General features: G+C 41.0%; 1 protein-coding gene across 4 annotated transcripts; it reads left to right on the top strand.

The window, feature by feature from the left end:
* Window positions 1-281,539: 281,539 nt before the first annotated feature.
* Window positions 281,540-534,757, top strand: LOC119859190 (contactin-3). 4 transcript variants are annotated; one of them, XM_038410988.2, is made up of 21 exons: window positions 281,542-281,806; window positions 350,043-350,159; window positions 421,568-421,663; window positions 460,007-460,210; window positions 460,548-460,650; window positions 461,592-461,776; window positions 473,580-473,716; window positions 475,734-475,863; window positions 477,191-477,341; window positions 497,935-498,062; window positions 498,922-499,097; window positions 511,613-511,730; window positions 513,092-513,250; window positions 513,348-513,497; window positions 515,427-515,497; window positions 516,532-516,766; window positions 516,966-517,081; window positions 525,099-525,285; window positions 530,809-530,921; window positions 533,152-533,320; window positions 534,610-534,757. In XM_038410988.2, the coding sequence occupies exons 2-21, from the start codon at window positions 350,105-350,107 to the stop codon at window positions 534,711-534,713; spliced, it is 2,787 nt and encodes a 928-aa protein (XP_038266916.1). In that variant the 5' UTR covers window positions 281,542-281,806; window positions 350,043-350,104; the 3' UTR covers window positions 534,714-534,757. The 4 variants fall into 4 exon arrangements, with proteins under 4 accessions (XP_043374889.1, XP_038266916.1, XP_043374888.1 ...); XM_043518953.1 differs by lacking the exon at window positions 281,542-281,806 and adding an exon at window positions 323,815-323,924; XM_043518954.1 differs by lacking the exon at window positions 513,348-513,497 and having other exon boundaries at window positions 281,540-281,806.
* Window positions 534,758-576,716: the final 41,959 nt, after the last annotated feature.

Raw genomic sequence — 576,716 nt, 5'->3', positions numbered from 1 at the left:
AAACAAAATGATATGCTAATAAAACTGGGTCTTTATGTGCTAGCCCCAACATGGAAATGGTTTTATTTTTCAAAAGGGAAAACCGTCTTCTGTAGTTTTGAAAAGCAATCTGATGAGTTCCCAGGAATCTGAAGTAGAAAAGAACCCAGAATGTTCAAGAACAAAGAAATAGCAGATAACTGGAAGATTAATGAAAACGATATTAAAGACTTTGTTTTGTTTTGAAGTTGTACTCTGTTAAGATTCTAAAATCTAATTGTCTTAAAGATAACAGCATGGCTCCTCAGATATAGCATGGATGTGTGTCATGTTGGTAGGGAAACAGCAACATTGCAGATCCGGGACAGGTAATGACAAAAGGGAGGCATCTAGGAAGGTGGCAGAGGGGTCAGGCTCTCAAAGAAACACAAATACTTTCACTACTGATTACACAGCACAATGTATAAGTAGGCATAGAATTGTGGCCTCTCTGATTCTGGGGTGGCTGGGATTCTGGGATCTTTTAGCCAGCTGTTTTCCAGGCAGAAAATGTTAATTCTGCAACACCAAAACTGTTTGGGGGAAAGCTGATTTCAACAAATCTCTTGACCTGAAAAAAGTTATGAAATTGCAAGATGTCCTGTTTTCACATTTTCACATTTCACATTTTCAAAATGAAAAATTCCAGTTTCCTGCTTCAAACTGACTTTTTTTCTGACATCTGAGCTATTTATAGTTTAAAACAATTAAAAATGGTCCAAACAAAACAAAAAATATTGAAAGTATCTCAAATCATTTTGATTGCCCCAAATCAAATTTATTTGTGCAGTTGGTCAAAATTGTCAGAAACTTGAGTTCTCATCCTGATTTGGGTCAAGCATGCTTTATCTCCAATATTTTCCAGGGATAAGAGCCATTTCCTTCCCAGCTCTAGCTGGGTACTTGTCTGGTCCCAGAAGACTTCTCTAACTTACTACCTCTTGGTCCCTGGGGCCAATATGGCAGTCAGGGATCAATGGATTTAAGGAAGCCCCCGAAATCCCCACATTCCCCATATGCTGGCACTAGGATAGGGAACTTTTGCATCTCAATGGCAGCAACTGGCCACAGTATGAACACCATTCTTGGCCCACATAGTCCAATATCTTGTCTCTTGACAGTAGCCAGCACCAGATGCTTTTGAGGAAAGTGAAGGAAACCCCAAGTAGAAAATTATAGGATAATCTTGCCTAGGAATGTTTCCCTCTAACCCTGATAGCTAGAGACTGGATTAATCCTTGAAGCACAAGAGTTATATCCCATCCCATCAAATCCCTGAATTGTCCTGAGTACAAGGACTTTACCTCCTAGCACCCTCAAAGGCACTAGTCACCCTAAAGGTCTGACTAGTGGAGCATGTCCTTCACATCTTTAAGAAATGCAGCAATGATACCTGCTGGAGAGCTCCAGGATGCATCGTACCTTCCTGAGATACAATGCCTCCTACTTTTCCACTGGGGCAGCATGGCTCTGTGTCTCATGGTTATGCCTGTAGTGCACAGTGGAACTCTTTATAAATACCTTTCTGGAATTTCAGGTATATTATAGTAATATCCATCTATACATATAGAAATAGACATAGCTGTAGCTATATCAGTTTCCAACCCAGTTGCAATATCAGGTCCAGATTCTGATGCCCTTACTCTCGATGAATAATATCTTAAACCTTGAAATCAATGGGATCGTGTGTGTTAGTAACTTCTAACCAGTGCAAGTAAGGATATCAGAATCTGAACCTGATCTTGCAGCTGGGCTGAAAACTTATTGGAGCAAAATCAAAGGTCAAAGTATGCAAATCTGGCCTGTGTACTATACCTACAGTATATTGTTGGCCCAGTGGAAATATGGATAAATTACTTCTGTTATTAAAAGAAATAAAATATTTTAAAGTCAGATTTCAAGACCAAATGCAGGAAAGACTTTTAGTCATGTCACCAAAGAATCAGTCTAGTGAGGATCTCTGGAAATTGTGTGGAACATTTTTCAGTAATAATGGGAACTGCTTACCTTTAACACTGTAGGAAATCTAACCTCATAAATTTCCACTACTCTCCTTGATGCATGTTATTGTTTGAACAAGAGACAAAAGAGACAAGAGAGATTGGGGGGACAGACAAATACTAAATTTAAAATGCTATTTACTTGCTTGGCATTTAGGGCCTGATCCAAAACAAATTGGATCCAAGTCCTTCCATTGACCTCAGCAGACTTAGAATCAGTCTTGTAGGGCTTGATCCTACACTCATTGAAAGCAATGGCAAAGCTGACTTTAATGGTGAAAGATTAGGAATGTAATGTTTCCATCTAATCTACTGTACAATGAGTAGCTACAAAAGCACATGTTGCAAGGTATTACTTCATCTGTGTCCACCGTACCTGCAAATGGAAAACTTCTCTTTAGGAAATCACATGGGTAACTCACCATATAAGATTCATCTCTCTGAAATCCTTACTGATAAGAAGGGGCCTTCCCAGTTTTGGCCAAGGTAGTTCATGGATGAAATGAAAAAAACCACAGCCACTTGTAGTCAGTCAGAGCTGAGCAAAAACAAACTGTCAAACGTTTTGCCAAAAATATGCAGATTGGGGTCAACATTTTGTGAATTTGTGCTGATTTCAGCCAATTGCTTCAACTGAAACAAAAATGGCATTTTAAAAAAATCTGCATCTTTAGGTGGCTAAAACCTTTAAAAATCTGGCCCCAAGCGCTCTTGGTATCTGCAGGAATATAATATACAACACAAATCCACTCACTTAGCTGCACGGAGTTGCAGATGGAAGGATATGCATTCAAAATGCTCAAAAACTCCAGCGCACAGACCCTGAAATGTATGTAGTAAAATAATATATTCCATCTATTTTTAAGCCTGTTGCTCTATTTGTTTCTATTTCAAGGCTCAAGATTTAGTTGCAACAGCACTTTGGACAAGGCTTAAAATTCACATGGAATTTCATAAAAATACATGAGACAAGAGGGCAGGGCCAGATCCTGATACCCTTATTCAATTTGAGTAGTGCATCACGCCATACACTGAAGACAATGGGACTACTTGTAGAACTACAAGGTACTGCTCAGTGTCAGCCAGGCTTTGAGAATCTGGCCCAAAAACGAACAACAAATATTAAGAGTAAAATTCTACCCCACGCTGAAGTGTGTAGGAATTTGTCCATTGATTTCAATGGGGCCAGGATTTCATCCCCAACCTCGCATGATAGAAACTCTTAAAGGACTCCAAACAAGGAAAAAAGCCTCCATATAGTTTCTAGTGTGCTGCTGAAAAGCCCCATTCATACTGAGGACTTATTGACTTCAATGGAGCTAGGCTGACTTCTATCAGCTAAGGATCTGACACTCCACTGAGGTAAATCCAGTTATTTTAAATTGTTTAAAAAATGTTTCCTTTCTAAGTAAGAAATGAAATAAATTACTCTTTTGATCAACACTTTAATAGATTAAACCCTTTTAAAAAGGATTAAAGAGACACTCACTGATATTGTATAGCAGTTGGCATTTTTTCCTCTGATATCACTACCTTCCATTTTTGGTTTTTTACAAATCTATTGTTTTACAGCAGAATTTGAAATGTTACTGTTATCAGTTCTTTTCACCTTTCCTTATTTGCATACCTATTGAAATATTGTTTTTAGAATACATATTTTCTGATGTTTTCCTATATCTTTCTCTGTATGGATCAGTTGATGAAGAGCAGTATATCATCTCAGAACACTGCAACTTGGTATTACTCTTTCTTATTACATGCAATTTACTTTTACTTGTTGTTTTGACACAGTTCAAATGAAAAGCTTTGAAACTGTTTTGCATAAAATGTTCTATTCTTTACTGATGCAGTTTGGAGTCTGGGTATGTTCAGAGTTGAAAGTACTGTATTAAAGACAGAAAATACTGGAAACAAATTCTATGGAAAAATATAATGTTTCTAAAATATATGGATAAAACAACGTATTTAAAGTGATTTGTATGGTGCTATAGCTAAACATATGGTGGGTATCTAAAGCAGCAGTTCTCAATTTTTTCTACACATCTGGGATCCCCTTGCATCTAGCAAGGAGCCCCTCCTCATTAAGTCATATGGGAAATTCAGGTGGTTGTGACTCCCTGATACCTGTTCATATCCCACCATGGGGTCATGAACCCCTAGATTGAAAACCCCTGTTCTAAAAGGTATTCAGTGTGGTATAGGAGGATCAGAAGCACACCTGTTCTTATTGATAAGTGTTATACACACACATATTTGTGCCAGGGCTGAACCTGGCACCTCTAGGCATGACAGTTCATAGCCCCAGCATCTCTGGACTTGCCCCATCAGTTATGAAAGTAAATTTTTGCTTGAGCCCTGGCACCTCTTCGCTTGAGCCCCGGCACTTGTTTCATTACCAACTAAGCATTGATTATGCATCTAGGAGTCAAGAAAAAATGGACTATTACTTGGCTACTGACAGAGATCAATAGCCTGAGATACAATTTTGCAAGGAGATAAACATACCTCCGAGGTTCTGAGTGCCACAGGCTTCAGTCAGGTTTGAGGGCACCTGCACAGTATAGGATTGACTCCTTAATGACATTAGATTATTAGCCATGATAATTCTCACTCATGTACATAGGATGAAACAGACTTCCAAATTTGGGCTTGGGAAAACGATCTATCTATGGGCATATCAGCAGATACCTTATGTTTTTCCACTTATTCTGGAACACTGAGGAAGGAATCATCTGTAAAGGGATGGGGAAGGCTATATTATATGGTGAATTTCCGGACATAATGAAGCAAAAGGAGAGGTCAGTAGGTAACCGACCTCCGTCCTTTCTCTGTTCTGTTAAGGACCAAATCCTCTGGTGGTGTAAACTGGCATACATCCATTGACAGCAATGAGGCTATATCAATTTCCCAGCTGAGGATCTGGCCCTAGGATTATATATATCTCTGACTGAATTCAAATTCTCCATTGTCAATTCTAAAAGATTATTTTTAGTTACCAAGACTCCAGGAACATTAACCGTAGAAAATCCTATAAAAAAGCATATGGAAAATAGAACACCATTAATCCGAACATCTGTACAATCTTTCCCTAAAATAGGTTCATATAAGTAGATCACTGCTTTAAGTGTAAAATGGAACTCATCCTTAACCATGGAGTCGTGACCAGCACTTCCATAATATCTAGCAAATCAAAATTGGTGCAATAAACATAAGTTCCCATGTAACCTACGACCAATTTATGCATTTGTTTAAGACGGGTTTTTGAAATGGGGATTGTGACAGGTTTCAATCGGTCCACTGAGCCTCTAGGGCGCAATGGAGAGCTACTGTCCCACTGGCAGGCCTTAGTCACACCTCTCGGGCACTGGGGAATTAGCGAAGAAGGCGCGCCGGCCCGAGGCCGCGGCGCGCGATTCTGCTACCCAAGGCAGGTTGGCCGGGGTAGGGGAACGCAGGCCCACCCGACTCCACTGCGTTCCAGCCCAGGGTCCTGACAGCAGCGGGAGGCGAGGGTCCCGCTGCTGGGTCAGCGGAGAGCCCCCCACGCCCCGCTGACCAAATACATCCACCACACTGTGCAGTTCTGCCCCTGGGCTACTTCCTACCCGGTCTCTCAAGCGGGCCTCTCCGGTCCTCTCCGTCTGGGTATTCAGCTGCTGGTAGCTCCAGCTCCCCCCCCCCCCGTGTCGGGCTCACGCTGGCCCGGGTTACAGCCTGGCCCCTCCAAGTCCTCCGGGTACTCAGCGGCTGGCAGTCCTGGTCGGCTCAGTCCTGCCTCCCGGTCAGGTTCCTCCTGGCCCAGGGCCTCCCCTGGGTCGGCAGCAGGGTCTGGAGGGAACAGCCAGCGGCTTGTGTCTGTCTCCCTCCCTGGTGCTGCTCCCACTGGGCAAAGGGCCCCACCCTTTGTACTTCCTGTTCCACCCCCCCACTTCCGGGGATTAGCGTAAACTTGGTCTGGCCCCATCCATTCAGGCTCTTTACCCTCTGGTTCGGAGGAAAGCCACCCGGGCTCCCTACAGGGATTCAATCTGATTCTCTAACTTTCCTAATGCAGGGCTAGCTTTAAAAGCAGACGATATCATCGAATGGCAGATGTGAGTAATAATGACTCAATTTTTAAAACACATAAATGCTCAACTCACGGAAATGTTCACTATCTCAGTCAAAGAACTTCGGGGAGTTGAAACAAAGTGTCAGAAAAACATTGACAAATTTATAAATCTCGGAGCACAATTTTAACCAGATTATATTGACGGCAAAGTAAAAAATGCCAACTTGCTCTAACAAACTTAGATCAGAGAAGGCAGGTCAGTGGATTACCAGCTTTAACAGAATCTTAACAAATCTATATTAAAAATATGAAGCATTTCATTTAAAACCCATAAACAAGAAGAAATCACAAGAAGAGAGCAAGTTCAACACTACATTCCTTTCTGGAAGATAGCTTTAGCCATGATAATCTATCACCTGTATTATATAGGAGGTCAGATTTGATGATTTGATGGGTCCCTCTGGACTTGGAATCTATGACTCGCCCTCTATGATCAGGGATTTTGTATGTGGGGTGGGGGTGAGACGGACAAAGATTGACAGGGAATTGAATTGTTATCCCCCGGCGCCTAGGAGGAACGTAACAACTTTCATTGCATTCCCATTTCTCCACTGGAACCCACCAAGCTTGGGGTTCCTGGAGCAGCTGCCAGTAGATATACCCTGACATCACAACTCCAGAGGCCCAGATGCAAGGTTTGAGGGAAATCTGCTAACATGAAAGATTAATGTCAAAATATTCTAACTCCAGATGCAAATATAATAACTATTGGCAGATTAATTAGACATTGTCTTATTGTAAAGGAGACTGTCTAGGGACTCAATGATTCTCATTCGTTGCACTGCACTGAATTGACTTCAGCGTGACAAGAGTAGTGAGAGTTGCATAATGGGAAAAAAACAATTCCCAGACACCTGAACCCCTACAGCTGATAAAATTTAGAAATCTACTTTCACAGTAAACTTCACTATAGCTTTAAAAGATATTTTTCTAATTGCAGCTCTTAGCCATTATATCTGCTAAGAGTTGTGAAGCAAAATATTTTCCCTTCTCAATTATGCATCATTTTCTCCATCTCTGCACTGGTGTATTGGTTCAAATTATTTAATAAACCACATTTTCAGAGGTTATATAATAAACCACATTTTTCCTGCTTTTATGAAGGGCGATTTTAGTTATTGAATTTTATCTAATATAAAAAAAATTGCCATGTTGCTGTTTGGACATAAAAACTATGTTTTTGTTTTAGGCCCCATCATACAATGGGATCTCCCTGCATAGACCCTCATGAACACAGAGAATCCCACTGAAGTCAACGGAACACAGCTCATGCGACCTTGTTGCATGATTGTGACCATATGCAAGCTTCTTACAGTGCAGAGCCCTTAATGCACTTTCAAGTCAATAGGACTTCACCACATACTCAAAATTAAACACATGCTGCACTGAACAGGGGTGAACTTCAGCATGTGCTTCTTTCATCAAGGCCAAATCCTTTACTTGATAACAGAATGTCACGTAACCCTTCATTCTCTCTTTTTGCAGTCAGTGAGAGATCTGCTTGCCAAAGGACTGCAGCTTTAATAACAATGGTGAGATGCATCTTTTCACATGTTCCAGTTTTGCAGTACACATTGTGAAATAGATTTACAGGATGCATGTTATTTTTGGACAGTTTTTATGTGATAATCAGTAAACCTTTCATTCACATCTTTTTTTCAAAGGAAAAGTCATCTGGCTGAGGGACTGAATTTACCACACAATTAAATTAAACAGTCCAGTTATAATATCAACTATGCTATGGAAATAAGATAGATATATATTTCTCTCAAATATTTTTTTAAAAAATCAAGTCTAATACTTCTAGTATGAAGCATGCTGGAATAAGTAGTCATGCTATTGAATTATGTGAAGTAATTTAACATTTTACATTGCAGATCTAAGATACCATACTTTAGGCTCCTCATTACAACTTCCTGTATAACATATACTTTCTCATTCATGTGCCCTGTAGTTTATACACCTCATCTTAGCAGATGCTTTGCAAATCATAAATTAAACCATGGCTTTATTGCCTCTCATTTCTCTGACATTATTGGCCTTGTCATGGGTCCCAGATACAGAATTTTATGACATCCAGTAAATCCCTCTTGGTTGTTTGTTACTCATAACTTCAGCTTCATAGCTTTGTCATCAATAACTTTTTTTAACAAGAACAAAACTTCCCAGGGTTTATACCTGGAAAGATAATTTACAAGGCTATTATGGGTAATGGCAAAATCCCTTTTGACTGTTTCTTGCTCAGACCTATATTACTTTTAGAATACCAATTGATCCAGCAAAAGGTCAGTTAATTTAGAAATAATTCAATCATGTATTCAATTCCATTTGCCAACTTCTACTGAATTAGACTTTCATAATATTTAGAAGCTCTAAGTTTGACTTTTCCAATGAAAGGAAATTTATTATATTAAATGAAACTGCTTTCCCATGAGAAAATATCCTAAGCAATAGAAATGTCAAATAAAATAAAAGGTTTTGTCTATTTTTCATTTTGTTGTTTGCTAATGGTGCTCAGTGAATTTTGTGAAAGTAGGCAAAAGCATCTACCATTGGATAGATAATAGGGAATGTTCCTGGAGGAATATACTGAAATATAAGTGAAATAATTTTTTGTATAAGATATTTGTAAGAATTTATACAATCCACTAATCTTGCTGCTGCAGCTGTTAGTGTGTCATATCTGCCAGCACAACATTGCTAAACGCTTGACCACAAAACAATCGTGGCCACTTATATTCTAATTAAATCAGTTTGTTAATCATATGAAACTGGTCATGCAGGTACATTTTCATGCCTAAATGTCAACATTACAACTAGAATACACTACAGAAGTTTCCTTCAACCAGCGTATATTCAAGAGGGGATTCTGTATTATAATTGCTTCAAGTTTACCTGACTGTAATTTTGCTTATTGTGACTTAATCGTCTCATTCCTGATAGCACTCCTCTTTGCTTATGTCACTTCATTGGATTCATAAAAGGATACTGTTTGAGGCTGAATAAAACTGAAGTACATTATTGTTCTAGCTCTTTATTAGATTGGAGGTTTACTGTGGAAGTTCCTGAATTTTAGGCCTCAGAGGTTTGGGCTCCACAAGATGAAGACAAGTACCGTTCTGTTTGTCATTCGACAAGCCCTGCTTTCCCCTCCTTAGAATCAGCCTGAGGATGAGTGATGTGACCAGTACAGTCTTGCTTGCCAGGGCTCATTCAGGAATATAAGTTTAGCTATCACTATCAGCAATCACTCTGCAGTCTTAAGAATCTTATCGAATGCTTGCTCCTTTTTGCTGTTACTTATGGAGGACCCCTTGCTGTAATCCTTGGCTAAGCAGAGCCCAGATTGACTCTAAACTGCATGGTTGTACATACAAACACACAGGGGCCAGATCCTCAGATGGTGTAAATAAGCAAAGCACCAAGGACTTCTGTGAAACTCTGCTGATTTGTGCCAGCTGAGGCTTGATCTTTCAAGGCGCTGATTGCTCAGCATTTACCATTATCAGACCATAATGCATTGCTTAAAACTCAGCTCTCCAGATTCCTTTCATTGCTAAAAAGCCAAAATGTTACAGAGCAGAAGCAATGAGAGAAAAATCAAATGAATGGTGTGACAAAGCTCTGTCCTTGCCTCCGTGGATCCCGTGTTTCCTGGTGGATTTCGCTAGCCTCAGAGGCTCACTGTGACCCTCCATGTAACCCTTCTTTCTCTAGAGACAAGGGTCACAGTCTACTGAGCAATTTTCATCATAAGCCAGCAAGGGAGGTGAGGAGAAATTATCCTTCCTTGCACAGTCTCTGTTGTCTCCCAGTCTCAGTGATTAATCAGGGGGCAAAGATGGGGGGGGGAGCCCAAGCCCACCCTCTACTCCGCATTCCAGCTCAGGGACACTAATAGTATCAGCTATGGTAGCTGACCTTTTAGAAACATGACATGTACAGTTCCCTGGGCTACTTCCCCCACAGCAGCCCTCACTTCCTCAAGCTTCACTTCACCCTTACCTCACGGCCTCTTTCCTTGTGCCTGATATGGTGTGTACTACTCAGCCTCTCCAACCGCGCAACTTCTTCCCACAGCTCCTGACATGCACCCCCACCTGACTGACTGGGAGGCTTTTAACTAGTTTCAGCCAGCCCCTGATTGGCTTCAGGTGTCCCAATCAACCTAGCCTTCTCCCTGCCTTCTGGAAAGTTCTTAATTGGCCCCAGGTGTCTTAATTGACCTGGAGCAGCTTCCATTTCACTTATCCTGGTACCAGGGATTTGTTTAGCCTGGAGTGAATCTCTCTCTCTCCCACTGCTCTCCCATAGCCTTCTAGCTTGGAGGGAGGTGGGAAGCTGCTACTCCTGCTGCTGCTAGGCCCTAAGCTCTCCCTGCTGCTCCAGCTGCTCCCCTGGCTGGGACCACCCCCCCCCCCGTTCTCTGCTACCTGGCTGCTGGACCCCCCCACTCTTGGGTGCTGCTACTGCTCCAACTGCAGCCCTGAGGTGGGGAGGGGGCTGCTAGCCCACTCCCCAGAGAGGAGGAGTGAGGGACCCCAGCCACTGCTGTTGTGGATACCACCACCACCACCACCACCTGAGAGGGGTCCATTCTGCCTGCCTGGACTACCACCTGGAGTTCCTGGAGCTGCTGCTGCTGCAGAGGCTGCTGCCTGAAGCTGCTGAAGCCCGAGGAGGAGAAGAAGAGGATCATCTACCAGTGGGGAACACCTAGAGACTCTGCAGACCACCGTGGAGGGGGCCCTAAGACTGAGTAATTTTCAAACTGTGCTCTTGTGGTGGGGGTCTTGACTGTGCTTGTAGAGACACAGGGGGTGTGGCGTGGAGCTGCCCCCCGATCCATCTGTGTGTCCCCCCCCAACCCCCACCACTACTAACACCACCGCTGCCCCCTCCACCACCCCCACTGGCTGTATACCATCTGCCTCAGCTCCTGCCTCTGGACTCAGCTGCTTGCTTGGCTTACCACGCCCTATTTCCACCCTTTGGGCCAGAAGCAGTAGCCAGCTTAAAAAAAGACTTGTGCAAGTGCACGTGGGCGCATGTGCCCCCCCCCCAGACTGCCTACCCCCCAGCTTTGCCCTTTACTACCTGCCCCATTAGCTTTGCCCTCCCTTTTGTCCCAGACCCCCTTACTAGCTTCAGTTTGTTTGCCTGCCCCGCCCATTTCCTTCTGCAGCCTTTGTTTGTTTGCCCCGCCCCAGCCTCTGAAGCTCGCCCCTTGGTTTCCCTGCCCTAACTCCAGACCGCTTAGCCCCTCGCTCTGTGTGCCCATGCCCCCTCCCATGTGCTTGTGCAATTCCCCATTTCAGTTACAACCCTCTTCACTGCACTCCCAATGTTGTTGTATCCTCCCCTCCCCTAGTGCACCAAGAGGAGCCGGAATTCCACCTTGTGTCGGTGACTGACCCCTAACCCCTGATTGCCCCCCGTCCAGCCCACCCCTTTTGGCGCCCTCCTCCCCTGCCTGCAGCCTAGCGGGGAGGAGTGGTCGACCTGCTTCCCCTCTCCCCTCCTCCCTTTGGTGTCCCCCTTTCCTCCTTGCTCATGATGGCGGGGGATGAGACGGGTGGGACCCCTCCAGCAGCCCGAGCTCCCCCGCCTACCCCTCCGTCACCCCCCCAAGCTTCTACCTCCGCTGCCGAATCATATGCCACCGCCCCCACTGGGGCACCAGCAGCGACGGGCACCGGGGTGACCTCCACTGCTGCCACGTCTCTCACCCCCTCAGATTCGGGGGGAGTCCCCCCAGCCAGCGGGAAGGGCCGGGGAAGAAGAAGGGGAAGGGCCCCGCTAAAAAGACCAGGCCCTCCATGGCAGGGGCTGCCCCCAATGCTCCGGCCCCATCTCCACCTGGGGCACCCCTCCCCGCTGTTCCCTCCACCAGCTCTGCAGGTGTCCCTTCCCCGGCCCCCAGAGCATACACCCAGGTGGCGGCAGCCCCCCCGCCTGCCGCTACTTGATTTCTCCAGCCCACCGCCTCCGCTACCATCTATAGCGGCCGGGGCCCCTTTGCCACCATGACCAGGAAGCACGGCGTCCGTGGCCTCCTGGTGCCCGCCTTGCCCCACGTGGAGACCTATGTGCGGGCGTTGGCGAGGGTGGTGGGGCCCACGGCCATTGTGGCGGCCTCCAAAATGTATGGCAAGGTCGTCTTCTTCTTAGCATCGGAGGCTGCCGCCCAGGAGGCGGTGGAGAAGGGCCTGGCGGTGGGGGGCGTGTTCGTCCCCTTAGAGCCGCTAGAGGACCTGGGCGTCCGCCTGGTCCTGACCTCCGTCCCTCCCTTTCTCCCCAATGCTGCCCTGTTACCCGCCCTTTCTACCTTGGGGAAGCCCATCTCTGTCATCAGCCCTCTCCCGTTGGGCTGCAAAGACCCCGCCCTCCGTCACGTCCTCTCGTTCCGCCGGCAAGTGCAGCTTCAACTGCCGCCAGCGGCGCGTGACGGAGAGGCGCTGGAGGGGTCCTTCCTAGTCCCCTACCAGGGGGCCCATTACCGGGTGCATTATTCCACGGGGGAGGCCCGGTGCTACCTCTGCCAGGCGATGGGTCACGTCCGGAGGGACTGCCCCTTGGCCCGGCAAGGAGGGGCATCCGGGATCCCCGAGCCCCGGCAGGGCACCGGCCCCGTCATCGCCAGCGCCCCTGGCTGCCCGGCGCCCGAAACCACCCCTCCTCCTTCCCAGTCCACCATTGCTCCCGCTCAGGCCCAAGGGGCACCTCCCCAACTATGCCCAGATGAGCGGGAGAGTCCCGCCCCCGCTGCTTGCAATCTGGCGAGGCCTGTGGAGGAGGGTGCAGCAGGAACGCTGCTGGGCATGGGAGAGGGCCTGCCCCAAGGGGAATCTTTCCTCCCTTGTGCTGCTCCACTGTTACCCCCTCGAGTCCCTGAGCCATCGCTTCTACCCCCTGACACAACCCCTGCTAGCCAGCCCCAGGATGATGCCATGGAGGGCTGGGCCCTAGTTCAGGGGAAGCGGGGCAAGCGGAAGGCACGAGCTCCGCTCCTCCCATCTGACGCAGAGGCCCCCCGGAAGACCAGGAAGGGGGGCACCGATGCCGAGCCTTCCGCTCTACCCACGGGTGTGCTCCATCCACCAGAGCCGGCTGGGGAAGACGTGGCAGCACTGGAAGGCAGTATCTCCCCTCCACGGGAGTTCCTCCCCTCCAAGACCCCCGAGGCACCATCTGAAACCCCAGTGTGCCCCGAAGCAATTGTCGCGTCAGGTGCCGGCGGGGAGAATCCCGGGGTAGCGGAAAACAATTTCCCGTCTATATATGAGGAGATCGAGGCCCTGGGTCTGACCCCGGTCACCCAGGGAGAGGAGGATCCTATGCTAGCGGGTCTCGATCTGGGCGACTTCACTCCAGCCACCCTTTCCCCATGTTCCCTCCACCTAACCGTTGCTTCTGCTCCCACCTCCGAGGAGCCCCTGGACTCCTCCATCAAACCAGCTGCAGAGGGCACCCCGCTGAGAGCCGCCGAGCCTGTTGAGGCGACGGCCAGTGCCACGCGGCTGGAACCTGAGCCACCAGGGGCATCCCTCGCTGGTGAGGAGCATTCGACCTCCTTCCCGGGAGAGGGCCCTACAGAAGAGAGTCCACCTCCTGATGCCGTGGCTGCCAAATCCACCAGAGAGCTTGTGCCCAGCAGCACTGAGAGCCCTCTCCCCGCCCAGACTCTCACCTCTACCCCTGCCCCTGCCCTTATCCCGTCCACCTCCCGAGATATTATTGCCACCCCTGCGACTGTCTCCTTTCCCTTTCCAACAGATGACTCCCAGGGAGCGGCCTTTGTGTTTACCCGTCCCGACCCACCAGGGGCTGCTATCCTCCCTCCGCCGCCCCCTATCGCTCCAGCATTCAGGTCAACCCATCAGGAGCCCCGTCGGGGGTCCGCACCCTGTCTGCCCGTCTCGGTGGGCCACGGGGCTGTAGCAAGGGCCCCATTGGGGAGTAACCAGACCGTAACCCCAGCCCCCCATGCGCTGCGAGAGGTGTTGCGGGAGTTTCTAGAAGACGTCCGTGGCTCCCGCAAAAAAGTCCAGCTTGCCCTCCAGCGATGGGGGGACTTTAATCAAATCCTCCGGGCCGCAAGGGCCCTCATGGGGGAGGGGAAAAGGACCGGGAGGCAGGGCGCCGCGGCCTACCAGTGGGTCCGCCACTTCCGTGACTCCTTACTCACCTACGGGGTGGGTCACGGACTGCTGCGCGGCCCGCCGGGAGCCATGAGCGTCCCTGCCTGCGAGGATCCCCCCCAACCCTCCTCATGGCACCCTTTACCATCGCAACATTGAACACCCGCGGCTGTAGGATGGGTCTCCGCAGGTCCCAGGTGCTCTCCTTCCTTCGGGAGGGGAGGTACTCTGTGGTTTTCCTGCAGGAGACCCATACGGATCTGACCGCCGAAGACAGCTGGAAGCTGGAATGGGGGGACAGGGTCTACTTTAGCCACCTCACAGTTCGTACAGCTGGAGTGGCGACCCTGTTCTCCCCCGACCTACGGCCCGACGTGCTGGGGGTCGCCGAGGCTGTGCCGGGCCGCCTGCTGCACCTCCGGGTCCGCATGGAGGGGCTTGTAGTCAACCTCGTCAACATCTATGCCCCAGCAGCGAGCCCGGAGCGGCTGCAATTCTATCAGCAGGCTTCCACCTTCCTCGGCACCTTGGATCCTCAGGAGTGCCTGGTCCTGGGAGGGGACTTTAACATCACCCTTGAGAAGCGGGACCGCTTGGGGACCGAGCAGAGCCCGGCCGCCGTCGCCGTCCTCCAGGAGATAGTCGAAAACCACTCCCTGGTGGACGTCTGGCGCAACCACCACCCGGATGACACTTCCACGTTCACCTTTGTCCGGGTGGAGGCCCATCGGTCGCGCCACTCCCGGTTGGACCGCATTTATTTATCACGCTTTCATCTTTCATGAGCCCACTCCTCCAGCATCCAGCCGGCCCCATTTTCTGACCATCATATAGCCACCGTGACAGCCTCCCTCTGCGCGGAGAGGCCGGGGCCGGCCTATTGGCATTTTAACAACAGCTTGCTAGAGATGCGGGCTTCGTTGGCGTCCTTCCGTGTAGTTCTGGCTGGCCTGGCGAGGGGCAGCCGGCGTGTCCTTTCCTCGCTGCGCGGCCGATGTGGTGGGACCTAGGGAAGGTGCAACGCCCGTCTTCGTCTGCCGTGCCTATACCCGGGCGCCAGCCGACTGGACGGGATGCGGAGATAGAGCGATGTTGTAAACGGAAGTCTTAGAGCTGGATAGGCGTCGGCCGCCAGCCCCGAGGATCCACCCTACCTCTACGTGCGGAAGCGGCCTGGAAGAAGCGGGAAGGAAGCTTCGGACCCTTCGAGGACCATTGGGCCCGGGGTGCCTTTGTTCGATCCCGCATCCGTCTCCTTCGGGAGATGGATCGCAGCTCCCGCTTCTTCTACGCCCTGGAGAAAAAGAAGGGGGCTAAGAAACATATCATCTGCCTACTGGCAGAAGATGGCACCACCCTCACGGATCCGGTGGAGATGTGCGGGAGGGCGAGAGCCTTCTATGCAAGCCTTTTCTCCCCAGATCCGACCGATCCTAACGCTTGCAGAGTGCTTTGGGAGGAGCTCCCAACGGTCAGCATGGGCGACCAAGACCGGCTAGAGATGCCTCTCACTCTGGCCGAGTTCTCGGAAGCCCTCCGTCGCATGCCCACCAATAAATCTCCGGGCATGGACGGGCTGACCGTGGAGTTCTACCGCGTGTTCTGGGATGTCCTGGGCCCAGACCTAGTCACCGTCTGGGCCAAGTCTTTGCAGAGCGGGGTCCTCCCTCTTTCGTGCAGGCGAGCCGTGCTGGCCTTATTGCCGAAGAAGGGGGACCTCCGCGATTTACGAAATTGGCGTCCCGTCTCGCTCCTCAGCACGGACTACAAAGTCGTGGCAAAGCCATCTCCCTGCGGCTAGGGTCCTGCTGGCGGACGTGGGTCCACCCGACCAGACCTACACCGTCCAGGGCCGCAGCATCTCAACAACCTATATCTGGTCCGGACCTATTGGAACTTGGTGTAGGGATGGTCTGTCGTTCGCCCTCCTGTCCTAGATTCAGGAGAAAGGCGTTCGACAGGTTGGATCACGGGTATCTCCTGAGCACTCTGCCAGGCGTTTGATTCGGAGCCCAGGTTTGTGAAGTTTTCTCCGGGTGCTGTACGCTTCCGCAGAGTGTTTGGTCAGGCTCAACTGGGGACCCTGACGAACCGGTCACTTCGGGCGAGGAGTACGGCAGGGGTGCCCCCTCTCAGGCCAGCTGTACGCTCTGGCGATCGAGCCCTTCCTCTGTCTCCTCCGAAGGAGGTTGACAGGGTTGGTGCTGCGGAGCCGGAGCTGCTGCTGGTCCTGTCGGCTTACGCTGATGATCGTGCTCCTTTGGTCCAGGACCCGGGGCACTTGGTGCGGGTGGAGGGCTTGCCAGGCCATCTATTCAGGCACCTCCTCTTCCGGGTCACTGGGTCAAAGAGCTTCTGGCTTGTGGTAGGGGACTGGCGGCAGGCGAGCTCCCTCCCACCCGCGCTTCAGGCCATCCGGTGGAGCACGGGTCCGCTGCTCTATCTGGGCGTTTATCTTCCTGCCACGCATCCCTCTCTGCCGGAGAACTGGCAAAATTTAGAGGGCGGGGTGATAGAGCGGCTCCGGAAATGGACAGGACTACTCCGGTGCCTCTCCCTTCGAGGGAGAGCGCTAGTGCTTAATCAACTAGTCCTGTCCATGCTCTGGTACCGGCTCAACACCCTGGTCCCGGCCCCGGCTTTCCTGGCCAACCTCCGGACATCGATTCTGGAGTTCTTTTGGTCAGGACTGCACTGGGTCCCTGCAGGGGTTCTCCATCTACCTCTGGAGGAGGGAGGGCAGGGCCTAAAATGTCTGCTTACTCAGGTCCATGTCTTCCGCCTCCAGACCCTGCAGAGGCTCCTTTATGGTGCAGGTAGTCCGGCGTGGAGCATACTGGCGCACGCCTTCCTGCGCCGCTTCTGAGGGCTCCGATACGACCGGCAGCTCCTTTATCTCCATCTGAGAGGTCTTCCGCGAGACCTCTCTGGGCTGCCGGTCTTCTACCAGGACCTTCTCTGGACCTGGAAACTCTTTACAACGACCGGGTCCGTGGCGGCCACCAACGGGGCAGATCTCCTCGCAGAGCCCCTGCTACACAACCCCCAGCTCCATGTGCAGGTGGCAGAGTCCCGCTCGGTGCGCCAGAGTTTGGTCCTGGCAGAGGTCACAAGAGTCGGAGACCTCCTGGACTATGACCGGGGAGACTGGCTGGATCCCCTGACGCTCGCTCAGTGCATGGGGCTTTCCAGACCTTGTACTCCCCGGCGCATACTTCAGGAGGTGAAGGCCGGTTTGCCGCCCGCTGCTCGGGTTCATCTCGACCGGATCCTGCACGAGGGCATGCCCCGCCCACCCGTTACCCCAGGCCCGCCGGACCTTTTAATTGGACCCTTGCCCCGTGGATGCAACCGACCCCTTCACCCCTTCACTAGAAGCCGGCTGCACGAGATGCAGCTGGTCTGCTTTCAAACCGCGCCAAGAAAACATCTCTACACGCTCGTGCTTCACACCCTTCACGCCCGCACCCTCGTGTCCCGCCCCGATACAAAATGGCGGGACCTCCTGCCACCTTTGGAGGGTGAGGAGCCCCGGTGGGCCAGCCTATATTCCACCTTAGTCCCAAGGCTCACCGGGGATGTCAGTTGGCGGCTCCTTCACGGAGCCGTGAGCACGGGCGTGTACTTGGCGCGGTTCATTTCAATCCCAGACACCTGCCCCTTTTGCGGCAGGAGGAATACCCTGGCACATGTATACCTGGAGTGTGCCAGGCTGCAGCCCCTATTCCGGCTCCTCACCAATATTTTATTACATTTTTGGCTGCACTTCTCCCCTCACCTTCTCATTTATGCACTCCCTATCCGTGGCCCCACAAAGTCACGGGATCTCCTGGTCAACCTCCTCCTGGCCCTAGCTAAAATGGCCATCTGTAAAACCAGAGTGAGGAGGTTGGCCGATGGAGTCTCCTGTGACTGTGGGGCCTATTTCCGATCCTCGGTCCGTTCACGTATCCGGGCAGAGTTCCTCTGGGCGGCGTCCTCTGACTCCCTTGACGCCTTTGAGGAGCAGTGGGCGCTGTTCGGGGTTCTCTGCTCGGTGTCCCCATCCGGTTCCCTTCGTTTGACCCTTTGACCGCACTCCTGTCCCTGTTATTTTATTAGTTGTCCCCCGGAATTTTTTGGGTATCTAGGTCCTGTGGATCCCCCTTTTAGGCTGGGGGGGATCCTTTAGCAGTGGACGGGCTTCGCCCACCCACTTCCCGGATCCCAATAAGACTACTCTTCCATAGACATCTGGCCTTGTCCCATCACAATGGTTAATAATAACTAGCCAGCTGAAGGGATCGCACACCAAGAGATATCGTGAAAACAGGGAAAACTCACTCTCATTCAGTGCACTCTTTCTGGGAACATATGGAGTGCTAGTCAGAGTTCCATACCAAACCTGATTGCTGTGCAAAACTCCCACTCTGACAAACGGAAGTTTGGACAAGAACATCATGCAAATCATAATGTACACGTGCAAAGTGGATATCAGAGGACAGTGAGATTGTTTCTTTCATCTAGTATTTTCATGGAGCAAATACATAATTTAATTTAGAACACTGCTCAGCCTTGTATATCAGATTTTGTGCACTTTACTTAATGAATATAGCTCACTGACAGCCTGATCCTATCTCACTTAAAGAGAGCAGAATTGTGGCTAAAAATGCCACCTTGGATTACTTAACTGAAAAGGCATGTGAATGAATGCAGGAGGGAGAACAAACCATGTGTTCTCAGTTTAGTATAAATGCTGTCTATAGAGTGAAATCATCTATGAAGCATGGTAGATTTTGCTAAAAATATAAGCTGAGATTTTTCAAAGCCAAGGAGAGCTTTGAAATCAAGCACTATGTGATTCCCATCTATTTTCATAAGAGTTGTGTAGCTGAATCCCTTAACTGATCTTGACAATATCAACCACTGATCCCAATCTTTCCCACACTGAGGTCAAACACAAAATTCCCATTGACAGTTTTTATTGGCCACGGGTTCCTTATTCAATTCAAATCAGAGAAATATGAAATCTGAAACACTTAACTATAAATCACAACTTGATTTTTCTATGGCTATGATTCAGTGAAATATATGCCCTGATTTGGACCTTGTTCTAGAATGAATCAGAAGTAACTTCCCTGAAGTAGTTTTTAAGTGTCATGAAGTTTTAGTTTTTAATAGTGCTGAAAATTTAAATTGCTTTTTTTATAATTTGAACAATGACTGTGTGAGCAGAGCCTCAGAGGCAAGATCTTATTAATGGTAATCACCATGCTATTTCCTCACGTGACACATTTCCACTTTGCATAAAATTTAAGGCAGATTTCATTAACTCATGTTTTTCCCAAAACACATTTAGATGAAAACTGTAGCCACCAACAAGAATGAAAGGAGGCCCCAATATTCAGGATTCAGAAATAAAGGTCATATTGAAATGTATGCATGAAATTGTAGGTTCCTATTTCGTGTGGTTAGACTTTAAGAAATTCTCAAATCTGCTAAGGCCCCTTTAGATCATTCTGGCAGTTCAAAGGTACCTTAAATATGTATAAATGTACATGCTTTTATGTGAATGAGATTCTACCTTTTTCATAATGACATAAATCAATTAAAGAAAAAAATGCATAGGAAAACAATAGATCTAATATTAGCATCTGTGTGGTTTTTATATGATACTTCTTACATGGCATTAATATTATAACATCTCCCTTTCTCCAGTTTTGGTTTTTTGTTGGTTTATTTTGTGCATGAAAGACTTCTGGGATGAGAGCTTTTAATTACAGTGTACCAGAGCTATAGAACTGTTTATTCCAGGTAATTTATTGACTACCATGGTTTCATTGTTTAAGTGCAGGCTAAGAATTATTTATTTGACCTAGCTTACTGCTATTTATTCAGGCTACTATATTTATTATTCTCTTAAATAACTTAGGATGCATTGCATGACAGACATATGATCATGTCCGTATTTGCATAATGCTGCATAATGAAAATCAGTAACATTTTGATTGGAAGTAATAGATGTTAAGTACATTATGAAAGGTTTATATATTTTTAAAATTGCTTGTAAAAATTTGTAGTTGGCTAAAATAGAAAAGATGAAATTGGCACCTTGTGCAAGTAAGAACATGTATGTGTTAGATTTTGCATTATTCTAGAACAGGGTTGTGATAGTGAACTATCATATGGGCTGAGAAAGAAAAAACATCCAAGCAGCTGACTCCAATTAAGCAGTCCTCTCAAAGGCTGCTGGGAGTGTGTAGTGTAGTGGGGTGGGGTAGGTGGTCTGGGTTTACATGAACCAGACCCAGCTCATTCCAAGAAAGAGTGGAGGATGAGACAGTACTTGAAATGCCTAGGAGGCTAAAGAAGTCTCTGGAAAAATAAACAGAAGAAGGAATCTACTGAGGAACAGGTACTGATTTTGGAGAGAGTTAGTCCCAAGTGCAGGTTTGTCTCCCCAGGCAACTGTAGACTTGCTGTAGTGGTAAGAGAACTATGGGGAAATGGGAGTAGAGACTTTGGTTGTAGATGATGATAAAGTAAATACTGATACACACTTTTATAATTATTACTACTCTCTGTTATCTTTTTTAATTTCCCCTTCTTTCTTCTGTTGTGATGAAGTCATGCTGGCTCACCAGGTGATAGCTTGGTCACAAGGGTATGCAATTATGCATAACGAAATCTACTACAGCTTCTTAAAAGTGTCTTTTAAAGTTAGAGATGATTAGAGAAGAGTCCATTTCTAATGTTTTTCAGCTGTATAGCTTGACTTATGGTCAAATATCCTGTCAAGTTGGAAGTCTGCACTTTCAGTCTTTTGAATGCTCAGGAGGTATTTGCATGTAACTGAGTTTTGGGCCAATAATGTATCTTTATTTTGAGTGTTATACATTTTATTTTATAATCTCTTTACTTTATGGAAGCACAATCTGCATACAAGTGCCCACTAGAGGTCTCCTCCAACTCAAATGATCCTGTGACCTAAAGTGACTCCTTCTGATCCCTAAAATGAACACTGGATATAAATGTTTTAGGTATTACTTTTGCAGAACCCTAGCACTTGTAAGCTATTTTGTCCAATGGCACATCATAGTACTAAAGCAACATTTTAAGTATTAAAGTTGTCACTGAGAATTATTTTATTAACAATAATCTATACCCACACTAACTAATTGCTACCTCCCCCTTGACCCTCCAAGTCAGCTGAAGTAGGTGAAGTTGTCTTTATACTCCATCCCAATGTTCTATCTGGATCATATTGGAAACAAGGACTTGCTGGTTCAGCAATCCCATCTATAAAACCTCCTCCTTAGCTGGTTTGCATGTTTGGTGGCATGATTTCCGAATTAGGTCAGTATGGCCATGAGCATTTTCGTTCCTTTTTGTCAGTATTTTAGGGTTGGTTTTTTTAATCATTATCTATCTTTATTGGCTGGATGGGTCCAGGCTGTGCACCAATTCTGAGTTACATTTTTATTTTAATTTTGGGTATCATATCCCAGTTTCTCTGTTAGGTCCTGCTCCCAAAGCCCATAGTCAATAGGAGCAATTCTATTAATGCCAGTAAGCTTTGGATCAGGCCCTTATAAAGCTGGATTCCTTAAAATAAAATAGAGAGAATTTGAGTTCAGGGGAAGCATTCATGTACTTAAAGTTAAGCAGGAGCACAAATCTTTGCAGCATCAAGGCCTTAGATTGTAACCTTTTGAAGCAGCAATGATGTTTTCCTATATATCTAGACAGTGTCTAAGACTATGTATTAAAACGCATGTGCTCTCAGTATAATAAATAATACTAACTCTCAGGTACAAGAAATTGGAACATTATGTAAGGAAAACATGAATCCTCCCTTTTAAAACTACCATGGAATTCAGCAAAGATTTTTTTTCATTTTATTTTTTTCAAAATTAGCCAGTAAATGCAGGTCTCTGTCAAAGATGAGGCTGAATGTTAGGAGAATTACAAATCCAAAAATTTTCCATCTTGCTCATATCTCTATAATGGGTAGTAAAACCCCAGATCCAACATTCCTAATTTATATGGAGTTTGAACTTTACATCCATATTTTGGACCTTCAGCCCACTTCTGCTTTGTATACAACTTTCCTTCTTATATACAGTTTTAGAATGCACAGCAATAGAATATTAAATCACGACTGGGAATAATATTAGATTTTGAGTTTTATATAATTCTGTAGTGCTATCTCCTTACTAAATGGTCTTTTCTCTTCACTTGCATTTTGTTCAGTTTCAAAACCATAGAGCAGAATACAGATACAATTCATAGAAAAGCTTGCTGATCAGCTTTCTATTAACGCACACATTAGTTTGCTAGCTCACAATAATGACAGAATACAAACTATGTTTTGATTGTAATTGTGAAATGCTGCATCTGGTACTCTTGGCATACAATTATCCACTTCAACTTTATTTGTCAAATGCTTGGATCGATTTAGTATAATAATTTCAGCTGACCAATGGTCTCTCAAATTCTGACATTTGCTATTGCTTTGTTTAGAATGATCAGGTTTTCTTCTACAGTCCTCATTTTATATATCAAACTTTATTAGTTTTAATATCATTAAAAAGACGTACTAAATGTCCATAGATTTCTGAATGTACCTTTCTGTTAAAGGACAAACAGAATCCTGAAGCTTATATTTTCAAAGGTGACTAGTGATTTATGGTAGCTCAATTTTTGAGTTCCTGATAAAGGGGTTTGCTGTTTCTGAGTTTGCTGGGAATCTGTCCTCTGAAATATCAGGCCCATCTAGGTATGTCTCAGGTTGGAGACACAGAAGCTGAGACCTGATAGGTTAGTAAAATATTTCAACAGATTCCCCTTCTCACTAACATATTGTGAATTGCTGAACTCGTCACTTGAGATTCCATCTAAGATCCTGATCCTGCAAACATAACACACAAGCTTAACTTTACCACTGTTAATAGTACCACATCAGTCTGATTTATCACAATAGTAAATTAACTATGTGGATAATTATTGTCAGAATAGGGGCCTAAGACCTCATTTAAACTCTGTCCACTGTCTGCAGCAAGAAATCTGAGGGAAGTCCATATCAGATCAACCTCCCACTCAAAATATCAGCTTTCAAGACTGAAAGTGAGAGTTCAAATATACTGTTTTGCAATGAATTATGCATAACAAGGACAGTTTTTAAAAGTCTCATCAAAATCACCTAGCAGAGGAGGTATAACATTATTACAGTGAGCTCTGGATCAGGTCCATCCTAATTAGCATAAAACTTCGGCCATGCTAACATACATGTTAAAATCAATGTAATTATGTTCCAAATATTTACAAATTTAATGAAAAAATAAGTCTTTAAGTGTCACCTAAGTTTCCTTGGAACTCATGTTGCAATTGCATCTCATTAAATTAATTCATTATTAAATTATATCTAATGATTACCTACTTTAGATGTTTTCTCCTTAGAATGTCAGTTGCACATGCTACAAATGAAGACAGAGCTAAGGTGATCTATAGTGGATTTATATGTCTAGTTAATGAATACCATCTTAATTTATTAAAATCAAAGCAACTATCTTAGACAGAACTTCCTTTCAATTTTGTTAAAAATCATGTGGAAATGTCTTGGTAACTGAAATCTACATTATTTTAAAAAATTCTTTAGTTGAACTAAAGGCATAGCGAGAAGACTAATTTGACAATGGCAAAGCCTCTGATTTTAAGAAGCTCATTATGTGAAGCATTTAATTTGTTCTCTGCACTAAATTGAGTTTCTTACTATTTGCTGATTTCTCCACACTTGTAAAGCCCCTGGAGTGCAAAGTAAAATGCTAGCATGAGAAAATATGTCTAATAACCTGTCTAATCAGATATTAACAAGCCTGTCCTCAGTTGATCTGTATTATTACAAAAAGTTCAGAAGTTAGAGAAAATTATCATTTAGTTAAAAAAAAATTCTGATATATACAATATATCAGCTTCATTTTGAAGATGGATATTTTACAGTAAGATTTTACATAGCCAGCAAGCTTCCAAAGGAGCAAAATTTTCAAGCATTATAATCACTAAGGCCTGATCCAAAACCCACTGAAGTAGGGTTACCAATTTTGGTAGGATGTATTTGTGGAGGTTTCATCACATGACATAATATATAATTAAAAATTAGTCTTTAATTCCTGGAGACTCCAGCACAATCATGGGGGGTTGGCAACCCTACACTGAAGACTATTGGAGGCTTTCCATTGACCTCAGTGGGTTTTGGAACACTCCTTAAATGGCTTTCTGGAAATGATTAATTGCAACTTCTTAAATGTCTCAAGCACTAATATTTGGATACCATCTATTTTGTTAGCTGTATCTGAACTCTAGATGATTGCTTTGGTGGGTGATTTTCAAAAGCCCTTTATCTTCGCCTAACTGCTCCCACTGAATCATTGGTGCCTGGATCACAAAGGAAGTTATATGTTGCAAACTGTCAAATCACCTAGAAAATGACAGGAACAACACTGTGGTTCACAAATCCTCGGTACAAAGATTGAGGAGAAAGAGACCCTTTAGAATGGGATCTATGGAAGCCAGCATGCTAGACGGGGTGCTGCCTCAGCTAGCCAATGGGAGATGCCAAGGAAAGGTGAGTGCTGCCCTGAAGCCCATGCTTAGGTGCCTATCTCTGCTTATCAATCCACAAATTGGAACCCCTGCAACAGGCACCTGGAGTAAGGGTTTCTCGCAGCTGTTTCACCCAATAAAAACCTTCCAAAAGAGGAGCTAATGGTAGTGCCCACCTTACAACTTTGTAGCACAGTGGTTAGAGTACTTGCCTGGGATGCAGGACTCCCCATGTTCCATTCCCTCCTCTGTTTAAGAGGAGGGAGGATTTAAACAGGGCCTTGCACTTCTCAGGAGCATGCTCTAGCCACTGAGCTATGGGGAATTCTGATGTGGGGCTCCCTCCATCTCACCTGTTGAAGCTGTTTCCACTGTGGATAATTAATGAAAGAGAGATTTGAGAGGGGGACTGGACCCTGATTTTCCTACCTCTCTGGTGGATGACCCATGAGACTAAGCTATTTTGTGCCACAAGCAGAGTATAGGAGGGTTCAATGCCTAAGTCACCTGTAATGACAGGGAATGCATTAAATGAGATACAGTCAGATAATCCTGGCAAGTGACTTGCACTCCATGCTTCAGAGAAAGGCGAAAAATCTCCACTGTCCATCCAACACCACATATGGAAATCAATTAGACTCTGTGCATGTGAGCAAGAACCAGCTAGCTAAGCATGTAGGCTACGTAATGGTGCTTAACTGGAGCCTCATTTATCACTATAAGCCTGATGCTTCTTGTACATTGATTTGAATAAGAATGGATTGTTAGCTCTTTGAGGCAGGGACAGTCTTTTTTATCTATTTGTACAGCACCTAGCACAATGGGGTTCTGCTCCATAACTGAGGCTCCCAGGCAATTCCTTAATACAGAAGTAATGACCATCTAAGTCAATTAAAATAGTGTAAAAACGATACTACAACAGGATATTTCTTGAGTTTATTGAGCATTCCTCCCAAGCATATCACACTCACAATTATCTTAACTCCTTGGAGTAAACTTTCAATGGCATGTGCAGGGATCTCTGCTTCCATCCATATGATAGGATATCCTGCTCTGGATACACAGGTCTGGAAAACTACCTCAGATCAGTTACCCTCTTCTGACATCTGCCAGATTAGTTAATGGTTTTCTTAGAGAAAGCTAAACATTTCTTACCTTAAATATTAAAATTTATTATAAATTTTTGAAAGGGCTTGATTCCTGAAGCCAGTTTTAAGCCTCATTTGTCATCAGTGTGAAATTCTTGGTGAGTTTTTTTATGAATAAATTAAAGACCTTCAATATAGATATTACAAAATTAAATGGATTTTGCCAGAATACATTACAGCCATTAAAGTAAATCAGACTATTAAACAGAAAAAAAGGAGAATCTGCAAATTCCATACAACTTCATGACAGAACCAATTAATCAACTAACTATAATTTGAGACCCTTGCTAGAAAACCTGTACAGGAAGAGCGTGATAGATATTCATGATATATATCATCATTATGTGAAAGTATGGAAAATAAATTTTGCAAAGAAAGATCATAAGCTTGGAAACTGTCCATTTCACATAACCAATTAGACGTGGAAAGAGGGGTTTTTTTTCCTTTCTTTAATCCCCTCAGGTTACATTATGTATCTGCATCATCACCTCAAAGCATTCACAGAGGGAGTGTGAATACCGTTTAAAAAAGTCTAATGTCTTAAAAAATAATCAGGATGCTCATTCTTTCCCAGAAAAATACTCCACAATGAGGGAGTCAGTAGTCAGGCCACTTATCCCCTCATAGTTGCTTCAAAGGGGTAGATGTGGCTCGGAACAGATCCCATTGAAGTTGTGGAGGTGAGGGGGCAAACAGCCTCTGACATTCTCAACTAGGAAGAAGGCATGTAAGCTTCCCCCATAGCCCTTGGATGGGAGTATAGACCATTGGACTTCCCTTGGAAAGAAGACTTGCTTCCTAACTGAGCATGAGTTAGGATTGGTGAACAGCTAAATCTGCTGTTTCTCTCTCAAAAGTGGGAGCCCACATAGTTAAACCTCATTGTGTGTTCTTGGACAAATCACTCCTCTGCCTCTTCTTCCCTCTCTTGTCCTTACTCTGCCTCGTCTATCTAGATCGGAGCTATTTTGGGCAGGGACTTCCCTTACACTGTGTGTGCACATGTGCACAGTACCTTGCACGATGAGGTCCATAGGCACTACCGTAGCACAAATAACAATGAGAACCAGAACCTTGCAGAGGGGTTGGAGGTTGGGTGACAGTCCAGGAAGGGAGGAAATGCTTATTTCCCCCCTGCCCCGTGGCCCCTCCCAGGCCATTTTGACCCTCCCTATTCAACATCTTCAAGTTAAAAGAAGTTATTTCTGAACAAATTAGCTCCCTATCAAAATGCCAGACACTACAGTTTACAGGGGCTTCAATCCTGCAAGCTACTGAGTGAACACCCTCAATTCTGACTGGCTTAAGCAAGAGGTGAGGGTGCTCAGCACCTTGATGATCAATCCTCATGTTAGCTGAATTAGGTGAGCTTATCCCTTGCCAATTTCATCCTCACCACTTTAATGAGGAGCTCCTTTGACCTTCTCTGTGTTTTAAGAATTAACAATATACAGAACCAATGACTTAGTTAAGCAAAACAAAAAATTGTGACTTTCTTATGAAACACAGAAAACAATGGATTTTAGCAGTAAGCTACAGTGGAAGCAAATGTTAGATATGGAAGAGAAAATTTCATCCATTCTGCTAGCAAATCAGCTCTTATTTTGGGTATCTGCCTTGTGCTGCCTTCTAAATACTCGCAACTAGAGCATCAAAAAAGACTAGAAATGATAAATGGGGTAGAAACTGCTTAAAGTCTTTGCAAAGTTTAATGAAAGATTTATCTCGAGGGTAATGTTCCTCTTTCTTTTACTGAAACAAGAGTTTGATAACCTCTCATTGTGCGTTTGATAAATTACATCTCACAGTCATAACTAAAATGAGTAAGTGGAAAATAACTAAACCTTTCTTTAGCTTTTTTTTAATGCTAGTCGTTTAATACAAAGAATCCAAAAACTACTTAGTAGCATGCAACGTATTTTTAATCACAGAAGTGAGAACACTCTGATGCAGTAATGAGTAATATTAATAGCAGAGGGAAAAGGACTCCTATATCTTGCTGAGTGTACATTGCATCCATTAGTATTTTAAAAGATAGCTCTAGATTTTATGGTGAAGCCTGATCCCTCTGAACTGGAATATTTATCCCTTGGATATCCTTCTAGCACTAATTTCCCATCACTAATGTAGCAGTCATTATATTACCATAGTGAGAAATCCTGCAGTGCATGGATGTAAAACTCCGCTTACAATCATGGATTCTTTTGCAGGGTCAGGCCCTTATGCTGGAATCTTCTCTATGCACATAGAACATGACTACTAAGCCCCTATCTAGGCTGAGTGTGAAGGAACTAGGGAGGTGAAATCCATGACCCTTAACTCAGCCAGTGAGAGAGGCTGCTGTACGACATACGCCTTCTCCCCTCTAGTCCAAAAGAAGGAGCTGCTGTAGCCTATTTTTTAACACTGCAACCACAGTTCCCTCCATAGAGCTGGCTGGAAAGCAGAATATCCATCCCGTGAACACCTCACTGAATCAGAATGAAACTCCAAACTTCAGAATCACCTGCAAAAAAGGGAATATTCTGATTCAGGAACATACCAGTGTCCCTTACACCTGTACTAGGTCTCCCTATCTGCTGTGCAGGAGCAACCCTTGGGCTGATTGGAGGAGCCAGAGATGTGAGCAGTCCAGCAGGCTGGTTGCTGGGGCAGAAGAGACTGAGGAGCCCAAGCTCCGTATCAGCTGAACTGTTGAGGACCAGGGACCCTGGGAACCCGTCTCCCAGCAGCCTGCCAAGAGAGCTGATGAAGGCCCCAGGAGCTTGGCAGCCAGGGCTCCCAGAGCTTCCTGGCTCCCCTTTCAGCTTTCCAGGCAAGACGGGTTCTGGGCAGGTGAGCTGGCAGGAAACCTGCCTGGTTTCCCACTGGAATTTCAATGAAATTGGCATGTTCCTACAGAACACTTAGTTTTTTGATGAACTGGCATTTTCTGACAGGAAACATTCCCAGCTAGCTCTGCCCCTCTGTGACTGCTGGGCCAACAGAGCTGTGCAACCAGACACAATGTTGTCATTCTCTAGCACTCCCATTGTAGTCTTAGGAGCCAGACCATGCAATGTTGGTGCAAACGCCCTTTCTATGTCTCAGAGAGGATGTGCAGGCACTCCATTAGCTGCCTCATGTACTCACTCTAGATGGGGCTTATGTGATTTTTAAGGGAATGTCTACATTGCAATTAAACCCATGGCTGGCCCATACTAGCTGACCCAGGCTTGGACTAAGGGGCTATTTGACTGCAGGATAGATGTTCAGTCTCGGGCTGCAGCCTCCCACCACACAGGTCCTAAAGCCGGGGCTCCAGCCCAAGCCTGAATGTCTACACCATAATTAAACAGTCTTTTAGCCTGAACTTCTTAGCCCTAGTCAGCTGGCACTGGCCAGCCGTGGATTTTTAATTGCCGCGCAGATACACCCAAATGAACATATTTTTGCTTGAGGTACATAGGTATTTAGGCTAGTGGCCCTTTGTTTTCCTGTGGTCTTAGGAAGCTAAGATGTCAAATTATTTCTTAGGGTTAACACAAACACTTACAAATAAAGGAGGGAAACTTATGGAGGGGTAGGTAAAGATGTTTACCCTGTAATGTCTGTGGGCAAAATCTGGATATGTTGACAGGCCACTAAACATTCAGCAGCAATAGGAAAAATGATTTATCAGTCCCTTTCTACAAAATAACCTCTTTTTGACAGCACAGCTTGGGGTCAAAGAGACTTGAATGGACAAAGGCAATGAACTACCCTCTCATCCCAGAGGTGAACCTGCCAGAACAGGGCTGAGGTATATTGGCAGGCTGAGACAAGGAAGCTTGCAAACCCATTGTCTCTCCTGGGGCTATATTTTCTCCTTGGATAAATGTAGTACTTAATTTGGTAGCATTCCTCAAGGGTGCTAGATTGTGCTGTTTTTGATTCAAATGACTATTGCTGACAGTAATAGGTTGCCTGACTATACTGTACTATTGTTATATAACTACTAACTGTAACACACTACTCAAAGAATGTATATAGTAATAGCAAGTGCTGAAATGCTCCATTATATTTGTTCATAAACCAACAGACAGAACAATTGCAGAATACCTACAATATACTGTTTGCTACTTCATTTTGAAACTCTTCTTGTATATCTATATACTGTAGATATATAAATATCAAACTCTGACTGAGAACAGCATGGTTCATGGCGCCATTAGTAAGAGAGATGCTTTTGTACTTTGGCTTTTTCTTTTACTGAACCATACAGCAAAACTCTTCAAACCACAAGGAAAAACACATTTTTTCTATTGAAAACAGAGCTATGAAGGAAGACATTCATTCTATTATATGTGCACCTTTATCTTTCAATTATTTTGTTTACGACACACATATAATGTTCTCTTAAGTTGTGGAAAACCTACTGCAGCATTTGCAGGGAAGTGACTATTCTACTCAACAAGAAAAAGGTTCTTCTGTTTTTATTTTATTTTTTAGGTATAGGGCACAAGCAGTATGGCTGAGGAATTATAAAATTGCAACATGGAAGTAGGAATTGGGACTCCTTTCTTCTTCTGCTTTTTGGCTCTACTATTCACTTTGTATGATTATAAGAAAATCCCTTAACCTCTTCATGTTTTAGGTTACTCACCTATAACCTTGGTATAAAATCTATCTACCTAACAGGAGATGAGGTAGATGGGGCTGTTTTGAAGTAAATCAATGAGGTCTATGCCTAATAAGAATATGTGGGTTGTTGTTTTATATATATATAATTTTCATCATGTGTATGTATTTTGTCAAGCTACTGATCATTCCACTGGTAGCCCAACATCCAGATTAACTGTCCTGTTGAGAAGCAATCTCTCTCTCCAATACATAGCATTATTAGAGGCAATAAACACAATTTAAATTTCTCAAATTAAAAAAGGATAGCAAATTCTCAGAGTGTCACTTGTAGGCATATTCAAAGTAGATAACTCTTTATGAGGCACAGTGGGATTCAGCAAAATTGGTCCCATACCACAAACCCTGTAGTTTATGCACTTCTTGTAATACACTTTTAATTAAGCGATGATAAAAAGGGCACACTGCTTTATGAAGCATTAACCTTGCTCACAATTAGCTAAACCATTAGATCAAAGGTTTTGAAGATATCCACATGAAAATATATCATTTCAAAGACAGTGCAGCCGTTATTGTTAATATGTTGTAAGCAAGCATATATAAAGTTTTTTATAGTTGAATTAAATATTTTAGAGTAAATACTTAAAACAAGCAAACAAAGTCTGATATTTGGAGCTATTTTACTGGTATCTCTGGAGACCAATTTCTTGGCACCATTCCAGTGAAATCTGCATGCTGGAGAAGTGGTAATGCTACAGCATAGAACAACCCGTAGGCAACTACATTTAAAGCGCCGAATCCTTAGCTGATCGGCACAACTTCATTGACTTCGAAATGTGTTTGTTTTTGCTGTTTTAGTTTTGGACACATCTAGATCAAACTTAAGCACCCTAAAACAAAACTAAAAATATATTTACAATGCATGAGGTGCCGTACAATAGAATTTAAAATATAGCAACAATGTAAAAGGGATAAAAATTATTCTGACTTACAATATGAACACAAAATGTAGATGAGGGGGTCCAAGAAGGAAGGGTATTGAAAGGGATGATAACGAATATAGCACCTAAAGTGTTTGCCTTAACATAGCCTTGAATTATTTTTTTTAAAAAAGCTTTAAGCTGTTTAAGTGGAGGGACTCAGTTCCACATGACAGCGCTCAGCGCTGCAGAAGTGTAGTTGCCTCTGATTTCAGTGAGCATCAAGTGAACACAGATATAAGCTGTCAGTCTAGCTATGCCTATCACCATTAAATGCTTCAAAATCCAAAATTAATAAACAGACACTTTATGGGAATCGAAAATAAAGGACACAGGTTGGGTCTAGTATTATGCTAACTCACCCCTCAGAAGTTGTGCTGTTGAATTACCTGGAGCCCTACAAAGAAGAAAAAGAAATTATGCTAATCGAGACTCAAAAGCATAAAGACACATGTTGCTGTGCTGTGAGGTCATCAAAAGATAGATGTATAGCTGACCTGAAAATGAATAAAAATCAAAGCTCACTTTCTAAAGGCTCATGAAGTTTACAGGCAGAACTAGGAACTTGTGGCCCAATCCTTCATTCCTTACCCTGCTTATCATACTGATCTTAATCGTCCCTCTGTTACCTTGTGCTTGCTATCTGTGGTATCCAAATATAAAATCAGAGTCAATATGTGGATTGTAACTTCTTCAGGCTAGGGACTGCCTTTTTGCTATGTCATTCACGTGCTGAAATGAGGCTGGGATCTCTAACTGCTATAAAAAAACAGTATCAACAAAAATCTTCAAGCATCAGAACTGAAAAAGAGAGACTGGAGTCATTGAATATTTTGTTGAAAAATAATCTATCAAGAATGTGAAGATCCACATTTCTTAAGAGATTCATTTGAATGCTGTCCCAAAGACTCATTAATTTTTGCTATTTGGAGGGATTTTGTTTCCAACTTTCTTCCTGTTTTTGGACAAAGGAGGCTGGAGATCAGTTCATCATTATTTCTGCATTTCGTCCATTTCTTCTGAAAATTCATTTGTTCCCTCTTACCACCTGACCCATCACCGGCTGTTGAATTTCCCTGAAGTGCAAATGACTCCCATGTAAAACACACAGAAGAATTGAGACAGTCATGAATATGTATAAATGAAAAAGCTGCCATATAATACACAAAATGGATTTTGTTTAACTCTGCCTCCTACTTAATAATAATAAAAATAATAATATTCTGTTTAAGACTGAGGAATGGGAAGGCAAAAAGGAGAAATCAAAGAAAGTTAAGAGTAAACAGGAAAAGGGACAGTTTAATCATTATTTAAAACAGATTCTCATTTTGACAAGGGGGGAAAAGTCCATCCTCCATCAGTGCTAACCATAGATTAGTTGAAAAATGTGACAAGTAACAAATTTTGATTAAAGATAACAAACATTATTGTAAAGAATTAGATGTTTGTATTCTATTATAAAACTGCTAAAATCTAGTATTCCTTTAAAATATACTGTCTTTCAGGGGACATATTTTAAAGAACCTTTTGTAAGGTATACAATCAATTTCTATTAAGTTATATTTTTCTTGTTATCTCTGTGTCATACCCAAATTCAAAGGAACTCATATGAAGATATTTAGGTGCTGTGACAGTAATATGGAAATTTGGTTTCACTTCTTTTGGAAGACAGATAGTTTGTCACTGTGAATGCATGTAGTTCCATGAAATTAAATGGAGGTACACTCATTTACACCAACAGGATCCTGTCCTGTGTATATCCCTGAACCTTGTAGTAATGGAGAAAATCAATAGGTTTTAGTATGTTATATCTTGTGGGGAGGGGGGTGATTGCATGTTCATTTATGTTGCTGCTGTGGCTGTTCTGGCTGTGTTCTCCACTGACACTGAGGGCCTGAACCTCAGCCAGTCAATGAAGTTATGCCCGTTTACATCTGCTGAAGACTTGACACATAATTCATTAATTCTTAGTTAGCATTCTTTGGTTTATGAATACCATATTTGAGGAAAACCCAGTGAAAAGTGTGTGTGATCACATCCTCTTGTTGTCTGGGAGAAACACTATGTTTTTGGGAGAAAACCAATTTCATTGATGCATCGAAGGGGCTGGACCTTTTATAATGGCTGACTATGGAAAGTTCTCTTTGTGTCACAGACATATGCAATTTTCAGGGTTAAATTTTGCTGTCCTTAATCCTGTCTGTGGACACTTACTCATGTGAGAGTAAGTGGCATCAAGAGGAATTACTCGAATGAGAGTGTCCAAACCTTACTCACACCACAGTGTAAAAGCTCAATCTAGTCTTGTACCCTGTATGTAACATCATAACTTCTCCTTATTTCCAGCATTCCTATTTGTGAGCATTGGGGAATACCCTTAAGGTGTTTAAGGAGGGCAAAGTTAATAGATTCAATATTTCACCGTCTTCAGGAGGATCCATTGAAGGTTGATTAAGCCTTTTTTATTATTTTATTTAATGCTTGATAAATCAGCCAAAGGCAATGTATAATCCTTCAGTGACCTGCTCTAGCAGCTCAGGCATTAGGCCAACTTCTTTGCACAGAACAAACCTCAGTTCAGCCCAAATGTCTACAGAAGTGGTGATGAGGAGGGTTTGATGTAAACGTTAAAGTCGGATACTTCCCCTTGTCTGTTTTGTATGACAGTTCAGCTCTGAGATGTGTTCTACTTATGTAAAATGGTTACATAACCGAGCTAGGAAAATACTCTGTTCAGTGGTCCATTAACGTGCCATCAAAGAGAATGAAGTAGTTTCTCAGCATAGACTATGTACTTTTAGAGATGCATACTGTCATCTTTATTGTGTATCCGTACAGTGCTTAGTATAATGGGTTCTGATTCTTGACTGGGATTCCTAAGTAGTTGTGATAGTTTTTTAAAATATTTTCCATATTTGTATAAAACAGCTTTTATGGATGACATAACACCGTACATCTCTCGCAAAAATGATGTAATCGGTGAGAGCAGTGTGGCTCTTTGTCTCCCCACTAATGGCTAGGTTTATAAGTATGCTACTGATTCTGAACTAATGAACCTGCCTCGAAATAGAGAACTTCTGGATTCAGTCTCTGCAGAGGACCCTCCAGAAGCGTAGTTACATTTGTCTTGTAAGGCCGACAGCCCCCAATGATCGGGGGGCAGGATCAAATCAGGGACTTCCGATGCTTAGTTCATGAGCCTCTATCATATGAGCTAAAAGCCAGCTCACTGTTAGCTAAGGCTGTAGAGGAGACTCATTTTCTCTCTCTTGCTAAGCAGTCTCAGTCCCACTAGGTGGCACAGAGCACCACACCCCGGAAGTCTGTGAGTTACATATTGACATTGGTTTTGTTCAAAAACTTTCTCCTCTGAGCACTGCAGCTGTTAGTAAGAGAGACGGCTAAACAAGTTTTGGGAAATTTTTGAGTTGAAGTGTTCCCAGTGTATGCAGATATTTTGAGATCTGGAGGACCTGAGTGAGATCCAGGCATCGACAGGAATATAACAAGTTGCCAGTGATGGTAGGCAGATAAACAGGTGATAGAAATTGGATGAAATTCAATGGTAGAGAAGTGCAAAGTCATGCACTTAGGGTCTAAATTTCTGTTACAATCTGGGCCTCATCAGATGCAAGCAACAGAGGAGAGAGACCTGTGTGTGTGTCTATCACAGGATGTCAGAGCTACCAATGTGATGCAGCTGTGAAAAAGGCAAATGTGATTCCAGGATGTATTACCAAGGCATTTCCAGGAGGGGGGAGGAGAGAGAGAGTGGAGTATTAATGACATTGTACCAAGCACTGGTAAAACTTCATCTGGAATACAGTGTTCCCTTCTGGTCACCCATGTTCAAAAAGATTAATTTAAATGAACAGGTGCAGGGAAGAACTATCAGGGTGATCAGGGGAATGAAGGGCCTCTTTTATCTAAGGACACTGGAAGAGCTTGGCATGTTTAGTCTAGAAAAAAGAAAGCTGACGGGATCTGACTATAAATTAGGGTAGTAAATGCCAGAGACGGTAAAGAGCTAATTAAGCTGGAAGGACAATGTTGGAACAAGAACAAATGGATATAAACTGGCCATAAACAAACTGAGAATGGTAATTGGAAGAAGGCTTCTAATAATCAGAAGCTCTGGAACAGCCTCCCAATAAGAGGTGTGAGGGCAATAATTAGTTTTGAAAGAGCTGGGCAAATCTGAGTGTGATTGTATGATGGGTTTCTTGTGATGGGGCTCAGCAGCCTAGGGGCTCACTTCCTATTTGTCTTATGTTCCTAAAGCTTATGCTTTATTGTTTCGGACAGCAGGGGTCAGAAAGGGATTTTTCTGTATATTCTGTATAAGTGTATTCTGGGAGCAATCTTATCATTTCCCTCCTCTGAAGCATCAGGGATGGTCATGGCTGGAGATGGGACATTGAGCACGTGAGAGGAAGAATGCTTGGTGCCAACTCTGGGCAAGGTGGGCCAGAGTTCTGAATCTAACTGATCCACATATTGGGATTGAGAAGGAATTTTCCCCCAAAGGCAGTGACCTTTTTGCCTTCCTCGTAGCATATGGATGTGGGTCACTTAACTATTTCCTTGCCATTGAAGGGACCTCAAGCACTGGTGTCCCTCAGTCGCTCCTATTCTCTGCCTGTGGTACATGATAGTCTAGTCTCCTGTAAGCTACAATACTTTGGTCTCATTTTGGTGGTTGGTTTTAGTGTGTAGCTTCCGGGTAGAGATGGAAGCCTGTGATATAAAGATTAGATCTAGTGATCCCCTCTGGCTTTAAACTCTGATTCTGACTGGAAACAGCTATTGGAACCTCAGCTAATCTGGTCTGTTGGTAGTGATCTATGGAGGAAATGAGGATGATCATCTGGAGGTACAGTACGGTAAAATGTTACCAACATGTGGACAGCTTTGGCTCCTAGCTAGGTTGTCTATCCCATGCTTACTGTGAAGAACCTTAAGTTTGAATGTCCTGAGAAAGGAGAGAAACAGGGTGGAGAGAGGAGAGCTGGAAAGAATTAATGTAATAATAGAAACACCGAGGTGTGGCATCTGAGTGGGAGAAGTGCATGTACTGTGTTGGTGATGGAAATTTGCTTCTCTCATGTAAGAAGCGATGTTTCCAGTGAAGTAAAGCTGGCAAACAAAAATATAGGGAGGGTAAGTGTGTAAATTTCACACTGTTCTTACAATCATTTATCCTTATAAAATAAAAATTGTAAAACATTTAAAACAAAATTCAGAACCAGTCCCACAATTGGTGGGAAAACAAATGGGGGGGAGGGGGAATTGAAAAAAAAATCTCATTTTGAAGTTTTTTGAATTTCAAATTTTCAAAATAAAAAAATACATATAAACTGCTGTAGTCATAAAGATGCAGGGCTGGAAGGGATCTCCTGGGCCATGGGGTCCAATCTCCTGCCATCGCAGGCCAATCAGCCATAGAATCCAATTCAAAAACAAACAGTCCTGAAGTACAGGACAGCATGCTGCTGTACTAATTCCTAAAGTGCTAAATGGACTTTCAGTGGTCTTGGAAGGACAATAACATACATGCAGTCCCAGCCCTCCCCCTTTTCATGCCTCCACAGGAGCAAGGATTGGATTGTGTGTTGGAGAGGGACATTAATATACCATAGATGTGATAACTGACTGCCCCCCACATTTTGCACAGGTGTTCATGCTCCCTGTGAATTTAGGAGGAAGAATCTCGCCCATGACTTTACTTCAGTCGGAGTTTTCCATGAGAAATATTTTTAAGACCTTTAAAAGTGGCTCTTTAGCAAAGCATACCTCTGTAAAAGTTTTAAAGTTTTTTCAGATTAAAAACACTTAAGTTTTCCTAGCCATAATTACAATACCCAAGTGTCTAATTTAGTTTGCATTTCCAGTCTACTAGTACATGAATCATGTTCAATAACCTCCCATCTGAGTGCTTTATTGCTGTTTAAGTACGAATTAAAACCTATAAAAATAGATACTATAAATCATTGTAGCAATTGCTAGGAATTGTCATTGATCATGGGTCTAAAACCCAGTCGGACACCTAAAACATCTGTGGAAGAATACAGTGTTACTGTTCAGAGTTGTTCTTTCCTATACATGTGTCAAACCGATATTAACACAGTCATGCCTGAAATGTGGTGCATGTTTTCCACTATGAAGGGAACATCAAATAATGTACTACAAGTTACAGTTGACGTAAGGCGACCATAAACCAACCCACATTGTGAAAAAATCTACACTTTCTAAGCTTATGACAGCAAAATAGGATGACATACTTATGTTTCAATAAAGTTATTCAAAGAGATGCAGTCAGGAACTAGTCTCTTCTCAAATATAATGATTCTCCTATAAAACACTAGCTCTGATATTTTCTTCAGTGCTACATGCACCCATGTGAACTTTACAAGTCCTCTCACTTGGAAATGGAGTGATCTAAGCATGTATTGAACTGGAGATTATTCCATTGTCAAAACCTGTGAGTATTGGTATAACTGAATGTCTCCTGTTTGGCTCTAGTTTCAGGCTATAGGAATATGAAGCAAAACCAAATGGTTCCTAATTCGAAAAGTCTTAGACAAAACCACCATTAAAGCCAATGAATCTTTTGTCTCAAAAACAACTGGCGTCTAGATCATGTGGTGGGAGAAAATGGAAGGGGCTTCTTTCTGTGCATATAACCCTCCTGCTCTGTGATGTCAGCAGCAACAGGCACTGGGTTCAATATCAAGCTGTTCCTCTTAGCCATTGTAAAACAGACCTGGCTCCAGCCCCTACCCGGTAATCTGGGAACACCAAACACCACCTTTGGGTGCCTCTGAGACAATATTTCCCCACTAGCAAGCATTGAGTCTGTGTGTAACACGAGAAATGTATTAAAAGGCAGAGGGAACTCAGCATTAATTTGGGGAAACACTGCAGCAATTCAAAGCCTGTAAATCATAAGTAAACACCTGCCCTACTGTATGATGAGCAGCATCTTTTGCCTCAGTTTTCCACCTGGTAGTATGAAAGTCTGATGGATGAATGTCCCTTTAACACACCACTCCCCTTTCCCTCCACTGCACTCCAGTCACAGGTAGTTGTCCACAGTCAATTAAGCCCCACGATTCAGAGATGCATTCACCTGGGTTCACCTTCCACCCTGAAAGGTGGACATTGAGTGATGCTGCTGCTATCTCGGCCACTGCTTAGCACTGTCATTGGTATCTCTGCTGCTTGCCACTCACTGGCACCTCTCCAGTGCCATGTTCTGAGGTTCTGTCACATAGCCCAGTTCTTAGTGATTTCACTGGATAGTGGGGAACCTCCCAGCTACTGCAGCCTCTGTGCCGTCTTCCACTGCAAGTGTCCCCATGCCAAGTCTAAGGTTTAGCCCCTAGACTGGCTCATTGGCGAATGCAGCTCTAGTAGTCACTGAACAGAAACAAGAATTCTCAATTGAGTCTGGTTAGCTCTGTCTTCAAACACTGGAGGGAGGAGGGTCAAATGGAGAGAAGATGTGCCTATACAAATAGACAGTTCCTTCTAGTTCATCACTAGATGGCAGAGCACTCCTTCAGCCACTGGTTTATGCAAATAAATTGCAGAGGGCCCCTTGCTAACAATCTCAGGGCAGGAGTTTGCTCTGTGAATCAGATCTTGTGCCCTGTGAATTAGACTGCCTATTCTATTGATATTCTTATACAATACTCACATGGGGATGAGGGCAATATAAGACTGTGCTTCCAGTGGTGCCGAAAGCAACATGATTTTCATTTGCAGTTTGTTCTTTTCATTCTCTTCCTCAAGGAGACAATGTGTACAGTGTAGTACTTTGGCAGGGGTTTCTGGTTTTTTGTTTTGTTTTGTTTTTAAATATCCATGCTGTTATGTGTTGCCTTTCAAACAAATAGTAGTATCCACATGGCATTACTAATGTAATTGGAAGCAGTGAAATCTGAAACAATTATTTTACTTTTGTTAAATCTTTTGATTATGCCCTCTCTTGCAACCTACTGGTCTGAAAGAGGTGACTCAGGTATAGACCACAAAATAAAAACTGCAGGGTTATGAAAATTCAGCCAGCTCTACTGATCTAATTATACATTGATGTGCATTACAATCTGGCTCATGAGCACTCCTTTGTAAAAGGCCATGATGGTCCTGCCATGCCCAGTAACAAGGTCACCTTCTTTTTGTCTCAAAATTGAACCCATTTTCTCTATTGCTAAAATGGAAACACTAACATATATTCACAGTTCAGATGTCTTGGTTTTCTACTATAGAGAATGAGTTAACTGCTGTGATTGCTACTTTATGCCCTAATTTCACATTAAAGCCTTTGAATGATTAGTATTAAATGTGGTTTTTCCACTACACAGTTTGCTCTGTATAGGTTGCTTTTTCACTGATTATCATGATGATTCATCTGGACTTGCAATGGGGTCTTTTTTACTAGAAGAATGATTTATACCAGTATTAGAAGGGCTAAATATTCCGAGTAGAGCTACGGTTTAAAAAAAATCTGATTAACTGAGACTTGCAAGGAAGGGTTTATTGCTTAGACTGCTTTATAGGTTAGCAATGTAAGCATGATCTCCACCCACCTTAGATTATTGCAGTGCCAGAACCTAATTCTTGAAGCTCCAGACATTTTATTCTTCAATACGTCTTAATTTTTTTGGAAAGATTATGTCCTGAGTTATAATCACTGAATTTGATAGATAGTTAGATCATTTTCTATCTGAGCTGATTTCAGGAAATGTCTAGTGACAAAGATGATACATCTTTAGGCCAGGTGTGAATACAGGTATTACCCATTCATGCCTTTTCCTTGAACAAATGTGAACCTGGTGTATAATCAAAAGAAATACTGTTTCAGTAACTATAGAAGACAACTCTGTAGGCTTTTCAAAGTAACGTCTAATGGTAAGAAATTTCTGTCTTGTGCTGTCAACCTTGCTCTTTCCAGTTTCAAGGACAACATTTAAATAATCTGACATTAGTCACTAATCAGAGACATGATCTTATAAAAGAGAGACTCTAGACTTTTCCAGTCTTCTCCACTTTCGCCTCTCTATCTTCTTTATATCAATGTTTGGTATGATTGATGCTCCGAACCTCAAACAAAATTATTTGCACTTAGGGATCTGGTGTATTATAACATTTACCCCCAAAAAGCTTGTTGGTTTTCAAAAACAATCTTTATCACCTAGATAAGTATTTCTAATGAAACCCGTTTTCCTTTCTTTTTAAAAGGAAAATATGAGTATTATAACACTGCTGTAATTAGTTCAGCACAAGCTAAATATCTAGAATTTGTGCTAGTCTTTATCATTCCTGGAACACTTGTGTTTTTCATAGACAACAAATTAAACATGAAAGTGAATTCAAAGATTTTGGATCAGTGTCACGTAACCTGTAATAGTGAAAGAACGAAGGTCATGATTTTCCCATATATTCGCATATATATATTTTCCCATATATTCAGAGATGTTTCTTATTCAAGAAAGACTAGAATATGTATCACGAAAGACAGTATTTATAATATAATAAGTTATGAAACATCACTTAGGTCCCTATGCAAGCCTCCTGGAGTCAATAGCCATCTTCCTACTGAGTTCAACAGTGGACTAGGGCCCTTATGTAGCACTATAGATACATAGTTCTTTTCCATTGATATAAGACACACATAACTGAAGTCATTTAGCACATGTTAAACCTGCAGAAGGCATCTTTAATTTATGTCACTGACAAAGTCCCTCAGGGAATCTACTCCACTGAAAAATCAGGTGCAGTGGAACCTATCACCACCAATCTACGATGGACAAAAATCCCCGGAAACTCAAGGCAACAATACAAAGTGGAAAGCAATGACTAAATCTGGAAGACAGCTTTAGAGAAGACACAAACCAGCTGAAAATGAGAAAGAGGGGTAACACAAGGAGAGAAAGCAAATTGTTAATTTGGCATATCACTTTTACGGGAGTTGGCAAGGATCAGTCTGAACAAGCATATGCAATTGCTTAGCTGATAAAACCGAATCTTGAAAGTGACTCTTATCAGATGGAACCATCAAACCTATTTAGGCAGGAAGACTGCTTTGACTTGCTTTATTGTTAACCCACTCATTTACAGGGCCTGTGGTTTGTTCCTTTCAAGTTCATCTATAGGGCCTTTGGGTTTTTTGGTATTAAGATCATCTGAGTTCTCTGGGTTTGTTTGATTTCCAGGTCATCTACAGGGTCTTCAGTTGTTTTCTTGGTTTCAGGCAAAGCTTCACTGGAAACACTGTCACCTATTACTACAGGCACAACTTCAGTGGTACTGCAAAAATCGTTGTCCTGACGTAAACTTTGACACAATGACAGATTCATGCTTGCTGAGCTGAGAGACAGTTCTCAACTTTCTACTTCAGACTGCAGGAGTTGATCAGGAAGCTTACAAAATGCTGCTTAGGATCTTGGAGGCAGTTTGTAATGTCTTTGTCTTTGTATTGTCAAAAACCAGACTTGTATTTGTATTTATGGTTTTCATTTTCAGATATCTTACAGTATGAGAATAATTAACTTGGAACTTTCAGAGTAGCAGCCGTGTTAATCTGTATTCGCAAAAAGAAAAGGAGTACTTGCGACACCTTAGAGACTAACAAATTTATTTGAGCATAAGCTTTCGTGAGCTACAGCTCACTTCATCAGATGCATATATCGGAAGTATAGGCCTAAAAGTGCATTTTTGTGCTGTTTGCTTTATCCTTCAGTTGTGGGGTAATCCTAAAAAAAAAAAAATTCCGTGCAGAATCTTGCAGAGAGGCAGAACTAGAAAGGGGCTGGCTGGAGAGAGTGCTGTTGGGGTAGGGAGCAGTGAGAGCAGACAGGCACATACCTCTTTGTCCCACAGCAAGAGGAGGATATGGAGGCTATTGAACAAACTACATTTCCCAACAGCACCGTATTGAGCACTGAAGAATACTCAGTGATCCCTACAGGATGGGGTAGGAAACTTTTCTCCTACTACGAGTATGCTAAAATACTGTGCGATTTTACAAAGGCATTGCAGGACAGGTGTGTATGGGTCCCCTGGGACACATATAGAAATGGGGGCTGATGGCCAGGAGCCGTGTTAGACACAGGCAACCCATGCAATTGCATCAGCCCTGCGTCAGCAAGGGGGTCCCTTGCCATGGTGACTGACTCGATTACTTATGAGGGTGGGGCCCCAGAATTGAGTGACAGAGGACAAATGGCAGAAGCAGAGGAATAGATGATGCAGCTGCTCAAGGACCCATGCACTTGGAGGGCCGCTGAAGGCTCAGGGCTGCTTGGCCACACAACATATGCCTGGCGCAGGCTGCTGCCATTGTATGCGACCTGCTGGAACCTCTAGACCAGTGGTTCCCAAACTTGTTCCACCGCTTGTGCAGGGAAAGCCCCTGCTGGGCCGGGCCAGTTTGTATACCTGCCACATCCGCAGGTTCAGCCAATCGTGGCTCCCAGTGGCTGTGGTTTGCTACTCCAGGCCAATGGGAGCTGCTGGAATTGGCGCGGGCCAAGGGACTTACTGGCCGCCTCTTCCAGCAGCTCCCATTGACCTGGAGCAGCGAACCGCGGCTAGTGGGAGCCGCAATCGGCCAAACCTGCAGACGCTGCAGGTAAACAAACCGGACCGGCCTGGCAGGGGCTTTCCCTGCACAAGCGGCTGAACAAGTTCGGGAACCACTGCTCTAGAAAGATCAATGTGCTAACCCCAACTTTGAATTTGTCTGAGGAAGGGACCTCCAAAATGGTGGCTCTGCCATGAATTCTGATTACTAGGACTGTCAATGGCAGAGCCTCCATTTTGGCTGCAGGCCCCTCCTCCCCTCCATTTTTCGGGCCAGTGAAAGTGTGTGCAGCAGGAACAAGCACACTGCTCTTCCTAGAGGGTCTGGCTCTAGTTCTGGTGGCAGCAGGAGTGGTGGTTCTGTGGTTCTGGCTCTCTCGGCAGCTGTTCTGGCTTTGGCAGGAGCAGCGGTGATAGCTCTAGCTGTAGCAGCACTGGTGCAGGGCCAAGGCCAGAGGGAGCAGATGGCAGGGCATGGAGCTGGGCAGCGGAGAGAGTGTGGCAATGGGGGAGTACATCAGGGATGCAGAGGCAGGGATGAGTTGGGAGGGTGAAGGAAGTGAGTTTATTTGGGTGTGGAACATGTATGGGCGGGTCCACAATAAAAACCTGCACTGGGGCCCCTCTTTGTTCCTCTGCCACTCGCAGAGTGGAGAAAGAGGTGCAGGGAGGCTGGACCAGGTGGCATTTGCTGACCATATTGACTTAAATCTGCTGCTGAGGAGAAGATGCTGAATTTCATGTGTTTGACTTAGTCCTGTTTTGAGGGACCTCAGGTGAAGGCCTTGAGGGTCCCAGCCTGAGGAAAAGAAGCCAAACACAAGTTGTGGTATGTTTTCTTCTGCAACCTGGATGTTGGGCCTCTGATACCCTGGAAGGGGTTAGACTGTATGTGACCTGGCCAGAGGGCCAACTCACTGGAAGAACCAGACCACTGTTGTATTAATTCAGATAGAACAAAGGGGTCTAAAGGGTCAATGGTGTAAACATGATACTGAACCTGTCCAACATTAAAAAAGTCCAGGGTCTGGTATGCAGAGATTTCTGCTTAGTAAAATAGCAAACGCACCATTAAAAATCCTTTTAACCTTTTATTATAGATACAGGAAACCAGGAAATACAGTTAAAGCATTTGAAATGTACGGTATTAAGAGAGAAGTAGAAATAGACCAGAGAAGGAGATCGCATCATGCAAGAGGCAGCTTTAATTTATGTCATTGACATAAAATCCCTCCAGGTCATACTTGAGTGAACAACTAGGTGCAGCACCAATGCCCCTCAGCCTCTCTGCACTCCTGGAATGCCTCCGACATGCCTCTTCCCTCCCATTATACTAGTGGGGACTAGTGGGTAGGTTCTAAGGGTGGCAAAACAGCCTCTGCTAGCTTTATGCCAGTGGAGAATCCTTCTACACAAGGAGAATTCACTATCCTTCTCCAGATGTGTCGTGTTTACTTTATAGGTGAAAACTGAACTTGGAAGCCTGGCGAATCTGATCTGTTGCAAGGAGTGTAGAGAAAGTAGGGAAACATGAGACATTGAGGTACAAGGTAGATGGAACAGGATAATGTAGGGCCTTTAAGATGAGGAACCTGAACTGGACACAGTACAAGATAAAAATTATAATGAAGGAATTTGAAGAATTAAATATCAGGGTCAGAGTGACAGAAGAGGAGGATGACTCTGCCAATATTGTGGATAGTCTGGATGGAGGAAAAGATAAGCAGAGGAAAGGCCAGAAAGGAGACTACAGCAATTAGGGAAATAGAGGACAAAGGTATGAGCAAGAGTTTTAGCAGAGCAGATAGGGCCTGATACAATGTCTACTCAAGTCAACAGAAAGTTTCCCATTGTCTTCAATGGCCTTTGGTTAGGCTCAGGGTGAGCAAAGAGTAGATTTTTAGTGATAGTAAATTAGAAATCAGGGCCAGAAAAAAAACCCACCTGTTTTCTGCTTTGAGAACAATAGCTAAGCTTCTTATATTCTCCATTACCTGCTATTCTAGCAGGTAGATGCTCTCCTTAATTATGTAAATGAGTTTATTGTGACACATTTTAAATGACAGTCTTTCTATTTTGAAGATATATTTTGTTATCAAACTATGACTGAGTGTCAAAGATGCTCTTTTGCACTTTTTTATCTCCTTTTGTGACTAACAGTAGATTTCAAAATAGCGTTCATTTATGGAATATGATACTAAATATGCTACATGAATATACGTGATCACTGTATCTTTTTGCCTACTGTGTATTGCTTTTCGTTTTCAGGTTGGAATGTTGCTGTATTTTAAAACCATGTCTATTTATATGTCCGTTAAACAGAAGAACTTTTTCTGACACTTGATTTTTCTAGAGGAGTTATGATCAACTAAAATTGAATATAGCATACACTATCTGTGAAGCAAGATTTCTTATTGTCAAATCATTGTTGATGCAAGGAAGCATCACTCACTCAAAATTGCCTTCTGGATTCTCCTTATAAAAAAGTGAAACCACGTCAAAGCTGTTCCACCCACTCTTAGAGACCGCAGCCTTGTCAACAGCATCTTAAAATCATTGTATAACAGGTGGCTGGCAGATCCTCCATGTGTATAAATCTGCTTAGTACCATTGGAGTCATTGGGGCTATGTTGATTTATACCAGCTGAGGATCTAGCACGTTAACTTTATTCATAGACAGAGGGAGACCATTGATCAAAGCCACTAGTACACTTTTAGTCCTGTACCCAGGTCAAATCCTAGAGTGACCATAATCAAAAGGTATGAAGATTGAAAACAGTGCCTTAGCTGATTCTCAGTAATCTTTCCCGAAATGTTTGGCAAGATTGTCTGTGTTTGCTGTTGCTGTTTCTTTATTATTAATTATTATTATTATTATTATATTATCATAGTGCCTAGGAGCCCTAGTCATGGACCAAAACCACATTGTGCTAGCTGCTGTACAAACAGAGAACAAAGAGATGGCCTCTGCCCCAAGGAGAAAAGGAGTACCCGTGGCACCTTAGAGACTAACAAATTTATTTGAACATAAGCTTTCGTGAGCTACAGCTCACTTCATCGGATGCATTTGGTGGAAAAAACAGAGGAGAGATTTATATATACACACAGAGAACATGAAACAATGGGTTTATCATACACACTGTAAGGAGAGTGATCACTTAAGATAAGCCATCATCAGCAGCAGGGGGGGGAAAGGAGGAAAACCTTTCATGGTGACAAGCAAGGTAGGCTAATTCCAGCAGTTAACAAGAATATCAGAGGAACAGTGGGGGGGGGGGAGGGAGAAATACCATGGGGAAATAGTTTTACTTTGTGTAATGACTCATCCATTCCCAGTCTCTATTCAAGCCTAAGTTAATTGTATCCAGTTTGCAAATTAATTCCAATTCAGCAGTCTCTCGTTGGAGTCTGTTTTTGAAGCTTTTTTGTTGAAGGATAGCCACTCTTAGGTCTGTGATCGAATGACCAGAGAGATTGAAGTGTTCTCCAACTGGTTTTTGAATGTTATAATTCTTGACGTCTGATTTGTGTCCATTCATTCTTTTACGTAGAGACTGTCCAGTTTGGCCAATGTACATGGCAGAGGGGCATTGCTGGCACATGATGGCATATATCACATTGGTAGATGCGCAGGTGAACGAGCCTCTGATAGTGTGGCTGATGTGATTAGGCCCTATGATGGTATCCCCTGAATAGATATGTGGACAGAGTTGGCAACGGGCTTTGTTGCAAGGATAGGTTCCTGGGTTAGTGGTTCTGTTGTGTGGTGTGTGGTTGCTGGTGAGTATTTGCTTCAGATTGGGGGGCTGTCTGTAAGCAAGGACTGGTCTGTCTCCCAAGATCTGTGAGAGTGATGGGTCGTCCTTCAGGATAGGTTGTAGATCCTTGATGATGCGTTGGGGAGGTTTCAGTTGGGGGCTGAAGGTGATGGCTAGTGGCGTTCTGTTGTTTTCTTTGTTGGACCTGTCCTGTAGTAGGTGACTTCTGGGTACTCTTCTGGCTCTGTCAATCTGTTTCTTCACTTCAGCAGGTGAGTATTGTAGTTGTAGGAATGCATGATAGAGATCTTGTAGGTGTTTGTCTCTGTCTGAGCGGTTGGAGCAAATGCGGTTATATCGTAGCGCTTGGCTGTAGACAATGGATCGTGTGGTATGATCTGGATGAAAGCTAGAGGCATGTAGGTAGGAATAGCGGTCAGTAGGTTTCCGATATAGGGTGGTGTTTATGTGACCATCGCTTATTAGCACCGTAGTGTCCAGGAAGTGGACCTCTTGTGTGGACCTCCAGGCTGAGGTTGATGGTGGGATGGAAATTGTTGAAATCATGGTGGAATTCCTCAAGAGCTTCTTTTCCATGGGTCCAGATGATGAAGATGTCATCAATGTAGCGCAAATAGAGTAGGGGCATTAGGGGAGGAGAGCTGAGGAAGCGTTGTTCTAAGTCAGCCATAAAAATGTTGGCATACTATGGGGTCATGCGGGTACCCATCGCAGTGTCGCTGATTTGAAGGTATACATTGTCACCAAATGTGAAATAGTTATGGGTCAGGACAAAGTCACAAAGTTCAGCCACCAGGTTAGCCATGACAGTATCGGGGATACTGTTCCTGACGGCTTGTAGTCCATCTTTGTGTGGAATGTTGGTGTAGAGGGCTTCTACATCCATAGTGGCTAGGATGGTGTTTTTAGGAAGATCACCAATGGACTGTAGTTTCCTCAGGAAGTCAGTAGTGTCTCGAAGATAGCTGGGAGTGCTGGTAACGAAGGGCCTGAGGAGGGAGTCTACATAGCCAGACAATCCTGCTGTCAGGGTGCCAATGCCTGAGATGATGGGGCGTCCAGGATTTCCAGGTTTATGGATCTTGGGTAGCAGATAGAATACCCCAGGTCGGGGCTCCAGGGGTGTGTCTGTGCAGATTTGTTCTTGTGCTTTTTCAGGTGATGGCTTATCTTAAGTGATCACTCTCCTTACAGTGTGTATGATAAACCCATTGTTTCATGTTCTCTCTGTGTGTGTGTGTATATAAATCTCTTCTCTGCTTTTTCCACCAAATGCATCCGATGAAGTGAGCTGTAGCTCACGAAACCTTATGCTCTAATAAATTTGTTAGTCTCTAAGGTGCCACGGGTACTCCTTTTCTTTTTGCGAATACAGACTAATACGGCTGCTACTCTGAAACCTGCCCCAAGGAGTTTTCAATCTAAGTATAAGACAGGAGACAACAGATGAATACAGACAGGAGTAAAGGAAAGCGATGAGACTATTGGTGACAAGTAGTGGTCACAGCATACCAGCCTAACCATTACCAAGTTTCAAGTTTCAACAGGCACTATGGCATAGGAGAGTTTTGAAGGAGGATAATGAGGTAGCTTTGCCAATGTTTACGAGGAGCACCTTCCAAGTGGGAGGGGCGGCATGGGAGAAAGAAAAAAGGTTCAAAAACTCAACATACATAACAAGTGCATGATAGAGGCTGGCATCTCTTGAGCAGAGACCTCCTCAGTGTCTATTTGAGAATGCCCAGAGAAAAAGAGGCATTACAATCTTCACAACAGGCCATTGCCTCACCAACCCAGAAAGGAAAAAGTTCCAGTGGAGCTATGACAATTTACACAAGCTGAAATTCATCCCCTTTTTCTTACTCTGGGCCCATTTTTGTTCAGAAATAGAGGTCTCTTTTCAGCTGAAGAACTGAATGCAACACAGTGAAATTTTCAATCATCATGGGCAACTTTAGAGTTTGCAAACAAAATGCAAAGAAATTAACGTTTCAAAGATTTTTCACTTTCTTGGGACTGTCACATACCTCTGCTGTCATCCTATTTTAGAGTAATTTTTTTTCATGTATGGCTAAATACATGATAACTTTATACTGGAGAAAATGCACACTTCTATGGACATTGTTAAAAGATAGCATTGTTCTTGGGAAGTTTCTTTGCTACAGTATAATGAGTAGTTTGTCAAATATGATAATGGCATTGCTCCACTGACTGAGGATCTGGCCTTATATATTGAAAAGAAAAATGACTTAAGATATAGGCCCTTAATTTAACCAGCTAGTTTATTTTCTGTAGATTCATTCAAAGGCAGCATGGCATACCTTTCAAAAAGGCAATAATTCTGCAAATAGTCCAGAAAGTCTTCTCCAATGTGTTTTCTTTAAAAAGCAGCCAGACTGGCTGTCTTTCCCATTACAGAAGATAGAGTTGGATTAGCTTACTTATGCTCAAATAAATTTGTTAGTCTCTAAGGTGCCACAAGTACTCCTTTCCTTTTTGAAAACCGTGTAGCTTATCTAACTCTAGTTCAGATTCTCCTAGTCAAACCGTTGTTATACAGTTTGTTTATTTATATTTAATTTTATTATACCTTTTATAATCTGATCAAAGTTAAGTAAACAAACAAGTGGTGTGTTGCATTCAGTTATTGCTCTTCGAAGACTTTAGCAAACGTTCTATAGGACATCTCATTATTGCCCAAAGATCAAAGTAATCACAATTGTCAGGAATTTTTGGCTAATTTAAATATGATAAATAATAATAGTACCAGACATCAAACATACCAACATAAAATAGTAACTGTTAATATATTGATACAACATACCATAAAGTGCCCTGATTGGAGGCTTGATTCCATTCCCATGTATTCAGATATAAGCTAGGCAAACCTGCAATAAAGGCCTGGTATAACTGTGAGCCACTCAGCACTGTAGTATCTGAGGGCCATTTAGGTACCTAAATAGACACAAATATTGCTAGTGTGAGGGTGTCATCTGACCCCATTGAAGACTTGAACTGAAAAGTTAGTGAGGAGAGCTGAGAAGCATTATCTCAATTGGTTAAATGAGTTGGGAATATGCAGTTATCATTAATACAGTTAGTCTATTTAAAGTAATTGATTCTTTTGATATTTTTATTTGTACTGATATACCATCTGAGGCCCCATCCCTAATGACACTCTACAAACACATCAGAGATGGCATCTGTACTGAAAAGCTTACAATAGAATGCCCAAACCAAGTGTACTGTTAGCATACATTTAGTAAAAATTATGTGAGGGCAACCAAAGGTTATGGTCTATCTAGCTTTTCCAGGAATTTCCATAATTTCACTAGCACTTAATCCCTTAGGGGGGAAATGATTTTTTTTTGCTACTCTTATGAATTGACAGACTTAGTAAGCAAACAAGTATAATTCTCTCTAGATGCATCAATTTATGGTTTCCATATACATTCCATATAGATTTGGGGTATATAATAGGGAAATGGGAGTATCATGATTCCAGTCTCAAGGACATGACAGCAAACCTGACAAATGTAACTGTTCTGTTTACCATGCATTTCTGTACAATAAATCTCAAATGGGTTTTCACAAATGTCCATAATTCTGGCAGAATTTTTACATGCACACTATGTAGTTGTCTGTCTTACAAGATTCCTGTCTAAGCAGGATTATGATGTAAATTGGGTTGTGTGCTTACTGCAAGGCTCACATTATGCAGATATTATAATTTCAGATGACAATTTCTCATGTTCCAATTTTAATGAGGTCCTTATTATAAAGTGAAAATTCCTGGACTCCTCCTAAAGAAATAGCATTCTCTTCCTGTATCTGTGACCAAGAGAGTAATGCTTACATATATTTTTACTAGAGATTGGTCACCATGAAAATGATTCTAAATTGCTTTGATTTTAATGAACTATATGACAAAATGCAATGTCAAAACTAAGCATCTTATGGGAATGGAAAAAATGAAATCCTTTTAAAATGTCTGCAGGATATTCATATTCATTTTGCTTAATGTGTGTATTACATAGACATGAGCTCATTACTGTATTTAGGAGAACTGTCTTTTGTTCAGATATACTTCTATGAGCTCCATTGATAAATTACCACTGGCAGGAACCTATACCAGTATCCAGAGAGGGGTAAATTCTGCAACTGGTAAACAGCTTGCTTTACATTGCTGCAGACCATGAGAACCAGCTCCATCACTAATGGTCTATTTTTATCCCCAGCCACTGAAATCTTGGTTCTGAAATAGGACCAGCAAAGGGAGAAAGGACGGGACAATGGCAGTATTGAGTGGCTAACAGGAAGTGAAATTGCAGCTAATACATAAATGCAATGGCATGGTGTAGCCATTTAAGTCTGTAAGGAACTTGGGGACCCTTTGGGATGGAGCATGCCAAAGTTCTTCTCATTCACATTGTACCTATATAAATGTCACTGTGCATTTATAGCTTCACCATTGTGATATCCGAGCACTTTTCTGATTGTTTATATAAAATAAGGAGGAAGGCAGTGTGGCCTCATGAACCACATACAGTTCTGAAATCTAGCAATCCCCATCTTCTAATGTTGTTGATTCATTTTGTATGGTGTTGGAAAAGTCACTTGTAGAAAGATGACCCCACCCAGAGCTGGATCTGGTCCTGGCCTCCTCCATCCCAAAGGCCTTTCGTGAATGGGAGGGGTGGTCCTGTTTCTCTCCCCTGAAGGGACAGTGATGGGGTGCCTCCTTGAGAGAATCTTTGCAGCCAGTTAATCATGAAGGGGAAACATCTGGACAATGGAGCAGATTTTAATGTTACAAATGGGAGGAAATACAAAGTTAAGGTTCTCTTTGAAATGTAACTCAATCAGATAGCACAAATAAGCTAATACTGGTTTGTGAGCAGGGCTTCCATTTGCTACCATCAATGCAGATGACAAACTAAAAAAGCCTGCTTTCACATGCTAATGGAACTGGTTGGGTTTCAAACTGCGCTGAGGAAGAATGCTGCTCAACTGATGGACCACTCTAACAATGGTTGACGCTCAGATATGATAGTGGGGCCCAGGTACCAAGTGATGAATGCACCATATGAACTAGAATTCAATAGAGCTCGTGCATCCATCTTTTGTTCAAGAGAGCCTGAGTCTTTTGACCTTTAAAGGAATATTGCAAGTCCTATTTATTTGCCCATGATTTTTCTGAGGGTGTGCATTAAGCGGGGAAAGTATTGGTTTTTTTGTGTGCTGGGGAGACTTTGGGTATGTCTACAGGTCAATAAAACACCTGTCAGCTGACTTGGGCTCAAGCTGCAGGGCTATAAAACTGCAGTGTTGATATCTGGGCTTGGTCTGGAGCCAGGGTTGTGAGACACTGTGATGGCAAGGGTCCCAGAACCTGGGCTCCAGCCCAAACCTGAACACAAACATCTACACTGCATTTTTATAGCCCCGCAAGCCTGAGTCAGCTGATCACACCAGCCATGGGTGTTTAATTGTAGTGTAGACATACCCTTTGTGCTTATTTTGATAGTGTGTAGCTTAGAGGTGTTGCTATGTGTTTAATTTTTTTTCTTTTGTCTGCATAGAGATGCTATGAGTAGCAGGTGTATGGTATAAAGAAAATATATGTATATTTTTAGTAATACAGAATACGTATTTCAGGGATGCTAAGTTACAGGTGCTTTGGAAACCAAATCTTTGAATTTTCTGATTTATGTATGGTTTAATGCCATGGCTGAGATTTCCGGTAGTTTTCTTGTTGTTAATATTGTCTATGTTCTCTGCTGACTTACTTGAGGCAGTCTTTTCTACAGAGGCTTATCCACAGGGAGTATATAAAGACCATTCCCACCTTCCTGAGATGCATTTTGCTGTGAGATAGTGATAATATACAGCTCTGAACCTTACTTTTTTCCCTGCCTTAAATTATTCTGCTTATGTCAAACTGAATTTTAATTGGAATGAAGTTTGATAAGAGTAGATCAGTGTTATTAATAGGGCAATGAACAAGACATATGTTCTACAGTGCTAGACTTTGCAATGTGAATAAAAAAGGAGATTCTTAAAATTTACTATCCAATGATAAATAATAAATTGTCCCATTTACTAGTCTCTCTATTTATTGTATCTTCCAATCTGATGTAAAATTATAAAGGCTATATATCTTGGTACAGGAATAAAACCAAAATATTACAAATAGCTAATACAATAATGAAAACTTATGGGAGATTCTCAGGATACATTTAATAAGGTTAATGTAATATGCACATGCTTTGTTTCTTCAACAATGTAAATCTCTAATTATTGCATCACTAATATTTCATGAAGTGGCATCTGCAAAAAAAAAATGTTTCTAGACGTGCACGTCTTTATCTGCAGTGTTCCCCATCATTCTCAGAGTTAGTGGATTTAATACAAGCTTCATTTCTGTACAACACTAAGAATAATTATGGATGTAGGCATTCTGTTGCACTAGGCATGACAGAATGCCTACTCCTAAACCCAACTCCTAAAAGCCAACAGCCATTCACACAAAGAGGCCCTGAATGGTTTGCTGCCTCTAATATATTTGTTGTCTAGTGCCTAAAATTTCTGACTGGCGTGACTATAACTTAATTATAGTTATCCACAGGCAAAACTCCCACTGAAGCGCACAAGAATTTTGCCTGAGGAACTCAAGACCATGCAGCTTCAGGGAAATCCATTTTTTGGGATTGTGGAGGGTTTTGCAATGCAGAAGCTAGACATTAGGGAAGGCCAACAAAGTATAATAAAATAAGCTCCCTAAGCCTACTTCAACAATACCTCCCAGCTTTGTATCATCTGCAAACTTTATTAGCACATTCCCACTTTTTGTGCCAAGGTCAGTAATAAAAAGATTAAATAAGATTGGTCCCAAAACCGATCCCTGAGGAACTCCACTGGTAACCTCCGTCCAACCTGACAGTTCGCCTTTCAGTAGGACCCACTGCAGTCTTTCCTTTAACCAATTCCTTATCCACCTTTTGATGTTCATATTGATCCCCATCTTCTCCAATTTAACTAATAATTCCCCATGTGGCACGGTATCAAATGCCTTACTGAAATCTAGGCAAATTAGATCCACTGCATTTCCTTTATCTAAAAAATCTGTTACTATTTCAGAAAAGGAGATTAGGTTGGTTTGGCATGATCTACCTTTTGTAAAACCATGTTGTATTTTGTCCCATTTACCATTGACTTCAATGTCCTTAACTAATTTCTCCTTCAAAATTTTTTCCAGGACCTAGCATACTACCGATGTCAAACTAACTGGCCTGTAGTTACTCGGATCACTTTTTTTTCCCCTTTCTTAAAAATAGGAACTATATTAGCAATTCTCCAATCATTCGGTACTACTCCTGAGTTTACAGATTCATTAAAAATTCTTGCTAATGGGCTTGCAATTTCAGGTGCCAATTCCTTTAATATTCTTGGATGAAGATTATCTGGGCCCCCCGATTTAGTCCCATTAAGCTGTTTCAGTTTCGCTTCTACCTCAGATATGGTAATATCTACCTCCATATCCTCATTCCCATTTGTCATGCTACCATTATCCCTAAGATCCTCTTTAGCCTTATTAAAGACTGAGGCAAAGTATTTGTTTAGATATTGGGCCATGCCTAGATTATCTTTAACCTCCACCCCATCCTCAGTGTTTAGCGGCCCCACTTCTTCTTTCTTAGTTTTCTTCTTATTTATATGGCTATAGAACCTTTTACTATTGGTTTTAATTCCCTTTGCAAGGTCCAACTCTACTCGACTTTTAGCCTGTCTCACTTTATCCCTACATGTTCTGACCTCAATTAGGTAGCTTTCCTTGCTGATCTCTCCCATCTTCCACTCCCTGTATGCTTTCTGCTTCTTCTTAATCACCTCTCTAAGATGCTTGCTCATCCAGCGTGGTCTACAACTCCTTCCTATGAATTTTTTCCCCTTTCTTGTGATACAGGCTTCCGATAGCTTCTGCAGCTTTGATTTAAAGTAATCCCAGGCCTCCTCTACCTTTAGATCCATAAGTTCTTCAGTCTAATCCACTTCCCTAACTAATTTCCTTAATTTTTGAAAGTCAGCCCTTTTGAAATCAAAAACTCTAGTTGCAGATTTATTTTTGTTAATCCTTCTGTTCAGTTTGAACTGAATTAGCTCATGATCACTTGAGCCAAGATTATCCCCTGCAACCATTTCTTCTATGAGGTCCTCGCTACTCACCAAAATTAAATCTAAAATGGCATCCCCTCTAGTCGGTTCAGCAACTACTTGATGAAGGAATCCATCAGCTATCGCATCTAGGAAAATCTGAGCCCTATTATTATTACTAGCACTGGTCCTCCAGTCTATATCCGGGAAGTTAAAGTCTCCCATGATCACGCAGTTTCCATTAGTATTTACTTTATTACAAACATTAAAAAGGGCTCTATCCATATCCAGATTAGATCCTAGAGGTCTATAGCATACCCCAAGCACCATCGTAGGAGAGGCTTTACTAGTTATCTTCCCCAATGTAAATTTTGCCCAGATGGACTCTGTCTTATCCATTGCATCGCTTCTTATTTCTTTACATTCTACCTCATCATTGATATACAATGCTACTCCACCACCTTTACCTTTGTTTCTGTCTTTCCTAAACAGCACATACCCTTCAATACCTGTAGTCCAGTCATGACTAGTATTCCACCATGTTTCTGTTATCCCTATAATATCTGGTTTCACTTCCTGCGCCAGTAGCTCTAGTTCCTCCATTTTGTTACCTAGGCTCCTTGCATTCTTTCTTCTCCATTCAGCCAGAGTCAGCTCTCAGCTACCCCTTGCCAAATGCAAAAGCACATTGTTTTTTCAGAGATTCAAGACCTTTACCATTCTGCAAGTACTCCTGGTGCAGACTTGCAGCTGCCTTCTGTTAGAGGGACCTCACTCTACCTACTACCCAAGCCAGAGTTGTAGTGCATTTTTTCTCTCTTGTCCAAGACTATCTTTAATTATAATGTCCAGCTGTTTCAAATAAGCTGTATGACTAGAGAACTCTCTAATATAAAATATTCTAGGCTACAGTTGGGGGGCAATTATTGGCTGTTTATCCTCATCTATTAGTATTAGGAAGCTGGTTTTAGGTCTTATCTTTTTCTTTCTCACTTCCACAGTAAATGTATTAATGAGAGTTACTCTTCCCCATGATTTTATTAAAAGCTACTACTCCAAACATTGTATTCTTATTATTTTAATGATAGCCATAGTGTATTTTACAGTATCAGCCTTTGCTGACAGTGATTATATGCTGATATCTGACTTTATCACAGCATTTCCTTGCAGAAATCTGTGCAGACTTTATGCAATGCAGTCACTAGCAAATGTAACTATTATTGAAAAACACAGTTTGGATCAGTATAAACTCATACAGTACTTTACAAATAAAGTGGCATAATCCCTAGTCCAAAGAGTTTATAATCCAAGACCCAAATCCTGCAGTAGATTCACACTTTATATTTAGGGTTGTCAAGGTTCCTTCCCCACTCTGAACTCTGGGGTACAGATGTGGGGACCTGCATGAAAGATCCCTTAATATTATTTTTACCAGCTTAGGTTAAAAACTTTCCCAAGGCACAAACTTTGCCTTGTTCTTCAATAGTATGCTGCCACCACCAAGTGATTTAGACAAAGAACAGGGAAAGGACCACTTGGAGTCCCTATTTCCCCAAAATATCCCCCCAAGCCCTTACACCCCATTTTCTGGGGAGGCTTGAGAATAAACGAGATGAGCACAAACCAGCCTTGGATTTTTAAGACCCAAAAAACCCAATCAAATTCTTAAAAATCAGAACTTTATTAGAAGAACAAAAAAAAGATAAGAAAACAACTCTGTAAGATCAGAATGGAAGATAATCTTACAGGCAGTCAGATTCAAAACACAGAGAATCCCTGTAGGCAAAACCTTAAGTTACAAAAAGACACAAAAACAGAAATTCACATTCTCTCCAGCACAGCGAATTTACAAGCCAAAACAAAGAAAACCTAATGCATTTTCTAGCTAGATTACTTACTAACTTTACAGAAGTTGGAGGGCTTGCATCCTTGATCTGTTCCCAGCAAAGGTATCGCACAGACAGACAAAAGCCTCCTCCCCGCTCCAGATTTGAAAGTATCTTGTCCCTTCATTGGTCATTTTGGGTCAGGTGCCAGTGAGGTTACCTTAGCTTCTTAACCCTTTACACGTGAAAGGATTTTGCCTCTGGTCAGGAGGGATTTTATAGAAGTGTACACAGAAAGGTGATTACCCTTCCCTTTATATTTATGACAAGGGTATATAATAATTTATAAAAGATTAATATGATGCTTTTATACACTTCAACAGGTTAATAGGTTGCTTATCTAACACCTTCTACTGATGATTTTATTGCCATCTATAATACATTACTCATGTCGGTAATCTGCTTGTAATGTCTACTAGTCAACAATTAACACTTTATATTAAGGTTACTTTTATAAGGATCATCTACAACAGCATGCAGGTGAGAAGAACCCCGTGAATATCCTTCACAGGTCTGTTAATAAATCACAGATACAAGGTGGGTGAAGTAATATATTTTATTGGATCAACTTCTGTTGAGGAAAGAGATAAGCTTTTGGGCCACACAGAGCTCTTCTTCAGGTATGTCCTGTAATACCCAACCCCCTCCTGGACAGGACAATATACAAAGTCCATTATTCTTTTAAGGGAATAATATGCCATTTTATTACCTTAAATAGTGACACAGACACTTCATTTTAAACACACTGGATTAGGACTTGAAGAAGAGCTCTGTGTTGGCCCAGTAGAAGATATTACCTCACACACTTTGTCTAATATTCTGGGACTGACATGGCTACAGCTACGCTGCATATTAATACATCAGGCAGACCCCTGATGCAGATTCCGGAAATTTTTATCACCTGGATCTTTAAGTATATATGCGAGCAGAATAGGACAATATACTGGGGAATAAATCTGTGTCAGTGCAAAGGAGAGACATGTATAACAGAATGCCCTCCATTACAGGCCATTACAGGCCAGTGTTTTAATATTAAAACTTTACTTGTGTCTAAGTTGTTGCCATCCCATATTGCTTCCTCATGCAGTGTGGTATGGTCTGGAATATGTGTATCTTATTTTTGGAGGGAAGCAATACAGTCCAGTGAACAGGGCACTGTTCCTGCATATGCAAAGCTAACCCCTGCTTGAATTAACCCTTGTAATCATATAGCAATCCACACGATAACAAGCAGATAAATATATGGAACATGCAATATCCATAAAATATTTCACTGCAGGTGCTATGCTTCTACATTCATTCCAAAGAAGATACCAAGCTGTGCTCTGACAGAGCTGTTAATGTAGGCAACGTAAGTGTTCTGAATAACATATATCCTAGCTCCTGAATGATCTCCTGCAGTGTGTGGACACACCATTCAGAATGCCACTAACCATTGTGCCAGATAAAATTCCATAAAGGGAATACAAATATCCAAGAGGACATTTGCTGGGGCTCTTCCTAAATCTAGATTCTATGCTGAATTGCTCACTTTTAGCTTTGGCGTGAACTTGTCTGCAGAAATATACTTAAGACAGAACGTATGTTCTATTTGTATGATGATTAATCACAGGGAGTCAAATCCTGCAGCCCATTGGAGCTAGATCCTGCCACACTTATTTGTACTGAATTCAGTGAAAAGAAAAGGATTACTTGTGGCACCTTAGAGACTAACAAATTTATTAGAGCATAAACTTTCGTGAGCTACAGCTCACTTAATCGGATGCATTTGGTGGAAAATACAGAGGGGAGATTGATATACACACACAGAGAACATGAAACAATGGGTTTATCATACACATGTTGTTTCATGTTCTCTGTGTGTGTATATCAATCTCCCCTCTGTATTTTCCACCAAATGCATCCGATGAAGTGAGCTGTAGCTCACGAAAGCTTATGCTCTAATAAATTTGTTAGTCTCTAAGGTGCCACAAGTACTCCTTTTTCTTTTTGTGAATACAGACTAACACGGCTGCTACTCTGAAACCTGAATTCATGAGACTACTTATGGAATAAGGTACTACTTAGCATGAATAAACGTGGCAAAATCTGGCTCACTGGAGTCATTAAAATATAACTGCACTTCTTAGTTAAGGTGAAGTATTACATTCCTGAGAGCCCATGGAACTAATCATGTGAATCACAGAAGATTAGAGTTGGAAGAGACCTCAGGAGATCATCTACTCCAATCCCCTGCTCAAAGCAGGACCAACCCCAACTAAATCATCCCAGCTAGGGCTTTGTCAAGCTGGGACTTAAAAACCTCTAAGGATGGAGATTCCACCACCTCCCTAGGTGTAGAATCTGTGGAAACACTCACTGCAGTATGAGACCTTGCCCTGTAATTATTGCCTCCAAGGCAAAAATGGGTGTAAAATGCTACCAAATTAGAACAGCAGCATCTTACATTCACTCTGCACCAGTGTAAATGATGACATAATGAGCAGAGAAATGGACAGACAAGCCTTGGAGTTCAGACTGAAATGGACCAAGTTATTGTACAAAATGGCTGAGAAATATATACACACAGCCATCTGGGTGTACATAAAGACGAGTAGTGAGGCAATCATAAATGACCATGTTTTAAGAGCACAAATTAACATTTTTCTTTCAAAACTTGTTTGCATGTTTTTAGAGCTTCCTTCCTTCTTTTTTTTTTTTTTGATTTATTACAGAATATCCATTTTATATATTTAGCAGACAGGTTTTCTGCTGCTGTAAATCAGCACAGTGCTATTGACACTAATGGAGCGATGGAGATTTACACCAGCTAAGGCTCTAGCTCTTACAATAGTTTTAAATAGTATCTTCTTCTGTATCTTTCCCTTCACATCTCTTCTAGTAACTGAGAAGTCCATGTGGTGAAGAGGAAAACTAGAGTGGATCTTAAACAGGATAATTTATGCTGCTAGAAAAAAATCTTTTTTTAATTTGGACCTAAAATAACATTTGCATGGAAATGTCATAGCCATCTTGATGCCATTTCTGAAGATTTGCTGTGGAACATAGAAAGAAACCCACTAATATTCAAAACTCCAGTGATGTTGCACATTAAAAAATTATACGCACTGATCAATAAAGTGTGAAAGGACTGATGAAACACACTGTATTTTTCTGGGACAGTAATTTTGCTCCATGAATTATTTATAAGGACTGTGAAGTAGAAACAAAAGAAATATGAACACAAGGCTTACCTTATCACTCATAATCTTGCAAACAGCTGCAAAGAAGCTATAATCATTTGCTACATGCTGGGATATCAAAGAACAATGTAATATTGCGACACGTAAAAATGTATTATAATATATTAAAGAAATTAGTCCATGGTGAGTTAATAAGTATAGGCTGTAAGATCCTTTTCTTAGAGAGAGTTATCATTTTTGCTGACAAAATGAGTTTCTTCAAAGCTGTCTTGCCTTGTCATCAAGGACCAAGTAAAAAGTGAAATGGAAAAGATTGACTTTGCAGTTGATTTCAGATTTGCAACAGGCAAAAAGATGTGCTACAAAATGACTTCCCAAACTTTTGTGAAGGGAATTACTATAGATTTTAGACTTATCGCTGCCATGATAGTGGCAGTTCTTTTTAGAAAGAATGTTAGTTTAGCAGTACTTAGGTTTGGTTAATATTTTCAAAAATATTTTAATTAAAAAATTGCATACAGTAGGATATAATCACTAGTTATTTTATATTGTGTTCATACATTTTTGCATCATAAATTCCCTTATCACATGTTCCCCAAAAGAGAATGGAGGGTGCGGGAAAAAAGAAATCCCTTAGTTACATATTTGTTTTCTGAGCATGCCTTTCCTAACTAAACTAAAGCCTTCCCGTACATATGGCTGTGCCTTGTGTCTGCCTCAACAAGAACTGTAGGAACTCATGTTTCCTGTTCAGAAGCTTGTGACATTCCTTCATATGTTACCAATTCTGTATTTTTTTCATTTAGACAGTGTCTCACAATATTGTCAGATATTAGCAATGCTATTTTAATCCAGAAGGTGCTAGTTATCACACTGACACTAAGTATGGAGAGGTCTGGTGAACACTGCTGACATTTGTCTCATTACCTTAGGCTCCCGATTGTTGTGTCCCACCATCAGCTCTCATCTTATCTTAGGTTGTAAGCTCTTGCAAGCAGATATTTTCTTTTGTTATGGCTTTGTGAAGCACCTAGTACAATGACATGCTGATCCCTGAGCGGGGCTTCTGGGTGGCCTAGATTCTAGACCCTTGCACTGGGACTCAAACCATCTGGGTTCCATTCTTAGCTCTGCCACTGGCTTGCCAGGTGATCTTGGGCAAGTCAATTTACCTCCATGTCTGTTTCTCCATCTGTAAAATGGGAATAATGGCACTGACCTCCTTTGTAAAGTACTTTGAGCTTTGCTGACTTAACGTGCAATATAAGAGCTAGGACTAATAATAATATTTTTATTTGTGTGTGTACAGATACTTCTTGTAGCACTGACCACTGAATTATCTTTGCACCTCATCAACATTAATGCATTTATTCTCAACAGCCCTGCAAACTATGGAAGTTTTATCCTCGTTGTAAAAATAGGAGCTGAGTCAGAGATATTAAGTGATTTTAGGTCACGCAAGAATTTTGTAGCACTGGGAATTGAACACAGACCTCCTGAATTCCCATTTAATGGCATAAGCAGAGGACCATCTTTCTATAATTTCTAATGAATTTCATAAGTATAGCTTCTCATTTTGAAACATGTGTAGTACATTTCCACTTCCATTTTGGCACCTATAGCATAAACTACAGTTTCTCAAATCCTGCTGAAGTATCTGAAGTGCTTGAGTAGATTACTTTAGAATTCTGTGACTTTGTAGTGGCATCTTTCACAACGGCACAATTATTTTCCCAATTTTATGTGCCAATTTCTCCTTGTGTTCACTTCTCTCACAAGATGAGTTGACCTGTAATAAAGAAAGTGTATAGCTCAGTGGTTAAAAGGCCAGTGTGATCACCAGCTGGAGGTTTCCTTAGAGGAACATCATTCTTAAGCACAAATGAGAAATATATTTATTTGCAAACTTCTATACTCAAAGGGAAACAGAACAGAGCAGCTCTAAAAATCATGAACATTGTGTGTCCTTTCTTCTAAAAAATCTTTTTTTCACTGAATTTTTGAAACATTAAAAAATTGGAAGCTTTTTTCATGAACATTTCTCCTTTTGTGCCCCACCCCCAAAAAAATCAAAATTCTTTTTTTTTCTCAAACTAGTTTTAAAACAGAATTTTGTGTAACCCACACAGTGTGGGTCAAAACTACATCAACTTTCCTAGATGTGACAGAACTTATAGGGACTACAGTTTTGCACTCAGGTGTGGAGACCTCTTACTGACAAAGTCAGAAAACGCATTTTCTGTTTTTTCAAGATTCTTTTTTCTACTATTTGCCTAGATATGGGGTTGTGCATTTCAGAAAATATCTTAGTGAAGGATTCATGGACCAAACAACTTTTCATGTCATAGTGAAGATACTGGAGGGTAGTGAATTGAAACTGTATCTCTGTATAAAACAGTGTTGAAAATGAGATTTTTTTTCCCTTGAAAATAGCACCATTTCCTTTCAATATAAAACTCTTTCAACATCCGCTCCCTTTGCCGACAGCACCTTTCAACATGAAACCTATGAAGAAGCTCTCCTCCTCTGATGTGACTTCTGACAAACTCTACCTCTTATCTATATGTCTGAATCTTCATATGAAGAAAATAAAACCCTGGGCCCAACCACGCATTTCTTACACACCCAAAACTTTCAACATCTCTTGACTTCTGGTCATAGATTGTCAGAATAGCCTTAAGTTTTATAGGTTGGTATTTTTAGGTAAGGAAAAACAGAGATAGTATATCTCTAATGCAGTATTTTCAGTGCAGTGCTAAGCCATTCAATATTTTTGTCATTTGGGGATATTTTTAATAGATTTTTTTGTTATGTTCCCCACTCTTTTGTGAAAATTTCAATGGCTTAGTCTCACTTATGCTGGACAGAATGAGAATAAAATGCTAGCGAGCAAAACTGAAGTACAGGAATCAGTATCAGTATGATTTTTCCACTATATAAAATCCTGTAAGCTTTGTTTCTTTGTGCGAACATAAACCAGTATCCATGGATAGATAAACACACACCTAGGTATAATTAGTATAGGAAAAAAATATGTGTTTTACATGGTAACACTAATATTAATGAATAAACATGATCTCTCACTGATATTTGTAGCAGCTTATGAGATCTTTTAATAGAAAACTCTCTAGAAATCTAAGGTATTTTCTATTATTTAAAAGGGAGCTATATATCTTTTACAAAAGCACATGGTATAAGAAGAAAACATATAGTACCGATTCATCTCCCATGAGTGTAGCAATGATCTCAAAATCACTTAGTGTACTAATTTCTTCAGACAAGGGAAAAATCATTAAAGAATTAAGAAAGAAAACATGACCCTGTGATGTTCCAATATAATGTCTCATTTTGCTTTTTGCCTTATTAAAATTCTTCTTAAATAAGTTGCATTTAAATGAGATTATTTTTCTTTTAGTTGTATTCCTTAACTCTGCTAAATAGCCTACTCCTGATGTTGGGTATACATGTGCATTTAAGTCTACTACATTGCACAGGTAGAATAGAGCAGAACTTGGCTATGTGTTCTCATACATTAAGATTTTTCACAAGTACACAGCACTCATATTTCCCCTTGAAGCCAATAGGAACTGAAGATGTTCAGCACTTCTGATAACTGGACCCCAAATAATAAGTGATGGGCTATGTCTGCAGCAGGTAGATCTAGCTCCATAGTTCAGGCCCCCACAGTTCACAAGTATTTGGATCTGTAGCTGGGATTCAGGTCCATCTCTATAAACAACAAAACTGTAGAGCAGTGTTTGCTCAGCACAGGCTCTATCTCTATGCACAGAGCAGAGATTTGTCATTGTCATACATAGTCATACAGTATCCCACAAAGTCAATATATGTACCTTACCATAAAGGAAAGGAAGAAAAAACATAAATTATCTTAACTGAAAGCTAGATACACTAGAAACATATTTCACTTTCCTTGCATTGCAGCTTCACCGCCATCATATCTTTAACTGCATAAGAAAAGGGAAGAATAAGGGGGGAAATATTGGGCCAAATTCAGTCCCAGAAAAAGCAGTCACACTTTCCACTGCAGTCAGTTGGAGGAGCACTCATTTATTTCAGAAGCAAAATTGGTCTCCTGATCAAAAGTTCTCTTATGCATGTCTACATGCATAGCTGGCCTGTGCCAGCTGACTCAGGTCATGGGGCTTGGGCTAAGTGGCTGTTTAACTACAGTGTAGATGTTCGGGCTCACACTGGAGCCCAGGCTCTAAAACCCTGCAAGGTGGAAGGGTACCAATGCTCAGGCTCAAATGTGCACACTACAATTAAACAGCCCCTTAGACCTAGGCTCATCTTGCACAGGCCAGCCACACGTGTCTAATTATAGTGTAGACATACCCTGAGAGGAAGGATGGTCACCTGGTTAGATCACTGACCTAAAATTCTGGAAACCGACATTCAATTCCCTGCTTTGCAGCAGAGTTCTTGGGCACCACAGTTGGTCTCCCTTTGCCTCTGTTCCTTATCTGTAAAATGGAATAAAAACACTTTTTCTGCCTCACTGGTGTGTTGTGAGGATAAATACCTTAGTTTCAAACACTTTGCAATCTTTAATGTAATGACTGCCATCTAAGTACCAGAGTGAGAGAGTTTATTGCAGTTTCGTCGTGCTGCAGGCACGCTGATAGCAAAGTCCTGTGTACAAAGCAATACTTGAGAACACAATGATTGAAGTCTTAGTCGTACCTGAGAGAGACCTCCATCTCATGAAAAATACTCTGTTTAGAGACAACTCCCTGCTTATATATTATATACACTGTGCATTTTGTCTTCTGCCTTACTTTTAGGACACTTACATGACAAAAGGAGGACTCTGCTTTTCCGAGTTCAGTCTGCTGTTTGTAGATTTTGCTGGTGGTTGTGAAAATTATCATGATTATGGTGAAACAGAAGATTATGCTTATTCCTCAAATGAGATCATAATAAGATTAAAACTTAAAAGCAAGCATATCTCCCTTGCAATAAAGGCAAAAAGTGATCATGAGATACTGCACAGGAAGATTTTTTTTTTCTAAATACGTCAAAAAGATTTTCAGAGTTCTCCAGGATAAATCTATAGTTTGTTACCACATAGTTATAAGGATATACATGAGCACCTAGCCATTAGGCAGCATGGAGGAAAACAGAAGGGTGCTCTCTTCAAACAGGAGGATCCAGTGGTGGACTGCACACAGGGGTAAATTGGCTATGCAGAGGAAACGTGGCATTCCACCATCACCATTTTAGCACTTTCATAGTGTCACACCCTAATGGCCCCCCCCTCCTTCTCTAGGGAAGGCAGATCAGCACTGTATATTGCTAACGCTGTTGCAAGCATTGCAAAGCATTTTGGGGAGGGTCAGAGGTGTATAAGTGGGGAGTGGAAGTTTCCTTTGCAGGTACGAAAGGCTGGGGGGGGAGGAGAGAAAGAAAAAAAGCAAAGAAAGGGTTTATTCAACACTGCAGCTAGCAAGCTCAGTTCGAAAATAAAAAGCTAATTCCAGCCCAAGGCCAGCTGCTACCTGCCAAGCCAGAAAAGGGGGAAGTCCAAACCTCCTCCCACAACCAGCCATAAAAAAGAAAAGTTGTTAAACAAAATGCAGGGGCCAGGAAAAGAAGTAAAATGGCAAAGGCCAGCCAGGAACAAACAAAACTGTCTCACAGCCCTAAAACGGGTGTTTTGGAAAAGGGAAAAAGACCACAAAAAGCCGGTTTGAACTGGCACAAAAAGCACCAGAAACAAAGGTTGTAAAATAAAACACCCCCAAAGGAGCCTTAAAATCCTTTAAAAGCTGAAGCAACTCGGAAAGCACAGCAGATCCTTGGATGGCCTGGGCCCAGGACAGCACTCCCGTCCACCTTCCCCCTCCCCTTCTTCTGATGTTACACACAGACTTGGCCAGTCTGGGTCGTGCATGTGTGAGTATGAAAGTGGGTTAGGGCTTGGGGCATTAACGCTTTCTTTCTTCCCGTAAGTAACATGGGAGTGTTCCGAGCACACTCTGCTGGTATTTTATTATTTTATTAATAAAGCTTTAAAGTGTAGATGCTTGGTCTCGTCATCTCCTCCCCAAAAAGATCCTGTGGCCCCAGCCTGATCAACTGTGGCTCCAGGCAGATTGGGAACAAAAATCTGTCACAATAGCCTCTACCTAAGAGCTCATTTCTACATATCTGAGTGATGAATAACCAGGAGGGGTTGGAGGAATGGTTATTCTACACAGCATGTTCCATGGAGGTCATGGTTTGCATGACATTTGCATCATATATTATTTTTGTTTTCCTTTATAATAACTCTTCCTTTCCATGGCTTTATCAGACTGTAGGAGCATGGTAAGGAGACTAACAAGCCAATGACTGCACGGCACCTACATGAGCCTTGTATGCTTTGCTGGAAGGGGGCAGCATTGATTCAACAGGAGATCCTTTGAAGCCCTGTGATTAAATGAGCCTTCACTGGGATTTCCTATGGATTTCACACAAGTCGTTCCATATGCACTGTCCCTTTTACTCCTCTACCTTACCACCAATCCTGAAGAGATAATTGAGTGGACTAAAAACAGCACATCTCTAGAGAGCAGCTGTTTGAACTGTGAAGGAGAGCATCTGACAAAAAGTACGTAGGAAAAAAGATGCAGCAGTTTGTTTTTGTCAGGCCTGTGTTTGTTAGAAAATTTGATCTGACCACGCTGGGGCATAATGGATACAGAGTGAATTCACTGCATGATAGAAAGCAAGTGTAGCTCTTGTACCTCAGCATACCCATACAGCCTGATGTACCCCAATAACATAATCTATTATACTTCAACAGCAAGGTTTTGTGTTTTGGTTTGGTTTTTTTAATAAACCTCATAATTTATTGTGTGTTCTCTAAATTTCACTGGAGTCTTGTCACAGCCCTTTTAAGGGGCTTATTTTCTAATACAACTCAAGGAAAAGGAGAGAAAAAACATAACATGAAAAGTTATCCATATCACACATTACAGCCTGTTCTCCCAAGTGCTATGCAGGTTCTTCTAGTTGGCCAATCAAATATGAGTTGGAATAGAATAACATCATGCTACCCTTGCTTTTCTGGTTATTGCCATTCAGGACTGTCAATGTGCAGGAAAATTCCTAAACCATATCATTGCAATACAAGCTGTCAGTCTTCTAAAATAGACACTCTGGATGCCTTCTCCTTCGTCCATATCAACTCTTGAATAGCGTGAAGAGCAGCTAATACATAAACTACAGACCATGCATTGTGTTACACACTGCAGCAAAATGAGTTCCATGATATTTCAGTCTCACATCATATGAACACACCAAGAAGATTTCCAAAACATTGAATCAGAAAGGACAACTGATGAGAAATGTATTGCCAAAGACAAGGTGGGGGGAGAAGTCCACCCCTAAATTAAACTAGAAATTGAAAGAACAGGAAAAGTATACTGTTCAAAGAAGCCACTGGAAAACAGTGCTGCTACATGTGTGGAACATACCGATTTTAAGAAGCGAAGGTTTCATGGTGATTAAATAGTCTGATCTGCATAACACAGGTCATACCATTTCACAGTTATTTCGGTGTAAAGTCCAATAATTAATAATTTGAGGTAGAGCATATCTTTAAAAAAACACACACACAAAAAACACCTCCAGTGTTGATTTAAAGATTTCAAGTGATGGAGAATCCGCCTAATAACTTAGAAAAAATTTAAAGTTTAAAGTTAGTTTTCATATGTACCACCTGGTCTATACCTGGTATTCGAATGCAGAACCTCTTTCAGTGTAACAAGGAGTCATAATCCCACACCAGCAGTCCACCATCCAGGGTCATAGAACAGGGTGGTAGGAAAAGTCCCACTTTTTAAAAATATATATAGCGTTCTTATTCTCCAACACAATTCAGTGCACTTGAGACATAAATGCAGTCTTTAACTGAAATACAGTGATGTATCCTTTACTTTTCTACCTCCCCCTATAAACGTTCTGCAGCATTATATCCTACACAGTATTTTGTGTCTTCTATTTCCCTACTATTTTTTACAGAATATTGTGAGATTTGATTATTACAGGCCAGTTACTTCTAAAAAATGAGTAATGCTTCCACTGGGTACTGCTAAAATGCACAGAGGCATATTTTAATTGTCTATGAATATTCAAAACCTCATTATTGTTACAGTTCTATAATTATCCTATTCCCCTGACAAAAACATGCAGCACACAATAAAAGAGGCAATCCATTAAAAAGTGTTGACATCCACGTTCAACAGTTTTCTGGCTTTTATACTAACTAGTAGGCTGTTTATCTTAGGCTATTAAAATAATTTCTAGGAGACACTTTGGTTCCAAATTTAGAATAGCCTCTTCCTGTGAAAATACAGTGTGTTTAGTTAGTATTGTAAGCATTCTTTCATGTTGGATGTACAGAGTATTCCAGATAACCAGCAGTGTCAGTAAAGACCCAATCTTGCAATGAGCTCTGTGCAAGCAGTTGTATAGAGGCCCATTGCAGTCAACGGAATTCTGCATGGGCAGAAAGGTCTGCCAGTGTAGAATATATCACATCCTCAGAGTCTGAGACACTAAAGAAAACTCACAACTACACAATAAAAGAGAGATAGGGTGTGTGTGTGCATTTTTCAGATCCCCTCTGTGCCTGATCTGCAAAGGATTTGAGCTTGTTACAGCCCCAGATAGCTTTGTTTTTTTAGCTCAGGCTGTAGCATCTCATGATTTTAGCTTTGGAGGTCCCTGTTTCAATCCCATCTGTGCCAGCTAAGATGGTTATCACATGTGCACCATGAAGTTCACAGGCTGGCCTTTGATCTTCTTTCATGGGAGGAATCTTCAGTTTTGTAAACCAGGAAGACTGAAACTAGGATCAATTTCTCCTTTCTAAGAAAATTACCTTAGATACATGACGCACAGTGTATACTCTATGTTGGGATAGTGTGATCACTCCCCTTAATTTCTTTTACTTGGTGCTTTATTCAGGCATTTGCAGAAGCAGCTGCTGAAAGCAACAGAACAGTAACGATATTTACCAAAGTTTGGAAAACTACCTTAATTAGCATCTTGAGCAAATCCCTGTGGTTGCTTTTGAAACCATGGAAGTTTCAAATAGGCTTTTGCAACAGAAAATGAAGCTTTAAAACTTCAAAGATGGTCATGGGGGGTTGCTTCTAAAAGCAATTTGGTCATCCAGGACTTCAGCTGTGAGGAATGTGTGCAGAATTTAATGACTCTCAGTCTGCAAGGTCCTAGGAGAGCAGCAGTGATGCCACGCTGTTCAGCTTAAGTTACAAAACAGCATCATTGTTCTGGACACGGAGTACAGAATCAGGGGATTTCGCTGCATCCTGTACAAAGGGCATTGGTAGCAGAACGTAATCTGTCCTTCTATTATATGCTCTGTAAATAGTGCTTTTTGAAAAGGTTTCTCTGGGTGCTTACTTATGGAAAGTTTGCTGGGGTCATCTTTTTCCGTTGTCTCTGTGATCTCAAAAAAAATAAATGTATTATAGCACAGATTTGTCTGAATCATTTGAGCATGTTTTTCATTTTAGCACATTATTGTAAAGGAAAAGTACTAATGGTATCATGCTATCTTATTATAATCCATCCTGCACTCTTTGTAGGCTATATCTTGATAAAGATTTATTTACACTGCATGCTAAGAATAAGTCATTTATTTTTCTTTCTGGCTACCATTGTTGAGGTTGTTTCTGCACAAGGAGATTGTTGGAGATTTCTTTAAGTAATGCCAAATAAACTAAAGTATAAGAGAGAGAATGACCAATGCAGAACAGACATGACATAGCAGAATGTGGAAAGGAAGACATTTCTCTGTGCAGAAATGACTGAATTATTCTGTTCTGTTCTGAGTTTGCCCATGCTAAGGAATTGATTGGCAGTGGTTGATATGTGACCAGGTTGTTGCTAAATTATTCTGTGAATTACTGCTATTCACAGACACAAACAACCCTATCCAGTTGGTTCTCAAAAGTCTATAGCCTAAAACAAGGAAGGAAAACAGAAAACATGAAACGCCTGTCAGCTATAGTACAAGTAATTGCAGCAAAAAAAAAAAAATCTGGGAGATTACGAATAATGACAGCTGCTACTCAATGCTATCTAATTGTTGACTGAAGCTATGCCCAGTAGGCAAACTGTATATAAACTAATTATAACCTATAACTACAGCACAGAATTTGCTGTTGCTAAGAAAATCTAAATGAGAAACTTTAGTGTGCACTTGTTGCATATATACATGTATATACGTGCATGTATACTTCAAAATTCAAGGTGTCCTGGATTTATGTTTTAGCATATACAGAGGCTGCTATTATAAAGGCAACATTTGCCCATATGTACAATACAGTTAACCATACACTTACCTTTAAATTGCAACCATTAGAATATTAATAATGCAAATATAAAATAGAGATCCATAAAAGTTAAGGTACTCAACCTCTGTGAACTTATTGTAATATTAAAAGCTATTTTATAGTGGCTCCTTTAGTTCTCTGCAAGGGTTATTGCCATGAAGCATGTGTCAGTCATTTCTGGAAATGCCTACTTCAGAACTCAGCACTTTGAAGGGATTTGGGAAACAGGGAAGAGAGTTGGGGGAGAATATTGTCTTCAGATAAGTGAACTGAAAACTCCGGCATTTTGGAGGACTGCCAGATTACTAAATCTGCTAACTTCTAACAAGAATATAGAAAAGGCCAGTTACAAGAAGAATGCACCTCTTACCACCTGAAACCTTTTCTTGAGCTGGCGAAGTCCTCATGATAAACTTTTTGGCTGATAATTTTTAGGTTTCTGGGGAAAAAATTAAAAATTTTCAAAGACAGTAAGCACTTGCCATGAAAACTTTTGTGATGTAGAAAACTGAATTTTCCATCAGAAAGAGGTTTTGGTTCGAAAATTTCAACTAGTTCATGTCATTTGGTAGTTAGGAAGCTGTGGGGACGGACAATAGTGCATGAAGCAGTAAGCTCAGGACTTGATTTTTTTTTTTTTAAATTACTGAAGACTAGATTTTCAGATGCTCAACACCCACAATTGGGGCCATCTTCTGGAAGAGCTCAGCCCCCATTTAGACGTCTAAATAACGGCCCTATTTACAAAAGTACTGGAAACTCAGCACTTCCCACTGTGACACTGATGGCCAGATTTTCAAAAGAACCCAAAGTACCCAGTGTGCTGATCTCTTTTGAAAATCTGGAAACTTATTTTGATGCCTAAGTGGAAACTGAGTTTTCTTGAAAAACTGGCCTTCTACTAACTGCTTTGGTAAGAATGAGTGTGAATTCATTTCTCTTTATTGCAGGCCAGAAACTTTCTCTCTTCCTCAGTGAGTCATTGAATTACTTCATGCTGGTATAAAAGCCTGTCTTCTGTCCTAGGGAGTGAGACAGTATCATAGAAGTCTTCCTTTCTTGTAAAAAGATATTTAAAGCCTGTATGGGGCAGCCTGCTCTTCAGTGCAGAAAGAGGCTGTTTGAGGAGAGGAGAGTCAACATAAATACAGGTTTCAGAGTAGCAGCCGTGTTAGTCTGTATTCGCAAAAAGAAAAGGAGTACTTGTGGCACCTTAGAGACTAACAAATTTATTAGAGCATAAGCTTTCGTGAGCTACAGCTCACTTCATCGGATGCATAAATACAGTTCCCTAGTGCTCTGTTACTACAGTGACAATCAAAAGGTTGGTCTTTAACACACAGTATTATCTAAAATAATGCTGGTATTTTGAATAGTAAGTGACTCCGATACCATTGTGTGGTGACTGGTTGGGAATGTTGATTTTGATGGTAATGGCTGTACACAACCCAGAGAAAGTTTGAACATGAGAAACATATTATTAAAGTTAGTGCTGTATAAAGAAGGCAACCTTTATTTCTATTTTATATATTTTATTTATATAAATATTTATATATTTTATTTATATATATTTGTTTTCTTTTGGAAAAGCACAGCTAGCTGAAGCTGGAAATCCCAGCAGCTACAGCTTCCTGTTTGGGCAATCTTGCAGCTATCAGCATGGGGGGAGTGATTCTTCATCCTGACAAAGTTCTCATATGCCACTGCAGCAGGAAAAGGAGCTGCAAAAGTACCTTTGCAACCAAGGGAAAGCTCATTGATGAAGGCAAGGCGTAAGGCAGCCCTAAGCTGCCCTCTTCCGGCTCCCCCCACAATCCCCAGTGTAGACAGCATTACAGGTGCAGGAAGGGATGTAATGAGGTGGAAAGGGACAGGTCTGTAGCAGAGCATGGAGATTCTGGAGTAACTCTAGATTGTGGAGTCGCCTGTTAACAGGCCAGGCAACGATGCTGTAACTTAGAGCAGCCCCCTGGGCTACCTGAATTATGTTCGAGGCCATTTTTGGTCTCCAAACAGTCCAGGATCCTGAGGGCACAAAGGTGGCCTAAAGCCAATTTTGGCAACCTCCTCAGCCCTCTGGTCTGGACTTGTGTGTACACAAACTCACCTGGTTTATTTTGTTCTTTGAGTGTGTTATTTTGACCTCAGCTAGTAACACTCTGGGACACACAACTTGATGGCTATATTCTTTGAGGCTGTTCTTGTTGCTATCAGAGGCGATATTGTTCACAGCCTGTTTGTAGCAAGAGAATATTAATTTTGTGATGGGGTTATTACGCTTCACTAATGGGATAATGCGGAGATGTCTGGTTTGTCTACAGAACTTATGAAGCTTCAAATAATATTCACTAAGGAATAAAAATAGGAATGCTAGCCTGCAAAGGTGGGAGAAAAGCGTAATTAGTATTAGATATCTGCAGGCACTTACTCACAATACATACTGTAGCCACACAAGGCAAAATGTAGTTACAGCACAAGGTGCAACATAAGTTAAGATTCATCAAAGCATGTAACGTTAAAAGGAAGTGCTACAGAGTGCAGATATTAGGACTCACTCAGTAAAAGGAGGTAGTTCTGCTCCCATTGAAGCAAAGCAAACTGCATGTATTATACCACCAGAAGCGTTAAATTTAAAATGAGCTGACATGGTTCAGTGGATAGGGACATTGGACTAAGGCTCCGGGGACTTGGGTTCTGAGCTTGGCTCTCTCATTAGCTCATTATGTGACCTTGGGCAGAGAGCTTGGCTCTCTCATTAGCTCATTATGTGACCTGTTGTTCTTTCTAGCTTGACTGTAAGCTCTCTGATTATATGTGCTTTGTATACTGGGGCATAAGAAATAGTGCAATACAAATAAATAAAAACAACTATTCCAGGCAGCCCCCAGATCTGCATACCTGTAATCTCAGACACAAAAGCATACCTGACATCAGTGGCAGCATTTCCAGGAGTACCATCTTGGATGGGGCTTTTAGTAAACCAGAGAAGCCAGCTGTATATGCAGCACCCCCATTATGTGACACAGGTATAATGCCCTGGGGATATTCCCTCCAAATTGCTGACCAGTTCATTGGAACAAAAAATGAAGTTACTGCCCTCCCCCGCTTCCCTGAGAATCCATCCCATGCTTTACACAGAGTGAAGTGCATTCTGGGACAAGGCTTTGGGAGTTTGAGGCCTTTCCATGGGAGACTTGAACATATGTTGAATACAAGTTCTTAGTGAGTGATGAGTGACCACTCATACTTGGGTAAAGTCTGCCCCTGAAGAGGAACCTCTGGTAGCAGAACCACTGCTGCACAAGAGAATGGCATGGTTGAGGGGCTTTGCAAATGTTTCAAATAAGGAGTCCCTGCAGCTGTGGAGATCCTCTTGTGCACATGACCACTTGGCTGAGGTGGCGTCAAATCTGCTGTGGAAGCAGAGTTCCTCTCCACTCCCAGGACCTTCAGAGGCCGCTAAGACAAATGGCTGCCTTAGGCAACACTTCAGTGTGCCATGCCCGCATGCCACTCAAATTTAATCTCTCCCCAGTCCCACCATTATGATGCCTCCTTCATCAAGTTGCAATGCCACTCAGGTTTGGCCCAGCCACCCTTCCTCGTGCCTTGATTTAAGAAGGTCCTTGAAAGTGGGCACACAAAAGCAGGCATTGCAACACCTACTTGTATCTTTGGGCCATCTCTAGAATTAATACATCCATAATGACACTTGTACTGATAATTACATTCTCTGTTATTTAGCTGCTAACTTTCCCTTTTATAAGGTAATAAATCTCATTAAAAGCTCCTTAAGCAATCAATTGATTCATTAACTAGTAATAAATGATTTTAACTGCAAATTAAATACCAATCTGAAACACCTATTTAAAGTGCTTACCAATGTGATTTATATTTCTGTGCTGTTTGAAACTCCTAGGTTTGGTTTAAAAATAACTATAGAAGCATATCCATAGAGTTGTTCCTACCACACTGTGGCTTTCACTTTTATAGGTAAAACACATCTGAGCAGAAGCCATGATCCTCTTTCCTAAGCAAAAAAACCAAAATCCATGTTCCAGGTAGTGGAGTTGCCTGTCATTGGAAACCAGTGTGTTCAAGCCTCCTGCAAGTCAAGATGGCTGGACTAAATCATGGTCCCATGAATGACAGTGACATATGGACTGCATTGGAAGTAGGAGTCTAGTGTTTAAAAGAGTAAGCTGCTGATCCTCAACTGTACAGGGCAACTTGGGAGTGACCACTACATACTGTCCAGTCCCCCAGTGTAAGGTAAGCAGTCTGAAAGCTTCTCTATGTCTGCCAACAGCCCCAACGAGGACTTTGCCAGCCAGAGTTTATGGGAAGCCCTGGTTATGTCCCCTTTTCACTGACCAAATCCCTTATAAATACCATGAAGAAGGTGGTAGTGTAGGAGCCACCTTGCCATCTGAAGGCCAAGAGAAGATATCTCTGTACTAGGAAGCGGCAAAGAGTCCTATGGCACCTTATAGACTAACAGTAGACTATAACTATAGTCTGTTAGTCTATAAGGTGCCACAGGACTCTTTGCCGCTTTTACAGATCCAGATTAACATGGCTACCCCTCTGATAGTCTGTACTAGGAAACCGTTTAATGCAGTTCTAACACATGGATGAATCTAAGCCTAGCGCTGTATTCTTGGCCAGAAGGAGATGGGTGTTGGTTCTGACTGCTACTGTTAGTGAGGGATTCTAGCGAGAGGGGGAAGGTTGATTAATTTGTATTATTTATGTATTGTTTGGATTTGATCTGGAAGAATTAAGAAGTGTTTGTTATTTAATATATTAAAAGATTTGCAAGGGGACCCAGCCCCAAAGTGTTGGGTGGATGCTCTTTTTTATCGTTTGAAAAAATCCAAAGAAATAAATATGCTCTCGGACTGATATAAAAGAGACAGGATTTAATTGGAGCAAAGTGGAAGGTAGCTCTTTATTTTGGCTGCTGGATATAGATTGAGACACATTAGTTGCTCCCATAGCTTTTTAACTCTGAGACTGAATAATAATACTGAATAATCTGTATGGGCTGCTGTCATCATGCACTAGGGCTATGACATTGGAGTTCTTATGGAATCTGAGTGCTAGGATTCAGGCCAACCTGAATTAAACCTAAACGGCATGATATTGATATTTTTGGTGCGCTTTTTTTGGTTTGGTTGTTTTGGTTTGGTTTTTTTGCCTTAAGTAGTAATTTGGCATGCTGAAAGCTCTAGGCTACTCGCAGTATTTTGCACATTCTGAGAAAGGAAACTGCAAAAAGATTATATTTTTCTTTATCGTTTTTGGTTTTGTTTCTACAATTCAATCCTTGTAGCACTAAACAAACAAAACGCTAAAGCTATAAACATATAAATACAACCTATGTTCCCCTACTACAGAGGATCTACAACAGACAGTCATAGAAAGGGTTAATAATTCATGCAAAAAGGCACTTCTAAAAGGCTAGCAAGGTTTGAATTAGATCTACTGGAGTACTATTCACACAAAGTCAAAGACCTGGATCCACAAAGATATTTAGGCACCTAACCCCCAGATTTGGGCCACCTGTGTTTGGGCACTACTGCGATCCACAAAACTGCTGCTTGCCTGCTGCTTAACGCCATAGGTGCCTAAGCTAACCTGGCGCCTACATTTTTCAGAGTAAAAGTTCCCTCGAAGCCTCTGTTGCTTTTCTCTGCACATACTCACTGCTGCCTCACTCTAGGCATCTAGACACCTGTCTTCCCCATGCCTTCCCCTACCTTCCTTTAGACCCAAAGCAATCCACAAACTGGAGGAAGACAGGTGTTTCTCCACCAAACTTGCATGTGCGGCCCAATCCAGTAGGTGTGCTCAGAGGCTGCTTATCTCCACACAAGACAGGCATAGGAGACCCTGACCCGACCCTTATAACTTTTATCCCTGTGGTTTAGTACTCACTTGGGTTATGGGAGTCCCTCTATTCAAGTCCACCCTCTGCCTAATGAGGAGAAGGGATTTGAACAGGGACCTGCCACTTCTCAGGTGAGTGCTGTAACCACTGGGCTATAGGATATTCCAATGTGGGCCTCCCTCAATCTTTCCTATTTAAATTGTTCCACTTCAACGAATAATTGAATAATGCTAATTGGGCCAGAGAGAGTGAGAATCATTATAAAGGTTACAATAAAGATCCTCCTTCCCCTGGCTATTGTGTGGATTTAGGCAGCCTCGGAGCGCACACACTGGATTGGGCCCTGCATGCAAGAGAAGCAGAGGAGTGCCTATCTTCCCCTGCTACATAGGCACCTGGCTCCATCAGCAGGGTTGGCCTTAAGACACGTCCATCTCATGGACATCTCCCATTGGGTAGCATAGGCAGGTTGACACTGGTTGACATGGACACATTGTGCCTGTGAATACACAGGACAGGATTTCTTCATCCAAAAAACCACAAGTTAATAACATAAAGGACTTCCTTTTCGATTTGTTGTTACTTTCCTGCAGCTTAGATGCAGGTACAAAGTATTGCTACATAACCATGATGCAGATAGATGCTGTCAGGTTCCCAGTTCATGAATTATCTGAATTAGTTTGGATGGTTTTAGCACATCTGGAGCATTTAGCATTTCCTCTGAATGTTTCACATTAATACACAGACCATGTTAATGCATTAATTAGCTTTGCTTAAACTCTCTTAATAAGGTTCAATTGCTACTGGTATTTAAAAGTCCATTTGAAAAATAGAAAGAGAATGGCTATTTAGAGCAGCAGAAAGTGAATTTTCTCTTCATTGTTAACAAAGAATTGCTCTTATTCTGTTTTAATGCTTGTCACTAAATTAAGTTAGATGCATTAAAGCAGGTTTTAACAACATCAATGCTGCCAAATTGTCTCATGGGCATTTGGTGTACTTTAAAATGATAGCTATTACCTTTTGAGTTTAAAGGGTGTTTTGTTCCTGCTTTGGGAGGGAGTGGGCTTCTTATCTCTGAGGTTTTATTCCTTTGCTCTGGTTACATTATACATACATCTGTACACACACCCTGAAGGCTTCATGTCATGGTCTCCATCCATCCTTTCAACTGACATCAGTATAAGCACGAAAACTATTGAGTAGACTGTTCCATGTACAGGGCCTGAATTTTAGTTCTGCAAAGGGCTCTTTACACTATACTAGCAATATAAAGAGGGCAAAAATAGACTCCTGAGAATTCCTGTCCAGTATTGAGTAGGACGAAGGTTCTACACCACTCCTGCTCTTAGCCCTTGGTGGATAGGTTGTTCCTGGGGTGGAAAGTATGAGCCAGGAGTTGGGAGGGACCACGATCAGTGCATAGTGACTCCTAATATTCCATGCTTCCCAGAACCCATACAGGACTATGGGAAAGACAACAGTAACTACAGCTGCTATAACTTACCGTGGGCCCTGTGCCTATGGAGAGTGCGAAGATCACTAACATCACTGGTTTTTGTGTCCTTCTCATTCATGTTCCTGCACCAAGCACAGGAACAGAGGAATTGAGCATGGTCTTGAGGGAACTTCTCCAGCTGATTGCAGAGTAACATGAGTCAGACAGAAGGTTGTGTAAGCTAAAGTGGCAGGAAAGCCAGGATTTGGGGGACTGAGGGTGAGAGAAGAAAAGCGTGTGTGGCGGGGGAGGGGGGGAATGAGAGGATTGTCCAAGCTTTGAGACACCACAAAATGTTCAGGGTCTAGTCTAACTTGGTAAAAGGCAGAGATCATTTTCCTTGCCTGTTGCTTTGATCAAGTCACCCCTCTCTTTGCATCTCTCCACTGACTCCACCTTCTCTATTGCATAAAACAAAATTATTTGTCTTTGCTTTCAAGGCCCTTCATGGTCTATCCCTTCTGCCCCTCCCCCCCCCCCGCCCTCCCCGCCCATTTCTCATTCACTGTTGAGATGTCAGCTGCTGTCTGTGATCAGCTAGGGATGCTAGCCTCTACGCGCCACTTGCTTATTTAGAAATTTAAGACCTTCATGCTTTTTCTCCCATGCTGCTCCCTTAGACGTCTGCAAAACTAACTCACAATCCTCCTTTAAAACTCTCCTTCGCTGTGAGGCCTACAAAAAGCTTGACAATGGTTAGGCTACTGGAGTGCTGAAACTACTGCCTATCGTGCTGACCAATATTGTCTCATTGTTTCCTTGAACTCCTCTGTCAGTTTCTATTATACTTAGACTGTAAGCTCTCTGGGGTGGGGACTGGCTTTTTGTTTTGTGTTAGTACAATGGAGCCCTACCCTGTAATAAGTAAGAGCAAGAAAAATCAGAATTAGGTCTGTTATTCCCCAGAATGTACTGGGGTTCTGTTGGCTGTATGGGAGCTACACAATTCAGTCCTGCTTTTCTTATTCGTTGACTGCTATGGCGCTAGTCCTCTGTGAGTAATGTTAACAGGATTTGACAGAATGAGTCAAATCACCATTATTAATGATGAATTCCCTTGCATTTCTCTCATTATGACTGTAATGTTCTGCATTCTTTTTTATATACGGCTATTTTTGCATTTACATATAGTGCCAGTGCATTTTACAATAAAGTGTTTTGCCATTTTTTATTTATTGGATGTTGTATTTGTTATACAATATTAGTCCCTTCTGACGACTATTAGTCATTTGTGTTTTCATCAATTTGAATTATTCCACTTACATCACATAATCAATTTCTAGTCTATAGCTCAAAGAGGTTATATTCCATTCTGGAAAGACTCCCTGCAACAATACAAAGCTTCTGAAGGCTAGAAATGCAGTTTGTTACCAAGCTCATACTTTTCAGTATATTAGCTATTCTACACCAAATTTCTGTGCACAAACTAATGAACTTGTTCACCTCCATTTATACAAAACAGTCAACTTTAATTGCCAAAACAAAGTAATGATGAGCTCTACAGCAGGACTAAAGAGGGAGCTGTTGACTAAAGATGGCTTGAATATATCCCAGAGAATAAGACGCTCTCAGTACTGGGAGTAAATCCACTAGATATGTTGCAGCTATCAATGATGTTATTGTACATGGTGAAATAATGAATTATTTTATAACACTACTAGCTCTACAATGAATATTTGAGTTGCTTTTAAGGGTTGGGGCACGTTGATTGTTTGGTTTTTGTTTTGCAAAGTCATGCTCAAACAGGGCAAAATATTATTTTGATTTATGACTGGCTTAAATTAGTTAGCTCTGTTTAGCATATATATTGGTGAGAAAAATGTGATCTGTACAAATGTTATAGAATTAATAGTAAAGTAACAACATTGTAGGGAACAATTGATTATTAAGGCCCTAAAATAGACAAAAAAATCCCACAATGTAATGAGCAAAATCACCGATAATGTTTTTTTGTAATGATTCACAAACATAATGGTGGACTTTGAGTGGAAAAATCCCTGAAAACCCATGTGTAAAAAAGATAAAAAATACTGACATTTTGAGGGTATGGCACTTTCTAACCCCCACACATCCCCTATAGATGGTTATAATGATATACATATGCTGACCTATGATGTTAAAATAGAAAAATGAAGAATAGCTAAATAGTAAGATTGAGAACTTTGTTATGCTTTAATATTTCCTAATTATGAATTGTGAATGAGCTTAGACAAGGTAACTTATGCCAAGACCTCTGCCTACCTTGCTGGCATGAATGTTTTGCCAATTCTTCTCCTCTTACATAGATTTGCTTAAATAATGTTAATGCTGACAGGGTAAAGGTAATACACTGCATTGGAAGGCTTTAGGTAAAAGGGAAAGGTAATTAGTATAATATACAAACCTGTAATGAAAAAAGTTTCCTTTTATCAGTGAAAACTCAGGACTGGGTGACATGAAAAAGAGAATGATCTGAAAATTGTACTAACAGCAAAAGTTGTGTAAATTGAAACTTGCACATGAGTCTTGTGTGGGTTATGCAGAATACAATGTAATGCATGAAGTGAGCTGTAGCTCACGAAAGCTTATGCTCTAATAAATTTGTTAGTCTCTAAGGTGCCACAAGTACTCATTTTCTTTTTGTGAATACAGACTAACACGGTTGCTACTCTGAAAGAACACAATGCTTAATCCTGACTGGAGGAAGCTAATGAGTACACAATGTGGAAATGTATCAGAAGCCAAGTGAATAAGGCCCAGATCGGAGAACTACTAGGCCAGAAACCGAACGATCAGACCAGGGATCAGAGGTGGCGATGACCATCTTGAAGTACAGGAAAACTTCCCAATACCCCAGAAATAGGCCCCAATCTATTCCATCATATTTGTTTATCATCTGGCATATATATATGTCCAGAAACTATAAGTGACATTTTATAAATAAAGGAAAACTTGATTAAACCTAAAGTGGGTGGACTTGTGACAGTTTCCCACCTTACATTCCCAACAACAGCCTAAACTTTATGGCATATTCCCTTTGATGCAGTCATATCTCCCATTTACATCTGTGCAACCACAATGATGACAATTATTGGATTTGAAAAAAGATATGTATGAAAATGCAGAGAGTTACTGGAGTATAAGACAAACACTGATAAATTAGGGGTTAAACATGTTACCACTATTAAGTCAGTACTTCGCAAAGCTCCATTAAGATTGGGAAGAATTTGGAGGTATTGTTTTGGCCACCAGAGGGAGTTCACATTGTTCTAAGAACACATTGACAAAACAGGGAGGATCATTTGGGAAAGCAAGTTGAGTAAAAAAATAATTCAAAGGGTAAAAGAGAGAGCATATTCCCTATTTCATACCCAAAATTATGCATCCACACAACGTTTCATAAAAATCAGATGGAAATCACTGTATTTTCATTAAAAAGTGTGTGATAATGAGTATTACTACCAATTCATTTACATATATCCATAAACACAGCAGGTATTTACCTGATTCTTTAAATGAATTTAATGTAAGGTTCTGATCCTGCAAAGACTAGTGCATGTTCAGCTTTATGGCCCATTCTTTAGCTGTATAAATTTGCATAGTTCCACTGGCTTCAGTGGAGCTATGCTGTAAGCTGTGGGGGGCAGTGACTGTCATTTTGTTTTGTTTGTACAGTGCCAAGCACATAGGAGCCCCGGTCATGGCCTAGGACCCCAAGCAGTATAATAATACAAATAATAATATGCTAAATTACACCAGGTCTTATGACTTTGGGGTCCCGATCCTGCAAACTTGCATGTTCTTAACTTTATTCATGTGAGTAGTCCCGCTGAGTTTTTAATGGGATTTCTCACAAGTGTAATGACAATCTCATGCATAAGTGTTTGCAGGATTAAGGGCCAAGGTGTTTTCCTGTGTAGACGATATAACGTTGTTTTATAGGTCAATTTTGTCTATAAGGTGGGTAGAAAGCTGGCTAGATTGTCGGGCTCAACGGGTAGTGATCAATGGCTCCATGTCTAGTTGGCAGCCGGTGTCAAGTGGGGGGCCCCAGGGGTCGGTCCTGGGGCCCGTTTTGTTCAATATCTTCATAAATGATCTGGAGGATGGTGTGGATTGCACTCTCAGCAAATTTGCGGATGATACTAAACTGGGAGGAGTGGTAGATACGCTGGAGGGGAGGGATAGAATACAGAAGGACCTAGACAAATTGGAAGATTGGGCCAAAAGAAATCTAATGAGGTTCAATAAGGATAAGTGCAGGGTCCTGCACTTAGGATGGAAGAATCCAATGCACCGCTACAGACTAGGGACCGAATGGCTCGGCAGCAGTTCTGCGGAAAAGGACCTAGGGGTGACAGTGGACGAGAAGCTGGATATGAGTCAGCAGTGTGCCCTTGTTGCCAAGAAGGCCAATGGCATTTTGGGATGTATAAGTAGGGGCATAGCGAGCAGATCGAGGGACGTGATCGTTCCCCTCTATTCGACACTGGTGAGGCCTCATCTGGAGTACTGTGTCCAGTTTTGGGCCCCACACTACAAGAAGGATGTGGATAAATTGGAAAGAGTACAGCGAAGGGCAACAAAAATGATTAGGGGTCTAGAGCACATGACTTATGAGGAGAGGCTGAGGGAGCTGGGATTGTTTAGTCTGCAGAAGAGAAGAATGAGGGGGGATTTGATAGCTGCTTTCAACTACCTGAAAGGGGGTTTCAAAGAGGATGGCTCTAGACTGTTCTCAATGGTAGCAGATGACAGAACAAGGAGTAATGGTCTCAAGTTGCAATGGGGGAGGTTTAGATTGGATATTAGGAAAAACTTTTTCACTAAGAGGGTGGTGAAACACTGGAATGCGTTACCTAGGGAGGTGGTAGAATCTCCTTCCTTAGAGGTTTTTAAGGTCAGGCTTGACAAAGCCCTGGCTAGTATGATTTAACTGGGACTTGGTCCTGCTTTGAGCAGGGGGTTGGACTAGATGACCTTCTGGGGTCCCTTCCAACCCTGATATTCTATGATTCTATGATTCTATGATTCTATGTTTTAAGTCAACCCTTCAGTGGAAGGCTTTTGCTGGAATTTTAGCCGTCAATGGGTATAAGCTTGGGGCATGTGTGTGTATTTTGATGAGAGATAAATAGGAGGGAGAAATGCATGAACAGTGTGTTGTGAGATAAAAGTTATAATTTGCATGACTTTACTCATGCAAGGATTACTCATGAATGTGGGTTAATTAAAATTGTTATGCCACGTTACACCATAATATATTCTGTATAAGTCATGTATTTAACAGAAAAGCTATCTTAGAAATATTTTGAAGAGTTTATGAAAAACCATTGCTCTGCACAACTCAATACACAAACACTTATGGGTGTATTAATAAAAGATAAGTCCTTTGTACCCAGAAATATCAAGTTTTCCAAAGATCAAAAGATCCTCCTCAAAATTATATTAAAGTAACTAATATTAGGATATGGGGATTTCATGAGGTATCTCAGGAGAAGGAGGTTTCTAATTTAATATCTGCTTTTTTGAACTCTGCCCTCTCTTCAGATATTAATGATATTTTGGATACAAGATAAAAATTCACTAATATAAGCATGCCAGATCAAGGGTATTCTTTCTTTCAATCTAATTGTCATTTTTTGACTCACTTTTGGATTGGAAAAGAATTTACAAACAGTATAAAGAAGAAAGGGATTACTTTAAGTAATGATTGCAAGATCCATATCTTTCCTGATCCTTCTAAGGCTACAGAGACTAGAAGACAAAAAGTACTACTACTGAAAAATCTTATTGTTTTAGGGTTTTCTCCATCACATTTGTATCCCACCAAGCTAATCCTGGGTAAAGACAATTAAAAATACCTATTCTTCCATTATGATGACTGTAAAGATTTTCCTGATCCCTAAAAGAGTAGTAAAGAGACTCCTTCTGAAGATCTTGAAAACAACTCCAGAGATTTCGAATTCTTTAGCACCATTTTTATGTCCTGAAGGGCTTACTGTGTTCCACTGTTCAGTCAAATGTTAGTTCATTTTAAGTGAGAATCATATCCTCAGTCCAGTCCCTTAACACCCAGGAAAGGACCAGGGCAGCATAAAAGGGGCCTAAAAGCTTCAATTCGAGTCAGGGAAAGCAGGCACTGTCGGGACAGCCATAAGACCTCCTTTTGAGGACTCTCTTGCAAGCACCAGCACAGGTGTGCTGGGGCAAGACTGTGAGTGGGAGAGGTATGTCAGTACACAGTACAGCAGAGAATCCAAACAGCTGTGAGAGGCTGTCGTATCTTAGACCGGTTCTCAGAGCTGCCTAAGGGCTTGTCTTGACTATGGGGCTAGGTCAACTTAAATTACGATACTTCAGCTACATGAATAACGTAGCTGGAATCGACGTAGCATAGGTTGACTTACCACAGTGTCTTCACTGTGCTGCATCAATGGGAGATGCTCTCCGGTCAACTTATCTTACTCTTCTCGGAGAGCTGGAGTACCGCGGTCGACCGCAGAGAGCTCTGCCATCGATTTAGCGCTAAATCGATCCCTGCTGCATCGATTGCAGCAGCATCAATCTCCCCATAGTAAAGACCAGCCCTAAATTACAATGAGGGCCTCACCAGCCTTCAGAATCAGGAGGGAGCAAAGGTGGCCTAAAGCCACAATAGCCCCGGCTTCTTCCTCCAGGCTGAGAATGTTTCATCCTTTGTGTTTAAAATGTTATTCATGATTAAGAGTCAAATTGATAGCACCCTTGCTTATTTTGTGTAATACTGTACTCATCAGACCAGTGGCACTGGCTGCAGGGACATGATGGCCGCCACTTCCCGCAACTCGCATTGGCTGGGAACGGCAAACCGCAGCCACTCGGAGCTGCAGAGAGCTGTGCAAATGTAAACAAACTGTCTGGTGGCCCACCAGCAGATTACCCAGATGGTCTGCGTGTGGCCCATGGGCCGCAGGTTGTTCACTATTGCTCTAATTTCTAGCCACTCTGGCTTATGAGATCACCCCTAGAATTGTCACTGAGCCGATTGTCTGTGCTGAGTATTGGGACAGTATAAATTAGGGGAAATTATATACTGCATTTCGGAGAGAAAGGAGGACATATATTAAGCTTTTTAAAAAATAATATATTGTGGCTGTCTGAAACTTCCAAGAGGTTTCAAATGTCAGTAATAGTCCTAGCAGAGACAGATTAATGAATAGGTTGAATTGTCAATAATTGTGAATATCCTGACCATCCTGACTACTGATAAAACATTCCTTGCATATTAGAGCATTATTCATCTTTATGTACATATGCATTAAAGACAAACAAATACATAGAGAGGTTACATAATTTCTGAAATGCCTATGACTCAAAATCATCATCATCATCAGAGGGTTTTACTGAAAACATTCAAAACTATAGGTTCTCTCAGCTGAGAGCTTGTATTCCAAGTAGAAACTCCCAAAGAACTATCTAGAGGATGGGAATTCTGGCAGATTATAAACCACTTATATCTTAAATTAATAAAGTAACACTCCAATATTAACTTTCCTTTAAATTCTTAGTCAATATTCATCTTGCTAAACTATCAAAAGGGACTGAAAAGGAATTAGTGACACAATAGGTCAAAGCCATCATGCCTCATGGTTTGAAATTTTAGTCATAATATTGATCGATGGTAAGGTAACATATTGCAATTGTCTCTTTTCATGACGCACATGCTTACTACATGAAAAATCAATGTGAATAATGTGTCCTTTTTGAACTGTCTATTTGATACAAAATTACTGATTAGTTCTCCTTCTAGAGTAGGATATTCTGAAGTCTTAGATAGATCATTTATTTGTGACAAATTTGTCAGGGTTAGAAATGGCCAGTGTCCTGGCACAATTGCTGTGTGCAAAGCAGCTCATTTGTTCTGTCTCTGAGATAATAACTAAAACCCCTTTAAAATGGTTAAAACTATTGTTCAAATAAGGTGTTAGTGCTATTGACAGCATCAAAGGACAGAGAAATGTTAAACAGTTCTCTTCAAAATGGTTATTTGGACCAGCCAGCATGAAATGATATTATACAATAACAGTGGTACATGACTTTTAACTCTATCACATTTTAATAACTATGTGCTCTTCTGTAGGCTATTCAGTAGAATGTAGGACATTCACATTTACAGGACTGATCTCATGTTTCAGAGTAGCAGCCGTGTTAGTCTGTATTCGCAAAAAGAAAAGGAGTACTTGTGGCACCTTAGAGACTAACAAATTTATTAGAGCATAAGCTTTCGTGAGCTACAGCTCACTTCATCTGATCTCATTATACCATGAAAGCTGTGGTGGAAAGAGGTTAAGTGTCTCTCCTATAGCAGCAGACAGAATATGTGCCAGGATTAGAGCTTGGGAGTTCCTGTCTCCCAACCTTATCCTGAGGCCAAATGCTCATTCATTGTCCTTGATTTTCACATCAAGATTTTTTTAATGTTTTTATTTTCTGTGACAGATATTATCAGTGTGAAACATATAACAGATACAAAGAATAGCAGCCCTGGGTGTCAAGCATATGTACTTCTCCAGAATCATTACCTCAAAATCTTCAAGGAGAAAAAATACCCCTTTTTCTTCCCAGTTCTCCATCAACCTTCCTTATCCCACAACAAAACTTCCCTGTGACACCCCTCACTATAGCATCCCTGCTTTTCTCTTTTGACAATTTAATCAACCTGCTGGGGAAAAATTGCCACCTGAGGCTCCACCCCTTGTTTGGACCCTCTGGGTAGGTCCATAATCTGCTGGCTTAGTAGTGTTTCTCCTGTTGCCAAGCAGGGCTCATTTGAATGTAGAGAAGACAACAGACACTATGGGCTCCTAAAATTCCAGTGCATTACTCAGACTATCCCTTTGTACTTTACATAGTAGGCTTTTACTAAATCTCATTCATTTCAACAATCTAAAATCTTATCTACACAATAGACTTTTTTCTAAATACATTTGAATTCTGCCTCTTCACCCTTTGATTATAATATGCCTTTTCAACTGATGCTATATTTTGAAGGCATTTAAGCCAATCTCAAGGAGAGAGGAGAGCTTTACACTGCGAGGCTACCCTCTGACAAACTGATGATGATGGGCAAAATTCAAGACCTTAAATACCACTCATGACCTATTATGTTGTGCATAGGCCTTGTGCTACTCTTCTGCACAGGGGTGAATTTCACTCCGTGAATATGTAGCAGCTGCAATTACACTGCCATGTGGGTGAGTCTGGTAATTTACATTCCTCTTATGGAGTTTTAACAAGTTGGAATATAACAGTGAAATGATGTCTTGATGTTAAAATGTTCATGCGGGGTACATTTGGGTTAGTGGTAGCTAATTATAGATGTACCATAGATACATGTGAATGAGCTATTCAACTGAATTTTGCATTAGTATTTTAGTCCACATTGAAAGTTTGCTCTTAACTCTGACACTAAGTAAGCAAAATGGCTGAATAAATTATCGCAACACATGCTGCTGTGAAGAAAATATGTCCTGGTTGATACAAGCCCTGGTTGCTGTCATTTGGGCCTTATTGCTATAGTAAAATATACTGAAAGTTCTCTGTATTATTCAGCACCCACATGGCATAGGATTATGCTCAATAAATAACTAACACGTATATGTAAGTAAGCAAACTATATCCCGTTGAGACTGTTACAGTGTGCACAACAACATTAGTGCTAACGAGCAGAGTCAAGTTAGCCCACAATACTAAGAAACCACTCCAAACAACATTAGACATTTGACTTAAAGCCACAAAAGCTACTATATTTATCATTAAATAGGCAGGTTGCATAATACACTCACCTTTTGTCCCATGAGACCTGTTTAAAATATGGCTTAGATAACATGGAAATTGATGTAATGGTCCCTGGCATAGTATAAAACCACTATCCAATCTGCCACAACTAGGCATGATTATAACTCTCTGAAGAGAAGTTTGTGGCTGCAGTCCTATGGCACTGTGAAGTAAAGATGTGCGGTCAGACTGGTGCAATGTCTGCTTTGCAGTTGAGGCTACCTTCTGCTGTGAGAACCAGACAGCAGACTTTGGAATCTGCACATGCTGCAAGTGTAGAGAAGAGATGGCTACTTGCTCAGGATACAAGGACAAGTATATGAGGGCTGGGAACATTCATGTCTTCTGCACTTAGGAATCACAAGGATTGCATGAGGCTGATGACTGTTGCAGCAATAATCTTCCCAAAGGAAACAGGAAAGAGGGAAGTGGGTGAAGTAAGCGCAGATGTCAAATGCCACACTATTTAAAAGGGTGTTGCAACAGCTGTGATTCCCCATTCACTCCTCAGAGCTCTGGAAGCAACGGCTGATCTACGCTAGCAGACGATGTAGTCCAATGCCTCTACTTGTTTCCCTTAGTGTGATGTGCCTCTTCATGGCCTGTGAAAGAAAGAGTGCTTGGGAATACGGGCCTTCTGTATGATTTAATTATTTTAAATGGCTTATATCTTGAGAGGTTCTAAAGTAACTTTTCTCTATCATGCTGAGAACTTTCAAAGATAAGTTGTTTGATTTATGGATTAGTTCCTAAATATAAAGATAACTAAATTGCCTTGTCTTGCAAGAAGAATGGTGACATCTGGTCATAAGATGTTCAAATTTATTTTTTAATTTTGCTGATGGATGAATGTTGAGTGGCTGGTTGTTGCTAGATCTTTTCAAAGAGCTATTTGTATAGGATTGTGAGCTGAACTTTCATAAACTAGTGATAATGTCACTTCAAGGTGTTTTTACCCAAGGGCATGTGTCAGCTTCCTCAGACAAGGTCTTGTGTTTTGTATTTTTGATATTTTTGGGGATCACAGATTTAGTCTCTGTGATGTGCAAACATCAAATACTTTTAAAGTTGTTGGCTTAAGCAAGAATTTTCCAAGCTGACTCTACCTAAGGATGACCTAATTTGAACCTGACTGGACCAAGTTGAATGGCTTTGTCCAAAGGGCTTGGAGGGGACCTGTGTTTGCTCCACACTTGCACAGAAAGGTTTAATGCAGATTAAGAAGGGGCCTAATTAACCCAACAACCCACAGCTGAGGAGAATCAAGTGGCTGAGTAATCTCCTGACTAAGTGAGGGAGCCCAGCTGAGGAGGAACAAGCTGGGGTAGATTTATAAAGGAAGGAAATTTGGCAGCTGAGGGGGCTGTTAAGAATAGACTATAGTCATTCCATGGGAGGAGAGTATGGTGAAGCTGGCAGACCTAAGGAAGAAAGAAAGAAAGAAGGGAGAGCCAGAAGGTAAGGAAAGAAGGAAAGGGCTCCGGGAAATACTGCAAGGTCTGGAGTGGAACAGACCTTGACTGCGGACTAGAGGGTTCCTGAGCCAGAACCTAGAGAAGAGGGGCAGGCCTGGATTCCACAACCAGCCACTGGAGAAGTGGCATTGGCGGGGCAGTGAATAGGAAAACTGCCTGAGCCTGTGTGTGGGAAGAGACTTTCCAGTCCTGGGAGGGACCATTTGGTGACCTGGCCGGAGGACCAAGTCACAAAGAGGCAGCAACAACTCCTGAAGCAAGAAAGGGGCTGCAGACCAAGAGAAAGAGGCAGAGGATGGCATGCAACTGTGGGAAAGGCCATTGACCTCATGAGCTATCCCCCAGAGTGACCAGGAGGAGGTGCCATGCTAGCAGTGAGTGGACCAACCGTCACAGGGGTGCTCACACACATAGAAAACCAAGGGTAAGGCTGAGAAGCCTCACCTTTAGGTCAGCAAGCCACCTGAGGGAAAATTGAGGTTATAGAATCCTAAAGACTGATCAATTCTCTTGGGAAGAGGAAGTCACAATATCAATAAATAGGCTACACCAGCCTGTGACCGGTCTTTCCCTGCACCCAAAGAAAGCCCACAAGGAGAAGCAATGTGCTGGGAATACTATCTGGCTCCTTGACTGCAGTTCCACCTCCTACCCAATGAGAGTCCAGAAGACCGCAAGAACTGAAGAGTTCACCAAACACCCTCTTACATTAAGTACCATTTTCGTTCTTTCTGTTATTGTCTGTTGGAAGACATCCCAGCTTTTTATTCTTTAACTTAAAGCTTTGAAAGTGGCTGTGTGTATGAACACCTGTGAAATTCATGCAGGGAGAGCTCCAGAAAGAAAGTTCCTCTGATGTAGACTGCCTTAAAACGTAGTCTCACAAAGATACTCATTAAAGTAGCAGGCTGTGTTCACAATTTACAGCTTTAAGTTTCATAGGATTTGTAAAGTAAAAGTTGTCAAACTTCGATTTATCAGAGTGTTCTTTAAAGGCCTGCATTTATAACATCTTTTGAGAAGGAGGAAAGGGCTAGCCACTACCTAAGAACTTAAATCTAAGGAGGAATCCTTGTAATTAGATCTTAGATTGTGGCTCAGATATTAGATGGTTGATTTCACTATCAAAATATTTAACCAGCTTCAACTTATATATTTCATTAACCTGGTTGAAGCTCTTCAGTTTGGGTTTATAAGCATACAGCCACTTCCTAAGGCTTATAAGGACTTAGTAGTAGTTGAACATCAATTAATTACTAAAATTAGGTATCCTATCATATCATCTCCTCCATAAACTTATCAAGCTTTGTCTTAAAGCCAGATATGTCTTTTGCCCCACTGCTTCCCTTGGAAGGCTGTTCCAGAACTTCACTCCTCTTTTGGTTAGAAACCTTTGTCTAATTTCAAGTCTAAACTTCCTGATGGTTAGTTTATATCCATTTGTTCTTGTGTCCACATTGGTACTGAGTTTAAATAATTCTTCTCCCTCCATCATATTTATCCCTCTGATATATTTATAGAGAGCAATCATATCTCCTCTCAGCCTTCTTTTAGTTAGGCTAAACAAGCCAAGCTCCTTGAGTCTCCTTTTATAAGACAGGTTTTCCAATCCTCGGATCATCCTAGTAGCCCTTCTCTGTACCTGTTCCAGTTTGAATTCATCCTTCTTAAACATGGGAGACCAGAACTGCACACAATATTCCAGATGAGGTCTCACCAGTGCCTTGTGTAAAGGTACTAACACCTCCTTATCTCTACTGGAAATACCTTGCCTAATGCATCCCAAGACAGCATTAGCTTTTTTCATGGCCATATCACATTGGCGGCTCATAGTCATCCTGTGATCAACCAATACTCTGACATCCTTCTCCTCATGTTACTTCCAAGTAATGCGTCCCCAGTTTATAACAGAAATTCTTGTTGTTAATCCCTAAATGCATGACCTTGCACTTTTCACTATTAAATTTCATCCTATTACTTTTACTCCAGTTTACAAGGTCATCCAGATCTTCCTGTATGATATCCTGGTTCTTCTCTGTATTGGCAATACCTTCCAGCTTTGTGTCATCCATAAATTTTATTAGCACATTCCTGCTTTTTGTGTTTTCTTGATTGTTGTTCAGTGGTTTTAATAAAAAGTATAAAACTGATGGTCACATTTCTTTCATTAAGGAATGTGGGATCGCATTCAAGATTTGAGGAGATACCAGCTGCTCAACTTGAAAGCCTGACCATCTCATCCTAATTACCCTTTGGTTCTCATAGGTCCATGTATCCCTCACAGTCTGAATGCAGATTTCACACTTCCTTGATCTGCTACTATTATTATCCCAATTATTCAAAGGTTTCTGAGGGGCAACTATTAGCTTGTTCTTGGAATAGCAATGGGTTGGTTTAGGATACCTGTGGCAGACACACCATGTCCCCAAAACTTTATCGGGACTGCCTATGCCTGGCAACAAAATTTGAAAACAACCACAGAAGACCATCTGGGGAGAGCCCTACGTGGCAAGTTCCAGCCTACAGCAGAATTTTGTAGCCAAGTAGAACTAACTTATAAATAAATCAATTAAAGGCCGTATTTATATAGTAAAGACAGGCAAGCCCATCACTTTAGCAGAGTTAGTGGTCACAATTGTAATAAGGTGATGTTGATTTAGAAAGGGGATATTACCTCGAATATGAAATGTGATGGATAACATCTCTCTTTAATGCATTTTGTTATGTTATCAGCATTGGGCATTGGTAAATGCCAGCTATTGGTAAATGCATGTCCAATCATTTCTTATTGACACATGAGATTCTTTCTCAACCACTAATAACCATTAAACTATATAGCATTGCAACTGGAGTTAATCTGTACATAACAAATTCCATTCTCAGTGATTTATACCACACTCATAAGGTTGTCTCTGTTGAAATATGGCATTCAACTCTCTTCCTCCTCCACAGCCTATCGCAGGGAGGGGAAGATCTTGCAAACTACACACAAGAGATAGTTTTGACTGTTGTTTTTTTTTAAATAAAAATTCTTGATTCGTGTTCTTTCTCCCGCAAAGGATTCCCCAAAAGTATTTATTACAGCTTGAGGGATGCAGTAATTCTCACAGCCTGTCTGATACCAGCAAGCAAAAGAGGATCTGAATCAGATAAGTGTGTGAGATATAGCAAATGCATCTACCCTAAGCGCTCTTCTCCTTCCTGGGAAGTTATTTCAACCACTCCTCAGCTTGGTGCTTGGGTTTTTCATCTTGGTTTGTTGCCCTACTGCAACTTGAGAGAGAATGTATGTAGGACTGTGGAAGGGTATACATTTCTTCTGGAAAGGGTCCAAAAATAATTCAAACCCATTTAGTAAGTATCCATTTCATTTTCCTACTCAGTTAGAGGCTGTTTAAAAAGTTTTCTCTCAACTATTGTAAAGTCTGATTTTACATTAATATGCATATATGTCCTTTCATCCATTTAAGAATGTGATAAACAAGCTGTTTCCCACCAATGAAGAACTGAACACGGTTTGAAATACCACTTACTTGAAATTCATAAATCAATCCGACCATAACTTGGTTTTCCCCCTCTATTACTCAGAAAATGACAGACAGCTAATTCCACTGAGTGGAATTTTCTGTTCATTCATGTATTGTTCCATCTACATTTTGAGAGTTGTCTTTTTTCCATTTAAACAGTGCAGTTTAAAGTCAAAACAGCGCCTCTATTAATAAGACCTGCCTTGTTGTTAAAAATGACAGAACCCTGTTCCTATTTAAAATTACTGTTAATTCCTTATTTAATAAGAGACTATTTGCACGGTAATATATTCTCTTAGGGGGGCATGTCTACACTTGCCATTTAAAGCGGAAAAAGTCCCTTTTTTGCACAAAACTGTGAGAGTGTCTACACTTGCCAATGACTTTTTGCGGTGAAACTTAGAAGTTTCACCACAAAAAGAAAACTACCTCCATGAGAGGTGTACAGCTCTTACCGGTGATGTTTCTGAGATGATGTGCAAGTGAAGACACATTCCTCCTGTTTATACAGCTTTAGCCTCCGCAGGATATCCCACAGGGCCTAGCTGACCACTCTGGCCAGCAGCTCTGCTGCTCTGATGCCATGTAAACCGACATCCACTCCTCCCCCTGTAAAACCCCAGGAACTTTGAAACTCCTTCCTGTTTTCTTGGCAAGTGCTCACCTATCATCTGGCCAGGTGACAATGGCTGCTCCACAGAGCAAATGATCCCCTGCTTGGAGCAATGCAGAGCTACTGGAGCTGATCAGTGTTTGGGGAGAGGAAGCTGTGCAAGGATCCAGGATGCCCTGCGATCACCCCCCCACACACACATCCCACAAGACCCATCATCAAAATGGAGAGAGTTGCACTGTGAGATAGCTGCCCTAAAACGCTGGTCTCATCAGCGATGGAAGTGCTGCTAATGTAAACACTCTCTGATGCCTGAGGAATTAAGTGAGTACACAAACCAGTGTTTTACTTTCACCAGTTCCCTAGCATTGGTGAAACTTAACAGCGCAAAAACTCTGCAAGTGTAGACATATCCTTAAAGATAGGAAACAAAAGTGCTGTATAACTCCACAAAATTTATTTGAAAGTGTAACCCTCCTTTAATATACATATAGAGACACAGACATATATAAATACAAGGGAGAGTCAGAAAACTTGGGGCCAGATTCTGATGCCCTGACTCGCATTGAATAGCAACTTACTCCACAAATATCCTCATCAACCTCATTGTAATGTCCATGGATGAGATACCCTTACTCACACAGAGCAGTATCAGAACCCAGCTCACAGAGGGCTAGATTCTGATTGGTCCATGTACCCAATAAGGAAAAAAAAAATCCCCTCCTCCCCCCACACTTCCATCCAGTATCTTCTGCATCAAATACACCAGTGTGCAGGAGTAAAGCAGCACCTAGTTAATACTCTGCCCCTAACATGCACATAGTTGGAGCTTTGGCACAATTATCTGTGGCATAAATCCTGTGAAACCACCCAGTACACAGGGCTCATAGCATAGCCATAACCCTAAACTAAGGTGGACTGGATCATCTCAAATTTTATTAAGTGCTGTGACTTTCCAATAACTTGTGATTTTGGTTTCCATTTCTAACAGGGGAGCAGATTTCCAGGTGCCTGAAATTGTTTTAATGCAGAAAACATACTGTATCCAATTTCTTCTAACCTTCTAATAGAAAAAATAATCTTGTTATGTGCATGCAACAAAATAAACACAGATAAATATTCTTGATTCACTTTCTAATGTGGCAAGTAATAGTCCTTTGCTGTTGTGCAAAGTGGCACTTGCTTCTTTAACCTCCAGTTTCTGGTGCGATGTGTAATGGTTCATTCAGCTAATCACCTTACTCCATCCTAGAAATTGTCATGGCATGATTGGGAGCTGCAACTCCCATGTAACTGTAATATCGACAGACCCCCCCTACCCTCGGTCATCTCTGTCGGCAGGCAGGATTGAACCTGGGACCTCCAGAGCTTAGTATATAAGCCTCTACTGCATGAGCTAAAAGCCACATGGCCCTTAGCTAAGGCTGTAGCAGACTGGTTAATCTCTAAGTGGTCTCAGTGCCACTAGAGGGGACAGAGTACCACACCCACAAGGTGTGTGGGTTACATAAGCACCAAAGTTAAGATCAAATATATTTAAAACAAAGCTATAGTAGAAGTTACTTCCAGCAGATTCCTTCAGAGTTGTCTGTGCATGCCTATTACAGCTTCTGGCTACTTTGAATGAATACCTTGATATAAAAAGAAGCTCTCGGTCTTCCTTTCCTAAGCAGATTTGAAACTAAAATAGCAATCAGACTGAGTTATAATAAATCTGTCATTTGCATATGGCACCAAAAAAAAAAAAGAGAGAGATACATTTGGCCTTCCCAGCTACCTTGGACTATCTTATTCCCTCTGCAAATCATTCACCATTTCATTCCCAGATACACGAGAGAACCTACCTAAGGTAGACTTACAACATTAGTGCTAATTTCTGCAGTGTAACTTAGCAGTGTACATCTGCTGGTTCCATCTTTGACAGCTCACTGGGAGCAGAAAGAGAGAACTTTTCAAGCCACATCCTCCTCCTCCCCCCCTACACAGACTGTCTTACTTCCATAGCTCCTCTTGTTTACACTACTTCCCAGAGCACTATGGATTCTCTTTCTAAGAGAAGGAAGATCAACTAGAGCTGGTTGGAAAATAAGGGGTTTTCATGGAAAATTTTGGAAAAAAAATTTGGTTTTTTTGTTGAAAGTTTTTGAAGAAAAATTTGATTCTTCAATGACATAATTTGGCCCCCCAACATGGAATATCTCACTTCAAACTAGTACGGTGGTGCCTCATTGGAATTGTTGTTCAGCTTTCTTAAATTCCCATTCTTGTCTATAGACCTGTCTCTGTGCCTGGACTACATGTCCCACGATATATTGCCTTTTCCTATCATTGCAGGGATAGGAGGCATCAAGAGTTCCTGTCTGTGGCGCATCATGGAAGACTTAGTCTAGAAAGAGAGTCTGATTCAGGGACTCTCGCATAAAGCACCTGAACTACAACTTGCAAGAGGTACCACAGTGCATTTTGAATCACAATATTTTAGTTCTTCAACTGAAATTTCCCAGAGAAAGCAGACACTTCTCATGAAAAAAATTGTTTAATCAAAATTCTGTTTTATACTGAACATGGAAAAAATTTGACCAGCCTTAAAATTAACAACTATACCACTGAAGGAGGAGAAATATCCAGGGTTACAAGTGTTTTTGCATCACCTGTAATGTTAATAAAGGTTCCTTTTTTAAAGTATAAGACTTTTAAAGGGCCTAAGAATGTTTTTCACCAATCCAACAGCATGCATGCTACTCATCCAGGTGCAACTGAAATGATTGAGGGTAATTACATATGTGAAGGAGGGAAACACAGGGTAGAAGGAGGAGGAGATGTTTGTCTACCTATTGAACTGGGTAATTGGTAGGGTCTGAAATAAGGGTAAAATCTCCACTGGAGAAAAGTGTGGCAAGAAGCCTGGGGGAAAGACTGTAATGAAGATATTTGCAGATCTAGAGAGGCATGTGTTTTGGTGGCTGACTGTAGTGTGGGGTCTGCTGAGAATCTAGAAGGGGGGATGTGTACTTTGAAGAGGCATCTGTAGCTCACGAAACCTTATGCTCAAATAAATTTGTTAGTCTCTAAGGTGCCACAAGTCCTCCTTTTCTTTTTGCGAATACAGACTAACACGGCTGCTACTCTGAAACTCTTGTAGCTTGTCGCCCAGACACAGGGTCAGCATGATCCAGAGCCTCACGCAAGAGTGGCCAGATCTAATAGATTTACTGTAAATGTGCTAAGATCTTAAATTTAACAAGATCTCAGGTGTGTATAAATATATTACACGATTCCTTTGACAACTGGGCCAAAGAAAATATCCAGGCAAGAGGAATTGAAACATTGCTATTCCTATCCAGTGAAGCTCAATTATATCTCAGCATGCAACCCGTATTTCCTGGGACTCCTATTCAGATACTCACCGAGGTATTGAAAATACCCCAGGAGGACAGTATTTCCCTTACTTCACAAACGTTGTCTGCAAGAGGAATTATACCAAAAAGAGTTCTGTACTGAAAATAACCATGAGAAGCTTTATGCCCAACAGTAAATCCATTTTAAAGAGCTAAATTTTCAGCAGCATTACAATTCTGCACTAATGTATGCCCAACATTTGCGGGTGCATCCATTTGCGTCCAGAAATGTACCTTTGTGCATGTCATCTGCTCTTTTGAGTGCACAGATGTGGGGTTGGCACATGCTGGCAAGATGGTGCCTGGGAAGCACACAGATATACTCACCTCTTAGAATGCTCATCATTTTAACTGTTAGCATGCTTTGTTATACCAATGCAGAGGCCCTCATTAGATTATTCCCTTACTTTAATTGTGGGTGTTCATTTGGTTTCAAACTACCAGAACTGAAACAGCTATGAACTTGGAAGGGATGCGTTAGAAATACATGCCTAGGCTGACGCCTCCTTATCATCCCCCTACCTGCTCTGGCAGTGTAATGCTTCCTTCTGGCTTGACTTGGCTACAGTATAGATGAAAAGGAATTCACAGTTAGCTTTATATCTGTTTTCTAATGAGAGCTTTGTTTGAGTTTCTCTTCTGTCTGGGCAAATTAATGGATAGACTGCAGTGCAATATTTCCATCAAAGGATTCTGGGGACACCGTAAACAGAGACCACAGCTAACGTAACTTATGATTTTTCCAAAATGCAAAAAAGAATTCACTCCGTTGTTGCAGGTCATTTTTTGTTTTGTTTTTGTTTTAAAGTACAATACATGGATCCCAAACCATTTTTAAAATGTAAAAGTATTTTACAAAGCAAAACAATTATAGATTAATAAATGTTAAAATTATGACTATGCAGCTGCTATTGACTTTATGAAAACTCTGTTCCCTTTAGTAGTGGAACTACTAATTTCAGATCTGAAGGTCTTTGGTTTAAGTCTTTACACAGATTTCTTTCTCATAACATAATGTTTGTCCAAGTTCTTCCTCCATTCATCTAATCTGTTCACACTCAAAATATGAGCCTTCATGAATGTTTGCATTTTGTGCCCTGCAACTCTTACCTGACCCACATAAATTAGTCTCTCAGGGTTACTGATTACAAACATGCTATGAATTATTATTGAATTATCAGAGGAAACTATAGCAAGAGAAGTTCACATTAAATTGATTGGTAATTCAAGAATGATGGCTATTCAAGAGGGCCATTAGCAACTGGGAGCATAGAAATCCTTAAATATTGTTAGGTTATCAATTTTGCTGTGTTTACGTCATATCTAGAAATGAATTAATTCCTTTGGTGCTTGATGTTATATATTTTTATTGTGTAAAACACCAGGAAGGGTACATAGAGTAGGAGTTTATGGAAGAATTCAAATCAAAAGTGTAAAACATATTTGTTCTTATTTATGTTTAATAATTGTTATCTCACCTGCTGGGAGCTATAAGCTCCCCCAATACAGCTAAGAACACATGATTTCTGCTTGGAAGGGCTAATAACGTAATTTAAGATGGGATGCATTGACGACAGAGCAAAACAGTATGGGAAAAATTGAAGATGGAAGAATGAAAGCACCGTAGGTAAGATTACATGGATAGAGCCTCATCCAAACCCACTGAAATCAATGGGAGTATTTTCCACTGACTTCAATAGGCTTTGGATCAGGACTAATTCACCAAAGGCTAATGCACAGCTGCATTAGAAAAGAAGTTTGTGTTGCTTTTTATAAGAACTAAAATAGATATGTCTAACTTGGAGAACTAATTGTAGGCATTGCACAAGTGGGTCTTTAAAGGGATTTGAATGAAGTAGGAAGGGTTTACAAAGGAATACAGGAAAATGCTATTAATATTAATAATACAATATTAACATACTTTTTGCAGTTCTAAAGAAGTATTCAGAAAGATTTTTAATGAGTCTAGGTGGCAAAATGCATATGCAGTTACACATTTAACTTGCACACACAACCACTATGCTTAAGCATGTAAAATGGGTGACTCAATATGCACATAGCTAGATCTGGCAATTTCCATACCCACGTGGCCAATTTGTGTAATTGGTACAGTGGTAATTAAGCAAACTAATTAGAAACCATATTTTACTCTTAAACTCTTTAAATATCTGGCCCATTTGTATTACTAATGTCCTGCAAGGATATTACATACAGTAATTGCATACAGTAACTCCTCACTTACCATTGTAGTTACATTCCTGAAAAATGCGACTTTAAGTGAAATGATGTTAAGCGAATTCAATTTCCCCATAAGAATTAATGTAAATAGCGGGGGTTAGGTGCCAGAGAATTTTTTTTTTGCCAGACAAAAGACTATATTTTATACACACACACACACACACAAAGTTTTAAACAAACAATTTAATACTGTACACAGCGATGATGATTGTGAAGCTTGGTTGAGGTGATGAAGTCAGAGGGTGGGATATTTCCCAGAGGATGCCTTACTGCTAAATGATGAACTAGCAATTGGCTGAGCCCTCAAGGTTTTACTCATTGTTATTAATGTAGCCTCACACTCTAGAAGGCAGCACGAATGGAGGGAGGGGAGACAGCATGTCAGACAAAGACAGAGACAAACTGTGTGTGCGTGTGTGTGTGTGTGTGTATGTGTGTGTGTGTGTGTGTGTGTGAGAGAGAGAGAGAGAGAGAGAGAGAGAGAGAGAGAGAGAGATGCACATTTCCTCTTTAAGTACGCTGTCCCCACTCTTAAGTACACTGCCTTGTTAAATGACAGGTTTCAGAGTAGCAGCCGTGTTAGTCTGTATTCGCAAAAAGAAAAGGAGTACTTGTGGCACCTTAGAGACTAACAAATTTATTAGAGCATAAGCTTTCGTGAGCTACAGCTCACTTCATCCGATGAATGCATCCGATGAAGTGAGCTGTAGCTCACGAAAGCTTATGCTCTAATAAATTTGTTAGTCTCTAAGGTGCCACAAGTACTCCTTTTCTTTTTGCCTTGTTAAGTTAATCAGCAAGCTGAGATGGCAGCTGCTGCCAGGAAGCTCCCTCCATCCTGAGCCGTGTCGTGTGTCTCCCCCCCCCAACTCTATGGAAATGGGGTAAGGGGTGCAGGAGCAGGGGGGAGGGGGACACCCTGACATTAGTCCCTCTCCCTCCCCCCATCAAGCAGGAGGCTCGGGGAGCAGCTCCAAAGCAGAGGACAGGAGCAGCACACGGCAGTGGGGGGACGGACAGCTGAACTGCCGGCAATTGATAATTTGCTGGGCGGCTGCTGCAGAGGGAACTTAGGGGAGTGGGGAGCTGGTAGGGGAGCTGCCGGCCCACCCTGGTTCCAAGCCCCCACCAGCTAGCTCCTACGGGCTGCTCTTCCTGCAAGCAATGGACAAAGCAGATGGCTGCCAAATGTCATTATAAGGGAGCATTGCACAACTTTAAATGAGCATGTTCCCTAACTGATCAGCACTGGGACGACTTTAAGTGAGGAGTTACTGTATTTACTTATGGAAGGCTGATGGAATGCACTAATGTTGGGGGATGAGAGACATGGTATCTAAAATGTTGCTTCTTTCTTCAAATATGTTGATCAAAATTTTTGTAAGGGATTTTGGAAACTTAAGATAGCAGTGTTTACAAAACATTTGCCTAGAAGACACAAAATCAAAATGCACCATCCACCTGTAATTCATACCTGCTTGGTGTGCCAGCTAGAGATTGATATGCCTGCTACAGCTTTGGCTGAAAGAGGTGTGTGTCTTTTTAGCTCATACAGCAGAAACTCATGCATTAAACTCAAGAGGTCCCAAGTTTGATCCCCACTGCTTACATCCCACCCAGGGGGCATTGGCATTACACCCATAGATTCTCCCATTACAGTCAGTTTGCATGTACTGTATATTTAGGGAACAAACTTGTTTGTTTAATTGAGGAATGTTAAGTTGTATGGAAAACTGCCTGATCATGGTTACTTCAGTCAGTTGTCTCCTATGCTATGCTTCCTAGAATGCCTGTGCTGTACATATGCCCAACATTACTGAAACATGAAAAGTCAGGACAGATATTTGTGTGCTAGTTCAAAACGATGGTTTAATAACTATACTGTTTCCGAAAAGGTGATAATTTCTTAACCAGGGAACATTAAGCACTCAATGAGATAGTTATCCCTTATTCCAAAGGACCTGTCTTCCTCCAAATGTCTCTGAAGAATTCTTTTGAGAAGCTCACATCTCAAATTATACTTTATCATTCCACCCCCCACCCTACCTTCACACATAACTTAGAGACACAATACCTTCCTGAAAGCTATAGCTGTCAGCTGTTGGGATTGGTGAGAAATTAACCTCACAGATTCTCACTTCATGACAGTTTATTTACTGTTACCAGGTTTATAATCACGCTTTGTATTTGTGAACGCATCATTCTTGACAGATTTCAGAGTAGCAGCCGTGTTAGTCTGTATTCGCAAAAAGAACAGGAGGACTTGTGGCACCTTAGAGACTAACAAATTTCTTTGAGCATAAGCTTTTGTGAGCTACAGCTCACTTCATCAAATGCATTCTTGATAGTTCCTAGCCTGATCATGGGCCATATACTACCCTCTATCTACGCACAGAACTCCCAGCGATATCACCCCAAGAGGTTGATTGTTCAGCATCTTTTTTTTTTCCTAACCATAAAGACAATGATAAGCCCCAAAACCAAAGAAAAAAAATCTCTGCTTTCTGCTTTAAACTTAGCAGTTCAATACTTAGAGGACCTGCAGGCTAGTAGTTTGCCTGATATTAATAAGTTAGACTTTTTGCCACTACCTTCATGGTAATTTACGTAAACATTATCCATAATGGCTTGTGCTGGAACTTTTAATAATTTCTTAACTTCTGCAAATAGAGCTGACTGGTTTTGAATATGTCACTTTAGACTGAAATATACAGTAGAATATGATGCAAAATGCTTGTGACTTAGGTACAATTCCTTAAATCGCTCTCTTTCTGGCTAACGCCAATAGAAACAGATTGGGAATATTCACAAAAGATGGCTTGTTCTAATGCAGATGATGCAAGATAAATTAAGATAGTTAACATAGATTTAAATATTCTGAAGAACTTGTGTTTAGTTTGCACATTTGAATTAATGACAGGTTCAGTTTATTTCACTGATCCTTGAATCTATTTAAGACATTTCTTGTGCAATTCTATAGCAACTAATTGAAATAAGGCAGAAAAAAAGGGATTCAACCCTGAAAAAAAGGTTGCATTGTAGTTACAGTTTTGCTGAGCTTACATTGCTTGTGGCATTTCTGTCATCTCTGTATTTCATGAATTTATTAAATCTTGTTTCTTATGACAGCCACAGCTGATGACTGTTGAATCATCATTCAAACTTCAGATCATTCCTCTGTTTCTTGCACTTATTTTTAAATGGACTATAATTCATTGGATTTCATGCAGAATGACAATTCAGACAGCATGGGGTAAATTTTCAAGGTGGTGAGTGGGAGGTACAGTGTAAGCACAAATCCGATTATTTGTTAATAGGATTTGTCTGCATCTCTTCTCCCTATTCCTTTGAAAATGTACAGCTGTGTCTCATTTACTGGGTAATCCTATTGGCAACAAACACCACCACCACGAGAAACTCCAAAGAGTGCTGGCCACATGCTATGGTGGCTGTCGATGCAGGAGCCCCAGAGAAGGGCATGACATTAGTATTTCAGTTCCTAAACAAGTGACAATCAGGCACATAGCAAAATTTGTTTGTAAAACTATTCTACTCCTCAGTTGCTCTTTATCAGCCAAGTCAAACGCAGCATCAATATCAATAAGGTGGCCAAAACATCTCCCATTAGAGAATTGCCATCATTATTACTAACACTGTCACTAAACTGGGAGAGAGGGCTTAAAATGCTACATCGAGACAAATGTACAGTATTCTCCACAATACATCAGTTATGTGGTTGAATGCCTGGGAGAACATCTGTCACATAGAGAAAACAACCTTGTCTTCCCACATGAGCTAAAAACAGTAGCAAATTGTCCATCCATATATCTATCTGTGCAGAATCTTATATTTCCACCTACGAGAGACTGCTGAATTGGAATTAATTTGCAAACTGGATACAATTAACTTAGGCTTGAATAGAGACTGGGAATGGATGAGTCATTACACAAAGTAAAACTATTTCCCCATGTTATTTATCCCCCCCTCCCCACCTCCCACTGTTCCTCAGATATTCTTGTTAACTGCTGGAAATAGCCTACCTTGCTTGTCATCATGAAAGGTTTTCTTCCTTCTTTCCCCTCCCCTCCTTGCTGGTAATAGCTCATCTTAAGTAATCACTCTCCTTACAGTGTGTATGATAAAACCCATTGTTTCATGTTCTCTGTGTGTGTATATAAATCTCCCCACTGTATTTTCCACCAAATGCATCCGATGAAGTGAGCTGTAGCTCACGAAAGCTTATGCTCAAATAAATTTGTTAGTCTCTAAGGTGCCACATGTACTCCTTTTCTTTTTGAGAATACAGACTAACAGGGCTGCTACTCTGACACCTATCATTGTTGCATCTGAATGAGAAGATTTGCTTCCAACTGGGAGAAGAAATAGGTATGTAATGAACTGATAGAAAACTAGAATAATTGCAGGGCACTTATTAAGTAAGCATTAAGTTAAGTACATACACTTCCTATTAGAGAATTTACTCCCGGGGAGAATTGCACAGAATTCATAGATTCATAGATACTAAGGTCAGAAGGGACCTTCTACAGATTTCTTGGCTCCTCTGCAGAAAAAGGGGGAGCAAAGAAATCTGTGGGGAACACACACTCTTTCCCCAGCAGCCCACGTACGTCTGCTGGGAGCAACTGGAATCAGAGAGCAGATCACTGTCGGGGGAGAAGGCAGGGCCTGCATGCCTGGGTCCATGGAGAGATGTTAAAGGGGTCAGGCTGGATGCATGCCTGCATGCCTCTCCTTCACTGTTGCTGCATCCTGTGCTTAGAGGCCTAGGGCTGTGTGAAGCAAGCTCTGCCCCTGAGACAGAACAGAAATGTAACAACTAAGCAGTCAGGCTGCTAATGTTCCCACTGTTAGTTAATTGTTCTCATTCTTAGTCAATTAAGGCTCCTTTACCTTAAGAGTGGTGTAAAGGAGTTTTATTGTAAATGATAGTAATGGAATCCTCAGCTTGGAAGGTCTATGTCAGTGGTTCTCAAACTTTTGTACTGGTGACCCCTATCACACAGTAGACCTCTAAGTGCGACCCCCCTTCTAAATTAAAAAATAAATGTTTAGTATGTGTTTAACACCATTATAAATGCTGGATGCAAAGCGAGGTTTGAGGTGGAGGCTGGCAGCTCGCAACCCTCCATGTAATAACTTCACAACCCCCAAAGGGTCCCCACCCCCAGTTTGAGAACCCTTGTCTATGTGTTTCAGAGTAGCAGCCGTGTTAGTCTGTATTCGCAAAAAGAAAAGGAGTACTTGTGGCACCTTAGATACTAACAAATATATTAGAGCATAAGCTTTCGTGAGCTACAGCTCACTTCATCGGATGCATTTGGTGGAAAATACAGAAGGGAGATTGATATACACACACAGAGAACATGAAACAATGGGTTTATCATACACACTGTAAAAAGAGTGATCACTTAAGATGAGCCATCACCAGCAGCGGGGGGGGGGGGAAGGAGGAAAACCTTTCATGGTGACAAGCAAGGTAGGCTTTTCCAGCAGTTAACAAGAATATCTGAGGAACAGTGGGGGGTGGGGTCGGGAGGGGGGGAGAAATAACATGGGGAAATAGTTTTACTTTGTGTAATGACTCATCCATTCCCAGTCTCTATTCAAGCCTAAGTTAATTGTATCCAGTTTGCAAATTAATTCCAATTCAGCAGTCTCTCCTTGGAGTCTGTTTTTGAAGCTTTTTTGTTGAAGGATAGCCACTCTTAGGTCTGTAATCGAGTGACCAGAGAGACTGAAGTGTTCTCCAACTGGTTTTTGAATGTTATAATTCTTGACGTCTGATTTGTGTCCATTCATTCTTTTACGTAGAGACTGTCCAGTTTGACCAATGTACATGGCAGAGGGGCATTGCTGGCACATGATGGCATATATCACATTGGTAGATGCACAGGTGAACGAGCCTCTGATAGTGTGGCTGATGTGATTAGGCCCTATGATGGTGTCCCCTGAATAGATATGTGGACAGAGTTGGCAACGGGCTTTGTTGCAAGGATAGGTTCCTGGGTTAGTGGTTCTGTTGTGTGGTGTGTGGTTGCTGGTGAGTATTTGCTTCAGATTGGGGGGTTGTCTGTAAGCAAGGACTGGCCTGTCTCCCAAGATCTGTGAGGGTGATGGGTCATCCTTTAGGATAGGTTGTAGATCCTTGATGATGCATTGGAGAGGTTTTAGTTGGGGGCTGAAGGTATTGGCTAGTGGCGTTCTGTTATTTTCTTTGTTGGGCCTGTCCTGTAGTAGGTGACTTCTGGGTACTCTTCTGGCTCTGTCGATCTGTTTCTTCACTTCAGCAGGTGGGTATTGTAGTTGTAGGAATGTATGATAGAGATCTTGTAGGTGTTTGTCTCTGTCTGAGGGGTTGGAGCAAATGCGGTTATAGCGTAGAGCTTGGCTGTAGACAGTGGATCGTGTGGTATGATCTGGATGAAAGCTAGAGGCATGTAGGTAGGAATAGCGGTCAGTAGGTTTCCGATATAGGGTGGTGTTTATGTGACCATTGCTTATTAGCACCGTAGTGTCCAGGAAGTGGATCTCTTGTGTGGACTGGTCCAGGCTGAGGTTGATGGTGGGATGGAAATCGTTGAAATCATGGTGGAATTCCTCAAGGGCTTCTTTTCCATGGGTCCAGATGATGAAGATGTCATCAATGTAGCACAAGTAGAGTAGGGTCATTAGGAGACGAGAGCTGACGAAGCGTTGTTCTAAGTCAGCCATAAAAATGTTGGCATACTGTGGGGCCATGCGGGTACCCATCGCAGTGCCGCTGACTTGAAGGTATACATTGTCACCAAATGTGAAATACTTATGGGTGAGGACAAAGTCACAAAGTTCAGCCACCAGGTTAGCCGTGACAGTATCGGGGATACTGTTCCTGACGGCTTGTAGCCCATCTTTGTGTGGAATGTTGGTGTAGAGGGCTTCTACATCCATAGTGGCTAGGATGGTGTTTTTAGGAAGATCACCAATGGACTGTAGTTTCCTCAGGAAGTCAGTGGTGTCTCGAAGATAGCTGGGAGTGCTGGTAACGTAGGGCCTGAGGAGGGAGTCTACATAGCCAGACAATCCTGCTGTCAGGGTGCCAATGCCTGAGATGATGGGGCGTCCAGGATTTCCAGGTTTATGGATCTTGGGTAGCAGATAGAATAGCCCAGGTCGGGGCTCCAGGGGTGTGTCTGTGCAGATTTGTTCTTGTGCTTTTTCAGGGAGTTTCTTGAGCAAATGCTGTAGTTTCTTTTGGTAACTCTCAGTGGGATCAGAGGGTAATGGCTTGTAGAAAGTGGTGTTGGAGAGCTGCCTAGTAGCCTCTTGTTCATACTCTGACCTATTCATGATGACGACAGCACCTCCTTTGTCAGCCTTTTTGATTATGATGTCAGAGTTGTTTCTGAGGCTGTGGATGGTATTGTGTTCTGCATGGCTGAGGTTATGGGGCAAGCGATGCTGCTTTTCCACAATTTCAGCTCGTGCACATCGGCGGAAGCACTCTATGTAGAAGTCCAGACTGCTGTTTCGACCTTCAGGAGGAGTCCACCCAGAATCCTTCTTTTGTCACTTGTTTCACTTGTCTATGTGCTTTCTCACTTTTCTTCCTGTGCCAGAGAGGCACAAGGGGTTTAGATTACAGCTCAGGATCTATTTTACTTATCCATTTAAAAAAAATGCAGGACAATGATTAGCAAAACTGTATGAATTTCATGTGTGAAAGTCGGAGCAATTTAAAGCAAAATTCTGCTTTACAGAACACAACACACCAAAGTAAAAGTAATGTAATTTATATGAAAATCCAGGATTATAACTGAAATGCAGGTATTGGTTACCAAGTATTTGTAATTTAACTTCCCTGTGTTTAGGAAATGCTGAAGAGTTATTGTGATTTTTTTTTGTATGGTAGTTTTAAAAAATGACCAAAATAAATGAAATGGATGAGATTATATTGCATTATTTTGGGAAATAAAATATGCAGAATTTTCAGAATTTTGGATTTTTTGGCACAGAATTCCACCAGGAGTAAGAATTATTAAATGTCTAATACACCAGCACATGGTCAATAACACCGTGAACAATAGACTATCCTATTCCCTGGAGAAAGTTTTTTAGCCACAATAATTAGATAAGTGAGTGTTTTTAGAGTCCCAAAACAGGGACTAGGAGTACTGTTTTATACTCTGATATTCTGACCCATATATACAAGCTCAGACCTGACATGTAATGCCAATGATTGTGGTTTTTTCCCTACAAACTGTGTTAGAGGTTTCGCAACAGGAGACGTGTGAAATTTTAGTAAAGGACTAGAGGATGGACTTCTCCCTCCAGCTTTCAGTAGGGGGTGGAGAGTAATCATTGTCACTCAGTACTATATATTCCCATTTTCCCACCTTCCACATGATCAGCTGTTGAGTTGGATCTGGGCAGAGAGGAGCATTGTAGCTTCTTACCACTTGGGGCAGCATTTTTCTCCTTCTGGTGACTGATCTCTGGAGCTGGGTTCGCATCTGTCACAGTTCAGAGCAACTGCACCTCTATTCCCCACTCATGGTCCACCGAGAGCACCTACTTTAGGCTCCCAGCTCCTCAGCCATCAACTCTCTTGGACAGAGACCCACATCTCTTTCTCCCTCCTGATGGGGCTGTTAAGGCTGCACAGCTCACTGATTTACACTGTGATATTCCCAGCAAGCCAGACTGCCTAAAAGGCCAGCATCTGTGCTTTGCTTTCTCTCCAGAGGCTATGCACAATATATTTCCCATAGTTATAAGTTACTTTACAACTCTTTCTAAGCAAGTACATTTGTTTTTAAGGCAAAAGCATAACAAAAAAATATTAAAAACAAAAGTACCTACATGCATGCTAAAAAGCTTATAGAGGTCACCCCCAACTCCAGCTTTGGGTTCTGATAGGTTTCAGTTCTTCAAAACACACAAATTCATCACTGTCTCAGATTCAGAATGAGAACCCAGACTGGGCAGTTCAGCTGTTTCTTTATACCTCTCTTTCCTTGAATCTCCAGTCTCTGAGAATGGATAATCAGTAGACAATCACCCTCTCCTCAGCGCGTAGTTACAGAAGGCTGGGTTTTTGCATCACCAGGGATGGGTAATTTACCTTACCCTCTCCTTCAGTATTCCCCAGGAAATCCCCTTCCCACTTACTGGCCCAAAAGACCATCACATTTTCAGTATAGTCCTTTGAACTTCCAGGCCTAACCCCACTCTCTCCCCCAGAGAGGATACATACAATCCCAGCCCACAATAATACATACATTTTGCATTTAGTTCAATGGACACTACAGATATTTCAACTTAATTCAATCAAGCTTCTCAAGGATGTACAAGAAATTGTCAAGTCTGTCAGAGCATCTTCCTGCCTTTCCACCTTCATCCCACATGGGCAAAGAGTGCAGAGAGAGAAGCCCAGTTGGGCAGCATGGGGGCTGAGCTAGCTCCAGAGAACAGATTGAGATGGCTCTCAGCAGTACTAGCACCTTCTCCCTACCAACAAAGGTTCAGATATGAGGGAGAGGAACCTGGGGCAGGGAGGGAGAGAACACAAGACAAGCTCAAGGAGGGCCTAGCAGGAGGAGGAGACTGAAGAAGTGGACAATTTTACAGGCTCATGGTACTATGCAGAAATGCATCCCCCCTACATTGGTGGTAACGTTAAATGTTGCCAGGTCTTGTGATTTTATCACAATACAATATCTGGTGTTTGTTTTTCTTAAAGCTTCAGCTCCTGGAGTCATGTGATTTTGTTAGACTCTTAGCTTCCATTTAAAACAAAAGGGTAAATTTCTCTAGATCTTGTGGTTACAAAGACAAGCTTGAAAAGTGACCCTAAAAGCTCAAAATCCACAAAGCAAATAAAATGTACCTCAAACTTATTATCTTCTAAGATCTCTTGATTATTAAACCAATTTCTTGGGTTTTGAGATTATGGCATGTGAATTTTGAACACATGGGGTTGGCTGACAAGAAGCATAATTCTGTGGAATGAATTTCCCATTCTGTTACAATGACTGGGATTCAAAGGTTCAAGAAGCTGCAAATTGTTTCATTCTTGCTGGTGTCCAATTAGTTAAGAACAGTCGTACTGGGTCAACAGAGCAAAGGTCCATCTGGGCAAGTATCCGATGAAGTGAGCTGTAGCTCACGAAAGCTTATGCTCAAATATATTTGTTAGTCTCTAAGGTGCCACAAGTACTCCTTTTCTTTTTGCGAATACAGACTAACACGGCTGCTACTCTGAAACCTGTCTTCTGACAGTGGCTGGTGCAAGATGCTTCAGAGGGAATGAACAGAACAATTTATTGAGTGATCCATCTCCTGTTATCCACTCCCAGCTTCTGGTCGTCAGAGGTTTAGGGACACCCAGAGCACGGCATCACATCCCTGACCAACTTGGCTAACAGCTATTGATGGACTTATCTTCCATGAACTTATCTAATTCTTTTTTGACCCTGTTTATACTTTTGTCCTTCACAAGATCCTCTGGCAATGATTTCCACAGATTGACTGCATGTTGTGTCCAGAAGTACTTCCTTAGCTTTGTTTTAAACCTACTGCCTATTAATTTTACTGGTTTCAGAGTAGCAGCCGTGTTAGTCTGTATTCGCAAAAAGAAAAGGAGTACTTGTGGCACCTTAGAGACTAACAAATTTATTAGAGCATAAGCTTTCGTGAGCTACAGCTCACTTCATCGGATGCATTTGGTGGAAAAAACAGAGGAGAGATTTATATACACACACACAGAGAACATGAAACAATGGGTTTATCATACACACTGTAAGGAGAGTGATCACTTAAGATAAGCCATCACCAGCAGCGGGGGGGGGGGGGGGGGGGAGGGGGGGAAAGGAGGAAAACCTTTCATGGTGACAAGCAGGTAGGCTAATTCCAGCAGTTAACAAGAATATCAGAGGAACAGTGGGGGGTGGGGTGGGAGGGAGAAATACCATGGGGAAATAGTTTTACTTTGTGTAATGACTCATCCATTCCCAGTCTCTATTCAAGCCTAAGTTAATTGTATCCAGTTTGCAAATTAATTCCAATTCAGCAGTCTCTCGTTGGAGTCTGTTTTTGAAGCTTTTTTGTTGAAGTATAGCCACTCTTAGGTCTGTGATCGAGTGACCAGAGAGATTGAAGTGTTCTCCAACTGGTTTTTGAATGTTATAATTCTTGACGTCTGATTTGTGTCCATTCATTCTTTTACGTAGAGACTGTCCAGTTTGGCCAATGTACATGGCAGAGGGGCATTGCTGGCACATGATGGCATATATCACATTGGTAGATGCGCAGGTGAACGAGCCTCTGATAGTGTGGCTGATGTGATTAGGCCCTATGATGGTATCCCCTGAATAGATATGTGGACAGAGTTGGCACTCTCCTTACAGTGTGTATGATAAACCCATTGTTTCATGTTCTCTGTGTGTGTGTATATAAATCTCTCCTCTGTTTTTTCCACCAAATGCATCCGATGAAGTGAGCTGTAGCTCACGAAAGCTTATGCTCTAATAAATTTGTTAGTCTCTAAGGTGCCACAAGTACTCCTTTTCTTTTTATTAATTTTACTGTGTGTCCTCTGGTTCTTGTGTCATGTGAATGCGTAAACAACACATATTCACTTTCTCCACACTATTCATGATTTCATAAACCTCTAACATATCCCCCCCTTAGCTGTCTCTTTTCTAAGCTGATGTTCTAAATTGTTTAATTCTTAATCCTTTTAACCATTCACTCAATTGAAGAGAGAGAGACAGAAAGTCAACAGGTGGTCCTTGATGTTTCCCAATAGAATCCTTTAGGGTTTGTCAGCTTGGCAAACCCTAGCATGATGTAGTACCAGAGGAAATCAATGTTGCAAACAGTGGTGGAGTATAACTTTGGTATTAGGAGTTTCCAGATTGCCACAAATTAACCCTTATTTTCAGCAATAATCTTTGATATATTTGCTGTAAAAGAATTCCACATGTCTGCAAAGTGGGTTTTTGTTTTTTAATGAAGTGTAAGGGGTTGACATATGGTCTACAGTACTAGCATGCTTTTATATCCAATGAATTGGTATTGTTTTTCCATCATATTTTTTGAAGGTGATGACAATGGATGCTATAAAGCATCAGAAATGGTATCATGATTTTGTAACTCAGGTGCTATTGGTACAGTGTCTGATGATGGGACTCTTGAGGGTGCAGTGTGCATCTTTGTTCAATACTTTTCCATTATTCCATATTCAGAAGAAATAGTCTCCCACGTCTCTTCTGTCCTTGGTTAGTCTTGGATCCAATAAAATAAAATAAACTACCTCCCTATAATAATAGCAAACTGTTATTTCACTTTAATTGGGAAGTCATAAATGTGTCATCCCCTCCTCCTCACTTTTTCATTTTCAGACTATGGTGTCGTTTTTTTTCTTCAAGTAAACAAAGTGCCTAGAACATCTTATTTGATTCTCAACCTGCACTCCCATCTCTGTACTTTTGAACAGAGAAATCAGGTCAGACCTTGGTATCTCATATGTCAAAAAAAAATCATATTTAGTGCAAGTTAATGACTCAGTCTTCCCATCCTATGAATTTTCTTCTATTTCATTTGCTCCATTGTTTCATCCATTTTCAAATGGCTTCATTTCCTGCTGGATCATTGACTGACTTTGTAACAGGTTCTCTTTCCACTGTGAACTTGCAAGGCAAATCACATTATGTTTGTGAGCACAGAGATGGTATGTTCACCACAAAGGCAAGTGTTCTATTACAGATCTAGTGGTAATCCCTTTCATGCCCAGGTCAAATGAAAATAATATGACCATGCAAAATAATTATTATTTCTAAGCTTTTCATAAAGACCTTTGCTCAGCTATATACCACCCTTAGTCTGTCTGCAGAACTAACAGCCCTTAAATCAAAACATCTTCCATTGTAAAGCCTGCTAATTATTGTTGCCTCTAACTGTTGCGCCATGGTGCTGTTTATTGAACAATTATATTATTAATGTAAGGGTTTTGACACTGAGTAAGTGAGGTCTGTAAGGAAACATCAACACCAGTTCGCCCTCTCAGCATTCCCCCTCCTCCCCACTTCACCTCACTTCTGTCTGATTATCCTCCTGGACCATTTGACACAGGACTCATGTGATGGCCAGGCTATTTAAAGCAAATATAACTGCTTATTTCGCAGAATGGTGAGAAACAAGAGGAGGGGCTGTCTATGAAGACCACTGGAGAAGCAGCCAGAAGAGTCTCTGGGAAAGGATTTGTGAGGCCTATAGATATGCAGAATATAGAAGAATCCAGAGTAGCATGTGTAAGAAACTGACAATAACCTGCAACATCCTGGATAAACCTTATGGAATTAAGTTAGACTTTTAAGAATTATGTTAAACCTTACTAAATTAGATTTAATACCTTTGTGGTCTAATATATTAAAAATGCAATTGTGTATGTGTTATTGTGGAATTGTATGTACTCCTTTAGGATGGGGGGTGCTAATGTAATTCCTTTGGGTATCAGATCCTTCAAAGGCACCCCTTGGAGAGGTTTGCATGTAGGAGTTCAAACTGGATTCACCGGGGACCAACAGACAAAGAATGGATTTTTGGATAAATACCCTGCTTTTAAAACAGGCTCAGGGCCTTCTTCCTGACCCAGCAAGTGAACATGATCCCTGGTCCATGGAGGGCCCCAGTCCTTAGGGAAGGGTGGAAGGACTGGGCCTACTGAGGCCACATAAGACTGGATGCTGGTTCTGAGCTGAAGCTCTGATGAACTTGAAATGATAAGGAACCCCCTTGGGTGGGGTTTTAAGGACTGCTCTTAAAAAAACCAGGGCCCGGGTTAGGGTTGGGGTGATCTCTAGTAAGCTTATTAGCATACATGTAGTTTCTTTTATTGTTTTTTAATAAGTTTTCTCTGTTGCACTTTCACCTTAAGAGTAAAATAGGGTTGCATAAAATGACCTGTGTGGTCTCTACCACTGTGGGCAATCACACTGCACTGTCTCTGAAGAGAAAGCAAGCAGGACTGCTTGGGCAGCCTGTCTCCGCCAGGAATAAAACAGTGAAGGCAGGGAACTGTTCAGCATTGAGGTACCCCAGGCAGAAGGGGGAAATATGTGTGTCTCTACCAAAGAGAGGTGATGGCCAGGAAGCTGAAAGCCTGAGCATGGGTGTACATGCTGTACCCTAGAGGTACAGGAATACAGGTGCATTTGTTCTGAACTGTGGCAGGGAGTAACAAATGAAGGAAATGGCCTGCGGAACAGAGTACAAGTGTCAGCTGGAGGCCCAATCTTACTATCCTTGTCAAGAGGACTCAAGGTCAGGTCTTCCAGTGAGGATGGGCAGAAGGCCTCCAGTCAATTCTTGCATTACCAGGGAGAGACCAAAGCCAAGACCCTGGTGGAGGAAGGATTATTGAATTGTTAACTCATTGAGGGAAGCACCTGGTTATCCAGGGAGGGCAAAGACACTTGGATTGAGACATGTATCCAGAGGGCATAAAATTGTTTTACCCTGGATTATCGAACCCTGAAACAGTAGGGGTGCAGACTTAGGTCCAGGGGACAAAGGAAGTCTTTTGTCTGGTTTGGACTTTTGTTTGGCTTGGGAAGGGAAGAGTTGATGGTTTGGAAGGCCAAACTACTTTACTAGAAGGGACACTGAGAGTGAATTGCCCTACTGACAGAGCAAGGCTTACTGTAGGAGTAAAACCCCAAAGAGGCATCAGTGGGGGGAAATTGAGACACTGATGCCAGAGATAAATACATACTACAGGCATGATACTGTATGGGCCCTACACTCATATTCAAACCTTTGGAAGTTGATGCTATTCATAATATTTGTGTTTTCATACACACACAAATTGCCTTGTTAAAAAAGCAAAGCTGAGGGACTATCCTTGAACGAAGTAACTTTGGGATGCAGAAAATCCAGATGACGTGTGACCAGTAATTTGTATAATGTTCAGAGCAGCAATTAGTACAAGAATTTTCCTGCACTAAAAAGATTTATAAGGCACCTCTTTACTCTATAATAATTAGAAGTGGGGTTCTGAAAAAGCCACTATCATATAATTGCAAATGAGAAGTTACACCTAAGAAACGACTGTGTCAGACACACTATGCTTTGAACTGTGAGGAAAACAAGGTACATGACATATGGATGTCTAATAACATCTCAGAGAAGTCACATTCACAGTCACAGTCAGCAGATTAACATTTTAAAAAGAAGCTGTTCCCACCGGGATTGCCTCTTTCAGGTGACTGAGAAAACACTTCAAACTGTGCTGAGGAAAAGGAAAACTAGAGATGGAAAACTCTGTTAGAGCTTTTAATACCAAAGAATCTATTGAACTTTGTTTGGCAGTTGGCTCATCTCTTACACAGGAAAGATACTCCGACAAAGTGAGCTGTAGCTCACGAAAGCTAATGCTCAAATAAATTTGTTAGTCTCTAAAGTGCCACAAGTACTCCTTTTCTTTTTGTGGATACAGACTAACACGGTTGCTACTCTGAATCGGAAAGGTTGTTTCCCATACAGCAAAACTGCAAAGCTCACAGAGGTGTGTCCTTAGTTTTGCATGATCCTTTCATTGAACATTATCTTTGTGTAATCCATTGCTTGATGTATGTTATACATCCCTCTCTTGCCTAATCCACAGAGGATGTGAATCTGCTACAACTCCCAACTTATACTCCTAGCTCTATTCCTGGTGATGTCCAAGAGGTATTGCACTTCTGTCATGATGAGTGATCTTTGCATACAACTCACTGTGTAGCCTGCTGGAAGTTTGTTCTCACTGTCTAATAGCATGAAAGGAGTCACACTTCATAGTGGAGGCTGTATCAGGGACCACAGGTCTTGAACGCCAGTCTACAGGGTTCTTAGAAAGCTAATAAGTTCTGACCTACTACCCAGTAACCTATTCCATGCTAATAGTTGCCAGAACTGGAAGCTCAACCCTGACAGATGATGTCAGTCCTGAGATCTGATTGGCAGAACTCTGGGGGTCCCGATTGGTTCCCTGCTTCTATTAAAACCAAGCATAAGAACAGGAATTTTTCCATGCAAATGGGTTTCCCTGATCAGGACTGCTTCCCTTGTGCTGCCTGCTCCTACTGCCTGCATCTGACCTGCTGATAACCTGACCGTGCCTGCCTCCTGACCCCGGCTTCCCCTCTGTCCTGTCTTGGGCTCTGAGCTCCTGGTATGTGAGACAGCCTGGCTCCCAACTCCTGTTCTGACCACTAGGTCAGACCTCCCACATCCTGGTTGTGAAGAGCACAGAATGTGATGCTTTTGACACACTAGGGCCTTCCTGACCATTAACTCTAATGAGCATGATCAGTCACCAGAAACTTTCAGTCAGAAGTTTTTCTTCTAACAATAACCTACATGCCTAAGGAGAGCCCTCCGCAGGATAGACAAAATAATAGGGAAAATAAAGAACTGCAAATCCCAACAATGTGCAGTCTAAGATATCAGGGTAACAAATGCATTTCTACAATAGAAATTCCAGCACAAACAACTGTTTTTTAAGGTCAGCCAGCGTCTTTTACAATAGCTATCGTGATTTGTAGTCTAATGGGGAAAATAAGAGGAAGGGGGCAGTTTTGTTGTTGAATCACTTCATCACACTATGAATTCTTATAATATTCGAATTACAGGTCATCTTCCTTTCCCTCAGGGCTAAATGTAATAGTCCTAGTGCCACAAACACTAAAGGAGGTAAATATTTATGTAAGTATTTGTATCATATTTGGTATACTCTTTTCCAGATAGACTAGGTTCTTTTTCAATCTAGGATTGTTTTTCCATTGGGATTGAGAGTGAGAAAGAGAATTTATTATAAAGTCTCTCTCATGTGCTAATTAAATATTTTGTAATTTAATATTTGATCAAATATCCTTTCATGTATTTGAACATTCACTGTAATGCAACGATAAAGGCATTTGTCTAATATTCTTATAGCTTTAGAATTTTGACTCCCAGTTCTTTAATAGATGGCTTTTCAAAACACTAACAGACTGCAGCAGGGAGATCCCTTCATCAAAATCAGAGTGGGAAATGTGGAAAAAATTTAAAATAATATATTTTTTCATAATGGGGGAATAGTGATCATTACTCCCTGTGCTTAACAGCTAGACTTTACAGTTACTCTAAAAAGCTGCTAAGAGAAGAGAGAAGCCATGTGAAAATGTGATTCATTCATTTGGAAATTGATAGTGAGCAGAGTGATGTTTGAAAGCTAATATTTTTACATTTTGAGAGAGAATTTTGATCTTTTAACATAAGATTTATTATAATGCCAAACTGCTGCTGAGAAGAGAGACTATTTAAAAAAAGGCAAAATTCCTTCATCTCAAAATTGAAAAGAAGCAGAACATTTTTAGAAGAGGAACGTTTGACTTTCAAGCAGCCAGAATAAATAGAAAATCTTTTACATTGAAGATTTGTGAGTCTCTTCATCCTGAGCATTAAAAATCTTAAATATTTTTTTAAAAACTCAGTTCACTTTCTTTCAATTTTTATCCAAATGGATTCTGTGCTCTCACTTCAAGTCAAATAGTAAAAAATGTTGATCTTTAAGAAATTGTTTTACCATTCGTTTGAGCTTTTAAAGAAAACGTTTCTTTTTAAAATCTTTTTTGCCTATGTTTTGCCATGTTTTACCATACATTATTATTTAGCACCCGTTATAACTTGTTACTTAGTACAGGCTTGTTTTCTGTCTGCTTCCAGACAGAGTGGTATTATGTTTTTAAGGCCAGGCTTGACAAAGCCCTGGCTGGGATGATTTAGTTGGAGATTGTCCTGCTTTGAGCAGGGGGTTGGACTAGATGACCTCCTGAGGTCCCTTCCAACCTTGATATTCTATGATTCTATGATGTTTCTATGAAATTCCTGCTTTTTGAAAAAAAATATGAGGAGAAATAGTCACAAAATAAGAATCCCTGATCCACAGAGATGAAGCTTGGTGTGACCCATGGATGGTCCCAAACATCCACAGGGACTACTTGTTACCAGCCTATTTTCCTCTTCCCACCCACTTTCTTGTTTAGTACTTGGTGACCAAATTGGCCTTCTAATGACCTAAGAATGGTTAGAACTGAGGGACTAACAGCATGCTCATCACAGATGAATTCAGATAGCTCATGCTCATGCTTGTAGCAGAGGACTACCATGTGAGAGCAGAGGCCATGCTTGAGAACTGACTACAGGCAAAACTGACTGTTGCAATTCTGATTATTGCTGAACATCTGGTTCCTTCTCACTTACACAACTACTGCCAACCCACTGCCACAGATATGGAGGAATCAAAATTTTAACAACCAGTGTCTCCAGCACACACTATCATATCTTGTCTCCCTGAAGTGTTGGAATAAAGAGTTCCAGGACAGGCTGTAAAAGGCATCTATAAAAATAACTTGCCCTCATTGGGCAAAGAAGAAGTGAAAAAAACAGATCCTGCAATCCTTAGTGAACTAAAATTCCTTTTAACTTTAGTGGGAGTTTTACCTGACAGAAGAATGAGGGTTTAGGCCCAAAGTTTCACTGTGAGGTATGGATTCCCTTCCTCCGTCCTCAATTCTACTACTAGATCTTGTATTTATTTTTTTATATTTTTAAAGTAATGCAGCTGCAGGAAGTTTCTCCCTTCTCTCAGACATGAAGCACTGATACCACCTTTTCCCCTATGACTGAACACAAGGCCTAAAATCTTTTTTATAGCTGTGACAAACAGTAATTGTAAAGTTATTAGCAATTCTTAGTCTGTTATTTTGCAATAATATACAAACTATGTTTTGCAAAAGTCACTGTAAAAGTTCACAGCCCTCAGATTAACTGTACAATACAGAATTTCTACACAGGACAACTGAAAATAAAAAAAAATAAATCCTATGCTTGAAAGGCCAGGGAAGCACTGGGTTAGCTTGTGTCTCTAGCACACAGCCTGTAGTGAGGGTCCCAGGGTCTGAAAATCTATACTTACTCCAGGGGCATACTAATCTGCTCTTGTGTTTGTCTTCAAGAAGATGGTGGTAGATGGAGTTTAGATTCCACCCATTCCATTATTTTCCCACCTCCACATCACTCTGCTCCAAACAGGGAGTAAATGGTTGTGCAGCACCTGCTTGCTCCTGAGAAGCCTCATAGTGGTGTAAGGGAGGCTCCTCTGTACAGGCATTTCGCCCAGGTCACAAATATAGCCCATTTGTGCTGAATGCTCATACATTGAGTGGAGTGGTTGACTTTACAAATGATAAATCAGCCAATCTTATACATTTTGCATAATGCATCTTTATTTAGCATACACTGTAAAAAAGGTAAAGACTATATTTTCAGATTTAAAATGATCTTTTGAGGGTGAGAAAGACTTTTTTTTTAACTTGGGATGGTAATTGTAGCTGTTAATCATCCTCTTTCCAGTAGATTGTGACTGGCCATTCTACATGTCATCTTTTTTCATTATATTACTATTATAAAGTAACTTTATTTCTTCTTTGGTTTCCTGATAAGGTTCTTTAAAAATATCTTGGTGGAGTCTGCAGTTCTACCTTTCCCCCCAAATGTTAAATGTGATACGTGCTATCTCTATGTTGTTGGTTTTTTGTTTTTTTTTTAGTGACTATCTTAGCCGATTAAAGCAAGTTTGCCTTGATACATACAAGCCCCAAGATTTCTTTGTGTTCCTTAATGGAATGTTACAACTACCTTGTGATGAAGAGAGGTGTGTGATATGCTGGCTTTTAATAATGTTACGGATTGCAAATAAACCTTGTTATGGTCAGTCATAACCACTGCCTTGCATTCAGGATAAATGTAAAGAATCCATTGTAAAGAAGTGGCTGAAATAATAGCAATAACATCCAAATCACAGGCACATGAAAAAACTTGAGTAGAAGCTCAATCTTGTGGCCCAACAGGATTCAAATGCAGGGTTAGGGCTTGGATTGGTGAAGCTATTTTTGAGTATGCATGAGAAACATAGCACAAAGGGAGGAACAGGCGGATATCCAGAAAGCCAAGCAGACAGTAACAGATGTGCTGGTAATGTGGTCCTTAGAGAAAGCTCAAAGAGAGAGCTTTTGGGGGCACTGAGTGCTGGCTGGAAAGGCAGGTTTGGAACAGTGAGCAAAGAAACTGTCTCCTGCTGTTTGATTCCTACTGTGTTCAGAGAAACAGGACTTTATGTATAATCTTTGTACATAAGCAAGATTGCATCAAATCTCTCACCTATTTCTTCTAACTGGAATAACATGCTAAATTTGTTGTTTTACTTGTTATCAAACTCACCAGTTAAATTGTTAAGTAGAGGAGATCATTAAAATAACAGCATCAGAATTGTTGATACTGTGATCATAATCCAGTTCCCATTGAAAAGAGTTCAAGTTTTCCATTGAATTCCAAGGCAGTTGCATCAGATTCTATATTTGTTGGTGGTGTTGGTAATGATGGACAATAATAACAAAGTTTTTGCAGTTGACATATTTACAGTTACAGACCCAATTAAACTATCTTCAAGGTAAACTGCAAACATTGTGGTAACTTTATCTACTTACATGGGCAGAACTGTAAACATTTGAATGACAAACATGACTGTAAGTTCTTTGGGACAGAGTTTGTTCTATGTTCATATAGTGCCTAGCACAAGGAGTCCTGGTCCATGCCTTGGGTTCCTAGGTACTATGATAATACAAACAACTGTTGATGATTGATGAGCATTAAAGCCAAATCCTGTAAGTATTTCGTCACTGGAACTCCCATTGGAGGTACTGGGAATTTTGCATGCAGCCTGCTTGCAGGACAGGCCTTAATAGGTCAATAGGATATCGAAAGAACTATTTTTATCAGTTCTGGAAGACCCGCATTTAGCTTTGTTATGTTAATGGATACTGAGTCAGATTCTACTAGATTTCTTTCGCTAATTTATCAAATTAATTCAACTATATAAAAACAACTGTTAGCAATGTGCTCTGTGCCACATAAATGTAATAAGATGCAGGACCCTGCACACTAGTTCAGGGGAATTATAAGGAATGGATGAAATAAATCATCATTTATTGTGAATTAGTTTTTAAAGCTAATGGAAAGTTAAAGATGCTCAGCAATTTGCTGGAGTCACTCCACAGTTTGCAGGGCCTGTCCTTGAGATTATAATCTCTCCAAGGCAGAGACCTTGTCTGCATTTTAATGTGAAACACCATGCCCACCAATGACACTGTAGAAATCTGAAATAGTAATAAATCTCTGTGTTGTGAAAGAAGCTGTGTGTTTCCAGCTATTCATCCAGGCTCATTATACAAGATGATGGTCTCACCATGATGCTGGGCAAAATATTATCATTGTTATATTTCATGTATATAGTGCCTAGATGTAAACCCATACAAAACTACCAAGTAGTTTCTCCTTTTTTTCCTTTTTGAAGATTCTTGCTGTAGATACCATCAGTCAGGCTCTTAACTTGTTCTTCCTTATACCATCCTTGTCACGCAGTTTGCACCTATCTAGTCCCCTTAAAGGTCTATAATATTTAAACTACATACACTAGCACTAAGGGTTAAATTCATTTCTATTTAGGAGGATCAGTGTAAGGTCTATTCACTGCTTAAGTCCCACTTTAGCCATATTTTGACTGCCTAAGTGGAACTTAAATTGAGCAGTGGCTTTTGTGCTGGCATTCTGCACATGGGTGAATTTCAATTTAGGTGTTTGCTTAATATAATTTTTATTTATCCGGATATTTCAGAACTCTGGAGATTCTGAGCCTAGGACTTTAGATTGTGGTAGACAGAGTAGATGGTGCTGTCTTTTCTTGAAAGATTTTCCTCCAAGGACAAAAGAATCTTGGGTAGAACTTGGACTCATTATACAGAATGAAAGATGTGGGGTTTCTCTGCACAACTGCATAACTGCTTACTGTGGCAGTTCTGCAGAAAAGGACCTGGGAATTACAGTGGACGAGAAGCTGGATATGAGTCAACAGTGTGCCCTCGTTGCCAAAAAGGCTAATGGCATATTACGCATTAGTAGGAGTATTGCCAGCAGATCAAGGGAACTGATTATTCCCCACTATTTGACACTGATGAGGCCACCTCTGGAGTATTGCATATGAAAGGATGTGGACAAACTGGAGAGAGTCCAGCAGAGGGGAACAAAAATATTGAGGGGACTGGGATACCTGACTTATGAGGAGAGTCTGAGGGAACTGGGATTATTTAGTCTGCAGAAGAGAAGAGTGAAGGGGGGATTTGATAGCAGCCTTCATCTACCTGAAGTGGGGTTCCAAAGAGGATGGAGCTCAGCTGTTCTCAGTGCTGGCAGATTACAGAACAAGGAACAATGGTCTCAAGTTGCAGTGGGGGAGGTCTAGGTTGGATATTAGGAAAAACTATTTCACTAGGATGGTGGTGAAGCACTTGAATGGGTTACCTAGGAAGTTGGTGGAATCCCCATCCTTAAAGGTGTTTAAGGCCCAGCTTGACAAAGCCCTGGCTGAAATGATTTAGTTAGGGTTGGTCCTGTTTTGAGCAGCTCCTTGGACTAGATGACCTCCTGAGGTCTCTTCCAACCTTACTCTTCTATGATTCTATGATTCTATGAAATGTACTCACTTTGAATCCCAATGATAATGAAGAAAGATGCTGCTTACTATTTACATATTGCTGGAAAGATGAAATATTGGCATATTTCAGAAAAAAATTACATTATCTTAAGCACAAGAAGAAGCAAGACAAGTGCAATATAATAAAGACATAAGAACTGAATTCAAAAACTCCTATTAATATGAAGAATAATTAAATCAAAGCTCTGTTATGTATTTGGTAACTGGAGTAATAGTCTATAAAATATAGAACTAAGAAGAAGACAGATGCATCCCTATGTGTTGAGCAAAGAGTGAAATTCAGTGGATCTAATCATGTAAGTAAAGATACTTGCATGCCTATGTTCTTGTAGGACTGGGCCCTACAATTTGATTAATGGAAGAAATAATGTGACACACAGAAGTGGGATTTGCTTTCTGCTGTACTTTCCTGTGAGACGTGATATTTTCCCACCTCTTATTCCCTCTCCTGTTTTATTTTCCATCGTATAGAAACCAACTTTTTTTCCAGTAGAAATATTTCTTCTACAATGCCAATGTAAAATGATCTTTGATCACTGTTTTTTTCCTTTTCTGTAAAATTTCTTGCAAGCCCACGATACGGTAGAACTTGGATTTAGGACCACCCGACTTATGAACAATCATTATACAAACCATTTTTCCTAATGGAAGGGGGGGAAAAAATCACATAACAAAAGTGATGTTGATGGAGAACAAATTGACATCTCTTTACATACCCATGCCTTCAGTGCAGTGAAAATCACTTTGAAGTAGTTTGAAGGACAAGAAATAAGTGATGCAGTGCACCATACTGCAACTTATATACCATACAGGCTGTAATTTTGAGATGTTCAGTTTTATGAACTCCTGAATCCCCAATTGGTTGTAAAATAGGATTCCACTGCATTTTATTTCATTCCATCAAAAACAATTGACAACATATTCTTGAAAAAAAATATTTAAAATTTACTAATTTTTTTAATACAAGAACAATATTCTGACAAAAATTTGCAGATGGGCTCGAGTAGCAAACTTCAAACCCTGATTCTGAACTCCAGATTTTTGAATCCCGGGTACTTGTATTTTCAAAGGACCCAGCTCCTAGTGAATTTCAAGGGGAGACAGGAACCTAATAGTTCCTTAAATTTATTTTGAAAATCTCAGCCTCAGTCAGTTGGAAAAAATTGCCCTATACTGAGATCTTAAGTGGGACTTAAATGATGCATAGACTTTGTACTGGTTCTCTGTACATGGTGAATGTCAGCTCATGTGGGCAGTTACTCGTGTATAAGTGGATATTGGATATAAGTGGATATTGGGGGATGCACTTGTAAATATTATTCTAAACTACTAACTAAAAGTAAACCTTAAGTATTGTTCCTGGAAAATACAGGTAATTAAAAAAAGAGAAGTTTGCATGAATAACCCATGAATAATGCCTTTACAAAGCGTTATAATAATTCTCTTTTAAAAAAAACAAATCTTCTTTTTTAAATGATTGATAATTATCAGGACAGTGTGTGATGTCTATTATGAATTGGACTAAAACCGAACTGAACCTGATAAATCTGGCTTTGTTATTGCAGTCCTGAGTAAGAGCTACAGAATTAGTTTTTATAATTTGCCATTATCCAGTATATGTTGGCAGATATTTAGAAGAATGGATATCTTATAAAATAATTTATTGTGAGTTAATATATCTTTAGGCAGTTTGAAACCCCTGATGATTCAATGCTCACATTTGTCTCATTGATTTGTCCTTACATTACCCCCATTGAAAAGCATACATCTTTCAGGAAAAAATAAACAGCACTGTAAATTTCTGTAAAGAGAGAAAAGGAATTGAGATTACACAAATACAAAATACAGCTGACAGTTTTGTTGTGCAAAGAAAAGCATACATATTTGTAGCCACTTGTCTTCAATAAATAAAAATGCTGATTATTTTTTTAGATGAAGAAACTGTATTTAGACTTTTATGATTACCTCAACTTATGTAAATGAATTGCAACCCATTGTTTTGTTTTAGGTTTGTTTTCTAATGCATTACTTTCTGATACCGACGAGTGAAAAGAAACATCTTTCAGGGGAATTAATTTTAAAATTTTATGAGAAATCAGATATGGGGAAAGAAATGAGCTCATTTTGCTTAACATTTAGGCAAGCACTTCAATGAGGTTTTCAAGCTTTGCATATGTGTGGCAAAGCAATCTTAAAGTGAAAGCAGAAATGATTCTTTACTGCATCCTGTCTCTGGTCCTCGGGCTTTACTCTGATCCTAACATAAGCTAGAGTTTCCAAGGGCTCTTCTAATCTGTGACAACTAATAATGGTTCCTGGTGGAGTGCACATCAGTTGAGAATAGTCATAGTGTACAGTAGTCCTCCAGCCACAGCCCATCTTGCCCTTTCATATCCCCTTGCATCTCTTCTACACCAGGTCCAGGACAGAGGACAGCTTAGGAGGTGGCTATACCAGATCTACTTCAACTGAGGACTTTCCCCATGCAAGGGGAATTCCCAGCAAGATGCAGATAGCGTCCAGGCCCTTTGCATTGCCACTGTGGATCAGAGAACCTGCCAAAACGCTATAAAAATTCACATGCAGGTACAATAGACCAGCACATTAGGCCAATAAACTTCCATGCAAGCTGTGGAAATATACCATCAGATCTGTGTGATTGCTGATTTGTACCAGTCTCTTTTATAGCAATCGTGAAATACATCACTTTCCAACAATTTAACAGAACAAAATATCTTATCTCAATAGTCAAACAAAACAGACACAATTCATAGCACAATTCATTGCTGGAGGGGAACGCTATCTCATTATGAGCTATCTCCTTAACGGCTGGGAAAATAATTCCCAGATAGAAACAATCTGGTATGATGTTCCTGAATTCTTTCTACAGCCTGTCTTTGTCTCATTATTAAAAGGAGTACTTGTGGCATCTTAGAGACTAACAAATTTATTTGAGCATAAGCTTTCGTGAGCTACAGTTCACTTCATCGGATGCATTTTAAAAATGCGTCCGATGAAGTGAGCTGTAGCTCACGAAAGCTTATGCTCTAATAAATTTGTTAGTCTCTAAGGTGCCACAAGTACTCCTTTTCTTTTTGCGAATACAGACTAACACGGCTGCTACTCTGAAACCTGTCTCATTATTGTTAATGTTGCTATGTTTCAGAAAATCTCACCTTAGGTAAACTTTTGAATCTTTGCTATAAGCAGCTCTGTAAATAAGTTCCAGAAAACACATCCGTCTTGACATGAAATTCTGGCCCCATTGAAGTAAATGGGAGTTTTGCTATGGACTTCAATAGAGCCCAGGATTTTACCAATGCATTGTGGAAAATAAGTTCGAGGCTTCCACCCTTTCTTTGGGGAAGGCTTCCTTACTCTGCCTTTATTTCTGTCAATATGCAAAAATGGTCAGAAAAAAAAACTCTGGTTTTTGACTAGTTGTAGCATTGGGTGTTGTAACATCTTGTACACATTGCAAGTTGGTCTTTTTCTTTTTTTATTTGGAAACTCATTTCTATTGGTTCATAACTATAAATAAAAATTCTCTGTGAGCTGAAACCTGGTGATTCTGTGACCCACAAAAAAACTGGTGATGCTATTAACTTTCCTGGATGCCTGTGAGACCCACTTCATGTATTCAGTGCCTGTACCGGTAATGAAAGGCAGCTTGGTGTCATTTGCTAAAGCACTGGATTCAAATTTGGGATACTTAAGTTCTATTCCTGGCACTGCCACTGTCCTTTTGCTGTCTGACCTTGAGCAAATCACTTTGCCTCTGTTTCCTTTTCCACCCTCTGTCCATCTTTATTTAGATCATAAACTTTTCAAGGCACTATCTTTTCCTATGTGAATAGGTTGATCAGATTTCCCGATTTTATAGGGACAGTCCCGATATTTGGGGCTTTTTCTTATATAGGTACCTATTACCCCCCACCCTGTCCCAATTTTTCACATTTGCTGCCTTGTTACACTATATGTATATATACAGAAGCTAGCATAATGGGGCCTCTGGGTGCTATCACAATACAAACTCTTGGGTAGGTGAGTAGGTTTACTAACAATGATATCCCATTCAGTATGACAGAATTATTTATATGCATAAGGGTTTGTACTCCAAAGAGGTCTTAACAGAGACTAGAACATCACAAAGTGGTGGGCCATTTAGGAGCAATAAAAGAGATGGTGGGAGAGGAGAGGTGGATGGAAGCCATTGTAAGGGGAACCCTAATGAATATATATAATAACCAGAAATATGTATATATATGGCCCGTGAAGCGATTAAAAAAATTAATTGCAATAAATCACACTGTTGTTAATATAATGCTGTTTATTTAAATATTTTTGGATATTTTCTACATTTTCAAATATATTGATTTCAATTATAGCACAGAAAACAAAGTGTACAGTGCCCACTTTATATTTATTTTTGATTACAAATATTTGCACTGTAAAAAACAAAAAAAATAGTATTTTTCAATTCACCTCATACAAGTACTGTAGTACAATCTCTTTACAAATGTAGAATTATGTACAAAAATTATGTACAAAAATAACTGCATTCAAAAATAAAACAATGTAAAACTTTAGAGCCCACAAGTCCACTCTGTCCTATTTCCTGTTCAGCCAATTGCACAGACAAACAAGTTTGTTTACATTTGCAGGAGATTATGCTGCCTGCTTCTTGTTCACAATGTCACCTAAAAGTGAGAACAGGTGTTCTCATGGCACTGTTTTAGCTGAAGTTGCAAGATATTTACGTGCTAGATGCGCTAAAGATTCATATTTCCGTTCATGCTTCAATCACCATTCCAGAAGATGTGCCCATGCTGATGGTGGGTTCTGCTCAATAACAATCAAGAGCAGTGCAGACCAATGCATGTTCATTTTCATCATCTGAGTCAGATGTCACCAGCAGAAGGTTGATCTTCTTTTTTGGTGGTTCAGGTTCTGTGGTTTCTGCATTGGAGTTTTGCTCTTTTAAGACTTCTGAAAGCTTGCGCCACACCTCATGCCTCTCAGATTTTGGAAGGCACTTCAGATTCTTAAACCTTGGGTCAAGTGCTGTAGCTATCTGTAGAAATCTCACATTGGTACCTTCTTTGCATTTTGTCAAATCTGCAGCAAAAGTGTTCTTAAAATGAACATGTGCTGAGTCATCATCCGAGACTGCTATAGCATGAAATATATGGCAGAATGTGGGTAAAATAGAGCCGGAGACATACAATTCTCTCTCAAGGAGTTCAGCCACAAATTTAATTAATGCATTATTTTATTAACAAGTGTCATCAACATGGAAGCATGTCATCTGGAATGGTGGCCAAAGCATGAAGGGACATACAAATGTTTAGCATATCTGGCACGTAAATACCTTGCAATGCCAGCTACAAAAGTCCAATGCAAATGCCTGTTCTCACTTTCTGATGATACTGTAGATAAGAAGTGGGCAGTATTATTTCTTTGTAAATATAAACAAACTTGTTTGTCTGTGCAATTGGCTGAATGAGAAGTAGGACTGAGTGGACTTGTAGGGTCTAAAGTTTTGCATTGTTTTGTTTTTGAGTGCAGTTATGTAACAAAAGAAATCTACATTTATAAGTTGCACTTTCACGATAAAGAGATTGCACTTCAGTATTTTTATGAGGTGAATTGAAAAATACTGGTTCTTTTATCATTTTTAGAGAGCAAATATTTGTAATAAAAATAATAATATAAAGTAAGAAGTGTACACGTTTTATTCTGTGTTGTAATTGAAATCAATATATTTGAAAATGTAGTAAAACAGCCAAAAATATGTAATACATTTCAATTAGTATTCTATTGTTTAACAATGCGATTAAAACTGCAATGAATCATGATTAATGTTTTTGAGTTAATCGCATGAGTTATCTGAAATTAATCAACAGCCATATATATATATGGCAAGCCATATGTAAAATCCTACTTTAACAAGAATGTTTACTATAAGATAAGATAATGAAAGTCCACTTCAAATGTGTTGAAAGCAGTCGTGGGCAAACCTCCAAAATCTGATAGTTTATTACCGCTTGGATAAGAATCCAAATATGGAAGCTTGTTCCAGAATTTATCAAACCCTCTTTAAGTGTCAAAATCTAGGAGGATGTGATCCAAAATGCAGATGTACCATATGTTGTTATTAATTTACTGAACCCTGTCAATTTTTAAAAAGGTTTTGCATTGTTTTGCATTTTGAGAAAATATTCAGGTCATTTCTAATTTTATCAGAATTTGAAAAACTCTAGGAGCCTGATCAAATTCTCACTGAAGTCAATGGAAAGACTACTATAAACCTTAATGCAAGATAGATTAGGGACTAATTTTAAATCCTATTATGCTAACGTATTAATGTTTTTCAATTTACGGTAAAAATATTCTACATAAACTCACATATTTACATAAATAAGAGTTCTTATAGTATTACTCATAAAGTACTTAATCAAGCTTCCATTAAAATCAATGGAATATTTTCTGTTGTCTTCAATAGGTGCAGGATCGGAATGGGAATCATCAGATAAAGTTAATCATATGAACTTGCTATTCTCACAAAAGTGAGAGAGAACAGACACAATTTACCTTCATAAATTTCAAAGTCTGTTCTAAGTGAGGGCCCTAATACAACATATAGCTCTGTAGCACTAGCAAAGACCCTCTTTGAGATTTTAGAGACAGTTAAAAAAGAGGATATCATTCCTTTGTAAATATGTGGCTGGATGTATTTGCTAATGGTTTGAAGAATTTTTGAGAAATACAAAAGCTAAGAAGAATAGTTTCCACTAGCTCAGCTTACTCATTTCTGAAAGCAAGAAGAGCAGACTATTTTTGTGAAGTAAGCACAAGTGTTTTTTCTTATGCCGTGCACCCTTGGTGGAAGCACAGAAAAAATATAGCACCTTTGAAAAAAATATTTGAAGTGGCTTTTAAAAAATGGTCTCTTCACTTTTCTTCTGACACTCCCTCTAGGATATCAAAGTGACTGCTACTATCAGCAGTGTAAGAGATGGACATCTGAACAAACTTAGAAAAAGAAAAATCCCTCCTCAAAATCTTAAAGAAATCATTAAAAGGGTGAAAAAATATTTGGCATAGAGTTCAAATTAAGGGTATTAGAATGAACAAGGACATTAGGAAAAATAAATCAGTCTTCCCCTAAGTAAGTTAAGGATGAAAGCTATTATAGCTGACACTTTTGGTCGCTAGCTTTTATCACCTATAAAGGTTTACTGAAATCTTTTAAAGAAGTTTAAACTTCAATATGATACAATATCATTAGCTCTTAACAAGCTTAGCCCTTTTTAGGTTTAATATTACAGGATTGTAAAAGTTTGATTGTTTCATGCATTATTATTATTAACTAATATATGTAGTAAGTATTCTCTTTTCTATATTAGAGAATGTTCTATTCTTTCTGTACATTCACAACATAATATGTTTAATTAGATCATGAACTCATGGATCCAGAGTAGATATTAATGCCAGAAGGACCAATTGTGTTCATCTAGACTGACCATTTACATAACACAGGCCATAATTCCTTGAATTAAATCCTCTTTGAACTAGAGCATATCTTTTAGGAAAACAGCAAATCTTGATTTTAGTTGGTGATGGAGAATCCACTAATAACCTTGTTTACCATTGCCCCAATTTTTGTGTCGTGTGCAAACTTAATCAATGATGATTTTATGTTTTCTTCCAGATAATGGATAAAAATGTTAAATAGGGTTGGGCCAAAAACTGATCCCTGCAGAACCCCACTGGAAACAAACCGGCTTGATGACGATTCCCCATTTACAATTACAAGACCCATCAGTTAGCCAGCTTTTAATCCACTTAAGTTTTGCAATGTTAATTTTATATCATTCTAGTTTTTTAATCAAAATGTCATGTGGTACCAAGTACCTTAGAGAAGTATATTTTGTCAATACCATTACCTTTATCAACCAAATTTGTAATCTCATTAAAAAAAATCAAGTTAGTTTGACAAGATCTATTTTCCATAAAGTCAGGTTGATTTGCTTAATTACATCACCCTTCTTTAATTCTTTATATAAATCTGCACTCATGGGATATAGTATGTTATTGTAGAAACCTCCTAGAAGTGATATGCCTTTAAAAGACTATTGTGGATCAATAATATTGAAGAGTTGCAAAAAGAAAAGGAGTACTTGTGGCACCTTAGAGACTAACAAATTTATTAGAGCATAAGCTTTCGTGAGCTACAGCTCACTTCATCGGATGCATTTGGTGGAAAAAACAATCTGTTTCTTCACTTCAGCAGGTGAAGATGTCATCAATGTAGCGCAAGTAGAGTAGGGGCATTAGGGGACGAGAGCTGAGGAAGCGTTGTTCTAAAAGATGGACTACAAGCCGTCAGGAACAGTATCCCCGATACTGTCACGGCTAACCTGGTGGCTGAACTTTGTGACTTTGTCCTGACCCATAACTATTTCACATTTGGTGACAATGTATACCTTCAAATCAGCGGCACTGCAATGGGTACCCGCATGGCCCCACAGTATGCCAACATTTTTATGGCTGACTTAGAACAACGCTTCCTCAGCTCTCGTCTCCTAATGCCCCACTCTACTTGCGCTACATTGATGACATCTTCATCATCTGGACCCATGGAAAAGAAGCCCTTGAGGAATTCCACCATGATTTCAACAATTTCCATCCCACCATCAACCTCAGCCTGGACCAGTCCACACAAGAGATCCACTTCCTGGACACTACGGTGCTAATAAGCGATGGTCACATAAACACCACCCTATATCGGAAACCTACTAACCGCTATTCCTACCTACATGCCTCTAGCTTTCATCCAGATCATACCACTCGATCCATTGTCTACAGCCAAGCGCTACGATATAACCGCATTTACTCCAACCCCTCAGACAGAGACAAACACCTACAAGATCTCTATCATGCATTCCTACAACTACAATACCCACCTGCTGAAGTGAAGAAACAGATTGACAGAGCCAGAAGAGTACCCAGAAGTCACCTACTACAGGACAGGCCCAACAAAGAAAACAACAGAACGCCACTAGCCATCACCTTCAGCCCCCAACTAAAACCTCTCCAACGCATCATCAAGGATCTACAACCTATCCTGAAGGACGACCCATCACTCTCACAGATCTTGGGAGACAGACCAGTCCTTGCTTACAGACAGCCCCCCAGTCTGAAGCAAATACTCACCAGCAACCACACACCACACAACAGAACCACTAACCCAGGAACCTATCCTTGCAACAAAGCCCGTTGCCAACTCTGTCCACATATCTATTCAGGGGATACCATCATAGGGCCTAATCACATCAGCCACACTATCAGAGGCTCGTTCACCTGCGCATCTACCAATGTGATATATGCCATCATGTGCCAGCAATGCCCCTCTGCCATGTACATTGGCCAAACTGGACAGTCTCTACGTAAAAGAATGAATGGACACAAATCAGACGTCAAGAATTATAACATTCAAAAACCAGTCAGAGAACACTTCAATCTCTCTGGTCACTCAATCACAGACCTAAGAGTGGCTATCCTTCAACAAAAAAGCTTCAAAAACAGACTCCAACGAGAGACTGCTGAATTGGAATTAATTTGCAAACTGGATACAATTAACTTAGGCTTGAATAGAGACTGGGAATGGATGAGTCATTACACAAAGTAAAACTATTTCCCCATGGTATTTCTCCCTCCCACCCCACCCCCCACTGTTCCTCTGATATTCTTGTTAACTGCTGGAATTAGCCTACCTTGCTTGTCACCATGAAAGGTTTTCCTCCTTTCCCCCCCCTGCTGTTGGTGATGGCTTATCTTAAGTGATCACTCTCCTTACAGTGTGTATGATAAACCCATTGTTTCATGTTCTCTCTGTGTGTGTGTATATAAATCTCTCCTCTGTTTTTTCCACCAAATGCATCCGATGAAGTGAGCTGTAGCTCAAGAAAGCTTATGCTCTAATAAATTTGTTAGTCTCTAAGGTGCCACAAGTACTCCTTTTCTTTTTGCGAATACAGACTAACACGGCTGCTACTCTGAAACCTGTCATTGAAGAGTTGGTCTGCTTTCTAAACCTCAATATATTTTTTCTTCCCTCCCCTCTCCCCTGCACCTTTTATAGTGAAAATAGTCAAATCCCTGTTGTGGAATTTTTCCTGTTAGACATTTTTAGAATACATTCTAATTCTAAGTAGCAAGATAACCCAGTAAATTGTTCTATTTTTTCATGCTTATCATTTAAAAAATGAGCCAGGCTTCAGTTTTGTGCCTGAACCAGACTTATATTTCCTTAAAATAGACTTCTACCTCTAAGGAATTTACTGTTAACTTTTTTTTTTTTAACCAAGGGCCAGATGCTTGCCCAACATGGGTTTTCCCATTAAGTGGTTCAGAAACTCAATGATCTTCTACTTACAGAATTTTCTTTACATAATTGTGTGTGACCCCTTCCCTGCAGATCTTAACAAGGGTTCACATTCCAAAAAGCAAGGCTCTCCTGACCTCCCAGCCACCTCCTACCCCTTCCCTGAGTCCGGTCCTCTTCCCATACCCCAGAACAGATGTTCTGCTCTCAGCCACCCTCTCTTTGCTGAGTCTGAGGGCAGCTTTGGCCCACATTTATTTTAGGGTTAACCTCGTCGGCTGTCTATATTTAACCCCCCAAAAAAGTGATTCTTGGTGTCTTCTTCTAATGCTGCAGAAAGATCAGCTAGTTTGCGCCGTTATTTTTAGTGGCAATTTTCATCCCCTTCCTTTCCCCATAACCCAAAGTCCCAATTCCTTCATTGGTTGTATTGGCTCCAATGGAACAGAGCCTAGGTTCCTGTGTTAGGAGTCCTCTCCTTCCCCATACAGCCTGACCCAGGCTGACTGGTACACAAGAGTCAGCATGCCTGCCAAAGCAGATAGGTGGGGAAAGGCAAGAAATGGGTGGAGCCTTTGCTCCACCACCACTTCCCACTCTCTGGCCAGCTTAGCTGAACTGGCATGGAGCATGTTGCTCTTTGCTGCTAATATAGGCCAGAACTGAAGAATTGCAACTGGAAAACACAGTGTCCCATGGGCTATTGCGAGGTTGGTTCAGCTTACATATCCCCTTCCCACACACACGCCTGGACTTCCCACAGCCACCCCACGCACAGAGTCAAACTTTAGCCTAACTCGTTTAAGTTCAAAATCTGTCTGTATCAAAATGTGGAACTTCAAAGGAAGGGAGGAACAAAGCAAGAAAGATTTTGCACTACTTATTGAAAATATCTCCAACATTGCTGCCAGAATATTTCCAGTACATACGTCCAGAAATGTCCCAAAAGGATTATCCATCAATACTGCTGGAGAGAAGAATTCCAGTTGAAGGTGTTATTGATTGTTATTACACAAACCAGCCTGAATCAAGACAGCATTTCTGTTTGCCTGTAACATTAATCAGCTCTGTTTGTAATGGGGTAGGAGGAGATGGAAGTCAATGAAGCTCTGTAATATGTTTTCCTTTAAATGTACAGGAATGCTTGAGATAATTGACTTTGAGTCAGTTTAACAGAGTGGAGTTAAGACCTGTTCAGATTAACTAGACCACCATTATCTGCTTTGGTAGTTTCTTTGTAGTAATAGTTTAAAAAAATATATTCATGTAAGTCACAGAACTCATTTGATTTACTTCATACTTTCAGACATAAAGCATGGACTTGGCATTATCCCGGTTCTCCCACTAATTGGTCTAAAGGGTTATTATTTCCTTTACCACTTACAATAAAAGGCAGTCTTCTCCTGACCACCCCAATCAAAGCAAGTCCCTACAGAGCAAACCAAGTAGAATTTGCTGCTAACTCCTTTGAAGACATCCCTTTTGTCCTTAACACAATCCAGCTCTCTCGTGCCACTGCTGTCCTCCAGCCCTGCACTAAATCAATCCTGTCTCTCATCATTTTCAAGATGAACATTTATCGCTCACTAGAAAGCTGTTTTACATTGACATTTCCCCCTACCACATTCCAACCTGGTGTCGTCTTTATTATTTGAACCAGAAATATTAAATCCTGGAATAAACAGCATGATGTGTAAACAGTTGTGTGATGGAAAGAAATCTAGCATCAGGAAGCTTTACATGTATTATTATTTTTTCTTAATTCCTTCCTTCTAGAGCTACAGTGTGTCATTCATTGCATCAGACATTTAGAACTTGGCAGATTGAGAGGCATTTTCCACAGGCTGCCACCATTCCTCTTGTCTTTAGTGAAAGCTACCTTCATGCCCGGAGGTATTTAATAAACCTTTGCTGCACTTGTATGGCATGTATCGATTCTTGGTTTCCTGCTTCCCCCACTTATCATTAGTCTCAAGTCCCTTCATTCTTGGTTTCGATTTTGTTTAAATTTCCCAGGAATTTATCAGTGTTTATTACAAAAATTTTAAAAAGGATGAAAACCGGGGCAAAAAATTAACTTCATGGTTTTCTGGATTAATAGTGGGGGACAAAAGGATAGAAAAAAAGCAACAAATAAGCATGTTGAAAATAAAAGCAGTTTAATGCTGTGGTTTATTTCATGAACTGTATTTAACTGCATAATACTGTGTTTTGACAAACACATACGCATGACCATGTGGGTGTTTATTCTCCACTACTTTTCCTTACTTTGGCTCTTTAGCTGAAGTTGTAGCAACTTGTGCATTTAACTCTGGAGGTAGCCAGTTCAATCTCTGGTGTTGGCCAGGATGGCGACTGCCACACCTGAAAGTCCTGCTTTGTTAGGTGTTCTGTACACACATAGTAAGAGATAGTTTCTGCCACTAAGAACTTGTGATCTAAAAAAATCCCTGAGGTGTGAAAGACTGCGTCTGCCGGAATCCATGTTAGAATTGTGTGGGTGTTCTGGGTAATCTTATTAGCATATGTGTCGGTTCTTTTATTGTTTCTAATGTTTTCTCTGGAATGCTTTTTATCTTAAGAATAAAGTAGGCTTGCATAGAAAGAACTGTGTGGTACCTTATAACTGTTGAAAATCACTTTGTTATCAGTCTCCATAGAGAAAACAAGCAAATGTCCTTGAGCAACCTGTCTGTGCTGGGAAATAAAGAGAAGGCAGAGAACTGTGCAACCTGGCAATGCCCCAGTCAGAAGGGGGAGAGAGGCATGAAAACCCAGAAAGGCAGTGGCTTTGGAAGCCGAGAGAAAGTGCCCATACTGAACCATTATGGAGAAATAAAGGTGCAGTTGCCATGAACTGTCACACTCATGCTTTTACTGCTCTGAAATGGAATTTTCCAAATCTCCCACTCTTAGATCAGGCCCTGGGCTACGTACCTTGTGTATCAAGAATGGCTCTCCAGCAGGTCTGATAGGCATCAGCACTGAGGGTCTTCCCTTCACGAGTCTGTGACCAGTGGTGAAATACTGACCAGGCAGCCTGTGGAGAACATTAAGGTCTGTATCATGTTCACATTGTTTTGGGTGTGGTAGGTAAAATATGTGGCTCGGAGTGAGATAGTGGTTTGAAACTAAGGACTCTTGAGGATCCATTGGGTTGCTAGGAGCCACCCTGGAATGTCTGTTCAAAAGTCCACAGTTGGAGGAGGCCTTGTGGGGACTGGCAGACACGGGTGGTTTGGTCTGGGCTTGCTGCAGTTGCAAAGAAAGGTCTCTCCCAACTCCAGAGATTGGTCCTTTTGGAACAATTGAGGTACAGGCTACCAAAAGGGTGGTGCTGAGAGCAGATCAGGAGAACACCAGGCTTATGAAAATGAAACTTCCACTGGGGCTTGAAAAGGACAGTGGGCACTGCCAGATAATTAGCACTGGCATTCATTCGTAAGTTTTAATTGTAAATAATAAATTGCATGTTTGGTTAATTCAGTCTGAAGCGGAGTTCTGGTGAATGAGGATTTTTTCACCAGCCTTTGAAGAACACCTACCACAGCTACCAGGGGATCCCAGGTCCTGGAGATGGAGTCCTTGTAACAAGGGCGCAGAGTGACAGGTGCTGAAATAAATTTTCTAACTGAGAAGCAGGGAACTGAGACCAGATCATAAGAAACCCAGGGTCACATCAAAACAGTCTAATTGTAAACAAGAAGGCTCCCTTATCCACTTTAAGGCTAGCCTATATTAACAGGAAGAGGAAGCTGAGGAGGGGAGAAAGCAGCTTGGACACTATGTGGGTAGCCATGAGTGGCAGCTTCTGCCTCAGTTCTCCGGGGACTAGTTGGACCAGGCTCCAGATATTTTGTTTTGCTGACACTAAGTTTGGGAGCTTAGAAGCATGGCTCTGAGGTAATGGCCTGATGAACTTTTGCAGACACTGCTTCTTCCCTGAGGCCTTCTTACAGGAACATAATCCTTTGCTGATTTGTTTTGGGTCCTTCTTTACCATCCCCTCTTCTGGGACTCCATTTAGCCCTCAAGCCCAAAACCTCAATTCCAGAACATCAAACTGAGAAGAAAGTACTTCCTCCTAGTTTGTTTATCAGACAGGTCCAATTATACCAGATTATCACTTTCTCATCCTATTAAGTGGGAGCTAGTTGCTGAGCTTGTGCCATTAATGCTGGGTGAGCTAATATTAATAATTTTCCTTGATAACTTCAAAATGACTCTTGGCCAAGCAATTGGCTGAAAAAAGCAAAGGAAAGATGAAAACCTGGTGTTTTGTTTTTTTATTCTAATTATTCCTGCCTCCAAGCAAACCTAGATAGGCCCGGAATCTGGGCATCGCTGAAAACATTTGCAAACATTACAGCAAAGGGGAACACTGTGTCTGTGCAATAGCATAGCGCAAAATACCAGAAGACCTGGAAGATTGCTGCAGGACTGAGGAACAAATAAAATTATCCCCCATTATTATGTTCTAACGCATCTGAGGACTTGGAAGCCTATTTTAGAACTGATGAGCAAGTAGCATATATTCCTCCCATATAGAAGGTCTATAGAACCTTGCCAGACTTCTGGCTAGATGAATGATAGTATTAACATTAACACACAGATTGTTATGAAGATAAGTAATGATTTTTCTGCAAGCCTTTTGGCTTGAAAAATAACTTTTGACAAGCTGTGTACACAATTATTTTATGTGTGATGAAAGAGCAGTGTCACTTATCTAACAACAAAACATTTAATTATATTCTGCAGTAGATGATAGAAAAAAGGGTGATGCAAAAATATCAGACTTTTCTCTATGTGTGTTTTATTACTTGTTTTTTTTATTTAATCTGTTGTAGTTCTGAACTGGATCAAAAGGAAAATAAATAATTCTTTTTGCCTAATACAATGTATTTCTCAGTTCTAACTGTCTAAAATAGTTACTAACTAAAATATTAAAGCCAAAATACAAAGCAAAAGGCAGAATCATAATAGTTTAGTAAACAATTATTAGTTACCATTTGCAGAATGGCTGAGCACTCTGCAGAAATCTGAGCACTTATTTTCTCTATTAGCAATGTATTCTTCCATACAAATCCCAAACGTATGTCTGTTTGTTTGTTTGTTTTTTGCTTCATTCAAAGCTATAGCAAAACTCAAACTATCAACTTTATACAATGGAATGAGTGTCTGTGAAGCTTGAAGGCCAAATCTGAAGCTACTGTGTGTTTTGTCATTGACTTCAATCACATCGTCTGATGAGGATTTCTCCATTAAGGAGCAATCTTGCGCTGATTCTTTGAGTGCGGCAGACATTGGCACTGGAACTTTTGTGACTCTGCTGCCAAGCACCACTATGTATCATGGAGAACAGATCTGCGGGGCCTCTCTGCACAATAGACATGTTTGGGGTAAGGCAAGATATGGAGGCATGGCTGGAATATCTGTCTTTTAAGAGATCCCTGGTCCTTTTCCAAGGGTTGTGGTAGGGCCAATAGGCTGGAGTAGCTTCCACAGGGTCTCCACTGCTGCCACTTACAGTCCTGGGAGGTGCGGCCAGAAATTTGCCCCAGATCACTTCAGTGCTCAGATGAGATATTCAGCTGGGCACAGGAATCTGGATCCCCCTCTCAGTGCATGAGCAAATCAGGTTCAGTAATATGTTTCTTTTTGTTGTAAGAGAGTAGATGAGAGGCCAGTGGAAACTCAGAAAGTATTTATTATTGCCCTATGTGTAGGACAGCAGGGATGAGAAACTAAAGAGGAGAGGAACAGACACAATATCTTTATAATTAGTAACTAGTCCTGAATATGAGCCACATCATCAGGTGAGACCAGAATCTTTCTGTTCAACTCTCATGAACTCACTGCACAAAATGACTACACACAAAATGTAAAACAAATGCCCCCCAGAGGCAGACAGCAAAGATGAGACTGACCCAGGATGGAAATAATGTAATTATACTCTGTCTGCATTAGAGTGCTCCGTTCCAGGGCTTCATAATGTCTGACTATTTTACCTTGGTCTTAGTGGGGCTTCAATTCACTGAAGCTATCTGTGCAATATCCTTGCTTTTCTATATGCTCAGGATGGATCCTGCAAGAAGTATAAATAAAACTATAGTATCCAATTAGCACAGTAGCAGAGAAGGGAAATGAACAAGGCAAATGTATCTGTGGAGACGTAAAGCAGCACTAGATGGACAGGTTGAGAAACATGGCTCCCTTACAGTGGTGCGGAACCAATATCAGCAATTTTATCCTACTTGGTACATTATGAAAAAAGAATTATGGCTTAAAAAAAAAGCTTATTTTATTGTTTGCTTCTTTCTTACTTGCTAAATATTTGACACTGTGCTCACTGCTATATACAACACAGCAGTATTTATTTGTATTAGATTAGTGCCTAAAGGCTCTGACTCGGATCAGGGCCCCATTATACTGTTGTATGTATGCACAGTAAGACAGTCCTGGTATTGGTGGTGGTCATTCATTGGGGAAGGAGAAAGAGGAGTGACTGCCTCATTCAGGGATGATGAAGCAGCATCCATCCATACCTGCGGACCTCTTCCACCTTGTATACCGACGGAACCAGCTGGCAAGAGGAAGAGGAGTAGTGCGAGTCTCGAGGGGGCCCAGATACCTGTCATAAGCATCCCAACAAGGCCAGAAAGAATCTTGTTCCTCGATTATGCCCGGCTTGGTCATGTTCCTATGCATGATGTCCTGCTGTCTAGTCAGTGATCAGCCTCTAGGTTAGACTGAACTTGGCTGTATTTGCATTATTTTTTTGGCATTCTATCATCTGTTGGTCTTCAGCATCATAACCTTTTTGACTGTACCCAATTCTGTACCCTGAATTAACATCCTACTTTCTTTCTAACTTCTTCATTTGTCTTGAAATCATTTCATCTTCCACCTACCATCTTTCTAGAAACTCTGCCTCCAGTCTTCTGATGTCTGTTTTATTTAATACAACTGCTTCAGACCATAAAATAATACTGTTTATAATAGTTTGTTAAATTTTCACTTGGTATCAAATGTAATGTTTTTATCAGTCCATAATTTTCTCAATTTCTGTGCAGCACTTATAGCTAAGGCACATCTCCTTTTAACCTCATCCTTGATGGAATAATCAGCATGGATCAAGCTTCCTAGATATATGTAAAATTTTACTTGTTCTATGACTTCACCAACTGCTGTATATCAACATTTTGTCGATTGTCACTTTTCCAAGATGCACCCACTTTACCAGTTTGACATTTATTGTAAATCCAAGTCAACTACATCAGTTTTCCAAGGTAGCAAAGAGTATCATCATTAATTCAAATGTGTTGGTCAGTTGTACAATGTCATCTGCATAAGCTAAGGAGCTTAATTCTGAGTCATCCAACATCATGTCATTCAATTCATCTAACATTCTTAATGTCTAGTTTAACATAATGAAAAGTGATGGTGATTCCATGCCCCCCTTGTCTTATACCAAACTTTGACTTAAACTACTTGCTTAATTTTCCACTGATTTTTACGGCACTGCAGGAGTCTTTGTACATAGCTTTTATAATTACAATTATCTTATCTGGAATACCATATGATTTTGCTATTTTCCATAATGTTTCCCTCCAAACTGAATCAAATGCCTTTATGAAATTGAAAACAACAAACATTTTTAATCCCCATTCTCACTTTTTTTCCATCCATTGTCGGAGTGTGAATACAACTTCGGCCTGATTTAAAGCTGCACTATTCTTCACTTACTACTGCCTCTAAAATCGGCCTTAATCTGTTAACAATTACTTTTATCATGATTTTTCCCAGTTTTGACAAGACATGTATACCTCTGTAATTGTTCAGATCAGAAGGAACTCTTTTCTTCAAGATAGGTGCAACTGTTGCTTTTAGCCAGTCAACCATTTCCTCCTCTTTCTCCCATACCTTTTTGTATATTTTTTCTAATGCTTTGATAGCACTTGTCCCACCATGAAATAGATAATCCTTTTAATCTCAATTGAGATGTAATTTTGATGGGGGAAAAAGAACTGAGGTCTTACAGCCAAGAGATAGATAATTGGCTCTTAGAAGCACTAGCTTCTTTTTCTAATGCTGAGTGCCCTTCAGAACACGTTGAAATATATGCATCCTTGAAAAATATTTTGGAACATAATATGGCTCTTTTTCTGCTCATACTTGATATATTAGTCTGTCCCAGATTCTCAGGTATTTCAGAATGAACAAAGTTTTAGTCAGAATGTAATGTTCAGAGGTAGTGTAAAGCTCCCATTGCTGTGGTGGTTTTAAGCACATATGAACAGACTGATGCAGAGCCAGTTATGCTAGCTAATGGTTTCCCTGCATTGCCCTTTCTGGGTGGCTCCATGGCCCCTTTGATGCATTCACCCTCTCTTACTTTCAGGAGTCTAAAAGTGTTTTTAAATTTGCATGCAGAAAAAAAGAGTTTCAAGAGTTATTTGATAAGCAAATATGGAAATCTAATTATTTGTTTCCAGATTTTTCTCAGCCAGTAGGACTACATCCATATATACTGGCAAATGTGAGACCGACCATGTATAGAACAGAATTGAAGTTACTTTTATGGTTTCTGAGAGATACTCTGTACATGCTGTGATGGACATGGAGCTGCTTAGCAATAATTTGTGAATACTGCATGCTGTCCTGGTTATCATGCTGTTTTCTGTATAACTATATTAGTTTAACTCATCATGAGACTGAAAAAACAAACAGGAAAGGTAAAAATGGCCTAAGATAAGCCACCCCTTAGTGAACACTTGAGGGTTGTGAAGGGACAATGTGACGATGATTCGCTTTTCCTCTCTAGCCAACCTACAAAACTGGTTTGAACTAGGAAAGGAAAAGGCACACACAAACAAAAGACAATGAAAGAATTATAGAAGGATTAAAAAGAAATCCTCTCTTGAGATGAGTAATTGTTTGGGAGAGCCATGCTGAGACACGGGCACCCTCTGGAGTGACTGAAGAAGCTAGATTTGCCTAGGTTACCAACCAAGAATGGTAAATCTGTATGTAAGATAGACATGCATGTAGACTGTTGTAAAATCTGAGTTAAAAGAACAATACTTTGGTTTAAGAAGGGTGTCTGGTCACTGTACGCTACTGGCCACAGAATCCCAAAGGGAAGAACTACACCTACCTTAACTCAGTCAGACTTGCGGGGTAAACACAGTTGATATATAGGGTGCTGTAGCCCAGGCCCTGGTGTAAAAGTGGGATACTTGTGGAGTTCCACCCAAGAAAAGGTGAAAGCACAAGGTCTAATACGTGAGGTGGATCATTCAGAGAACAGAAAGGGATGAGAGGCACAGTTAGTCCTGCAACCATGCCACATGCATGAACAAGACGCAGAACCAAAACTGAATTGAAGGCAAATGCTACTCATGGCCACTTGTTGCCAAGATCATGCTGGATGCTGTTCTGTGCTTGCCAAGACGAACAAAGTTAGAGCCTGCATAAATACATCGGTCTCATATGATTGAAATGCTGCATCTATGCAACGTTTAAAGAAAAGATGGTGGCCAGTCTATTTGTGGCATAAACGCATGGTACAAACACTTGTTTGTCATGATGTCTGAAGAAAATTAAAGTCACTGCATTGTTTGGTTTGGTTTTTCCATGTAAAATTTGGTTTGAGTTTTGTTGACTATGCTGCATCATTCAATGCTTCGCACAAATGTCCTCCACATCAAACACACTGTCTTTGTTTCTCTTTCCACAGAGCAGCTTGCTGAGGGCACTTGTCATGGCTCGTCTATTTTCACCAGCTAGCATGCAATCTGTGCACTCCTTTCTCCCTTTTTCTAGCTACTCAGATGTCTAGAGAACAATGCCCTATATCTGCTTTCTTTTCTTTCACTTCAAAACATCAACTTTCTTCTAGTTTCATCTCTAAAATTAGGATGTTCATTTGTAATGGGAGTGATATATTTGAAGGGCTAAACTCTACTTGTATGTACATGCACAGGGCTCACAGCATTTATACTTATTTTTTCCAGATACTGCTGTGAAGGGTGGGGCTAGTGCAAATCCCTTGGATAGATAGGTAAGATGAGTGAATGTTCAGGAACACACAGTAGGATAATTAACCATCTGGATAACAGATAGCAGCAACTTCTTTTCCTATGAAACAGTTTGAGAGATTAAAACAGGAGGCCAAATTTGGGCCTGAATAATAGCCCATGCAATGGCATTGTACTGGGTAGTTCAGGGAAGAATTTATTCTATTGATTCTAATTTTACAAACATCCATAGGTGAGATTGTGAATGCCTTACTCCCACTGGAGAGCAATTAATCACAAGTAGTTGCACTACTATCATTGGGATTAAGTAACTGCCATAGTGAAATGTAGTAACAGAGCAGTCTGGTTCTACGTTTTGAGTTTTCTCAGTTATTCTCAGAAATTTTCTTTAAACATAGCTGTAGGTCAAATTGATCTGTTTTTCTGTGAATGGTGCATGCAAACAAAAAAGAAACCACAGGGAAGTAACTGACTCTTCCCCCTGAAACAATATTTGTTTTCCATTTGTTTCTCAGAAACACTTTTTGCAAGTAAATCTGTGTGTGGTTGAAGTGACATGGGATACCCAAAGTGCTGCACCTTCTCAGAGTTAGTTTAAAAATTAATTAGTCTTTTACAAGAATGGCATCATGTCACAGTATAGTTAACATGTATTGCTAAACTGTGGTTAGGGATATTATAAGCAGTGCACTGAATTTAGCCGTATAGAGTGGAAATCAAATCAGCGGCACTGCGATGGGTACCCGCATGGCCCCCGATGAAGTGAGCTGTAGCTCACGAAAGCTTATGCTCTAATAAATTTGTTAGTCTCTAAGGTGCCACAAGTACTCCTTTTCATATTGCAGTATTGTGACTGTTTACTGCCTTTATCCATTTCCATGGAGCTAGAATCTGCTGCCCTTATGTTCATTAATCTAAAATTAGTCCCATCTATTTAACTGGGAGTAACTTACTATTATTTGGATAAAATCCTGGCTCTGCTGAAATCAGTGGTAAAACTTCAATGTGAGTAAAGTAAAATCTGGCACTAAATGTAGTCCATTCAGTCCATTTTTGGGGGAAAACATATTTAAAAATCTCCATTCAAGATGTGGATTTCCAATAAGTACAGTAGCTCCTCATTAATAGCTTCATTTTGGTTTGATTCTTGTTTTAGTTCTAGGAAAGTCGATGGAAACCATATCTTGGTGTATGAACTTTTTTTTTTTTTTGGACAGTATCTTCTCTTTTTTAATGACAGGTTTCAGAGTAGCAGCCATGTTAGTCTGTATTCGCAAAAAGAAAAGGAGTACTTGTGGCACCTTAGAGACTAACAAATTTATTTGAGCATAAGCTTTCATGAGCTACAGCTCACTTCATCCGATGCATTCAGTGGAAAATACAATGGGGAGATTTATATACACAGAGAACATGAAACAATGGGTGTTACCATACACACTGTAATGAGAGTGATCACTTAAAGTGAGCTATTACCAGCAGGTGAGCGGGGATGGAAAAAACCTTTTGTAGTGATAATCCAGGTGGGCGATTTCCAGCAGTTGACAAGAACGTCTGAGGAACAGTGGAGAGTGGGAGGGGAACAAACATGGGGAAATAGTTTTACCTTGTGTAATGACCCATCTACTCCCAGTCTCTATCAAGCCTAAATTAATTGTATCCAGTTTGCAAATTAATTCCAATTCAGCAGTCTCTCATTGGAGTCTGTTTTTGAAGTTTTTTTGTTGAAGAATTGCAACTTTTAGGTCTGTAATCGAGTGACTGGAGAGATTGAAGTGTTCTCTGACTGGTTTTTGAATGTTATAATTCTTGATGTCTGATTTGTTTCCATTTATTCTTTTACATAGAGACTGTCCAGTTTGACCAATGTACATAGCAGAGGGGCATTGCTGGCACATGATGGCATATATCACATTAGTAGATGTGCAGGTGAACGAGCCTCTGATAGTGTGGCTGATGTGATTAGGCCCTATGATGGTGTCCCCTGAATAATATGTGGACAGAGTTGGCAACGGGCTTTGTTGCAAGGATAGGTTCCTGGGTTAGTGGTTCTGTTGTGTGGTGTGTGGTTGCTGGTGAGTATTTGCTTCAGACTGGGGGGCTGTCTGTAAGCAAGGACTGGTCTGTCTCCCAAGATCTGTGAGAGTGATGGGTCGTCCTTCAGGATAGGTTGTAGATCCTTGATGATGCGTTGGAGAGGTTTTAGTTGGGGGCTGAAGGTGATGGCTAGTGGCGTTCTGTTATTTTCTTTGTTGGGCCTGTCCTGTAGTAGGTGACTTCTGGGTACTCTTCTGGCTCTATCAATCTGTTTCTTCACTTCAGCAGGTGAGTACTGTAGTTGTAGGAATGCATGATAGAGATCTTGTAGGTGTTTGTCTCTGTCTGAGGGGTTGGAGCAAATGCAGTTGTATCGTAGAGCTTGGCTGCAGACAATGGATTGTATGGTGTGGTCTGGATGAAAGCTGGAGGCATGTAGGTAGGAATAGCGGTTTCCGGTATAGGGTGGTGTTTATGTGACCATCACTTATTAGCACCATAGTGTCCAGTATCCCCGATAATGTCACGGCAAACCTGGTGGCTGAACTTTGTGACTTTGTCCTCATCCATAACTATTTCACATTTGGGGACAATGTATACCTTCAAATCAGCATCACTGCTATGGGTATCCGCATGGCCCCACAGTATGCCAACTTTTTTATGGCTGACTTAGAACGCTTCCTCAGCTCTCGTCCCCTAATGCCCCTACTCTACTTGCGCTACATTGATGACATCGTCATCATCTGGACCCATGGAAAAGAAGCCCTTGTGGAATTCCACCATGATTTCAACAATTTCCATCCCACCATCAACCTCAGCCTGGACCAGTCCACACAAGAGATCCACTTCCTGGACACTACAGTGCTAATAAGCGATGGTCACATAACCACCACCCTATATCGGAAACCTACTGACCGCTATTCCTACCTACATGCCTCTAGCTTTCATCCAGATCATACCACTCGATCCATTGTCTACAGCCAAGCGCTACGATATAACCGCATTTGCTCCAACCCCTCAGACAGAGACAAACACCTACAAGACCTCTATCATGCATTCCTACAACTACAATACCCACCTGCTGAAGTGAAGAAACAGATTGACAGAGCCAGAAGAGTACCCAGAAGTCACCTACTACAGGACAGGCCCAACAAAGAAAATAACAGAACGCCACTAGCCATCACCTTCAGCCCCCAACTAAAACCTCTCCAACGCATCATCAAGGATCTACAACCTATCCTGAAGGACGAGCCATCGCTCTCTCAGATCTTGGGAGACAGACCAGTCCTTGCTTACAGACAGCCCCCCAGTCTGAAGCTAATACTCACCAGCAACCACACACCACACAACAGAACCACTAACCCAGGAACTTATCCTTGCAACAAAGCCCATTGCCAATGTGTCCACATACCTATTCAAGGGTCATCATCATAGGGCCTAATCACATCAGCCACACTATCAGAGGCTTGTTCACCTGCACATCTACTAATGTGATATATGCCATCATGTGCCAGCAATGCCCCTCTGCTATGTACATTGGTCAAACTGGACAGTCTCTATGTAAAAGAATAAATGGACACAAATCAGACGTCAAGAATTATAACATTCAAAAACCAGTCAGAGAACACTTCAATCTCTCCAGTCACTCGATTACAGACCTAAAAGTTGCAATTCTTCAACAAAAACACTTCAAAAACAGATTCCAGTGAGAGACTGCTGAATTGGAATTAATTTGCAAACTGGATACAATTAACTTAGGCTTGAATAGAGACTGGGAGTAGATGGGTCATTACACAAGGTAAAACTATTTCCTCATGTTTGTTCCCCTCCCACTCCCCACTGTTCCTCAGACGTTCTTGTCAACTGCTGGAATGGCCCACCTTGATTATCACTACAAAAGGTTTTTTCCACCCCCACTCTCCTGCTGGTAATAGCTCATCTTAAGTGATCACTCTCATTATAGTGTGTATGGTAACACCCATTGTTTCAGTTCTCTATGTATATAAATCTCCCCATTGTATTTTCCACTGAATGCATCGGATGAAGTGAGCTGTAGCTCACGAAAGCTTATGCTCAAATAAATTTGTTATCTCTAAGGTGCCACAGGTCCTCCTTTTCTCTTTTTTAAGTAACCCACAACCAAAAATGAAACTCTCAGTACCAGCTGTGGAAAGAGAGCTTGGGGAACGCTAAAAAGTTTTAATTTCCCGATGCTACTATCATTCTGTAGCTGTAACAGTCCTTTGTCTTTGACAAGATCCATAGCTTGTTTTGATTTTGGTTTTTTTGTTCCAGGATAATGGGGAAGCAGAGCATTCAAAGGGAGGTGAGCTTAGAAGCACAATGTATGGAAATGTTTTCTTTTATGGATCTCTTCCCTAAAATCTTGCCCAAAGGCAAGATTAATACCTGAAAAAGTCTCTCTGTATGTTGAGGTGGAGTTACCTGAAAGAAAGAAAAATGATGCTACAGTCACAGTGAAAAACAACTTCTACACAAATGGGGAAAATATAGGCCAGGGGAAAACACAGCACATTTTTTATAAAAGATCATTTCCAAGGTCTCTTTATAATTTTCAAGTCCCTTGGAGAAGCTTTTTGGACAGGTTTAAAAGCACACTGTAACCATTATTATACACATCCAATTCAATAGCATAGAGATAAGTTGGTCATTTGCATTTTTATCTTTGTTGTCTTACAACCATTAATTGTGCAAACGAAACTCAGAGAACATTTGTATTCCACCCGAGGCTATTAGAAATTAATATACATGCAGAACAAAAATATCTAGAAGTTAGGGATGACCTTCATGTGTCATAGAAAGCGATGCAGTGAGGCACAAGTTATAGTTTCCAATTTACTGGAAAACAACACATCCTATTTCATAATAAAGGCACTACATAGGAATCCCAGGGTTAGCAATACTTTTGGAGTACGTGATGCTAAAAGGAAACAACGCAACACCAATGCTGTAATTCTGGGGAATGAATCAATACTCATGAAAAGTAAGAGGGCACTTATATGTATATTAGTGAGGTTCTGAAATCTCCATCACTAGAGGTTTTTAGAACAGATTAGACAAACACCTGCCAGGAACGAACTATTAGGCAGTACTGCCTTGAGTGCAACAGACTGGACTAGCTGACCTCTTAAGGTGCCCTCCAGTCCTCCACTTCTGTGATTCTATTTCAGTGGGTTGGGATTTAACTCGTAGTGTATCAAGAAGAGAATATACCTTTAAATATACATCTTTATTTTCATAAACATTCATTTTAATGTCACTCAGACATCAATGGGGTGGATCCTCAGTTGCTGTAAATTGTCACACTCTGTTGAAGTCAATGGAGCTTATGACAATTTACACCAGATGAGGATCTGCCCCAGGATTTGGGTAATGTTTATGGGCTCCGTCCTCCGGCCCATACTCACATGAATGGCCCCAATGAAACAGTCAGTTGGGACTATTCATACAAGCAAGGGCCAAAAGATTAAGCTCAAAGGAACTGCATCCATATATTTGAGGGCAAAATTTGGCCCTCTGAAAAGAAACAAAATGGTACTAAGAAGGAATGTGTTAGTTCTAAAAGGAATCGGTCATAATACTGTATGGTTTCATTGAATAAGTAAGTGAACTCTCCAGTATCTTAAAAAGCTACAACCCATGCAGAATATGGCTTTAATTCAACATCCTTACATTAATAATAGGGAAATGACATGGCATTTAAACTGTAGGGTTAGCGTATAGCCAGTTTCTGCATGAACACACAGTAGGGATTAACCAAAGACCACCACCATTTCTATGCTACGCAAGTGTAAGGACTGCTCCCTACTATTACCCTATGGATCCTAGCCATGCTAGGGGGAGCAAGGAAGAGCCAGAGATGGCAGGCAGAGGAGGAGAGTAAATGAAGGAGCCTCTTAAAAGGGTATAGCAAAAAGCATACCATACCACATGTGGGGGGAAGGGCTGGGGGGCAGATGAGGAAAATGCTTGCTGTGGCTGTGTGGCTCTTTTCCTCCTCCAGTGGGCATAACAATAATAAGACATAACAATGAGCCATTTCACAAAATGGGAGAAGAAAGTAAAAGGGTAAAGTACAGACATAAAGGGAGAGAGGATGAAAGATTGATGTGATCACCATGGGGACTGACTGAGAAAGAAGCGAAGATGACACTCAATCCATTATGCCTGGCAGAAAACAAAGATGGCTTCTTGCCCACTATTCGGAAGCCCCCAAAAAGGCTAAAGGTCTGTGCTCCAAACTCCCATCTAACATCCCACCAGTAGCTGCATCTGGTAAAATGCAGGATTAAGAACACAGAAATCTATGAGCAAATAGGACAGTTCAGTTAACCAGGGCTCATCAGATATGCACTCCTTTGAGGAGACTTTAATGCTTCTCTTATGCTAGTCATATCATATATTTTTTATGGTTATCATTACTTATTAATTTATTTTCTATCAGGCGCACCCTGCTTTAATGTCTCAGGACACACTGCAACTTACTAAAGTAGCTAATTGTTTTTACTAAGAAGCAAAAAGGAAATGGACACTCCCTCCCCCAGCCATCTTGAGAAAGTAGATTGATCAAATGCTATATCAACAGATTTGAAGTGGGAGAGGGAGGGATATAAGTTTCAGTGCTGAGGGACTTCCCCAAAGAACATTGTCACCAGCCCCACAGACAACTAAATCTAGTGACATGTAGCTGGAGTGCCACAGCTGCCCTCAGCTGCTATGGCAGTACAAGTGGAGACTTGTAGCTAGCTAAGGCTGGAGCCATGCACGAGTTGTAGTTTAAAGACAACAGCTTGAACGGCATTCGTAAATTAATAGCATGCCAGTGCAGTTACTGGAGAAAGCACTTAGGTGATTTTGAAAATTTTACCCCAGAGACATTTAAGTGATGTAGAATTCTCAATCTTATTTATTTCAATGAGGTTGAGACTCCTAAGATGTTTCAGAGTAGCAGCCGTGTTAGTCTGTATTCGCAAAAAGAAAAGGAGTACTTGTGGCACCTTAGAGACTAACAAATTTATTAGAGCATAAGCTTTCGTGAGCTACAGCTCACTTCATCGGATGCATTTGGTGGAAAAAACAGAGGAGAGATTTATATACACACACACAGAGAACATGAAACAATGGGTTTATCATACACACTGTAAGGAGAGTGATCACTTAAGATAAGCCATCACCAACAGCAGGGGGGGGAAGGAGGAAAACCTTTCATGGTGACAAGCAGGTAGGCTAATTCCAGCAGTTAACAAGAATATCAGAGGAACAGTGGGGGGTGGGGTGGGAGGGAGAAATACCATGGGGAAATAGTTTTACTTTATGTAATGACTCATCCATTCCCAGTCTCTATTCAAGCCTAAGTTAATTGTATCCAGTTTGCAAATTAATTCCAATTCAGCAGTCTCTCGTTGGAGTCTGTTTTTGAAGCTTTTTTGTTGAAGGATAGCCACTCTTAGGTCTGTGATCGAGTGACCAGAGAGATTGAAGTGTTCTCCAACTGGTTTTTGAATGTTATAATTCTTGACGTCTGATTTGTGTCCATTCATTCTTTTACGTAGAGACTGTCCAGTTTGGCCAATGTACATGGCAGAGGGGCATTGCTGGCACATGATGGCATATATCACATTGGTAGATGCGCAGGTGAACGAGCCTCTGATAGTGTGGCTGATGTGATTAGGCCCTATGATGGTATCCCCTGAATAGATATGTGGACAGAGTTGGCAACGGGCTTTGTTGCAAGGATAGGTTCCTGGGTTAGTGGTTCTGTTGTGTGGTGTGTGGTTGCTGGTGAGTATTTGCTTCAGACTGGGGGGCTGTCTGTAAGCAAGGACTGGTCTGTCTCCCAAGATCTGAGAGAGCGATGGCTCGTCCTTCAGGATAGGTTGTAGATCCTTGATGATGCGTTGGAGAGGTTTTAGTTGGGGGCTGAAGGTGATGGCTAGTGGCGTTCTGTTGTTTTCTTTGTTGGGCCTGTCCTGTAGTAGGTGACTTCTGGGTACTCTTCTGGCTCTGTCAATCTGTTTCTTCACTTCAGCAGGTGGGTATTGTAGTTGTAGGAATGCATGTGGCTATACTTCAACAAAAAAGCTTCAAAAACAGACTCCAACGAGAGACTGCTGAATTGGAATTAATTTGCAAACTGGATACAATTAACTTAGGCTTGAATAGAGACTGGGAATGGATGAGTCATTACACAAAGCAAAACTATTTCCCCATGGTATTTCTCCCCCCCACCCCACCCCCCACTGTTCCTCTGATATTCTTGTTAACTGCTGGAATTAGCCTACCTGCTTGTCACCATGAAAGGTTTTCCTCCTTCCCCCCCCTGCTGTTGGTGATGGCTTATCTTAAGTGATCACTCTCCTTACAGTGTGTATGATAAACCCATTGTTTCATGTTCTCTGTGTGTGTGTATATAAATCTCTCCTCTGTTTTTTCCACCAAATGCATCCGATGAAGTGAGCTGTAGCTCACGAAAGCTTATGCTTTAATAAATTTGTTAGTCTCTAAGGTGCCACAAGTACTCCTTTTCTTTTTACTCCTAAGATGCAGACCCTCTAAGGTGTTTAGGCACCTTTTGGGGATGTGGGCCTTAGGCTCCTAAATCTCTTTTGAAAATGGGCTCTCAAATCATTTAGATGCTTTTGAATATTTTACCTTCTGTGGCTAATACTACCTAATATGTGAGCATTGGAATTCTGCCATGCGGGAAGCCTCTGATTTGTCTTCATTGTCACCTAGGTTGAAACTTAGCCCTCTGATCTTAATACGGATGCTGATTTGGCTAGAAACTCAGAAAGCTGAGAAGGTGTTTTGTACATTTGACCTCAATACATAGAGCTAGATACTGTCTACATTCTCTTGGCACTTCAGCCCATGTTGTCTCACCAGATCACCCAAAGGTTGAACAGCATGAGGAACTGAGACTTATGAGACTCTGTAGGGGCGGGCTTTGCAGTGAAGGAACAGTCACCTGTAGTGTACATCTGGGGGAGGATACATTAGAGCCATTTCAAGATATTTTACTTAGACTGCAAATGCTTTTTGACCAGAGACCATCTTTTCATTATGTGCATGTACAGTGCCTAGCACAATGGGACCTGGACTCTTGCTGGAGCCCCAAGTGCTACCACAATACAAATAAATACTATATTAATATTTTTGTTCACCCCTGTAGCCAGTTGTCAGTGGGAGAGATGAGCTTCCACTCTAATTAGGGTACTGAATTAGTCAACACAATCCTCATGTCCATGCAGATTAAAAACTGCAGTTCTTCTTCCTGCCAAGGAAAAAGCTGGTAATTGTTTCTTGATTAAAAATACTTTGAGCAGTGGTCAGATGCTTATATTTATTTTCATGTCTACCTATCCCTGTTAGAGCTTTTCCTCTTTTTCCACCTGTGAACAGTTGTAAAGAAACATATTTGTCAAATGTTGAGCTACAACTATCTCTGAACCAGTGTTTTACATAAATATTACATTCCAACCTCACCATGTAAATGCTCACAAAAGTTAATAGAAACATAGATATGAGAAACAAAGAAAAGAGTACGTACACTGGGAGATTATATACATTGATGAATGACATGTTCTCTTTTCCGTAATTATAGTTCTCAAAGGGACCAAGTTAGGACAGTAACCTGTATTCAGACATGCACCTCGCTAATGGACTATAGGATCCCACATTAGCATTATCATCAACCGGTTCACTGTTGGATAAAAGACTTTTCATCCTCCACACTTCTGCCTATATTGAGCTTCACCCACCCATGCCAGGTATTTAAATTTAATGTTTCATTTCCCCACTTTCTATATATCTACTCTTTCCCTACTCTTGAATTATCTATTTTATCATTTTAATTTTTGTGAAGGTTTTTCAGGAGCTGTACTTCAGCTCCTTGACTCCACAAAGTGGATAATGCAGTTTGCCACTGAGCTTGGAAACTTTTGGAAACAGATTGTCAATGAGGGTCTGGTCAAGTAGCCAACTGCTCCATTGTCCCTTTGACCATAGTGATGCACACAGTTTAGTCTTGGTTAAAGTAGACTAATAAAAAGATGATTTGAAGCTGACATCTTGCTCACATTATAAACTTAATCTGAGGATCTTTAACTATTTTTATAAAGGTGGAACTTTATTTCACGGAAACACTTAGGTACCAAAAGTTTAGGTAACTTGCCACAGGCAACAAAGTGAGCCAGTGGCAGAGTCAGGAACAGAACCTAACTCCCCAGGCTCCTGTTCCTTTGTTCAGGATGCAAGACCATGCTGACTTCAATCTTGCCTCTACAGCCATAGAGGTACACAGAAGTGTCGTGCTTCCAGTCCTCAAAGGAGGTCAGGATTCTGAGGACCATTGAAGGTATACACACCTATGTCACTAAGAGGGCTCAGGGGTTCCCTGTGCAAAAGCAGATGGGGCTGGAAGATGATCAGGGCAGTACCAAGGAGGAGCTGGAATGGAACCAGAAGACTGTTGCAGCACAGATACGCCAGTCTTCAGTGGCTGCATAACAAGCACAGACAGCTACTTCAGCCAACAACTACATCACAGTTGCCAACTTTCATGCAGTAAATAAGCACCCCAACTTTCACAATATGCCAAAAATCAAGCTAATCCCATTTCAAAATAAGCTCATCCCTAAGAACCCCAACACTCTGTGATTAGATCCCCCCAGCGTACAGTCTGGGACTATAGTGGGCCCGCTGTGCACCCCTGACTCTCTCTCCCCTTTTCCTCTGCTTGCCCCCTCCCGCCCCTGCCCCTGCCCCTGCTTGCCAATCAAAAAAAAAAAAAAAAGAAGCTGCAACAAGCTACAAGCCAAAAACTATCCAACAAGCAACTCACAAACCAATTAAGCCAAAAACAAGCCCAATTTCTGCATTTTTTTTTTTTTTTTGCAGGTTTGGCATGTCTGAACTACATCCTACCTGTGTCCCTCACTGCGCATCTAGCCAACACCTTCTGAGGCTGGGCACTGGTATTTGGTTTGTATTGCATTATCATGAGCATGCCTTCACATGCATACAAATTAGTAGTATCAGTATTTCTTATTCATGTGGAGGAGGCATCTAAGAGGCCCAGTCATGGAACAGGCCCCATTGTGCTGTTCAAACACAGAACAAAAACATGTTCCTGCCCAAAGACCTAACCTCTACAGTCACCATGTTTCCAGTAGAATTACTGTCTATCTGCATAGAATAGTTGTGAGATACTCCATTTTGGGTATTTTGTGCTGTCTCAAAAAGACTTGTCATTACTCAGCTCCTGATGGTTTGGGGATAAAAAACTTTTTTCAAGTCTGCAACCTATTTCTATAGTTAAATATAAAAAGCAAACTGAGCTAAAGGAATAACTTTGCTGCAAGTCCCTGTGCTGTACATTCTTGTTCGGCACAGTGACCACTGAGATCTTAGGCAGAAAGTAAAAGAGCCAGGATCATGGAGCCAGTGTGACCTTTTCTTTCAGCCTGATGATAAACAGTAAAGGGTAAATTGCCAATGCAGTGCACAGTCATTTAGCCACATGTCTCATTAACTTTAATGGGAGTCTCACCTAAATATCTGAACATCACATAGGAAATATACCTTGAAGTTTGATGTCTGGGGGAAAAATTGCCTAGAGAGAAAATATAAAGAAGAGGAGAAATATGAAAGAGCAAACTCGATACAAAAGTACTGCATGTGGGTGGGAATGAACAAGATTATTTGTGCATCAGCTGTGACATGAGCTAGCTAACCTCCCAACCAGAGAAGGTGATTGGAAGCAATCAATAGAGTGGTAGAATGTACAAGAAGACAAAAGGTATCAAAGGACTAATTCCATTAGCATCCGTGGGGAGAGTTAAAAGAAAAACATAAGAGGAATCTATAGGGAATATCAATCTACAAATCCCAGTGTGACAGTTTTATCTTTCACCATAATTTAATATAGAACTCAGGTTAAAGTATTCATGAATAATCACATTCATTTTATCTTGTCACTTTCTATTCAAATTATTTTATTATCTTCCACAGGGTAAATCTGGCAAGGTTTCTGAGCTTGTTAAAATAATCTAAAAGTAACTGCTTAAATTGCTTAAGCCACAAATGCTTCCATTTCAATCTTTCTGAAAACTATGGATGGAGGAAGTGTACAGCAAGGACAAAAGACTATGTAGAGGTATACATCAGGACTTGTAAAATTATTGCATTCTTTACAGATGTCTTCCACATAAGGAGCTAGGCAATTTTTTTTTAAATCACGTTTTACTCAGAAAAGTGATAAAAATGGCATCTACCAACACCACAGAGCTGTTCCTTGTATATATTCAGAGTTATAGCTGTTGTCTTTCCTGACAAAAGTGAATCTTATGGCTTGTCTACACAAGGCCCTTAGTGCACAAAGGCAGTGCTCAGTGTGATCACACAAGCAGTTAGAGTGGAGTCACCAGTGCACTCTAGTGCTCAGTGTGATCACACAGGCAGTTAGAGTGGAGTCACCAGTGCACTCTAGCTAGTGCTCACCAGCAACTGCAGACTTTTTCCCAGTGTAGACAAGCCCTTTACTGCTGTTTATGCCTCTTAGCCCTGCAAAACCAATGGAGTATGAGTTAGATTCTGTTCTTCCTTGTGCATCGTGGGCTCGAATCTTCAAAGTGCTGTGTGATCTGGACTTGATCCAGGAAGGCATTTAAGTGTGTGCTTAACTTTAAGCACATGAATAATCCCATTGATTTCAAGCTTCTTGCTTCCTCTCCTTCTGGGATTTGGCATTCTTTTTCCACCACGGGAGCCAGGGAACAGGAAACTATGCAAATCATTAGCTAAATAATCTTTGCCCATAATAAAGGCATTCATCAAAATGTCATCATTCATACTCCAGAGAGGCTTTTAAACCATCAGCTATTCCTTCCTTCTAGTATAACCAAATGTCACTTCAGCTGAACTGTATTTAGACTTTCTTCCTGAAGTACGACTCTATCTAGACTAATTTTAGCTTTAAGTAACAACTTCCATTAAAAAAAAACATGCAGTATTTATGGACTCAATCAAAAGAAAAAAAAATCCGTCATGAAAATCACTGTAGTGTCAAGTAAATAAATAGAAATACTGAGTATGCAATCACATCCAGCTCACCACCATGACAAACCTTTTTAATAAAAAAGTAGCCAATCTTTTCTTCTCAAATGTGGAAGCCTGACTGTTAAAGTCCCATGTGCTGCTCTAGCCCTATCTATTCCTCAACAACTCAAACACCTTAGTTTTCAGATCCTTCAAGAGCCAATCTTTCCTATCTCCACAACTAACTACAATTTCAACAAGCAAAAACGAAACCCAACAAACAAAAATCTGTGTCCTTTTCAAATCCATTTCATTGTAAATTTTCTTTCCCTCCCAATGAAATGTTTTTGTTAGCGCTAAACAAAACTCAAGACTTAAGAAATCTAGGAATCCAGTTATATTACACAAATTAGCCCATGAATGGAATCAAAGTTGTTTCCCTTCAGAGACAAAGCAACCAATTCTAAAAATGTTGTTCTAGGAAATAGTTTGTTTCTCAGATGCTGTTTATTTTCTTTTTATTAACAAACTAAAGCAGAATACAAAAAGCACAAACATCCTGAGATGAATCCCCCAAATCAAAGTATAATTAACCTGTGTATCAAACATACTTTTCTTCCTTTTTAAAAAAAATCAATAAATGTAAAGGGACACATTTTCTATGGGTAGGAGGACCAGAGAAAAGGGATTGTTACAGTTTTATATTGTAAAATGTTGCAATTTTGAATGCTATTTAAATATTAGTTTGTATTTTGGTTATTAGATGGATCCCTCATATTAAGTAGAAAAATGGAGGTGGCCCCTTTAAAATCAGGGCAGGGCACTGGATGGAGTGTGCACTTGAAGGGATTTGTGAGCAGAATATATGTGAATGTTAAGAGCTCTAAATGCAATGGCCCGGCCCACAGGAAAAGTCGCTTGACAAAGGTCAGAACTCAGGTGGTAATAAAGCTATTCTTTGTGAAACAAAAGCTTCATTACTGAAGGTATAACACTGTTGTAGTTATTGAAGGTGTGACATGGTTGTAGTTTCATTGACTTCAGTGGAGTTATACAAGCAAAGAATATCTCCTAGACACTCAGAACTCGCTGAAGTCAATGGAACCACAGCCACTCACACCAGCTCAGTATCTGCCCTTCTATTTTATCGCATGAAATGAGGACACTAAAGCATTCATGAGGACATTTTGCTCATCCCCATTGTGGTATGTCATCTTAATACAGCACGTCTTTGTCCCACTGCCTGCCTGTCATTTAAATATTTAATAACGCTTAATAGTTTCATCTCTTCATTAGCACTAGTAATGGGAAAATGCAAAATAAAAGAACTGTTTATGTGTTTGGAAGTAAACATAAACACAGCCTTTGATATTATTAACTTTTTAACTGGAAAATGAATGTAACTCTAAATTAGTCCGTCAGTATCTTACAGAATACCTACAATGCAATTTATTTCTAGTGCAGTTTCTCCAGTCATAATGTACACCCCGGGCTTAGCTAGTTGCTTATTGCACAACATTTCCATAACTGACAGTGACCCCATCAGCTGTATTAATTTCATCTCTAGCTTCATATTCAGAAAGCTCTATCTACAGTAAACTAATCAGTAATAATAATAAAAGAGTGCTTCTGGCAATTTGTTCACATTCCAGTTTTATATACCATCAAGTTGACTGTAGGATGCCTCTGTATGGTACTTGTAATGCCTGGTAAAGTCACAATATAAATGATGATGATATTATTTGTATTACAGTAGTGCCTAGGTGCTAGATATGTACAAACACAGAACTAAAAGGTGGTCCCTGCCACAAAGAGCTTACAACCTTAGTATAAACCAATATAAACTCTAATATTGCACTTTTCAGCAGTAGATCTCAAAGTGTTGTACAAAGGAAGTCGGTATCATTATTCCCATTTTACAGTTATGGAAACTGAGGCATAAAGAGATTATGTGACATGCCCAAGGTCACCCAACAGGCCAGTGGCAGAGCCCTGCTCTCAGGTCTTCTGAGTCCCAATCTAGTTCTTTATCCACCAGGCCACAGTGCCTACCCTACAAGACAAGAGACAACAAGTGGATACAGATACACCAATGGGAGAGCACAAGGAAACAATGAGATAGTACTGGTCAGCATGATAGGAAGTGGTCAGAGCATGTCTCAGTGTTGTCAGGTTAGAGAGTTAGATGAATCTCCTCACATAAGGGATTTTTCCATTAACTACTGTGTCCCCCACTAAAATCAACAACAGTTTACACTTCCACCGGCTGATTTGTTCTTCCAGGCACTCTTGGATCAATGTGGCTAACCTACTCCACACTGAAGGGCTGAGCAAAACAGTAAAATGTGGGTCATTTTACTGGCTGAAGAGCTAACCCTGTAGTTGGTCATAAATCTGCAAAATGGCATAGAAAGACACTGTGGTCATGATGGCAAAATCTATGTGTTTAACCACATACTGCTTTGAATAGGACTGTTAAAGGTTATTGCACTTGGCAGTTTCAACATATACTCCGCCTCTAAATACAAAAGTGCTCTATACTGCGTACTAAGAGTCACATTCAGCTCATTTCACATCTAAATTGATCTGAACTGGAATCCAAGCCTTAGGCTAATAAAATCTTTGAATGGATCCAGATGACAGGCAGAGTATTTTCACATCTTTTTATAATCTCAGTAGTTTTATCTTTGTGACTTGAACTATGTCATAAAGTACTGAGTGCTAAAAATGCTAGTTACAATTCATTAGACCTTAAGACTGAAGACTAGTTTCTTCATTTAGGTAGACATATTGGTATAACACAATTAGATTATGGTGGCTTTTATGTTTTAAAAGATGCACAACTCCAACAGATGCTACTGTAACAAATACACATCCTATTGAACCACAATTCCATTTACACGGTATAACTGCTTTTATTGCTGTAAAATACCTAGGGGGTTGGGATCAGTTTTTCAGTGAGTGACTTTAATTCTGCGCTCAAAATTCAAGAATGCATAGTTTTTGAATTCAGGGACAGATTATCCTTTCACATCACAGCACAATAGAACATTATTACATCCCCATCCTCATTCAGTGCACACGAGGCAACTAGAAGGGTTAGTTAGAATCATGGGTTATAGTGTATACAATGGGCAATACCAAGTTGTTTATCTCCAATATGGCTAATTCCACTATTGCAAGGGAAGGAGGGACCAAGAAGAATCTGGATTCTGGTCTTGGTTGTAGGCTGATGGCTAAGGCTGAATACGACCAAGGTAGTGCTATTCGACTGGGGGAGGCAGGCAAAAGAACTGGCTAGAATTACATAGCCTTGGTTTGTAAATTGGGTTCACAATGTAGGGGTTTTGCTGGATGCTCTAGTGGCAGCCGTGGCAACAAGAGCACATTTCCATCTACAGTTGGTGGGCAAGACACTTTGTTTGGAATGGGAACCTTGCTTTACTCGTTCCTGCCTGTGTCACATTAAATTACTGTCACATGCTCTACTTGGGGCTACACTTTGAGACCGTTTAGAAGCTGAGGGTTTGTAGCAGCCTGTTTGTCAGGCAGAATTCTTTGTGAGGAACATGTAACACTCTTGCTCTCTTAGCAGAGTTGGCTGCCTTTGGGCTTCCAGGTGGAATTCAAGCTGTTGTTTTTACACTTTAAAGCCCTTAATGGTTAGGATCTCGCTTACCGGAGAGATTGTCTACCTTTCTCCTCATGCCAGCTGCAGCTGCTACCATCTGAAGTTCCCTGAATGCAAAAGAGAGTGAACTGCTGGCAGGGCATTCCTGGTGAGGGCCCCTCAGCTGTGTAATGTACTTCCCCATTCATCCACCAGCACTGGGATTTGTTAATCTTGTGAACACACTGCAAGGGTCACCTTTTGTACTGAGGCTTTTTGAGCAGGGTAAAGTTTGCATAGGGAGTTGCAGCACCATGGATTCACAGGGGTAGTCGTTGCTTATCTTTTGTAGCCATTGAAAAATGGGGGTCAGAGCACAGGATGGATGCTCCTAATATGTAGGGCTGTTGTTAAATCAAATAAATACACATTTTACTTAGTTGTTTTTAAAAGCCAAACATTTTTATTAAAGGCCATCGACTTCATGTGCAATAGCAAAAAACCTCCTCTTCCTCTTCTAGCCTCTTTGTCCTTACCTTGCCATAACTCAAATAACTAATATGCGGCCAAGATTTATTCTGATGTGATCCATTCTTAAGGTCTTTTTGTCTCTTTTCTTGACTTCAGCAGAAAGGCTACACATGCCTGTTGGTTATGCTCCTTTTATTTTTCCCAGGATGTTCACCTTCAAGCACAGCACCAGGAAAAATGAAGTTGGTTTACACTGGGTCGATGACCTCCTGCTTCCATTATTTACTGCAGTAATCACCAAATGGAACTGTGCTTTTCTCGAATTGCACATATAAATTATCAACTATTATGCCCTCATATACTGATGAAAAGGTTGATGCAACTTCAAGTTTTAAAACTATAGGGTAATTTAGATGTTCAGACTTGCTTATGACTTGATTTCTCACTGTTTCCTTCACCAGCTGCAAAAGGACTGCCAATGATGACTGCATTACCATACAAGCAGCTTATATGCTAACTGGCATTACATAAGCTTTGTGAAGCATTCTGAAATGCTGTACATGAGCTTTGAGAGATCTAGCTTCTCACTGCTATTCATTTTTCAATTTTCAGCTTCAAAGATCTTGGACATTCTCCTCTAGGCTCATCTAGGAGCAGGAATTTAAGGCCTAATCACATTGGGTGATTTTCTGAGGCACAAGGATTTGTCTCAGCAGTCTCGAGACGAATCAAAAAAAAAAGGGAAGTTTATGCAATCATGGAGACACTTTCATTCTTCCCATGTGCTGTGATAATTCTGTTATTGTGCAGAAGACAATAAGGTAAATTTACCTTGCAGAATATGACTTATGACTTTTTTATTTTATAATCTGCTTTTCACTAAACCTACTGTGCATTTTCATGCAAAACTGCACTCTCCTTGGGTCTGTGTGAGCTATGGTTTGAAATACAGCGAGGTCCCCTGACTGCAGACAAACAGCACCTAACAAGGGACAAGTCCAAACCATGTGCAGCGAATGGAGTTTAATCAGAGGCATAAGATATACCACACTGTCAAGTGAATTATGGTATCTTGCCTCCAATTTTGCCACCCACCTTCTAGTAATTTGATCTAGACTACACTTCCCTAGTTTGCTTAGGAGAATGTCTTGTGGGACTATATCAAAAGCCTTACAAAAATCAAGATATATCATGTCTACAGCATCGGCTCCCCCTGCCCACTCCACTAGATGGTGCAATTCACCAGAGCTGTATCATTTAACACTAGCTGAGGATTTAGCAGAGGATTTTCTCCATTTTCCACAACCCAGCACATTGACTGGTCCCGTATCAGTTTGAATATTAAATGAGCTCTCACTGGAAAAAAAAGTAACAAGACCTTCAAAGAAGGAGCAGAATAAGGACAAATACATAATTATCTAGGGAGTTTAAAAAAAGGTGTAGCAAAAGTTCACATCCCTTGGAGTGGCACATGGCCCAGTTAATGTACAATTTAGATGCAGTAGTTTTCTTCTGGCTGAGAAGTCAGTTTGATTTTTTTCCCCCAAGCTTATCCTTTCCACAGTTTGATTCCCAGCCCCCCCCCCCCCCCCGAAATACAATGATGATAGAACTGAACTGCTGCAGGCAGCTGCACAAATTCATTAATGGCATTAGCAAAATAATGGTTTCAGACTTATGTGTCAGTGCTGGCAGCAGCCGCATTCATTTAGGGATAGTCTTCCAGCATTCCATTTTTATAGTAATGTGAATAAACAGCTTGCTTCATCATTACTGATATGAGAAATATTAGGGATTTTAAAAGTCATGTTTATGGTCCTGCTGCACATGCCTTCCTCACAAGTCCAGACCTCAGGCCCAGAAATGGTATTCAGCTCCCTTTGCCCTCCAAAATAATTGTCAATAGGAGCCACTTTTGAGGTCACTGATAAGTCTCTATCTCAGAAATCAACTATGCTAATGAGCAGGCCAGGTATTTCTTCCACTTAGGGCTTGTCTACATTACCCACAAGATCGATGGGTAGCGATCGATCCAGCGGGGGTCGATTTATCGCATCTAGTCTAGATGTGATAAATCCACTGCCGAGCACTCTCCCATTGACTCCGGTACTCCACCAGGGCAAGAGGCGCTGTTAGAGTCGATGGGGGAGCATCAGCTGTTGACTCACAGCAGTGAAGACACCACAGTGAGTAGATCTCAGTATGTCGACTTCAGCTACATTTTTCACATAGCTGAAGTTGCGTAACTTAGATCGATTCCCCTGCCCCTCTCCCTCACCCCCACGCAGTGTAGACCAGACCTAAGTTACACAGTGTGGGCTAGGTTCTCAGCTACACCAGTGCTCTGTTCAGCACACTCAGAAGTGTGCCTGGGAGGGAGCGGGGGTGAAGGTGACTGTAGGCCACCTTTGCACTGACCTAATCTCTGGTGAATCTGGAGGCAAGTTCAGCTCTGAGTTACAAATCACACTGCAGTCTTGCATTTCATCCCACCTGAAGTACACTCCTGCATGCCTCCTACACCACACCAACTCCCTTGCATGGCCATGAACTATGGGTTCTGAGGAAGGCTGAAGAGGGTTGATGTTTTCAGTTCTCATTATTGTCATTAGCTACTCCATATTAAGTGGTAGTACAAAATCAACAATGAGGCTGTACATGGACAAACCCAGTAACCTCCTCCAGCAGCACTGGTTCAGTTTCAATGGCTTTCTTGGCTTCCATCTTAATAACATGAAAGACCAATGAATTATGAAGCACATTTACCAAAGAATGCTGCAACATGGCTGGTGATCACATGGGCATCAAAAGGTTCTGTGACACGATAAAATCTCCAGTGATGGACACAAATTGAATAAGCAGCCAGACCACCTTAAGGACTTCCCTAGAGCTCACACTGCATGGCACTAGATCTGCAAGGAGGTTATGTCCCTTTGGGATTTGCCATGATGAAGGTCAAGGAAGAATTTGGCAGAGCAGCTGCAGAAAGCATTTCAAGCTGGTACCACTGCACAGCAGGAGGAGGTATCTATAAAATGAGGCCCATCAGACAGCTTTCTGCAGTCTTGACTCTGAATGTTCTCTCCCCTATGCTGATTGATTGTTTTCTTTAACCCACTCCTACTGCCCCCTTCCTGTCTTTCCAACTAGTTAATCCTCTTCTGACATAAACCCCCTGAGAAGATTTAAAGAACCAACCAAACTCAAAACTTGAACATAACATGTTTGCAGTCACTGCATTGTTCATTTTGCTTGTATTTTCTGTCCCTTTAAAGCCCCTCAGCGCTTTGGGGCAGGGACTCTTATTCTATCTTTGTACAGTACATACCACAAGGACCACACATTCTCAATAATAAATCTAATGTTACAGTGATATAATGGAAGAGATTGTGAGGGAGGGGATTCCACTCTGACAGAACACAAAAGAAACATGGGGAGCAATGTCGCTAAATGAATAATCTTCATTTACTTCATTCACTTATGTATTTAGTTTAGAGTATTTTCTTTCAAGTGTGAACTTTCTTTAAAAGGATCATTCCTCTCAAATAGTCTTCACTCTGGATACAGTAATTCCATTAGAAGAAGAACTAAAACTCAGCTCTTCTCTGCTAATGTTCATCATGCAAACCTCTTTATAAGCTGGGAAAGAAAATGTTTCTGGTTCAGATGCAAATGTCAGCAAATACCATAAATACTTGTGTATAAATGAATCAGATTTAAGATGATCCCTTAATAGTAAGGATATAAGGTAGGAACTAACAGAAATGAATGATCTTCACGGAAGGACTTCCCTCTGTCCCATACACAAAATGAAACTTGTTTAAAACGCCTCTCACTTAACTGTGTCTCTCAAGAGTCCCTCTGCTTGACGGATGGCTTATTTACTTATCCAGCTTTTACTGCTGTCTCAGACCCTGCAGTATTTTCCCCAGCCTCCTTCCTGATTTGCTTCATACAGCTTTTTCCCTGCTCTGCTGCTCCTCTTTGTGTCCATCTGACAGTGTGGTAAATGGTTTCCCCTAATGAACCAGCAGACTAACTTGCATATAAACTGACCTCCTATTAATGACTCCGAATTGCACTTATCTTTGACAGCTCATATCTGAGTATATGGTTATATTTTATGTGAGTTTATATTCTCCCTGATTCCCACACAAAGGAGATATGGGACATATAAATAGGGAGAGCTCCAAAGCTCACCAAACTCAAAAATGTTTCCTGTGATTCCAGTGCCCATTTGGATTGGTCCCTTGAACCCGAAGCAGATATACACTGCTGCACTTTGCCTCAAAATGTTTAGATTAAAATGGAATGTTCTTTCTATAAATGTATGAGAATTTTAGGGTTTAGATGAGAATGTTTTACTGTTTCTCTGCACACTGTCAGAGGACTTAAGATCAGAGGAACAGGAGGAAAGCTCACTCAAGCTTTACAAACCTAAAAATCTGCCACTGAGACATCTGATTAATGTATAATTGGAGGAGTGCATTGGGTAGTTTACATTTTTTTCCTCTTCTTTTTTAATAACATTTACAAGGAATCTGATTATTGTTACCCAATAGTCCCCACTTTTCAATATCTCCTTTTCCTGATATTAGGATGACAGCTGTCCTGATTTTATAGGGACAGGCCCGATTTTTGGGTCTTTTTCTTATATAGGCTCCTATAATCTCCCACCTGCTGGCCCAATTTTTCACACTTGCTGTCTGGTCACCCTACCTGCTATACATATCCCTTAATTGTCTGGCTATCCTACTTCTAGTTTGTCTAATTAACCTTAGTCTACATAGCAGAGACATCCATGTATACCCATGTATATCTGTCCATATATAGACTTTTCTTTAGATCATGTCACTAGTGGTGTTCCAGAGATCAATGCTTGAGGCAACATGGTCTAGTGGTTAGCACTCTAGCTGGGGGTAAGGCAACCTGGGCTAGTCATAGTTTGACCACTGGCTTCCTGTGTTGCCTTGAGCAAATGACTTTGCCTCTCTTGGCCTCCATTTCCCTTGAACCCTTTGCCTGTCTTGCTGATCTAGATAATAAGCTCCTCAGAACAGGGACTATCTCTTACTGTGTGTTTGTACAGCATCTAACACGATGGGCTCCTGATCTCAGTATAATACAAATATTAATTATATGATTTGGTTTCAACCTAGACAATAGCTAACCTGCTGCCAGTGGATCTGATCCTCCACTGGCTTTTTCGCATCAAAGTCAATGGAATTACACCAGCTGAAGCATATGGAACATTTTGGGACCATGCCATTAGTTTGTTGTTTTATTACTCCTTTTTACAAACACTTTCTTTTTATTGTGCAAGTAAAATAGTATAGTATAGTATAGTATAGTATACTCCATTATACTATGGAGGCAGCTCATTTGTATTTAATACTTCATTGTGCAGAAGTGTAGGAAGAAACTTCCATGAATTTAATATTTAATAATACTATATATGGTGGGGAGCTGGGAGAAAAAAACGCAGCCATATTTACAATGACAAATATAAATTTTGGGGATTATGCTATACTTTGTTCCTTTTTTGTGTCTGAAGCGACTAGTTTTGAAATATCTGTAAATTGCTAATTTCCAACATCTTGAATCATCCATAAACACTTACTTAGATGGTATATTTTTAAAATCAAAAACGTTGGATATTATTTTGATCTCATGTCCAGCAGAAAATCGGAAGTTACAAAAAGTCAGTGGAGTTACACTGATGTAAAAATAATGCAAACCTGATCAGAATTAGGTTCATTCTCCTTAAGTGAGGTTTGCTGTTACCTCATGCATATATTCACGAAATAGCACCAGCTCCCATTCCCACTGAAGCCAATGGCTGTCTTTGCATTGATTTAATGAAGTTGGATTGGACCCATAATGAGCTAAATCTTGAAGTCCTCACTCAGGCAAAACTCTCAAAACTTCAGTAGTAGATTTGCCTCACTAATGCCAGTAGGATCAGTTCCAAAGTACACTATGCAAAACAAAATTATATTGTTTCAGTAATCTATTGAAAAACAATTCACATCTTACCCAAAGCTGCATGTATTATACTAAGTTTCAGACTGTATGCCTTTTTTCAGATTAAATAATGTTGTTTTCTGTTCTGAATTGGATTTTCTTTTTTCTTGCAGGGGGACATGTTGGGAAAGATGTGAGCTGCCAAACATTGGACAAATGAGATAAAGAAAGAAAATCTGAATCCCTGAATCTTTGCTTTTATCCTTGGCAAATTAGACTACAGGAAGTATATAAGTTGAAAACTTTTCTTCCAATTAACATTTCAAAAAGTTTTGAAGAGCTGATTTAAGAAGACAATGGCACAAAAGTACATATTGAATCCGGACCTGTGGTACTGCAGTTATATGGATTTTCCAGCAATAAAGTAGGTTAAAAGATAAATTAATTGTATGCTTCCTGTTCAAGAGAAATAGACCAATGGTAGTTACTATAGCAACTACTTGTAATTCATTCTGTTAACTTTCTTATTGCAGAAACAGTCAGTAATGATATAGATCTCTTTAAGATAAAATATATGCGTAGGCTTTTAAAATATATTGTTTGCTCCACATTCAAATAAAATCTGATATACTTTTGTAAAAGTAAAGTCAATGTCAGACAGAAGCAATATTTTGGATTTTTTTGTGGGGCAAGGGGGGGAGAATGGTGAAACAAAATTATAACAGAATCAATCTTCTCCTTTTAGCAATTTCAGTAAAATGCTCATATAAAGGTTATGTTTTGGCACTTACTCATGTTCCTCTAAATTGTGAACATTACACCTCATGTAAAGGTATAATGCTATGTGATGAAATCTTCTCTCTATTGCTGCTCTTTGAAAATCCCAGATGATCACTCCAAAGACAGAGCTCTCTCTGGAGGATAGAGTCAACTTATGGCCACATCACCCCTACCTAACACTCTATAGATGCTCATTTAAAATACATTTCAAGGCCATATTAACTCTCTAAGGGTCTCCTCTGAAGATATTACTGAATAGCTGCAGGGGGATCCCATTAGTTGCAGCCTGCCTTCCATGAGATCCCTGCTGTTCCACGTTAAGCTGACTCAGCAGAGCATTGCAAAGGCACATGCTGACCATGCCAAAAGGGACAACCTGAGCTAAAGCAATTCATTTGTATTTGTATTTTCTGGAATCTGTATATATGGAAATAACATATACACTAGCAGGGGTGCATCTGATATAATTTGTGGTATGGCTGTAAGAATCTGTTTAAATACCATGTGAATGTATATCTTCTACAGTATTCACCTAAGCCATCTTTCAAAGATCCCGATTGACTGGATTGGGTCCCACTCAAAATCCGGGGGGGGGGGGAGGAGGAGGAAGCAGCAGGGGCCGTGCCCATTGTATAGCTTTTAGCCTAGGGGTTAGAGCACTTGCCTGGGATGTGAGAGACACAGGTTCCAATTCCCCCATCAGGCAGAGGAAGAGAAAGGATGCAAACAGGAGACCCCTACTTCTCAGAAGAGGCCTCTAACCACTGAGCTATGAGGTAATCCACTGTTGAGCAATGTCTCCTGTTCAAGCTGTTCCATTGTAGATTAAATAATGAAAGAGTGATTGGAATAGGAGGATTGGACCTGACATCTGCCACCTCCCAGGTGGGTGCCTAACCACTGAACTTCAGGGTCATTTCTCTCTTTCTAGCCCAATATCTGTTCCATTATGGATAAAAATATACAGTGGGGGGGAGGGAGAGAGAGAGAGAGAATGGCACCTGGTAACGCCATTGAAATCAAGTGGAATCAAAGTGAAGGCAGAATTTGGCCACTCTCTGATAGTTTAGGACTATAATTTGATATCAATTTTTTAGCAAGAATGCAGGGGGGCCCATAAAACAAGACCACCACAAACCAAATCAGGGCAAATAAGTAGAGAGAAGATGATTTATGCAGGGTTTAAGAAAGAAGAAGCTTGACTTTGATGGGTTAGAGGAAGAGGAGCCAGGGAAAAGATTCGTGGAAGAGGTGGAATTGACACGATCAGTTTGGGAAAGGTAGATGATATTAGAGGCAGCTTTTTGAATGGACTGGAGAGGGTTTACTGGAGTGCTGTGGGAAACTAGAGAGGAGGTTGTTCTAATGCTATGGGATGAGAGAGTTTTAGTGTACAGACAGACAGAAATGGACAGATCTTCAAAGCATTTTGGAGAAGGAAGTAGCAGGATTTGTGCATAGCTTGGATGTGTGGGGCAGCGCAGAGGGAGGAGGCAAAAATAACTCCTAGTTTAGGGTGAGTGAGAATGAAGATGATGTGATTATCAGTGGTGAGAGAGGACTGGGGAAGTGGACACCTGTAAGAAGGAAGATAAAGAGTTAACATTGGCCATACTTGCATTAATAGAGAGACATAAAAGAGATAACTCAGAGAAGCTGAAATACAATTAATCAGCTTCATGTTGCAAATACACTGTTTATTTATTTCATATATCTCTCACCTTACTTAAATAGAAGACAAATCCTGTTGCATCCTTTAACCTGATATTAAACAAGCACTGAAATTAAAATTTCACATTAAAACATTTTTGTAGAATCAACTTTTCTGTAAATTAGTAGAAAAATTATTTATTTTCAGTGTTATAGGTGATGTTGATAATGCAGTGATGCAGATTACAAGATGTAAGACCATCATTAGCTGCAATTAATATTCATATAGCAGTACTTCCCAAGCTCAGGAGACTCAAAATATAAGTTTGTTTTTATTAAATTATGTATATACATCTTTAGAAAATTCCCATGCAGATGCCAGTCAATTTACAAACTGAAGAGGATTTCCTGTTGAAGAATACTTCACAGACAATGTCTTCAGAAACCAAAACACAGAGATACTGCATTAAATTTTTCTACCATTACATTGTGATCCATTCATATGCATGAAACACCAATTAGCTGAATCCTAGCTCTGCAATTTTTATATACTAGGATTTATAAACTGGGATTTCTCATGCTGTTGAAGTAGAGTGTTCATATTTATAATTAAGGTTAAGATTTTATTTCAGGTATTTTTAGTAAAAGTCACAGACAGGTTGCGGGCAATAAAAATTCATGGAAGCCTATGACCTCTCCGTGACTTTTACTAAAAATACCCGGTGGGGATTAACAGTCAGGACACACTGCTGTTCCAGACCAGCCACTGCTTCTGCCACAAGGGTTGACTCGGCCCTGGCCACTGCTCCAGCCTCAAGCCACTGCTCCAGCCCTGGGCGGCAGCCCCAGCCCCAGATGGCTGACCTGGCCCCGGCCACTGCTCCTGCTCCAGTGGTGGTGGCTGCTGCTCCAGCCCCAGAGGTGACCCGGCTCCAGGCTGCTGCTCCTACCCTGACTGCTCAGAGTCAGGAAACTAAGACTGAGGATCCATAATGAAGAATGTTGAGATTTATTAGAGCAACCTGGACAATATATCTGGGAACTAGTTCAGTGGGGATCCGAAAATACAATGCCAGGAGCAATTGAAAAAAAAATAGCAAGAAAATACGAAACAATGTGGTGCTATCAGTTTCATTTCTTACTGTCCCCGTTGCTGTAGCCCTTGTACATGGATGGGAATTATGATTGAGTGACATGAAAGAAGAAGAAAAAAGGAGACTGACAACTCGTGGGGAAAATAACTGAACATGGCTCAACACTTGTTGCAAATAGTATTTAGAACAGTTTTTCTCAATGTCCAGTCCCTGAGATTTCCCTGACATTTAGGAAGGCAGCAAACCGATCCCTGGAATCAAAAAGGCTGAGAAACACTGATTTAGAGTCTGGAACTTTTGAACTTCCAACTGACAGAGGAATTATGCGTAATAGTAGAATTAAATTGCCAATGTAGGGTTCAGGAAGAAATAAGGAAACCAGAAACCCATTTGTGAAAATTAATAGTTTAATATGATTGGGAAACAGCAGCTGTGATGGAGTCTATGAGCTCTTTAAGTGTTATGAGGGGAGCCCTCCTGGGCTTGCACTATCTCCTTCCAAGTTTGCCCCTAAAAATACCTGTAAGACAGGAAACATTGTCCCTAAGAGGAAGGAAGTGATTCTGGGGAAACAGTCTGGAAGTAAAACTGATCCCTTTAGTAGCCAAGAATGGCACTTGGTTAGCAGGATGGGATAAGAACATAAGAACGGCCATAGTGGGTCAGACCAAAGGTCCATCCAGCCCAGTATCCAGTCTGCTGACAATGGCCAATGCCAGGTGCCCCAGAGGGAGTGAACCTAACAGGTAATGATCAAGTGATCTCTCTCCTGCCATCCATCTCCACCCTCTGACAAACAGAGACTAGGGACACCATTCCTTACCCATCCTGGCTAATAGCCATTAATGGACTTAACCTCCATGAATTTATCTAGTTCTCTTTTAAACCCTGTTATAGTCCTAGCCTTCACAACCTCCTCAGGCAAGGAGTTCCACAGGTTGACTGTGTGCTATGTGAAGAAGAACTTCCTTTTATTTGTTTTAAACCTGCTGCCCATTAATTTCATTTGGTGGCCCCATGTTCTTATACTATGGGAACAAATAAATAACTTTTCCTTATTCACTTTCTCCACACCACTCATGATTTTATATACCTCTATCATATCCAAGCTGAAAAGTCCCAGCCTCTTTAATCTCTCCTCATATGGGACCTGTTCCAAACCCCTAATCATTTTAGTTGCCCTTCTCTGAACCTTTTCTAATCCCAGTCTAACTCCTCTTTCCCCTTTGTGGCAATGGCTCAAGCTAACCCCTCACAGTTCCAGCCAATCTTTCTTTCTCAGAATCAGGAGAGCAAGGAAGACTGGGAAATATAGTCCATCAGGGCAGCCATGGTACAATCCTATCTTGGGACAAGGCATGCTGGGAAATAAAGGGAGTATGTAAATCATACTCTGGTTTCCAGACATAGTGAGAGAGTTGCGCTGTGCTGAAGATACTGAAAGGTATGTAAACCTTGCTATGTTTTTTTATTTTGGTTTTGATATCAGGCATCTCTGAGTTAGCTAATTAGATAATTGTTGTGTTGATATGTCTTTGTGCAGGCCTTAAAAGAAACTAAAAATAATCCCAGTTGGGGGATAATTTTGCATACAAGCTTCATGGGCATGCTGTTTGTTAGTTTGGCCTGTAATACTACTGTTGCCTGTAAAGGTATGGTGAACCTGTAGCTAGCTATAGGTGTAGGTATAGCCAGCAAAATAAGAATGTATCTCTTCTTGCAACTAGCTAGCTTTCTTTGTTACTATGAGTTCTGAGCACTCACTTCTTGCTCTCTAAGATTCTAAGAAATTAGATTTTAAAGTTATGACAATTTGGAATGGGCGACAGGGGATGGATCACTTGATGATTACCTGTTCTCTTCATTCCCTCTGGGGCACCTGGCATTGGCCACTGTCAGAAGACAGGATTCTGGGCTAGATGGACCTTTGGTCTGACCCAGGATGGCTGTTCTTATGACATTGCTAGATTTAAAAGAGCAGTTCTATGGCTTTTATGTTTCCCTCCAACTCCTTCACAGATGGGCTCCTAGTAACCTAAGAACCTAGTGGTTTTACAAGCAGAGGCATATAAAAAGTTCCAATTTTTTAATCTCCTGAAAGTACCCCTGGTGTGTCTCCTGCCCTTTTCATAATAATAAGTATGAATAATACACATAGGCTTTGTGGGGTTGAAATCATTTTTACACAAAAATGTATATTGTGGTCTGGCAAGTTTCTAGAACACTGAGCACTACTAGATGGCACAGAAACTGCTTAAAGGGATCATGTCCACCCCTACACTGTAGTACCCTAAATCATCTCCCCCTCTTTCACACACACAGTCTGGTTGTCCTTAAAAATTTACATATTTTGCTTTAAATGTAATTACAGCAGTATTTTCAGTCTTTCCTAAAGCTCCTTATACTTACCATAATGAAGTGAATGAGTACGAGGGATACTCATTTATTGGTCATACCTGTTGTTAAGGCTCCATTAATAAATAGCTAAAAAGGTTAACCATATTTTAATACATGGTTAATCAAGTGCTGAAAGCTCGTCCAGCAAATGAATAGGTTTCTTACCACACCTTCTAATGTTTGTATAGCAATCTGATGCACTCAATCTGTAACATGCTTGTGCCATCTATTAACCACTAATAACGCTTTCTAAACCAGTTATAAATGGAACTTACTATGAAGAATGCCCTGTGTATCATATTAAATTATTTCTCAATATAAATGTAAAAACATGCAGCAAGAATAATGAAAATACCAAAACAACAAACAGGAAAATAGCTGTGGTGATAAATATATCACTTAAAGCCAACTGCTTCCAGGTTCTTCCAGTCAACCAGTCATGTGGAGCAGCCTGTAGGACTGAGGCCAAAATAACAACAAGATGGTGGTGGGTGGGGTGTGGGTGTGAGAGAGACAAACTCCTTTTCCAAGTAACCTCTTTCATTTTTGTTTTCTCTTCTTATAACTTACATGGCAAAGATACTTGGCACCTTTATAACTGATTTTCCTCCAACACTTTTTAATATATGAATAAAAGTGTGTGTATTTTAAAGAAATACAATGTGCTGACTCTGATTCTAAAGTAAATCCTACTGTGTAATCAGTTTGTTACCCCGGGTTGTCAGAGTGCCTGCATAAAACTAATCTGCCTCAAAAGGGAGACTATGGGTTGCTAAAAGAAAAGGAGTTCTTGTGGCACCTTGGAGACTAACAAATTTATTTGAGCATAAGCTTTTATGAGCTACAGCTCACTTCATCCGATGAAGTGAGCTGTAGCTCATAAAAGCTTATGCTCAAATAAATTTGTTAGTCTCTAAGGTGCCACAAGTACTCCTTTTGTTTTAGTGAATACAGATTAATACGGCTGCTATTCTGAAACCTATGGGATGCTAATAACTCTGTTAATAGATTGATTAGAAAAGAGTTAACTTTTGGAGGAGTTTCTGTTCTCCTTCATCCCATTTAGGATGTCATTAATATATGTTGCCTAGCTAAAGCTGTTCAACAGGCCTATACCAAAGAAATGTAGTTTCCCCACCTGTGAGTTATTTCCAAAGTACTTTGAAGGACAATGTGAACATATTTATAGATCACATAAACAGGTGCATCAAGCTAACAAGGCAAACCTTACGGTATCACACCGGGGAGGAGATTGACAATAGTGTGTAATGTTCATTCAATTGCATCAAAGGGGGCAGAACTAAATAACTTTCATTTTAGCAGACGCAACTCCAGCAGGACTCTTTCTTCAAGACAAACTCCATGTTGCCTACCTCACAGCTGAAAAAAGACTTTGGACTCGAGTTATCTTTCAGAAGAATCCATTTCAAAGATTCATTGGATTAAAATTGCAGTTTCTTTGCTCCTCTTGTAATCTATCTTTCACCTAACAAGACAAAGGTACCAACCCTCGGACTTTGGAGGATGGACCCTGACCCATGAGTTCAATCTGCTATTTCAATTGAAAACATGTGGTCAGAATTTTACCTTGAACCAAGTCTAGTTTAAGTTTTAGTTACCAGAATGCATTTTATTTTTCTTTTTGTTATAACTATTTCTGGGATTAATCCTTTAATTTTTAAGTGAGTACAAGTGTATATCTGTGAAATGAGAAAAAACTGATGTATTTTTAATCTAAACCAATCCAGGGCTCAGTTTAGGTGTAAGTTTAGAACAAAACTGTTTAGGTGTAAGTCTGGTTAAAGTCACAAACTGTTGGATATTGACTCTTTAAAGGGCTAATAAACCTTAACATTCTTCTGGTTGTTCCAGGTCAGGGCCAGACATTTCAGAACTCAAGTTTTCTGGGAAAATTTGGGACTGGTGGGAGTAGAGTCACCTTAACAGTTGTTAACCAAGGCTGGAGGAGACCAGCTGATGACTGTGGTATTGTCAGCAGGCTCCAGAATCCAAAGCATTGGATCAGGGCTGCCCAATACTTAGTGCATGCTTCTTGCTAACTGTCCCCGGGGAGAGAGCTATTGTAGCAAGGCATTGTGAGGCACTCAGGGTTATAGGGTAAGAGGTGACCCAACTTTTCAATGGTCTGGATTGCTCCCCAGAATGTAACATCCATATTGACTATGTGACTTATAAATTCAATTCCAATTATGATTTTGATTTGATTGTGCTGTTCAGTTCTCAGTTAGTTTAGTAACACTTCTAACTAGTTAGAAGTTTGTTTATTCAAAGTTGGCTTTTCTTACTTTATAGTAAAACCCACAAAAATCATACCACTAGTTCTTATTTTTAGGGTTTTTTTTTTCAAAAATATCAACAAGGATCATGATATCCTCATCTAGGGTTAAAGGAAAGTGATCAAAAAGGTAATTGTGTGTGGTATCTCAGTGCCCCTTGCCTCTGTTCATGCATTAATACATTGATCCCTTTCACAAGAAACTCTAAGCCTAGTCTTCTCACTAAAATCAATGGCAGAACTCCCACTGACATCAGTGCAGCAGCATCCAGCCCTGAGTAATGGCAAGAAGTAAGAATAATTTGTCATAGGCTTAGGGCCCATACTGAAAGATGCTGAAAACTTCATGAAATGGCGGGTGGGTTATGAGTGCCCTCAACTATCAATGCAATCAATGTGTGTTGAGCCACTCAAAATCTTTCAGGAAATGTAAGGTACCTTGTAGGATCAAGCCCTAAGTAATGTCTAAATTATTGAAAGAACTTAATTTAATAATAAACCTGAAAGAGAACATGACTTATTTCTAGCTAAAATGTTTGTGTGACTGCAGTTGGAAAGGGAAATACATAAGGGTTAAAAATGAAGATGGATGAATAAACAAAACATGCTCCTGATAGCATAGCAATCTGAGACCAGCTGTTGCTGAACAAACATTTATTATTTTAAACCATATAGGCCTAGAAGAAAATAGACTTACTGGAATAACACCAAACAGGAATTGCATATGTGATAATCAAATATGCCAAGCTCATTGCTCCCAAGAATTTTTTTTTTTCTGGGGCAGACCTGAATCTATTTCAGTTGTACACAGATCACTCAAAACAAATGCTGTAAAAGATCCTGTGCTTTCCTAAAATGTGTTTATACCGGGAGAATGAAGAAAATTGTCAACTAGCATTTGTTATGACACACTGGTGCTTGAGAATTCCAAATGAATGCTGAAACTCTGGCCACGTCATCACTAGGAGAAAAGGGTATATGGGTTTAACATGTGTTAAAAGCCTATGTAGACAAGGCAAGCTCTAGTTCTAACATGCAATAGGTGGTTTACCTCAACCAATTAATATGTTAAAACCAAAGCTGCATTTTTGCTTAACCTGTATGTGGAAGAGAGGCTAGGAAGGAGGAAATGAGAATGGGTGGGGAAAAGTGGCTGATTGAAAGTAGAGGGTCACTAGCTAAAGCTGTGTCTTCACTGGGAAAAAAAAAAACAGTGATCTGTTACCATGAGATAAATAATGTGTTCTCTACCTTTCTGTAAAATCCCAGTGGAGACAAGGCACAGGTAATTTTTACCACAGTGTGGCTAAGCAAGGTCAACAAAAACATCTCCCACCTGGAGTTGATTTAACCTAGGTACACTGCTGTAAGCCACAAAGCCCTGTGTCCACTAGGATATTACAGTTTGAGATGGCTAATGACCTTAAAAACACATCTCTTTTGGCAGTGAACATACAGACTAAGGGGGGCAGGGAGCAGAGACTCAATCTGTCCCACAAGTCTTGGTCCTCTTGGAGGAGTGTCATACCATCCATCTACACACACACACACACATCCATGGGACACATGCTGAAGTTTTCACACAGAGTCTCTTTATGTTACTGTCTTAGTCATAACTCTCACAGTGGGTTTCACTTTCACAACTAATGGAAATTGAAATGACTTCAACCCTGCTTTCAACCTCAAGCCTGAATCCCTAATGAAATCATGAACAAACTGTTAGAGAACTTCTGTAAAGCTTGAGGCAACAGCAAGCCCTGACCCAGCTCAAAGTGTTGATTTGTATCTGTTAAACATCCTTTATCATTGTTTTGAATCCCCATCCCTGAGTTCTCTCTCAAAGCTCAGTGCTAAGACTTCCCCTGCATTGTCAGTTAGCACTTCATAGCATCAGGTTGTCACTCCCAAAAACAAATGCTTTTACAGGCCCTGGTTTGGGAATGGCATCCAAAATATGACAGCCCCTGGGCTCTCCAGGAGTATTAGCTGGCACTGAATAAAGGACCCTCCTGAGGGTTCCCACCATTTTGTATGTGCTAGAGGGAAGCTACTGGATGCTGTCAAGCAGGAAAGGGGGGAAAAATAAAATAAACCATTTCCCACTTGTGTGATAACAAGAAATCTTTGATTGGTGCATGGGTCAAGCTGAGCTGTTAGCAAATGGCTTTAGGAAAGGCGCCTAAGATACCACAGATTCATAAAATATGACATTTTAATCAAGTCTTGAGCTGTTTTCTAATTGCATTCAGCTACACTTAAAGGGAAAACAGGAGGTGTCAGGTTCTTGTATAGACAAGCAGAAAATTGTCCTCAGTACATCACTGATTATTATGAATTGCGCAGTGTCAAATTACCCAGAAAAGATATAGCAGTAAATCCTTCTAAAAGTCATATTTCCAATTTTCTTTCAATTTTGTCTCTGAGTAAATTTGGCCACTGGTTTATTCAGAAGCTGACTTTTTTTTTAGTATCTTTTCTATATTTAAGTATGTATAATGGATCTGCTAAAAACATCAGAGACCATTAAGCCACAGAAGCATGAAATCAACTAGAAATTATTATTTTAATTCTATGCACTTGTGCATTGCAGTATGAATGAGGTGCCAAATAAACATTCATCAGAACACCAGCTAGTTCTCCAAATACTAATGTGATTTTGAGCTTGGAAAAGAAAGCAGACACTTGCATATATTCCGAGAGAGACACTCGGATGCAAAGGATGGCTTGCACGTATTCTGAGAAGCAAAAGAAGATGCCAATAACTAGATAGTATCTGTATTGTTAGGTTTCAGAGTAGCAGCCGTGTTAGTCTGTATTCGCAAAAAGAAAAGGTGCCACGGGTACTCCTTTTCTATCTGTATTGTTGTATGCTCTGTTGCTAAGTGCTTCTAAAATCAAGGCACTGAGGCTTGACAGGTGGATAACTCTAAGCTTAACATTTATATTGATCATGTCTGTATTGTGCAAACTGAATGAATGCTGTGTTTACAAGTTCTTTCCCAGTATGCATTGTGGTTGGTGTTTAAATTTGACATTAGTTGTCTAAGGGTAATCTCTCTCTTTGCACCGGTCAATGTGAAGGAGTTTATCCCCAGGGTATTACAGCCGTAGGAAAACAGTTCCTGGTGGGTGTGGGTATGTGTGGTGGGGAAGGGGGATTCTGGATGTATATATAGGTGTGTGTGGATTCCCCGCCCCAGTACATCATTAGCCTTAGAAGAGAGAAGGGATAAACTGGGCTGATGCTTATACTTCCTATTCTAAGAAGAAAATTGCAGGAAACTGACTAAGGAAGAAGGATAGTCTTTTATATTCTTCCAACACCAGGACATTTTTTTTTTATTAACAGAAAATTATTTTCTCTCCAGGTTCAAGGGAAATGGGCAAAAAGGATATCTAAGTCCTACAAGTGCAGTAATTAATGCAGCTCCAGCAGAGGGACATAAACCACTGAGGGCAATGAGGTGTGGTGAACTCAGGGGAACTCAGTTGCATCCTGCTTAGCCAGGTTTCAGAGTAGCAGCTGTGTTAGTCTGTATCCACAAAAAGAAAAGGAGGACTTGTGGCACCTTAGAGACAAACAAATTTATTTGAGCATAAGCTTTCATGAGCTACAGCTCACTTCATCTGATGCATTCAGTGAAAAATACAGTGGGGAGATTTATATACACAGAGAATATGAAACAATGGGTATATGAAATATGAATTTCACAATATGAAACAGTGTGTATGGTAACACCCATTGTTCCATGTTCTCTGTGTATATAAATCTCCCCACTGTATTTTCTACTGAATGCATCCGATGAAGTGAGCTGTAGCTCAGGAAAGCTTATGCTCAAATAAATTTGTTAGTCTCTAAGGTGCCACAAGTCCTCCTGTTCTTTCTGGCTTAGCCAGTTGCACAATTCCAAACTGCACAGGGATTTGGATAATCCTGCAGGTGATGATAGAGGGTGGTCTGTGTGCAGTGGATTGATCTTGCTCCTAAACAGGTCTGTCTGCTGCACAGTCAGGATACATAGGCAGCAGTAGCTGCAAAGATCACTGGTCTGTTTTGGATAGGGTCATAAAGGTTAAATGGATTCTGTACCCACTGATGTCAATGGGAGTTTTGTCATTGGCTTCAGTGGTACCTTGAATATTCGTATATTCTTTCAGTATTTTATACCATCTTGTGACAAAGAGCTGTTATTTTGTATGCTGTCACATATAAAAGATGCAATATGGGAAAAATTATTTCCCTCTCAACTTGATATTTCCTAAATTGATATATTACTGACTCCAGGCAGGTGATGCTATCTTAGGGTTGGTCAAAGAGGTAAGTTGAATAACATATTTGATTTCATGACTGTCTTCAGTTATAACTTGTCTGGATTTCCTTCCCTCCCACCCACACCTTCTCAGTCATATTATCTTTTTAAGATATTTCTTGGACTCCAGGATACACTATCATCTTACACCCATGTTCCTCCTAGTGCCCACAAGGTCCCAAAGTAGAGTGACACTATCATGTAAGACTAATTAAAATCTTCAATTCAATTGCCTTGTAATGTAGTAAGAAGCCACGGGCTAACGTGTATTTATTATTTGTATCACATAAGCACCCAAAGGCCCATTGTGTTGGGCAGTGCACAGACACCTAGTAAGACAGTCTGTTAGCTCCATGGGGCACAATCTCAGGTTTGGATCTTGCAAAGACTTAGACCTGTGCTTAATGCACTATGAGCATTCTCTTTGACTTCAGTGGCTTTATTCACAGTGTGTACTGCTAAGCATGGGCATGAATCTTTGCAGGATTGATGCCTAAATGAGCAAAACAGACAAAGGGTTGAAGAGAGAATTATTATCCCCACTTCAGAGGTGGGGAACTGAGCTGTAGAGAGCTAAGAAATGAAACCAGGGATGCCATAGTCTCTGATTTCTGCTCCAACTAATAGGCCAGGGTGGAAACTTGTTTTACAGTATAAACATACAAATAACTTGCAACATCACCAAGATTTTTTTTTCCAGCCGCTACCTCTATTATGCTTTCAAAAGTTCAGATGTATGATCTGTAAAATGGCTGTTGGAGTTTTTGCCTCAGGACAAGAGTTTGTTGCTCATTAAGTTAAGCATATGCAAACACCACTATGCCCCGGCAGCACAATATGACATGACTCTAATGATATTTCTCTATTTCCATCCTTTGAATAAATTGAATGTTAACCTTTTACTCAACGACCCCATTCCTAAACTCCATCACTCTTATAAAGCAGTTTGCCAAGCAAAACCGGCATTCCTTGTAAAACTGCTTGATTGTTGAATATACATATTTTTAACTCTATGTACAGAATAGAAGCTGACCTTCAAATGGAGCTGGGGGCATTTGCATGCTGCACTGCATGTCTGTGCAAAGGAGAGGCCCCTCTGAAGGTCTTCAGGGAGATGATCTGTATAGCTAGCAGAGGGTACTGTGACTCCTGCCTAGCTTATGGTCCGTTAATGTCCTTTTAAAGGAAGACAAATTTTTGTGGAGAGCAACAGCTGCTGCTGGAAATTTAGTGATCTATTCATAATAGAAAATCCCATTTATTAGTCTCTCTGAAGAACTTATATGGTCCCTATTACCCACAATACCTGAATGTATTTATTTAGCCTCACAACACCCATGTGAGGTAGGGAAGTGCTATTATCCCCATTTTCCAGATGGGGAACAAAGACTGAAAGAGACTAAGTAACTTGTGCAAGATCACAGAGGAAGTCTGTGGCAGAGCAGGAAATTTAACCTGGGTTTCCCAAATACTAGGCTAGTACCCAAGCCACCTAACCATCGTTTTTCTTGTTTCAGTTCTGAAATAAAATTCTTAGTCCTGAGTAAACTTCCATGCCTAGAAAATCCCCACTGAAAGAGAGCTGAGAATGTAGGTAAGACCTAAGCATGCCAACATTATGTTTAAAACTTTTTCACCTGTGGAATTCACTAACAGCATTTATGCAGATAAGGGTCAAAATATTCCTTGGATTTTTACGTCCACCTTATAGGCCTGAAGAAGACCCTTGGTAAAGAGAAAAATATTCTTGAGAAGAAAGAAGACTGGAATTTCTAAAAGAGAAAATGGAAGTCTCATTTGCCTCTCTTGGTCTCCCGATGGACCTGTGTACTCTAACTGGCTCTCTTTTGAAGCTTAAGGCAGCATTTCAGGGGCTATTTAGGTTTATGATCTAAATTGGGCTAGAAAGATTGTCAGAGACTATAGGGCACACCCTTGGGATGTGGGAAACCAAAGTTCCTGGTCAAATGACTATACAAAGTAGAAGAGTATCTACAGCGGGGAGAGAGAGAGCCCTGCTGAAGAATATCTAATAATACAGTGGTGAGGGCACTCTCTAAGAGACAGGAGTTGTGGGATCAAATCAGTGTTCCATCTTGGGCAGAGGGGAGAATTGAACCAGTGGTACCCCACATCTTGGATGAATGCTCTAATAATTCCTGGACCGAAAGTTACGGGGAAAATGGGGGGCAGGTGAGAAGCACCATCACCACTTCATCCGCTGCTTTGTGCAGGGCTCGGCCTGTTAGGTGATTTCTGAGAACATGTACCAGATTAGGTTCTGCAGGTGAGATAGCAGGGGAAGGCCTACTTTGAAGATTCCAGCGAGGCTGAGGCATCTCGGTACCCAGGACAGAGGTGGCTGTGAGCATGCTCAATGGCAGATTTTTAGGCCCCTTAGGGAATTAATTGGTAAAAATTTAGGTGTCCAGAAGTTTTAGGATTATGTGGCATCTTAGAGGGGTGTTTTAGGAGGCTAAATCCATAATATAGATTCTCAAAGTGGCAGAGCCGCAAAGAGATTTAGGCACCTAGCCCCAAATATGTAGTCCTAACTTCCCTTTTGTTTCTGCCTCCATCCTTTGCTTCATCAGTCAAATACATAGATCTACTAGAGCCAAAGAGGTAACTGTGGAAAGATGATCTCTTGCACGAACTATTCTCTATGAGATGCTGCTTTCTGACTGTTGCGTGCCTTTAAATCCCATTGACTTAAAAACCTCCTGCAGGATGAAGCTCACGAGGTGGGGACAGTTAGCTATATACCCAATTTGACAAATCAGACAAGTTATCTTTGAAACCTGAAGCCTTGGATTGTTGGAGGGCTCTTTTCATCACCCTTGACTGCTAAGTTGGTGTCAGTCATAGTGTACTGTCCATCAGATAGTCCATTTAAAAACCACCAGGCTGATCTCCTTCTGTCTTAATCAGTCAGGTGAGAGAAAAGCCCCTACAGTTTCTGTAGGCAATACCAAATAAAATACCTCTGCTCACAGGCTGCCTGTGAGCACAGGGAATGTGCTGCTGCAAAGGGATGAAAATGAAGTCCACACTCTCATTTGTCTCTTGGTTTCCTGCTGTGTTGTGTGTGTATAGGCATGCCCACTACCCTTTGCTCTGTCCACTTGTAAGTGGGAGGAATAGTCCCATTCTTGTGGGGAACTTTCCTGGCTTCTGCCCTACCCCGATGAAGTGGGCTAGCGAAAGGATCTGAGTCCTCGCTCCCACTTCCTTTACCCAGTGGCCTCCCTGCCCTTGAGGACTCCCCTTCTACTCTCCTGTCTGGCAGAGTCCTCGTAACCCCAACAAGGCTGGGCCCAGGATTCCTGGGGGGCTCGACCCCCAACCCTGCTGTGGTCATCTAGGACAGGGGCTAGGGTGTCCCCAATCCGGGGTACTCTCTCTGCACTGGGCATTTCTCTGACCCACTGACCATTACATACAAGTTAAAGCAAATGCAAGTTATTTAATCAACAATTAATTTTAAAAAGAATAAGGAAAAATGGGAAAGGTTAAAGGAAACACATCACACCACTCTGTGGCAGGGAACATCACAAACAGTGTCTCTGGAACGTCAGGGCAGTTCACAGTCTGTTCCTTGTAAGTCCCAGGCCTTCTTCTCCGGCCCTGGCTGTGCTGCAGGGATGTTGTGGGTTGGACACTTGCTCTGGTGGTGACCACACGCTCTCAGGCTCTAAGTGGTAGGACCCTTCTTCCCAGCGTTGTCCCTGCCCTGTCAGGGTTACAATCCAAGCCTGGCTTGCAGAGCCTCTTGGCTGAGGCGTCTCCCTGTGCTGGGCCCACTGCCCAGGGTCCTCCTCACTCTCCCCAGGTGCTCACCGCACCCAGCTCCAGACTGCTCCAGCCCCAGCTCCACCATTCTGTCTCTGCTGCTCTGCCTTCAGCTCCCTGGGCTGTTTCTTTGGCCCCTCTGGCTCTAGTTGCTGCAGCTCTGCTCCCAGGACAGATCGGCTCTGTAGGCTGCTTCTTTGACTCTGCTCCCAGCACTGACCTGCTCCGTGGGCTGCCCCTCTGGCCCTGGCTGCTGCAGCTCTCCTCCCAGGGCAAGTCTGCTCTCTCTGGGCTGTGCCTCTGGCTTTGGGGCTGCAGCTCTGCTCCCAGGACTGGGTCTGCTCTCTGGATCTGGCACAACTCTGCTCCCCAGCTTAGCTTGGACCCCTTCTTTCCCCTTAGCTCAGCCCCACTCTGTCTGACCCAGGCAATTCCAGCTCACATGGAGGACGGGACCTCCCTGGTCTCCTGACTCTCTGATTAGCCTGCCCACCCCGTCATTCACCATTCACCATTCAGCATTGGCCTCTCCCCATTGTTCCTGGGGGCTGTCAGTCTCAGGGTCCTGATTCCCCCTCGACCCTTCCCCGTTTTTAGTACTGGGAGCTAGCAGCTAAAACGCCCCCACTGAATGTTAGTAAGGGGGCAACAGTCCCCTTATACACTCTTTCCCTCCCTCTTAGAATAGGGAGGTTGCAGCACCCTACTAACAAGCTGAAGCCAGTTAATGAACAGCAAAATGGAGAGTCCATTACAACATCTGCCTTGATTTTCAGTGATCTGATGCTGGAGTTCAGGTGAGTGGAAACCTTCAAGATTGCCAAAATTTGAGTAACAATGAACATTTCAGGAGAAACTGTAAACTGAAATGGAACCCTGTCTGCATCCTAGCTCAAGGTAAGATTTTCCACAAAGCTTAAGGGTAAAATTTGCAAAGATCCCAAACTCCTATTTTCAAAAGTGACTTAGGCATTTGGGAACCTAATTCCCATTGACTTTCCATGGGACTTGTGCACTTAAGACAGCGTGGATATTATGAATGGAATTTCAAAAAGTGTCTTGTGTCCCCCAGTGCCAATAAAGATCTTCTTGCCTCATATATAGAATCATAGAATATCAGGGTTGGAGGGGACCTCAGGAGGTCATCTAGTCCAACCGCTGCTCAAAGCAGGACCAATCCCCAACTAAATCATCCCAGCCAGGGCTTTGCCAAGCCTGACCTTAAAAATCTCTAAGAAAGGAGATTCCACCACTTTCCCTAGGTAACGCATTCCAGTGCTTCACCACCCTCCTAGTAGAAAAGTTTTTTCCTAATATCCATCATAAACTCCCATATTGCAACTAGAGACCATTACTCCTTGTTCTGTCATCTGGTACCACAGAGAACAGTCTAGATCCATCCTCTCTGGAACCCCTTTTCAGGTAGTTGAAAGGAGCTATCAAATCCCCCCTCATTCTTCTCTTCTGCAGACTAAATAATCCCAGTTCCCTCAGCCGCTCCTCATAAATAATGTGCTCCAACCCCCTAATCATTTTTTTGCCCTCCACTGGACTCTTGCTAATTTTTACACATCCTTCTTGTATGTGGGGCCCAAAACTGGACATAGTATTCCAGATGAGGCCTCACCAATGCCGAATAGAGGGGAAGGATCACATCCCTCGATCTGCTGGCAATGCTCCTACTTATACAGCCCCAAATGCCGTTAGCCTTCTTCGCAACAAGGGCACACTGTTGACTCATATCCAGCTTCTCGTCCACTGTAACCTCTAGGTCCTTTTCTGCAGTACTGCTGCCTTGCCGCTCAGTCCCTAGTCTGTAGCAGTGCATGGGATTCTTCCATCCTAAGTGCAGGACTCTGCATATTTCCAGCTGACCTAAGATTACTCTTGTCTTTATGTTAATAAGCAGGGATACTATAAACCTATCAGACATTGCAGTGCCTTTGCTGAAGAAATTCTGCTGATATGGTCTGTTCTGTTCAGTCATGAATTATGCTCACTTCAGAGTGATGAGACTGCAAAATTCACAATTCAAACTTACTCCTAAGTTAAATGTAAGTCAAACAGTAGATACAAATTTCAATGATTGACAACAAACTGTAGCCGGTAGTAGGAATGACTACAGCGTGACAGTTTAAAAAAAAAAGTATCTCCTAGGTAAAATATTCAGAAATAATAAGGAAGGGGAAGAATTATTTAGAGTACGTAAAGGGGGAAGGATAAGTGCCTGAACTGTCTGACCAATGGATAAGACAAAAAAAATGTAATATAATATACTGTTAAACTTTTGTAAGAAATCCTCAATGCCCTTTCTCAGTATCATTTATCTAAATAACATGTTGGTTATGATTGCTTGTGTTCTTGCACATTTCAACAGAGTATTTATTCATGTTCACTTAACTCTGCTGGCCATACTGTATTATTCTCCTACCAGGAGGACTCATACTCCATGCTGCACATCCTTTTTGACACCCTCTGACTGCTTATCAATGACCTGAGAAATCTAAACAAAAATCCATAACGCTGGAATGTTCTGTGCATGAGCAACACCACTTTCAACTAACTGGGAGAGGCAGTCATGGACACAATGCCTTGGAGAAAGGTAGAGTTATTTGGTCATATGGAGATCTGCAGTCACAATGTGTAGAAGTCTTTATGACTTCAGGGCCATGCCACTCTTGTCACCTCCATGCTTCAAGGCTAAGATATGGACAAACCATAACATGCATTTACTCAACCCCTCTCATCCAATCATCTCAAAGAACTTTACAAGCTAACTTTCAATGAAAGATGAGAAGATCCCTCTAACTCCCCTTTTGAGACAATACTTAAGTAACGTGTAGTGATCACTCTACGCATAACTCTATTGCAACCACATCTGGGGAGGAACGTGCAAAACAACACTATAGAAGTGCCAAGGAGAGGAAGTAGGGAAGAGCCATATCCTAGAATCAAGGCATAAACACCAGAAAATGTACAGAAGGGAACAATCTTGAAATGGCAGAGAGCTGGTCTAGGACATCTAAAAGGTCTTTCTGAACTCCAGTGTTTCTCTGGTGGATATAGATAGATAATATAAACTATAGACTCCTACAAAATATTTATTAAGTCTTCCAGGTAAGCATTGAGCTAGCCTTCTTTGCTCCTTCATAGAGGAAATACTGAAGAGGGATGGAGGGGAAGAGGGAGGAGAAAAATGTAATCAAGAAATTAAAAATGTAACTTAATTGGACTTTACATTTCACACATTATCAACAGTAGTGATATTCTCTAGTTCCTCCTGAGTTCCTGTGGACTATGGGTTTCTCAGCACTCCTTTTTAATCTCACTGTTTATTAACATTTAGTGGGCTGGGAAGGGACAACACTAAAGAATTGTTGCATAAGGAATGTTATTATTGGAGATACTCTGACTGTGTCTAAAAAATCATTTGGTCCCAAAAGTAACATTCACGAAGTGGGTCACTGATTAGATTGTAACACAAAGAAGGCCAGCAAATCCAAATTCAAAGTCAATCTGACTACTTTTTCACAGCAAACAAGACCTTCCTGACAACAATGGCACTTTCCTTCAAGGGGCTAGTCAGAAAGCACACAGCCTGTTCACCCAGCTGTCAACAGCTAACCTTCTGCTGCCAAATCACCAGATTATGTAGCAAAGGTTCTGGCCATCAGGTTAATTACAATGAAATGTCTCTGTTGTTTATATTTGAACATTTTTTGAGTGCTTGTTTTCTTTCCTCTCCCCTATGTTGCTAGCACCAGCACCATCAGCTTTCTAAATAAATATCACATGATATTCAGATTGCAAACTTTTTGTTTGTTGTCCCTGCACTTCTGACCGATTTTCCTTTACATTTCTTGACCCAGTGGAAAGCACAGTAGAGTAAAAAAGCAGAGACAATCCTTATCCTAATACTTAGCTGTTCAGACCCCGAAGCACTTTACAAAGGAGGTTGGTAACATCATCCCCATTTTACAGATGGGTGGGAAGCGGGTCTTGCGTTGTGCACTTGGACAAGCTCCTGGAATTAGAACTAAGTCAGTGCTCACCCACAATTAAAGTCCCAATTCAGCAAGGGCTGAGTATGTGTGCAACATATTCAAATATTTTCTTATGTTCTGATTTTCTCACTATCTCTAAGAAATCTGCTGAAAGCTTCACAGCTCTTTTGCATTTCCCTAGCTTAGTTCTTGTAATAGCCATACATTTGAGAGAGAAAAAAAGACAATGAACGTGAGCCAGTAAGTCTATGTACAAATACACTGAAAGAAAAGCTCATGTAAAAATCCATGGTAATAGAATCATTTCTATTAATTGCCTTTGTTTCCAGAATGGTGCTACCAATGTATTTAAGTGGTTAAATACTGAAGCCAGTCCTTACTATGTTAAGCTCTCATGGAAGACAAGTTGGGGTGACTAAATATTGACTTCGGGGTCTGATCCAGTGTGGACTATATTGGGTAGCTAGTATTTTCCTAGACAAAAACAGTAGGTACCTCATGGAAAACTTGATGAGCAAGAGAATGAGAGAAGAAAGCACTATGGTGTACATTTAATACCAGGGCCCTGACCTCACCACTGTTTCATGCTCATTAAACATCCAGAACACTCAGCCATCACTCAAGACCAAACCTGTGTGGCTGAGAACGCCTTCAAATCCCTTGAACCCATTGACAGGGTATGTTATGTGAAGCACTTACACGCGACAAGTATTTTTTTTCTAATTGTACCCCAACTGTTATAAGATGTGGGGAACCACTCGATTTATTGATCAAGTTTATTGATATACTTTCTATTGCATAGCAATGACCCAATTGAGGCATAATTGGGATCAGGACCCATTGGACTCAAACACTGCACAACTAAGTAACAATGTTTTTGCCCATTGTCCAAGAGCTTTCATTAATGTGCAGAGCTATTCTGCTGATTCACCCTGTCATGCAAACCAGTGGATCTTGTGAAGAGCACAGAAAGGATGGTGAGTGATGGGTGGACAGGGAGGTCCTTCCTGGATAACTCTGGAACAACCACATCTTCCTGCCACTCCAACAATAGAACATAGCTCAGGCTGTGGTTCAAGCTTCCTGTGGTGTTACTATAAGATGAAAGAACACTAGAAGGAATTTTAGACAAGTAGCTGAATTCAGCATACACAGTAGTATACATATATACAAGCTGAATGTTCACTTTTCTTTGCCAAAAAATAAACACCTGGGGAACTACAAATTTTCTCTTTTTAGACACCAACAAAACCTAATCAAAATCTTAATTTGGCATAGGGAAAGCCATTTCCTATAAAAGAAAGCTTGTTTGCTCATACAACTGGTACCTACTCAGCAATGATACCAATACCATTAAAGTAGACAACAATCATCCCTAATAAAGTACCGAAGAATCATAATCCTCTTAAACCATAAATCATATAAGGATATCTTTAGAATACAATAGGCACATACCACAAATTTCATAGTCTATTTTAGAGCCTATAATCTGACCTCCACCATAACACAGGTCACAGATTTCACCAGTGATTACCCCCTACATAAAGCATAACAATTTGTGATTAAACTAAAGCATTATTTTCTATCTCTTTAGGATGGATTGTACTGCCACCCATCACCCATAGTATCTGAGTGCCTTGCACGTACAGTCAGAAAGACCTCCAGACTTGACATAATGATTCCAAGTGATGGATAATTTACCACACTCCTTGGTAATCTGTTCCAATGGTTAATTACCCTCACTGTTAAAAATATACACTTATTTCCAGTTTACCAAGATTTCAATATATCTTAATTTAAAGGAGCCTAAGGAAGTTAGGCACCAAAGCAACAACCCCAGGCTGTGTTAAGAATCCCAGACAATCCTTAGTCTTTTTTTTTTAACGAAGGTTGTTGGGTTGGTTTTTTTTTCAAATTTAATCTTAGGAATTTGAGTAGATTAAGAAAAGTGATTGATTGCAGTGTTATTAATGATAACACTCTGTGCTAAGTTGCACTTTAATGCCCTGTGTCTTTGTGTGTTCTGTTCTTAATTTTACAAGTACTAACAGATTTCATGGGGAAATTTAAGTAGTTTTGTTCAGTAGTAAATTCCATTGTACAAATTTAATTTATAGTGATCTTTCAGGTCTAACATTAAAAACTGGTTAATGTGACACCAAGGCTCTTGCCCTCAAGAATATTTATTAAAATATACAAAAACAGCATGATCTATAACAATGTTGGGCTATTTTTACTAAGTAATTGGAAGATTTTAATGAAAATATGCCACATCAATTTATATCAGATTTTTTTTTCTTCTAACTGATATATTACAATTGCTACACTTCCTTATTTCCATAATTCCCCTGATTTACTGGGATTTGTAAAAGTTAGTTATAAGGAGCAACTGTGGTACTTCAGAAATGTAAATAACCAGACACTATCTGTATCTCACACATTGCGATATTGTGATGTCTTGCTCAGAACACCCAGACCTGGGAGACACTGTTACTGCTGTGCCGCCTTAGATAGTAAACTTTGCTGCTGCCAAACTGTGTGCCGCTCCCTTGAGACCAGCTTGTCCGCCTTACCTGCAAACCCTTCACGACTCTGCCAGTCCAAACCTTTCCTTCCAGGTACAATCACTGAACCAGATTTCCCCAAAGATGACTCCCCTGCAGGGTCCTGTCCCTCTCACTTACAAAAGTTAACTTTGCTTCCTCTAAAGAGAGAGCGTACTATTAACTGTTCGGTTGGCTGAGGACTCATTCTTCACTCCTAATACGCAGATGGTTTTGTAATAAATAGAATGAGTTAATTACTAAAGAACAGATATTGAGTGTTACTAAAGCAGAATCATGAGACAGGCGTGGTTACAAATGAAACAAAATGCTTTCTGGTGATTAAAAAACTTAATTTTAGTGATATTCTTTGCCCAAGCCATTGTTTTCTCTTACATCAAATTTCCAGGCCAACAGGATCCAGCTTCATAGGCTGAAAGGGTCCCATCCCCTTATGTCCCCTTAAAGGGCATAACTCAAATGTCCTCTTTTTTTTTTTTTTCTGCCTGATATTGTTTTTGCCTCAAGAGCCAGGCTTCCTGGTATACAGATCCTGTCCCTGATGTGATTGTTGACAGTCCTTCTCCCCACTTGTTTAGCTTATATGTGTACACTTTCATTGTTCTCTGCCAGTCAGACAGGTAAATACACATTCCTTGCCTAAGGTGGGCTGGTTTCATGCTGCGCCTCTCAAATGACATTTTAAAGACATATTTCCAGCATATGTTTATAACTGACTGTGCACAACCCATACATCATGTAATGATTTTCATGACCATCATGTGTCACCAGTTTACTAGGATACCTTACATGATACCTTGGGATATATATTATGACAACAGTATGTTGGGGCAATACGTGTGAGTTACAGTATGGGGAGAGAGAGGGGTGGCTGGGCCAGCTGGCCTTGAGAAGGTTCCAGAGACACAGATACATTGGTAAAAATTATATCGGTAGCAACATAAATTCTACCTGATATCATATCTTAATTTTATGGCAGCACTTTTGAAAAAAATCACATCAATTTCTGATTCATTTGCTGTTCGGTATAAATACCGTAGAATATAATTAATCCACTTAATATATACTAGGCTGTCATATGTAGTTCTATCGGTGTTTCATTTTAATTTAGCAGTACTTAGCAGACACTTAACTCATTGTCATTCTGAGGCACAAAACTATTAAATTTATCTTCATTTTGTGCTTTTTCATAGATTGAAATTAGCTTATGATAAGTTATGTTGCTACTATTAACCTAAAGATGATTTCTCACCTGCCACTTATTTCTAATGGAGGAAGGTAAAGGCCAGATTTTTCAGAACTCAATCCACTGAGTGTTTTTGAAAACCTGACCAAGAATTTCCCAATGGGAGGAAACTTAAGGGAGCTGAGAATTTTTGAGAGTTTGACCCTAAATCATCATTGTACAGGAATTCTTATTTTAAAAAGAGATGAAAATGTATGTAGGGTGAAATTCTGGCCCCATTGACGTTAATCAGAGTTTTGCCATTGACTTCAATGGGGCAGGATTTCTCCCACAGACCACCAAATGTGATTATGCCAAAGCAAATTTACACATAGATACAGCACCTCTGTCAGTCTTGTATAATCTGCCTTTCAGTCCATGCTATAATCACAGTTGATATGATGCATCATACTTACTAGTGACCCACTGTGTGTATATATGTGAACATACACTCTATCTGCTCATTCAGGAATTCTGTTAAGAGAACATCAGGGTTGGATGGTTACAGCCTGAGCAATCAGGAAATAAAGTTAAGGTTGTGCATGGTGGCACAGATGAAGCTGAGCCACTGTTTCATGGAGGAAGTATGACAGATTTCAGAGTAGCAGCCGTGTTAGTCTGTATTCGCAAAAGAAAAGGAGTACTTGTGGCACCTTAGAGACTAACAAATTTAGTTGAGCATAAGCTTTCGTGAGCTACAGATCACTTCATCGGATGCATTTGGTGGAAAGTACAGAGGAGAGATTGATATACACACACAGAGGAACATGAAACAATGGATTTATCATACACACCTGTAAGGAGAGTGATCACTTAAGATAAGCCATCACCAGCAGCGGGGGGGGGGGGAAGGAGGAAAACCTTTCATGATGACAAGCAAGGTAGGCTATTTCCAGCAATTAACAAGAACATCTGAGGAATAGTGGGGGGCAGGGTGGGGGGGAGAAATAACATGGGGAAATAGTTTTACTTTGTGTAATTCAAAGCCTAAGTTAATTGAATCCAGTTTGCAAATTAATTCCAATTCAGCAGTCTCTCGTTGGAGTCTGTTTTTGAAGTTTTTTTGTTGAAGAATAGCCACCCTCAGGACTGTAATCGAGTGACCGGAGAGATTGAAGTGTTTTCCAACTGGTTTTTGAATGTTATAATTCTTGATGTCTGATTTGTGTCCATTTATTCTTTTACGTAGAGACTGTCCAGTTTGACCAATATACATGGCAGAGGGGCATTGCTGGCACATGATGGCATATATCACATTGGTAGATGCGCAGGTGAACGAGCTTCTGATAGTGTGGCTGATGTGATTAGGCCCTATGATGGTGTCCCCTGAGATATGTGGACACAGTTGGCAACGGCTTTGTTGCAAGGATAGGTTCCTGGATTAGTGGTTCTGTTGTGTGTGTGTGGTTGCTGGTCAGTATTTGCTTTACATTGGGGGGGCTGTCTGTAAGCAAGGACTGGCTTGTCTCCCAAGATCTGTGAGAGTGATGGGTCGTCCTTCAGGATAGGTTGTAGATCCGATGATGCATTGGAGAGGTTTTAGTTGGGGGCTGAAGGTGATGGCCAGTGCCATTCTGTTATTTTCTTTGTTGGGTCTGTCCTATAGTAGGTGACTTCTGGTTACTCTTCTGGCTCTGTCAATCTGTTTCTTCACTTCAGCAGGTGGATATTGTAGTTTGTAGGAATGCATGATAGAGATCTTGTAGGTGTTTGTCTCTGTCTGAGGGGGTTGGAGCAAATGTGGTTATAGCGTAGAGCTTGGCTGTAGACAATGGATCGGGTGGTATGATCTGGATGAAAGCTAGAGGCATGTAGGTAGGAATAGCAGTCAGTAGGTTTCCGATATAGGGTGGTGTTTATGTGACCATTGCTTATTAGCACCGTAGTGTCCAGGAAGTGGATCTCTTGTGTGGACTGGTCCAGGCTGAGGTTGATGGTGGGATGGAAATTGTTGAGATCATGGTGGAATTCCTCAAGGGCTTCTTTTCCATGGGTCCAGATGATGAAGATGTCATCAATGTAGCGCAAGTAGAGTAGGGGCATTAGGAGACGAGAGCTGAGGAAGCGTTGTTCTAAGTCAGCCATAAAAATGTTGGCATACTGTGGAAGTAGAATCTCTCTGGTGCATAGGAAGTGAGGTTCACCTGCAAAGCTCTTCAGTTTGCAGGAATCTTGGGAGAGGTTTTACAACATATAGTATTTTTACATGAATTCTATTTAAAACCATTGTTAAAGAAATTAGCATTTTTTTCTTTCTTGTAATTAAAGTGATTCCAAAGTCTCTTTTCTAAATTGTAATTATGAGTTAGTGGAAGACCTAATAGGATTGTTAGGAGAAAAGCTAAGCATGGACATTGTTGTTTAATAATTTGAGGGCTGTGTCAGAGAAGTTCCCAGAGCAGGATTATTTATGTCAGTGAGAGACAATGTAAGAGAAGTGGAGGCTCATGCAGTGATTTCTAGAACACTGAAAACTAGCATTTTTATTACTAAGGGTATCAGCGATTGAAGGAGAAGAAAAGAGGGGGGCCACGAGTGTGATATAAGTGATAAAACATCCACAAATAATTGAATGTTTCATGTTTTGATTTATTCACACTGTGATTCCCACAACATCAGTTTTCCTGGTGCTTTAATTATTTTCTCCATTGACATCTGGTAAAGATCATTCAAGTCTTGTGAACTTGAGAAACATAAAAATAAATAAAAAGCAAGATTGCTTGCTGGCCTGATTCTCCCAAGAATTCCAGGGCCCAATGATGACCTTGTGGAGTTTAACTGTAATACAACATGAACTGCCACTGATGTCCAAAGCAAAGATTCTCCCAGCACTAAACCACACTGGAGTTTGTCTTTAAAATTTAAGGTTGTTTGAAACGGAAATTGAGCTCCCCTCCCTAAATATACTGTGTGCAAGATTCAATACACTTTCAAACAAAGTAATAGCCATGCCCAGAATATTCCTTGTATTGTACCAGACCTTTTGCAATTGTCTATTTAAGAGTAGAGCTGGCAAACCCTTTTTTTCCAGGAAAATGCAGTTTGGTCAATAAAACATTTCTTGAATTTGCTCAACTGTTTTGCCTGGGAAAAAGAAAGAGAAAAAGAAAAAGAAATCCCCCAAAAGTCAGTTTCATTTGACATTTTCAAAACCATTTCAAGTATTTTATTCAAAATAATTTTTTGTTTTGAATTTTTCTTAAATTTTAAAAAGTTAAAAACCCTCAAAATAAAATGTTTCATTTGGCATGAAACACTTTTTTTTGTTTCATCAGAAAAATTCAAAAAATGTTGTCTCAGTCAAACTTGAAACAAAAAAATGTTTTGAACCAAATCATCAAACCACAGCTCTGGTAAAGAATGACCTTCATTACTTGCCATTAATATGTTCAAAGGTTGCATATGGCCCCTACCAATTTTAATAGGAATTCAGTGGAATCAAGGGGAGAATAGACCTCATCGTATGCTAATTAAAAAACATTACCCCATTGTACCTTTCCCTACTACCCCACACTTTTATAACCAATTTACTCTGCAGAACTGATCAGCATATTAATAGCATTCCCTCCAATTCGCAAATAGGACTCCAGTTGCGAATATCCATTAAATGTAAAGTTATACCCTGTTAGGTTCAATACAGGAAGTACAAACGTGTTTTCTTTAATATGAATAATATTATAAGATACAACCCTGTACTTTTATTTTAATTTTTGAACCCTTCCATAATTCACAGATATAGAAGTGTTGTTATTTTTCATAACTAATCACCAGAGCGGTAGATGTATTTTGGAGGTTCTCCTTTATGCAACATTGTCTAATTAGATTGTTTTTTAATGTTCTTTAACTTTTAGCTTTCTCTTTCTTCATCTGACACACTCTTCTCTTTTTCCACTTTAAGTCCTTCTTTTCTTGTCTCTGTCTTTCTTCATCATGTTTTCTTAAGATTAGAAATATGTCTTTAGATCATTCTCTGTCCATCCTAATGCTTTATTTTCTAATCAGGGTATTCAGGCACGGGGGCTCTTTCTATCAGTCTAATTCAGTGAACTTAAGCACTGGGCTTGTTCAGACTTGAACTGTCACCATCAAAGTCTGTCACTTTAAAAAGTAAGACTAGCAAAAATTTTGATGAGTGACTTATCAAAAAAGTGGGGGTTTGGTTACATGAAAGTTTTCAGAAAAAGTGCCTGTTCTGTGTGGAAAATTTGAAAGTGAAATATTTGACCCAAACTCAAATATTTTGATATGGAGGAGGAGTAATTCAGCTGCGGAGCCCTGCCCACTGAGAATGAAATGGGTTCATCAGGCAAACACGTTCCATGATGTACTACTTCCCCTCTCTCCAAGAGGGGAGGCTGCGATGCATACTGGCTAACCAGGAACCCTGGCCTACAGAGAAGGCTAGGAGCAAGAGGCACCACAACAACCATTGTGTATCAAAATATTTTGGTTTTCAGCTAAAATAGTTCTGGTTTTGCTCCACCCCTCCTTTTTTTCCAGGTTTTGCCCCATCCCTCCTTTTTTTCTGAAAAACTGAAATTTCCCAGGGAGTGGTGGGAGGACACTTTCCCACCAACTCTATAAAAGAAGCTTGGTCCCTACCCACCCCCAGTATTCACAGGTTTACACATTTCTTTAAATACTAGGAGCTAGAAGTAAATATTTGATTCTAGAGCCCACTGAAAGAATTTATGAAATCTAGAGATGGAAAAAGCCCATTGGGTCATCTCTCTGCTGCTGAAGGACTGTTGTGTATTGAGTGAGCTATCCTGCCTGAGTATATCACTACACCAAATGGTGGGATTTCCCTTGGGATACTATTCCACAGAGTAGTAAGTAGCCTCCATAGAAGTATGGTTTGATCGATCAAGTAGCCCCTGTGTTAGTCAGGTTTATTTGCATGAGGGAGAACTTGGGGGGGGGGAATAACGCCCTTAGAATACAGGCTTTAATGAAGAATTTGTAAGGTACCATGTACACTAATGGCACTCATGACATTTTTTTTTTTTAGTATTGGGTAGATTTTTTCCTGATATTTTCCCTAGTTTAATCACTTTTTTACAATGTATACTCCATCCAAAGAACATTAATCAAAGGTTCTTCAGGAACTCTCATGTAATAGTTGCAGAGCCCATGGATCTAATAGGAAGGCCTCATATGTTACCAGTTATAAAGGCAGAAGGAACGGAATACCAGTTATGGACTGTAGCCAGAATGCAGACCCATGGGAACCACAGGGAAGTGCTGAAGACAATGATTGGAGTTACTGGGATCTCTCCAGCTCCTGAGAGTTGAATATCACTGCTCTAGATAACCAGAAGCAAAATAGCAGCACACACAGATGGAAGGAACAAAGCAGTCAGGATAACATAAGGTAATATGGGGAACCATGAGGGAATAAGAAGACCATCAGGGTATAGAGAGATCTGTCTTACCAAAAAATACTATGATATTTCTCAATTGCAAAGTAATTGCTGCAAAATTGATTAACAGGGGATTTGGACCGAAAGAAGGCAAATTTCACAAAAAAACCTCATGTGTTCTTTCTAATAAGCTAGCAAGGTAAAATGGGATTGTCCTATGAGGCAGGTTAAGCAAAATGTTTATTTTCAAATGCCTACCATGAAGAAATAAATCAGAATTCTGACTTTCACAAACAAAATTATATTTTTTCTGGAATGAGGTATATGGAATCCAGCCAGTCAAAAAAAAAGTATTTTTGTTTAAATTGTTCTAGTAGATTTCTTACTTCTGCACCCCTCTCCTAAGTGGTGAAAAAAAGGCATATCACAGGCTCGGGGGGATTGCTTCTGGGAGTCATTTATTAAAACATTAGCATCATATCATTGATATAATACTTATCACTTCTAGCAAGAACCTGGATTTTAGAAAAGAACAATAATCAGATTCCCTATTGGCTGAATAATATAAATAACCACCAATGCTGGCAAGTATTTTAAAATGAAATTGAACAAGCTTGTATTCTGTTACTGTACCAAATTTTTAAGTAAACCACCTTCTTCATATGAGAACCAATGAGGCAGTGCTTCAATAAACCCATGAGGAACTGAATTTTACCAGGGTGGCTAATATAGGAATAACCTACCTGTAATTTAAAAAGGATAGATATCTTCCAGTCTAAAGATTGCAAGCTCATTACTTTTCTTAAGTCTCATGTAAAAAGTAGCATCATCTATCTTGTAAAAAAAAATGTAACCCAAAAAAACTAACTATCTGAAAAGCAGAAAGGTTTTAAAGAAGGACATCCATCAGGAAAAACTGTGTTATGTGTAAGTCCAGAGATTTACTCTACTTTACAGTTCTGAAAGAATGTCAGTGGTTTGAATTGATTGCATGGATATCTGTGATTGTGTTTCCCTGTTTTATAGTTCAGTCCTCGTTCTGCAAAAATTGTTAATAGACGGCATGCTTCACACTAGGCAAAAGCTGAAATTAGAAGAGTACTCAGAATTATATGTTTGAAATGCCAACTGCCTTATCCTCTTATATTGCCTTCCCTTATAACCTTGAACTCCCTGATCAAAAGAATTAAACTGAATGAAAGACTCAGAATGGAATTACAGAACTGATTGCTTGCTGTATTGTAAATGGAGGCTAGACAGTTAGTCATATTAGGTGTGCAAGCCTGGAAAATGTCATGAAGTGTTTCCTTTTCTAGAGGCATTCTGAGTAGTGTGAGTTGCACTAATGCCTCAGGACATGACATCTCCTTTGTTTCCAATTACTGGTAGGAATTACAGGCAATTTCTTTTTGAAAAGAAGTAAGTTACCTACAACGTACAGTGAGGACAGTACTACAATAGCTGGACTACTGAGAATTTTGAAAGTGATAAGGAAAGGCTACAAAGCCAATAATTTTGGGCCCATCTTTAGACATGGGTAAGACTACGTCTTAAACCAAAGCAGGTAGTACTGATTGGAAAGAGCAGCTTAGACTGATGCCCTCAAGAATTGCAAGCTAGTTAAGGCCTTGTGTCGGCTGGGTGGTTGTTAGAACATGTTAGCTAACATGTTCTAACTAACTTGTTTGAAAGTGCCTTGTCTACACAAGTCTTAACTTGAACAGCAAAGCCTGTGTTAAAGGCAGCATTAACCCTATATACACTAGACTTTTAAAATGTTAGCTAGCATATGCTAACATCATCACATCTTTCAGTCCTAATGAGACAAGCATGTGTGTTCCATTCTTGATCATACAGTGTGTTAGCCTCTAAGGTGGGAGGGCAGAAAGTATACTAAAAATAAAGAGCCTCCATGTTCCAATAAAAAATGGGATAGGATTTTTAATTTCAGATCTTACTGTATATACTCCCTAGCCAACAACGTGCTATAGCTAGAATTAGAAAATGCAGGATGTGTCTCAAGAAAACAAACCTGCCTTTAATTTAAAGCCTGTTTACCATGGTTCTCGACAAATATAAACACTCTTATGAACTACCACTCTTCATAACTTTCAATACATTGGGCTCCCCACCATAATATGGGTGGGTTATGAGCATCGGCAAGTCTGAATTAGATAATGCAGGTTGGATCCTAAGCACTGTGCCACAGAGCTGAGGCCATACAGACTCAGTTATGAAACCACTGCAGCTTCCTACTTCTTTCACCGTAAATTATATTACTTTGTTAATTATACTGAGGGTAAAATAGGGTCCATTGCTATATACCATCCGCTGTATAATACTTTATTCTGGGAGGTGTTAAATAGCCTATATTACAGGGTGCCTTTCTCCATTATACTTCAATAAGCAGGGTTTAGTTTGTGCGCCAATCAAAGCCATTACATTTCATCATGTTAAGTGGTGTTTAATTTGCACTATTGCAAACCGCTCACTTTCCCCATGTTCCTGTCTTCTAACATTCCATCAACACAAATTGCTATAAACCTGTGTTACCGTGGCAATGGGGGTAGCCTCTATTGTTTTTTGTGCGTCAATCAACTCAGCAGTGTTTGTCTTGAAGGACTGTACAAACCCGCGGGGGAGGGCAGGGTCAGATCAGCGTACTTTCTGAAAGCTTTGTACTCTGGATCCAGGAAAGGGATGGCTCAGACTAAAAAGACATGTTTCCATGGCAACTGGAGCTGCTCCCATTGTCTCCATTTGTCACTCGATGTTTGTTCTGGGAGATAGTGCAAAGCTTTTCTAGTAGTCTTTTGTTGTGGATCCAGAAGGCTGGTTAGCAATGCTTCTGTAGTAAACAGAGGTTTTGTCTGGGGGAGGAGGGAGGAAATCCACTGACTGCGCAATCTGATTGATGATTGATCGAATTAGGGATTTTAAATTAATTGCACAAAAGGAAAGGCAAATTACTTGAAATGTGCTGCATAGGGGTGAATTATACCAATAACTGTCTGTCTGTACAGAGACTTCTTAAGGGAAAAATATCTGTTGCCTATAACCCTGATAAAGGATGACAAACACAAAACAAATTAGAATTCTTTTGGTCTCCTTAGCTTTTTTCACCCTGGTTTGTAATAGTTTATTGCATCCACAACAATATTTTTTATGCAAGGAGTGGGCCAGTAGAAATAATTTAATTGGTAGCTCCATATTAATGCAGAGCTTCAGTTTCCTAACAGTTCTCACTTATTTCTGAAAAAACATGTCTGATTATATTGCTCATGAAATCTACTAGATATGCAGTCCTGGAAACTGAAGTCTACCAGAATATGTACATGATAGTGGCCGTGGAAGTTTTTCCCACATTTTCTCACCTATTGCCTGATCCAAAGCCCATTGAAGTCAATGGGAATCTTTCCACTGAATTCGTCAGATATTGGCCCAAAGGGTCTCATAGCTGAAATTTAATTCTACATGCCTATTCCATGCTTGAGGCAAGATGGGTGAGGTAATATTGTTTATTGGATCAACTTCTGTTGATGAGAGAGACAATCTTTCAAGCAAAACAGAGCTCCTCCTCAGATCTAGGAGGGATTTGAGGTGACTCTGAAGATATTTACTTCCATACGTGATGGACAGAACATGAAGGAGTTTGGAAAACTTGACATGCAGACTTGACATACTCTTCCCTTGTTCTTGTTCAGGGAATTACAAACAGCCTTCTTTGGATAAAACAAATGTGGCTTGAAGTAATACATTCAACAGTGATGGCAGATGACAGAACAAGGAGCAATGGTCTCAAGTTGCAGTGGGGGAGGTCTAGGTTTGATATTAGGAAAAACTATTTCACTAGGAGGGTGATGAAGCACTGGAATGGGTTACCTAGGGAGGTGGTGGAATCTCCATCCTTAGAGGTTTTTTAAGGACCGGCTTGAGAAAGCCCTGACTGGAATGATTTAGTTAGTGTTGGTCCCACTTTGAGCAGGGGATTGGGCTGGATGACCTCCTGAGGTCTCTTCCAACCTTAATATTCTATGATTCTATTAACATAATTTGGAAAGACCCTTGATTGTTGCAAGGTGGTGCATAGAATTGCTACTACGATATTGCCTTATGTGTGTGTAGTTTAAAATACATATGGCTTCCTACTGAATATGGGGTCCTCTATATAGAGAAAAGAAAAACCACCCAAAACATAGCTGGAAGATTCATCCAAGAATGCGAAATTAAATGAGTTAGCATGCTACTGAAGTAAGTGTAATTGAATGTTTCTGTTTAATACATTCATTGCAAATAGACTGTGTCTTGAAAGATTACGTTACAGAACTTTTCTAATTGTTTACATATGTCCTTTAAACATCACTAGTCTACAACTCCATAGAAGTAGTCTGGCACCTGGTAAAGAATCATATGGGGACTTTTGCCGATTCATCCACAAAGAATGAGATAGATGTGTGATTGAAAAGTATTTGTTTAACCAGCTGCAGCTGTGTGTAGCTGATACCTAAACCCTCATTTAGAAGATATTATCTATCAGGCAGAACAAAGGTGGGTAATTTGAAATGATTTAGCACAATGACTTACCAAATTACCACACTAAAAAAAAAAAAAAGAATTTTAAGTCACATGAAGGTTGTGAGACAAACTCACAACTTCTAGGGCATTCAAAGTTAAAGCTGGTCCATCCCTTAATTTACCTTTTCCCTTTTAAAAAGCTGTTTCAGTTTAACATGGAAAAAACAAATTACTAGGGATGGGTTGTTGATGAATTTACAGACCTTCTGGGTTAATAACTGTTCACTGTTCACCACTTTTTGTAAGCTTTTTGGGTCAGGGACTGTCATTTATTATGTTTATATTATTTATATATATATATTATGTTTACAGCACCTAGCAAAATGGGACCCTGACCTGTTTGACTTCTAGTCACTACAAAAACATTAATATTATATCATGCTAATTAATATCAGCAGCATATTATACACACTTCCAAGATAACAAAAGCAAAAGCAATGGTAATATCCATAGAATTGTTTCTTAATCTGTTCTCCCGAAAATGTGTGTTTTATGTATGGGAAAGGGGAAGTGCTCAGATTAAAGGAAAGAAAGAACTCAGTGGGCCGAAATGACGATTATGATAACCTAATCTGACCTTTGGCATGACAAACCAGAGATTTTATCATGTGATTCCTACATCTAGTCCAACAACTTGTGGTTGAACTAGACTATATATTTCAGATAGGTATCCAGAGTAAACTCTTGGATCTACTGAAATCAATGGCAAAATTCCTATTGACTTTAGTGGGCCCAGGATTTCACCCCCAGTCTTGATTCAAAGATGGCGAGTAATGGAGAATTTACTACATTCTTTCATAATTTGATCCAATACTTACTAGCACTCATGTGTAAATGTACATTTTATTTCCAATTAGAATTGAGATACAGTGGGTGCATTTAAAATATTTTCTTTAACCTTTTTGCCCATTGAAAGTTACTACTGGTCTGTGAAGGGAATACTGATAGCACTGCTCTAATCAGAAAAAAAACAAAAAATCACTGCACCCACTGTAGTGAGTCCAGTTTTCAAAAATAGCCTCTAAAACCTTGATCCTGCAATGAATCATAGAAATATAGGGCTGGCAGGGACCTCAAGAAGTCATCAGATCCAGCCTTCTGCATGCTGGCAGGACCAAGTAAACCTAGAGCATCCCTGGGAGCTGTTTGTCCAACCTGTTTTTAAAAATTTCCAATGATTGGGATTCCACAACCTCTCTTGGAATCTTATTCCAGTGCTTAACTCCCCTTAGGAAAAACTTTTAACTAGCATCTAACCTAAATTTTCCTTTCAGCAGATTAAGCACATTAGTTCTTGTCCTGCCTTCAGTAGACATAAAGAACACTTGATCATCATCCTCTTTATATAGCCCTTAACATATTTGAAGACTGTGATAGACAGCCCTATCTGATCCATAAATTCAGTATCTCTATTTAGTCCATGATTTTTGGTGTCTAGCAAAGTTATGAATTTTAGCTCCCAGGCTCAGCTTTTGAAAGTGTTGTGCAGGTTTTCTTTGAGGATGAAGATTGATAGGTCAGATATAGAGTGATCGCTTTGGAAAAGCATTCACCTATAGGTGATATGGTGTTTTTGTCTTTTATTATTTTCTTGAGTGAGTTCATTTGAGAGAGTAGTGTTGTCTGGTTTCACCCACCTACTATCTATTGGGGCTTTTAGCGCACTAATGGGTTATAGATTATTACAACAATCCAACCCCCCAACTGCTATCCCCACTTTCCTTTCCTCCCTATCACTGGAAGGGCATTAAGGGGCCACTTTTCCTTAAATGATTTCTTGAAGTATGTGTTAATTACTTATGCTAAACAATCTATTCCACATTTAGATGTGACACTCCGAGTAAGTTTCCCTGAAGAAGAGGTCTGTGTAAGCTGGAAACCTTGTCTCTCTCACCAACAGAAGTTGGTCCAAAAAAAGATATTACCTCACGCACCTTGTCTTTCTAATATCCTGGGACCAACAAGGCTATCGCAGCACTGCATTTCTCTCATCAAGTTTATTTCAAGGATCAACCTGAGCTAACCCACTGTTTTTTCTCTCCTCAATTTAACTTTGAAAATAAGAATTTTCTCTCACATACAAGAATGAATATTTGTTCCCAGGTATTCTTTTTATATTTTCCTCAACATCTCCCATTTAGCCTCTGTCTCTTTCTGTTGTGAGCCTGATTACTGCTGATCACATGGATACAATTCATACTGAGACACAAAAAGCTTCATTTTTCTTTTGAGGATTCCCTGCGGAAAGCCATACTGTCTGAAATGTTGGTGCTTGTTTCTTTTAAAGGGGAATGTAAATGCGTTTTCTGGATAGGTGAAACTGATGTGGTTTTTTATGATTTTGTATTTGGAGCTGCAATTTCTTTTTCTTTTGTGTAAAAGAAAGAACAAATGCTGGTTATTTCAAACATGAACCCTGCCCAATCTTCCTGAACAATAAAATACTTGAAAAAGCTGATTGAATACTTGTATCTGGAGACAAATATGAAAGCAGAATGTACTATAGCTTGTTGCTAAGTGGAATAACATCTGAATACACAAGCAAAACTGGTGCATTATCTTTGATTGTTAATACTAATCCAAATTATTCCAGAGTAACTCTCATATTTCCATCATAGCTCAGAAAGCTCATTGTATACACTTAACCTCATTCACTGGTTTTCTTCATATCCATACTGCACTCCTAGCAGGACACTAACCATGAAAGATATAGCTCCATCTACTGAAAAATATAGACATTCTATTAACCAGGTTTGCCAGCAGTATAATGAAAAGTATCATCTCTATTACAACAGATGGTATTATTCTTAAGGGTATAATTATTTTTTCACTCTCTTCCGCATAGACAAAACACAGAATGTTGTAGGATTTACTTAACTTCATTTTTTTCTATGTCTGTTTTTCTTGAATTTAACTGCTTTCCTATTTCAACCTGGAATTCTGAGCCAAAAAACCCAAAGCCTGTATGCTGTGTATGGAAATGGGTTAAAAATAAGCATCTTGTGCCCAAAGAATGATCCAGGCTGAATTATTATATAACATTGATTAGAAAAGCAAAAGCTACAGCTGCAAAGAATGTATTGTAATATTATATATACCAAGAGGGATTGGTGTATAGACTTTGAGATTTTTCTACCAAGGCTCAAGTTAAACCTTAAATAAGCTTAAGTGTAACACTGAAACATTAAGGTTGAAAATAGCAAAACCTTAATATGCAGAACCCAAAGACAATGATCAGTAATTCTTTTGGGTCACCTTTAGTCCTGGCCCCATGTTATAACAACACTTAGGAGGGCATAAAGACTCCATGTGCAGTCTGCATTAGAGCTACCTATATGGTGGTGTGACAGATTTATGTTACCAATCTGCCAGGGGCTTTAGGTGATCAGACTGAGGCCACAGGATCTTTAGGGGAAGAGATGAAGGAGCACACCAAGTGGCTAAGTTTAAAGCTTTATTAACCAAATAAAAGTGGTGAGTGCTGGGCGCACCCCATGTCACTCACAGGAGGGAAGAAAGCATTAGTGCCCAAGCCCTAACCCACTTTCATAGAATCATAGAATCATAGAATATCAGGGTTGGAAGGGACCCCAGAAGGTCATCTAGTCCAACCCCCTGCTCAAAGCAGGACCAAGTCCCAGTTAAATCATCCTAGCCAGGGCTTTGTCAAGCCTGACCTTAAAAACCTCCAAGGAAGGAGATTCTACCACCTCCCTAGGCAACGCATTCCAGTGTTTCACCACCCTCTTAGTGAAAAAGTTTTTCCTAATATCCAATCTAAACCTCCCCCATTGCAACTTGAGACCATTACTCCTCGTTCTGTCATCTGCTACCATTGAGAACAGTCTAGAGCCATCCTCTTTGAAACCCCCTTTCAGGTAGTTGAAAGCAGCTATCAAATCCCCCCTCATTCTTCTCTTCTGCAGACTAAACAATCCCAGCTCCCTCAGCCTCTCCTCGTAAGTCATGTGCTCTAGACCCCTAATCATTTTTGTTGCCCTTCGCTGTACTCTTTCCAATTTATCCACATCCTTCTTGTAGTGTGGGGCCCAAAACTGGACACAGTACTCCAGATGAGGCCTCACCAGTGTCGAATAGAGGGGAACGATCACGTCCCTCGATCTGCTCGCTATGCCCCTACTTATACATCCCAAAATGCCATTGGCCTTCTTGGCAACAAGGGCACACTGCTGACTCATATCCAGCTTCTCGTCAACTGTCACCCCTAGGTCCTTTTCCGCAGAACTGCTGCCGAGCCATTCGGTCCCTAGTCTGTAGCGGTGCATTGGATTCTTCCATCCTAAGTGCAGGACCCTGCACTTATCCTTATTGAACCTCATTAGATTTCTTTTGGCCCAATCTTCCAATTTGTCTAGGTTCTTCTGTATCCTATCCCTCCCCTCCAGCATATCTACCACTCCTCCCAGTTTAGTATCATCCGCAAATTTGCTGAGAGTGCAATCCACACCATCCTCCAGATCATTTATGAAGATATTGAACAAAACGGGCCCCAGGACCGACCCCTGGGGCACTCCACTTGACACCGGCTGCCAACTAGACATGGAGCCATTGATCACTACCCGTTGAGCCCGACAATCTAGCCAGCTTTCTACCCACCTTATAGTGCATTCATCCAGCCCATACTTCCTTAACTTGCTGACAAGAATGCTGTGGGAGACCGTGTCAAAAGCTTTGCTAAAGTCAAGAAACAATACATCCGCTGCTTTCCCTTCATCCACAGAACCAGTAATCTCATCATAAAAGGCGATTAGATTAGTCAGGCATGACCTTCCCTTGGTGAATCCATGCTGACTGTTCCTGATCACTTTCCTCTCCTCTAAGTGCTTCAGGATTGATTCTTTGAGGACCTGCTCCATGATTTTTCCAGGGACTGAGGTGAGGCTGACCGGCCTGTAGTTCCCAGGATCCTCCTTCTTCCCTTTTTTAAAGATGGGCACTACAGTAGCCTTTTTCCAGTCATCCGGGACTTCCCCCGTTCGCCACGAGTTTTCAAAGATAATGGCCAAGGGCTCTGCAATCACAGCCGCCAATTCCCTCAGCACTCTCGGATGCAATTCGTCCGGCCCCATGGACTTGTGCACGTCCAGCTTTTCTAAATAGTCCCTAACCACCTCTATCTCTACAGAGGGCTGGCCATCTCTTCCCCATTTTGTGATGCCCAGCACAGCAGTCTGGGAGCTGACCTTGTTAGTGAAAACAGAGGCAAAAAAAGCATTGAGTACATTAGCTTTTTCCACATCCTCTGTCACTAGCTTGCCTCCCTCATTCAGTAAGGGACCCACACTTTCCTTGGCTTTCTTCTTGTTGCCAACATACCTGAAGAAACCCTTCTTGTTACTCTTGACATCTCTTGCTAGCTGCAGCTCCAGGTGCGATTTGGCCCTCCTGATATCTTTCCTACATGCCCGAGCAATATTTTATACTCTTCCCTGGTCATATGTCCAACCTTCCACTTCTTGTAAGCTTCTTTTTATGTTTAAGATCCGCTAAGATTTCACCATTAAGCCAAGCTGGTCGCCTGCCATATTTACTATTCTTTCGACTCATCGGGATGGTTTGTCCCTGTAACCTCAACAGGGATTCCTTGAAATACAGCCAGCTCTCCTGGACTCCCTTCCCTTTCATGTTAGTCCCCCAGGGGATCCTGGCCATCTGTTCCCTGAGGGAGTCAAAGTCTGCTTTCCTGAAGTCCAGGGTCCGTATCCTGCTGCTTACCTTTCTTCCCTGCGTCAGGATCCTGAACTCAACCAACTCATGGTCACTGCCTCCCAGATTCCCATCCACTTTTGCTTCCCCCACTAATTCTACCCGGTTTGTGAGCAGCAGGTCAAGAAAAGCGCTCCCCCTAGTTGGCTCCCCTAGCACTTGCACCAGGAAATTGTCCCCTACCCTTTCCAAAAACTTCCTGGATTGTCTATGCACCGCTGTATTGCTCTCCCAGCAGATATCAGGAAAATTAAAGTCACCCATGAGAATCAGGGCATGCGATCTAGTAGCTTCCGTGAGTTGCCGGAAGAAAGCCTCATCCACCTCATCCCCCTGGTCCGGTGGTCTATAGCAGACTCCCACCATGACATCACTCTTGTTGCACACACTTCTAAACTTAATCCAGAGACACTCAGGTTTTTCCACAGTTTCGTACCGGAGCTCTGAGCAGTCATACTGCTCCCTTACATATAGTGCTACTCCCCCACCTTTTCTGCCCTGCCTGTCCTTCCTGAACAGTTTATAACCATCCATGACTGTACTCCAGTCATGTGAGTTATCCCACCAAGTCTCTGTTATTCCAATCACGTCATAATTCCTTGACATCACCAGGACCTCCAGTTCTCCCTGCTTGTTTCCAAGGCTTTGTGCATTTGTATATAAGCACTTGAGATAACCTGTTGATCGCCCCTCATTCCCAGTATGAGGCAGGAGCCCTCCCCTCACAGACCTTCCTGCCTGTGCTTCCTCCCGGTATCCCGCTTTCCCACTTACCTCAGGGCTTTGGTCTCCTTCCCCCGGTGAACCTAGTTTAAAGCCCTCCTCACTAGGTTAGCCAGCCTGCTGGCAAAGATGTTCTTCCCTCTCTTCGTAAGATGGAGCCCGTCTCTGCCCAGCACTCCTCCTTCATGGAACACCATCCCATGGTCAAAGAATCCAAAGCCTTCTCTCCGACACCACCTGCGTAGCCATTCGTTGACCTCCACGATTCGACGGTCCCTACCCAGGCCTTTTCCTTCCACGGGGAGGATGGACGAGAACACCACTTGCGCCTCCAACTCCTTTATCCTTCTTCCCAGAGCCACGTAGTCCGCAGTGATCCGCTCAAGGTCATTCTTGGCAGTATCATTGGTGCCCACGTGGAGAAGCAGGAAGGGGTAGCGATCCGAGGGCTTGATGAGTCTCGGCAGTCTCTCCGTCACATCACGAATCTTAGCCCCTGGCAAGCAGCAGACTTCTCGGTTTTCCCGGTCAGGGTGGCAGTTAGATGACTCAGTCCCCCGGAGGAGAGAGTCCCCGACCACCACCACCCGCCTTCTCCTCTTGGGAGTGGTGGTCGTGGAACCCCCAACCTCAGGACATCGCATCTCATGCCTCCCAACCAGCGGAGTCTCCTTCTGCTTTCTCCCCCCAGACATATCATCTGGTCCACTCTCCGCATTGGTACCTGTGGAGAGAACATGAAAGCGGTTAGTTACCTGTGTCTGTGTTACTGGAACCCGGACATTCCGCTTACCTCTTCTGGAGGTCACATGTTGCCAAGCTTCTTCACTGGCCTCTTGGCTCCTCTGTGCAACCTGCTCTACATCTTTAGAGCTTTGTGCCCCTAGAAGGCTATCCTGAGTTTGGTCCAGAAAATCCTCAGTCTCTCGTATACAACGCAGGGTCGTTAACTGTTGCTCCAGACCTTCAATCTTTTCTTCCAATATGGAGACCAGCTTGCACTTTGTACAGACAAAGTCGCTTCTGTCCTGTGGAAGAAAGACAAACATGGCACATCCAGTGCAGGTCACAGCAGCTGAACCCCCCCTTCCATATCACCTACCTACTATGAGCTTCCTCAGAGACGTTGGCAAGATGTAAGCCTCACTGGGCTCACTCCAGGCGAACTCCCAGGCAAACTCCTGCTGTGAGCTGCTCTGCTGTCCCTGCTGCTCAACTGGTTCGCGAGGCTCTGGCTATTTTTAAACAGCCAGGCTTCCCTGACGCAAACACACAGACACCCTAATGCCCGCCCCCTGCAGGCTAGCAGCCAATCAGACACTCACTCAGGCTCTCTCCCTGCCCTCCCAGCAAACACACGCTCGGATACTTCCTCAGCAAGCAAACACACACACTCGGATACTTACCAGTCCCAGGCAAACTCCTGCTGTGAGCTGCTCTGCTGTCCCCGCTGCTCCGCTGGTTCGCTGCCGCTCGCTGCCATACTTACACACGCACAACCCAAGGCTGGTCAAGCCTGGGTGTAACGTAAGAAGAAGAGGCAGGGAAGGGTAGACGAGAGTTCTGCCCTGTGCACAGGTCGTCTAGGGTCTGCTGTAAATCTCCAACTTGCTTCAGCTCTCGGGAGAGTTTTAAGCCCTGGGTTCTTCCGGGGGATGTTTTCGTCCAGGGACCCTGATCCCCCATGATCTCAGTACCAATCCAAACTGGCCTTCCTCAGCTCCCTTAGTTTCCCCAAAACACACCAGTTTCAAGGTCACGAGACTGTTGTTTTTCAACTCACTGACCTTCGCAATCTTACTAGTTTTGCAACTCCTTCAGTTCTGTCTGGCTCAGTTCTCCTTTCTCACAGCTGGCTGGGGTTGAGATACAGGCTTCTGGCTGTTTGGTAACAGAGAGCATGTTTGTGTGCGCTGGCCTTGGGCTGCAGTTCCGTTCCTTATCTTCGGGCCTAGCTGGATTGTCGAGTTAACCCATTCCTTTCTCCCTTCCTCCCCCTTCAGCCTCTTGTAACCTACAAAGGAATCTTCCACTCCACACTCACACCTTCAACTCTTCCCAGGATACTTTCCAATACATATAAAGGTGTCAGCAATATGCAACGCTAGTGCTGACCAAGGGGACCCTATGAGGGGGGCATTTTATTGTGACAGTGGCATGGGAGAATCCAGCAGCTGTGCCCAAGATCTTTCCCATTGCTCCTGGTCAGGTAAGAAGAGAAACTGAGACTCCATTCCAACTATGTTCTGGCCTGCAGAACTGGCTTGCCATGCAGGAGAAGTATTCTGCACTCCATAAAACAATGTCCCATGTTACACGCTTTAACCCAGCACAAATGATTATCAAGATAATAGCAGCACGATCTAGCTTTTAGGTTTTTAATCAACTAACTGCCTTCTGACTTTCATATAATTGAGGTTCACAGAGTAATGGCCTTCTGATTCTCTTTCCGCTGGAATGTCTGGGTGTGGGTCACTTGCCAGGATTATTTAGGTATATTTCATGTAATCATTTGCCTGCCATTGCAGGGGCCTCAGACACAGGGGCACCTTGATCCCGCCTATTCTCTGCCTGTGGCACATAATAGTCTAGTCTCCTGTGAGTTATAATAGTCTGGTCTCATTTTGGTTTTTGAGTTTAGGATGTGGGTGCTGGGTAGTATTGGTGGCCCATGCTGTACAGGAGATCTTGTAGTCCCTTCTGGCCTTAAACTGTATTATTTCAGATTAGTCATCTTTACTTCTCCTAGTAAACTCATTGACTCTAACTGTACATCTGACCAGTAACCTCATGAGTAAACCTTTACTAATATGGGCACTGCAGAGCATGTAGGCAGAGTGCAGCAGATGCACCATCCTTTGGGTTCCGTGAGCTGGTGAAAAGGAGGTAGGAATGCTTCCTTGCCCCTAATGATGTGAGCTGGATTGTGACCTAGGGATGCTATAAAGGTAATAGTCCCAGCATTCTGCTGAGTACAGGAAAAGTGATTGTCCTTAGACCTCACTGAGGGAGTGCAGTGAGAGACTGAAGTCTCTTGCTCCCATCCCACTCACTCCTCTTGGGTTGCACCTGTGTAATCTGCAGACATGGTGACTGGGATGGGCCCCCCGGGGTCCAACCTGGAACTGGAGTACCAGGGACCCCTCTGGCATATCAGCCTGGGCACCCTTACTCACTGTAATGCTGTGACAAGACTGCTCCCGATCCTGCACTTATACAAACCTTTACACAGGCAGGGACACACCCAGCTGAAGTTATATGGAGGCTTCTCCCCCAGCTCCACAGCCTGGGACTCCACAGCTGTACCATCTTGCCTGGTCAAAAGCCTGACCAGTATAAGTTTATTACCTAGTTCACTCCTCTCTGAAAGTGGAGAGGACAAATCACCAGTTTTTGTTCCCGAGCAGATTCCCCCAGTACTTCAAGCAAAACACACTGTTTTAGGTAAAAATATAAAACAGATGTATTAACTACAGAAAGTTAGATTTTAAGTGATTATAAGTAAATAGCATACAGATCAAAATAGATTACCTAAGAAATAAACAAAAATATAATCTAAGCTTTATAAACTAGGTAGGATTTGAATTAAGCAGTGTCTCATCCTGTTAGCTAGTACAAGCAGGTTACAGCTTTTGCATACACAGGCAGGAATTCTTCTGTGCAGCCTGGGACCCCCCCCCTTTCCCCCAGTTCAGTTTTTGTTCCTCAGGTATTATGTGGTAGGGGGAGTGAGGCCCTGTGATGATGTCATTTCCCCCTTTTATATCTTCTTTCAGCTTGCTGGAAAGATCTTTTGCTGAGACATGAGTCAGTCTCCATTAGGTATGTGCTATCTCTGTGAGGTTCCCATTGTTCACAGTTCCTGAGATAATCCTTGGCAGTGTTTTGTATTCTCCTCAATGGGCCATCAACATTGTTTGGCCTTTTCATTGTAGAAAGACTGCTTGTGGGTGTTCCTCACCTCACAACATGTTTCAGAAGCACATACATAGCCACACTTTATAACTTCCCATCCAATGAGAGCACAGACAACTTAACAGGATATTAATGTTCAACAGATTAAGACTTTTAAAATTATACCTCACAAAGCATATTTTTGGACAAAACATATCATAATTATATCACCATGATAAATAGGGAAGTGCTGGAGTGTTGCTTTGGGGCACAGAATGTCAGAGTGACCCTTAGCAATTTATGAAATAAGATCAAGCAAAGGGACCCCTGATTTATCTTCCAGGGTGCCACAATACCCCACTGCCATAAAAGTCGTAGCTCTCAGGGACACACATTTTAATTGTTTGTTCTTAGTTGTCATCTTCCCTCTTTCCATCCGATTATTAGACCCTCAAAAGTAAGACACCAGTGGCCAAATCCTCCTTGCCTCACATGAATATTAATGTTATTCATTGAATACCATCCCACAGGTGTGCCAGTCACTTATGTCTGCAAAGAGAGGTGTGACTGTGTAACCCATGACTGCTTGGTGTGGTGCTCTGTCCCCCTCTAGTGGCACCTGGCCCTGCTAGCGATTGATGAGTCTGCTACAGCCTTGGCTAAGAACCACATGTCTTTTAGCTTATGCAGGAGGGGCTCATATACTAAGCTTCAGAAGTCCCAGGTTCGATCCCACCTGCCGCCGACTGGCTTCTGTCGGAATTACAACTGCAGCATGTGTAGATATACACCCAGGGTAGTTTATAATGGATCAATCTTGAATAACAATAGCAGCAGTGTCAGCACAGGCTAGCTGCTTAAGTGCATACAAGGGTCCCAGCCGGGGTGTCCAGCTTATGTTGTTGCCTGTGCTTCTGTCACTTCACTGCTGTTGTTATTCGAGCTAGTTAGATCAAAGCTAGCTCAGGTATGCCTACATGTGCCGCAGTCACACCTCTGATTGCAGTGTAGACCTAGCCAAAGAAAACAGATCATGGCCCCAAGAAGCTTATAACTTAAATCATTAAATAAAGACCAGGGTGGATATAAATTGTGTCAGAAAGGGGAGGCAAGGAAAAGTATGGTTAATGATATAAGATTGTGGTGTTAGTCAATTGAGTACATTAAAACCAGAGGCACTGCTTGAGTAAGACAAACAGGGTTCTTTACATTCAAAGACTTGCTCTCCAACTACACAACACCAAAATAAAAATATTCATCTCTTTGGCAGAAAACACAGCTGTTGATAAAATATTACATAAAATTATTGCCAAATTTGCTTACTGGGAGATGTTTCATGCTGAATAATAGTTTATGGAGTTGGGTATTTTTCAGTCTTCCCCAGTTTCCCCCCAAGTCAAATTCTGACATTGGAGTGGGAATTGAAATGGTTCCATGATCAATTAAAATAATACTGGTGCAAACTACTTTCCAATGTCAAGACAAGGAAAATATAAGAATTACCTGACGCTTAGGGCACATATAGCACGTAAACTGTTAGGTACAGAAAAAGGAACCGAAAGCTCAAAGAATGAAGTCAAGAAATAGTGCAAAATTGATGAGAAAAACAAAGGCAGAGAATGAAAGGAAGTTTGCAAAAGATGTAGAGATAAATAATAAAACATGTTTCAAGTACATAAGGGGAAAGCAAAGCCTCCAGGAGACAGCAAGCGTAATTTATTGACAGAAGAAGCAGCCCTTAATAAATAATTAAAGGAATTATTTGCTTCATTGTTCACAGCGGACAATGAGGGACAGGTGCCAGCATCTGATACATGTCTCTATGGATGTTGAAGAAACTTTATGATCAAGGAGTCCTGATAGCTGAAGGGACGTGGCGGCCGGTGGGGGAAGGGGAGGGGAGAAGAGAGAATCACAACCAGGCAGAATCTCTTGCAACACTTGTGCAAAAGTGGGAAAAAAGGATCTGGAAGGAAAGAGGGAATAGGAGATGAGTGCAAAACCTCTCAAGCTTTTTATAGTTACTGGGTGTTAGTTAACATGAGCTAAAAGCCTAGTGAAGACAAAGGCAGTTTGTAGTTTTAACACAACTCAACAAGTTGAGGTAAACCCTAGGCTGTCCCTTACACTATGTCTACGCTGCGTACCTTAAAGCGGCATGGCTGTGTGGTAAGGTATGCAGTGTAGCTAGTCTTTACCAGCAGAGGAGAGCTCTCCTGCCAGCAAAATAAAACCACTGTCAACGAGGGGCGGTAGCTTTGTGAGTGGGAGAGCAACTCCCACCCACAAAGCGCTGTCTACTCTGGCACTTTTTGTCATTAAAACTTCTGTCAGTTGGTTTTTTTCACACCCCTGACTGACTAAAGTTTTCATGACAAACGTGCAGTGTAGACATTGCCTTAGTCTTTACCTCTACTTGCTAATTCATGTTAAAATTATAATCTGCCTTGTCTTCACTAGGACTATGCCTCATGGCGGTTATCTTGCATTAGATAATATGAGTTAAAATACACCTTTCCCCCCCCCCAGTGAAAATGCAATTGCAGGAGGAGAACTGAGGCATCAATTCTACCAATTACATGTTGAAAGTAAAGTCTACAGTGCCCTGGTTGTGCTGGAGGTCTGGAAAGTATGAGTTAGCAGGTATAGCGAACACCTTCTAACAACATACTTTTAAAAATCCTAGTTTAGACAAAGCCTTAGAAAGATACTTCCCAGGGGCTAATGCATTGCTCTGAGGATCAGTGAGAAGATTAATTGTATTTGCAGTGTAAATCTGTAAGCATCATTAGCTTTGAAGGAGGAACATGCAGGAGGATACAATTTGTCAGATGAAGTGTCTTGGGTCCCTATTCAGGGAGGTACTTGAACATATGCCTAACTTTAAGCATGAAGGTATTCCAGGGGCAAACAATGAGACTGCACATATGCTTAAAATTAAGCATGTGCTCAAGTACCTTCCTAAATAAGGGGCTTATTCTCTGCATTGGAGTCTAGAGATGCACAGTGAGAAGAGGGTGAAAAGAAATAAAGGAAAGGCTGAGGTTTCTTTCCCTGCACAAAGACACTGGATTCCATCTGTGCTGTTCAACCATGTGTCCTCTTTCAATTCCCTTCTCTTGAAATCCTTTTGCATCACTGAAGTTATACCTGATGGGTATAATTATGATGTTAAATCTGGCAGTCAAGCTCAGATCTGCTAACTCATTAATACAGCGGATGTATAATATTGTATATGCCTATCAATATCTGTGCTTGTCTGTCTATACACACACAGAGAATACATAAAATGGAAGGTGGATTAAATAAATAGCTTTCACTACTCTCGGGTGGCAAAGCAAAGCACTCATCCAAGTCAAGCATGCATGATCTTCTTCAACAAGAGAAAATAAATTGATTCCAACCTCTTCACGTCATCTCTTATATTTTATGCTACATCCATCTGACTCTGTTTATAACAGTGAAAGTGTTCACAACTTTAGGCCCATACAACAGTGTTACATGGGACCTCGTAGCTCACAAACAACTAGAACTCCATGCTTAATTTCTCTTCTGCCTCCCATGAATCTGATTTCAGCAGGTTTAACTCTCTACTTCTCCCACTATGTAAGCTGTGCTTTATCTGAGCCTCCCAACTCATCCATCCAGCCCATGCGGAGGAGGTGGCTGAGAGGCTGTGGAGCACTAAATGGAGGGACAGGTATCATAACCTGAGAAGGGAAGGTTGGGAGGCAAAAATCATCTAGGGAGAGCTGTAGCTACACAGAAGTGGGAGGAGAGTCACAGGTGGTGAGAAAGCTGTCAGAATTTGTTAGATTGAAAGTTCTTTGGGGCAGTGGCCATCTTTTTGTATGTATGTGTTTGGGGCACCTGGCTGTTGCTGTAATACAAATAAGAATCATATCAGAGATCCTCCACATCTTACCATAGGACCCTGCAAAATCTAGGACGACCCTGCACATTCAGACAGTATCCTAGTTAGTGACAAAGCTATTGGGTAAGGGTAGTACCTAGAGGCTCTGAACAAGATCACAGCTCCGTTATGCTAGTTAATGTACATACTCATAGTGAGAGACAGTTAGTCCCTGCCCCCAAAGACTTTACCAGTTATAGGCAAGACCGGCAAAGCATGGGAGAGCAGAAAGATTAATATCCCCAATTTTACAGATGGGGAGCTGAGGCACAAAGCGAGTGACTTACCCAGGGTCAGACAGGGAATCAGCGACATAGATGGAAACTGGGGGTTGGGCTACACTAAAAACTGACATCCACATAGTTACATTGCTCAGGGGTGTGAAAAATTTCCACCCCTGAGAGATGTAGTTACGTGGACCTCGCCCCATTGTAGACAATGCTAAATTCTTCTGCCTTGCATAATGACAGGTTTCAGAGTAGCAGCCGTGTTAGTCTGTATTCGCAAAAATACAGACTAAAAATTCGCTGTAGCTCACGAAAGCTTATGCTCTAATAAATTTGTTAGTCTCTAAGGTGCCACAAGTACTGCTTTTCTTTTTGCTAAATTCTTCTGTCAACCTAGCTATCACCTCTCGGGGAAGTAGATTACCCACACCGATGGAAGAACCCCTCCCATCACTGTAGGAAGTGTCTATATTGAAGCACTGTAGCTGTGCCACTGTAGTGTTTTTCAAGTATAGACCATAGCCTGAATGCAGATCTTCTGAGTCCTAGACCAGTGATTTAAACACAAGACCATCCTCCCTCTTTAATCCTTGTCTGGGTTGTACTTTCACTAGCAGATGCTGAAACTGATAAGACCAGACTTCATAGAAAGACAGTACTGCTTTTTTAAGGTCTAGGTGTTTTAGCTATAATACACACACACAGAAAGCAGTGCATTGGAATGGGGGATGTGCTAATGGATATATTTGATATACTGAATTTCAATACTATAATGCTTAATTTCTCCCTCTGTTCTCTCAGGCATGATCCAATTCTGACTGTAGCATGTAACTCTGTAAAGCTTCTTGGGGACACAGTTTGTTCAAAGACATAATACTGTAAAGAAAAATGTGATTTTGTTGCATAACACTGCATTGTATTTATTGTGAGGCAGGAAACAGAAGGGCTCCTTCTTGTCCCTTTCCCCTCTTTTGTCTCTTCCTTCCTGGCCTCCTCCCCACCAACCATACTGCTGGAGAACAAAGCTGTTCTAAAATAAAGTAACCCTCAAATAAAAAAAATTGTTAAAACCAACACTTTCAACAATTCCTCATCCAGAACACAACATCTCACTTTTGTTTTTTGTTAACCAAATATCTAGCTTGTAAAGAGTCCAGTTGTCATTCTGATGATGACAAATGTGAGTTAGAAAAAGCTACACTTTTTTAAAGCAGCGACCTGTGGGCCAGGGAAAATAGCAAACTTGTACGGTGAAAGGTATAATTCACCGCTCTGATATTGCAGGCTTTGCTTTAAAAAAAAATCAGAGCTAGACTAGGACTTTTTTTTTGTTAGAATTTTTTTAGCTCCACTCAGTCAATCAACAGCTCAGCGACTCCAGTGATGAGCACAGAATAAAAAAAATCTAGCTAGCTAGATGAGATAGATGATAGATAGAAGGGCTGGCATCACTGCACTGTGTTATACAGGATTATGACTGCACTCTGCAGAGTTCCTCAGGCAATTAATGGAAAAATTGTACCTATGGGATGCCTGATTAACAGGGATTTATGTTATAAGAAAAGCATCATTAATGCAGAAAACATGTACATCTATTGCCATGTGTTTCAATAGTAACTTATTTCTACTAGGTTCTGGATTTAACTTCTAGTAGGGCAAATATGTGCTTTGTAAATTAAAAGCAAATGTCCACACAAGGAATGTAACACTTTAAACTTGAACTTTACAAAACAGTTGATTAAAAAGAAAGAATTGCACTTATGCAAATGCTTTGATCTGATTTCTGGAGCCTGATCCATGGTATAAATCAGATTCTCTTCAGATTTAGCTCCACTAGTAGGTAGTAGTAATGAAGAGCTCCTTCCTAACACATACTCACAATACCCAGTTTCAACATCAGTCTTAGAAAAGAATTCTCTGAAGTAAAATCAAGACATGACCCAAGGAGCTGGGAACTGGAACAACCTAGATTAAGACTTTCCTCCATTCTCTTCGTAGCTCTCACAGTCTTAGAGCCATCAGTGGATTTACAGCGGCATAAACTGGTGTAACCAAGTAGAGAATCAAGACTTTAGTCTAGAATCCTTCTTCAGTTTCAGAACTCCCCTCCATGCCAGTGTTCATGGCTCCTGGAACAGCCTCTTAGGATATGTCTACACTTCAATTAAACACCTACACCTGGCCTATGTCAGCTGATTTGGGCTTGCACAGCTCGGCCTACAGAGCTGTTGAACTGCAGTGTAACCATTCAGGCCTGGGCTCTGGGAGACTCTTCCATGTGGGGTTCCAGAGCCCCGGCTCCTGGCCAAGTCCAAACATCTACACTGCAATCAGAGGAGCTGACTTTCTAATGTGCTGGGGGAGGGGCGGGGGGCTCAATCCCCGCACTACCCCAGGCCACACCCCCACTCCACCCCTTCCCCCAAGGCTCCATCCCTATCCTGCCTCTTCCTGTCTCCGCTCCACCCCCACCCCTGAGCACACCCTGCCCTTGCTCCTCCCTCTCCCCTCCCCAGCACTTCCTGCATACCCCTAAACAGCTGATCATGGGCGGGCGGGAGGCACTGCGGGGGAAGGGGGAGATGCTGATCAGGGGAGGCTACTGGTGGGTGCTCACCATTTTTCCCATGGGTGCTCCAGCCCTGGAGCACCCACAGAGGCAGCACCTTTGATGCTATTAAGCAACCCCATAGCCAAAGCTCTGCCAGTCCAAGTCAGCTGACACAGGCCAGCCATGGGTGTTTAATTGAAGTGTAGATATACCCTGAGGGGCCAGATGCACCCAGGATAAATTAGAGCAGCAACAACTCAGTACAAATCATCCCAAAGCTCCAGAGCAACAAAGGTAGTTTAAAGCCACTTTTGCCCCATCTTCTTTTCCAGATCTTGCACCAGACAAGATTCTCTGAGGGAGAATCTGGGCCACAGAAAACAGCAGGAGGTTTTTGGTTTCCCCTACCTCCTAAGATGATACTGTTACCAAACTTATTATTTGGAGTACAGATTGAATAGTGAATTCACTAGAAAGTATGCACAATAAATAGGCGTCTAAATCTAAAAAAAATAATCTTTTCAAATGATTTTTTATCATGTAGAACCTCAGCTGATGTAAATCAGTGTAGCTCCATGTCACTCACTGAAGCCAGTCTGATTGGGATCTGGGCCCTGTGTATTTAAAATGAATACTGCCAGAGTTCTAACGAAACAATCTTATTGGAATCTAATGAGATGAGAACAATATTTCAATTACATGTTTTACTGATACGAAAAGAGGACTCTGAGCTTCCATGGTAGTGCTTTTTCAGTTTCTTGTATTGAGATGTGGATCAGTTAAATCACTACTGCACAGAAATGGTTGATATCTGTGGGAGTTTTGCCTGAATAAAGAGTTCAGATCTGGGCCCTCTAGCAGCAGAAATGTTTCATTATTCAAGATAGGTACGTGGAGTATGAAGAATCCTTCAGTTCAAAGATTGTGGATGCATTTCACACAGAAATGTAATTGAAACATATTTTACTGGGTGAAATGCATCACCATACACTGAAATAAATAAATTGCATAGTAAATCGAGTTCATATTGAAATTGGCAAATGACTCACCTGTTAAAACATGGCATATGGAACCAGATATATTACTTTTCAGAACTCAGTGTTCTAACAGTGCATCACTATCCTTGTGAGTCTCCTAAATACAGGGATGGATCGTGTAGTTTTTGCACAACCAAAACTTTTGAAATAAGTAGAAGTTTTACTTATTTAAGGCCATCAGTTCTGATTTCTGAAGACCATTTTTATGTGAGTCTTGCATAACCACAGTAAGAAAGAAAGAAAGAAAGAAAGAAAGAAAGAAAGAAAGAAAGAAAGAAAGAAAGAAAGAAAGAAAGAAAGAAAGAAAGAAAGAAAAAGAAAGGTGAATTTTTGAACATGCATTGAATTTCCTTGGTGATAACTTCTGATGGTTTTGATGTGCTGTCTCAGAACTATTTTTTTAAAAGATGCCTTAACTCAGTCTCCCTCTTTGCTCCTGCAGATTTGTGCCTGAAAATAACTGTAGGAACAATTATTTGCAAGTTCAAAAGGAGACCTGTAGGCATCTAAGTACCTGATTTGTGAGTGCAATCAAATATATATCTACATGTCTTTGTGCCTGCAAAATTATGCTCTTGCAATTATTTATGGGTATGATAATGGAAACTTTAAAAAAAATCCAGCTCTTAGTCCTTTGCTCAAATTCACATATTTCTAAATCCTCCTATTCAGATCTTCAAGCATTCTTCTTGCAATACTCTTTAAGAGTATACAATGCATTAATATCCATTATTTCATTTAAGTGCCACTTAATCAAGGCCAAGAGCAGTCTAAGGCAAACACTTGATTAAAATGAGTGCATCTCTATCATTCCCAAATTAGTGTGTTTGCAGAGTAAGGATACAACATGCTTATTTATCTGCATATGTGACACAAAGTCTTTTTTTACTAGACAGAGGTGCCTTGCAATATATTTAATGTCAGAATAAGAAAATGGGATTGTTGTGTTCCCTTCCTTAGGGCTTGAGCTTGATTGTCACCAGACTAAAAGACATGGCTGATAATGGCAGAGACACAGCAGAATTCTCTTCTCCGCAAATAAATACACAAGGATTCTTCAGAGGCAAATGTCTAGAAAGAATTGCAGACTTAGGACCCAGTCCAGCAAAGCACTGAAGCACGTGCTTGACTTCAAGTCCATAAGTATGCCCACTGATGTCAAAGGGAATGAGTATTCTCCCTTCCTATCTTAAGCTGCAACACAGGAGCTAGTACAAAACGTGGTAGCTAAACAAACTCCCATGTCCCAGGACAGATCCTCTGCCAATGTCAATGGTCAGAGCTCCATTGAAGTCAATAGTTCTATGATAAATAGCACCTGCTGAAAATCTCCCCCCCCCCGCCCCCATATCCCCCCTCATATCAGAGGTGGCCATTTCAGTAGCGAGTGAAGTAATTCTGATAGTAGGTGGCTCTTTAATCTAGCAGAAAAGGACATAACAAGATCCAATGGATGGAAGCTGAAGCTAGGCAAATTCAGACAAGAAATAAGGTGCACATTTTTAACAAGGAGGAAAATTAACCATTAGAGCATCTTACCAAGGGTTGTGGTGGATTTTTCATTACCTAAAGTCTTGAAATCTAGACTGGACATCTTTCTAAAAGATATGCTATAGCTCAGTGTTTCCCAAAGTGGGGTCCCCTGGGGAGCTACCATGAGTTGGTCAGAGGTCCTCCCTTGAACCAGGGGTGAAACACACTGGAACAGCATTCCAATACTTTTGCCACATGGAGGACGCCCTTTTGTTCTCAATAGGTGTCCGCACATTGAGACCTTGCACATGCCATGTGTGAGAGGTCATGCCGGTGGGGGCATTCCAGTAGTAACGGAAATGAAAGGGGTCTGGGACATTTAATCAGATGCCAAAGGAGTCCTTGGTGGAAAAACAGTTGGGAACCGCTGCTATAGGTGAAACTGAAGTTATGGGTTTGATACAGAAATTAGTGGGTGAGGTTCTTTGGTCTGTGTTATGCAGGAGGTCAGGCTAGATTATTATAATGGGTCCTTCTGCCTTAAAATGTATGAATCTGTGATTTGTGTACATAGTTTGATAATAAGTTTGGAATGCTTGGGGAAGGAATGGTTAGATATTGTTATAGAATAAAAACAATAAACATACTCTGAATATATTACACTTAGTAACCTCCCTTGAGCTATTTTCCTTTGACTGTAATGTAGTTAATAAGCTACTCTATTTATGTAGAATACCATATTTCCCTACTTATGTACTTATGAACATAACACTTTACTTTACATAGTTGAATATTACTCTAATGTCATTGTTCAGAGATAGGCATCTCAAGTGCTCTTAAGAAGAGGCCTTCCCTTCATGGTGAACTGTGGTTGAATTTGCTAGAATACCACTTTTAGACAATAGCAGACTGCACACACAAGGCTTCTACTATAAAGGACAGGGTACTGCAAACTCTAAACAATAAAACCATCACCTCCCATTTCTATCAAAAGATTCTCAGTCCAATATATTAACTTAATATTGTGGACATCACCCCACTGCCCTCATTTCCTTATTCATATGGTTAATATAATGGCATAAACAATAATAGGGGGCAAATGAACATCCTGGGTCATCTTATGCTAAGATCAGGAAAATCAACGTTTCTCTCCTCTCAAAAACATTAGAAAACAACCAAGCAGCATTGCAGCCCAGTTAAGTGAGAGAGAGAGAAATATTTTCAGTTTAGATGTGTTTGAAATTCAAAATGTTTGCATTATGGAATTTCACATGAGTATTTGCTCTTTTATTGCATAAGGTTTTGCCTTCTACTCAAATGTCATGAGAGTGGAAATTTTTACATTGACAACAAAGAAAGATAAGACTTTTACTAATGCCTAACTTAACAAACTATATTAGATTCAAGCAAATTTTCTCACCATATGCTCTGGCAGACTAGTGATCAAACTCTCAGGTCAGGACTCCTCCCCCAGAGTCCGAAGACTGCTTCTTTAGTCTTTTTGGGTGGAGCAAATGCAATGGGCAGGGAGAGAGAGAGGTGTCTATCCTTTTTATAGTTTCAGTCCCCCTCTTGAAAAACATTTCCAGCTGAGACCCAGGAGCCAAAGAGTCTATGTGAAAGGATGTTTCCTGCTCTTTTTTAAAACTGTTTCAACTTCCTTTGCCTTCCCTTCCTGCCTGCTGATTCTGTTTACTGCTTTAATGCAATTGAAGCAGAGCACATACTTCTTTGTTTAGGACAGACCTATTTGCCAACTTCTGTTTGGGTAGGGCTGTACGGTTTGGAAAATGAGTTAATACCATTCAGAGGAATCTTATGTCACATTCAATGTTGCCACACAGATTTTATCAGGACAACACTGACCAGCAAATTATGACTTTTCAGATGAAAACTCACACCTTGTACAAACTTTATTACAATGGTGTGTAGGGTCTGAATACAGGGGTGTATTCCATCAGACCTGCTAATTCATGTGAAAATTACAAACTGCCTTGTCTTCACTAGAATTTTACCTAATGTTAGTTAACTTGAGTTCAGAACACACCTTTTTTATGTAGTGAAGACAAGGCCAATTGGACAACCTCATGTGTCTTCAGGATCAGGGCATTAGAGAAATGTTCTGCTACGGCCATTTCTGAGTTCTAACCAAAATGTGAAACCATTTGTAGGTTGAATTGTCTTGCGTGAAGTTGAATATTAAGAGATAATTCTTCTTTCCTTTCTTTGCAAAGAGCTTTGAGATCTGAGGATGGAACAAAAATCTGGTTTTGTCTGATGGAAGCCAATGGGAGTCCTGCCACTGATTTCCGTGGGAGTCGGATCAAAGCTTATTATGATCAATAATCATTTATTTATTCCTACAGCAGTTCTACGGCATTAGTCTTGAAGTAAGTTCCCTAAAATGGCTCAGAAAGTAGGAAAAAATCTGCTGCCTGGTATCAATAAGTTGCTGTACAAGAGAGAGAGGAACAGACAAGAATGTAAATTAGGATTTTCATGGTGTTAACTGTAGTGACTATGTTTATGGATGAAAAATAAAAAGACAATATCTGCATGCCTGGGACTGCCTCTGCTTAAGAGTTGGAAGAAATAATTCAAAAAACAGTCCATCAGCGTGAAAATATAGCCAATGTAATATGGTGTTAGGTTGCTATAAATTAGACTTTGAGTAATCTGCAGTATAATCACTGGTCTCCTAAATTAAAAACAGTTATTGGCTGCTTTAACTAACACATCCAATTTTTTTCCAAGCTTCCTGAAAACATTATGCATGCAGCTCATAAACTTGTACTGACTCTATTATTTGTTTCCACTACCTTTAGGATAGTTACATTATCCCTCCTCCCCACTCCTCTTTCCACTCCACAAATGATCATACAATCCTCCCAGAATAAGACATTGTAATGTGTAACAACAATTCAATATATCTTCTGGTCTTTTGTGTATTTTAAAGATATGTCGTGCCCTATAACTCTGCCATTTATTCAGTGTTGGAGGCTGGATGTTTGCTCTGTACACTGGTGGGAACTCTAGAGGGGTGTAGAAGGGTCTCACAACAATCAGAGTCTCAGAAGAATGCTGGCTGATTAGGTCATAATTCCATATACGGGGTCCCTGGGAGCCCACCCCAATGTGCCTGCTGCACTACCCTTGAGGTCTCTAGATGAAATAATGACCATTCACTCTCCCCCTCTCCCCTTTTATTACACTGGGTTTGCCTTGTATCTCAAATGTCACACCTTTTGCATTTCTTTAGAATAATTCAACTCAACAGACCCATGGGGCTATTTAAGAGTGAATCTTCCAGACAAGTACTTTTGTGTGTGTGTATGGAGGGCCATCAATATTTTGCTACTTAAATTGCACTTTATTAGGAGCCTGATCCTCCAAAGTACTCCATACTCAACTCCTAGGAGATGCTAGTGGCTTTTCCTCCTAACTAGCTCAATGGAAGCTGAGAGCCCTCAGTACCTACCAAGATCAGGCCCGCTTTCATTTTCTGCAGTTGTGAATTAACAATCCTTTGCAATTTGTGACTTTACATTTGGATGATTCTTGGTTTTTGTTAACTTGGAACCCAAATATTTTCAATTTGGTGTATCTTGGAAATGATTTCAGGTCGGTAGTTGGGATTTTTCTAGGACCCTCTAGAAGTTTGGCATCGAAATCCCATTGGATTTGAATGTGAGGTAGTCCCTTTTGAAAATCTCATCCAATATTATGAAATAAAAGCTGGAACAGACTGAGAAAATCAAGTTTTGAAAAAGCCTGTGGATTAGAATTAAGGGTAATAACTACCAAGTCTGAACCCATAGAGTTTTACATCCTCCTACAGCTACAACTGAAATAAATTGAGAATGTTTTCCAAAATACACAGTGAAAAACACAAGCATATAAACATAACAGTGGCAGTCTATGAAATTGGGACACACAGCAATGGAAAATTCTTTTCAGATTCACTTCCAGCAACCAGCAAAAGTGTCAAAATAATTTTCCCTGAGTTTTACAAGATTGAATTTTACAAGTGGCTTTCACAATGTATGCTACTTTGGTTCTAAAGGAATCCTTTATCAAGTGAAAATGACATCTGGATTTACTGGGGTTTTTTTCCATTTGATCCTCTTCTACCTTTTGTTAATGCTGAGTTTAGGTTGGGAAGCATCAGAGACAGAGTCACATCTGGTATCGGGTAATTTAATAAAAAAAGCAACTCTGTCTGAGAATGTTAGGGAAATATTGACAGGTAAAGAAATAACTCTTCTTAATCAAAATGACGAGTACAGGAAATGCTGAAGTTACTTATAAAATGATATATCATGTTTATAGAAAATCAAGGCCTTTAGATGCAGGCAGCAGAATTATTTTTCTGTTGATTACACCAATTTGTCAATAATTTGTCATCCCTGTTTCAAATGTGACAGAACATGTATCTGTGAACAGAAAAGGCCTGATTCTTGCTTCCATCAGTTTTACACCATTGGGCAAAAATTGCAGCTTGTGTAATTCCATTGGAATCAGCTGAGAATATGGCCCAGTAATTTCAAAGGAGTTACTCCTGCTTTATAGGAATATAAATGAGAGGAGAATCAGGCCCACACTCTACTTTTGTTGCCAATTAATTCTAAAGTTCTGTCTATTTTCATTAATTGTGTTTCAACAAACAACCTGTGTGATAAAACAGCCCGGGGAAGCTTTTCTTACCTGTTCATCTTTTCAGGGTTTGAAAAATAGCCCATTTCTATTTTCAAACAATGTGCAGTAGTTCAATGTCAAAGAAAAATGCATGCTGCGGTATTTAGACTTGAATTATACCATACTGAAGCCTAGGATGAAAAGAGAACATGCAGCATGTTTCTGAGTCATTTTTGCCATAATCTAGCTTGAATGTATCTATGCTGATTCTCAGATCAGTTTGTGTTCCTTTATCTGGATCAAGAGTGTCTTCTTGGTGCATTGGAATGAGCCATCAAAAAGCAAATGAATGAATTTAATATTGTTTCTTTTAACATCCCAAAGGAATTTTTTCCCGTCTATGTGGCTCTGAAGCTAGGGTCAGATCATGTGAGCTTTATGGTTTGAAATAAAAGTTATAGGGCCAAATTTTCAGCTGGTGTAAATTAGCATCGCTCTTTTGATGTCAGCATCGCTATGGCAATTTACATCCGCTGAGGACCTGGCCCCTAATTTTTCCATATGAACAGCAAAAGTCCAGCGAGGTCACCATGCTGCATAGTTTGGCTGTAAGTAAACCGGAAAGTTTGTGACCCCTATGGTTCGTGATAACTCAGCTGTTGGAGCCCGAAGTAGGGGCACAGAGAGGCTGAGTTCCCTCAGATCCAATAGCTGACGTAGCACCACCGCCGACGGGCTGTGGTACCCTGCTTCCGGCTATCCCCAGATTGCAAGCACTGCTATTGTGACAGGTCACTGCACAAGCACACAAATTGAGGATGGAGGGGCATTTCTTGCATGCCCCGTGTTGCTGTGCAGAGCCACTCGTAATCTGAATCTAAACGTACATCACTGTGCACACAATTCTTTATGGAACAAATTCTCTTGTTGAAGTAAATGGGTGCAGAGATGTGGGAGAGCTGAATACTTCTGAACAGCAATTAAGCACAAATATGTATATTAAGGAGGGTAGGAGACTCTTGCTTTATATTTTAAAGATCTGATTACATAAATGACAGATGGTGTCACCCTTTATGTAAAATCCACTAGTCAATGAGATCTCAGGTCTTCTGGATTTTTATAAAGAGATTTGAACTACTGTTTTTCACAGATTCAATTTTAGGTGGAATTTCTCCAGGATAACATAAATCTTTGCATTGCTTTCCCCTGTTAAATTCAATGTTATCCTGATTGTTGCAAACCAGTGTCTTGACTGAAAATGACAAAAATTTCTTCTGTTGACAGCTTGCTCAGATAAGGACCGCTATACAGCTGACCTATAAGAAGTAGTAGTGACTTAACATTCTCATCTACTTACGCTCTAATTAATGATGATTGCTTGCTTGGATTTACTTTCCATTATTTAAGATGCTGTTCTTGCCTCCATGACTTCGATTTAAAACCTTACTTATCTCCTAAAAATAAATTAAACAAATTATTTAAGGCATCAGCAAATTTTTATGGAGAGCAGAATTACAGAACTCATGTTTTGAATGCATGGACCTCTCTGAATAACTGATATCTTTGCATGTTTCTCACATTAAAGTTGAAATGACTGCTTCCATTTTCATTTGAAATGTGTATTTAGGTGTATGTGTATCACCTAAAAATGGTTATTTATTTCCATATGCCCTGATATGTTGGGGATTGGTCCTGCTTTGATCAGGGGGTTGGACAAGATGACCTCCTGAGGTCCCTTCCAACCCTGATAGTCTATGATTCTATGATCCTGCAAACATTTATGCCTCTGCTTAACTTTATGAACCAATGGGACTACTTGTGTGTAAATTTCAGTGCAGGCATAAGTGTTTGCAGGAGCAGAACCTTAATTTGTGTATCTCTTGAACTGAACTTTAATTCCACATTCTGTATACTCAGAGTAAACTGAGAAACATGTTCCAATATACATGAAGATGACAAATGGATGTGTAGATACATGATGGAAAGTTTTGTTATACTACTAGAGTAAATGCATACCTCACCACTGAACAATGCTGTTCTAGCACAGATGTAAAAAGATTAAATAACTCATGTGGTATATGGAAAATATCATAAGAAGCAGATGTAATAGACCCAGGCCAGTTGGGTATAGCAGAAAGCAGATATACTGGTCACTGGATTAACTGTTTTCTGTTCCCTGACTGACCAGAGCAGGGGCAGCTCCAGACTAATGAGAACACCTGATTCCAATTAACCTGCAAAGAGTCAGGTGAGGCCATTAAGCTAATGTGACCACCTGACTCTAATTAAGGCCCCTCTGATAATATAAAAGGACTCACTCCAGTCAGGTAGAGAGGAGCTGGGGAGAGGAAGTATGGCTGAAGGGCTGGTTAATGAAGGCACCCTCAAGTCATAGGTAAGGGAGAAGTGGGAGAGTTGTGGGGAAGTGGCCCAGAGAAATGTAGCAACTTTAGCAGTAAAAGGTTGGCTGCCAACAGCTGCTACCATTAGGGTCCCTGTGCCAGAACCTGGAGTGGAGGGCAGGCTTGGGTTCCCTGCAACCCACCACTACAGAAACACCTCCTGGGAGGGGAAAACAGACCTGTCAGGACAGGAGGCTAAACTGTTTTGGCATGAGGCTGTAGGAGCAACAGGGACTGAGAATTCTCTTACCAACTTCCATTGCTGGCTTATGATGAAAAGGGCTCAGCAGATTGTATCCCTGGCCCTAGAGAGAGAAGGGCTATGTGGAGGATTGCAGTGAGCATCTGAAGCGAGCATAAACCACCTGGAAGCATGGGACCATGGGGACAAGGTTGGAGCTTTGCCACACAGAACTTAACATGTCTAAATTATCCCTAGAGTTAGGCAAAGTGAGATTCTGGTGTATGATCTGTTGAGAACCTGGACTATTAGCATTGTTCTGTGTGATATTATGGAAATAATCCCATAAGGGATTTTTTTAAAAACAGTGAAAAGATTAAATGAGTAGTTTCAAATATGGAATGTCAATTTCAGTTAAACTTTGTGTTTGAAAAATAACTCTTCCTCTTTTAGGTTAGTCTCCAATCAGTCAGGATTGTCTCTGAGTCTGAACTGAATATTAATTATATTTAATATTAATGGTTAACACTCAGAACTCCAGCTAGGAAACCTAAAATTTACATATGGATACTTCATTTGAACTTGACACAACCTTCAGTCAGCTTTAGGTGATGGTGGAAGATATTGTAGAATGTGAGCAGAGCAGAATACATTATAGGGAACCCTGGTGCCATGGATTCAACCTTATGTTGATTTTGATAGAAACTATTTTCCCATTTCCCAAGTGCAATTACAGGGCTATCATTGCAGCAGTGATGGGTGTAAGAGTTAGAGGATCAGGTCCATTTGAAAAAGCATCCAATATTTTCTCCAAAGTTTCTTGGGATAATTTTTTACACTCCCTCCCCACTCTCTAATTCATGCCAATACCTCCCTCCCCCATTACTTTCCAATATGCTTCAGCTACCAAGGCTACATCTACACTTCACACCAGGGTACAGGTAGCTACACACCTCAGTGAAAAGCTGTGTCCACATTATGATGTGTAGCTACTTGTGTCAGTGAAAGGCTTTCCCAGTGGCCTCCCCCTGCCAGAGCCTTTTCCTACCCCCATACTGAAGAAGCTTTTCCCTGCAACAGGGAAGATCTCCAGCAGGGGAAAGCTAACCAAGCCTTGCACCATGGCCTCCCCACTGCCAGAGCCTTTCCCCACTCGGAGTCTTTTCTGTGGAGGGGAAAGCTCCTAGCAGCAGAGAAACAGCAGGATATCGTGGGAGAATAGATAGCGCATAAGGGATGTACTTGCATACATACCCATTCTCTTCAGGAATGTCTTTACTCTTCTTGCCTAAGCCAGGCCTTATTGACTACACTGCTATTTATACACACTGCTGTCTATACCCATATGAACCGAAAGAAGCATGCCGTATAGACGTACCTTAAGAGTCCCCACAACTCCCTTCTTCCATCCAGCATTTCCAGCCTCTAAAAGCTTCATCTAGTGCCCACTGAAGTCAATGGGAGTCTTTCCACTGAATTCACTGGTCTTTGGACTGGGACTGAATTCACTGCCCCTTCCTTCTCATCCATCTCTAGTGTGCTTCAGTTCCCCGTCTGCACTCCTCCCATAAACCCAATTGCCACCATCACAATTTTAAAATTCCCCTTGCAGGGCTTTATTAGCCTCTCTGCTAGGATCCCATGCAGTGTTAAATTCAAATATAATTGTTGGAACATCCCTGGTTTAAAGCTTTGCTGTACAATATGGAGTGTTGCATATTTAAAAAAAAATTCCTTGGCTTGCACATTACTGTGTAGTAATAGATGTTAGGGGGTTGGAGGGAGGTAATAGGTGCTTTAGATATCTAACATTTAAACATGGCTGAATGTCTTTTCAAATGCTACATTAAAAATTAGAAACACTTAAAGATAAAATCCAAAAAGAAATCGAGCTGAGGCTTATGGAACATCAGCCATGAATCTAAAACTAAAAGCAAAAATTTAAGTCAATGGCATTACTAACTCACATATCCTCAGCCTTAATAAAGCCCCTGTCTGTTGCTTCAGCAGTGCAAAGAGCCCACACATGTGCCATAACTAGTTGAGGATACATGAGGAAATACATGGCTGGCCTAGAGCTCTACCGCCTTCTGACTTCCTGGTATAGGGGACACAGCCATGGGAGTAGAACAGGACCATAGTGCTGCTGAGGGGGGGACCTACTATAAGCTGGTGTAAATTAGAGCAACCTGAGTTAGACCAGCCATGGGGCTGCTCTTGGGTATGCCAGGGACCAAATCAACCCACAGAATCTCAGGTATTTAAGAAGTATATAGGTGGAAGAGGGTGGTATATTTTAGCGAGAAGAGTACAGCTCAATCAGAACTGCGAATGAGACTTAAGGATTTAAATTGGTCTAATCAACATAAAAGATCTGGCCCTTTTTTGAGACCCCTTTAGTTTTAAAATGTTCATATTGCACAATAATAGAAATCTTTATAAAATACATCCTGAGTAAGGATACAAATTCAAAGCCTGCTGAAGTCCAGTGAAAGTCTCCTGTTGATTCCAATGGGCTTTTTGGATCAGACCCTTATTAAGTGTTTAAGTGTATAAATTGATATTCTTAACAAAATATTGATTGATAAAGTTTTCGCTTTGGGCTTAATTCTATATCCTTGCGGATAAAAATGCCCTATCAAAGTATGGGACACAGCTTCACAAGGTATGCAGGATGGAATCCTACATGAACCTTCTCACATGTTTAGGCCCCAATTCAGGAAAACACTTAAGCATGTACTTAACATTAGACATGTGCTTTAGTCCATATGATTGCAATAAGATTTAAGCACATGCTTAAAGTTAAGCAATGCTTAAGTGCTTTCCTGAATAGGGATACTTTCCTGAATCAAACTCTTAGTGCTGATCTGTAGTTCCCTTTAACAAAACTTAAGTTCAACTACTGTTAGTGCCTTATGTCTTGTATGCCTTTTGTATTTTTAAAACATCAGTACTGACCTAGCAATTTCATTGCACTTGAACAATACTTTCATTTGTATTTAGCCCTCCTGTCCATTTGTTGATTATTGAGAAACGTTCCATTAGATGCAAAACAAGTGTTTATACATCTACATTATAAGCAAAACAATAGAGACAAAAAATATATAAACCAGTTAATGGGTGCAGGTGTACATGAGTTATTATACAAAGGTGATACCCCATACAACACCAAAGGAAAATCAATTATATAATGTGCCATTATTTTGTAATTAGTAGACAACCTGAGCCTGGAATTTTTGCGTGGGAGATAATCCAACATTCTGTGTAGGTACTGTGCAGAAAGTAAATCAATTGATTTTTAGGAAGGAAATTGCTGTGGGGAACTAGATATCCCAAAATATAGCCTCTGAGCCCCTGCACCATCTAGTCCCCTCTATCACTAGATTCCTGAATCCGTGAATGCAAGGCACATTAAGATGCAGAGAGGGCTTTTTTTTTTTTTCAACTCACAATACTCACACTGCCTGTCACAAACAAGGAAGCAAGTGGTATAGCTGAGATTTCATAGTAAAATAATTATGGTCTATCCACAGATATTTAAATAAAGCTAGGACTGGACTTTTTCCTGGTTTGGGGGACTGTAAATCACTGTGTGTTGGGGAAAAACTCCTGGCTAGAAGAAATAAATTCTTTCAATCTCCATAAACCATGCAAAAGAAACTTCTACCAAGACAGATTTGGAGCAAAATTTACACAAATTTTAACAGGGTTTAGTATAATCTATGGATAGGGAGGGGGGTGTCAGTTAGCATTCAGGTCAGATATACGCTTGTTTCCTTGGTTTATCAATCACCACATAAGTGGCATCACACATTCTATAGGGAATGAACTACACAATTTGCCTGCACAACAGGATGGAAAATTCTTGTAGCTTTGTCTTCGAAGTGAAATGAAAAAACACAAGTGCACACGCCCCAGCCCCCTCAAAAAATAAAACACAAGAAAAACTCAGAAATTCTAATCCCAGGAACTTCAAAACAGCAACTGCAGGCAAGTGTGAATTTGAATTATGCCACACACTTATGCTTGTGTCCAGTCATTTGCTTGACCCAAATACTAAAGGGCTTCATAGCAAATCTTTGAAAGACTAAACCCATCAAAAGCATGTTAAAACAACAATAACAATAATAATAACTGATCCCAATATGGGCTAAACTGTGGCTTTACCAAAAGCTTCAGGTGAGGGACAAAGAGCTTGACTGATGCCCCAGCAGCAAACAACAAGCTTGATTGTGACTCAGTCAGTCTGGTCTCTGGTTCTGCTCATGCTCCAGGTGTGGAACATATTCTGTGCCAGCCCCCTCCCTGGCACAGATTAATCCCTGTGCGGTGTCATTTTAGCTATGCTGGCCTCTGCACGGAGAATGGAGCCAAGGGTTCTGCACAGTACTTAATTTGTAATGAAAGAGGTGCAGGGCTCAAGCAATTTTTTTCTTTACTTTTATAGCCTTCACAGCTATCCTACCCTTTCATAAGCATACCCTGATATTGCTCTTATGACTTATAATACAACAAAGCCAAAATAGACTGCATTCTGAATGAGCATATTCTAAAGCTTGGTCCTTGCCCCTGCAGTGCCTACACCAACAAAACCACAACAGTGTTTTCAAACACAAACCTTTCCTTTCCGAGCTGGTATCCACAGATTCCATTCATGCTGCTGTCTCCCCGTCTTCTACTTCACTTGCCCTCTGTTGTGCCACGTCTTAGTGCATCACAGTAACCCTTGGTAATGCTCTTCCCTGCCTCCAATCAGAAAGGAAATTAATTTCCTAAAGGCTGGATTGTGACCTTTTTGGACTCCCAAATGACATCAGTTATGCCCATGAGTAGTTAATAGAAACTGTCCTGGGAGTAGCTACTCACCAATATGAGTAATCCTTAAAACGAAGAGTGATGGAAAGCTCTTTTATGACAAACTGAGATTCCCACCCCATGTAAGGTCTGAAGTACATATTCAGAAACATGTTTTGTATACTCAGTATCTCCACTTAACCCTTTCAAATGCTATTGTGTGACTCCAAATAGCAAGTATGGACTCTTCTTGTGGGAGCTCTACTAAATGTGTGTCACAATAGAGCATACAGGACAACAAACTCTACTTAACAAATACAGTCTGGTTACTGGAAAGTGGAGAATTTGCTTAATTCCTAACATTTTAACCAGAGCTATAATGTCTGTATCAAATAGTTTGTGTATCAGCTAGGGACTTAGATACTAGCTTTCCCTCTTTTCAGGTCAAGGTGGGAAGTAATTATATTTTAACAGCTGGAAAAATATCTTCAGGTATTAAAACTTCATAGAGGCTCTCTGACAGCAGTGGGGATAAAATACACACAAAAGGTCTTACAGAATTCCAAAGGCTATCTGTCAGGGCCAGTTTTTATTAAATTTAATGCCAACTATATTTCATAAGGAATTATTTTCTTCTCCAGGAAAAATTTGTCAGAATCTGACAGGCTATTCATTTCCCCCACCTTGTAAATACCTTGTGTGTTCTCAGTCACTAGCAGATTGGTATGATGTGCAGAGGGATTCATAAAAATGAGCAGAATTCTCATTAATACTTGAGGAATATTGGACCCTTCCCCCACCCCTTATTTAAGGGGGAAAGTACTAGTTCCCTCTTTCTTTATTTGACATGCAAAACATTGATTGATTATCCACTTCATACAACCCAGCACTCTAAATCTGTGTTATAGAGGGTGGATATTTCTATCCCAGGGTTTGCAAACGGTGTAAAACATCTGAGTCCTGACTCAGTAATAGTATGAAAAGTTCCAACTGGATTTAATTTTCTGGACCTTGATGGGATTGACAGCACTCCTTCCCAAGAGTTAAAACTGTGAACGGTCCCATTGTCTTCCATAACACATTCTGAGGATGCCAAGTGTTTACTGATCTCCAAGAAAATCATGTCATAATTTGATTATTAATGAAACTGACAAATAATGCTCTGCATCTATGTTGTCTTCATCTCCCACATGTTGTTATGCTTGACATTTTGTCAGCACTCCATGTTTAAATTCCCTGCTGATGTCAGTGAATGCAGCTGCATGGATTTCATGGGCTTCTGCCCATTTACACCAGTACAGAAGGTGGCCTGTCAAATGGATTAGTGCATTACTGGCTGTTTTTGGCTGATCAAAGAATATATCCATAAAGCAAAAGTCAAAAACTCATCAGTCCTTTCACATATCCTTTATTTACACTAGACAAAAAGTATTGTACTTCTCACCAGTAGGATTCAAAGCTTACCAAGAATAGTTTCCTTCAAAGTTGTCTATACATTTTGCTATAGGGTTTAGCTAGATCTCTAGAATTCAATGAACGATACTAAGGAATATTGTCTTAGGCTAGGGCAGTGGTTCTCAACTCTGGTCCACAGCTTGTTCAGGGAAAGCCCCTGGCGTGCCAGGCCGGTTTGTTTACCTGCCACATCTGCAGGTTCGGCTGATCGTGGCTCCCACTGGCCATGGTTCACTGCTCCAGGCCAATGGGGGCTGCAGAAAGCAGTGCGGGCCAAGAGATGTACTGGCCGCCCTTCCCGCAGCCCCCATTGGCCTGGAGCGGCAAACCAGGGCCAGTGGGAGCCGCAATCGGCCAAACCTGCAGATGCGGCAGTTAAACAAACCGGCCCGGCAAGCCAGAGGCTTTCCCTGACCAAACGGTGGATCAGAGTTGAGAACCACTGGGCTAGGGTAACCAGATGTCCTGATTTTATAGGGACAGTTCTGATATTCGGGGCTTTTTCTTATATTGGTACCTGTTACCCCCCCACCGCCTGTCCTGATTTTTCACGCTTTCTATCTGATCACCCTATCTTAGGCTCTAGTTCTTCACTTGTTTAACTGTGCAAGAGTAGTCAGTGGGCGAAAATCCTGGCACCATTGCAGTCAATGGCAAGACTCCCATTTACATCAGTGGAACCAGGATTTCACATCTAGTGTGTAAAGTTAAACCTTTGTAGGATCAGGACCTTTATTGACAAATATAGGGCCTGGTTGCACAGACCATTTCTCACATGATTAAAACTCTTCACGTGAGAAAGTGTTTGTAAGATCAAGCCCATAATTAGGTGGAACAAACAGACTATAGGAAACAAAAGCTGGAATTTTAGGAGGCAAATTTGACCTGAATGCAAAGATAAAATCTAGTGTAGTTCCTGGCACCACTTTATTTGTATATAGAGCACCAGGAAAACCTGTGGCACTGTAGAAATGGTAAATGATGACAATAATTAATAATTGATATCTCTTGATCTTGCCTTTTCCAATGACCTAGCTAACTGACCTGCCTAGCCTCTTCTAAGAACAGGAAGATTATCCTTCAGTAAATGTTGTTTAAACAGGCTACTTTTATCTCCTCTGTACTAGTAGAGTTGACCCCATCACTATTCTTTAATGCAATTGCAATGGGGCCATTGTAGTTAATGTCTTTGTCTTACAAATAACAGCCAAGATTCAAAACATCAGACTTGAAAAGGAGATTTATCTGCATGTATCTTTATACCCTCAAATAAAAAAATCGGTTATGTTGGGTATTCTCTCATTTTTAAAGGGGCTGAGCACCGACGATGCTTATTGCTTTCAATGGTATTTGTTAGGGAGCTTATTCCTTCACCTACTTACTTCCCTGGTCCTTCTCACATGAACAGAGAGCAACAATACCCGAACTCCAAAGGTGCAAACAATTCAATGTTTATTGGGGTGAACTTCCAGCAAGCATGATTCCAGTTTCCTTCTTTAGTGTCCCCCTTCCCGGTTCTGTCACCATGGAGCCTTACACCTGTGTCCCTGTTCCCATTCCTGCCCTTAGCCAAACATGATTCCAATTTCCCCACCCCCATTTCCTGTTCCCACTTCCCCCCACACACACACCTACTCACTTCCTGATTGACTGCAGACTATATACTAAAACTTGAGTTCTGCTTAGCTATACCTTAACCAATCATTTTACTGAAATTTAACTAACCAATCCTAACATTGTAACATGATTATGTAACCAATTATATCCCACCACCTTAATTAGTTTACACCCAGCAAAATTAATTATACAGCAGACAGGAACAATCACAGAACCAGACAGATTATACAGACAAACAATAGCAAAGTGGGAACTATACTGACAAAACAATACAGAAGTGAGGATTTCACATCCCAGCTATTGATAAGTGAGTACTTGCCAGACAGGATGCTATCAAACTAAGTTTCCTTTTACATTTTCTAGGCACTTCCCTTTCTCTGGAGGTGATAGGCACGATCAGGACAGTGTGATGTTGAGCTTTGCAAGGCTCACCTTTTAGGCACCTAGAAAATCAAAGGAACAAGACAACATTGCAATCTACAAAGTGTATGTTAGATATCTAGGCTCCCTATGCAATGAATGGTTTCAGAGTAGCAGCCGTGTTAGTCTGTATTCGCAAAAAGAAAAGGAGTACTTGTGGCACCTTAGAGACTAACAAATTTATTTGAGCATAAGCTTTCGTGAGCTACAGCTCACTTCATCGGAAGTGAGCTGTAGCTCACGAAAGCTTATGCTCTAATAAATTTGTTAGTCTCTAAGGTGCCACAAGTACTCCTTTTCTTTATGCAATGAATGTGATCCATCCAAAAGCCATCCCACTAGGTGGGGAGCCATCTACCTGGCCAATGGGAGATGATAAAAAGAGGGGCGTGTCCTAAGCCCCACCCCTCTCGAAGATAGGAGCCAATCTCTGCTTAGCGATCCACAAATTGGACACCCCTCTCCTGGAGTCAGACAGCTTAGGTGCCTAAGTTGTTTCTTGCAAGAGCGAGGGGGCAAAAGGATTTGAATAGGGGTCTGCCACCCTTCTGGAGAGTGCAGATGAGAAGAGAGTGCGCTTCTGGAGAGTGCGCTAACCACTGGGCTGTGGGATAATCTGATGGGGGTGGGACTCCTTCCATCTCTCTTGTTGAAGCTTTTCCCCTTTGGAGTAGTGGTACTGGACCCTGCTGTCTATGTGGGAGTTTCATCAAGATGATCTCTAAATTGTGCAGATTTAATCAGAGAAACCCTCCGCCCTTCCTCCTTTCTTTTTTTTTATAAAGAGATCTCCAAAGCCCCTTGACAGGAGAAAAAAGCTATTCTGAAATGAAATGATCATCAGTAGGAGAAAGACCAAGGCAAAATTGCACAAAGGGAGAAAGAGAGGTTGATCCTGCATTCAAAGGGAAACTGGATTTTTATTTATTCTTCTGATGAAAGCCATTCCATTGCTACAGTGGCAGAATTTAAAAAAAAAACAAAACAAATACAATTAGATGTGAAGGTTAGATTACAAATTCTATAGTGTAAGGTATATTGATGTTGCATGAAGTATGTTTCACCACATTTTGATAGCATGCACAGTGTGTGTGTGTGTGTGTGTGTGTGTGTGTGTGCATGTATAAATAATTACGTATGTGTGACAGGGTGTACAATCCCTGCACCAGAAAGGAAGAGGTTAAAGAGCTACTTTGGGCACCACAGCCTTCCCCCGCCCCCCACCTGCAAAGCAGGTATGGGCTGGAGGAGGAGCTTAAAAAGGGAACAGAACAGCTGTCAGACAGACAGGAGTTCAATAGGCAGACAGTGGAGTTCAATAGATCTGTGCTCTTAGTTCCTTGGAAGGAGCACTGTGGCAGGTCCAGCTGCTTAGGGGTTCTGGCTATTGGGACTCTACCAAATCTGCTGAGGAGAAAAGGGCTCTGGCCCTTCAGAAGGTTTGTGACTCACTGTTGGTTTATTGTCTTCACTTTGCCCTTTTGTAGAAGGATCCTGGCAGGAAGCAATCCAAGGAAGCGTGTTAGGGATTCAGACCTCTGTTGCCTACCACAGGGTCCTGGATTGGAATATGGTGGAGAGGGTAGGCCTTGATTTCCCTACCCTCTCCACCATAAGGGGCATAAGGTGGAAAGCCTACCCCTGTTATGAGGAATGTAACTAAAAGAAGTCTTTCAAGCCAGGAGCCACTCACTTGCCTGATTGCAGGGCTATGCATAGTTGGACTCTTGGCCTACTCCAAAAGGGGCAGATGTAAAATGCGTGCCTGGGCTGAGTTATGAGAAGGGGTCATTGCAGGGCAGGAAGGTGGCAAGAAAAAGGAGAGCCTGCTATGTCCACATGGGTGTGTCTGCAGTGAGTTAACTCTTCCACAATGTGTAATACAAATGTGAATAAAAAGAAAAGGAGTACTTGTGGCACCTTAGAGACTAACAAATTTATTAGAGCATAAGCTTTCGTGAGCTACAGCTCACTTCATCGGATGAAGTGAGCTGTAGCTCACGAAAGCTTATGCTCTAATAAATTTGTTAGTCTCTAAGGTGCCACGCTGTAGCTCACGAAAGCTTATGCTCTAATAAATTTGTTAGTCTCTAAGGTGCCACAAGTACTCCTTTTCTTTTTGCGAATACAGACTAACACGGCTGCTACTCTGAAACGTGACAAATGTGAATATCTGTAGATCTAATGAATAAAAACAAATTGTGTGTGTGATATAGTCGCACAATGTTTTACAAAATTATGAACTGCTGCAGAATTTTCAGCAGTTCCGTGCAGATATGAAATTTAGTAATTTAGCAAATGTCAGTGCCACTTATGGGGCATACAGTGCACAGAGATGCGGGGAGGAGGAACATCCAGAGCTATTTGCTCTGCAGCAACATGGAAACAAAGCTGTGAGATGGCAGAAATAGTATCTAACGCCAATAGTACCACTAACAGAGATGTGCAAGTAACTGCTATTTGGTTCATTGGCTGAACTGAAAAAAATTTAAAAAAATCATTTTTGGTTGAACAAAAGGATTTTTTTCAATTTTTTTAAAAATAAAATTTAATATGAAATATTTGTTTCAGAATTCTGAACAGTTTTTTGGTTTAGTTTTTTCACCCACAATGGCTTGGTGAATTGACCAGGAAGTGCTGTTTTCTGCTTTGTACAGATGAGACCTGAGAGAGGCGAGGTGGTTTGCCCAAGCTCACAACGGAAGTCTGTGGTGGACCAGGGATGTGAAGCTGCATCTTTCAAGTCGCAGGCCAGCGTCTAAACTGTAGGCCTTCCTTCCTCCCCACTGTAACATTACTGAAATCAGGAGTAAACACATTGGTGTTAATGGAGCTACACCAGTCGGATAGGAGAGTTGGATCTATTTTCTCTTACTCCTATGGGAGTGGCAAGTCACTTTAACCCAACAAGGTGGCTTTTTTTTAGAGCAACAACTTGTTTTGTAACTCTGTGGGTAGAGAAGCAGAGCTGTAATTCAGATGTGGAATACAGTCTGCCTGACTTGTGTGGTGAAACTGTGTAGCTAGTGCCTGTCCTCTAACTGCTTCTGCAGTCCCCAGAGGAAGGATCTCCTCCTTTTTCACTAATCAGCTTTGACATACAGTTGGCCCTCTAATCCGTGTGAATCACTTTGGTGGTGTTCTAAACTGGTCTTATCCCATGCAGAGAAAAACAGATGTGGGACTTGACTTTCCACAGCCCGGAGCATTGTGTTGTCACTTCCAGCTGGATAAAGTGGATGTAAAACATCCCAATTCTAATTGGGGTGGAGGGAAGCAGGTATTGTCAGCTCACTCTGTACAGGTGTAAATGATTACACAAGGAGTAAAGCAGCAATGAATCATGCCACAAGGGCCTGAATCAGATCTGACTTACACTAGTGTAAATCAGGAGCCACTGATGTCAAATGGGTATATAATTAGTTTGAGATCAGAATTTGGCCCCAGGGCAGGAAGCAGGGTAAGTTGAAGATGGTGTGGGGGTTAGGTTTAGTTTTCCACCAATTCTGCAAAATTTGCTTTCTTTGGCTCAGATTCTGCTCATGCAAGGGTAAGCAGGATCTGAATGAGCTCTCCCCTGACATCTAGTGATGAGCTGGGGAAAAGACTTCAGGAACAGACCACGTTTGCATAACTTGCCTACTCTCCTTAGGTATGCAGCATGATTGAGCATGTTGCCAAAATGATCACGTTTGGCTAGTGCTGTGTTACAAATCACTTTAATATTTGGTGCAGGGGTGATGAAATGTTATCCTTATTGTAGGAGTAAAGGGCAGCAGAACTGGACTGCCTTGATTGTGGGGATCACCCAAACTGAACCTTACTTGCTAAGCAGTGGGTAGGGAAGCCAAATCCCAGTGACTGAGTGGGCGTGGATGGTTACTCCTACTCTGGTGTGGACTCTACCCAAAGAATCCTAGGCACTGTTTGACCTTCTTCTTTCCAGTGTTTAAAGCCAGAGCTAACTGACTCTCAGTTGAGTCTGTTATTGTTCAGTGATTGCTAGAGCTGAATTGCTGCCAAGTGCAGAACTAGGGGCTATGCCTTACACCTGGTGTTGAGACAGTGATGAAAGGAAAGATCATGGAGGTTGTACTAGCAATGTGGTTCCCTGCTACCCAGTGAAATCTCTAAGAGATGAAATCACTAAAAACCTGTGTTAAATGGTGGAGCCTCAGAACATGGCAGCAATGATCAGTAACAGAGGTGCACAGCGATCACAGAGACATGGCTCAATGCCGCCGCCGCCTCCTCTCTGGGATGGGAGATGAACTCCTAAGAATGCACCTCTGAACTCTGGTTCTTCACTAACGAAGGTCAGCCAACCACAAGTGAGGTGCAACGGAGGGAGAGGGAGTAATGTGTTTAAGGTACATTCTTTGGTTGGACTTTCCCTCTGCAAGGTGGGAAACTGAAGCAAAGGACACTGCCCAGTGCTCTGTGGGGTGTGGTTTCTGCTTATGGCTGCATGCCTTTGAATGTGGCTGTGGTGTTTTCATAAAAGGGAAAATGAACCAAGCATTAGTTTGGGGAAAGTTCTCTTTTGTTATATGCAAACCTGATGCTTGGAAGAGGGGAAATATTGCCTCTTCAAGGCACCCAGGGTGGTGGTGAAGTTTTCCCCAGGTTACTGGGTGGGGGATCAAACTGTTTCTCTCTTGTATTATAAGAGGAACCCTAGATATTGAGCCTGGGCCTTCTCGCTGCCAACTCCACCTGACAGAACTTTTACATAAGTAAAGAAGAAGAAGAAGAAACTGGCCCTGTGTGTGTATTTTGTGACTGGCTTTGTCCTTATTCAAGAATGGTCCTGATACAGCTGCTGAACTGTAGGGTTTTGCACCAAATGCAGTGTTGTATGCCTATTTGTTATCAGGGTAAGCCTCAGCTAATCCAGTTGATGTAAATGCTTGCTTGGCCTTGTCTGTGCTTAGGGGTCAGCATCCAGGCGGCTACATAAGTTGCTGGCCTGTAACTACAGATCTGTTGCTACTCTGGAGAGAAGACCTGGCCTGCCTGGGAACATTCTGGTGAAGCCCCAGGCAGGTGGTTTGGAAAGCTGTGAGTGGGAGGAGGTGTTGCTTGCTGCTTCTGCAGTATCGGACTTGCTTCTGGCTTCTTGCTGCAACCAGAACGAAGTGAAGGCTTCTGTACGTTCTGTTTGCTGCTTCCATTGCTGTCTCCTTACTGCTCCTCTTTTTTCATTGTATCACCTTGGTCCCAGCCATGACCACAACTGAATGTATCAAACAATGATAATGAACACAGGACTTTAAGAAGCACAGGCAGATATCTGCCTATCCAAGGGGAATTTTAATTAGCATTTCCATTTGATATTTCTGGCACTGATTATGTAAATGCCTGTCTGATGAACCATGCTGAGGTCTCTCTGTGCTAACTGTGAGCTTTGGTGATCTTGTGGGCAAAAGAGACAGAGTTGGGGAAGCAAAAATAATTTGTCTGCCAGCAATATGTCCTCTATTTTTTTTCCCAGCCTTATTTTAACAGAATCAAATAGGTTAAACTTTCCAGTGGTGCTGTGCTGTAGATGGAAATAATTTCACAAAGCAATAGAGAATGTACTATTTCCTTCTAGGAGGAGTAGATCTGATGGCATAATTAGGGGACAGGATTTGTAATGGGGAGGGAAGGAGGATATGAACAAACAGTCTAAGCCTCCAGAACCTGATCTTTAAATATTGGAATTTTTTGGTAACTAGCTAAGATCTGGAAAATGGGACAAATCTGACCCCTTTTCCGCAGATGTGGTCAGCCCCAAATATAACAAACACCACACTTCCATTGTACAGGCTGCTGGGCAGCAGGGAATCTTCCACGTGACCATTCAGAAATCCATAGAAGGTGAATGTTAGTAGGCAAGGGGCATGACCAATGGATTGGTTCACAGCGCAGATCCATTGCTTGTAATGCCTGCTGTGGATTGGGCGCAGTGGCCAACATCTGCTTCTCATCCCCGTATTCAGCAGTAGCAGTTGGGGCCCCTCTGTGCAGGTGTTCTCCCCTTGTAGGTGTGGGAAGGACAGCATCTCCCACAATTCCAGGTAAGTCTGGTGGGTAAACATACAGCTGCAGTAAGCATACATGCGCTAGCGGGGTTCAAGCTAGCACACTAAAAACAGCAGTATGGCTACAGCAGCTAGAACTGGCCAGCCAAGTACATACCTAGGATCTCAGATGGGATTGTGTTCAGGTGGCTAGCGCTAGCCACTGCCCAGGTTGTCATGGCCCCGTTGCTACTTCTAGTGAGCTGGCTCAATCAGAGTTAGGGAATGTATGTCTACCAGAGCTTGGCAATTACACCTCCCAGCTGCTGTCCACACATAGACTTTGTGTGTGTGTGTGGTAATTCCTATACTGAAGTACTATACTGCTTTGATCTCTCTTGTCTTTACTTTTCACCAACCACACTTGATACTTTTTTCACTAATCCCTTGCACACCTATAGCCAGTTTCTGCTTTATTTAACCCATTAATTTCCCTGAAGTAATAGCCTCCTGAGATGGATAACACCACACGGAGGGTGGAGGTGGGGTACGGGGGAGGGTAGCGGGAATCCTTTGTTCATATTATAATCCCCTATTAAAGTGGTACATTTCTAAAGCAGATACGGTCTGATCCTGCACTGCAGTTTCACAGTTGTTTGTACCACCGCCGGGATAGCTGTAAAACACAGGCATCTGGTATCCTTGACATGATTAATTCTCTTCTTTAACCTACCACTGAGATGTAGAATTAAAAAATATTACCCGGATCTTGAGACCATGCAGAAGACATTTGTTTGCAAGCACTAAATTATATATTATCTAAATCTTTTGGACTGTGTCTGACAGTGCAATAACTAAGGAGAGCAGTTACACGAGCAACTAGTGCAACTGTAGATCACTTTCTTAAGGCATCTAGCTATGCACACTGCAACTCAAATGAAGCATGTACTAGTATTGTGGTAGGTGAAGTGAATCCTCTCTCGAAGTATTTAAGCCACCTGGGAGCTTTTGTGTTGGACAAAGCTATAGATTGTAAAGTCAAGGTGATACATTCTAAGTATGATTGTAAGCTCTTTGGGCACGGATGATCTTTTTTGTTCTTTGTACAGTACCTAGGACAATGGGTCTTAGGCATGATGGTAATAAGGGTGATAAATATTACAGTTACTGTGCTGAGAATTGGTCCAGTTAGTCTAGCAATATTAGACTCACTGAGGATCTAATCTGCCAGGATCCTGGTCTTGAACCCACATCCACTGGCTTCTCAGGAAGTAGCTGTGGATGTTGCATTAGATTTACCATTGAATTCAGACATGGGTGAACTAGTTTCCAGGGTTCTGCAGTCTGGTCCCTGACTGGCTGGTGAGCCAATGTAAACTTCCTGTGTCTTTTCTGGCCTTGTCTGAGCAAGCCATTGCTTGCTACTTGGACCCTGCCTGATTGTCTTGTCTGACCCCACCCAGTCCTGACCTTGCTGCCTCACCTGACCCTACCAGCAGCCTCACTGGGTCTTACTCAGGAGATCCAATCTGAGGGGATCAGACCTTTGCATGAATGCTAAGCACCAGTCAGGAGTGCCTTTCGACTCGCCAGACCCCTGGACATAGCATAATCAGAGCTGGTCAAAAACTGGAATTTGCATTTTTGTAGGAAATTACATATTTTAGAAACTTATTTTCATTTTGAATCACAACAAAAAAATTGAAATTTCCCATGAAATGGGAACACTAGGGCAGGAAGGAATCCTCTTGGCAAACTTTGTTTTGAAAAACGTTAAAATTTCATTTGAAAACTTTTTTTTTTCAAAAATGTGCTTTTCTTTCTATTTCACTTTATCCCATGATATGTCAAGAACAGTAGATGTGTGTGGTATGACCTGCCAAGTCATGGCGGCGTCTGATTGGGGATGGGGAACAGTTTCCCCTAGCCTAGATTAATTCTGTGCAGGTCTACCCTCTCCTTCTTGGGAGGGTGGGACATGTTTGTGAGTGGTAGCCACCTTTGTATATTCCAACCTTTACTCTCAAGATTCAAGAGAGCCCTGGGCAGTTCTGGAACTGATAGAGACATAAAGCTACCACATTGAAAGTCAGATTTTTCGTAGTGGAGCCCCCAGGAACTGTGGAGTTTGATGGCACAATCCCTGCTAGTTCCAAGGGAAGGGAAAAGCCTGGTATTTCTGCTTCAGGGGCTTGTGATGTGGGTATTTCTATGGGAGAGTGTGGTCTAATCCAGACCTCTTTAAATAAAAATAAAAACATATGTTTGTGCAGAAAAAGATCAGGCTTGTCTGGAAATAAGAACATATGCAACCCACTGGTCGGTGTGTACTATATTGTCCTCTGTGCCTGATCCAGAGTGGATGAATCTGTTATAGCTGCCAGCTACTGAGCCTGGCAGTAAAGCAGTAAAGACTACAGAATTTAGCTATGGAGGTCCCTGGCTGGAGCTGTGTCAGTTGAGATGGCAGCCAATGCCTTGAAGGTTTGTTGCCACCCTCTTACATCCAGTTTAAGATTTGCTGCAATATGTTTACCATTTGTTGCAAACTTTTTCTAAGGATCTTGTGACTCAAATTTGCATTGTGACAGGTTTCAGAGTAGCAGCCTTGTTAGTCTGTATTCGCAAAAAGAAAAGGAGGACTTGTGGCACCTTAGAGACTAACAAATTTATTTGAGCATAACCTTTCGTGGAAGTGAGTTGTAGCTCACGAAAGCTGATGCTCAAATAAATTTGTTAGTCTCTAAGGTGCCACAAGTACTCCTTTAAATTTGCATTGGTTGAGTTTCTGCTGTAAACACCACGTTAATCATGTTGAATTCTTTTGGTGTTCAATTGTATGCAATACTGTTCTGTAGGATTAATGCACAGGCTGATATAGAGGTGAGGTAAGTGTGGAGGGGGAAAAAATCTAACTTGATTAAATTGTATTAGTTTAACAGATTGTACTTGCTGGGACCAGATGTAGGTTGAGGCTCATGATGATTTAAAGATGGATCCAAGCCACTAGCTTTGGATCTGGATGGTTAATCCCCAACAAAAATTGCAGGTTGATTCAGATCTCACTGTTCCTTTTCTTATGCTGGAGGTAACTCCATTGACTGCAGTAGAGCTACACGAGTAAAAAGCATATGATCAAAATGAAGCTCAGGATTTGACCATGATACTTTCTTTCAGTTCAGATCTAAACCTTCCACAATTCAGTAATGTTTAGCTCTGGAGCTTTGTATTAGGCTGCTCTCAATGAGAAAATAAGTATAAATTAGAGGTGCTGTTATGAAAAGGATCACAACCTGCCTGTGAAACTAGAAAGGATTTTCATATGAGGCTACATTATTTCCTGAGAACACAAAGACACTCAAAACCTCAAGGATCTCCAGAAAGGCCTATCAAAACTTGAAAGTCTTCAGCTCTTTGAAATTCAGTGCAGACAAATGGAGAGCAATGCACATTGAAAGAAATGATTAAACTGCTCAAGATCTGAATTAGCTATAACATCTTTGCAAAAAAGATCCGGGTAGTATTGTGGTTAGTTTAGTGAAGATGTCTGTTAAATACAAAGCATTGATTATAAGTGGATAAGATGCTATGTTTTAATGGGGAAGAGGAAGAATACAGAGGATGCTAAATTGCTATTGTGTTGTCACCTTGACTACTACATTCATGTCCGGCCACTGCATCTCAGAAAAGACGTGGAAGAAAAATAAGGTCTAGAAAAAAGTAATATTAAAATGATTGGAGGATGGATCCATATGAGGATTAAAAGTCAGACTAGTAATATGAATTCACTCTGGGTATTGTGAGATGAACCTTTTGAGATTTCAGGGAGATTTTTCATTTAATATATTGAATTTTGAAAGAAGCAAGATCTTACCTTTACAATCTTTGTTCACAGATTCCTTTCTCAGTCCTTAATTTGGCTCTTTATTTAGCTCAGCACTTATGCTAGGGGTGTGAAATGCGATATTTTTACCCCATAGCAGTCTTGGTCTGTCTGTCCTTTTTTAATTGGGTGTGATTCTGAAACAGGCTGTGATGAATTTTTCCCAAGTGGACTGTTGCCCTTTTATTTCTGGTGGACCATGCAGTTTCAATGACCGCATCCATATGTCCCTGAAACTTACTTTGATTTTTAAACTATTCCATGTAACTTTTGTAACATTTACAAGCTAATGTGGGGTCATCTGAGGATCACAGATAATCAAGGTTTACTAGAATAATGAGCTGATACCTATCAGTCTCCACTGACATCTGAAGATGCCATGCTTCCTGAAGTGCTTTTATTTAACAATTGCATCAGTAACATAATGAATGAACTAGAGGCATTTGGTGGGATTCTCACACCTGCTCTACCCCCTTCATGCCACTCTTTTTACCTTTTAGCTGGCATAAAGGAGCCCTGAAAGTGCTGGTGCCCTCCAGGGGAGGATTACCCTGGTGGCAGAAGTCTGCCTTCTGAGGATCCCGTTGCAAACCCTGATATAGGGTGTGAGCAAGGGTCAGGGCTGACAGAGGGAGATATGTTGGGAATGGGGCCACAGCATGCAGAACTCCAGAGAATTGTTTTTTTTTTTGTTTTGTTTTGTTTTTTTTTACAAAGCACTACTGGCCATAGGGCAGTCCAGGGAGACTGATAAAGCTTAGACAAGTTCCAAAGGCTGTCAAGTCACTCCAGGTTTCAGAGTAGCAGCCATGTTAGTCTGTATCCGCAAAAAGAAAAGGAGTACTTGTGGCACCTTAGAGACTAACAAATTTATTTGAGAACAAGCTTTCATGAGCTACAGCTCTCCATCAGATACATGCAGTGGAAAATAGTGGAGACTTTATATACACAGAGAACATGAAACAGTGGGTGTTACCATACACGCTGTAACAGGAATGATCAGGTAAGGTGAGCTATTACCAGCAGGAGCGTGGGGCTGCGGGGGGAGGGGGGGAGAACCTTTTTGTAGTGATCAAGGTGGGCCATTTCCAGCAGTTGACAAGAACATGTGAGGAACAGTATGGGGGGTGGGGAATAAACATGGGGAAATAGTTTTACTTTGTGTAATGACACATCCACTCCCAGTTTTTATTCAAGCCTAAGTTAATTGTATCCAGTTTGCAAATTAATTCCAATTCAGCAGTCTCTCGTTGGAGTGTGTTTTTTGAAATTTTTTTGTTGAAGAATTGCAACTTTTAGGTCTAGAGACTAATAGAGTGACCAAAGAGATTGAAGTGTTCTCCGACTGGTTTTTGAATGTTATAATTCTTGATGTCTGATTTGTGTCCATTTATTCTTTTACGTAGAGACTGTTTGACCAACGTACATGGCAGAGGGGCATTGCTGGCACATGATGGCATATATCACATTGGTAGATGTGCAGGTGAACGAGCCTCTGATAGTGTGGCTGATGTGATTAGGCCCTATGATGGTGTCCCCTGAATAGGTATGTGGACACAGTTGGCAATGGGCTTTTTTGCAAGGATAAGTTCCTGGGTTAGTGTTTTTGTTGCATGGTGTGTGGTTGCTGGTGAGTATTTGCTTCAGGTTGGGGGGCTGTCTGTAAGCAAGGACTGGCCTGTCTCCCAAGATCTGTGAGAGTGATGGGTCGTCCTTCAGGATAGGTTGTAGATCCTTGATGCGTTGGAGAGGTTTTAGTTGGGGGCTGAAGGTGATGGCTCGTGGCGTTCTGTTATTTTCTTTGTTGGGCCTGTCCTGTAGTAGGTGACTTCTGGGTACTCTTCTGGCTCTGTCAATCTGTTTCTTCACTTCAGCAGGTGGGTATTGTAGTTGTAGGAATGCATGATAGAGATCTTGTAGGTGTTTGTCTCTGTCTGAGGGGTTGGAGCAAATGCGTTTGTGTCGTAGAGCTTGGCTGTAGACAATGGATCGTGTGGTGTGTCCTGGATGAAAGCTGGAGGCATGTAGGTAGGAATAGCGGTCAGTATGTTTCCGGTAGAGGGTGGTGTTTGTGACCATCGCGTATTAGCACCATAGTGTCCAGGAAGTGGATCTCTTGTGTGGACTGCTCCAGGCTGAGGTTGATGGTGGGATGGAAATTGTTGAAACCATAATGGAATTCCTCAAGGGCTTCTTTTCCATGGGTCCAGATGATGTCATCAGTGTAGCACAAGGAGAGTAGGGGCATTAGGGGACGAGAGCTGAGGAAGCGTTGTTCTAAGTCAGCCATAAAAATGTTGGCATACTCTGGGACCATGCGGGTCATTCCAGGGACCGCTCCAGAGCCCAGAATAGCCTAAGAGTGGGAGGGTGCAAAGTTGGCTTAAAGCCGCATCCTCTGGGCTAAGAGTTCTGGGCTGTGCCTTGAAGATGCAGCCCAGAATCTCCCCCCAGTGTCTGGCTCAGGGAACTCCTAAATTTTTGTCTCCATGTCTCTCTCTAATCTGCTTCCCCTGCGTGTCACACAAGAAGACATTACCACAGCTAGACAAATAGCTAGCTAGTAAGAATGACATGAGAGGAGAGCGGGGGGGGGGGGGGAATAAACAAGGGGAAATAGTTTTACTTTGTGTAATGACCCATCCACTCCCAGTCTTTATTCAAGCCTAAGTAAATTGTATCCAATTTGAAAATTAATTCCAATTCAGCAGTCTCTCGTTGGAGTCTGTTTTTGAAGTTTTTTTGTTGAGGAATAGCCACTCTCAGGTCTGTGATCGAGTGACCAGAGAGATTGAAGTGTTCTCCGACTGGTTTTTGAATGTTATAATTCTTGATGTCTGACTTGTGTCCATTTATTCTTTTACGTAGAGACTGTCCAGTTTGACCAATGTACATGGCAGAGGGGCATTGCTGGCACATGATGGCATATATCACATTGGTAGATGCGCAGGTGAATGAGACTCTGATAGTGTGGCTGATGTGATTAGGTCCTATGATGGTGTCCCCTGAATAGATATGTGGACACAATTGGCAACGGGCTTTGTTGCAAGGATAGGTTCCTGGGTTAGTGGTTCTGTTGTGTGGTGTGTGGTTGCTGGTGAGCAAACAATAGTCACCATAAAATGGTTACCTGTAGATTGAACAATAATCCCATAAACTGTTGTATTGGAAATCCCAAATCAATTCATCCATAAAAAGAATTGAATCTGCCTGTACATAATTCCCAAACACACAAATCGGCTAAATGTTGGGGGGAAACTTATGTTTGGGGTGGTGGTAACCTCTCCCTTCCGTTCTCCTTTCCCCCCCCCCACCGAACTAATAATAGCAACAGACATAAATAGCACCTCTCCTCATCAGTAAAAACCTTGAAAGCTGTGAAATAACTTTTTAAAAAGTCATTCCATACTAGTAATATTCCATACCTCTTTAGAATAGGAAGGGAGGAAGAATAAATCCACATAAAACTGCTGAGGCTAAAAATAGTCAGGTAAAGGCCTTATGTACATGGGAAAGTCGTACCAATTTAAGTTAAGGTATGAATTTAAACATTTTCATACTGATATAATTCCTGGATGCTCCTACACGGTATGGAGGCAATTTTGGTTGGTTTGGTTTTGTTTTGTTTTGAATCACTTTGGAAGGGGTTTGAGCTAAACCAAAAAAATCTCTTATTATGGAATAAGTGCCACACAGGATCTTGTACTGGTATAACTACATTGGTTGAACTATACTGATACAACTGGTAAAGACCTTACTGTCTAGAGAAGCCATAAGTATTCAAATTGAAATTTGGTGAGGAGACCAGTTCTGACCCACTTTTAACCTCTCAAATATTTTCCATTCGTAGAAAGGCTTATGATACAATCTCTCCAATAACAGATTTGCTATTGAGCCTTCTGAAGATCTGACCCTCCTATGCTTCAAATCTCTCTCCCTATACCTGACACTCCTAATCAATAATTGTATAGTCTTGCAGTTACTACTTACAGTATCTTATAAGGAAGAGAGTTTCACTGAAGACTAGAGGGTAGAGGTGTCTTATTGTTCAAAGAATAAGAATCCTGCTTCTGAGAGAGAATTGGAAATATATAGGTTAATATGGTCCCCTTTCCTACCCTATTCTTAGCATAATTAAACTCTGCATTATTGCTCCTATTCTTATTTTTCCCCTTATGATTCTAAAAGAAATAATTCAATTTATTGTCAATAATAAACCACTTGAGTGCTTTACAGAGGGATAAAATGACATAACCTGTTAAATGAATTGGGTACAGTGAATGCTATACAGAGCAAGGGAAAAACAATGCATTGAGATAGAGGGGAGTAGGAGAAAAGAAAAATATAATGAAAGGAAGATGAATGAATCAACAGGGAGGCAGGAGGCAAGAGAATGGGGGGTGGCTAGTCCTGATAAAAAGCTAAAATTGGCTTCTGAGGTAAGATCTGAAATAAGGGAGTGAAACAAGTCTTTGGAGAATTTTTAAAGCTAGTAGGGATTTTATTTTAATATATAGGAATGATATTACCCCCCCCAGCCTTCATAATGCTCACTAATTTTCTGACTTGAAAATATAGCCCAGCTTAAGCATTTTGATCCTCCAAAGCTGAAGTAAACCATGTTTAGGAAGACCACAAAAGAGGGAATTGCAATAGCTGACATTGGAAGTGAATAAGGATTTCTTCAGGAAGAAAAGTCCTGCTGAAATCTGAAAACATCCTGGAGATGGTGGTAGGCTTGTTAACAGATATATGGTGAATTGGAGAGGGAAAATTCAAGATTATTGCATCTGGCCTTAAAAACAAAGTTGAATTACAGGTCAAAGTGATAATGTCAGTCATGGGACTGAGAGCCTCCCCATGAACCCTCTATCCTGAGGCCACAGTTGTGGAAAGACCTGGTGGGCTGAGACTTGGGCATTGGCTCACATTAACCACCCATGCCACAACATCCACACTGCTATTTTTAGTGCGCTAGCTCAAGCAAAGCATGGATCTGTCTGCCAGGACTAGAAGGCACACTCCCAGCTGCAGTGTAGCCCACAGGGCTGGATCTTGCTCCCAGTTAAGACAATGGAAAACTGACAATGTCTTCCGTGGTACAAGTTCAGGACCTTGATGCAGCTCCTTGACAATCACCTCTAGAAATGGGGCTGCAGAAGACTATGTGACGAGGGTCTTTCTCTCCCACTTTATTATCCCTATAGTCCTGGGAAATTTGAACCATAGTTTGAACCTCTACTACTTCCTGATGGAGATCCAGACCATAACTAACATTAGTGGAAGCAGAATGGACTAATGGGGAGACTGGACCAATGAGGCCATAACTACTATGACTATCAATAACCAGGATGATGTATGTTTCACCATCTAAACGGCCAACAAATTAAATCCTAGATATAGTCTGTTTGTACAGGTTTCAGAGTAGCAGCCGTGTTAGTCTGTATTCTCAAAAAGAAAAGGAGTACTTGTGGCACCTTAGAGACTAACAAATTTATTAGAGCATAAGCTTTCGTGAGCTACAGCTCACTTCGGAAATGCATCCGATGAAGTGAGCTGTAGCTCACGAAAGCTTATGCTCTAATAAATTTGTTAGTCTCTAAGGTGCCACAAGTACTCCTTTTCTGTTTGTACAGTAAACTTTTATAATATTTCTATATATTGACTTCAAATGTATGGTTTTTGTTTTGTTTTTTTACAGATAAATTGCTTAGTGAAACACCCAATCAAGCTCAATTTCCAACTCATGGAATTTTTATTTATTTATTTTGCTAATCAGTATACAGGTATTTCTAGTAACCTGAGTGTAAAAAAAAAAAAAGGGGGGGGGGCTGATGTTACATCATATGTAAGGGAGTTAGTCTGTGTATGCCTATTTTCAAATTTTAGAAAAAATATATAAAACTTCCTTAGTGTGTGTCACCTCTCAATAGGGCAGATAAAAGGAATTAATAATTTTAAAAAAATCCATCTAATCATATTGGAAATTTTGACTTCTTATATTTCTCTCTCATTCCATGCAATTAGCTAAGGCATGCTAGAGGAATGCCAACTGCTGAGGAGTGGTAGTGATGGCCTGCTATTTTAAAATGTTTGGGAAGCACACAGATTAGGGTGCTAATGAGGCAATTTTAAGATTATAGGTCGTAAGTATACGTCCTTTGTGCAGTCCATCCTGTTTGATCTCATAAAATTAGCAAAATTGGGCCAGATCAGTAGCTAGGTGGGAGACCTCTAAGAAACACATGGTGTTGTAGGAATTTTTAATTGCTGGTTCAATAGGTGTCACTCACCACATGAAGAAACCCTTATGTGCAGGGACGCTGCCAGCATGGTGCAGGGATGCTGATGTTGCCAGGTACTGCTTGCCATTTGAAGGTGTTAAAAATGTCATAGGCTGGTGCTCCAGCCAAGTTCCTATTTGGGTAATTACATTTTGCTAACTTAAAATTCATACTGCAATTTCATACTGATATAAGGTTCTTCACTTCCTGTCCTAAACTGTTGGATAACGTTGCAGTGTGCTTTTAAATAGCTATTGCATTTTATCCTACAGGCACCTGCACTTCAGTCCAAGTGAGCCTCAATTTTAATGATATGATCATATCTCTCATAATCTGGGCAAATAGGGTGCTTTTTTTTTTGTTAGTTTGGTTCAACCACCAAGAATAAACAGCCATCAAAATAAACAATCTCAAAACAGTTTTTTGCTTTGGGTTGACTCAAAGGAACTCCTTTCCTCCTCTTTACTGAAATGAACTTTATTTTGTTTATGGGGCTTTATCCTTTTTAGCTTTGTTAAATCAAGCTAAATATCTAAATGATATATTATGACTTCATCAGAAAAAAATCATTTTTATTTTTATTTTTTTGGCTGAAACTAGTCACCAAATTTAATCTCCCTTCGTGAACAGATATGGTCAACCCAAAACTGCATTTTTTTCAGTGAATAAACTTCTCCTAGCTCTACTCTGTTACACTTTAAAGGCATGAATTGGTAGTTCTCCTGCATGATTGTGGCCTGTTTCCATTTCTAGTTTCCATGGTGCAAGATTATAACTGAATCTAAATAGTCACTGTTTCTGTCTTCCCAGCAAAAGTAATGGGCAGTATAGAGGCCTGATTCAGTACAGTTGTGGATACTATGAAGAGCTACCTGTGTTAATAAATAATAATAATTGATATTAACAGCTATGACATTTACAGTATCCTTTTTTCTCTGGTACCTATTTACCTCACTATAAATGTTGCGTTTTCAAAAGGTTAACGTGTGTGTGTGTAGATAGATTTGTAGACACTGACTTATCTGAAAAAATGAGATTGAAGGTGGAACCTGATATTCCCATTATTATGGTCCTTCCAAAACAGATGTTTGTTATACACTTTGATAGGATTTAAAAAAAAGAGAAATATGATGGTGTGGGCAAAAAAAGAGTGAATTCAAAAGGATGAGGGAAGGGGAGGAAGCGTGGCATCTGCTGGTGACAAATATGCAGATAAACGCCCAGCAATAAAAGTATTCCACCTGATTCTATTCTTGCACCTGTTTAATGCAAGAATAATTACATCCAAGTAAATAGAGTGAAATGCCCATGGCATTAAATCCAGCGTAAGAGGAGGAAGCAGACCAAATAGCCTTCAAATTGATTTAGGCCTTGTCTACACTAGTGAGCTTACAGCAGCACCGCTTTACTGATTCAGGTACGCCACTGTTAAATTGCTCATGTACATGCTCTGTGCCAGAGGGAGAAGTTCTCCTGTTGACGCAGCGCTGTCCACACTAGCACTTCTGTTGGTGCAACTTATGTCACTTAGAGGGGTGCGGTTTTTTCACACCCCTGAGCAACATAAGTTATACTGACAAAAGTGGTAGTGTAGACCTGGCCTTAGACTAAAGTACAAAACCAAGCTATCATTCCGGAACAACTCCTGGAATACATCATTGGGTGAATGTTACTGTGTTAATAAGAAAGCAATTGGAATGATTTCTATGATAACCGGAGGGTGCTCCTCCTTTGAGGCACTGTGCTGTAATGGAACTGAATCAGTCCCTCAGAGTTCAGGGATGCTGAACAATTACTGAAGCAGAATTGACATTGTACATTTGTTTCTCACTTATTTAACTGTCTGCACTGGTTGCAGAAGTCTGACATGCATAATAACTATTTCTGGTTTGGGGAAAAAACTGGAGTGGTTTTACATCAGAAAATATAGATCCATCAAAATGGAAATATTTTGTGACGTTGATTTTGCCAGTGTTGAAATGTCCCATGTTGATGCTTTTGGAATGAAACTTTTCAACGATTCTTCCTTAAATGACTCTTCATTTCAAAAATTGTGAGCACTATGTATTATAAAACTAAAAATATTTCAAATTAAAATATTTCAGTTGTCAAAATGAAACATTTTAATTGCTCTGAAATGTGGCTTGTTTTGTTTTGGGGTTGTGGTTTGTTTTGTGTTTCACAAAGTTTCAAATTTGGGGGGTTTGTTCTGAATCAAAACAAACAGATTTTTGAAATCTCCGCAAAACAGATTTTATTTTATTTTTTTGGTTCTCTGCCCAGCTCCAATAATCCAATACTCTAATCGGTACTACCCTTAAACTCACAATCCACATTGCCCACATATGTCCATTCCTGAGCCACCCTCCAACCCAATAACTTGACAGTTATCAAAGGAATTTCACCCTGAGGGAGACAGAGAATGAAGTCTTATCTTGGCTTGTGGAACATTCTTATGAAATAAAAGAATGTGCAGGCTCTTAGCTTCAATGTTTAGTCTTGGATCAAAATATGTTCTAAGAGGACTAAAGTTACAAATGAAGTCTTTTATGTATTTCATTTTTTCCTCTGCAGAGGAAAAAACCTTCCTTTATTTCTGCTCACCCTATAAATAGCCCTCGCCTTAAGCATCATCTCCTCTCTCTCCCCCTGTGAAGAACTTTGCCTCCAGACATGCCAACTGAATGTGTCAAGAAAATGATCGCAGTCTGACAGCGGAAATAGCAGAGGTTCTGGTGTTGTGCTGTAGCTGGGGAAGCTCCTCTAGCTTAAATAAAGTATGTTCCTTCAATATTTTTTTTAAATAGCTATTAGGAAGAGAATCAAAGAAGCATGGTCCTCTGAGACTTCCTCAATGCTCAACCCCACTAAATAGGCCCCACACATGTCTCATCACACAATTATTCACAGAACATTTTTGAGCAGATGTCCACAAAATGAATTATGTGCTGTCTGCCAAAGCAACTTCTGGCAGGCTGCTGAGCAGGTAAATAGAAAGAGGTTGAAAACATGACTCAAACAGCTTAAGGCACTTTGATCCTCACATAAACTCAAAATCACCATTCAAATCTATGTAACTACAGCAGATGGAGCATGATATTGTATGAAAATATGTCGAAGAGAGCCAACGGGAGGGAAAGTTGCTCAGCAGTCTCTGCCTTTCCTTGTGTTAGTAATAGTACCATTGTAGTTAGAGTAACTTGTCTTCCCTCAAAGTAAGGGGTGACTATGTCCTTTAATGTTGACAGTAGATTACTGAGTTAGAACTTCTCAGTTCCACTCCCAACTCTGCAAGACAATTTGAATCCCTATAATTAATGAAAGGCGCTAGTACACCACACCTCTGAAAATCAGGTCACTAATTAAGGTGTCCAAATATACATTTAGCTGCCTTACTCTGAGCACCTATATTCAATATATTTTTATCTTAAGTGCTCTCTGTATATCTACAAATGAGCATGATAATTACTGATGACCGCTATTGTGTGGGGTGTTACAGATTAACGTTGAAAAAATATTTTGAGATCATTAAAATATCGGAGGTGCCCCATGATATAAATACTGAACATTGCTATTACTAGTATATCTAATAAGCTAGTTTTAGAAAGCTGAAATTTCTACTGGCCTGATGGTTCTAAAATTTTAGAAACAAACCTAATTACTGGTGGAGAAGCTGTTATCACTGTGTACGGTTGAGGTTGCCCAACATTTCCCATTATAAGACCCTGTTTCCAGATGTTTATAACTTTTGCCAAACTTTGCAACCTTAATTGTAGTATTTCCAAACTTGAGTATTTTAATGTAGTCAGTAAAAGTGATTTTTAGCTTCTTTGTTCTATGTTGTGGTGTTGGGCCTTTGGCCAATGTGCAAATAAGCCTTCTCAATGTGCAGTAGTGTTAGAAAATTGTGTGTGAAAGTATGAAGTTGAATGATCAAAGTCGACCAGTGATTGGCCTTAGCTATGTTAGTCTTCAGCAAGTACAGTGGCTGTCCAAGAATAGATAACACTGAAGTGGCCAGTATTATCTGATTTACTGACAGATACTGTGCTGTTATCCACTTCATAATATTAATTGTAAAATGCAGCATTACAGGAGTGGAAGCAATAGACTTGAAAGCTAAATCCCTTATGTCTTTCATCCTCTTCCATCTCAATTTCCCGTGCTTTCCCTCCCATTCTTCCACAGTCACATGCTGCTCCACTCCATAAGATGCCTGTGCTGATAATGCACCAACAATGTCAGCAGATTGCAAATGTTCGTAAATTCACTTTGTATGATTTTTGTTACTCATAATTTTATATACTAACCAAAAGCCTTTTTATTTTGTGTATTTATATATTTATTGCCCTATACATATTGAAACTAAAAAGTTCTTTGCCCTTCAGTTGAACCTAATGGGTGAAGGGAATGATGGAATAGATACATCTATTTTTTTACCCTGACCTTGCTAATATAGCCCAAACTTCCAAGGAAGGGACCCCTTAAAACTGAGAGGTGTCTACAGCTGTATGTTCTAACAAGAATGGGTAATTGATAAGGGGTGCTTATGATCCAATTATATTCTGTGATAAGAGGGGTTTGTTATTACAGATGGGTTCTATAATGGATGAAATAATTACCCATTGGAAGATGTTTATAATTTATTAAGAACTGTTAGTTGTTACAGCTGTTTGCAATAATGACCAGATTACACATTCCCTTTTAACTCATCAATCAGGTAAACTGAAGACCAGAATAGAAATTCCATCAGTAATTAGGAAAACAGAACACATGGTAGATTAAGCCTGGAAAAATATTTTTTTCTTCAAAAATGTCTGTCTCACACCATATAAAAAAGTTGAATGTAAGTATCCCACCAGGTACAGAGGAAGGGCCCAAACTACCTTCTCTTCACTACCTACAGGGAGTGGTAAAGTGTCGTCTTTCTGTGTAGTGCTGCATTACTTTTTGTTGATCTTGTCAAATAATAGACTCAAATTAAATTGATTAAATCTCATAGTTATTAAATTCCAAAATGCAACACAAACAGATATCTGAGACACAGGGCTCCATGATGGAGAACTAAACCAGATACCAGTTAGGGACATTTTTCTAAATATACTCAACACATGAGTCCATAAGGAATTCCTTGGAATTCCATCCTATAGCTCCATAAAATGTACAAGATGATATATCTATGTCCAAATGTTACCATGTTGAACAGACAGCACTCTGTAGCTTTTTTTTTTTAAATGGCACAAAGTACTGATATCACACTACTTTGTCTAGGGTGAAGATAAGCAAACAATCATGTGGCAGATGTTAATCTTAATTTACTAATAGAAGGCAGGCAGATACTACGATGTAAGACTCTATATACCGTAGAATAGAATGTACTTCTTATTGACTCCCTTACATTCTATATAAATATCAACAAAAATGCTTCCATAGTTTTGGCATATGGCTACGGTGTTACCAAGAAGGGTATTTAAGTACAATAGGAAAAGATTTTCTCTTTAAAAAAAAAAAATTAGAAAGGTATCCAGTGCATTGAAAACATCAGCAAACTAGTCCCAGCCAGAAGTCTATTTCCTTGTAATAGTTTTCACCTATTCAGTGGAACTACTGTTGCTCCTAACTCAAACAGGATTATACAGAATCGGGATGCCCAATTCTAACACTTGAGGTTCAGAGATGATAACATTCCCTTTTCTTCGGGGGTCTGTAATTTAGAGAACATCAGCTTTGATATTTTGTTTTTTATTGTACAATATGCTAAAATTTTGCAAACTCTTCTAAATCCCTTTTGTCTTTGGTACTGTATATGCAAAGGAAGCCTGTTGAGGGAATTAAAAATCTGGGAGAGATTTACCATTTTAGTGCATTTGACTCCACTGAGGGGGGAACAATAGAAGGGTTTTCAGCCTCAGTAAATCCAATTTATTACAAGTGAATAGTTGAGACAAGCTCGTTCTATCAAGTTTCTTTATAAAGGAAATAAGAGGTACCTGGATTAGTGAGGTAACAGTTTACTTAAAAGCAGGAGACCTGGCACAAATACCAACAGTGGTATTTAGGAGGGACAGTCTTGTCTTATTTTTTTAGTAAAACTTTACCTTTTAAATATAGTGGTGGAACAAAATATATAATCTACCATGATATCTTTAACTCCTATTGAACTGTGTTCCTGTTTTCCCCTCCAATTGTCTCCTTTAGTTGGCTGCAGGAGATTAGAATACACTAAATTGGTAAACAGAATAAAACACTGGCATCCATATTGTTAGGGAAAGACAAAAATAAATCTCCCCATTATAGGGCCCAGTCCTGCAAACTTGTATATGAGCAATTTTACACACATGAACAGTCCAATTATGTTCACTGGGGCTACTCACATTTGTAAAGATACTCAGGGCTTGCCTACATGGTGGATTAGTGTGTGGCAAGCTAGGGTGTAAATCTACAGCATACCAGTTTGCACTAACTCACTGTGTAGACCATGCTACAGCAAGCTGAAAGTTTTGGAGTGTGCTTTGGTGTACTGTTCTTTGAAGCTCACCATGTAAACAATCCCTCACATGCATAGGCGTTTGTAGGACTAGGACCTTAAAGGAGGAAGATGATATAGCTACAATAAAAGAGCTGGGAGACATTCTCGTACTCTGAGAGTTACATCTGAAACAAACACACATCCTCCCAAATACTTAGTCATAAACATGCTGATGACTGAATGTTCTTATAAACAGGAATAGCTTATCGTCGTTTCATGCTAGCTTCTGTTCCTTCCCTTCCACTTCACATTAGGCACTAAAAGTCTGGAGTATGGTGCACCATGCAAGTAGGCAACATCTCTGACACATCGGTGTTCATATGTGAAAAATGTCTGGAGACAAGACAATAATGAAAACCGTGCAAAGGCAGAGGTATGCAGATGAGGTCCTCGAATGAATAGGTGTGTCCTATTTCTGAGAAATAGGACCATGGAACAGACAGGAGGATATTTTTTTCTGTGTGTATTTTTAACCATGCTAGAGCATTTGATATTAGGGATAATTTTATCTACTAAAGCCTATAGTTAGTTCAGAAAGGGAGGAAAAATAGTGTTGTGATTAAATTATTGGAATGAGACCTAGGTGAGATGGTTTCTATTCTCATTTTTGCCATAGTTTCCCAATGTGATCTTGGGCAAGTCACTTCTGTGCCTGGATCCTCTAACTGTACAATGGAGGTGATAGTGAATTCCTAATATCCAGGATGTTGGGGAAGTAAATGCATTAATATATCCACTCAGTTGTATCAATAATCAAGGAATAAGACAGCCCTGGAGTCACTATGTTAAATTAGTCAATAGCCATGTTATGGTGAGTTCTTGCTCACAACAGAGAAGGCTTAAAGGTATATTGCCATGTCCTCTATGTATTATATGAACAGAAGGTTTAGTCATTGTACTGTCAGCTTGGCACCTTTTTACCAGCACTAATTTCATTTTAAAATAAAAAAGTAAAATAAAATTGGAACAAGTCCACAGATAACCTTCAAAGTCAGAAGTGGAATATCTAAATGATTCTGGATGCACAGGCAGCCAAAAAAGGGCAGAGCCCCTTCAAAGTCATGACGTAATGTATTGTAATGCAGATTACATTGATTTGCTACAAGTTACTGACAGCTAACAGGAAACTTTTATTGATTCTCTACAGTACCTATGGAATAAAAAGCCCACTGCCTGAGAAGCAAGTTTTGTTTTCATGCAAAAGACTCAGGGAGAGGAAAAGGGAACTAATGTTCTGATATTTATAAGGCAAGAAGCAGTTTTTATAAGATTAACATTATTTATCCAGCAAATCACTTAATTGTATGATTAACTTTAAAGCATGTAAGTAGTGCCATTGCTTACATGCTTACAGTTAAACTTTTGCTTAAGTACTTTGCTGGATGAGGGCTTTAATGTGATTCATTTATTGCATAGATTACAGTGGTTCTCAAACTTTTTTACTGGTGACCCCTTTCAGATAGCAAGCCTTTGAGTGCAACACACCCCTCCCCCCAATAAATTAAAAATACTTTTCAAATATATATTTAGCACCATTATAAATGCTGGAGGCGAAGTGGGGTTTGCGGTGGAGGTTGACAGCTCGCAACCCCCTATTTAATAACCTCACAACCCCCTGAGGAGTCCCAATCTACAGTTTGAGAACCCCTAGCATAGAAGCAATTTCTATGCCCAGTGCATTGCTCAAATAACTAGGCTATACATTAGGGTGAGCTACAGGGGCTAGATGGGTAGCAGTGGTCTCCTCACAAGCTATTGAGTAGAGTCACTTCAGCACTGCTTCTACAGCCATAAGGTTTCAGTAACCCATGTAGCTCCTGTCCTGCTCCCATCTGGAGAAGGAAATGTCCTGTGGATCCATGACTCCATAGTTCCACTATGGCTTCCTTTCCATATCCCAAACCCCAACTCTTGCTGAGGTGCAGGTTTGTGCTTTCTGGTATACAAGGGATGCTGCTCCCCAGTGTAGAGACCAGCAATACAGTATTGCAAACCCCAAATGTTCAAAAATCATGAGTCAGGCTCACTAGAAATCATGATTGGCTTTAAAATCCTGAGATAATGTAAAAATAATAGATTTGGTGGGTTTTTTATTTTCCTTCTACTTTTTGAGCCTTTAGGGGGTGCTGGGGTCTCATTTTGAATCTTTCTCATAACCACAAGGGCTAGAAACTTACTTTTTCTTTAAAAACAAAGGCTGAAATCATTACATGTCCACTTGATTCCAGGAGCTGGGGCTTTAAGGAAAACAATTATCATGAGACTCATGATAAAATCATGAGATTTGGCAATACTGAGTCTACCACATCCATCACAGAGCAAAACTGTATCAACTCACTGTGCTCAGGAGAGAAAGAAGCATTGGATTTATCCCCAAATAATGAAACATTTTAAACAAAGAGCAAGTGGTGACCTGCCATATAATGTCACCTGCTGCTGTGATCCTCCACTATGTTGTAGAAGACTTATCTTACAGGTGGAGGACAAGATTAGACAATCGTCTATAATACATACTGTAAGGGCCAAAGCTACAACCACAAAACCATAAAAGAAACAATTTCATAATTCAAAACTCAGTTTTATTTATAAAGAATGATTGCCACCCATAAAAGAATAATTTTAGTAGGCAAATAAGTGTGTGTACATACAGTGTCTCCATTTATAGAGGTTCAGTTTCTTGCAGGCTCTTCCAGAGTCAGTGGAATAATTTTAGCTTGCAGTTCAATTCAGTATGGCTATGGCATTCAGGGAACAATACTTACAAGGACCAGTTCAGGTCCCAGTCTGAAGAAATGCCCATGCAATTTGTACACAACGAAGTTGCTGGCCCATACAAACTGCAGTGCACACCCACAAGCTCTGATTTCCATGTATCTACATGCATTTGGGGTTATGCACACACTGCAGTTTGTGTACAAGAACACATTCTCAAAAATCTGGTGCTATGTAGAGAATAAATTGAATTAGATACAGTCCAGTATTTATCACTTCATCTTGCCATCACACCATCATAGCCGTTTTATTTTTAACTCCAAATCTTTAGTATTTCTCTCAGCTTCTAAGTCCTTTGCACCCAAGGACTGACTTGTACTGTACAAGTTACCTATAACTAATTCCTGTGGGTATGTGAAAGAGTCACCAGTATAGGCTCTCCACAGGTATCCCACATTCTAGTGCTACTACCTGGAGGGAAAAAAAATACAAGGAAATGATGATAGGAGAAGTTATACATTCTAGTCTGATGCTTCAGCAAACAAGTGTAAGGATGAAAAGAAAAAGGGGCAAAGTAGAAAACTAACCCATCCTTCCTTGAAAATCTTCCTGTGAACTCCTGGTGGGGTTTTGAAATTGCTCTTGTCACAAATATCTGTCATAAAAATCGTTGCTACAGTACTTCTGATGGCTTTGTTTCTTGTGGCAAGAACCTTCCTAAGTCAGATGAAAACATTAGCACCGTGGGAAGGCCCTTTTGCTTTCCAGTCTCTGATCCTGAGGCAGAAAGTATAGCTTTGCCAAGACTGTAATTGCTGCTGCAGATTTAAGGTGGTCACTTTCTAGCATTATTCCAAGGTAGTTTTATTGAAACTTGAGATATCATTATTAACTGTCATGCAAGCCTCCGTACCGAGAATGAAGAATGAGTGACATTCCTAAAGCTAAACATGAAGACCTGTCACTGGAAGGAGGCCATAGTTCTCAACATTCAAGGTATCACAACTTCACATAGTGATGAGTGGGATATACTGTCCCTGTGGCTGTTAAGTTCATAGTGTCATCATAATCAAGAGATGCCAGATTCCTGATTGGTTAATGATAAGCTGAAATGTAGGGTATAGCATTAATTTGTTGATATTGGTGAAACGGCTCATTTTTCTACCCAATGTAGCAGCTGGCAGAAGGAATGATGATGATTGCAGACTACATACAACTAGCAAGCGTACAGTGAGGTAAAGTTAAGAAACAAGAGGAAGTGCTCTGCTTTTGGCAATTCACTGCAATTTGAGGTTCAATTGCAGCTCTGGTATGCATACCTCTGCTAACTTTACCTACACTAGCATTGCTTTTGCAGTGGCTGTGCTGTCATGGACTTCAGCACAGGCTGTTCCAGCATGCTGGAGACCTGTTTGTGTTGCCAGCCCATACTGAAGCCCATGCCCACCATATTGATGCTGTTATTTTAGCAACAGGAGCATGGGTAAAGCTAATGCTGGTATGTCTACCAGAGCTGCAAGCATACCTCGGATTGCAGGGTAGGCACACCCAGACATCATGGTCTCATAGATGTCAATAGTACGTTTACCATTAATATCAGTGGAACCAGGGTCTGTCCTTAGGGAATTAATTTTCTGAGGGCTTGTGTCAACATACCGGTGGATCTAGGCTGTGGCGATTGATCCACTGGGGGTCGAATTAGCAGGTCTAGTGAAGACCCAATAAATCGACCGCTAATCACTCTCTGGTTGACTCCGGTACTCCACTGGAACGAGAAGCATAAGGTAAGCCAGCGTGGTGTAGGCACCACAATAAGTTGACCTAAGGTATGTCAACTCCAGCTACTTTATGCATAACTTAAGTTGACTTAACCCCGTAGTGTAGACCTGTTGGATTCTGCAATCCTTATCCTCATTGAGGAATAGGTTCTCGTATCAAGTATATTCTTTGGAAAAATTTGGAAAGAAATTAATATTTTTCAGGGTGGGTTTTCCCCCCCCCTTCAAATATTTTGATGTGTGGGGGGGAATCCTTTGGGTTTCAAAAACCACAAACAACTGAATTCCCTCAAATTTTTCATTTTTTTTTCAAACATTTCAAAAAAATGAAATTTTTTGTTTAAACAAAAGCCATTTCTTTATTTAAAAAAAAAGAGAGAAAAAAATCAACCAAAATTTTGACCAGCTCTAGTCCCAGCACAGACTGTGCAAGTGTTTAAAAGCTATGTTGTCAGGTCCTTAAGACTTAGAAAGCTCTGTTGCTCGGGTGGCAGATAGATAACTTCACTGTACAATTTATCATCCTGCATATCCCCCTCCCCCCCCCCAAAAAAACCCAGTCTCTGAAAAAGACTAAGAGCTCAATCTTGGACCACTTTTAACCGGAGTTATCCCATTGACTTTCACATAAGTAAGATTGGATCCTATAAGATCAAGATTATTTATAGTCATTATTTATAGCCAAAACCGGGGAGATATCTGGTTTTCTTTTCTTTTGTTGCCTAAAATACTAATTCTTTACTTTCAATTATTCTGTTTAGCTTAATTTAATTAAGCTTCTATCTACTGTATTCCCTCTTTTCCCCCGTCCCTCCACCCATAGTACCTGTTGCCATGATAGGCAGTGCTCTGAGCACCAGCTGGTTAGCCATTGTCAAGATGTTTCATAAGGAGAACCTTGCTGTTTCAAGCTTAGCTCCTAGTCATGCAAGTTCCTCGGCACAGAGAAGCCCCACTGAAGTCAATAGAGTTAGCACCGAGGACTTGTAGGATCAGACCCATAATTGGGATTGTAGTAGGCTGTGGCTTGGGGCGGGGAGGGATTGTAGCATAGTTGCAGCATGCAGGTCTGTGGGCTGGGGAGTCACACAAGCTGTTTGCTTTGGCTTTGAGCAAGTGACGAGTGTTTTGTGCTAAGTGCAGACCATATTTTTTCTTTTGAAAATGGTGTTAGAGAGAGGAAAGCCAAATAGCTGAGCTTACAAGAGTTACACAGAGATCCTTAAGAGCTGATAACAAGGTTTGACAGTCATGTTGTAATTCTTAACAATAGTATTTGAGACCTGCCAATGGCTTACCTGCTTTTGCCTTACTGCTTCTCTGGACAGTTAGGAGGAATTTGCTTTTCAGATATACCAGGCTGGTAACCAATTTTAACAAAAAGGGGCATTGCTCACAGGAGAAAATGCAAAGCAATGTGTCGTATTATATTTAGCCACATAATATATTTGATTTTACAAAAGAGTGGAAATAGCAAGTATTTATTCAGTGTCATTGCATTTTATTCTTTTGCTAGATCACCCAATAAACCTCAATAAGTTAGTGTTAACACGGTGCAATAACACTGAATTAATACTTGCTATTTCTGCTCTTTGTACAATCAAATATATGGCTAAATAGGTAGTAAGAAGCACATGATCAAGTGGCAGGGTGAAATGGTTTTGACAGTGTGAATTTGGCATGATCCCGTTCCTCATAAGTGGCAAAGCCACAAGTGATTTGTACAGGTGTGCTAATAAAAACTCTGCACTGCAACAAGATATCACACAGTCTGCACAGCACAGAAAACCTATTTTATAGATGCCGTAGAGAGGTTTATAAAAGTGATATTGGGACGTATTCTTGTATTTCCAAGCCCTTTTCTGGACGATTGCAAGCCTAACTTGAGTACTGGGTCTCACTGGGGAATGGAATAAAGCTACTGTTTCTAACCTATGAGAGAATGTGGTGTGTGGGATTTTGTTTTGTTTGGGGTTTTTTTTTGTATTACTTGTATTATTGTAGCAACTAGGAGATGCTCAGCCATGGAACATGACCCCTTAACATGGCTTTGATGATATGCACAAAATCAGAGTAGATGATCATTGTGGTCTCTTCTGGCCATAAAATCTATGCCTCTGTTAATCTAGACCTGAATGCAAACACATGCACAGTGTCAGAGAAAAAACAAATGTAGCTTGGCTGCAGATGGTAGCCAGCCTCATGCTGCCTTAGGCTCAGCCTGTGTCACATGCCCTCAGAGCTCTTTGCATTTGCAGAGTTTCAGGAAAGGTGTCCACTCACATTCAAAACTGGCAACAGAAGGCGTCCTTTGAATAGCCGACCATTAAAGGACCTAGTCTAATGAATAACTTTTATCCAGTGTTTTCTTGGGTGATGGGGATTAGCCTTCCAATGAGATGTAATAAGTTTTGGTGAGCAATGGCACTTAATTAAGGAACTATTTTATGTTAGCATGAAGTTACTGCTGCTATATCTTGGAGCAGAGAGATCATTGGAATTGCCCAGTACCATATCAGTGCTATCATGTGAAAAATGTATACGGCTGACTGCCTCACAACCCCTCTTTCCACTACACTATTTTGTTGGGACCCATCTTAAAGTGCTGGTACCCAGAATAGCTGAAACAGCCACTTACAAACAGGGCAATGTTTCCTTCCTGGATCCCCAAGTGGACTCCACTCCCACCAATCAAAAAAAAAAATTACATGGCTAGGCTGGGCAAGATTCAGGCTTGGACATTAAACATATCACAGCTTATAATGTCTGATACCTGTGTGCTTTCTCCCATGTGGCCCCTCACCTCTGGGACAAGCTCCCTGTATGCATCTGCAAAACTAACTCCCTATCCTCCTTCAAAACCCTCCTTAAAACTCTCCTTTGCAGCTTCAAAAACACTGACAACAGTTAGGCTGCTGATGTGCTCAGACCACGGCCTATCATGCTGACCATATTGTCTGATTGTTTCCTTGTTCTCCCCCATCTGTCTGCTGTCTCTTGTCTTATACAGGAAGTTCTTTGTGCAGAGATTGTTAGCAGGATATAAATCTCTGCTGAAACTTTCCCCCCAAGCCAGCTTTTGCTTGAGGTTTCCTGCAGGGCCTCAGTGTCTCTACCACTAGTTCTATCTGAGCAGAAGGTTACGCCCACTCCTCAAATCTCACTGGAGTTAATATATCCCAGGCATACCATGGAGAGTAGGATGCGTGGTGGGGTACCCACCCAGCTAACCAAATAGTCTGGCAAGAAAGGGTCATTGAGGCAGAAAAGAGGTGCCTCAGAATTTACACATCTGACTCTGACACATAATCATGCAGCTCCTGTTCCAACCCTTAGTGCATAATAGTGGCAGTGGAATGTCTGCACTACAGCCCTGTGGCTTCTCTGGAGGGCCAGAGAGTGGATTCATTATTCCCTAACTCCATAAAGCTCCCCAGGAAAGGTTGGGGTGTAGAAGTACAGGCTTAGACAGGACCACGTGGATAATCTAGTCCAACCCCTTGCTGTAAGTCTATTTATTGTAGAATAATGGCATCCTCTCCAATGAAAGTGTGACTATTGTTTAGGGTTCTGGATAGTTCCTCCCTTTACTGAAATGTAACAGGAGGAAGAAAAGGTGTCATGCCAAGACAGGCTGATACAAAAATGCTATATAAATGAGCCATTCTCTATAGCTTGGAGGTGCTTACCAGGAAGAACATGAGTTTATGTATTTCAATAGTAAGACTTTTTTGTTGCTCTATATGAGAATTCCAGCTGCGGGTAGTGTTGTGATGACATTCGATAGGTAATCCGCCATTTTCCATTCTTGTTGGTCAGATGAATGAAATATAAGATTGCAAAGTCTGTTTGAATTACAAATGCCCGTGGCCTCAACTGGCTCTTTAAATGTCATATAACTTCATCGGCTGTACCCTTCACCGACAGTGGTTCCCACATCTGTAGTCAAGTGAAGGGAGAGCCTTCAATGGAATACAGGGTTCTGAAAATGCTTATTTGTGGATCATTATCCCTGTAATGCACCTGCATTCTCAATGCTCAGGGAAAGAGAAGAGAGGAAAGAAGGTTAGGATGATGACTCTTCAGTCCTAACTCAGGCAGTAGTCTGATTTCAAAGGGAACTTTGCCCAGGGAGATTACATAGGAGACGGTTATATGTCCTTTTCTTGCTTCAGTATCAAGTCTTGTTCTAAGCCCAGCACTGGCATGAAGACGAGAAGTATAGAGTGGCTATCGCTATGAACACTTGAACTGCAGAAGGCTTGAACGTGGATTCCGGGTCTTTAAACACTGCACTCGTGACGGATAAAGAAGGAGGAACATTGTTAACCATCTTTCCACTGAATTCAATAAGCATTGAATCAGGGCAATAAGGAGGAAAAAAAGAAAAGTCAGTTGAGAATTGAAAAGGCATAACTGACATAAAACTGATCAAGATGGGGAAAAGGACAGGAAAAAAGTATATATTTACTTTTTATTTAGGACCAAATCCTGATCTCCTTGAAGTTGATGATAAAATTTCCATTGACTTAATTGAGAAGTGGACTTGTCCCCCAGCACTATCCCCAAATTTATTTGATCATACTATGAGCAAATGTCCCACATATAGTTGTTTATACAATTATTCTGATCACAACGTCAGTCACACAGAACATTGCATAGAGCTATATCCAGATGGCAGCATTGCAGTAGATGAAAATATCCTAGTGCAGTTTCTGTTGACTTCTGTGGCATTTTAACCCATAAAATAATTACCTTAAAAGACATCACAGGCTCAGAATATTAAATAACTAAATCCTTCCCTAACTTTAGTTACCATTCAGTGGTAAATGTATTGCCAATCTGGCTACAACATCTGCACAAGGAAATGCCTTGTTAAAGAAAAATGATACTTGTCTCTTGAGAAGCTTAAACGGAAATTAATATCTGCAAGAAATCTTGGCGCATTTTGAGAAGTTATCTCTATGTGGCTAGTAATACTGTTTCTGTTTTGTTTTAAGTTCAGAAAGAAAAGGTATTGTTGAAAGACACATTTCACTATACAAATCAGCATTGCTCCACAAAGAGACATGGGAATGGTGATGCTTTGACACAATTACCTTTGATTTTTGTTCCTGTGAAGTTTAAATTTATGCTAATCAGAGTTATTCCCAGCAAAACAGATCTGATATGGACTGTAGAGGAACACAGATCATGATGCGTCAAGAATTCTCCAGTACCTGCCCACAGGTTGACGTTAAATAAAAGATACGCCTGATAACTCAAAATCCTTTCCCCAGCATACGTTCAAGGGATACTTTTCTCACTGGAGGAATATAAAGTCTCTCTGCAAAATGTGTCCTGGAGAAATTATTTATTGGTCTCGTGGGAATACTCCAAATGAGATGACTTGCAAATAACCACATATGGTGCCCAAATACTGATAAGGAGATTAAAAATGTCAAGCATACAAATGTGTAACAGGGAACGCTGGATTGCCCATACCCACTTGCTCCCTGCTGTGTCCCTGTTCATTGGAAATAATCTTCTTTGGCAAAAAAAAAAAATTCCTATTATAGACCACTGTGAGCAGCTATTTCCCACTGTTTAGCAGAGATGGCATCTCTCATCCTGCCATTTTCAGCATGCTGTTTTGGAAATTAAAGACTTTGCTGATCATAAACCTGAGGAAACCACACAGATCTTCATATCCAAATTTTGATATTTTTTCCCTAATAAAACACTTAAATGAATATTATTCCTAGTGTCATCCATGCCAGCAAGTCAGATGGATCAATCTTGTCAGTTCAACAGAAATTTATTTATAGTCTGTTTATATATTTTAATTTACAAGATATTTCTGATTTGTTGAGATCAATGTTGTAACATAAATGGTATGAGTTTCATATAACTGTACACAGTTTAATGCCTAATGGGTGGAGTCATTATCACAAGTTTGCTGGCACATAAATTATGGGTCCATCCATTATGGATTATGCAACTGGACTTTTTTGGAAAGTTCAAGTACTGTTTAAATTGTTACCCGTAAAACACTAAGGGCCTGGTCCAAAACCCACTGAAGATAATGAAAAGTCTCCTATTGATTCCAGTGGGCTTATGAGTGTCTATACATAACATGTTCCAGTTTTAAAATCCAAATTTTTAAACCACATCACATAGCAACAGTTATTAACTCAACTCAATGTTGATTTAAAGAACTGAATAAGAGGATATCTGGCTGAGTACACCTTAGAGTATTTACAACCTTTTTTTCCCTTTGACTTTGATAAAGGATATACTTTAGTAAGGCTTTGTCTCATGTGACTTTTCATAAGCAAACTAGAGAGATATAACCTAGATTAACTTACTATAAGGTGGATGTACAACTGGTTGGAAAACCATACTCAATGGTTATTGGAAGGGCATACCAAATGGGATCCTGCAGAGATCTGTCCTGGGTCCAATTCTATTCAATATCTTCATAAATGATATGAATAATTGCATAGAGAGTACACTTTTAGAAAGTGTGCAGGTTGTGTTACAAGCACTTTGGAGGACAGGATTAGAATTCAAAATGATCTTGACAAACTGGAGAAATGCTCTGAAAGAAACAGGCTGAAATTCAATAATGACCAATGTAAGATACTATTGGTCACTCGATTACAGACCTAAAAGTGGCAATTCAACAAAAAAAACTTCAAAAACAGACTCCAATGAGAGACTGCTGAATTGGAATTAATTTGAAAACTGGATAAAATTAATTTAGGCTTGAATAAAGACTGGGAGTGGATGTGTCATTACACAAAGTAAAACTATTTCCCCATGTTTATTCCCCCACCCCGCACCGTTCCTCACGTGTTCTTGTCAACTGCTGGAAATGGCCCACCTTGATTATCACTACACAAGGTTCCCTCCCCATCCCCCTCTCCTGCCGGTAATAGCTCACCTTACCTGATTACTCTTGTTACAGTGTGTATGGTAACACCCATTGTTTCATGTTCTCTATGTATATAAATCTCCCCACTGTATTTTCCACTGCATGCATCCGATGAAGTCAGCTGTAGCTCATGAAAGCTTATGATCAAATAAATTTGTTAGTCTCTAAGGTGCCACAAGTACTCCTTTTCTTTTTACACTTAGGAAGGAATAATCAATTGTACAAATACAAAATGGGAAATGATTGCCTAGGGTGAAATACTGCAGAAAAGTATCTGGGGGTTATAGTGGATCACAAACTAAACATCAGTCAACCATGTGATACTGGTACAAAAAAGGGAACATTCTAAATGTGTTAGCAGGAGTGTGAGAAGCAAGACCCAAGAAGTACTTTTTCCACTCTACTCAGCCCTGATAAGGCCTCAGCTGGAATTGAATGTCCAGTTCTGGGCCCCACACTTCAGGAAAGATGTGAACAAATTGGAGAAAATTTGGAGGAGAGCAATAAATATGATTAAAGGTCTGACCTATGAGGAAAGATTGAAAAAAAACTGGGTGTGTTTAGTCTAGAGAAGACTGAAGAGGGACATAACAGTCTTCAAGTATGAAAAGCTTGTTTTACAGAGATGGATGATAAAATGTTCTCTTTACCTACTGAGGACAGGACAAGAAGCAATGGGCTTACATTGCAGAAAGGGAGACTTAGGTTAAAACTTCCTAACTGTCAGGATAGTTAAGCACTGGAACAAATTACCTAGGCAGGTTGTAGACGCTCCATCATTGAAGGTTTTTAGGAACAGGTTAACACATGCAGGGAACTGGACTAGATGACCTGCTGAGATCCTTTCCATTTGTACATTTCTATGATTTCTATATATCCAGCTGCTTACCGTCAAATCTGCTAAGTGTTCTTGGATTTCAAGATCTAGAATCCTATACTTACTATTTTATTTATTATATTATAAGGGATAAGTGGATCACTTGAGAGCATGCTGCTTTTGCTTTTTATTACTGAAATGTGATGCCTATTGCTACTATTATTTTGATGCTAGACCATGGACAAGGAAATACTCAGCAATGCTTAAAAAAAATTGAGCCTAATATTCTGCTCTCAAGGCAGCTAGCTGAGAAACAGGCCCCTCTGGTTTTTATTTACTCCAGCAGGAGGTATTGCATTTGATTTATCAAGGCAATGTCAACTTGCTTAGAAAAAGCTCAGGGAGTCATGACTAGGGTACAATGGTTGTAATGGATACAGCATTTGAAAACTTTGCTTTCAAATTGTAAGAAGCTGAGAGGAAAATTTAAGAAATAAAGATAACAATCAATGGTGCAAACTGAGATTCCAACTCGCAATACCAGAAGCTGTTAGCTGCTGAGATATTGAATTGATGATCTGGAAATAACCTAAGATTAGGAAATATTAGGTTGGTGGGGCTCCTGAAGCCTTGGAGCCAAGATATTCTCTTTTCAGTGAATTATAAAAGGTGCCAGGAATGGTTCTCTACTTCTTCAACAATGTACTGTACTGTACATTCTGATTCATATCACACCCATGAGAAGGTCATTGAGAGACCTTATGCAACTCTTGTTCTAAAAAACAAAGATTTCAAATAATAATACTTTGGTTTTTATTGCACGTTGCAGCTGTAGGGCTTAAGAGCATTAATACATTTGAGCTTCACTGTACCCTGGGAGGTCATTATTTTCCCTCTTTTACAGGTGGGAAACTGAGTCACCATCATTGCATCACAGATGAGAAATTTGGGCTCATAATTGACTGAAAAGACGTGACTAGTCAGTAAAGTTCTATTGTTTACCTCCTCAGAGGTGAACAAGAATGAGGCCTAGAACAAGGTTAACCAATCAGATTACATATACGAATTAACTCTCCTGTTTCACTGAACTTCTCCAAACTATTATTCATCTTTCAGCTAATCATATACTGAATGAAATGAAAATTTCAGCTTCGCAGCTGGCTCATCAAAAATGAATAACAGATTTTAGGGATCTTCTAACTTTGTTTAAAGGGACAAAATATTGTACTTTTGTCTACAATGGATAGATTTCACTGAAGAAGACATTCAGAATATACATAGCGTCACAAAATTTGTGGCCAGAGTCACCAGGCAGCACTGTTATACATAGTCTTCCAGTTCAATCTTGGGAAGACACGCTGTGATGTTGTTTCTTGTTATGCAACATTCTGTATACAGGTTTTGGGAGAGAGAACTGCGTGAGCAGCTGAAGAGTTTGCTGTCTGCCTTGGTCTCTGATTAGAGTTAATTCTTGAGGCAGAGTTGCTGTCTGGGAACCAGGCATTGGTGATGTTCTGAGATTCCTGAAATAAGGAATTGTCCTCCATGGTGCTTGTGACCACATCTGTTCCAAGACTGGTGCATATGTATAAATAAAGCAAGTTACATTTAGAGTGCATCACTGATTTCTCCTCCACTGGGAAGTTGACCTCAAACTCCTGACATCTGCTAACAGTGTGGCAACACTATTGTCAGGAGAAGGGGCAATTAGATACTGATTTAATTTGTTGAGTGTCAAGATTTATTGTTGGTAATTTTATTTCGTGTCTCACAAATTTGGCTTGATATCCACTATAGCATATTTAGCATGAGACTGAAAAGTAGGGGTCTGGAATATACCTTGTTTTTCCTGCTAGGTTAAGGTTAAAGAGTGGAGTCCAGACTTACAATATACCACTATTTTCCACATGGATGTTGCAGCTATTCTAGATAAAAACATTATTGCCACTGTGTTGGATGGGTTTTATATGATGATATAAATATGTCAATTAGTATTTCAATTAGCATCTGTGACTAATCCTTTTCTGATGCTGTCCCTACCTAAAAATCCAATAAAAATAAAGGGCCTGATTTTCATTTACACTAAAGTCCTATTACATCGTTCAGGCATTAGTTATACCCACTGTAACTACTTCTAGAACGGTGTATAGGGGCCTTTGTAGAAATGAAAATCAAACCCAAATATTTTTAAATGACATTTGTGTATGTTAGTACAACTTATGTCTACATGTTCAGATTACATCATTTTCATACTATGTTAACATCAGTGTTACATTTTTTCCCCAGACCTATCTTATGCAAAGTGTAGGAAAAAGGTATCATTTTTTTCTCATTTTGCATTATTATCTTTATGCCAGTAGAGGGCACAAATTGTTAAATCCCATTATTAATGTACCTCGGATGTGATGCCAAAAGCAAGTAGCTTTATAAAAATGGATCAGGAAAAAAAATCCATCATTCGTAATGAGCATTTCATGGAGTTTGACTGTATTATCAGTGAGTCGCTAATACCAAGAAAGGTTATTTGAATAATTTTACATTTCTGAACTGGTTGGGAGTTATTAGGGAGTTCACTACTATAAAGGAATATTTTGGGCTCTGGGATTAAAGTAAAGAAAGATTACAATAAAGAAATGGTAATAGCAACAATTAGAATAAGACCAATCACATTATGATTATAAAGCTATGAACATGCTTTGGCTGTTTTTAAATACTAAGTATTAGAATTTTTTTAAATGTATTTAAAATTATCTATAGCTGTATAGTACCCCTGTAAAGGGAAACTGATGCTAGTCTAATTTCTCACTGTGTTACTCCAGTTTGATCCCAGTGTACTGAGCCAGTGGTGAGACAGACCCACCGGACTTAAAATTGACAAATAAAATAGCAGTGTGGAATTTTATTAGTAGTGTATATTATGATGTTGTTTCTATGCTGTTTACTTTTGCTAAGTCTATAAAGAACACCACATTCAACTGATTAATGATTTAATTGCAGTTGTAAAGGAACAAAGTAATTAACACAAAGAGAAGAATATAAAGTAGCATGGGGTTTTAATGAAATATAGTAAGTACACCAAGAGTTTGTTTTCTGGCCAACGTCTATAAACTTTTGAACATAGTTATGTGTGAGATTTCAGTGACTAGAAAACCTACTAATAGATTTAATCTAACTCTCAAACTGGAGACACTGTGTCTTAGCCAGCACAGTGCTTGCAAAAAGCCTAATGAAATTATTGAACAATGCATAAAACTGACAGCCCCAGATAGGGCCAACCTTGGTGGTAAGGTCATAAGAGGGATCAAAACAGCTAAAAGTATCAAGACTTTGCCAAATCATACTAAACAAGGATTAGGCCAAATCATTCTGCATTGTAGCAGGAATAGTACCAAGGGATCGTTGGCTTGGCAGTGGGCTTAGAATAGATAAGGAAAAAATACAGAAAGCGAGTGAGTAATGCATGGATTAGAGAATAGCTGGTTCTGGTAGATTTTAAGACTGTGCAAACTTTTGAAACTAATTTTTGGTTCACAACTTTGTGAACCTTTCTCCCCTGCATGTTCCTCACCTCTGGCAAAGAGGAGTAAAGTAGGGGAGAAAGAGAGATTTTTCTGGCTACTGTAGTTACTTTTTAAACTTTGCCAAGTGCCCTGCATAACTAGGAGCAGAGTAAGCCTCTTCATGGAGCTGGCGTCCAGAAAAAAACGGAATTTTCAACCTCTACTTTCTAACCCAGCTCATCACAACTTCCCCAAATCCCCCTGAAATTCCACATGCTATATCTCATCTCGAGGTAGAGGAGGTACCCTTTCTCCCTTCCCAGAAGGTAAGTTTGGAAATATAAGAAAAGGCAGTTTGAGTGCTTTATGCCTCTCCAGCAGCATACAGCTGATACAACTGTCTTAAACAGGTACCTGAGAATTCTTTAATATGGAGAATTATCTGGTGGTATAGGGTTGACATGACAGTTTCTATGCAACCTCCTTACAGCCCCTAATATAGGGGTCACAGCTGGGAAAAGGAAAGGAGTGGCCAGCCAAACTACTGTATCCAGTCTGTCGTTGGCTGCTGAAATGGCCCTTTACCATGGTTGGGGGGCCATTACCAACCAGTGTAATTGAGAGGAGCCCACAGGCTACACTAGTTTGTGCCTGACCCTCGGCCGGCACCTGATGGCCCCATGATCTTGGAGAATATTTACACCATTTTTTAACGGTTAACAAGCTTTTTCAATCTCAATGTCTATGGTCATTAAATAATTATTGTCTAATTTCCCCCTCTATTTGCATAATTTCCAGCAGCTGTGAAAAATTATATAGATATGGGGTGGAAGGATAAAGCCTATCATTTTGTGCAAGTATGACCCCTTAAATTGATATAAATTGAAAAAATCCTTTAAAATAAATATCAATATTGCCTGTTATATATAAAACAAATTTTGCCAAGCCTAATTATTTTATACGGCTAAGTAATTATGGTGATGTGTAAATGTTTGTAAATGTGACTTTCCATGACTGGCATGGATTCTGGCATAAGTTTTACACCAAATACATAGTGCAGGAAGCAGGACATTGTACCAAATGAGTGGGTGGATGATGGAAGGTATTCATTAATCAGGAATACCTTGAAATCTATGAGATCTTTCCATTAACTTCATCAACTTTTGATCATGACCCAATGGCCTAAATTTCCAAAGAAACAATAAGATGGAAGGCAAATTTTATGGCCTGACAGCAGTAGGAGAAAAATAAACCAGTCTAAAAGGGAGCATTTAAGTTTGCTCATTCTCCACGGAAGAAGTGGAAGTTAATGTGCTTTTAAAAACCATTTGTAGAGAGTACTACAGTGAATTGGAATTGGAAGAGTGGTTTGTAATTGGATTGTGTTGACCATTTAAATGTAACAAGGAAAGTGACACTAAGTTTAAAACAGATATTCATGAATGCTGGTCAGAGTTCAGGGTGCAATTTCCAGTTGGAAACTCAGTTTGCAGAATTGGGTATGTCCTCTGTAGGGAACATGTATTATCTTTTGAGATTTTTCTTGGATAATGTTTGTTTTAAGTCTTATATTAATTCCCTTGTTTTTTAAGGTGTGTGTTTGTTTGTTGGTGGTGGTGGTGGTGGAGGTGGTGGTGGTAGTAACTTCCTCACAGGTAATTTTTATTTTAATTTCCTAGGTATTTTTTTTTAATTACTGTATTTGTAATAATTTAGCTCCTGATGCACAGCACGAAAACTGCCCTCACTCTAGGATGCAATGATGTTTGACACATAGGTCATTAATAACCCACCTTCCTTATTATCTCGGTTGAATTAGTGTCTGGATTTCCCTGATGTTGCCTATAAACTCCTTTTGCACCAATGAGGCAATTTGTATCGGTTATTACTGGCACAGATTTGTTTTTCTTTTAACTGTATAATTTTCAGCATTATTAAAGCCTGATTCAGAAAAGCCTACCTAATCAGGACAGACTAAAGTATATATTTCTATAGGGATGAATTTAAGTACAGGCTTAAACATTTTCCTGAATTGGGCGTCCTGGTTCCCCCCTCTTGCATCATTTATTTCTAGATTATAGGCCAGAATGGATCATTGTGATCATCTACTCCAGGGATTGGCAACCTTCGGCACACTTCCCACAGCCCCCACTGGCCTGAGACGGTGAATCGTGGCCAGTGGGAGCTGCGATCGGCCGAACCTGCGATAAACAAACTGGCCCGGCCTGCCAGCGGCTTTCCCTGACGGGCTGCGTGCCAAAGGTTGCCAATCCCTGATCTGCTCTGACCTCCTGCATAACAGGCCACAGAACTTCCCTGAATTGATTCTTGCTTGAACTAGAGCATATCTTCAAAAACATCCAATCTTGATTTAAATTACTTCCAATGGTTAATTTAACCTGAGAATTTCTCTGGCACCCATCTAATTTGGGATTAATGCTGTTTTTCATTTCAGGTGCCCATTGCTCAGCAATATTTATACTCAGCATTGTCTGAGTATCATATGTATATGGATGAAACAAAGTTTAGATTTAACTGTTTTATGCCTTTTGTTTCAACCTCTTTGGAACAGCTGAGGTATTTAATAATGACCTTCTTGATGTTACTACCTGGATTTTCTAATGTTAAGAACTCTACCACATTGCTGTAGCACCATTCAGTGGTTGCATGAGAATAAAGGTGCTGTTTAATATGCATCAGTAGTGATTAATTGCTTGATTGGCTGAATTGATGAAGAAATCTCCCCAATGCTTATATCCCCCAGTGACTGCATTGGTTTTGATAAATCACCTGCATGTGATTGATAGTTCTCAACTCACTCTCAAGTCTACCTTTTAATATTTAGCATTTCACATGGAAAGAAGCATTGCACAGGTGCAGAAATACTTATAAAAATAAGGTTCCTGGTAAATGCTTTTTAGTATAATGAAGAGTCAGTGAATATACAAGCATGGTAAGCAATTTTCCCTCTAATTTTTGACAGGCTGTGTGGGCAAAAAATTTCTTCTGTGCAAATTTTTGTGCATGCGGTGTTTCGCCGTGTGCACGGGGTTTAGGATCTGTGTGCACGCACACATGCGCACAGCTTAGAGGGAACAGTGGTGGTAAGAACAACCACGCTGAATACAATCACCTAATGACATCGATCATACTCAAGAGTGTGTTGCTTTTTAAGAATAATTCTTCACCGATCAGAATTTACTGACCACCAATCTTTACCTGCAATGGCTGTCCACAGCTTTCCTTTCCTGCTTTCCAGCCCTGCACAATAAGCCCTGCAGAAGAATATTTTAGAAAGATATATAGTCTGAGTCCTTATGCCTTCTTAAAAGAAATGGTGAGGGAAGACGAATACTACATAAAGCAGAAGTTTCTCTTACTAACATATGGTATCGCCTCTCTCCTTTTAGAACTTCAGTATATCCCTGTGCCATTGTCAATACCAACTGCTCTAACAATATGGGCTGCATTTTTGCAGAAATGGAGCCATTAATCCAGAAAAAGTCCTGTATTCAGTAAACAGTTGGATTATTTAACTGTTACTCCACTAGCACAAGAGAAGAATAAAAGAAAAATGGAATTTTGTAATAAAACCTGTTTTACTAGATTAGAAAAAAATCATATGCTCTTTCCTCTAGCTTTTAAGGTTGTTGTAAAATGTCTGTCCCTTCCACAGGCTTGCCAGTCAGCCCTAGATACTAAGTTTGTTTCTGCTCAAGGTGGCCAATTAAGAGCAAATGCTAAGAACTGATTCCTGCATTTTCATAGATAAGACGATTGCAGGTAGAAACTCTGGTATGTAGGAAATGGATCATATTTTAATGCGTAATATCTGCTGATCTGATTAACCCCACATGTTATAAAAATGAGTGTTTGCTAATGTACAAATAAAAATACACAAGACACCTAAAACTTTAGTGTGGTTCTCTTTCAGTCACTTATTCTTGATAACAAATGCTATCCTCCTCTTCTCTCTCCCATAGTTCCCCGATTGCTTTTAAATTTCCATCTAACTACACATTAAATCATCCCACCATTTTAATTTTCTCTCTCCATGAGTTCAAGATATTGTATATCAGTTTGCAATCACTCAGCACTTAACCTTCCTATTACCATTTTCTTTCTCTGCCATGCTCTGCAGTACAACTGCACGTCATTCACACCCTTTCATTATTTTCATATTAGTCATCCTGGTCTGATCCAGGCCCTTTCTACATTTGGACCAATTTGCACCAATATAACTGATAGTTATTACTTTTGCGCAAACCCCTAATGGGGGGATGCTACACGAGGGCAAGGCAGGGCTTATACTGGTGCAGTTTAATTCAGTACCATAATGAATTTCCTTATCCTACTGTATTGGCCTTTCATTAGCCTTCCCCTCTTACTTCCGCACCCCTGTTACAATCACCGGTTCAGATGACCCACTGGTTGCAATGATGGAAGCACTAGCGGAGACAACGGCATAGGATTTTTCAAAAGGCCTCACCCAAGGTGGGATTTTCAAAAGTGCTCAGCGATGGATGGCCTAATTCTCCTGTCACTGAAGTTAGTGGTAACGTCATCAAGATGTGTACATTCAACATTCCAATCTTCTTTCCATCGGCCACTGAAGACACTGATGACAATATGCTCTAGTAATACTTGGTTTTGATAGAGAATACATAGTCTCTACTTTCTGCATGCTGTTGTAAATACCAGCTGGGTAAGGCTTTGCAAAAATGGGCATCGCTGTGATTTAAGGAGATGAAAATTTCTTAAAAATTAGAAGACTTCTACATGTTCGATACAACACGAAAAACAAACAAAAAACCCAAGACAGAGAGTGCAAGACTTTCAAACAACATTGTATTTGGAGCCATTGATTTAACCGCAACCAGAGCCTTGTGTATTTTGTTGGTAACTTAGCATGCGTATATAGTAGCCCTTTCCATCCACCGGTCTCAAAGAGCTTTACAAAAAGTGTTACCACCCACCATCTCGCAGATGGGGAAACTGAGGCATTGAGCAGTAGAATCCCACATTTTCAAAAGTGGCCTTTAGTCTCCACATGGAATGCCAGATGTTGAGCAACTCAGAAGTAAAGGCAATAAATTTTTCTCTCTGAAGCATCAGCCACTGTCAGTCTAGTGGTCCAGGATCCTCTCACAGAGTTTCTGTTTCCATTTTTGCCAATGGATTATATATGATTTTTGTTGGGGGAAAATTAGGTTTGGGCACTAGGAGGGGGAATTAATTAATCAGTGCTTCTGTCAATGGAGGAGAGATTGGCATATGAGAGGGGGAATATGGAAATGGCAACTGGAAAAAAGGTTGTGAGCAATTTTCATGTGGGGAATCGTGGCAGCTGTGAACTTTTGTCGCTCAGATATTTTGTCACTGGAAGTGCAGTGTACCCCTGAAGACTGAATAGGTTTTGTGAAAAGTGGATGATAGGAGTAGGTAGCAGGAATCCCTAATTCCAGTGGCTGAGTGCATGGGGCAGTGCATGTTCTACTGGTGGTGTTACAGCCTACAGGCTGCAAATCTTGGGAGCATGGTGGGAGGAGAATCACATGAAATCAGGAGAGCAAGCCATAATGTGTGTGTGTGTGTGTGTGTGTGTGTGTGTGTGTGTGTGTGTGTGTGTGTGTGTGTGTGTGTGAGAGAGAGAAATGGAGTCTACAAACCCCATAATGAACATAGAAAGTGGTGAGGGGGGAGAGAAGAGTCTCTCCGTTTACAAGCACACAGCTGATGCGAAACTCCGTGCTGGCGCACCAATCAAGGGGCAGAAAAGCCGAGAGAGCCGCGGCAGCAGGCTGCCTCCAAGAAAACAGGAGACATCAGAGAGACGAAAGCCCAAAAGTGAGGGCGACAGGCGGAAGGGAAGTGAGGGGCCAGGAACGACCGATGAGAGCAGAAGGAAGGGCAGTCAGGAGAACTGAGGCCCCTTGAGAAGTCCACCCCAAGAGGCGGTGACAGGACAAGTGTCATTAAGGAATGCTTTTGTTCAATATACGTTAATCTATGGCAATAATGGATGTTAGGGGGAGTTTTTTTTTTAAAGTTGGTCTCACTAAGCAGACATTTGGGAGGTTCTTGGCTGAGCTATTAAATGCTGACACACCTATACCCGTCAACTTTCACCTTGCACTCAGGCTGGCTTTCCTTGTAAATCGAAGCTAATTTTTGTTGCCTGTTTACTTTATGGGTGGGATAATTAGAAAGCAACACTAGTCTGCATGTCTGCATATACAAGTTCTGAGATGTTTCAGAGTAGCAGCCGTGTTAGTCTGTATTCGCAAAAAGAAAAGGAGTACTTGTGGCACCTTAGAGACTAACAAATTTATTGGAGCATAAGCTTTCGTGAGCTACAGCTCACTTCATCGGATGCAAGTTCTGAGATGTGTCTAAAGTGACTCTTGAATGACTGGTGGAAATGAAAAATTCATTAGGATGCAAGGAGTGTAGGACATTCAATTATGTTATCGTTATTATTAAACATTTAAATTAATGGTAGCATTTAGAACGCCCAGACCGTAGAAAGGCACCATGGAGTTAGGTGCTGTACAAACACACATGAAAACATACTATTCAGCCTCTAAGTGTTCACAGTCTCTGAAGTGGTTACTTTCAACAATAGGTAGTTGTCTTGGGGGGAGGGATAGCTCAGTGGTTTGAGCATTGGCCTGCTAAACCCAGCATTGTGAGTTCAATGCTTAAGAGGCCCATTTAGGAATGTGGGGCAAAAATTTGGGGATTGGTCCTGCTTCGAGCAGGGGGTTGGATTAGATGCCCTCCTGTCCCATCTAAGCCTGATATTCTATGATTTTCTTCCCTCTGCATCAGTATTGAATCAAAGCTCTAGTGTTACATTAATGGACACTGTGATGTTACCTGAAGGTGCTGGTTTTTTCTCTAAACTGTAATACCCAGGCCTGACCACCTGTGGCTATTACAAGATCTCACGGGACTTTGTGCAAGTATAAGAGAGCTAACGCCAGCAAGTAGGCCAAAACTCCAAACTAGGTAAACATATTGTGCCCAGGGAAAATTTAGCCTGACGTTGTATGTGTGTGTGTATGTATATATATATAAAGTAAGTCTTCCCTTCCCCTCCTCTATGTGATCATTATGTTGTAGTGTGTGGGGGACCAGCAGTGTGGGGGACCATGCAGCCAGTGTGTGGGCCCATAGACTGTTCAGTGATCACGGGGTGCCTCAAGGTGCTGGTAAGAAAACTGTTTAACGCTGTGCCTGGTTCCAGTGGGCTGTGGCTAACAAGACCCTCATAGTGCTCTGCCCTGGCCCTCTGGCAGGGAAAGCTCAGCTCTTAAAGCCACAGTCACCACAGGGTGAAAAGCATTATAGAAAAGTGATTACTGTTAGTTGTATAACACCCTCCCATGCATCCGATGAAGTGAGCGGTAGCTCACGAAAGCTTATGCTCTAATAAATTTGTTAGTCTCTAAAGTGCCACAAGTCCTCTTTTTCTTTTTGCGAATGCAGACTAAGACGGCTGCTACTCCGCAACCCTCCCATAGGATTTCTAATGGAAAAGGCGGCTCAGCCTTAATTACAGGCACCATTGCTATAAAAGCATCATCAGCCCGAGCCCCATTCCATAAAACCTCCATCCAGCTCCTACAGGGAGGTGACACACACGAACGTGATTTTGTTTTCTTCCCCCCCGGGGCGACAGCCCAGAGCTTCGATGGACTTTTTATTTAATCCTTGAGGAGTCCCCGGTTTTTGTAACGATCGAGCTTCCCCTCGGCTCGGAGTCTAGGAGCGGAGAGTCCAGACGCCAGCCCAACAAGGCCAATCTCCTTCTGGCACCCGCAGCCCTTCCCTTCTTGCTCCTGTCCACACGGCACCCCGTTGGCGAGCGCCGTGGGTTCGCTATTGCGCCGCTAAATGCTAGCAACGCTTCCCTCGCGCCGCTGCCGCCGCCCTTGCAAGCGCCTCGAATCCCTCCCAGCGCTCATCCGCTTTTGCCAGAACACGCAAAGCGAACGAGGTTTCATTTATTTATTTATTTATTATCTTGCAGGAGGCAGAGTCTCGTTATTGCCCCCGCCCCTCCAAATGTGCAGCCAGGGGCTCAAAGGCATTAACCCTCTTTCTATGTGAAAACAGCGGTGCGCTTCTTTTCAAGTCTCTTCTCCCTGCCGAAGGAATACAGGGGCACGGCTGCTGGGGGGGGGGGGGGCAACCGGGGTAAGGAAAGACCGTTCTGGACTGCGGGGGGGGGGGGACAGAATGATTGGTACCCCGGAGGGAGGGGCAGGCACCCCCCCCCCCGGTGGAGCACCGGATGGTCCCGCTCTCCCTGTTTACAAGGCGGAAGCGGCGGGGTGCTCACGTGGCCACAGCGCGAGCCCGGAAGGGTGATTTCCGTAGAGAGCAAAGCAAGGGGCTCGGAGGCAATGGCGTGGCTTTAAAAACAAGCAATCGGGGGGGGGGGGGGTGCCCTCCGGCAGCGGCGGTTGCTGATGATCAAACGAACGGGCAGCAAAAGCAACGGCTTCCTTTCTCTGCCCCCCCCCATCTCTGCCCCCACCCACGCCGCACCGGGAGAGCAAGCAGCGCGAAAAGACGCAGAGGGCGGAGACGCCCGCAGCTCAGCCAGCCTGCGACGGGAAATACCCGGGGGGCGAGCTCGTGAAAGGCGCGGGCAAGATTTTGAGCAGTTCCTGCCACCCGAAGCCCGCCCCGCGCCCAGTTCTCCCCAATCCGCCGAAGTATCTTCATTGGAGGGCCCTTTGCACACCCCCTTCAAGCGGGGGGGGGGGGGCGGCAGCTGCCGTTTCCAGGTTCCTTCACCCCCCCCCCCAGGGATCCATCCTCTGCCGACCAGGCGGCTGCAGCAGCGGGGCGTTTGCCCGGCTTCTCCCCGGACCCCTCGCCGCCGTGTGGGCGGTGCACCGGGGGGCCTACGCCGAGCCTGCCTCCCCTCGCAGGGGGGGGCCCCCGAAGCTCCGGCGGGCGGGGGCTGCTCGCCGGGGGCGGGGTCGGTGCGGGTTGGAGGCGCCCTCGCCCCGCCCCGCGCGGTGACTGAAGGGCGGCGCTCGGGGCTCCGGCGGGCGCCGCAGGATTACACGCCGCTGCTCCCCGGGACCCGCCGAGGTAGGTGGGGGCTCGCTGGGGGACAGCGCCGGGCCGGGCCGGGGCGCAAACTTCGGGATCCCAAAGTTGGGCTGGAGCCGGCCCATGCCCCGGGGCGCTCGCTTCGCCCTGGCCAAGCAAGTTCCCCCGCCTGCTTCTCTGGCCGCCTGGTGCGGCGGCGGCGCCCCCCCCGCTTTGCAGCCGCTCCTTGAGCCGCTTCTGCCGGGCTCGCCGCAGCCGGGGGCTCGTCTCTTCTGTCTCCCGCGTGGGGCAGCGCGCAGGCTCGGCTGGGCAGGACCGAAACCCGCACCTTCCTGCGGGCAGAGCCCCCCCCCCCCGTATTTATTTTTGTTTGTCCCCCCCCCCCCCTCCGCCAAACTCGAGCCTCAGCGGGGGAAGCTCTCCCCGGCGCTGTATCAATGCCGCCTGGGGGTGCTCCCGTCTTCTCATCTTCTTCCCTCCTCCCCTGGTGTTCATATCTTTACAGATGTTAAAAGGAAAGGAGGACTTGTGGCACCTTGGAGACTAACAAATTTATTAGAGCATAAGCTCTGTATGCAAATGCATCCGATGAAGTGAGCTGTAGCTCACGAAAGCTTATGCTCTAATAACATTTGTTAGTCTCTTAAGGTGCCACAAGTCCTCCTGTTCTTTTTTGCGGATACAGACTAACCCGGCTGCTACTCGGAAACCTTTCAAAATGTTAAGTTCCTGCGTTGCTATGGTTAAAGCAGAGCTGTAAGGAGAACAGGGATTGCTGAGCTTGGGGTGTAAGCAACGGCAAATGAAGTTTTGACACAGCTACAGCTTTGTGAGCGTTAAAAGCATGAGGAGGAGAAGTTTGTAACGATCCACAGAAATACTTTCAAGGGTAAGAATGAGATCAGAAAATCTGACAGGTGCAGTGAGTAAATTAATCACAGTAAAATAGATTTATAAAGAATTAAGTGGGAGACCGGTGCACCAGAGCCCTGGCTGTGTCATCCCAACAGAGATCAGTGTCACACATGGATTAAAACTCTGATTTGGATAGAGATTATAATTAGTAAAAAGAAAAGGAGGACTTGTGGCACCTTAGGGAGTAACCAATTGATTTGAACATAAGCTTTTGTGAGCTATAGCTCACTTAATCAGATGCATTCATCCAATGAAGTGAGCTGTAGCTCATGAAAGCTTATGCTCAAATAAATTGATTAGTCTCTAAGGTGCCACAAGTCCTCCTTTTCTTTTTGCGGATACAGACTAACACGGCTACTATTTGGAAACCTGTCATTATAATTAGTATTAACCAGTAATTCATAGGCTCTATGTTGTTTAGAGGTTTTATTTTTTCAATGACCTTTTGAAAGGACCATGAACCTTTATTTAAAAAATACTCTGGAGTTATTTTTCCACTGTGCCAAGCTAAACACATTACTGAAAACTAAATAATTACTTTTTTTTTTTTTTTTTTTTACAAAATATGATGCTGTATATGATTTTGTATTCAAAATCGGATGCATCCGATGAATGCTTATGAAAGCATTATGCTCAAATAAATTTGTTAGTCTCTAAGGTGCCACAAGTACTCCTTTTCTTTTTGCGAATACAGACTAACACGGCTGCTACTCTGAAACCTGTCCTAGGTTGTACGGTCATCTTCTTTAGCAACAGTGAACTGTGAAACATAATGCTGCTGTTCTGGCTGAACTGGTCTTTGTTAGTTTCACTAAACAAATGTCTTTTCTTTTACTTCTGCATGCACTACAGCAAAGAGGTTTTTCATGTTGTTTTTCTTTCTTTAGAAGTTGTGTGTTTGGAATGTTTACAAATTATATTTGCTACAGCACCAACCTACTCCTGCAGGGATACAAACAAGGGGTAATATTTTCAAAACTGCCTGTCTGATTTAGGAGCCTAACTTTCAATGAGTCTTAGGCTCTTTGGTGCCTAAATCATTTTTGAAAATGTGATTGTAAAGCCCCAGTTCTGCAAAGTCTTTAGCAAATGCTTAATATTAATTATTATTGTGACAGCCCCATTCAAAAATACAATAGCATACATTTATAGAAAAACTTCAAATGTTTATTTGCATTTAATTGCGCTAAAGTTTCTGTTTTGTTTACAACTCATTCTTGTACGTAATTTCAGTGTATTCAGTTACTAAAGTTAAATTTCTCCTATTTTATTAAAAGATCTGCTCAGTCGTGTTCTGAAGTGCAAAGCATTGTTTCAATTCTTATAGTGAATGCTTAAAATCCACTAACAATTGAAGGGCCTCAATGTGTGAGTTGCTTTACCCCACTGTCTTTCTCGTCAATGGGAGATGAGGGTGTTTGGCATTAGAGCTAGTCCAACATTTTCAAAATTCCAATGAAACTTTTTGCAAAATGTCTGTGAAATCTTCCACACAACATTCCTTTGTTTTTTGATCAACTTATAGAATGGCTGAAAATTTTCAAAAATTTTAAATATCAGTGATTTTAATCCGGTTCTACTTAGCATCCGAGGAATATATATGGCACCTCTCAGTATCAGGTGTTAAATACACAATATTGTTCAGTAGAGTCTCATTAATTATTTATTGGATCAAACTTGAACAAATACACTTTCTTCTCCTCATACAAACTTGCTCGTTTATTTCTATCACGGGGTTGCAAATTTTTTTTTTTTAAAGACCTCCACCTTCAAACATGGAGAATCATAGGACTCACCCATGTTGCCTAAACAACTTGCAAGATATTACAGTAATTTTACACAACATTTTAGCAGTTAGAGACAGAAGACTTTGATTCATCTAGTCCATTTCTCTTCCCATGCAGAGTTGTTCTCCACCATAAACTTTTAAAGCATTTGATTCAGTTTACTGTAGTTTGGCTGTTCTTTGCAGTTGTGGACTTGCTGCAGTGGTGATGCGGGCAAAGGCTTTTTGAGCTCTCTGCAGTTGAAATTTAGATTCGGATTCATCTACAACAGCTTGAGCCAGTGGTGAAGTCCCAAGAGATCTGTGTTGTGTGCTCACCACTGCTGCTCGTGGTCCAGACCCCCAACTCAGGGCTTGTCTACACAGAGCAGCAATGTGCATTATGGGGTAGGGGTATTATTTCTGAAGGGCACTCAAATGTTGCCCATTAATTGGTCTGTGCAGACCTTGTTCGTGCGCACAAAAAGTTCCCTAGTGCACTTTAATGTAGTACTGAAACAATACTACATTTAAGCACACTAGGAAACCTTCAGTGCGCACCAGCAATTTCTGTATAGACCAATTAATGTGCAACATGTTAGTGCATTTTAGAAATCACCCTCCCGCATAGGGCATGTTATCCCGCCATGTAAACAAGACCTTAGTTTCAGTTTCCACCTTATTAGACCATCTGTGATATTAGCAAGACCTATAGATATACTGACCTGCATGTAATCTGTTTGAGACTTGTCCTACTACCAATGACAGAGGTGGTACCAAATGCACTGTATTCAACATATGCTGTTTCACTCAATGTGGAGTGTCCTGGTTGAAGCTTTGTAGATAGTTGAAGTTATATAGGAACTCAGAAAAACATCAGGAACTTGAAGAGATCAAGTAGTCAAATGAATTGGAAACTTGTTACAAGAGAAATGTAATCTTCGGCTCAAATTATGTGCCAAGTTTCAGGCCAGAGTGATTTGATTTCTAACTTTTTTTTTTTTATAGACAAGTAGAAACAACAAATAAGGGTTTATAATGGAACTGCTGACAGAATTTTATAGCATTGCAAATGGTGTTGCTACTCTGCATGCAAACATTGCTAGAAAGTTATTTATTATGCAAGAAGCTTTGTTGCAAAGGAGTTTGGGACAGATACTTTTAAAAGGCACTTTTGAAGGAAATATTTAATAGATACGTATAATTCTTATTGAAGAAATAATATTGAATTGAGAACCTATTTAAGGGGACCAATTCTTTTTGCATCTGTGTATTTGAGGGCAGAATTGGGGTTTAGATGAATTACACTGATTCTGTAATGGTTCTGTTCAAAGCTATTAGGAGATACAAATATTTATAATTTATTGACTAGTGCATTCACTGTGGGCTAAAACTAGATATGCAGAGTTCATAACCTGGGACAAACTTTATTTTAGCCAAATGATTTTTAAGTGGCATTTTAATAGGAGTAACAAAGAAAAGCACTTCTTGTTTTTAGATGAATTTGTGCATTCCTATAACTGAGAAACACTTTGATGTGGAGCGTAATGTAGCATCTGATTAGTATAAGAGTCTATTTTTAAAAATATGGTGTCATAATAATACCTAGCTTTTCTATAGTGCTTTTCATCAGTGTATCTCAAAGCACTTTCCAATCTTTAAATGTCATATCTCTGAAAATTCTCCTTGAAGTCAATGTAAATGTAAGGGCTGCAGACGTTAGCCTAAAGATTTTTACTATATTGGATGTGAATGTGTGTTGGCAGCTCCAGTTAATGGGTTAACTGGATCTCTGACCTCTCCTGGTCTCTGAGTGTGTTCCCCTCTGGTACTGCGCCTCTAGTTTTCACCTTTCTTTTTGGGGTGAAATCGCATGATTTTCCCATTGTCAGACTAGCCCTGGGCTGCATTCCACTGTGATTACCTCAGCAGGCTTGACTTCTCTTCAGTGCTTGTGCATCTGTTCCCTCAAAGAGCAAGGACAGTGGTAATCAGTGACCAGACAGCCTTCTTAAAGCAAAATATTATTTATTTAGAACGAAACATAGAGAAAGCAGATCTTAAAACAACAAACCAATCTGTGCGCCTAACTGCCTCTTCCTAAGGCTTACTCTCTAGGTCTAGGTCTTCAGACACCTATTGCAGAGTCTCTTGGTGTGTCGGTGTGTCCCTCTAGACAGCTCCTGACAGATGACCCCCATCGTCTTCTCCTGAGAGGGCTTTTTAATTGTTTAGTGTCCAGCCCAAAGGGACACAGCTATTTAGCCAGTCTGGAAGTATGCCCTTGCTTGTAATTGCTCCCCAGTGTTTGTTGGGAGGTTTGCTTATCTTTATCTATTGTGTATCAGGTCATGTTGCTCTGCTGCAGTGCTAATATGGACTGAAAGCTCTAGCATTACAGCTGCAGTGGCTCAGTTAGTCCTCTCAGTTCAATCCCACAAAGTAGGTTGTTTGAATAACTGCTTGTTTGCAGAAATAATGCAACCCAATGGGTTTTATCAGTGTGACATGAATGTAACGTAGACTTGCAGGTATTAGAAACATTAAACTCCAATTTGCACATAAAAACGTTGCTATTCTAAAAAAAAAAAAATAAAAGGGAAGTGATGAGATTACCACTATTCTTGTTGTGTGTGAGGAACCTATAAATGTAGGGGGAAAGGGGAAGAGGTAGAGTCATTGGTTATCAAAAGAGAGTGTGGCAAATGGGTGGAGAAAGCTCCTCATTGGATATCAGGAAGGGAAGTGAGTGGAGTTGTGGATTCATTAGGAGATTGGGCTTGGTTTATTAGGCACTTCTGGAAGGTGGGAAGTCTAGTATCTGGTTTTATATAATGCTAGTTTGATTGTCCACATTTTTCCAGTGTTCCCAGTGCTATACTATATACTAGGTGGTGATTTCTTATTCAAACACTAGTAAGGGTGGAATCTGCTAATTGATATTGCAAATGGATGACTCCAGATTGCATGATTGTATCTGATTCAATGTGCCTAAAGTTAAAAGAAGAAATAGTAAATAGTTTAATGAGTGGAATGATGTAATGAAAATAGATAACTCTTCTAATGTAATTCTTTTGTTGAGAGTTTTTAAATAGTAAGATAGAACAGATCCATTTTCATTTCAAAACGTGTAGAAAACCTGTTTCTTGGGATTCTTCAAGACTTAATGTACTATTGCAGGAATCAGTCTACTGAAATGGAAAAGCAGAATAGGGGTTTTTATGAGTCTGTAACTGAAGTGTGTTCAGTGCCACCAGTATTGCCATCAAAACATACATATAATTTAAGTCCCTCTCCCAGACCTTCTAACAGATCTTCAATATTAAGTTCACTCAAGAACAGTCTCCTTCAAATGAGACAGAGGGAAAAAAAAGGTCAATTGGTGATTAGGCACTTAAAAGCAATTAAAAGGCCAAAACTTGAACTTGATAAGATTGAAATGATCTTTATGCCAGCACCAATGCCTTCATTTGATCATAAAATGTCCAGTCAAAGAAATTATTCAAGCACATCGCACGGGATATACTTTTGGGGTCAGATTTACACTCTCACATCCTGTAACAGGTGCTGTAAGTGAATAGAGGGAAAAGTTAAATGAATCATCACTGATGTTAATGCAACACATTTTACTGAACATAAGAAAGGACCAAATAATAGCTACGGGCATCCACACGGGGGGAAATCTAATAGTATGGATTCTGTGTGCCAAAAGAAAAATGCAGACTGTTGTGTCTAAACCATCCAAATCCTGACAAAATATTGACAAGGAAGACATTTTGTAGACATGATGACAAATGATAAGAGAACTCTCCAATTCCAGTCATCTTAAATTTATGATGTATGGATATGCAGCAGGTGACTTAATCCTGAGTACCAAGGAATACCTAACACAGCCCTAAGGCAAGCTGCAGGTCTTCCAGGATTCTTTTGCATGCACCAACTACTTCGTGGTTAGTTGATTGGAAAAAGGAAGAATAATATCCCAACTTCTCAATGCCACTTCATGGAACTCTTAGGTAGATTGCTTTTTTTAATCCGGAGAATATGAATATGTTGAAATTTGCACTGGGAAGGAGAAGAATTTAGAACATAGCACAAAACTTGCACAACAAGGGCTTCCTGCTAGAGCTACTACAATGTTTTTGGAAGGACTTGACAGATTACAGGCTGACATGACTTTCGCAGTCTCTGTGGAACTGTAGGTTGATCTAATTAATGACAGTGGACTGGAACCACACAGGGATAACCTTTTTTAAATAGCAAGCCAATTCGGAGCATTTATGCAGCCTTTCTGTTACTTACCCAACATGACTGATCCCAAATAAGAAGCTCATAGGTTGAGCTTAGAACAGGTAGAAGAATTAGAAATGTGGTTATCTTAATTTTTTTTAACATTCAGGAATAAAGATCTAGATTTCTAAAAAATCTAAAGCTGAAAAAATTTGTAGTACCATTTAGTGTTTTAAGCTATGTACTGTATCTTTAAAAAAACTGATGCCCTCGTCTAAAGGAATGCAGGTTACATAAAAAGAAATTTTCTTCCTACAGACAATGCATAAGGCTACTGCTCTTTAAACTATGTGTTTAAAAATAAATTACTGACTGATCACATAGTTGTTGTATTGTGCATTGTATCCACTCTAGTAATTATTATTCCTACCTCTTAACATTTAGAATAAACCAGAGACCGTTCCGAATTGTAGTCTGAATTTTCAAGAAGAATTCACCTTATGTACAACTGGATAATGGTTGATGATGATCCACACACATAATTCAGTGGGTTTATGGAATGTGAGTGGCAAAAAATGACTTCCAGCCACAAGGCTATGTGTCCCCAGTGTCTGGTATCTTCATGCTTCACAATCAGAGGAATAACTTGCTATGTGAACCCAAGAAAACAGGACATTGCAACATGGGATTCAAAAGATCCATGAGTGTATGTGGTTTTACGGGTCTTCCCCTCTCCTTCTTGTGGAAAACTTCAACTTTATGATGAAAAAAAAATAAAATAATTAAGTTTGGAAATGATGCCTTATGCCTCCCATTCTTCTTCATGAGCCAGGCTCGTTGGCTGGCTTATATCGCTCAGGATGATCAGGGACTCCCTTGATGCACCACAGCGGCCCAGCAAGCGGGAGAAAACCAATCTGCTCTGGTGACTCTACTATTTGGATTAGGAGCTGACCACCTGACTCCTTCCTGTCAGCACCTATTGCCTTCATACAGAAGCTTTCTTCCCCCATTGGGGCACTTAATGCTGCCTGCTGTTCCTATCTGAGCCTTTCCCCTACCTAAAAAGAAAAGGAGTACTTGTGGCACCTTAGAGACTAACAAATTTATTAGAGCATAAGCTTTCGTGAGCTACAGCTCACTTCATCGGATGCATTTGGTGGAAAAAACAGAGGAGAGATTTATATACACACACACACACATCCCTACAAACACACATACAGCCTTTCAAAACTGCCTTTCCCTTTTCCCCCCACAGGCTGCCTTTGCCTTTCTTCACTTCTCCTGCACCAAATGTTTGTCATTTATTTTAGGAAGACACATACAATGTACGGTTTAAATGCGGGATGACAGGGACACAAACAAGTGGAGGCCCCAACTAAGTGGCTCTTCATTTGAGTCAGGTATTTTGGAACTTGCCATGATGTGTTGGAACTTGCTGTGATGTGTTAGAACCTATTAGCATGAACTCTTGTTTTCACACCTGGATGACATGTTGTGCACTTAACTTCCAGTATACTTCTGTAGAAAGCATTCAGCATGTAATTCTTGTTTTGTTTCTTTTAGGAACTAACAGGAAGGTAATGCAGCTAGACTGATGCAGCTCCAAAATAGTTAAAGTTCAGTAGGTAATTGATCCAAAATTGAAGAAGGATTTACTAGAAAACTTACTGAAATTGCACAGGAATTTTTATGATGTCAAAAATCCACGTTTCCTACAGAGGGAACCATTATAAGCTTCTGAGTAAATAATGCAGATCTGTTAGAATGAGTATATGTTCCAAAATATGCATTTATTCACAACTCCTCTGTAGCCTCTGTGTTCTTAAAAAGAAAAGGAGTACTTGTGGCACCTTAGAGACTAACAAATTTATTAGAGCATAAGCTTTCGTGAGCTACAGCTCACTTCATCGGATGCATTTGGTGGAAAAAACAGAGGAGAGATTTATATACACACACACACAGAGAACATGAAACAATGGGTTTATCATACACACTGTAAGGAGAGTGATCACTTAAGATAAGCCATCACCAACAGCAGGGGGGGGGAAGGAGGAAAACCTTTCATGGTGACAAGCAGGTAGGCTAATTCCAGCAGTTAACAAGAATATCAGAGGAACAGTGGGGGGTGGGGTGGGAGGGAGAAATACCATGGGGAAATAGTTTTACTTTGTGTAATGACTCATCCATTCCCAGTCTCTATTCAAGCCTAAGTTAATTGTATCCAGTTTGCAAATTAATTCCAATTCAGCAGTCTCTCCTTGGAGTCTGTTTTTGAAGCTTTTTTGTTGAAGTATAGCCACTCTTAGGTCTGTGATCGAGTGACCAGAGAGATTGAAGTGTTCTCCAACTGGTTTTTGAATGTTATAATTCTTGACGTCTGATTTGTGTCCATTCATTCTTTTACGTAGAGACTGTCCAGTTTGGCCAATGTACATGGCAGAGGGGCATTGCTGGCACATGATGGCATATATCACATTGGTAGATGCGCAGGTGAACGAGCCTCTGATAGTGTGGCTGATGTGATTAGGCCCTATGATGGTATCCCCTGAATAGATATGTGGACAGAGTTGGCAACGGGCTTTGTTGCAAGGATAGGTTCCTGGGTTAGTGGTTCTGTTGTGTGGTGTGTGGTTGCTGGTGAGTATTTGCTTCAGATTGGGGGGGCTGTCTGTAAGCAAGGACTGGTCTGTCTCCCAAGATCTGAGAGAGCGATGGCTCGTCCTTCAGGATAGGTTGTAGATCCTTGATGATGCGTTGGAGGGGTTTTAGTTTACTACAGGACAGGCCCAACAAAGAAAACAACAGAACGCCACTAGCCATCACCTTCAGCCCCCAACTAAAACCCCTCCAACGCATCATCAAGGATCTACAACCTATCCTGAAGGACGAGCCATCGCTCTCTCAGATCTTGGGAGACAGACCAGTCCTTGCTTACAGACAGCCCCCCAATCTGAAGCAAATACTCACCAGCAACCACACACCACACAACAGAACCACTAACCCAGGAACCTATCCTTGCAACAAAGCCCGTTGCCAACTCTGTCCACATATCTATTCAGGGGATACCATCATAGGGCCTAATCACATCAGCCACACTATCAGAGGCTCGTTCACCTGCGCATCTACCAATGTGATATACGCCATCATGTGCCAGCAATGCCCCTCTGCCATGTACATTGGCCAAACTGGACAGTCTCTACGTAAAAGAATGAATGGACACAAATCAGACGTCAAGAATTATAACATTCAAAAACCAGTTGGAGAACACTTCAATCTCTCTGGTCACTCGATCACAGACCTAAGAGTGGCTATACTTCAACAAAAAAGCTTCAAAAACAGACTCCAAGGAGAGACTGCTGAATTGGAATTAATTTGCAAACTGGATACAATTAACTTAGGCTTGAATAGAGACTGGGAATGGATGAGTCATTACACAAAGTAAAACTATATTTCCCCATGTTATTTCTCCCTCCCACCCCACCCCCCACTGTTCCTCTGATATTCTTGTTAACTGCTGGAATTAGCCTACCTGCTTGTCACCATGAAAGGTTTTCCTCCTTCCCCCCCCCTGCTGTTGGTGATGGCTTATCTTAAGTGATCACTCTCCTTACAGTGTGTATGATAAACCCATTGTTTCATGTTCTCTGTGTGTGTGTGTATATAAATCTCTCCTCTGTTTTTTCCACCAAATGCATCCGATGAAGTGAGCTGTAGCTCACGAAAGCTTATGCTCTAATAAATTTGTTAGTCTCTAAGGTGCCACAAGTACTCCTTTTCTTTTTGCGAATACAGACTAACACGGCTGCTACTCTGAAACCTGTGTTCTTAAAAGCTACTACATATTTCTAAATGCATTAGTTGCCCTCCGGTTTCTGAATTTTTAAGTTGTTTTAGAATTTTTATTTATAATTTTGTTTGAGACGATAAACACAAGACAGTAGCCACTGTGTTAACCACAACCTTAAAAAACCCAACGACAATCTGTTTAAATGTGTAGGTTTGTAGCGGAACTTTCCACTCCTATTCTTGGTACACAGTTTGATCTTTCTGCTTCAGTCCAGTCATTCTGGGCCAGTTCTAAATCTGCTGTACATTGGCATATGCCAGTATGAGGCAATGTATTTATATATTAAAGCAGGGATTATTAAACTTCTGCTGCACAACTTACCTTGTATCTACGGCTGTTCCATTAACATGACAGCATATTCTAAGGAATACAAGTGCTGCAACTTGCATCAGTGAAGAGGACCCTTTGCCAATAACTTCACATTTTCTTGCTTTTATTGTCAAGCAATAGCTTTAATAGTAAGGAAGACCCTGGCTGCAGTCCGACCCCTAACGTCTACACTGCAGTTAAACAGCCCCATAACCCAAACCCTTTGAGCCTGAGTCAGCTGACATGGGTCAGCTGTGGGTGTTTAATTGCAGCATAGACATAACCTATAAAGACCAACTGGGACAAAAACTCTGTGAGACTGTGTTTTGTTATTTTGGATTAATCAGAAGAGAGACACTCTAGTGTTGAGGCCTAGAAGGCCGGTATGTACTGGAGGATTCAATAAATTGGACCCCAAGAGAGGATTTGTTAGAGCTATCTTTTGAACAGCAAGAGTTCTTAAAAGGACCCTAAATCAGGGAAAAGCAGAACAGGGCTATGTCAAGGCACCCCTGGCCAGGAGGGGGCGCTTGGAAGTCAGCTACATGATATTACAATAAGCAGAGTAAGAAAAACGCTGCTCCAGAGCTTAATAGAGTTGAATTTAAGGATATTTACTTTGTATATTTTGACATGTGATTTTGACAATTTGTGTTTTAACAACGATAAAGCTTTAATTTTTTGAGTCTCAGGATCTACTGTCGTTAAGTAATTGACCGCCCTATAGTTTCTCGCAACAGTGAAAAGGTAAATTGATAAAAATTGAAAAAAATGCTTAAAATAAACATGGATGTTATCAAAGTTGTATACAAAAATTGAATTCTGCCAAGCTAGTTATACCATATTACAGAAAGTTATACCGTGAGCGGCTCTGAATTACATTAAACCCAAATATATATATTTCTCTTAGCTAGCATGCTATGAGATATAAGGCACTTTGAATGCTCTCAGGTTTCAGAGTAGCAGCCGTGTTAGTCTGTATTTGCAAAAAGAAAAGGAGTACTTAATGCTCTGTTTTTTGTTTCTGTTAAGCTGGAAATGTGCAAACTGTAAGTATACAGGATTAGCTGTGACTATTCAGATCAACACTTATTACTATGAAAAGTGTTCTTACTTTGTGAATTTAGCAATTGGTAAAATTGACAAGATAGTGTGTAATCCTGTTTATTTCTTCTGGCAGTAGGTTTTGCTTTCCTTAATGTGATTCTTAAAGTGACTAATGCTGAAATGACTAATGTAGACTTACATAAATAGGCAGATGAAGTAAGAGTGCTATAAAATATTGGTTCCTGTATACCTTTTTTTTTCTGAAAGAAAGGTTCTCTGTGGTGAACTTCTTTTGATTGTGCACCTTCTTGAAATATAGATAGTGAATGGTGACTAAGAACTTTTTTCTTACACTGCATAGCCTTTACATTTCTCGACTGCAATTTGAGAAGAGTGCTGCATTTTGCGACTACACATTTGTATTTCATAGATTTATAACTTCTTGTCACAGCTTGTAAAACCTTTGTGCAAATGAAGTCTGAATGCCAATATGGTGCCAGTAATTTTCCCGCTATCCCAGTGGGCCAATATGCTGCGTGATGCATTGTAATTTTAACAAGGAGGCTGAGGATAGAATACGATTTTTATACTGTATCTGCATAGCAAGGCAAGAAAAAGAAAAAGTAATGGAATGCCATTTCTGCTTATTCTACTGTAGATCTATTTCCATGTTGCCTTGTGGGCAAGGGAACCCAACTCTCCCCCACCCCCATGAAACCCTCAAAAAGGATAAATTGACTCAAATGGAGGCTTTTCATCCATCTTTTCTGAATATTTTCAAAGATGCCTCATTCAGTTTTCTTATTTGCAGTAGAAAGTAGAAAATTAGGAATTTTTTGAAATCAAAAGCCTGTCTGTTTGATGCAACTTGAGTAAAACATATGCAACTGTTCTTAGGCATTATACAGCACAAGTGGCCTCAGATGTATGCAAGGATCTCCTTTTGAAGTCAATGTGGATCTTTGGGAGAAGTGTGCTTGAAATGTATATTTAAGGCCTGTTCTACACTGGGGGGCAGGGGGGAATCAATCTAAGTTATGCAGCTTCAGCTACCTGAATAACTAGCTTCAATCCATGCAGCAAGTGTCGATTTAGCGGGTCTGGTGAAGACGTGCTAAATCAATGAGAGAGCACTCTCCCATCAATTTGTGTACTTACACTTCTTGGGGAGGCGAAGGGAAGTCGATGGGAAATGCTCTCCTGTCGACTCAGTGCAGTGTAGCCACCGCGGTAACTACATTGACTTCAGTAATGTTATGCAACTTCTGTTATGTGAAGTTAGATCCATTTATTGTAGTAGCGTAGACCAGCCCTTAGTTTGAGATTTTTCTGTATTCTTTATGGAGTCCTGAGCAAGTTTAAATTTGGAAAGATCCTCATTTCAGGTTTGCTTAGCTTCCATCTTTTTGGCTAACATAAATCATTTCAGAACCATGTTGGGTGGCTGCGTGCAGGGATTTCTGTTGAACATAAGCAGTGATTTTCCTCCAATTTCTCCAGGGTTCAAATGTGCTGATAGTGCACCATTGTCAGCCACTTCTGAGCTAGGGATAGTTGGTTAAAAATGAATGTCGTTATTTTTGTAACCCAGTCTTGCTCAGTGTGGCTCTCTGCTTCCTTCTAGTAGCTGTGCCACACTATCTTAAAGCCAGGAGCAAACTCATAAACATTTAACAGAGAAACTTTGTCTTTAAGCATGAGCCTCTGCTGCCTGAGCTAATCTATCCAGACATCCTTGCAGCTGATGACCCGCCCAAGGTCATTGTGTTACATTTTATTTTGTTGATACTGTAGAATTTTATAATTCTATCAAAAAAAAAAAACAAAAAAACCCCACAGGGCGAGATCATGGAACCCTTACTCCTGGACTTTAATGGGATTACTTCTGTGAGTAAATGGTCATCAATGTCGGGGGGTGGGAAGGAAGCTGACTTTCAATGGTCTCGATTGCATCTTGGAGTTTTATTGTGGCTTTTCCCTGTTGGGCTGTCTGTAATCGGATCACATCATGATATAGAATCTTCCATTGTTACCAGAAAAAACCAACACCTCTGAAAATTGTACCTAACTGTAAGAAAATAGGGTTTTTTAAAATGAAAAATGACTTGGGTAGCTTTCTTTTAGAATATCATCTTGGCAGCTAATATCTTTTATAGGTGCGAGAGTGGTGCCTCCTGAGTACTTTGGATATTAGCTGCATTCATCTACTCTCTGTGGTCCCATCTACTGTAAAACTCTAAGGTACTTTAAATAAAGATAGGAATTACAGAAATGGAGAAACTAGAACATATTACAAGGAACAGCTGGTGATCTTTGTTTCCTCTAATGTTGCCAACTGTAGCTCAGCAAAAGGACAAGGCCAGGGCATGCAAGCAGTAGGAAAGTTGTTCCAGGAAGAGCTGAACTTAATTTTGACCTCTGGACTTTATTTTGTCTTCCTGAATGCTCAGGGAGTCGAATAGCAACTGGAGGGGTAATAGAATGCCAACTTCCAAGTCGCATGCTCAGTCTACTCGGCTGGATACGAGAACTTTGGGGAGTTATATTTCTGGTGAAATGGGCCACCCTCTCCTAGACCCTATGTTTCACATCTGAATAATCTCTAGACTATTTTACATATTGTATGGGGAGTCATCTTGTATTATCTCAAAGGCACATCTGTGTAAAGTAACTAAAAACTAGCATTTGCTCTGTCACTATAATCTTGGAAGGGAATTACAACGGAGAAAGTACTGAGTTTGAAATAGATCCTGCAATGGGCAACAGCCAGTGTGCTAAAATGAGGGTACAGATCTCAGACAGATCAGGGCATGGTTTTCCTTCAATTTGGCCTTAAGAATATATTAATTTTAAGAAGTGTGGCTTGAATCGAAGGAAAATATATTTGTGCCAATATAATGGGGAATTTATTCAAGGAGTGTTAAGTTAAAATAAGATAATGACCTTGCCAGCTTTGAAAGATATGGTCTAGGTTACCTACTATGTAAAGTGTGTTTGAGACACCGGTCCTGCCCTTGGATGGTCTAACTTTATCCATCTGGCTCTTTAGGAAATGTTCTTGTCCATGAATTAGCGTTTACCTTTTATGAGTGCTGGCTCCAATTATTTTTCCTTCCCATCTGTCCTAATTTCTGATTGTTTTGATTAAATAGGAAAAGTGTGATTTAAAAAAAAAAATTTGTTGTGCACATAAATGAATGTAATGAACTTACTCCAAGGGGAGTTATGTGACAGGAGTGCATTTTCCACCTGTCTCTCTCCCCCTTAGAAGATCAGATTGTTTGTTTGTAAGTTTTATCTGACTGCTAAGGAATCTTACACTGTCTCTCTCAGGCTATTGCTTAGAAATATATAATACTTGTGCTTTATTTTATTTGGGTTGAAAGTGCCTTAATATTAGTTTACCTATCTGTAATAGGAGGTTAGGGTGCAGACAAGTTTAAGTGGTTTACTTAATGTCACAGAACAAGCCCATAGCAGGGGGGATAGAATTTACATTTCTGACTCCTGGTTCCCTCTTCTAACCAAGCCTTCCCACACCTTTCCCCCAGAGTCAGACTGCCATATATTGGCCTGATTTTCAGAGGTGCTGCACCCATGTAGTGTCCTTAATTTTGGTGGAAGCTGAGGATGTAGAAGACTTTTTTGGAAATGAGGCCCATGCAGGAATAAAGGTAGTCACATTTGGAGTTTCATAAAATGCTGTTAATCTCAGAAGGTTAATGAGCTAAAAACAGTGTGGCCTAGTGATTAGAGCAGAGGAGAGGGAATCAATAGCAAAGTCAGGAATAGAATCCTGGATTCCAGACTTGCTCTTGATGTTTGTTTTTTCCCATCTGTAAATGGAAACACTTGCCTATGTGCAGCTTCATCCTTGGTTTGTAAAGTACTCCAGATCATCAGCATTTTCTAAGTGCAAAATACTGCTATTTCCCTACACCCAACATGTCTCTGCTTGTTACATAATAAAAACAAATAGCACTATAGCTGAAATGGCAAATAATATCTTGTATCTTCTTGGAAAAAATGTTTTAAAAAGAGTAATTCAATCCATCACATTAGCCCCGGTTCTTCTGTTGAAAGGAAAAGCGGCGTAACTATGAGTTCTGGTAACATTTTGGGCTGTAGTTAATGACCACAGATGACACTGACTTCATAAAGTAATTGGAAATGAGGTTTGGAATATGAGTGTTCTTAAATTAAGGGAGCATAACTGATTGAGTGGGAGTACACAAGTAATAATGATTGCAAATGGCACAAGTCATTTTGTCTATGAATGAGTGCACAGAGGATGCTGAGTATTAGTAAATATGAATAATTTATAATAACTTAAGGAGATACCAAGTGTTTCTGTATGATGAAATATGCATCACCCAGTGAATGTATGAATCATCTAATTTTGATTGGTAAGTGATTGTTTTGTGGATTTCTGTTAATACAACAAAACCTGCTCAAGACTGTTGCTAACACAAATATGTATCCTAGTCAGTATGAAGATGATGATAATCAGACTTAAACAGGACTCTTCATCCAGAGCTCTCAGAATTTACAAAGGAAGGTAAGTATCATTATTCCCATTGTACAAATAGGGAAACAGAGGCAGAAAGTCAATGGCAAAGCCAGGATTAAAACTTGCTGATGGCCAACACACAATCCACTAAATCAAGTTATCTCCCTGTGGAAGTGTGGGGGGTGGCATGGAAAGAGACAGCAACTAGATATTACTGAGATTAACAGACTATTTTAGGCTCACTTATTTTGTTCCTCTGAGGCAGTTCTGATTATCCTCTGGTGCTTTACAACAATAGATTTGTTTTTTAATTATTATTTTTTTTTATGTGTGTGAGACATGGACAACAGCATCATTAGGGAGAGCAGTTGTCAGCTTCACCTGTGTTCCAAGCATAGTTTGACCCCAAATCAGTTCCTCGTAATCAGTTCATACTCTTGAATGGGAGCCAGTGCTCCTAGTTGAAGCAGAGGGTGCTGCCACTTTCTGACCCCATGAAAAGGAGTGTAACCATTCTCCCAGTCTCCTCATTTCACATACCCTGGAAGAAGCCACAGCTGAAACATGCCTGTTGGTGTATGTCAGCTCTTCTCAGTAATGAATTTAAATAGTGTTTTTTAAATTCCCTCTGCTGGCCAGATGAAAACTGAACATATTTTAAATGGAAAAATACTGATTTGATTTCTCACCCGAAAAGAGCCCGTAGATTTTTTTAACATTATTTCACCTGGATTTTTTTAACTTGATCAAAACAATCAAACAAATCTCTCCCTGCTGTAGTTATAAGCAGTATGGTTAGATTTTTAGCTTCCAGCCTTCATATGTTTTCTTCAGAATTCTTTTCTCCCTCTTTTAAACTCTGGAGCTAGCAGTTGAACACTTTCTCAAGGGAATACAGGTAAGGGGTGTGTGTGTGTGTGTGTGTGTGTGTGTGTCGTATCCCCTCCCGCAATGAATTTAAGAAGAAATGAGAGCTCCAGATAGGAATTTGCAAGAGATTATTAAATTGTGGTGAACAAGTAAGCTTTATTTTTAAAAAAACAACCAACCTCACTTTATTTTAAAATAATCTCCCAATCATCATTATTTGCAAGTTAAGCATGGGACACAAGTAAGTTTGAAGCTACCCTGTATGTATGATTATTTTGAATGATGGGACATATTGGGGAGGAGGTAGTGTAGGAGAGAGTGGGAGCAACTTAACACCCAGAATTGGGGAAAAACACACACCTACTGTTAATGTAGATTACTTAAATTGAATATTTTTTCAGGGATTGTTTAATCTTGTATAGGTTGAGTTAATTTTAGATGAGGGGTAAAATTTTCAAGACTATCTAAGTGACTTAGGAGCTTGAGCCGCATTTTAAAATCAAATTTAGACACTTAGGAACTTATGTCTCATTGAAATTCACTGGGACTTAGGCTGCTAAGTGCTGAACTCACAATGGAAAATAGGACGCCAGCTGCTAAATCACTTAGGCAGCCTTGAAAATTTTTCTTGAGGTCATACATTTTTTTTAAAGACCTATCTTCTCTGTGTGAGTGTTTACTCCCATATTTTCCAAAGTGTGCATATGAAATTTTGGGTGTATGGGTTAGTGTGCAGAGCACCTGAGGTGTGCACACACGTCAGGTTTGTACATGCATAGCAAGGTATTCATGCCAGTCTCCAACTTACACCCACATTGTGGTGGGCATTGCGCATAAGGGCAGCGTGCTCTCTCTTTGTAACTGGGGTTTGACTTCTCAACAATTTCTACAGGAGTAAAGTTTGGCCAAGGAAACCCAAGTGAAACTGTCCCCATGCCACCAGACTGTTAGTCATCTACCTGATTTCTACCCTCTACAAAAGAGGCAATACAGTTGACATGCAAGGTTCTATATTACTGTAAAATGAAATGAGTTTTTGAGTGTTTTCTCAGAACAGTGGAGTTTCTTTTGCTGATGTCCCTTGTTTTTCATTTTACTTACTCTCCAGCATTCTGTTGAAATTATAAGGGAGGAAGTCTTACAAAGAATGAGCAAATGACTAGCAGAATACAATACAATAACTGAAATGGCAGCATATATGCGGGGTGCTTTTTCATTTATAAATTTAGCTTAATCTGTTTATAGAGGTTGCAGCTTATCAATCATTCACCATAACTGTTGTAGCTGTATTGGATTTTGAGTTTCATACTGGCTGTCTTTGCTAATGTATTGTAAAGAAATCCAGCTGCTTCTGGTAAAGGATTGGGATTCCAATGCTTTAAATACTGAGGTTTGGTCTGTTTGTGCACTCTAACAACTATATTTGGCAAGTCACAACAATGGTCAAAGAAGGTGTAATATCAGAGAAACTGATGTTTTATTTATCTATACTCTCCTCATGCAGGCTATTATGTGAAGAACAGACTTTTTATTTTGCTTTCGGGTTTTTTCCTGCCCCTGTGAGAAAAGCAGAGAGAGGTTTTCCTGCCTTGCATTTGAACATGTTTGTTTTTGTTATATAGTGCTTGTTCAAACTGTAACTTTAACATTTGGATTTTTCACACACAATCATAAAGGTCACAGGGGTGCTGGAACAATTTTTTAGTCAGGGAGCTGATGATGGAAACCATGTATTTGGTGTTTGTTGTTACTGCTTCAAGCCAGGGGATGCGGCAGAACTCCTAGTTCCAGCACCACTGATCACAGTAGTTCTTTTAGTAATTATTTTGCATAGCCATATCCTGGGGCTAGTGCTTCTGAGCCAGAGGAGACCATCCTGCACATCCCATCTCTTCTTCCCTGTTGAATGAATCCGCAACATCCACAATGGTTCTTGTCAGAGTTACTGGGTAAACTGCGCCTGTGATCCTTTCTGGTCTTGTTGAGTACACCCTGGTCTCAGATTTCAGGCTGCTACCTGACTGAGGGTGGAATCACTTGATTCTCCCTGCTGTTAGACCAGGGATTGGGGTGCTGTCCTCTGTTTATCAACCAGGTCTGATTTTAGGCTCAGACCCTGCCGATCTGTTCCCTCTTGGAGCAATGATGGTGGTAACCCAGGGCCCAATTACTTCCCCAAAGTAAAGTATTTAAAGTAAAAGCATTGGAAAGAAAACATACCTCAAAATACAATAAAACAGTCTTCATGCTTGTCTGTCCCTCCCTTTGCTTTACCAGTCCTGAATCTGAAGAAAGATCCCACGCTTTGACTCAATCCACAGAGTCTCTCCATGTGTCATGCTGTTCCCTGGACAGCTTCTGACAATCTACCTCTTCCCTGCTTCTCCTGATCAACTTTTTAGCTGTTTTAATGTTCTTTTGATATCGGGCCTGATTTTTTTCAAAACAAGACTTGCATCTTGTTGGTAACAGGATACGGGTTCCTTGAAGCACACAGCTTTCATAGAATCATTGCATATTAGGGTTGGAAGAGACCTCAGGAGGTCATCTAGTCCAACCCCCTGCACAAAGCAGGACCAACACCAACTAAATCATCCGAGCTCGCACTTTGTCAAGTCAGGCCTTAAAAACCTCTAAGGATAGAGATTCCACCACCTTCCTAGGTAACCCATTCCGGTGCTTCACCACCCTCCTAGTGAAATAGTTTTTCTTAATATTCAACCTAGACCTTCTCCACTGCAACTTGAGACCATTACTCCTTGTTCTGTCATCTACCTCCACTGACAACAGCCTAGCTCCGTCCTCTTTGGAACCCCCCTTCAGGTAGTTGAAGGCTGCTAACAAATCCCCCTCACTCTTCTCTTTTGCAGACTAAACAAGCCCAGTTCCCTCAATCTCTCCTCGTAAGTCACGTGCCCCAGTCCCCTAATCATTTTTGTTTCCCTCTGCTGGACTCTTTCCAATTTGTCCACATCCTTTCTGTAGTGGGCTGCCCAAAGCTGGAGGCAGTACTCCAGATGTGGCCTCACCAGTATGGAATAGAGGGAAATAATCACTTCCCTCGATCTGGTGACAGTGCTCCTACTAATGCAGCCCAGTATGCCATTAGCCATCTTAGCAACGAGTGCACACTCGTCCACTGTAATCCCCAGGTCCTTTTCTGCAGAACTGCTGCTTAGCCAGTTGGTCCCCAGCCTGTAGCAGCGCATGGGATTCTTTCATCCTAAGTGCAGGACTCTGCACTTGTCCTTGTTGAACCTCATCAGATTGCTTTTGGTCCAATCCTCCAATTTGTCTAGGTCACTCTGGACCCTGTCCCTACCGTCCAGCATATCTACCTCTTCCCCCAGCTTAGTGTCATCCGTGAACTTGCTGAGGGTGCAATCCATCCGCTCATCCAGATCATTAATGAAGATGTTGAACAAAACCAGCCCCAGAACCGACTGCTGGGGCACTCCGCTTGATACCAGCTTCCAACTAGACATCAAGCTGTTCATAACTACCCGTTGAGCCTGATGATCTAGCCAGCTTTCTTTCCACCTTCATAGCCCATTCATCCAATCCATACTTCTTTAACTTGCTGGCAAGAATACTGTGGGAAACCGTATCAAAAACTTTGTTAAAGTCAAGATATATCATGTTCACTGCTTTCCAATACCACAGAGCAGGTTATCTCATCATAGAAGGCAATCAGGTTGGTCAGGCATGACTTGCCTGTGGTGAATCCATGTTGACTGTTCCTGATCACCTTCCTCTCCTCTAAGTGCTTCAAAATGGATTCCTTGAGGACCTGCTCCATGATTTTTCCAGGGACAGAGGTGAGGCTGACCGGTCTATAGTTCCCTGGATTCTCCTTCTTCCCTTCTTTAAAAAATGGACGCTATATTTGCCTTTTTCCAATTGTGCAGGACCCCCGCCATCGCCATGAGTTTTCAAAGATAATGGCTCTGCAGTCACATCAGCCAACTCCCTCAGGATCCTCGGATGCATTAGATCTGGACCCATGGACTTGTGCATGTCCAGCTTTTCTAAATAGTCCTTAACCTGTTCTTCACCACTGAGGGCTGCTCACCTCCTCCCCGTACTGTGCTGTCCAGTGCACCAGTCTGGAAACTGACCTTGTCTGTGAAGTCCGAGGCAAAAAAAGCATTGAGTACTTCGGTTTTTTCCACATCATCCTGTCGCTAGGTTGCCTCCCTAATTCAGTAAGGGTCCCACACTTTCCCTGACCACCACTTTGATGCTAACATTCCTGAAGAAATCCTTCTTGTAACTCTTAACATCTCTTGCTAGCTGCAACTCCCATTTTGCTTTGGCCTTCCTGATTACCTCCCTTCATGATTGGGCAATATTTTTATACTCCTTCCTAGTCATCTGTCCATTCTTGTAAGCTTCCTTTTTGTCTTTAAGTTCATTGAAGATTTCACTGTTAAGCCAAGCTGGTTGCCTGCCATATTTGCTATTCTCTCTGCACATCAGGATGGTTTGTTCCTGCATCCTCAATAAGGCTTCTTTAAAATAAAATAAAACCCTGGAGTCCTTTCCCCCGTTATTGGCCTCCCAGGAGATCATGCCCATCAGTTCCCTGAGGGAGTCAGTCTGCTTTTCTGAAGTCCAGGGTCTGTATTCTGCTGCTCTCCTTTCTTCCTTTTGTCAGGATCCTGAACTCGACCATCTCATGGTCACTGCTGCCCAGGTTGCCACCCACTTCTGCTTCCCCTACCAAATCTTCCCTGTGTGTGAGCAGCAGGTCAAGAGGAGCACAGCCTCTAGTTGGTTCCTCCAGCATTTGCACCATGAAGTTGTCCCCCACACTCTCCATAAACCTCCTGGATTGTCTGTGTGCTGCTGTATTGGTCTCCCAGGAGATGTCAGGGTGATTGAAATCCCGCATGAGAACCAGGACCTGCGATCTGGAATTTCTGTTGTCTGAAAAAAGCCTCATCTACCTCATTTTCCTGGTCTAGTGGTCTATAGCAGATGCCCACCACAACACCGCCCTTGTTGTTCTCACCTCTAAACTTTTTTAACAGGCTTTTCTCTGGTTTCATAATGGAGCTCTGAGCAATCATACTGCTTTCTTACATAGAGTGCAACTCCTCCACCTTTTCTCCCCCGCCTGTCCTTCCTAAACAGTTTATACCCATACATGACAGTGCTCCAGTCATATGAGTTACCCCACAAAGTCGCTATTATTCCAGTCACATCATAGTTCCTTGACTCTGCCAGGGCTTCCAATTCTTCCTGCTTGTTTCCCAGGCTTCTTGTGTTCATATACAGGCGCCTAAGATAACTAGCCAATTGCCCTCCTTTCTCAGTATGAATCAGGAGGCCTCCCCTGTTGCACCCTCCTCCTTGTGTTTCCTCCTGGTATCCCACTTACCTCAGGGCCTAGGTCTCCATCCCTACGTGAGCCTAGTTTAAAGCCCTCCTCACTAGGTTAGCAAGCTTGCCTGTGAAGATGCTCTTCCCTCTCTTTGTTAGGTGGATCCCATCTCTTCCTAGCAATCCTCCTTCCTGGAACAACATCCCATGGTCGAAGAATCCAAAGCCCTCTCTCAGACACCACCTGCATAACCACGCATTTACTTCCACAATTCGATGGTCCCTACCTGGGCCTTTTCCTTCAACAGGAGGATGGACAAGAACACAACTTGCACCTCAGACTCCTTTATCCTTCTTCCCAGAACCACATAGTTCGCAGTGACCCGCTCAAGGTCATTCTTGGCAGTATCATTGGTGCCCACATGGAGAAGTAGGAAGGGGTAGCGGTCCAAGGGCTCGATCAGTCTCAGCAGACACTCAGTCACATCCTGAATTCTAGCTCCAGGCAAGCAGCACACTTCTCGAGTTTCCCAGTGTGGATGACAGATGGAAAACTCCGTCCTCCTCCTTAAGAGGGAGTCCCCGACCACCACCATCCATCTTTTCCTCTTGGGAATGGTGGTCGTGGAACCCCTTCCTTAGGACAATGCATCCCATGCCTTCCGGTCGATGGGGTCTCCTTCTGATCCCTTCCCTCAGATGACTCTTCCAAACCATTCTCCGCTGTAGTTCCTGTGCAGAGAGCCTGAAAATGGTTTCTTACCTCTATCTGCATTGTGGATACATGGGTTCTCCTCTTTCTTCTTCTGGAGGTCACATGCTGCCAATTTTCTTCCCCATTCTGCACTGCCCTCTCTGATTCTTCAGCATGCTATGCTTGCAGTACCAAACACTCTGACTTCTATCCAGAAAGTCGTCGTTTTCTCTGATGCAGTATACAGGGTGGATACTTGGGTCTCTAGTCCTTTAACCTTCTCTTCCAATATGGAGACCAGCTTGCACTTCGTACAGACGAAGTCGTTTCTATCCTCTGGGAGAGAGACAACCAGGGCACATCCTGTGTAGGTCACAATAGCTGATCGCTCACTATCCATATTGTCTTCCTTCTTAGAGCCTCTTCAGATGTTGTGTTTACTGCTCACCAAAGCCTGAAAGGCAAAAACTCTGTTGGAACTCCCCGCAGGCGAACTCCCAGGCAAGCTACCTCTGTTTGCAGCTAACTCGGTTTGCAACTCGGTTTTCCCCATTTTCTTCCAATGTGAGCTTGAGACTGCTTGTATAGCTCTGTTGTGTTGCTTTCCTTTCCTGTTCGCTCTTCCCGTAGCCCCCAATTAATATAGATCAATACATTCATACAGGACATTCTAATATCTAATACCCCCACAGTTACCTCGATGACCAGGTCACGTACATTATTCATACCATTAGTGCATATCAATATTCTTAGATTAATACATTGCAGCTCTCATCCGCCATGGCTAGAATGCACAGTACTTGGAGATCTATATGACACACAGCTGATTCTATGGCTTCAACTTTTGGACATCTGTGGCCATACCGCTGGTTCTGTAGTTAAAAGAACAGTCCTCTTTTCTGAGGGAGAATACTGAGGTTCATGGTAGGGTTAGCATATTGCTTGATTCTCTCTCTCTCTCTCTCTCTCTCTCTCTCACACACACACACACACACACACACACACACACACACACACACACACACACACACACACACACACACACACACACCCCCCCCCCCCCCCCCTATGTAGCACAGAATTTCCTTGGTTTTATAAAGCAGTAGGAGACAAGCTTCAGTAAGTTCACTGGTGAAACTTGCCTAGCTTGTGATTTTTCATGTTCTATAGTTGGCAAAGTTGCCATAAGCTCCTTACCAGGAGCTAAGCACTTAATGCACTTCCAAGTTCCGCCATCCTTTGCTCCAACCTATTAAGCTTCTTGACCTTACAATCTCCTGCTCTTTCAGCAGCTGATCTTCTGAATTCCTGTACTGAGATAGCTGCACTGTTAACCAGTTATGAATGCACATTACGGTGCAGGTAGCGAAGGTTGCTGTGCTGAGCCATGACATACGAATTTAAAAATAAATAAGTAATTCGTACCATACATTTGATCAGATTCAACATTAGAGTTTGGTCACCAGTCCTCTGGCAATCTGTCCTCCCATAAGGTCTCTTACAGGTTAGCTGTAAAACAGGATGACCTGTGAGCGTGAAGTACTGTACCCTAGTTCCATATGTTTTGAAGGTAGACAATGAATGCTGGCGTTTCATTGTGCCATGTATATCACAACAACATACTTCTAGGAGATAACATTTGTTTAAGGACATAAGCAATTAGAATTTTTTGCTTGGATTCCAATCCAATCCAAGATGAAGAGTATAACCAGATATGCAAGCTGAACCAGTGACTACTTGGGAGAGTGAATTATGACCCGATCCAGAGGATTTGTCATCTACTAAGTTCGTTCAGCCTTGGTGCATCCAGTACCACCAGGGTGAGGAGCTTTATCTGTTCCCAAGGGAATTGCATTTCAGAGGATAGTAGCTACATCCAAAGTAATCCCATCCTGGAACTTACACTTAAAGTGAATGTGCTACATCCAATCCAGGATTCAGATTTGGGTGCATCAAGCACAGCCTCTTCATCTCTCCTGATCGCCTTCAGGTTCATGCTGTACTTAATACTTGGCTGGAACCAGCTGTGCCCTCGCCCCCCATAGAAGTCCAGCAGTGTCATCCAATCAGTTTTTGGCAATGATTGCAAGACTGGAGGTCTCATTCCAAATAAAATGATGAACAGTTTAAACTTTAACCACAGATTTGGGCTTTTGACAGCATAAACCAAAGACTGATCAGCAGGATAGAATAGAAATTAAATATCTTTAACATGGGTTATTCCGGACAAATGATTCCTTCCTACCTCCCTTCCCCTGCTCACTATCATTGGGATTAAGGAGTCCAAGGTTCCATAATTGAATTCCCAGCCCCCTTACTCCCAGGAATCAACGTCTCCAGCATCCTTTCACCTTCTTAGTTGTTTTAAGTGTTTTTAGGAGCTGGAATAGGGACCTGTGTAAAAGGTCATGCGATGGAGTATACAAATCCCACTCTGGGCCTAAAGGGGTTAAAAATCAACTCTGGGCTCGGGTATTCCCACCCTGCAGACCTGCCAAGCATGCTGCAACTGGAGGAGTGGGTTAAAGGGAGCTCAGAAGCCCAGGCAAAGGTGATGGACAGGCTGTGGGAGAGAGAAAGCTAGACAGAAGAGTAAGCCTGAGACAGAGTGGGTAAGGCCCTCGGGCAGAGCCATCTCTATCCACCACTCCCTTCAAGCCCTGCTCCTTTGGAATCTTTTGTCGAAAGGTAACTGGATGATTGGTTGGACTATAGGGGAGTGCCCAAAAGTGGAGGGCTCTATAGGTAGGAAGTGGCCCAGGGAAGCAACTTAAACTCACTGCAGATAGAACCCTGCCAGTGTTTGTTCCCACAGGGCCTTGGGCTGGGACCTAGTGGAGAGGGAGGGCCTGCATTCCCCATCACATCCTCTTAAGGGCCTAGATCCAGATTTCACCAGGGACGGGGGGAGGGAAGCTGAAGACTGCTGGCATACGGCCAGGAACGGATAGCTCTACCACCCTGACTGAGAGGCAAGGGGCTAGAAGTTGGGGGCACTAACCACTAGGCTTCCTGGCCCTCCGAACCACCTATCACAGGTCATCTAAGCAGCTTATGCATCCTTTTGCTCCCCAACATGCCTCCAAATCTCCCTATAAATGTCTTAACAAATTAAAACTAATGACAATAAATCTGCCATTCACCCTGTCTCCTTAAACTTTAAATGCAGTTTCCCAACTCTCTTCCAAACCTATTAGTTCCCAGACCTCCTCAGGTACTAAGCCCTTCCCCAGCCCTGAACAATATTAAGTGGTGTGTCCTATAAGATTAACTAAGGTGGTAATTAACACATCAGCATGAGTTGATTTCAGTATAATCTTAGCTGTGAAGTAATATTACACTGGGGATCCTAGCTGTGGAGTACTTAATCTTACTTGCACAAATGGAAATGCATTGCTAATTACATGGAAATATTATATGACTAGGTAACAACAACATAAATGTGAGTTATAAATGGATTTTACTTAGTAAATATTATCATCTGAGTTAATATACAAGAAAAAAACACGAATTAATGCTATTTCTGTCTTGATCTTGACTGAGACACTGTTTTCTCCTTTCTCTTTGACTGACTGGCAGCTGGAGTAGGAAGGAATTATTTTTAGTACTGTCTGTCCTGTACCGGTTGTCATCCTGAACACAGCATCTTTCCACCTTACTCACCTCCAAAGTCCATTTGAATTGCAATACTGGATAAATTCAGGGTCCCTTCTCCAGCAATGGCCTGTGCCAGCTGCTTCAGAGAAAGGTGCAAGAAACCCTGTAATAGGATAACCTGTCCCCATCCACTCCCCTCCCCACCCCCCAACCAGGAAAGATTCTTCCTAACCCTAAGTAGTTAGAGGTTGGCTTATTGCCTGAAGCATAAGCATTTATATTCCTTCCAACTCTCCTGTTTATTTTTCATGTTTATTATTATTATAACTGTGGATATGCTTGTTCATATTATTGTCCAATCTCTTTCCAAGTCTTGCTAAGATTCTGGCTTCAATGATGCATTGTAGCAATGAGGTTCATAGGCTAGCTGTATATCGTATGTGGGGGGGAACGCCTTCTATGATTTTAAAATTTCTTTTCAGTTTCACAGAATGCTCCCTAATTATGTATTATAAAGGGAGTGAATTGAACAATGCAATCTACCTTCTGTATATCTTTATATATCCTACTATTTGCTTCCTTCCTAAAGTAAACAGTTCCAGTCCTTTCAGTTGTTTTTCATACGACAGTTTTTCCGTGCCTCAGGTTCCTCTGACTCCACGAAAAACATACAATTTGGAATAAATGCCCAGGAGGGGACCAACCATATCAGTCTTGTCTTTTTGCACTCCTCTATAGCCTAAGTACATACACTCTTGCAGTATCACTGGGACCTGTAAGGCAGGCTTTGGAAATCTCCTTTAGGGCCAGGCTCTTCAAGGTCCTGCTCTCCAAATTCACTGGGGGTGGGGAATTGTTTTTGAAGCCCTTGTTAGATATGAAAGAGACAGACAAAGCTCTGATTGCCTTGAAAGAATGAAGGCAATTCTTTCTGTGTCTGAGACTTTTTATAGCACCCATGTGTCCATGTTTGGTACCTGCCTGCCATCTCAGGCAACCAAACTGTATTGGTTTAAAGTAGTTTTTCATTTTCAAATATTTATTTGTCTTTTATTATGGCCAGGTAGAGTATGGATCCCTCTTCTTCTTTCTGTCTCCTACCAAGTGAGAGACGTTAATGGTATTCCAAGTACTTGAGCAATTTAAGTGCCTTTCAGCCCCAAATACCAGGTGTCTGACTATTCAGATTGGTTAGACAATTTAAATCACTTCTTGCGACCAAGAAGAATAAAGGCAATCTAAAAATGTATGGGGATGACTTCTTTCTTTCTTTTTTCTGTCATCTAAAGGAGAAGTGCTTTCTGACAAAGACCCTGATTCTTGTCAGAGACAGAAAGATGTAATGCAGAAGGTCTCAATTTTTTTTATAGGCACATTGAAAAACTGTTAAAAGTTGCTTCTCCTAAGTCCTAGGTCAGACACTGTGGGCACAGAATGATAAATCTCTTCTTGTGGTGTATATTCTGCCATGCAACCCCTTACTTCAAAGACTTGGTCTAACACCAGTGTTAAATATTCAGGTCCACTTATATTAGGGAAAATATATTCAGAAATCCAGCTGATAAAACTCCTGTATGGTAGGTTTGATTGTGCTTATGGTTATGGGTGATGCCAAATCATCTTCCTCACCCAGGGAAGTTTTTCTGTTTTGCTCCTTGAGCTTGGTAGAGTATTTCATGGTGACAGAATATATCAGTTGCGTGGAAGTTGTTATAGAATTAAAGTTGTGGTCCTTTGGCCCTTTGTTTGCTATGAAAGTCTTGACTGGCCAAAGGCTTACTTCATCGCAATAGGGCAAAAGTCTTTTGACCCAAAGATAAATGTTTTTCACCCTGAGTGCTTCAAAGAATGTAGCTGATCTTGCTCCTTAGATTAACATGTATTTGCTAAAGCAAACCATTTCCAGATGCAGTCAACTAAGGCAGCAATGGCTGGCAGCCCAGGTGTTGTGGTACGTGGGTGTTTTTTTTTTTAATATGAACTGTGGAATCAATTTGAGGATCATTTCTTGACAGGTTACCTGGCATTTTGCACTTCCTTTTGGCCTACCACCAGCTATTCAATTTTTGATTAAAAATGACTGAGAGTGGCACACAAGTACATTCAGAAAGCACAAAGTGAATATTGTACCTGGATGGCTGGATAGTAGCAGAAGAAAGAGTCTGTCTCTTTCCAAATGTTCTAGAGTCTGGAATTTATAGTCAACAGAGTAAAGAGCTTGCTACATCCACCCATCAGGCACAAACAGGATAAGTGTTTTCTTTCCTTGAGATTGGAAAATAAAAATGGCTTTGGGGGAAAGAAAAATGAAACCTGCCTTGCATAGAAAAGCTTCATCTAGGTAAAATAATATATAGACCTATTTCAAACTTACTTTAGTGACCATGAATGACTTCAGAACAGGACTGTAATTGGGATGAAATAAAACTCTTGAACCTTGAAAGCTAGGTTCAGATTTATATTTCTGCAATGTTTCTTACACCACCAAGTACAAATACCGTGCAGTGTGGTGGCTGACTGGCAATTCTGGGCACTTAGTGGACTGCCATAACATTCTGGATGTGGAGTTGAAAGTTATTATTCTGAGTACTTTGCAAATCAAATAAAAAAAAATCCAAATTTCCAGCCTTCATGCCTTTTTAAGAACCTCTGCAAACTAGATATTTTCCAATCTAAGTCAACAATTTTTTTTTACTATCTTTTTGTCTTGGGTATTCTTCCCTAGAATAGCTGCATACCCATTGAATGTTATCTTCATATTTTCAATTTAGCTCTTAGCTTCTTGCAGTTTTAAACCAAAGCCTTCAACGTATCAAGCATAGCCTGTGTTATCTTCGTCACATCAAACCTTGTACTGATATTTAAAGAGTTCTCGCTAACTTGGTTCAACACCACTTGAACCATCATGTCTTTTTCTCTCCATGGTATGAAAGCAAGGCCTTGTGACAATGGGAAAATAGGGTATGTTTAGGAAATGGGTTAGTTGACATGTGAATATCACTTAGCATTTAATGTAGATAAAGACAGCAGTGTTTTAAAAAAGTATTAGTTGGCTGTTGTTAACACTAGAGGGCCATATATTTGAGCGAGTTGAAGATTATAACCTTTCACTTATAAAGCCCTCATTTTCCCAGTTTAGAGAGCCCCAGAGACAAGCACCTAGCTAGTGGGAGAGAACTTGAAAAGAATATTCATAATCATCAGCTATCGCAAGATTTTGGCCCTGCGTCATCTGATTAAACTTCCTGTAGGGAAGCATCAGTAACAATAACACAGTTGAACCAGTGGTGGTTTTTGGGATCTCAGAATGAGGCAATTTCTAAAGCCTGCCATGAAAAATATCTCTATAGACATAAGGATGTGGGTGGAGATTAGCCCTGAAAAATGATAAAAGGCTACATCTCAAAAACATATTTTTCAACAGTGAGGAGTTAATTGTGGGAGCCGACTTAGCTCCTTTCCCACTGTGTTCACCAGTAACAAATGTGAAAAGGCAATCAGGAGAGAGGGAGCATTGGGAATGAGAAGAGGTGAGTTTGGGGGAGTAGGGGGGAAAAGTAAACATCAGCAAGGGATAGGGGCGTTATTCTGTTTACAAAATCACATGACTGTGTGAGGAGCCTCCTCAACTGTAACCATGAAACAGTCTGTTTCTGTTATATGGCACACTGGAACGTTCAGCTAATTGACTGAACATCTGTAACTGCTTTAGAATATTCTCAAATGGGTATTAATCTGCCTTCTAGCTCAGTCTACGTGTCTTTCCTGTTATAGACTCATTTTGGGGTTTAACTCCTCTGCCATTTTCATTGCATTTAGCTGAAACTGAGAATTCGAGTTCTTGGGCAAGATAGAAAAGGAATACTTGTGGCACCTTAGAGACTAACAAATTTATTAGAGCATAAGCTTTCGTGAGCTACAACTCACTTCATCGGATGCATTTGGTGTAAAAAACAGAGGGGAGATTGATATACACACACAGAGAACATGAAACAATGGGTTTATCATACATAAATGCATCGGATGAAGTGAGCTGTAGCTCACAAAAGCTTATGCTCTAATAAATTTGTTAGTCTCTAAGGTGCCACAAGTACTCCTTTTCTTTTTACTGTAAGGAGAGTGATCACTTAAGATAAGCCATCACCAGCAGCAGGAGGGGGGAAAAGGAAGAAAACCTTTCATGGTGACAAGCAAGGTAGGCTATTGCCAGCAGTTAACAAGAATATCTGAGGAACAGTGGGGGGTGGGGGGAGAAATAACATGGGGAAATAGTTTTACTTTGTGTAATGACTCATCCATTCCCAGTCTCTATTCAAGCCTAAGTTAATTGTATCCAGTTTGCAAATTAATTCCAATTCAGCAGTCTCTCCTTGGAGTCTGTTTTTGAAGCTTTTTTGTTGAAGGATAGCCACTCTTAGGTCTGTGATGGAGTGACCAGAGAGATTGAAGTGCTCTCCAACTGGTTTTTGAATGTTATAATGCTTGACGTCTGATTTGTGTCCATTCATTCTTTTACGTAGAGACTGTCCAGTTTGACCAATGTACATGGCAGAGGGGCATTGCTGGCACATGATGGCAAATATCACATTGGTAGATGCGCAGGTGAAGGAGCCTCTGATAGAGTGGCTGATGTGATTAGGCCCTATGATGGTGTCCCCTGAATAGATATGTGGACAGAGTTGGCAATGGGCTTTGTTGCAAGGATAGGTTCCTGGGTTAGTGGTTCTGTTGTGTGGTGTGTGGTTGCTGGTGAGTATTTGCTTCAGACTGGGAGGCTGTCTGTAAGCAAGGACTGGCCTGTCTCCCAGGATCTGTGAGAGTGATGGGTCATCCTTCAGGATAGGTTGTAGATCCTTGATGATGCGTTGGAGAGGTTTTAGTTGGGGGCTGAAGGTGATGGCTAGTGGCGTTCTGTTGTTTTCTTTGTTGGGCCTGTCCTGTAGTAGGTGACTTCTGGGTACTCTTCTGGCTCTGTCAGTCTGTTTCTTCACTTCAGCAGGTGGGTATTGTTGTTGTAGGAATGCATGATAGAGATCTTGTAGGTGTTTGTCTCTGTCTGAGGGGTTGGAGCAAATGCGGTTATATCGTAGAGCTTGGCTGTAGACAATGGATCGTGTGGTATGATCTGGATGAAAGCTAGAGGCATGTAGGTAGGAATAGCGGTCAGTAGGTTTCCGATATAGGGTGGTGTTTATGTGACCATTGCTTATTAGCACCGTAGTGTCCAGGAAGTGGATCTTTTGTGTGGACTGGTGTAGGCTGAGGTTGATGGTGGGATGGAAATTGTTGAAATCCTGGTGGAATTCCTCAAGGGCTTCTTTTCCATAGGTCCAGATGATGAAGATGTCATAGCGCAAGTAGAGTAGGGGCATTAGGAGACAAGAGCTGAGAAAGCCTTGACCTAAGTCGGCCATAAAAATGTTGGCATACTGTGGGGCCATGCGGGTACCCATCGCAGTGCCGCTGACTTGAAGGTATACATTTTCCCCAAATGTGAAATACTTATGGGTGAGGACAAAGTCACAAAGTTCAGCCACCAGGTTAGCCGTGACATTATCGGGGATACTGTTCCTGACGGCTTGTAGTCCATCTTTGTGTGGAATGTTGGTGTAGAGGGCTTCTACATCCATAGTGGCTAGGATGGTGTTTTTAGGAAGATCACCAATGGATTGTAGTTTCCTCAGGAAGTCAGTGGTGTCTCGAAGATAGCTGGAAGTGCTGGTAACGTAGGGCCTGAGGAGGGAGTCTACATAGCCAGACAATCCTGCTGTCAGGGTGCCAATGCCTGAGATGATGGGGCGTCCAGGATTTCCAGGTTTATGGATCTTGGGTAGCAGATAGAATAGCCCAGGTCGGGGTTCTAGGGGTGTGTCTGTGCAGATTGGTTCTTGTGCTTTTTCAGGGAGTTTCTTGAGCAAATGCTGTAGTTTCTTTTGGTAACTCTCAGTGGGATCAGAGGGTAATGGCTTGTAGAAAGTGGTGTTGGAGAGCTGCCTAGTAGCCTCTTGTTCATACTCAGACCTATTCATGATGACGACAGCACCTCCTTTGTCAGCCTTTTTGATTATGATGTCAGAGTTGTTCCTGAGGCTGTGGATGGCATTGTGTTCTGAGGTTATGGGGAAGTGATGGCTGAGGTTATGGGGAAGTGATGATGCTTTTCCACAATTTTGTGACTTTGTCCTCACCCATAACTATTTCACATTTGGGGACAATGTACACCTTCAAGTCAGCGGCACTGCGATGGGTACCCGCATGGCCCCACAGTATGCCAACATTTTTATGGCTGACTTAGAACAACGCTTCCTCAGCTCTTGTCTCCTAATGCCCCACTCTACTTGCGCTACATTGATGACATCTTCATCATCTGGACCCATGGAAAAGAAGCCCTTGAGGAATTCCACCATGATTTCAACAATTTCCATCCCACCATCAACCTCAGCCTGGACCAGTCCACACAAGAGATCCACTCCTGGACACTACGGTGCTAATAAGCGATGGTCACATAAACACCACCCTATATCGGAAACCTACTGACCGCTATTCCTACCTACATGCCTCTAGCTTTCATCCAGATCATACCACACGATCCATTGTCTACAGCCAAGCTCTACGATATAACCGCATTTGCTCCAACCCCTCAAACAGAGACAAACACCTACAAGATCTCTATCATGCATTTCTACAACTACAATACCCACCTGCTGAAGTGAAGAAACAGATTGACAGAGCCAGAAGAGTACCCAGAAGTCACCTACTACAGGACAGGCCCAACAAAGAAAAACAACAGAACGCCACTAGCCATCACCTTCAGCCCCCAACTAAAACCTCTCCAACGCATCATCAAGGATCTACAACCTATCCTGAAGGACGACCCATCACTTGGGTCATCACCCAAGACCACAAACTTGGGAGACAGGCCAGTCCTTGCTTACAGACAGCCCCCCAGTGTGAAGCAAATACTCACCAGCAACCACACACCACACAACAGAACCACCAACCCAGGAAGCTATCCTTGCAACAAAGCCCGTTGCCAACTCTGTCCATATATCTATTCAGGGGACACCATCATAGGGCCTAATCACATCAGCCACACTATCAGAGGCTCGTTCACCTGCACATCTACCTATGTGATATATGCCATCATGTGCCAGCAATGCCCCTCTGCCATGTACATTGGCCAAACTGGACAGTCTCTACGTAAAAGAATGAATGGACACAAATCAGACGTCAAGAATTATAACATTCAAAAACCAGTTGGAGAACACTTCAATCTCTCTGGTCACTCGATTACAGACCTAAGAATGGCTATCCTTCAACAAAAAAGCTTCAAAAACAGACTCCAACGAGAGATGCTGAATTGGAATTAATTTGCAAACTGGATACAATTAACTTAGGCTTGAATAGAGACTGGGAATGGATGAGTCATTACACAAAGTAAAACTATTTCCCCATGGTATTTCTCCCCCCCCACACCCACTGTTCCTCAGATATTCTTGTTAACTGCTGGAAATAGCCTACCTTGCTTGTCACCATGAAAGGTTTTCCTCCTTCCCCCCTTCCTCCCCCCCCGCTGCTGGTGATGGCTTATCTTAAGTGATCACTCTCCTTACAGTGTGTATGATAAACCCATTGTTTCATGTTCTCTCTGTGTGTATATATAAATCTCTCCTCTGTTTTTTCCACCAAATGCATCCAATGAAGTGAGCTGTAGCTCACGAAAGCTTATGCTCTAATAAATTTGTTAGTCTCTAAGGTGCCACAAGTACTCCTTTTCTTTTTGCGAATACAGACTAACACAGCTGCTACTCTGAAACCTGTCATTGGGCAAGATAGTTTCCTTCCCTTTTTTCACTTATTAAAACAAAAAGAAAAGGCAATTTTATTTGTTTATTTATTTTAAGTGGAGGAGAGAGAACTTTCAAGGCTTTATAACTTAAAATTGAAATTTCGTAGACATTGATATAGAGTAAACCTTATTGGTGCTTTGTTTAAAAAACAAACAAAAAAACAGTTGAAATTGCCTGACATCCACATTTGTGGATTCATTCACTATTACTTTCTGTTCTCATCAACATTTTGTATTATGAAGAACGGTGTTTTATGCATTGTGTAGTATAGAAAATTATCTGCCTGTGTGTGGATCTCGATGAATGAGGTGAACAGAGGCAAGGGTGGATTATGGCTTACTGGGTCTGCATTCACTGGTATTCAGTTCAACACTAAACTGATGGCCTTCTAAGACGGACAGATTCTACTTCCTGCCTGTCTCCTCTCTCCAGACTATAGATGTATTAAAATGTAATGAAAATGGTGTTGGCTGCAAATATCTACAAAGTAATATTACTCCTACTCTTCTCCCTTCTATTCCTATGCATTTTCTTATTTCAGTATTATTTATATAGGAATTATTCCTTCTCTTTAGTGACTCCATTTGGTCTTCATTTTCTATGTTCAATATTTTTTAAAAAAATCTGAAAATATATGCATCTAGTGTAATGCACTGTTTAGTGTATGGCTTCTCTCTCTGTGTCGATCCACAGAGAAGTTCTGCTACAGCTTCTAGGTAGGGATATGACTTTCATTTCGTTTTTGGTGTCTCATGCTCGGATAATGTTGCTCTGGAGGTCCTAGTGAGTGCCAGATAATGCTTTTGTTATCTATCCATCCATCCAACATCTTGACACATGAAAGGAGACATAACAAAGTTGCTCCAGCAGTGGTGCTTAGCAATGATATGGAAGAAGAGCCCAATGTGTGAGCGGCAAACCTTTCCACAGTGGCTACAGGTCCACTTGCCAGATGGAAGTTGAAGTACATTCTGCTTCCTGGCTCGCCTGTGGGCCTCAGCCTGGGCTCTCTGGTTTTCCATGGTGATTGCATCAGACTTCTCTAAACTGAGCGATTGTAGGCAGGATTTTCCTGGTTGTCAATGGGAATGTTCGCAAAAAGAAAAGGAGTACTTGTGGCACCTTAGAGACTAACAAATTTATTAGAGCATAAGCTTTCGTGAGCTACAGCTCACTTCATCGGATGCATTCGATGCATCCGATGAAGTGAGCTGTAGCTCACGAAAGCTTATGCTCTAATAAATTTGTTAGTCTCTAAGGTGCCACAAGTACTCCTTTTCTTTTTGCGAATACAGACTAACACGGCTGCTACTCTGAAACCTGTCAATGGGAATGTTGAATTCCTAGAGACTTTGCTCAACCTTGTCACTGTATCAGAGCTTTGACCTTCCTCTGTGGCCATAGAGCACCTTCTTCGGGAGATGATCTTGAGGCATGCGCTTCATGTGTCCCAACCAGAGAAGCCTGCGTAGACTGTGTGCCGGATTTCTCAAGAATCTCTTTATTGGTGATCCATTGGTACCAAGTAAATCCAAGGATTTTTCTATGACTGCAGAGGTGGAAACTGTTCAATTCCCACTTCTGCTTGGAGCGCACAACCCAGTTTCCACAGTCATAAGGAACTAAGGTCACAAGCCTGATAAACAAATACCTTTTGTGTTCAGGTTTAGCAACTTATTGTTCCAGACACATAATGAGGTAAGGTTGACCAAGATAACAGAAGCTTTGCTGATTCTAGCATCAAGTTCCCTCTCAAGGTTGAACGAGTTGGTGAGAATTAAGCCGAGATAGCAGAAGTGATCCATGCTGTCCAGCGCTTCATTATTGACATAGCTATTAGGTGGGATGTTGGTGCCTTGTCATGTGACAAATGTTTTCTTGATACTGATTACCATGCCAAACTTAGTGCGTGCATCAGCAGACTTATTCCTCATAATTTGCAGTTCATGAGGTGAACTGGAAACAAATGCAGCATCATCTGTGAAAAGCAGATCCCGAATGGTCATCTGAGAGACGCGCCTTCTGCTCTAGAATCGGCTGCCGTCCGTCCTCGATTCAAGTATGCCAGATTGATAATTTCCAAAGGTATACTGACAAAGAATAGAGAAACCGATGCCAAAGTCAGTGGGTGCTAAGATGCAACCTTTCTTCATACCAGTATCAATACTAAACTTGGATAATGTTTTGTTTTCGAACTGGATGGTTGCCTTCATTTTCTTGTGGAACTCCTTGACTAGGCAGAGCCTCTTTTGTGGCCAGCCAATTTTCAACAGAATTTTGTAGATGCCATTCCAGCTAACTGTGTTAAAGGCCTTTTGTAGATCAACAGATGCTACATAGAGAGGCACCAGTTCACTACTGTTTTTTTTTTTTTTTCCTTGCAACAAATGCAATGTGAAGGACATGTCTAGCTGTGAACCCACACTGGCTCCTCAGGGTAGACTTTCTCAGCAAGGACTTGAAGTCTTTTCAACAGGACACTTGCAAGCACCTTGCCAACCATGCTGAGCAAAGATATCCCTCAATAGTTGTTGCAGAATGCTCTGTCCCCTTTATTTTTATAGAGAGTAATTGTTTGCATCTTTCAGATATTGTCTTAACCCCATTTTTATCGCCTTTCTCTTGAAGCATTAGAGAAGAGTAACATGGATCTATTCCTATGAGCAGGGGACTTAGCTTGGACAGAAGCTCTCTAAACCGCCAAGGTACTGGGGGGAAGTGACTAGAGAGTCTAGGTTCGGAGGTTTGGTTCGGATAATTATTTAACAACTTCAGAAGTGTAAGACTTTCAGAAATACGTTCTCACTACTACTTGTGGTGATCTCTGCCACACAAAGTAATGTATGTTTAAATCCTATTGAGAATAAAGAGGAGCTCTATTCGGAACCAAAGGTGTAGGGTAGCACTTTATAATGCACCTAGAGAATGTGATAGTGCACTGAAAACTCACAAGAAATAAATAACACAGTGCCTGTGTAATAGCTGTTTGTTTTGTGCTTGAAATGGCAACAAATACTTGCTCAGCTGCAGAATAAGTGCAGCGCATTTGTATGCCTGTAGTCCTCATCCTTTGCCCATGTAAGCATCAGGCGCAAGACAAGTTGGCTAAAGTACCTTAGTGTGATGGGATGTAGATCCCACATCAGCCCTGATAGGGTTATTGATGGCCTAAGAGGCCATTTAGGTTATCTGATGATACCTGAGAGAAGGAGGACCAGAGTTAACGGAGAGTGAATCCCAGCTGGGGAAGGGCTGGGCCGGGCCAACACTTTACAGCCAGGAGGCTGAAAGCAGAAGGGATCTGAAGGACTAGAAGTCTGCAGTCACTCCGTGGGAGTAGGGAGACTGTCAGGGCCCAGGAAGAAAAGGAGTACTTGTGGCACCTTAGAGACTAACAAATTTATTAGAGCATAAGCTTTCGTGAGCTACAGCTCACTTCATCGGATGCATTCGGTGGAAATTTTCCATCGGATACATCCGATGAAGTGAGCTGTAGCTCACGAAAGCTTATGCTCAAATAAATTTTAGTCTCTAAGGTGCCACAAGTACTCCTTTTCTTTTTGCGAATACAGACTAACACAGCTGCTACTCTGAAACCTGTCATTATGCAAGGGACCAGGAAGAAGTCCAGGGGAGAGTAAGCCCTGGGATTCTGCCCTGGAGTAAGGAGTCTAGCAAGAGGCTAGGAGGGGATGAGGTAGCCACAGAGTAGGTTCCTGTATGAAACCCAGAAACAGGCAAGGGAAAAGAGAGGCTGGATAGGAAGGAACCCAGGGAAACAGGGACAGGGACTGAGCTCAACTGAATTGCTGGTTATAGGGGCCCTGGAACCTGGAGTAGAGGTGGGCTGGGATTCCCTTACCAGCCACTGAGAAAGTGGCACTGGACTGAGACCAGGAACCACTGGACAGCTTGTACAGTGGGACTTTCTTACCCTGGGGGAGGGGGCGGGGGTCTATTTAATGACCCAGCTGGAGGGCTGAGATGCAAAGAATGTGGGGGCGTGTCGCAGCATGAATAACTGATGGCAGATGGGGAGAGAGCTAATTCCCTGTCCTAGCCACAAGGAGGTGCACGTGTGGTGGGTGGACCCCTTCACACTGAGCAAGGTCTGTTCATGTCTGCCTGCTTGTAGCATATGTCTTCCGCCTCTACCTTTGCATTGGGGCTGTATATGGGAGAGAAGAGGGTACGTGTGTATGCCACAGCTTCTGTGTGAGCCTGATAGAAGAAACTGTCTCCCCTTCTTGCTTCATTTACACAGAGTGGTCATGTTACATTTGGGGTTCAGTCAGATTTACGTAGATCACGGTGTTTGGTAACGATTTAAGAGGAAGAGAAATAGACACATAATGGAGAAGCCCTGAAAACTTCCTTTTAAAATGTATGTAGTGTCTGTATCCAAGATAATGAAGGATTTTGTGGCTATTGCATTCATTAGATATGATAGTTGCTTTCAACCGCAGTGATCCTCTGCTCTGCTCATCTCATCCTCGCTTCCCTTGTTGCTCTGTCTCCCACACCTCAGTCTGTCAAAACCAGTAACTTCGGGGCGAACAGCTCAGTTCCCCGAACACTGCCTGACCTTGGCCAAAGAATTTCAGCACAAACATTATGCCCTTCCCCGTGCCATGGACGTGTGCTGTGCCATATGGCACTAGTGTGTCGTCTTTGTGGCATTAGTAAGGATATGTTCCAATTTGGTGACAGAGGGGACAAGGTTTTCCTGGGATTTGGGTTGTATTTTGCGGATTGGAATCCTTGCCATAAGAAAGGGAGATGGGCAAGAAAATCAAGTGATGTGGGAGGGGGAAAGACAAAGAGGGAGAGCGGGAAAGTAATAGAGAGAAATGTCCCTGCTGGAAGCAACCTCCTAGTTAAAGATTCTTTGACAGATTCCATTCTCACATCCAGCTTCCTAGGTTATAAAGGGAGCACCACCTCTTTCATATAGGGCCCATATTCTATAATTAGGATTATTATTAAAACTTTTTGGGGATTTTACAAAATACTTTGTTACCCCTTGTCATGATTCCCCTCTGATTTACACAAAAGGGGGGAGTCAACTTAGTGCACAAATTGGCAATGAGATTCTGAGCTATAACTTAGGAAAAACTATCCCTTTTTGTATGAGTAAATTGGTAAGAAAAGTCTGCATTAAAGCATGTTAAATCTTTTAAAATGTATAGTCTGGAGGCCTTTACCATTTAAAAGTAGTCAAGTCCGAATGGGTCTTAGAGCCTTGAGGGCCCTTAATGGCTTTCCGACTGGAGAAGTGTAATTGAAGCCTAAGCGCTTCTATGCTTTCATCCTCAAATCATTGTTATGAAATTGGGACTTTTTTTTTTCCATGGGAGGAAAAGGAACAAGTGTGAAATGATTGCTTTTACCAGCAAATGATGGTTTTTTGGGGAAATGATTAATACAACATGAAAGGTCACATTTTATGTTTGGTGAGCTGTTCAATTAACCGGAGATGTATTCATGCATTGACAAATTCTTGCACATATTTGAATTATGACATCCTTGTCATGTGTAATAAAATGATAGCAATGTGATTTTTTTCCCATGGTTTGCTCAACGTAAGTATTAATGTGTTTGGAGGCAGAGGGGGGATCTTTCTTCAAATATAAGCATATGTTTTATATACACTGTCAATTCCTTGTCATTATCAGATTATTAAATAAAATGTTGCTATATATTTATTAATTTCAGGCTGATTAGGTTAAATGTTAAATCTTCTTGTTTTTAAATCTTTTAAATCTTTTTTTTTTTTTTTTTGTAAACTGCATCCAGTTTTGGGCCTCCCACTACAGAAAAGACAAATTGGAGGAAGTCCAGCAGAGGGCAATGAAAATGATGATGTGGCTGGGGCACATGACTTAGGAGAAGAGGCTGAGGGAACTGGGCTTGTTTAGTCTGCAGAAGAGAAGATTGAGGGGGGATTTGATAGCAGCCTTCAGCTACCTGGAGGGGGGTTCCAAAGAGGATGGAGGTAGGCTGTTCTCAGTGGTGGCAAATGACAGAACAAGTTGCAGTGGGGGAGGTCTAGGTTGGATAGTAGAAAAAACTATTTCACTAGGAGGGTGATGAAGCACTGGAATGGGTTACCTAGGGAGGTGGTGGAATCTCCATCCTTAGAGGTTTTTAAGGCCCGGCTTCACAAAGCCTTGGCTGGGATGATTTAGTTGAGGTTGGTTCTGCTTTGAGCAGGGGGTTGGACTAGATGACCTCCTGAGGTCTCTTCCAACCCTAATCTTCTCTGATTCTATGCTAACTAATACATTTCTTGGAACTCTCATTAAACAGCTCTTTTATACATGATTGAGTGACTACAAAATCTCATACTAGTGTCTGAAATCATTATCCTATCAGCAAATGAGGATTCTTGATTTTCTGAGGATATAAATCTCCCATTTTTAGCCTAAATGGGCTTCCTATTATTGGAACTTAAAGCTCTGATAGGTCCAAGACTGAATGTTATGGATTTGTACCATAGGCCAATGTAATTTTTAGGAAGAAATTCCACTTCTTTGGGGGGAAGTGAGGAGATGGATTCCTTACAGAGTTTTCCCAATCTTATTTGAACTAGGTGGTATTATGGAGAGCTATGGAATTATTGAAAATATAGCCCGTTTTGAATTATGATGAAGACTGAGCTACTGACAGATTGCTTTAGGTAACCCCCTGAGTCAGGTCAGTAAAAACTAATTAGCTTTCTAAGGAATTATCTGCTAGGAGACGACAGACACCTTGACGGGAATGCAATCTTAATTCAGCGCGGAGAGAAAAGATACAAATTAACTTCATTCCAGCCAAAGAATATCAAAGGGAGATTATGTATGCAATGGAAAAATGTATTTTGAGATGGCAACTATGCAAATAAAAGCAACTTTGGAAATGATAAGTTACAGGAGATAGGAACCCAAACTTTCTGCCCGGGAAGCAAATAAAATATTATTCGCTGTTGGTCACAGAAGAGCCTGCAAGTAATAAAAGCAAACGGCTTACTCTCCAAATGTTAATCATAAGGTTGCTTGTATGGCTACATTATTTTAACCTGAAGAGCATAATTGACAGACATCCATCCTACTTTCAGAGATGAAAACTCACTGACATCACAAGCTGACACTCCAAGTCCATGGTGCTGAAGGTTAGCAAGGATTCTGGCAGCTTGAAAGAGAGAACGCTAATGGTACGAGTATCATATTTACTGATTTTATTTCTGTAACTTCAGGTAAGAGGGCTGTTCAGGATGATGCTACATATGGTATAGTTTAGATAATCATTGCGGATCTTGATTTTTTAATAACCTTGGTTTATTTAGCATGCTTTTTGAGACTTAGCCTGTTTCCGGGATAATTCATAATATTCTGTCCTTCAGGATGATAAAAAAAAACCCTCTGGGGATGGTACCTGTGCTGTGTCACTCAGTGGAAGGTGATACCTTATAGGCATTATCGAAAGGTGGTGTGAAATTGGTAGGTTGCATAGGGTATGTCTGAGGAGCAGGAGTAATGGGAATAGCGGATTGAAAATAACTGAGGATATATGTTTGTGGCAGGCTGCTCTTTTGAAAAAATAAGGCTCTTTGAGGCTGGTCTAAGGTCTGGAATGTTGGTGGTAGTCCCAGAGGAGAGGGTTTAGTGGTCAAGAGCATGGTTATGTGGTCAAAAGGGCATGATGATTTCAGTTCATCACTTGGTATCTGTAACTTCATATAGATATTACCGAACAAGTGTGTAGGGAATGTATAGAATGCACTAAACACATAAGTGTATTGGAGTGTGCAGGTTTGTATCATCATGCATTTTGGAAGACTATTTAAGCATGTGCTACCCACACAAGTGTTAAGGGGTGTGTGAGTATGTGTCTAACTTTATTACTGTTATAAAGTAATAATGGAATACAGCCTTAGAGGTATGTTCTCATATGCCCAATAGTTATCTTTAAAAGAAAAAGCTTTGAAAGTGTTTCTCTGACACATGTAATAGATGTTTGTCAAAATGAGTAAGAAGGGTTCCAGCTTCCACCTCAGACTCATCAAAAGCTTTACACTAGATTGTAAATCCTTTTGGGGAAGGGACAGTCTCTTATTATGTTTGTCCAGTATCTGGCACAGTGGAGTTCTGAGATCTGTTGAGTCCTCTAGCCAGAGCTCTTGCACCAGGGTCAAAATTGTGTTATCCACGGATAACAGTGGCATTGGAACAGTTTGTATAGTGGGGGTGCTGAGAGCCATTGAACTAAACTCTAAACCCTTTATATGATGGAAACCATTTCAAGCAAGGAGGTGTGGCAGCACCCCAGCATGGATCAATTGGCAAAAGTTAGTAAACATGTTGGAAGTGGGCATGGGAGTTCAAAAATCAGAAAAGAAAACAGAACACGTAATTTAATCTCCTCCTTAAAAATACTTTATTTTTGGCCAATCTCATGATTTTTTTTGTGTCAAACTCATGATTTTAAGGTTGACAGTATTGTAGTTTAGGCCTGGATGTTTTGTGTTACTGGTTTGCCTTGTCTTTCTGTTGCCGGTCAACTAATTTCTCTTTCCGTAATCAGAATAACAGACTGCCTACTAAACTATTCTGCATAAAGCACAGCACTTCTTAATTTGTGAGAATTTCTGAGCTTTCCTTTCTATAAGACAAGGAGGCTTTTTCTTTGTAAGTAAAACAGTTTCTGGTACTGCCACGAGCAACATGACTTTACTCCTGTTTAAAAAAAGTAAGAGAGAAAGAAATACATTGTTTCAGATTTTCAGGTTAATGGACTTTACTTTTTTCCTGATGAAACTGAAGTGTAATTTTCCGTCCAGGAGGGAAAAGAACATTTTTACTGTGAAAAGAGGAAATGAGCTTGATTCTGACAATGACATGGGACACCTGTTACATAGATCCAAGGAAATAAACATTTTAATGGACCTGTGGCTTCCTAGGATTTGACAGTAGTCCCTAAAAGCAACAGGATACAGCTTGGATTCCCCCTTTTTCAAAAGCACAGGTATTTCTACTTAAGCTCAAAAAGAAACCTCTTCACTACCATCTGTGCAGCTGGGTGAGCTGCAGCAGCCCTGGCAAATACCTTATTTGATGTTTGGGTTCTTCTTTTCTCTTTGCAAATTATCTGTTTGTAGAGTTTGATTTTTGCCAATCTTTTCTTTTCTTTTAATCAAACTTGTTGGAACACTTGTATATGAACATGTTTCAAATACTTTTCGTGAGTTTTCTGTGACTATGTCTTTGACTAATTACTTGTTGTTCATGGCATGTAACTGGTTGTCTATGTTTAACAGTATGGTTTTTGTTGCTTGATTGGAGGGGGAAAATCAAAGAATTTGAAGATGATGATGTGAAAGCTTCTAGCACGAACCTATATGCAAGCACCCTTTCTGTTATCAGCGTTTGATACTTTTGCCTTTTGCAAAGAGTTCCCTGTGAATTTTAACTGAAAGAATATAAAAGGGTCATGAATATCATGCAAGTAATATCCCAGATTTTTAAAATTAAACTAATGTTACTGCAGATAAATATTAATCTAGATTAGTTAGTAATCGGAAGGAGGTCTGTTACACACCAGCTGACCAGCACCAAAGAATCTGTAACTTAGCTTTCAACTGCTCTAAAGTAACCCAGTTGTCTGTCTTGTTACAACAGTTATGCTCAGAACAATTGTTTTCCACCTATGGTGGATTTGTAGCTGCTTGTAATACTTTATGAATATTCTATGGAGATTTATTGTATGCATATTCTAATGGAGTGCCAGCTCTGCTGTTATGAAGTTTGGGAAGCCCTTTCTGTTGAATGGTCAACTCTGCTACAATGTGCTAAAATCAACACTTACTCAGATTGCCCTGAAGTTTGCTATGTCTCATGGAGGTATGGAGTAAGACTAGTAGTCCAAATTTGGGGACATTTGAACATGGGGTTACCTGTCAGCCTCACATTGCCCCTCCTGTATGTCGGCATCTGGTGGCCTGCCACTCTGGGGAAAGAGGGCCTGAACCCCTCTCCCTGATTCCCTGATATGAGTTGGTATGTAGGGGACCCCCTAACCGTTTGGGTGAGTGGTCTGAGCTGTTTCCCTGAACCCCCTCATGTAAGCTGCGATCTGGAGGGGTCTGAGCCCATTTCCCTGCCCCACTGCCTATTCTGGGAGCTCGTAAGAACCTTGCTTCTTTAGCAGGTCTGAGCCCCCCTTCCTGCCCTTCCAAGTTAGCTAGCATTTGCGGAAGCCGTGCTCTTCTGGGTGGAGGGGCTGAACACAGGCCTATGGGAAGCCATGCTCCAAGTACAGGTTGGTCAGACCAGGGTGATTAGTTGAGAATGGGCACGCTTGGTGCATATTGTGCACAAGCACTGTGCATGGCGAGGGGGATGAGAATGCCCATTGAAATTAGAGGAGCAGTTAGCATGTCTCAGAGCTTCTGTTTCAGTCTGTATTCATCTCTGTGGGATAAAAATGTAGGGTTGGAAGAGACCCTGAGAACATCTAGTGCAGCCCCCTATACTGAGGCAGGACCAAGTAAATTTTGCCCAGTTTTTTTTAAACTGTGCTGGGGTTCTAGATATAGAAAAAGCAGTTGCAGCTGACTAATTTCATACAATACTTTCACATAAAATTATAGTGGAACGACCTTTATGTTTAAATGTTAACTTTGCAAAGTGCCCTAAATCTGCATGCTTACTCTTGAAATTTGGTAGTTTGGGGTAGAGCAGGGGTCAGCAACCTTTGGCACGTGGCCCATCAGGATAATCCGCTGGTGAGCCGCGAGACATTTTGTTTAGGTTGACTGTCCACAGGCGCAGCCCCCACAGCTCCCAGTGGTTGGGGTTTGCTGTTCCCGGCCAATGGGAGCTGCAGTGGGCTGTGCCTGTGGATGGTCAAAATAAACAAAATGTCTCACGGCCCGCCAGTGGATTACCCTGATGAGCTGCGTGCTGAAGGTTGCCAACCCCTGGGGTAGAGAGATAATGATCCTAAAATGGGGTCATTTTGAGCAAGGAATTGCTGCAATATATCCCCTCCCTTCCCTTTTCCTCCCCCCCCCAAAAAAAACACCATTTCATAAAGTTCACAGATTCTACCTTTTTTTTTATTATAGTTATTATTTATTATTGGTATTTTTGCACACACCTGGAGCTCAAGCCTTGACTCTGATTGTCACCTAACTGACAGTAGTCAGCTGACACTTATCTCAGCTAGTGCATGGGGAAGCAATTTTGGAATTGTTAAAGAAAAATTATGCTTTCAAGGTTGGCCCATGTACATGTTTGTTTTGACAGTGAATAGCGAGTTAATGCAATAGCAGATTTGTCAGGAAATGCATCCAAGAAGAAGGGGGTATATCCTGATATACAGCTCTTTGCAGACACTAGAGAAAATGAGAACCACTGATGCTCTGGCTCGATCGCTGTGGGAGCTCACCGAACTGGTTTTAGCAGCTGGTCCAAGTGAATAGGCTGAGAGAACTAATCTCTTTGGGTGGATTAAAGAGAGCCTCAAGGACGGGGCGAGAGAGACTACTGGGGAATGGACAGACCCCCAGAGGTTAGAGGCCTGGCGGAAGATAGATAGACATGCATGTAGACCTTTTATTTTTTGAAACCTTTTTTCTTTTTTTTTTTTTTTTTGTTCCTACTGTTAAGATTAAACAATACTTTGGGTTAGAAGGAAGTTTTTGTTCACTATATTCACCACTGGTTACGAGCTCCCGGAGAGAAGTGTAGGTACTAAATCCAGTAGGAACTGTTGGGGTAACCGTGGTTTGTGCTCAGAGTAGAAGCCTAGCACTCCATCTGAGCACAGGAGAATGAGGGGTTCCACCCCAGAAATGTAGAGGTACAAGACATAACCTGTGGGGGTGCCCTCAGAGAGACAAAAGAATGGGCCAGAGGTGCAGCTAGTCAGTAACCATGACATCATGATGGAGAGAGCGCTACATAAGAAGGTGGAAATAATATTACTATTCTTTCTATTGCAGGAGTGTATACGGACCAAACAAGGATTGGAGCCACCATTGTACTGGGTACTGTATAAACAAATAATCTCCAGCCTGAGAGATCTCACAGTCTAAGGTCTAGACAGTGCACAAGGGGTGAATAATAGATAAGGCAGGCATGAGCTAAGTTAGCAGCAGTGACAGTAGAGAATATATTTAACAGCCAGTAACAAAGCAATAACGTACCTATTGAGGTTTTGTTTTTTAAACAAATCCAATCTTGCTGTGCAAAGCTCTCTGATTTACATTTTGATTAAGTCGCTGCTAATGACACAACTGAGATGTTTACTCCAGTTTTGTCCTTGCCATTTTGAAGTCTTTTTAAAATTCCCTCCTCCCCTTTTTTATGTTTACTGTTCAACTTCATCAAAATGATCTGTCTACAGGAGAGAGCCCTGCTGGGATAGGCTGGCTGAGTAAGCCACAGGCAACCCCATAATGGCTACCTGCTAAGACTGCCTGCTAATGAGCGAGTCTGTGATGTGGCTGTGGAGTAAAGATCTAATGAGACCCCAAAGGAACCAGAGCAGCCAGTATTTCTTCCCTGCAAAGCTTCCCTCTCCTCCCCCCCGCTGCTTTTTTTTTTTTTTTTGAGTAAACCATTATATTACCTTGTATACTGTTAGTGGTAGACTTCCTCAATCTGTTGAGATTATATTTGGTTAATTGTCATTGAGTCCCTTTGTGTTTCAGTTGCATGGGATCTATTTACATTTCTTTCAGTAGCAGCTTTGTGAGTTTTGTAATATTCGGTGGTACTTTTGAAAATTCTTCCACTGGTTCGTTTTCAAGTCTTTCCCATCTTAAACACCTTCAGTACCTTTATCTCCAGATATACCTATTTAGGGACAAATGTTAATGCATGGACTAGAAAATATACATGAACTATTTTCCTTCAACCAACAGAACCACCTTTCGAGAATTCACTTACGTCCATTTTATGATCCAAAATACTGTCTATTCACTGGAAAGAATGTGAGCATAATCCACCCTCTCCCACTAATAAAAACAAAACTAGGTAAGCAATCTCTTCTTGGAGAGGAAGAGAGAATTAGGGGAAATCACAGCCATAGAAAGAAGAGGGATTTGGCTCAGAAAGACGTGTTAAAAAAATTAAGTGCACTGGAGCCAGTTGGTGCCATTCCAAGGTATGCCAGCTGAGAATCTGGCTCAGTATGAATAACTTGGGTTAGTGATAATTGAAGGTAGTAGAAGGTAAGTCTACAAACGTTTGTATAAATAGCAAGGAGGGAGAAGGAATTATTTAGGTTGGTGCAAGGAGCTATAACAAATAGAAATTTCTTGATAAAATCAAGAAATTGAAAATCTATACAGAATATAGAGAAAATGCTGTAATAGTGAGATCTGTTACACCATGGAATATCACACTGTGGGAGGGAATAGAGACTGCATCATATGAGACACTTAAAACTAGAGAGGACAGACCAGCAGAAAATATTGTGTGAATAATTCTCCACTGGTTGGGGTGTGGGCTATGCCTCAACTTTCAATTGGTCTATGATCTGGAATTGACAATTTAAAATGTGTTGCCTCCCCAAAATAGAGGACTTGCGATTGTCAGGTTGGATCTTGCAAAGTTTATGGAACGAAAGCTGGAATTAGGGGCAGAAATTTTATATTGTAAAATAAAGACCATACAGTTAATTATTGCTGGTTTAATTTGCCAAGCTTTTCTTCTACAAACCAGATCACTTCTCTAGCCCCATCTGCCCCTTGACCTAGTGTTTTCAGAGGTGGTTGGAGTGGGGAGGGGGTGCAACGTGGAGAGGTAAATCTTCTTTTTTTTTTTTAATAAACTTCAATTTATTCTAGCCAGAGAAATTTTCAGAACATCATACCTAAAAATAAATATCTACTGCTTCAAATTTCTGACAGACACCTGGCATTCAGTCATGGAGTCTCATTCTTGAATTGTCCTGTGTATATATCATTTTATCGTTAGGCTGTGAGTTCATCTCATAATTTACCAAGATGAGATTCTAATAATCTCTTTCCTTTGCCAAAGACATGCTGACCTCTAGTGTCAGTCCCTCAATTTATTTTCTGCTTTGTGATTTGTGATCAATATAGAAAAATCAGTTCTTCTTCTGTGTAGCTCTCTTGAGTTCCTGGAGTTTTTGATTAATTTAGACTCAGTGACTCTACAAATTCCTCCGGTACAAGATGAAAGTTTAACTTGAATTTATCAGCCAAATCTGATATATCAAATAAAAACCCAACTATGAGGAACTGCTGAGTTTGTATTTGATCTTATTTTTGCCACCCAAAGTCATATCTTGAGACCCTGAACTAAATTCCATTTCACCTTGAACCTCTGCGCTTTCTCTCAAACTTTTTATTCTCTCTCTGTCTGCCACATTGCAGTCCTTTCAGAGTGTACAAAATAATTAATAAACAAGGGTCTTGGCTTTTGGACAGCTAATTTTTGAGAGAAAAATCAGTCTCAAAAATTCTTCCTTTTGCCCTTTGTTAGTGTTTTCAGAAGAATGTTTCTAAATTCTGAGGATCTGCTTGTCTCCAAAATTATGAGAAATACATAGCAATAGAATTAAACTTGGCTTTTCTGTGCACGTAAAATAATTATTCTAACATTCTGAAATAGTTCCTTCCAAAAGGACACATTCTCATTTTCTCTTTCAAGAATTATGTTCAAGTTCTCATTCATCTAAAATCAACAATATTTCTAACTCTTGTAAGCTTTTCCCAGCTAAAACCATGTTCTTACTTTCTACTACTGGTTCACATCTCGTGTTGTAATGCCACGGTTCTCCTTTTTCTTTAGAGTATTCCCAACCATAGATTTACTTTTAGACTCTTTCCCAAAAAGCATGAGAAATATTCTCTCCTTGTCTTAATCAGTGTGTTTTGCACTCAGTAGCAGCCCACTAAAATATATATTCCTATGCCTGTGACAGTGTGACAATTTAGTGTATATCTGTGTGTATCTGTATCAAACTACAAAGTCCGTTTGGTTTTGTGAGCAGTATGGGGTTCTAAGACTGTCCTGTGCCTTCCCTCTTATCCAAGATGGAGTCAAAAGGACTGGCATTCCAAGAGGTGTTCACAGAGGATGAATAATTCACAGCCATGAAGGCTTGCTTACAGGGAATGAGTTCACCCTGGCAGTTCAGTAGGTATGCTAAAGAGGGTGTCCAAGCTGCAAGAAACCTGTTTTTCCAGTTTGGACTTAAGGTGTGTGGTAACCAAACAATGACTTACCCAGTGTGAGGAACCTTCATCACCTGAGGGGGAATTTGAGACTGACCAGGAGGATCACATGACAGAGGGGACTGGAAATGTATAGAAGGTCTGTGTTTATCCATCAGAACAAGAAGGCAAAACTGGGAAGAAGGAGAGATGGGTCTTAAGACTCTGGAAAGCCTGCCCAAAACTCAGGGGGCTCTCATAGGGTGAAGCCATTGGCAAGCAAATTTTTTGCATGTAGTTTTGTTACTTTTGCAGGGATCAGTAAGTCTTCTATGCTTTCCCTGAATAAAGAGAGTGTGTATGTGCATGCACGCATACAAGAAGTTGCATTGCAAAGCCTCTGTGGGACTTGGTTTATCTGTTACATATCATAGAATTGTAGGACTGGAAGGGACCTTGAGAGGTCATCTGGTCCAGTCCCCTGCACTCATGGCAGGACTATATGTCCCTGAAGGGATAAACTGTAAACCAGTGTATCCACAAGTGTGATGCTCGGGGTGGTGGGAGGGGAGGTTAGCACTGGTCTTTGAGCCTATGGCAGCTCGATTGCCAGGTTCCACTTCCAAGAAGGAGTAGCAGACAGGGTGTCTGCACTCCAGGAGTGAGCCTCAGAGGCTAGAGCCAGAGACCATGCCTGGGTACTGCTCAAATCTAGTGGACTTAGAAACACACAGGATCTAGACCTGGGATCCAAATATGGCAGCCTGGTGAGGTCTGTCAGCTGGTGGTAAGCATTTTCCCACTTGGAAATGGCAGCAGACTCGGACACTAATCTTCAGTAGGTCAGCAGGATCTAGGGTCAGTTGCAAGGAGGCCCTGTTCAGCTATGCTACCTAATGCTCCTCCAGCTGTGTCTGCCTCATAGTGAACCTTACTGAGATTGGGGGGAGGATTGTAGACGATACAGTGTGAGAATCCACATAGGTTAATTCTCACCACTGGCCAAGATCAATTTGTGCAATGTGCATATGGGTTTTGGGCTGATGGGGTTCCTGAGGGTTAGAAGAAGGTGAAGAGCAATCTATGGAGCAAGAATTCTCCTTGTCCACACAACCTGGACTGGGACACCAGGATTTCAGTTTCCCCTTTACCTACAAGGGTATTAAGAAACAGAGCATTTTGGGAATCAGTGGGTTCTGAAAGTCTTTCTGAACAAAGTGATTCCATAGGATACAGTAGATCAGAGAAATGAGCAGCCTGGTCGTTGGCTTTTCAGGATGTAGTTCAGCTTAGGTGAAGGAAGGGAAAAACTAGATTCTATGGAGTGGCTATCTTTTAGGAGCAGAGCAAAATAAAAGTGGGACTCAGGAAGAATTAATTATAGAAATACTTTTTAAAAAAAATGTTAAATGTTAAAATCACATTTAAACACAAGCCGGTATTTCTTCAGACAGATCAGAAAATCAAGTGACAAGGGGGAAAAAAAAGGTTATTCAGGTATTGAACCCTGTATTCTGGTATAAAAAAGTAAGAGCAAGGTTATCAAACATTCAAAGAACCCAGCTGGATATTGTCAAGGGAGAGTTCATTGATCAAGTAGCTAAAATAGAAAAAAATGAGCCCAAGTACTGCAGATGGCATTAAATTATCACTTGAAAAAAAGAGAAGAGATGCTGAATAGGTTTAAAAGTAAACAAACTAAATGTCATGAATTCTATAAACAGTGAACAACATACAGGGCAAAATCAAATAGTGAGAAGAAAAATAAAAATGAATTTTTGTGTGACTGCTTGTGATAGTTTTCAACCAGTTAAACACTAATGAAGACAGGTGAAGTCTTGGCTCCATTGAAATCAATGGGCATTTTGTCATTGACTTCAGTGGAGCCAGAATTTTACACTCCAGATTGCTCTCATTGTATACTATTCTCTTTGGTGGCAGTAGGAAGTCTGTCTGTGTGACTGGCTGGCTGAATAGGGCCCTAAAAATAACCTACTGATAGTGAAATAAGATATAGCAAAATTATTGGACAAGAAGGCAGACAAAAATGAACCCCAAAAAGTTCACTGGGTACTGAAGATCCTGTATGACATCAGGCAAGAAGCAAAGAGTGGACCAAAGATGTGAGGAAAGTAGAGTCTGGCCATTTAATTTAATTCTTTAACACCTGCTGCCTGCCAGCTGGTAACTGGGACGTGCAGTTTGATAAATGTGGTTTGAACGGACATGGTTTTGCATCAGTCTTGAAAGCACCAGACCCAAAAGCATCTGGCATCTGAAAATAGTTTTTTGCAGAGGTAGTGTTTCTGGAAATTGTTGCATGGCTGGCTTGTGCCTGCCTGTTTTTGTGTGTGTCTTCAGCTGCACATGTAGCTCTTGGAAAAATTAGGTTAATTATCTGATAAAATAGCTGGAAAAAAAAGACAGGTTGAAGAGAGAAATGTGTGTTAGCGTGACAGTTCTGGTTATATACTAAATTGTAAAAGCCCTGAGGAAAGAGATCATGGAAGTGGCAGACCTACGCACAACACTCTAAAAAATATATGACAGATGAAGTTATCCCTCAAGTGCAATGTTGGAATAATCATGGAATGCTGATGTTAGAGAGCCAGCCCATGGAGGCGAGAAGAGGTTGTTTGAGATGTAGTTTTTTGTTTCTATTGTACTTGACAGCTGTCTGTGCATACACAGATGCAGCATCCAAAAAAGAGATTTCTGAGAGTGTCATCATTATTCTAAATAACACAAAGATAACCACACCTGTAGTTTGATAGCACACAGCTTACTAAGACTAGGGAGGGAATGCAGTCTAATGGATAAAGCAGGGGACTTGAAGAACCTCCTGAGTGCAAGCCACTGACCCATTATGGCCGTGATTCAGGAAAACATCCCTATTTAGGACAACACTTAAATGTGCGCTGAAATTCTATTGATGTTAGTGGGACTTCAGCACATGCTTAAAGTTCCACATCTGCTTCAGTGCTTTTCTGAATTGTGGATTATGTGACATGGGACAAATCACTCTTCTCTCTGTGTGTCTGTTTACCTACCTGTAGTTTGGCCTAATAATATTTACCTACCTCACAAAGGGGTTTTGAGAGGCTTAATTCATTAATGTTGGCAAAGCAGGTTTAGATTCTTGCCTGGAAGCTGCTAGAAGTGGGCAAAGGATTAATAATTTGCTGCAGATCACCTTATTGCATGGTTACAAAGTCTGCTGTACATCTTGCATCAGGTGCTGTAGGAAGAAATCTGGTTAAATTATTCAACTTCCAAGACATACTATCGGGTAAAGTTCGTGTCTTCTACAGGTTAATGTTGGGCTACCTCAAATTTTCGTTTTTGGTAGTTTACTGGAGCATTAAATTACAAACATATTTATTCTTCCTGTTAAGGATGAAGGAAGCTCAACCTTTTGTAATTTTCAGAATCCTCAACTTGTATCAATTAGCAGCCTAAGGCAAACTGCTTGTTTGTCATGAGCTGGGTAATCATGCTGTATGTAATTGAAAAAGTGATTTTTCCCTATGTGTAATATCTCAGACATTACCTGTGAACTCCGTGTCATGGTGGTGATGATGCTCCTATTCCTTGAACAAGTAATTGAATAACGATGAAAACAGTTTTCATAGCACATCGTGTCACGGAACTGGAATAGTGCCACATGTTTCACAAAACTAGAGCACTTAGATTTTCTGAGCAGCCAGCTTATTGTAATCCTGAACCTTTAAATAAAAATATGCAGACCAAGTGTGGTGCATCCCCTGTTCTGGCAGAGCTGCTTTCTGTGGAGGACCTGGGAGGGGAAAGGTAATTGTCACCTTTCTGTTCCCCCAATCCTGGGGCTGAGCTAGTGGCAGACATAATTTAAAAGAGCCCAAGGGGGGTTCAGAAGGAATGGCACACTAAGGACCATTCTGCTGGCTGGACATAGCTGGCCCTATCCTCCAACACGCCGTCTGCCCCAGAGACAATGGAAATGTAGGACATACAGGTGACTGCTGGCTCTGCACCACTCAGGGTAGAGTAGCACAGCCACACAGGGACTGATGATCTGACCCATTGTCTTTCTTTTAACAAAGAAAAATGAGTTCTAAATATAAAACTAACTGCCCTTCCACCCATACCCACATACACCCCTTTGTCCTGGATAACTGAAAATAGGGAGTGTCTGTGTACCGAAATGTGAACCAACAGCACTGCTGGAGGGATATATATTTATTTCTTTTTCTATTGAAAAAGCCACCACAGTGTCATCAAGTTCATAAAGGACTTATTTTGTTATGTGTATAAGCTTCCCAAACACAATCTTGGTTTACACTCTTCAATACGGCCAATGCTAACAGTCAAATTCATGACTCATGAGATCTCCTTTAAAAGGGTGCATTTTGGATTATCTTCATTTACTTTCTGATTATTGAGCATTTAGAGATCACAGTTTCAAGCTCCAGAAAGCAAGAAAGTAGTTGTCCTGTAAATTAGGAACTTCTCTGGGAAGGTGTGTGGATATTTTTTTTTCCTTTTGGTAAGTCACCTAGTATAGTGTCATGTTACAAACCAATTTTCCATGTCAAATGAAACCATATTTCAAACTCATTCCTAGACCCGATTCTGGAATCTTTGTTTTGAACAATCTGAAGCTGCAAATGACCACTATTAACACACAAGAAAATATTTTGGTAATAAGATTGTGACAAAAACCAAGAGGTTATGAACTACTCGTTGAAATACAACACTGATTTCAGTGCAGTGCCTGTCCAAATTTCCCGTCCTGCCTTTAGCTGTTGCAGAAGAGATTGTATAGTACATGATGCACATATTTCCGACCTCGGCAAAAGCTAATAATGGAAGAGAGTTAGAAACAGAGATTCAGCTGTAATTCTGAACATTCTTGTTTTTACTGGTTTTGGCCATAACTGCTTATTGTGATTTAGTAGAGTTATTAATAAATATTCTCCCATCTTTCTTCAAAAATGCAGCTGTACAAATTAATGTCAGTTACATGCACAATATTTCCAGTAGCATCTTAATGACAGGTTTACTTCACTGCTTCAGTGGGCATATACTTGTTCAGCAAAATTAAATGAAATGCCAGTAGAGGAAACAATAGTAGGTGAAAGGAGACGACTCTCCAACAGTACTTGGAGTGACACAGTCACTGTTAAAACTGGGCTAAGTTGAACATGTACCAATGAAAATACCCCAACATATTTAAAACAATAAATACAAGACTCCGTTCAGTTTAATGCAATAAGAATAAACCCTTATTTCAGTTTGAATTTGGATGATGTGCATTATCTCTGAGAACTGACTCTATTTTGTTGACAGATGTGGGCAGGGAAGAAGTCCAGAAACACCTTCATGATACACTGTTATCTAGCAGTGTCCCACTAAGATGTATTGAGCAAAATTCTGCTTCTGTTAGCATCAGTGAAGCTCTTTGACTTGAATTTGGCCCTGCGGGTGCACTAATGCTAAACCTTCTTTAAAGTGTGCTATTCGGGCAAATGGCTCCCTAGAGTTTGCTCATGAAATAGAATTCGGATTGAAAGTGTACACAATAGAAAAGAAAAACAACCAATAGGGATTTATTTTTTTATGACAGAATGTTTCTTCTTCTTAGAGAGGAGCAGCAAAGAGCATGGAAGCCAGGACAGAGTGATTGAGAGCAAATACACAACAAACACTTCTGGGCTCCTGCTATCTTTAAAACTCTGGTTATTGACAAAGAAGGGGAATCATTATGATAAGGGTCAGACAGATGTGAAGTTAAGCCAGGAGACCAAAATAAGGCTTGGGAGATGGACAATTGCAGCTGTGACTAGTGGAGTGTCCTGTCACTTCCAGACTTCCCGCCCCTCTGAAGTAATGTACAGAAGACATTTAAGGTAATGCTGTTCCCTAGCTGACTTTTCAGGAACATTAAATGAGAACTGTGGAGTGAAGAGCAAATAGAGGTGGTTTCTGTGCAGTCAAACAGGTGTACATTAGACATACTCCTCGATAGACCTACTCAGGCCTAAATGAGTAGAATTTGGCCCAGAGTTTGTGAAACTTGCACTGAAATACATTCTAGAATATTCTCCTTCCCTTATTGGTGTCTGCTACTCAGCTGAAGAAAAGAGAATAACTTTTTAATGTGACACATAATAGTGCTGGATTGTTGTTGACCCTTATCCATATGTGGCCCACGTATGGGCAGTTGCAGTCCCTCCTAAAAGAAGTGCAAGGGTGTTTCCTTCTCTATGCCTTGGAGATGACCAGAGCTGCACAAGGGACCCATGGGAGGTGTAATGATGTTTACGCTATATATCATTTGGCTGAAAGAGGTCTTGTGTGCTGTTCAGGGTTCCAGACAAGATGTGGCCCCTGGTAAACAAGGAAGACAAAGCTGGAACATGAGTTGTATTGAAGCCAGTTGGTTGTTGTAATTGTAGCTGCTTTCTTAATGCCTCCTGCTTAAGAGAGTCTATTTTTTGGGGTTTTTTTGGTCATGACAGGAAGTGAGGGCCTCACCTCCCTCCACACTGACCGTCAGATAGGGTTATGTATTCTGCAGGTTATACCGCACACCTCTCCTTGACCTTAAAGGCACAATCCTTCCCCACGCAACCTCTGTGTGGGGTAGTTCTGCACTACCTCCAGATCAGGGCTGTTCCTAAAGGTCTAATCCAGCCTACAGTGTTGTTACATGTTAGTTTGTAGGAACAAAGTGGCTATGTGATGTCCATGCTTCTAGAACTCTTTAATATGCAGAACAGTGCACTGACTTGGCAAATTTAATAGAGCACAGATTTCATGGAATCACAGAATATCAGGATTGGAAGGGACCTCAGGAGGTCATCTAGTCCAGTCCCCTGCTCAAAGCAGGACCAATTCCCAACTAAATCATCCCAGCCAGGGCTTTGTCAAGCTTGACCTTAAAAACTTCTAAGGAAGGAGATTCCACCACCTCCCTAGGTAACGCATTCCAGTGTTTCACCACCCTCCTAGTGAAGAAGTTTTTCCTAATATCCAACCTAAACCTCCCCCACAGCATCTTGAGACCATTACTCCTTGTTCTGTTATCTGCTACAACTGAGAACAGTCTAGATCCATCCTCTTTGGAACCCCCTTTTCAGGTAGTTGAAAACAGCTATCAAATCCCCTCTCATTCTTTTCCGCAGACTAAACAATCCCAGTTCCCTCAGCCTCTCCTCATAAGTCATGTTTCAGAGTAGCAGCCATGTTAGTCTGTATTCGCAAAAAAGAAAAGGAGTACTTGTGGCACCTTAGAGACTAACAAATTTATTTGAGCATAAGCTTTCGTGAGCTACAGAAGTGAGCTGTAGCTCACGAAAGCTTATGCTCAAATAAATTTGTTAGTCTCTAAGGTGCCACAAGTACTCCTTTTCTTTTTTTGCTCATAAGTCATGTGTTCCAGTCCCCTAATAATTTTTGTTGCTCTCCGCTGGACTCTTTCCAATTTTTCCACATCCTCTTGTAGTGTGGGGCCCAAAACTGGACACAGTACTCCAGATGAGGCCTCACCAATGTCAAATAGAGGGGAACGATCACGTCCCTTGATCTGCTGGCAATGCCCCTACTTGTACATCCCAAAATGCCATTGGCCTTCTGGGAAACAAGGGCACAATGTTGACTCATATACAGCTTCTCATCCACTGTAACCCCTAGATCCTTTTCTGCAGAACTGCTGCCAAGCCATTCAGTCACTAGTCTGTAGCGGTGCATGAGATTCTTCCGTCCTAAGTGCAGGACTCTGCACTTGTCCTTGTTGAACCTCATCAGATTTCTTTTGGCCCAATACTCTAATTTGTCTAGGGCCCTCTGTATCCGATCCCTACCCTCCAGCGTATCTACCTCTCCTCCCAGTTATCTGCAAACTTGCTGAGGGTGCAATCCACACCATCCTCCGGATCATTAATGAAAATATTGAACAAAACGGGCCCCAGGACATACCCTTGGGGCACTCTGCTTGATACCGGCTGCCAACTAGACATGGAGCCATTGATCACTACCCGTTGAGCCAGACAATCTAGCCAACTTTTTATCCACCTTATAGTCGGTTCATCCAGCCCATACTTCTTTAACTTGCAGGCAAGAATACTGTGGGAGACTGTGTCAAAAGCTTTGCTAAAGTCAAGGAACAACACGTCCACTGCTTTCCCCTCATCCACAGAGCCAGCTATCTTGTCATAGAAGGCAATTAGATTAGTCAGGCATGACTTGCCCTTGGTGAATCCATGCTGACTGTTCCTGATCGCTTTCCTCTCCTCAGAATTGATTCCTTGCGGACCTGCTTCATGATTTTTCCAGGGACTGAGGTGAGGCAGACTGGCCTGTAGTTCCCAGGATCCTCCTCCTCCCCTTTTTTAAAGATGGGCACTACATTAGCCTTTTTCCAGTCGTCCGGACTTCCTCCGATCGCCATGAGTTTCAAAGATAATGGCCAATGGCTTTGCAATCACAACCGCCAACTCCTTTAGAACTCTTGGATGCAGCACATCCAGCCCCATGGACTTGTGCTTGTCCAGCTTTTCTAAACAGTCCCAAACCACTTCTTTCTCCACAGTGGGCTGGTCACCTCCTCCCCATGCTGTGCTGCCCAGTCCAATAGTCTGGGAACTGACCTTGTTCGTGAAGACAGAGGCAAAAAAAACATTGAGTACATTAGCTTTTTCCACATCCTCTGTCTCCCTCATTCAGTAAGGGGCCCACACTTTCCTTGACTTTTTTCTTGTTGCTAACATACCTGAAGAAATCCTTCTTGTTACTCTTAACATCTCTTGCTAGCTGCAACTCCAAGTATGATTTGGCCTTCCTGATTTCACTCCTGCATGCCCGGGCAATATATTTATACTCTTCCCTAGTCATTTGTCCAATCTTCCACTTCTTGTAAGCTTCTTTTTTGTGTTTAAGATCAGCAAGGATTTCACTGTTAAGCCAAGCTGGTTGCCTGCCATATTTACTATTCTTTCTACGCATCGGGATGGTTTGTCCCTGTAACCTCAATAAGGATTCTTTAAAATACAGCCAACTCTCCTGGACTCCTTTCCCCCTCATGTTGTTCTCCCAGGGGATCCTGCCCATCAGTTCCCTGAGGGAGTCAGTCTCTCTTCTTTTCTGAAGTCCAGGGTCCGTATTCTGCTTCTCTCCTTTCTTCCCTGTGTCAGGATCCTGAACTCGACCATCTAATGGTCACTGCCTCCCAGGTTCCCATCCACTTTTGCTTCCCCTACTAATGCTTCCCGGTTTGTGAGCAGCAGGTCAAGAAGAGCTCTGCCCCTAGTTGGTTCCTCCAGCACTAGCACCGGGAAATTGTCCCCTACACTTCCTGCATTGTCTGTGCACCGCTGTATTGCTCTCCCAGCAGATATCAGGGTGATTGAAGTCTCCCATGAGAACCAGGGCCTGTGATCTAGTAACTTCCATGAGTTGCCGGAAGAAAGCCTCGTCCACCTCATGCCCCTGATCCGGTGGTCTATAGCAGACTCCCACCACGACATCACCCTTGTTGCTCACACTTCTAAACTTAATCCAGAGACACTCAGGTTTTTCTGCAGTTTCATACTTGAGCTCTGAGCAGTCATACTGCTCTCTTACATACAGTGCAACTCCCCTACCTTTTCTGCCCTGCCTGTCCTTCCTGAACAGTTTATATCCATCCATGACGGTACTCCGGTCATGTGAGTTATCCCACCAAGTCTCTGTTATTCCAATCACATCATAATTCCTTGACTGTGCCAGGACTTCCAGTTCTCCCTGCTTGTTTCCCAGGCTTCTTGCATTTGTGTATAGGCACTTGAGAAAACTCGCTGATCATCCCTCTTTCTCAGTATGAGGCAGGAGCCCTCCCCTCTCGTGCGGTCCTGCTTGTGTTTCCTCCTGGTATCCCACTTACCTCAGGGCTTTGGTCGTCTTCCCCTGGTGAACCTAGTTTAAAGCCCTCCTCACTAGGTTAGCCAGCCTGCTTGCAAAGATGCTCTTCTCTCTCTTTGTTAGGTGGAGCCCGTCTCTGCCTAGCACTCCTCCTTCTTGGAACACTATCCCATGGTCAAAGAATCCAAAGCCTTCTCTCCAACACCACCTGTATAGCCATTTGTTGACTTCCACGATTTGATGGTCTCTACCCAGGCCTTTTCCTTCCATCGGGAGGATGGACGAGAAGACCACTTGCACCTCAAACTCCTTTATCCTTCTTCCCAGAACCACGTAGTCTGCAGTGATCTGCTCAAGGTCATCCTTGGCAGTACCATTGTTGCCCACTTGGAGAAGCAGGAAGGGGTAGCGATCTGAAGGCTTGATGAGTCTTGGCAGTCTCTCCGTCACATTGTGAATCCTAGCTCCAGGCAAGCAGACTTCTCGGTTTTCCCCAGGCACAGCGGCAGATAGATGACTCAGTCCCCCTGAGGAGAGAGTCCCTGACCACCACCACCTGCCTCCTTCTCTTGGGAGCGGTGGTCGTGGAACCCCCAACCCTAGGACAGTGCATCTCATGCCTTTACAATCGGCAGAGTCTCCTTCTGTTCCCTTCGCTCAGATGTATCATCTAGTGCACTCTCCTAATTAGTACCTGTGGAGAGAACATGAAGACGCTTACTCACCTGTATCTGCATTGCTGGTACATGAACGCTCCCCTTTCTTCTTCTGGAAATCACATGCTGCCAAATTTCTTCACCGTCCTCCTGTCCCCGCAGTGCAGCCTGCTCTGAATCTTCAGAACGTTGTGTCTGTAGAAGCATATCCTAATGTCTGTCCAGGAAATCTTCAGTTTCTTTTATGCAATGCAGGGTCGATACCTGTTGCTCCAGACCTTGATCCTTCTCTTCCAATATGGAGACCAGTTTGCACTTTGTACAGACAAAGTCGCTTCTGTCCTGTGGAAGAAAGACAAACATGGCACATCCAGTGCAGGTCACAACAGCTGAACACTCCCCATCCATGTTACCTTCCTTCTACGAGCTTCCTCAGGAGTTGTAGTAACTACTCGGAGAAGCCAGAAAGATGTACGCCTCAGTGGTCTCTCCGCTGGCAAACTCCCTCTTTAAGCCTCTCTGCTGTTCGCTGCTCAGCTGGTTTGCAGCTGACTGGCTTTTTATAACAGTCAGGCCCACTCAGGGCTCACCTGGAACAAAGCACTCCCAATTCATAGTTTTCAAACCACCAATCAAGCACACGGTCAAACTGTCCCCACAACGGACACTCGGATACTCACCAACACAGCCTCCTTAGTGCAGCCCTTAGCCCTTTCTTGAAATCTCTGTTTAAATTTGAAAACTGCTGTTTTTGGTGAAAGGGAGGAGGAGTTTCAAGAGACTTTTACCATGATGTCTCATTATTTGTCAAAAGATCTTACTGGGAGATTATTGCTAAAGGGAAATAGGCAAGCAAACATACAGTATAATGAATGCATATGAAGAAATTATTTTTTTAGTAGACATGGATGTGCAATTATATGACAGGAAAGTGTACCTTGCTGCAATATTAAGTGCAACATTTTGAATAGCAGAAACATAGAGAAGTGAACTTTTAGGTAATACAGAGATGGCCAAGCTTAAAAAAAAAATGCTTCTGGGCAGACCAAACAAAACAGGGGCCAACCAGGGGTAGCTCAGTGGTTTGAGCATTGGCCTGCTAAACCCAGGGTTGTGAGTTCAATCCTTGAGGGGCCATTTAGGGATCTGTGGCAAAAATTGGGAATTGGTCCTAGATGGGTTGGACTAGATGACCTCCTGAGGTCTCTTCCAACCCTGATATTCTATGATCAGCTCCGGAGCCGCATGTGGCTCTTTAATAGTGAATATGCGGCTCCTTTCATAGGCACTGACTCCGGGGCTGGTGCTACAGGTGCCAATTTTCCACTGCTCAGCCCTAGGCCCCGCCTCTTGCCCCAGGCCCCCTCCCCTGAGCCTGCTGCACCCTTGCTCCTGCCCCCCTCCATCCCAGAGCCTCCTGTACACTGAAACAGCTGATTGTGGTGGGCAGAAGGCACGGGGATGGGAGGGGGAGGTGCTGATTGGTAGGGCTGCCACAGGCAGGAGGTTCTGAGGTGGGTTGCTGACGTATTACTGGTTTCAGAGTAGCAGCCGAGTTAGTCTGTATTCACAAAAAGAAAAGGAGTACTTGTGGCACCTTAGAGACTAACGAATTTATTTGAGCATAAGCTTTCGTGAGCTATAGCTCATTTCATCTGCTTATGCTCAAATAAATTCGTTAGTCTCTAAGGTGCCACAAGTACTCCTTTTCTTTTGATGTATTACTGTGGCTCTTTGGCAATGTACATTGGTAAATTCTGGCTCCTTCTCAGGCTCAGGTTGGCCACCCCTGCAAAGCATGACAATTTCATTTCAGCTCCAAAGGGTTAATTAGTTGACAAGCTAGCATGCTTTCTACAGATATTCATGGGTCACTAGCAGCACTATAGTCAAGGTTTAGAACATCCTTTCTAAAACTCTAGTTTCAGTTTAACTTCCTCAAAACAATGCTTTTGGGACGTCATGCAGTTTTCATGCTTTCCTCTTTCCAGAAGCATTTAAAAAAGGTTCTAGAATCCAGGCAACCATTTCTGAGTTATGTACAAGTTCCCTTTCCCAGTCTTTGTTAAAAGTGCCACAGCACAGAGGTTTTTTTGTGTATAATTGTACGTGACTAGTAAAATTATTTCATCATAAGAATTTGTCCCTAATCACAGTTGCTAAATGGAAAAGCAAGTTGCTAAAGTTGAAAGGCACAGTCATAATCCCTGTAAGATTTATTAGAAACTGGCTGATGCTGTATAAAGCTCCCATCACTCCAGAAGTCTGGGCTCCAGCGTGGGTATTATTTCAGCTAAGCAAGTCAGCAAGGACAAAACCCAGTGTGCTAACATGAACAGTATGCTGATGGGCACATTTACTATCCCTCCACTCTCTCCATGGCGCTGTTCTTTTGTCAGGGGAGTGAGTTTTCGAGTTCAGGATTCTTGTAAATTTGAATCTCTCATCTGACTGGCAACACAGCTAGGAGCAAGGACAGATGCAAGGCACAGCGTCCTACCTCCTGCATGCTCCCTCTTGGGCTTTTACATCACATGCTCTCCCAAGGACAGCTGGCATGGTGGACCTAATTTCAAATGTGCCAGACTTAATAGCGTTCTTCAACCTCCAGGGCAAACGTGAGTGCTTTCATGTTGAGCGGTGGGGCCCAAATGAATTCTGTTCCTATCTCCCTGTCCTCTGTCCTACACTCACCCTAATAGGAACCCCATACCCACAGTGTTCACTTTGTCTCCTTTGACCTTCTCTTGACCATATTTACAAAACAAATAAAGTTTCCATACCAGGAAGCATCCCCATCCTTCCTTTTCTTTGCTTGCTAGCCACCTGCTCTCCCATTTGGCTAACATTATGCTGATCACTCCTTTCTCTCGGCCAGAACTGCTGCTGTGATGGGCTCTGTTTTCTAACCTCTCAGATGAGGTGCCACCAGGTAGCAGTAGGGAATCAGGCTCATTGATATGTATGCTGGAGGAGAAAGCATGGCCTTGACTCTGCTCCGCCTACCAGAGCTTCACCCTGCACCCTCTCCCCACATGGTCCAACCCAGCCAAACCTCTGGAAATGAGCTCTCCCCAAAGATTAGCTAGGAAGTATTAAATGTTTGTCTCTCCCTTCTTTATCTCCATTGACAACTCCATTATCTTTTCCTTTCGCACAAGCTGTGTAACCTTTAACCTTCCCTCTCCTTCCCACTCCCAGGGCTTGCTGATTCTGTTTCCCTCTTTGGAAGATCTTCCTTCCCTTTCCTACTTGAAAACCTGTTTTCCATGCTCTGCTCACCTCTTACTATGGTTACTGTCACTTTTTCCTGTCCAACTTCCCTGCTGTGAAGCACCGACTTAAGCTCTCCTCTCCAGCCATTCCACTCCCTATGCTTCTCCCAATCCTTTAGCTTTACTGTTCCCTTCATCGCTTTGCCCCTCCTCAAAAATACTCTGCTTCTTCTGTGCCTGAAACAGTTCCCTCTCTCTGCCTGCAAAACACTTGGTGTCCTCTTTAATATCCCACTTTTAAAAGCACCTCTTTGAGCAGTCCTGCCTGCCTGCTCCTCCTCCTCAATCTCCCTATGTCCCGCATGGAACCAGATACACTGTGTCTTGTCTTGTGTTTGATTTTACTGTCTTAGAACCTCAGCCAGTTGCTGAACAGCCTGAAGTCCCATTCACCCCGCACAACATCAGACCCACTGACTGTTTAGCTCTTTTTGTGTGCTGCAAACTTACTATGCAATGACAGCATGGTAACCTATGTGAATGCCGTTGCACCACAATGTCACGTGCGTAATGGTATTTAGTCCACTTTTTTACAATACATTTGTGTAAAATCACTGCAGCAGCAGTGTACACTGCACAGTTCCATGAGTGCTTCGTAGTTCTCATGTTTTTGGTGCGGAGGGGGTTCTTCTGTAACTTAATGTTCCCAGTGGTATTTGTTTCTTAATCATGGGGCCGGGGATTTCCTTCAGAGGCAGGAGAAATAGTCAAATGTGTGGTAAATTCTCTTGCCACACAACATTGCTTCAGGGTTTTGGCTTGTACAAAAATATATGCTTGTCATGCAGCTGTCACATCAATAGAATTTAAGCAAACCCTAATCCCTTTGCTCATTTTTACTGGAGGTTGCTCTAAGTCAAGTGAGCTCAAACATTTGAGCTGTTGCCCATTCTGAATTTCAAATTCCTTCCATGTCATTACAATTAGGAATGCGTTTCAATATATTATGTATGCCTTCCCTAGCATAAATTCAGTATAGTATGTCATGGTATATGACAAGTACAAAAAGGATCTGCCACAAAAGAACAGGAAGTCCTACAGCGACGTGGTTGGGATTTAGTGATTTGGTCACCAGTTTTTCAGTTTGCTTGGCATCTGGAAGGATGTGCTTGTCAACATATATATTGCATTTAGGGAATACTTTAAAGGCAAACACAATATGAATACATTGTTGCAACAAAAGAACAAAGTTTTGGTTTTCCTTCTTTGAAGGAGATTCTTTTCTTGATTTTAAAACTGTAAATATTAATACTGGAATTGATTACCTCTGTCTGTGATTGTTTATATGGTATCTTCAGTGCCTACGTCTGATTTTAATTTTGTAGCTTCAGAGGTAGAAAGAGTTATTAGGTTTTTTTGTCTTACAAAGAGTTGTCTGGGATTGTAATATTTATCTGGCTGCTTTCAGATGCCACAGTGAGAAGCATAGCATAAGGCCTAAAACGTTAGTGGCTTTTCCATGTGGTAAATTGTTTCCTCATTTGTTAGCCTAACCTGCATATGGTACCTACCATGGTTTAGATCAGTGGCTCTCAAACTGTGGTCATGGATAAGTGGTGGTTCACAGAGAGCTGCTGGGAACATTCCTAACATCCAATTTCTAAATTGTTTTAAAAACAATGAAAATGCATTAAATATTTTCCTAAGATAGGACAACATTCTGGTATCTTTATTCATGTCGAGCAGCACCTTGCTCTGTATGTAATGTCACTGGGACAACTCATGGAGTAAGTTGCTTTCAGTGTCAGAACATGAGAATTTAGCCTGAACTACATAGCAATCACTGGTTTCAGAGTAGCAGCCGTGTTAGTCTGTATCTGCAAAAAGAAAAGGAGGACTTGTGGCACCTTAGAGACTAACAAATTTATTTGAGCATAAGCTTTCGTGAGCTACATCGGATGCATTCAGTGGAAAATACAGTGGGGAGATTTATATACTGAGAGAACATGAAACAATGGGTGTTACCATACAGACTGTAAAAAGAGTGATCAGGAAAGGTGAGCTATTACCAGCAGGAGAGCAGGGGCAGGGAACCTTTTGTAGTGATAATCAAGGTGGGGCATTTCCAGCAGTTGACAAGAATGTGTGAAGAACAGTGCGGGGTGGGGGGAATAAACAAGGGGAAATAGTTTTACTTTGTGTAATAACCCATCCACTCCCAGTCCCAAAAAATAGTTTGCAAATTAATTCCAATTCAGCAGTCTCTCATTGGAGTCTGTTTCTGAAGGTTTTTTTTGTTGAAGAATTGCCACTTTTAGGTCTGTAATCGAGGGATCAGAGAGATTGAAGTGTTCTCCGACTGGTTTTTGAATGTTATAATTCTTGACATCTGATTTGTGTCCATTTATTCTTTTACGTAGAGACTGTCCAGTTTGGCCAATGTACATGGCAGAGGGGCATTGTTGGCACATGATGGCATATATCACATTGGTAGATGTGCAGGTGAACGAGCCTCTGATAGTGTGACTGATGTGATTAGGCCCTATGATGGTGTCCCCTGAATAGATACGTGGATAGTCACTGTAGTTGCCACATGGATGTTATGCAATTGTGAAAGGCGGGGGAGGTTCTCTGCAGGGATCATAAATGGGAGGGTGATTGTTCCACAAGTCTGTCTGGGGCTTTGTGCAGAATCCAACTCTTGCTGGGGAGTTGTTTGTTTGGATATAAGCTTATTATAGGTGGGGCTGTTAGCACTGCATATTATTAAGGTTGTTCAACACTTCCTACTTTAAATTTTCAGCTGATTATGTAGCTTTGCCAAATTTTAACCATTCAGATTGAAATTTCCCATGCCAGATGTCTGTCTCAGGCGAATTGTCTTGGAACAGTTTAGCCAAAATGTTTGAGCTGTTTGTGGGAACAAGGATAGGGGAAAATACTTTGTTTTGCCCTTTACAAATATGCTGGAAAACTTTCCTTTGAGATTTCAGAGTAGCAGCCGTGTTAGTCTGTATTCGCAAAAAGAAAAGGAGTACTTGTGGCACCTTAGAGACTAACAAATTTATTAGAGCATAAGCTTTCGTGAGCTACAGCTCACTTCATCGGATCATCCGATGAAGTGAGCTGTAGCTCACGAAAGCTTATGCTCTAATAAATTTGTTAGTCTCTAAGGTGCCACAAGTACTCCTTTTCTTTTTTCCTTTGAGATGCTCTAGTGCCATATGCTTTAGAGCAGAAAATTGTCAGGGCACCTTTGTATCAGGGAGATGCCTTTTGGTGTTCCTGTGAAAATCCACTCAGATATGGCCAAGTTATCAGCCTTTGGAAAAAGTCACCGTTGCACATGCTCAGCAGAAGTTCTTAGAGTTTAACAACTGAAATCTCTGAGGATTGCATCCTTGCAGAGCCCATTCAAACCTATCTCAGCTCCTACTGCTGACCAAACTGCACGTGCAACGTTCCCACAGATTGACCGAGCATACCTGAGCCCAGGGGGTTCAGAGGGACTTTCCCTGTAACTGCTATTCCTGGATACTCTCGGCTGGGTTGTGGCTGGTAACTAGAACCGAAAGAAGGGAGCTTTCTCTGCTGGGTACTCAGTGACATCTCCTCCTGCTGGAGCCCAGGCAGTGAAATCTGCCTGACTCAAACGTATTGGGCACAAGAGCAGGGTATAGGGTGAGGTTTGAAGGGAAAGGAGTAAACTGGGATAAGGATCCTGGTTAGACTGGGATTGGGAGGGAAAGTAGAGAGAAACTGGAACTGGAGGTGGTGGTGTCAAGGCTGGAACAGGGAGGCAGGGGGACTGAAGCTGGTGAGAGAAATAGTGGGGAGGACTCGGGGACCAATTGCAGGGGAGAGAGAATCCCAAACCAACTCCAAAACTGAGCACATCCCCCATCAGCCTGTGACAGGAACTGGGCAGCTCTGCTGTTCTTTGCATCCTGTGTAATCTGTCTGTATAGTTTTAGGCTCCAATCCAGCAAAGCAGCTAAAGCACACACTGAACTTTGTGCACAAGTAGTCCCACTAAATCAAACTGGGATTGGAACTGTGCACATACTTAACTGCATGGCTGGATTGGGGCCTTATTGCATCTATATTGCTTTTATATTAGCATGCTATTTATATGAGCGTGAGGAGGAACAAACTCACATGCGTGCCCATGTGCTTTTCTTGATTTCCAATCAACTCTGTTCTATATTGCACTTCTAATGGTAGGTTTGTGCTCTTCTATGGCTCATGATTGAGCCCTAAATAGAAAAGAGTAATTTCTAAGAATTTAAGTGACTCAATCTGCCATTATTAAAAACTGCTTTCATAAGGAAACAAGGTTTTCATTTGAATCCTGTGATCACACTTTGTGTGTGTATATATTGTTTTAACAGATTAAAGGCTTTGCGTGGAAGACAGTGGCTGGATAAGAGTTGCTAACTTTTGGAAATTGAAGATGGTTCCACCGTGGAAACAGTTGTTCCTGCTTTCATTCATTGGCTGCCTTGGAGGTAATGATATATGATAATCTCTAATTTCTAAATTAGAACTGTAGTTTGGTCACTTCTTTAAGGAAAAAAAATATTGAAAATGTCAAGCTAAACTAAAAAGGAGTTGAACATGCATTGTAGAAATTAAAATGTCAATAGTATTCTAAATAACTGCTCTATTCATTTGTTACATTGGGCCACACTATTCAAACACGTAAAAGATTTGATGTTATTGCAGATGTTGTTAGTTATGCTTATGTTGTAGCTGTGTAAATATTTTGAAAAAAAAAATCCTGTGGGTATTAAATTTAAATGGGAAATGTTGCACTTCAGTATATTACCCAGGCAGACTGCTTCAGCTTTTGTTACAACTCCATATGCTTCAGAATGGGTCTGTTCACAAAGGATACTACTATTCTCACCACACCAGTTCGCAACTTGTAGGTTGGCTTTTTCCACTCTAGCAGCATAACTAATTCACAGTGCCTGGAGCTTTTGATGCCTTAGAGTTCTGCTCTCCTGCTGTGACCTTAACTATTCTACCATTTCTTTCTTTGCTTCATTGAGGTCAGCAGCGGCTCCTAATTTTGCGTTGTGGTCTTGTGTTCTGTGTGTGTTCTTGTTTACAATCTCTAATCATCTCAAAAGGTGGAAAGGAACAAAGAGCCTTATCTTGCTTTTTGTAGCTACATTCTGGTAACCACATCCACAGTGACTTCACTGCTTAATTGACTTCACTGGGATTGCAAAAATCAGAATTCGCCCACAGTGCCCATAGTTGCCGTGCCACCCTCCTACCCAACACACACGTTCTCCATCCAACAGTTGTAGTGTCAGTATGTTTTTATTGTTCTAATATCAGTGGCCATCCCAAAGAAGTTCAGTGTTATTGTGAGCCACGTCATTCAGTAAGGCTCTTGGATGCACTCGAATCTGCAATGAGAGAAGAGAAAAGACAAATTCCTTTTCAATAAATCACTTGGGAAGTCTAGGCAGAGCACAGGTAACAGACTGACTGACTGCAGAAGTAGAGAAGAGATCTGAAGTGGCAGGGGGCTAGTCTCCAGCAAACACATTCCTGCCCTGTTGAAAACCCTAAACGGATGATCTCCCTCGTAGGCTTTTACATCTGGACACATGAATGTGGATTTAGAGACATTTTTCTTGCTAAGCTGGGCGTCTAAAGACAATCCCTCTGAAGAGCAAGATCTGTTGATTGACTCTATTGATGCCTGTTGAAGTGAAGGAGGAGAAGAGATCTGTTGTTTCTCAAGTGGTGTATTAATTGCAGAAATAATGTCTGCAAGCAAAATTCCTACATCTGGAACAAAAACTCTCTAGGAGAAATGCAGTTGTTTTTTCTTTAAAACATGAAAGGCTGCTCTAAACATAAAATCTATAAGCAGACTATAGGCCAAATTCGGAACCTACACCAAACCATTTCCCCTCTTTCTCTTTCCCCTTCTTTTCCCCCTCCTCAACCACTTTTCCTCCCCTGGAAAAGTGGGGGAGGCAACATAGAGGAAAAAGGAAGGAAAAAAATCAAGAAACCCTCCCAATTTTTCATTGAGAAACTGGAAAATGCCAAAAGAAATTAAGGGGAGGTCATTTTTCACTGAGCAAGGTAGGGTTAGGGTTAGGGTCTGAACAACCTTTTTTGGTTCTCTCTATTCTCCCTCTGCTGTGTTCTGACAAAAATGTCAAACCAAAAGTTTTTGGGATTTTACTAACAATTTTTTCAGGAAGTTTTTTTGTGTGGAAAATTTTGACTTTTTTAATTAAAAACCTCAAAATGGAAAACTTTTCAGCCAAGAATGTTTACTTTTCAGATTTCTGGCATTTTCAGTAAAAAGTCAAAAATTTCCCTGCAAAATTTCTATAAAATCAATTTTTTTTCATTTGTCAATTTTTTTTCCCATAGGGAAGGGTAGGGGGATGGGATGAGACACTTTCTGACCAGTTCTCCCCTAGGCATATTACCTTCTAGGATTTGTCTAATCAATGTATGTACAGTTATTTTGAGGTTATAATTATATTTACAATTTAAAACAAAATCAGTTTGTGTTAGCCACCTGCCAACTCATTCCAGGATTCTTTTACCTTTGCTACAGTTGGGGAATTACTTGCAAGGTCAAATGCAATAGTACCCGTTGTATTTTGATAAAACCCTGCAATATACGTGGATAATCGGTAACTTGTCTAACAGGGTTAACATTCAAAGATGTTACAGATTCTCTGTTTAACAGAGTTAATGTTCAAAGGCAGAATGTTATCAATTCATGTACAAAGTAAACAAAGATTACAATTACCCTGTTTACTCTAAACAATCAAGATTTTGTAAAGAAAAGTCAACACCAAAACGTTTTCAAAATCTTTATTAGCAGTCTAAGCATATTCCAAAGTGGTATCCCTATTGTAGTGTTTGAGCCTCATATTCCCAGTGATGTTGATTTTGTTTTGTCATTAGAAATTGTTTCTTATGTAAATACAAACTGTGTGCGAATGTCTTTCTTGTCATAAATGACACTTCTCATGAAACAAACGTGTGTTGTTTATAGTATAATGAATGAATTTGTGTTAGTTACAGCATTGCTGTGTGTGACTAGTGGTGCTTTCAGGTCAATTGAGCTAGATTTTTTCCTGTTGTTCCACAATTACTAGTCATTTTTGGCTTTAAAGTCTTTATTTGCTGCATTGCTTGTACCTGGAGTCTCTCCTTGTGGAATTAATGATGTTTATGCAGCTTGATTTTAATGTTAGTTAAATGATGATTAAATTTGACTTTTCTTTTTACATCCTAATTTTCAGGAATATAAATGGTATTGGATTCTGAAATGGTGTGAGAAGGTCTAAGAGTACCATAGGGATCTCTTTCATACTTTATAATTAATGTCATTCAGTAGAGTGTAGTGTATGGAAAAGCACTGTGCAGGTATAATGCTGTTGTGTTTAATATGATTAAAGTTTGTCCATGTTTAAATAACTCTCTATTTAAATGAATACTTCGTGCTCCATAGTAACACTGCTAATTTGTGATTCATATATATTATGTCCTTGGCTGCACCTGTCTAATGGTTTACAGATAGGCAGTAAGAATGTTCATAGCCTTGGCTTCTTACACACGCTTTATTGATTGTCCATTTTAAAGAATTGGATATTGCATTAAAATGTACTGTCTGCTACCATCCAAAACTTAGGAAAGAAACAAAGGGAAAAGTTAATTAACCTACTAAGAGTGCTACCTATGGAAAATATCTACTCAGATGCTCTCCTGTAGTAGGGAAATGTTTGAAAAAATGCAAGATGTTACAGTATGATCAACATATCTATAACATATTCAGTAGCACCTCATAAAGGTTTAAAGGAATTGTCTGAAATGGGCAATTCCTTGTTATATGCACAAGTGTGCCCAAATGGAGATCTTGTGGATCAAATATTTATTTAAATATTTATTTAAATGTTGTAATGGAAGGGTAACTCTTTTACAGATGAGATAACATTGACATACTGTGATGGGTTGGATCACGGAAACCTCCTTGGGGCTGCCAACTGTTGTGCCAAGACTACTTCTGCCCCTACTTTCTCTGCCAGCTTTGGACTCCAGCACCATGTCTTGTTGAGCCAGACACGCCCGTCTGCTCCAACACAGACCCAGGGTCTGAACCACATACCCCATAGTGCAGATTTAACTGAAAGTAACTTAAGAAGTGTTCCTGTCTTTAACACTCAGATGCCCAACTTTCAACGGGGTCCAAACCCCAAATAAATCTGTTTTACCCTGTAGAAAGCTTATACAAGGTAAACTCATAAATTGTTCGCCCTCTATAACACTGATAGAGAGAGATGCACAGCTGTTTGCTCCCACAGGTATTAATATATACTCTGGGTTAATTAATAAGTAAAAAGTGATTGTATTAAATACAGAAAGTAGGATTTAAGTGGTTCCAGGTAGTAACAGACAGAACAAAGTGAATTACCAAGCAAAATAAAATCTGTACAAAGAGAATTTCAATAAAAGACACTGTATGAGAGGAGCAAGCCAAAATGTGCTATTTATAAGTCAATTTCCTGAATAAAACAATGACTTGCAGAGTTTATATCAACAGCAATGGACCTTTTTCTATTATTTCACAGAATGATATCCTAGCCACAGACTGCAACATGTGGTTATTAATCAGTTAAGTTTTGGTATGAAATATTTAACTTACAATTTATGAGTGCAATGCCAATGAATGAACTATTAGTGCTTGAGGTGCAAGTGATTTAATTTGGAGAATATTATGTCTCTTGCAGACTAATTTTAGATAATGCTTTTTACAAATTATTAATCTTCAAAAACATTTTATGGTATTAATTTATTGTCAACTTTAGCAGCTTTAAACACTGACTTGGAAGAAACTCTTGGGTGTTTTTTTAAAGCCACTCAATTCTTTTAGTTTATGCTAGTTCCTGGCTCTAACGGCATATGAATAAAATTGATGACAGATAAAATCAAGTCCTTAATTTTCTGTAAGTAATCATCTGGGTATGTAAAAAAGACTTTTAAATAAGCAATTGCTTTTTATATTCAATTTAATCCATTGACAATATCAATTAAAAAAAAAAGCCCAAATCAAAAACCTGGCCCTATCAGCATTCGTGGCATGTACTTGTGGTCCATTCAGATTAGTGGCACACAGTGGAATTTGTGTTCTCCAATTACATTTGCTCAGATTCTTCCTTAATTTAACTCTATTGCTGCAGTTGTGAAATCAGCAGAGTTACAGTGAGCAGGAATGGACTTGGCCTTTTACTTCTAAATCAGAGCTAAATGCAAAACTGACACTTCTTACCTCATTGGTAGTGGAAGCTGAGATGTACAGGAAGGAAGACTCGTGTCTGGATTAAGCCACTGACTCAGGAGACCTAGGTTTAGTTTCTGGTTCTGCCACAGCCTCTCTGTGACCTTGTGCAGTTTACTCAATCTCAGTGATGTAGTGCCCTCCCTGTAAGGGAAGAACAAACTTTCCTTTCACCCACCCTTTGTCTATGTTGTCTTAAATCGTGGCCTTAGATCGGGGCCTTAAATCGTGACTGAGGACTATGGGTGCCACTGTAATACAAATAACCACCTCAATGCATGAGACTGCTCCTAAAGGATTGATAATACATATGCTATACCCATTAATTGTTCTATACAAATTACATACTTGCTAGAAAGTGGGGCCCTGAGCTAACGACTTCATAAACTAAGGCAAAACATAATCCAGACAAACGTGGGAGGAAGAAGGAAAGGTATTCAACATGACACTAATCCTTTTCCCTCCTCCACTTTTCTGTTCTCCCTTTCTCTCCTTTCGCTCCTCCTGTTGCCCTTAGATTCCCTTCAGTGACCCCTATGCCATGTCTTATCTCCACTTTTTCCTTCCTTCGCCCCTTCTACAACTGTTGCCTACTGCAGTTTGCTAATCCATCATGTATCACAACGTGGGTAGTGGAGTCAGCTATAGAGTGTGTCCAGTGAATAATGTCAATTGGATAGTGGTGGGCGTTGGTGGTGTCACTTGAGCCTCTCTTTGGCCTGCAAGTGTACTGCTTTTATATTACCATATCCCAAGTGGTTTGATGGAGTGGGTCTTCTGGAATCCTTGAGCATCAGTAGTAGAAGCACTGGACCTAATGCTGCTGAATAGCTGTTAGCAGTAATACTGCATCTATTTATCATCAGTATTTTTGAAGACCTGAGGCAGAGCCAGACATAATTTGGGAACGCAGAGTTCAAGCTTCCTTGCTGTAACAGAGCTCAACTAAGTCTAAGTCCTGGAATTTGGGCTGCTGTGTGTTAATTCTAACATCACCCTTTTATCTGAACTGTTTGAGAAAACTTGATAGCCTTTAAAGTGAACTTTTAAAAATCTTTTATGTAATGCTGCAATTTAGATTATATACAGACTTTAATAAAAATGCACTATAAGCATCAAGCAAATGATTAAGCACATTTTAAAAATTGTCCTTTAATTATCATTGAGACAGATATTGGGGGAATCTGAGTAGGTTACTGGAAGAAGCAATTTTAAGTGTTTTGTCCATAAACTGAAATCACTGCAATTTCCCCTCCCCAAGATTTTTTGCAATTTAGCATTGTGATAGCATCATTTCTAGAGAAATGAAGATGTCATTGATCTTGGCTTTATAAATCTTGACATTCTTTGTTTGTACAGATACACTTATTTCAAATTAGCTCTGCTATTGCAATATCCTTAGTCTTGAATTGCTTTTGGTTTATCCCATTGATATCTTGACAGTTTATCAAAGTGGTGATGTGAGAAAGCCCGAACGACAGAAAAGAAGAGCCCTGGGCCCTTATTTTTTAAATAGATAGCTATATCAACATCTCGTCTGTTACGTGTATGTATTTTTTTGCAGTTTACCTAAGGGAGGGCAGTGATGGTTATTTAGCACTTTAAGGTACAAGGTGCTTTACAAAACCAATAAGAGGTGGGAAGAAAAAAAAGCCAAAGCAAACCTCTCTGAAGATGAGACTGAGTTAAAACATGTAGCGAAGGAGACAAAAGGATGGTCCAGTGGTTAGGGTTCTAGCCTGTGTTTTGAGAGACCTGGGGTCAATTCCATGCTCCACCACAGACTTCCTGTGTAACCTTGGGCAGGTCACTTAGTCTCTCTGTAGTACCGTTCCTTGTCCGTGACGTGGGGATAATAGTACTGCTCTACAGAGCTGTTGTGAAGGTAAATGCACATGAAGATTGTGAGGTGCTAGATAGTACAATGATGGGGACCATGTAAGTATCTAAGACAGTGAAATAAAAGAGGACTTGCTTAGTGAAAACCTGTGTTTGTGCTAAGAGTGACTGACTAGATTCGCTGACTTTGCTACCTTTTTGCATGGTTGTCTTGCTCCCTGGTGTAGGGCTATTGGGAGGTTCTCTTTAAAATAAAAAGTAAATAGTATTTGACACTAGAGTTTTGCTCTTGCAGCGTTTGTGCAGTGTGTGTGGAATGCATAGCAGCTGACTTTCCCTCTTCTTGCTGACTGTTGGCTTCACATCCCTATTCTGTCTCACTGCAGAACAAAAGTGGAGGAGTGGGCACAAGGTGTAAGAAAGGGGAGGAGAGAGAGCTGGTGCAGCACCAGACCCTTAAGAGGGAGTGGACAAGATTTGAAGCCTGTTTGGAGGGATTAAAGGCTGGGAAGAAGAGGGAGATGTGGGGGACAGGGAGAAAGCACCAGAAAGAGAAATTTGAAGAGGGTGAAGGGAAGACTTTTTACAACAAAACACTATCCTGCCAGCATGCCCCAACACAGATATGGAGAATCCACTTCAAGGAGTAGACAGCTAGCTCAGTCTCCTGATAGTCACTGCCACAGGTGGCATAGTGCAGTGGATGCTTCAGGTGAAATCCTGGGCTCATTGAAAAGGTCCCATTGACTTCAGTAGGTTTGAGATTTCACCACAGCTCTCCAGGAAACTTCACTCAGAACACTGAAGAACCATTAAATTGGACTTTCAGCCATTGTTAACCTGGACCAAATTTGACCCAAGGATGTGGAGCTGAAAGGATCTGTGTCCCATTTACAATCCCTTGAGTTATTCAGTTCATTTTTCTGAGGATTGTTTTGATTTCTGGAACTTTCAAGCATTCATTTTGACCTCAATTTAAGACTTTTTTTTAAGGCTGTTGGAATTTTTGTAAAAGGTCCCTGCAGGAGACAACTTGCAGTGTAATGATGAAGGTGTTTTAGGACAGCAATACAGTGAATCCTGTACAAAAGACTACTCTGAGTAAATAGCTTCCGTTTGAAAAGACCAATCCGAACATATTGAAGACTATTTTACTTCACTAGTTTTAGAAGGCCCCCTCTGTTTGCCTACCCCCAGCGTGGCAAACTACTGTTCACCAGGCCCCACATTGCTAAAGTATTTCCTTGTAACTGAGATTGTCATTACTGGATGGAGTCAAGCATTTTGTGCTTGTGGGCAAGAATGATTCATTATTAGTACAAGCTCTATAAATTGTTAGATTTCCTTCATCATACTTTTTAGGTGTTCCGGTTATTTACCTATTAACCTTCCATTCCACTCTCTGAAGTGCTGCACAATGTTAGCTGAATTCTGGGTAGGATTCAATAGCCTGTAGCTTAATTGGAAGAAACAACCACAGCCAAAAGCACAGTTATTACATTTAGTGAATGTAAAACAGCCTGAATACAGAGACCATATGCTAGTGTAATAAAACATGAGTACCTAGTAAAGGAATGGTGTTATGAGAAATCTTCTGTGCAGCATGAGTTAAACTATAGTCATAACTGTACCAACTTGAATTATTAAAAAGAGAAACGTGCTTAAAAGAAATTTACATGCAGCAGCATTGGCCAAGATCTTGGGGGGTGATGCATCCTCTATGTTACTGCATCACAGGCAGAATCGGGGCCAGGAGCTGGCATAGCTGGCCATGGAATGATCATCAAATTGCAAAGTTATCTTCTGGTGGCATAGAGCTGGCATTGTATGTTATACAACACTCTCCTCCCTTCAGCCAGTGTACTGATTTGACCAAGGTTTATCTGTGCCAGTTGATTCCTAGCTGCTTTAATGGCCCAGGGTCCCATTGGCAGCTGATGTAATTTAGAACAGCCTTCTGACTACACAAAATTATCCTGGGAGACAAACCCAGGATCAGGAGAGTTGAAAAGGCACCTTTGTGATTCCTTCTCTGAGTTTAACTATACATATCTCTACCTTCGTCAGGATACTGGACCATAATCTCTAAATATTGGTTAAACTAGTGAGTTTGAACATTTTCATTGCACTACACTTCTGTATTTGGTAAGTTTCACGGGCACATCGCTGATTGATAGTTTAATGGTGCCTGACATGTTGAAGTCAGTTCCCATTACTCTCCATCAAAGATCATGTTATATAGATCATCAGACCCAGATAACAAAACATTTTTGGAAGCAGAAAGATACATTTTTTTTAGTTCATTTTCTTTTTGGATGACTCTTCAGAGAAGTAGAAAAAAGAAGAGCCACACATCTTGAATTTTGCCATTGAAAGCCATTGTGCTCTGTATAGTCCCAGAAATAGATGAAATGATATTCTCAGCTCTCATTTTCATTTTGTGTGAAATATGAGAAATGAAATAAAAGCTGTTTTCGAAATGAGAAACTTTTGGCTTTATATTTCTGGGCCTTCCTCAATTTATGGTGCTGTTGATAAAATGTGTGTGTTCCCGTGCATTGCTAAATATGTCAGCGAAACCCTAAAAGCTAAATTGTTTTGAGTGCCTATCATAGGGTGACCAGATAGAAAGTGTGGAAAAATTGGGATGGGGTTGGGGGTAAGAGGTGCCTATATAGCGCAAATCCCCCCCCCCCCCCAAAAAAAAACACCTGAATATCAGGACTGTCCCTAGAAAATTGGGACATTGGTCACCCGAGGTTGTCATGACTTCCACCCTTTGTAATGCAACTGAAGCCAATGCCTGTCAGTATGGAATTTGATTCCAAGAGCTCCATTCTGGTCTCAGATAACAGTGAGGTAGTTAATTGTTGGAACAATTTATCCACCATTTTGTGGTGGATTCCCCATCACTAGTGATCTTTAAATAAGATTGGATGTTCTTCTCAAGTTCAACCACAACTATTGGACCAGAAGCAGTGATTAATTTAGGGAAGGTCTATGGTTTCTGTTGAGCAGGAGGTCAGACTGGATGATCACAATGGTTCCGTCTGGCCTTAAAATCTATGAATGTCAGATCTATCCATACAGATCAGTGAAAAGTGGAACAGCATGATCAGATTGAGAACATCCTAAAAATTGTCCTCTGTTACTTCAAATGTATTTGCCATTGCTCAAGGACTATCTGGAGGTAAACTAGACTCAGGCTGCCTTCTAAACAGTTGGTTAAGACAGAATTGCACAAATGATGATGCACTTTTTCCAGATTTGAAGGCTAAAAGAACATGGTGAGACTAAATATTGGGATGGGTGTGAAACACTGGTCTCATTTTCCAGAAGCCCAGATAAGAAAATGTTTGCCCATGTACCCAAATACAGATCTGTCAAAATAAACAATATGTAGTATAATATGCGATTCCATTCAAACATAGGATCAGGCCAAATGTCCATCTAATCCAGAATCCATTCTCCTATAGTGAATTATTATGGAATAATTTGTCCTTAAGGATTGTTTCTTCCTAACCTCATCAGATAGTCACATAAGGGTTTATATTAAATTAAAGTAAATGTAATAGTCTATGCACAACTGTAGATGTTCTCACTATCTAAATAAATGTCTATCTAATCCTTTTAAAAATTCTACTCATTGCCTTAAGCATTATCATATGGCAGTAAGTTCCACGGGTTGATAGCGTTGTGTAAAGATTATCTCTTTTTATTAGTATTCTATTTGTTGCCTTTCAATTTCATAGACAGCATGCCTCTTCTATATTTTAATTATGTTCTTTAAACAAATGACGAAATCAAACCCTAAGTGTTCTTACTGATTTATAAGGGATTTCTAACCTTAGCTGCCATTATCTTACAGTTAGAAATGTAAATGCAAAACACATCAAAAGAGCAATATATTATTTTTAGTCTTGCTTTTTAATATAGTTAGCGGTGTCTGCTAACATGAATGGTGACCTTTCGCAAATTGCGGAAATTCACATAATGGATTCTGCAAAGAATCTTTGTACTGCAGTTCTGTAGTAAAGCATTCTGGGCTTCTAAGGGCACAATATAAAAGGCAGTGATTGATCAAGGAAACTGCAAAGAATCCAATAGGCATCCTGGTCTTCAAAGCAGACCAACATTGTATTAGTTGATAATGCCTGCATATCGGTTTTGTTAAGGGGAAGACCTTATAGACGGGCTTCATACTGACTAAAATATACTGAAACCAAGACCTAGATGTACCATAGAAGTACATTGTATTCCCTTTAAAGGATCTCATTACCAAAATAATCAAACCAAACCTGTGTGTACTACTTTGATAGAACAGTAAATGTACTAATACTTGGTCAGCAAGCCTGTTGATATAAAAAAACGTCCTTAGGCACAGCCTGATGCAGTCACAAATGTGTTAATCTGTCCACAAATTAATACATGCACACATACAAAATGGTAAATGACTGCCTAGGAGGGAGTACTGCAGAAGGGATCTGGGAGTCCTAATGGTCACAAGCTAAGTAGGAGTCAAAAGTGTAACACTGTTGCAAGAAAAGCAAACATCATTCTGGGGTGAATTAACAGGAGTGTTATAAGCAAGACACGAGAAGTAATTCTTTTGCTCTACTCCATGCTGACTGGGTCTCAACGGGAATAGTGTACCTAGCTCTGGGCACCACATTTCAGGAAAGACGTGGACAAATTGGAGAAAGTCCAGAGAAGAGCAACAAAAATGATTAAAGGTCTAGAAAACATGAGCTATGGGGGAAGACTGAAAAAAATTGGGTTTGATTAGTCAGGAAAGAGAAGACTGAGAAGGGACATAAGTTTTCAAGTAGATAAAAGGTTGTTACAAGGAGGAGAGACAAAAATTGTTCTCCTTCACCTTTGAGGATAAGACAAGAAGTAACAGGCTTAATTAAGTTGCAGCAAGGATGGTTTAGATTGGACAGTGGAAAAAACTTTCCAACTGTCAGGGTAGTTAAGCACGGGAATAAATTGCCTCAGGAGGTTGTGGAATTTCCATCACTGAAGATTTTTAAGAACAGGTTAGACACAAACCTGTCAGGGATGTTTTAGATAATAGTTAGTCCTGCAATGAATGCAGGGGACTGGACTAGATGACCTCTCAAGGTCCCTTCGAGTCCTATTATTCTGCAGTGATTGGAGACTAATCAAACTTTCTTTTCTTGTTAGTGATATGCTAAGCCCTGGAATGACACATGGTGGCTGAGGGCAACTTGTATTTGATTGTGTAACTTCTAATCCTTGTGAAATGGCTATGGTGATGTTCCATATACAGGGAGCGAGGGATATCTTTGTATTCCAGATAAGAAAGCGAAGGAAGGGAAACAGATGTCTAAAAAGACATTAGCAAAATTTGCCAAGTACCATGGTTGGCACGACAACAGATCTGATGGTATTGTTGACATCATCATTAGTGACAACAGGATGCATCCTGGAATTGAGGAAATTCATCATTTTGGAAAGGGCTGTGAAGCAGCAAAAGAAACAGTAGTGCCAAGAGTCCCCTGATGGGACACTTGTTTCTGAAGAGGAAGCAATCTCCCTAATTGCCACCCACTTGCTGGAATGGCCACAAGGCGCCAGTGGGTGGATAGACTTTGACACCACTTCTGGCGGTGTTTATGGATGGATGCTGCTGCATACGGATGGAGCATTGAAGACTAGCTAGAGGAGCTGAAGAGTGCATTTTTAACTCTTGCTTCTGCAGTCCTGCAATGTGTACATGGGTTCAAACCCATTTGAAAAGGAGTTAACACCTGGGTCAGTAATGTACATATTGTGTGAAGAACATAATCTAGCTGTTTATTTGATGTTCCCCTTTGGAGTTTTTTCCACATGGCCTATTTAAGCCTACTAACTTCTATGCGAGTGCATCTATCTGTGTTTGTTACAATTGCTCCCTTCCTGTGTTTGGTTATTCACTACCTAGGTACTGCCTACATCTTAGATTCTGAACGATCTGGGTGCAAGGAATCGGTTGGTTGGTTGGTTGGTTGGTTATACAGTATCCAGCATAGTCAACCCTAATTCTTGCTTGGTGACCTTGGGTATCAGGTATCCTTAGGTGCTACCATGAGAGACCTAAACATTAGCATGACTTCCAAGGTGTAAGGAAGGGGTAAGGGGAGTCCACTAATGACATGTCTAGACTAGGACAAAAGGTTCAAGGTGTGTTAAATTCCTCCTTGTTAGGCTTTTTTTTTTTCCTTCCCCCATTCTGCTTCCAGTTGCCATTTCAGCAGGAAGGAGGAATTCTCCAATTCATGGAGAATTGGGAGTGGAGAGCAATCAAGTCTTTTGTCCTCTTATGTTCTGCAGTGGTTCCTCTGGTGCTGATGGGCCTTTATTGTTGGGCAGGAGATAACACCTCTTGTTGAAAACTAGTATTAACTCTTGTTAATGCTCCTCTCCTGTTGGATGATTTACAGTTACAGAGCACACACTTATCTGTATCCCAAGTTATAAGGTAATAGTTGATATAAGCAAGATAAGTGCATATAGCAACTTACCAGCATTCCATAAAGTCTAAAAATAAAACACATTTTTATAAAATTCTAATACTTATTTTAACGATACTGAGATGCAGGTGACCCCAACTGGTTCTAGCTATGTATTTGTCAGCATTCAGTTGAGACCTAGGGGCCTTGGCATGAGCTGGCAAGTGTCTCGGGGAGCCCTACTCTTCTAGTAAGAGAGAAAGGACCTGACTTCGTTTAACTTCTTCCCCAGCACAGCCCCAGTCTGATATCCTGTGTTATGCCTGTCACTTCGCTGGGCATTGTTGTGGATTTCATCTAGTATTGCTTAAGGGTGAGATTAATATGAACTGAGTTAGGCCAACAGTGAGTCCTTGAGAAAAATCTAGCTCTAAGCGGTATCTAAAGGGAAGTGTCTAAGTGGCACTAAAAGCACACAGTTATTTCTAAGGCATAAAGGGAAGTGGGGTCTTTTTTGGGAAAAAAAAAATATCTATCTCTAAACTGTGCTACAGTAGACTGAATGCTATAAGGAATTGATAAGATCTTTTCCATTTCTTGTCAGTAATGGTCTCTTACCTGCTTGCAAATATATCCTTCCATTACATTAGAGGAAGGAGGGAACAGGAGTGGTTTAATAATCTTATATTTTACACAGTACCTCTCCAGGCTGAGGGATAGCAAAACACTTTTTATAAATGTAACAAACTCGTGTACAAACTACCGAGCAGAATTGCTTCATCCAGGACTTCTGTTGTCCTCTCCAGAGTGAAACATGGCAGCTGTGTTAACAGCACGTGCTGCACAACAGATTAGAAAAGTAATTGAATAATATTGTCCATTTGAAACGGGGGGGGGGGGGGAGATTTGGAGAAGCAGAATTTAATTAACCAAGTATCTAGTAGTTTCTTTAAATTCTGAGTCTCAGATTCCCTGGTACAGCAAGTCTAGAGTATGAGCCAAAGTGCCTTCATTAAACTTTTTGGATTTTCAGGGTGTGACCGGTATTGGTTGGGCTCTGAGAGCAGCTCCAGCCCTTCTGAAATTCATCCATTTGCCCACATCAAAAAGCAATATCTTTAGTAGCTAGCACCATCAGAGTGTAGCAGTGTTTCAGCCATAGCTCTTTTTTTTTTTTTTTTTTCATGGATACCCCTGTGTCAGTTGGCCAGGAGTTGGGGTGTCATGGAAATGCTATACTGGCTCTCTACACTAATGGTTTTCAAACTATGGGTCGTGACCCAGTACTGGGTTGTGGAATGTAAGGCACTGGGTCGTGGCAGCTCTGGTCTGGGCCATTAAAAGTCCTGTTGGCAGTGCTGCCTGGCTAAGGCTGCCCGGCTAAATCCCTACCTGTTCTGAGACTGCGCTGCGCCCTGGAAGTGGCCAGTGGGAACTGGGGGGGGTGGTGCCTGCGGGAGAGAGCCGCGCACTTCCACCTAGGAGCCAGACCTGCTGCTGGCCGCTTCCGAGGCGCAGCGTGGTCTGTGGTGCCAGGACAGGCAGGAAGCCTGCCTTAGCACCCCCACTGCGCCACTGACCAGGAGTTGCTTGAGGTAAGCCCGCACCCCAATCCCCTGCCTCAGCCCTGAGCCCCCCCAAACCTGGAGCCCCTTCCTGCGCCCCAGAGCCTGCCCACACCCCAACCCCCTACCCCATCCCAGAGCCTGCTCCCACACTCTGAATCCCTCATTCCTGGCCCCACCCCGCAGCCCTCACCCCTGCACCCCAACCCTCTGCCCCAGCCCTGAGCTCCTCCCACACCAAACCTCTCATCCCCAGGTCCGTTGGGTCACAGGTATCAACAATTTTCTTCAACTGGGTTGCCAGAAAATTTTTTTTGAAAACCACTGCTCTACATCACCAAGAGATTCACCATACGCAGGGGCAAACCCGAAAAAGCTGGCTAGTGAAGCCAAGGATCTGTCATTGCAGCTGCTCCGGCAGCAGAATCTCCAGCAGTGCTATGTAGTGTAATAGCACCTGTGGTGCGTGACACACTGAGGAATGATCCAGGGTAGAACTGAGAAACACGGGGTTTTTTGGGTTTGGCAGCTGAACTGAAAAATCTAGATTGATTCTAACTGAATTTCTTGGTCAATTCGAAAAACTCAGAAAAACTTTATTCAAATCAACTCAAACACTCGTGGGGCAACTTGAAACATTTTTTTTTTTTTTAAAAACTAGTTTCAAGTTTACTGAGACTTTTTTTGGTTGACCCAAAACATTTTTTTTCTCTCAGATTTTTGTTTTAATTCTCTCAATTTTGGGTGTTTTCACTTTTTTATTTTTAACTTGGCAAAATTTGAAAACAAAATGCCATTCAAGTCCAGATGACATGTTTCGAAATAGTCAAAGTGAAACACTTCAACTTTTTTTTATTATTTTTCAGCCAAAAGGATCAATCAGATTTGACCCAAATTTATGAATACTTTCAGAGTCATAAAAATTGCGTTTTTCTGTAAAATGTGTTTGCCAATCCCCGCCCCTTCCTCCCCCCCCCCCCAAAAAATCACTTAGCTCTAATCCAGGGACTTCCAGATCTGAATGCATGAGTCTCTAGCTACAGCTAAAGAGCCAGTTTCTTAACCTGGGGCCTGTAACAGACCCAGGTTCTCTGTACACCAAACACAAAGTGGGATACGTAACACACAGTGATCAGTGGGCTATAGGCTTTCTGGAGAATATTGGACAGAGAAAGTTCATCCTAAGTGTCTGAGGCCCACAGTGGTTTGAATTCTGAACAAGCTGCTGCTTATAATGACCCCAACCTTGGCTGAGGCTGGGGATTGAATGGAGGAACCCACCAAACCTAAAAGTAGCATATCTTCAGTCTGAGCAAATGGAGAGACTCTGAAGCTAGTGGCTGTAACAGCCACATCTTCTAGGAATCATGCACCGAGGAGAACAAACTCTGACCGGTGGGTTTCAGTACTGCCCCAAAGGGAAAACCAGAACCAAAGTGCTGAAATAACTGTCATTTCAGTTAGGGAAATAAAGCACGTTAACAAGTTGATAGGATAAATTTGCAAGTTTTATCTCTTCTAGTAGCGAGTGAGATTAATTTGTTCTGCATGCTCAATTTCTTGTCATTTATTAATATTAATATGGTGCTTAAAATGTGTTTGGCTGTCTTATTAAACAACTACAGACTCAGTCCCTGCCCCAAGGAACTTGCAAACTAATTTTAGGTCTGAGTCAAGAAGTAATCATAAAAACCATTGTGGGAGGGAAGGAGGAGAAACAGGAGTTACACTTACAAAGCAAATATTGAAGTAATGTTTAGTACTTGAAAATGAAAATTGTAAAGATAGTACTGGACACACACTGTGTGCATAATGAAAGCTAAAATATTAACTAATTACTTAATTTCCTTGTGGACCATACATATACCATGCTGTATTACCCTGTTAATGTTTCTTCTCAATCACTGATTGAGTATTTGGTTACTAGTGGTGACCTCCGGCTTTGCCTCTCAAGTTTATGGCTTTATGGTAAGTCTGAGCGAAGGCGTGCGAGGGTGTGTATTGTGCTGGGAGACTTGTGTTGGATTGTATAGGTGATGAATGAGGAGCATGTACTCCAGTGAGGGGGGCTGTGTGTGTGTTTGGAGTTATTGCATGTGCTGGCTGTACTAGTGTGCTGAGGGATTTTGTGTTAATTTGTTTGGGGGAGTGGGTTGTGTTGGGGGTTTGTGTTGTTGTATGGGTGGGAAATCAATCTTTGAAGAAGTCTGGCTGCTGGACCAATTAATCTGTGCAATCTCCCTCGTATCACTGACTCATTACAACCAATGAAGTTGGTGCATACAAATTAGCTGTAAAGTTGATGATTTGTTGTTACCTCTGATATCATAATGGTGTAGGTCTGTTGGCAGAGATAGATACTGTTTTATTATCTATAGATACCAGAATAAGGTCCTCCTCCACTTTGTCAAACCTCTGTACCAAAATAGAATAACTTGCAAGACTGAGACCTAAAGGATCCTCATTGAGGGCTCCCTTTCTAATGTCACCAGGAGGTGCTGCTGGAAGGCTGAAATCAGGAAACAAACTGGGGGCGGAAAAAAAGAATACTTTTCCACTTCCTTATACCTTTGTAAATGAAGGGATTTAGTTTGCTCTTTACACAAATATTCCTGTTTGGTGAGATGCCCAACAGAGAAAATATCTGTCCAAATTACAGGTTTCAGAAAGTAATGGGTATGTGAAAGCAGAGAATTATAATGGGAAGTGGTTTTGGTAACCTTAGCTAGGGTGGTCACTACTGATGCCCATTTGAACACATTACATGAAAAGACTTAAGTTGAGTCCTACTACAAATCATAAAATGAGAAATCCTGTTGAAACATTTGAAAGACATGGATGAAAAGAGGTTTATAGCGACGATTAATGTAATTTTCTCAGTAAACTTCACAATACCTTTATTGGTTTCCACCTCCTGAACATGCAGGCATCATAAAATAACAGGAGGGCAGTTGGAAGACTTTTCTCTTTATGAGTAAATAGCTATATTGATTGTTTTTTAAAATTTTTCCACACTGTGTGTACCGTGAAATTCTTTCTAGAAAAGATAGAATGGAGAAAGAGAATCCCATAACTTCTAACCTCCTACTGATGTTGCTATTAAGCCAGCTGACAAGGACAGCGTAAAGAGTTGTCTCAAAAAATGTGTGTGTCAAAGAGGGAGTTTAGTTTAGTGACTCTAGAATAAACATTTAAGGAGAGACAATGTAGTGGAGATAATTGCACTTCTCCTAAAACGTCACATTATAGTATAAAGCTGTGGAACAAATGCCTCATGTTTTGAAATGAAATAAGCATTGATTTCCCCAGTTAAAAACTACAAACCCCTGCATAAGGGCATGTTCAGTTAGCTGGAAGGTTACTAACTCAAGTTAAAACTTAGAGCTTATGTCAGGTAGCTTATCTCTGGCAGCAGAGAGGAATAGAATTCTTGAGCTGCCAATGACAAAGACAGACCTGCTATTTAGTGAGTTACAAGGCAAAAATGCAGCCTGCTCTTTCTGTACATTCACACTGAAAGCACAATACAGTGTAAAGCTGTCTGGGACTCGGGACTTATATTTCACAGGAAACGTGAACATTTCAAAATTTGGCTTCATTCTGGTTCAGAATAAATCATATTTTTTTCCAAAAGTTTTCCATAAAGTGGAAATCCTGTAAAAGTTTCATTTCGTAAAGGCCAACACGTTTCTTCTGAAACACGCTCCCTGGAACCCCTGCAGCTGGTTGTTAAAGTTAAAATGATTCTTGTCAGTTTCACCACTGCCCATGGTTAAGTACCAGTAAAACCTTTATTTTGTTGGAAAATTCCCAACTGGCTCTAAGACAGTTTATTAAAAATGTGGATAAAGTTGGAGAGCTATTCTTGTTCTTAGCATGTGCACAACGTGAGTCAGGTGGCACATGACCAGGATTCATCACTGAATTTGGTCTGCAGGTTGGATCATTAGCCGTCGGCAGCAAGTTATATGGGACCGTGGTGCCCTTGCTCAACCAATATGCAGGAAGGTGGGCCTGACTCCACCAATGTTTGAGCTCATATTTTCAGAGCCGTCCCATCCATAGGTCAGACCGTGGCAACTGCCCTGGGCCCCGTGCTTCAGGGGGATGTGGGGTTCAGGGGTGGAGTTGGGTCCAGGGGAGTTAGCAGGGGACTTTGTGTCAGCAGCAGCGAGTGACCTGGCCTCAGTCTGCCCCACTCCACCTCTTCCCACCCTTGTTCCGCCTCCACCCCTTCCCCTAAACCCCCTCCCCTGCTCTGCCCCCATTCCACCCCTTCTCCCAAGCGCCTGCCCCCGCCCCACCTCTTTCCGGCTTTCGCCCTCTTCCCCGAATGACATCGGGAGCTGGCGGGGTGGAGTGGAGAGGAGCGGACTGGGGCTGGGTCGCTGGTCACTGCCGGTGCCAGGTCCCCCGCTAACCCTCCAGGCCGGCCTGGACCCTGTGTCCCCCTGAAGCGTGCCCCCCCCCCAAAGTGCAGGACTTGGAGCAGTTGCCCCGGTCCAACCTATGGATGGGATGGCTCTGCTTGGACCCATTCTGGGCACCACCAAAAATTATACAAACCCGACGCCCATGTCATTAGCTTCCCCCACCTGGGCTGGGTACTGACGGAGAGTGTAATGTGAACTCTGATCCATGCCCTCTGGAGAGCTGTTAAAAACCTGGCAAAGTGTGCTCGTCATCAAAAATCATAATGATTAAATTGTGTGACGTACTTAAATATGTGATTGGACTTTGTCACTACCACAGAAGTAGAGTGGAATTGCTAAAAACAATCAACAAACTCAGCATTGGCCTAACTCTACATCTGTTGACGCCAATAGAGCCTATAGAGCCAAGTTAGGCCAACGCTGAATACTTTTGAAATTCCCACCCACAGTCAGTATAGGGTACTGTTTTATTAATTTAGATGTATTATACGTGTTAAAGATGTTAACATAGCTCGGTCATTGTCCAACATTAAACAGTGTTAAACAAGGTTTACAGTTTGGTATATAGAGACCTCAGCCTGCTTAGTACCATAGCACAAACATCATTAAAATCCTTTTTTTATTAACTTTTTTAGTAACTTTTTATTAAAGATATAGAAAAGGAAAAGATTTGAACTGTAAAATATTAAGTCAGACTTTCATTTGAACAACATTTCTTGTTCCCTTTTCCTTTTGCAGGAAAGAGTTTTAGAAGGAAACTGCTCCTCCCCCCCCCCCCTTATTTGACAGTCTCTTAGATAGTATCAGAAATGGTAATTGTCCTCTGGGGGTAAAAAAGTTGTTAGTTGAAATAAGTTGCTGCTGTTTAAATCCAATCCCATTTCATCCCTGGTGGTTCATGGGATTCAAATAATGTTGGTAGAGACAGCTATGTTGTTTGAATCCCTTTGGCCCAGTCAGGTCAGAACATCTCTTAGGAGTTGGATGAAGAAGGTTCATGGTCCCAGGAGATGGTGGGTTTGACGTGATGGTAAAGCTTGCCTCAGTAGCCTCACTCTGTTCTTCCATATTTCCTCCCTTAGTCCCTTTTCTTTAAGGAACCAAAGAGGGAGTGATGGGTGGAATAGCCCATCCCCTCATTATTTTGTTCACCGATTAGTCCTAATATCTGATATACCAACTTTTTTTTTGGTTCATCAATTTCCAGTTCCACATCTGTTTTTGTTTGTTTTTGTTGTATTTTGGGCGGGGGGGGAGGGGTTAAGGGCATGATTTCAACGCAGTCTTTCAGTTATATCAATATGGCCTTTTTGACTATTTTAGACTTTCTGTCTGGTTTTCTTGCACCTGCTTATAACATTCATTATTGAAAGCAACTTGGAACTATTTCCCATTAACATTTGTTTGTATAGGTTTTTATATTATCTTATAAACTTTCAAATGCTTTTTACAATTAAGCTTCCAAATAGGGTAAATTTGTATGCCCAATTATCACAGCAATACCCTTTCAAAATATTGCTCCGGAGGTTCATGGGCACTCAACGCTTTTGTGTGTAACTCTTTTTATGCAATTTTACACAATTAGAAATATTTTTAACATTTGTTTTAGAATTCATCAAACCACCTTTTGCAGCTTAAACCACCTTTTGCAGCCTTTGGATTACAGGAAAACCCTGATTAGGAGGACTATTTGATTTTAAGCTTCTCCATTATTTCCTTTGTTCCCCTGAATCTAACATTCATTTGCAAACTAAATTTTGCTTATCCAATGCTCTCATTACTCTAAAGTATTGGTTGCCCATTGATGTGTTTGCTAATTGGAGTTTACCTCTACACAAACCTATGCTTCTGTGACTGTGGATACTCATGAAATACTGTGTTAGTCAGTGAATGCGTGTGGAATTGTTGCTTCTCCTCCACGCCCTGCAAATTCTCAAAGGAAACCTTTTGATTTCCTGGGAATATTGTCTCCATTTGGCAAAATAATGCAACTGCTGAGGTTCCCATCTCTATTTTTTCATTGTCAGACATCATAAAAATGGTTTAGAATACTGCCATTAGAATTGATCTGCTACAGTTTGGTCTTTATTTGATTTCACCTTAGGATCTTGTAAAGCTTATACTTGTGTACAAAAGCAACTATTTCTGGTAGCCTCTGGGTATTCAAAACTATTTTAGGATTGGATTTTTAGATTTGTTCTGAAGTGTTATATATCTTTTATTTAAAATGGCATTTGGGACCCAGGCTAGCATTTTTTTCAAAAGGCACTTGTACATAAAAGTGTCAGTTTGTTTTCTGTACAGCAGCAGTTTTAGTTAGTGTGTTAATGTCATGATCTGCTGGTAGTCAAACAGATTGAGACTCAAGGCATGTGTTGTTTCATTTGTGAAAGAGAGTAAATATAGAATGACAGGGATTGAAAATAAAATACAAGAGTGGAATTTCTAAAGTGATTTTAAGACCAAGATTAGTTAGCAAAACCACCAACACATTTTATTTTATGACCATATGCTTGGGGTATCACTCTGTGCTGAGGAATATTCTTGAGCTGGTACCTGAGAAACTGGGACCTCATTGAAATGCAAGTGGTTCTCCTTCTTATACACAAAGACTCAGCTGTTGGCTATTCAGTCTCCATCATGTTTTAATGCACTCATTATCTGCATAAAGTGGTACCATATTAAAGACAATGTAGTAGAGACTGACATAATGGCTGCTAGCTATATTTAAGAGGGCCAGCAGTGGCTTCTACTCTTTTTAGAATACTATTTTCCCACCTCATGCAATTTATGTGAACAAACTGGTGAGTTTCACTGCTGCAGTTTACTGTGGGCAGCAGCAAAACAAAGTATCTGTTGCTACTTCGGAAGGTTATTAGGCAAGGCAGCAACAGACACTGGAGGTATTCACAGATGAAGATGTGCGGTGTGGGGGCAGTTCAGACCCGCTCCTTCACACTCAGGATGATGTTATGTGAATGGAGCATGGGAAGAGAGTGAAAGGAATTCTTTGTGCTGGCAGCCAGATGTGAAAGGTGATGGTGATGTGGAGGACTTCAGTTTCATTAGGCACTTACTAGCCAGAGGCTGATAAGGAAAACAGTCTCCTGAGCAAGGCCCAGGGACAACACAATATTGTATCTAATACTGACGGAACAAGACATGTATTCATCTGGGGTATCACTGTAGTATCTGATCTCCATAATGAATGCAATCTATATCCATTAGTTTCCTTATGGCCTCGGTCACATAGCCACATGATGTCCTTGAATGCAGCTGGTTAGGTATAAGACAGTCAATACAGCTTGTGTAGCAAGACAGCTTCCTCTTTGTTACACCTCTTAGGAGGTACCTTAGTTTTGGTTCCTTTAGCATTTCTCTGAAATAAATTAATGCACCAAAAGTCACTTTTGATTCAATATGTGTGAGAGCACAGCCCAAGAATAACCTATGTGTTGAGGTAAATTCTTCCTCTTAAGTTGAAACTGTGCCCTGTTTTGGGGATACCTGCAATCATAAATATAAATGTAGGGAAATAGCAGATTTGTGCTTCCTGGAATATGGCCGAATACTGGTGGCAGCTCCCACAGGGTATTTTTTATAGTATTTCCTTTTTATAGCCAACAGAATAGTTATGGTCCCTTTTTCCTTTATCCCTTGTGAAGGGTTGTTTCTCCATGGGTGAGAGTCTGTTAATTAAAAACAAAGGACTATGGGTTGTTGGCACTATCAGTTACTTGAAATTATATAAAAATTGTCATGTTAAAACTAAATTTCCATTAAGAATTAAGCTGTGCAAAGAGAGCTGTTCTTTATCATGGTGCATGACAATTTACAGGCTAATAATATGGCTTTTTGTGTATCATGATAAATACAGAAATACCCTTTATATGAATATGCTAATAGTGAAGTGGCAGCATATTATTGGCTCAGGTGATACTCTGTGTATTGGAAGAAGTTATTAATCTGATGCAAATTTTGTTTGTTGGAGCTATACAATGAGCATCCTGTCTCCAAAAATCCATTAGGAGTGAAGAACTGTGATGTCTTCATTGCATTACAGCAGTTCAGCTGATAGTAGTCATTGGATAGAAATGCCAGGCTTCTGTAGCAAATTTGAAAATGCATTTGTTACAGATGCTCCCCTTCTCCACCCCCAGCAAAAACAAAAACCCAAACCACTACGACCAACAACAACAAAAAAACACAATACATGTACCCCAGCAGGTAAAGTTAGAGACACATTCCCTTAAAGACTTCTCTTATTCTAAGTGTAGGGGAACCCTGTGGAATCTCAAGATACCATTGTGAGGTAACTCTTGGCAAATGCTGACTTTTTTTTTTAATACTGAACTTTGTCGAAAAGCCATCTCTGTTTCCAAGTGTGCTCTGATTGAAGGGAAACCTTGTCTCCTGAAAAGCAGCTGTTTCCGCTTTAAGGTAATGTCCAGTTTTAAAACAGAATACGTCCAAAATTCTTATACTTTCACTTCAACATGACACACACTCCATGTCCCCTTTCATAAATTACATCCCTGGCAGATTTTATGAAGTTTAAATAGAATAATTTTAGCTAGTGGCAATTTTAGTTTTACATGGGACTATTATGACAAGAACTTGGAATAAAGAATTTAGTCCAAAAAAACTTTTTGCTTGCAAATAGCATTGGGAAACAAAGCTGTGGATCAGAGTTTACACCATACTTTTCTTCGCTGCAGTTTAAAGTACCACAGAATGTAGACAGTACATAAATCCAATATATTGCTGTAACACATCATAGCAACGGGGGTGTTTATTTCATAATATTTATATTTCATAATGTTTATTTCATAATAGCCACTAAAGGCAGAGCCTTTAGACCTGGTTACGCTTTGGCTTTGAATAGGAAGAGTGGTGATTATCTGTGGCAGTAGGGTTTGATGGATAAGTCACTGGGTTGGGAATCAGTCCTCGAGTTTTATTCCTGGCCCTGGCACTGACTCATTATGTGATTGCAGAGGTGGCTTACGTCCAGTTATATTAGATTCAACAGTTATTTTTTATTTTTTTTAAGCCCTCATGGTTCAGGGCAAAACCCAACTGGTTATTTATGGGGGGTTAGAAACAAACTTTCATTAAAAGCAGACTATCCCATAATTATTTTTTAGGAAGTTTCCTCTGAAGTATCTGGTACTGTCCATGGTTGAAGAGTAGATACTGAACTAGCTGGACCACTGGTCTAATCCAGTATGTGATCATTTCTATGATCTCCTGTAACATCTTTAATCACCCTTTTCCAACCTATGCATTGGGGATATTGATATGTACCCCTTTGTGAAGTGTTTTTAGGGGTGTGTTGATGGAAAGCACTATGTGAGTGCAAGTATAGATTTAACAAAGCACCTTCGCTCCTAGTATGGTCACTTCACTTTCCTCCCAGCATGAGGTAAACACAAAGATAGTGTCCATTTCCTGGGGAAATGGTGAAGTTCAAGACCAAGGAAAAATATACCTTAGTGGTGGTGAGCATTTAAGAGAGGGCCAGGTGTAGTGAAGATGGAAATCTAAGACTAAATAACCTGGCAAATGTGCAGGAAAACCAAGCCCAAAACAAATACAACTTTTCCTACATTGCAAACTTTATCATTTTTATTTCTGTAGCACTTAGGAGCCTGAGTCATGAATTTCTGTTTGTGAATGACATTACCCAGAGATAATGTGGAGGGAGAAGAGAATTGGTCCAAGGACAGAGCCTTGTGGAACCCTTACAGAAAGCTGGATGGGCAATGAGGAGGCTCTTCCAAAGGACACACTGAAGGAGCAATTAGAGAAGTAGGAGGAAAATCAGGAGAGGACAGAGTCACTAGAGACAAGGGAGTACAAGAAAGGCATGGTCAACAGCGTCAAAGGCAGCTGACAGGTCCAGGAGAATGAGGATGGAGTAATAGTTCTGAGTTTTGGCTAGGAAGAAGTCATCAGAGATTTTGGGAGAAACCCACAAACCTTGTTCTGGCTCTTGATAGTCCATAATGAATGTGATTAGAATGCTTTCCTGCTTTTCCATTTTCTGAACTATTTAGTTAGATATCTCTGTTATATAACTGAAGCTCCTTTGTATAATAATTCACTATTTTCATTCTGGTTTAATTATGTACAGAATAATATTGCTCTTTAACTCTTTAAAATAAATGCTGTACATACTGGTTATGTATTTCAAGGGCCAGTGTTCATCAGGGAACCTGCTGGTTCTGATGATAGATAACCCATGTTGTGTAGCAAAAGGCTACCCTTCATCCCATTACAGGTATGGTATGCTTTTGAAAGCCCAAGCAAATAAAGACCCATTTATATTTTGCCAAATGATTAGCACAACCAGAACTCCTTACTGGTACAGTGAATCAAACTTCTGTATTATTAAATAGAATAATAAAATAATAATTTAGTGTCTCCTGATGGTTTTTCCTCTCCAGATCCAAAAAATCATGCTAACTTCTAAGAACTTTTTAGCAGTCTTCTAACAAGCTAAAGTGCCTTTCAAACACACACATCTTGGCAGGAAAAGAAACCCTTTTCCAGGTAAGCACTACTTGCTGTCATGGAAAAGAAAACAAAACAATATTTTAACATGACAGACTAAGAACAATATATTCACTTCTTATCCATTAGTTTTTCACAAAACTGTAGAGGGTCAAAAGATTCAATAACAGTGAAGACAGTGGAAAAGAGATTTGAGTGGAATAGGAATGTGATCCAAATTAATCACTATAACTATTTGGAATATTTTAATCTAATAGAGGTAAAGAACTTTACTGACAAATATGGTGAAGTGATGCTAAGGTGGTGATGCAGAAGCAAGGAAGTTTTATGGTTAAAGCAATGCCCAAAAGCCTGGTCCAAAGGAATTGGTGCATAGGGCACGAGACTGGGAATCAGGAGACCTGGGTTTCCATTGTGACCATAGGCAGGTCATATGTCATCATTGCAACTCTGTTTCCATGTCTGTGTAATTCAAAGTGAGAGAGAGAATAACAACATGTGCATGCCTTTGTGCAGCACCTGGGATCTACCTGAAAAGAGCTATGTAAGTAACAAGAATTGTTATGTTTGGTAAATGCAGCTCACTATGATGAGATGCCACCTTAGGATTGCCCTGGATACACATGTAGAAATATTCATGTCTATTATCTTAAGATTTCTGCCAAGTGTGCAAAGCATGAAGTGTTGTTGGCTGAGTTCAAAGCACCATTTTTATTTAGTGGGGTCAATAAAGAAGCATGCTAATAAGTCTTGAAAAATTCACAAGCCCCCGATCCCCTAAATTGGGGAATGCAGCAATGCCATCCTATCCCTTGTATGCCAAAAGTGGTGCCTCATACATAAGGGATATAGTTTGCAAATAATCCATTGCACCTGCCTTTCGCTCTGCAGCTGGGAGAAAATGACAGCGCAGAAGAAAAATGCAGCATCAGACACACTCCATTTGTCTTTGACAGTTGCTGTGCCATGAAAGCATCCAAAATATAAATGATGTCCTTTTCCCCTTTAAATCAAAAATAAAAGTATTTTATTTATAAAGACCAAAGCATCTATTACAAATATTTTATTCTGCTTTCTTATAAATGCGGTTATAATTCTGGAAGCAACAGTAATTTCCAGAAGAGTTTGATGTAAGATTACAATTAAGAATGCCCTGGTACTTCAGAGATGGCTGCTAAATGGATTACTATGGCAAATAAGCATTTTTAATACCATAAAATGTGCAATAATTGATCAAGTTGCAAAGTTAGAATTGTTCATAATAATAGACACTTAGGGCCTGATTCTTCAAGCCATCTTTTACACCAACCTGGCAGTGAAAAGATGTCTTGAAGTGGAAATATAGTTTACACTCTCAATATGTCATCTTTACCTCATGGTAGTGATGTGAAGGGGCTGAAGTGTAAATGAAGAGCAGGCTTTTCAAATGGCATCACCTCTTTTTGTAATCTGCTAGCTAGGCCAGTCTCCTCCTTTTTTGTTCAGATGTATTTCCAGGGATTGTTCATAGGAAGATTTCAGAGTAGCAGCCGTGTTAGTCTGTATCTGCAAAAAGAAAAGGAAGACTTGTGGCACCTTGGAGACTAACAAATTTATTTGAGCATAAGCTTTCATGAGCTTGTGCTCAAATAAGTTTGTTAGTCTCTAAGGTGCCACAAGTCCTCTTTTTTCATAGGAAGAGTGATTGTGACTTGGACTTTTTTAGTTGTTTGCATTGCGCTCCACACGTTTTCCAAGTTTAGCATGGAGGAAATCATGTGGCTTATGAGTAATGAATCAAGCCCATCATGGATGTATAGCAAGACGAAATCAACTTTCTTCGTGTTTTCTTGAACAAAAAGAAAAGTCCAACATTCCTCCTCCTTTGACATTAGAAATGTAGCACTGTTATCACTGTTCTGGCTGATTAAAAACAAGAAAGATACAGCATTTAACATGCCACTCTCTGCCAACTACTGAGAAATTCCAACAAGTTCTGATAAGAATACAGTGTTGTTTGAGATAAACTAGTAGCATTAACAATGGCTTGGATTGTTTGTTAATTCAGCAGTCTATAGACAGCTCATTTTGCATGTTACCTTTAAAAGTAATCAGAATGGCTATTGCTGACTGTTGCTATGGGATAATGAATTTATAATCAGCTGCTTACTAGCTTGTGGCAAACATTGCAGACAGGAGACTCAAGCTTAAATACTATACTTTTTTTTTAAAGTAGTAATCACAGCCATTTGTGTCAAAGTCCATTTGAACATCCTAACCCCATTCTTATCATTGACTTCGGTGGGACCAAGATTTCACTCTGATTATACAAGTGAATTACTATAGCATGCAAAATATTAGAAAATATTACATGTTAGTGTAGTTTTGTCATATTGTTGCATCATGCTTTTTAAGTGCAAAGCCATTTTGCATTCTTTGATAAATGAGGTCTAAATAGAAAATTTAAATTCACAGAGAGATAGAGATCGAGAGAGAGAGGGAGAGTATATTAGGGAGAGAAAGCAGTTGTTCCTAATCATAACCTTATCTGTTGAAGCAACAGTTTCAATTCCATCCAAGTCCTCTCCAATTGTTGGGGTTTTTTTAATGTTGGATTATGTAACATTTTTGTCATCTTATTCCCATAGCAACCCAATCTTTTTGATGAAGATCTGCTTGTCTCTTCTTTTATTATCTTCCCAGGCCTGTACATGAATAGCATACACAAGTGATGAAGATCATGGTATGGTGAGGAGAGGGTATAGCTTTTTCTGTAAGAAGAAATAAAGGAAAGAATGCATTATATGCATAATAAACTCAACATATTCTCCATTATTACATCATTTTCTCAGCAGAGTTCCTCACAAGAGTTAGAACATTCTACCTGTTTTAGCAAGATGTTGGAGCAACATTTAAATCTGTTCCAAAGAGCTTGGGAGGCCAAAACCCCTACAGAGACTAAAATACAAACTTAATGGCCTGTAATAAGATGGCTTATATAACTTACCTTGATGTCAGTTTGAATGAAAAGAAGTCTTAATTGGCCATATAAGTGCTGCAGATGAAATTCAGAGACTCTCAGATGAAACTTACTTTTTGAGAGTTTTAATTGGGTGCGTTGTTGGCACACTATTTTGTATGGACATAGCTATTTTGTGTTTCTCCCACTCGTGCCTGGAAGCCTGTACTCAGAGGTTAATTAGGACATAGTCTCAGCAGGACTCCAAAGGATGCTAAAGGACGACATCTTGAGTGGAACACTGCATGAAGCTGGAAGGCATTTCTGTGTGTTAGGAAAAGACATCCGGGTCTCCAACTTGACAATTAGAACGTTTTGGTAGTTCTTTGTATGTAAACATTTTGTTCTCTAGCCATAATGGAATATGAACTTTATCCACAGTCTATTACCCAACTTCTACAGGCCACTACTTGCAATAAACCAGAGATGTAGTTTGGTTATCGTATTATCCATGTTTGAATTAAGAAACAATTATCTTCTCTAACTGAATTTTTGTTTACACATTTTCCAGGTACATATTTTTGGCTGGTGGCTGAGTATCTTCAAAGAATCGGCTCCAGCCAGCCTTTGTGTTGTGTGCATGATAGCTGCTCTATCAGAGAGGGAGGAATGGAATTTTTATATAAAACACAGAATCTGCAATATTGTTTTAATATGCTCTGTGCCCAGTGTAAGTATGTTCATGATGAAACTTTCTAAAGGGTATCTTCTGAAGTGTAGCTTTGCCTCTCTAGATATAAATATTGTATATACCTAAATTTACCACTCAGTTGCTGAGAAATTTAAAGAAATTAGTAGCCATATTTTTGGCGGAACCTACAAAAAACCCCTGTCTTCTCTTGTTAATATGAGCTGTAGCCTTCTCAATGGATTGATGTATTGATTAATCTCTTAGACTGCAATGGTCAATAAAGGTTTGGTCCTCTGAGGTCTATCGCATCAGGCATATTGGTATCAATATCATTAGAATGAGAGAACCACTAGAAACATACAAGAAAGAATTGGATTGTATCACAAGTCCTCTACTAACCAGTCCACTAAGCAGATACACAATCGCAAACACTGAAATAAAGAAGCAGATAGAGGTATAGTGAAGTGTTTACCTCTGTGACTGGCAACTCTCTCAACTTGTGGTGGGGGACCCCCAGAGTGCTAGTCATTGTCTTCCTTCTCAACATTATCTTTGTCATCATTACCTCTGGCTGTCATCCTGTCGTCTTCCTGTGTGTTCTCCAAATCCACCCAGCACACAGGGAGAGCAACACCTTTTTTAACCTGAGTTATGCTTACACCCACTAAGGCTCATAGAATAGTTCCATCCCCTTTTTCCTTGTCCATGCTCCCTCATTCCACTAATTTTGGGGCACCCCATTTTTCTTAGGTTGCCACATTCATTCCTTTTTAACTCATTAACATTGAAAATAGTTACTATAATAACATAAATTGAAAATTCCCTAAGGTGTTACCACTGGTCATATTGGGATATTAACTGATATATTGTCTCACATTTTCCAAAACATCAGCACATCTTTTACTATAATTTTGCTGTTTACAGATACAGGGTGATTACTCGGTGAACTAGTTTTGTCAACCTATTTCAGGCCTAAGGACTTGTGTGATTAAGCTGAACAGGCCTGAGGATTGTGTAGCCCCTGTGGTGCAACATTAATATTTATATTTCACCTTTATATCCTAAATATACTTGATATCTTTTATTCTTGGCCACAGAATATGTGACAGAATCTGATTTTAAAGGGAATTACGTATTTGTGCATAAAGAGGAGAATGTTTGTGTTAACTGCTTCCAATACAGCCAACACAGGAAACTTTCGCATTCTCCCAAGAGCTGTGCTTATGGTGTTGATGATGCAGATACACAGGCAACTGTTTTAGTGGAAGACACATGGTTGACATTTTCAAATTTGTCTTGAGTGGTGTTGTAGCCTGTTAGTCCCAGGATATCAGACAGACATGATGAGAAAGATAGTATCTTTTATTGGACCAACTTCTGTTGGTGAAAGACAAACTTTTGTGCTATGCAGAGCTGTTCTTCAGGCTCAAACTTAGAAGTTAGGTAGCTAAATCAGTAGCTTGACTTCTCACAAGCGCTGAGCACTATTGGCACTCAGTGAAGTCAATTAGAGCTGTAGTATCGGGGCATTTGAAAATCAAGCCATTCTTACTTAGGTGCTTAACTTCAGGCACCAAAACTAGAGAATCTCTTCCCTGAAGTAATTAAATGGACACAACTATGTACCAATCAGTTGCTGCAGTAATGAATATGATTTAAGAAGCCAAACAAAATAAAGTGCCATCGCATTTAAACATTGAATAGTGGCAGGGAGAGATTAATATTAGGGCAGCAGCAAAGAACAAAATCAGTGTTCTTTTATTCACTTCTCTGATCTCTGGGTTTTAAAACTATTTTGTTCTTTGACTTTCTACTGTAGGGTTCAAACCTTGATTTAAGTGAACAGCAGCCTTTTATCTTAGAAATCCCAGAAGGCCATGGATATTGGCTTTGCATGAGGCTGATTGCATGAACAAAAAAAGTGGGCGTGGGATGGAAGCCTTAAACCAGAACTCCATGGCCAAATGTTGGGGAACAAAAGGGTGGTGGAGAGTCTATGTAAACAAGATCTCTTATAAATAGCAAATTCCCATTTTTCTCTTAGTTAAATTGCACACTGCTAAAAATTCAACATTTCAGCAACTGATTGTGAGAACCCTTTAACTGATGAAGATAAGCGGTTTTTGTGGCTTCTATGCAAAGAAAACTGACTAAACTTCTCTCATTTTTTTTGTTTTCTGCTTTAGAATTTGAGGTGGTCTTTTTTGCATTCAGAGCACCAAGCCAAAGAAGCATGATCCTTTAACTTTGTCATTTCATTCTGTGCTCTAGATTTAACCTTATTGTACATTGACAACTGTCTCTGAATAACAACAGTATCTTAAAACGAAATAAGCAGACATAAATGGCCTGCTGCTCATTTCTATCACCGGGCAACAGAGTACTTGTCATTCACGGATAATCATCCACTTCTCCATACATACGCTTCTCCGCTCTCAATTTCAACCTCAAAGCTCAACAAGCACCAAAACTAAAACTAACCTCTTCGTCTTTAAATCAGGCTTTCCCTGCCCACTGAGGGGGCTTAGCAGCCCTGGCTCATCATTGGCCATGCAAACTGCTTCACCAGATCACCCCATGCAGTAGCCTCCTTGTTGGCCTCAGAAGGAGTTTCTAATCTATTCTGTCCCCACCCCTGGTTCCAAGCATGCTGGGGAATGGTGTCAGAGAGCTCTGTAGCCGTTATTGTCCTAATCCATAGGGTTGGGTGCCCTAGAGGCTCAGTCCAGAGTTCCAGGAGCTGGCAAATGGGGGGGCGGGTTACAATGGGAAAATTTAACACCATCCCTACCATATCGGTTAAACAGAATGGTACTTACTCAGATACAAAATCAGTGAAAATGGCAATACTGTGAATATTTACTTAAAATAACACACTATATTCTCCAGTTGGGGAATGTTGCAAGTTGTTAACCTGTAAGTATTACAAAAACTCCTTTGGGGGGAAAAAAGTCGAATATTTTTTCCTTTGCTGAAATTTCAAATTTCAACCAAAAAAAAGTCATAAAATCAAAATTTTGAGCCATTTGTATGCATCTAATATTAGTCTCTAGTCATTTTTGGTCTTCATCTGAGAACCTAAATCCCAGAGTTGGTAGTTACAGCTAGAGATGGTCCTTAATTGTGGAGTTTGGATCCAACAGTGTTCAGATTCCAGCTTCCAATTTACCCCATTCGAGGCTCTGAATCATAAAGTTTCGGTCCAGAATTGCATTGGATGCCACAGTGATGGATACAAAAACCCGAATGGAATAGCATATCTAATTACTGCACATCTGAAAAGAAAAATTGCCAAAGCCTAATTAGTGATGATCATGGTGCCACAAGCATTGAGAGCATGTCCTGCCGTGTAACTAGAAAAAATAACATTTTTCCCCCAACTTAATAGTGCAGCTAAAAACATAAAATCTATCTTTTTGTCTTTGAACATAGTGACTTTGATGTGATTTTTAAAGCTGCATTTCTTTGACCATCTACAAATGTGATTTTTTTCTTCATTGAACAGGTGCAACTTCATCCTTAAATTCTGTAGCCATAGTTGCCAAAAGAAGGGGAAAAAAGTAAATCTTTAGCTAAACGACTGAGCGTTTTAGGTTTAGAGCGAAATGTTGTACCTAGGCATTTGTAGCATAATGATTTAACTTCCCATCTAAACTGACTTCTGAGATGGTGGGAGAGAAATTGGGAGCTTCAGTGTTTGCTTTATGGGAAGCAACTTTCCATTTTGTTTTGGGACACACCAAGTAGCATATATTTAATTATCCTCGTTTGTTGCAGCACAATTACTATAACTTTGATTTGCTAAAGAAATCTTAAGAAACTGTGTTCTCTCTGCTCTCTGTTGACTCTGAAGATCCCACCCCCCCCCCTTTTTTTTTTTTTTTTGCAAGAGTTGGCATGGTTTCTGAGGTCCTTGGCCAGAATTTCCCCTCTCTACCACTCTGGTGGTGCTACACTGTCTGTTCTTCAAACCAAATGTGGCAGGATTTCAGTGGTGTCACATATGAAGCGTTTGAGGTTTTTCAGGATCAAAGTCCCTGTGTACATGTGTGAGATGTGCTGCCAATATCTTAAGAAGCCCCCCCCCCCCATACATTCTGCCTGGAGCTGCATGGAAATGGCAAATGATTTCTGCTGAAACATTTTGAAAGAAAAATACAGATTTTCTTTTCTAATATTTTTGTAAAGCTTTTGAAGATGAAAGAAAAAATCAGTTTTTCATTGAAAATCTGGAACGTTTCTAAAGCAATACAAATTTTTCATTTAGGAACAGAGGCCATTTTTCCTTCAAACAATTTTTTCAGGACATTTCAAGTCACTCTAGCTCTTTCTGCAACAAGGTGAGTGTGTGCACTTACAGAGGGGTGAGGTGCTGGATGAGGCAATTATCACGAAGCAGGGAGGCATTCATTGGGCTAACCAGTGTGTTAAGCTGAAGTTTGCTGGAATTAACCATTCACTGCTCCTGAAAAAATATGGGACTTGGTTGTCATTTACACTAAGGGCCCTCTACACTGTTCTGGCAGTGAGTTAGTTACTCACTCACTGTGACCATACATTCACTAGGGTAGTGAACATATGGTAACTAACGAGATAAAATTCTTGGGGAGATGAGGCAGTTAAACCTGTAGCCTTTGTTAACTTGCTAACTTGTGTTAAAACTACAGACTTCCTCGTCTTCACTCAGATTTTACCTTAAGTTAGCTACCCAAGTTACGAGCACTTTTTTTTCCCACTAGCGAAGATGTGACCTTTAAGGCTACTTTACAGTGCCAGAGCAATATAAAGGGGCCAGAATTTAAAGAGAATCAGGCCCATGGAGTGCATTGGCAATACAGCCCAGTGTAGTTGGAAGTGGGGTTGGAGGATGGACTGCGTGTGGGGAGTGAGGAGAAGGGGACCTAAAAGTTTTCTCTTTCTGGTGAATGTTTCTTTTTCGTGTGCTTGCTCATGTCCATTCTATTCTAGGTGTGTGTGCACCGACATGCGCAGTCATCGGAGATTTTTGCCTTAACAAAATCGGTTGGCTGTAGCGCCCTCTGGAGTTCTGCTCTCATGGAGCAGTATATCGGGTGCTACCGGCCCTACGCCCTCTCAGTTCCTTCTTACCGCCCATGGTGGTTAGTTGGAGCACCTTCCTTGGTTAGGAAGAGCTAGCGTTTTTTTCTCCTATGAACTGCGTGCCTTAGGGCCTTTTGTAAATAATTTGTTCCGGCCAAAGGGTTTGAATACCTTTATACTACCCAGCTCCGGACTCGTTGGTTGTGTCTGCGGCCAATGAGACGGAGAAACAGGGTCACACCTCCTTGACTCCCAAGCACAAAGAGACCAAAAGGCTCGATCTCTTTGGGAGAAAAATGTTTTCAACTGTCAGCTTACAATTTCGGGTGGCGAATCATCAAACCCTGTTGGGCTGATATAACTTAATCTCTGGGACAGTCTCAAAAAAGTTCCAGGAATCCCTCTCACAGGGTCTGACCCAGGAGTTTGGCACCTTGGTGGAGGAGGGCACAGTGGCGACTGGATGCTCCCTGCAAATAGCATGGGATGTGGTGGACTCAGTGGCTCGTGTAGTCGCATCAGTGGTGGTTATGCAGCGCATCTCCTGGCTCCAAACAGCGGGCCTTTCTCAGGAGATGCACACCTTGATTCAGGACCTTCCTTTCAATGGGGTAAGTCTCTCCTCCGAGCAGACAGATGCCAGTCTGCACAGATTGAAGGACACTAGAGCCACCCTTCACTCATTGGGCATGCACACGCCGCTGTCTGCTCACAAGCCCTTCCAGCCGCCAAGGCCCTGGCAGCCCCGTCAGGGCTCTGTGAGAAGAAGGGACACTAGTTTTAGCCGTTGACACCCTTCTTCCTCCCACTTGCCTGCATGACCTGGGCCTGCCAAACATGTAGGGGGCCAAAAGCACTTATTTTGAGGGTGCACTCGAGAGCAACGCCCCAGTCAGCTACCTGGATCCTCCCCGTTTCTTCCTCAACCATCTCCGCCCCTACCGTTCAGTGTGTTTGCGGGTAACCTTGGACTGCTGGGTCCTGGATGTAATATCTCTGGGCTATACCCTGCAATTTACGGCTGCCCCTGCCTCCCACTGACCCTCTTCCCCATCCCTCTTCAGGGACCCTTCTAACAAATATCTCCTCGTTCAGGAGGTCGAAACACTCCTGTGCCTGGGGGCTGTGGAGGAGGTTCCATGGGACATGGAAGGAAGAGGATACTACTTCCTAATCCTGAAGGCAAAAGGGGGCCTAAGACTCCTCCTGGACCTGCGTCGCCTCAACAAGTCTCTCAAGAAGTTAAAATTCCTCGTGGTCTCCCCGGTCTCCATCATCCCCTCCCTGGATCTGGGAGACTGGTATACCGCTCTCAACTTAAAGGACACTTACTTTCATGTCTCCATATTTCCAGGTCAAAGGCATTTTCTGCGTTTTATAGTGGCCGGGCACAATTTCTCATTCACAGCGCTGTCCTTTGGCTTGTTCTGAGCACCCAGGATGTCCACAAAGTGTGTGCCAGTGGTGGCTTACCTGAGACGTCAAGGGGGTCCAGATATTTCCATATCTTGACGACTGGCTCCTCACGGGCAGGTCTCCAGGGCAGGTGCACAGTAGCCTCGATCTGGTGCGTTCCACCTGCCACGACCTGGGCCTGTCGATAAACACAGAAAAGCCCACATTAACACCAGTTCAATACATAAAGTTTATTGGGGCAGTTCTCGACTCCATGCGGGCCAGGGTCTGCCTTCTGGAAGTGCATTTTCAGCCTATGTCAGACCTGATCTTCCATGTAAGGAGCCATCAGCCCACACCTGCCTGTGACTGATGGGCCACGTGCATATATGTGGTCAGCCATGCTCAACTTCATCTACGGCCTCTGCAAGTGTGGCTAGGTCCATCTGTATCCCCAGCAGGCACACCCTGGACCGAGGTGGTCATGGTGCTGAACCATGTCCTTTTGTCCCTGGACTGGTGGCTGGATCCAAAGTCGGTGCTGCAAGGAGTTCTCTTTGCAATCCAGTCCCCATCGCTTACTTTGGTTTCAGACACGTTGGATCTGGGCTGGGGAGCCCACTTTGGCAGGCTCAGCACCCAGGGCCGTTGATTTCAGCACCACCTAGCCCTTCATATCAACGTCAGGGTTCTCAGAGTGGTTCACCTGGCCTGCCAGGCTTTCTTGCCTCACCTAAAAGGCAAGGTGGTGCAGGTCCTGACAGACTATACCGCCGTGATGATGACATCAACTGGTAGGGCAGTGCCAGGTCTTCCACCCTGTGTAGGGAGGTGCTCAGCCTCTGGGACTTGTGTGTGGCATGCCATTTATCTGGTAGCCACCCACTTCCTGGAAACAAGAACGTCTTGGCAGATCGCCTCAGCAGGACCTTCTCGTCTCGCCACAAATGGTCTCTGCATCCAGAGGTGTCAGCCTGATCTTCCACTGGGCAGGGACAAAGGCTCCCTGTCAGACAGCTTCTTGATTCCATGGTCAGGAGAGCTAATGTACACCTTTCCGCTGGTACTGTTGATCCACAAGGCCTGCTAAAGGGGAAGCAAGAGAAGGTGAATGTCATCCTCATAGGCCCAGCGTGGCCTTGCCAACACTGGTTCAGCATGCTGCTGAGTCTTTCAGCAGCCGTCCCGCTGCAGCTGCCTCTTCGGCTGGATCTGCTGTCCCAGAATCATGGCAATCTGTTGCACCCGAACCTAGCGTCACTGTACTTGATGGCTTGGCTAAGTGTGGACGAACAGGTGTGCTTCGCTGATGTCCAACATGTCCTGCTGGGCATCAGAAAATCTTCCACCAGGGCTACCTACGTGGCGAAGTGGAAGCAGTTTGTGTTGGCACATGATCGGCACATTCGGGCTGAAGAGGCCCTGCTGCAGGATATCCTAGACTATCTGCTGCACCTTAAGCTCCAGGACCTGTAGCTCTGTTCAGTCAAGGTGCACCTAGTGTCCATTTTGACGTTCCACCCTCCGTTTGAAGGCAGGATGGTCTTCGCCCATCCTATGACAGCATGGTTCTTGAAAGATCTGGAGTGCCTCTGCCTGCATGTCCAGGACTTGGTTCCCCCTCAGGACCTGAATTTTGTGCTGTCAAGGCTCATGAGTCCTCCCTTCAACTCCCTGGCTTCCTGCTCTCTCCTCCTTCTCTCCAGGAAGGTTTCTTTCTTGGTCCCTATAACTTTGGCCCACAGAGTGTCTGAGATCAGGACACTCACCTTGGAGCTGCTGTATATGGTCTTCTACAAGGACACGGTCCAGTTACACTAGCACCCAGCTTTCCTACCCAGGGTTGTTTCCCAGTTTCATACTGTTCAGGACATATACTTAACGGTCTTCAGTTCCAAGCCTCGTGTGATGGATGATGAATGCAGGCAGCATACTCGAGATGTCAGATGTGTGCTGGCCTTCTACATAGACAGAATGAAGTGGTTTTGTAAATCAACACAGTTGTTCATTGCTGTCACAGACAAGATGAAGGGTTGCCCAGTGTCTACCCAGAGAATATCATTGTGGATCACAGCCAGCATCTGCTACTATTATGAGTTGGCCAAGGTGCCACCGCCAGCGATCATGACGGCTCACTTAACTAGGGCGCAGGTGTCAGCAGCAGCCTTCCTGGTGCAGGTGCCAATCCAAGAAATCTGTCGGGCTGCTACCTGGTCATCCAGCCATACCCAGCAAACTCTGGATGATGTGGGCTTTGGCCTGAGCAGTGCTGCAAGGTGCAAGACCATGAACTCCAAGCCCGCCTCCATTGATACAGCTTAACTCCCCTAGAATGGATTCGACATGAACAAGCACTAGAAGAAGAAAAAAGTTACCTATCTTTCATAACTGTTGTTCTTTGAGCTGTGTTGCTCATGTGCATTTCATTGCCCACCCTCTTGCCCCTCTGTCGGAGTTGTCAGAAGGAACTGAGAGGGCGTACGGCCAATGGTGCCTGATATACTGCTGCATAAGTGCGACACTCCAGAGGGTACCACAGCCAACCCCATGGATACTGCTAAGGTAGAAATCTCTGATGACCGTGCCTGTGAGTGAGGTGCACAACTAGAATGGAATGGACATGAGCAACACATCTTTAAGAACAATAATTATGAAAAGTAGGTAACTGTTTTTTTTTAAACACCTGGTGCACTCCAGTCCATTTCAAAGATAAATATTTTCTTCTTCAGAAGAGCCACTGGACCCCAGGACTGGATTAATACCCAAAGATATCTCTAGCTAAACCAGGGAAATATTTTCAACTTCCATTTTATTGCCATGAATTGTATGAATAGCCCCCCTGTGCGCCCATCCGTCACACCACAGATAAATATAAGATGGTTATTCAGTGACACCTATATTAATATAATGTTTAGGGCCTGCTCCAAAACCTATTGAAGTTAATAGAAATCTTTCCTTTAAATTCAATGGGCTTTGGAGCAGGCCCTATGGCTGCACAGTTACAAATCGTAAACTCAACAAATTTTAGAAGTTAAAATTACAGCAACAACATATCAACTCATCTCCATTACATATTCCTCTACACTTATTCACTCTCTTGCAATTTAAAAGTGGCTGATAGGGATTTGCTCAAACTTTCTAAAAATATTTGCTTTGGACTTTTTTCCAACATGGAAAAAATTTCTACAGAAAAGGTGAACATTACCAAAAGTTGTGTAAAACAATGTAAAAACAATGACAACTGTTTTGTGTCCCTAACTATAGCTGTAGGAAGGACTAAGAGTGATTTTAATTGCTGGGTGCACTGTATATCTTTTGCTTGCCTTATATATGGCTGCTTTGGGATCCTGATTTGCTCCTGACATGCTTTGCTTTATTGTCTTGATGCTTGTTACCTTTTGAACCACTCTATAACCACATAGACATTTTAATACCAAAGAGAGAGAACTTACAAGACTGTTCTGTTAAATTGGATTGGTCACGTTTTATTTTTTATCAACAATGCATAACATAAATGTTAATAGGATTTCCAGAGTAGTGAAAGGAAAAGGAGAACTACTCACACAGACTCTGAATTGCCAAGAGTGTCATTTAATAAACAAGTACGCTCTCAGTGCTTATGACAGAAGATGTAATACCTGTTGTTTATTTTCCTCTGTGTTATTACTTGGCTCAGCACTGTGTACTAAGACATCTTCATTCTTTTTTATGAACCAGTATTTTTTTCAGTTAAAATTGTAGATAACAATATACTTTTGGCTTAGGCCACCCTACATGGAGCAATTTGGCGAACGCTGGAGATCAATCATTACATACTGCATCCGTCACATAAGATTTCTGTTTAGGTACCAATAGAAAGATTTGAAATCCTATGGGGTTTTTAGGTTGTTTTCTTTTTATATATATATAATATGTATATGTCTCCGTTTAGTAACTCCTCCTCCTCCTCAATAATGCTGTTTTTGAACAGAATACAAAAGGAGCAAATGTGTATTTCTGAACATTTTTTCCCCAAGCTTCTGTTTTGGAGTGGTTAGATGCTGAAAGTTTTCTAATCTCTGTAGTTGTTTGGTCATGTGTAATCCCGGACTCAGCCCCATTTATTCACCCATTGGAGAGTGTGCACATTGGCTACATTGTGGTACGATAAAGGTTTACCAAAGCCTTCCACAGCTGTCATCTCTTTGACCTGTCAGTAAACTAAGTCTTCATGCAAGTTTGCTTTCATTCAAGTGTAATGCTATTACTGCAGAAGTGGGCAGAATACAATTCTCTAAAGATCTTGTCTCATTCCCTTCTGATCTAAAGAGGTTAATTTGCTCAAATCATCCCATCATTTTGTTTTTCCATTCTCTATCACTGCAAGAGGAGTAAAGAGAGAAGAAGAAATGTATTGAATAATCCATTACTATCAGCATGGGGAATGAAGGGGAGTGGGAAAATGACTGACTGGTGGGGTATAAGGCCTCCCACCCCCATCCCACATAGGTAATCACTCCTCCTCAATTCAGTAGCAGAGGACTGATCTAAATCCTCCCTTCCCCTTCTACATCCCACTGTCAACTACCAAAGCAAAGCCTCACTTAAACGGTGTCGTGTATATTAGTGTTCATTAAGCCATGTTTACACAAAGGATTTCCTAATCACATATATGTGTATATATAAAATGTTCTACTTATGCCTTTAAAGAACTGAGAACTCTGCCTTGCATGCACAGATATCTGATTTGTAACACTAGTTTGCAGAAAGATTGCTAATCCTGTAAGCACTCCCCGTTTTACCGATGTTTAGAAAAGCCTGGAGCAATGGGCATATGACTAAGCCACATGACATTTATATGCTTCCCTTTTATACACATTCATGACCCACCATTCCAGGAGAAACCTCTCACAGAAACAGAACTTTTGCATTGCATCTTTTTGGAATTACTGCTGTGTTGGGACCTTGGAAACCTGATGAGAAATTGAGAGAGTGGAGAGAATAAGAATGCTTATAGCTGATGGTCGGGAATTGGCCTCTTGGGCCATCTATCCCAACTCCCTGCATGAAAGAAGGCAGCTATCCTCTTTGTCTAGCATGATTGCTCTTTATGAACTGATGGTTTTTATTTTACAGTGTTGTTCTTTTTCAAGTGCTTATTTATTGATTCCTTGTATTATGTTTTATTCAGTAATGAAGTTAATCTAACAAGTCAGTAATTCCTTGGGCTTCTCTTTTCAAAGATTGGCTCTGTGGTGCAGTTGCTTTTCACCTACCTTTTTCTTGCTGAATTTTAACACATGATTGCTAGCAACCCTGCAGATTTCCCCACTAATTTCCAGAGAACCTTAGATCTGTATCATCTGCTCCTTTTTGATTTATGAATAACTAATTTTACCAGGTGTTCTTTTTTCTGCATTCTCTTACCAATCACTTACCTTGCTTTGCACAAATAATCAATTGCATATCATTCCCAAACAATTTTCTTTCTCATTATCCCTTTTATTAACAAATAGAACAAAATAGTTGTGCAGCTATTCCTAAAGTACTCACTCCTAATTAAAACACACACACGCACACACACCCTCTCCATATATTTTCCTTGATTACACATGTTTATGAAGATATTTATTACTCCAGTTTTAATACTACAAAGTTCGCTTTGCTTAGAGCATATGCTACTGCTTTATTTGCCCTTCTTAACTTCATGTGTTAGTTTTCTTTTCCCTTTCATTTTACAGCTACTGTAACCCTTCTTGAAATTGCATTGTCCTGCTTTTGACCTTCCTGTGTTTTGCGTTTGCTTTTTAGGATACAGCGGAATTAATCTTTTGAATTGTCTGTCCCTTGTGATACCTCCTTATCATTTGGTAATTTTGCCCATAGGACTCTGCCAGCTCAGTTATCTGATTTTTTTCAAATTTGTGACTTGTTGAAGTAGAGCATCCTCTGTGTGACTGCTTACCACAAGCTCATTCCTTGGTATTGTAAACTGAATTCAGAGTCACCTGTTCCCAGGTTCCTCTTTCCTCCTAGGTCCATGATTAACTCCTTTGGGGCAATACTAGATCCATTTGTCTTCTGTTTTGTTATGCTCCCATCATAGAAAAATCAAAATACTTCGCTGTAAGTCTTCCCCCAACAGACACGCAGTGATGTAAAACTTATCATGAGCCTTAAAGTGTGAACACTTTGGTGCCTTGTGAGCTATTTCACTAGTCCTTCACTTCACCATCTACTTTGGGTGCCATCACTGTACTTTCTGAGCTCGTCCTTAGTACGCAGAGGCTTTAAAAACAAAACCAATAACCGTTTCATACTTTTGACTTAGATTTTTTTGGAAGGTGGGAATTTGGCTATTAGAAACAGTGTATTGTATTATTGCTGTACGTAGGCCAGAGGACTATGAGAGCTGTTTGAGTGCGAGACAGCCCACTTAGCCCACTATCAAAACCTGGTGTTTTTTAAAAGGTATTGGTCATGGAAAAGATGAAATGTCTGGGGAAGAGAAAAATGTTGTTTTTTTTTTATGGTTTATGGGGTCTTGCCTTGTGAATCGTTCCACACACAGAGCGGCAGGCTGATTCATGCTTTCATTTCAGTTGTTATCATCCACGTAAGTATTACATTGTTTGATTTTAAATGTAACTGGATTGTATCTGGACTAAAGCAACAATTATTATTAAGGGGTGGATTTTGTGACCAGACTGTCTGGAAATATTACAAGGACCAGAAGGCATTTTTATTATTTCCATCTTAAGAGGAGTGGGAGTAGGTATACAGCAGAGGAAGTGAAATCCTGGCCCCATTTAAGTCAATGGGAGCTTTGACTTCAGTGGAACCTGGATTTTGGCAAGGTTGTGTGATTTCATGTTTCAGGCATTTTCTTACATGCTGTGTGTGGAAAAAGGGTACAGTGCAGTTGTTTGAAAGGATAAAGGATAACTTTTACATAGCTGCAGACACCACAATGAAAGATCTGCTACAGGTAAGCAACATCATGTCCATTTTAGATCATGGCTAGTGTCCCTGTAAAAGTGCACCATGGAATCTGTCCTGAGGACTTCAGCGGCCAGACAGGTGTGTCCTGTTTGCTTACCCCTATGGCAAGTATTCATTCTAAACCAGTGGTTCTCAACCTATTTACTATTGTGGGCCGCATCCAAGGCTACCTGTATGGGCCTGACGATGTCGCCGAACTGTGTGCTGATTGGGCCGCAGGTTGAGAATCACTGCTGTAAACAAAACTACTTTTGTTGACTGTTGTGTTTCTACTGATGAGGAAGAAGCAAACGCAAAACAAAGTTGCTTATCGTAAAATCATATTTTGTCTGGGGTTAGTGAAACAGGTGGTCTGGGTGTGAAATAAGGCTTGCTGAGTTTAAAAGGAGTGTCAATTTGCAAGGCCCCTGTTTACCAAGTTTGCTGATATGACCAACCAGGAGATAAAGCCAGTGCTAAGTAAGGATTGTAATGTATTTCCCATCCCTGCAGGAACATACATCTGCATGAGGGGCAAGGTAGTTTAACATCTTACACTGAGCAGCACTGGAGAAGGGGAAAGGCTCCTGGATGAAACAGAGTACTGCCTGTTCTAGCAGCAGTAGAATATGATAGGTACAAATCATGTGCTCCCCTTACTAAGCAGCTGCCATCTATACTAAGTGAAAATTTTAAGCCTTTGTTTTATTTTTGGTATGATAGTATTTATCAATCTTACCTATTTTAGCAACATAGCTTAATCATATTTGTTGTCACTTCTCTCATTTCAGAATTTGTGTTTGAAGCCTTTAACTTGCCACATGCTAGAGTATTTTGCAACTTTGCTTGAAGGGTTAGCTTATAAAATACCGTAAGTGCTGGTAGCCTGTGCAATCGTCATTCGGCCACCTTATGTGTATATGTTATGATAGTCTTTAATTACATAATCATGTACTATTTTTTCACAGGACCCCTACCTCATTCGGTGCACAGGATAGATGGTGCTGACTTAATGAACAGCTATACAATATTTAGTTTTATCCTCATTAGTCAATGTGTGGCTCCATATTTTATTTACTGCACACTATTCAAACCCTGCTCTTAAGACAGAATCGTTAATTTCCTTAGTGATCAAACTAGATTGTTTGTTGTTTTACTTTTTGAAATATAATTTTGGTCATTTTTTTTAATTGGTAAACACATGGAAGTAATCAGTGTCACACGTTTTTCGACCAAAGTCGGTTGTTTTGCACAGTCAATGGCATAGATTATCTATGACACCTGTTGGTTATCTGCAAATTAAATCATGGCACTAAACTCATTTCTGTCCAAAACCCTCTCAACACACTGCTTTTCTGAAAACTTTGGTGAGAAAAAAGTATTGTGTAGTCCACATGGGTTAGCCAACTTACACTTCTGGAATGTAAAGGAACAACATATAGTCTGCCTCTCTTTTATGTGCTCCTATGCTTCTATTAAGTTATAATTGATTATTATTAAGTTATAAGCTATTCTATTAAGTTATAATTTAGCTGTATTACCTTGATAGAAATAGATTATTTTCCTTATCTAGCCTGTTCTTCTGAGCCTGTTAATGCAGTCTAATTCTAGCTAGTAACCTAACAGATTTATATTAATAACTGGTTGCTGTGGTTTCTCAGACTACATATTTTATGCTTCTGAGACATCTTTGTAGTCAACTTAGATACTGCAGCATTTATACGAGATCTTCCTATTCCTTCTGTTAAGAGAACAAAGGAAGAGTATTAATTCTCCGTCTGAGAAATGTTACATTTTAACATCGTATTACTTTTGTTTCAATACTATGTTTTTGTACAATATGCTATTTTCAGGTGGTTGAGTATGAGTTGTGTTTTGTCAAATGTAAAACTCACTTAACATGTTGACAATTGTCATGCAACAGGTAATTAGCAAAACAAAGGTCTTAGACTCCTTAAAAACCAAATGAGCATGATTCCATGGAAAAAAGTGTCATACCCAGATACCAAACGTACTGGCACCTCACACGAGCTTAGACAGAAAATTAAAAGCTCTAATTTGCTTTGAAATCCACTATGAAATACTTATACTCTTCATAATATTAAAGTCGTATTTTCTTGACTCCTGTTTGTAACATACCAGCAGCATGAGTTTATTACTTTGAAAATATTCTCTCTCAGGCTTTCTTGTATTTATTACAGTTGAGTAAATAATTTCAATGAATAAATTATCTGACAAATTCATCATCTTCTAAGGTTGCAGGATATCTCTGAGAAGATAATTTCCTCAATGTAAAAAAAATTGATTAATTTGAAATGTTTAAGTTCTATAGATTGATTGCAAGCATTTTATGTGAGTTGCATTGTTTGCCTATCATTGTCAAGGTCGGTGAGGTAATCTTTTATTGGACGAATTCTGTTGGTGAATGAGACAAGCTTTAAAGTTACACAGAGCTGTTCTTCAGGTCTGGGAAAGGTACTCTGAGGCTTTTTCTACACTACCAAGTTTTGTCGCCAAAAACTGCAAGTGTGTACACACTGCAATGCAATTTTTGTTGGGAAAAAATGCCCAGTTTTGGCGACAAAACACTTCCACCCCTACAAGGGACTTTTTTTGCTTCACTTTATTATCAACAGAGAGCCAGTGTAGACACCACACTTGCTTTAATCACTTTATTTAGCCTCCAGGAAGTGTCCCACAATGTCCCTCCTGACTGCTCTGGTCAGCAGTTTGAACTCCGCTGCCCTGCAGCCAGGTAAACAACAATCTGCCTCTCCCCTTGGCAAACCCCGGGAATTTTAAATTCCATTTCCTGCTTGTCGGCTTGGCGTGGGGAGGTCTCATCGTGTCTTTCCAGGTAACCATGGCTGGCTGTTGCACCAAACGGTCTCCTGCCTGGACCACAGCAGAGCTGTTGGATCTGATGAGTATATGGGGAGAGGAGTCTATACAGTCTCAGCTGTGCTTGACCTGGAATTGGGATACCTATGGGCACATTTCTTGAGGTTTGTGCAAAAAGGGCTATAATTGGGACATGTTGCAGTGCAGATCAAAGATAAAGGAGCTGAGGCAGGTGTACCATAAGGTGAGGGAGGCAATCTGTCACTCTGGTACTGCATCTAAGACCTGCCATTTCTATAAGGAGCTGGACGGTGTCCTTGGTAGTGACCCCACCTCCACTGCGGATCCCTGTGGATATTTCAGAGGGAACAGAGGCAGCAGAAAGAGGACTTCACCCAGAGGATGAAGTTATTGAAGAAGAGGTGCAGCTAGATGAAGAGGTGAAGCTCCCGGCAGGGTCAGCCACTGGGGCAGGCAGCCAGGAACTTTTCTTCACTCTTGAGGTGCCTCGCCAGTCTCAGCACAGGAATTAAGATGCAGGAGATGAGACGCCTTGTAAGTGGCTGTGGCTTGTGTAGTGTGGAGGTGGGGTCAGGGCATAGAAAGGTGGGAGGCTGTGTGTCTGTGAGCTGGACATTTCCCCATGTAGCTAATTGATATGGCAGAACAGGGTGTTGATGCATGCCGAGATCTCACAGGAATCCTCCAGAGAGATCTCCAGGAAAGTTTCCTGGAGGTACTTGGTAATTCTCTGCCACAGGTTGCATGGCAGAGCCACTTTGTTCCTTCCCACATTGCAGGATAGTGTCCCGTGCCATTCGGCAATCACTTGTGCAAGGACCAAAGCAGCACCCCATGCACCCCTGCCGACCATCCCCAACAGAGAAGAAAGAGGGCAAGAGGCAGCAAGGTCCTGCAGTGCTCCACTACAGAGAAAAGGGAACGAAAGGCGTGCTGGGAAGCCGAAAGGCAGGAGAGAAAGGAGAATCAAGCATTTGCTAGGGATGCAACTGAGTGGACGATAACAGTAATGCTCACGTCTTTAATACTTGACCTCCACAGCAGCACATGCACAATTCTTTAACCCCCGCCCACTCCACCTGCATATTCCTTTCCATTGTCTGGGACTACTCAGTTACCCCATCACTCCGCCCCCTCGCACAACTTTCAGAATGACAGCTGGACCTACACACAGTTGTGGGGGTCTGCCCTTTCCCCGTCCCTCCTTTCCCAGCAAGCGTCTGTGTTTTGGTGAGTGTCACTGTGCTTTTTCTTGATCAATAAAGGAAAAGTTTTATAATGGTAAATCATCTTTATTTTGTTTTCTACAAATTCACGTTGCAATCACTGAGTACATGTACAGACATTTTAATCATTTTCTTACTGCGATATGCGACCCCAAATGTCAACGTAAGCTCCTAGGAAAAAAATATGGAATGCACCATGGAAGCTACTCTTAAGAAAGCTATATGTAGCTGCTGCTCATTGTCAAAGTGTTTCCTCAAAGCCTCCCTGATTTCAGTTGCCTCCCTGTGAGCTCCTCTGTCAGCCCTGATATCTGGCTGCTCAAACTCAGCAGCCAAGTGCTCTGCCTCAGCACTCCACCCCAGAGCAAACATTTCACCCTTAGATTCACAGAGATTATGCAAAGTGCAACACGTGGCTATGACCATGGGAATATTCTCTTCATTAAGGTCTAACCTGCCATAAAGGCAACGCCAGCATGCCTTTAATCTGCCAAAGGCACATTCCGCTGTCATTTGGCACCTACTCAGCCTGTTTAAACGCTCCTTACTGCTGTCCAGGTGTCCCGTATAAGGTTTCATGAGCCGGGGCTGTAAGGGGTAAGCCAGGTCTCCCAGGATCACTATGGGCATTTCCACATCCCCTACTGTAATCTTGTGGTCTGGAAAGAAATTCCCTGTCTGCAGCTTTCTGTACAGGCCAGTGTTCCTGAAGATGTGTGTGTCGTGCACCTTTCCAGACCACCCCGCGTTGATGTCTGCGAAATGCCCATGGTGATCCAGAAGCACCTGCAACACCATGGAGAAGTACCCCTTCCTATTGATATATCTGCTTCAAGGTGGTCTGGTGCTAAAATTGTAATATGTGTGCCATCTATTGCCCCTCCACCAATCTCTGCAAAGCTGTCCACTATTTCATGCACATTATCCAGAGTCACGGTCCTTCGTAGCAGGATGTGACTTATTGCCCTGCACACTTGCATTACTGCAACCCTAGTCGTGGACTTTCCCACTCCAAATTGATTTGTGATCGACCGGTAGCAGTTTGGAGTCACCAGCTTCCAAACAGCGATTGCCACACACCTCTCTACCGAGAGGGCAGCTCTCATTCTGGTATCTTTGCGCTGTAGGTCTGGGGCCAGCTCACCACACAGTTCCAAGAAGGTGGCTTATGCATCCGAAAGTTCTGTAACCACTGTTCGTCATCCCACACCTGCATGACAGTGTGATCCCACCATTTAGTGCTGGTTTCCCTAGCCCAAAAGTGATGATCTACCCTATGCAGCTGCTCTGTGAATGCCAAAAGCAATGTAAAGTTGCTGCTATCCATATCACACAGAATGTCACACACCTGCGAGTCTTTCTCTCTCAGTAATTTCACGATTAACTGCACTACCATGTGTGATGTCCTCGAGATACTTAACAGAGCATAGGAGAGAAGTGCGGGATCCATCCCTTCTCACAAAGATGCCAGGGTGCACAGCAGAGAATGGCTATTGCAAAAATGCCATGAAAGAAAGCCAGAAGCCCATAGACTGCTGGGACACAAAGCAATGAATGCATCATGGGACATTTAGCCAGGTCCCAAGATGCATTGCGACCCGCTCCTTCCCAAAACACCTAGCGACAGAAGGTGTCACCCTGCACTGTGGGATACTACCCACAGTGCATTGCTCACACTGTCGATGACAGTGCCCCCAGTGTGGACATGATCTGTCGCCAGAGGGGGCTAATGTGAACAAGCTTTTCTGTTTTTTATTAAGTTGACTTGTGGGTGTCGATATAAGTGGAGTTGACAAAATTTGATAGTGTAGACAAAACCCTAGTGTCACAGCTAAAGGCAAGGTGGAACATATTGTTTAACATAAGTAGTTAATACATCTTAAGAGACCATTCCTAGTGAAGTGTCAGTTAACTCCTCTGCAGTCAAAAGGAGGGGCGATAAGATGTGGGAGAGGTTATTGGGTTACAGATTGTTTGTAATAAGCCTTCTAAAGCCAGTGTCTTTATTAAGACCATGATTATTAGTATCTACCAAAGTTATGAATTGAAGCTCCCAGGCTCATCTTTTGAAGGTGTTTTGCAGGCTTCCTTTGAGAACAAGGACTGAGAAGTCAGATGGAGTGATCACAAGTGATATCGAGTTTTTATCTTTTGTCACTTTTCTGTATGAGTTCATTCGAGAATGTAGTGATTGTCTGGTTTCACCCACATAGTTGTTGTTGGGGCATTTACTGCATTAGATGAGGTACACCACATGTTGTGATATTCATGTACAGGACCCAGGATGTGTTGTGGGGGATATTGATCATTGTAGCAGTGGAGATATGTCTGCACGTTTTGCATCTGTTGTTATGGCAGGGAGTCTGGTGCTGCATTGAGTTGGTGTGACCTGATCTGTGGAAAGTTTGCTTCTGATGATGATCTGTGATTGGTCATATAAAGCAATATGCAGTTATTACAGTTTTCTGAATGGGAAATTGTGCTAACAATTCAGCATGAATAGTCATGTGCAAACTTACATTTTGAGTTCCACTAATATTTACTCCTGTGGGGGTTGAAATTTTTCTTTCCCTGAACTCCATGTCAGTAAAATGTAATTGTGTGATTTGTTCATCAGAAGCAGTCACAGTGTAGGTCTAAACACAACAGAAAGACATTCACTTAAAATTTGATTGATACTCACAGAACATTTTTCTGCAATATTTGCCCCAACTTGTTGCTTATTGAAAAACTCTATATGCAGAATGCTCATAGAAGTCCTGATTCAGGAAAACATTTAAGTACATAAGTCCATTCTCTATTCAGGAAAACTCCTAAGCAATATTTAAAGTGAAGCATGTTCTTAAGTGCTTTCTTGAGTGGGATTGCTTTCCTTATTCAGGGCCTGAACTACTCCTATGTTACTGTGTACATCCTACCAATTGATGTTTCCCCGCTTCAAGCACATGAAAATATATGGACAGTTACTTAACATAGTTGTCTTAGAACTAACATAGATGCATCCATAGGTTTCCTTATAGGGTCACTCTCATCTGTCTTACACAGGAGTACAATTGGCATATAAACTATAAAGGTAGCGCAGCTGGTTCTTATTCAGCCTAAGTGCAATATCTGAAAATATATTTTTTTCTTTTTGGATGATTGTATTTGGGTTTGCTGTAGCTAATCATTCAGGGCTGGTTCCGTATCCTTGCTGCAGCACCAACTAAATTGGTGCATTTCACACAATTTTCTTAGCTGGCTTTATGATGAGTTTCTCTGAGACTGGAACTATTAATCTTTAAGCCACAGAACTCAGATGTTTGTTGGCATCTATGCTAACAAACAGCTTAGCATAGCTGTTAGCTGATAGGATATTTTGTCACTTAGAGTTGTTATAAATTATGTGGTCCTAGTCAAAGCAGGTTTGCTTTTTGTTAGGTGTCCCAAACCAAGCAAGGTCCAAATGACAGTTTGCTATATAACTCATTGGCAATGTCCTGGCAATGCTCTCTGGTGAATGAGAACCCAATCGTACTGTGAAGTCTCTAGTGTACAGTGTCATTTCACCAGCATTTAAAGACGGCAGACTTCTTTGGAAAACTAAGGAATGAAATCCTAGCCCTATTGAAGTCGATGGTAAAACTCCGCTTGACTTCTGCAGGGCAGGATTTCCACTTAGCATGTCCACATGAAAAATGCCTCTTTCTTCCCAGCATCTAACAATGAATTTCTCACTCGGGAATAGTGTCTCTTGTGAAGACCTTCATACTTATGCCCAGATCTAGGAAAGCTTGTAGACCATGTGCTTGTCTGTATGCAAGTGAGTAGTCCCATGTTCTACTGACGGTAACGCCTGCCTTCAGAACATCCGTTATCAAAGTGATATGGATGCTTTTTGTAGAACTTCAAGGACTATTCACATGCTTTGCTGGATGGGAGATTAGAGGGCAACAAGTCAAAGAACTCAGTTATAGAGGAGTTAATTGCTTTAAGAACCCTTACTGTAGCATCTTTTGAACTTTTTAGCCCAAAGCTGTACAATATTTGCTTTGCGTAAATGGATAATTCATAGAAAAGATTAGCTTTGGGGTGACGTTCCTTTGAAATACTTCTCTTCTTGGGGTCCAGATTGGGTAGGATCATTTTTTAATATTTCTCTTTCAAGATGTTTTTTTCCTGGCTATTTCCTCCTCACCTCAATTCCTGCAGTGCACACTTTCCAACCCCCTATGGTCATACAAATCCTTTTCCTGGACCTTATGATCTCTCTCTCCATTCCATCTGGTTATTCTGTGTAGCTCATACACACGTCTCCCTCCCTTCTTATTTTCTCTCTCTCCTGATCCCCTTGTTACTGGAAAGTTTTCACTCACTTTGTTGGCATCATGTCTCTCTGCATCTCAGGTGATTTTATGCCACTTTGTTTAACTTTTAGTGTTATTTGTGTTTATAATCTATACTTTGTTTTGTGATATTTTAATTATTCTCAGTTAATTATTATGATTGGATTTTATTGTTTCTGTCACAACTCAAGTGACATAATGGAGTTGGAGGGGGAAAGAGCTTTATAAATAAGTTTACTGCTATTATTGTCGTTGTTCACAGCTCCCAGTTCACACCATCTGTTAATCCCTGTGTGAGTCATTTGTGAAACATAATAGAAATTGGTCTGCATGCAACAGAAGCAATTCATGGAATCTGTTTGTTTTCTTTTGTCTGTGGCAATGTTACTTCATTTTATTGGTAGTAGTGTCAAAGCCCCATAGATACAAGTGTGGTCCCACTGGTTTAAATAGACTTTGTAGGTTAAGAATAATGTAACCCAGTACAGTAATGAATAGAACAACGTGGTGTAGTGTAAGCAACATTTTAAACTAAAACCAGCCCCATTAGTTATACTGAGATTGGACTTGAGGCAACTAAGAAGAGTCTACCTTTCTGTTCCTTCTCAGTCTGCAAGGGTCTGAAATGCTTCCCTGATATAAATTAAAGAAGTCTAAGGGATTACCCAGGATGAGCAGAACTCTGAACATTTCATTCCTCCTCTTCCTGTTTCTGGCATGCCTCCTTCACAGGGGGAGAGCCTACAGAGACAGAGAGAGAGCGAGCTAGTAGGGACTACACCATCCAAGAGTCCGCCCCCCCCCCTCAGAGGCAATCCTCAGCTTGATGGAAGCTCCACAGCTACCCTTTGTGCTGCTAACATAATGCAAAAAAAACCTTGGTCGAGGATGTGAATTTGGCCAACGTAACTGAAAGTGCTCACACCTGAACAGCCTCAGCATTAAAGTTACTAACACTCTCTACAACAGCAACTCGGGGACAGCTATGTTTAGTACTGATCTACCCTTGTAAGATTTCTAAACTTTGCATATGTTGACTATTGAAGCTTTCCTGATTCTAAAATTGTATGAAAATGTATATCCCAATAAAGTATGTTAAAAGTTTTGTCCTACCCTTGAGGTAGGGTTGCCAACATTGTATATTAAAAATAAGGGACTGTTTTCTTAGCACGCCCATTCCACCCCTTCACCCGACATTATCATTATTAGTATTAATAATAATAAGCAGTCACCTACATTCTTTAGGAGGTATTTCTTACAGCACTCATCAACTCCAGATCTTGTTATACAGAGATGAAAAAATAAGTGACATCCCTTGTAATAAGGGACTATTGGCAAACCTACCTTGATGGCACTTTAATGTCACTGTTTGCTAATATTAGAGTGATGTGTTGCAAATGAGCAGAGACGATATATAGCTTCTAGTGTTATGTTGAAGTCCTCTCTATGTCTACTTAGGTACATTATTGGTTAGAGCTGTACTTCAGTAAGGAATATATTTAAAGTATCCATGTCCCTTCAGAGCAGATGTTTACAAAGCAGACGTTATTGCAAGTGAAAAGTGGCACCCTGAAAAATGTATTTGGTCTGTTAACTATGTCACTGATATTAAACATTGTAAATATTGTTGATTTTATGACTAAGGATACAGAAAGGCAGCATTCGTCATTGCATAATAGCCCACTGCTAATAGATCTTTAATTGTGTGCATAGTTTTTCCTGGTTTTTATAAACACAAAGAAACTGAAATCCTGCTATTTCTGTCTTTTTTTTTTTTAAACTTAATTTTCAGTCCCCTATTGGAACATTGTTTTATTGAAAACTTATTCTATATAGAATCTACAATCTAATCAGGGTTAAGCAGGAGGAGTAAGGCATGTGTACATGGGCAGGGAGCTACTCTCTCTTACTCCCATGCATGGCCAAGTGAAACTGACTATCTAGCTTATAGGTTTCAGAGTAGCAGCCGTGTTAGTCTGTATTCGCAAAAAGAAAAGAAGGACTTGTGGCACCTTAGAGACTAACAAATTTATTAGAGCATAAGCTTTCGTGAGCTACAGCTCACTTCATCGGATGCATTTGGTGGAAAAAACAGAGGAGAGATTTATATACACACACAGAGAACATGAAACAACGGGTTTATCATACACACTGTAAGGAGAGTGATCACTTAAGATAAGCCATCACCAGCAGCGGGGGGGGGGGGGGGGGGAGGAAAACCTTTCATGGTGACAAGCAAGGTAGGCTAATTCCAGCAGTTAACAAGAATATCAGAGGAACAGTGGGGGGTGGGGTGGGAGGGAGAAATACCATGGGGAAATAGTTTTACTTTGTGTAATGACTCATCCATTCCCAGTCTCTATTCAAGCCTAAGTTAATTGTATCCAGTTTGCAAATTAATTCCAATTCAGCAGTCTCTCCTTGGAGTCTGTTTTTGAAGCTTTTTTGTTGAAGTATAGCCACTCTTAAGTCTGTGATCGAGTGACCAGAGAGATTGAAGTGTTCTCCAACTGGTTTTTGAATGTTATAATTCTTGACGTCTGATTTGTGTCCATTCATTCTTTTATGTAGAGACTGTCCAGTTTGGCCAATGTACATGGCAGAGGGGCATTGCTGGCACATGATGGCATATATCACATTGGTAGATGCGCAGGTGAAGGAGCCTCTGATAGTGTGGCTGATGTGATTAGGCCCTATGATGGTATCCCCTGAATAGATATGTGGACAGAGTTGGCAACGGGCTTTGTTGCAAGGATAGGTTCCCGGGTTAGTGGTTCTGTTGTGTGGTGTGTGGTTGCTGGTGAGTATTTGCTTCAGATTGGGGGGCTGTCTGTAAGCAAGGACTGGCCTGTCTCCCAAGATCTGTGAGAGTGATGGGTCATCCTTCAGGATAGGTTGTAGATCCTTGATGATGCATTGGAGAGGTTTTAGTTGGGGGCTGAAGGTGATGGCTAGTGGCGTTCTGTTATTTTCTTTGTTGGGCCTGTCCTGTAGTAGGTGACTTCTGGGGACGTCAAGAATTATAACATTCAAAAACCAGTTGGAGAACATTTCAGTCTCTCTGGTCACTCGATTACAGACCTAAGAGTGGCTATCCTTCAACAAAAAAGCTTCAAAAACAGACTCCAACGAAAGACTGCTGAATTGGAATTAATTTGCAAACTGGATACAATTAACTTAGGCTTGAATAGAGACTGGGAATGGATGAGTCATTACACAAAGTAAAACTATTTCCCCATGTTATTTCCCCCCCCCCACCCCCCACTGTTCCTCAGATGTTCTTGTTAACTGCTGGAATTAGCCTACCTTGCTTGTCACCATGAAAGGTTTTCCTCCTTTCCCCCCCTGCTGCTGGTGATGGCTTATCTTAAGTGATCACTCTCCTTACAGTGTGTATGATAAACCCATTGTTTCATGTTCTCTGTGTGTGTATATAAATCTCTCCTCTGTTTTTTCCACCAAATGCATCCGATGAAGTGAGCTGTAGCTCACGAAAGCTTATTCTCTAATAAATTTGTTAGTCTCTAAGGTGCCACAAGTACTACTTTTCTTTTTGCGAATACAGACTAACACGGCTGCTACTCTGAAATGTAGTCAGTAGAGTAGTTTATGCCAGTGTAGAAACCACCAGGAAGGGGGTCTTCTGCTAGAACTGAACATGGGACCTCTGACTCTAAAACATAGCCCACACTCCTCCCTAGACTCCCTAGTTTATTGACCTAGCCTGGGAGGCTCACTGCCACGGGCTGTATAGACCAGACGAGGAGCCCTGGTCATGGACCTGGATCTCATTCTGCTAGATGCTGTACAAACACCCAAAGAGCTTACAATTTAGGTCCCCAAGTCCCATTAAAGGTTAGTGGGATTTGGTGCCTAACTCCCTTAGGGTCGTTTAACAATCCCATCCTTAAAGTTTTCAAAATCATACTTAAAATCTATTTCATAACAGATGAATTGCTTCCAAGCATAATGTATGCCAATGTAATAACATAGAATTGTGTCAATGATGGGGAACTTATTGAAGATAAAACCACACTCCTATTTCTCCTCGAGTACAGCTGGTTCAGAAGAAGAATTAAGGCTTTGTTCTTGCTGTCTGGACTAGAAAGTCAATAAAATGCAGATAAAAAGTAGGCATATTGCCAAGGTCACCGGCCAGATACAAATATTTATATCTGTTATTCAAGTGTATTATTTTGGAGGACAATATTATGAAGGGAAAATAGCATGCCGCAGAGAAGAACTTCTAAGATTTTACAGTGTGTCACTGCACTTATTTTAAAACCTTTTTTCATCTATGTAAAAATGGGAGAACTTGTTATACCTAATGTTCAATATTAGTGAAGGCTGTGATTAAAAAATAAATGAACTTCAATAGGAGTTGGATTCTTAACTTTGAAAATCCTAGTCTTAGCTAGTTTTAGTGAGGAGCTATTGTGTATATTGTACAGTAATTCCGCACTTAAAGTCGTAACCGGTTAATGTTGTTTTGTTACGTTGCTGATCAATTAGGGAACATACTCGTTTAAAGTTGTGCAATGCTCCCTTATAACGTCGTTTGGCAGCCGCCTGCTTTGTGCACTGCTTGCAGGAAGAGCAGCCCGTTGGAGCTAGCTGGTGGGGGCTTGGAACCAGGGTGGACCGGGAGCCCCCCCTAAGTTCCCTGAGCAGCAGCCGCCGTGTGTGTGTGTATATATATATGTGTGTGTGTGTGTGTGTGTGTGTGTGTGTGTGTATATATACATATTTTTTTGTCTGGTGAAAAAAATTTCCCTGGAATTTCCCCCCACCCCATTTGCATTAATTCTTATGGGGAAATTGGATTCGCTTAACATCATTTTGCTTAAAGTCACATTTTTCAGGAACATAACTACAACTTTAAGCAAGGAGTTACTATATGTGGGGGTTTTTTGTGTGTGTGTGTTTTTTTTTTTTTTAATGAATTCCCCTAGTGGTGGTAGGAGTTAGTGTAGCTTCAGTTATCAGTACAATACAATCATCATCCAGAAATGAACTGCCTAACAAGTCCTACTGCTGATATGCAATGGAATTTACATATGGATATGTATTTATGGAGAACTATTGGCATGTGTGTTTTTCTGCCCTGATAGCATGGTGATATTGCTTGGTATTCTCAGCTAGTCAGAAAGCTAAACTGAACCAAATTTCTGAAGCTACTTCATAATTAAAGAATGAAAGTCTCAGGATTTCTCATGTACAACATCATCCAGCTTTGCTGAACAAAGACAGGATAGTAGGTCTGATGTTATATCATCCATTTGCGCTCTCTCTTGTAAGCAGAAATTTGTGAAAATCAGAATATTTCAATAGATATCTTAAGGGAACTATCAGACATGTTTTTCGCAGATTAAAAGCTTTCCCCACTCCTCTCCTGAACAAATGTCTGTAGCCTTTTGTTTTATTTAAAGTGAATTATGTAATGTGGTTTTACACCACCATGGGTTCAGCTCTGGCAGCTGTGGTTTCAAGTTTAACAGAGTGAAAGTCACCTCTGCTACTTGCTTCAGAGTTAGTCTCTAGGAACACATAAAGACAACGGGTAACAACAACACATACATTCACCAGTACAAAGTCTAGTCTGTTTTATAAGTTTTATTAAAGTTACAGCATATAGTAATTCTATACAGACCTATGCACAAGTTACAAATACAGTGATATTCACAGTCTTAACAGTGTTAGGGTCGATGGGTCTTTCATGGCTTGATCATCAGTAGAAGGATGGTTCCTTCTGGAGTTTCCCAGAGGGAGCTCAGTTTTCCCATTGTGGGTATCCCCTTTTTATAATGTGATTGTATCAAACCTACATCCTGCACGTGTCCATACAAGTGTCCACCCTCTTTTCTCTTATTGGTCTGTGTCCCCTGGAAACTTTTCTATAGGCTGTGTAAGTTCCCTTTCTTCTCATTAGCATTGTATCCCATGATTAAGACACATGTCTGAGACAGATGCGTCTTTACAATATTTTTGTGATCTAATATTATTCTTCTGGGTAATTTTGCACAATTTTACCAGTTAACTCTTTTCCCCCATAATCTTAGGGCATCAGGTTATTTCTCGGTCACTTATGTTCTTGTTTCTTGTCTCCAAGGCCTAAAATAGCTAAGCTAAAGTCTTGCAGGCCTCAACCTACAGGTCGTGCATTTCAGCTTGTCTTACTCATGTCTAATACTTATTTCCTCTAAATACCAATCAGTTTTATACTTTTATAATCATACAAATTAACTCTAAATAGCGTACAATGAATATATTTAACAAAAATTGATCATATCATCTCATAATAAATGGATACTAAACTAAAACCATTGGCTCCATTCCCCGCCTTGACAGGATGAGTGTTATCTCATTGTCATTGATGATTAGATAGTAAGAGCCCTGTCACATACATATTACATGACAGTATCCAGCAATGATTAATGCAATAGTACACATAGTGATAATACTGTGGACAAAAATTCATTTTTCCATCCAATTTTCATCTCTCTTGGTAGAGTGAATACCTTATATGAGCTGCTACCATCCAAAATTTCAGACAGTGCTTGGTTTGTCTTATTTACATAATTCCTAATTTTAATTAATTGTGATTTTTTAAAATCTTTTAACTATTGTTTTAGCTGTAAAGTTAATGGCATATATGTATTAAACACTGGAGTACTTTGTTTAATGAGATCCTGGTAATCTGGGTTGCTAAGAGTAACAATTTCATTTTCAAAAACATTGGAGATATTGTTGTATGTCCAATAACTGTGGGTATTTGTTGCTTAACACAAAAATTTTGATTTGTTATACATACATCCAAGATGACCATCATAAAATTCCATTGTGATTAGTTACTACATAATATTATTCCTTTTCATCATAGGCCACACATTCTGTAAGAGATTTCCATTTGATGAGTAGCACTGGGCAGGATACCAGTGTTGCATTGCCCTTGGTACCTTTTCAGCTGTCACATGTCAAGGAGGAGAAGAATTAGGAAATATAGGCAATATATTTTCTTATTTCTTGTATAGGATTTTTCACATGTTGCAGTATATTATTGATTTCTTCCTCCTCCACTCTCCATTCACAAATCAGTATCATTTAACGATCGTGGGTAACCGTATCACATGAACTTTTTAATGCTCTGCTTTCCAAAGCAGATAAGCAGTTATTCCCTGAGTAAAGGCAATGAAAATGATTATGTTCTTCTTAATTCAACTTGATATTTGGCAACAATTTCTGAGCAATGTACTTAGGACTTGAACTCCTACTTTACTAAATAGAGGGAAGCCAATGGAATATGTGATCTTTTATGCTTACTATTTATGCTTTATTTTACAAGAACATATTTGATTGATGCATTCCTTTTTATGCAGAGTAAGAAACTCTTCCAAAAAGCTGAATTCCATTTTCTTACACCATTTTATTAAACTGATATCAGTGTATGCATTGAGTGCTAAAGCAAATGAAAAATGTATATATTACCATGGAGAAAGAAGGGAGAATGCTGTTTTGGAAGCCAGAAAAGTGTACATCTCTTTCCTTGCCTTGATTGTTATTAATTTTAAACTTACTTCAATTTTGTAGGCAATAAAAAGGCAATAAAACTGCTTTTTATTTGCAAATTATCCAGTTCAAGCACTCTGTTTTTCAACCAAGCATTTTACTCACCTCCTACTCAAAATTGGCTGAACCACTTTTTACTGAAATAAAATTTAAAAAACTCAAAATATGATATTTAGACCGAGACCAAGCCTGGAAAATTTCACTCTGTGAAAAAAAAGTCATAAAGTAACTGAAAAATTAGAATTTCTGTGCTTTTTGCAACATTGGTGGTCTCTGCTGCTCCGCTATAATATATAGAATCATAGAATATCAGGGTTGGAAGGGACCTCAGGACGTCATCTAGTCCAACCCCTTGCCCAAAGCAGGAGCAGTCCCCAGTTTTTTCCCCAGATCCCTAAATGGCTCCCTCAAGGATTGAACTCTCAAGCCTGGGTTTAGCAGGCCAATGCTCAAACCACTGAGCTATTCCTCCCCCCCTAATATTATATCATTAATATAATTAATTAATATAATATAAACAAGGTCAAAGACCATTATATTACCCCAAGCACAGGTTTAATTTAGAACCATATAATTCATTGTATTCCATCAGGAGATGACCATTTCAAAAGTGGTGTATACAAATATACACTTGTTTCTGTTTAGTAAGATGAAAATCCCATTTTGAACCTGATCTCATTATTTAAGAAAAAATCAGGGCTTAGATTTCTCCAAATAAAAAACGTACGTTTGGGGTTTTTTTGTCGTTTTAGCAAGTTCTTACCCTGTTCTTATCTGTTTGTCAGAGGGCATTGGAAGGTCTGGGAGGTGGCAAGCAGCATGTTACAGGCTCAGATACAGTGCACTCAAGTCCAATACCTGTAGCTGATAGTGAATGGCGCATGTGTAAGGTTTTTTTCCTTTATACCGCATTGTACATTTGGGCCCAAGGTCAGTTAATTCAGTTATTCCTGAGAATTATATCCCTAAATGGTGGGTAACAACAGGAGTCAAACCATGTCAAGCATTATAGGCAGAGATTGTAGTTAAGAGGGCCTGACACTTCATATTATAAGACCCTGCTTATAACTTTGCCAAATTTTAACTGGGCTGACAATTCCCACGCTGGGTGTCTGTTTCAGGCTGAATTTTTTGGGAAAATTTTCAGCAAAAAAAATAGCTCCACAGTTACAGAGAATGAGACTTTTTTCTGCCATATTGAAAACTTTCTGTCTTTTTGTTGAGAAATTCTAGTACTGCCATGCTTTAGAACATGGTCTTAACATTTGGCATGGAGGGGTGGGCTTTGTGTCAGGGTTGTGCCATTTGTTGGTCTTGTGAAAAAATGCCCAAATTTGGACAAGTTGTAAGCTTTTGGGGAAAAAAATCTGTTTGCACATGCTCAGTAGAGACTTTTGAGAGTTTGGCAGCTAAATTCGCCAGAGATTCTGTTTGCACAGAGCACACTCCAACCCACAAGTGCAAAGGACTTCCTCTGAAATTGCTGCTACTGGCAGCCAGGAGCTGCTCTGGAACGGAGCAGAGGAACTGAAACTAGGAAGACTGGCTCTGTGTGTGTTCTCAGCTTCTTCCATTGCTGGTGTCCAGGCAACATGGAGGAGGAAAAAGAAAAAGCATGACTGGAATGCAGAGGTGACAAGAACCAGAGTGGGGCGGGGGGTGTAGGGAGTAGATTAGGGTCCAAGAGACTGATATTAACTAGTTGAGAAGCCCGAGAGGAGACTGATACTGCGACTGGGAGCTGGGATGAGGGGAAGTCTGGGACTCAGACAGCCCAGAGCAGGAGACTGGGACTGGAGATGAGATGCCACAGGTGGGAAATGGAGAGAAACAGCGACAGGCAACAGGGGCCAAGGGCAGAAAGGGGCCAAATTAAGGTTGCACAAGTAGCCTTAATTCTGATATTTTCTAACTTCTGAATGATCAGCTTTGTAGCTTTAACATTACTTTAACATCGTTTTTGTTGTAAGAATGGTTAGCAAATCTCTCTTTCTCAGAGCTTGTCAAGAAAGGTTGCCATCAAAGAGTCCTGGACCAGGGGGCCTGGGTAGCTGTATCCACTAACTCCACAGCACACTGAGAAGGATTAGTAGGCTCTGTGACAGATGAATTTTTGCCCGCTGCTCATCAATGACATTTCTTCCTTTGACAACTCTGATCTCCCCCCCTGTAACCACAGGCTTCTCAGCTTTTCCTGACCAGCACTGGTGGGAGCAGCAGTGCCAAAACAGATTGCTGGTTTGAAGGTGACGTAATATTTGGACTCCCAAATAGCTGTAGGACAGCTGGTTTGGGATTGGAGCATGTAGATTATTTTACTTTTGCCAATACCTCCTTGGATGGATTCACTTTCCACCCACATAGTCCCCCTTTCCCTCAAACGTTGATGCAGCAGGTGAGCAAGTGTGGAGCAATGCAATACAGAATATGAAGAGCACACAGCTCCACTGAGTAGCTGACTTGCTTCCAGGAAACGTCAAGTGAATGGTTAGCCTCTAACAACAGTCCTGTGCATTTTAATAGAGGTTCTGGCCTTGTGTATAATACAATTAATTCTAAACTAAATATCAACAGGGCTTTTCCTCAAGTTCTATATCATCTTTAAGATTATTTTTTGAATTCAAGAATTCTTCTTTTCTGCAAATTTATATTCCCATCAAAGCCTCTATTAAGCGACACCCCCTTACAAAGTAACTTATTTCTGAACATGCAATGCACAATTGAATATAAGAATAATATAATCCCCAACATTCTCCTTACCTGACCCCAGATTTACAAACAATATCTGCATCATAAGGGTATTACTATCAACCCTTGATATACAATTGTTCATCTGTCCAAAAATATATCCCCTTTCCCAGAAACAAATTACAGTTCCAGGAAGGTACATGAAGCTTAAAAATTTCCAGAACATTGCAATTACAAGACAGCAAAAATAAAGGAGGTTATTTTTCCCTCTTATCTTTTCTGAGTGCTAAAAAGGTTGATTTTTTTCATACGTTATAATACGTTTAATGTTGGAGAGAGACCAAAACTAATGAACTGCATCTTATTTATATTTTTTAAAAAATCGTATAATAGTCCACTTGGTTTAGGAGTTGTTATAACACTCACTATTAGAATGAACAGGGATGATGCCTTTATAGAAACTTATCCTCTTATTCCACAGGACAGGGCCAGGTTTTTATCTTGGTTGCACTCTGAACTGATTCTGGTGTAACTGAGATCAGTTAATCTCCTAATCAGGGGGAATGTTTCCCAAGATCAAAGGTTTGGGCCTTAAGAAGTGCATTACAATAATGGAGAGAAAAGGTGGGTGAGGTAATATCTCTTACTGGACCAACTTCTGTTCGTGAGAGAGATGAGCTTTAGAGAGAGCTCTCTGTCAGGTCTGTGTAGCTCGAAAGTTTGTCTCTCTCACCCACAGAAGTTGGTCCAATAAAAGATATTACCTCACCCACCTTGTCTCTCTAATATCCTGGGACTGACATAGCTACCGCTACACTGCATACATTACAATAATGCTCATTTTAACATTTATTTCATGTGGTAGTTTTTAATTATTACCTGACCTGCAAATTGACATCAGCCAAAAAGTGCAAAAGGAGAATCTAAAGATTTATAAAGGAATTCACTGGTGCCATTTCTACAACTGGGTGATTAACTAGTGTTTGCTGTGTAAGTCTGAGATTGAGAATTTCCTGGGATTGAGTGAAAATAGCTTTTCCATTATTATGTGTGGCTCTTCTGTTTTATTCTTTACTTTCTTTAAGAACCTCTCCACTGTCTCCGCGCACCTCTTCTGCAGTGAGCGATAAATACCTTCTGCAACATGAAATTGCAACAGAGAAGGCTGGAGAACTGTGATGAGACACAGTTAGGTTCCCACAGGATAACAAAAGTGTATCCGTCTTGATGATTGTGTGTTATATTCTTAGTTATGGTGGGCCATATTCTGTTTAGAGTTGCATCCTGCACAATCCCCCTTTGACGGCTATGAGTTGCACGGGGTTTAAGAGAGCACAGAATGTGATCTTAAGAGAAATGTATTTGTGTGTGTGTGTGTGTGTGTGTGTATATATGCAGTTACAAGCAATAATATATAATTAATATGGAAGTGTGTAAAAGTAAAATAAAATGTATTACTTAAGTGATGTTGCACTGGCATAATAGGGCAAAACAGGATCCTAAATGCAACTGTATATATTTCTTTTAGCATGAAAGTGGTCAAATTCTGTGTAAACTTAAATATATCCCTATATTTAAATTGCCTAATTATTTTAATGCCTATGAGAATAATGTATAGCCTTTTCTGCTGTGAGGTATGGAGGGATGCTAATGATAGTAAAACAGCGCAGAAAAAAGTCCAGAAGGTGGGAGTGGAAGCAATGGGGTATGTTGCACACCTACCGGTGGAAGCTCCTCAGTGGCCAGTTTACCCTGGATGTGCTTTCCCAGCATGCTGTCTTTCAGACCCCGTGGAGATATTGCTAGAAAACAAGACATGGTGATATTAAAAGCATTGTTGCTCTTTTTTGACCCAAGAGACTAGGCAAACTTTGAGGTTCTGGGGATGTTCCAGTTGAGAGTAGAAATTGTTGATAGGTATTTCTTTGATGCAGTATTGTTTCTTTACAAAGAATGTACAAAGTCCTGTCTATAAATGCAGAGGGAATCAAATAGCTTCTTTTGCTCACGGCACCAAGAACACTCTTTTCAGCCTGCACCCCTGACCTGAAAACCTCTCTTCAGATATCTTGGAGGGTCAGACACTATGTTTTCAGCTGCTCCTTCTGTTGTCTGTCTCGTTTCTTGTCTGTATGTCTGTCTTCTGTGAATTCTCAATTCTTCAAGTGCTTGCTCATGTCCATTCTACTGTAGGTTTGTGTGCTCGCCACATGCACCGGTACCAGAAGTTTTTTCCTTAGCAGTATTCATAGGGGACCAGCTCTGCCACCTTCTGGGGTGGTGCCTGTATGGTGCGGTATAAGGGGTGCTCAAGATGCAGATCGCCGCTGACTTGGTGCAGGCCCATGCAGGTGCGCCCATCCCTGCAGCCCCGATAGCGAGACTGGCCTAGCTGCTCTCCAAGTGTGTGGCACCACTCCAGGGACACAAGCCAATAGTCATTACTAGTCACTGGAATGCCAGTAGGGGTCGCCGCTCCCCACCTCGATGGCTGACTCGTTCCCACTCCCGATTAATGGCCCAGCATTGCTCAAGAAATGTGAAGCGTCGATCACTGGGCCACCGTCAGAGATCCGCCGAACACAGTCGGTCTCTGGGAGTTCGGCACTGGAACTCATCACCCTCGGACAGATCTGCGTCGTAGCACTGGGATTGGCACTGTCCAAATGCGTTTCCTTCTCTTTGGACTCCGGTACTGAACAGGAGTCCATACCAGTGGTCCAGGGCCCGCTACAGGGCGGTCTACAGGTAGCACCACACATTGCATCATGGCCCCGGGGCCAGTGGGGGTTTCCTCAGCCTTCAGGTTGGCCTCAGGGGCCTCAGATAAACCATCAGCCACGGTTTCCCACCCGTCCCTTGATGCAGAGGGCTCTGGGGAAAAAACCCTCAGCTCCACCCAGCTCCCCTGGAGGAAACAGCTGAGCAACCTTCAGAGGCAGCAGATCCTCTAGTGCCAGCTTCTGCCACATCCTCTCCTGACGAGGCAATTACAGGGCCCCCTATCCAGTCCCGCAGGATGATGCTAAGGCCCATCAGGAGCTTCTAAGAGTCGCCTCAAACTTAGGACTTCATGCTGAGGAGCTGGAGGAACCCTCGGACTCTCTATTTGATGTCCTTAGCTCGGCGGCTCCAGCCAGGGTGGCGTTGTCTTTACACAAGGGGGGGTGGGAAAGATCACCAAATCCCTGGGAAGACCCCCTCATCGTTGCCCCTTATTTCAAAAAGGGCAGAATGCAAGTACTATGTGCCTGCTAAAGGTCATGAGTACCTTTACACACGCACCCTGCCCCAAGCTCCCTGGCGGTCTCCACCATTAATGAATGGAAAAGACAAGGTCAGCCAGGCACCACCCCGAAATACTCAAAGAGGTTCAATTTGTTTGGAAGAAAGATTTATTTGTCCTAGAGCTCCAGCTGCAGGTGGCCAACCACCAGGCCCTGCTTGGGTGCTATGATTTTAATGTGTGTCAGTCCATTGCCAAGTTCAGGGATTCACTGCCTGAGGATCCTAAGGAGGAGTTCCACGTGATCCTTGAAGAGGACAAGGCGGTAGCCAGAGCCCCCTCCAGGCGGCCTCAGACATGGCAGACTCTGCAGCCAGAATCATGGCCTCAGCCATTTCGATGAGGAGGGCATCCTGGCTGCAGTCATCATGCCCATCAATATATGTCCAGCAGTCAATACAGGACCTCCCATTCGATGGCCAAGTTCTGTTTGCCAAACAAACAGAAACAAAACTGCATGGAACCTGCCTGTAAAAAGGGTAGGGGTTACAGACGCCAGCAAGGTCACCAGCCAGCATTCTTTGCCCAGTTGAGCTCTACTCGCAATCAACAGGGTGGCAAGCGGGTATTTTGAGGGTGTGCCCGAGGGCGACCTGCCAGCCTGTATCCCAGATCCTGCTTCTCTGTGCTTTTCCAACTCCCTGTCTCCTTTCCTCCCTGCATAGACTTCTATAACTTTGGACCATTGGGTCCTCAACATGGTGGTGCAGGGTTATACCCTCTCACCTCCCTTCCCCATCCCTCTTCAGGGACCCTTCTCAAAGCAACTGCTCGCTCAGAGGTTCAGGGCCTTCTGCAAGTGGGGGCTGTGGAGGAAGTCCCTTAGGAATACAGGGGCAAGGGATTCTACTCCCAGTACTTTCTAATCCCCAAAGCCAAGGGGGTGGGGTTTCTAAGACCCATTCTGGACCTGCGAGACCTCAACAAATATCTCAAGAAGTTTAAGTTCCATATGGACTGGCCTCCACCATTCCCTCCCTGGATCCAGGAGACTGGTACGATGCGAAAGTCACGTACTTTCATGTATCAATATTCCAGGGATGTTTCCTGTGCTTCACGGTGGGTCCCACTCACTATCAGTTCGGGGTGCTCCCGTTCAGCCTGGCTACAGCAAGATATCCAGGTTTACCCGTATCTCAATGACTGGCTCAACAAGGGCTGCTCCAGGTCTCAGGTCAGCTTGGCATTTCAGTGCTGCAGTTCACATGCCATGCTTTGGACCTGTTGATAAACAAGTTAAAATAAACGTTAGTCTCAGTACAAAGGATAGAATTCATCAGAGCAGTCCTCAACTCCACCAGTGCAAGAGCATTTCTGCCGCAGGACAGATTCAAGACAATGGCATGTTTTATTGGCAGCATCTCTACATATCCCCTCACCACAGCCTGGGTCTGTCTCAGAGTGCTGGGCCATATGGCAGCATGGACTTACGTTGTGCGCCATGCGAGGCTCAGGCTTCAAACCCTCCAACAATGGCTGTCATCAGTCTACAACCCGTCCAGAGACTATCTGGACAAGGTTGTCATGATTCCACCTAAGGTACTTACCTCCCTGAGGTGGTAGACCAATCCGAGGGTGGACCTGAAAGGAGTTCCGTTCGAGAGTTCCCAGCCCTCGCTATCTTTGATATTGGATGCCTCCGACTGACCTCGGCTGGGGAGTGCATCTCGGCACGTTGTGGACCCAAGGGATGTGGTCCTCAGTGGAGCTGACATTGCACATAGAAGTCAGGGAGCTCAGGACAGTTCACTTAGCCTGCAGAGTCTTCCTGCCACACATTTCCAATAAAAGTGTACAGATACTCCTGGACAACACAGCTTCCATGTTTTACAGCAACAGGCAAGGGGGAGCTCGCTTGTCAGCCCTCTGTCAGGAAGTGCTCTGTTTGTGAGACTTTTGCATTCAGTATGGCATCCTCTTGGAGGCATCGCACCTCCCCGGCATCCGGAATGCGCTGGTGGATCACCTCAGCAGGTCCTTCCTCTCTCCCCATGAGTAGTCCCTCCACCCAGAGGTCATCCAGTTGCTCTTCCGAAGGTGGGGGGTTCCCTGAGTGGACCTGTTTGCCACCAGGCAGAACCGGAAGTGCCAGTAATTCTGCTCTCTCCAGGGCCTAGACAAGGACTCCCTCTCTGATGCCTTCCTTCTGTTGTGAGAGGGGGATCTGATTTACCCATTCCCACCAATTCCACTGGTCAGCAGGGTCTTAGCAAAAGTCAAAAGATACAAGGCAAGGGTCATCATGATCACTCCGGCATAGTCTCACCAGCACTGGTTTGGCACACTCATGAACCTAGCCATGGTGCCCCCATGGCCACTGCCCAGCTGTCACGATCTCATCTTGCAAGACCATGGGCAGCCCCTGCTCCTGAACCTACCCTCCCTCCACTGCACAGCTTGGTTGCTGAAAGGCTGAACCCAGAGGAAAGGGCCTACTCAGTCAGGTACAGCAGGTCCTCTTGGAAAGCAGAAAGCCCTCCGCCAGAGCCACTCTACCTGGCAAAGTGGAAGCTGTTTTCCTGCTGGGCAGAGGAGCATGGCATCTCCCTGACACAGTCATCTGTGCAGTCCATCCTCAATTACCTGCTCCACCTTAAGCAACAAGGCCTTGTGCTTTCTGCCATCAAGGTGCATTTGTCATATCAGCTTTCCACCAACAGGTCCAGTTGTTTTCAAATGACATGTCCATCCAATTCTTGAAGGGACTAGAGTGGCTCTACCCACCGGTCCGGCTCTACCCACCGGTCCAGAACCCGATTCCGCAATGGGACCTCAACCTCATCCTCTCGAGGCTCACGGGGCCTCCCTTTGAGCCACTGGCTTCCTGCTCCCTTTCACATCTGTCAGGGAAAGCAGCTTTCCTTGTAGCCATTACCAAAATTAAAGCCCATCACCCAGCAGGCCAGAGTGACGCTGGATTCAGCCAAGTTGTGTTGCAATCTACACATTCAAGAACTCCTACCTGCCTCCGGTGGCACTGCTTGAGGGTAATATACAATGTAATGGACATGAGCAAGCACCTGGAAAAAAAGACAGTTACCTATTTCATAACTGGTGTTCTTAGAGATGTGTTGCTCATGTCCATTCTGTGACCCGCCCTCCTTCCCCACTGTTGGAGTTTCCCACAAAAAGGAACTGAGGATGCGGAGAGCTGCCAGCGCCCCTTATACCGCGCCATATGGACGCCACTCCAGCGGGCACCAGAGCCAGTCCCCTATGGATACCGCTGAGGGAAAAACTTCCAGCACAGGTGCATGTGGTGAGCACACACACCTACAATGGAATGGACATGAGCAACACATCTCAAAGAACACCAGTTATGAAACTGGTAACTCTTTTTTTTTATGTGCTCCGCTCTCACGCACACCCCAAGTCAGAACAATACCCATTTCAACATTTTGTCCATGTTGTGCTAGTTTCTGGACGGACTGTATTAGGCCTTGTTTTAAGTGTGGCCCCGTAAGTGTTTCTTGGGCGAAGGACGCATTCAGTTTGAATGAGATTTTTAACTCAACCCATAACAAGGTTTCACTCAACTTAGAAAAGTATTATTAACCTTCACTTCATCTTGTCCCCTCTTTGTGTAAGGAGTAAAGGAGTAAGAATATTAGGGTGGCTAATGAGTTGTGCTGTCACATTGAGGGAGGCAGGGAAGGGGCAACCAGACAGAAACATAGGAGGTCTGAGATTGAAGGACTTGGGAGCTTCATTTGAGCTCCCTTTAGAATAAATCAGAGTTATAGGTCCTCAGCACCGCTGAACATCAGGCCCTGTGTGAATACAACTGGAGTAACAAAAAATACTTGATTCTTCTGAGAATTTGGGCATCAATGACTCATCCACATTCACACACACATTCTGTGGCAACCCAATTCCTGAGCCCCTCTCATGTATCTTAACCACAAGATCTTCCTTCTGAGGACAGTTCTGAAAAACCATGTTGTGATGGGTTCCCCCCGGGTGCCATCTGGAACTGGGGAAGCACTGAGTCTCCCCTGACCCACCAGCCTGGGCTCCCTTTACACTGTACTGTTGTGACTAGCCTACCAAGCCCTCTCCCAGGCTCCAGCCTGCACTTCACCAGCACACATAGAGGTAGGGACATACCCAGCTGCAGTTACATACAGATGCTGTGATTAGCTCTTCATGGGGAGGCACAGTTAGGGCACCTCCCAGTTCCTAAGGCATGCACTCTTTTCTCTAGAGTTTAAGCCCAAAATTATACCATCTTGCATTGCACAGAGAAGTGTACAGCATAAAATTCGTGAAATTCGCCCCCTTCCTCAATGTGGAGAGGAAATATATAACAGCTTTCTGCCCCGAGTTATGATTTCCACAAACAAAAACAAGTTTATTAACTACAAAAGGTAGATTTTAAGTGATTATAAGAGACAGCAAACAGATCAAAGCAGATTACCAAGCAAATAAACAAAACATGCAAACTAAGCTTAATATACTACATAGGAAGGATATGAATACCCAATTATCACCCTAAATGATGGGGCAAGCTGCACTAACTTACAGTTTGGAATCCCCAGGTGTTTCATTCACAAAATCCCTTTAGCCTGGTTCCAGCACTTCCCCCCGGTTCAGTTTTTGTTCCTTAGGTATTTTCAAGAGTATCTCTGGATGGGGAGTCAGTGGAGAGCCCCAAAAATGTCACTCCCCTGCCTTGTATAGCTTTTGTATATGGTGGGAACCCTTGGTTTCAAAGCTTTGTTCTCACGCCAATCAGTGGAAAAATACTGGTATCCCAAGATGGAGTCCAGCACCAGGTGACCTGATCACATGTGCCTGTAGCATCATAGCAGCCATGAGTCAGAGGTTGTTTGTAGCGTCCTCAGACCCCCCCCCACTCCGGTGGGAGATGAACTTCTTCTAAGGCCTATTGTTTTCTCTAATGGCCCTTTAATCTGAATGGGCCCTTCCCAGCCAGCCATCTGGACTGAGTGCATTCTGCCTAGTGTGCGTTCCCCAGGTGTAAACACATTTGTAATATGTATATATAGTCAATATTCCTAACTTCAGATACAGAAATGATACGTGCATACAAATAGAATAATCATATTCAGTAAACCACAACCTTTCCAATGATATCTCACATGACCTATCTTGCATGAAGTACATCAGAATTATGCCATAATCATATCTTATAATAATATCTCTATGAAGAATACAGGGTCACATGTATCCATTTGTGTTGTGCTCCCAATGTATCTGAGAGTCACTGCATGGCAAGTATGAGTGAAACCAATCTGCTGTAAGGTGACTGACTGCCCCAGTGAGAATACAGTGTCACTCTGATATGAAAAGAGAGAAATGGTCTGGTTCATACATTAATAGGCTCTTAAGAGCTCACAGATGTTTTCTCTTTCAGTTTGATTTTTAGTGTTTTTAAATTGTTTAAAGAAGAATAATATGAAGAATGAGAAGCACATTATTACTATTGCATTAAGCAACAGGTTTTTTTAAAAAATGAGGCATTGAAATGCATAATTACTGCAGTTGAGTGGTCTTGTTGAGTGAACGTCTGTTGTTGCGTTTTAATGTTGCATATAAATGACGCTGGAAAACAGCTATTGTTGGTCAACTCACTATTTTTATTATGCTTGGCTGTAAAGCTTTTAAAAAGTCCTTTGGGTGCATCATCAAACATCTGTACATAATAACTTTTGTGCCTGTCCCCTTTCCAAAGTTGTAAACATTTTTCCCTCCCTCCTAGCTGATTCTACTTACAGCTCTCTGAATTGACTTCTGTTTGGCCTATTAATTTGTAATGGTGTACTTCAGGTCTGTAAATAACACTCAAATAAGTGTCTTAAGAGCGATCTCAGATTGTACTGAAGGAAAACTGCCATCCACTGTGAGCTCTGTTTTCAAAATCCTGTGCTGATGTCTCTGCAAGTTTAAATTTGAAAGATTTGCTTTAAGATTATTTAGAGTTTACTGGGGAGGACTTCATTTTTTATTTTTTTGGATGGAGTACCAAATTGTCAGCTTGTATTTACAGCTGTTTTTGGCATCACAGATAAATATAGCAGGGCCTGACTGTCCATTGGACCTAGTGTCATCATTTACACCATTGCAAAGTGGGTATAAAATGTTACTGTTCTGGAATTCTGCATTTACTCACCGAGTTAGCAGTATTTTACACCCACTTTACATAGATATTTAAATGACTGTACAAGGCAGTGGAGAATCCAGGCCAATATGCAGAGGCCCAGTTCTGGTGTCCTTATTATTAAACTACCATGAACTTCAAAGCTAACTTTGCCTGAGTAAGGTCAGTAGTATCAAAAAGACATCCTCCAATTTCTGAACAACTGTTGGCTATTGAGTGTGAATTTACTGGTGATCAGAGGGCATTCAAATCAGATCCTTAACTTTATTCCCAAATATCAAATGCTTCATTTCAGATGAAACTCTAGGTACCAAATAGCACGTTAGAGACCTGATTCTAACCCAAGTTACAGTAGTAACATCATTGGAATTGACTGAGTTATGCTGATTTAAACCCAGCATCAGTGAAATCAGATTCAGGTTCAGTATCTATTTAGTCATATCTCTGCATAAATAATTCCTGATTTTATCCTCATTCTGTCATCCTTACTCATGTGGAGTAGTTGCTTGTACTGAGTAGTCCACTGAAATCAGTGCAACTAATTTGTGTAGTAAATTGCTGCTTGTCCTGCACAAGAATGATAGACGTGGGCCCTCTATGAATGTATTCTTTTGTCATTGTATGTGTTCTGATACCCACTTCTCTTTTCTTTCAAAAACAGATCTTGAAAACTTTAAAACTAAAATAAGAACTACAGTGTCTGTTCGAGAAGGTCAAGGAGTTGTGCTGCTTTGCAGACCACCACCTAATTCTGGAGGTAAGAAATGTTTGCAGCTCTGTTGTTTGCTGCCATAATTAAATGATGACAGGTTAGAGCCCCTACACTAAAGATGTCAGCACTGTGGGATCTTAGAGTAACCAACCAGAATTCCCCTGCAGTAGAAGTTTCATATATAAATATGCCACCTGAAATGCCTATTCCACAAAAAATTTAGGACTAGTCCATGTAAGGACTCTACATGCTAGTAGATGATTCCCCCCAACCATGTTTATCGTATTAATGCCAGGTGAACAAGCATTTGATAACCTTGAAGAACCTGAATGAACATCTGAGAACATATACCCTAGTAGATACTGGGAGAGATTTTTAATATACCTCTCGGCAATAATTTCCATTCTTTATAACTTGTCTTAGATGCCTGCAATTTTAAAAATCCTTCTCCTGTGAGCTAGCTGTGCTTAGTCAATTATGATTATTATTTTGTGATTATTGTTTGATATATATTTATGTTGCAGTGAAGGTTAACCAAGTTAGGGCTCCTACCTGTTAGGCACTCCACAGACATACAGGAAATGCCAGTACATGTCCCAGAGAGCTTATGAGCCAAATCATGAACATTGTTGGAACTACTAGGAAAGCAATAGATAATAAGACAAAAATATCATAATGCCACTATATGCATCCATAGTACACCCATGCCTTGAATACTGTGTGCAGTTCTGGTTGCCCCATCTCTAAAAAGATGTATTGGAATTGGAGAAGGTGTGGAGAAGGGCGACAAAAATGATTCGTGGTATGGAACAGCTTCCACATGAGGAAAGGTTAAAAAGACTGGGACTGTTCAGCTTAGAAAAGAGAAGACCAAGGGGGAATATGGTAGAGGTCTGTAAAATCATGACGGGGGGGGGGGGGGAGAAAGCTAATAGGAAAGTGTTATTTACCCCTTCACCTAACCCAAGAACCAGGGGTCACCTGATGAAATGAATAGGCAGGAAGTTTAAAACAAACAAAAGGAAGGGCACACAGTCAACTTGTAGAACTTGTTGCCATGGGATGTTGTGAAGGCCAAAAATATAACTGGGTTCAAAAAATAATTAGATAAATTCATAGAGGACAGGTCTATCAATGACTATTAGCCAAGATGGTCAGAGATGCAACCCTATGCGCCAGGTGTCCCTAAGTCTGCAACTGCCAGAAGCTGTGATTGGATGACGGGATGGATCACTCGAAATTGCCCTGGTCTGTTCATTCCCTTTGAAGCATCTGATATTGTCCTCTTTCGGGAGACAGGATACTGGGGTAAATGGACCACTGATCTGACCCAGTATGGCTGTTCTTATAGGAGTCCATTCAAAGAAGATATTTATTGACTTAACCAGCTATGCCAGTAATGTCCTCTTTCCTGCTCTGCACATCTTGGTAGGAGGTGTCAAGCCCCCTTGCTCTTCACCATCTTCACTTCTGGGAAGGAGATTCTGCTCCCCCTTTTCTCCCACGCTTCCACCTTGCCAAACGTACATATCCTTGCTCCCCTCCAGCTACTGGACAGAAAATTCACTTGGCTTTTGACTGCTGGAAAGGAAGGGATTGTTTAACTTCTCTTCTCTTTCCCTTTCTTTCTGCTAGCTTGAGGGTCTGTATGTGTCAACTCCTGTTCTCTGTCCTGGCTTGGGGTGTGTGTGGGGGGGTGGAGGGATAAACCCCATCATGACAGTGGGGGAACTTGTTAGCTGGGTTCTATGGCTTTGCCTTATCCACTCACACGCTTGTCATGCACCTTCATCTCTCTTCTCACCTTTGAGGCCTGCAGTTGCTCTCATGCTTTCAGTATGGAAATGGCACTGACAGACCCAGTTGATTCTCTGCCAAAACATACGTAACATTTACTGCAGATGTAAGTATTATTTCTCACTGGAGGTAACACATGCTCAATGCAAAAACAACACGTATATCAGATTTACTTGGATGGGGCCAGTCATGAGGATCAGGTTTAGCCAGACATGAAATTTTGAAATAAAATGGCCTAGTGTCTCCAACTTCTATTCAGTATTGTTTAAATTGTTGCCTGTCAGACAATCAACACCTGTGACATTGACTGGCAGATGATACCCATCTTGTAAGAAGTAAAATGTGCACTCTTGCTACAGGGAAGTCCACAGCCTCAAACATTGTTTATCTCCCTTTTTCTGCTCCTGAATTACCCTCTCATAACACAAGAGAAGACTTTGGTGCCTTTTGATTATGTTCTTTGGAAACTTAGAGCAAGTATTAAGTTGGCAGCCTTTTCTGGTGATCCTACAAGCAGCACTGGGTCCATTAATTAGTTGAAAGCAATAGTGTAAAACTCTAACTTTCAGATTTAATGCAAATTTATTTGTGGGCACACTATTTAATGGAAGAGTCACTCACCTCTTATTAGAACAAGATTGGTTCCTTTCAGTGATCCCAAGGGCACTGCTAACAAAAGTCAAATTGTAATTGTTTACCTGGTTGCCTTTCCAGCCTTGCCTGTAAACCTTAAACATGTCACTCTGTTGAGAGGTGGATGGGAGGGTGCATAGAGAAATTAATTAAAATTCCAGTCTGAGTCACTCTGTATGAGAATGCAGAATCTAGTATACTTCATTCTGTTTTGAACACATTGAGAGAGAAAGGACCCCCATGTATGAACTGGATGTAGATGAGAGAAAGAAAAATCACAGAAAGCTGAGGCTGAGGGGTGGAAGGAAGGGAAAGGTGGATGGATTTACCGGGATTTTGAAGCATGCTCCAACCTCCAGCTAATTTCTTGGAGCTCAGTGGCTCTTATTCTACAGTAATTCTAATAATTGATTGATAACCTTTACGGTTAATTTCTGCCTTCTGGGCATCATTGCTGAAGCCTATGTAGTTACATAGCTGTAATTACCCGAAAGAGCAGGTTTGGTCTTAGTTTTGCTAGAATGTATCTATTTTCATCATGGACAAAATAATAAATCTGACTCTCTAGGGAGGAGAAACTGGAATGTGGTGATGCTCAACCAGAGCTAAAACAAATATTCTGATGGACTATGCAAACATAGATATGAAAACAAAGTTCCATTAGAGGCAAAAGGCTATGTGCATTTTATAATTCATGCTGTATTTTAAAATGTCTTTGACTAATTGGCTTTGGGCCTCCCTAAGATTCTGAAAGAAACTAGTTTTGTTTGCTTGTTTGTTTTAATTATTGATGTGCAATCACATTTTGGAAGTACTGCAGTGTTAAATATTGGATGCTATTTCCCAGGCAAGGTGAATATAAACGAGACATGGGCGAATGGCTGGCATTGGTAATGCAGCGATTTAGCTACTATGGCTCTTTGTGTTTGACAGGGCCAAGCAGATGCAGCCTTAAAGGGGCCATTTTACAACTGGCTGAGCTTGTTAAATTTTTCTGTCTTTGACATGATGTATACTCTGAACTCATGTTCATTCCTCCCACCCGTTTTCCCCTTTCTTGTTGCTGAGGAGATGGCACATTCTCTCATCTCTCTGTAGAAATAGACTAATGAAAACCTATTCCTGCATATAGACCAATGCTTTTATTACCAATGTCAATCATTCAACAAGGTCATGTGTATTGGCTTCCAATATTTTACAGCACTGTGGAACTTCAGGAATGTGAAAGTCTGAGGTACCAAACAGAAGGTGATGATAAACCAGATAATTTCGCTAAGAATCGCTGTCCAAAATGACACGTAGAAAAAGTGAGAATTCCCGTCATTATCCATAGATGGGATGTGAATTGCATCCAAACTATAAAGTTATTCACCAAAATGGAGGGAAAGACAGCTGAGGTGCTAGTGAGATACCCCAGTGGAATCAGGAATTGCTCCTGACATCCATTTAGGATTCCTAGACTTGTGAAGAAATGACCACTATCTAAAGTTGTTGGAGGTATGAGAACAAAGCAGAACAGCCATAGGAATAGTACCAGAGTCTCTTTTGAATGGGCTGAATCTAAGCCCCAGACTATAAACAAACCTGAACATTGGGATGGTCAAGATCTGGATCTGAGTTTTGCATCTCCAGCAGATCTATGTTACATGTCTCTGTGAAGCCAGGTTAATGTATTGCACTCCAGTAACCATTATTTTTTGTGTTATATAATTGTGCCAAGATAAATGAATTTTAAAAATAAATATTGTTACATTCACAGCCAAAGTTAATAATGTTTTTCCATTTGTCTAATACACACACATCCAAAAAAGCTATAGAGTAGAAGGAAGCACACAAGCATGAACAGTTTCATTCTTCACCTTTGAATAGGATCCTGACCTTGCAAACACTTATGTACATTTTTAAATATATGAGTAGTTCTGTTGGCTCTAATGGCACTGCTCCCAAGAAAGGGTAAGCATACGTTCGCAGTGTTAGATTCTTGAATTGCCACTCCATCTGCAGTTGTTTAGTGTCAATTGATACAAAATGTATTGTATAAGCCAAACATGAGGTAGCAATAAAGTCAGGTGAACAATGAAACCATTACCTTTGACTATTTTATTCACACAATGTCATGGTGTTCTGTTAGATTTGTGAACATCCATGAATTATTGATCCAGATCTCCAAGCCAAAAGTTTAATCTCTATCAGCCAGTTGTGTCAGCATTTCTCTCCCATTGATCTGTCAAATAAATGAACAAATTCTATACAAAACGGTTTAGAAATCTTCATCAAACATTTCATAATATCATTTTTTAGGGTTGCTTTCCCCAGGTCCCTGCAGAAACTATTCCTGTATTCTTAGTAATTAACTTAAGTGCCCAGAGATGTTGAGAAGAGATTGAGGAAAGAACTATTAAATCCTGCAAGAGATGAAGGGCAAAACACTGTCTGCGTGGACTAAATGTAGTATCCCCTCACTTTGATTAGAGCTCAGGAAGAACTTAATACCCTTACCACCACACAGCCCATGTTAATTTTTAAAAAGCTTAAGTCATCTTGCAAACTCTTAAGCATGTAACTAACTTTACTCACAGGAGTAGTCTCTATGAAGTTAATGAGATTACTCGTGATCAAAGTTATGTATTTGCTTTCGTATTTGCAAGTGGAGTTCCATAGGGACTGATCCTGCTGCCAGTGGAGCGACTGCCAAGACTTCAGTGGGAGCAGGACTGGACTCACATTCTAGTTTTCTTTGAATTATTTCCGTTGGATTATGGTGGGTGGATGGGAGTGATTTACAGTAAATGCTCTTACATTTCTGAACTTAGTTTGCTAGTTAAATTGTACCATGAACTGCTAGTGAATTGTATACTTACTAGCATTTGTGGGAGGATACTTCATGCCTCTTATCATGGACTGGGAAAAGAGGAAAAGAATGTTTATACTATAGTTAGGGTAATTTTGGTGTTTTGGCATTTGCCATTTGGGCTAATCAGATTAGATGGTAAATTGAAAGGGGGACCTTCAATTTTGATGCATATTGGGGATTTTATTTTTGAGTTCTTTTTTGGTCATAGATCCAACTGAATATTTATATTTTTATGATGATTGTAATGGTGCCTAGTGGGTTCAGTTTTATTTTAAATCAATATTTTGCTGATATAACTGTGTGCTCTGCACATAAAATCTCTTGTAATTATATTTGACTGTTGGGTTTTTTTGATAATTAGGATGCCCCATATCAGGTATAATAATTGATTTGCAGATGTGGGAAAACATTTCTAGCTGCTATAATTTTCACTATATCACCAACTGTTCTGCTAAAACATTGTTTTTCACGAATCATTAGGAAATTCTCCCCAGAAAACACATGAGGTGAAATAACGTCTGAAGTTTAGATTTACGTGGATTTACAGCTATCTTTTTCATTCATTTTAGCCATTAGGGCCCTCTGAAGTCCTTGGAAGGTGTTTTGATCTTTTGCTATCTTTACACTATATTTTTGACTGTTTAGAAAGAGAAACAGTATATCAGACCTCTGGTGTGAATGAAACATGTTACTGTTTGGCACAGGTTTCCCATGCCCACTTAAAACTATTAATAGGATGTTTGTTTTCTCCGGAAAAGGAAGGAAGGAGCTGGCCACAAGGAGATGTTAAAATGATTTTTTTTTTCTGTACTGTTGTCTTTGTTCCAAAACAAGTAATTGCTGAAACAGTAATAAAGGGATAAGGCCCTATTAAGAACATCAACTTCCCAAGTTCATGTAAAGCATTGCCTGCCATCATGTGTGCATATATATCTTGAATTTTCATATAATTTATATACAAGATTTCTAATGTGCATGAGTTATATACAGTGATTTCTCCTTAATCTGTCAATAATTTTGTCACTGAAGGGATAAGCCCCGTGGTTGGGGTGCAGTGGTAGATGTGGTATATCTTGACTTTAGTAAAGCTTTTGATACTGTCTCGCTTCACCTTCTCATAAAAAAAAAAAAGTAGGGAAATGCAACCTAGATGAAGCTACGAAAGGTGGGTGTAAAACTGGTTGGAAAACCGTTCCTAGAGAGGAGTTATCAGTGGTTCACAATCATTCTGGAAGGGTATAACATGTGGGGTCCTTCAGGGATCAGTTCTGGGTCTGGGTCTGTTCAGTATCTTCATCAGTGATTTAGTTAATGGCATACAGAGTACACTTATAAAATTTACAGAGTACACGGATGATACCAAACTGGGAGGGGTTGCAAGTGCTTTGGAGGATAGGATTAAAATTCAAAATGATCTGGACAAACTGGAGAAATGGTCTGAAGTAAATGGGATAAAATTCAGTAAGGACAAATGCAAATACTCCATTTAGGAAGGAACAATCAGTTGCACATATACAAAATGGGAAAAGACTGCCTGGGAAAGAGTACTTTGGAAAGGGATCTGGGGTCATAGTGGACCACAAGCTAAATATGGAATCAACAGTGTAATGCTGTTGCAAAAAAAGCGAACATTATTCTGGGATGTATTAGCAGGAGTGTTGTAAGTAAGACATGAGAAGTAATTCTTCTGCTCTACTCCGCACTGAGTAGCCTTCAACTGGAGTATTGTGTCCAGTTCTGGGCACCACATTTCAGGAAGGATGTGGACAAATTGGAGAGAGTCCCAAGAAGAGTGACAAAAATTATTAAAGGTCTAGAAAAAAGACCTATGTGGGAAGATTGGAAAAAATAGGGTTTGTTTAGTCTGGAAAAGAGAAGACTGAGAGGGTACATAAGTTTTCAAGTATGTAAAAGGCTGTTACAAGGAGGAGGAAGAATTTTTTTTCTTAACCTCTGAAGATAGGACAAGAAGCAATGGCCTTAAATTGCAGCAAGGGAGGTTTATGTTGAACATTAGGAAAAACTTCCTAACTGTCAAGGTGGTTAAGCACTGGAATAAATTGCCTAGGGAGGTTGTGGAGTCTCTCTCACTGGAGATTTTTAAGAGCAGGTTAGACAAATAGCTGGCAGGAATGGTCTTAATAATACTTAGTCCTGCCATGAGTGCAGGGACTGGACTAGATGACCTCTCAAGGTCCCTTCTAGTTCTATGATTCTAAATTATATTGTACACAGCACTACAGCTGGTTGGGAAAATGTGATGGCTGCTTGGGGAATGGTGAGGGTGTTCCTACAGAAACTGTCAGCTTTTTGTCAAACATCTGGAAACTTTAAGATTTTTGAACATTTTTCTGATGGGAAAACTGAAAATTTTAGAGGAAAGCAGACACTGTCCACAAAAATAAGATAAAATAAAATAATACCAAAACCCCTGGTTTTTGTTTTTTCATTAAAAAAAAAATTACATGGAAAATTTTCCATCAACCTAGTACAGTACATGTCAAATATACATCATTTGGAGGGATATCATTTGTTTTAGTGCCAGTTTCTCCTATGTTTCACACAAATTTGGTGTCCCCTCACTGTTATTGTTGCAATAATAAAGACTTAAGTAACTGAGAATATACAAAGCATTATTAACACTCAGGAAGTGAATCCAACAGCATTCAAAGGCTCCTTCATGAATAATTTTTTTTGTTTCTCTCATTTTGAGTGTTTATCACACATTGTGTCCACAGCTTGATGACTGGAAGATTAAGACTGAGAATTATAAGTGTACAAGCTAGTGTTGCTGACAGTATGTGCCTCGTGTGTATCGTAGTTCAGCTTCACCGTTGCAGTTCCTATCCACTGTATACGTGTTTCAGATTCAAGAAGCAGCCATGTTGGGAATGCAGGAAGGTTGTTTTGACTTTACAGAGTTGGGGTTTTTTTCCCTTTGGACAAATTTGACAAAACTGTCTGAGACAAAAGTATCTGTGTAACAAAACGAAGTTGGTTACTCCAGTTACATTCTAATGTAGTTGTTAGTGTTTTATATAGCTGAAGGGTTCACTCATGCCATTCTCCTGAGCACAAGTAGCTTTTCTTCATTGCTTATCTGAGGAGAGAGAGGTCAAGCCAAAAATTAGTTGAACAAATAGGCTCTTTCTTCAATTTCTCTGCCTCTAAAGATCCAAACAGCCAGCAGCTGGTGTCAAAAGGAATCTGGATTTGTATTATATAATATATATATAATAATATATGTTATATATATTTTTATTATATTTTATTATATATTGCATAACACCAGAAAAACTGGGAATAAATAGTCCCCAAAAAATAAAACACCAGGCTTTTGGAATGGAAAAACACAAGGATACCTGTAATGGATTGACGTTAATCTGTCAATAATACCTACTTGACACCGAGCAGACTAATGATAAAAGGGAATTATAATAAAATATAAACCCTGTCTCTTTTTAAAGGAAGACTATAAGCTGCATTCAACTTTCATCTCCAGCTCCAGTCACTAACATGCAAAAACATGGTCCTTGAGCTAGAACAAAGATCAAATGACCTTTGGAGTGTGCAACACTTATTTGTAAATAAGATGGGAAGGTGGTGATGGGAGACCATTACTGAGCATATAGATTTTTTCCAAAGTATTTTTAAAATATGTGACTGTGGAAAAGGAAAAGGAGGAACTGTAAACTGTCCATCCAAGCAACTACCAGAATACTGAATGGATTTGGGAACTGGACAGAGGATGTTTCGTGAGAGACTTTCGTTCCACTGAGAATACATCAGTGGAAGTACTTTAGTTGGAAGGTCACAAGGGAGAGAGCCAAAATAAGCTGAGAGAGATAATAGAGAGACTTGAGTCAGTATAGGTAGAACGATGATACAAGACATCTGATAATAGAGGCTGGGTCTTTGATACGTTGCCCTGGCCAAAGGTTTGGGAAATGGAGGAGAGAAAATGACTAGTTCTTGTTGAATGTGCGAGTTGATAAGTTAGATGCACTGGCCTTCATTTAAATCTCTCTCTACTTAGCACCTCTTGCTTTACTCCACCTACACATGGGTATAGAGCGTTGTTTAAGAATTTCACGTACAATGCAAAGGAACAGCCTTCAGCCCCTAAGGAGAGGTCCTGTAGCGAAGAAAGGGGATTTGGAGTCTACCTATTTTTGAGATACTTGGTCAAAAGGGCACAGACTAAGGTCTGGTCTGCACTTAAAAGTTGTGCTGGCATAGCTTGGTCATTTAGGAGTCTGAAAAAAATCACACACCCCTAATTTATATAGTTATCCAGACAAAAGCTCTAGCTTAAATGAGTTACCCCCACAATAAAAGGCCTTTTTCAGATATTGCTTGCTTTGTTCAGGGATCTGGTATAAACTATACTGCAAACCTTTTCTTGTATTGTATAGACAAGACCTAAGGGAGACATCTCCCACAGGGTGTATTGCTTTCAGTGCTGAGTTTCAGAGAACACATGGAAAATTCCAAATACTGCAGATGAGAATTGAGTTTACTCAACATAAAGTGACTTCCTTACACCCAAATCCCTGGCCTTTAAATATCTGGGAATTTAACCACTTTTGCACATGTTAAACAGATCTCTTGTCTCTGGCTGCTTGCTTGCCATTGAACTCTTTGTTATGAGCTCACCTGTTCAAGAGGGCCTTTTCTAATTTGCCGCTGTCCAGTAAGTGGCCCTATTAATCTAGGAGGCACAACCAAGAGCAGCCCTGAAATGGCCATTGTTTGGCCTAAAGCAGATATTTGAATCAACCTCACTTCCTTTCCAGTCAGTAAGCATTTTGGGGGGGGAAGAGAGTCGGGGGGGCTTCTGTTATATTTTCTCCTGGGTTTTCCTTTCTCTTGTCTCTAAGGATGTGGTATATCTTCACGTTCACATTCTCCTTCATTCTTCTCATCCATAGTGCCCTGTCCCCTGAGGGGGGAGAGCTGTAGATTGTTCGTGTTAGAAAATGTAAAAGACGATGCAAGTCTGACCAGCATCTGATGCCAAAAGACAGTCATGGAGTGAGAACAGTAGTTGTAATTTCTGCCATTAGTGGTTTCTTCATCCCTAGAAGGTTCCTACACACTCATCTTCATCCTTGTTCTGAGAGCATCTACCCTATAGCCTTTTTTGTGGAGAGGAGAATCACTGGCGCCAACCATTAAGAAACACATACTGCTGGAAGAACAACCTCACCCTGCCAGATATGTACAAGAGCAGTGATTCTGTCATAGCTCGGGAGCTAGGATACAGGATGACAGGTTTCAGAGTAGCAGCCGTGTTAGTCTGTATTCGCAAAAAGAAAAGGAGTACTTGTGGCACCTTAGAGACTAACAAATTTATTTGAGCATAAGCTTTCGTGAGCTACAGCTCACTTCATCAGGTGCATTCGGTGGAAAATACAGTAGGGAGATTTATATACACACACAGAGAACATGAAACAGTGGGTAACCTGGTGGCTGGATTTTGTCCTCGCCCATAACTATTTCACATTTGGGGACAATGTATGCCTTCACATCAGCGGCGCTGTGATGGGTACCCGCATGGCCCCACAGTATGCCAACATTTTTATGGCTGACTTAGAACAACGCTTCCTCAGCTCTCGTCCCCTAATGCCCCTACTCTACTTGCGCTACATTGATGACATCATCATCATCATCTGGACCCATGGAAAAGAAGCCCTTGAGAAATTCCACCACGATTTCAATAATTTCCATCCCACCATCAACCTCAGCCTGGACCAGTCCACACAGAGATCCACTTCCTGGACACTACGGTGCTAATAAGCGATGGTCACATAACCACCACCCTATATCGGAAACCTACTGACCGCTATTCCTACCTTCATGCCTCTACCTTTCATCCAGATCATACCACATGATCCATTTTCGACAGCCAAGCTCTACGATATAACCGCATTTGCTCCAACCCCTCAGACAGAGACAAACACCTAAAAGATCTCTATCATGCATTCTTACAACTACAATACCCACCTGCTGAAGTGAAGAAACAGATTGACAGAGCCAGAAGAGTACCCAGAAGTCACCTACTACAGGACAGGCCCAACAAAGAAAACAACAGAACGCCACTAGCCATCACCTCCAGCCCCCAACTAAAACCTCTCCAACGCATTATCAGGGATCTACAACCTATCCTGAAGGACGACCCATCACTCTCACAGATCTTGGGAGACAGGCCAGTCCTTGCTTACAGACAGCAAATACTCACCAGCAACCACACACCACATAACAGAACCACTAACCCAGGAACCTATCCTTGTAACAAAGCCCGTTGCCAACTGTGTCCACATATCTATTCAGGGGACACCACCATAGGGCCTAATCACATCAGCCACACTATCAGAGGCTCGTTCACCTGTGCATCTACCAATGTGATATATGCCCGCAATGCCCCTCTGCCATGTACATTGGTCAAACTGGACAGTCTCTACATAAAAGAATGAATGGACACAAATCGGACGTCAAGAATTATAAATTCAAAAACCAGTCGGAGAATACTTCAGTCTCTCCGGTCACTCGATTACAGACCTGAGAGTGGCTATCCTTCAACAAAAAAGCTTCAAAAACAGACTCCAACGAGAGACTGCTGAATTGGAATTAATTTGCAAACTGGATACAATTAACTTAGGTTTGAATAGAGACTGGGGGTGGATGGGTCATTACACAAAGTAAAACTATTTCCCCATGTTTATTTCTCCCCCCCACCCACTCCACCTCCCACTGTTCCTCAGATGTTCTTGTTAACTGCTGGAAATAGCCCACCTTGATTATCACCATAAAAGGTTTTCCTCCTCCCCCCCTTCCTGCTGGTAATAGCTCATCTTAAGTGATCACTCTCCTTACAGTGTGTATGATAAAGCCCATTGTTTCATGTTCTCTGTGTGTGTATATAAATCTCCCCACTGTATTTTCCACCAAATGCATCCGATGAAGTGAGCTGTAGCTCACAAAAGCTTATGCTCAAATAAATTTGTTAGTCTCTAAGGTGCCACAAGTACTTCTTTTCTTTTTGAGGATACAGGATGTAATCTCTCTGGAGTTATTTCTTGGTCCTGGGAGGTAAGATAATCTCAGTAGAAGGTGTGATGCCAGAGTTTTTCTATCTGCTTTTACCATTCTCACTCTCTTCCTCCCCTGCATATATCATCTTTATGCACCAGGAGTTGCATTTTGCCTTTCCCTATGATAATTGATAGTACTGCTTCAGTTTCTTCAGCAGGATCCTTCCACATTGTCCCAATCAGATTGGCAGAACTGCTGCGACCCAGTCAGAGGCCGAGGCAGTGTCAACAAACTGAACGTACACATCTTGTTTTGTGAAGTTAACTTGTCGTTTTTAAAGATGGTTAGTTTTGTTCCCTGCTTAAACTGTTCAAGGAGTACATGCTTGTGTGGAAAAGGCAGACTTTAAGATCTTATGCTAGAGGAGAGAGTAAGGAGTCTCAATAACTCTGCATAACCTTGATATTGCTATAGTTGTACAAATGATCTTTAGCAGATGGAGGATGCGAGTAACCCAAGACAACTTGAATAAATTGCAAAAGTAATTGAACCAACAAATGTATACAAGAGGGTGTTGACAGCTCTACTCATTAGCCTCTGGGCAGATATGTTTCTGCCTTGCAGGCAATGACATAAGTAAGAGAGACCTGCTGATACTTCTGGGATCCTGACGCATTTGATTGCATGGGGTGGGTGGGCGGTTCGTTGATTATGATCTCAAATTAGCATTTCAACAGCAGTTGCTGTTACTTTAATCCACTGGGCTGCTAAATTGCTAAAACATGATTAGTCCTTATCAAATACTTTTTGTGAGTGCAGTTTTAGGGCTAAATTCTGGTTGCCTTACTCACATGACTAGCCCTGTTGAAGGCACGGTTCTTCATTCATACTCTGCAATGGGACTACTCTTGTGAATAAGGCAAGTATGAGTTTGCCCTGCCTCTCACTTACAGCATTGATAGATGCAGTCTTAATTGATAAATGAATGTATATTGCATGATATTGATCATTCTCGCTCATGGCTCATTATTTTAAAGACTTGGCTGTCAGTTCGAAATGACGTGAGATCACTGAAAATAGATAATTTACCGCTCATTAGTTAGTGTGACAAATCATTCAATAAATAATGTCATGTCTGTTGCAAATTAGTATTTTCACATGCAAATTGATGCTCATGTCTCCATATTGCCATTTGGAGACCCATAAGTTCCAACAAAATTGTTCTTCATGTATAAAATAGTGTGAAAATTCTCCTATGGTGAATAAGTATGTGTCACGAATATTTTCATACCTTTATTTTACCTAACTTTTGAATGCTCAGATACCATTTTGCAACAAAATACAATCCAGGATATTTTTGTTTAATTTGTTAAACACCTCGGACATTCTTTTTATGTGCGCATATATGCGTGTGCGATAGAACTGCAGAATTCAATGCAAATTCTATTACTGTTATTTGGGCTATAAAGGGTCAAATGTTCAGCTCGCTGCAAATTGGCCTGACTTTTCACACACCCACTTACACCCTTGTAGCCAATTTTTCACACCCAACTGTAGGTGAACCTAGAATAAATTGCACTTGGCACATACAAATCCTGATGTGGGGCACCCTCTTGTCCATTTTTTGTACACAAAAATGCATGCACACCCAGTGTAGTAAATTGAGTAATCAAAGGCCAAGTAAAATCAAAGACCAAGGCCTTAAAAATTGTGTTCTGTAGCACTTCTTTAGCAGGTCTGCCTCTGCCATGTAGAAAAATTGTGTTCTACTTAAAAATATAAATTGCAGTGGCCCTGATGGTATCATCATCATTTGCATAAATTTGAGGTGACAGCCTGAAATCAAATGGGACCCAAGAGAAATTGATATTGGCCCATACAAGGTACAATGTTCACAGCTAGAATTTACATTGATTCTATGTGTCAGTTTTTTTTCTCCTCACCAGCCACAAATCAGTGTTGACAGAGACAAGCTTTGAAGAACTGTGTTCTTCCCTTGCACTAATGCAATCCTTCATCATCATTTTCTTTCGACAAAACTGTACGCTGGGTAGAACTGAAAGTAAATCTGACCAAAATCATCACATCTTTATTTGTTTGAGTGACGGTTGTACCCACTAGAGAGATGAGGTGGGTGACCTAATACTTTCTATTGGACCAACTTCTGTTGGTGAGAGAGCAGGGGTGAAAATAACTTAAAGGACTTACCGGTACGCTGGAGTCTTGAGCAGGGCATGTGGCCTCAACCGGAAGAGGCGGAGCCTCAACTGGAAGAGGTGGGGCCTTTAAATACACTGGAGTCCTGCTGCTGCTACCCAAGCCTCTCTGCCGGAGCCCCGGGTTGCAGCAGCAGGGGCTCCCTGCAGCGGCTGGAGCTCCGGGCCCTTTAAATTGCCAGCCTGGGGAAGCCGGTCAGTACTGGCTTACTTTCATCTCTGTGAGAGAGAAGAGCTTTTGAGCCAGGCAGAGCTCTGCTTCAAGTCTGGGAAAAGAATTCACAGCAAAATGCAAGGTGGAAGAGATTTTTTAGCATGAGTGGTTAGCACATATTGTAAGGGTCCATTCAAGGTAGAGTGGCCCGTTAACACCTCTGCGGTCATAGGACAAAAAGAGGGAGTTAGTGGGTTACAGATTGTTGTAATAAGCCATAAATCCAGGGTCTCTGTTCAGTCTATGATTTTTAGTGTGTCGCAGAGTAATGAATTTAAGCTGGCAGGCTCATGTTTTGAAAATGTTGTGCAGGTTTCCTTTGAGGATGAGGCCCGATCAGGCAGATATAGAGTGATCACTTTGTGAAAAGCGTGTACCCACAGGCAGAGCCAGCAGCTCCTCCGTAGGTAATATGAGATAGGGAGAGGCGGGGAGGAGTCACATGTCCACCTTTAGCTGGTGCCCCCCTTTGTATCCCTCCCATGAGTCGCCTATGCCCACAGGTGATATAATGGTTTTGTCTTTTATCATTTTCCTGTGTGAGTTAATTCAAGAGCATAGTGATTGTCTGGTTGCACCCACATAGTTGCTATTGGAGCATTTAGTGCACTGGATAAGGTACACCACATGTTTTGATAGGCAAGCGTATCTTGAAATGTGAGTATGGAGGGTGTTGATCACTGAACAGTGGAGATATTTCTGCAGGTTTTGCATCTGTTCTGGCAGGGTGTAGTGCTGCTTTGAGTTAAGTGTCCTGGTCTGTGGGGAGCTTGCTTCTGATGATGGAGTTGGTGAACCCCAGAATTGGGGGGGTCAGGAAAAATTTCTTTCAGGATGGTGTCACCAATGTGTATGGGATTTAATTGTTTAATGACAACCCTTATGGATTCCAGTGTGGAGTGGTAGGTGACAACTAGGGGTGTACGGTCAGGGGGGCTTTATTTCTGTATTGAACCAGGTTCTCTTGGGGTATTTGGGTGGCCCATTCCATGATCTGATCTACTTCTCTGGTGGAGTGTCCTTGTTTGATAAAGGTGGTTTTGACTGCGCTAAGATGTATATCCCAGACTTTCTTCTCTTCTCTTCTACTTCTCTGTGGTATCTGAGTGTCTGGCTGAGTGCAGAATTCAGTCCTGGATCCAATACTATTCAATATTTTCATTAATGTCTTGGATAATAGAGTGGAGAGTATGATTATAACATTTGTGGATGACACCACGCCAGTAGGGGTTGTTAGAATTTTGGAGGACAGAATTAGAATTCAAAATGATGGTGACAAATTGAAGAATTGGTCTGAAATCTTTCTCACTATATGAATAGTTAAGTTCTGGAATAGGCTTAAGTGAGGTTGTGGAATCCCCATCGGTTTTTAAGAACAAACACTTCTCATGGTTGCTCGAGGTAGACTTAGTATTCTTTCCTCAATATAGTGGACTGGATTTGATGACCTCTTCCAGCCCTACATTTCTATGATCCTATTATTCTATGACCTAGACACTTTCTACACTCATAGAGATGCATTCCCTGTCCATAAAAGCTTATGACACAGGATGAGTATTTCAAGTTTGGGAGAAGGGGGACTAGACGGTAACACTGTTTTAAATGCTTACAAAATTCACAGAGGCCGTTTTGTATAGTAATATAAAAATGTTTGATGTAAAATCTTTACTCTCACATTGCACAAAGGAATATGTGAATTATTGGATACCCTACATTCCCATGCTTTTCATAAGACATTGTTTGTACATTATGTATACATGGTGAAGGATGCTTTTGTGGATTGATAGGCCATTAGAGGTTGTTGGTGCTAAGACTCACCAATAATGCCAGTGTTGCTAATTCTCACTATTTTATTGGGAGTCTCACACTATTTGTTGAACTTAAAGCTCCACCTCCTGGAGTCAAATGAATATATCAGAATTTCAGTTTTCATTTAAAAAAACTAAAGCAAGTTTCTAACCTTTGTGTTTGTTGAGAAAAATTGAAAACAAAACCTGAGTTCACTCCAGTTGCTAACCACAATGCAAACCAAAAAGAACCCAACATTTATTATTCTATTGAAATCTCATGATTTTTAAGCCTATCTAATGATTTTTGGGGTACTTGCCTCATGATTTTTGAACACTTGAGGTGGTCAGATACGCTGGAGACAGTGTAGTGTGCACTTCAGGGTGCAGTACCATCTGCTGCCATGGGGAGGGAGTGCTGATAGCACGAGACCTGATTCAGTCCCTGGAGGCTGCAATATACAGGGTTCCATCTAGAATCCCAGGAGCACAAGCTGCACAAAGCTGAGGAAGGAGGCAAGGAGTGGGGCACATAGGCTTCTGTGGGGCTAATTCCATGGGAACAGGCGTCAGGGGACATGTACAGGGATCCTTGTAAACACAGGGAGGAAGACCACAGGGTCTCCATGGCACACGTTGCCTGATGCCTGCTCCCAGAGTCCTTCCCTACTGGCTCTGCCCAGCTTCTCCAGGTTCAGGAGCTAGTAGGGATGATTTCTTAGATGTCGGAGTGTGGGGCTTCTGAGGGTGGTGGGTGTGAGGTAGATGGGATATGAGTTCTGATGCTGTGGGTGAGTTTTCTGAGCTTGGGATGTTTTTTGGGAGGGCAGGGTGGGGGAGAATGAGAGACTGTAGAGTAAGAGCTGGGTTGAAGGGGGAGAGGATGGGAATTAGAGAGAACAGTGAAGGGATCACAGAAAAGAGAAGTCAAATAAAAACCATTTTCTCTTGTCCTGCCCTTTGCTGTAAAGCATCCCCATTTTTTTCTGTTTGAAAAGGGAGAGACCCATTTTTCTTCCACTTTCCCACCAACATCCCTTATCCCCCTGCTGATTGCTTTGGCTTTCCTCACCGCCTTTAAACACTCCAATATAGTGCCCCAGTCTTTTTTCTCTCCATAGGGAAGGTTAGGACAGGATAGCTTACAGCCTGCAGCCCTACCACTGATTTGAGGGCATCGGCTACCACTAGTAAGTAAAATAGGGGATACGGTTTCTGTGGTTTTTGTTGGGATTATGCCAAGCAAGTCCTATTAAATCAATGCAGCATTATTAAATGATGTTTGTCATGTAGAGTCCTATTAAATACTACAGCAGCCCTTTGAAAATTTACCCTTAGGTAATCTTCATCATTTTATGCAGCTAACATGTAACATTAATAAGAAATCAGATGTGTTTTAGCTAAGGAATTATCCAAAGCATTATCTCTTTTTATCTTCAAAATTATTATAGGCAGGAAGTCATTTGAAATGCTTTCAACCATTGAAAAAGCACAACAGAGTTGTTAAAAAAAAACAAAAAACAAAAAAAACCCCACAACGCTTGGAGCAATTAAAATACAAAATTGTGGGGAGGTGATTAAAAGAACAATTTGTCATTTGAAATAGATATGGCTAATGGGTATGTGTTTAAATATTGCTTTCCGAAGCAGTTTCTTACGCTAAAAGTATGCACAAAAGTAAGAATAATGTGCTCAGAGCCAGTACATTTTGAATGGCGTTGCTAGTCTGAAACAATTAGTTCAGAAATGTGATAAAGAGAAACTAATGCATCATCCACGCACAGCTACAGGGTAAATGAAATTGGGTTTTTATTCAGTGGTGAAACCCAAATATATAAAAGCATTTTGTTAGACCTTTTCATTAGCATTTTAGTTTCTCTCCGAGTGGCAAGGAACATTTAACCTGTCAGCTAAGGAGCGCTTTTATGTTAAAAGATCACAAGTTTCATCCCTCTTTCGGATTTTTCACTCCTGGCCTACATCTAAATGACTGCAGTGGAAGCACTGAAAACTCACAATTCTCATTCCTCCTGTTAGAATACAAGGAAAGCACATTGTTGTGGGCATTCCGTTTTAAATGAATGCTAGCTAATTATCAAATCCCCCATGTGTCTGAAGGATGCAAAGGAGATCAAGTGGTGCCAAATTGCCAAGTGCTTATGTTGTTTGGATTTGTACTTACCTTGTGCTATATGCATTTGGCATTAATAAATATTCTAAATGAATGAAAAGACGGTTCTTGAAGATACATGTGTAATGAGGGTGAGCATCGACATGTAGTAGTATTGTTTTTAATTGCAGCCACATGCTGCTTTTTGAAGCTTGTAAGAAAACTTGGGGAAAAAACTGTAATATGTTGGGGAAAAAACTGTAATATGTTGTTGTTATTGAGTCCCTCCCCCCATTCCATTTTTTCAGCTGCTTTTGCTAAGCAAGTCAATCCTTCAAACAGAGCCGACACAGAACTGGTCTTAGAAGGTTTTGCAACAGGGACCAAAGGACACTGATGATGTCATCAGGCTGCTTTCTACAGTTTTCACTGTGAACATTCATCTCTCCTGCGCTAATTGGCTGTCTGCTCCAAATCCCTTCCCTCACAGTCTTTTCACTTAGTCTCACTTTACTTGCCCTTCTTGTCTCTTCCCCCAGACCTATCCTCCCTCACACCCTATTTCTTTCTGTGTCTCTCTGTGTAGCTAATCCCAACTAAACCCAACATAGAAAATTTAAAAGGAAACAAAAACAAAAAATCCACAGCACTAACTTAACATTTGCAAACTATCACTTTTATGCCCCTTTCCCCTGACCTCTTTGTGTCTTGTCTGCATAGACTGTGAGCTAATCAGAGCAGGAACTACCTACTACTGCAGGGATCTGTCAACCTTTGGCATGTGGCCCACCAGGGTAAGTCCACAGGCGGGCTGAGCCAGTTTGTTTACCTGCCGTTTCCTCAGGTTTGGCCGATTGCTGCTCCCACTGGCTGCGGTTCGCTGCTCCAGGCCAATGGGGGCTGCGGGAAGTGGCGGCCAGTACAACCCTTGGCCCGCACCACTGACTGGCTGCGTGCTAAAGGTTGCCAATCCCTGTACTACCATGTGATTGTAAAGCACCAAGCTATTCTACTACTCACACATGTCCTTTTCTACAGGCAGCCCTACCAGTGTCTGTTTTGTGAAGGGTTCACATGGGCACATGGTTGAATCACATCACAGCCTCCGCATATCCCATGTGCAAGCAGAATCCAGTTTCTCGAAATTACCCATCTCTTCACTGCAATTTGAGCTCAGCCTCTCCATGGCTTTTTCTAACTAGGTTTAAGTCAGTTTTGTTGTGAGCTAAAAGCAGTTTCCAAAGTCCTGATCTCTCTTTCACAATGTCTTGGCTGGATGTGTATTGTGCCCATGCTTTGGCTTTCTTGTTAGTATTTCATTTGACTTTTATCTTCTCGGATGTCTTAATTGATATTGATAGTTTTGTGTTCTAGCTCTTTTGGAGCATACTGTGTGCTTGGAGGTGGGGACTGAGCACTTTTTGAATACAGTTGTGATGTTTTATATTGTGGCATCTGATTAATACACTAAACGAGCTCTGAAAAGATGAGTGTGCTGCTACCCATTTATGAATAAGTGGGGATGTGCTAGAGGTCAAATGTGTAGTACTGCTACTAGAAAATCAAGATCAACTCCTTCTTTTCTCCAGGATAGGACAGGAGGCTGAATTATTTCTTCAATTTCACTTTACATAACACTTTAGTTTGAAGCGAAAGACTCAATTTCAACCAAAAAATGCATTTTAACATTCTTCCTAAGAATTTAGGGTTAAACATTCAACAGGTTACATGGATAATTGCTCACATGACTTTCATTGTTTTGTTTTCTTTTTGTGGGAGTTGCATGCCAAATCTGCATAATGTGCTGAAAATTCATTTTTTACATTTTATCTGCAAAACAATTTACCTTTTATGCCAGAAAAATTAATAATAGTTTCAAATCAAAACATTTCCTTGGTACTCTGGGGAATTTCAGTGTACAATTTCCATATTCTCTGTAGTTGGAAACACGGAATGATCAGATATGAATTTCCATCATGCAATATAGGGAAGGGCTACTAAAATGATCAGAGGAATGGAAAACCTACTCTATGAGATAAGACTTAAGGAGCTTGGCTCCTTTTTAGCCTAACAAAACAAAGTCTGAGGGGAGATAGGATGGGGCTCAATAAATGCATCAGAGGATAAATACCAGGCAGGAGTGAGGGAAACAGAATTAGGAACTCGGGGGGGCACTGGCACCTGAACCGTGGCCCTGCTTCCCGAGACCCCAGCGCCCACTCCGCCTCATCCCTCTCGTCGCTCGCCCTTAAAAAGTGGGAGGGCATAGCCCTCTGCAGCATGTGGCACAAGTCACATAGTGGTTTAAAGTAGAGTATGGTGAAGTCTTTGCAACTTGAAGTCTTTAAATCACGGTTTGTGCACTTCAGTAACTCAGCCAAAGGTTATGGGATGTATTACAGGAGTGGGTGGGCGAGGTTCTGTGTCCTGCGACATGCAGGAGGTCAGACTAGATGATCACAATGGTCCTTTCTCCCCTGAAGTCTGAGAGTCTTAATCCAAAATGACAGGTTTCAGAGTAGCAGCCATGTTAGTCTGTATTTGCAAAAAGAAAAGGAGTACTTGTGACACCTTAGAGACTAAGGTGCCACAAGAAAAGGAGTACTTAGAGACTAAGGTGCCACAAGTACTCCTTTTCTTTTTGTAAATCCAAAATGTAAATGAAATCAACCAAAAGAAGAGGGCAGCATAAATAATGTTGTTAGGCTTTCAAAAGGAAGTCATTTAATTTGTAAAAATGTAACGAGAAGGGGAAAGGACGCAATTATTTTATCCACTTAATCTATGTCCCTTTTGTTCCTAAAAGGGTAAATTTTTTGAAAACACTGCACAGGGTTTCTATTTGGTAGATGTGAGTGGGGATGGTAGTGGTTCCTGTTTCACTTTGTTGATAAAATAACTACATGCATGAGAACAATTCTGGAAGCCCCACAGAGCTGCTAATTCAGTTTCCAACTAAAAGTAATTGGATCTGTTTTCCTTTTTCTGTCATTAAGAGTTATGAGCTCTCAAGGAATGCAGTCTCGGGGCCTGAGTGGAAATACCCTTTCTTTGCACTCAGCCTGTTGTGAGTCCTTGTCATATATGTAATTACACAGGGCATCTCATTTAAGCAAGCGACAGACACGACTGGTAACCTCTCTACACACACAGCAGATATCACTTGAAAGCTTATTATGTCTACTTTAAGATGAGGTATGATGTGGATCTGTCAAGTGGTGCCTTTACTACAGAAATGGGAATAAACAATGACACTATCAATATGTTAAAATGACTTTTCAATATTTACATTAGTTTCTGTTAGTTTAATGACTCCATGTATTATTTTAAGATATAAAATTGGTGTATTTGTGACCTCAAAGCATTGCAACACCAATCTTAAAATCTAATAAGAATTTGTACAGGTATCACTGAAATTTAATAGTGCTGGTGACATCTTCATCATCTTGTTCATCACTATAATCTCTGGAGAATGTGGGGGTTACTACAGTCTTCACTGCCTTAGCATGTACACAGTTCTGTGCAGGACCATTGTTCTGATTACAGGCACAGTTGATATTGCAGCAGCCCTTACAGGCATAGGCATAATTAAGGTCTAGTAGGAGGTCTGATGCCATTGGGTCCTTGAAGAATATAGGAAGTAATTCATCACATTTTTTCCATCTATGTTGCAAATGTGATCCAATATCTGGTTTGCCTATGTGCGAAGATATCTGAGTCTTTGTTTGCTAAGATGCTCTTTTGACATGCTCTTCAAAACTGTCCTTGCATGGTGGGAGTATGGCCTCTGACTTGTCCTTTTAGATGGCTAGATTGTGGTGCAAGCAATTCAGATCTCTGTTGGTCTCCTTTTCTTTCTCATTCTGGTCATACAGCATTGCTACCAAGTTCCTTGCAGCAGAAATTGCAGCTCTCCCCCAATTTGGCAAGATCTCTGAAGCAGTAAGATCCTATTGTTTTGACAACGTTAAACACATTTTTTTCCTCAATGCTGGATAGGGATGACACCGGGTCAAATCTTTGAAATGCACGTACAGCAGGAAGTATGTTGTAGAAGTCAGGAGTGAGTGCATCACAAATTGCATGCATAGGTCTGAAGAGATATTTGTCACTTGTGCTGGAAATGGTGCCTGTTTCAATCCACATGTTGTCTGTGTGTTTCATTTTTGGAAAGTAGTGAACAGCAAGGAGTAAAACACGTATCAGGTGATCTAATTGCTATGGATCCTTTGACACCAAGAGTCCCCAAAGCAATATTGGCACATACAACATGCAGAAACATCCTTATGTCTGTTTCCTCTTGAGTATTACACAAGGCTTGGTCTTCCTCAGTACCTTTGCTACTTTACCATATGAAAAGGCTCCAGCAGGAAGGAATGTTTGTGTTAGATGTGTTCCTACACACTCAGGTACATTTTGAACCATATATTTATAGAAAAATTTTCACAGAATTGTTATCAAACATTTTAAGGATTTTGATTATAAAATTAACTTTGTCAGATTCTTTTAGCACCTGTCTCAAATACTTGGCAGCCTATTCACAGAATATGTGGAATTTGCCTCCATCTGTATGAAAGCTTTGGAATCTCTCATGTACACTGTGGTTTCTTTCCTGCATGCTCTCTGCTCATGGATTGTTTCAGTGCAGTGTTGTGATAACTTTGGAAATGTGCAATACTGTGCACTCCTCAGCTGAGAACCACATTCTCCAAATGTTTTCTGAAGGATGTTTGTTGCTAGCTGAATTATATGCCTCTTTATCTATCAACCAAAGGACAAACTCTTGCGCCAGTTGGGGCACAAAAGTAGCTGACCTCTGTAAATTACAATCATCTGGCTTTGGATAATATTCTGAGGCTTTCACTTTGGCTGTTTCAGATTGAAGAATTGAAGCAGCATTATATAAAGCCACTTGTTCATTTGAAAGTTGTTTATCAGGCTCACTCAGCAGAAGAACATCTGCATTCATAATATTATTGTGCTGCATAGAACAATGGTAGACTTGCCTTGCCCATGCTGTTTATGGAATGAAATTGCAGAACCAGTCTTTTTCTAATCTTGCCTGTAATTTGCTACTGGAATAGCTTGAAGTTTCTCTATCTGAGGGAAGTAGGGCATTATAGCTTTGTAGTAGCTTGAACAGGAGAAGAGCCTTTTTGTTGTACATAAGATCATTGTCTTCCTCTCCAGTCACCTTATGACACTTCATTTTATCAGCTAACTGTATTGTTGCAGAGTAACTAGATGGTTTTGCTTGAAGATTAAGTAGGAAAAAAGGCATGCTGAGTGATAAACTGCATCCTTAGCGTTCTGCGTAACATATCATCATCTCCTCTTTGAAATGCTGCCTCCCTAAATTGGTTGCTCTCTCATATGTTTCTGTTTTATTAAGTTTCTTGTCTTGTTTGTGTTGTTTTTTCAAGCAAGCAATACAATAAGACCAGTCAGTGGAGGACGTGCTTGCTCTGGTGACTATAGAAGTAGGTGAGCATGATGCTCTCTGATCAGATTCTGAGTAATTTTCTTCCTGAGTTCAGTACAGCTCTGACATGTACCAAATTCGACTTGCTTGTGTGTTTCTGTGTTATCCCTGTGATAGGGTATTGGTGGCACATCATCTAAACTCGTTCAGTAGCTGCCTATACAATTCATCTCTCCTGGCTCCAGCTGACAGCATCACAGAATTCTGTCCAGTACTGGTGACTTCTGATATTTGCATTCTTTTGATTTTCTTGGCAAATAACACATTTTTCAAAAAGAACGGCAGTGTTTGTGGCACCTTAGAGACTAACAAATTTATTTGAGCATAAGCTTTTGTGTGTTACAGCCCACTTCATCGGATAGATGGAATGGAACATAGTAAGAAGACAGACAGATAGATAGATAGATACACACAGAACATGAAAAGGTGGAGTAAGAGACTAATTAATTAAGATGAGCTATTATCAGCAGGAGAAAAAAACTTTTGTAGTGATAATCAAGATGGCCCATTTACACAGTTGACAAGAAGGTCTGAGGATACTTAATATGGGGAAATAGATTCAATATGAGTAATGACCCAGCCACTCCCAATCTTTGTTCAAACCCAAGTTAATGGTATCTAGTTTGCATATTAATTCAAGCTCAGCAGTTTCTCCTTGGAGTCTGTTTTTGAAGCTTTTCTGTTTTTTCAACTTTTGTAGTGAGCCTTTTGCTCTTTGATGTAAGCTTTAAGGGATTTGTATCCTCCATGTTTTCCTATTCTGTAACTTCCCTGTTGAGATAAAATTCCCAAAGTATATTGTTAACATTAGCACCATCACTACTGCCATTTTTCATTTTGTACAACTATACAGATTTGTGCTAAATTAGATCTATATGTTAGTATAAAAATTTCGGTTTTTGTTTAGTGAGCACTTCGATTGAGGCCCAATATGAAACTGTGTATTGCCATCTGTAACACTAATACTGACCTGTGTATAAATGTCACTGAATTAAAAAGATAGTTTCTAGAATATTTCAAAGACTAGTACTTCATGTATAGGCAATTACAAATTTAAACCTTCTACCAGGCTGACTAAATGCTACATTGTGTGTGCAAAAGCTTACAAATGGAGAAGCATTAAGGAACAATCAGTTGCACATATACAAAATGGGAAATGACTGCCAAGGAAAGAGTACTGCGGAAAGGGATCTGGGAGTCATGGTGAACCACAAGCTAAATATGAGTCTACAGTGTAACACTGTTGCAAAAAAAAAAAAAAAAAAAAAAAAAAAAAAGTGCATCATTCTGGGATGTATTAGCAGGAGTATTGTAAGCAAAACACAAGAAGTAATTCTTCTGCTCTACTCTGCGCTGATTAGGCCTCAACTGGAGTATTGTGTCCAATTCTGGCTCCACATTTCAGGAAAGATGTGGACAACTTGGAGAAAGTCCAGAGAAGAGCAGCAAAAATTAAGTCTAGAAAACATGACCTATGAGGGAAGATTGAAAAAATTGGGTTTGTTTAGTCTGGAAAAGAGAAGACTGAGAGGGGACATAACAGTTTTCAAGTACATAAAAGGTTGTTACAAGGAGAAGGGAGAAATAATTTTCTTAACCTCTGAGGACAGGACAAGAAGCAATGGGCTTAAATTGCAGCAAGGGAGGTTTAGGTTGGACATTAGGAAAAACTTCCTGTCAGGGTAGTTAAGCACTGGAATAAATTGCCTAGGGAGTTCGTGGACTCTCCATCAGTGGAGATTTTTAAGAGCAGGTCAGATAAACACCTGTCAGGGATGATTCTAGATAATACTTAGTCCTACCATGAGTGCAGAGGACTGGTCTAGATGACCTTTTGCTATGATTCTCTGAATTCATGTACATTTATATCTATCCACTATACAGTACAAACTGGGTACGCAATCTACTACTACTGTTGCACAACCTTCAGTGAGAGACTGGTCAGCAAACTTCAACTGAAAATATAGACAGTTATTATAATTAACAGATATATGTGATGTGAAAATACTCATATTTGTATATTGCAAAATGTTGATATGCACCATTTTTGCCATATGCTAAACAACTTAATCATTTCTGAAAAAAAAAAAATACTTGACCAAGCCCATGCAAATCTTTTAATACATTGTTGTTTGGTAGCTTTAACTAATAAATGCCTCATTAATGGGGTTGAAATTAATGGAAACAATAAAAACTGTAATAAAAACAATAAAAAAATGCATCCGATGAAGTGAGCTGTAGCTCACGAAAGCTTATGCTCTAATAAATTTGTTAGTCTCTAAGGTGCCACAAGTACTCCTTTTCTTTTTGTGAATACAGACTAACACGGCTGCTACTCTGAAACCAATAAAAACTGTAGTTATAGTCATGTTGCAGTGTTTCTGGAACTGTTCGAAAATGACACTTTTTCATATTAAGAAAAGGAGGACTTGTGGCACCTTAGAGAGTAACAAATACATCTGAGCATAAGCTTTCGTGAGCTACAGCTCACTTCATCAGATGCATTCAGTGGAAAATACAGTGGGGAGATTTATATACACAGAGAACATGAAACAATGGGTGTTACCATACACACTGTAAGGAGAGTGACCAGGTAAGGTGAGCTATTACCAGCAGGAGAGCGGGATGTGGGGGGAACCTTTTGTAGTGATAATCAAGGTGGGCCATTTCCAGCAGTTGACAAGAATGTGTGTCGTCGTCGCCCTCCCCCCCCCCCCCGGCTATTCCTCAGACATTCTTTTCAACTGCTGGAAATGGCCCACCTTGATTATCACTACAAAAGGTTCTCCCTCCTCAACCCCCCTGCTTTCCTGCTGGTAATAGCTCGCCTTACCTGATCGCTCTCCTTACAGTGTGTATGGTAACACCCATTGTTTCATGTTCTCTGTGTATATAAATCTCCCCACTGTATTTTCCACTGAATGCATCCGATGAAGTGAGCTGTAGCTCGCGAAACCTTATGTTCAAATAAATTTGTTAGTCTAAGGTGCCACAAGTCCTCCTTTTCTTTTTGCGGATACAGACTAACACGGCTGCTACTCTGAAACTTTTTCATATTGGATACCATTGTTCGCCTTGCCTACAGATTTATGGCACCATTTGACAGCTCCTAATCATACCTTATTTAAACGTACATAAAATAAGCTTCCAATTGAGCTATGATGTGAGTGTGTGTAGAATGCGTACATTAAACTCCACATACATGACCCTTTTGGAGAATTGCCACATGCCTACTTGTCATACAGTGCTTTCAAGATGATATGCAGCCAAGTTGGTTGTCACCCCTCCAGGCCTTCAGACAATTTTCACACATCCTTAGGAAGGTTGCATGAGAGAGTTTGACAATGTGTCAGTGGAACCAGCTGTGGCTCTAATAGGATTTTAAGCTGGATTAAAACTATTTTGAAGTTGCATATAACTATGCTTTACATATTCAGTCTATGGTAGTTTGGGTCTACAGCTATAATGACTACAGGAAGTGTGCAGGAATTTGCATTGTATTTTACATCAATAATATACTGTCCGCTTTTCTTGAGTCCAGTAACTAAAAATATAAAGGCAGATCATAGAATCACAGACATGTAAGATTTAGAGGGACCTTGATAGGTCATCTAGCCCAGTACCTTACACTGAGGCAGGGCTAAGTATTATCTAGAATAGTGCTACTCAAAGTGGTGGTCCATGGACCGGTGCTGGTCCGCGAGCCATCGACTGCCGGTCTGCGCGCACATTAGAAAAAAAAATTACCTGTCCCCCAAATCAGATAGCTTGAGAAGCACTGATCTAGAACATCCCTGACAGGTGTTTGTCTAACCTGTTTTTAGAAATCTCCAATGACTGAGATTCCACAATCTCGGTAGGTAATTTGTTTCTTCTGAGCTCTCCATTCCAGTTGCAGTTGCTGGTTTATATGGAAAATCTGACTCCTGCTGTTTCTCCACTTAACACTGTGATTATGCTGCAGTTAGCATCAGAAAAAATTCTGCCAAAATGTAAAAGGCAGATGGGTGCACCTGTAGACAGGAAAACATGTCGGGTCTGACCTGATTTTTCTGTGGATTTTAGCTTGCTTTCTAATAAATAGTGAAATCTACTGTTCCCTGAGGATTGACTGTTGTTTTTTTACTGTGCATTGTGTCTTCCAAATGCCTGTTACAATTCATCTTGAGCTGCATCAAAGATATGTGGGGGTTGCACCTCACACATCCTTAATCCATCATGAGTCTTTCTCCATATGGTCTTGAAAGCACATTGTCGTGATATGAAAATAGTGGAGGCACATGGAATAAAAACACAGATGTTGGAAGGGAGATAAAATCTCATGCCAGTCTGCACCTGCAAGGCAAGGGGAGGGATGAAGTAGTGTGGCAAATTGTCCCACATCTGTCTACTCTGGGGTTTCTTGTACCTTCCTCTAAAGCATCTGTTACTGGGCACAAGATGAGTCTGATCCATGGTAATTCCTATGTTGATGTTAGATAAAGAAACCAAACAGACAACTTTTTATTTTTTTTATTTAATAATTTATTTAATTTTTGTCTGGATACATTCTCATATAGGAAAGCTGGAAAAGTCATGGCTAGAATAGTCTATTGAAAGTGCTTCGAAGGGAGCAGAGGAAAATTAGGTGAGTTGTGCTAAATTCAGGTGCCTCATTTTAGTTTTCTCTGTGGATTAAATACACAATTAGGTAAGGCCTTTGTAACAATCTGTATTCCTATGCTCACCCTTTTTACAAAACTATAATGGATTTTGTACAAGTATGCCTTGTGAGGTATCATTTGAAAACTCATAATCTGCTGATCATTATTGTCCCGGTAAAATGTGTGGCAACATTGTGTGTAAAGTTATAAGATTTTACTGTATAATATTACTGAGACATCCAAAGTTTTGAAAAACAAGCACAAACCAGTCCCTCGAAGACAAAAGCCAAATTAATGCATCAGCCAGGTGTCAACAAAATCAAATGGGCTCTCACCTGTTTAAATGGCCATTCTTTGGCAGGAAAAAGGGTGTGGGCAAGAACTTTACATCTTGGCAAAGAAGCTGCTGGAAGTTCCTGTCTCCCCAGACGTTCTGTCTCTTGAATCCTGGAGATGATTATCAAAGAAGAAGAAAAGGATGAAAATGAGGAACAGAGGCCCAAAATCATCTTTCCCTTCATCTCTACTCACGACATCAACAACTCTTGAAGGACAAAGGAAGCATCATTAGACTGGGGAGAGATCCCTGGCTGAAAAGTTTCTAGCCAGTAAGACTGCTAGAGCATGTGGCAAGAGAAACTATTTCTTTGAATTCACTTAGCTTGTTAAATTAGGTAGTAGTTTGCATTTTATCTCTTATTTCTTTGTAACCAATTCTGGCTAAGGCTCATTACTTGTAATCACTTAAAAATCAATTTTTCTTTAGTTAATACATTTGTTTTATTGTTTTATCTAAACTAGTGTGTGTTTGGATTAAGAATTTGGCAAACTTCATTTTAGACAACAAGGTTTGTGCTTTTCATTTTCTATTAGTGAAATGACAGACTTTATATGAGCTTGTATTGTCCAGGAGGGTGCTGGGCAGTACAAGATGCACATTTCTGAGGGAAGATCTGGGACTGAGAGTCTGCTGGTGTTACCCTGCAATGTAATTCACTGATTATAGCACTCATAAAATATAGCTGAGAATAATTTCCATGCTGGAGGCTATATGTGAGCAGACCAGCTGTGGTTGCTCTCACAGCAAAGCAATGTAAGAGGCACCCAAGGTTGGTGAATTGAGGGAGCACAGCTGTCCATTGGTCCAGATTGTACTCTGGGGAATGTCACAGCCTTAAAACACTGACCTGGAAATTCAGTCACTTCCTCAGCTTGTTAGTTGTTAAATTTGTTAGTCTCTAAGGTGCCACAAGTACTCCTTTTCTTTTTCCTCAGCTTGCTTTCTTAGTAGTCTGAGCCCAGCTTAGTGTAGAGTTGACGCTTGAAACTCAGAACCTGGCTATACACAGTAGATCAAAGCTAGCTCGGGTTGGCAGACATGAGCTGCTCTAATCTCACTTCCTGATTGCTGTATAGACATACCCATCACTTAAGTGCTTTTGAAAATTGTACTCTTAAATTCCTAAGTGACCGAAAATGACAGTGCTAGACTAGAAATATTAGGCTGATAAGACCATTTTATCTTTAAATTCTCTAGACTGTACAAATTTAAACTTGGAAGCTTTGTAATTGAACTATTATGTATATGCCGTGCATAGCACAAAGGAGGGGCTTGATCCCAGATGGGGCCTCTCGAAGCTATTGTAATATGAAAAATAATAAAATAGGGATAAATAATGCTGAAAAATTGACTGAAGTAATCATACTTGGAGTAAAACTGGAAATAAGCCACGATCTAAACAAATAAAAATTAAAAATTGAGTAGTAGCTATAATTCTCTGTGCCTTACGTGCCTTGTGGGCTCAAGAAAGAAAAAACAGTATGGTTGAAAACGGAGGATTGGATCTCTGAGGAAACCTAAAAAAGGATGCATTACTTTCATTTATGATAGCAAAATCAACTGAAGAAATATAATGGACAGGAAAGAAGAGATTTTATGTCACTACAGGTACAGTCAGAGCAGCAAAAGGCAAGCAGAGTAAATGTGATAAGTTACAGAACAAGTAGTTTAATATGAATTTATTGGGGAAAAATACAGTTTTGTTAGGCAGTGTAAATATAAATGAAATATTGGCTATGGGGTGCTGGGAAAAGGAAAGTTGTACTTCATTTTTAAAAGAATCAATGAAAATTGCTGTTGAAAGGGCAGTTAGGGTTTATTCATAGTATGTCTATATGTCTCATCAGACTGGGATATACTGGGCCTGACTGTTGTCCTCTGTCGCAGGAGTAATTATTGACTTGACTGAAGCTACTCCTGCTTTATGCCAGGGTAATGAGAGCCAAATCAAGCCTCTGCTTTTTACACCAAATATGCAAATCCTTATTTTTTGCTTTGGTATCTTTTTCTGGAGGAAAAATAAAACAGATGCATTAAAGCAAAGTCAACAGAAAACAGTTTTACAGAAGAATCTGCGTTATAATTTACTTTAAACAACATTTCTTTTAAGGATAGTATGTAGGTGGCTCTGTTTAGTATCTTGAGCTGCTGAAGAGAAACACTCACATCTGAAGAGACTCTTCAGAATGATTTTACAACGTCATACTAATTATCTAACTTCTGCAGCTTTCAGTATAAAACAAGCTATACTGTGATAATAAAGTTAGAGTAAACTCATTGCTTTAACAAAATGAATACTTATGCTCCTATCCTTTATTAAATAGAAATTTACCCACATTAGACATTATTCCCTCCCTATTGTGAAAAATGTTAGTATTTAACAGGGCTGAAATCAATAGGGCTGTATGGAAATGAAATAAGATTCTGTAGGAATTACTCTATAGAAAGTGTGTCACTCTTTGTTTTTATCAGTTTTATTAATCCTGCTATAGAATTCTATAGCAATTATATAATTCTTTATAAAATTCTATAGGGTGCTTTTTGAAAAATAATTACAGAAATGTCAATATTTTATCTCATCCTATAGGACTTTTGCATACACTCCTGAACACTGGGTAAATTGAAGAGTCTGATCTAAAATCTATGTCTCTTGCCCATCTCCAGGATTAAACTATATAAGCAAAGGAACATCAGAATTTTCTCTGCTGTTTTAAATAAGAATTGGAAGGCAACACACCCAAGACTCTCAGTAAGAAAGGAAGGATGTAGCAGATTGGTGAAGAGAGAAAGGGAAAAAGGGAAGAAAATAATTCAAACCAGAGACAGAAGGAAGGGGAAAGGTGAAAAAATGTAATGAGGATAAAAAGGCGGTGCAAAAAGGGGACATGGCAGCTCAAGCAGAGTAAAGAATGAAGAAATCAAATAGATAAAAGGACATACAGTTTGATTTTAATTTGTTTTATTTTGCTCTCCTGTTGTAAAATCAGAACTCGTTTGGTTTATTTAATTTTAATTTTTTTAAGCATATCAGTGTACAAACTGGTGCAACCTTTTGGCTTCTGGAAAGGAGCGGATGACCTTAGTTCAGCATAGTTTTGGGACCCCTCTTTACTCCTTTTGGGGGCACCTTAGGTGTAGCTGAGGCAGCTCCACCTTAGGAGCATTGCATTTCATTTCCAAAGTTCACATTATGCCTAGCTCGAACCCAACAGGAAGATTGCCAGTGTGAAAATGTGTAAATGTCAGAACGGTTTTAAAGAGCCACAGTATCCGAAAGGGAATAAATGTCATCAAAATTCAGTCGCTCAGTGTCTCTTTGTCTTAGAAAGCAGTAGTCTGGGCTCAATGCTGCCATGCTTACTTACACTGCGTGGTAGTTGAGCAGGCACAGAGTGAGGGACTCCACAACAGTGGGTTTAATCTAGTCCCCTTTTTCTATAAGATAAGGTGGGGATGCATGGGCTGATTTCTAATATTTTGCACTCTCTTTGTAGTTGCGTTCCCTGCTATACCTCCTCCACCCCGCTCTGGTCTCCTGACCTATCGTGTAAGGTGCACTCATTTTATATGCCTAATGGACACAGGTTACTCTTCTTCCCCACTTCTCATAAATTTTGATACATGGTATTGTATCATGTAACAATTGCTAAATATACAGGGGGTGACATTTTCAGAGGCGCTCAGTGTTGACCTAATTCTGGTCTCTTTGAAGTCAATGATAAAGTTCCCATTGCCTAAATCTGGGAGCAGAACGAGGCTCTTTTAGGTAAGTTTGAGCCCATATATATATTTTAAGGTCGGTAGGGACCATTGTCACTAGCTAGTCTGATCTGCTGCATGACATAGAGTTTTGCCCAGTATATTCTTGCATCAATCTCAGTTAGCTGCCCTCCTCACTTAATCAAAATTCCTTTTTAAATCAGTGGGACTGTTGCTCCACCATGCTCTTTTGAATCAGGCTTTCAATCCTTGTCTACAAAGAAAAGTTGTATTATTTATATTGATGTATTATATACATATGGTTATATCAGTATTGTAGCCCGATCTATAGATTATGTATTACTTATATTGATTACTTAAGAATTCACAATAATCACACTGAGGTTTGACAGATTTTTGTCCCAAGATCAGGCCCAGTGTTGTTAAAACTACTGTTCAGTTGGGAATCCTACACAATTGCAACTCACACTTTAAGAACCCTTCTGTATTTACAGTAGTTTAATACATTTAGCAAAGTTACAAACACTCTAACCCAGCAAGATATTTAGAGATAATACAGCATGTACATCTGAACATCCATCTACAAAGTTCATAGGCCTCAAGCCTTATACTAACTGCTGAAGCCAGTGTCTGACAGGATCCAGGCTAAAGCTCTCAATGCCCCATGGGCTACAGTATAACTGTTCTGTGTGGGGACACTTACTAGAATAAGTGTCCACATGAGGTGGGGGACGGGATTATACTGGTATAAATAGTCTGTTTTAAATTCACGCTTTAGGTTATGCTGAAAAACGTTTCTGTTTAGGCAAGGGATTATCGTCATATAAAGAGACATACTAAATGTTCATTAGGTTTCATGGGTATATTCTTTCAGTAATGAATGCCTCCTAATATAACAAAAGCCTAACATTTGAAAACAACATTCAGGCTCAATAGAAAGCAAAAGGTCTTGCTGTTGACATTGTCTATGACTTTGCTAATGCAGGGAGTTTAAATTTTAATAAAAGAAAATTAAACATAATTAGGAAATCCATCCCATTTTGATGTCTGCTTTGTGTTACTTAGTACATAAATATTTTAATAATTTGCTTTATTCCAACTTTTGCCATACATATCATCCCCAGTGTTGTGACATTGTTCTTCTGATTTCCTGTTCTCTTGGAACTCGTTGGAATTTAGTTCTACAAATTATGTTAAATTCGCATTCTCTCTTTTGATAGCTGCATTGAAATGATCACTACGTGCACAGTTGTGGATTTCTAATTAGCTGCGTGCAGAGAGGTATAATCTCTATTTGCAAAGGCAGGGCAAGTGCTATAAGGTATTTTAATACCAGGGCAGGTCAATCACATTATAATTAGCTCTAATTAGCACTCACAGAAGCTGTAACTTTTTAAAAAAAACTTTCAGCCAGGTGGCACTCGGGTGAAAAATTGTTTGCTGCCTGCAAAACAATTAAAAATAATTAATTTCAATTCTGATTCTGAGGCATATGACTAAAAGGCAAGCACATTAGCTTGCAGAGGAAATGTGTTTTGCAAAGTAAAATTTAATACACAGAGCAGAATGTTCTCTAAAAGTGGTGATCAGTAAACGAATTACATTGTAATTGTAATTTTTGTCAAATTTAGTCCTGAGCTTTTGTTTAATGTTTAAATTGCAATTCTGCTTTAAAGTGACTGTGAAACTGGCATTATGAGATTCCAGGTCAAATTTGCTCACTTTGCTATAAAGTATATCCATCCATTTTATAACTGCCAGCCCAGCAAACTTTTTGTCTGGCTATTGGACAGATGTGTATTCTCCGTCAACTGGGGTAAATGGACATAGCTCCTTTGACTTCCATGGAACTATTCCAGTTTACATGACGTAAGGATCTGACCCATATTCTGAATGATTAGTATTTACCTTTTCAGCTAAGACTTGTTTCATTCTTGCTATTTGCACCTCCTTCCATTCATCCAAGGTCATTAGAAAACAAAGAGTTATAGGGCAGGACATTTGCGCTTAAATCATTTGTTTTCCTTTCATCTTTCTCCTCCTTTTTTTATGTGTAGATATTTGTTTCTTTCCAAAATCTGGCAGTTCTGTGAGAGATTACAGATTGCACATTAACACAGCCAGGCATATTCCAGTCTTTGCTGTCTGATCCTCATTCATATAGTACACAAAATTCCATATGGTAAAAGTTAAGAGACCATATTGCATGATTAAGTACAATAAGGCTACCTATCTAGAAAGAGACCATTTGAAAAGTTGATTTTTTTTAAAAAATAATTGATGGAAACATTAAATAATTTGGGGATGGTGCTGCACTAGAATTATAGTGCTCTGGAAAAAGAAAAGGAGTACCGGTGGCACCTTAGAGACTAACAAATTTATTAGAGCATAAGCTTTCGTGAGCTACAGCTCACTTCATCGGATGCATTTGGTGGAAAAAACAGAGGAGAGATTTATATACACACACACACAGAGAACATGAAACAATGGGTTTATCATACACACTGTAAGGAGAGTGATCACTTAAGATAAGCCATCACCAGCAGCAGGGGGGGGAAAGGAGGAAAACCTTTCATGGTGACAAGCAAGGTAGGCTAATTCCAGCAGTTAACAAGAATATCAGAGGAACAGTGGGGGGTGGGGTGGGAGGGAGAAATACCAGGGGGAAATAGTTTTACTTTGTGTAATGACTCATCCATTCCCAGTCTCTATTCAAGCCTAAGTTAATTGTATCCAGTTTGCAAATTAATTCCAATTCTGCAGTCTCTCGTTGGAGTCTGTTTTTGAAGCTTTTTTGTTGAAGTATAGCCACTCTAAGATCTGTGATCGAGTGACCAGAGAGATTGAAGTGTTCTCCAACTGGTTTTTGAATGTTATAATTCTTGACGTCTGATTTATGTCCATTCATTCTTTTACGTAGAGACTGTCCAGTTTGGCCAATGTACATGGCAGAGGGGCATTGCTGGCACATATCACATTGGTAGATGCGCAGGTGAACGAGCCTCTGATAGTGTGGCTGATGTGATTAGGCCCTATGATGGTATCCCCTGAATAGATATGTGGACAGAGTTGGCAATGGGCTTTGTTGCAAGGATAGGTTCCTGGGTTAGTGGTTCTGTTGTGTGGTGTGTGGTTGCTGGTGAGTATTTGCTTCAGATTGGGGGTCTGTCTGTAAGCAAGGACTGGTCTGTCTCCCAAGATGTGTGAGAGTGATGGCTCGTCCTTCAGGATAGGTTGTAGATCCTTGATGATGCGTTGGAGAGGTTTTAGTTGGGGGCTGAAGGTGATGGCTAGTGGCGTTCTGTTGTTTTCTTTGTTGGGCCTGTCCTGTAGTAGGTGACTTCTGGGTACTCTTCTGGCTCTGTCAATCTGTTTCTTCACTTCAGCAGGTGGGTATTGTAGTTGTAGGAATGCATGATAGAGATCTTGTAGGTGTTTGTCTCTGTCTGAGGGGTTGGAGAAAATGCGGTTATATCGTAGCGCTTGGCTGTAGACAATGGATCGAGTGGTATGATCTGGATGAAAGCTAGAGGCATGTAGGTAGGAATAGCGGTCAGTAGGTTTCCGATATAGGGTGGTGTTTATGTGACCATCGCTTATTAGCACCGTAGTGTCCAGGAAGTGGATCTCTTGTGTGGACTGGTCCAGGCTGAGGTTGATGGTGGGATGGAAATTGTTGAAATCATGGTGGAATTCCTCAAGAGCTTCTTTTCCATGGGTCCAGATGATGAAGATGTCATCAATGTAGCGCAAGTAGAGTAGGGGCATTAGGGGACGAGAGCTGAGGAAGCGTTGTTCTAAGTCAGCCATAAAAATGTTGGCATACTGTGGGGCCATGCGGGTACCCATCGCAGTGCCGCTGATTTGAAGGTATACATTGTCACCAAATGTGAAATAGTTATGGGTCAGGACAAAGTCACAAAGTTCAGCCACCAGGTTAGCCGTGACAGTATCGGGGATACTGTTCCTGACGGCTCGTAGTCCATCTTTGTGTGGAATGTTGGTGTAGAGGGCTTCTACATCCATAGTGGCTAGGATGGTGTTTTTAGGAAGATCACTAATGGACTGTAGTTTCCTCAGGAAATCGGTGGTGTCTCGAAGATAGCTGGGAGTGCTGGTAACGAAGGGCCTGAGGAGGGAGTCTACATAGCCAGACAATCCTGCTGTCAGGGTGCCAATGCCTGAGATGATGGGGCGTCCAGGATTTCCAGGTTTATGGATCTTGGGTAGCAGATAGAATACCCCAGGTCTATGTCTACACTACCCACCGGATCGGCAGCGATCGATCGATACAGCAGGGATCAATTTATCTCGTCTAATCTAGACGCGATAAATCGACCCCCGAGCGCTCTCCCCTCGACTCCTGTACTCCACCGCCATGAGAGGCGCAGGTGGAGTCAACAGGGGAGCGGCAGCAAAGTCGACTCACCGCGGTGAAGACACTACAGTAAGTTGATCTAAGTACGTCAACTTCAGCTATGTTATTCACGTAGCTGAAGTTGTGTAACTTAGATCGATCCCCACCACCACCACCACCACCACCCCAGTGTAGACCAGGGCTTAAGAATAAACATCTATTAATAACTGACAAAAAAAATTACATTTAAAATATGTAAAACCACAAAAACAATGGAAATTGACTTGTAAGGCTTATCCCTCCCTGAAGTTTAGAGGAGCAGTTCTAAAATACTGTTTTTTATAAATCTGTGGTCATCTAGGACTTCACAGGTGTTACTATTCTGCACACCTGGGAAACTTTTCAGAGACAGTGAAGATAGAACTTGCACCCTCCTGCAACAAAAGCACAAATCCTGATCACTTGAGAATCTGTTAGCTTGTAATAATCTAGGGCTTCTGACACATGGGTGAGCAATTCTGATTCCATCCCACACACACACACGTGCCAACACATATATATTAATACATTTTCTATTCTCTTACTCTCTTTGCAAGCGTGTGTACCCCTGGTATTCAGAATTCATCAAAAGCTAAGGAAGAAATATTGTGTGGGCCACTAGTTAAAGTACTGACTCCATATCATGGTCACTGCAGTGTAAAGTAGGATACCACACCACATATTTGAAGCAGTGGATATATACAGTTTCCTGCCTGTGACTGTTTGGGAGCTGTGGAAGGTGATGGGGTAGGGAAATACTGGTGTTTTTCTATATAAGTTTTCCCAGGTAAAATGGCCAATCCCTCCTGGTTGAGGCATAACTAACTACACCCAGCAGCCGTGTTAGTCTGTATTCGCAAAAAGAAAAAGAGTACTTGTGGCACCTTAGAGACTAAAAAATTTATTTGAGCATAAGCTTTCGTGAGCTACAGCTCACTTCATCGGATGCATTCAGTTGCTGTAGCTCACGAAAGCTTATGCTCAAATAAATGTGTTAGTCTCTAAGGTGCCACAAGTACTCCTTTTCTTCTGACTACACCCAGATACCAGTATTTGCAAGAATATTATACCTGCCAGTATGAAGCCCACCTCTTGTGCTATCAGACAGACTGTGTGTATTACATTCATATTTTTTTTTCATTTTTTTTAAACACAAATTAGAACTGTCATTTGCTTGGATCTTCAATAAATATCCATCGTTTGTACAAGAGGACAGTCGCCGATTTGTGTCTCAAGAGACTGGGCATCTCTACATAGCTAAAGTGGAGCCATCAGATGTAGGAAATTACACCTGTGTTGGGACCAGCACTGTAACAAACACCAGAGTTCTCAGTTCACCAACCCCTCTAGTGCTGCGCACAGATGGTATGACTTCAATCTGAAACTGTATATTGGTTAAAACTGCTATCTACATACACATAGTACCTGGACTTTTTATCATATGTATAATAATCTTCCATGCATATCAAAAATAGTAGTTTCTAATCAAAAGAATCGTGCTGACTGTGAACTACTCTACTGTACACTTAAATTATTTGTCTCATGGGAAGAAAAGCCTGAGGCCCATGCATTTTTTTAAAAACAGTATGCCTTTGATCAGAAGAGATGGATATTTTGAACCTAACTTGCTGTAATGCTAAAGAAAAAGGCAGAGCTATACAAATAAAAACTACTGATCTTTTGTCCTTCTCATAATTTACAGGTGTTATGGGTGAATATGAACCCAAAATAGAAGTTCAGTTTCCTGAGACACTTCCTGCAGCTAAAGGTTCAACAGTGAAACTGGAATGTTTTGCCCTAGGAAAGTAAGTTCTTATACACTTTATTAAAATTAAAAACATGTATTTAGGCAACATAGCAATTTAAATATGACTTCAAGTTACCTTGAATAAAATCAATATGATGTTGTATTGAATTTATTCAAACCATCCATGGCATGCCAACACACACACACACACACACACACACACAGAATTCTCATTGTACTGTTAACTGATGCTGTCAGAATACTTCTTTTCTTTGACATCGTAAATATCCATAAAAATAGTTTCTTAGCACGTCATCATAGTTCTTTCCTCTTATCCAAACTTGATCCCTTCTGCTCTTCACAAATGGTTTGAGAACCAGTCTTAATTTATGCAAATGTATTTGCCAATTATTCTGTGAGTAATTTGATGAGAGCTTTGCCAAGTATTCGTTAATTAGGATGTGAGATTGGCAACCTAAATCACATAATATTGCTTGTGCTTATTGAATAGGAGACTGAAACTTTTAAAATCAGAGAATTAATTAATAGCAATTGAAGAATGCATATTTCAAAAGCGCTGAGCCTTGTCCTATCTCTCTTCCCATGGAAGTCAATCATAAAACTGCCTTTGACTTCACTGGGAAACCAACACTACGATTTTTTGAAAATCCTATTCTAAAGTATTTCTGGAATGAAACTACTGGGATTTGTAGAAAGTTTTAAAACACTGAACAGTCATCCAAATTGTTGTGAATAATGGACAATCTGCCAACACAACTAATAATGAACCAAACACAATGCACATATTTGCAAATCAGTTTCTTCAGTATTCCATCATCTCTAATATATGTTGTATATTGGATAAAAATTGACTACAAACGTTTTTTCTTTAGTCAGTTTTGAGGTTATTTTAATTTCATATTATGTATATAATGTTGCCAAATGAGTGTGTATAAGCAAACTTTTTAAAAGTAACTAATCCCATAACTTTCTTTTTAGCCCGGTGCCTCAGATAAACTGGAGAAGAACTGATGGACTGCCATTTCCAAGTAAAGTAAAGTTGAGGAAATCCAGTGGCATGATTGAAATTCCAAATTTCCAGCAGGAGGATGCAGGCCTCTATGAGTGCATTACTGAAAACTCAAGAGGGAAAAACATTGCAAGAGGACGTCTCACCTATTATGGTAGGAAGCTTTCCTCATTACAAAATAAGAGTGCAATTTACGTAGGACAGACTATGGATACATAATTTAATACAGTACCATAGAATTCCTGCAGTTAAAAATCAGATGCCATCTAATTGCTACTTGAGAAGGAGAGAATCTCCACATCCAGTTCTGAAGTTTTTTGTTTAAACAGGCTTTATTCCAAGAGAAACAGTCTTTAAAGCTTCAAAAATAGGAAATGAGGGGCTTTCTCCTGCTAAGAACAGTCCATGTTCAGGAGCGCTCCTGGAAGTGGTATGGGAAGAACTACATTTAATGAATTGGTTGTTGCAACAGAATAGTTAGTTACCTAAAACTCTCATTTTTTTTTTTTATAATGTCATTGATGCATAGGTAAAAGCTTTCCAATGGCCATAATTGTTTTGCATACTACATGTGGAAGCCATACTTCCATTTAAATAAATAAGCAGATTTTTGAGGATCCTTTTGGGATTATCAAATCATATTTACAGGAAAATTAAATTCCATCTTGGTTTAGTAAAAATTATTCTCCAATACTCTCAAATCCTTTGTTTCAAAAGGACCAATGAGACTTTAAAATGAATAAATAAATTAGGGAATGTAATCTAACTTAGAAGATGAAGAAACGTGGAATTTAATAGCTGGAGAACAGCTACAGTCTCTTGTGCATTTAAAACTATACAGCCAATTGAAATCAACAATGCATATTGGTATTTTCTTAATGGTAAAGTGATTTACAAGCAAACTGGCAATTGACAATTTTTGTAAAAGTCAAATCTCGGCAAATGTAATTTTCCTTAGGAGTAGCAATTAAACAAATTGTTTCACTGTATGCTTTGAAATGTTTACTTCATGTAAGATTATTTTAACAAAGATACAAAAGTTGTATATACAAGGACAGAATGTAGACTCAAAGAAGATTACAGAAATATTCTTTTCAGATGTTTATTCTTTGATACAGTACACAAAACGCTACAGCATAGATTTCCTGAATTTTGATTCAATTTATATAAAGGTGATTTTACAAATAAGTGGAAAGGCAATTTTCCCCCATCTTCAATTAAATGAAAAAGGATAGACTGTTTTTCCAGGTACAGGTTGCAGTTATGAATCCTACAATAAACATTATATATATAAAATACCGTACAAAAAGGCTAGGATTAATCATCTGCCAGCACCACATCTGAGACTTGGCTCTGTGCACTGCTTTTCATAGAATGACTTTCATTAGCAACTTGCAAAGTCTTAAGTAAGTGACAGTACATCCATCGAGTTTGTCACTTGGTTACAGCAGTTTTACAACAGTGTTATAAACGCATTGATTTATGAGCCGCCACACCACAAACCTGGTGTAACACACTGGTTCAAAACAACTGATAGATTGGTTACTTGGCATAATTTAACCTACAGGACGCTGTTTCCTATGTTGCACTGGGGCTCCTAGAGGACACCATGCCTGAATCAAAGAAAGTTTCTGCACAATGGATGGCAGGACTGGGTTGGGACTACTGAGAACAGAGTCCTGACCTGCCTCTGACCTTAGAACTGTAAAAGGATGAAAATGCTCACTGCAAACTCTGTATCCACATGGGAATTTGAACTCTCTCAGAGTTAGTATTCAGCTACAGTGTTGGGAATAGGTTCATCCCTATTATTGATGGTTAAGACAAAAACAACCACTATACATATTATAATGGTACAAAAGTTGTACAAGTTGATACATTTGTTCTGCTTAGTGAAATCCATACCACAGAATCAGAGTCTTACCAGGTCTTTCTACTTTGATATCACAGCTCAGAAATCTTTCTGGTAAAGAAATGTAAGCTTAAAGTATATGAAGATTAATCATCCAGTAAACTCCTGTGTCAGTTATTTGGAGTTCCTGAAGAAGTTAGTCTGAGAAGCACAGGGTGAGAAATTTAGTTAAAACTAATGCAATATATTAAGGATTCAGAAAAGATCAACCATCTGCTAGAAAGCACCACCTCTGATAAGATGCATTATAATGCATGGTGGTGATACTAGTGAGGGTTGGCTGGTGTTTAAAGGTTTTATGAGTCTGAGATGCTTCTGTTACTCGTATGTGGTGAAATGTGCACATAACGAATGAAGAATCTAATATGATTCACCGGGGGGGGGGGTATATCCTCCTCTCACACAGTTACCACACTAACCTGCCCTCTTTTCTCATCAAAAAGTTTGATGTTTTTACTAATTATGGCCCTCATTCCACAAAGCACTTAGTCTCGTGTTTGACTTTAAGCATATGCTTAATTGTTATTGACAAATCAGATTTAGGGACATGCTTGAAGTTAATCACGTACTTAAGTACTTTGCTGAATAAGGTTGGACTGGGGCTTAAAGTTAAGTATATTCTAAGTGTTTTTCTGAGTCTGGGCCTGTTTTATGTATAAATACTATATTGGAGGGGTGAGCGTATTTCTTTGTGCTTATTAAAAATGCCATGCACACCAGTGGCACTGTATAAATAATGGAGCAGGTGGTGGTATTCTAATTCAGCACCGGGTTCTTAAACACTACTTTCAACACTTTTCTGAAGTTGCTAATTAAAATAGATATCTAAAACAAATATTCTTGACTCTTTCATAATGTCATTAAGATCATATTAATCCTCTTAATTATTTCTTTCCTGAAGGAGTTTATTAGGGGATGATCCAACATCAAGTTAACAACTTATTTTTCTTTCCATAGTTCTAACATGTTTAATACCTGATTTCTCCACACTACAGTCCTTGTCTTTTAAAAATTGAAAACTTAGGTCAGATATTGCTCTAGTTTATTATATCATCATGACATAGATAGATTCCCCACACCTTCAGTATTGTGCTCCGTTACGATCACCCTCATCCCATAAAACATCAGTAAAGATGGTTGGAGGCATGGAGACGCTTCCAAATGAGGAGAGGTGAAAAAGATTACTTTTATGTAGATTAGAGATAAATAAAAGGTGACAAGATAAAAGTACCTAAAATAAGTATAGATGTCTGTGAATTCCTCTTTATCCTATCTCGTCATGCAAAAAAAGTCACAAAATAAAATTAGTGCCAACACGTTTTAAAATGATCAAAGGAAATGCATTTTTAAACACAAAATGAACCAGTGGAATTCAACTGATGCAACTATTATTGAGGCAAAGAGCTTAATGGAGGGGCACAATTCCCTCCCTTTTCCTTTCTTGCTCCTTAGGTTAGTCATTTTTCTGCTGGTCTATAATAGCAATACATTACTATTGTACTGGCCAGCACGTTTGCAGCAAAACCAAGACTCTGTCCATTCCCTGGCCACTCGCTTAGGAGAGCAATGGGTGAACAGCAACCTCCCTATTTCTGCTCACCTGGACCCAAGGTCTGGCAAGTGTAAGGTGAAAGGAGGATTTATACCCTTATGCAGGTGTATAGACCAAGAGACGGTCAACCCCCTTATAAATTGTTGGTGTATAAGCTGCTGGTGATCTGGGTCTGCAGTAATGTTATGGTAAAGCTACATTGAGATTTCAGTATCTTTGAAAATAGAGCATTGCTAGAGCAATCGAATTATATACACTCTAAAATAGTAGCTCTTTTGTCAGATAACCTCAATCTGTCTTGTTATAGAGATTTCTTCACAACATTAATTACAAAACTAGAAATAAACAAATTAACATTGACGAGTTGTTGAGCTTGATCAACTTGAAACTTAATCATCAATGGTATCTAATGATTTAATTGCTTTGCTACTGACACAGATTGTTAATCTTTTTATGTATTAACAATTTCCCCAGTTATTAAAATTTACAAAAAATAAGTCTGATTGCTGGAGGTATTGAAGGCAGTTTATGGGTTTTTGGGGGTGTCCTTTTGGTTACAGAGGATGGGGAACCTCAGGTAATAACCCCAAAACTCACTTATTTTGCCAAAAAAAAGGCAAATTAATGCTTAGTCATTTAGTTTTGTTTATACAAATAAGCTCATCACTTCCATAGACGTGGTGGTAAAGTAGCTTGAGAGTCATAGCCTGAGATTGGGAAAAATATTGCACTGTTATCTAGAAAAGCAGAGAAGAAATTTTCCATTTTGCCGAATATCATAAGGTGGTAATTTTGGTTCAACTATTGTAACTAATTTTTCTACTAACGTATTGCCTGACTACTGGGTCAGCTGAAAACACAGGCCAGTACAGTTGAGTTTTTCACCCCAGTTCTCAGTTCCCTCCATGTCTTCCCTGTAGGGAGTTCCCCATCTCTTTGCAACCGGGAACAGACCAGATCTTTGCTCAGAGCCTGGTCTTAAGATCCCTCTAAGGAAGAACTCCCTACCATTCTCTGCATTGGCTCCATGGCTCTCTTTGTCACAGAGTTTTCATGAGGTTTTAGAGAAGAGGAATAAGTCCCTCCCTTTGTCCAGGAGGAGAATCTTCAAATTACCTTATCTTGGGAAATGTTCTCGAGGTTCCAGCAGGGGCATTACACGTTAGGAGGAGGCCATTGCTGTCTTGAGAGTTGGAAGACCAAGGCTGGGATTGTCTGGAAAACCATCCAACTCCAAAAGCTCCTCTTGATTTTTCCAAGTCTGGGCAAACAAGTCTGTTTATGTGTGGAGTTTCACAATGTGTCCTCATCTGGGTGTGAACTACCACAGAAAATGGATGTTTGACATAATCAGGGGAGGATATAAAATAGAACTCGTTAATTGTCCTGGGGGGCAAGTTTATCCATTCCCAGAATTTAATTAAAATAAAACAGCACTATCAACAAGTCCTTCATAGCATCAAAAGATGTAGGGGCCAATAGTTTCTCCTGCATAATGGAATGATAGAACCAGTTCTGTAGAGAGACAGATATTTAGGTAAGGTTACAAGATTTTGTGGTATCAAAGAGAAAACAAAGTGATGTAGCCCATTTTAGATCTCGGATCTCCTAACAAGATCAATATTCCAGGTGGAAATCCATCATTACATTATCTTCCCAAAATTTCAGAAAGTGGAAATAAACTTCTTGGAGATCTAGTGAAGATACGATCAGGGAGTGTCAGCCAGAGATACTTTAGCTTTTGCTACAACAAGAAGCATTTTCAATATAGAATACTTCCCTTGTTGTGTTGTAAGTGGTATACAAGTATTCTCAAATACTTTCATACCTCCATTCAGATGACAAACCTCTCATCATGTCTCATGTGGCCCAGCAGCCAAAACTGAAAGCCTTTGGGAGCAAGTATGAGCAAACAAATGGATGGGCCAATTACAGCCCTTGCAAAATTCCCCGTCTAAGTTATCAGCTAAGAAAAAGTTTATTTTAGAAGAGAAATGGAAGAAAGTATTACCTGATTCCTCAGGGTTCTGTACTAAAAAGGAAACTTATTTTGGCTCAGCAAAATGCACTTCATACTGAGGCTGTAAAGTGTAGACCATTTAGCCTTTTGGCACCTCACGGACTAGAAGGGAAGCCTATTTATGAATCTATTTGCTTTCAAATCCAGGTGGAAAACCAAAAGGGGTATTTCATGAGGAAAAGAGTGGTTCCGTTAGTCCACTAAGAAGTGGGCTAAAAGGCCTCTTTTCTGCCTTTTTCCCCTCTCAGCCACTGAGAGTAAAGAATATTGTGAAGGAACAGGCCAAAGTGATTTTATTCACCTTCTTGTTAACCCTCAGAAGGTCTTGGTTCTCAGTCCTGATTTAAATATATCTGGAACCGCTTCTCAAACTCCCAATACACACTCGCACATAACAGTGCAACAGGGACTTATCCCTGTCCCAAACCAAAATCTAGCACTGCCTTACCCATCATCTGGGAAGCTAAGAGGAAGGTTTGAACTACTGTCATGCATTTAAGAATATGATACCCAGCCTGTTAGTATTTCAGGGAAATTCACAAATGATATCAGTTTATCACTTGATGTAACAAGGGGCACACATCGGGATAAGTCAGCTGGTGATGGGGCTCAAAGCCAGCGTTTCTTGGAAAGACAAGTCAGACTGCAAGTACGTTGCACTGTAAGATACCCAAAAGAGTCTTGCATCACTGTCACATAACAAATTCCTGAGGACCACAACTCTGACAAAATGCAGATTGCTATCATGATCTTGATCTGTATACTACAAATCCTAATAAAACCCACTTTCAGCTTCACAGTGATAGGTCTCTTACTTGTCTCACTGAAAACGTGTTGTCTACTCACCGCTTCCTTGTCCAAGGGGGTTTCAGAGTTTGGTTTGTTCTCAGTGAAACCTCAGTTCCATGGTCTATTAAACATGGTAGTTTTGTGAACTAACCAGGCCTCCATACCCAAGGTCACCACAATCTTTCTCCTTTAATAGGACGTGGTGTTTGTTGTCTTTCTGGATGAATCTGAATATCCTAAACAAGTAGAATGCATAAGTTAATGCAAACAGTGCCTAGAGGAGAGTAAAGATGTATGTAGCTGAAGTACTCAAATCTTCTGGTTTAACTCCTCTCTTACCAGACACTATTTAACAAAAAAAAAAAAAGTGGGTTTTTTTTTTGGGGCGGACGGGGAGGGATGGAGAGATCATATTCATCCTATGAGGAAGTACTATTACCATGGTCTTACATCCATACTTTCTCAAACCTTATGGAGTTCACACCCTCACACCTGCTAATGCACCATTTCGTGGAAGGTATTATGGAAAAGGGTATCCTAGTAACTCTTACATGGTTAAACTGAATCCTTCTCCCTGTCTAGAAATGATGTACTGTTTTCTGCATCCCACTGTGTAGAGTGTCTGGCATGGAGGGGACTCAGAAAGGGAAAATTCTGTCTTACCTGCGAGTTTTCATTCTAGGACCCTCTATGTCAGTCTGACTCTCCCTCAGAGGATTGCATTATGTCCTTTTTTCCCCCTTGCGATTGCTCACTTGTTAAGTCGTTTGAAAAAAAAGAGGGTGTTCCTTAAATTTCATGTTAAGGCTCTGCTGCAAATGGTATGAGTTGAATAGTGCCTTTGAACTTATAGTTAGTATTATTCAGCTTTGGAATCTTTTGTTCTAGAGAGTTCTTCCTTGCGGGGTCGTCCTGAGGCCAGGCTCAGAGTAAAGGTCTGGTTTGCTCCCAATAGCTGGGGAGATGGACAACAAGCTGCGATGAAAACTATTGTGGAGTGTCCTAGAATGAAAATTTACAGACAAGACAGAACTTTCCCTTTCTCGGGAATTCAGAAAATGATTAATTTTATAGCTATAAGCATCAAAGAACTTGGCTACTTTAAATCTACTTTGTAGAAATGCTTTCAAATGAGGGTATAAAGCAGATGTGAAATATTGCACATGTATGGATCCATCGATAATGCAAATACTGTTGCCTGTTTTACATAAATATTTAGGTATGCAAAGTGCAAGAAACATGCAGACATCTATGCTCAGGCTTTCATAGTGCAAGAAGCTTTAGCATAAATGGTTCTTTTTGTAACTTCAGTTTAATAATTTATCTTTGGAGATGTATATAAATGTGGTGATAGTAAGATAATAAGTTTGTGTGAAGCAGAGATGAACCTGAGTTATATTTGAGGAATGCCTCAATAAAGAGAGCAGTTGAAAGTGCATTCCTTAGGCTACAAGAGGTTTTTCAGTAGAACGGTATCTGCTGAGATAGGGCATAAACAAAATCTACAGTTTCTCTGTTCCCCTTGGACTCCCCTGGAATCTCATTGCTTAAAAGCCCCGTTCACTGTTCCTGTCTCAGCCCTTGGGATTTTCAGCTGGGAAACTCCTTTCTTCAAGGTCGTTCACCTAGCATCACATAGTCCTAAAAGATGGTCTGGTCATGGTCTTGTTTGCACAGCTAGTTTGCAAAACAAATGAACCTCTGAAAGATTTCACAGAGGATGAGACAGAAGAGAGTGGTTTAAACTACATAATCCCCTTAACTGCCAGATGTGTACTGCGTGGTTAATTTAATCTTTACATGAGAGTTTCATCCCATGTGCTTATACATCAGTGACCTGTAACAGGTATGATATTAGCACCTGTTAGGATAACATTATACTGCATTATTTTAATTAATTATTGTAATGAGCCCAATGTAATACACTGTCAAAACAACATCTTTTGAGGAATATAGACCTGGAGGTATCTTACATTACAGAAACGGGTGAGCTGCTTTGTATAAAAAGAATACCAACCCAAATCTTCATCCAAATGGCAGACTAAAGATCCTGTGGCTAAGACACTGGCCTGAGAATAAGAAGATCTGGTTTCAGTTCTCAGCTGCCCTGTAGGCTGCCTTTGTGACCAACAGCAAGTCATTAATTTCTCAGAGCTGAATTCATCCCTGGTGTAACTCCATTGTAGTCACCATCTCAACAGGAATTCATTAGGCCCTTTCTGCCTCAGTACTAGAGCGAGTTGAAATTTTTTCATCAGAATGATTTTTCCAACCCAAAGTGCCCTTTTTGCAAAACTGAATTTTTTTGTGAGAACATTTCATTTTTTACTAAAAATTTTGATGTTTCTATTGGGAAAATCCAAATGATGGCTTCCCACCTGGGAGGCTTGTGTCACTTTTATTTTTCTACCAATGAAACTGACAAAATCTTTCCCAGAAGGCTGCTGAGGCTGAGCATCCTAACTCTGACCTCTCGGTCTTCCCCCAGCTCTAGGGACAGAGAGGCAGAAGGCAGCCGGGGGACCAAAACATCCCATTTTGTTTCTCCCAAAGGAGAATTATTTTAGAAAACCCATCCTATGAAAAATTTTTTGTAATTGTTGATGTTTCATCTCAGTTTAAGATTTTTTTCAAAAGCTTGAAATATTTCATAAGAATGGATTTCCATTTTCCAGCCAGCTGTACTCAGAACTCCATCTATAAAATGTAGATATTTCCCTACCTTGCCAAAGAGTTGTGAAGATTAATGTTGGTGAGGTGCTCATTTGGGGGCCCCAAATCATTTTTGTAAAAGAGTCTTAGGCTTCTAGGTCATTCAGCATTTTCAAAAACTTTACCTCAAATCTTTTTCTAACAGTCAAAATATTTCCAGTAACTGTTGTTCTTCGTTTCCCCAAAACCTGGTATTGTCTGAATGTGGAGCAATGCTCTTTTCATAACATTTCTGGAGCGGATGTTTATCTGAACCTTTTCATATTCACCCATCATTATTTTATACTGCGGAATGCAGTAATGCTGGGTTTTCTAGGGTCTGGGTCAACAAGTTAATAGTGACTGTTTATATTTTCTACGTAAAATGCTCAGAAGAAGGTGTGAAGTACTTCACTTTTTAAAATGCAGTTTTCACCCAGTAAGATTGAGTACATTAAGAAGTTAAAAATGAAAGTACTTTTCATTTATCACTGATAGCCATCTTCCAATGGTAAATTACTTATCCCCTTTCTGTTAGCAGTCAATCAAAGCTAGACTGGACAAGTACATAAGGTACCAATTCTGTAAACTTAAGTTCTGGCAGAACATTATAAGAAGGAGAATCAAATTCCAGACAACCTTCTTTTTTCAGAAGAAAATAACAATTGCAGAAAATCCATAAAATCAAGAAAGTTATGGTTTTGAGCCCTGGCAGTCTTATTTTAGCTAAGTATTACACAACCCTACATCTGGTTTTTGCAAATGCAAAGTCCCGGGTTTGTCTGTTGTGAGAAGAAATAGCATATATGAGAATACAGACTTAATACAAACTTTACTTATTTCTGTTTCAAATGGAATTCATAGTAATAACCTGACAAGTAACTTCCTGCTTTTCAGTGGAGAGCTACTAAAGGGCCAGGTTATTATTACCTTTTACCCAGTTAGCTTGTAACTGCCAGTTCCCCATTTCCCTTGTTTACAAAGGAAAGGGGTGGCAGCTGTCATATGATATCTACATTTATTTCAAGAAATGCTGAAGAGGATGCAGTGTGAATGGTTCCTTTCTTTTGTGAGATAATTGGTTATTTTTACAATCCTTCTTAAGACCACCTTCTGGATGGCATGCCATATGTCACCCACGGTGGTTTACCGCAGGGCGTTAGGGTAGGGCAATTTAATCACAACTTGCCTTTAATAGGCAGCAGATTTAAAATGAATAGACAGCAGATTTAAAACAAACAGAAGGAAGTACTACTTCTCACAACACACAGTCAACCTGTGGAACTGCTTGCCAGAGGATGTTGTGAAGGTCAAGACTATAACAGATTTTAAAAAAGAACTAGATAAATTCATGGAGGATAGGTCCATCAATGGCTATTAGCAAGGATGGACAGGGATAGTGTCCCTAGCCTCTGTTTGCCAGAAGCTGGGAATGGGCGACAGGGGATGGATCACTTGATCATTACTTGTTCTGTTCCTTCACTCTGGGGCACTTGGCATTGGCCACTGTCGGAAGGCAGGATACTGGGGTAGATGGACCTCTGCTCTGACCCAGTATGGCCGTTCTTATGCCTTGTGTTTTTCCAGTTCTTGTTATTTTGGGGGTTTGCATTGCGTATGGTTGCAACAATGAATATTTTAAGGAGACTACTTTGTCTAAGCAAGACTTTCCAAACTGATATTCAGTCCAAAGCTTGTTCACTACAGTATAGTTGGACCATACTGTCTGTATCCAGGTCGCAATGCCTGCCTGAGAGCCCCAAATGAGGTGCTGTAAGGTGAAGCAAGCTAAAATTATCAACCAAAAAGATGAAGGTAAAGGTGGAAGGCCTTGATTTTTGGGTCAGCAAGCCAGCTCAGGAAGCTAAACGTTTACGTGCTCAGAGACTGATCAGCTATGAGGAAAAAAGTCATGATGTCAATAGGCTATGTAGCCATGACTTGTCTCCCTGTATCTAAAGAAACTTGCAAGCATATAGCATTGGGACAGCAATGTCATTGTCTGGTGCTTGACTGCAGTTACAGCTCCCACGACTATGAGAACTGCAGAGTTCAGAGCCCTTTGTATCTTATATATCTTGTTTATCCATTTTCTTTTTTTGTCTTTTGTTTTTATTAATTGAGAGACTCCCAGCTTTTTATTATTTTAGGGTGTGAATATGTGGTTACGTGTATGAATGTATGTGTAACCATCCATAAAGACCACATAGGGAAAAAATAATCTTCTATATTTAAATAGCCCTAAAATTTTGCCTGAAAATCATTGAATGTATGTGTTCCTAGTTCTGTAAAAGCATCCAGAGAAATTAAATTGTCAACAATATAATGTTAAGTGAGAGCTGTGAAACTTTTGCTTATTAGAAAGTTTGATTAAAGTCTACATTTGTATTAGGAGGAAATGGATTGTTCCTCATACATAATAGTGAAATCTGAGAAAAAAGTTTAAATTGGCTTTTGATGATGTGATATACATGTAAACAATAATTTGGTTTCTGTATTCAAATATTCACCCAGTTGTGTTTTGAGTACACTGCCATAGGAAAAATCCTTCACTTGGAGTTTAGAAATAAACGGACTTTAGATTTCCTGGTTCAAGTGTTTATTAATTTTATGATTTAACTGAACTGATTATTGAATTCCAATATTAGTGCTATTTTATCTATTTACACTTATTTTGACCTTAATTTCTTACTGTATTGTTTAACACTTAATTAGTATAGTAATATTTTAGTACTTAGTGAAATATTTAGCCTTAGTGATGCATTTTCTTAATTTTATTTTTGTTTATCAGCTTTAATCAAATTAATTTGAAAAAGACATTGAGTCATATTTCTTTCAGTAAGCAAACCAGGTCAGAACCATAGAGAATCTTTGAGCACCAGCTGATCCACCTAGGAGCCTAATCCACTCTTTCTAAATTAAGCCTTTTGTTAGATAATTGAACAGTAACTTGCAATTTGTTTGGGCTTTCTTGTTTTGTATTTCTTATGTAGCAAAACCTCACTGGGTCCAGATGATAAAAGATATTGAAGCTGCAGTGGAGGACAGTTTATACTGGGAATGTAGGGCAAGTGGGAAGCCCAAACCATCCTATAGATGGACAAAGAATGGAAACACTCTAGCATTAGAGGTAAAGTGGTGTTTTTTCTTTGTTTGTTTGACTTTTTTTAAGTAAAGTCATATGAAATTAAGATCCCTACATATTAACTGCTAAGAGTTCATTGAGGTCCATGGAATTAACCAGTCCAGTAGGGTGGCCAACTTTCTAATTTATGAAAACCGGACACTCAGCACCGGAACCTCCCCCACGCTCTGCCTTTCCCCAAAGCCCCACTCCTTATTCCACCTCTTTTACTCGAGGCCCTGCCTCCTGCTCTTCTCCCCCCCCCCCCATTGCTTGCGTTTCTCTCCATCACCCTCCCCCTGCCAGCTGAGCAGGGCTCTAGGGGTGGAGGAGTGACGGGGGGCAGGGTGCAGGAGGGAGAGCCACACTCTGGGGTGGGGGAGGAGGGTGGAGGAGGGAAGCCGTGCTCTGGGGGTGGAGGGGTGAGTGGGGCCGGTCAGAGAAGCCACAGTACTTCTCTCCACCGGAACCATTGCTGAGTGCTCCTCCAGGCTCCAGCAGCAGCTGTGGCTCTTCCCGTCCCCCAGGGTCGGAGGCCAGTTACTGCAGGTAATAGGACTTTCAGTGTCTGTTCAGCACTGGTGACCAGACAGACACTGCCAGGTTCCCTTTTTGACTGGACTTTCTGGTCGAAAACCGGACGTCTGGCAACCCAACAGTCCAGAGAAGCCTTAAAAATGACTTATGATATATTTATATCTTAACTGCTAGAAAATAATAATACAGTATTTGCATCACTAGGAGGGGAATGTGTTATACTGCAAACATCTTCAATAGTCGGGGGGGAAACCATCATGGTGATTTAGCATCACTTTACTGTATTTGGCAAATTAGTCTATGCGGTAATCTGTTTTCTTACAAAAAGTCTCTTCTGTCATTTAGGGGCTCCCCAGACATTGTTCCCTTCACTCCTTGGGAGGCATTTGGGACAGGGTTTTTTTTCCTGCTCCTCCTTTCAAGAGGTTTTGAAACAGCATTTTCCCACATCAGAAGCAGTTAGAGAATCTCCTTCATTTTTTTGTCTTCATAATGTCACCACTTCCTGTCAGCTCACCCTATAGATACATCACTTCCTATCCCAACTCATGCACATTTTTGAAAGAGGTGGTTTTACTGGATGGGGAGATTCATGTCCTTAACTGTTATAGAACATTGAGATAAACTTGTTCCATGACAATTTATATATATATGTATATATGTATATATATATATGACAATATACATTGTATTCCAGTTGGCCTTATCAGATAGTATTATAGTTTTCACTTGCTAATGTGAAGTGCCATTGTCAGTGACACACATTTGATCCTGTAGTCCAGTTTGAGGCACCTCTATGATATTTCAGGGTTTCAGGGAAATCACACGGGTACTTCATGGACTCCAAATTATTGTAAATTGATGAAGTTAGAGCAAGTGATTACAGACTTTCAGTGATGCCAACTCACATGATTTTATCATAAGCCCCATGATATTTGGTCTGTTTCTTAAAGCCCAGCTCTTGGAAGCAAGTGATTGGGTGAGAATCTCAGCTTTTTAGTAAATTTCTAATCTTCATGATTATAGAGAAAATCTCAGGCCTTTAGAGCTCAGACTAATTAAAAAAGAGCCTAAAATTATTTATTTTTGTAAAAAAACAAAAAAAACCCCATGATTTGGGGGGCCTAACTCATAATTTCTGTGTACTTGCCATTGGCAGTAGGGAACTTTGCTAGTCATAATCACAAGTGACAAAGTTAAGATCCATAACTGGATTTCCTTAGTGTGGGGAAGATTTGGTGTCTGATTCAGGCCTTTTTCTCCTTAGATGGCACCATAAAGCTCTATTTGTCTCATTAAAACATCATTACATCATTCCCAAAGTATGGAGTTCACCCCTGTGTAGAGATCATATGCCTACATAAATCCCGCTTTGGACCTTGTAATGGGACTTACGCAAACTCTCTGCACATCGATGAATTCCATCCCTTTTATTTATTTCCTGTAAAATGTAATGTACATTAAAGGTTTTTTTCTTAATATCCAGGGGAGGATCCAAACTGAAGGTGGTACGCTTTTAATAACAAACCTAAATCTGACAGATTCTGGCATATACCAGTGCATAGCTGAAAACAAACATGGAGTGATATATTCCAGTGCAGAGCTCAGGGTTGTTGGTAAGATTAATTTTTCTTTCTACAGGGCAGGGGGAGGGCGCAGAATAATAACTTTTTGCCATTATTGCTGCAGCTAGTAACATGCACATGATCTCAAATTTTAACCCACTCAGATGCATTCAACAAAATAAACATTTTTATTATAGCAGATAACTTCTCATCCACAGTGCTGAGGAGTTTACTCACCTGGTTCTAAAGGATTTGCTGGAAATAGCCACCATATTTACAGCCCAATCATTCACTGCTTTAAACCGAGGACATGGAGATAAATTATTAATTAGGGGGATCGCAGAGACAAAGGCTTGGCTGCAAGCCCAAAGATTAAAACTAATCACACGATCTGGAAGCCACATTGGCTCAGCACATTAGTCAGTAACACTGACCTTCTGCATCCTGACTCCACTATTCCCAGGAATAAATGTCATTTCAAAGCAATAAGCTGGTTGTATGTGCTACTTTCCTTGATTGTCAGGATAAGGGTCTGTCATTTTATGGTTCAAGTGATCTGTGCTCATTTTAAAAACAAATGACAGTCACTTACTAGAATGAAACACTGAACTTGCAAAGTGTCACGGGGAATTCAAATGCTTTCATGCTTTTTTACTTTTAAGGCGAGGGAGAGTGATTTGGAAAATTAATTGGAATGAGGCCTATGTAAAAAGGTATGTTTTCTGAAAACAAACTAGTTTCCTTCCAATGATAAGGTTCAGAATCAATCACTGAACCCAGCTGTGGCTTCCTAAATATTGGGTTTCCATTTAAAGTTCAGTGATTAGCATTGTTCTATGTCATGCCCATTTATTGAACTGTTAATTAATATGGAATGTACTTCTACAGTCCAAGCGGTTTCATAATCCTGAGGCTCAGACTAGTGATCTGACACAAGACGAGGAGTCAGGAAATCCTTTGCGTTCTAATACAGGTCCTGGTGTTGAGTCCAAGTGATCTTGGGAAAATCACTTCAGCCCAGATTAATCAAAACTCTTGATCATATACTTAAAGTTATGCACGTGTTTAAACACAACCAACTTCATTAGGACTTAACCATATGTTTAAGTCCCAGTTAAGGCAGTGGGACCTGAAGCCCATGCTTAAACCTCAGCATGTGCTTAAGTGCTTTGCAGAATCAAGGCCTTAACTTTTGTGTCCCAGTACCTCAAGTTGTAAAAAGGAGAAATAATACAGGAGTACTGTTTGAATGAACTGCTTAATTGATGTTTGTAAATACACTTAGAAGCTGAGAAGTGCCATAGAAATGCTCACTAGAAGTATCGTTAATATAATGTCAACCAGTTTTATTTCACTGTTAACATTCCCTCTGTTTTAGCTTCTGCTCCAGATTTCTCCAAGAACCCAATGAAGAAACTGATTCAGGTTCAGATAGGCAGCACAATAAATTTTGAGTGCAAGCCAAATGCTTCCCCTAAGGCAACTTGCTCCTGGAAGAAAGGAGGCGAGCTGCTACAGGAAAATGAAAGGTATTATACCAATAATGGTGTATTTGTTTTAATCTTACAAATTAAAAGATTTGTTTATAACCTGCAAATTCCTTTTTAAGGACAGCTATGCAATGGTATCACTTTCAAATCCAAACAGTAACTGGGCAGAATCTTATCTTATATCTGTCGAGGTTTTAATAATTGATAATAACAATATCTAGCTTTTATATAGCCTGTATATCATGTTTATTGCCATTCTATCTGAGAATATTCTGCTCTGGGATACAAGCATGCAGCTTTTATTGAAGTCAGTGGGCCAACTTCTGCTCTCTGTTTCACAGGAGTAATGGAGAACGGACTTTGGCCCAGGCAGTGGCACCTTGGCAAGTCTATTTGAGACTTGGAAATGTACTGTAATTACAAAACCTGTAATATAACATGCAAATATTTGGACTTGCAAAATCCTTTAGACAAAGTGAAGGGTAAGAAAAGAGGTTTGGGGTGAGAAACGTAAAGTAGTGTCACAGTGAGAATTTGGCTCAGAAACAAAAAACAGGAATAAATGGTCGATTTTCATCGTGGCAAAAGGTTAATAGTGGGGTAGCCTTGGGTCCTGCACTTAAGACAGCTGTTGTTTAATGTATTTATTAATGATCTGGAAAAGGGAGTGACCAGCATGGCTCAAATTTGCAGATGACACAAAATTAATCAGGTTAGTCCATTTTACTCCAGAAGGAGCTAATAAAGCTAGGCAGCTGGATTGAACAGTGGCAGATGAAAATCACAGTTAAGTAATGCAGGCTAATACACATTGGAACAGAAAACTCGAATTGCTCGTACACGATGTTGTAAATTTTAACTATAACCACTTAGGGAAAAGATGAAGACATCACTGTTTACAGCTCAATGAAAAAAATCTGCTCAATGTGCACCATCCATCAAAAAAAAACCCACAGAATTATGATGTGTAAAGAATGGGATATAAAATATTACAATGCTGTTACATAAACTGATGTTGTTCCCTTACCATGAATACTGTATTCAGTTCTGATCACCTTTTCATAAAAATATATGCAGAAATAGAAGTGGATGAGAGATGGCTGATGAAAATGATTAGAAGCATGGAAAGCTTACCTATGAACAGAGACTGAAAAGATTAGGACTGCTTGATTTAGAGAAGAGCTAAACAAAATGGATCAGAATAGAAGTACATGACATAGTGAATGGTGAGCAGAGGATTATCAGGCACTTCTGTATACCCTTTCTCATAATATAATGAAATTGAAAAGCAACAAATGGAAAACCAATAAAAGGAAATACTTTATTAACACAGCACATGACGAGCCTGTGGAGCTCCCTGCCACAGAATATCATTGAGATTAAGCAGATTTCAAATAAAAATTAGGGGTGCAATTTTTTCAGAAGCTTTTAACATTGACCTAACTCTGCTCCCCTTGAAGTCCATGGTAATTTTCTTGAAGGGGGATAGAGTAAGGCCAATGCTAAATGCTTTGAAAAATCCCACTGTATCATAAATGTCTAATGAGAACATCCAGTTACCTTTTTTTATCCTATCTAATGCATAAAGAACATGAACCCTCATGCTTTTGGGCAGAAACCAACTAATGAATGGAGTTTCCCTGGGGGCAAGTAATTCCATAATGTTCTTATGGCATCCTTTTCACAAGCAGCTGGCACTGGTCATGGTTGAGGGTAGGATACCGGATTGGATGGAGCACTGGTCTGATCTGGTGTGGCAGTTCTTATGTAAACGTCCCTGTTTCCTGAAGACAGAATTTAGCCTTAATTAGGAGTTGTATTTGACTCAGTGATAGTGGTCCAGTCTGTCTGTCATAGTGTGGGGGAGACAGAGCCCTCACCTATGTTTGCCCTTTTAATCCTTTGATGGGTGTGGAGAGAGTTGAAATATAGTTATGGAATTTTAAGTTTTCAAGGTCTCTCACCACTCCCATGCCATCTATGCTGAATGAGTAATTGAAGAAGCAGCATCTTCTCAGTGTGTGACAAGTGGCTCTGCTTACTACATTCAGACTTAAGGGTCAAGAACCATCAGTCTAGAAGCAACAGGCACTCTTGTAAATGCTTGATATCTAACTAGTTTAGCAGGATGCACTGAAATATTCCAGAGACCAGATACATTTCCTGAACAAACTATCTTCCTGCCTTACATATTTCAACCTCTCCTGTTAAAACCGAATATTGCATTCGTTTATTGGGCTCCCATAGCATTGAGATACTCAGAATTGTTCATGCATGTGCTGAATAACATGTGCACATAATCTGAATTTAAAAAAAAATTGAAAAAATGTACACAGTTGTTTTACATATATAAATTAGTACATGGGCTTAAATTTACCACTGACATAAATGAATGAATTTTGCCCAATTATAACAGCATTGAATATGGCCTGGTGTTCTCAAAGTGCTGTGAAGTATAAATGCTGGGTATTAATAATAATTAGTTCAGAAGTGGTACTATTACTATCGTAAGTACGGGATGAATAAATATAACTGACTGTAAATGAAAAATGGAACAAAAGCATGTCCAAAACAATGAGAAAAATCATTGTGCCTCCTTGTACAAGATTTTACAGAAACCAAATGATTAACAATAAGCAGTGCCAGCTAAGTAACTAAATGTGGGGCAGGGGGAGGGGGTTTTTATACTTTCTTGGTGACAGCTTTGTGGTTCATTTACACTTTGCTAAGCAAATAGACTGCTTCCTACAATAGTTAAATAAAGGCCCCACCGAAGAACAGGTATTCAAAAATTGTCAGATCAGTTTGCATTTGCCAGATGTTTTGTGTGTTCAGTTAAAAATCACACATGCTCAGTGGTTCAGTTCCACTGACTCAGAGCACAGGAAAATGCAGCTCTTTCTACCCTGGAAGAATAGATGCAGAGGTACATTTACTTTGTGTTTCTTAAGCCTTGGGGGAGCACTGCTGTCCTCAGCATTCTCCCTTACACCTCACCATTTGCATGGAGCAGGTGCTCCAAGATGTGATCACAGGCAGGAAGAAAACCTTTGTGGGACACTTGGTGACAAGAAGAAAGAGTTCTGGGGCTAGCTGAGAGCCATGAAAAAGGATGGGCTGCAGAATGTGTTTGTTGAAATGTTCTGGCATCAAACGTCGTCTATCGAGAGAGAGGGGATGTGACTGTTGGTGGAGGTGCACTTGAGAGGCCTTAGATGAGCATAGGGAAGCTGTGCTGATGGCTTTGATTTTATGGGGTGGTTCAGAATGCTGATTCTAATTCCTTGTACTTATGCGTTCATGGAACCTTGTTTACTGTGTTCGGTTTTGCAGAGCTTAACTTGCTGCTGGCAAGGTATTCTAGTTCAGGAGAAAATCACATGGTCTTATTCCCATAAAACTTTGCTAGTACTGTCACATTTTTTGGGGAAATTAATTAAATATTTTTAAATCCAGAAAATTGGGCAAGGTGTTTCATACTATTTTGTAGACGTGGCTCAGAGATGTTACCTTTATTATTTGTTACGTACATCAAAGTCGAGATGGACCAGAACCAAAAACCCAACACCCATGAGCTTTGAAAAGTCAGCAGCTTTTTGGTCTGTGCAATTCTCACTCCTCTCTTTACATCAAACACTGTTCTTACTTGTGGTCAAGTCTAAATACAGACAGGTATAGGAGTATGGCATGATGTTGAGCACACACCCTTACACAGCTTTGTACAGCCCTATACATTAGCTTAGCTGGCTGCACACCCACCCCAAAGGGATCATGATCTCCTTTCAAATCAGTCTCTTTTCTTGTTGCTTATGCTTTCCATATGCAATTTCCCATCATCTCGAAATGTCACAGCATCTCATTGTCCTGTGAGTTTGTAACGTCGTACCTCAATATCCACCAAAATTTGAGAGGTCCCCTTCATAATTTGGCATATTTCAACTACTGCATGTTTTCTATACCTCCTTCTTGCTCATTTTTGTAAAGCACAGCTTTGCATCACAAACTCAGGGCCTGATGCTGTTCTTGTGAGAAAAAGTCCCATTGATTTTATTGAGGAAAAAAGACCAGGCCTGTATTGAACATACAAAATGTCCCATCACCAAAAAATATATTGTGTACAAAGTACTGCCTGCCTAGATTTATGCACCTACTTGAAAACACAAATCATGGCTCTTAGATGTGAAAACTGATTTCAGCTGTTTTTAAAATGTAGCCCAGAGTATCTACAACTTTATTTTTGACAGCATGCTATAAATGGCTTACAGAATAAATGTAATAACAAGCCAATAACCCTGGATTAATCTAATGAACTTGCCTTCAGAGTCGAGTGGAATTGTGAATCTTTGCAGGAGACACTCTAGTTCATTACTGTCTCCTGTGAATAATTGCAATTCAGTAATCTATTGCAATTCATGAAAGGGTTGTCACTATATACAAATTGCAATTCAGAAAAGGTTTCCAATTAGTGGAAATTTTTTTCATTCACTCTCTTCAAATGAAGTCTTTATTAAAACAAACAAGCAAAAAAGATGATGCTAATATCAGGACTAGATTCTGCTCTTTGCCAAGCTGGTGAACATAGGGGAGGCAGGCAGGACAAGCCAGCCTGGAGTTTGGGCCCCGGTCTGGTGCAGAGTGCAGCCCTTGTTCTTCAAATACTCTCCACTAGTGCATGTAGGGAGGGGAAAGAGAAGGTGGGAAGCAGGCAGAGCTTTAGCTGTGTCCCCATCCATATCTCCCTTCTGGCCAAATTAGTTGGTAAGATACAAGCTGGTAAGTGTACTGCATCCCTGGGAAGGATCCAGCTTATTATTTTCCCTTCCTGAAACTGCTTGGGAGGCTGGGAGCAACTATACACTACCCCTCTACATGGTGCTGAATGTAAAGGCTCATTATAACCCCATATTGGTAAATAGGGCAACTAATCCTTTCACCCTCATCAGTTGTATAGAACCTTACCCATATTAATTTCAAAAAGAAAAGGAGTACTTGTGGCACCTTAGAGACTAACAAATTTATTAGAGCATAAGCTTTCGTGAGCTACAGCTCACTTCATCGGATGCATTTGGTGGAAAAAACAGAGGAGAGATAGCTCACGAAAGCTTATGCTCTAATAAATTTATCTCTCCTCTGTTTTTTCCACCAAATGCATCCGATGAAGTGAGCTGTAGCTCACGTAAGCTTATGCTCTAATAAATTTGTTAGTCTCTAAGGTGCCACAAGTACTCCTTTTCTTTTTGCGAATACAGACTAACACGGCTGCTACTCTGAAACCTGTGATTATGCAAGACATATTAATTTCAGTGGGCCTTCTTGTGGAAAGAGGGCCGCTCAGCTTGAGTGCAGGTGGCAGAATCTTGCCTGGTGTTAAACATATATTGGACTAAATTCTATTCTGTTACACTTGGGTAAATCTGAAGTGACATGTTTAGAGTGAATACGTTTTAATAAAACTTATACTTGAATAATCAAATAATACGGTGATAGTGTTTCAAAGCGTTCTCAGAATTTTGTGGTTTAATAATTCATATTTCTTTGGATGTTGTAGCCATATTCCTTTTCTAAACATGTAAGATTTTCACTTTGATGTCATCGTTGCTTATATTTTTTGAATATTTTTGAATATTTGTTGCTGCATTTTCAGCTCATGGGAGATTTGGAGAACATCTCGTAGGTTTAATTGAAATAGCTAAAAATGTCTTGGAGAAAAAGCATACAATTTAAAAATGAATTCATATCTTCTGTACCAAAAAACCACTCAAAATGCATGGAAAAAATAAATTCCTGTGAGCCTCTAAAAAACTTTCCTTTTTTAGAGTGACTTGAATAAGGAATGCAAAGCCTTGGAGTGTTGGATTGGGAAAAGTGTTCAAGGCACAGGGATCTGCATGAAAAATGCATCAGGATGGGATGGGAAGAATTAAATGAATTGAGTCATTGAGGCTGGCGTTATTGCCAGAGCAGAAGGGTTAGTGGAAGACCTATTCTGACAAATAGGTGGAGGTAAAGCTGTGAGGGATAGTGAAGGCAAATTTGAGCAGTTCCGAATTCATACAGTGCTTAACGGGGATCCCATGGTAGGATCAAAAGAGGAGTGTGATACCTAGTAGTGATCCTGGCATTTAAACCTCATACTCCTTTCCCTTTTTAAAGTGAAATGTTCCTCTGCAGTAAGTGATGTAATCTTTTTAAGGGTTGCACAATGAGTTGCACAATGGGCATAAAAATTTTGATCTTGTTCTCATTTAAGTCAACAGCAAGACTCCTATTGACTTCAGTGGTGCAGAATCAGGCCTTAGGAGAGGAGAAGTCTGGTTGATATTGTGGTTATATGGTATAACAGCACAGGTCAGTTCGTATTCCCCATTGCAGTCATCGCTGGGCCCTAGCCTGCTGTGGGCAGCCAAGAGCTCTGTCCTTTGCCAATTATCTCACGTTACAAGCAGTGTTGCCAATTTGTGTGATTTTATCGCAAGTCTTGTGACATGTGGTGTTAACTGGAGAAGTTGGACGCTCCAGATCATTTTGTGGCACTTTGTACAAATTGTGCAATTTGACCTCAGTTGGGTCTTCCAGTGAGAACTCCTGCAGTGGGTGACAAAATCACCTTACTCTATACATTTGGTATGGGACAACTTTCGTTACAAGGCCTGTAAAGACTTCCTTGGAGATTGTTTTATCAGCAGTTCAGTCATAAAGCAATAAACTTGGCCGCTTTGATTCAAAGTTAAACATAGTTACAAATAAAAAGTCTGGCTCTTCTTTCGGTTGCATTGGAGCTGCTTCTCTAGTGCCCTGTCTCTAGTCTGGGGGAGGGGGAAAGAGCCAGAAGGGAACAAAAATAGCTAGAGTCTAAGGCCTAGATTCCCAAAGTAATGTAGGTGCCTTAGTCTGAGTCCCAGTTTTAGGCTCTACTACAATTTACAAAATTCTCCCTGAATCCTGTAGATTCACTTGGCACCTAATTTTTTTGGTGGTAAAACGTTCCCTTGGGGCCTATGTTTCTGTTTCTGGGCATGCACTATGCTGCCTCACTCTAGGCATCCGGGAAGACAAATGTTTGCCGGAGAGAAAGAGAAAGCAAGCACAAGAATGAGAATGACTTTACAGCCTCATGGTGAGAGCAGTCACCGGAATGTGAGAGACCCAGGGTCCAGCCCCTTGCTCCAGTGACTATTTAATAGTTTATCCATAGTGGAACTGCTTCAAGAGGAGAGACTGAAGGAGCCCCACATCAGAATATTCCATAACCCAGTGGTTAGAGCACTCATCTGAGAGATAGCTGGTCTTTATTTAAATCCCTTCTCCCCCTCAGCTGGCAGGTGGACTTGAACTGGGGGGCTTCTACATCCCAGGTACCTGAAACACCAGTCTAAAAGTTATGAGGGAGGTCGTCTCCTCCCCTTCCCCTACCTTCTTGCAAAAAACCCATTGGGTGCCTAACTCCAAAGAAGGTTCACAACTGAGATTGGTAACAGAGGTAGGTGACTCCCTGCAGCCTGGTGTTAGGCATCCGTCTCCATGAGAGAGGCTGGGCCTAGCACGCACCCTTCTCATTGGCATCTCCCATTGGCTAGGTTAGGTGGCTCCCCATCTAGTGTGCTGGCTTTTGTCAATTGCAATCTAAGGAGCCTCTCTCTCCCCATACATTGTATAGGGAGTCTAAGTCGCTAACTGAGGCTTTGTGAATCACATTCAGTTCCTGTGATTTTCTAGGTGTCTAAAAATTAGGCCTTGTGACACTCAGCATCATGAAGCCTATGTTTCTTTGTGAATCTAAGTATAAGAGAATAGTAGTGAGAAATTATTTTCACCCACAAGTCTTCCAAATAAAATAGACGCAGCATAATGCTGGTAGAGTTCCCATGGAATAAGAAACTGTCTTAATGAGTTATTGGTTCATCCCCAGATGAAAGGCTTCTATTCAGATGTTAGAAAACTCATGCGAGTTACTCCAGGTTTACACTCTTGCTTTCCACCCATCCCACACGCCACTGCACCCCCCAGCAATCCATTTATTCTGGAAAATACCATGAATTGTTGAATTTTTAAAATGATAAATAATCATTTGGAATGTTAGTGACTGCTGCCAATAAATGGCTACAAAAAATTCTCCCCTCTAAAGAAATGTAGTCAATCAGAATAAAAGAAGAGAAATGGATTGATTTACTGTCTCTATTAGATTAACAACTGAACTATCCAGGAGGCAGTGTCTCTGAAAAAGACTTGGGATCATGGTGAATGATCAGCTGAACATGAGCTCCCAGTGCAATGTTATGGCTAAAAGGTCTAATGTGATCCTTGGATATATAAACAGGAATACCAAGTAAGAATATGGAGATTACATTTCAGAGGTATTTGGCACTGTTGTGACCACTACTGGAATACTGTATCCAGGTCTAGTGTTCCCAGATTCTTAGGATCATTCTAGAATCAGTACTACTAGCTGGTTCTAAGCCTCTGGCTTCACTGTTTATTGCAAACTTTGATTTATCTTTTGATTGGGAAAGGGTTAATATTGGTGGCTTCAAGGGGAAAAAGAGCAGAGTAATAAGAGTAAACAAATGTATCTTTTTCAAGTGCTTGCTCATGTCGATTCCATTCTAGGTGTCTGTGCGCACCCACGTGCGCGGTCATCAGAAATTTTTGCTTAGCGGTATCTGTAGGGCCAGCTGTGGTGCCCCCTTGAGTGCCACACTCGTGCGCTGGTATATCAGGCACCACTGGCCCTACGCCCTCTCGGTTCCTTCTTATCGCCCATGGTGGTTAGTCGGAGCGCCTTTCCTTGCATTGCAAGGGCTAGAGGTTTCGTCTCTTCTGACTTCGAGCCTTAGGGCCTTGTAAATAGTTTGCTTATAGTAGTTAGTGTTAGGTAGTTAAGTGTAGTTAGAAGTTTGAGTCCCAAGAGGGACTTTGCCCCAGGCAGGGCATGCCCCGATCTCCAGGGTTTAAGCCCTGTGCAGACTATAACAGACCTATGCCTGTAAGTGATCCCCACAGCAGCTGCCTCAAGTGCTTGGGGGAATCACATGTGAGGGACAAGTGTCGTATTTGTAAAAGTTTTTGACCCAGGACTCAAAAAGAGCAGGATATTCATTTACAGGCTCTCCTCATGGAGGCTGCCCTTCATCTGGCTTCTGAGCCATCCCGCCAAGACTTGCCTATTATCTCAGCCTCAGTGTGCAGCGCATCCCCGGCACCACTCCCCATCGCCAGTGCCCAAAAAGAAGAAAAAGAAGCACGGTCCCCAGCACCGAGCAAGAAGGGCCGTGGGACATTGGGCAAAGGACCCAGTTCAGGCTGCCCAGCCACTCTGGAGCCATGTACACGTGCTTCCCCGGTCGAGGCCCTTAGCGCCTTAAAGAATCCACCACTGATTCCTGGGAGTGGTAAGGGACCCAAACTCCTGGTGGCATCAACACCATCCCAAGCTCCCCCGGTGCCGAGAGAGCAGAGGCCTCTACCCGCACCGCCAGTACCACGTGTGCCACAGGAAACGTCAAAGGCTTCCCACAAGGGCAAGCCAGCAGCTAAGACCCCTCGGGGCAGTAGAGCACTGCCAATCCCCCAAGAAAAGGCAGCACTCTCCTCCGCACCACAGATATCCACAGTTGCAGCCCAGATCCCCTGGGGCTTGCCCTTGATCACCGTCATCACGATTGCGGTCCCTGCTGTCTTGACACAGATTGCGTAAGGGGAGGCACCAGTCTCCGTATTGCTGGCACTGTTTGCCCTCCCACCGGTTGTCCTCTTGACGCAGCTCTCAGTCACCTGCCCCGGGGGAGGGCTCCCTGTCATGACTCCGGTCCCCCAAGGCCCGGCACCAGCCCCTTCAATACCGGCAACGATCCACTCACTCCAGGCACCGGTCTCCGGTGGTAACAGTCAGCAGGCAGACTCAGGTGGCGACGGCCCCTCTGTGGTCACTGGAAGGGGATACCTCCAACATGTAAGGGCAGTTCAGCTCCTCACCCAGACTCCACTAGCATGATTGGGCTTCCGTGGCCGCATCAACATCGACAGCACTGCCTTGGCAGCACAGTCAGAGTCCAGCGCAGTGGCCTTATTGGAGCACATGGGGCATGCTGGTCATGGCAATGCCCCCTTCACACTGCTCATTGGCCGCTGCCTTGGAGCAATGGTCAGTGGCACCGATGGCACCAGGCTCTGTGCATGAGGCGAGCTCGGATGTCATGGTAGAGGAGACTGCACCCACCCCTAAACCTCCCTCCCCTGTGGGGGACAATGCCCCGAGGCCTCCCTCACTGGTACAGTTGTTGTCTTCATCCCTGGACAAGGCAGTCGCAGGACCCTCGAGGGCCAGCCCTTCTGATGACTTTAAAAAAACACCAGGCCCTGCTTCAACAGGTGGCCGAGAACTTGGGCCTAGAGGTGGAGGAGATGGCCAAGGAGGCGGACACCTTGTTCATCATCCTCTCGGCCTCTACCCTGATCCGTGTTGCACTACTAATGCATGACGGGGTCTTCAAAATTGAAAAAGCCCTCCGGCAAACCCCATCTTCCATCCCTCCCACCTCCAAAAGCACTGAAAAGAAGTACTTTGTCCTCGCCAAAGGGTTCAATTACCTTTTATACCCACTCACCTCTGGTCTCGCTGGTTGTCTCTGCAGCCAATGAAAAAGACAAGCAGGGGTACACCAGGTCAACTCCCAAAAATAAAGAGGGCAAAAGACTGGACCTTTTTGGGAGAAAAATGTATTCCACTCCCAGCCTGCAATTCCAGATGGTGAACCATCAGGCGGTCTTGGGCACATACAATACCACTGCGGTGTATTACATCAACAGGCAGAGCAGTGCCAGGTCTTCAGCCCTTTGTCAAGAAGCTCTTCGCCTTTGGGATTTTTGTGTGTGGCATGCCATTCATCTGATAGCCGCGCACCTGCCTGGAACCAGGAATGTCCTGGCGGATCTGCTCAGCAGGACTTTATCCTCTCGCCATGAGTGGGCGCTCCATCCAGAGGTGGTCAGCATAATCTTCCAGAGGTGGGGGACTCTCCAGGTGGACTTGTTTACATCCAGGCAGAACAGAAAATGACATATGTTCTGTTCAATTCAGGAAATGGACAGAGGCTTGCTGTCAAACGCCTTTCTTGTTCCATGGTTGGGGGCGCTGATGTATGCCTTCCTGCCAGTGCCACTGATTCAGAGTCCTTGTGAAGATCAGGCAAGAAAGGGCGAAAGTTACCCTAAAAGCCCCCGCATGGCCTCGCCAGCACTGGTTCGGCACATTGCTGAGCCTTTCGGTAGCCACCCCGCTGCAGCTGCCCCTGTGGCCAGATCTGCTGTCACAGATCTATGGCAGCCTTTTGCATCAGAACCTGGTAGCGGTGCACTTGACAGCTTGGCTACTGCATGGCTGAGCGCGGACAAACGGGCATGTTTGGCCCATGTCCAGCAGGTCTTGTTGGGTAGCAGGAAACCCTCCACCAGACCGACTTACCTGGCCAAATGGCAAAGATTCACATGCTGGGCCTCAGAATGGCTTATAAAGGCCAAGCAGGCCCCACTACAGGAGATCCTGGATTATCTGCTGCACCTTAGACTCCAAGGTTTGTCCCTGTCATCGACCAAGGTCCACCTGGCTGCTATCTCACCTTTCCATCCGCCATTCCAAGGCAGGTCAATCTTCTCTCACGACATGATGGCACAGTTTTTGAAAGGTCTGGAGCGTCTCTATCCACACGTCCAGGATCCCATCCCCCCGGGACCTGAATCTCATGCTGTCGAAGCTCATGGGGTCTCCTTTTGAGCATCTGACTTCTTGCTCTCTCCTGATATTATCCTGGAAGGTTTTATTCCTACTCATGATAATGTTGGCCCGCAGAGTGTCCTAGTTCAGGGCGCTTACTTCAGAGCTGCCCTATATGGTCTTCTACAGGGATAAGGTCCAGCTGCGACCGCACCCAGCATTTCTGCCTAAGGTCATTCCCCAGTTTCATACTGGCCAGGACATATACTTTCCTGTCTTCTTTCCAAAGCCTCATGAGTCAGGTGAGGAGCACAGGCTACACACCCTGGACGACAGGAGAGCACTGGCCTTCTACATGTATAGAATAAGGTTGTGCCGCAAGTAGACACAGTTGTTCGTTGTTGTGGCAGACAGAATGAAAGGTTGTCCAATGTCTGCTCAGGGGATTTCATCCTGGATCACGGCCTGCATACACTACTGCTATGAGCTGGCGAAAATGCCTTCACCGGTCATTGTGACAGCACACTCAGCTAGGGCACAAGTGTCGTCACTGGTCTTCCTGGCACAGGTACCAATCCAAGAGATCTGTAGAGCCACTACCTGGTCGACTGTCCACACGTTCGTGCCTCATTATGTGCTTACCCGGCAAGCTCGAGACGACGCTGGCTTTGGCAGAGCAGTGCTGCAAGACCGTGAACTTCAAACCCACCTCCATTGATACTGCTTGTGAGTCACCTCGAATGGAATCAACATGAGCAAGCACTCGAAGAAGAAAAACAGTTACCCACCTTTTCATAACTGTTGAGATGTTTTGCTCATGTCCATTCCATTGCCTGCCCCCTTGCCCCTCTGTGGGAGTTGTCAGTAAGAAGGAAATGAGAAGGGTGTAGGGTTGGTGGTGTCTGATATACCGACGCATAAGCATGGCACTCAGGGGGGCGCCACAATTGGCCCTACGGATACCATTAAAGCAAAAATCTCCGACGACCGCGCATGTGGACACATCACATACCTTGAAGGAATGGACATGAGCAACCCATCTCAAAGAATAACAGTTGCGAAAAATATGGGTAACTTTTTTTTTTCTCCAGATATTTGTAGGCTTCTTCAGACTAGAAAAAGGGGGTTAAAAACCACACAAATAAAAGCTGTATATTGTGAGTGTTACCTTTACTGGAACTGGCTGATGCATTTAATTTTCCCTGCTATACTTAGTCTCATGAAAGATACTAAAAGTTGGGTCTTACAATTGTAATGTAGTGATGTCAAATTATGGAAAATAAGATAATTGTTGTTAAAAAGTTGGATGAGTCTGATGGGGATCAGTGAATGGATTCATCTTGACTAGAATTTGAATTAAGTAACTTTTACTTACGTTTGGTCTATGGTTTGAAACTCTGCATGATCTGGAAAGGTAATGTATTTGCATTTACTTACCAGGACATCAATATGAATTTATTGATGCTAGCTTTCTTATTGAATAATCTGCTTCAATTTAGCTGGAACTTGACTGATATATAAAAATCAGCATTGACCTAGTTTCCTACTGATCCTTTGTATTGAAGTGTTGTGTACTTGGAAAGTAATACATTTGTGTTTATTATCATGTCAATAGGGGTCTAATTTTGTTGCTTTTATGCTGAATAATCTAATAAATACAAAAAAGCAGTTGGGATTTAGCTTTGTTGTTATTTTAGTAATAAAACGTTATCTGAAGAGTAACAAGCTTGTGTTCACTTACTGTCTCATTATTGGGGTCCTGATTTCATGCTACAGTCCTGTCTGGGACCGAATAAACATAGGGTCCCCAGTAGCAAATGCTGAGGTAGAATCAGGGCTTTAATCGTGTGTGTTTATGCAGGGGGAGAGATTGGTGTTCTAGTGACTAATCAGATCTAATTTAACTTGAGTTTGATGGGTAAAATTTGCAGTTTATACCTAGTTTTATAGTATGGGTCAAATTCTCTGAGCAAGCAACACTGGTCCTAGGGGAGAGGTGGGTGAACACAAAAGTGGCTTCAGCTGGTGCTGAAGATCCCTATCAACTTAATCCTGGGCATGGTTTATTTTTGAGCAGCCTGGTGAGATAGAAATGCCCTGGCCCTAGATGCTTTCTGCCAGGAATGCCTCCAGTGCCAGCAGCTGGAAATGCTGTTGTCAGATCTGCTATAAGAACTCCATGCTACCCAGGGATTACACAGGGGGAATCCTCAGATGGATGAATCAACAGGCTTTAGAGATGGGTTGTGTTGCCATACCCCTGGTCAGGTAGAGGATAAGGCCCTATCTGTTGAATTCTTATATGCTGTAATGAAATTCTCGTGCGTGATTAGCCACCTGATTTTTATCTAATGGATACTGAACTACTTAGGGTGTCTGGAGGAGTTGGTGATGAGCTTATATTTATTGCATTGTCCATTATTGTCCTGACCTAATTATTATTTTATTGAAACCCTTTAAGTTATACTATTGTGCCATACTGGGGCACAATCCAGATTAATGAGTAGCTGTGTTACCTCTGCCCTGCAACCTGTCGTGCCCTTCACAACACCTTGTTGCTGTAGCCTACAACCTGGACTGCTCAAAAACAGCCTTCAGCATGTAAGTCATTCCTAGCTCTGACTGTGTGTATTGCAGCCAGCCAGCCACACCTTGGCTCTTGCCAGCCTTGGTTATGCTGCAGTGTAACCCCAAGACACTTCCTGTCCCAGATCTTCCCCAGAAATGTATGTCCTATACTGCCCAGCTCTTTCCTGGACAATACAAATGTATTAAGTGTGTTATTCCTTTAAGGGAATTACAAAATACATCTTATTATTTTAAATAGTTATCCAGACACTTCAACTTAAACACATTGGATTAGCTAAAATAATAAAACAAGTTCATGAACTGCACAGAGATAGTACAAGTAATGAGGCATAAAAGTCAGAAACAGTTACAAGAAAAATCAAGATAAAATGCTTATTGGTGCCTAACTTAACAAACGATATTAGATTCTAAACAAAGATTTCCTATCACATGCTTTCAATTGTCTCAGGGCCAGTCTACACTTAAAACGCTGCATCAGCACAACTGACCCTATGCAACTGTGCCATTGTAGCACTTAAGTGAAGGTGCTCCTACACTGACGGAAGAGCCTCTCCCATTGGTGTAGCTAATCCACCTCTGTGAGAAGTGGTAGCCATGTCAATATGAGAAGCTCTCCCATCAACATGGCACTGTCCACATGGGGGGGAGGGATTAGGTCGTTATAACTATGTTGCTCGGGGGGTAGATTTTTCATACTCCTGAGTGACGCTGTCATACCGATATAGGTCTGTTGTGTAGACCTGGCCTCACTGACCAAACTCTTTGGGTTAGGATCCCTCCCCCGGAGTCCGATGGCTGCTTCCTTTTTCTTTTCAGATGCAGAGAATGTGATGGGCAAGGAGAGAAAGAGGAATGTCTTGCAATGTCTGCCCCCTCTTATAGTCCTTTCCCCCCTTTGAGAAGCATTTCCAGCTGGGAGCAAGGCGACAGGCAGTCTGTGCAGAAGGAAATTCCATGTTGTTTCTTTGCTAAGATATAGATTTTTGCCCCAGCCCCTTTTCCTGCCAAAGAATGGCCATTTAGCAGGTAATGGTCCATCAGCCTTGTTTACCCCTCTGCAGATGCACTGCTGTAAGATCTCCTGCGTAGCAGCTCTATGCCTGCAGGAGACGAGAAGTTGAGACCAGGAACTTAACAAGATTTAAAAACAGATTGGACCCTTACGTGAATATCGAGAGTTATCATAATGAATTTTGGAAGGGATCTTTAACCTCATGCTTCAGGGCTTAAGCCAGTCTCTAACTATTGGAGATCAGGATGACAATTAATGTTGGGGATAGATCACTAAGGGTTTCTTATACCTTTATCTGAAGCCTGTGGAGAGACAATAATGAACTATGTGGACTGATCCAGTGTGGTAATTCCTGTGTTTCCATCCTGCCTTCCTATCTCCTGACTTATTGTCATATTTTCCCATACAAAGTCATGCCTCAGATTGTCTAATAAAGGGCATGGGCTAGCAGCTATGTTCGTGCATTTTCTCCTTCCTTCCCTGATACCTGGAGGAGAGATTACTATCAAAGAGCCATTTCTTCTATATCTATGGAGGTAAAAAGAGCTGTCATTTTTCTTTTTGTAACAAAAAAAAATACCCCTAATATTTTAACACCTTGGGCTTGATTATCAGTGAGACCTCAACTTAGCCTCCAGTTGTGACTGTGCAAGCTTGCAAGTGTATATATAAGTGCATGCATTTTTACTGCACTCTTTCCTGTGCACTTGCAAAGGCAGAATGTTAATGCACCAAAAGTGCATGTGCAGGTATTTGAAAATGGAATCTAGTCTCTGAAAATTAGGATTAAGCCTTTCTCTATTGTGCTATATTGAAATATACTATAAATATGTGGAACACTAGAAAGCAGTCTCATTTTTATGTATTATAAGCTAATAAGTACAACAAGGAGTCCTGTGCCACCTTAAAGACTAACAGATTTATTTGACCATAAACTTTCGTGGGTAAAAACCCCACTAAACGTAAGATTACCCATGAAAGCTTATGCTCAAATAAATCCATTAGTCTTTAAGGTGCCACCAGACTCCTTGTTGTTTTTTGTGGATACAGACTAACACGGCTACCCCCTGATATCTGAAGCTAATAAGTAGAAATCTAGGTCACTTCTTGAAAGCCAGCCTGCTGGAAAGATATTTGCTTTCTTAGAAAGTGTAGATTTCTGACTCTGTGTGTGTGTGTGTGTGTGTGTGTGTGTGTGTGTGTGTGTGTGTGTTTATATTGTCTAGAATTACGAGGAGATGGTGGTGGAGGTTAGCAGATACTTCAGGGTCTGTTCTCATCATCAGCTGAGCTGTATTTGCTACCTTAGTCATTGAAAAAGTAAAGAGCTCGGTTTTTAATTTACCAATAAAGATTTTATTTTGACAATACAGTTTTTCAAGAATTGATTTGTTTTGTTTAATTCTGAAAAATAATGTGATTCTTAAATATATCCAGTTTTAATAAGCTTGTTCCTTCATTATTTCAGACAAGCTCCACTTGCAAATCGCTCAAAGCACTCTAAATGTCATTTGTTTTAATTAAACAATAGAGGGGTTTTTTTTACACCCTGATCCAATTTTCTCTTTTGCTTGATCTAAGGCCTTGTCAACACTGGCTTTTTTTGCATTGGGATATCTACATCTACCCCTTGTGTAGAAGATGCAGATTGTTATAGAGTTCAACAGTTCAATAGATTGCTTCTAACCATGATTGAGAACATACTAATAACACTTTCTCTTGAAGTGCTTATAACTATCTATAAAACCAATGAATCATGTCTGTAACATGCTTACAAATCTATTAATCATGTATTAACCCTTAATAAGTATGTATGTGCCATATAATATAAAGTGTGACCAAAAGGTACTAGCAATGGTGCAGCTCACTCCAGTTTCACACCAAGTTAAGCCCACTAGTGCAAATAACTTTTTACCCAGGAACAGTACATACCACTGAAGGTTTGCAGTTATATTGGGGTAGCTGTCCCAATCATAGACACCGACTCGATGGGTGCTCCAGGGCTGGAGCACCCATGGAAAAAAATAGTGGGTGCTCAGCACCCACCTCTTACAGCTGTTTGGTGGCACTCCAATTAGCTGTTTGGGGGTGCTGCCAAAGAGCTGATCGGGGCTCAGGAAGAGATTGGGGGAGGGCAGAGAGTGGCAAGTGGGCGGGGGCCTCAGGGAGGGGGTGAATTGGGAGTGGGAAGAGGCAGAGCGAAGGCAGGGCCTTGGGGAAGCGGCAGAGTGGGACAGGGCCTCAGGGTGGAGTGGCAGTTGGAGCACCCCTGGGCAAAAGTAAAAGTCGGCGCTCCTGGTCCCAATTCACCTCCCCAACACACAAATACGTAGTCAAGTGCTACGTGATTTCAAAAATCTAAATATATTTGTGATACAGCTTTTGCCAGATAAAGTGTTCTGAATCTAAGTGAACATCTTAAAAATCCGAATTTGTTTAATATATACTTCCTCCTTCTCTTTAAAATCCTCTTATTACATCCCCCTCTACACATCTTTCTACAAATTAATAAGTTATTTTTCTCTTTCCAGTTTTTGTTGACATTTTTTCTGTTCCAAATTTTGTTTTTAGACTACATCTGTCTGTCCACTAGTATTTTGGATTCTGTTCGTCCGCTCTGTAAAGGTTTACGTAAGGATTTAAATGGAAGGGATTTGTAAATAATACAGAAATATCATTTGCATACTGGTGCCGTTCATTATGTTTATCACTGTGTTCTAAATCCCCTAACTGGAGTTTCAGTGAAGAGGGTATGCAGACAGGAAAAGAGGTGTGGCTTATGTAGATGGGGCAGAAGTAGTGTAGAGGGAACCTAACCCAAATGTCCAAATTAAAGCATCTTTGCCACCCATTTTCACCCTTGTATGTGAATATTTTTGGACTGATGCAGTATCTAGACTAGCTCAGATATGCCAGGTTACACTGCAACCCTGCTCTCTCAACTGCATTATGAAAGCATGATATAGGCTAATAATTTTTTCTCACAATAAGGTGGAAACTAAAGCCAATTAGGAAATGATTTTTGTCTTCCATAAAGAAAAAGGTTAATGAAATGTTCATTGTTTAGTTTTCATTATTATTTTTCTTTGTAGGGTTGGTTTTTGAAGGAGCTGTTGAGATGCTGAAAAACCAAAACCAAAAATAATTGGTTTAAAATCTATTTTTCTTTGGTTGCCAAAAAAAATACTAGTTTTTTATTTTAAGTTTTTCAATGAACATTTGAAAATTTTTGACAAAAACTGACATTTTTCCATGAACATTTCTCTTTTTAATATGGAGACATACCTATCTCATAGAGCTGGAAGGGACCTTGAAAGGTCATTGAGTCCAGTCCCCTGCCTTCACAGCAGGACCAAGTAATGTCCCTTATTTTTGCCCCAGATCCCTAAATGGCCCCCTCAGGGATTGAACTCACAACCCTGGGTTTAGCAGGCCAATGCTCAAACCACTGAGCTATCCCTCCCCCACCCCCCCAAAAAATTTTTTTTCCATTTTACTTAAAAAAACACCCTCTTTTTCTGGGAATGGGGATGAGGGAAATTGACAACATTTTAACCAGTTCTATCAGAAACATGCACGGCCCTACAAAACAGGGCCAGCAGTGATTATTCAGTTCCTTCCTCTCCCTCCCCCTTCCTATTGCTGCAAGGATGCCAGGTGTCTACTGTGGTTGCCCAGTGGCATTGTCCTATATCCTTTGGCTGCATAAACTCACATATGCATCTTTCTGCAGCCCTCAGAGTGACACTCTCCTTGTACGGCTGCATGACATTTGCCACAGTGGAAGGGTACCTTAACTGTATCTTCACTGTGTGGGTACATTAACCAAATCAGGTCCCAGCCAGCCAGACTGCCTCTGGCATATTATACTGCCAGTGAGCACCACACATGCTATGTGGCTGAGAGCGTCTGCCACAGCAATAAAGGAGCTCCTATCGGAATAGGTAAGTATTATTGTTTAAAATTGAGAGTAGACCCTGAGTAAAGCCAAATGATAAAACTTGTACTGGGGATGCATGTCAGCTCTTTGGAGTTAGAAATGAATTTGAATTTTTTATCTTCTCGGATGCATTTTGACATTTTTCATGTTATTACAAGAGAATGTTAAAGTGATAAATTTAAGCTCTAATTTTTGCAGGCATGTATTTCCTTATGCATTATTATCATCATCACACTTGCCTTTTAAACTTTCATGCATTAGTCATAAGTACTTTTCTTATTCTTTACCCTGAACATCTGTCTGTATGTATCCTCAAATTAACAATGCAAAGTGTCTCTTGTAATCCAAAGCTGCTTCATTATTAATTGTACTAGTGGATAAACCTGTTAATTTAATTGTTTGCACTGTAGTATATTTAAATATTCTCTCCTTTCAGCTAGTCTAAAAGAAGAGCATTCCTGAAACACGTACAGCCTCTGTATGTGGTTTTAATGGTTAATTGGGCAATTGTTCCACTTTAAGGTTAAGAGCAGTGTGGCAATGGTATGGAGCCTGGCTACAGTACCTTAGTCATGATCTGTTAACATGGATGATTGTTGGTTTTATACAATCATAGTAGAGATGAAGGTCATTGATTCCATCAAACCAGAAGAATAAGTTGTAGTCTGGAAATGCTACATTTATTCACTCTATAGCAAATATTACCCTATTGCGCCTAGAAAACAATACATTTTGTACTGTGTATTATTTACAGGATAACTAAATTCCATGTACACTATTAATGACAGTGCAGCCCACTGAAACAAGCACTTTCTAAGGGGCAAGTTTTGTTTCCAATACACAGCTGAAGCAACCAGGCAGTGCACTCAGAACATCTTTCCTTCACATCTGCCATGCAGATTTTCTCTCTCCAGGCCAAAGAGTGGCAGCAGAGCTTCTCAGTAACTATTGTAGCAGTTTCAGGGCTGCATTATCCCTTGCAACCATCTTGCCTCCTTTGACAGGGTCCCCAAATTAACAACCAAACACCTAGGCAGAGAACACCTACTGAGCTGTGCTCTGCAGTGTGGGGGGTGGAGAGCTAAGGAAGAACCTTTCATGCAGACAACAGGAAACGTGCCTCTCTCAGGCTCTGGAATCAGTTTTGGGGGATGGGCCAGGTTCTGGATTTTCCCCAAGGAGAACAGATTTGTTAATGTATTTTCAATAGCATGCGAACACACAGTGGGCCAGATTCTTCTGCTGCATATCATCACTGTATAGCAGTTACATTTTAAAACATCACTGATCCATTTTGCAGTGATGTAGTAAGGTGAATGTTCATTTATGTCTTCTGCAAACCTGTGGTGCATTTTTCATGTCTCCATCATTTTTTTTTTAGAATAACATTATTAAAAGATGGAGGCCTAAGACTAACTAATGTGACTAAATTAGATGCTGGAAGTTACTCTTGCCTGGCAGAGAATCAGTTTGGAACAGCTAGTAGAACAACAAGCTTAATAGTAACAGGTATGTTTGGGTTTTTTTAATAAGATTATTTGAAATGGCTGTAAATTGCAATACAAGAAGCATAGGAGTTCAGAGTTTGGGCTCTAGTTGGTTTATTGTGTGTGACTGGAGGTAAGGGGTCTGAGGAGTTGTATGTTTAAAAATAGTTAAATAAAAAGAGATCAGTTCTGATTCTTTTTTAAATTTAGAGGGGAAATCTCTCATCTATATTGTGAAATACTTCCTAGACCAGGGCAGTAAGGAGTAAGGTCATCTGGATACTACTTCTGGCTTGCACATTGACTCACTGTATAATCTAGGGCAAAAAATTAAACCATGCTTCCTCAGTTTGGCCCTCTGTAAAATGGGTTTATTTTTACTTTCCGTTCCAACCTGTTTTGAGAGTTAACTGATGTTTGTAAAGCACTTTGAGATTAGTCTCTGTCAATCACTAAAATTATCACATTCTGTACTTGCTTGACACACAGATCTTCCACTAATGATACAAAAAACATGCAAGAAAATCCAACAGAAATCCACAGTATGGATCACAGAGGAAGATTTTTCCTTTAATATTAGCAGTATTAGATTTTCTATAGAACTGTACTTTTTTGTGTGCATTGCAGTTTGTTGAGCACGACAAACTACGCAGCAGGTCACATTCTACTCTAAACCACAAGGAACTCCTGTTGAGGTTAATAAGCTCTCACAATACTTCAGGAACAGAATTCAATCAATAATATTTACAATATAGAATTTAACTAACCTAAAGTGACTGCCACTGGTCAAGTGCATCTTATAGAAATGAATGTTTAAAGAAAGCTCAGAAAGTTGAGATAGTTGCTGAGATGGCTAAAATGACTATTTCTGCTCTCCACAGAGCCAACAAGGATAACTCTGGCACCTTCAAACATGGATGTTACTGTTGGAGAGAGTGTAATCTTGCCATGCCAAGTCCAGCACGATCCATTGCTAGACATTAGCTTTGCATGGTATTTTAATGGAACGCTCACCGATTTCAAAAGAGATGCTTCTCATTTTGAGAAAGTAGGTGGGGTAAGTTGTGAACGTTTGTTTCTCTGATTATAGATGCATGTATCTTTAAAGACAAGGTTGACTTAAAGGAGCAAAAATGTTGCACATTTTGTGACTTCAGTTTTGTTTTTGTTTTGGTTTTTTAATTTAACATGGTAACCAAAATACATCCAGTTCTTCTCTTCTTACAGTACATCTCCGCTACAGCTGGGAGTGTGCTTCCCACCTTGGGAAGATACATGCTAGCTCTGCTTAAGCCAGCACATTAAAAATAGCAGTGTAGCTAGGGGTAGCCCAGTTGCCAGCTCAGGCTTGTCAACTGAGAGCAAACCCATCTGGACTCCCTGGACACGTACTTAGTTGGCTAGCCCGAGTCCCCCGCCTGTGCTGCCCCCAGCTTTGCTGCTATTTTTAGCATCCTAGCTTGAGCAGAGCTAACGTGTCCGTCTACCCCAGCTGGAAAGCCCACTCCCAGCTGCAGGGTAGACATGCCCTTAGTATTGTAGAATTGCCTTCCCCAAAGGAGATCAGTTGTTCAGAATTACAGGCACAGAGCTTGCTGCTGTACATATTCCGTAATACAGATATTAGATACCTGAAGCCCAATAATACAAAAGAATTAAAAATGTAAGAAAGTTATTTATAGTCCACAACCACAATATCTCTTTGAACCATAGGTGAGGATCCAGATAAATTGAAAACAAGTTGTTTGCTGCCAAGCAGAAATCTGTTTAAATAGTTACTTCATGAGACGTATCCCATGTTATTTGTAGTGTTTGCATTCCTCACTGGTGCACAGCTTTGATGTTTTAATCTTTGCCACAGTCCACCACCAATTGACTTAACCATCAAATATATTTTTCCAAACAATGTCACTTTGATTCATATCTATAAATACTGAAGTCTCCATTAATAAGCATCAAAGAGGGCTCCTTTTATTCTGACCTTATGCAGTCTACCTAAGAGAGAGCAATATCAGAGTTAGATGTGTCAACTGTGCAGTTCTACAGAGCAAGATTGGTAAGAAGTTTGTGTGAACCTTGTGTCGAGTTTGTCTGTGTAGATTTGTACCACCTCAAATTTCACCCCGAGGTTTGGGTTTAAACCCACACAAAGTTTTAACATAACTGTTACAAGAGAGCTCTATACCTGTATATTTGTAAATAATGAAGGTGCTAGTAGAGAGAGACTCAAGAATGTTTAGCAGAGTTCCTGCATTTTGTAGGACTGATAAAATTTGCTGTGCCCTGCAAATGGCTTCCTCTGTGTAGCTCTACATCAGCTCTTAATAAAAATTGCTGAGTGTCACCTGGTTTTGCATCCAAAATCTATGCAATGGCATTACATAGTTTCAAAGGAAAATTCATAAATGGGCTCAAGATGATTGGAAGATCTGTGTAAGCCTTTGATAAATCTGAAAGGCGTTTCCAATTTGTAACTGTAAAATCGTCATCAAGCTTCATATCCCCAAAAGAACTAAACGAGGATTTAAACATCTCTCCATCCCAGGCAAAGGCAACAGTTATCAACTTGAGCTCCCTTCAAGACTAAAGCTGGAATGTGCAGATTACTGCCCCAGTAACTCGTATAGGGGAGGACCATAGTCCCTCAACAGTACAGACTAAAGCATGGCATAAATCCAGGATGATCTTTCCAAAGCTATACGATGCTGGGACATGTTATAAACATAGCAGGCAGTATAAGACCCCATGTTATCCGCATATTTTGGCCTAATTTGAAATAATTTATTTGAATGATACAGGTATGTAAATAAGAAAATAGATTAAAAGTTTGAGGCCAAATCCTCAGCTGGTGTATATTGGTATAGATTCATTGCAGTCAATCGTGCTATACTGATTTACACCAGCTGAGGATCTGGCCCATGTAAGCTGTTTCTAAGGACTCAGTGCAGTTAATGGAGCTCTCACATTCTCCAGTGCTCCTCCTGATGTATGTTCTGCAGCATTCCCTGCTCTAGGTTGTATCACAAAAGCCACAGTCTGGGCTTCTAACTGAGACATGTGGCTCTTGTAAAATACTTGTCTATATTTTCAGACACTCGCTGAATTGTGTCAGTCTCTGAACGTCATGCTTTCTGCCTTGTTAGCAAAGTGGTTGGTTGATTACAGTGAATGATCAAACTTGGCTTCTAAAATTTTAAGCTTCCAGACTCAACAAAAGAGGATTGCTTCATTTTTGAATGAGTTCTATATAAAATCAGTTGTTTTATTTAGTTTTTAGTCACACACGAGAAAAGTTCCAGGTTTTCCCTTTCACTGCTTGAAACTTACTTTTCAATTTGTTATAATAAAGTAGTTCAACTGGGGGTCTCCCACATCCCTGGTAAGTCTCCTAGACACTAGGCTAAAAATTATGAGCGAGTTCACTCTCTTTCTCCTCTATCCCCAGCTTCTTACAAAAATGGCACTAGTATCTAATGCCAAGAGATGGTTTCCAGCTGAGAATTCCAAGCAGAGGGAGGCACCATACCTGAGAACGGCAGAGCTTAGGAAACACCCTTTGCCTTGGAATCTCCCATAGGCAGCTCCCCACCTAAAATAGCCAAACATGCTGGCTTTTGTGAATCCCATTCTGAGGCACTTATATCTCCCCATTCATTGTATAGAGAGCGTAGAAGCCTTACGCAAGTTTGTGAATCCCAGTGATAATCTAGGTGCCCAAGGCATCTACATAGCATTTAAACACCTGCAGGTGGCCCGTGTCAGCTGACTTGAGCTTGTGGGGTTTGGGCTGCAAATTGTTGTAAAATTGCAGTCTAAGTGGTTTGGGATCTGGAGCCCAGGATCTGGAGCTCTCCCCTATTGCAAAGCCCAGTCTCCAGCCTGAGCCCAAATGTCTAGACTGTGATTTTTACAGCCCCATAGCCTGAACCCTGCGAGCCTGAGTCAGCTGACACGGGTCAGCTGTGGGTGTATAACTGCAGTGTAGACATACCCAAAGTGACTTGCCTGAGGTCAAACACGCAGCCTGTGGCAGAGCCAGGAACTGAACTCAGATCTCCTGAGTCTCAGTCCATTGCCAAGGTCATCTTTCCTCCCTTATTTTTCCTATGTCTGTTTGTTTAATGTATTTATAGTTTGGCCATCACCATACTATCAAAATCTTTGTGTGTGTGAAGGAGAGGGGTCATGTCCACTAGTAAATATTTTTATAATAAATGCTATTTAGGACAATGCAATGCATTTAAAAGTTTGGTTTTTTTTAAATGCTCTTTGGAATTATCCATTTAATCTAAGCATAAAAGGTAAAGTTTGCCATAACTGCCAAAGCCAGGTGGTTGTAGACAGCCTCAGCAGGTAACACTGGCCTCTCGGTAGGTTTATTAAATTCTGTTGCCTACAGCTCTGCCTTCTTGCTGATGAAACCAATGACCAGTTAGGTGTCTGACTTCCATTGAAAGTTAATGGAAATATGTGCCGAACTACCCTTCTGTGCCTTTGAAAATTTTCTCAAAAGGCATAGCATTTAATCAGTGGACATAAAAGAGGATCCATATACAGATTGGCACTTGATTAAATGCAAGTGTATGCAAGAGAAATTAGGTTTCTTTTGGAGAGCAAAGAGGCTTTTGTAGATCTTATAATTTTTATAAAAAAATTTCTGGAAATTTGGGCTGACCATCTGTCACGTCACAATTTGAATCCTCTGATTTCACAGTCTGTTACCTTGCCATATTGCTGCATAGTTATTATTTATTTACTAAGTTTCAAATAAAATACTTAACCAGGCTCTACGTAAACATATTAAAATTACAAAGGAAAGGTTAAATATCATTGATAAAAGAAGTTATTCCAATATACGTGACTTCAGTGGTAGATATGAACTGACTGGAAAACTGATTTTTTTTCCAGTGAAAATTTCAACCTTTCGTCAAAGATAAATCAAGAACCCAACGTTTTTTAGCAAAACCAGCTGAAAAGTTTTTGGTTTTCAGGAAAAGGTCAAAATTTTCAGTGGAAGGCAACTTTCTTTAAAATTTTTCACTGTGTTGAACATCCAATTTTCGATCAAAAAGCAGTTTTGATGGAAAATTTTCAGTCAGCCCTATTCAGCACCTCTCAGAACTCATCCCAGTGATTCTTCATTGGCTAACTCATAACTCTAAAATATATAGCTTTTTACTGGAATATTTGCCATAAGGAAGCAACAGTTGAGGGTGTGTATAGGAAACAGGAGCCTTGTCATTAATGTTTGGACAAGGTGGGGTACTGGTGTTCTGCTAATTGGAGACTACAGAAGTTAACCCACAATACAAACTAAATTACCTCAGGGGCCCAATCCAGCTCCCATTGAATTTAATAGAAAGACTTCAGAGGGAGTTGGATAGGGCCCTTAGTGAGCAAATGAGTCAGTATACTGATTTATAAAGCATCTGATGGCTTATTCGTACACTTGAAGTTCATATTCCCCAATAATAATAGGGGTTTTCAACTATCCCCATAATGACTGGGAACACGTCACCTCAGAATGGTATGCAGAGATTAAATTTCTATACAACATTAATGACTGCCTCTTGGATCTGCTAATCCTGGAGAGGCAATTTTTGATTTAATTCTAAATGGCACATAGGATATCGTCTATCTGAACTGCTCAGTAATAGGGACCATAATGGAATTAAATTTAACATCCTTGTAGGGGGTAAAATACCAAGGAAACCCACTCTGGTAGCATTTAACTTCAGAAGGGGTGGTGACACAAAAACAAGGAGGCTAGTTAAATGGAAATTAAAAGGAGCAGTCATAGGAGTGAAAATGCCTGTAAGCTACATGGAAATTTTTTAAAAACACCATAATAGAGGCTCCAACTCTATGCATAACTCACATTTTAAAAAGTAAGCTTTCCAAAAAAATACTACCGTGGCTTAACAGAGTAAAAGAAGCAGTTTCAGACAAAAAGACACCTTTTAAAAATTGGAAGTCAGATCCTACTGAGGAAAATAGAAAGGAACATAAAGTCTGGTAAGTCAAGTGTAAAAGGGATAATTAGTCAGGCCAAAAAAAAATTGTAAGAGCAACTAGCAAAAGACACAAATAGCCATTTTTTTAAAATACATCAGAAGCAGGAAGCATGCCAAACAATTTGTGGGGCTACTGGACAATCAAGGTGATCAAGGTGCTAAAGGAGTACTCAAGGAAGACAAGGCCTTTGTGGAGAAGCTAAATGAATTCAGTGCAGAAGATGTGAGGGAGATTCTCACTCCTGAGCTATTTTTTTTTAGGTGACAAATCTAAGGAACTGGCCCAGATTGAGGTGTCAGTAGAGGAGGTTTTGGAACAAAAAGATAAATCAAACAGTAATAAGTCACCAGGGCCAGATGGTATTCACCCAGCGGTTCTAAAGGAACTCAGATATGAAATTGCAGAACTACTGTGGTATGTAACTGTGGTATGTAAACTATCACTGAAATCAGCCTCTGTATCAGATGACTGGAGGAGAGCTAATGTAACGTCAAGGTTTAAAAAAGCCTCCAAAGGCAATCCTGGCAATTAAGGCCACTAAGCTTAACTGCAGTACCAGGCAACTTGATTGAAAGTGTAGTAAAGAAGAGAATTATTGGACACATTAACACAATATGTTGGGGAAGAGTCAATATGGCTTTTGTGAAAAGAAATTATGCCTCATCAGTTAGCTAGAATTCTTTCAGGGGGCCAACCAACATATGGACTATGTTGATCCAGTGGATATAGTGTACTTGGACTTTCACCAAAGGCTCGTAAGCAAAGTAGGCAGTCATGGGATAAGAGGGAAGGTCCTCTTATGGATCAGTAACTGGTTAAAAGACAGGAAATAAAAGGTAGGAATAAATGGTCAGTTTTGAGAATAGAGGTGTCCTCCAGGTATCTATCCTGAGACCAGTGATGTTCAATATGTTCATAAATGATCTGGAAAAAGAGGTAAATAGTGAGATGGCAAAGTTTTTTTCAGATACAAAACTACTCAAGTAGTTGTACGGTTTCAGTACAAAACTACTCAAGATAGTTATGGCCAAAGTTGCATATGAAGTTACAAAGGGATCTCTCACAACTGAGTGACTGGGAAACAAAATGGCAGATGAAATTCAATGTTGTTAAAAGCAAAGTAATGCACACTGGAAAACATAAGCCCAGCTAAACATGCAGAATGATGGGGTGTAAATTAGCTGTTACTTCTCATTGTGAATAGTTCTCTGAAAACATCTGTTCAATGTGCAGCAGAAGTCAAAAAAGCTAACAGAATGTTAGGCACCATTAGGAAAGGTTTAGATAATAAGACAGTAAATATCATAATGCTGCCATATAAATCCATGGTACACCCACATCTTGAATATTGCATGCAGTTCTGGTTGCCCATCTCAAAAAAAGATACATTAGTACTGAAAAAGTACAGAGAAGCGCAACAAAATGATTAAGGGTATAGAACGCATTGTGTGTGAGGAGAGATTAAAAAGACTGGGATTCTTCAGTTTAGAAAAGAGATGACTTAAGGGGGATATGATAGAGATCTAGAAAACCATAAATGGTGTGGAGAAAGTGAATAAGGAAGTATTATTTACTCCTTTATTATTTACAAGAAGCAAGGGTCACCCCAGGAAATTAATAAGCAGTAGGCTTAAATCAAACATAAGGAAGCACTTCTTCACACAACTCACAGTTAACCTGTGGAACTCATTGCTGGGAAAGTTGTGAAGGCCAAAATTATAACTGGATTCAAAAAAGTATTAGACAAGTTCATGGAGGATAGGTCCATCAATGGCTGTTAGCCAAGATGGTCAGGGATGCAACCCCATGGTCTGGGTGTCCGTAACCTCTGACTACCAGAATCTGGGTCTGGATCATAGGGGAATGATCACTCAGTAAGTTGCCCTGTTCTGTTCATTCCCTCTGAAGCATCTGGCACCAGCCACTGTTGGAAGAGAGGACACTGGTCTAGATGGACGTTGGCCTGACCCGGTGTGGCTATTCATATGTTCTTATTCACTGTATGAAAAACTAGCTAGAGACCCCAATTTTAGTGGTGGCTGGCAGTGAGTGCAGCAAATGCAAATTAACTTTTCAATTGATGTTTTCTCTTTGAGGTGAGCAATGATGTAATAATGTAGTGGGAGTTCCTGGAACTTGAGGGAAGGGATCTTGAGGGAAGTGGCATGCCTTCAATCTTTGACATATAGCAGCGCTTGGAAGTGTTATGGTAGCACCTGTTATGCAACATACAGCTCTTCCATATGGACCCCAAAAATACCAGTATATAACGTTGTTATACATCTCTTTTCTGTTAGACAGATGAGTCATAGCAGCAGCACGGCAAATCAAGCCGTTTTTGAAACTGTGAACAGATTGCCTGTAAACTGCTTCAGATATCACCTGTTCAGACAATCCAGCAGCAGTTGAAATTGTCTTGCAGCCAGCAAAATGAAATGCAAGGATGGATTTAGTTTATGTTCTCAGTCCAATTCCATCCATGAGCAGTAAGCACACGTTCACACTTGCGAACATACACAGAGCAAAGCTGCAGCATGGATTTCCTTTTAACCCTGACCATGTTGATTCACTCCACACTGGCCTTACCTTATAATTTCTGTGGAGCACAATGCCATTACAGGTGCTTGTATAGTATTGGCTGCCAATTTGTGTTCCATAGGTGGTTAGGGTAGTGTGCAGCAGGGAAGGTGACTTTCCTGTCACCTTAACTTGTCCACGCTAGCAAAGATTTAATTGTGCTGGCCAGAGGTGCCAATGAAACTTACTCTGTTGCAAACTCTCTAAGGATCAATGACAGTAGAAAGCACCAACTATGTTGCAGTAATATTGACCCAGTATTTTCAAGGTATCTCAGAATGATTTATGTGAAATTTTAGGACTTTGATAGCAACATATTATTTGGGATGTAATGGATGGAAAATATTGGAACTTATTCTACAGCACTCTATTGTTTACCACAACTAAAAAGAGGATTTGGTTTAGCCCATTCTAACTGTCATCCAGGGAGCAGTCAGACTTTTATTTAAAATAAAACTATTCTATTTGACAATACTCTGGGTAAATTTATGTGTAGAAGGCTTAGTACAAGATTAGTTTGTGCTGATAAATTGCAATGTTGAGAATATGTGCTGAATGCGCACTTCACATCAAGTAGTTTCTGTACTCCAGGTTGCCTTTGCATTGCTCGGTCTCAGGGTATGTCCAGTCTGCTATTGGTAATGTGATTACAGCACATATAGAGATACACAAATTAGCTTTAATCTAGCTAGCTCAGGTACCAATAGCTGTGAAGTCACAGCAGCATGCACTTCAGCAATAGCCACCTAAGTACATCTGCAGGGTCCCAGGTGGGCTTATGCAGCCCATGTTGAAGCCTGTGTTGCCATCACTTCACTATTATTTGTTCCCAAGCTGACTAGGTTAAAGCTACCTTGGATATGTCTACACATATTGCAGTCATGCCCCGCGGTTTGCAGTGTAGACATACTGTCAGTATATTGTGGGGAATTTCAGCCAGTGTTAGCATTGTCTTGTAAATTCTTTTCCTGTAATGATTTACATCTGCATTATATTAGTGAAAATAACATTACATTTATTTATTCCTGTACAGTAAGAGGAGCTGTTAAAAACATGCTTTTAGGTTGTGTTACACAAAGAGGTTATGGGTAGTATTGCTGGGACCAGCAATTTAAAAAATCAAAAGTAAAGGCTTGATTTTGCTCTTATTCAAGTCACCAGTGAAATTTCTTTTGACTTGAATGAAGCAGGAATAATCCCTGAGACACAAGCTGGTAACAATATTGCAAATTTATGTAAAATTTATTTTAGAGTCTTGTATTTTAATATTGGGCAGTCTCTCTGGAAACAAATGATCCTTGAAATATTAGGATGAAAATACAAGTGCTAATGGTTGTGAACATAAAACAAACAACCCAAAGATTTTCAATGTTTATTCATTCAGATTGCAGTCTCAAAGAAACCCTGAGCAAAGAGTGCTCATGCACATTTCTGAGTGACTTTGGCATACATTTGTAAGTGCAATAAAGGTTATAAAACAACAATCATCCAAAGCAGTGGCACTTCTCCTATCTCCACACATCGTTAAATAACCAGCCATGTGACCAATATAACTGAAAAGTCCCACCAGACAGGAATCCCATCCTCAGATGCATTACTCCTCTGCCTGACAAATGGGCTTTAAAGCATGCCTGGAATGTCAACAGATTTTTGTAAACAAGAAGGAAACTTCTCAAGTCCTCCAGGATGTGTCTATTCCAAAAGGGGGCATATCTTCATTCTGTGGAAGGCCAACTTATTCAGAATAAAAGTCAGCCTGAGGAGGAAGCTAGTCACCAAATGGGAGGAAGAGGTGGTGTATTAAAAACATTGCATAACTGTTGAGAGGTGGAGAACATTTACAAATGAGTTTTACTCTTGCAACATAAAACACTTAATTCTCACCAGTGCACTCCAAACTTAGACGCTCTGAAAATGCGCTGTCCATGAGGGATCTGCCATTAAAGATGCAGGTAGTCCAAAAGTCTACTCTCCTACAGCCTCAGTCCTGCAGGATGCTGAACAACTCTCCACAAGATGTGGTCCGCACCCTTTCCTCCCACTGAAGTCAATGGGAGTTGAGGGCATTGTACACCACTCAGGATCAGCTCTAAATGTGCAAAGTTCGTAGAAATGCAGGATTGGAAGGGACCTCAAGAGGTAATCTAGTCCACCTCCTGAGCTGAGGCAAATTAAGTATACATAGACCATCCTGTTCTTAAACTCCACTAAGTAACCTGTTCCAGTGCTTAACTATTCTTATAGTTAGAAAAATTTTCTTAATATCTAACCTAAATCTCCCTTGCTGTAAACTAGCAACCTTTTATGTATTTGCAGACTGTTATCATGACTCCCGCTCAGTCTTCTCTTCTGTAAACGAAATACACCTACTTTCTACCTTTCCTTACAAGTCATGTTTTCTATGGCATTGATGGCCTAATTTCAAGGCATTATAATGGCCTAATTGGTCTGTGTGTTTTTATTAAATGTTCTAGCCATTCAGAACTACTTTACTACTCTTCTCTGTCTGGATTGTTTCTGTCTAAGGCCTGGTTGACTCAATAATAATAATTAATAATAATGTATTGTATTGTATTGGTATTAGAGGTTTCAACCAAGATTAATGCAAACCTGCAGTCAAGCAGTCCCTCTCTAAAGAGCTTACAGTCTAAGTACAAGACAAAAGGTGGGAAGAGAAACAGAAGCACAGTCAAGTGAATGACTTGCCCAGAGTCACTCAGAAGATCAGTAGCTGCACCATGATTAGGACTCTCAGTCCAGAGTCCTGTTCAGTAGACCACATTACCTCTCTAGACAATGCTGCATCTCCTGTAATAACCCTTGAATAGAGGGCCTCAAGTAGTGACCTTTTCTACCTGGTAAATGATCCATGGACAGCCTGTTTAAAATTCTTCTGCAAGTGCCAGGATTTCCAGGCTATAATCAGGTTGAGTCACGGGGACCAGGTTCTGATTTTGGCTCCATGCGTGTAAATCCAGCATAGTTCCTTTGGAGTCAGTTTGACCCCAGATTTACCTCCATATAACTGAGGCTAGAAACTGACTTAGAGCCTCATCTCTTGGGAAGATGGGATACGAAATGCCTTATAAGGAGTTACTTAGCAGCTAGCAAGAGGGAATGTCCCTTCTTCTGAAGAATCTTCCTCTGTGGCTGTACAAAGGAAAAGAGTGTATCTAATGAAGGATCAAACCCTAAAGCAGTACTGCAGAAATAAATGTTAAGTTGCAAACCTAACATTTCCTGGTGCACTTTGAAATTACAGCTATCAGTCAAGACTCGCGTCTTCCCTCTCCACAACACAGGAGGAAATCAACATAAAGCAAGTGCTTACAGTGCAGTCTGAGGAAAGAAGGTGGCACTGTGTATGAAATGCTCAGTTAAAAACTAAAAATAACACCAAGGGAATCTTAAAATCATGTGAATTCAGCCAAAGAGTTACAAATGTACAACTCCTTTTTAAAAAAAAAAAAAAAAAAAAAAGTACTCATGTGACATTAAATATGGAACAAATATCATGGAAAGTCTGCAGAAGGAAAAAAAATAGTTTTGTGATTCTCACCTAAAATTTTATCATATGTAAGGACACAACAGTTTGAGGTGGGGGGGCAGCAAAATTGACTCTCTAAAACCAATCCAATCTTGTATTGTCACGTTCTCTTTTACTCACATACCTACAGAAGAAGTTGAATTTTTTCATCAGTTTCACATGGCTACCTTTTCTAAAAGTCTGTTATATCTAGACTATACTAGGAGTCTGCTTAGGAGTGTACCCTTCCATTAATGTAGAATGCAAACTCCACAAGTGACTAATAAGAGGTCCTTTGAATCAGGCAACTACATTAATATGTTATAGGAGATGAGATTAGTGAATCACAAGTAATATCATGGGAGTGACTGAGCAGGGCTGTGACAGCAGAGTTGCAGAGGGCTTACTGTACTGCTGCAGGGCTGATGACACCCAATCCCTGCAGGTGCAAAGGCCAAGGAAGGGGAATCTAGGCTCCTGGCAGAGCATGACTGAAAGGAGGAGGAGGAGCCTCCAGCTGTGGGGAAGGGCACCCCTCTGCTCAATGGCTCCTGTCTTCTTGATTGTCTGAACTCCCAGTTATCCAAATAAAATCAGTGCCCCACCCCTGCTATTTAGACAATCGGCAGTATGCTGAATACCAAAACAACCCCTGCATTATGCATACTCACAACTTTATGGAGACCACCAGATGTATCCGAAGAGAAGATGGAAAGAAATGGAGAAGCACTGTAAATGGATGACATTCAAGTTTCCACAATCCTGTTATCTTGATGTCCCAACTAGAGATTGAGCATACACCTTGACTTTACAACCCCACAATTCTGGCACCATATTTGATTTTTAAGTTTCAGCCCTTTTTGCATATATGTCATTCCAAGGAACCATAATTGGCATTCTTATTGCTAACATAAGCTATTTGTGTCAATACATTCGCTAATATTTCCAACACATTAATGTGGTTAACCTCACACATACATATTCCAGAAATCCCTTAGAAATCTGTTATTTCAAGCATAAACAGACTTTTTGTGGATTACTTGTTTATCACAAGATACGTATTGCTAAGTCATATAACCCTAGGCTAAGAACTGTTGTCTAATTAACTAGGCCTCATACTTTTGCAAAGTCTGTAACAAATATTTTTATAAATGTTCTGTTTCCCCCTATTTAAATTACAGCTTTACTTGCTTTCCTAATTGGCATTTTTAACATTTCTTAACATATAAATTAGATATGCTCGTTAGAGACGGACCTCCCAAAATCAGTTCAGGAGGTCAGAGGTCAACAGAAGCATATTAGTTATAACGTGGTGAGCACGTTTTCTCCTTCTTACAGAGCGGCTGTACTTTGGAAACACTGGACATTATGGACAGCTTGTTTATTAGTTAATAGAACATGAACCTAGCATTATATTAACAACTAAATATATAACAACTTTATATATTCAACAGAGTGCATCAGGAGACTTAATGATTAGAAACATCCAACTGAAACACAGTGGAAAATATGTTTGCATGATAAAGACAGAAGTGGATAGTGTATCATCGGCAGCAGATCTGATAGTACGAGGTAAACTTTGGCTATTTTGCTGATCTTATTTTCTAATGACTTTCCTAGCGGACATTGTGAAACATAGAAGGGGCTAGATTGTGACTTGAACTATACACACATGTAAGTGAGGAAGGGAGAGTATGAATACTCCCCCCTGCCATGTGCATTCACACACAGCCCTGCCTGAATGCCTGAACGCCCACTTACACTCTCCTTGGAGTCTGTAGGAGCGAGCGATGGAAGGAGCACTGGCTTCACACCTGCTCAATAGGTAGTTGAGCTATTGGGGGATGGTAGGGGTATAGAAACTTGCTAGTAGAAATGCAGTTGTGAATCACTACCTCCACCAAAGGAGTAGATAGACAATTGTGGCCCACTCATATACCTGACACTCCTTAGGCTTTGTTCTCTAGACACAATTTAGTCCAAATTATGGAATCTGATGGTATTGATTTTAACTCAAGATTTATTTTAGCTGTTAGAGATTGAATTGTAGCTCCATATAAACTCTCATTACTGGTTAGCCAGCTGAACTTATTTCAAGAAAAACAGCTATAATACAGTGACGAAAATTCAAAAATCTACATTCATTCAGTGTATTTTAAAATGCACTTGACATTTTACAGTGGTGGCTGAACTGTTGAGCATTTCATCACCCCAACCCCTTGGCAAGGGCAGTCTTCATCTTCTGTTTGTGCAGCGCCTAGCACAATGGATTACTGGTCCATGATTAGGGCTCCTAAATGCTACCACCACCATAATAATAATAATAATTAATTATCTCTCCTGTTGTGTGTAGGGTGACCAGACAGTAAATGTGAAAAATTGGGACTGTCCCTATAAAATCAGGACATCTGGTCACCCTAGTTGTGTGTGAGGCAAAAGCAGCATCTCTTGCAGGGTCTCACAGAATCAGGATTTTCCAGCATGCTGCAGGAAGCTTACCTGGGTGAATTGCTGTCCAGGGTGCTGATCTGATGTTGTGCTGAAAAATTACAGCATCATATAGAAAACAGCTTTAGATAACAATTTGGAGGACTACAGAAGCGTATTAGTAAATTAAAGGAGAACATCAAGGACTAAAGTAAAAGGCATTGCATTTGGAAAGGTAGAGGAATCCTGCTGAACAAAAGTCCCTGAAAGAACCTATCATCTGTGTTGTAGTTTTGGAATGACTATTTCAGAACTTGGTTTTCACAGCTATAAAATACCAGACAGAAGTTCAGGAAATGTGAAAACTGGTATTTTTATTGCAAGCTAAATTGTTTTATTCCTCCCACAGTCCTGGTAAAATAGGAATCAGTTGGGGCTGCATTTGTGGGTTTTGAAACCTTCACAACATACCACCAACTTCTCAGTCTGCTTTCTGATTGTATTAGGCTCCCCTGGCCCTCCTGAACATGTGAAAGTGGATGAAATAACAGATACCACAGCTCAGCTCTCTTGGAAAGAGGGTGCAGATAATCACAGCCCAGTCACTACTTACACCATTCAGGCGAGAACACCATTTTCAGTGGGTTGGCAGAGAGTCACAACAGGTAAAACGAGAAATCTTCTTGTAGTGTCGATATCCATTTGAAATGGTTGTTTAAGGGGAGGGAGAAGTTTCTAATGTCCCACGATTTTATTGAATAGTCCCTGATGTCATCGATGGAAACACTTACACGGCCACGGTAGTGGATTTAAATCCTTGGGTTGAATATGAATTTCGTGTCGTTGCCAATAACAAAATTGGAGGTGGAGAACCTAGTTTACCCTCAGAAAAAGTAAGAACTGAAGAGGCAGGTTAGTGGGTTTTTCTATTTGTTTGTTTATAATTAAAATGCCTTGGCTACAAAATAGCATTCAGACCTATGATCCTTTTCATACAAATTTTGAACTACTGTCCAATATAAAGGTACATCACTAATTTGTTTGTGGTTTTTCCATGCAGCTAGATGAGTGACCTTGCTCCACTGCTATCATCAACCAAACATCCCAGTCCATGCTACAGCATGCTGAGATCTCATTGTGTTCAGTCAGCTATGTAGAAGCTAAAGATTTCAGTGGATGTAGAGGGGATTTCTTTATTTCATTAAATAAAGGAGTGCAACAGTGCAAGTTTCAACATGGGGGTTGCTTCACATTTGCACTTAGTTCAACCAGAAGAAAGCATCATTTGTACTAGACCAGGGGTGGCCAACCTTTGGCTCTGGAGCAACGTGCAGCTCCAGCAGAGCTGAGCAGAGGTGAATATGTGTCTCCTTGCATAGGCACCAACTCCGAGGCTGGAGTTACAGGTGCCAACTTTCCAATGTGCTACAGGGTGCTCACTGCTCAACCCTTGGCTCTGCCCCGGCCCTAGTCTTGCTCCACTCCTTCCCCCAAGGTCCCTACCCCTTTCCCTGAGTCTGCTGTGCCCTTGCTACTCCTTCCCCCTCCCACCCACACTCCCACGCCTCCTGCACACCACAAAACAGCTGATCACGGCGGGCGGAAGGTGCAGGGATGGACGATTCAGTGCTGCTTGGCAGTGCTGCTGGCAGGTGGGAGACACTGGGGGCAGGGGGTGAGCTGATGGGGGGGCTGCTGACGTATTACTGTGGCTCTTTGGCAATGCACATTGGTAAATTCTGGCTCCTTCTCAGGCGCAGGTTGGCCACCCCTGTACTAGACAGTAACCAGTTGTTTTCATAGTACGGCATGGGAGCACTGCCTTCCTCACACACTTAATGTTCTGCCATTAGTGCTATTGAACACTCATAGGTGATGGATAACAAAGCACACACTCTGGTGCTCACATGCTAAGATAAAGAAAACCAATTTTAATCACTACAGGATGGAATTACTAGAGAAGGTCACTAAATAGTTGCATTCTCTCTGAAGCACTGAAGTATTAAAGGAGTCTTTAGGAAAAAAAAAGAAGAAAGAAAAGCACAAGGCTAGAAAATTACTCTATCCAACAAGCCCTGTTTTTAATGCTTGAGAAACACAAGGGAACTTCAGTATAAGTGAAGAGTGGGATTTTCTTTTTAATCAGCATCATAAATGTTTATAGAGTATACAAAGAGTTGGAGCATACACTATGCATGTATGATTATCTAACAGTAATATTCTTCTCCTCAGGACATGGGAGGGAATTATTCAATAATCATTCTCATGAAAATCTAATACTGTCATGCTGGCAAGGTTACTGCTAATTTCTTTATCCTGAGGTTAGGTATAGGTTGTAATTTTTTTTCATTCATAGATCAAGTTAGTTTGGTTAGTTTTGCCACTTTTGCTTTTCTTCTTCCCTTTTGATCTTGGTGCACCCGGTACATATAAGACGTGTCCCAAGAGAATATGTTGATGAATTCCAATAAGGTGGTAGTTACACTAAGTCTGAGCATTGCACAAGTGATCTGTGTTGCCTACCCATCATGACGGCTTGTAGCATGTCTCAAGTTGTTCGGGGGCTCTTAAATTTTAAACCATAAATATGACATAGGGTGCAATCCTACAAATCAGTGAGCTCCTCCTGTAAGTTCTGTGCCAAGCAAAATGAGTGCAGGAAGTACTTGGTGCTTCCGAGGATTGGGTCCACACAACGGTGTAGAAACAACTGCCCTGTTTTGAGCAACAAAATTGAGTAAATCTCTGAGTTCCCTTCAAAGCGTAGATTAGTGTCATACAATGTCATCTGTTTAGTATGTGTCTATATGTTTATCTAAACTATGTGTTTCTTCTTCACAGTTCCTGAAATAGCTCCATCTGAAGTAAGTGGGGGAGGAGGTAGCAGGTCTGAACTTGTCATAACATGGGATGTAAGTTTTCTGGCAAGAGATATTCTTCCAAGAATAACACTTTTCATTCAAATTCCCACTCAGAGATCAGCCCCCTTGCATTTAGCAGCATTTCATCTAGGACATATGAGTGTGCTAACGTTCTATAATGTGAGCAATGCATATTTCCTTCCCCCTTTCACTTCCATTAGTTACTGTCCTAGAACAGGTTTCAGAGTAGCAGCCGTGTTAGTCTGTATTCGCAAAAAGAAAAGGAGTACTTGTGGCACCTTAGAGACTAACAAATTTATTAGAGCATAAGCTTTCGTGAGCTACAGCTCACTTCATCGGATGCATCCGATGAAGTGAGCTGTAGCTCACGAAAGCTTATGCTCTAATAAATTTGTTAGTCTCTAAGGTGCCACAAGTACTCCTTTTCTTTTTGTCCTAGAACAGAATCAACAGAAAACATGCCTGAGACTGCTTCTGGCTTAGCACAAATGTTAAGAGAGGTGTAGAAATATTGTTGAAGAGTCAAGCAGAAGAAGTATGCCTTTAATTTTGTCCACTCCCAGTGGCATTCTGGAGCTTCTCCTTGATTCTGCTAGTTTTGGACTTCCCAGGCTGGCATATAAGAGTAAAGACGACAGTTGGGTAACACTTTATATTAAGGGTTTCATTTATAAATTGTTTATAAAAGGTTAATAAATGTTATAAACATGTTACATTCATAAGAACTATGTGTTATAGATGTTAAATAGTTATAACCCATAGTAATAAGCAAGTGTTATCCTCATGAATTTATTAATATTTCATACAAATATCAATTAATCTTTTTTAATCCTTTATAAAAAATGTATAAATGGAACCTTAATATAAAATGTGACCAACACTTTTTAAAATATTTATTCAGTGTCTGTCAATCCAATTTACTTAGTGAAAAACAAGCAATGTTACTAACAATTTATTCTGTTGTTAAAGGCAGTCTTACAGTACAAATTGTGAGGTGGCCTCAGGGAAGCACACTTTAATATACCGTACATAGCCCATGAACTTGTATTCTTGTTTTTGCACAGCCTGTTCCTGAGGAATTACAAAACGGTGAAGGATTTGGATATGTTGTTGCTTTTCGACCTCTTGGCATTACAACATGGATACAGACTGTAGTCACATCTCCTGATACTCCAAGATATGTCTTTAGAAATGAAAGCATCCTGCCATTTTCACCGTATGAAGTCAAAGTTGGTGTATATAATAATAAAGGAGAAGGGCCATTTAGCCCAGTAACCACAGTGTTTTCTGCTGAAGAGGGTATGTGTTTGAATCATCTCTTGAATGGTTTTCTTAATGTGTGTTTGATATGATAATATTACAACAGCCGAATGAATATTTGCTTAGCAGATATCATTAAGGCCATTTTCAAAAGCCGTGCTGACATTTTTATTTTCCTCTTTACCATTTACTATTCCTGTTTATTATTGTTGTCTTATATTTTTATTTCCAAATACAGAGCCTACCATAGCACCTTCTGGTGTCTCTGCAAAAAGCTTGTCATCTTCAGTAATTGAAGTTTCCTGGAATGCCATTCCTTGGAAAATGAGTAGTGGACGGTTACTGGGTTATGAGGTAAACCCTTTTAACTATGCTCCCTCCAGTAAGGTAGCATGACCATAATTGTTTTATTTCCTAATCATTGATTTGTGGCTTAGCAGTCATGCAGTATGTTCAAATAATAAGAATATAGCAGTAGGAATATATTACCGACCACCTGACCAGGATGGTGATTATGGAATGCTCAGAAAAATTAGATAGGGTCTAGAAATAGAAAACTCAGTAATAATGGGGGGGTGGGATTTCGGCTATATGGACTGGGTACATGTCACCTCAGGGTGGGATGCAAACATAAATTTTCTAGACACCATTAATGACTAATACGTGGATCAGCTAGTCCTGGAATCCACAAGGGGAAAAGCAATTCTTAATTTAGTCCTAAGTGGAGCGCAGGATCTGGTCCAAGAGGTGTATATAGCTGAACAATTTGGTAATAGTGACCATAATATAATGAAATTAATCATCCTTGTGGTGGCGGGAACCAAAGAAGCCCACTACCATAGCATTTAACTTTAGAAAGGGGAACTACACAAAAATGAGGAAGCTAGTTAAACGGAACTTAAAAGGAACAGTCACGAGTGAAATGCCTGCAAGCTATATGGAACCTTTTTAAAACACACCATAATAGAGACTCAAATTACATGTATACCCCAACTTTTTTAAAAAATATTAAGAAGACCAAAAAAATGCCACCATGGCTAAAAGACTAAAAGAGGCAAAAAGGTTAGAGACAAAAAGAAGTCCTTTAAAAATTGGAAGTCCGATCCTACTGAGGAAATTAGAGAGGAGCTAAATTCTTGCAAGTCAAGTATAAAAGTATAATTACACAGGCCAAAAGAGAATTTGAAGAGCAACTAGCAAGACTCAAAAACTAATAACAAAAAAAAATTTAAGTACATCCAAAACAGGAAGCCTGTCAAACAAGCAGTGGGGCCACTGGATGATCAAGGTGCTAAAGGAGCACACAAAGAAGACAAGGCCATTGTGGAGAAGCTGTGAAAAAAGCTAATGCGGTTTTGGGATGCATCAGGAGAGGCATTTCCAGTAGCGATAAGGAGGTTTTAGTACCGTTATACAAGGCACTGGTGAGACCTCACCTAGAATACTGTGTGCAGTTCTGGTCTCCCATGTTCAAAAAGGATGAATTCAAACTGGAGCAGGTACAGAGAAGGGCTACTAGGATGATCCAAGGAATGGAAAACTTGTCTTATGAAAGGAGACTTAAGGAGCTTGGCTTGTTTAGCCTAACTAAAAGAAGGTTAAGGGGAGATATGATTGCTCTCTATAAATATATCAGAGGGATAAATATAGGAGAGGGAGAGGAATTATTTAAGCTCAGCACCAATGTGGACACAAGAACAAATGGGTATAAACTGGCCACCAGGAAGTTTAGACTTGAAATCAGATGAAGGTTTTTAACCATCAGAGGAGTGAAGTTTTGGAATAACCTTCCAAGGGAAGCAGTGGGGGCAAAAGATCTATCTGGCTTTAAGATTCTACTCGATAAGTTTATGGAGGAGATGGTATGATGGGATAATGGGATTTTGGTAAGTAATTGATCTTTAAATATTCAGGGTAAATAGGCCAAATCCCCTGAGATGGGATATTAGATGGATGGGATCTGATTTACTATAGAAAACTCTTTCCTGGGTATCTGGCTGGTGAATCTTGCCCATGTGCTCAGGGTTTGGCTGATTGCCATGTTTGGGGTCGGGAGGGAGTTTTCCTCCAGGGCAGATTGGAGAGGCCCTGGAGGTTTTTTTGCCTTCCTCTGTAGCATGGGGCATGGTTGACTGGAGGGAGGCTTCTCTGCTCCTTGAAGTTTTGAACCATGATTTGAGGACTTCAATAGCTCAGACATGGGTGAGGTTTTTCATAGGAGTGGTGGGTGACATTCTATGGCCTGCGCTGTGCAGGAGGTCGGACTAGATGATCAGAGTGGTCCCTTCTGACCTTAGTATCTATGAATCTATGAACAAAAATTATTAGGAGGCTGGAGCACATGATTTATGAGGAGAGGCTGAGGGAACTGGGATTATTTAGTCTGCAGAAGGGAAGAATGAGGGGGGATTTGAGAGCTGCTTTCAACTACCTGAAAGGGGGTTCCAAGGAGGATGGATCTAGATTGTTCTCAGTGGTAGCAGATGACAGAACAAGGAGTAATAGTCTCAAGTTGCAGTGGGGGAGGTTTAGGTTGGATATTAGGAAAAACTCTTTCACTAGGAGGGTGGTGAAGCACTGGAATGGGTCACCTAGGAGGTGGTGAAATCTCCTTCCTTATAAGTTTTTAAGGTCAGGCTTGACAAAGCTCTGGCTGGGATGATGTAGTTGGGGATTGGTCCTGCTTTGAGCAGGGGGTTGGACTAGATGATCCCCTGAGGTCCTTTCCAACCCTGATGTTCTATGATTCTATGATTAAGCTAAATGAATTCTTGCATTGGTCACCACTGAGGGGGATGTGAGGGAGATTCCCACACCTGAGCTTATTCTTTTTAGGTGACAAATCTGAGGAACTGGTCCAGATTCAGGTGCTGATAGAGGAGGTTTTAAAAAATTATAAGTCACCAGGAACAGATGGTATTCAGCCAGAAGTTGTGAAGGAAATCAAATATGAAATTGCAGATCCACTAACCGTGGTATGTAAACTATCACTTAAATCAGCTTCTGTACCAGATGACTAGAGGATAGCTAATGTGATGCCAATTTTTTAAAAAGGCTGTAGAGGTGATCCTTGCAATTATAGGCCGGTAAACCTAACTTCAATACCAGGCAAATTGGTTGAAATTATAGCAAAGAACAGAATTATCAGACACATAGGTGAAGACGATTTGTTGGAGAAGAGTCACCATGGCTTTCTCAAAGGGAAATCGTGCTCCACCCATCTGTTAGAATTCTTTGAGGGAGGCAACAAAGATGTGGACATGGGTGATCCAGTGGATATAGTGTACTTGAACTTTCAGAAAGCCTTTGACACAGTCCCTCAGCTAAGGCTCTGAAGCAAAGTAAGTAGTCATGGGATAAGAGGAAATGTCCTCTCATGGTTAAGTAGCTGATTAAAAGACAGGAAACAAAGGGTTGGAATAAATGGTCAGAATGGAAAGATGTAAATAGCGGTGTCCCTCAGGGATCTCTACTGAGAGCAGTGCTGTTCAACGTGTTCATAAATGATCTGGAAAAAGAGGTAAACAGCGAGGTGGCAAAACTTGAAGACAATACAAAATTACTTGATAGTAAAGCAGACTGCGAAGAGCTACAAAAGGATTTCACAAAACTGGGTGACAGGGCAACAAAATGGCAGGTGAAATTCAATGTTGATAAATGCAAAGCAATGCACACTGGAAAACATAATCCCAACTATATATACAAAATGATTGGGTCTAAATGAGCTGTTACCACTCAAGAAAGAAATCTTGGCATCATTGTGGATGGTTCTCTGAAAACAACTGTTGAATGTGCAGCAGCAGTCAAAAAAGCGAACAAAATGTTGTGAGCTATTAGGAAAGGTTTAGATAATAAGATAGTAGATATCATAATGCCTATATCAATCCATGGTTCGCCCACACCTTCAATATTTCATGCAGTTCTGGTCACCCCATCTCAAAAATTATATTTTAGAAATGGAAAAGGTACAGAGAAGAGCAGCAAAAATGATTAAGGGTATGGAACAGCTTCTATATGAGGAGAGGTTAAGAAGATTGGGACCATTCAGCTTGGAAAAAAAAAACTAAGCGGGGGAGGGTATGATAAAGGTCTATAAAATCATGACTGGGGTGAAGAAAGTCAATAAATAAATGTTATTTATCCCTTCACATAACACAAGATCCAGGAGTCACCCAAGGAAATTAATAGGCAATAGGTTTAAAGCAAACATAAGGAAGAACTTCTTCACAAAACCCACAGTTAACCTGTAGAGTTGATTGCCGGGGATGTTGTGAAGGCCAAAACTATAACTAGATAATTAGACCCATCCTACACCAACCTATCTATCAATGGCTGTTAGCCAAGATGGTGAGAGTTGCAACCCCATGCTCTAGGTGTCCTGAAGCCTCGGACTGCCAGAATCTGGTAGTAGACAACCGGGAAGGATCACTCAATAATTGCCCTGTCCTGTTCATTCCCTCTGAAGCAGCTGGCATTGGCCACTATTGGAAGACAGGATACTGGGCTAGATGGACCATTGGTCTGACCCAGTATGGCCATCCTTATGTCTGAAATCTGCTTTTTCGTTAACAGCTCTTTATTTGAAAATGATTCACTCAGGTATCCTGTGGTTTCTTCCCTCTAGCTATATCTCTGAGGGGAAGATGCCTAAGAAGCATTTTACCCAAAGCCAGAATACATTAGGGCTTACTTTATGCTTCTGTGTCTAAATGAGCACATGCTATCATCACATATAATCTTGGTATTGGGAATGCAAGAACAAAATAGTCACCAATTTTTGTGCAGACCTTGTGCATTGCCTTATTTGCTGCACTGCAGACCAATTACTACAAGCTCACAAAAACTGCAGCCAGAATGAGAACTTCTGGCAGTCCATACTTGTTGGTGTTGCATACCTCCCTGCCTTGATATTTGCTGCACCTCCTGCTGATCACAGAATGCTCGTCTAGCCAAGACAAACTTCTAGTTACCGTGCAATCCCTAAAGCTGTACAAATATGGGTCTGGTTTCATCTGTATATATCTGATTATATGCCTACTGCTTTGGAGAAGAATATATAAAATGGCAGGTACGTATCATCTTTATTTAAACTGACATTGCAATTTGAGTACAAAATAAACCAGCCTCAAAATCTGATAGCAAGCTATATCCCCTATAATATTTCAGAGTCTTCAAGGTAGAGAGCAGCTGATTGGCTGCAGACCACGTTTCACAGCAGAGCTGTCCTTTCATTTTTCTGCTGTTATCTAGCTGCCCAGTTTGGTGGTCCAGCCTATCTGAGATGGCCATCCTATTCAAGCAGAAACCGGGAGGCTGGTCTGTTTCAGAGAGAGACAAGATGACCCACATAATCATCTTGCCAGTAACGAGGACTATGGCCCTCCCAAACTCATGCTGACAAAGGATTTTTACTATATTGTGCTGTGCGTGATTCAGTATTCGAACAGATCGATATCTGTATAGTGTGTAAATGTATATATGTAATGAGATTCAAAGAGCAGAGATCCTGGGGGCCAGAACCTGATCCTTCTTCTCACTGCTAATGCAATGGTCCAGAAGTACCAGTCAGCTAAAGAGCTAGCTTAACTATGTCTCTGAGAATTCTCCAGAATGTGATATGCATACAAGATATTCCTGGGGCAATTCTGCACCACTGCACAGACACAGAATTTGTCCCCCACAGATGTCTTTGTTTCCCTGCAGAAAAATGACTTTCTGATGGGAAAGCAAAGGGAATCCACAAAAACAGCCATGCAATTCTCCCCAGCGGTGTGTTTCAGGTGCCCAGGGCAGCCGGCAGAGAGGTAAATCACTGTGGTGCAGGAGGCGGTACTGGGGAAGGCCCAGCTGGTGGCTCGTACCCTGCACCAGGTTCAGCTGCTAGTCCTGGCTGGGATGGGGAGGATGGTACTTCCTCTTACCCTGCATGGCATCCGGGGCCAGGTCAGACCTACCCCCAGATTTCTCCCACAGCTGTAGGAAGCCCTGCAAACTCCCCTCCCCCACCGCACTTCCTGCACCCATTGCTCCTCAGCTGCAGGGGAGAAAAATCTCTGTACAGGGAGCTGCTCCCCCATCCGTCCAACCCCGTGCATCCAGACCCTCTCATACCCAGACCCTCACACCAAGCCTCAACCCCCCACAACCAAATCCCCCCCCCAACATGCCCCACTCCCCCTGCAGCTGGACCACCCCGACAAGCCACCCACACCCAGATCCCCTCCACACACACTGAGCCACAACCAGCTCCACCAGGATCCCAACCCCACTGAGCCCCATTCCCCCAGCATCTGGATCCCCCCGGTGAGCCTCTCACACCCAGACCGCTCTGCTGAGCTCTTTTTCTCCCCCACACACACTCAGACCCCACCTGCTGAGCCTCATCCACTTTCACCAGGACCCCCCATGAAGAGTCCCATTACCGTTGCACCCAGAACCCACCAACAAGCCCCTGTGCATCCAGATCCCCCCCGCACTCGGATCCCCCACTGAGCTGTCCACACCCAGATTGCCCCACACATAATCCTCTCAACTCAGCCTGGATTCCCTCCCACACTAAGCCCCTCCACATTGGATCCTGCCTTGCTGACCCTGCCTGCCCACACCTGGTGCACTTGACACAGAGGGTCAGGGCTCTGGGGTGTTTCTGGGGCAGGTCTGGTCCTTGCCAATGTCAGGGTTGGGTGCAGCCTCACCACTGAGTCCATGTCCCAGGATAGGGGAGCTGTGCAGTGATCTCCCACCTCTGTGCAGCCAGTGGCCTGTGCTCCCTGGTGCCATGCTGGAGCCTCCACAATTTTTGACAAATAAAATTTGCAGAGTTTTGAAGAATTTTAAAATATTTTGCACAGCATTTTTAAATTTTTGGTGCAGAATTTTTAAATTTTTGGCACAGAATGCCCTGAGGAGTAACAAGAGAAAGAAGCTGTGGCTGGGGTATCCCTGGCTGATGCTCCATTTGTCAGAATGGGCTCTTGGTTCCTCACATAGTCAGATGTTAATTGGAACAACATTCAGGGTGACAAAGGCTGGGCTGGTTCCCAGTTGGCCTCAGTATCTGTGAGCTACAAAAGATTGCATACAGCCACCATGGCTCCTTCTCCCCGAGTTGTGCTAGTCACAGATCAGATACAGCTCAGAATCTGGGTCTGTATTAGCACTGGTAGAAAAGGAAGAATGCAAATTTTACTTGAAAATCTGGATCAGTTCTAGCTGACATTGTAGTACATAAAAACAGCTATACTGGATCAGACCAAAGATCCTTCAGCCCAGTCTTCTGTCTTCCAACAGTGGCCAATGCCAGGTTCCCCAGAGGGAATGAACAGAACAGGTAATCATCAAGTGATACATCCCCTATCGCCCATTCCCAGCTTCTGGCAAACGGGCGAGGGACACTGATGTCCAATGTATTGGTTATATATAATAGAGAATTTATTTTCTCTCTTGCTCTGACTAAGCTTGGTGTCTCTTTCCGAATATCTTTGAGAGCCCACCAGAATGGGCATGTATTGTATAGCGATGCCTGTAGTGGTAGTCCTGGCTCTATCTCTCTGTCTGTGTCAAGCTGATATTTTTTGAATGACAACTTTAATTTCCAAAGGAACTGTTGTATACAATAAAATGTTCTAATGAGTTTAATGTGTGTTGTATTATTTTTTTGTTTATTATTGTTAATCATGTTTGTTATGATAGTGCCTAAGGACCAAGAATGGTGCCCCATTGTGATAGGTGCTGTACAAACACCAAATACTAGACAGCCCCTGCCCGGAAATGCTGACAGTCTAAATAAATGAGGCAGACATAGGGTGGGAGAAGGGGTAGAACACACAGAGTAAACAATACGTTGGCAGCAAACGTCATGTTAGTTCTATGATTTTTGGGGGTGGAGGGCCTAATTAGGAGGGTATCAGCTACATGGAAAGAAAAGTGAGGGGAGAGGTGACATTGAAGAGAAAGCGAGGTTAGGGAGACGGGGCAGGAAGATGAGGATAAGAGGGGCACATATGGAGGGAAGTTGAGGTGAAGAGACTGTAAGGGAGGGAGTGGGTGGAGCAAACAGCCAATCGGCGCAGGGCAGAGAATGTAACGATGAACTAACGCTTTTCCTCTGTCATCATTTTCGTTCAAATAGTCTCTAACATCTCAGTTTCCTCTTTTCTATAACCACACTAAGAAAGAAATATTAGTTTGAAAGGTAAAACCAGATAGGCAATAGGGATGCTATTTTCATAGGATATGTATTACTTCTGGAACTTTAAGGTAATTCCAACATTTTCAAGAGAGAAAAAAGCACTTACAGGAATCAAACATAATACTGTGTATGAACATTATGTCTCGAAAGCATTTTAACTCGCTATGTCTTGTATCCTAGGTCAGGTACTGGAATAATGGTGGAAAAGAAGAATCTTCAAATAGAGTAAAAGCTACAGGGAATGAGACATCAGTAACAATAACAGGCTTGAAGAGCAACTTAGCGTATTACACAGCTGTCCGGGCATACAACAGTGCTGGGTCAGGACCCTTTAGCGCCACAGTAAATGCCACCACAAAAAAGACACGTGGGTATCATCAGTCTAAATAAATGAGGGGAAGGCCATAATGGATTTTCATCACTTACTGGCAAAAGGGAGAACGTGTGCATTATTGGGAATGATGAGAGGAACAAATGAACCAGACTTTCATATAAAATAGAACACTCACCATTTTTCAAATTCAAACACCGAACCAACAACCACTTCTGTGGATGTTGTGCATGATCATGGTTATGCAAAAATCAAACATGCTTATGGACTTGACTCAATGAAAGTCACCACCACTGATTTCCAAACATTTGTGAATCTGGACTACTAAATTCTTCATACTGACGGAGAATTTTCAAAAGTCAGGTTTGATTTTATTATGTTGAAAAACAAGCTTCTGCTATATGGAACCAAGTGACTCTCTGAATATTTCATGGCTTTATAATATAAGTTCTCTAGAGCCTGACTTTTGAGGTGGACTGCAGTTCACGCAAAACAATCACTCATGTAGACTCTTAGGTTCTCTTGCCCAAATTACTCACAAGATACCACTTTACTACCAAAACAAGATTTAACTCCGGAGAACACACAAATACTCCAGAAAGGCTGTGATGATTTCCACAGAACAGGAAATGTATTGTGTGTGTTCTGATGTTTAAACACAGTTCAGAATCAAAGCCATAAACTTTGAAGCATTGCTTTTTAACTAACATAAATCCACAAGTAAATCTGAATAGAGGGCCAAATATATACTCAGAGCCAGACTCTGATATATTTACTAATGCAATTCTATCTTGAGTAGTTCCAATGCCAATGCCATTATGTGAGCCAGTTTATCAGACTCTGTCCCTTGAAGAATAGTACCAATAAAGTTAATGTCATTATGGCTACTCACATGAGTAAGGCAGGCAGGATTTTGCCCATTAGAATTAAAAAAGTGTTCCATAGAAATGCTAACTATTATTGTTTTATTAGAATGGTTAGATTATAGTATTGTTGATTCTACTATATCCCATATCAAAAAGTGTTAAGCAAAAACAGCACTGCCAGTTTAAATATCATTTTACTGAGCGTTCTTGCTCATATTTTTGTGCAAGTTTTCTTCCCTAAGTCCGCTGATTACTGCGATCCTAATTTTGTGACATTGTGGTGTCTTGGAAGAATATATGTGAGACAAAACCACTTGACTGTGGTAATTATTGAATTAAGGCCTCATGCCATTGACTTCAGTGGGCTTTGATTTGGCCCTGAATGAATACATCTGGTAGATGGAACAGGCTGATTAAAAATTTTCTAGCTACACACCGATATTTTGGTAGTGAGTAATGAAGGTAAATAAATTATGCTACAACAGAAGTGTGTGGCAATTTAAAATTGTTTTCTATCCCTCAGATTAAGTGAAAGTAAACCGCTTTCTGCACAACTTTAGTACTCATGTAAAGAACTTTAATGTTTCAAGTCTTCTCATCTTCTCTAAGGAAAACTTTAATTCAAACCTGACTTTTTCAGAATTGCTCCAAACTTTCCACTCATGAAACATTCCTCGTCAGAGAAGAATGACCATCTCATCCCTTTCTTTTCATTCTCTACTTTCTTTTTAGTAGAACTGTTTGAAGAATTTGAAAATTCAAAAATTTCAGTGAAACGTGGACACATTTTTCATTAAAAGTTGTTAAAAAATAAGTGTTCCTTTTTTCCATCAGTTTTAAGCTTTTTAATTCGCACCAATACCCGCTCAGATCATCTTGAATAATGCACTTCTTATTGTGCATATGATTATATTTGTTACAATTGCACTTCCCACATTTTAGCATACAACCTCTAAGATATTAGTTAATATTAACCTCTAACATGAAACATACAAGTCACATACCATAGTCATGGATCATGAAAGTTCAACTTCACAGTCTATATATATAATGGTCAATGTTCTCTTCATAATCATTGTATTATACCTAAAGCTAATGTTTCTCAACCTTTTCAGGCTGGCAAGTCCTTATTCAAAGAAAAAAAAATTGTGCCCCCCCTTCATATCTTATAAAAGTAAGAGTAAAAAAAAATAGTGTTTCAGTGCTAAGCCGATATAAATGTATTTGTGGGTGTGTTTTGCGAGGTTGACAGAAAACCTGACTTGCATGGGTAAGGCTGTTCAGAGAAGGGGGAAAGCAAGATTTTCTTTGCATTAGATTGTTATAAAATTTGCCTCACAACTCCACTGATTGATTGCTTCTGGGGGTCTGAAAGCACCAGTTAAAAACACTGCTGTAAGCCATACTAAATTGTTTCCATTGCAGGTTCTGTATCAACCACCTTTGAAAATATGTTTCCCTTTGTTAAATATTATGCACACTTTCATATTTTGAAGAGAGTATCATCACTTTTTTTTTAACCTTGCGAGAGTATCACTGAAGGTGACTTCCTAGTAAAGGCTGTTAAAAACTTGCCCTAATAGCTTCATTGTTTTCTATCCCATCAGGCTGAACTAAAAGCAGAGGTGCAATATATTGATCCATGAGAGCAACTCCCCTATTTTAATTCCCATAAATCTAATGGTAAAATTCATTTTGTGTCACCATGCCAGGAATAAACCTAATTAAAACTCTCTGAGGGAAAGTCAACCAGTCACATTTCATTTTTAATAGGCTTCAGTTCAGCATGGGACTCATAATTCCCATCATGGTCAATTATCTCACAGTTGGTCTATAATGATTAGATGCTCTCTTTTAATTGAAACTTCTTGATGTGGTATAGAGAGATGCAAATATAAGTTTCTGTATAGGCTTGGCAACTGGTAAAGATGGTTCTGAAATGAAGCAAAAAGGAATCTGTTATTGTAGTATCTCCTGCAGCAGAATACTCCCATTTAGGTTATCATGTTACTGTCCTAGTCATTGGAGAAAAGAAAAGGAGTACTTGTGGCACCTTAGAGACTAACAAATTTATCTGAGCATAAGCTTTCGTGAGCTACAGCTCACTTTATCGGTGCTACAAGTACTCCTTTTCTTTTTGTGAATACAGACTAACACGGCTGTTACTCTGAAACCAGTCATTGGAGAGGCAGAGATCATTTTCAAATGACCATAGTTCTATTAATTATAAACTTAACATAAAGCTAGTAAACTGTGAATTCAGCTTATAGAGGTTGGGTTAAGTTAAGGCCATTGTGCAAGAGAACATTTTAGTTATTTGCATAGGAGAGAAGTCAGTGGAATAGTGGACTAAAAGTATCACATTCCAAACACTGGCTGTTGGACGTTAATTATTTTGGGAAGAATTAATTTTTCTTCAGAAAAAAGGGTTTTGAATTTTTTAATGATATATTCTGTTTATCCCAAATATTTGACAGAATATTTTTGCAACATATTTTATGTTTAAACATTATATTGTGCATTTATCTTTATGCAAATTAATATTTTTAAACCAAAAATCAAGAATGGCTGTTCTGCCTTAAAAACCTTGAAATATGCAAAAGTTCAGATAAACAACTGTGCAAGTCCTCCCTCATAGAACCATATTATAAAACAATTTAACATTTTTAATTACTTGCAATATATATAAAATTCATTAGAACATATGTTCTGCACTGAAGGCCTAATTCAGCAAGGTACTTAAGCATGTAACTAACTTTAAGTATATCAGTGGTCCCGGTGAAGTTCCCAGTGGAACTATTCACATGCTTGGAGTTGGGCAAAATTTGTCATGCAATTTTTTGTGTGTGTGCACAAAATGCAGGTTCCAGTTGTTTCAGGTCATGAAAGAATTCATCGACTTGGGTCAATTTTGGCAAATTGTTTTGGTCAAATAAAAAAAATCAGAAATGTCAAAACACTTCATATTGGCATTTCTGAAACAAAATATTTTGATTTTTTTTGTCTTGGAAAGATGTTTTGTTTTGGAAGTTCACTCAGTTTTATTATTAAAACATTACAAAGGTTAAAACCCTCAAAAATGAAATGGAATGTTCTATTTTGAGTCACACACAACATTTAATTTGATCTGAAATAATACTGTTTTTTATTTTTCTAATGTCAATGGATATTTTTTAAATTGTTTCTGTTGATCTAGTTCACCCAATTTTTTTTTTTTTGGTTCATCCACTGAACCAAAAAATTGATTATTTGCACATCTATACTTGTGAGTTACTTCGGTAAGTCAAGTGGTAGAGGCCTATGATTTATGCATAATTATTGTGCATTTTTCCACTTGTTTGCAGATGTCATATTACTATTTTGCTATGGGTTTAAAGGAACAATTTATTTATTCTCAAACCCAATCTTAATATCAATATGCGAGAACTATGAAAATACGGTATAACACTCAGCTCTCGGGTATAAAAAACGTTATTTGACAAACTCCTTTTTTATATATATAGAAATTGGATATTAGTTTATCAAGGTAAATCCTACTTGGATATTAGTTCATCAAGGTAAATCCAGAGCAAGGAAAACACTGGAAAAAGAGAATATTTGCTTGATTTTTTAAAATGAATTCTCAAACCTTATCTATACACCTTTTGTGTCTGCTTTGTATGAACATATGTGAGGTTCAGATTTACTAATATGCATATTCATAGAAAAATTACAAAGTTTCTTATGTGAAACAATTTTAGTTTTGTTCCAGTGAGTATTTGCACTCAAAATGCTCATACTACAAATTCCACCAAAGGTCATTACCATAGTTTGATATTGACCATTCTGCATCAAAGCTTAGACTTATGCTCCTTAAACAATAGCTAACTCTATTAGCTGGCAGCATTAGTAGGCTGTTATGCTTTTCAAGTGCGTTATGTGCTCAGGACAAGATTTTCAGAAATGATTGGTCACTCCAGATGCCTCATTCTCTAGATACACAACTCGAGACACTAGGGGATCCTGATTTTCAGAGGTTGTGAGCTTGTTTTTGAATATCTGGGCCCTTCGAGTTGTCTCAGAAATTTGGGCACCCAACATTTACTAGTCCTTTTTGAAAATCTTGGCCTTATCCTGTCAGGGATCAGAGAGAATACTATGTGGTTTATCTGACCAATGACCAGTCTGACTGCAGCTCTAATGGGAATTATTGAAAACTTACAAATAACTCTTCATAATCATACCACAGAGTTTAAAAAAAAAGTAGCAAAAGAAATGTCAAATACTTCTGCCATAACCAATAAATTCAAATAAAGAAAAACTAAATTTGTCAAACAAATTATTCATTGCAAAATATTTGCAGTCTTAACAAAATGTTAAAGATGTAAAACGTCTGTATCATCATTCCACTTACTATAATTTGTTCTAATTCATTATTTTTATATTTTGATACAAAAGCTTTTATCTGGCCATGTTCAATGAAGGACCATAGATTGATAAGTCAGAAATAACATTTTTGTGTGTCTCTATCTCCTCTTCTGTTTTTCCAGTTTAGTCTCTGAACCATAAAGTCTACAAATGATGATGCTCTATTTAAGTTGCTTTTACATCTAACATGTAATGACAGTCAATTACCTGAACTGTTATTTGCTGATGTATAATAAATCACTAATGCCAAGTAAATTAAAATCATGCTTTCATTCTGTATTTCAAGCCCCCAGTCAGCCTCCAGGAAATGTTATATGGAATGTTACAGACTCCAAGGTAGTACTGAACTGGGAGCAAGTGAAAGCAATGGAGAATGAATCCGAAGTAACTGGATACAAGGTAGGTAAAAACAGTATAGCTAGAGTACTTTATGGCAACAAACTTTAAGCTTGTTCATTTCCAAGGCAGCAAATGTAGAGTTTAAAATGCTTGCAGATGCAGGCATTTTGCATAACTCCTGATTGTGGGGTGCACGATATCACTCCCAAAACATCTTTACTGCATCTCCTTTTTATAGCCATTGTTTCTTTTATTTCCTTTGAAACAAAACAACGTGAGCCAGATCCTCAGCTTCATAACTGCAATGCTGGCCCAACTGATTTAGTATTGCCATGTGTTAAACTGATAATTTCATGGCTTTTTAACTACTGTGGGAAAACTTCCACTGCCTTGATAAAACTTTTGTTAATAGTATTCTAGCAGCAAACAATGTTCAGAGAGTTCTATAAATAAGTGCCCTGTACAATTGCTATCTCTTAGTTAATTACAGAGGATGCTACTACAGAGTTACATTTATTTGCACTCCTAAATGTTATTACTGTAAACAGTATTTATATCACACATCTGAATACTGGCAGCACTTTTGAACCATTCTGGGTTGTGTTAACAAGAGACTGATGGTTGTTACAGCCTATGAAAGGCACCTGGAAAGTTAGGTCATTGGGCTTGCAGGTCATAGTTGGATTGCAAATATACATAGTCACAGATTCAACCCTAGCTCTTCTGCAGTATTTGGCACAGCATTAGGTTGCCTTGGCTGTAGCTTCAGTAGTAGGTGTTTGTATTGTATTTATTGAAGTCTTGTTACACTGGGTAAAAGTTTTCAAAAGCACCTAAATCCCATTTTCCAAAGTGACGTAGGCACTTAGAGGAGAGATTATTACCCCTGCTTCAGACTCTTTACACCAAGTAAAAGGGCCCTGGAGCAGCATCAAGGGGCCCTGAAAGCCCCACATTTGCCAGGGGAGGATTCTCCCAGCACAGCCATTATAAAAGAAGAAAGCCATAAAATTGTTCTCGGAGGTCCACCTCACACGAATCGTGCTTTGAGGGTCATGTCTTGGCTCAGAGGTGGGGCTGCGAATGGGAGGGGTATGCCAACGCTATAAAGATTCTGAGCAGTACTGTAACCTACAGGGCAACGCAGGAGGCTGTCATGATCTAGATAGTGTTGTAGATGTGTTGGTCCCAGGAAATCAGAGGCACAAGGTGAGTGAGGTAATATCTTTTATTGGACTGACTTCTTTTGGTGGCAAGCATTCAACCTACATCGAGCTCTCCATCCCAGACCTGAAGAAGAGCTCTGTGTAGCTCAAAAGCTTGTCTCTTTTACCAACTGAATAAAATTTGGCTCAATAAACTTGTCCCTGTAATGTAGATAGGCATTGACAACTTATGGTGGGATGTCATGCCTACATTTCCAGTGGACTTCTGCTATTTTTTCACTCCATTCCCACCAATACCATTTGAAGTTGTGTTATTCTTGTGCAATTACCCGGCATCCAAGGATGACTCTGAGTGCAAGAATTGCTCTAATGGATGCTATTCTAGGGGAAGCATTAGATCAGCATATTCTCTGGGCTTTCAGCCCATGCTATCTTCCCAGTCAGGCCACCTACTCTGAAAGCTGTGCTGGCCAAATCCAGACTTTATGGGAGAAAGGGGGTTGTGGGCACATTGGCCTACTGTGACACCATCACCAATACCCTTTCTCCTCCAAGGACAATTTTTTAACACTAGCCTGTAACCCTGTGTTACAATGGAAGTCAACATAACCCAGAGCTGGATATAGCTCCCAGTGTTTAAAATGCAACAGGACACATGCAGTTAAGTTCCATGACAGAATAATCATTCAATACTTGCTGAACTTATTCCAGTATAGCCCATAATTTCCACATTTTTATTAACTCCCTTCTCTGCGTCCCCTTACTATTTATTGCTTGAAGTGTTTGAACTAGATAATAACAGGTTCCAAGTGGAGGGATAATTTATAGAACAATACATTACTAAGAAACTCAAGAGAATATATTATTCATTTGTTATCATTATATATTGTGCCATTTTAGATTAAAACTGGGTTAAAAGATCTTGATTAATGTTATCTGCTTTTACTACCTTTCTAGATATTGAGTATAATTCTGCTACATGAAGTCAACCAAAACTGAGATTTTTTTCCCCTGTATTTTTTTTTAGAATTTAACCCTTTTTCAAAAAAAAAATTCGGAGCAGTACATGTAGGAAGAAAAACTGCATGCAGCATCACCAAAAATTCTGTTTGTTTTTGTTGCAGGTTTTGTTCAGGACTAGCAATCAAAACCATGTGAATGAACTGAACACAAATATGACATCAGCAGAACTTTTACTCCCGTTCAATGAGGATTACATCATAGAAATAAAAGCAACAACTGATGGTGGAGATGGCACTAGCAGTGATCAGATCAGGATTCCCAAACTGACTAGTATGTAGTCACTGATATGAGGCATCATTATTTTGTCTTACAGTAATGCCTAGAAGCCTACTGATATCAGAACCTCACTGTACTAGGCACCATACATACAGCTTAGTAAGAGATGATAAATGCCATGAAGAGCTTACATTTTAAACAGGCGAAGCGTGAGGGGAAAACCAGAAGTACGGAGAGGTGGAGTGATTTGCACAAGACCACCCAGCTTGTCAGTGGCAGAGCTGGGAAGAGAACCGAAGTCATCGGACTCCTATATCAGTGCCCTGTCAACGCTGTGGTTCCTCTGTTGACACATTGTCTGACATTTCATTCCAAAACTTAGTGGCAAAGTAGATGCACAAGGAGCATAAATTCTGATCTTTGTTGCTCCAGGTTGTGAGAGTCCAAGTAAGTGATGTGCTGATGCTCTGCTCAGGGTGACGTCATCTTGTTACATAAGTACCTACTATAGGTTGATCAAAGGACTGGAGAGAGGAACTCGCTTGTATTCCTGGCTAGATAACCTTAACTTGAATTCCCTGGCCATCTAGAAAGAAGGCAGGTAGTGACAGTGTTCGGAAAAGGAAGTCCCTTAAGTAACACTAATATAGTACACTGGGAATGCTTAGGCTTTAGAATTTCTCAACATGAAGTCAATGGGGCTTCACTGATTTACCCCAGCTGAGGATTTGGCCAAGTGTGTGCCTCCTGAAAAAAATCTATGAAAGGTTTTGTTCTGCTAATGTTTTATAAAAGTTCTATACCCCAATGCCAGGATACAAGACAGACATAATAGCATAAGGATCACGAACTTGACTTGAGCTTAGTTTAATTAAGTTTTACAATGCAAAGTAATGCTAACTAGCATCTGAAATTAAGAGAGAAATTGTTAATCATTTATACATCTGGGATTAAAGTGCTTCAACAATAGGCATTAAATGGCACCACTAATTTTATTCATTTTTCGTATGGCTCTTTTTTATTTATAATCTTAAAGATGAAGACAGTTCCATGAATTCTCCTGAAAAGTGAATGTATTTCAACTCTTTATAAATATTTAGAATTATTTGGAAAACCCTGCCTTGATCAGCTGAAATGAAGAACTGTAATAAATCTTATCTGGAAAATAACAGAGGCCGAGATACTCAAAGGTATCTAGGTTCCTAACTCCCACTGCTTTTAATTGGAGTTGGGTGCCTAAATAGCTTTGAGGATCTGTCCCAGAATCCTTACTGGTAACATGTTTTGAGACCTCATATATATATTTGCGTTAATTTAATCCCAGACTTTTTCATTTGTCACAGGTATGGATGCAAGAGGTTCTGGCGCATCAGTCTTGAACATCTACAGCTTATCCAGCTTCATACGGATAGTACCTTTCTTGATTTTTAATGCAGTGTTGTGGTGATACATTATCATTCATTGGATACATTAAATCCGTTACTAACAAAAGTGCTTTTTAAAAAAAAATGCAGTGGTTATGCATGGGTTTTTTTCAACTCTGTGTTTTTAAATACTTCATATTCCATTTGTAGGTTAAAGTAAAAAAGTAAAAAAACATCCCCACCATATAAAAATTCAGCAAATCCTTTTAAAGTAATCTAAAATGCCTTAATACTTGAACCAAAGGAGTTTACATAATACATTCGTCAAATCTGATGTAAATGAGAGTAAGAGTATTATGTTAGTTTGAGAGCTTCACAGAGTCTCAGATATACCTTAGCTCTATGATGAACTCCATTTTTTTGCAGTGACACTAAATTGTTTTGAGTATGTCCCGTGTCATTGTGATAGAATAATTCTAATTCACGCAAACAGATTAAAATGGATGCATATTTAACTGGAATCTAATGACAAATCTTGGACAATGAGATCTTTTAAAAACAGTGTGTTTACCAAGTATGTTCAGATAAGCTTGCATACTGTCCTTTTATATAATCTACTCTAAATCTACCAGATAATCATAGGTATTAGAGATGGAAAAGACCTACTCCATCTCTTGTCAGTGTTTTGTCCCATTTACATTTGAAAGTCCAGAAGACAGGGTTTCCTGCACTTCTCTTGGGAGCCACACTTCAAAGGTTTTCTCTTTTTCCTCATAGACAGCATTAATTTTTATACCTCCCTTCAAGAACACAAGTTCTTTCTCTCCATTTATATGTATCTGAATTAATTATAGATGTTTTTCTCATTCTCCTACTTCATTCATCTCTTTGCCAGGTTATTGCATACGTATTTAGCACTATATTCTGTCTTCATAACCTGATCCCTCCAGCTCCCAGATCGTTTTTGTTGCCCTTGTCTGAATTCCCACATCCCAAGATGTTTTGGAAAATGCAGTGCCCAGAACTGAGCACTGTATTTTAGGTGCAGGTGCACCATGGCCTTATAGAAAGGGATTGTTGCCTTCCTGGTGTGGGATGTGTTTCTTCTGAATATTCAGCCCAAAATTACATTGGCCCGTTTTCTACCACATCACATTGCAAACTATGCCTGATTCAATATATGCTATTATTCCTAGGCTCCCTCTTAGCATTGCTGCTATCCAGATTTCTCCTTTTGGTTGCTGAAAGGGACCTCTGTGTCTAAGCTGGGCTGGCATTCTGTAATAAATCCCATAAATATCATATAATTCTTGGTATGATTATGGCAATATACTGTAGCTTTTACTAGATATATAGAAATAGATATGATATATATAAGCAAAGACTTTTTGTCCTTGTTATTACAGAGATTGTTCTAAATCTGTGTTCCATAGCAATATATAAGAGATGCCAAACCTGATACATTTGATTTTCTACATTTGCAAAGCTTAGACAAATCGTACGTTATTCTATCCTTTCAGACAGCTTTCAGTCGAATAGCAAATTACACAGTGTCAGATGTTCATGTGACATAAAAATATTTTTTTCAGTTTAATCTCAAAGTATTGTTACAACACAGACAAAAAATCAAAAATATCAACCTCAAGTGAGCCAAGATCAGTAAAATTCTGACATCGCTATAGTAATGTTTTAATATGCATTCAGATATCAAATTCACATTAATATAACACAAACTATTTTGCTAGCTATCCAAGCAAGATCTGTATATACTGTACATACATAGTAAAACACATAAATGGCTAGTTGTTTTTCAATATGGCTAACCACTGACATTTCTAAACAGTCACACATGGGGGGAAACAGACATTCCTAGTAAATATATAGTTCAGTTTCATGCAATGAAAGGTGAATCTTTCTATTCTTGTTTAAGAAATTCTGCAGTGTCATTTTCATGATTATTCTATTGCATTATTTAACTTTGTTATATATCTCCATGAGATATGTACTGAGTATCTTGTTTCATATTGAAAAGTATGAAATTTATCCTTAAACTTCCAGTTGTGTGTGTATCCTATGGTTATCTGTATGTATTTTTTTCTATTATTCTAATAAAATATTTATAACATTGAGGAATATTGGAATATTTCAAAATATGTTGCTCTCTCAATATCATATATTTGTACTCAGAAGAGCACATTGTAAAGATGTCCAACCACAATACTTGCCTATATTCTTAGCAGCATTCCTGCTAACTGCCAGTTCTCTTTTTTTCCCCATCTCTGCTCTCATGAGCGCTGATCCAAAGGCTATACAAGTCAACAGAAAAATTCTCATTCACTTTACTAGGTTTACGTACTATTTTCATACATTTCTTATACTGTAATATAGATCTGCCTGGGCCCATTTCCTTAAACATTTAGTCCTTAAACTTGTGTTAGTTTTTGATGACTCTCCACTTCCCTTCCTAATATTTTATTTTCAAGGGAGGCAGTATTGCCTAGAAGATAGAGCAATAGATTGGCACTCAGGACACCTGAGTTTATTTCCAACCCTTCTATTGCTTGGTGAATGACCTTGAGCAAGTCACATCACCTAGCTGTGCCTCAGTTTACCCATCTGTCAAATTGATATACCTCCTTTGTAAAGCACTTTGAGATCTCCAGATAGACAGTATTATAGAGGAACTAAGAATTTAGTATTATACATTATTATTATTTAAAGGTATGGAATGTGTATTGAAATGCAAAGAAGTGACAGTCCTTTTATGTCCCTAAGTGCCACCAGCAACAAAGTATCCATTTTTGGCATGTAAGACATGCAGAGCTGGGGGACAGAAGCTAGTTTTACTGTTTAAAGACTCCAGTCCTGTAAACATGGATGTGAGTAGCTTTACTGTCCCACTAAGTTCATAAATATTGTGTGTTCATTCTTTTCCACTCCCTTCTTTAGTTTCTTATTTTCCCTACCCAAGCTGCATTTGCTCATATTTTGATCCTTCTCCCTATCTCAGAAATAGCAAGACCTGTTTGCGTGGCTTCTGCTCAGAAAATTCAGCTGCTCCTTCTCAAGCCAAACTAAAGGAAAATCCAACCTGGGCTTTTCTGCCATTTAAACCTTGTGTTAAAAATGGCATTTGGCACAGCTAAGCAATGTTATTAAGAAGAATGCATGGCCTTCATATCCTGCCAGTTGCTTCTAAATCCAACATATTCTCAGTCTACTAAAAGAGCCAATTATGAACCAAATAAGAGTACGTGACCTCTACCCATGTAGTGTATAGCTGTTCCAAATGTTGCAAGCTTGCATGACAGGAAATCAAAAGGCAACGTAGAGGCCATTTTCTTGGATGAGCAAGTTTTTGAATCCTGTTCCTAGGATTGTGAATTGGCAAGTACATTTGTGATGAACGAGATCCAAAAGAGCCTTTGCACCGTGATTTCCCAAAGGCTCTGATGAATCTTTGTTTAAGATGGATTCCATTTGTGAAACTGCACCTTAGCTTAAGAGTCTGGCAAGGTTAATATTTATTTATCAAAGTAGGACTCACTTCAATATGCAATATGAGATGGGAAAATAGCATTCATTGGGGTCTTCAGAAAAGTATTGCAGAGAAGGAGGAATGGTCAGTGATAGTAAATGTAACAATATCTGAAAAAAAGCCATATCTCAGTCTATTTTGAAATATTTCATATAGTCAGCCAAATTGCCGTTCTGACTTTAACCAGGTTCTGCACACCTTCCATGTTGTAGACCACTGTTTAAAAATCTATCCCATACGAATTACATTAAAGAACATGGAAAATTATTCATATGATTTATGTAAAATGGTTGATACCACTGTGTGACTACAAAGGGTGAATGCAAAAGTGTTTCTGCTTTTTTATTGGTAAGAAGGGGAAAAAAGCATTTACAAAGAAACTAGCCAATTCTACATTATATAAATAATTCCAAGATGGTGCAAATGATGAATTATTTGAAGCCCCATCAGTGGAGCATAGTTAGTTTGAGTGGTAGCTATAAAAGAGAAATCTATCATAAATAGCATCATTTAAACATTAATTTGTATTCATTTAGGCAGCATGTAGCATGGCTGGGGGGAATAGCTGTCCATCCTGTTATATCCTTCTACTATAGTTAATTATTCCAAAACATACCGAAGCCAAAAGAAGCATTGAAAAATAGAATGCCCAGTGCAACAGGGTCCTGACCCATGAGTGGTCCATGGTCTATCCATTAGGCCACACTGCCTCTCTAAAATGCTATGGTAATACAAATCAATAATAATAAAGGAGGTGGGGAGGTTGGCCAAAGCTCTGAAAGATAAATTCAAGTCTTTATTTCAGTCTGCAAAACAGAGTCTCAAAGATGGGTCCTGAAACAAAGACCGCTGAGCAGCAACAAATCAGCTCTGGCATCGCAAACACAGGCTCTTGGAGTTCTTTCAACTTTGCCAAAGGAATATGTCAGCTCTTAGGCCCTACAACATATGCCCATGCTTTGATATGCAGGTGTTATAAGCATGGAAGCAAATCTGTACTGTAACCATAGTCACAGACCCAACAATCACTATGCCGTGCTTGAAGTGTTTAGATTGCATGGCTTGCAGGACAGCGGTAACCTTAGCCATTGAAATACGGCATCTATGTTAGGTGTCTGAATAGTGTCCCTTTCTTTAGAAACTGTTAATGAAGTACGCTAGCAAAAGACACCGTTAGAAAGTCTTAATTCATTCGTTTTTAGGCTTCACACTTTTGAGGGAATGTGTTTTAAGTTGTCATTATATAAAATGTGCCTGTATCTCTATGTAAATGACACATACAAATTAGGGATGGAAAAAACTCCCAAGTTTCCAGTTCAGATTTAATTGAAAAAAAAATGTTAATGGACCACTTCTCCCAGTTCACAGCTGTGTGAATCTGGCATAATTCCCTTGAAATCAATTACTGTAGTTACTACATATTTACACAGGTGCAACACAGGAGGCTTTGGTCCAAAATTTCTAAGCCCTGCACCGATATCCTACCAAGGTTCTCTTTGTAAACCCTATTCCTGATCAGTCTAAGGGCCTTGTTCGTGGGACCTGTCCAAGCTCGGATTTATCTGCGGGAATGGATGATGCTTGTGATTCTGAAGTGTGAATTTCTCAGATGTGTCTGGTACAGAACTTAAATCCCACATTTCATTCTCAGACAGTTTGCTCTGTCAGATGTGTGGTTGGAAAGTTGGTCTCTTTCTGAATACAAAATAACTTGAAAACTAATATCGCGTTAGCCATAAGAAATAGTGGAGATCTACATTTTCAACTTTAACTTTCATTTGCCTTTAATGCAGAAGTGGGCAGTGCCTGTCAGTATTTTCACATATATGTTACATCTTAATAACAGGCAATAAAACAAGTCTGCCTGCATAAGGGGGTACATTAATCTGACAATTTTCTGTCTAAAATAAACAACAATGGAATATTGGGAAAATAAAAAGTTTATAAACAGGCACTCTCTCAGAAAAACAAATTACTCTATTATTTTATGCTACTGCTCTGCAGTACTGAGAACAATAGAAAGGCTACACTTAGCAGAGATATTACTGACTGTGCATTACGGCTGTGCATTATGGAGACAATTCCTTTCTGTTAATCTGATACCATATGCTACTAAATAGGCAAAAAGACGGTAGAAGAACAAAATGGATTGCTTTCTTTAAAATCCACTTGCATGGCTTTTCCCCTCTTAGTGGAGGGCTCTCCCAAGGCGGCGTTTATGGTACAGGTTTTCCCTTTTTGACCTGCATTCAGACACCTCACACCACTTTGGTCTCACTAGGAAAGTGGAGGCGCGGCATATAAAGATGTCTAAAACATTTGTGCTTCTGAGATTATTCCTATTTCAACATCTGTATCAGGTGCACCTTGGAGCTACCTTCACTCAGGCTGTCTGAGTTCAGCTTCTAATACCTTTCAGCTCTGGGAGCTGATTCTCCAAGCACCAGTTAGTGCATCACCTTTGACTTGCTGGATGAGATTTTCAAAGCTGCCTTAGGCAATTGGGTGCCCAATTCTCATTAACGTCATGGGGGATGGACATCCGAACCCCTTAGTGTGCATTCCCTTATATATATCGATGGAGACTTTCAAAGCTGCCAGACACATTGCTGTGGCATTCCCTAGGAATGGATTGCATCCGCTCCACAACGAGCCTCCCTCTCAAGGATGTAACCATGGTCTCGTGGATAGCAGTGCAGCCACCATCTTGCCAGGCCAACATGGGATTGTTTTGTAGAAGTAGTTTCCATTTTACATGCTTAGCCAAGTTTGTCAGTGCAGCACATTCACGCCGACTGGCATTTGTTATCTCTTCTTTGCCAAAGGAACAAGTTCAGACACATCCGCACTGAGAGTTCTGTCTATTCGAGAGGAAGAAGTTTAGTGTGCTTGTGAAATTCCCTGATAAACAGAAGTGATGGATGCCTGAAATACCCTGAATCTTTTCTCCTTACTGTCTTTTAAGGCCTGATCTAAACCCAACGGAAAGAGTCACATTGACCTCTGTGGGCTTTGGATCAGGCCCTTACAGAATATGGCAGAGCGTGTTTTTGACATTAACGAACCAATTTTCCTTTTTATATATATCTACTGAGTGCAAAGAGGTGTCTTTCCCCCATATCCAGGTTGGCAAATTGTGTTTATGAAACCTTCAGTCAAAGCAATTACATTTTTCAAAAGCTAAGCCATGATCCCATAGTAATTTCAGTGGGGCTTCACATAGGATTAGGGCCTTCGTGTTTAATTTCTCATTTAATTTCTCTCTTTTTATTAGTGTTTTGCTATCACCTGCCCTCTGACTGATACCCTGTACTCTATATTTACATAGAAGAGTTGACATTCCCTGTCCCCGTTGTCTTGTGTTAGTTTTTCTTCTTTTTGCCTCACAATTTCTCAATAAAATCTCCTTCCCTGCAAAAGAGAATCACTAGTTCTTTCTTTAAAATTTGCTCTTCATTTGTTTGTGTGGTGTAGAATGTACTGCCTTTCCTACCCCCACCCACCAACCCTACATCTCTCACTTAAGAAACATATATTTTTCTTAACTCAAAACATCTGCTTTGGTTTTGTTGTTTGTTTGTTTGTTGACTTCTCTTTTATTGAGACTACTTTCATTGTAAGAATATGATAACAAAGGTCTTGCATGGGGAGGATTTCTTTTCCTTTTTGCACATCATAGAGAGCCAGGAAAACTTGGCCAAACTCACTTTGAATTAAATTCCTTTTCTTTCTGTGCACTTAACAGTCTCCTAACCACCCTAAATTTTGTAAACGTGACTGGAACTATGTCTGCATGACAATGAAGTCATTTCATTGGCAATCTACCCATTATTAATTTAGCTCCACCAGTATGTTCAGCACTGCCCAGTACAAAGAGTAGGCATGGCTCCTGCCCCAAGGGGCTCATTATGATTTTAAGAATTATATCCTACAAGGTGCTCAGCACCCTTCATTCCCACTGACATTTGAGGGCATGAACCAGGATGGATTCAAATGATGGACTGTACAAATGCTGAATCAAAAGGGTCTGTCAAGAGCCAGAACATGGGTAGGAATGGAGGGACAAGTGCAAGTGACAAAAAAATAATAGAATAGCTGCAGTGATGGTGGAAGAGACATGAGAGGGTTTAGGGAGGAAATATAGTAGCAATTAACTGGCATAGTTATCAGTGGCTAACAAAACAGTATATTTTAAACAATTCACTACAATATGAGCCTAGTGGCAACGTGGTATTTTTTCTAAGAATCAATCCACCAAATCAATTTTACAAGATTTATGAATCACTTAGTTTGAAAGACTTAACCTTTCACTTTTTCTGCTGGGATGATCTTTTTGTACTTAACTTTGTTTTTCCAGTGGAGTTCACCCTGTAGAGAAAGAAAGCTCCTGCGGAACAGAAGAGCTAGTTCATAGAGCCTGTGTTAAGATAAGGGTGAGGTAATGCACCTGGAAGAACTGTCTGAAGTTATATCAGGTGCTTTGAGTGGGGGAGGTTTGCCTGCCAGTCATAACACAGGTTCATCAACCTGAGGACCCTGCTGTATATCCATCTCCTTCCTCATGCCCACGACATACGTTTACATGTGTGCTTGGCCAGAAGATTGCATTCTTTCCTTTCAGTTGTGGATATTGACAAAGTGCTCCATGCTTTTGTCAGCCTGCTTTTGGATTATTGCAGAGCAGTCTGTATGGGGGAAAATACCATTCAGGAACTTCACCCAAGTTACTAAGACCTTATGGAGAATAGCAGGATTATTTCTGTTTAACCTTGCCTGGCTGAATGTGAGAGGAGGAGTTTACTATTTAATTGGTGAGTCATGCCAGTGTGTTTAGTGCATGTATGCTTGGAATGATGGTGAAGAAAAGTTAATTATGGTAAGTCAATATATTTACCCAAGGAATGGGTGCAGTATGGGTTGCACCAGCATAGGCTTCCTTATGCCATTCCACCATTGCACCTGACCTGGAGAGGACATCTCAAGGGACAAGAAGGAAGTTTGGTCTCCTCTGGTCTGACACAGCCGGGAAAGGTATTCATTAAGATCAAATCCTTGGTGAGCCCTTCATTATTGAATTTTATGTTCTTTTATTTTACATTAGAACATGAGTAAGGATCCATTATATCAGGAAATGTCATAAAAATTAAACCAAATTGAGGAAAAATAAGGAAAAAACCTCTTTTTTCCCCTTTTATTATATACATAATGCAATTTCCCAGATCAAGTCCTTGAAAGAGGAAGATCTGTCAAAAGGGGCATTATGCATTTAACAAAAACTGTATCACCTGCAATCCAAGAAAAGCCATGTTAAAAACCAACAAATATAGTTACATTTTGTCATTAACACTTCCTAATATTGTTACTAAAATGAGGCATTTAAAGTTGCACTTGTCATAAAACTAATTATCTATTTGATCACTAGAGTTCTCAGCTGATTGAATTGGTTCCTCTGGAGTGAGAGTAGGTGATTACTTCAGTGGTCTTGAATCTCTTACCTGGTGTAAATCTGGAGTAACTATTGAAAACAGTAAAGATAAGAATCAAGCTCTTTTGTTTGTAATAGAAACAGTTTCAAGTCTTTTTAACCTTGTCTTTAGGAAAGACTATTCACTTATTCTTTCAATATAACAGAACACTTGCTAAAACTCTCACAACAAAATTATTCCAAGGGAAAATTTGAAGGGGGTGGGGGGAACCTCTGTATAAAAAAAAAAAAAAAAAATACCACAACCAAAACTGTAACTCAGTAAAAGCCTCTGAATTTCCTTAAGAACTAATGCTAATTTATGGACTACACATTTGTTCCTTGTCTGTTAAAACTTCTGATGGCTGGTTGCGATGTACATTAATCTTTATTTGCCATCCTAAGCACAATTTTTAGCGTATCTTCCACTCATGAATATTCAGAAAGCTATCCATCGTACCTGTAAAAACGACTTATCTAGCTTGGAATTCCAGCTACATTTTGATAGCCATATTCACATTGAATGGGTCTGTATGCCACAAAGAGTGCACTGCACTATATGGGGCCATGTGTGGATTAAGATGTCACTCAGCATACCCATGGGTAGGGGTGTGCACAAGGGGGAGAAGCACTTTTGGAGGAGCTCTCTAACTCTCCACACCATTACCCTGAGGATTGAGGAGCTCTGTGACCCAGCCAGAGCAAAGTCCTTGTGGATACATTTATTCAGATAGCTTCACGGCTTATGGATTTTTGTTGAAATGGTGAGTGTACAGCTGTTTATTTCTATGCATATGGTGTATGTGCGTGTGGTGATATGGTTTAATGTGGATAACTCATGCGTGTTTAATGTATCCCCCAAAAGTGGGTCAAATTTAAATTCTGGCGCATGCCCCTGCCCATGGGTATCAGAATCTAGAAGAATATTTGAGAAAAATAAGATACCTTTTTAAATTGATGTGAGCTTTGACTCTGGAAGTAACCCCTGTAATGAAATGAGCCTACACATGTGGGGCAAGGTATCTCAAGATGCCAAAGTCAAACTCTCTGTCTGGAGTCCCTTTAGCTTCTAGGATTCCATCCCCTTTGCACAGCCTTCACAAAGACAAGGCAGCATTGCACTTCCTGCACTCTGGGACGTACAGAAACTCCTCTCTCCCTACTCCCCTGGGAGCTGTGGTGCTCCACATGGAACTGCGAGGAAGCAGGACCAAGATTCTTACCTTACACACTGGCCAGCAAAGAATCATAGAATCGTAGGACTGGAAGGGACCTCAAGAGGTCATCTAGATCAATCCGCTGCACTCAAGGCTAGACCATCCCTGACAGGTGTTTGTCTAACCTGTCCTTAAAAATCTCCAATGATGGAGATTCCACAACCTCCCTAGACAATTTATTCCAGTGCTTAACTACCCCAACAACTGGGAAGTTTTTCCTAATGTCCTACCTAAACCATCCTTGCTGCAATTGCTTCTTGTCCTAGAGATTGAGAACAATTTTTCTCCCTCTGTCTTGTAGCAATCTTTTATGTACTTGAAAATTGTTCTCATGTCCCCTCTGTCTTCTCTTCTCCAGAGTAAACAAACCCAGTTTTTTTGGTCTTCCCTCATAGGTAATGTTTTCTAGACTTTTAATAATTTTTGTTGCTCTTCTCTTGACTTTCTCCAATTTGTCCACATCTTTCCTGAAATGTGGCACCCACAACTGGACACAATACTCCAGTTGAAGCCTAATCAGTGTGGAGTGGAGCAGAAGAATTACTTCTCGTGTCTTGCTTACAACACTCCTGCTAATACATTCCAGAATTATGTTCACTTTTTTTGCAACAGTGCTACACTGTTGACTCATATTTAGCTTGTGATCCACTATGACCCTCAAATACCTTTCGGCAGTACTCCTTCCTAGACAGTCATTTCCCATTTTGTATGTGTGCAAATGATTGTTCCTTCCTAAGGGGAATACTTTGCATTTGTCCTTACTGAATTTCATCCTATTTACTTCAGATCTTTTCTCCAGTTTGTCCAGATCATTTTGAAGTTTAATCCTATCCTGAAAAACACTTGCAACCCCTCCCAGCTTAGTGTCGTCTACAGACTTTATAAGTGTACTCTCCATGCCATTATCTAAATCACTGCTGAACATATTGAACAGAACTGAACCCAGAACTGATCCCTGCAGGACCCCACTTAATATGCCCTTCTTTCTTGACTCTGAACCACTGATAACTACTCTCTGGGAATGGTTTCAGAGTAGCAGCCGTGTTAGTCTGTATTCGCAAAAAGAAAAGGAGTACTTGTGGCACCTTAGAGACTAACAAATTTATTTGAGCATAAGCTTTCATGAGCTACAGCTCACTTCATCGGATGCATTCAGTGGAAAATACAGTGGGGAGATTTATATACATACACAGAAACAATGGGTTTTATTATACACACTGTAAGGAGAGTGATCACTTAAGATGAGCTATTACCAGCTGGAGGGGGGAGGAGGAAAACCTTTTGTGGTGATAATCAAGGTGGGCCATTTCCAGCAGTTAACAAGAACGTCTGAGGAACAGTTGGGGGTGGGGTGGAGGGGAGAAATAACATGGGGAAATAGTTTTACTTTGTGTAATGACCCATCTACTCCCAGTCTCTATTCAAGCCTAAGTTAATTGTATCCAGTTTGCAAATTAATTCCAATTCAGCAGTCTTACAGTAGCTCCACCTAGGTTGTATTTTCCTAATTGGTTTATGAGAAGGGCATGTGAGACAAAATCAAAAGCCTTAGTGAAGTCAAGACTTATCACATCTAACGCTTCCCACCATCCACAAGTCAAGGGACCCACAAAGGATCAACGTGCAGGAGAGATGCTGCAGCCTATAAAGGGGTGTAATAGCAATCCAGGCAGCTTCAGGAAGATTTCCCCTTTTCTGCACAATAGTCCTTTGTGCTTCCACAGGGTGCTGCGGTCCATTCTGCCCCTTACAATGGGTTGTGTCTAGCCTACTGCAAAACAGCGACTTTACCACTTAATCCAGACTCCTCCCATTCCAAATGCCAATAGCACAACATCTCCATTGTGTGCGTGGGCCCTTATAATGGTATATCTGCTGAATGTTGGCATTATTATATATGAATTTCAAGTGTCCTTACTGAGGTTTTAGGCTAAATGCATCACACAATATTTCAAATGTCTTTACATAAAAGGTTAATGAGGAATAAAGAGTGCTGGACACTGACTTCTGTCTAATCTCTCTCCTCCCCATTCTCACCACCTAAGCTGCTTTTGCTGTTGGCATTATTCTACAGAAGAATAATTAGCATTTTAAGACTAGGAATTTATTGGCAACATCATTTCATTAGAGGAGTCACTGATAACCAGTCGAATTAAAATTATTCCTTTTCTGTGATGGAACTGTTCTGCAATTATGCTTGAAAAGGATCGTGTTAGATACTGAAGAGAGAGACTGGTGGTATGACTGGGATGTTAAACAAAATGCCTTTGCTCAGTGGTCATGCTGTTTAAACAAGAGGGAAAAAGAGAGCAGGGCGGATTCTTCAATTGAAGGATGTACAGTAATGCCCTTATCTCAACCTAATGAATCTTGGAATTAGTGAATTCATTTGGAAACCTATCCAGTGTGCTGGGTTACTCATCTATGAGTATGTTTGGGCATAATCAACTATCAGAACAATTTCAATGTAGGGAATTTTTCTGAAATACCTTCATTCTATAATGTCATATGAATTTATTGTCCTGTTTGGTACCATGTTATTTTATACAGTCAAGATCACTTACAAGAGACAAAGCAAGGCAAATTCTGCTTTCAGTTATATGATGCAAATCCAGAATCACTCCCGGTTACAATAAAAGATGTTACCTCACCCACCTTCTCTCTCTAATATCCTGGGATCGACATTAGTCATACATACAAGTCTGCCAATGTCTAAATAATGAATACCTGAGTCTAAAAGCACATCAGAGATGCCTTTATCTTTCTGAAAGGAAGGGAAGAGCTGAAGGGATAAAAACCAAGTCAACCTACAACAGCACACTGTCTCCTTCAAAAACACTGAGGATTAAAGCATTAATATGGATTTTTACCTGTAAAAGAATGAATTCAAATCCCAAATAAATATACATTACGTAACTTCACTTAAATGTCCCGAGGGACCATAAGATATATGAGGGCTGATCCTGCAATTGATAGCATGTGAGTGAACAGCTCTGCCTATTTAGAGTCCCATTGACTTTGGATTAGCCTCACAATGCCAATTTCCTCTTTTCAAGCACTATGAACGTTATCCCCTGAACTATTCGGTGCATTTTTTTCTGATAGATTCCACACACTCTTTGGAGTTCCGTTGAGCTACCCTCTGGTCACTGGCTTCTCATCTAGATAATTAATGTTTTGAAAGTTCAGTCGCTTTAACTTTATGGCTGTTGAGGAGTAGCAGTTACTGAGGAAACTTGGTGCTATTTTAATTAGAAAACACACACACACGTGCAAAAGTCACTAATTTGGGTGACCCCATTTTGGAGTGCTCATCTTGAACCACTTAAAAGGGACCTGATTTTCAGTGTGTAAGTGCTCCACATTCTGAAAGTCAGGCTCCTTCAAGGCAGGTATCCAAAATTATTGATCACTTTTAAAACAATTTACCCACATATAAAAACTTACCAGAAACTGGTTTGTAGCTATTGTCCAGCAACTATAAATGTTCATATCGACTGTGCAATTCTTTCCACCTATAAATTACCATAATTCTTGTGCAAAATTGAATTGTTTATACTGGAAATTTGGATTCTCTTTTCTCCATCCAAGTTTCCTTTGGAATAATTGCCATGGGTGTTTTTAGTAAGTATCTTCTTACTCTTTAGAAGGATAAACTGATTGGCTCTTAGAGGAAAGCTTGATTAAACAAAAATCCTTTACTCTAGAAGCAAAAAAGAAACCTTATAATAAAACAAGATAAGCTAGAAGTTTGCATTTCTACCACATGGATATGCTTGTAAAGGAACTGTAAAAAGATGGGACATTTTTAATTTGATCTCGGAGTCTTTTAGCTAGTAGCTAGTAGAAGAGAAAAGAGACAAGATTGGCAATCAAGTTAACTTGTATTTAAATTAAAGTTCCAGAGTTTTCAAGATTTTCTGTCTGCAGGGGAAGCTTCTGTTGAAACCATTTTCAAATACAAGAGAAAAAAGAATAAAATATCTCCAGATAGCCCAGGGGTAGCACTTCCATGAAAGCAGCAGAACGGGTAAGATTCTAAGCAGCTGCTATTAACTAAACTGAGGATTCAAATCAAAGCTTGAGAGCACAAGGAAATTCTGAGCACTGATGGGTTTTCCCCCCTTTGCTGCTTCTACGATGGGTAGAAATTATATTAGTTTAGAACTAGCGATGGGTCCAAGCTGCCTAGCAAGGAGCCAGCCTTAGATTAAAACTGTCCCAACTTACTTCTCCTTGACAAGTCCTCACAGGGCTCCTGAGGAAGAAGCAGCCAAAATTATGCAGCCAGCACTCTCTGAAAGCAAGAAGCTCTCACAAGCCCCCCATGTGAGTCCTTCTGTGTGTTCCTCAGCTGTAACTGGGGACCTAGCATAACATTCTAATAGGATTAATAAAAGCATTGATTGACCTGAATGGTAAATATGAGAGCTGGATGTAAAATTTCAAACAATGAAAGAAGGGAAACATTTTCCAAACAACATTTCACAAAAAAAGTGCCTCCTTTTGTTTGGACCGGCTCTAGTAAGTATTGACTAACTCAGAGCTAAGTTCTCCACATACATTTATACCTGACAACCTGTTGCTGAGGCACCTGATCACATATCATTTATGTTTCAACATCAAAGAGCCCTCAGCAAGGAGAAATACTGTCCATTCCACAATGAATTAGTTGTCCCACCAAGAAGTGGTAAGAAAAGACAATGCCTAAATATAGACCTGTTCGGTAAAGGCTTGGTTGAAAAAATGAGGCTTGCATCATGTTTTAAAAGCTAACCAACTCTGCCTTTTCTAGTGAATTCCCTCCCCCATGAATACCCTGTTGCCAGTCCTTAAGTGTACATAGATAGGGGCTCTCAACAAAAGCGCCTCTGCCAGGCAGTGATGATTGTTTATATGGCAAGAGATGGTTTCTAAAGTCCAGAGCCTCAAAGGTGTTTAGGCTCCTACCTCCCATTGAAAATAGTTGAAAACAATGGGAGCGAGGTGCCCAAATACCAGGGGTGAAAGTGAGCTGGTATGGCGTACTGGTAAGAAGCCAGTACTGGCCCGTACACAGCCCACATTAAAGCGCTGCAGCAGCCATGCTATAATGTCCCTGCTCCTTTTGCCTCCCCTGTTGGCGGCCCTGCCGGTAGGAACCCTACCAGCAGGGCTGCCGACGGGAGCAGCGGGGGTGCACAAGGGGCAGCGACTTTAAAGCATTGCCACAGCAAAGGACCCTCCTTAAAGTGCTGTCACGGCAGCGCTTTAACCTTGTTGCCCCTTTTGCCTCCCTCCCCCGCCCCGGCCGCCGCAAAGGGAGCAGCTGCCCTGGGGCCAGCGATTTAAAATTGGCAGCAGCCAGAGCCCCGGGCCCTTTCAATAGCTGCTGGAGCTCTGGGCCCCTTCTCCCACCCTCGCCCTTTCCGCCTGAGGCCCCACCCCCCCATACCAGGAAGTCTTCAGAGTTACTCTCACTCCTGACAAATACCTTTGAGGATTTGGACCTAAGATCTCAAAACCACAGAGGGCTTTAGAGAGTCAACGCAATTGCATGCACATCAAACCAGTCTATTAAGCTGGAGGGTTGCCTTTTCCTGCACTGGCTGAAGCTCCCAAGTGGTCTAACTTTGGAAGACGAACATCAGTCTTGATGGTATTTTAAAACAGAAGCTATTATTTGAGATGTGCCTGAACCAAGCCATCTGATCTGAACATCGAATCTGGAATCAGATCCAGACCTAGTGGATGGGATAATTTATTCTATGCATATAGCATGTATTAGTTTACACTGTGCTCTGTACTATAGTCACTTGTTAAAAACAACAAAAAACAGCTAAAGAGGCCTACTTATGGTAATTTTTCAGTTCCCAAAGCATACCTCTTATCTGGACAGCACAGGGTTGGGTCTAGCATCTGTAAGTAGATGAATTGCTTACATAATTTATGAAGTCCATTTCTTGTCAAAACAGCCAGAGAAGCTTAAAAATAAAATTTACACTGTTATCAATGGTATGTTCAAAATGCTGATTTAAAGGTTTTTGATGGAGGATGGGAAATGTTTAACATTAGAATAGGATAACAAGTGCAGTTGCAGGACTGACATCAAATATGTTTAAAAGCCAGAGAGCTTTTAAACATGTGGTATCAATAATGCTTTGCTCCAGAGATAGAAAATTAAGTTTTCCGAGGTGGCCTGAAAGAAATGTTTGCTGTACTAAGCAAACATTGCTGCAATTGTTGGCCTCAGAAGGTATTGATATATCACATGACAGTTCTCCGCCACTGAGGGCCGTTTCATAAAGTGAAGCCCAAGATTTCTATGAATTTTTGCACCTATGTTGCATGTGTGATGTGCATGAAAATTTGGGTTTTGGTTGCACTAGTGAGCAGTTAGGCATCTAAATATCTATCTGTGTGTGCAAAAGGCCTAATTTGTACACACAGCTTTAGTAAGTGCACATACATTAGGCATGCCTACTTTTGTGTGCCACTATCAGAATACAGGATACTGAGTTAGATGGATCCTTTGTCTGACCCAGTATAGCTGTTCTTATGAGCCCTTGTGATATTTGAGCAGATGGCAGAGAATTCAGGGTTAACTAGGTCAGTTGGACTATGCCACCCATCATTAGAGCTATTCTTAATTCTCTATAAGATACAAATATATTTCTCTTGGGTCTTATTAAAACATCCTTCAACACAGCAACTAAGCACTGGTGATATTATTGCTTGCACAGCAAAGAGGAATAATAGGTGAAATTCTGTGGCCTGTATTATGCAGCGGTCAGACTAGATGATCATAGAGATCCCTTCTGGCTTTAGTCTAGAAATCATAACTATATGCTAGAATAGTATTAGAGGTGTGTCAGCACAAAAATATTCATTAAGTATCCTCCAACTACCAAACCCATCTACAAAAACTCTGAAATGGTGAGTGGGGGAGCAAAGAGAAGTGGTTGCCAAGTCTGGATGATGGGACATCAATCCTGGAAGTACTGGTTCTCAAAGGTGATACACTGAGAAATTACATCAGTGTATCAAACAGCCAGTCTCATTTCATTCTGCAACTTTTTACCTGTGATAAACTTACATTCCACTTACCAGTGATGGAAGGTTAGCCTAGAGTCCTCCCAGAAGTTCAAAATTCATCATCCCAGTACGTCAGTCCACTGTATGACAAAGGACCCCTGAGAGTTGCTGAACTCACACACATTGAGTTCAGTGGGAGTGATACAAGGTCTCAGAGTTGCTCAGCAACTATCTTATTCTATCTGGTCTATTCAGGTTCTTATACCATGCCCATAAGCATGGTAACTGATCATCTCAGGATTGGGCCCTACGTTGTTATTGAGCATCCAACCATGGACTGAACATGACACCACCCACACAGCTACTGTAAATGCTACAGTTTCTCCATGTTCTTCGTTAAAAATGCAAGCAGTGGGTGTGCTATGGCCATTGCTTATCATTCTGGCTAGTGTTCTCTTATTGGTTTTTTGAGTTCATGTTTGTTAGTTGCATCCACTTGTTGCCTATCATCTTGTACTTAGGTTGTAAGTACTTCAGGGCAGGGGCCATATCTTTAAGCTTGTCTACACAAGCCATTAACATCCAGCAAGCCAGGGTGTGAATCTACATGCACTAGCTTGCCGTGTAAGTGTGGACACTGCTACAGCACACTAAAAGTTCAGTAGCACGCTTTGACTTACTGCTGTTTGAAACACAGAAGTAGGACCCCCACTGTTCAGCTGCCCTAGGCCCAAAGACCAGTGCTGTGAACCCTCTAAGTTTCCTCAGTAGCTTAAGCACACCCTCCAAAAAGCGCTGTCTTTTGAGATACTCCAATTTATAGTTTAATCCTTCAGGGACAGACTGCCGGACGGACGGACACACACACACACACACACACACACACACACTTTACTTTTAGACAGCAGAAGAGATCAAATGAAAAACAGGTCTTTATTTGGAATTAGGGGTGTGATTCCCAGCTTGTACAGACACGCTCAGGCTACCTCTCATGGAGCTAGTGCACTAAAAATAGTAGTGTAGTCCCGGTAGCTGGTGTACCTGAGTATAGCCCTCCTGGACCCCGAGGGGATCCTAGGTCCCTGTCCCAGCCATTTTATGGTGAAAGTCACCAGCATAACCATAGTTGCAGGATGTGTGTGAAATCACATGCATGCGTAACTGCCCCCCTCTCTGGATATGTGTCGTTGTTCTTTCAAGTGTCGATGAGCAAAATACCCAGGCAGAATAAGAGCACTACTCCCTTCTGAACAATGTGGAGAATATATAGCGTACGTCTATACACATATGCTGAAATCTGTAAGAACTGAGAAGAGCCCTTAGTTAGTTAATTGTCTGTTGCTGGGTAGAACTGTTGTTTTTCTTTCTGTGGCACTTACAGTGCACACAATGACACCTAGTGGGATTTTCACAAGTGCCTAGGCACCTAACTCCCATTGGCGAGTTCCAAAATGACATGCTGTCCTGTACAGTTTGTCGTAATGCTCTACGTTACACTGATACCTTTCCCCTTTGTTTATTACTTTCTACCACATCACAAAATAGCAATCCATTCAGCAGAACCTTAGAGTTACCAACACCATGGGAACGGAGGTTGTCCATAACTCTGAAATGTTCGTAACAGCGCACCCCCGTCCCGGCTGGGGGCAAAGGGTAAAAATAGCCCATCCCCCTCGGGGCAGGGCAAGGGGTGAAAGCTGCAGAGACTCCAGCACTGCTCCTGCTCTGCTGGCTCCGGCTGCCTTGAGCTGGTAGTCCCTGTGTCTTGCTTCCCCGCGAGTGGGGGTAGGAGCAGGGACAGGCAGCCCAGATGTGCCTACCTTTAAGATGCAATATAGGCACAGAACAGTACTTGCTTTTTTTGGTCTCTGCTGCTGCCTGATTGGTTACTTCCGGTTTCACATGGTGTCCGCATGACTGGTCAGTCCGTAACTCTGGTGTTCGTATCTTTGAGGTTCTACTGTAATACACAAATATATGTTCTAAAGAACCTTCAAAGTAAATATTCAGTGGTGTGTATTTATTATTATTCATTTATTATGGAGGTTCAATATTGTATTTTCACTGTACAACTGCCAAATATAAAGACCTGAGGTGCTCACAATCTGTTATAAATAAAAGACAAATTTCAGATTTATATTGAAACATGTTCAATGCACAAGACAGAGCAAAATCCATATAAAAACATGTTTGCACATCTTTAGTAAATTTCCTTTGAGGTTTTGTCTCATCAGCTTAAAACATTACATATTTTGCCAACACAGCGGATCAAGCCTTCTGAAATGAAATACAGTAGCAGGAAAACACCAAGATTCACTAGCTCTTATCAAGGCCCTTCTAAACCTTAGGTCAAAAATAATTCTTTAGACGCAGGGATTCTGTGAACCTGAGCCAAGATTCTCCAGCCTATATAAATAAATCTGCCGTGTGTGAATCTTTCCTGAGGAAGGGTTTAGTTCTGAAACCACACAAGAAACTATGGTAAAATCACTCAACCAGACTCTCCCCTCATTTACAGCCTTATATATAAATTAGGAGTAATTATAAATTAAGAGTACCTCCACAGCAGTCAAAGGAGAGAGAGTGTAAAATTGGTGTAGGTGAGAAGAGAATCAGGCCTTTGATATCGAGATACAAATTTTGTAAGTCCAAAAGCTCATGTTGTAGCTGGTGTTATCTGGTCATTGTAATGTGACAACAATTTGGAATTTTGTTTTTCAATACTAATCCAAGAATGCAAAGGAGACAGAGTTAATATCTTAGATTATCTTTTATAAACAAAGCATTAAAAATATCCAATTTTCTCTTCTTAATGCAAGTTTTAAACAATGCCCACAAATAAAGTTTTGGTCATTCACAGAATTCTGAGTAAACTACTTTTATAATTATTATTATTTATTACCATCATCTCATGTTTTTTTCTGCTAAGTGCCCTAAATTTGTTGTTCAGGTTTCTGATGCAATTATTTACATAACGAAGAAAAAAAACTAGACCAGGGGTTCTCAAACTTCATTTCACCATGGCCCTCTTCTGACAACAAAAATTACTACACGACCCCAGGAAGGGAGACCAAAGCCTGAGCCCACCCAAGCTCCTTTCCCCTGGGCTGGGGGGCAAAGCCCAAGCCCCACTGCTCCAGGCAGGAGGGCCAAAGCCCAAAGGCCTCAGCCCCAGTTGGAGGGCCTGTAATCTGAGTCCTGCCACCTAGGGTTGAAACCCTTGAGCTTTCGGCTTTGGCCCCAGCCATAGCAAGTCTAACACCAGTCCTGGTGACCCCATTAAAACAGGATCATGACCCACTTTGAAGTCTCAACCCATAGTTTGAGAACTGCTGAATTAGAACCAAGTAAAATGTATGGGAGCTATACCTGCAGATTCGTATTACATTGGAAGAATGGGAGAATTCAAAATATAACAATAAATGTAAAGGATGACATTTTTTTTGATGGACAATTTTAATAGTCACCAAAAAGCTGGGTGGGAAAAGAACCATATATCAGCAATAAACAGCTGTTGGAACTATACTATAGAAAATGCTAGCTTAATACATAAGCAAGAGAATTGTTACAACAAGAGCTCTCGCCCTGGTGGTTGTGAAGCCTTTGTATGGTCACAAAGAAGTCTGATGTGGGAGGGAATACAACCAGATGCCCTTTCTTTTGGTTAGACAGGTAGCAATCTCAGAGACCAGCTCAGCCAATGGAAAGGAGCTACTTAATGGCTGGCTAAATCTATCTCAGTTTGTTTGTATATGAGGGAAAATATCCTGGTTTTGAACATGTATAAGAGCTTGAGCATTAAGAACAAAAGTGCATGCTGACCTGTACTGGGTTTTATTAATTATTTAATATTAACTCTGTCTTCTAGTCATGCCTGCATTGTTAAATGAAATAACACATGGGGTTGAAAATTACCAAGCAGGTGTTTAAAAGATATCTCTAAGCAGTTCTGCTGTAGACTAATTAGTGTTCTAATACATTGTACAGTGCACAGTCATCATTATTTCCTCTTCAACAGCTGCTGATGTATAATGCATCTTTTTATTTAAAAAAAATCTCTACCTCCTTTATAAAAACAGTTGTTTCTTCCGTGAGCACAACAAAGGAATGAGGAATGTGATTAATGTATGCCATCTAAGCTATGTGCATTAAACATTAAAAACCAATGTGCCATCTCAGCTCAATGTTCATTAGCAAATTATAAAATATACTTGTCATGGTTAACACTTGTGCCATTTGATTTGCTGTTTTGGAAAAGAAATTAACAGAATGATCAACGTGTTCTTAGAGCTATCATTATATTAGGCATGCGACTTAGTCCATCCAAGTGCAGCTATTGGATAGTTATTGCATGTGTGGACTGATTTGATGCATAAAAGACTGAGACCAGGATTTTCAAAAGTTTAATGACTTTAACTGGGAGTTGCTCACGTAACGGCCTTCGCTCCTTTGTGAATCCCAGTCTGAATGCCCTATGCCTCCCTCCGTAGAGCTACGCAAGTCAGATATTCTGTGAGTTTGTATACTAAGGTTCTTCCCGGTTCTGATTTAGGGCAGGGTTTTCTCCACACCACAGAAATGGAAGAAATCTTCCAGAGTCCAGGGCGATCCATGTGAAAACCCTATGCTTCTACAGTAGCTCTGGAACACCTCTGGACATCATGGCTCGGATAGAGCTCTAATTCGGTCCTTAGTGGAAATTCCAGTTAAAAAATGTTAACTGATTGTGGTTAGTTTTGGCAGAGAAAAATGGGGGTCTCCAATCAAAAAACAATTGTGACCAGCCGAAGGATCCTAATGGAGTGTATGAGATGTTCAATGCACTTTAGACACATTGGGCAATCTAGCTAAGCAATGACTAATGAGTTCAGTGTGAGGGTGTGGGGGAGGGTACAGCAGAAAGGGTGGCAGAGGATGGTCAACCAGCCATCCCACTCCCTCCTCCTGCCAGCACATTCCCCACAGGGGGGTCCTGACAGATTGGGGGAGGAGGGGGAAGAAAGAGCAAATATGCCTCGGAACTGTCACTCCCTACATTCATGCCCACTCAAGCCAGGTTCAGAATCCCTTCTGCACTAGTAAGCAGACAGCAGCATTTGGGCCTAGCATATTCGTGACCTTCTCGCAGCATATAATACAGGACTAGGGCTTTGCCCTATCAAATATATCCTTTCAATTAAACATAATTAAAACAAATTAAGAATAAAGACTATACAGATGGGACTGCTGTCAACATAGATATAGTTTTATTCGTACTCACTTTGCCGGAGTCCCTTTAATTACAGCACAGTGTAAGTCTGTCACAGTTTGCCAATTTCCTTTTATCCCCAGAACTCAACGTTCAGTGTCTCCCAAACTCATTCTCTCTCCACCGTCACTGACAGAGCAATGACATGTGTTTCACAAGCTGATGTCTGATGGACTATAAAACCAGAGCTGTATTGTGGAAACCTCCAACAACAGTCCTCCTTAGAGAGCTATAGAATCTGGGCAATTTTTAGAAACAGGAATTACAGACTGGTGAAGAAGAAGTTGGGTAGAAACCTAAACTTGAGCTTCTGGGATTAGAGAAAGTTGACAAATTTTTGTCTCCCATCCTACAATTGAGCCAGGCAAGCAGACCCCTTAGGTCTGTATGGAGCCCCAGGCCTGCTTTGATCTGATTGTAACTTGGTTCTGTCAGTGGATTTGAAATTTTAAGTGAAAATAATGGGTGAAATCCTGCCCCACTGAAATAAATAGGGGTTTTGCCACTGACTCTAATGGGCTCAGAATTCCACTCATTGTATCACCTTTGCTGATGAGCCATAATGATCAGCTTCATAATATTGAAAAACTGCCTGGAACTAATCCCAGAATTTCTGGCGCATGTGCTGTGTAACTGAAAAGAAACACTATTATTCTGTTTCCTGCACCTTTAACTGTAGAGCAGTCTCTCTCCCTGATGCAATGACAGATGTGGAACAGCTGACATTCTCTGTAATAGCTCACATAGAAGATAGCAGAGTGAGTGTATGGGTACATCTACCTGGTTAAAAAATTCCATGATAACAAGTTTCAGAGATTGGGCTTGCAGAGCTCATGCTATGGGGCTAAAAATAGCAGTGTAGACATTCCTGTTTGGTAAGTGCCCAGCCTCTGAGACTTCCTCCCTTTCCCAGGTATCAGAGTCCAGCCTCCAGCCCAAACCAGAACATCTACATTGTTATTTTTAGCTTTGTAGCATGAGCCCTACCACCAGTTGACCCAGGCTCTGAGACTCACTGCCGCGGGGTTTATTTAGCAATGTATATGTACCCGTGTGTGTTCTCAAAATCATGGAGCCTTTATATTCATTCTCTATGTTGTGTTTTGCTATTGCTATTTTCCTTATTTTGAAATAAATTAACTTAGAAAGAAGACTATTGATGCTGACATGTAGAGATGAGAAATATAACAATTTTTCATACTAAATTGTTATCACATTAAGCTGAAAATAAACATGGTCACATTTTATCATAAGGGTGCTGTCATTACAGGGCAGTTACAGGGCAGTTACACTGTGGCTATGCTTTCAGGTACCAGGAATTACTACTAAGTCATACACTGGGGAAGTTCCTTTCATGACTGGGAACAATCGAACTATAAATACAATGTAGTTAATATACTGTAGTGAGACTCCAATAGCACATGTATTAAGAAGAATGCCCGCAAGGTAATAGGAAGTAAATCATGTGACTTAATTGCAATTACAGTTTGAAAAAAGAAATCACAGTGTTTTATATGGTAACGATGGGCCAGATTCACAAAGGGATTTAGGTGCTTCACTGCCACATCAGCCACCGAAATCCCATGCTCAGGTCCCACTAGGATTCACAAAACACCTGCTCAGCTGCACCTGAACCCTGTAGGTGCCTACACTCCCGTAGTGCCTAGGTTTCTGCAGTATGGGCCCATGTTTCTGTCTCTGGTCTTGCACACTGCCGCCTCCCTCTAGGTATCCGGAGGCCTAAGAACCAGGGGAAGACCAGTGTTCATCCACCTAACTCACCTGCAAGGCCCGATCAGGTAGTTATGCTCCTCTTCCTCCTCCTCTCCCTGCTTTCTTGCAAAAGATGCCTGAGGTATCTAACTTTAACAGAGGGCTTGCAGCTCAGAATCCCAAGCAGAGATAGGTGCCTCCCTCCAGCCTGGATTTTTGAACCTCCTGAAAGGGGCATGGCTTAACACATACCCTGGCATCTCCTATTAGCTAGTTTAGGTGGGGAAGCCACCTAGCATACTAACTTTGTGAATCTCACTCTTAGGTGCCTATCTCTCCCCATTCATTGGATAGGAAGCCTGAGAACCTAAGTCAGACTTTGTCACCTTGTGATGTTTAGGTGCTAACGTGAGGTGTTAGGATGCTCAGCATTCCAACACCTAAGTACCCAGGCTGGCACGATACTTGGAGTACCTTTATTGCAAAATGTGATCACGAACACTAATCACATAGCTGATCTTAAGCCTTCTCCCGTTGTTTCTTCCCCACCCATTGCATGCTGCTCATCTGAGGTTGTAAATTCTCCTGGCACAGACTCTATCTTTCACTGTATTTGCACTGCTTCTATTATAATGAAGCCCTTTATATGCTACAGTAATATGAATATTATGTAATAACAGTGATGATAATATGAAAGCTGTGCCCTTTTCTGACATTAAATCAGTGTACAGTTCTACAATTAAAACGCCATTCTGTGCTCCCGCTTCATGGGAATTTTGGTTAGTTCAATTAGTACGAGTTGGTGACATATGAATCCAAAGAAACTAATAATAATGACTAATGTTAATATGGAACACCTAGATCTTAGGATCACCTGGTCTCTCAGATACTGTGGTGATGTGTGGTATAAAAACCTATATAGAATAGAATAGAACCTATAGTAATATTTTCCATTTGCCAAGGATTAAAGCTATTATAGCATATAAGTAGGATACAAATAGTCTTGATAACAAGCAAAGATCCAGAGGAACAAGCAGTGACTATCAGTTACCGATAGACTCTAATTTCGTTGGGACAGGAGAGCATTTGATCATTCTTTGCACTGTCTTCCTTTGGGGTAAGTGACTTCAGTTTGTAATGATACTGCTAGGACTTTCCATGTTGACATTGCTAAACAAATATTAACTAATGAACCCTCAGAACAATTCTTTGGGACAGGTAAGGAAGCATTATTACCTCCATTTCACAAATGGGAAAATGGAGGCAGAGAAGTTAAGTAATTTATCAAATGCCACCCAACAAATCAGTGACAGAGCCAAGATTAGAATATGGAATTCCTGATGCCCAGTTGTGCGCTTCAAACCGCATTGACTCAGCTCAACTGGAGGCACCTTAATCATTCTCTTGTGACTTGGCATCTAACAACTCAGCATAGCAAGTGGTACAAACTTGTGTGTCACATTTAAGAAAAGCTCGATAGGATTTTGTTTCCTCTGCTCTGAATAGCCAGCACAAAGAGCAGAAATGGCTGGGATTAGACTGTGGGCCAGTTTTGTTTCTTTAATTTTTTGTTAGCTAAGAATAGTCTGCAGTTTCAAAATGAAAGGTTAATAGCATCAACAACATTTTACATGTGTTTTAGACAAATTCATTGCAGCTTTAGGTGTGCTTTCTTTGTAAAGACACATTTACATCGCAGCTTAATGAAACTATTGAACCATGTTTCACTGAAGTGGTGTGCTACACCGTCAAACAGCCAAAAAGCAGAGTAGTTTGATAATATTTTAATGCACCAGGTTACTGCATTTGATTTCACAGTATTGATCATTCTACACACAATTTGTTGAGTAAGTGCACGTTTACAATTTGTGCTGCTCCTACTCCTGTTTGTTATAGTGAATGAAGCTGATTGAACTATAAGCATAGGAAAGCAATTGTGCTTTATGACCTTAGAATTTATGCCATCCACATTAATGAAGCATGAAGGTTTTTAAATCCCGTAAAACAGCAATTCATTGAATATCTGAGTTATGCTGACTGGCATACCTTATGCATTTTAAGGGTTTTTAAAGTGACACTTACAGTAACCTGATCTTGGATGATAAAGGACTTCTGAATTAATGTTATACTGTAGCTATGTTGAAGTGGGAGGAAAAATGGTAATTGTTTTAATTTTATCTGCTTTCAGTTCCAGGCACTGATATATTTTATAAACCAAAATCACATAATGTTTAAGGTATGTAAAGTCTACAGTGTTGATTTTTTTTTCTTTCTTCTGTTAAAATTAATTTTGGTAACTCTAAATTACCAGGCACACACATCATTTTTATCACTCATTATATGCTAACTGTTGGCCGCTCAGTGATTGTGCTAAATGTCATGTAGTGATGAGCTATTCAAAGGACCCTCAATCCTATTGTTCTTACTCCAGCCAACTCCCACTGAATCCACAAGAATGTGACTACAATGTCTATGCTTTACATGATTATTTCTGTAGTCTAAACTGTAATTATCCACTTACCCTATAGAAATTATTTTTCAGTACTCAAACAGCTCATCATTCAGGACAATCTTCACTGTACTACACACACAAAACACAAAAGTCACTAAGGGTATGTCTACACTACAATGTAAGCCCAGTGCTCACATTCAGGCTTAAGCTTAACCCCGTTCCATCTACATACAAATCATGCTAACCTAGGGCTCAGACCCAGGACCCCAAGGGGTGGAGAATCTGAGCCTGAGTCAAGCTGGGACTCAGGGTTCAAGCCCTGTTGCTTTGAAGTGTAGATGCAGCCCCACTGGTCTTGTGCTTTGGGAGTCTGCCAAAAGTATCCCACAATGCCATGGGCTGACTTTCTTTGTCTCTAGACAGTCAAGTTTTCCCACACTGCACCACAAAAAAAGGGCTAGAGTGGCCACATTTTGGGAGGGTGCTAAGAAGTCTGGGATTATGAGTGGTGGCATTCAGGCCCACATAATGCAGTGTAGATGCAGGGAGCCCTAGGTTGGGACCCAGGGTTCAACAATTCCTAACCTGGAGTTATAGAGGAGTGTAGATGCTCAAGCCATAGGTTAACAAACCCAGGGTCTGCAAACTCAAGTTCTACTAACCCTGGTCTTACCCATAGGTTATGTCTGCAACGCAATGTATGTGTAACTGAACACTAAGCCCCAGCTCTGACTCCGGTTTGAGTCCAAGCCCCCCTTCCATCCACACACAAATCAGTCTGACTCTAGTCAGCAAACACTCAGGACCTGGATCCTAGGACCTGGGTCACACTGTAATTCAGGTCCAAGCCCTGTCATTCTGCAGTGTGGATGTAGCTCAAACCACAGACCTGAGTCAGAAGGTCTGCATAGCGCAGTATGGCATATCATGGCTGTGAAACCTAGGTCAGTAATTGTAAGGCAGGCTCACAATGCATTGTGGACACTCAAGTGTTGGATTGGTAAGACCGAGTCCACAAGCTCAAGTCCTACAGTCCCAGTTTACACTGCATTGTAGACATATCCTATTGGAGATCACAGTACGCGTGGGTGGAGGTGGCAGGATCTGTTTAGCCGGCTCCCATCAATGCAGAAGATGTCTCTCCATGGAACAACCCCTACAGATCATTTCTCCTCCCCATTCCGCATGCTCCTTGCACAAGAGAACATCATTACTTCTACTCCTGTGGAGGAGGAGGTCCCTATGAGCTTTAGTGAATCGCAACCCTGATCGACATATTCCAAACTTGGATTTTTTTGGCAATCTCAGGAATAAAATTCTTCTTTGTCTCATCAGTGTCACCTGGCTATGCCATGTCAAACTCACTGTTCAAAATCCATTAATGGGATAATGTTAGGCCAGATTTTTAAAAATGCTCAGCCCTGCACCTGCTCCCATTGGAACTCTTACTTTCAGAAGAGCCCAGCATCCAACAGGTTGGGATATTTTGAAAATCTAGCTCCATTTGTGGGTGCAGGGACCTTGTGAAAAGTCTAGCCATAATGACCAGCTTAAATAGCTAAAACTCTAAAATCTACACTTTTTACTATGAAAGTATTTAGGCTGCATGACTTTATTACTCTTTTTTCCATCCTGGCTATGCAAAACAAGCAACAGCCATATAATCCTTAGAATCTAATAAAGATTCCATCAATGTAAAATCATTATCCTTAGGCAAGAAGGAAATCAATTCAATTATGATGCTGGATGAAGAATTGAGGATGAAAAGTTGTAGTACATATTAAACTTGAGGGTGGAAAAGTTGTAGTACATATTAAAATGGTTACTACAAAATTTGTGCATCCAGGCTAACAAATGCTAATATGTTCTTTTGTTACCCTCTAATTTTAATGATTCATGTACGCCTGCAGCCAGAGAAACTTGTACTAAATTTCATCTACATTAAAAAATAGCAATGCAATGAATTGCAAAGTTATTAACATTCATGTCTAGTTGCATTATTAAGCTGTACACATCTGGTAGTACAAGTAGAGAAATGTCATAATGAAGTAGAACAGCATTTAATCAGAAGGATTTTTAAAGGTCATCAGAGCATCACATAAATCCATCCAAGCATGACAGCAGTGTGAAATAAACAACTGAAAGGACACAATAAGAATAAATGCTCTGAGTATTGTTTGCAGTAGTAAAAGTAAAACTCTCCTCTTAAGGGAACAGCTAACAAAATCCTGGATTCTGTAGCCTTAATTAATCAAAGGCTAATGAGAAGCAGATAAAGAATATTTAACATGAATGGGACTTATGGGCTATGTATATTGATACCTTGCAATGAGAAGATCTAAAATATCTGTATAGAACTAAAGAAGACATTTTGAGTTTGGCTGGGTTTTCCTCATTGGCCAGAAGAGACATAAACTATACAATTTCAATAATCCATGATTTGTTAATATCTTTTTAGTTTGACTGCTTCAGGACACGTATTATGGGTCGAATACTTTGCAACTCCAAACATTTTAGCCCTTTACGTATTTCAGATTAATGATGTGAAAAGTTTCCTTCCTGAGCACTTTGCACAACTGTGCAGTTAAAACAGATGTAACGGTCACTTAGAACCAGATACTTCTACTCATAGCTTGTTCTGTGAGTAATCTAACTGATTTTGATTGGACTCTTCCAAGAATAAAGAATGATTCAACGTGATTGAGAGTTTCAGAATCTGGCTCATACTGTGTACTCATATTGGTCTATGAATATAATGTGGGGCAGTGTTGGTAGTACAATTAGACAACTAATTCACCAAAGCCATTTTCTGGTGTGCTGCTTATAAGCCAACACAGGGAGCCTGTTCTCCAGCTAACTAGTTGACCTCAATAGAAACAGGACTGGGCCATTCGTTTAGGCACTTTCACAAACTGAGTACAGTTTATATGCATCATTTTCATGTTTTTTTTAATCCTATAACCACTGCACTAAAGAAAGAGAAATTATAACTCCAACCAGGATTCTCAGGAACGTATCCTTGCAAGGAATGTTTACTGACGCAGCAGTGGGTGGGGGATGGGAACAGACAAACAGAAAGAAATCATAAAAGACAAAAGGTTTCTAAAGGAAGGATATGGAAGCTGAGAAGAATCATAAGATTATGATCTCAAATTAAAACTACAATGAGGGGTAATATAAAAAGATATTCTAATTGCTACATCTAATTAAGAAGAACAATTAAAATAAGTGCCTTAACTATTACAATAATTAACAATTAAACAGAAATCAAGCATCTTTGAAAGAATGATGATGTGCATTAGTGAACAGGGAATGAAGCTCTCCATTTAAATGCATAGAAATGTCAGGAAGCAAAGGCTGAGCGCTCTCCCCTGGGCCACTGCAAGCAGAGAGTAGCAAACAGCAGCAGTTCTGCATGGTGTGCCCACTCTATAAAATCATTCCTCATCCACTTGCCCCAATGGTAGCCCTTTCACAAAGCTCAGAGTCTGCAGGGTCAGTCACTTTTCTGCAATCATTCCTTCATCCCATGAGAATCCTGGTGTATGTGGGTCACACAATGAGCCTATTTCCTACCCACCCACACTCACCATTACTTTGGAGGGTAATAGACAATAGGGAAGCTTATGACAGTGGAACTACAGCAGGGGAACAGGGAACAGAGAGGAGGCACAGGACCTTATTGTGGATGGTGCTGGTTTTGAGGAGATCTATGGCTTTTATGGAGCAAACCCTCCTCTCATTTTGAGGGGGAGGGAAAGGCAGCTACATTCACCTTTCATTTATGGAACGTGGGATGGAGGGGGAGGAATGTTCAAGTGGAAAATCTGTGGGAACATCACACAGGTAGGGGAGCATCTGGCACACTGATGATCATGCAAATGGCTGAAATAATATACAAACTCAGTCAAAAGACCGGATCTTTAGCAAAACAAATTTACCAAAACTCCCTTGAAGTCCACTAAGTTCAATGGCGCAATAGTGATTTATACGAGCTGAGGGTCAGGATTTAGCCCATATATTACCTTTCAGCTATCAAAAATATACTGAAAACCCATAATCTCCCCAGTTAAAACTATTTCACTATTCTGGGCTGTCAACAGTGTGGGCTATATTCACAAAGTGAATTTAGGCTTAGAGTTGGAAAATCTAATTTTAGGCACCCTGCCACCCAGTGGAATCCACAGCCCTGAATTAAGTGCCCGGGTTCCCTATACAATGCATGGAGAGGGTTAGGCACCTGAGAATGAAATTAATAGAAGCTGGCAAGCTGAGCAGAGAGTCACCTAAAGTAGCCAGCAGGAAACACTATGGAGAGGCTTGTGGCCTAGGCCCCACCCATCAAAGGGAATTAGGCACCTAACTCTGGGCTAGAGAAAGGCACCTATTTCTGTTCAGGATTCATAGATGTCAATTATCTCCTGGAATTTGGCACCCTACCTACTGCGCTATAGGCTATTCTGCTCAATTGCTCCTATTGAAGCTGTTCCATGTTGTATAAAATACTTAAATATTTCATCCCGCCAGAGAGAAATCTAGGCAAGACTCTTTTGCCAGCTGGTTGGCACATTCACCTTGCTCCGAACCAGGCAAAGTGAGCATTTAAACCTCAGTCTCCCACATTCCGGTTTAGTGCTCTAACCACTGGGCTATTGGATATGTGGGGGAAGAGGGCAGCACCCCTACCTCAGCTGCGTTTGGTGCAGGGCCCAATCTGGTAGACAGCCTCTGGGAATCCTACCCAATTAGGCCCTGCCGGCAAGACAGCTGGGGGAACAGGTAAGTTGAAACACCTGCCAAGGCGGAGGCACTGAGCTGCTTTTCAGTGTCAGGACTTAAGTCTGGTCTACACCAAAAAGTTCAGGCCCCAGAGAGATATAATTAAGCCAACCTCAGCCCTGGTATAGACAACGCTTGGTCAACTGAAAAATTCTTCTGTTCACATCTTGAGGGGGTGGATTTACTACAACAGGCGGGGGTGAAAGTAATTTAAAGGATTTACCGGTATTCTGGAGTCCTGAGCAGGGGGCGTGGCCTTGACCAGAAGGGGCGTGGCCTCGACCAGAAGAGGTGGAGCCTTTAAATACCTGAGCCCAGCCCCTGGGCCTTTAAATCACCCCCAGAGCTACCAGCTGGGAGCTCAGGGCGATTTAAAGGGCCCCGGGCTCTGGTCACTGCAGGGAGCCCCTTAAAGTGGCAGCCTGGGGAAGCCGGTCCAGTTGGGCATGGCGTACTGGTTCTTACCGGTATGCCGGACCAGACCAGACCAGCTTACTTTCAGCTCTTGCAACAGTGGAAAAACCCCTTCCTCTGCTGTAGACAGTGTCTTACTACAGCCATGAAGCTGCTGTGTGGTACTGCTATATCACCTGTAGTGTAGCTATAGCCTCAGGCAGCTTTGCTCATGACCACCAGCAGAAGTTTAGGAGGCTTTATGTGTGGAGACTTAGATGCCATGGAGCTTCAGTCACCTGCATGGATATGTGGCATCTCCACAGGGATTCTGAGGATCTAAATTTGGGACTTTGGCCCTGTAAGTGGCTGCCTCTTGGGCTCTAGCCCTGCTGGTTCAAAGGCAAATAAGTGGATTATGTCCTTCAAATGTAGAATGTTATCCTGTAGCTCATAGATTGGTGCATATGTCTGCATTGTATTGTATTGTTCTTTGAACTTATCCAAGCTTATGTACATTCATTGTCTCCCCACCCTTCTTTGGTAGTGCAAAAACAACATTCCGATTGCAATCCAATGTTACAGTACAAGAAGAACATTTGGATAAGTAGCTAGCATTTAAATACAATCTACTATTAAATTAAATCCCCTTCAATCGTCCACTTTACATTAGTCCAAATTTGTGAATTGGTAATAGATGTTTTAATTAGCCAAATTAGGAACCAAGAAGCATAGTTCAGATAGGGGATTTATCTCCAAATGATAGTTTACAGTTGCAGGAGATCTATAACGTTCCTGATTAGCACAAGGGAAGTATGATAAACTGAGATAATGTTTGTCTAATAGCACTGGCATATCCCTGTTGACTTAATCTCTTTCTAAAATTGACATTGCCTGATATACAGTAGCATAATCTCACACTGCATGTTTCCAAAGTCTGGTTAAAATTAGATTTAAGTCATTCCTGCAACGTTTGACTCACGTGAGTATACCCCTTACTCATATAAATAGTTTCAGATAAGTCAATGGGATGACTCAGTCTCCTCAGAGTAAAGATTATTTGCATGAGAAAAGGTTTGCAATATGTGGTTCTTCATTTCAAGAGATTGAGCACCCCCAGTGGTGGAGGGACTGAACTTCATTAACTCTGATTCAGTGGGACTTCACCCATCTGAAAGTGCTCAGCACCTTTCAGGCCACTCTGAGGATATGTGTACTGTTTCTGTAAAACTGAAGTAAAAGGCCAGCTTTGTTAAGATATAAAGGGAGAAACTAGAATGTGCTTGTATTCCAAGGGGATGGTTTCAGACAGGCTAAGGATGAGCCATATGGCCAATCCTGAGTGATCCAAAATCATGTCTTCCCCACAGAAATCATGAGACTGATTGAAAAATCATCCGTTTTTTAAAGTAATGAATGGTAGATTCTTGTTATTTGCCTTCTGGGTTTTGAGCCTTTTGGGTGCGCTTGGTTTGCATTTCTCCCATGACTGTGAGGACTACAAATGTATCTTCTTAAAAAAAGGTCAAAGCTGAGGTTCTCACAGAGTCACACGGAACTGAGGCTGCAAGAAAACCACCAAATATTGCAAGAGTTGTCAGAGTCCAGAGAAGTCTGTAGCTGGGTGGGACCGAGGTCAGACGAAGCGCTTGGAGGTTCAGAGTTGATTAAAGACAGAGCTAGTGACAGGAAAAAGAAGAAAGGATGTTAGAAAGGATGAAAGGCAGGAAGACAAGTGGGAAGGCAGGGATGGAAAAGGGAGCTCCCAGCAGAAAATTTTTTGTGCACTTGCAATGGTCAAAGAGGTTACGTTATTAGATATTTGCAGTAAACATCTAACATTACCCCAGTGTGTCATTACCAATAAGATGACACATTTCCTTATTCAGTATGGCCCTGATTCAGCAGCTCATTCCTATTCAGTAAAGCACTTAAGATCCTGCTTAACTTTAGACATGTGCTTAAATCCCACAGATTTAAAGTTAAGCACCTGCTTAACTGCATTGCTGTACAGAGATGGAGTTAAGCACGTGCTTAAAAGCTTTGCTGAATTGGGGCCTATGAAATGAAGGTTTTTGTTTGGTTGCACTTGTGCTGGATTATAAATAGCTATTGGGGTTTATTAAATTAGAGTTGTTTATATTTTAAGGAGGGAAAACATTCTTTGAAATCCTGTATACCTATTTTTTTATAATGCTCGTATCTGATTACTTCATCCAATTGTCCCTTTTCTCCGTATTTTACACATTTCTTTTGTCATGAAAGTGTTCTATAAATATTATAGAATAAACTAAAGAAAAGAAAGGAGAAAATGGTTGAAGTGAGTTTGTCCAATTCTCATTCTTATTTGCTCTCATTGTAAAGAAAATGTATTCAAGTGCTCAGTTTGGCCTTTTTTATGTTACAATTTTATCTCAAGAATGTAATCTCTCCTACACCTCATTGTGTGAAAAAGAACAAAATACTGTATAAATATAATTTTTTTCACCCTTACCATTTTTTTATTGCAGGTAGGTAAATGCAATTATACATTCTGCACAACAGTACATGTCCAAATATATCCAAATAGGTGCAGTGTATTTAACTTAGATGCAGTCTTTTGTATGAGATGTATAATACATCCACAAGGCAAAGAAAAGAGAACTATTATAGTATTATGTTTTACCTGGCTGTTTTGCAGCAAGAAAAAGCTATATAGAAATACAGCAATTTTCAAATTGCAACAGGCCAGTTCCATGCTGAGTCAATGCCAAATGCTTCATCAGAAGGATATACACCCTGCCCTCTTTTCCCACATTCTGCAATTGCATTAGTAATACTGCAAAAAGAAAAGGAGTACTTGTGGCACCTTAGAGACTAACAAATTTATTAGAGCATAAGCTTTCGTGAGCTACAGCTCACTTCATCGGAAGTGAGCTGTAGCTCACAAAAGCTTATGCTCTAATAAATTTGTTAGTCTCTAAGGTGTCACAAGTACTCCTTTTCTTTTTGCGAATACAGACTAACATGGCTGCTACTCTGAAATTGGTAATACTGTGTCAGAGATGTAATTTTTTCCTGACCTCAGCTGGTAATCAGTTTATGCTTTGAAGCCTAAGCATTGATAATTGCCTATAATATTAACCTAATTATTGTAATTGCATTTGCTGTTTTTATTTATTTTAATGTTTGATCCTTGAATTTTCCAGTATTCTTCTTGAAGAGTAAGTACCTTGTTTAAATCCCAGCTCTGAGAGGTGCTGAAAGCCTTCAACACTTCAACAGGGGCTACATGGAAACTATTAATTAGCACTCCGATTTTAAATCACTTAATGTCATTGGGAGCAGTTACACACATATATAGTTCCTTGGGCTGTTCCACTGACAATAAGGTAGTTACAATCTAGCCCAACATCAACAGTCATTCTTCTGAGTCAGCCTGATTCCCCCACCATCTGGCACCTTACATTGTCATTTATACCTGATGCCAAATGGGGGTAAGATACTATAATTCCAATTTGATAGCATTTTACCCTCACTTTGCACAGGGGTAGCTGATGACACAGGGTGAAGGCCCTGGAAAATCAGGTCCAGTGGAGTCAGGTGAAGAAGAACTTGATTAGATTGGCCTATAAGTCAGGACCTTAGTGGAGTGAGCTTTAGTTTTTGATCTTGCCTTGACTAGAAAAAAGATTGAGTTTAGCCTGGGCTTAATTCACACATACTAGCTGAACCCAAATTTATACTAGACTTAGTGGAGATGGAAATTTAACACCTTTAGCTCCAGTTTTAGCAGACCGAGTAGTATTCAGGGCCCTGCCCCGCATAACGTATCAATCTATAACATTATCCCAGTACAGAGCACTAGAGTTAAAGACAGAAAAGTAGTCTGTAATTTAACAATCTTAATCCCAAAAGCCTCAACAGAACAATCCTTTCTTAATAGATACTTTTATCCATAATTCAATTTAAAGTAAATAAGAAAGGAGTCCAGGAAGCTGGCTGTATTTTAAAGAATCTTGATTGAGATTACAGGGACAAAGCATCCCGATGTGTAGTAAGAATAGTAAATATGGCAGGCAACCAGCTTGGTTTAACAGTGAAATCCTTGCTGATCTTAAACACAAAAAAGAAGCTTACAAGAAGTGGAAGATTGGACAAATGACCAGGGAGGAGTATAAAAATATTGCTCAGGCATGCAGGAGTGAAATCAGGAAGGCCAAATCACACTTGGAGTTGCAGCTAGCAAGAGATGTTAAGAGTAACAAGAAGGGTTTCTTCAGGTATGTTAGCAACAAGAAGAAAGTCAAGGACAAGTGTGGGCCCCTTACTGAATGAGGGAGGCATTCTAGGCATCCTCTAGTGACAGAGGATGTGGAAAAAGCTAATGTACTCAATGTTTTTTTTGCCTCTGTCTTCACGAACAAGGTCAGCTCCCACATTACTGGACTGGGCAGCACAGCATGGGGAGGAGGTGAACAGCCCTCTGTGGAGAAAGAAGTGGTTCGGGACTATTTAGAAAAGCTGGACGAGCACAAGTCCATGGAGCTGGATGCGCAGCATCCAAGAGTACTAAAGGAGTTGGCGGATGTGATTGCAGAGCCATTGGCCATTATCTTTGAAAACTCATGGCGAATGGGGGAGCTCCCAGATGACTGGAAAAAGGCTAATGTAGTGCCCATCTTTTAAAAAAGGAAGAAGGAGGATCCTGGGAACTACAGGCCAGTTAGCCTCACCTCAGTCCCTGGAAAAATCATGGAGCAGGTCCTCAAGGAATCAATTCTGAAGCACTTAGAGGAGAGGAAAGTGATCAGGAACAGTCAGCATAGATTCACCAAGGGCAAGTCATGCCTGCTAATCTAATTGCCTTCTATGATGAGATAACTGGCTGTGTGGATGAGGGGAAAGCAGTGGACGTGTTATTCCTTGACTTTAGCAAAGCTTTTGACATGGTCTCCCACAGTATTCTTGCCAACAAGTTAAAGAAGTATGGGCTGGATGAATGGACTATAAGGTGAATAGAAAGCTGGCTAGATCATCAGGCTCAACGGGTAGTGATCAATGGCTCCATGTCTAGTTGGCAGCCGGTATCAAGCAGAGTGCCCCAAAGGTAGGTCCTGGGGCCCGTTTTGTTCAATATCTTCACTAATGACCTGGAGGATGGCGTGGATTGCACCCTCAGCAAGTTTGCAGGTGACACTAAATTGGGAGGAGAGGAGGATACACTGGAGGGTAGGGATAGGATACAGAGGGACCTAGATAAATTAGAGGATTGGGCCAAAAGAAATCTGATGAGGTTCAACAAGGACAAGTGCATAGTCCTGCACTTAGTACGGAAGAATCCCATACCCCACTACGGACTAGGGACCGAATGGCTAGGCAGCAGTTCTGCAGAAAAGGACCTAGGGGTTACAGTGGACGAGAAGCTGGATATGAGTCAACATTGTGCCCTTGTTGCCAAGAAGGCCAATGGCATTTTGGGCTGTATAAGTAGGGGCATTGCCAGCAGATTGAGGGATGCGATCATTCCCCTCTATTTGACATTGGTGTGGCCTCATCTGGAGTACTGTCTCCAGTTTTGGGCCCCACACTATAAGAAGGATGTGAAGAAATTGGAAAGCGTCCAGCGGAGGACAACAAAAATGATTAGGGTACTGGAACATGTGACTTATGAGGAGAGGCTGAGGGAACTGGGATTGTTTAGTCTGCGGAAGAGAAGAATGAGGGGGGATTTGATAGCTGCTTTCAACTACCTGAAGGGGGGTTCCAAAGAGGATGGATCTAGACTATTCTCAGTGGTAGCAGATGACAGAACAAGGAGTAATGGTCTCAAGTTGCAGTAGGGGAGGTTTAGGTTGGATATTAGGAAAAACTTCTTCACTAGGAGGGTGGTGAAACACTGGAATGCATTACCTAGGGAGGTGGAGGAATCTCCTTCCTTAGAAGTTTTTAAGGCCCAGCTTTACAAAGCCCCGGCTGGGATGATTTAGTTGGGGATTGGTCCTGCTTTGAGCAGGGGGTTGGACTAGATGACTTCCTGAGGTTCCTTCCAACCCTGAAATACTATGATTCTATGATTCTATGAAGTATCAAACTTTGTGAATTTTAGCACAGATGACTCTCTGATACATTAGAAAAACAGGCTGTGTTCAAAGATCCTCAAACCTGAATTTCAGCCATTATGCTGGGCTAAGGTTAGCCCACCTTGCTCTATAATATAAAACTTTCACAGTAAGAATATGTATTAAATATTTGGGGTTCTTTGGGGCCAGAACCTCATCTGGTATAAACTGGGGATTTAGCTCTTGATCTTACTCAGCTGACTTCAGAAGAGCTATGCTGATTTACATAGGCTGAGAAGCTCACCCAAACTTTTACTGTTGATGACTCTTGTCTGTGTTCCTTTCTCTTCTACTGTTATAAGGAATGTTCTTTAAAAAGGGATAAACTACATTTTAAAATGCTAGAACTGAAACGTGGAGTCTCCCACCTTGCATTGACTCAATGCCACTGGTATACATCAGAACAGCTGGAAAAAAAAGTGTGTTCCTATATGCATTTCCAAATACATTATATATTTAAGATCATCTCCTGGCTCTGGATACACACAGAAACACCTCCCATTGAAGTCAGTGGGAGCGCTCCTCGTGTGTCTGAAGCCAGAATGTTGCTCTTAGCTATTTTTTTATGAGCAGTTACACTGTGAGACACCTAAAAAAAGTCAGCTGCTTTTCATTCCCCTCTCTTCCCAGATCCCACTGGGATTGATCGTATTAACTTAAATAGGAATGGGGGGGGTGTTAAATGTTGCACCTATGGAGGATCCCTGATTACCTGTGGTTACTCCAGGAACTGTGGTAGTTAGCCAAAGTGATGCTTCCACCCTCATCCGTCTATTGGACATCACACACTGACACTGCCATTTCAGTAGGAGCAGTAGCCCACCCTGATTGTGGTCTGCTTTGAACTTTCTCCCACAGTGCTAGTGTTTTTCTCTTTGATCAATCCTGAGGGTAGCCCCCTCCTAAGACCTACCTCTTTGATACTATCTATATCGGTCTTAGAATCTTTTCTTGAAGATTTAGCCAGCTTCCTTGATCACACCAAAGAGTTCTTCACCTACACCTCTGGTTGTACATGGAAAGTACTTTATCTTTCACTTCCACAAAAGCTGGGTTTTCCTTGTTTGAATTTTAATCTGTTTTATTCTGCCTTTGAATATATCTGGCAGTCTTTTATAGTTCCCAGTTATTGTTATTCATTTAAACAGGTGTCTTCAAAGTGTGACCTTATGTGTAGGTATTACAGCTCTACATTTTTCATCTCTTCTTTTACTGTACTCTTGGACTGTAGCTGAGAGATGTGGGGGGGGGAGGAGCCCTTAATAGAAAATAAGAGACTCAGTAAATATCTATTGAGATTTCTTTATGCAGCTTTAACCATTTCTGTAGCATCCATTTGCTGCATAACTTCAGACAATTTAATATGTTCATACCAAAAAAGAAAATTTCTGCATCTCTTATGACTGTTTTGGGGGCATGCTGTTTAGTTTAATAAATCTTCTTCTTTTTTTTTGAGAATTTCAAAATATAGGAATAGCCAGAGTGGAGCGAAACACTGACCTGCCTACTTGAATGGTCTCCCTCTGACAATGGCCAATACCAAATTGCTTCACCTGAAGATGCAAAAACCAGTAAGTGGGCACAAAAGGAGTTCCCCATCCCCCACAGTAAGAAGCTGACCTATGCGCAGGAGCATTAAGGTTTATATCCCTTTTGACCTTTGGGGTCTTTTTAAAATTCTTTATTAATGTAACTGTGGATGTTCTCATTATCCAGTCTCCTTTTAATCTTATTAAGTTGTCTGTCTTATTACTATCTTTTGGCAATGTGTCTATTGTGCAACAAAGTATTTCCTTGTGTTGGTTTTCAAGTTTAGAAAAATCACCATATTTATACTGGAAACTCAAGAAACAGCACTAGAGAAAAGGGACTTTTGCTTTTCTAAAAGTCCAGGCAAAGGTGTTTTTACTCATCAGGAAAGAATATTAATCCTTTAATTGGATTGTTGTATACTCTGTTCATGGCAACTGACCAATATTTCTAATATTGTTACTAGAAATAACCAACTTCCTTGGCATAGTCCAATACACACCTGTCAATTCCAGCAAAAAAGGCAAGCATCCTGCTCCTCATTTTGCTCCCTTATGAGCTAGAAATTCATGGTTGTGTGCTCCTGGCATCTGAGTTTCTTCCAAATAGATGTAGAGACACCACAATACCACAGAACTAGCTATTTTGTTTGGCATTGTTTTCTCCAAAACTGCAAAGTGTACAGTGCTCACTTTATTTTTATTTTTTATTATAAATATTTGTACTGTAAAAATAAAAGAAATATGAGTTTTCAATTCACTTAATACAAGTACCATAGTGCAATTTTTTTATCATGGAAGTTGAATTTACAAATGTAGAGTTATGTACAAAAAATAACTGCATTCAAAAATAAAACAATGTAAAATTTTAGAGCCTACAAGTCCACTCAGTCCTATTTCTTGTTCAGCCAATTGCTCAGACAAACAAGTTTGTTTACATTTGCAGTAGATAATGCTGCTTGTTTCTTGTTTACAACGTCACCTGAAAGTGAGAAAGGTGTTCTCATGGCACTGTTGTAGCCAGCATTGCAAGATATTTACGTGCTAGATGCGCTAAAAAGTCATATGTCCATTCATACTTCAATCACCATTCCAGAAGACATGTGCCCATGCTGATGATGGGTTCTGCTCAATAACAATCCAGAGCAGTGCAGACTGACACATGTTCATTTTCATCATCTGAGTCAGATGTCACCAGCAGAAAGTTGATCTTCTTTTTTTGGTGGTTCAGGTTCTGTGGTTTCTGCATTGGAATGTTGCTCTTTTAAGACTTCTGAAAGGATGTTCCACACCCCATCCCTCTCAAATTTTGGAAGGCACTTCAGATTCTTAAACCTTGGGTCAAGTGCTGTAGCTATCTTTAGAAATCTCACATTGGATTTTGTCAAATCTGCAGTGAAAGTGTTCTTAAAATGAACAAAATGCTGGGTCATCATCTGAGACTGCTATAACATGAAATAATGGTAGAATGTGGGTAAAACACAGAGCAGAAGACATACAATTCTCCCCCAAGGGTTCAGTCACAAATTTAATTAAATTATTTTTAATGAGTGTCATAAGCATGGAAGCATGTCCTCTGGAATCATGGCCAAAGCAGGAAGTGGCATAAGAATGTTTAGCATATCTGGCATGTAAATACCTTGCAATGCCATCTACAAAAGTGCCATGTGAACGTCTGTTCGCACTTTCGAGTGACATTGTAAATAAGAAGTGGGCAGCAATTATCTCCTGTAAATGTACACAAATTTATTTCTCTTAGCGACTGGCTGAACAAGAAGTAGGACTGAGTGGACTTTTAGGCTCTACAGTTTACATGGTTTTGATTTTGAGTGCAGTTATGTAACAAAAAAAATCTAAATTTGTAAGTTGCACTGTCATGATAAAGAGATTGCACTGTGGTACTTGTGTGAGGTGAATTGAAAAATACTATTTTATTTCTTTTATAATTTTACAGTGCACATATTTGTAATAAAAATAATATAAAGTAAGCACTGTACACTTTGTATTCTGTGTTGTAATTGAAATCAATATATTTGAAATGTAGAAAAACATCCAAAATATTTAATAAATTTCAATTGATATTGTATTGTTTAACAGTGCAATTAAAACTGCGAATAATCACGATTAATTTTTTTAATCGCAATTAATTTTTTCAGCTAATCATGTGAGTTAACTGCGATTAATCAACAGTCCTAAACTAACACATTTCTGGTGTGGGTAGGAGCACTATGCTGTACAAAACTTCATGCTGATAATATTGGCCGGGTTGACTGGAGGTGATGTTCTTCCCTCTAAAGCAAAATCAATCCAGTGTCCCAGCATGGGACATTAAAACATTAAAATGAACGCCTTAACTACCAGTGGTCATTCATGGCCTTGTTTTTCAGAAAGTTAAAGACTGAGGCCGATATATGTTTGTATATGTGCAACTGAATGACTATTTGCATATGCAAATGAGACATTAGTATGTGCAAATGGATCTACTAACCCTTCTCATTATAAGGTATTACTAGTCAGGATTAATGCCATTCACCTTTACAGACACTTTTTGAAAAATGATGCAAATATATGCAGGATTAAAGCTGCTGAGCCAAAAGCTTTATATTGTTTGATCAATGAAAACCTTTTAGTTAAAATT

The sequence above is a fragment of the Dermochelys coriacea genome, chromosome 7 (genome assembly GCF_009764565.3).
Source record: "Dermochelys coriacea isolate rDerCor1 chromosome 7, rDerCor1.pri.v4, whole genome shotgun sequence".
Taxonomy (NCBI): domain Eukaryota; kingdom Metazoa; phylum Chordata; order Testudines; family Dermochelyidae; genus Dermochelys; species Dermochelys coriacea.
This window is presented reverse-complemented; position numbering and strand designations above follow the sequence as displayed.

Coding starts and splice junctions, on each gene's coding strand:
- LOC119859190 (XM_038410988.2), top strand. CDS start 350,105: ATGGTTCCACCGTGGAAACAGTTGTTCCTGCTTTCATTCATTGGCTGC. Junction 475,864..477,190: donor TGCAGAGCTCAGGGTTGTTG/GTAAGATTAATT, acceptor CCTCTGTTTTAG/CTTCTGCTCCAGATTTCTCC. Junction 511,731..513,091: donor AGCAGATCTGATAGTACGAG/GTAAACTTTGGC, acceptor TGATTGTATTAG/GCTCCCCTGGCCCTCCTGAA.